Source organism: Podarcis erhardii, assembly GCF_964252035.2.
Source record: "Podarcis erhardii genome assembly, chromosome: 16".
In the NCBI taxonomy this organism is placed as follows: domain Eukaryota; kingdom Metazoa; phylum Chordata; class Lepidosauria; order Squamata; family Lacertidae; genus Podarcis; species Podarcis erhardii.
Window position 1 is genome coordinate 36,757,886 of NC_138514.1, and position 549,031 is coordinate 37,306,916.

General features: G+C 48.9%; 10 protein-coding genes across 45 annotated transcripts; 5 read left to right on the forward strand and 5 right to left on the reverse strand.

Moving 5' to 3' along the window:
* The first annotated feature begins 1,221 nt into the window (after window positions 1–1,221).
* On the forward strand, window positions 1,222–29,770 carry CORO6 (coronin 6). 5 transcript variants are annotated; one of them, XM_081844225.1, is made up of 13 exons: window positions 1,222–1,546; window positions 1,853–2,096; window positions 9,482–9,697; window positions 16,259–16,381; window positions 17,472–17,601; window positions 18,097–18,278; window positions 19,719–19,838; window positions 21,548–21,667; window positions 24,799–24,903; window positions 26,698–26,843; window positions 27,713–27,770; window positions 28,633–28,863; window positions 29,287–29,770. In XM_081844225.1, the coding sequence occupies exons 3-13, from the start codon at window positions 9,500–9,502 to the stop codon at window positions 29,407–29,409; spliced, it is 1,536 nt and encodes a 511-aa protein (XP_081700351.1). In that variant the 5' UTR covers window positions 1,222–1,546; window positions 1,853–2,096; window positions 9,482–9,499; the 3' UTR covers window positions 29,410–29,770. The 5 variants fall into 5 exon arrangements, with proteins under 5 accessions (XP_081700351.1, XP_081700349.1, XP_081700350.1 ...); XM_081844223.1 differs by lacking the exon at window positions 21,548–21,667 and having other exon boundaries at window positions 1,224–1,546; XM_081844221.1 differs by lacking the exon at window positions 19,719–19,838 and having other exon boundaries at window positions 1,230–1,546.
* Window positions 29,771–35,058: 5,288 nt separating this feature from the next.
* Window positions 35,059–66,954, reverse strand: ANKRD13B (ankyrin repeat domain 13B). Of its 2 annotated transcripts, none has more exons than XM_081844148.1 (15): window positions 66,553–66,954; window positions 56,157–56,292; window positions 51,317–51,441; window positions 49,713–49,758; window positions 49,041–49,184; window positions 48,063–48,252; window positions 46,525–46,591; window positions 46,225–46,306; window positions 45,727–45,791; window positions 42,239–42,369; window positions 41,945–42,102; window positions 40,781–40,939; window positions 39,419–39,582; window positions 37,713–37,789; window positions 35,059–35,413 (listed from the first exon to the last, which is right to left on the reverse strand). In XM_081844148.1, exons 1-15 carry the CDS (start codon window positions 66,709–66,711, stop codon window positions 35,191–35,193), a joined length of 1,926 nt encoding a protein of 641 aa, XP_081700274.1. In that variant the 5' UTR covers window positions 66,712–66,954; the 3' UTR covers window positions 35,059–35,190. The 2 variants fall into 2 exon arrangements, with proteins under 2 accessions (XP_081700274.1, XP_081700273.1); XM_081844147.1 differs by having other exon boundaries at window positions 56,157–56,295; window positions 66,553–66,953.
* Window positions 66,955–74,856: 7,902 nt separating this feature from the next.
* Window positions 74,857–128,526, forward strand: GIT1 (GIT ArfGAP 1). 4 transcript variants are annotated; one of them, XM_081844117.1, is made up of 22 exons: window positions 74,857–75,001; window positions 95,163–95,296; window positions 98,988–99,100; window positions 101,908–102,013; window positions 102,655–102,741; window positions 102,922–103,052; window positions 104,013–104,107; window positions 105,834–105,876; window positions 106,924–106,950; window positions 108,207–108,255; window positions 110,013–110,085; window positions 118,418–118,515; window positions 118,998–119,109; window positions 119,203–119,336; window positions 119,982–120,134; window positions 122,004–122,249; window positions 122,507–122,560; window positions 123,902–123,988; window positions 124,416–124,492; window positions 125,118–125,300; window positions 125,830–125,896; window positions 126,976–128,526. In XM_081844117.1, the coding sequence occupies exons 1-22, from the start codon at window positions 74,950–74,952 to the stop codon at window positions 127,186–127,188; spliced, it is 2,334 nt and encodes a 777-aa protein (XP_081700243.1). In that variant the 5' UTR covers window positions 74,857–74,949; the 3' UTR covers window positions 127,189–128,526. The 4 variants fall into 4 exon arrangements, with proteins under 4 accessions (XP_081700243.1, XP_081700244.1, XP_081700245.1 ...); XM_081844118.1 differs by having other exon boundaries at window positions 125,833–125,896; XM_081844119.1 differs by lacking the exon at window positions 106,924–106,950.
* Window positions 128,527–129,412: 886 nt separating this feature from the next.
* On the reverse strand, window positions 129,413–137,415 carry TP53I13 (tumor protein p53 inducible protein 13). Its single transcript, XM_081844239.1, has 6 exons — window positions 137,266–137,415; window positions 135,717–135,791; window positions 132,499–132,627; window positions 132,141–132,305; window positions 131,434–132,055; window positions 129,413–129,743 (listed from the first exon to the last, which is right to left on the reverse strand). Exons 1-6 carry the CDS (start codon window positions 137,353–137,355, stop codon window positions 129,628–129,630), a joined length of 1,197 nt encoding a protein of 398 aa, XP_081700365.1. The 5' UTR covers window positions 137,356–137,415; the 3' UTR covers window positions 129,413–129,627.
* A 2,371-nt stretch (window positions 137,416–139,786) lies between these two features.
* On the forward strand, window positions 139,787–144,810 carry ABHD15 (abhydrolase domain containing 15). Its single transcript, XM_081844227.1, has 2 exons — window positions 139,787–141,893; window positions 143,843–144,810. Exons 1-2 carry the CDS (start codon window positions 141,046–141,048, stop codon window positions 144,366–144,368), a joined length of 1,374 nt encoding a protein of 457 aa, XP_081700353.1. The 5' UTR covers window positions 139,787–141,045; the 3' UTR covers window positions 144,369–144,810.
* Window positions 144,811–153,313: 8,503 nt separating this feature from the next.
* On the reverse strand, window positions 153,314–213,403 carry TAOK1 (TAO kinase 1). Its single transcript, XM_081844088.1, has 20 exons — window positions 213,161–213,403; window positions 186,319–186,545; window positions 184,143–184,214; window positions 180,214–180,315; window positions 177,181–177,226; window positions 176,394–176,490; window positions 174,556–174,669; window positions 173,487–173,578; window positions 172,163–172,256; window positions 171,700–171,781; window positions 170,396–170,563; window positions 169,145–169,348; window positions 168,865–169,002; window positions 167,645–167,881; window positions 166,784–166,912; window positions 165,330–165,533; window positions 163,741–163,980; window positions 161,848–162,060; window positions 160,702–160,884; window positions 153,314–156,809 (listed from the first exon to the last, which is right to left on the reverse strand). The coding sequence occupies exons 2-20, from the start codon at window positions 186,448–186,450 to the stop codon at window positions 156,348–156,350; spliced, it is 3,009 nt and encodes a 1,002-aa protein (XP_081700214.1). The 5' UTR covers window positions 186,451–186,545; window positions 213,161–213,403; the 3' UTR covers window positions 153,314–156,347.
* Window positions 213,404–231,155: 17,752 nt separating this feature from the next.
* Window positions 231,156–256,200, forward strand: NUFIP2 (nuclear FMR1 interacting protein 2). 2 transcript variants are annotated; one of them, XM_081844156.1, is made up of 4 exons: window positions 231,156–232,120; window positions 243,037–244,743; window positions 249,774–249,806; window positions 251,241–256,200. In XM_081844156.1, exons 1-4 carry the CDS (start codon window positions 231,853–231,855, stop codon window positions 251,291–251,293), a joined length of 2,061 nt encoding a protein of 686 aa, XP_081700282.1. In that variant the 5' UTR covers window positions 231,156–231,852; the 3' UTR covers window positions 251,294–256,200. The 2 variants fall into 2 exon arrangements, with proteins under 2 accessions (XP_081700282.1, XP_081700281.1); XM_081844155.1 differs by lacking the exon at window positions 231,156–232,120 and adding an exon at window positions 232,330–232,429.
* A 5,025-nt stretch (window positions 256,201–261,225) lies between these two features.
* Window positions 261,226–276,428, reverse strand: CRYBA1 (crystallin beta A1). Of its 10 annotated transcripts, XM_081844303.1 has the most exons (9): window positions 271,984–273,789; window positions 270,960–271,120; window positions 269,166–269,361; window positions 268,812–269,084; window positions 267,630–267,694; window positions 266,885–267,003; window positions 263,856–263,997; window positions 262,841–262,983; window positions 261,226–261,757 (listed from the first exon to the last, which is right to left on the reverse strand). In XM_081844303.1, the coding sequence occupies exons 4-9, from the start codon at window positions 268,840–268,842 to the stop codon at window positions 261,610–261,612; spliced, it is 648 nt and encodes a 215-aa protein (XP_081700429.1). In that variant the 5' UTR covers window positions 268,843–269,084; window positions 269,166–269,361; window positions 270,960–271,120; window positions 271,984–273,789; the 3' UTR covers window positions 261,226–261,609. The 10 variants fall into 10 exon arrangements, with proteins under 10 accessions (XP_081700429.1, XP_081700431.1, XP_081700428.1 ...); XM_081844305.1 differs by lacking the exons at window positions 269,166–269,361; window positions 270,960–271,120 and adding an exon at window positions 269,822–269,859 and having other exon boundaries at window positions 272,053–273,789; XM_081844302.1 differs by lacking the exon at window positions 269,166–269,361.
* MYO18A (myosin XVIIIA) lies at window positions 274,732–423,070 on the forward strand. 18 transcript variants are annotated; one of them, XM_081844023.1, is made up of 48 exons: window positions 310,701–310,958; window positions 315,018–315,085; window positions 317,230–317,288; window positions 322,523–322,651; window positions 322,706–323,308; window positions 324,374–324,460; window positions 326,396–326,518; window positions 329,395–329,482; window positions 330,877–330,986; window positions 331,090–331,266; window positions 333,555–333,765; window positions 335,835–335,977; window positions 336,903–337,003; window positions 338,023–338,086; window positions 339,197–339,341; window positions 342,206–342,217; window positions 344,030–344,203; window positions 346,527–346,617; window positions 348,714–348,906; window positions 350,397–350,483; window positions 356,338–356,479; window positions 358,150–358,309; window positions 359,565–359,751; window positions 360,676–360,913; window positions 366,510–366,619; window positions 367,373–367,438; window positions 369,656–369,784; window positions 371,525–371,668; window positions 374,006–374,095; window positions 374,634–374,753; window positions 376,189–376,300; window positions 377,161–377,288; window positions 379,126–379,280; window positions 384,316–384,439; window positions 385,217–385,417; window positions 388,371–388,481; window positions 396,646–396,750; window positions 396,865–397,011; window positions 397,981–398,094; window positions 398,675–398,791; window positions 399,350–399,433; window positions 399,566–399,703; window positions 402,918–403,103; window positions 404,878–405,017; window positions 406,359–406,403; window positions 411,214–411,336; window positions 413,612–414,960; window positions 421,503–421,643. In XM_081844023.1, exons 2-47 carry the CDS (start codon window positions 315,049–315,051, stop codon window positions 414,957–414,959), a joined length of 7,398 nt encoding a protein of 2,465 aa, XP_081700149.1. In that variant the 5' UTR covers window positions 310,701–310,958; window positions 315,018–315,048; the 3' UTR covers window position 414,960; window positions 421,503–421,643. The 18 variants fall into 18 exon arrangements, with proteins under 18 accessions (XP_081700153.1, XP_081700138.1, XP_081700154.1 ...); XM_081844011.1 differs by having other exon boundaries at window positions 322,523–323,308; XM_081844025.1 differs by having other exon boundaries at window positions 322,523–323,308; window positions 326,396–326,431.
* A 12,805-nt stretch (window positions 423,071–435,875) lies between these two features.
* PIPOX (pipecolic acid and sarcosine oxidase) lies at window positions 435,876–447,729 on the reverse strand. Its single transcript, XM_081844242.1, has 8 exons — window positions 447,551–447,729; window positions 445,997–446,145; window positions 442,736–442,949; window positions 441,579–441,761; window positions 441,315–441,467; window positions 439,976–440,128; window positions 437,557–437,632; window positions 435,876–436,356 (listed from the first exon to the last, which is right to left on the reverse strand). The coding sequence occupies exons 1-8, from the start codon at window positions 447,677–447,679 to the stop codon at window positions 436,226–436,228; spliced, it is 1,188 nt and encodes a 395-aa protein (XP_081700368.1). The 5' UTR covers window positions 447,680–447,729; the 3' UTR covers window positions 435,876–436,225.
* Between the last annotated feature and the right edge of the window lie 101,302 nt (window positions 447,730–549,031).

The window sequence follows — 549,031 nt, forward strand, 5'->3', positions numbered from 1 at the left end:
GGTTCTTGTGAGGGCAAAATGGGCTGGAGATCACCTTGAGCTCTTTTGAGGAAGGTGGGGTATAAATATGATAAACAAATAAGGTACAGGGTAAAGGGACCCCTGACCATTAGGTCTAGTCGTGGCCGACTCTGGGGTTGTGGCACTCATCTCGCTCTATAGGCCGAGGGAGCCGGCGTACAGCTTCCGGGTCATGTGGCCAGCATGACTAAGCCGCTCCTGGCGAACCAGAGCAGTGCATGGAAACGCCATTTACCTTCCCGCCGGAGCGGTACCTACTTAACTACTTGCACTTTGACGTGCTTTCGAACTGGTAGGTGGGCAGGAGCAGGGACTGAGCAACGGGAGCTCACCCCGTCGCGGGGATTCGAACCGCCGACCTTCTGATTGGCAAGTCCTAGGCTCTGGTTTAACCCACAGCGCCACCCACGTCCCTGATAAATAAATAAGCAGCTTTAAATGTGTCCTCTGGGTTCACACGGGGGCAACACCAACTAATGGTTACAGTGAGGCTGAAGGTGAGTACATCAAGCATTTAAAATGTTTCCAGCCCATCTCTGTACAGAGTGCTTACCCACCACCTGCCCCTCCTTTCTCTCCCAATAAATTAAACCTCAGCGCTACCAGAAGGGACCTATTTGACATGCACATACATTTAAAACGTTTTTTAAAAAAATGCATTATATATCTTCATGGATGTACCGAACCCTGGAGTGTCTGGAGGACAGGCTAAAAAAGAGAAATAAACAAAAAACAGATGAAGCTGAAGAATTAAAAAAGAAAAATTCACAACACAAGGGGAAAGCAACAGGGTGGGAAGAGGAAAAACCCAAACTCTGGTGTCAATTCTGAAACAGTTACAGTATTAGAATATCTAGTCGGCACAATTCCATTATGTCTGTGAGGTTTAGTCCGAGTGATCCTGCTTGCTCACGGCGCTTGTGCCTACAAATCCTTAGTGAGCGCCCAGTGGAACCTCCCTATCCAGTCGCAGTCTATCGCAGGGGAGAGAGAGAGCGCGCTCTGCCTTCATGCCCTTTTGCAAACGGGGGGGGGGGGGCTGCGATATAGAGGGGGCCTTCTGCTTGCTCGCCCAACGGGGCTTGCTTTTAAAGAGAGAAATTATCACACACACACACACCCGGGAGCCGTATTAAAAGGGGGAGGGGGGTCTCTCCTCTCCCTTGCCAGATGCCCTTTCCAGGGCTTGGCTGGGCCTCTGGAGGCGGCCGCCCATTCCCCAAGGAGGGGGGCTCGCAGCTGTCGCCCCCTCCCTCGCTGGGGGGGGGGGGGGAGAAACGAGCGCTGGAGACCTGAGATGGTGGCGGCAGCGGCGGCGGCCGCAGCAGCAGCAGCAGCTGCTCTTCCCTCCAACCGCATTGAGGCCCCTGCGCCAGGCGCTGCGTGCCAGCCCGCCCGCCCCGGAGGACGCCACCCAGCTTGGCAGCGCCCGGACGGAGCGAGCAGAGAGTCCCCAGGCCCCGGGACGGCGCCCCGCTTCCTCCTCCTCCTCCTCCTCCCGCGCCCCCGATCCCTGGAAATCTAGGTAAGGCGCAGGACGCCCCCCTCCCAACCTCCCCAAACGCCGTGCGCCCTTGGAGAGACCTGGGCGCAGGTGCGTAAAATGGAGAGGGAAGGGGGGCCCTTTCTTTCCTTCCGCCCCCCCCCCCAAAAACTGCAGGCTGCTCAGCAGACGGACGATCCGTGCACACGGGAAAGAAGCTCTTCTTGCTTGCTCGCCCCCCCTCCAGCCTGCCCCCCCCAATATCCCCTCCCCCCTCCGCTCCAAACCCAGAGCCGCTGCAGAAGCCAGGCTATATTAGGAAAGTGACCTCTGGGGTTTGCCTTGCAGAGCGCCTCGCCTTCTATAGCCGCCGCAGCGCCGGGGAGGAGTTCCGGCTTCGACCCTTTTTGCCGCCTTCTCCGAGGGCCCATTGAAAAAAAAAAACCGGTGGCTTCCCTGGAAAGGAACGCTTCCTCTTCGCCCCCACCCTCCCGGAGCCCCGGAGCGGGTTTCGTCTTTGCGCAAAGAGGTCCTTGGGGGGCTTTCTTCTTCCACCTTTCTGCCTGCACCTCCTGCGCGTTCACACGATCAGGTGAATGCGTGTACGCGTTTCCCGTGCATGATGCCAGGACTGTCAAGTTCGATACCCGTGCCTGTGCTTTGCATGACCCACCGCGTGTGTGTGAGTTAATAACTACTTAGGCCTGTACCCAACTAAATGAACCCATTGAAGTTGGTGGGTTTGTCTCTGTGTGTATTCCACCCCCATTCGCCCCATTGATTTTATTCACTGTCTGTCTCTCCGCCTGCCTTGTAATCTTTTTTCTATGCCACGTTTAAACTTTAGAGATTTCATGGTATGTAAATAGCCAAAGGAAACAAATAAAAGAAATTAAGTTAGGTACTCATGTTTGCTTTTTGTGGGTCTTAGTGTGGCTTAATGTGCCCTAATTTAGGGCTGGAGATCATCTGCAGATGTTGTTGGGCTCCTAAACCCCCAGCAGGCAGCATGTTCGGTGTTAAGAATTGATAGCATTACGGATGCTGGTGATCTGACATTAACTAAAAGTGAAACAAAAGAAGTGCCATGGTCAGATCACTTCCTGGTGCAACTGGACTTCTCCGCAACCCTTCCCCTCCGCAGGGAGGTGGGACCGATTCGGATGGTCCGCCCCTGCCACTTAATGGATCCAATTGGCTTCCAGAGAGTGGTAGGGGATGCTCTATCCCAAGTTGATGGCCTTTCAGCTGATTCCCTGGTGGCCCGCTGGAATGCGGAGTTAACCAGGGCTATTGACTGTCTGGCTCCGAAGCGCCCTCTCCGATTGCATGGAGCCCGGACAGCCCCGTGGTTTTCCCCGGAGCTGAGGGTGATGAAACAATCGTTGAGACGGCTAGAGCGCCGGTGGCGGAAAACTCATTCTGAATCAGACCGGACACGGGTTAGAGCTCAACGTCGAGCCTACCAAGTGGCAATGGCGACGGCGAAGAGGGCCTTCTTCACCGCCTCCATTGCATCTGCAGAAAACAGCAGCAGGAGACTTTTTCAGGTGGTTCGCAATCTATCAGAACCACCTGTACCAACGGGGCCTGGTAGGGACCCCAAGATCTCCTGCAATGCTTTTGCAAAGTTTTTTGCAGATAAAATCGCTCAGATTCAGAAGGAGGTAGACTCCACCGTGGGAGCAGGGCCAGGGCGGGAGAGTGCTAGAGTTCTGTCTGGTCCTGTTACATGGGATCAATTCCAATCTGTTACCTCCGAGGATGTGGACAGGCTGCTTGGACGAGTGAAACCGACCACCTGTCTCCTTGATCCTTGCCCATCCTGGCTGATAAAAGCGAGCCGGGAAGGGCTGGGCGATGGGCTTTGCGGGGTGGTGAACGCTTCCCTCCATGAGGGAGCCTTCCCAGACCCGCTGAAAGAGGCGGTCATTAAACCGCTTCTTAAAAAAACATCTTTAGACCCGGCCAATTTGGCCAACTATCGCCCAGTCTCAAATCTGCCATTCTTGGGCAAGGTGATTGAGCGGGTGGTTGCTGAACAACTCCAAGCACGCCTGGAGGAAACGGACCATTTGGATCCCTTCCAATCGGGATTCAGGCCTCACCATGGGACTGAAACTGCCTTGGTCGCGCTGGTTGATGATCTCCGGCGGGCTAGGGACAAAGGTGAGAGCTGTTTCCTAGTTCTGCTGGATCTCTCAGCGGCCTTTGACACCATCGACCATAACATCCTTCTGGACCGTCTAGAGGGGCTGGGAGCTGGGGGCACTGTTATACAGTGGTTCCGCTCCTTCCTCCTGGGCCGTGTCCAGAAGGTGGTGGTGGGGGATGAATGTTCAGACCCCTGGGCTCTCACTTGTGGGGTGCCTCAGGGTTCTGTCCTCTCCCCCATGCTTTTTAATATCTATATGAAGCCGCTGGGAGAGATCATCAGGGGGTTTGGACTGGGTGTTCATCAGTATGCAGATGACACCCAGCTCTACCTCTCCTTTAAATCAGAACCAGTGAAGGCGGTGAAGGTCCTGTGTGAGTGCCTGGAGGCGGTTGGAGGTTGGATGGCGGCTAACAGATTGAGGTTGAATCCTGACAAGACAGAAGTACTGTTTTTGGGGGACAGGAGGCGGGCAGGTGTGGAGGATTCCCTGGTCCTGAATGGGGTAACTGTGCCCCTGAAGGACCAGGTGCGCAGCCTGGGAGTCATTTTGGACTCACAGCTGTCCATGGAGGCGCAGATTAACTCTGTGTCCAGGGCAGCTGTCTACCAGCTCCACCTGGTACGCAGGCTAAGACCCTACCTCCCCGCGGACTGTCTCGCCAGAGTGGTGCATGCTCTAGTTATCTCACGCTTGGACTACTGCAATGCGCTCTACGTGGGGCTACCTTTGAAGGTGACCCGGAAACTGCAATTAATCCAGAATGCGGCAGCTAGACTGGTGACTGGGAGTGGCCGCCGGGACCACATAACACCGGTTCTGAGAGATCTGCATTGGCTCCCAGCACGTTTCCGAGCACAATTCAAAGTGTTGGTGCTGACCTTTAAAGCCCTAAACGGCCTCGGTCCTGTTTACCTGAAGGAGCGTCTCCACCCCCATCGTTCAGCCCGGACACTGAGATCCAGCGCCGAGGGCCTTCTGGCGGTTCCCTCATTGCGAGAAGTGAGGTTACAGGGAACCAGACAGAGGGCCTTCTCGGTAGTGGCGCCCGCCCTGTGGAACGCCCTCCCATCAGATGTCAAAGAGATAAAGAATTATCTGACGTTCAGAAGACATCTTAAGGCAGCCCTGTTCAGGGATGTTTTTAATATGTAATGCTGTATTGTTTTTAATACTGATTGGGAGCCGCCCAGAGTGGCTGGGGAAACTCAGCCAGATGGGCGGGGTATAAATAATAAATTATTATTATTATTATTATTATGGGCGCTTGCCACAACGGGGGACACAGGCATTCCCCAGCCCTGCCCCATTGAGACTTACAATGTTTTAACACACCCCACTGCTCCCCTTTTCTCCTCCAGTTCTCTCCCTCCTTGCAATGTTCAGTTTCAGATTGTAACACCCATCAGGGACAGGACCCCTGTCCTCTTGTAGCCTTTAAGCTAAGCATCATGCATGCTGATGGTGCTGCCTAAGAAATTGTGTGTGTGTGTGTGTGTGTGTGTGTGTGTAAACATAGGAACAGCAAGTGGATATCTAGGAACTGACATAGAATCATAGAATTGTAGAGTCGGAAGGGGTCGTGGGAGTCATCTAGTCCACCCCCTGCAATGCAGGAATCTCTGCTAAAGCATCCATGATACAGAGCCATCCAACTTCTGCTTAAATAAGTTTTTAATATGGTTTTATATACACAGGAAGCCGCCCAGAGTGGCTGGGGAAAGCCAGCCAGATGGGCAGGGCATTAACAACAACAACAACAACAACAACAACAACAACAGTAACAATAACCTTAATAATAATAATAATAATAATAACCTCCAAGAAAGGAGAGTCCACCACCTTCCAAGGGAGTCTGTTCCACAGTCAAACAGCTCTTACCCCCAGAAAGTTCTTCCTAATGTTTAGTCGGAATCTCCTTCCTTGCAACTTGAATCCACTGGCGAGATTGGTGTCTATCTTTGCAACCAGGACTTGGGGTTGTGTGTACGTCTGAGTGTGCATGCTTCAGGGAGCCGACTTGAGGGGGGCTCTTTCGTGGGGGGCTTTTTGGGTCGGCAAAAATGACCTCAAGACCCATTAGAGTGAGATCTTTCTCCCTCTTTTCCCCATGCTGGTGGAACGTGGGGGTCGTGCAGTGAAACCTGGCCGGAGACTCAGAACAGAGGGAAGAGAGCTCCTTTGCACGATCAACAAATGAGAGAGACAGTGTGGTATAGTGGTTGGGACCTGGGAGATCAGGGTTTAATCCTCGCTCAGCTGTGAAAGCTCATGGGATGTAACCTTGGGCCAGTCACTGTTTCTCTCAGCCTAGCCTAGTTCACAGGGTTGTTGCAAGGATATGATGGGGAGGACCGGACCATGTGCACCCCCCTCATGAGCTCCTTGAAGGAAAGGTGGGATATGACTGGTGGATTTGTAACTGGCTGACTGACCGAACCCAAAGGGTGCTCATCAATGGTTCCTCTTCATCCTGGAGAAGAGTGACTAGTGGGGTGCCACAGGGTTCTGTCTTGGGCCCGGTCTTATTCAACATCTTTATCAACGACATGGATGATGGACTCAAGGGCATCCTGATCAAATTTGCAGATGACACCAAACTGGGAGGGGTGGCTAACACCCCAGAGGACAGGATCACACTTCAAAACGACCTTGACAGATTAGAGAACTGGACCAAAACAAACAAGATGAATTTTAACAGGGAGAAATGTAAAGTATTGCACTTGGGCAAAAAAAATGAGAGGCACAAATACAAGATGGGTGACACCTGGCTTGAGAGCAGTACATGTGAAAAGGATCTAGGAGTCTTGGTTGACCACAAACTTGACATGAGCCAACAGTGTGATGTGGCAGCTAAAAAAGCCAATGCAATTCTGGGCTGCATCAATAGGAGTATAGCATCTAGATCAAGGGAAGTAATAGTGCCACTGTATTCTGCTCTGGTCAGACCTCACCTGGAGTACTGTGTCCAGTTCTGGGCACCACAGTTCAAGAAAGACACTGACAAACTGGAACGTGTCCAGAGGAGGGCAACCAAAATGGTCAAAGGCCTGGAAACGATGCCTTATGAGGAACGGCTAAGGGAGCTGGGCATGTTTAGCCTGGAGAAGAGGAGGTTAAGGGGTGATATGATAGCCATGTTCAAATATATAAAAGGATGTCACATAGAGGAGGGAGAAAGGTTGTTTTCTGCTGCTCCAGAGAAGCGGACACGGAGCAATGGATCCAAACTACAAGAAAGAAGATTCCACCTAAACATTAGGAAGAACTTCCTGACAGTAAGAGCTGTTCGACAGTGGAATTTGCTGCCAAGGAGTGTGGTGGAGTCTCCTTCTTTGGAGGTCTTTAAGCAGAGGCTTGACAACCATATGTCAGGAGTGCTCTGATGGTGTTTCCTGCTTGGCAGGGGGTTGGACTCCATAGCCCTTGTGGTCTCTTCCAACTCTATGATTCTATGATTCTATGATTCTATGACTATAACAATAATAACTGCATTGATAAAAATTAATTACTATTTACTACGAGTTACAGCTAGAAGGCCATGTGGGTGGCGCTGTGGGTTAAATCACAGAGCCTAGGACTTGCCAATCAGAAGGTCGGCGGTTCGAATCCCCGCGACAGGGTGAGCTCCCGTTGCTCGGTCCCTGCTCCTACCAACCTACCAGTTCGAAAGCACGTCAAAGTGCAAGTAGATCAATAGGTAGCGCTCTGGCGGGAAGGTAAACGGCATTTCCGTGTGCTGCTCTGGTTCACCGGAAGCGGCTTAGTCATGCTGGCCACATGACCCGGAAGCTGCACGCCGGCTCCCTCGGCCAGTAAAGCGAGATGAGCGCTGCAACCCCAGAGTCGGCCACGACTGGACCTAATGGTCAGGGGTCCCTTTACCTTTACCTTTACCTTTTCACAGCTAGAAGATATGGCCCCTAGCACTAGATGGCTTTTTTCAGAAGAGCTGGACAAAGGAGGAGGAGGAGGGTTACTGTTAGCAATGCCAACTTCACAAAACCTTCATGTGCAGGTGTGGCCTACCTGTGAATACCAGGCGTTGAGGATATAAAGAGGGGCCAGCCAATCCCCTTAGTGCCTTGCACATCAGCTTCCATGATGCATCTGACCAACTGCTGCAGACACACAGTGCTGACCTAGATGGGGCTTTGCTCTGGCCCAGCAAAGCAATGTTCTTCTGGAATCAGTGGAACTCCAGCTGCAGGATGAAATGTGCATGCCAGGGCACAGTTTTAGGCATTGAAAGCTCAGTGTTCTGGGGTGAGAAGTCTCAACTAGCTGTAGGCTTTACTAGGTCGATGCTGGAAAACCGCAGCATTTCTCTTGCTCTCGGCCTCATTCCTCCCATCTGCAGTATTGGTCTAATAAGTCTGGTCTACCTTCTAGTGCTGTGACAGAGAGGAGGTCCATGAACTGCCTTCAAACACCCCAGAGGCACATCTGTCCATGCTGAGGACAGCTGTGATTTAAGGAGGGAGCTAGTGGCCATCTGATCTGATGGAATGAAAAATTGAAAAGCTAGTTCCTTGCCCCAAGGCACTTACATAGCCTGAGGTTTGACAGTGGGCAAATAATGGAATAACTTTACTACTTCTTTATGTATAACTGACAAAAACAAAAATATGCAGGTTCTATTCAACCGAGTTCTACTCAGAGTAGGCCTGTTGAAATGAACATGCCTAAGTTAGCCATGCCCATTACTTTAAATGGGTCTACTCTGAGCCAGACTAGTATTGGACGCAAACAATATTGATATCTCTCTGTGTGTATATATATGTTGCGTGATATAGACAAACACACACACACACACACATATATTTTCTTGATTTGCATAACTAGTTCATGGCACCAGTTTTGAATTTTATCAATGCTGTGATTGAATTAGCAGTGCAAAAGCAATACAGGGTTCTTGTTGTTTTTTTATTAAAAAAAAAAACTAACTCCCTGATGGGATTGGAGTGAAAATGGAATTGCTATTGCGGGTGGGGGGGAAAGTGTGAGAAGATGCTGGAGTTTACAGAAGCAGAAAAAATATTGAGGGGAAATTCCTAAGCTTTCTCCTCCACTCTCTCTGTCCCCCCCCCCCAAAAAAAATTAAAAATAGCCAAGGAGAGGAAAAGGAGAGGGAATGAAAAATTAAAATGGGATGTATGGGATAGAGTATCCTGGAAAAAATAATAGGTGGCTGGATCCCTGAACAGGGGCACTCTTGTGGAGAAAGGAAGATGCACTGCAACACTTTGTTGCAGCTCCCCCTTATTTAGAATAAAAAATTGAGGGGATTTTAATATAAAAAAGTGGGGTATATCATGTGGGCTACATTTTCAGGTCTTTTGGAAGGGTTTATTTGTTTCCTAAAATATTTGTGTACTGCTTGATTGTAAAAAAAATGGCAACACGAAACAAACTCAGAGTAGTATACAGAAAAGATCAAACCATAAAAACATCGCTGAGGAAAGCTGATGACAGTAATATAAGACTAAATAACAGTAGACTAAAAACAGGTGAAAACTCACACCGGCTTTCTAAACGTCTGGGTAGGCTTATCTAAACAGGAATGTTTACGAAGGAGCTGGAAAGAGTACAGGGAAGGCAGCTGCCGGCCATCAAGAGGCAGGGAGTTCCAGAGGTGCAGGCACAGCCACACTACAGAGCGGTTGTGCCAGTTCCTCAGATCAGAGCACTCTATGGGGCAAGGCGATCTCGTAGGTCAACGGGCTTGGCTTGGGGTTGGGTGTGCTTCTTCTGTTTGTCCCCTGCTGACCCCCTCTTTCTCCTTCTGTGTCCACCCTTCCCTTCTGCCCCCCCCCCAAAGAAGCAGGATCCCTCCGCCATGAGTCGCCGGGTGGTGCGCCAGAGCAAGTTCCGGCATGTCTTTGGTCAGCCGGTCAAGGCGGACCAGATGTACGAGGACATCCGGGTCTCCAAGGTTACATGGGACAGCTCCTTCTGCGCCGTCAACCCCAAATTCGTGGCCATCATTGTGGAGTCTGGCGGTGGGGGGGCCTTCATGGTTTTACCCCTGGCCAAGGTACGTTCCCCTCTCTCCGCTGGCGGGAGGGAGCATGTTTGAAGGAGGAGGAGGCTGATGATTGCGAATGGTTGTTCGGCTAATAATGACTTGCATAGCATTCAATATTTATATAGTCAAAGCACTTTGCATTCATTATCTCTTTGCAACAATCCTGCAAGGTGCTGTTGTTGTTGTTGTTTAGTTGTTTAGTCGTGTCCGACTCTTTGTGACCCCCTGGACCAGAGCACGCCAGGCACTCCTGTCTTCCACTGCCTCCCGCAGTTTGGTCAACCTCATGCTGGTAGCTTCGAGAACACTGTCCAACCATCTCGTCCTCTGTCGTCCCCTTCTCCTTGTGCCCTCCATCTTTCCCAACATCAGGGTCTTTTCCAGGGAGTCTTCTCTTCTCATGAGGTGGCCAAAGTCTTGGAGCCTCAGCTTCAGGATCTGTCCTTCCAGTGAGCACTCAGGGCTGATTTCCTTCAGAATGGAGAGGTTTGATCTTCTTGCAGTCCATGGGACTCTCCAGAGTCTCCTCCAGCACCAGAATTCAAAAGCATCCATTCTTTTCCTGCAAGGTGGGATCTATATATTCAGAGCACTTTCCATTCATTATCTCTTTGCAACAATCCGGTGAAGTGGGCCAGTTGACTTCTGCCCCGGAGTGTGGAGGGAGTTTTTTGGCTTGTCTCAGCGGGAGGAGGGTACCTAGCAGACCCCTCTTCATTGCTGGGCTCCAACTCCCATCATCCCCAGCCACACTTGGGCTACTGGGAGTTGTAGGCCAGAGGTGGTTGACTACAACTCCCAGCAGAACATTAGACGATTCGGGACAGGGATAAGAAAATCCGTATTCACTTAGGGTATAGTTAATCCATGGAACTCACTGCAGCAGGAGGTAATGATGGCTGCCGACTTGGATGGCTTTAGAAGAGGACACATTTCAGCAGCACCCTGTGTGATGTTAAAATTGCCCCGTGACTCTTGCCCTCAGTTCTACGCCGCTGGCACCCAATGCAGCCAAACTGGTCATGCTATCCTAAAATCGCTTCTGCTAGATGGGCACTGGCCTGATCCACTAAGCTCTCTTTATGTTCTTATGGAGGGCAGCCCCCTCATCCCTGCTGGACAAGGTAATATTTTTGCTGAGGGTTGAAGAGCTTCACGTTGGTAGCCACTTCAGCCGAGGTGGGAAGTCTGATGCCCTTCAGACTATTCACAGAGTCACAGAATTGCAGAGTTGGAAGAGACCCCCAAAGGTCATCCATTCCAACCCCCTGCAAGGCAGGAATCTCAGGGAATACCCTCCGTGATAGATGGCCGTCCAACCTCTTCTTCTAAAACCTCCATTGAAGGTTCTGTTGTCAAACAGCTCTTACCCTCAGAAAGTTCTTGCTGATATTGAGTTGGGTGCCCTTCCTTGTGTCTTGAAGCCATGGGTAGGCAAACTAAGGCCCGGGGGCCGGATCTGGCCTAATCGCCTTCTAAATCTGGCCCACAAACGGTCCGGGAATCAGGGTGTTTTTACATGAGTAGATGTGTCCTTTTATTTAAAATGCATCTCTGGGTTTTTTGTGGGGCATCGGAATCCCTTAAAAAAAAAAAAATTCAAAATATAGTCCGGCCCCCCACAAGGTCTGAGGGACAGTGGACCGCCCCCCTGCTGAAAAAGTTTGCTGACCCCAGCTTGAAGCCATTGGTTCGGGTCCTCCCCTAGGAGAAAACAAGATTGCTCCGTCTTCTGTGGGACAGCCCTGGAAGGGGTACAGCCCTGACTCACCTTTGCTGCGTCTGTGTATCACCTGTACTTTGGTCCAGCATCACCTTGAAATCTGGGCACCCTTGCTTCTCACCTCCTGGTGTTTGGGAGAAGCAGAATTGATCAAAATTCTCCCTTTTGGCATGACCATGAAAAGCTGCCGGAGGTCTCTGTGCATTTGCTCAATCCTAGCCTTTTTTAGGGGGGAGAAGTTGCCTGAACACCCCCCCTTCTGTTCCTGCATCCATTCTTGGGAAGAATTATTACCTCTTATTGTTATGCAACCTTGCGTTTGAATTCTCAAGAGCTGTTTTTTTTATCTCTCCACCACACATGCCCCAATATCCTGGGTATGGCCTCAGGCACAGCAGGGTTTCGGGGGGGGGGGGTCCCAGCTGCCTCAGCAGGGGGCATGTGTGTGGTTGTAGGAGAAAGGAGACCACCTGCCATTCTCCTTTCTGAGGGGGCCATTTTTGTGTTACCATAAGAATGGAAAGGCCCCTTGCCCAGGCTGGGGCTGCTGCTTAGAAGGAGGTCCAAGGAAGCATTTTACTTTGTGGGGATCTGAATATATCACCCCCTTAGCATCCCCATAAAGTTGCAGGAGTGGTGGGTGGGGAGAAATGAGTTGTGGAAGGTCCCCTTCCTCAATAAATTAGGTCTCTGTATTAAACCAGCAACATAATTTCCTGGTCTTCTAAAATCTGGAGGCTGTCACCCAATTTAAATGGATTTGCCAGCTGATTAATTGATGTAACCGCAGCTGATTAATCCATTCACCAATGAACTGATTGAAGATCATTGAGTCCTCCCTTAACAGGGGCCACCTTCTTTTTTGGAGATTTATGTCTCTGTGATAGGGTTTTGATTTTTCAATGAATATTTACTGTTAAAAAGAACCGCTAATTGTTGTTAGTATCTCCCTCTCGTACATTTCCTAATTATAGTAACACACCAGAATGAAAGTAGGTTTTTATTTTGTTTTATAGAAGATAGCAAACATGGCCCTAGCTGTTACTAATAGCTTGATCCTTTTAAGTGAATCAAATGATGCTTCCATTCATAAACCTACGGCTTAGACGTTTTTGCAACCTCACAGAGTTCTTTCGCATAACTCCAGCAGACCCATTGACACAAATGCATAGAGGCATCTAAGCATAATAAGCATTTTTGACAACTTGAACTGCACAATTGTGGGCCATTGTGATGTCGTGGTTGGACTAGGACTCTGGGCGCAAGACCAGAGTTCAAATACCTGCTCTGCCACGGAGCTCATTAGATGACCTCAAGCCAGCCACTCACTCTCAGACTGACCTACCTCACAGGGTTGTTCTGAGGATATGGGGGGGGGGGGGCGGGAGGAAGAGAGCCATGTACGTCACCCTGAAGTCCTTGGAGTCAAGGTGGGGTATGCATAAAGAAACCGCTTGTGTTTCTCCAGTGATGGTGCCGGTTATTGCTAGGTTGTGTTCCAACTTATGTTTCACGCAGAGTAGACCTATTGAAATTAATGGACCTAATTTAGTTTGCAATCCTGTACAGTTCTACTCAGAGGTCAGCCCCATAGATCTCAGTGGGTACATGAGTATAGGATTGCAGGCTGAGTCACACTTGTTAATTTCAGTAGGTCTAACTCTGATTAAAACAACAACAATGGCAACAATAATTTATTTATACCCCGCCCATCTGGCTGGGTTTCCCCAGCCACTCTGGGTGGCTCCCAACCAAATATTAAAAACAATACAGCATCAGACATTAAAAACTTACCAATACAGGGCTGCCTTCAGATGTCATCTAAAAGTCAGGTGGTTGTTTATCTCCTTGACATCTAATGGGAGGACATTCCACAGGGCAGGCGCCACCACCGAGAAGGCTCTCTGCCTGGTTCCCTGTAACCTCACTTCTAACAGGGAGGGAACTGCCAGAAGGCCCTCAGTGCTGGACCTCTTGGTTGAATACCGCTGATCATTATTGATTAAATGTCTATTCTGTCCTTATGTCCAAAGGAGCCCAGGGTGGCAAACTCACCATGTGTGTTAAAACAGTGCAATTAAAAATAAAATTTTAATTTTATTTTAAAACTTTTAAAATATTGAAAAAACTTTTTTAAAAAGTAAATGTTGTAAAACTTAAAGGGAAAAAGTGTCTCCCCAGTGGTTTGATGGAAACATTACAATATGGAGAGGAGTAAGATGGAAACCTGTGTTGATGCCACATAAGTCAATGGCCGAGATGCGGAAGGGGCACCCCCAAACCTTTCCTTCCCTGGTCTTTCAGGACTGAAGCCTTTAATAAAATGGTGTCCCCCCTCTCCTGGTTTTTCATTCTGGACAGGGAATCTGGAAGGCTGGAACAGTTGATGGTCTTGTGGTAGTTGTTATAAGGATTTACTTACAGAATCAACCTTGCTGGCATTTTGCAACAGGACAGGTCTCTTCCCCTGAGGAGGCTAGTGATGGTCTCTGTTAGGCCACTGAACAGGAGGCTGGACTTGATGGGCCACTGGCCTGATCCAGCAGCCAGGCTCTTCTGATATTCTTACATGAGCACAGGGGACTCTTGCATCTTTAATTGTGCAGGAAAATCCTTCTGCACATGTATCTTAAAGATGCAGTAGCCCCAATCTGCTTTGCACCCAGCCATCCTACATAACTGAGGGGAGAGAGATTTGACACCCTGATTCAGAATCCTGTCAATAATAATAATAATAATAATAATAATAATAATAATAATAAATAATAATTTATCCTCTATGAACCAGATATCTTTTATTGCCACGGCTCTCTGGCTAAGGCAAAGCTCCTTTTCAGTTTTTTGACTTTGTCCTCCAATGTGTCTGCAGTTCCTCCTGCTTTTGTGTCACTTGCAGGCAGGGCTCCTTTTGTACGTGAAGGTAATTCGCCGTTTTATGTCTTGCGCTGCTGTGTCCAATTAAAAGGACGTCATAAAACCCCCAAGGAGTTGTACAAAACGCTCATTCTACCCTGAGCAGATCCGTTGAAAACAAAGGGAGTGACTCATCTTGGGTCCGTGAATTTCGGCCGATCAGCTCTGAGTAAGACATGGTTGAAATGTGGACTGAAACCCCTCTGATGTGTCCATTTTCCAGCTTTGTCTTTGCAGGACCTCTGCCCCCCACCCTCCATCCCTTGCTTTCCTTTCTCCCTGTCTTTTCCTTCCTGATGCCCGCTGGTGCCCTCCCAGCCTCTGAAGGGCCTCGCCAAGGTCCAAAACTTTCCCTCCCCTCCCAGGCGGCGGTTGAGAGACGGACGAGAGCAGTTGGCCTTTCTGGGGACAGCGCTGTGCTCACAATAATGAATGACTCACTTCGGGAACAATTGAAATGATGGCAGGAAGTTGGGTGGGGGGATCACTTTTTCCACGGGTCAAGTTTCCAGCTGGGCTGTTTACTGCGTGACGCAGGGGGATCGGCCCGCCTGACAAGGCCGGCTCTCTCAAGGTCGTGCGGCTAAGGCAGAGGGTGGGATATCTCGGCTGGTAGAGCAGGAGACTCTTCATCTCAGAGTCGTGGGTTCGAGACTCCTGCACTGCAGAGGTTGGACTGGGTGACCCTCGTGGTCCCTTCCAACTTTACGATTCTCTGGTAAGAACGGTTCAGTGATGGAACCATTTGCCTAGACCAGTGTTTCCCAAGCTTGGGTCTCCAGCTGTTTTTGGACTACAGTTCCCATCATCTCTGACCATTGGTCCTGCCAGCTAGGGATGATGGGAGTTGTAGTTCAAAAACAGCTGGAGACCCAAGCTTGGGAAACACTGGGCCCTGGAGCATTCCCTCAAGCAGAGGTTGGACAGACATCTCCTGGAGATGCTCTCGCTCTAGATTCTTCTAGCTCTGGGCTGGACTAGATGACCCATGAGTCCCCCTGACGACTCTTAGTATTCTATGAATTGATAATACAGTGGTACCTCAGGTTAAGAACTTAATTCGTTCTGGAGGTCTGTTCTTAACCTGAAGCTGTTCTTAACCTGAAGCACCACTTTAGCTAATGGGGCCTCCTGCTGCTGCTGCAGCGCTGGAGCACGATTTCTGTTCTCATCCTGAAGCAAAGTTCTTAACCCGAGGTACTATTTCTGGGTTAGCGGAGTCTGTAACCTGAAGCGTATGTCACCTGAGGTACCACTGTATACTTCACTGTTGGCTGAAAAAAGTTTTGTGACCTGTTGTTGTTTAGTTGTTTAGTCGTGTCCGACTCTTCATGACCCCTGGACCAGAGCACGCCAGGCACTCCTGTCTTCCACTGCCTCCCGCAGTTTTCGTCAGGCTCATGTTCGTAGCTTCGAGAACACTGTCCAACCATCTCGTCCTCTGTCGTCCCCTTCTCCTTGTGCCCTCCATCTTTCCCAACACCAGGGTCTTTTCCAGGGAGTCTTCTCTTCTCATGAGGTGGCCAAAGTCTTGGAGCCTCAGCTTCAGGATCTGTCCTTCCAGTGAGCACTCAGGGCTGATTTCCTTCAGAATGGAGAGGTTTGATCTTCTTGCAGTCCATGGGACTCTCCAGAGTCTCCTCCAGCACCAGAATTCAAAAGCATCCATTCTTCGGCGATCAGCCTTCTTTATGGTCCAGCTCTCACTTCCATACATCACTAGTGGGAAAACCATAGCTTTAACTAAACGGACCTTTGTTGGCAAGGTGATGTCTCTGCTTTTTAAGATGCTGTCTAGGTTTGTCATCGCCTTTCTCCCAAGGAGTAGGCGTCAGGAAACCTTTAGTAGGTTGGCCATCTTTTTGTGGGTCAATTGTGTGGGGAGAGGAGGGCTGCCTTTCCCAGAAATTCCCAAGATCTCTGTGTGTTTACAGACTGGCCGTGTGGACAAGAACATCCCCTTGGTGACAGGGCATACGGCCCCCGTGCTGGACATTGACTGGTGTCCCCACAATGACAACGTCATTGCCAGTGCCTCCGAGGACACAACAGTCATGGTAAGCGAGGGCACCTTTGGAGCAAAAGCGTGGAGAGTCCTGGGAAATTTCCTGAGTTTTGGCAATTTCCTCGTATTTTTAGAGGGAAGGGTGTTTCTGATCAGCAAAGGGGGCATGTACTGGACGTGGTTGGGTACCTGTAGACACCTCATCAATTTGGGAGCCTGGGTGTAGTACAACAGCATTTTATGGAGGTGGCACGGGGGGAGACGATTCAAAAGCATCAGGTCGGGGTTTTTAAGGTCCCTCTTCACGTGACTTGAAGCACACAGAACCAGCCTCCTTTTCCAAACCAAAAAGTATGGCCGTTCGCCTTTAAATCACTGGAAAAGGTGTCGGGGCTGTTTATAGATGGCCGGCCGGTTGCTCAGCCTGGCGTCTGACTTGCTAGGTATGATGCAGCATTTTGGGCTAAGAATAGCTCGGCGCACGACAACTCAGCAACTAAGAATAGTTGGCTCTGTGGCCTTGGCCGGGGGGTGGGAATGAAGAAGGCAGCAGCTTCCTCTGATCCCCCCCCCTCAAAAAAATTCTCTTCCTCCCCTTTTTCTTCTCCTTTCGCAAAGGACACCAAAGTGCCCTCCATGGATAACTTTTTTTTAAAAATGTATGTGTTTATCTTTATTTATGAGCTCAGGGAATGTAGGCAGCTGCCTTATCCGGAGTAAGGTCCATTGAGTTCACAATTGCCTACACTGACTGGCAGCTGCTCTCCAAGGTTTGAATCGGGGGGTGACCCCGTCCCTACCTGAAGGTGCCAGGGATTGACCTTGGGACCTTCTGCATGCAAAGCAGGTGACCTGTCACAGAGCTGCAGTGCCCTCTCCCGTAAAATTGGAACAAGTTCCTAGTCCTCATGGTTCTTAATGAAAGGGCTGGTTTAAATAGGAGCAAACCATTGGCCCATTTAGCTCAGTTTGGTCTGCACTGGCCGGCAGCATTTCCCTGGGGTTCCAGGCAGGGAGAGCCTTATCCCAACCCCAACTGGAGATGCTATTGGGGCTAGAACCTGGGACCTTCTGCACGCAGAGCGGGTGCTGAATGCCTCTGAGCTGCCGCCGTCTCCATCGCCGCCTCTTTGTCCCACCAGGTCTGGCAGATCCCTGACTACATCCCTATGCGCAACCTGACGGAGCCAGTCGTCACCCTCGAAGGGCATTCCAAGCGTGTGGGGATCCTGACCTGGCACCCCACAGCACGCAACATCCTACTGAGCGCAGGTAAGACCCTCTCCCCAGATTCAGGCCCCTCGCTGTGCCTGGTACGGTTATTTCAAGCCTCCAGCTCCCAGCATCCCAAGCCATTGGCTGTGCTGGCTAGGACTGATGGGAATTGTGGCCCGAAATGTTTGGAGGACACCGGGTTGGCAGAGACTGCTGTTTTGAGCTCCTTGGAAGAAAGGTAGGATTCAAATACAACATCAAGTGCCTTCCTGGCCCATCGTCTGCTAAAACAGCTCACCTGGACCTCCTGCCACCCTTTTGTCCTGCTGGAGTAGGCATGGCCACCTACTGGCAGCCACAAGAACTGCAGCGTGACGACAGCCTTACATGTATATGTATATAGTAAGATATTTGTCTAGATCAGCCTTCCTGCAATGTGATGCCCTCCAAATGTTTCAGGATTGCAGCTCTCACTGCAGCTGACTGTTCTGTCACGCCAGGCTGACTGATGCCTCATTTTGGCCCTTTTCCAACTCCCCTTCCTTCCTGCAGGGGGCGACAACGTCATCATCCTCTGGAACGTGGGCACTGGGGAGGCGCTCCTGACCCTCGATGACCTGCACACCGACCTCATCTACAATGTCTGCTGGAACCACAACGGGAGCCTCTTTGTCACCACCTGCAAGGACAAGCACCTGCGGATCATTGACCCCCGGCAACACCTGGTTGTGGCAGTGAGTAGCCGCTGCTGGCCCCAGCCTGCCACTGAGCATGTGTGGACAGCCTCTCCTGCTCCCTGGCTTGTCTCCCCTTCCCTCTCTCCACTCCCTGCCCTGGGACAGACATCTAAGGGTAAGCGTCGTGGCTCAGATTCCCTTGGACCTGGGACAGGGGACCTGTGGGCCTGCAGGTCTGTTGCTAGACTCCAGCTTCGATCAGCCAGCATGCTCAATGGTTGGGGACAATAGGAGCTGGAGCTCCTGAGATGCTTGACCGCTCGTAGCGGAAGTGGTGGGCGGACTTTGCACATGCTCAGAGACCCACTCTTCAGGCACACTCAGGGGTACTTTTCTCCCCACACTGTCCACAAGCTTAGCAGTGGGGCGTTGCCTAGCCAATGCTTTTAAATATATGTATTTATTTATTTCATAAAAGTTATACACTGCTTGATTGTAGAAAACCGCAAAGCAGTTTACAAAAAGGGATAGAACATGAAAGTTATCGCTCAGAAAAAAATTGCAGAAATCATTTAAAGCTTTCAAAATGTTAAAATAACAATAAATTAAAAACAGATTAAAACTCTTGCCACTTGTTTAGGCTTGTCTAAACAAAAATGGGTTTAGCAGGTGCCCCAAAAAGGGACAGGGAAGGCAGATGTCTGATATCAATAGGCAGGAAGTTCCAAGGTATTTTATTTTATTTTGCTTTTTTCATGGATGAGCCTCTTTGACATCCCAAATGAGCCCGCGGCGCGGAGCGCTCCTGCTCACATCGTGATGAAGAGTGGCAGGAGAAGTAAGATTGTAGTCCTCATGGTTCAAAAGAAATATCTGGTCTGGAGAGGAAGCTGCCTTAGGCTGAGTTAGACTCTTGGTCCATCTGGCCCAGTATTGTCTGCACTGACTGGCAGCAGCAAAGCAGGGTTCTAGGTGGGAGCATTTCCCAGCCCTGCCTGGAGATACCATTAAGATCCTGGTACGTTCTGCATTCAAGGCAGATGCTCTCCCAGTGAGCTCTGACTCTTTCCATCTGGGAAGGGGCAAAACAGCACCGATCTGTCTGTTTATGGCAGTTAACTGGGCTTTTTTTGCGATCTGTTAACTGGGACGCAGCTTACAAAACCAGATCTGCTTCTGTCTCAGACCCAAAGCATCCTCCTTTAGGATTCGTCCCCCATTATGCCCTCGCACAAACGTAAAAGTGAGCCTCTATGTTAAAGGGATGTGAGTGCTCCGTGTCAGCCTCAGTGGCCAACCAAGTGCCTGGGCCAAGCCCTCGAGCAGGATTCGAACGCAGGAGCAGCTCTCCCTTCCTGCGATTGTCCCGGCAAAGAGCTGTGTTCCTTCTTCCTCCTCTCTCCGGAGTGTGCTCTTACTTGGACCTGTACTAACCTTGTGTGTGTGTGTGTCTATCTCTCTGTTTGGTCCTAACCTGCTTAACCCTGCGGCCGCCAGGAGAAATTCAAGCCCCACGAAGGCGCCCGTCCCGTCCGAGCCATCTTCATGGCCGATGGCAAAGTCTTCACCACCGGGTTTAGCAAGATGAGCGAGCGGCAGCTAGCGCTTTGGGACTTGGTATGGCTTGGGGAGGGGTTTGCATGGCGGATGGTGGGGAGGGGTGTGTGTGTGTGTGTTTCTCTTGGGGTGGGGGGGTCTATCCTGGCCTTTCTATCAGCAGGAGGAGAGGAGAGGGAAGGAGAGCATATTGGAACCCAGATCCCAGTACTGAATGAAGAGTACCAACCAGGGAATCACCGCTGGTATTTTTGGAGGAAACAGTATGATACGATAATCTTTATTGCCATTGTCCCATACAGAACAACGAAATTGAAAAAAAACTACATCAGGCATTCAAAAACCAACAAGCCTGCTATCCCAGCCTGGTTAGCCCCCTAAAAACTCTGATACCCCATAATTGAATACAATATACTCCCATAGAGACTACCTTAAAAAGGTAAAGGGACCCCTGACCATTAGGTCCAGTCGTGGCTGACTCTGGGGTTGCGGCACTCATCTCGCTTTATTGGCCGAGGGAGCCGGCGTACAGCTTCCAGGTCATGTGGCCAGCAGGACTAAGCCACTTCTGGCGAACCAGAGCAGCACAGGGAAACGCTGTTTACCTTCCCGCCGGAGCGGTAACTATTTATCTACTTGCACTTTGACGTGCTTTCGAACTGCTAGGTGGGCAGGAGCAGGGACTGAGCAACGGGAGCTCACCCTGTCGCGGGGATTCGAATCACCGACCTTCTGATCGGCAAGTCCTAGGCTCTGTGGTTTAACCCACAGCGCCACCCACATCCCGAAAGACTACCTTACACTGCATTTAAAACCAAAATCACATTTGGATAGAAGCTGTCTAAACGACAACAAAGGCCTACCAAAAATGTGTACTGACCACAGTTTCCCCTTTCATTATCAATGGGGGGCAGGTGGGGAAACAAGGCAGCTCACTGTCTCTCCCCCCCCCCATCATTTAGAAAACTTTTTGAACTGGTTGCCTGGAGCCAGTTTCAACTCGCCCCAGGCGACCAGGCACATCTGGTAGGGCTACCCTTGCTCTCTGTTCCATGATCTGCAAGCTGCAAGATGTGAACGGAGATAAGAGGGAAAGGTTGAGACAGATTTATTTAAATTTTTAAAAATTCTGATTTTGCTGGTGGTTCTGGGTTCTAGCCCTTAGCCTCAGTTCACAACATGGTCTTGTTCAGAGAAGCATATTTCCTCTGTGACTTCTTGGTCATGTTGGGAAACACTGACTCTGGACACACCCTTCATTTTAAAGCCCATTCACTTTCCTCCGAAGAATCTTGGGAAGTGTAGTTTGTTAAGGGCGCTGGGAATTGTAGCATTTTGTGGGGGTTAAATTACAGTTCCCAGGATTCTTGGGGGAAATAATGTACTCTAAATGTAGTATTATTATTATTATATCCCACCTTTCGTTTAAAGAGCACAAGGTGGTATACATAATTCTTCCCCTCTATTTTATCCTCACAACAACCCCATGACGTAGATTAATCTGATGCTGCCCTCTGTGGCTTTTTCTCAGTTTTGCCGCTTGGGGTGCGCACCTCTAGAGTAAAAAAACCACCTGAGAATTAACAGGGCTCTCCCACCACACAGCGAGTTTTATTAAAAATTAAAATTTAAAAATTCCTTGAGAAATCTCCAGGGGCAGCAGCAGCAGCTCCCAGCCAGCAACCTCTCCATCCTTTTCACCTCCTCCGGCTCCTCCCTTTTCCTTTCGACACACCCTTTTAACCCTTTCTCTCCCCTGCTCGCCCCAGGAAAGGTTTGCCCCCCACGAAGGGATGCGGCCGATGAGGGCCGTCTTCACCCGCGACGGACTCGTCTTCACCACAGGGTTCACTCGCATGAGCCAGCGAGAGCTGGGACTCTGGGATCCGGTAGCTGGGCCACGCATGGTGTGGAGTGTTTTCCCACCCCCCCCCCCGGGAACCTGGGCGCTTTCTGCGACATTGCCACCTCTCCCGGCACGCCGAGTGTTTAGAGACAGGCCAGGCCAGGGCAGCTGCAAAGTTCAGGCGAGGAGACATGTGCTCAAAGGCATTAATGCGCAGAGGAACATCAGAGGGACACCATAATTTCCAGCAGGGCAGCTTTAAAAAACATCAGATGCCCCTGGATCCAAAGGTCCAGCATCCTGTATCCTCTAATTCAATGTTTCCCAAACTTGGGTCTCCAAATGTTTTGGACTACAATTCCCATTATCTCCCAACATCTACATGCAGCTGCTGGGAGAGATCATCAGGTGGTTTGGGCCGGGTGTTCATCAGTCTGCGGATGACACCCAGCTCTACCTCTCTTTCAAATCAGAACCAGTGAAGGCGGTGAAGGTCCTGTGTGAGTGTCTGGAGGCAGTTGGAGGATGGATGGATGGCAACTAACAGATTGAATCCTGACAAGACAGAAGTACTGTTTTTGGGGGACAGGGGGCGGGCGGGTGTGGGGTGTGGGATTCCCTGGTCCTGAATGGGGTAACTGTGCCCCTGAAGGACCAGGTTCTCAGCCTGGGAGTCATTCTGGACTCACAGCTGTCCATGGAGGCGCAGGTTAATTCTGTGTCCAGGGCGGCTGTTTACCAGCTCCATCTGGTACACAGGATGAGACCCTCCCTGCCCGCAGACTGTCTCGCCAGAGTGGTGTATGCTCTGGTTATCTCCCGCTTGGACTACTGCAATGCACTCTACATGGGGCTACCTTTGAAGGTGACCCAGAAACTACAATTAATCCAGAATGCGGCAGCTAGACTGGTGACTGGGAGTGGCCGCCAAGACCACATAACACTGGTATTGAAAGACCTACACTGGCTCCCAGTACGTTTCCGAGCACAATTCAAAGTGTTGGTGCTGACCTTGAAAGCCCTAAATGGCCTCGGTCCAGCTGCGAGAAGCCAGGTTACAGGGAACCAGGCAGAGGGCCTTCTCGGTAGTGGCGCCCACCCTGGGAATGCCCTCCCATCAGATGTCAAAGAGTAAAATAACTACCAAACTTTTAGAAGACATCTAAAGGCAGCCCTGTTTAGGGAAGCTTTTAATGTTTAATAGGTTCTTGTATTTTAGTGTTTTGTTGGAAGCGGCCCAGAGTGGCTGGGGGGACCCAGCCAGATGGGCAGGGTATAAATAATAAATTTATTATTTATTATTTATAGCAAGACCAGTAGCCAGGGATGATGGGAATTGTAGTCTGAAAAAACAGCCGGAGACCCAACTTTGGGAAACGCGGCTCTAATTCACACGCATACAAAGAATCAGGCGTTATAGCTGCTTCTTGCTCACTGACAAGGCAAGTGGGCAATTGAACTAATTTGCATTTCTCAGTCGGTAGAGCATCTCAGGGTTGTGGGTTTGAGTCCCATGTTGGGCAAAATATTTCTGCATTACAGGGGTTTAGATTAGATGACCCTCGTGGTCCCTTCCAACTCTCCAGTTCTAAGATTCTAAGACAGGTGTGGGCTATAGCTAACATTAGTCCTACTCAGAGTAGACCCACTGAAATTAATAGAGGTGACTATCTGAGGTTCATCCCTTCACCTGTCGTCGTTTCCCTGTTTGGCCACTGAAGGGCGCATCTCTAAGTTGCTTCCTGGGAGATGTAGTCTTTCAGTGCCTTGTCAGTGTTGGACTAGGTGGCATTGAGGACTTCATCCCCCATCATGCATTGTGCAGGAGGCCAACTTTACCACATTCCCCTGAGTATAAGGATAGTTGGATTCTAATTCAGCCACCATTAGAGGCAAATTCCATGTTCCTGGAACCTTGCAGTGGTGTGGATTTGCAGAAGTATGTGTGCTTGTGGGGAGTGGGGGGGGGCATGAAAATCGCAGTGCATGCTGGGAATGCTGTGTTCTTAAGTGTGCAAAACATAGGAACTGGGACTTCTGAAAGAAGAGATAGGGTTTCTAGTTGGGAGGACCCACCCCTACCTGGGGGCAGGGGAAAGGCAAAGAGAAATGTTAATCCCAGAGCTGCTACAGGGTGGCCTTTAAAGGTAAAGGGACCCCTGACCATTAGGTCCAGTCGCGGACGACTCTGTGGTTGCGGCGCTCATCTCGCTTTATTGGCCGAGGGAGCCGGCGTACAGCTTCCAGGTCATGTGGCCAGCAGGACTAAGCTGCTTCTGGCAAACCAGAGCAGCGCACGGAAACACCGTTTACCTTCCCGCCGGAGCGGTACCTACTTATCTACTTGCACTTTGATGTGCTTTCCAGCTGCTAGGTGGGCAGGAGCAGGGACCGAACAACAGGAGCTCACCCCATTGTGTGGATTTGAACCCCCAACCTTCTGATCGGCAAGTCCTAGGCTCTGTGGTTTCACCCACAGCGCCACCTGCGTCCCTATAGGGTGGCCTTTACACAGCTGGCATTTGGCATAGCCAGACTTCCCGCTCCAAGCTGTGCTTGAAGAATGACCTGGCCCACAGCACATGTTCAGAGGCACACGGTCTCCTTGTTTTGCTCCTCCTGGTTCTGAGCCTTGGGCTCCCTCCCAGCATGGGAACCCAAAAATCAAGATGTTGAAAGGAAGGTGATTCAAATGCCTGACAAAGGGAAGTGGGGTGTGTCCCTAGCTTAATGGGCTTTGTTGTGGGGCGGGTCAGACTAGATGTCCTTTGAGATGCCTTTCAATGGAGCTCAGTGGCAGAGCCCAACGAAACATTGCATGCCGCCTTTGTATACCATGCCAGGCTCTTTCTCCGCATTGCCCAGTGTTGTCTGCGCTGACTGGCAGCGCCTTTGGCAGAGGAAGCTCTCTTCCCATCACACGCTACCAGTTTCTGGAGATGCCAGATTTCGAACCGGGGACCGCCTGCGTGTAAAGTGGGGGCTCTGCTACTGAGCTCCAGACTCCCTCTCCACTTGGGTTGTGGGGCTGAGGAGGGAGATGGGGTAGTGCTGGGCTTCTGGCTGAGAGAAGCCGTCCCCATTTTGTGTGTGTGTGTGTGTGTGATTGCTGTGCCCAGATTGTGTCTGGTCTGGTTTTGCCCCCCGTGCCCTGACAGCCCCTTCTTCCTGCAGAAGAACTTCGAGGAGCCCATAGCCCTCCAGGAGATGGACACAAGCAACGGAGTTCTCCTTCCCTTCTATGACCCTGATTCCAGCATAGTCTACCTGTGTGGCAAGGTAAAAAGTGAGAGAAGTGTTCCCTGATACCAAGATGAGGGATTCTTTGGAATGCAGATAGAGAGAATTGATAAGAATAATGATCTGTTATGACCTTGACGGAAGCGTACAATAGATGAGCCTTCTTGTGTTTTGGCTTATCTTCCTTCTTTTTTCTTTCTTTTTTTTCCCTTTCCTTTTCCTTTTTTTCTTTTTCTCCCCCCCCCCCCTTCTCATCCTCCTTCTTCTTTCCTTTTTCTTTTTTCTTTCCCATAATGGCTTATGTTTTATACCATGTACTTTGATATTTTTTGTAGATTTTTAGCTTTTTTACATTATTATTGTTATTAAGGAATTTTCTTTTGTAATTTTGGTTGTCTATATTTATATGTATTTGTTTAAAGCGAAATAAAAGTGGTTGGTTTTTTTTTTTTAAAGTGGGAGGCTGTAGCATTCCTGTCTGGCTGCAGAAGAGATGGGGGCACTAGAGCCCTTGAGAGCAACTGCCCCCATTTCTCCCACTGTTTCCATTTTGGGCATTCTTAAAACTGGTACCTGAGCTCGCTTGCTTTCCTCTCCCCTCCTCCTCCCTTTTCCTTTTGCGGTTTTTTTTAAAATAACTTTTTTATTATATTTTTCATAAAATCTCCAATCATACAAATTTTCACATCACATATTTTAGCTTATTGGACCTCCCTCAACTTCTCTGACAATCATCCGTAAATTATCTTCACATTCCTTAATATTAGTATTGCCTTTAAGTACATTCTTTCTATCATCATTTACATTCTTGCAATATTCCTTATTTTTTTCACAAAGCTTCTTTAAAACACACTAGCGTTGTGTCTTCCTCACATACCGTTTTCAAATATTCTCTAAATTTTCCCCAGTCCTCTAAAAACTTATGATCTCTTTGGAATCTAATTTTTCCAGTTAATTTGTCCAGTTCTGCATAATCTGTTAGTTTTGTTCTCCATTCTTCCAAAGTCGGTACTTCTTCTTGTTTCCATTTTTGAGCCATCAATATCCTCGCTGCTGTTATTGCATACTGAAAAAGTTTACAGTCCCTCTTATTTATTTCATTTCTAGTTATTCCCAGTAGGAAGGTTTCTGGTTTCTTTACAAAGCTATATTTCAGCATTTTCTTTAACTCATTATATATCATTTCCCAGAACCCCTTCACTTTCTTACATTCCCACCTCCCTTTTCCTTTTGCAACAACACTTCTGCGGCATAGCGGCCTGTAAGAGTCTCTTGGCTCCTGGGTGACCTCACACACTGGCCACACTCTCTCTCAGCTTGTCTACCTTGCAGGGTTGTGAGGATGAAACAAGGAAGTGGGGGAAGAGTGGACCGAGTACATTGAGGGAAGATCTTCCAGGACTGATATCCAACGAAACAGTTTGCCTTTCAGGAAAGTGGAAAGATGCTCAAAGATAGGGATTTAGCATTTTGGATTTAGATTTTGATGGTTTGGGGTTGTCTTTTTGTTTAAGATATTTTTATGTTTTGAGATATTTTGGATTTTTAGATTTTAGATTTTTTAAAAAAAGTTTTGATTTGTAGAAAGAGAGTTCTCCCATAAGGCATGCCCTACCCTGCTTTTCAAATGTATGCGCATTTTCCTCCTATTTATATTAATTTCTGCGCTCAGGGCATCCCCCTATCCCTGTTTATCAGCAAACTTCCATGCCGATAAAAACGCAGCGAACTTTTCCTTGCACTCTGAAATGTGTGAGATTCACGCTAACTAATTAAAAAAACGAAACCAAAGGCCGAGTTACTTCCCAGCCTAAATCTCCTGCTTCCGTGCAGGGGGACAGCAGTATCCGGTACTTTGAGATTACGGACGAAGCCCCCTACGTCCATTACCTGAGCACCTACAGCAGCAAAGAACCCCAGCGAGGGATGGGCTTCATGCCCAAGAGAGGCCTGGATGTCAGCAAATGCGAGATTGCCAGGTATGGCTCAAGGCCCAAGAGGTGGAGGGTGGCTGGAGAGGTGTGGGGGAACATTCCTAAGGCAGGTTTGTGGCTTCGGAAAGGAGCAAATCTCGATTATTGCCCTCTCCATTGGCAAGCTCAGCTGGTGCGTGCCAATCTGACACAAATTGAATTTGATGTAAATTGCACCACAGAATTGTAGAGTTGGAAGGGACCCCCAAAGGTCATCTGGCCTGACCCCCCGCCATGCAGGAATCACAGCTAATGAGTCCCTGATGGATGGCCGTCCAACCTCTGCTACTAAAGGAAAGAAGGGAGTCCCCTCTGCTGTTAAACAGCTCATAACCAGTGAATCACCCAGTGGGCCTCCCTGGAGAGCGTGTTTCACTGATGGAGGGGCCACCACCAAGAAGGCCATTTCCCCAATAGCTGCTAGCTCCATCTAGGTCAGTGGGATCTGAATAAAAGCCCCAAATAACCACGACCTCAGTGGATGGGGCAGCCTAGTGTCTGGGGATCTGATGCTTAAGGTGTTGGTGGCGCAATAATCTAGCCCAGGTGATAGGGTTGTGCCTGCCCCATAACCCACAGAGGGGGAGAGCCAAGCCTCTCTTCCTGGCCCTCAAAACTTTCCCCTGATGGGTTTTTGCCCCACACCTGGTGGGTTTTTGCCTGGCTGGGAAATTCCCTCCCAAAACTCTGACTCTTCGCTTGGCGTGATGGAGGCTGCAGAGGGGTGTGTGTGGGTCTGTGTGCAAAATTTGTTGCTCCACACACTTTTCCCTCCGGCCTCACCCCAGCCCCGGCATGCAGCCCCCAGACTGAAAAACGGGTTCCCTGCCCTCACCTGACCTCGTGTCCCCCTTTGCCTCTCCCCCATGAAACAGGTTTTTCAAGCTGCACGAGCGCAAATGCGAGCCCATTGTTATGACCGTTCCACGAAAGGTGAGCAAATCGGAAGATTCGGGGACCGTGGGCATGTCAATTTGAACTGAGGGGGGGGGAGCGGGGGAGGAAGAACCATTATTGCACGCGCACACACACACACACACGCGCACACACACACACACAGGCTGCATCAATTTCCCAATATACCTGAGCTACAAGTCCCATCAGACCCAGAAACCAGGCTTGATGAGAGTTGTAGTTTAGCAGCACCTGGGAGGGGGGGGCTAGAGGGTCTTGCGCCATGCCTGCTCTAGAACCAGGGTTCCCAAATGGGCAATAGTGCCCCCTGGGGGCAGCGGGGTGTGTGTGCTGGAGGGGTAAATGACTATCAGACTTTGAAAAGCTGGGAAAAGTTCACTAATTCTATTTAGTGAATTTTAGCCCCCTTTTTCTTTTTCCTTTCTCCTCCTGTGAAGAAGCTGCATCCTAATGTTTTAATGTTGTATTTTAATCTTGTTTTTTTTTAATTGTATTTTAATCAGCTTATTTTTATTATTGGTTGTTAGCTACCCTGAGCCCGGTCTTGGCTGGGGAGGGCAGGGTATAAATACAAACTATTATTATTATTATTATTATTATTATTATTATTATTATTATTAAATGTTGTTTTGAACAAATGTGCAATTAATAGTTGCTGCCTTGAATGTTACTGTGTTATTGTCTTCCTTAGTGGCTATTCTAAATAATGCTGTTTGTAGGGTAGGGGACACGGGGGTGAATTTATGGAACCGGGGGTGGGGGTGGTGGCCCCCAAAACCATTGTTCTAGATGGACCAGATCTTAGTCCAGAGGGCATTATGGATAGCAAGAACAAAGCAGTCTGGAATCTCTCCTGTTCCCTTCTCTCTGTCCTGGACAGTCCGACCTCTTCCAAGACGATTTATATCCTGACACGCCGGGGCCTGAACCTGCACTCGAGGCAGACGAGTGGCTGTCGGGAAAGGACGCGGAGCCCATCCTGGTTTCGTTGCGGGACGGCTATGTCCCCGTCAAGAACCGGGAGCTCAAGGTCACCAAAAAGAACATCCTGGACAGCAGGCCCCCCACGGGGCCACGGCGAAGCCAGTCCACTTGCGACACAAATTTTTCGGTGAGTTTTTCTCTTCCGCTCAGGGGCGGGAGAGGGGGTAAACTTGACGGCTATGAAAGGTGAAGCGCCTGGAACGTTCTCTGCAGCAAGGGTTAAATCAAGTTGTGGCGCCACCTGGTGGCGATTGGAGGAAAAAAACCACAAAATGCCCTTCAAGGCACTTTGACGCTGTTCAGTTTCCTCCAAAGCATTTCAGTGGGAGTTTCAAGGGGGCTGCGGAATGGACCCGAATGGCTTCAATATTTGGTGGAGGCTCACAAATGCTGTGGACAAGAAGATTGATTTTCCGCATCTGGAGGAATGAAGGGCTGAGACCTTTTCCAGGGAGTGTGGTGGGGTCCCCTAGGTCCTTCCACTCCTCTAACTCTTGCTTTCCTCTCTCTTTCTTTCTCCATCCCTTCTCCCCGCTTGCCCCCCCCAAAGCGTTCTGCCTTGGAGGAGCTTCTGGAAGAGATCCGGTCCTTGCGGCAAACTGTCCAAGCTCACGAGAAGCGCATCTCTGACCTGGAAAACAAACTCTGCCAGTTCACCAACGGGACGGACTAGCAACTCCCCACCCCACCCCACCCCAAAAAACCACACCCACCCACCAGCCTTGGCCATGCCTGGGGACACCCTCCGCCGGAGACCCGGATTCTGCATCTTTCCCCTTTCCCGGAGACTCCGCTGCTTATTCTCCCATGGCTCAGCAGACGTTTGCAGTGGGGATCAGGGACATTCTCCCCCCACCTACTGGAAATGGCCCACCACCCTGACCTCCCCCCCTAGCTTGGACTTTGATCTCAGCTGCTTTGGAACGACAGGCAAGACCTTTTCGGGGAGGGGGCAGAGAGCGTGAAGGAGAGAGGGATCCGAGTTCATATCTTGGCCCCCCACCCTGTCCCAAAACTGGGCCTGATACCCGCCCTCTACCTCATCCTGCCTTCTCCTTGCCACGGAACGGGACAACTGTGTTATTTTTATTGGGGGGGGCCTGTTCCATGTGTGTTTTGGGATGCAGTGACCGGGGTGGGGCAGGGGGTCGAGATTTGAGGTTGAATGGAGACTGGGGGGCGATGGGAAGTGGGGGGCAGGCATTGCTTGCTTTTTTTGGGGGGGGAGAGACAGACCCTGCAGGCGGGGGCAGATGTTGGCCAGAGGAGAGCGGATCGGGTGGCCTCTGTGCTGAGCGAACGGGTGGGGTATTATGGGATGGCTTGGAACAATTATCCAGGGCCCTGATGAGTTGCCTCATGTCTTTGGTTTGGGGGGGGGGCAGGTTGTTCTCTGCAATATGTAATTGGGTGGAGTGCCGGCTGCTTGAAAAGGGGGGAAAGAGATGTGTAGGCCATTCCTGAATTGTGAGGATGTGCCAATTAATTTTGGGGATCCCTGGAATGGAGCGGGAGGGGGGGCTGCCCCTCCCCCCATGCTTGTATTGCAAAGCTGCAACCTCTTGGGGGGGGGCTGGGGGGTGGGACAAGGCAGGAGGGCCATTGCTCATGCGCAAACGCTGATTAAAATATACGTGCAGTTAAAAGGTACTCATCAGACGCAGCCTCTCTTTTTTTCTGTCTGTAAAAGGACAAATCTGTGTCTATCAATCCCGCTGGTTCCCTTCCAGCTCTTGTGATTCTATAGCCTTCAGGGCTGTGTCGTCATTGAACAGGGTCGGACCCAGGAGGGACTGGGTTCGAATCCATGCTCGGCCACAAAGCTCAGCCTTAGATGGCTTGCTCTCTGCCTAACCTACCTCGCAGATAAAATGGGGGAACAAACCATGAGGGACAGGATTCACAACAAGGTAATAAATAAAACGAAGGAGCTTCTTCTTAAACCATAGCTCCATGGTAGATCCCAGATTCAGTCGCAGAACCTCTCTCAACCGTACCTAGAGAAGTTTAGCCTGCAAGCCGGTCGCTCTGCCACTGAACTACGGCCCTCTCCCAACAGACGCCAAAAGGACGGAGTCAGGAGACAGCGAAGGTTCACGAGGTTTTATTTTGTGTCTCTGTGTAGGTAACACACCTGAGCAGGCTGGTTGTTGTGGTCCCTCCCCTCAGAGAGTGGCTTCCCCCTGGCACGTGGGGGTTAAGGACCCACATCCTTTACGAAGAGCCACACACACCCCACCCCCTGTCCACCCCTAAACTGTGCACGACACATTTGTCTTGTCTCGGTGGGGTGTTGAGGTGGGGGCACGTCTGAGAAGTAGTCCTAGAGGTGTATCTCTGGCCCCCGCCATTGCCTGGCAAAGGTTTTGGACAAGGAAGAGGCATGTGTGTGTGTATTTGTGTGTAGGTTAGCACCATTGAACAACGGGGTTTGTCGTGACCTCAAGAGAGCTCCAGATGCTCTAGGAGGGCTACACCAGGGGAGGTGTGTTTTTCAGGGAGAAGAGGGGAGGAATAAGAACTGGAGAAAACCCTTAGCTGCAGGATAGAGACCCCGTAAAGCCAGTGGTCATGGCTGAAACCTTCTACTTCAGACCCACTGTCCTAATTCAGCAAACCATGGTTTACTGTGACATCTGCCAACTTCCGAGCTCTGTCTCAAAGAGGAAAAGAAGCGAAGAGTTTGGGGCAGGGATCTGTGGGAGAGCAGAGTAAAGCAAGGCGGGTTCAGGGCCGTCACATGGAGGGTGGAGCAAGCTTGTTTTCTGCCGCTCCGGAAGGGAGGACCTGAACCCATGGCTTCAAGTTACGAGATGGGAGATTCCGACTCAACATCAGGAAGAACTTTCTGTCGGCGAGAGCTGCTTGGCGGTAGAACAGGCTCCCGGCGGGTTTGTAAGCGGAGCCTGGATGGCCACCTGGTTTGTATGATCACATTGAGATTCCTGCATCGTAGGGGGTTGGGCTAGATGACCCTCGGGGTCCCTTTCGACTCTACAGTTCTTCGCTGCTAGGGGGCACCAAGCTGCACACGTCTCTGCCTTCAAAATCAACCTGCCCATTTACACTGACTCGGGTGTAGGCAGCAACAGGAGCCCTGGAGATGTCAAGGAAAGCTTGCCCCACTTCCCGGGCTTGGGGGGCGCTGCTTCCTCCCCCCATGCCTGGCACTTAGGGTTCCCCTTGCCCTCCCTTTGGAGTTTGGAAGCCATGTTTAGGCAAAAACAGCATTGCAGCGTTGATACCAAACAGGGAGGGTCGGGAATCTGGCAGGAGAGACCTGGGTTTTTGAAAAGCGGGGTTCATAAGTGCACTTGGTGCTGGGCAGCAGGGGAGCGCAGAGGCTACTGGCTGAATTGCAATCTCCAAATTAAAATAATCTAGAATTTATCTCCCTGATCCACCTCCAGGTTAAATTATCCCAGTGCTGTGGACTTTCAAAATGCAGGGCTCAGTGGCGTAGCGTGGGGGTGCAGGGGGGGGCCGGCCGCACCGGGCGCAACATCTGGGGGGGGGCGCTCGCCACCTCCGGAGTCGCCGAAGAGCCTTGGGCGCAGGCTGTAGCAGAGCCCCATGTCTCACGGAACCGACGAGCTGTGCGCGCGTCCGGGCTGAAGGCGTCCGGCAGGCAGCGGCTCTCAGCGCTCGCCGCGGTCCCCACGCATCAGGGCCGTGGAGGGCACGCCAGGCAGCCCCTCCTCACAGCCCCGCTGCTTCTGCAGCTGCTGGGCCATGTTGCATTTTCTTCGCCTCTCTGCCCTCCTCCTCCTCCGGGCAAGCGGCGTCGTTTGGGCGGCAGCGCCAGCGGCAACTCGCCTCAGATCACCTGACACGGACCCGCCGCCGCCGCCGTGGCTATCTTACCGTAAATACCCCAGCCCAGGCAGCAGCAAGAAGAAGCTGGCAGCAGTGGCAGGTTAGGGGTTAGGGGGCGCAAATTACTTGCCTTGCCCCGGGTTAGGGGGCACAAATTACTTGCCTTGCCCCGGGTGCTGACAACCCACGTTATGCCACTGGCAGGGCTGAAATGCCGTCCCAGTCACCCTGCCTCTCTACTGGGCCCTTGGAATCCCCAGGCCCCACCTCCTCCTTAGCCCCACCCCTGCCTAGAGGCCCCACCTCCTCCCTGGCCCCACCCTCTCCCTACAGGCCACACCCCTCACTGCCCCTGCTTTTTACTCTGCTGGAAGATTTCTGCCTGGAAATGCATCCTGGAGCTCTGATCCTGCCTCTCCCATGGAGGATAGAGCAGAGTGAACACAGGTAAAATTTGCATCCTTTGCTCTGCCTACTTTCCCCTAGCCCCGCCCACCACCGTCCTTCCTTGCCAATCATCTCCTGCTTCTGTCCACAAATGTGCACTGATTTTCCTGCTCTGATTCAAGCGCAAGTTTTAAAAAAGGCTTGTGACGGGAAAGACCCGCTGCAGGGAGGGGGGAGGCTGTGTGCTATCAAGGTGTGCAACGTTTTCAACTTAAACCAACACCTTGCTGCAATTCCGGCATTGCAAGAGGTTGGAGTAGATGATCCACGGATCCCTTCCAACTATGCAACGCTAAAGTCCCTTTACAATATCTATCCATTCTGCCCTTTTATTCTGCCCCCCCCCACTTGTGACATTGATGGTTTCTCCCAGGCAAGGGGAATAAATCAATACATTTTGGATTTAGCTGGAACCATGGAGTTGTGCTCAAAGCTGCTCCTCCTCAGAGTAGACCCATTGGAGCAAATAGATATGACTGACTTGGGTCCATTAATTTCAAGGGTCTACTCTGTGAGCAGCCCCACGACTCCACCTTGTCACTCTGCTTTCCTGCCCATCAGCCACATGTATTTCTGGTGCCAATGAGGGCTAGAAACTTGCTGCTTTTAAATGAAAGCTGTTAGCTAAATATGACATTAAATTCTCTCCTGGTTAGTTAGTTAGTTTGTAAATAATGAGCAGCCCACAGACTGCTTTGAAGACTGGGGCTGGAGAGATTAAGCAGCACTTGAGGAGAAGGTGTTTAAACCTGTCTAACGCTAATTTCCCATAATCTGGATTCTTAAACTGTGACTCCTGCAACACCGGGGGGGGGGGGGGTTGGACTAAATGATCCTTTGGGATCCCTTCCAAATCTACAATTCTATGGCTCCAATTAATTTTAATTTTCTATTTTTAAATTTCCCCCTCCAGAGCTAATAACTTCTGTCTTTCTCCCTCCCAGATCTAATAGCAGTTGGCGAGGGGTTTTTTTGGAGGGGGGGTATTATTGTTATTGCTTTCTATCAATTTATTGGTTTATTTATAGTCTGTATAAGATACTCTGTTTTTTAATGTTTGATGTTTTGTTGTGTTTTTCTATATGTTGTAAGCTGCTCAGAGTGGCTGGGGAAATTGGAAAAAAAAAAATTCAAATTATTATTACAGTCGTACCTTGGTTTTCAAACAGCTTAGTTCTCGAACGTTTTGGCCCCCAAATGCCGCAAACCCGGAAGTGAGTGTTCTGGTTTGCAAACTATTTTTGGAACCCGAACGTCTGACATGGCTTCTCCGACTTCCGATAGGCAGGAACCACATCCTGGTTTTCGAACGTTTTTGGAAGTTGAACGCACTCCTAGAACGGACGCCATTTGAGAACAGAGGTACGACTGTATTAAGAATGTGAGAAGAGCCTGTTCCACTAATTTGTCCAGTTCTCTTTCAAAGCCATCTAGGCTGGTAAGTTAAGTAAGATCACAGAACGTAGGACATTAAACAGCTCCTATTTCCACCCATGAATGTCCCCAACTTCTAAAGCCAGTGGCTGCTGCATAGCAAACCCCCCACCCCACCCCCAAAATATCCACTCTGTTCCGACATTGATTCCCGCTCTCTTTCCTATATTCTGCTGGTGCCCAGAATTGCAGAAACACACACAGCCGCCCCCTTGCCCCTGGGATGCTTTTCATGGGCAATGCATAACCATGAGGACGGATCCTGCCCACCGCAGGATGGGAGAAGACACCCAGCTAAGTCTGGCAGGCTGTACAGAGACAGGGATGAAGTGTTTGGAGTGTGTGTTTTTTGGGGTGCGGGGAGCATGCATTTCTGCTTCTCTTCTCCCCCCTCCCACTTTGCTCCCCTAAGTGCCTCCGCCGTGCAAAAACCTCCAGTTCGCTGAGACTTACCTGCCCAGCCCCCCCCAATAGAAAAGTGGGGAGGGCTGTTAAATGGCTCAGTGTTGGGGAGGTGGGGTGCATTTGGCGCCTCCCCAGTCGGGTCAGTATTTCTACGCCCCTCCCCCCCACCCCAAATCCTTGCTGATAAGTCACTTGGCATGGCTGAGAATAGAAAGGGGGGGGGTCCTCAGAGTCTGCGGAGCTCTGGCGCCACCTGGAGGCAGGCCAGGGGATTGTGCATGGGTGCTGCTGGCTCCCCACCATCGCGCAGCGCCCCCCCTCCCCGGATCATTGGGTGTGGGGGGGTGTTCTGCTACTGTTCGGTGAGTGAGAGGCGCAGGATCCGCTCGAACTCCTCCTCTTCCTGCCGCGAGCGTCGCTCGGCCTCCTCTTGCTCCTTTGCAGACAGCTCCATGGCCAGGCGGAGTTGTTCTGCGTAACTGGGCAGCGGGCGGCTGGGCCCCCTGCCCGCCGTGGGCGCCGCGGGGGGCTGCTGTGGGGTTGCAGGGCGGGGCGGGGGCGTGTGCTGGGGTGTCCTGGAGGAGCAAAGGAAAGAGAGGCTGCTTAAGTCGGCAATTCAGTTAAATTATATCGGTCAAAGGGAGACTTAATTCAGTTAAATGATATCGGTCAAGGGGAGACTTAATTCTGCTGCCGGAATGGAATTACAGTGGTACCTTGGCTCCCGAACTCCATCCATTCTGGAAATCCGTTTGACTTCCAAAACGTTCACAAACCAAGGCGTGGCTTCTGATTGGCCCCGAAAACATTGCTGACAGCCAAAACAGACGTTCAGCTTCCAAAAAACGTCCACAAACCAGAACACTTACCGTATTTTTTGCTGTATAAGACTCACTTTTTCCCTTCTAAAAAGTAAGGGGAAATATGTGTGTGTGTTATGGAGCAAATGCAGACATCACAGAAGCCAGAACAGCAAGAGGGATTGCTGCTTTCACTGCGCAGCGATCCCTCTTGCTGTTCTGGCTTCTGAGATTCAGAATATTTTTTTTTCTTGTTTTCCTCCTCCAAAAACTAGGTGCATCTTGTGGTCTGGTGCATCTTATAGAGTGAAAAATACGGTGCTTGCAGGTTTGTGATGTTTGGGAGCCGATTTGTTCAGGAGCCAAGCCGTTCGGGAACCAAGGTACCACTGTATAACATACACAGATTTTGATTTATTTCACTTTGTGAGGATGCGGGAAGAGTCCTGTTGGAACAGGCCAAAGAGGGCCCCTCGAGTCCAGCATCCTGTTCTCACAGAATCATGAGGGCTAGGAACTTGTCTCTTACAAACAAAAACGAGTTTCTCCCAAAGCTGAATTTCATAGCTAGCGTTAAAGAGCAGAGCCTGCTGGATCAGGCCAAGCCAAAATATTCCCGCATTGCAAAGACTAGATGACCCTCGTGGTCCCTTCCGATTCTACAAATTCTATGATTCTGTGGTTCTGAAAAGGCCCCTCCCATCCTGTTCTCACAGTGGCCCACCAGATGTTCCAACGGGCTCTGCTTCTGATGCGAGAATGGACAGTTTTACTGTGTTTACTACACTGAATGCTGGATCCCACCATCTACCGTCAAGACAATGTTGAAAAATACAACCCTTCACCTTGTTCCCTCTTTCAACATATTACAATACAAAACCAGTAACCACTTAAAAAGGTTAACTCTTCTCTGCCTCTATACAATTTTGCCAGTTCCATCTTCTGGTGTTCTTAATGCTTATACCATAATAAAAGATATTCTTCTTTTACGAATGAAGTGGGCTCTGGTCCACAAAAGCTTGGGGCTGTAAGAAAATGTGTCAAGCCTTCAAAGTAAAACAAGGCTCTTTGTGGATGTTGACAAACAACTGGGAGTCAACAACTGGGAGACAAACGACAGTGGGAATGCCTCATGGTCCAATTAGGTCTCCGAATCAAAAACAAATCTTTTGCTAACTAGGAATGGGCTTTTGCATCAGTTCAGTGTTGAAAACAAATCCCTGAGCTCAGAGGCACTCTGTTCTTAAAAGTTTCCCCCCAATGTATCTTTTGCAATTGGTTCTGGCTGGAGGGTTTGGTGGTTCTGTTAAAGAAACCCAAAGCAGATCTGACCATAGAATCATAGAATCATAGAGTTGGAAGAGACCACAAGGGCCATCGAGTCCAACCCCCTGCCAAGCAGGAAACACCATCAGAGCACTCCTGACATATGGTTGTCAAGCCTCTGCTTAAAGACCTCCAAAGAAGGAGACTCCACCACACTCCTGGGCAGCAAATTCCACTGTCGAACAGCTCTTACTGTCAGGAAGTTCTTCCTAATGTTTGGTGGAATCTTCTTTCTTGTAGTTTGGATCCATTGCTCCGTGTCTGCTTCTCTGGAGCAGCAGAAAACAACCTTTCTCCCTCCTCTATGTGACATCCTTTTATATATTTGAACATGGCTATCATATCACCCCTTAACCTCCTCTTCTCCAGGCTAAACATGCCCAGCTCCCTTAGCCGTTCCTCATAAGGCATCGTTTCCAGGCCTTTGACCATTTTGGTTGCCCTCCTCTGGACACGTTCCAGTTTGTCAGTGTCCTTCTTGAACTGTGGTGCCCAGAACTGGACACAGTACTCCAGGTGAGGTCTGACCAGAGCAGAATACAGTGGCACTATTACTTCCCTTGATCTAGATGCTATACTCCTATTGATGCAGCCCAGAATTGCATTGGCTTTTTTAGCTGCCGCGTCACACTGTTGACTCATGTCAAGTTTGTGGTCAACCAAGACTCCAGCGTGAAGTTTGCCCGCCCCCTGGTGTGGAGACCCCAGAAATGGAGAAGGGATGTTGTCAGAAGCATCCTGTGCTCACCTGTCGACTTTGCGCCCGTCTTGGGACATGGGGTGGGTGCCTGGCTTGCTGTTCGTCAGGGCCTCCCAAATGGTAACCTGCAGGGGACGAGAGGGGAGGAGGTGGGAGGAGGCAGAAGACATTTGCTCCTTGATGCACCTGAGAGCTCGGACCCTCACTTTTCTGCCCGCTTTAGTACTGTAGTTTAGCGTTCTGCATACAAGTGGAAGAAACAGGAAGGTTCTCCTTCCATTTTCAGCTGACCACAGTTTAGTGTTACGTCCCAGTCGGAACAAACCATGGTTAGTTGTGGTGGTCATGTGGGATTGCTATGAGGAATTATGAAAAATGAAGCAAGCCATTGTGTTAGCGGTGAAAGCATCGCTTTGGCTGAGTTTGAGTCATTGACATGATTTCTGCTCCAATCCCACAAGCCTCTGCATCTCTGCCCCATTTTCTCTATGCATGAAAGTCACGTATAAAGCATTCTACACAGACCAGTTGCTTCACCAGGCATCCTGGGTACAGTGGTACCTCGGGTTAAGTACTTAATTCGTTCTGGAGGTCCGTACTTAACCTGAAACTGTTCTTAACCTGAAGCACCACTTTAGCTAATGGGGCCTCCTGCTGTCGCTGGAGCACGATTTCTGTTCTCATCCTGAAGCAAAGTTCTTAACCTGAAGCACTATTTCTGGGTTAGGGGAGTCTGTAACCTGAAGCGTATGTAACCCGAGGTACCACTGTACATGATAAAGAGGTAGCTTTGATGTAGCTTTTGTTAATCTTTAGGTAGATCTTAGGGCCAGGAACAGAGTTCACATGGAGGTGGTAAAATGCCTGTCTGTCCTTTTATGACCTCCGGGGTTTGCTAAATGCAGTCCTCCTTGGCTCCTCTTTATTTAGCCGCAACATGTATGCATGCTCAAATAGGAAATAGTTCTTTGTAGTTAAGAGGCTTCCTCTGATCTGACTTTGTCCCCACGTGGGGATTTCTTGAAATGCTCAGAGGAAATCTTACTGGTTCTTACAAACGCTGTGTTAAAGTTCTTTTGTGAATAAAAACGGCCTGGGCCAGGGAGTGGCAAGCACACTTTCTCCCAGGGTCTTGCTGGTCAAGCCTCGTGTCTTTTGTACTAATCAGGGTCCAGTCCTTCCTTTGCCTTCAGAACGCAACAGCTAGTCTTAAGCATACTTTGTTCAACTGTGGTTTGCCGAAACCACAGTTTCTGAAGCTGGCTCATTCCTTTTAAACTGTAAGATCAACCACAGTTTAGGGTGCAGGCATGAAGGGACAGTGCAGACAGAAACAGAAGCACCGGAAGAAAAGAGGGAGGAGAGTGAGAGCCCAGAACCACTGCATGTCACAGCAAACCACAGTTGATTGTTGCAACCAAACCAGCCCTTGGGACTGTCTGGCCTGTGTAATGATGTCTCTTGCTTGCCTGGAAGGAGCCATGCACATACGGATGGTAGCCATGTCTGGTGTGCAGCCACTGACAGGTTCTCACTAGGTTCCCCAGCCTTGATTTAGCAGATTACTCTCGCTCTCCCCTGAATGGCAACACCTCCCCTACACAAAGCTCTCCCCACCAGCCAGGCTCCTGGAGGTCCTTTGAGACACCAGAAGCGGGGGGGTCTCCCAGTGACTCTTCTGCATGCAGAATAACAGATCCCCCAAGCCCTACAGCTCCGGTCTCGGGGAACAGGGGAGGGATGGAGAGGCCCACCTGGTCATACTCGCTCCCAGCTTCTAGCAAACTCTGCTGGATGGCGAATTGGAGGAGGTCGTCGTCGTCTTCTCCTCGCAGGGGCTCCGGATGGGTCCCAATGACGCTGTAGCCTCGCGGGGCCTCGAACAGAGACGGGTCCATCTCATAGCACCGGCAAGAGCCTGGGGGGTGTGGAGAGGATCAAAGCCACAGCACATCTCCCCTGTCAAAGAGGTCTCGCTTCATCACGCCTTGCTCCTCTTCCTCCCTACCCCTGGAAAATATACCTGCACCCTCTCCCTTGCCCTGCTGAATGGGGCCTTGGATTTCTGCCCTGAGTTTCCTCTGGTTTCCTCCGCTATGGATCTGCTCTGTATTTTGGAAGGTGGTTTTTCTGTTTTGCAGGAGAACTTCCTAGACCAAGGAGCAGATTCCTGCCTGTATGTGGAGAGACGGTCAGACGCCATCTTGAATCAAGGTGGAGGGCTGCATCTTTTGAGACTGCAGTGGAGAACAGCCTTTACTGGGTGTCATGGGCTTTGAAGACACTCAAACTCAGGACGCAAGGGAGAAACGTGCTAGGAGGAAAGCACGCTTGGCAAATCCACACCGTGATCAACTCCCGCCTGGGAACCAATGTCCCCACTGCGGAAGGATGTGTGGGCCCAGAAATGGCCCCCACAGTCACATACAGACTCATTGTTAAAACTGTGTTTATGGAAGACAATCTTACTCGGCTACAAGTGATTGCTGCTGAAGGCTGAAGTAGAAGTAGAAGGAGAAGGAGAAGGTGGTTTTAACCACTTGTTTCCAAACTTCACTGATTATTATAATTTTGTTTCTGAAACATCTGAAGCAATTTTGGGCACATGGCCCCTATGTGGTGTTATGATTCCTTCTGGGTGCATTGAGGATTTTCTATCTTGCTTCATACCCCCTCCATTCCCTTTAACCCCCCCCCCATTTACATCCATTTTCCTCGTGCCTCATACAGCTGAGGGGACCCCCCCCTCCAAAGGCTCCCAGCTGTTTCTTCAAACAGCACATAGCTCATCTATGGAACTCACTGCCACAGGAGGCAGTGACAATCAACAACCAAAATGGGTTTATAAGAGGACTGGAGAAATTTGTGGAGTAAGGAAGGGCTATCGATGGCCGCCAGCCACAATGGCTCTGCTCTGCCTACACAGACAGAAGCAGTGAAGTTTCTAAATCCCAGTTGCTGGAAACCGCAGGAGGGGTCTTGTGTTCAAGTCCTCCTTGTGGGTTTCACTTTGGGACATCTGGTTGGCGACTGCGAGAAGAGGAGGCTGAAGCAGATGGGACATGGGCCTGATCCAGCAGGTTCCCCTTATGTTCCTCCTCTGCCCCCCAACGTACCAAGAGAGCTGGAGCTGCTTATGCTGGAGCGGTCACTGCCTGGCGACGGGGCGTCACTGCCAGGGCTGCTGGCCCCTCGGATTGAGACCACAGCTTCATCGCAGCCGTTGAGGTTTCCAAAGGTGATGCGGGCATTGAGGATGTGGAAAATGGGGATTTCTAGCCGGGTGGGGAGAGAACGAGAGAGATTAGGGGTTTTATGGAATGTTAGTCCTACTCAGAGTAGAGCCACCGATTTGTATAGGCATGATGATGATGATAATAATAATAATACATTTTATTTATACCCCGCCCTCCCTGGGCTCAGGGCGGCTAACACCAACAAAATCACAGTAAAAACATAATAGGAGAAAAAGAGAGGGGAGGAGAAAAATTTTTTAAAACCCAATTTAAAATACAGGTTAAATTGCAATTTAAAATTTAGCCTCATTTTAAAGTAGCTGATAAATCAAGACCATAAGGGTTGGGAAACATAAGGGTCAGTCCGAGTCCAAACCAAAGGCCAGGTGGAACAGCTCTATCTTGCAGGCCCTGCGGAAAGATGTCAAGTCCCGCAGGGCCCTAGTCTCTTGGGACAGAGCGTTCCACCATGTCAGGGCCAGTGCTGAAAAGGCCCTGGCCCTAGTTGAGACCAATCTAACCTCCTTGAGGCTTGGGACCTCCAAAGTGTTGTTATTTGTGGACCTTAAGGTCCTATCTGGGTTGGCATCCATCTGTCTCTGAAGACAGAGGGCAGATGACAGGTTTGTGAATAGGAATTGGGGGGGGGGTGTTACAGGGGGGAAAGAATAAGAAAAGCCCTGCATGTTGGGTGTGACATCTCCAGTCCCTATATTGATGAGAAAACCTCAGCGTAAATGCAGTTCAAAATCCAGCCGAGGACAGAGGGGATGACCTCTCTGCATTTCAGGCCACGAATGTGAACACACCCAATGTTGTATACGGCCCTGCCTGCCCAGAATTAGCCGTGATTCCTGCACTGAAGGGGGGTTAGACTAGATGACCCATGGGGTCTCTTGCCCGGAGTGAAAGGAACATTTCGTAAAGTTGTGGAGCTGCAAGGGACCTCGAGGGTCACGTAGACCAACCCGCTGCAATGCCCAAGCGTGAAGGACAAGGTCCAACCAGCCTAGCTCTGCCCGGGGGGGGGGGTCCTCTCCTCACCGATTTTCACAGGGAAGCCCGGGGGCAGGCGCAGAGTGATGAAGTCCCGCAGCTTGGCAAAGAGGGCGTTGCTGACGGCCATCAGGTCAATGATGGGGGCCACCTGCTCAGCCAGCGATAGAGGGTGGTCTTCGCAGAGCCACAACTTCGCCTTGAACCTGACCGAGGGAGACAGAGAAGCCCGGGGGGGGGGAGAGACTGTGAACCCTGGGCTGTCCTTCAACCCAGCCCACTCAAAGGAGGATCTCTATCCCTCCCTCCCTCCCTCCCAGCCAGCCAGCCAGCCTGCCTCACTTCTGCGTCTTGGTGGTGAGTTCAATGGGGCGCCCCATATCTCGGCTGCCCAGCTCGAAAGTGGGGTTGAAGTATTCCTCTGGCGTGATGGCTGTGGGGTTGGCATGGCTCGAAGTTTGCGTGATGAGAGCCTGTGGGGAGAGAGAATGGAATTGGAATTGAAATACTTTATTGTCACTTGTATACAGTGAGATTACACAAGCACCCCACACTCACATCTCTTAGTCTTTCTTTTTTAAAATGCTTTTTATTAAGTTTTCTTTAACACAAACAAAACAAAATGAATACACTAATGTTCTACAGTCTTATGTACACTTATTTTCTCAACGCTCTATCGAGCACGGACTTCCCTCCCATCCCACCCTTCAGAGGTTTTCATATTAATATTTCCTTTTTTTCACGTATTCTTAACATCATCCTATTCATGTCATAAGATTTATATTAATCCTACTACAGTCTTTAAACTTCTACAATTATTACGTATATACTCCACAAATTTACTCCATTCACTTCTAAACTTTGTTTCCTCTTGGTTACGGATTCTGTGGGTCAGTTTTGCTAATTCCACATATTCAACCCTTTCTGTCAGCTCTCTTAGTCTTAATTCCCCTTGTTTACTGATGCACACCCACCAAACCCGAAAGTCAGTTGCCCTGTTGTTGTCTTTTCATTCAGCAGCCTAACAGCCCACGGACAGAAGCTGTTCGTTACCCTGTTGGTGCAACTAATCAGGCTTCTATATCTTCTGCCCGAGGGCAGGAGGTCAAGAAAGTGCCGGCCAGGGTGTGAATAATCATCCCTGAGAATTTTCCTCACTCTCCTGGGGCAAAGTTCTTCCTCTATTTCATCTAGCAGATTCACGGGACAGCCCATAATATATTGTGCTGCATTCTCCACCCTCTGTAAAGGTAAAGGGACCCCTGACCATTAGGTCCAGTCGTGGCCGACTCTGGGGTTGCGGCGCTGATCTCGCTTTACTGGCCGAGGGAGCCGGCGTACAGCTTCCGGGTCATGTGACCAGCATGACTGAGCCGCTTCTGGCAAACCAGAGCAGCACACGGAAACGCTGTTTACCTTCCTGCCGGAGCGGTACCTATTGATCTACTTGCACTTTGACGTGCTTTTGAACTGCTAGGTTGACAGGAGCAGGGACCGAGCAACGGGAGCTCACCCCATCGCGGGGATTCGAACCGCCGACCTTCTGATTGGCAAGCCCTAGGCTCTGTGGTTTAACCCACAGCGCCACCCGCGTCCCTACCACCCTCCGTAGGCACTTCCTATCAGTTGATGTCAAACCAGCGTACCACACCATGATGCAGTATGAAAGGACACTTTCTATTGTGGACTGGTAGGAGATCATCAAATGTTGATTGACATCATTCTTCAGCAATACTCTGAGAATACACAGAATCAGAGAGTTGGAAAGGGACCCTGGGGTCATCGAGTCCAAGCCCCTCCAATTCAGGAAGCACGGCTAAACAATCCCAGGTGGATGGACAGCCAAGCTCTGCTTAAAACCCCTGATGGAGGAGAGTCCGTTCTGCTGCTGAACGGCTTCTACCATCAGAAAGTTTCCCCTGACGTCAGAATCTTCTTTCTTGTAACTGGAATCCATTGGTTTGGATCCTATCCTCCAGAGCAGGAGAAAACAAGCTTGCTCCATCTTCCAAGTGACAACCTTTTAGATATTGGAAGATGGTTCTCCTATCTCCTCTCAGGCTCCTTCTCCAGGCTAAACACACCCAGCTCCTTCAACTGTTCCTCATCAGGCCTGGTTTCCAGACCCTTCATCATTTAGGTCGCCCTCCTCTGCGCATGTTTTAGGTCTCCTTAAACTCCAGTGGAGGACTTTGGGTGGATGTCGGCACTCCAGGCACTTTTTTGGGGGGAATAGATTTTTTTTATTAAGATTTTAAAGGTTACAGAAAAAATAAATAAAAAGAAAACAATCGAAGAAGAAAAAGAAAAAACAGTACATATAAAAAAAATCAAAACACAGAAAAAAGAAATAAAAAGAAGTAAAAAAAAACAAGTCAAACCTTTAAATCACTTACTTACATTCACTTATTTCCTTGACTTCCTCACGCCTCCCATTTTTGTATTCTAATTCAATTAGATATTCCAGCAAATCCTTCCAACTTTGTTTTTATCCTAATAATTATCTTAACATACTATAATTCCCCTCTTTATATTCTAATTCATATATATATTTCAACAAATCCTTCATCTTATTTTTATCCTTATATCTTATCTTAATATACTGTAATTTTCCATTCTTTCTTTCACCAAATAACCATCCACTTTTACTTTATTTAATCTTATTTCTCATTAAAACTTATATATCTGTACTTATTCTTGAGACGTTTCCCCTAGGGTCAAAAAAAGATTCCATTCCACTCCAGACACTTTAGGGGGTGGGGGGACGGTGTTTGGGAAACCAAGGCAAGGTTGGAGGGGAGTATCCTAAGAAGTGGGTCTTTGTTGCTTCGCCAAGCCTTGGTTTCTGTTTGAGATCCTTTCTATCCCAGCTTACGAGGGGCACAGCGAGTCAGTGAAGGCATTGTGGTTAGAGTGTTGGACTGGGACCCCGGGGAGACATGGGTTCGAATCTTCCCACTTGGCCATGAAGCTCTCACTGGGTGACTTCAGGCCAGTCAATCCTTCTCAGCCTAAACTACCTCGCAGGGCTGTTCTGGGGATTAAATGAGGAGGTGTGGAGAATGAATGAATGAATGGAACCATCATCAGGAATAAAACCTGAAAAAAACAGACAGGGGCCTTTTTCAGCCTTAGGGCCACACCGCCTTTCAGACAAGCTTCTAGGGGCCACATGCCAGAGGTTGGTGGAGCTGGAGGCAAAAGAGGGTGGGACGAGAAATGCAAATTTTACCTTCATGCACTAGGCTGGTTTCTACACAAACACACACCCTCTCTGCCCTCTATCCAGGAGTTGTTAGCAGAGCTCAAGGACCCCTTTCCAGGATGGGGCAAAGCAAGGGGCAGTGAGGGGTGTGGCCTGGGCAGGGGGCGTGGCTGAGAAGGGGGCGTGGCTCGGGGGGGCGTGACCTGGGGAGAGTCCCATGGGCCAAGCAAAGAAGCCTGGAGATCCACATCTGGCCCTTGGTCTGAAGATCTCCAGCTGTGCTGCAAAACATTATGACGGTGGTACCTTGCTTTACGAACTTAATCCGTTCCAGAAGTCCATTCTTAAACCAAAGTGTTCTTAAACCAAGGCGTGCTTTCCCATAGCAGCGGGGGACTCAATTTACAAATGGAACACACTCAACAGGAAGCGGAACATTTTCTGCTTCCAAGGCAAAGTTCACAAACCAAAAACACCTGCTTCCGGGTTTGCAGCGTTCGTAATCCAAGTTGTTCATAAACTAAGCTGTTCTTAAACCAAGGCACCACTGCACAAAAAAAGGAGCCTTCAAATGGCCCCTGGGATGCAGTGTTCCCCATATCTATGGCCCCCACTTATTACTCACCCCATTGTTGGGGCCCACGTGTTGTTCGGCAATGCCCAGGAAGGACTGGAGAGGGGTTTTCCCACCTGTATAAGACAAACACACCAGTAGAGCATTTTCCCAGGCTGGGAAATGCTCTCAGTCGTCAGCCCTCATCCCAGCTCTGAGACTTTGGGAACGGGTCGCAGCTCAGCAGTAGAGCATCTACACATAGGAAGCTGCCTTGGGATGAGTTGGTCTCATCAAGCCCAGTGTTGCCTGCACTGACTGGAAGCAGCAGCGGCTTGCCAGGTTTCCCAGCGAGGGGTTTTGTCCCACCTGAAGATGCCCTTGGAGACTCAACCTGGGACTTGCCACTGAGCTATGGCCCTTGACTTTTAACTGGACTGCCAATCGGTTAAAACGTGGGTGGTTCGTCCCCCACAAATCCACTGGATCACTCTCAGAGGCAGTGTGGCTCTTTGGTATCAGTATTGGACACCCTGGAAGACCCCCGCAAGGAGAGGTCAAAAGGCTTACCTTTGGTTTTTCCTTTGTGCTGCTCCGAGAGATGCTCAGTCCGCGTCCGAGTGATAAGCTCGACATTGGAAGCCCCGTAAACCTGAAGAAGGAGGCAGGGAAATGCCAAAGATTGCTGCCGGTGTCTATGGGAAAGAACAACTTCCCTTGGCTCCCGACATTCCCTGCAGCAGCTTCAAGCTCCTCGCCTTCAGCGATAAAGCTCTCTGCTTCCATCGCCCCGACTGTACGGTCCTTTGCTTACTCTCTCTACCCAAAGACCCTTCTCCTGCGAAGATACTTGCCCGGACCGGTCCTCACCTTGGCCTCGTACCCGTTCACCACCTCCGTCTTCTCGCTTCTCCAGCCCAAAATACCCGTCTTGTTCCTGGAAGGGAGAGGTGAAACAACAGCAGAGGTGGAGCTTAGCTCTCTCTCCCGGCCACAGAATAAATCACCACTCAACTTCATGGTTCGAAGAGGAAGATGGGGAGAGGACAGGGGAAGCCCAGTTTTGGGTGCGATTTGGATGCCAAGGGCAGCCGCTCCTCTTCCAGGAGAAAAAAGTCACGGAACCAAGAAATTGCACAAAACAAATGAAATACCATGAAAATCCCTGAAACGAGAAGTTTCAAAAAGTTTAATTTAGAAAAACCTAGAATTGTACAAAATGAGGTTTGTAGCCGGGATCCTGTTAAGGCTTTGTACAATTCTAGGTTTTTCTAAATTTTCCCTTAAACTTTTTGATTTTTATTATTTAGCTTATTTCTATGAGATATTTCTAGTCGATTACTTCTCGTTTCAGGGATTTCCGCGGTATTTCATTTGTTTCCAGGCGCAGAAGAACAGGCATCCACCATGGAAGCAATCAGCTGGAGGAGACGCTGGTTGGAGATGCCTACAAGGGGAGCTCTCACAACTCAACCCAACCCAGGATTTTCAAAACGAGGGCCGCATGTTCTCCTGGGCAGCCTCTCAGGGGCCAGATCCCAGAGGCAAAAGAGGCGAAGCAATGCTTGAAAGTTCTCTCTTTGTCTAGTAGGAGAGCTTCTACTCTCTCTGTCATGGACTGGCTGGAAGCAGAGGAGTGGGAGGAGGCAGCTGTTGGGCAACCCCCAAGGGGAGAAGGCTCAGGGCCAGGGGAGTGGTGGTGGGACAAGGATGAGGGGTCAGAGGGAGAAGAGGGACCGGACTGGGAAGAGGAGGTGTTGGAAGGTGAAGAGGCAACAGGGTTTGGTGAGCAAGAAGAGGCTGGGGCAGAGAGCAGTGCAGAATCAGAGGCAGAAGCAGAGGCTGGAGAGGAGGGGGGGCCAAGAGGAAGAGATGAGGCAGGCTGCTGAAAAGGCCAGGGACCAGCTCGTCTCCCCCTGACCGCCCAGAACCAGTAGAGGTATGAAGAGGCCATAGCAAAGACAGGCAAGATGAAGGAGCCTCAGACTGCTTGGAAAAGACCCGGGGGAAGAGGAGATTTAGGGAGCTGTGGGAAGGTGGGGCCTCGCAACTGCCTCCTTGGGGCAAGTGCTGCTAGGAAGAGTTGCTGTGACCACTAGGACTGCGCTGTTTTGTTTCTTTGACTAAAGAGTCAACTTCTCCAACACCTTGTGAGCTGTGGCTGAGATGCTCCCGGCACCCACCTTGACACTGACACACGCCCCTCTTCTCCTTCCAGCCCAGCAAAGAGGAACGATCAGGTGAAAATACTCGAGGAGAGGGTGAAGGAGGGGTGACGAGGGGCCAGGAAAGGGGTGTGGCTCAGGAAAGGGCATGGCCTGGGGAAGAGGGCATGGTTTGGGCTACATTTGGCCCGCAGGGCAGAGGTTTCCCTCCCCGCTGCTCCAGAGGATGCAATCCTGGCTCACCTCTCAAAGGCAATGTTGCGCGTGTCCAACTGTGTGGCGACCACGGGGGCCAGGAGGCGGCCCATCACCTGCTCTTCCGTGGGCTGCACCATGGCCAGCAGTCCCTCCCGGTCGTGGGCGGCCAGCGCCAGCGTTTCGGTGTAGACCACTTGCCGGTCATGGTCAATCTCCATCACGACGGCGCTGCTGTCTGCGGGGCAGAGGAAGAGAGAGAAATGACCAGTGCCCTCCTGAGAGGGATGTATCCTGACAATCTGGCTTGGCCAAGGGGAAACCAGTGGAGTGTGCGGTCCCTTAGGGAAAATACGGCACTGCCCCACCATCCTCAGTCTGATCTCAGCCACCCCACAACCAGCTGCCTTCTTGCTGCCTGCCGGTCTCTGGGGCTGCCAGCTTCCTTTGGTCCCAGTGAGAACTCAGCAGGGAAGAGGAAGACAAGGACAAAACAGGAGTAAGTTGGCTCTGGCGCCACCTGCTGTCAGGCTCCCTGCCTTCTGCCCCATCCGCACCCAGAGGGCAGCAGCTACCATGGGGCGCAACCCAACCCCCAAATTATTTATTTTTTTGATAATGTGTATACCCCTCAGTATCAAACAACAAAACACCCCACACAAATTGTAGCAATTGCAGCAGCAAAGCTGCCAGATGCACCAATACAACTTCAGGAACAAGCTTTTCTTCACCCTTCAGCCTAGCCTACCTCACAGGGTTGTTGTGGAGGCGACAGGCAGGTGTCTGCTGCCTCAAGGCCCTTAGAGCAGGTTAGGAATACAGAACAGCTATACAGTCAAGACATCCTTTATATAACTCATCACGATATAAGTGTGCCCCGTTTCACAACCATGAATTCCCGTGGTCCCCCCAAAGCACTGACTTTCCGCAATGGGAAAGTGTGGCCCCTGAATCTCCCTCCTTCCTCAAGTTCCCTTCCCTACGGGGCCCCGGGATACAAAGTGGCTCAGCTGAGCTCCCAACAACCTTGTCCTCGGAAGATGAAACTGCGGCTGCCGCGCTGCCACGTCATGTGGTCGAAGCCCAGGAGCGTCGTGTCCACCCGGAGGTTCTGTCCACACTTCCAGACCTTGTAGGTGTCGCTGGGGCAGATTTTGGAGACCAGGGGGACTGCCGAGGGAAAGGGAAGAGAGGCAGCATTAGGAGTCAGTGCTTCTGCGTCGTCCCCTAATTTACCCTGCCTGGTTTTAACTTTTCTGTTTGGTTTTGGCTGCATGGCTTTATGTATTTTTGCTGATTTTTAATGGAACAGTGGTCTATATAAATAAAGATCTCGCCCGCTAAGGCAAAGCGGGTCCCCATCCATGGCTCAGAGCTCCCCCTAAAAGCCCGGCTTGGAAACCCCAAAGTGGGGGGAAAGGACTCTGTGCATGTTCAGAGGTGCTCTTGAATTATCCCAAGGACGCACAGAAGGCGCTGAGGGTGGAAGATAAACCCCGGCTTATGTTGAAGTCTTGATATCACTTTTAATGGGGAAAAAGGCAGGATGGGGGTGGGGGCATGTTGCTTTCAATGATGGGAGGGGGAGCCCACAACCTCATACCCAAATGAACCCAAAGTAGTTATTATTAATGTTGTTATATTTATTATTATTAATCCTACGGTTACTTATTATTATTACTCTGCATGCAAACATACCCCAGCTTGTGAATTCCCATTTCATCTCCACGTAGAAATCTTGAGCCTAGTGCAAGAAGAGAAGAGGTCAAAGGTCAAGGGCTACGGAGGTTAAAGGGACGCCGGATGCCTGGGTTCACTCCTAGCCCAGCCCTAGCCCAATCTTCTAGGTATGAGGCTTGAAAAATTGGTCTCTAGTCCAACCATAGCTGTCAACCGTCCCTTATTTGGTGGGAAACTCCCTTATCCCAGCGCCGGTTCCAGCTGCTGTCCCTTATTGATGATGTCCCTTAATTTCCCGGGTTTCATGCTCGCCCGGCTCGGGAGGGAAGGAGCGGCTCGGGGTCCTCCACCTCAAGAGAGAGAGAGAGAGAGAGAGCGCGTGCGCACACGAGCTGCCGCGTCTCCGTCTCTCCCTTTCCCCCCTCTGGGGCTCGTTGTGAAGAGAAGGGTGGCGGTGGGCAGGCAGGCAGCCCCTCTCTTGCGAGACTTCCGCAGCGCTGCCAGGGGAAGCCAGAGGCAGCAGTGGCAGCTGAGGAGGCGACCTGAGGGAGGAGTAAAAGGAGGGGATGGGGAGGGGCACAGAAGGGTGGCACTTTAGCAGCCGCGGCGGCGCCGCAACTGCCTCATGCTGGGCTCACGGGCAGCGTGGGCGAGAGTCTCTCTCCCTCCCCCCCCTCGGGTGGGGAAGGGCCGATGGAACTCCTCGCGCCAGGACAATGGCAGCCTCGACGTGCTGCTTAGCATCCCCTCCAACCAGTGCAGCATCTTAATGTAGTGATTTCCCCCTCTGCATCCCTTTCAGAACTCTATTTTTATAAATCATCTGCCCATCCATAGTTCAAATTTTTACTACAGGTTTTCTGTCAATCCTACCAATGTATGTAACTCTTTACAATAGCTTTTCAACTAAATTATAAACTTTCTCCATTCTTTATTAAAGTGGTCCTCTTCCTGGTTTCTAATTCTGCCTGTAGGCTTTGCCATCTCGACATCATTCATCAGTTTTGCCTGCCACTCTTCTTTGGTGGGAGTTGTAGACCCTAAGGATCATCTAGTCCAACCCCCTGCAAAACACAGTCAGTGGCAGCAAAAGCAGAATGGCTCCATCAGTGCCATCAGATTTATGTATAAGCTAAGCAAAATCCCTTATTTTGGCTGCTGATCCCTTGTTTTCAAGGCTGCTGGTCCCTTATTTTCAAATCTGTAAGTTGACAGCTATGAGCCCAACTCTCTCTCTCTCTCTGTGATTCATTCATTTAAATGTACAACTAGAGTTGCCAACATTTTTACCACCCCTGACTCCTCTGCCTTTAACAACAGCTCAAACCCCCAGGAATTAACAGACAGGAACACTTACACCTGTGCTGGACTCCAGCTCCCATCACAACCCTGTTTTGGACCACTCTGGCTGGCACTGATGGGAGTTGTAGTCCAATAGAGGAAGAGAGGAGAAACAGAGGCAGTGGAGGGGATGCATTTATTTCCAACAAAAGGCTATAGGTCCCTGCCCTGAGGGGGTTACAATCTAGAAAACCACCGGCAGCAGAGACAACCAGGAGAGTATTTTTCTTCTCCCTTAGGGATGACGATGGCAACGAGTTCAAGCAAGCCCCCCTGCCTACCTTGCGCAGCCTCTCAAGCAGGAGGGGGATGCCGGCCAGGCGCTTGATGGCCCGCTGGTAGTCGCGGTAACGCAGCACCAGCTGAACGAGCTCCAGATCCCGGGTGCTCACCGCCTCCTGCAAGACTGTGGAGGGGAGAGCAAAGGAGAGTCAGGGGCTGGGGGGGCATTGGCATAAAGTTCTTCCCATGGTTTAGTTGGAATCTCATTTCTTGAGACTTGAAACCATGGGTTCAAGTCCTCCCCTCCAGAGCAGGAGAAAACAAGCTTTCCCCCTCTTCTATTTGAAGATGGCCATCCTATCTCCTTTCAGTTTCTTCTTTTCCAGGCTAAATAGACCCAGCTCCAGCAACCGTTCTTCAGAACCAACCATTCTTCTGCGAGTCATTCTGGACTCACAGCTGTCCATGGAGGCGAAGGTTAATTCTGTGTCCAGGGCAGCTGTTTACCAGCTCCATCTGGTACGCAGGATGAGACCCTCCCTGCCTGCGGACTGTCTCGCCAGAGTGGTGCATGCTCTAGTTATCTCTCGCTTGGACTACTGCAATGCGCTCTACGTGGGGCTACCTTTGAATGTGACCCAAAAACTGCAATTAATCCAGAATGCGCCAGCTAGACTGGTGACTGGGAGTGGCCGCTGGGACCACATAACACCGGTCCTGAGAGATCTGCACTGGCTCCCATTACATTTCCGAGCACAATTCAAAGTGTTGGTGCTGACCTTGAAAGCCCTAAACGGCCTCGGTCCAGTATACCTGAAGGAGCGTCTCCACCCCCATCGTTCAGCCCGGACACTGAGGTCCAGCGTCGAGGGCCTTCTGGTGGTTCCCTCCCTGCAAGAAGTGAGGTTACAGGGAACCAAACAGAGGGCCTTCTAGGTAGTGGCGTCCGCCCTGTGGAACGCCCTCCTTTCAGATGTGAAAGAAATAAGCAGCTATCTTCTGAAGACATCTGAAGGCAGCCCTCTTTAGGGAAGTTTTTAATATTTAATGCTGTATTGTTTTTAACACTTTATTGGAAGCTGCCCAGAGTGGCTGGGGAAACTCAGCCAGATGGGCGGGGGTATAAATAATAAACTATTATTATAAATTATTATTATAAGGCTTCCTTTCCAGACCCTTGATCACCTGGTTTGCCCTCCTCTGCCCACCTTCCACCTTGTCGATATCCTTCTTAAACTGAGGTGCCCATAACTGGACACAGATGGGGTCTGACCAATATATATATGAAGCAGTGGCGTAGCGTGGGTTGTCAGCACCCGGGGCAAGGCAAGTAATTTGCATTCCCTAACCCGTGGATTTGCGCCCCCTAACCCGTGGATTTGCGCCCCCTAACCCCCAGATGTTGCACCCGGTGCAGCCGGCCCCCCTGCACCCCCCACGCTATGCCACTGATATGACGAATTTATCCCTGCAAATGGAATATGACACTTCACACATCTGACAAGGCGCCTGACAGCTGACATCATAATAAATCCATTTGCCTTTGCAGGGGGGGCTGAGGTCCGGGATCCAATGTGGCCCTCCACCTGTGTCTGGATCATTCCTCCATTCCCTTCCCGGATGAAGAGGTGAGGGCGGGTCTATGCAGAAAACTCCAACTTTCCCTGTACAGTAAAGGTAGCATTTACCTTTGTTGCCTCGCCCACTTTTGTCCCAGGCCCCGCCCACTGATGTGAGAATTCCTAATGAAAGGAATTTCCTTGCTGTCCTTAAATTTATTCACCTCCCCACCCCCGGGCAGGAAAAGAGCCACCCTGGAATCAGAGTGTCAGACTCGGATTCAAATCCCCCCACTCAGCCATGAAACTCACTGCCTGTGACCTTAGGGGCTCTTCATTGCCTCTCAGCCTGGCCTACCTCACAAGGTTGTTGTGAGGATTAAATGAGGAGGGGGAGACTAGTGTGCGTCACCTTGAAATCCCTGGAGGCTACTGTGATGATTATGATATTAAAAAGAGTTAAGATAAGGTGCAGCAAAGGAGAGATAAGTAAAACACCATGGAAAATGGGCTGGGAAATTTAAAAAAGAAAGAAAAGAAATATCTTTTTTAAATGCATTGTAATTTTATGTGTCTTTTTTGAAATTTAATAAAAATATTATTATTATTTTTAAAAAGAATTCCTTCAATGACAAACCTAGACAGCATCTTAAAAAGCAGAGACATCACCTTGCCAACAAAGGTCTGTATAGTTCAAGCTCTGGTTTTCCCAGCAGTGATGTATGGAAGTGAGAGCTGGACCATAAAGAAGGCTGATCGCCGAAGAATGGATGCTTTTGAATTCTGGTGCTGGAGGAGACTCTTGAGAGTCCCATGGACTGCAAGAAGATCAAACCTCTCCATTCTGAAGGAAATCAGCCCTGAGTGCTCACTGGAAGGACAGATCCTGAAGCTGAGGCTCCAAGACTTTGGCCACCTCATGAGAAAAGAAGACTCCCTGGAAAAGACCCTGATGTTGGGAAAGATGGAGGGCACAAGGAGAAGGGGACGACAGAGGACAAGATGGTGGGACAGTGTTCTCAAAGCTACCAGCACGAGTTTGACCAAACTGCGGGAGGCAGTGGAAGACAGGAGTGCCTGGCGTGCTCTGGTCCAGGGGGTCACGAAGAGGCGGACACGACTGAACGACTAAACAACAACAAAAAAATTCCTTGAAGGAAACAGTAAATAAATAAAGTAGACCACAAACCAAAAAATTGAAAAGTGAAACTGGTCAGAAGTGAAACCAACAAACCAATTGTTTAAAACTGAGAAACTGAGAATTAAAAACAGGTCGCACGTCAGCTGTGGTTGAACTGGGCCATCCAACAAGAGCAAAAGATGGTTTGAAGAAATCTGGCTCGGCCTGCTTGTTTCAAGGCTTGTCGTTTTGCAGAGAAGCCCAACTCCATCCAAGTGTGTTAATTTCATAATTGGCTCAGCATCCTGGAAGCCGAGCTGGAAGTGATTATAGGAGGCAAAATCTCTGGAAGGACATGCACCATTTACACCTCGGACACCTCGGCGGTTTCGATGTTTCATATGGCAAATTCCCTAAATAATTTTTCAAAGCCGTTAAGGAACACTCCCACCCACATCAAGAAAACCACAGAATCGCGAGAGGTTGAAAGAAAACAAAGCCATGTAATAAATTTGTAAAAGCGACAAATCAAATATTTATTGCCGTAGGGCGGTAAAGAGATCAAAGCTTTCACCCGTCTAAAAGGCAAAGGCATTTTAATTAGGGCAGTAACTGGGCGCCGGTAGAGGAAGGCAGTGGCGCTGTCCCAAGCAAATTTACTCGGAAGTAAGCCCTGCTGCGTTCTCATAGAATCATAGAGTTGGAAGAGACCACAAGGGCCATCGAGTCCAACCCCCTGCCAAGCAGGAAACACTTACTCCCAGCTAACTGCGTACGTCGAGGGGTGGGGAACTATTTTCTGCTCAAGGGCCTCATTCGCTTCTGGGCAGCTTTTGGGGGGCCACACGACCACAGTGGGCAGGGCCAGAGGATCCAAGAATGGGTGGGGCAACACATGCAAATTTTACCTTTATATAGGAGCCTGGCTTCTACACCTGCACACTCCTCTCTGGCCTCCATCCAGGCAAGGCAAGAGGCATGGACAGAGTTCAGGGAGCCATTTTCAGGTGGGCAAAAGCGCTCACGGAAGGTGTAAAGTAGAGCCAGTGAGAGGCGTAGTCTGGGGAGAGTCCCAAGGGCCAGACAGAGAGTCTGTGAGGGCCACGTTTATACACACACACACACACTCCAAGCCCTCTGGTGTGTGGGATTTCAATCTAAGTCTCTATTCTCTAGTCCAAAGCACACTTACCATGGCCTAGTGGTTAGAATGTCAGACTAGGACCTGGGAGAGACCAGAGTTCAAATCCCACACTCAGCCACGAAGCTCGCTGCCTCTCATCCTCTAACCTACCTCACAGGGATGTTGTGGGGGAAGAACCACGAAAACCACCTTGCGTTTCTTAAGAGAAGGTGGGAAACTTCAGCCGGTACAAAATTCAAAGGCCAGATTGCTCATGAAAACAAGATGGTTTGAGCACATAAGGCCAATCCTGGACCGACCGCACTGGCTGCTGATTAGTTTCCAGGCCTAGTTCAAAGTGCTGGTGCTGACCTATAAAGCCTTACTTGGCTCAGGACCTCAACATGTCCAGGACCCCCTCTCCCCTTACAAACCGACTGGACGCTTGGCATCCTAGGCCCGGAGAAGCTCAAAGGGTGGGAACATGAGACCTGGCCTTTTCTGTGGTGGCTCCCCAATTGTGGGAGTCTCTTCCCAGAGAGGCTCGCCTGGCGTCATCATTACATATTTCTTGACCCAGGCCTATGGCCATTAAATAATCTTATGGCCTGTCAAATGTAGGAAGGACTGCTATTGTGATTATTTTATTATTATGCTCTGTGTTATGTATTTATTATTGTGCTGCGTAAATTATGTTCTTAATATTGTACATCGCCTTGGGATAATTGGATAAAGGATGATATATTGAAATGATAATAAAGATGATGAGGTAATAAATAGATAAATAGCAAGATATCAAAGAGGCTCCTTCGGACAATGTGGGGCCTACTTCTGAGTAAGCATATGCACAACTGTGGTTTGTGCCGTGACCCAGCCAAACCAGAGCACTATATCAATGGGAAAGACTGAAGAACGAGCATTGGAATCAAGGGGGTGGTACTTCATTCTGGCCGGATCAGGCCCACCCCTTTCCTGGCTCCTCCCCTGGCCTGCTGCTGCCAGCCAGTGCAGATTAGGCTAGCCCAAACAAACTGGCAGCCTGCCCCTGCCCCCCACAACGCTGATTTCCACTCCCAGGTGGAAGAGGTGAGACTCACCTGTCCAGCCACTGCGGTTCTCCTTGCCCACGTCCGCCCCATGGCGCAGGAGGACTCGGGCGCACTCTAAGTGCCCCAGGGTGGTAGCTAGGTGCAAGGGAGTGCGCCCTCGGGGGTCCAGCTGTTCGATATCCACCTGCTGGGAGAAAGGAAGGATGAGGTCAGCATCCTTGGGGCAGAGAGGGCCCTTTGCTTTTCCTCGGTTTGTCTCTGCCTCGGTGCCCCATGGAATCGACAGCTTGCAAAAAATAACAGATGATATTCTTTCTGGACAGACACACTGAATATTACACAAGTATGTTGACCGCTACTCCCGCACAATTTAGAGGAACTAGGCAAGAATGTGCACTTTCACGCTTGCTTTTCAATATTTGAATAGGAACCTTGGTTTGCGCTATGAGACAACAGAGGGAGATCAACAGAGCAGTGCATAATTCAGTTGGATATAAACTGTTTTTATTTACAGATGATATTCTTCTGTTTATTCCTCATATTACTATTCCCACGTTGATGCAAATGACAGATGCCTTTACTAAAATATCAGGATATTCTATTACGTAACTGGTCCAGGGTGGAAGGAGAGCTAATGGATGCCAATCTGGTGAAAATTTGTTCACCCATCCATTTAAGGAGTAGCAGTTTTGCATTTTTTCTGAATCCATTTAGGTATGACCTTGCCAACAAAGGTCCGTATAGTTAAAGCTATGGTTTTCCCAATACTGATGTATGGAAGTGAGAGCTGGACCATAAAGAAGGCTGATTGCCGAAGAATTGATGCTTTTGAATTCTGGTGCTGGAGGAGACTCTTGAGAGTCCCATGGACTGCAAGAAGATCAAACCTCTCCATTCTGAAGGAAATCAGCCCTGAGTGCTCACTGGAAGGACAGATCCTGAAGTTGAGGCTCCAAGACTTTGGCCACCTCATGAGAAGAGAAGACTCCCTGGAAAAGACCCTGATTTCGGAAAAATGGAGGGCACAAGGAGAAGGGGACGACAGAGGACGAGAGGGTGGGACAGTGTTCTCGAAGCTACCAGCATGAGTTTGACCAAACTGCGGGAGGCAGTGGAAGACAGGAGTGCCTGGCGTGCTCTGGTCCAGGGGGTCACGAAGAGATGAACATGACTAATCGACTAAACAACAACAATACCAAAAGATAGAATTCTGTCGGTATAGCTCTGCAATATAAATAAAATATATAGAGAGGTTTCTTCCGATAGTGATAGATGAGAGTCATTAAACCATACCCTTTGGCAATTTTATTTGTTTCGAAAATGTCTATGGGGTTCCTCAACTCGGATAATATATTTACAGAAAATGCAATTACAACTTAATTAAGGAGGGTTTGGCATTCCAAATATAGAGCTATATATATCATCATGCTTACTTATTGCCAAGTATTAAATACTGGAAGCCTACAACTGGCATCAATTTTCTGATCTGGGCAACTTTGGAATGCACATATATAATAACACCTTTAGTTTGATGGACAGTATTAGGATCAAAATACTTTAGAACGCATGAATCTCTGGAAACAATTATGCCAGTTGGAAACTTGTGGAATGCAATGTCTAGTAAAAATAGATTGGACACCTTTTCCCATGCTAAAATTGACTTTGTGGGGAAACCCAGCTTTAAAAATTGGGGGAAAGATGGTGATATGGAAACATCGGATGGAAGGCATATTGACTTTGGACCAACTGATAGATGATGAAATTTTAACATACATTGTCTTAAGAGATAAATCATCTATTGGATGTAACCCAACAGCTTATTTACATTTGCTAATAACCTTATTTGGACCAGCAGAACTTACAACGTCTGAGACACTTGAGATAACGGAAATATGTCTTCTTAAATGCCTGCATAAGCCTAGTGAAATACAAGCTTTCAGAATCTCTAGTGGTAGAGGGTTCCACAGGACTAGGCCAATGGCAGTAAAGGCTCAGTTTCGTGATGCTGTCAAAAGAACTTGCCAACTTGGGGAATGACTTACAATGTTCCTGCACGTGATCTCAGGGATATCGCTGAGGTTCACAAGGTACCTTGAACCTAAGTTGCTCAGGGATTTGTAAATTAATACAAAGACCTTGAGTCTGGCTTGGTAGTAGATGGACAACAGCCAATGGTGCGAAGCCCCGGAGAGCCAAGCTGCCTCTCTCAGGGTTTGAATCCTGCCAGGGCAGGTGTCGGATATGGTTCCCTCGAGGGGGGATCTGCAAAGAGGCGGCGACAATCTCTCCTTCGGGGCTTTTGTGTGTTAATTGCAAATAATGGAAGCTTGCTAGCATTCCATGCTGCAGTGTAAAGGAAAACAATTTGCCAAGTTTCGGGGGCGGGCTTTCCAAGAGACAGTTGCCAAGGGCCAGACCCCTGCCATCCATCCCAGCCTGTTTGTTCTGTGTCGTGACACAGTTTTGACGGCTGCCTTCTCGCCTGCATCGGATCTGCGCTCTTTTGAGAGCTGCCCCCGGGAAGGATGCTGGGTGATGCAATTTTGCAGAAAACAAATGATTCGTTTCTCCACCTCCCCACCCCCTACCGTGCCACAGAGGGGGGCCGGAAGAGCTGTGCTTTATTTGCATTTTTCCAGGTACCAGGAGGCAACTATACAAATCTGTGGACTGAGGATTGTGTGATGTTTGCATCAGCTGAGTCACTTGGCCACCGTGTACCTGTTTACTCAGAAGTCAGCCTCACTCTGCTCAAAGGGGCCGACTCCCCAACAATGTTGTTGTTGTTGTTGTTGTTGTTGTTGTTGTTTAGTCATTTAGTTGTGTCCTCCGGAACGAATTAAGTTCTTAACCCGAAGTACCACTGTATATAGGACGTGGGCGGTGCTGTGGTCTAAGCCACAGAGCCTAGGGCTTGCCAATCAGAAGGTCAGCAGTTTGAATTCCCACGACAGGGTGAGCTCCCATTGCTCGGTCCCTGCTCCTGCCCACCTAGCAGTTCAAAAGCACATCAAAGTGCAAGTAGATAAATAGGTACTGCTCCAGCAGGAAGGTAAACGGCGTTTCCATGCGCTGCTCTGGTTCGCCAGAAGTGGCTTAGTCATGCTGGCCACATGACCAGGAAGCTGTACGCCGGCTCCCTCGGCCAGTAAGGTGAGATGAGCGCCGCAACCCCAGAGTCGTCCGCGACTGGACCTAATGGTCAGGGGTCCCTTTACCTTTACAGTATCTTTTGGGAGACAAGGCGACCAGAATATGTACACTAGGGTTGTCATATTTCAAACAGTGAAAATCTGGGCAGAAAAGTTCTGGAGCTATTTATTTATTTATTTATTTATTTATTTTGCAAACACACACAAAAAATCTGCTTTGGAGCTATTTTTTAGGGGGACATGGCAAAAAAGAGGCACCGCTGACACGGGCTGCCATACGTCCAGATTTTCCTGGAGGTTTTCCCGATTTTCGCCCGGACACTGCTGCAGTATTCTGAAAATGTCCAGGAACATCTGGATGTATGGCAGCCCTACTTGTACACAATAGCCCGATACAGCGGGGGGGCGTGTCTTTCCTGGCTTGAAAGCAGAGCTCAGCCCTGACTCCCAGTGGCGTAGCGTGGGTTGTCAGCACCCGGGGCAAGGCAAGTAATTTGCGCCCCCTAACCCATGAATTTAAGCCCCCTAACCCGTGGATTTGCGCCCCCTAACCCTAAACCCCAGATGTTGCGCCCGGTGCGGCCGGCCCCCCCTGCACCCCCCACGCTACGCCACTGCTGACTCCCACCCCCCAATATCCACTCCCCAGGCTGTGACTTCACAAGTCCTTGCCTTCCTTTGCCTCACCTGCAACACACCTCTTCCCTCCCTTCTGTCCCAGCAGCTGAAATAATCCCTGGTGCCGCCTTCCACTCCCCCCAGCCACCACCGGAAGAACTGTTGTTTCCCTTTAATTACAAACCTTTTTCATTAAAGTAATTAAAAGAGGGTGGCACTGAGAGAGAGAATCTCCCTCTCGAGTTTCAATTAACTCTCCTCGCTCCTTAGACAAAATGAAATTGTGCGCCTTGATTGATTTGTCCTCGCGGAAAGAGTGTAGCGAGGGGTGGGCACTTTGTACATGCTCAGAAGCTTTTGCTTTTGGGCAGGGTTGCTTCCCAAAGTCCAGCGTTGGGTCCCACCAATGGGAAGAGCCATCCTTCCTAGACCCTGAACATCGCTTGGTCTCAAGTCTTAGGAGCAAGTCAAACCAGAACTCCCAAATATTCCTCCCAAGTTACTAGCCCCTTTGATCTGGAAAAGACTTTTCCCCTCCCACGCTAAGATATGTGGGATCTTAGATGGCTAACTTTAATGGGGGACATCACAGGGTGGGGTCAGTTTGTTTGGCATAACACAATTCTGGTGCCCCCAGGCGGCTCTTTGGTGAATCCATTTCTAAGATAAGGAAATTAATCAACCTGATCTCAGCTCTATTTGCATTTATGCAAATTTGGAATCATCCGCTACAGATAACAGACAGTGGCCTTAAAATAACGAACAGCAAAAAGGGGAGGGAGGGGGCAGCATGAATCAATAAGTGTTCTGAGAAGTTCTGCTTTTATAAACCAGGAAAGTGAACCTGGGGCTTAGGAACCATTTGCCAGGCAAATCAGAAATAATCCTGGTGTGAAAAGTAATTAGGAAAAAGAGGAAGAGGAGGAAGAAGAAGAAGAAGTTCAGCAAACAGAGCATATTTTCCACTAAGTCTCTGAGTCTGTGCAGAGTGCATTCCTCACCCAAGGCATTAACTCATGTCAGTCCACTTCCATGTATCTCACAATACAAGAGCATCGGACAGGGGACCCAGTAAAATTGGCAGTTAGTCAACAGAATAATTTTTGGGGGTGTAATTTATTCAGGAAAGAACGCTTAAAAAGACTTCACAAGAAGTTGTGTCAACTGCTAGATTAAATGGGGGGGGGGGAAGGGTGACATAAATTTATGGAGGAGCAGATCTCTATCCTTGGCTACAACGGCTAAGTAGAGCCCCCATACCCAGAGCAAGTCTACCTGAGTACCAGACACAGAAGAACAAACAACAGGGGAATGCTTCTGTTTCTCCTGGGCACACTAGTGAGTTTTCCAGAAGGTCCCCAGCTGGTATCTGATGGAAGGAGACTGAATGAATGAACCACACTTACAGAAAGGGTGAAACACAACTATTGTAAATAGCAGCCTCAAGGTGCATTTCAGATTCTTGCTGGCCAGCATTGAATATTCAGATGCCCATCCTGGCCACCAAAGGGACAGCTTTCTTAGCAACTTGCGCCAACCCAAACTACAACTCCCACCAGCCTCAGTGTGCCCTGTGTTACTTTGAAATTTGGAGGGTAAGGCACAATGGGTGAGGGGGAGAGAAGCCAAATTAAGACCATTGACTGCCCCCCCCCCCCAGGCACAGACAAGACACCTGACGCCTCTCGGAAGACAAACAGGAACCTGAATGCCCCTGTACGGCTCCACCCATCGCTCCTGCCCTAGATCTACCTCTGAGAGTCAATATCATAAACCCCAAAGCTCAGAGCGTGATCTTGTTTGTTTGCCGGCAGATCCCCAGCCACACCTCACCGCTGTTCATTGTTAGGAAAAGGGGGAAATCCGGGTGTGGCAAAGACATCTCACCCGGAATTGAGGAGGTCTGGCAAACAACTCCTGAGCTGTGCCCTTAGGTGTCTGAGATTCATGCACCAGGCCCTGGATTTCAGCAGTGATGGCTCATCCATCTGTCACAAATGGGGCAGTGCCCCCACCAGACCATAGCAGGGTGATCAAGTCAGGAGTATCCTGGACCCTGAGATTTTGGGGCCCTCACCTAAAACCTAGGGACTGCCCCAGGTTACTGTAACTTCCATCACAGAGTACGCTGATGACCTCCAAACCATCCTAAATATCTTCACAGCGTACAGAATGCTTGCCCTACTGCTCAACAGCCAAAAAACCAAAGTGCTGCACCAACAAGTACGAAATAACCCCTCTGCAGCACCACAAATCCAACTCAATAGTGTAACCTTGGAAAGTGCTGATCACTTCTCCTACCTGGGCAGTTATCTTTCCACAAGGGCCGACATTGATGCTGAAATCCAGCATCGCCTGAGCTCTGCAGCTTTCTCCCAACTGAAGCACACTGGGACATTCGCAGGGAAACCAAAATGCATTGTTTACAAAGCTATTTTACTATCAGCCTTACTGTATTCTTGTGAAACATGGACCACTTATAAACGCCATCTTCAACTCCTCAAAAGATTCCATCAATGGTGTCTCTGAAAATTTTTACACATCACTTGGGAAGACAGGTGAACAAATGTCAGTGTACTAGAAGAAGCAAAGATCACCAGTGTTGAAGCAATGATTCTTCAACATCAGCTTCATTGGACTGGTCATGTTGTGTGGATGCCTGATGATCGTCTTCCAAACTTAAAAATGGTAAGCATAATGCTGGTGGTCAACAAAAGAGGTTTAAAGACTCTCTCAAGGCAAATTTTTAAAAAATGTAGTATAAACACCGACAGCTGGGAAACACTGGCCTGAGAGCACTCCAATTGGAGAACAGCCTTTACCAAAGGTGTCATGGGCTTTGAAGACACTCGAATTCAGGACAAAAGGGAGAAACGTACTAAGCGAAAGGCAAGCTTGGCAAATCCACACTGTGATCAACTCCCGCCTGGAAACCTATGTCCCCACTGCGGAAGGACGTGTGGATTCAGAATTGGCCTCCACAGTCACCTACGGACTCATTGTTAAAACCGTGTTTATGGAAGACAATCTTACCCGGCTACGAGTGATTGCCAAATAAGGCGGCCCTGGAAATGGAGGTTAAGTGGGAGAGGGGTTGGGCAGACCTCACAAAATGTCTATTCTAGAATTTGCAGGCTGCCACGCTGAAGCTGGCAAGATGCATGCACAGTCTTCTTAATAAGTTGTTGTTGTTATCATATGCATTCTTGTCCACTTGGAGATTCAAGCCCACCAGGAGAGGGGATGAAGCAAACCTGGCACAGCCCTCCCAATCTCACTCCTCCCTCAGCCAGCCCACACCTAACTGCATTCTTGCTGCCTGCCGGTCTCTGGGGCTGCCAGCTTCCTCCTCAATCTCAGTTGTAGAACTTAGCTGGGATGAAGAAGATGGGGTCAAAACTAGAATGTTTTGCCTCCGCCTATCGTTAACTCCGCCTCCACCTACTGTTCAGATTGCCTGTCTTCTGCCCTACCAGTCCCAATGGGTGCCAGCCCCTTCTGGATGGGACCTGTTCCTTTAAGGAGCGAGCAACACCCCCGGAAGAAGAGTCAAATGCCCCTTTCAATTCCATTCCTCTTCTTCCACGCTTTTCCACTTGGCCAGAGTTGCTAGATCCAGGAAAAACAATGTGAAACTTCCAGAATTATAGTTGTAAGGGACACCCAAGAGTCATCTAGTCCACCCCCAGCAATGCTGAAGAAGTTGGCCATCCAATTTCCTGGACCCCATCCTACAACATTCCATAAGACTGCAATCCTATATAAGTTAATGGGGGAAGGAATTCCCATTATTTACAGGTAATTTTCTCCCGCAGCACTTGGATGTATCATTGATATTATCTGGTTAACTGGAGATAAACGCAGCACACACATCCCTTAATGTCTCTCGGCTGTGCTGGCTGGGGCTGATGGCAGCTGTAGTATGAAACACCTTGCGAGCACCAGGCTGGGAAAAGCTGAGCTGTTTTCTGTTGCCAGCTAAGCAGATGCCTTTGCTGCCCTTCATTGTGGGCTTCCGGAAGCCCAGAGCTCTTCCCCAGTCCACTGCTTCCAAGCTTTTCTGCAGCAGAGTATGTTTGCAGGAGGGAGGAGGGGGACCACGACAGGGGCCTTCAAAGGCCTGGAGGACTGTCAGACACAAGATGGAACAGAACACCTCTGGAGGCAGAGGTCTCTTCCCTTCCCCTTGAAGCTGAGACCACCCATCTGTTATGCTCTCCTTCCACCCTGGGTCTCAGACCCTGCACTGAGCAAAGCATTGGACCTCCAGGAAGCCTTGTCTCCGGTTCTCACAGGTATACTTCCTCTGATCGTGGAGGTTCCACCTTTGGATATTACAGGTACCAGCAGATGGAAAGTTTCCTTTGCTTGGAACTTGATTGCTCTCTAATGGATAGTTCCGGAAGTCCGTTCAACTTTCAAAAATGTTCATCAACCAAGGCATGGCTTCCAATTGGCTGCAGGAGGTTCCTGCATGCAATTGGAAGCTGCAGAAGACATTCGGCTTCCAAAGAACGTTCGCAAACCGGAACACTCACTTCCGGGTTTGTGACTTTTGGGAGCCAAAACATTCGACTCCCAAGGCGTTCGGGATCCAAGTTACGACTGTACTTACTGATCACCAAAACGAGCACTCTGCCTCCCTACCAAAAGCTTGAAGCAGGATAAATTTTATAAAATATTGTTCAGCATCTTGTTTTCGGCATCTTTTGGAAGCCAAGAGAGTCTTGTAAGCCTGTTGTTCTGCAGCACTGTGAGGACACAGCCTTAAACACAGCTGTTCAGTTTGGAGCCAAGAGGTGCTGCTAGCCTTACCCATCGCAAACTAGGATCCCTGTTTGGCTAACCCAGCAGAGCTGCTCATCTTCAGAGCACACGGGAAGCAAAGCCGGTGTGGATCTGGTCTGTACCTGGGCTGGCAGGTGTCTTGCAAGAAAGGTGAGGGGTAGCGATAAGAAAATGGAAAATTTTGTGAGTTTCAACATCATCCTGGACCACTGGCCAGACTCGCTGGGGCTGGTGAGAGTGACAGTCCCAGAAGCTGCCTTCTCATGACTCAGACCAACAGTCCATCTAGTTTGGTATCACCTACACTGACCGGCAGCAGCTCTCCAGGGTTTCAGGTGGTCTCTCCCAGCCCCACCTGGAGATGCTGTCCAGGGCATCTCTGCATGTCAGGCAGGTGCTGTACAGCTTTTGCCTTTTGGAGGGCACTAGGCTGGGGAACAGTGTCCTAAAGAAGGAGTGGCTAACCTGTTAAGACTCTGGCTCCCATCAGCCCCATCCAGAACAACCAACGGTCAGGGATGATGGGAGTTGTAGTCCAAGACACACCTGGAGGGCCACAGGTTAGCCTAGGATGGAGGTGTTTGTGACGACCTCCGTGACAGCAAATCAGAGGCAACCCCAGCAGAATTGGGGCTCATCAGGACATGATTAATTTCTGAAGTGGGACCCCAGTAATGTAGAGCAAAATAATAAATTGGGTAGTGCATAAAGTAACTATATGAACCCCAAACAAGTGTGGCTGGGGAAACCCAGCCGGATGGGAGAGGTATAAATAGCAAAATTATCATCATCATCATCGAATAAACATCATAAGCGGGAATGTTGTTTCTTCCACCCTCCAGCTTTTGCTGTGCTAGAGGAAGGAGCGAGTAGCAGGTGTGGTGGAAATGGGCATGGGATTCAGCTAAGCCCCAGCATGGTGCTAGATCTCATGTCAGGGCTCTCCACTCCTTTGGCCACCTTGAGGCCCCATAGCCTCCAAAGAGGTGGGTCCTATTATGCTTCTGCAGCATCAAAACGAAGGCTTCTCTGCACGTGCTCAGGTGCCCTCTTTTACTGTGCGTCATGCCCACGTCTCTCTCTCTCTCTCTCTCTTTTTAGGCATGCTTTCAAAGACAGCCCCATGGCTTTCCTCACCTTAGGGAGGATCCTGAAGGCTGCTTGCTGCCAGAGGGTTTCAGGGTGGCGGATGGATCTGCTTGTGCCAAGCCACAGTCGCCAGTGCCAAACCCTGGAAAGAGAGCTCCTGATGCCAAGATTGGGGGGGAAGGCGGCGGGAGGAGGGTCCATTCGGTAGAAACCCCACAACACTCAAGTCCCTCTATCCCCTTGCCTTTTGATGCCCAAACCCCTAATATCCCAACAGTGCTGCAGGAACCGCAATATTTGTGTGTTTGTAGGAGGGGGGGCTACATCAAGAGCACCCAAACATGGGTGGCACCAGAGGGTGGGCAAGGAACCCTCCCCCGTAAGACAATGAACTTGTCCCCAACTCACCCCCAATTAAAATACACTGTTATTTTTCTTTTGGGGATCTTAAAACTCCCCCACCTACTTTGCCCATTCTGTGCCCAACAGAATTCCCCCCCTGGGGCTACCACAGCTCCCCAATCCTCCCCGCACCCTCTCCTCCCTCCCACCCCCCAAATCATGGCTCCTTCTCCTCCCTGCCCCTCATCCATCCCCCCCTCTCTCTCTTGCAGAAACCGGGGGAAGCCCCTTTCCGGCGAAGGATGGCGAGCGCGCTTCCTCGGAGCCGCGCCGGGCGCCTCCTATTGCATCAGCCCCTCTCTCCATTGTTAGGGTGGGACCCCAGGCAGCCTGCCCTCCCCTCGCCCGTCCGCCCCCCACCAAGCCCAGCCCCGTCAGCTCCCAGGGACACCCACCTGCTCGGAGCTGAGCTCGGCCTCCAGCTCGCGGGGCTGGTTGTGCCACACCAGGGAGTGGAGCGGGTACCCGGCCTCGGCGCCCTTCCTGGCACCGGGGGAGGCGGCCAGCATCCTTTTGGCACCGGGGCGAGGCCGTCGGGGGGGCTGCAGCCGCATGTGCGCCGCCGGGCCGGGCAGGAAGGAGGGAGGGAGGGAGCGGGCGAGGGCGGGGGAATCGACGCTGCGGGCCGAGCCGCGGCAGCAGCAGCAGCAGCAGCAGAGGGGAGGGCGAGGGGGAGGGAGGAGGAAACGCAGGAGGAGGCGCGAGGGTGGCGCGCGGCGGGATGGAGAGGATGGGGATACCGCCCCCCCCCGCAAACCACCGCTGCCCCCGCAGCTGCAAAGGAGAGGGGAAGCTCCTGCCTCGCCCCAGTTGGGGGGGGGGTGGGAGGCAGACGCGGCAGCAGGGCACCATGGGACTTGTAGTCTTCCGAGGGGGCTGGCAGCGTGGGCGATGGAGGGGGGCGCATGAGTAGCGGAACATCTGCTTTGCGCGCAGAAGGTCAGGCTGCTAGCCCAACCCTAGAGAGCCGTTGCTGCTGGTCAGTGTAGACAGCACTGAAGAAGGTGGGCCATTGATATGACCCAATATAAGGCAGCTTCCCTCCAGGGGTGCCAACGTGAATAAAATATTGGGGAGCGCAGGTAAGCCCCACCCTGAATAATCAATCACAAGATCTGGTGCACACACACCATTTGAATGCCAATGGCCATCCACTTCTTTTGGGGGGTGGCCCCTCAAATATTTTATTGGGGTCTCTGTGAAGACCCCTTGGTTCCTAGAAGTTGGCTCCTGTGCTTTGAATGATGCCATTTCAAACCTTGTTCAGAAGCTTGAGTGGGATCTTGGTTTATTTGTAAAGGAAGGGCCGTGGCTCAGGGGCAGAAGACCGGACCTTGTCCCAGGTTCTGTCCCCCAAACCCTGTCTGTGTAGACAGTACTGAGCCAGGTAGACCAATGACCTGCTCTGATGCAGGCCAGCTTCCTTAGCACCACATAGCTTCCTTCGTGTGGCTCTAGAGCAGGGGTCAGCAGACTTTTTCAGCAGGGGGCCTGTCCACTGTCCCTCAGACCTTGTGGGGGGCTGGACTATATTTGGGGGGGGGATGAACGAATTCCTATGCCCCACAAATAGCCCAGAGATGCATTTTAAATAAAAGGACACATTCTACTATTGTAAAAACACACTGATTCCCGGACCGTCCGAGGGCTGGATTTAGAAGGCGATTGGGCCGGATCCGGCCCCTGGGACTTAGTTTGCCTACCCATGCTTTAGGTCTAGGGTGATGGCTGCACCCTGGCTCAGACCAGGCAATGTTGCCTCCATTTCCCCCAGCATTGACCATTTTCACCTGCAACGGCTTCTGGGGATCTCTAGGGCAGAGAGGGGGTCCATCCCTCTGAAAATAAGCAGAACCCTGTAGCTGGATCAAACCCTAAAGTCCTTTCTGTGTTGGTCATTCTTGGCTTCAACTGAGGTGAGGCATCTGTGGCCCTCCAGAGGTTGCTGACCACTGACCATGCAGTCTGAGGCTGGTGGTAGCTTTGGAGCCCAACATCTGGCAGGCTGCAGGTTCTCCACCCTGATACAAATCCATAGCTTCTCTGCATGCAACCCCCAGCATTTGATTTCCAGACAGACATTACAGAGGAGACCATCTTATATCACATGGGACCTGTGGACTCCTTTTCCTAAAAATAAAGCAAGGGTCTAGTCCTCTTGGATCTGAATAAAGGACCAAATTAACTGAGAAATATCCTTTCCCGGTGTTGTCAGCCACACTGACTGGCAGCAGCAGCAGCTTTTCGGGATTTCGGGTAGGGTTCTCTCCCAGCCCTACCTGGTGATGCCCCTGGGGGATTGAATCTGGAGCCCCCTGCATGCAGCACAGATGCTGTCTATACCACAGAGCTATGACCCTTCCGCTGAAAAATGAATCAAGATGCTAGTCCTCATGGTTCTGAATTAAAGGCTGGTTTAAACAGGAACACTGTAAGCTGCCTTGTACAGAGTTCGGTCATTGGCCCATCTAGCTCTAAGACAGCACAAGACCAACATGAGCACAGGGAAAAGAGATCTTGAATATTTCCCCACCCTCAGTCCCAGAATTGTTGGGGGCTGCTTTAAGACCAGGGACACGAGATGCCCTGTGCCAGAGCTTTAGAGGTTGCTGGTGGAGCGGCCAGGATCAAGGGGTGGTCGGGGGAGAGATGGGGCAGCGCTGGCTGGGAGGGCGGGTGTCATCATCTGCCATTTAGACCAGCTGCCCAGTCTGCTGCGGCGTAGCGTGGGTTGTCAGCACCCGGGGCAAGGCAAGTAATTTGCGCCCCTAACCCCTAACCTGCCAGCTTCTTCTTGCTGCTGCCTGGGCTGCTGCCATGGGGCTCTGCTACAGCCTGCGCCCGAGGCTCTTCAGCGACTCCGGAGGCGGCGAGCGCGCCCCCCCAGATGTTGCGCCCGGCCCCCCCTGCACCCCCCACGCTACGCCACTGTGCTGTGCTCTCTACATGGTCAGCAGAGAGAGAGAGAGAAAATAACCAGCTGCCGAGAGCTTGATTAGTCATGCAGGTGGGTAATCTCTGCAAGGAGTGTGGAATCTTCCAGGATTGGACCACACCTGGAATCCCAGGTGCAGGACGGCTGCAATTCCAGAGTGAGAATGACAAAGGAGGTTGAAAGAGAATATAATGAAAATGATCTATAGGTGGTACATGACCCCAGTCAAGCTTGCAAAGATATATCACTTGCCCAATAATTGTTGGAAGTGTAATGAATGCGAAGGAACTTTTTATCATCTTTGGTGGACCTGCCCGAAGATTAAGGCCTACTGGGAAATGATCTATAATGAAATTAAGAAAATCCTTAAGTGGACATTTATAAAGAAACCAGAGGCTTTTCTCTTGGGCATGGTGGGCCAAACGGTTCCAAAGAAAGATAGAACATTCTTTATGTACGCAACAACAGCAGCAAGAATTCTTTTGGCGAAGTATTGGAAGACTAAAGAAGTACCTACTCTGGAAGAATGGCAGACCAAGGTGACTGAACTTATGGGACTGGCAGAGATGACCGGCAGAATCCGTGACCAGAAGAGAGAGACAGTGGAAGAAGACTGGAAAAAATTCAAAATCTATCTTAAAAATTGTTGTAAAATTTCGGAATGTTAAAGATGTCAAGGGATTAGATATAAAGAGTTACAGCTGTAAAAATTGAAATTTAGAAAAAAGCTCTAAAGAGAATTAAATATAAACAGGGATGAAGGATTGCTTAAAAAATTTTAAAATAAGGATGCAGTGAAGGGGAGGTTTGGGGAAGTCGCGTTATGTTTGTTTGTTTTTTGTTTATGTTGTAAAATTAATAAAAATTATTAAAAAAAAAAAAAAGAGAATGACAAAGGAGGAACTTTCTAGACAAAACCTCAAGGGGGAGCCCTTGTGGGATAGTGGCTACAGTCTCGGGCTAAGGTTAGGAAGGTAAAGGTAAAGGTACCCCTGACCATTAGGTCCAGTCGTGACTGACTCTGGGGTTGCGATGCTCATCTCGCTTTACTGGCCGAGGGAGCCGGTGTACAGCTTCCGGGTCATGTGGCCAGCAGGACTAAGCCGCTTCTGGCAAACCAGAGCAGCGCATGGAAACATCATTTACCTTCCCGCTGGAGCGGTACCTATTTATCTACTTGCACTTGGACGTGCTTTCAAACTGCTAGGTTGGCAGGAGCAGGGACCGAACAATGGGAGCTCACCCCATCACGGGGATTCGAACCGCCACCTTTTGATCAGCAAGTCCTAGGCTCTGTGGTTTAACCCACAGCGAAGACCTGGGTTCAAATCCCCACTCGGCCCTGACTCTACACCTGTTCTGCAAGGTCGGAGGCAATGAATGCTTCTGAATACCAGTCTCTGGAAACCACTGGAGGGAGGAGGGCTGTTGTGCTAGGCTGCTTCTCGTGGGTGGATCTCATTGGGGGATCTGGTTGCTCACCGTGAGAATAGGATGCTGGATCAAATGGGCTCCCTTTTGGCCTGATACAGCTCTTCTTACGTTTTTAAGCTCACTGTGGTGAAAGCATTTGCCGGGCACTCCCTACCTCTCCAACCAGCCTGCCTTGCAGGGTCGTTGTGAATATTACATTGTAGGGGACTGACCTACGTATGCTCCTTGGGAAAGTAGAATACAAATGTAAAAAATGAATAAACGAGAAGGCAAACATAATATACGGGAAAGTTTTTACATTATTTCATTTAATGTATAGCCTGTCCATCCTCCAAAAGGAACTCTGTATTAGTGCTGGGGGAGGCTGTCCCTGGAAGTCAGGGTTAGAAAATTCCCAGCTCCAGCCTGGGGTTGGAGACCTCTGATGAGAGACGGAGCATCAACTCTCCAGGCCAGTGGTCCCCAACATGGTGCTCATGGCCTCAATGGTACCTGTGAGGTCCCCTTCTCCCTGGCACCCACAAATCCTCTGAGCCCCCATCTAGCCTGCTGCCCCCTTGTTCATAACTCTTTTTCCTCCCGTGGGAGGTATGAGGAGCTGAAAGAGGAAGTCGAAAGAAGGGAGCTCTTTCCCACTTAAGAAGGTTGAATCTCTTTAGACCACTTGGGAGATTATCTTTTTTATATATATATAATAATTTTTATTTAATTTACATTTTATCATAATCACCTTCCATTACATAATTCGATAACCAAAAGCATTGCTCACACTGAGCATCAACCTCCCCCCCCCCCATCCCGCTTTCTGGCTTTCGTAAATAATCACTTACATCTTAGCATTACTATATCCACTTATTTACCTTCTTAATAAACTTCAACTCATTAAATGTAAATCAGTTCCCTATGTTTGCATTACAAATTATTTGAACTCAAACCTACAAATGTTTTCAAATGTTTACAATGTTCTTTTATATATAATATAAATTTGCTCCAGTCCTTTTGAAACAGCTCATCGCCTTGATTTCGGATCTTTCCTGTCAACTTTGCTAATTCTACGTATTCTGTCATCTTGGTCTACCATTCTTCCAATGTTGGAAGTTCCTGCTGCTTCCATTTCTGGGCCAAAAGTATCCTTGCTGCCATTGTGGCATACATAAACAAGTTTACATCTTGGGAGATTATCAAGAAACTCTCCTTGAATGTGCTCTGCAGGTTTTTTTCCTTTTCCTTTCCCATTCAGAAAAAAAATCCCCCCTATATATATATATATATATATATATATGTGTGTGTGTGTGTGATACGATATCTTTATTGTCATTGTCCCTTGCGGAACAATGAAATTGAAAAACTACATAAAAACTACATAAAACTACATAAAACATTCAAAAACCCCTAAAAAACTCCAAAACCCCATTTTAAAATACACTATACTACACTATACACTATACACTAAAGTAACTATACTACAGTGTACAATACGCGGGAAAGCTTAATATAACATGGTATAAAATCATTAATTACATCATGATAACATGAATAATCAAATACAACAGGAGTGCTAATGGTAAAAAATAAAAATAAAAATCAGGCTTTAGGGGCCAACAAAATGTCTGCGCATAGAGAGATGTTTCCAGGAGATCAGAGTGAAAAAGGCGCCACCATGGTTTTCAAGAAGCTCTGTGAAAAATATTGATAGAAATATTGCTTTAAAAATACGATATGATTAAGATTGGTAGAGTGCAATATAAAATTGAGAAATGTGAGATGAAGAGATAACACGGAGAATTGTCAGACATGCTGATGGAAGTCTAAAAGAATGATTAAGTGAGAACTGGATGCTTAATTTGGTATAAATTTATGTTGGAAAATTAATAATTTTTTTTTTTTTTAAAGGCGCCACCAACTCCACAAGGATGCCAGCATGGTTAATGAGCAGCGTCAAGAAAACTGTCTAAGAAGCAAGAAGGTGCCCTTTAGAAAACTTTCCTGAGCAAGGAGAAGAAAAAGGAAAGCAAAATTAAGGAAAAATGATCATGTAAGTTACTGAGAAAGCAAATGAAATATTTTTTGAAAAATGAGAGGCTATTGTTTTAAAATGCCAGGCCCGATAATATATATTTAAATAGAGGCAGGAAAATGGAATGGGAAGTAGTTGGACAACTGTTGAAGGAAGATTACAGGCAGAATGAATGAATACTTTGTGGCTGTCTTCACCGCAAAAGATGTAGGGCAGATATTTGTGGCTGAGCTGGCAAAGGAGTCTGAAGAAGTGACCCGGGCAGTGGTGACAAGAGAGGGAATTCTAGGCCTTTCTTTTGTTAAAAACATAATAACAAAAAAATAATTGGGTCCAGGCAGCATCTGTAGAGCTGGAGAACTGCAGGTTCTACACTTCTGGTTTATTGGCAGCTGATCCAGAGAGAACAGGCTTCTTGATGACATCTAAAATGGAGCCTCCATGTCTAAGAGCAGTGTGCCTCTGACTACGCAAGGGACAAAGGAGACAGCGGTGGCCTCTGTGCCCTGCTGGTTGGAAGCAGGGTGCTCTAAACGGTGGAACTCCCTCCCACAAGAAGGAGCGATGGCCCCCTACTTGGATGGATTTAAGAGAGATTTAGACAAATTCATGGAGGAGGAGAAGGGATTCTGTCCTCCCTCCTCTGTCGGAGACAGTAAATGCATCTGGATACCAGTTGTGGAGAGAGTGGCTGTTGTGCTCAGGTCTTGCTGTCCGCATTTGACTTTGCTTGCTGCCAGCGATAGTGGCATTCAGTCCAATCTGCCACCAGGCTGGCCAGTGACAAAGGGATACTGGGCTAGATCAGGACCCTTGGGCCTGATCCAGCAGCCCGGCTGCTCTTATATCCATTTCTATCACAGCATCTTCACTCTCCATTCGCAGGTGGCCCAATCTTGCATCTACAGTAAGAGAGGATGCGAGGCTAGATGGGCCTGATCCTTGGGCCTGATCCAACAGCCAGGCTGCCTCCTGATGTTCTTCTGGTCAAATCCACAAGACTTTGGCTGCTGTTCAAAGCACACTTCCTTACTGGGACTTCGGGTGGTTAGGTTTCTGAGATCATGCAAATGGTACTGAGATGAATATTTAGAAGGCAACGAAAAAATCAGTGTTGATAACGATAATAATTATGATGAAAATAACAGAATCATAGAGTTGGAAGGAAACCAAAAGAACACCTTTTGGTTTCCAATGCAGGAATCATAGCTAATACTGCAGTCTTAGCCTCTATTGTGGGCCTTATCCTTACCACGGGGTGTGGCAAGAACAGTGCTTTCAACTCCATTGTTGGATGAATGCTTTTAGGAAATGTTTTGTGGGCTTTCTTTTTAATCTCCCATTCAAGTTACAGATAGGTAGCCGTGTTGGTCTGCCATAGTATCTGAAGAAGTGTGCATGCACACGAAAGCTCATACCTAGAACTAACTTAGTTGGTCTTTAAGGTGCTACTGGAAGGAATTTTTTTTATTTTTTTTTTATTTTATTTTTTTGTTTCTCCCATTCAAGTTCACCTGTTTAGTATTTCATCTTCTTGTTCACATTTGGGTGTGCCCAATGTCATCCCTACTCGGAGCAGACCCATTAAAGGGACTAGGCACAACTCAGATCAGTTTGGTTGCTTTCCATGGGTCTGCGGAGAGCATAACTTACCGTAATTTGATACAAACCCCCCCGTTTTCTTTGTAGAAAGAGACAAATATTGTTGACGTTGTTATCCCCCATTTTCCCCAGCCCGGGACTGGAGGCAGCTTACACAAACCCAAACAGCTAAAACGGAAGAGAATTGTTAGAAAGCCAATAAACTCGAGCAGAATTGAAACAGTGCACAATAATGATACATTTATTTAGATAATAATAATAATAATAAAGGAATGAAATACACTCCGACGAAAATGGAACCCTCCTCTCAGAGCGCTCCTGAGCATGTGCAGAGAGGCTCGTGCCCTGCAAAGTCAAGGCGTTTCTGCTGCCCGCATCCACTCTCCCCGAGGAGGAAAGAACCCAGGTGTCCCGAGCTCCAGAAGCCAGGATCCCTCTCCTGGTGGCGCCCCTCGCTTCCTCCCGCTTTCCGCGGGTCTGGAAAAGGGAGCCAGCCGCGTCCCGGCGCGGCTGCTCCCGGGGACCCAGGCGTCCTGCTTCCTCCTCCTCCTCCTCCTCGTTCCCGGCGAGGGCGCGCCTGGCTGCGCCCTCCCGCCGCGCGCCTCGCTCCGCCTCCGGAGGGCCGGCCTTGCGCGCTCGCCCGCCTGGCTTCTTCCTGCAGGAGGACGAGGAGGAGGCGGCGCAGAAGGCGGCTGCTGGCGCTGCTGCTGCTGCTGCCCCCGCCGCCGCGCTGAGCCCCGGAGCCCGGCGGCCGAGGGAGCCCGGCGCCGGCGGGGTGGTCGCGGCGCGCGGCGCCCGCTCAGGATGTCGCGCAAGGTGCCCCGCGCGGAGGTGTGCGCCGACTGCAGCGCCCCAGGTGAGCCCGGCGGCGCCGGGAAGGCGGGCGGGCGGGGAAGGAAGGCGGGGCCGGGCCTGCAGCACCAGCTCCGGCGCCCGATCCGACGCCCCCGGCCGCCAGGTAGGGCGAGCACCGCGGCCGGGCCTGCTGCTCCCGCGGCGGCGGCGGCGGCGGCGGGGAGACCAGCGCGGAGCCTCGCCGGGGAGAGAAAGGCGAGCCCTCGGGCTGCCTGCCTGGCGTCGCCCCCACCGCGGGGACCCAGGCGCCCCCATCGGCCCCCGGGAAGAGGACCCAGGCGTCCTGGCGCACCCCACCCCACCCCTACAAACGCCAGGGATAGGACCCAGGCGTCCTGGCGCACCCCACCCCAGTGGAGACACCTGGAGCCAGGTGTCCTGGTGAACCCCCCCCCAAACACTAGGAAGAGGACCCAGGCGTCCTAGTGCCCCCACCCCAACTGAGGCACTGGGAATATGAGCCGGCCATTCTCTTCCCCATGGAAATATCAGGAATAGGACCCACCTCCCCATCATAGGGAGACTAGGAATACAGGGCCCTGGAGCACACCTTCCTTCCCATAGAGGCACCAGGAATAGGACCCAGGCGTCCTGGTCCTCCCCCTCCCCCCTTATCATTCACAGACAGGGATATTTGCATTCTGATTCTGCTCGTGCTGCTTCTCTGAGCGATTTCTATAGCCATGGCTGGGGGGCGGGGGCAGGAAGGACACCTGCTCCACATGCAGAAGGCACCAAGTTCACTTCCTGGTGGCATCTCTACCCCGCCTCTCGGGTGCCCTGCAGAACTGCTGCCAGTCCATGTGGACAGTACATGGATCGATGAGCCAATGGTCTGACTGCCTAGGAGCCTCCTGCCCCACCCACCCAGCCCCTCTTTCTTTCCCCTCCTCTCCCAGGCATCATTTAGGGCCCCTCCCAACCAGCGCTGAGAAGGCAGCCTCCCCAAAATGCCTAGGCCTTCGCACACCCCTTACTTATCACACTTCTAGTGACCTGGAACAGAGCCCAGCAGGGCTCCCATCCTGCAAGCAGAACCCAGGTGTCCGGGTGTTCCCTCCCTCCGGCTGACACCTCCCCTTACCCTAGGAGAGACATGTGTACACATGTGACCCCCCCCCTTTCAGCTGCCCAACCAAGGTCTTCCTAAAGCAGCCCGGCATTCCTTGGGGTCAGTGTGTGTGTGTGTGTGTGTGTAGGAGATTGTAAGATCATTGGGGCAGAGTTCTCCCTCTTCCCACCCATTCCAAAAATAAACACCACTTCCCTGTGGATCTGAAATGGGGCGTTTGCTCGTTATATAAAATCCGGAGGCCTGAATTGCAGAACCTTCTTCTCCAGCAGGAAATCTCAGCTCTTTATCTCCTGCCCCGCTTTGGCTAATTAATAGGAGATCCAGGCCAATTGGTTGCTATTTGTAGTTTCTCAGGAGTTAAAAGTTTCATGCAGGGGTGGAGGAGAGATCCCTTGCCAGGTGTGTGTCTGCGTGTGTTGAGATGCATCTTCACCTGGGCACAGGTGCAAGCTTCTCTTACTTGTGGTTGGGGGTTCCAGGGTTGGCCGGTTGCTTTACGGAGCAAAACTAGGCCCCTGTAATTTAGGAACAGAGGCACTTATATTGGGTCAGAATGTGACTCCGTGTAGCTCCATTGTGTCTGCACTGGTTAGCAGCAGCTCTCCAGGGTTTCAGGCAAGGTTCTCTCCCAGCCCCACCTGAAGATGCTGCTGAGCGGTGGTACGGCTAATATTTAGATTTGATAACACAACTTTTCTGTATAAGTCTACTGAAAGCTTCAGCTTGCCACAGAAGGAAAATAAATGCAGATCATTGCATCATTACGGCGACAATCAAATGTGGCTAAATTGTTTCAGAATGTAACAATCCGCCAAATAACATTGTTTGATTATGTGCTTGAACCAGGGACACCCTCTCCCACTAGGCTACTTCCCCCTAGATTGCAAGCTGAATCAAGCCATTGGGCCACCTAATGCATTACTGACTGGCAGCAGCAGGGGGAGGGTCTTTGCTGGGGCTACCTGGGAAATGAACTCGGGACCTTCTGGATGCAAGGCAGGTGCTGTACCAGGAAGCTACAGCTCTTCCTTTAAAACTGAAACCAAGATTCCGGTCCTCATGGTTCTGAATTAAAGGCTGCTTTAAACTAGAATCCATCTGCAGAGTCAGTCTGTTGGCCACCTGGCTCAGGACTGTTTACTCTGACTGGCAGCTGCTCTCCCGAGTTTGAGGTGGAAGATATTCCCAGCCATACCTGGAAAAGGGGAAGATGAAACCTGGGGTGTTCTGTATTCAGGACAGATGCTCTACCATGGAGCTATAGCTTTTGGCCCCAGCTGGTTAATGACTCTGATCTACTGATCCACTGGGAGATCGGGATATACTGGGAGACCTCTGGGTGGTTTGCAACAGATCTGCAAGGATTTCTTGCTCCCGCTACGTTAAATGACTTTTCTTCCCATCCCCCCCATTAGGCTTCTGAAATGAAGAAAGCTTGATGTAACTAGGAACAGATTTTTGGGGAGATATGGAAGGGCCCTCGGCTCAGTCCTAGTACAGTTGTACCTTGGAAGTCGAATGGAATCTGTTCCGGAAGTCCGTCCGACTTCCAAAAAGTTCAGAAACCAAAGCACAGATTCTGATTGGCTGCAGGAAGCTCATGCAGCCAATCGGAAGCCCCATTGGACGTTCAGCTTCCAAAAATCGTTCGAAAACTGGAACACTCACTTCCGGGTTTGCGGCGTTCAGGAGCCAAAACATTCGAGAACTAAGCTGTTCGAAAACCAAGGTACTACTGTACTCGAAAAAAATCTCTGTGCCCCATCGTGCCCCTTCATTCTAACTTGGCTCACTCTCTTGAGCTGTCCATGGACTATAGCCCAGGGGTAGAGCATCTGAAGTTCTCGAGTTCAACCCCTGGCGTCTCCAGGTAAGGTTGGGGAGGGGGTGTCCCTTGCCTAATATCCTGGAATATCTGCTGCCGGTCAGTGTGGACAATACTGAGCTAGATACACCACTGATCTAACTCTGTAGGGGATTAGAATGAGGAAGGGAAGAACTGTCACCTTGAGCCGCTTGGAGGGAAATGTGGGATAAAAGAGAGATAAATAAACATTTAAGCCAGCCCTTTATTCAAGATCATGAGGACTGGTGTGTTAGGGGTTGTTTTAAAGCGAAGAATCAGAGCTAGAGCACCTGCTTGGCATGCAGAATGTCACAGGTTCAATGCCTGGCATCGCCTGGTAGGGCCTGAAACCCTGGGAAGCTGCTGTTGCCAGCCAGTGTAGGCAGTACTGAGTTAGATACTCCAATAGTTTGCCTCTGTCTGTATAAGGCTGCCTCCTGGGATTACCGACAGTTGAATGCGAGAGCTCACATCCTTCTTTCCTTTTTTTAACAACCCCATTGCACTTGCAATGTGATAGGAAATGTTCTGTATTTACAGCATTTCGGCGCAAATACTGATTCTGGGTCAGGGGATGACTGTGTGAATCGTTCCTTAAAATGGGAAGGAGGAAGAAGGTCCTCAGCTGCTTACAAGTCCTTCGGTTGTGGGATCTATCCTGACTCAGGGAAGAAAGGGCTAGATTTGGCAGGAGCCAAATCTGAGCCTCCCTATACAGGGGCAGTCTACCTTGGAATACCCTGCTTGTGATCTTCCTCCCACTTGCTTTGTGGGGAAAAGACTGTGGCTCCAGTCCTTTGTGGCACCTACCAGATTGGACTGGGTATGTCCGTCCATTCCCCCGCCTGAAAACCCTGGAGAGGGCTACTGCTGCCAGTCAGTGCAAGCGATACTAAGCTATGCAGGGCAACGATGCTAGTGCAGGGAGGTTTCTGTGTCGGCCTGGAGGATTCCCTGGCTTGGGTCAGAAGTCCTTATCTTGCAGAATGGCCTGTTGAGGAAGTGAACAATAGAGAAAAACATTAGAGGGGGGTCTGTTTCCTGCAGAGGGTAAAAGCAGGATTTTGCTCCTTGCTCCCTGCCTGCTATCATCCTTATGTGTGGGCAAGACACACCCTCCATCCACATCTACCCACCCTGCAAACAATCTAAATAAGTTGCTTTTAATATTGCATTTTATTTTATTTATTCCGTATAATATATGCACTGTTTGATTTTAAAAACAACAACCCTCAAAGCAGTTCATAATTAAGATAACACAGTAAAACGATCAAGGGAGTGAATTAACCACAATCATTTTAGACTTTGGAAAAGTTAAAAGAATGACGGATCAAAACTCACACCAGCTTTCTAAGCTTCTGGCTAGGCTTGCCAAACAAAAATGTTTTTAGCAGGAGCTGAAAAGGGTTTATCGCTACGGAAGTAGTCAATGGGCAGGGAGTTCCGAAGTACAGATGCTGCCACCTAAAATACTGAGCTCTTGCAAACGTTGCAGCATGCCATGGGACTTTACATACATGCCTAATTTTATTCGTATCACACCTTTCCACATTTCAAGCCCTGCTCAAGACAGCTTGCAACATGAAAAATATGCATAACTATAACATAGCAAACGTAGTCATAAACAATAAACAAAACATCGAAAAATACTCTACCAAACGGAACGGTTTCCACATAAATCACAAGATCTGAAATATAGATACACAAAAGCCAACAGCAAAAACACCCCACCCATTACAACCCTCCCCCAAACAACCCCCCAGCCTAAAAGTCTGTTCAGCAGCCTCCGCTTTTGTAGCTGGAGTCAGTCCAAGCTCCGCCTTCCCAGGCCAGGTGGGGAAAGGTGTGCGAGGCAGGGAGCAGGTCTCCCAGGACCCACAGCCAAGATGGTCCTTAGGGTGGAGGGTGGGCCGTGAATAAACAAAGAATGAAGTATCAGCTTCTATGGGGGGGGGGAGGAAATAAGAAATTAAACCAGAGGTCAGCAAACTTTTTCAGCAAGGGGCCAGTCCACTGTCCCTCAGACCTTGTGTGGGGCCAGACTATATTTTGGAAAAACAATAATGAACGAATTCCAATGTCCCACAAATAACCCAGAGATGCATTTTAAATAAGAGGACACATTCTGCTCATGTAAAAACACGCTGATTCCCGGACCATCCGCAGGCCAGATTGAGAAGGTGATTGGGCCAGATCCGGCCCTTGGGCCATAGTTTGCCTACCCATGAATTAAACTTAAGGTTGCAAAGGCTGGGATGGCCCTAGTGTCCAGAAAGCTTCAAATTTATTTATTATTTCTCAAAATCTATGTACCACTTGGGTGTTAAAAAAACCCAAAACCTCAATGTGGTCTATGAAAAGTATAAAGCAAAAGATAATTATGAATAAGAACCATTAAAAAATAAATAAACTAGCAATGAACAAAAACCCATACCAGTATTTGAGATATCTGGACTGGACAAACAAAAATGTCTTTAGCAGGCACCGAAAAAAGTGCAGTGAAGTAGCCCATCTGATATCAAGAGGCAAGGAGTTCCAAAGGGCAGGTGCGGCCTCTTGCTGGGCGTGATTCTGCTAGAGATTCCTGACACAGATGGGCTAGACCTGAGCCTGGGCCTTCCGCTGTTCTTTCCTTCCTATTTCTCCCATTTGTCCTTTCCTTTTGCTTAGAACGATCGCAAACTCTTTGGGAACGCTTTGAAAATATATTCTTCCATGGTTTTGCAAAGGCCTATCCCAAGGGTGGGTAAAACCTGAGACCCTCCCGGTATGGTGGGACTCCAAATCCCATCTGCCCTAGTAGCCGGCAGTCAGGGATGATGGGAGTTGTATTCCACCAATATCCAGAGAGCCTCATCTTCCCTGCCCTGGCTTATGGGGTGTTTTCTCCCTTTTGTTCCCGTGTGGCTGAGAGTCAGCGATTCCTACTGGTCACTGGAGAACCCCAGTTTCTTGTATTGGATTTTGTGGGGCGATATCTCTCTGAACCCGGGGGGGGGGCCTCCTTTCTGATCCACCCAGGAGTGGAGATCTAGCACCCCCTCCCACCCCCAGCCTCTGTTTCCTTGGCGGCAGGCGGAAGAGGGATGCCGCTGGCAGAGAAGTCTCTCCTGACGCATGACAAGCCGTTCCTCAGTGCCAGAGGCTCCCGGGGGCACAGAATGCGGACATCTGCCAAGTCAACTCTCTCTTCACTGCCATCTGTGCAGGATGAGCCCACGCACATCCTTTAAGTCTTGCGAATGGGAGGCTGGGAGGAATGGCTGGAGAGGTCCTTGCCGGTGCTGCCGGTTGGTGCTGTGGACCCCGAATTGAGAAGGAAGGGCATGGAAATCCTGGCTGAAACCCAGAGAGCTGCTGCCAGTCAGTGTAAGCAGTACCGACCTAGAAGTACAACCATTGGTCGAAAACGTACTGAAGCAGTGTGTGATAAAATAAGAATCAAGTGCAAATGATTACAATCTTGGGTCAACAGAAAGTGATAAAGCAATTTTTGTGCAGTTGAATAAAAGGATCCCAGTGTGTTGGCGGTGGATATCATGGAGCAGTGAGTTTGCCTATGGAACTCGCTGCTACAAGGTAGATGGTGAGGAGTCCCTGGGTTAGTCGTCTTTGAAGAAGATTGGACCCATTACCTATTGAGGCCTGTTAGTCTCTATGGCCGTATAGCGTCTATTTCCTGATACACTTGGTCATCTGATTTAGCATGGCATTTTTCGGTATCCTATGCGGCTGGCTGGCAGACAGCAAAGTTGATAGGTGAACTGGATGCTGCCCTGGGCTCCTTTGGAAGGAAGGGGTGTAAATTAAATTCATAAATAATAATAATAATTATTAAGAATGATGCTTCTCCTTACACAGGAACTCACCCATGCCCTATAGGAGCTGCAGACTCCAGATTCCCAGGGGGGATGGTGCCACTATTTGGGGGGCAATGGGATTCCCTAGGGGGGTGCTGAGAGGCAGGAGGGCACTGATGCCAAGGCCAACCAGACTTTCAAAGTTGGTTTCCCTGCCTCAAGCTCACCAGTTTTGTTGAATTAATCAACCACAGAGTTTTAACTTTGAACAAACGTGCGATTAATTGTTTCATTGTGTTACGATCTTCCTTCGTGGGCCATGCGAACCGCTGTTCTGAATAATGCTTTTTTGTGTGGTGGTGGGGGGCACTGTGGATGTGTTTATGGAACCGGGGGGGATGACAGTCCCCTCAAATAAATTGGGAACCCCTGAAGCAGAGCCTGCCTTGTTTTGTTAGCCTGGGCTGGAGATTGCTGGCCGTTCTTTCCATTCTCCGCAATCCAAACTTTGCAGGTCAGCCATAAACTTCCCCCCAGGACAGGATAGGAAGGAAATGCCGGGAGGGGCTCTCCATCTGCAAGCCCTCGCCATATCCTGCCTTTAGTAGGGCTGTGGTGTCAGGCTTGTTTTCAAGTTAGGGGCTGGGACTGCCTCCCCCCAAGTCTGTTGACACCTATCTTGCCTTCTCTTCTACACAACCCCTCCCCATGAAATCACGGTTTGGTGGTGGGGAAAGGGACCCAGGAGTCCTGCAGCTCACCCCCCTTCCCCAGGCCTCATTTCCTAGCTGGCTTTGGTGGTGGGTGGGGGTTGGCTCTGTTTTAAGTTCCTCCCATTTGTGGGTCTTAGGAGCTCCTTAGCACTTGCCCATCTGTGTACCTCAGTATTGTCCGCACAGACTGGCAGCATTACAGGCAGCCCTGTCTGGGGATGGCAGGGGTTGAAGTCCAGAACTTCTACTTGCCATGCAGGAGATCTTGGGCTGAGCTACAGCTTATCCTCTAAAAATAAAACCAGGTTCTAGTCTTCATGGTTCTGACTGAAGGGTTGGTATAAATAGGGACTTGTGCAGACCATTGGGCTATCTTGCTGGCTGCTGGCTGCACTGACTGGCAGCAGTGGCTTCCGGGTTTGAGACAAAGGGTCTTTCCCGGTGTTGGGAAAGGGCATTGCAGAGTTGGAAAAGGTGCAGGAAAGGGCAACCCAAATGAACCAGGGAGTGGAGTGACTCCCTAGGGAGGAGAGTTGGGTCTTTTTCATTTACAGGAAAAAGTGGCAAGTGAGGAGTTAATATAATTATGCAAGGCAAGGAGGGAGGCGGGAGGGAAAAGCTTTTCATTCTCACTCCTAATGCTAGAACTGGTGGACACCCAGGGAAGCTGAAGGCTGGAAGATTCAGGGCAGACCAAAGAAAGAGTTGGACTATGGAACTCCCTGCCACAGGAAGCAATGAGGGTCCCAACCTGGGTGGCTTTAAAAGAGGACTGGGCAAATTCTTGGAGGAAGAGGATGAGGAGGAGAGGGCTATCGATGGTTGCTAGCTAGGAGGGCTGTTGCCCTGCCTCTGTAGTCGAAGGCAGCCCTGCTTCTGAATCCCAGTTTCTGGAAAGCTCAGGAGAGAAGAGTTGTTCTCGTGTTTGAATGCTGGTTTGCCATTGTGGCATCTGGTTGGCCCCAATGAGAACAGGAGGCTGGGTTAGGAGGGCCCTCTTTGGCCTGATCCTGCGGGCTCTTCTTCTAAAGGCAGAGCAGGTGCTCTCCCACTGAACTACAGCCTGCTTGCCCAAGTCATTCATCACCACCACCTGAGAAACAGTTTTTATCCAAATGCGATTTTGGGTTTAAACGCAGTGTAAAGTAGTCTCTGTAGGAGTATATTGTATTTAATTATGGGGTATTTTTAGGGGGCTAACCAGGCTGGGAGGGACGCGGGTGGCACTGTGGGTTAAACCACGGAGCCTAGGACTTGCTGATCAGAAGGTCAGCGGTTTGAATCCCTGCGATGGGGTGAGCTCCCGTTGCTCAGTCCCTGCTCCTGCCAACCTAGCAGTTCGAAAGCACAAAGTGCAAGTAGATAAATAGGTACCGCTCCGGCAGGAAGGTAAACGGCGTTTCCGTGCGCTGCTCTGGTTCGCCATGTGACCCCACATGCTGGCCACGTGACCCGGAAGCTGTACGCCGGCTCCCTCGGCCAATAAAGCGAGATGAGCGCCGCAACCCCAGAGTCGGCCACAACTGGACCTAATGGTCAGGGGCCCCTTTACCTTTAACCAGGCTGGGATAGCAGGCTTGTTGGTTTTTGAATGTCTGATGTAGATTTTTTCAATGTTGTTGTTCTGTATGGAACAAGGACAATAAAGATTATGGTATCGTACCAGCAACTCATCCTAGCAAACGAAACCCCATGCATTTCAGGGGGTTGGGCAAGATGACCGCTTGGGTCCCTCTCAAACTGACAGTTCTTTGGGAGCCGAATCCAGGTGCGGCAGGAACAGACAGCAGGCTGGTTATTGTTGATTCGGGTTTTCTTAGGACGGGCCTCTGGGCTCCCAGCTGTCTCCCACGCCCTGTTTCTGGCGGAGTTTTGCATCCCACAGGCCTCTCCGAGACATGATTGAACAAGGCCAGGCGGAAGCTGCGGCCTGCGAGCGATTTGGGAGCCGCCGCTTGGCTCTGAAGCCACCGTACCCACACGAAACATGCCCCCCTGTTCGCCCAAAGAAGGAACAGTTGCTTCCAGCTGTGGCCGCCCATCCAAGGGAGCTGGGGAGCTCTGAGGCAAAGGCTGGGTGTTTGTTGTGAACAATGGAAGTGACGCATCCCAGAGTTGGGTGAGGAATAGGAGGCGGGCATGGATCCGTGGCAGAGCAGCCGCTTGGCAGGCCGAAGGTCCCTGGGTAGGGCGGGGAAGGGCTCCCTGCCTGAAACTCTGGAGCACTGCTGCCAGTCAGTGTAGACAGTATTGAGCTGGATGGAGCAAGAGTCCAACTTGGTAGAAGGCAGCTTCCTACGTTCCTGTTTCAAAACCTCAAGGCTAGCATCTTAGCGGTCAGGCTTTTGGGAACCGCCTGGTTTTAAAGAAAGGGCTCCTAATAGCTCTGTGCTGTTTTTATTCTCCGGATTTTAATAGGCTTGCTTTTTTATTGTTTTGGTTTTGTTTATTAAATTTGTATACCTCCTTACACCTCCAGGTCTCAGGGGAGATACAGCATAAAATCACAAAATGAAAACAACCCTATAACTCCCCCCACCAACACATTTTAAAAGGGTATTGCAGCCCAAGACCTGCTTGAAGAGGAACATTTTTGCCTAGCGCCTAAAGATATATAAAATGATTTTTATATCGGTTTGATTGTGTCAGAGTTGAATTACCTTCCAACGGTTAGCTTTTTAGCTGTTTTGTTTTTCTCTGAGTTGCTTTGATTGGATGCAAGCCGCCTTGAGTCCTGGTCTGGGAAAAAGGCACGGTATAAATATATTCAATGCTTTTTTTTTTCTTACAAAATGTTTAGGGGTACTCTCATTTTCCTAATATTGAAATTCTGCCCCTCAATGAGGCCAAACTTAGATTCACCAAATGCGTACCCCCCTACCCCCCAGAAAAAAGCACTGAATATATTTATAATGCTAATAATTACAGTTATAATAAAATAAATAAATAAATAAATATAGCAAGTGTAATCCCAGGGCTCGAGGCCCCCCTCCCGCAAAGGGGACTTGGTTGGAACCATTACGGGAGGCTGTGGTTCTTGTAGGGGATTTGGAGCGTGGCCTGTTGGCCACGGCAGGGTCAAAGCTGGGTGAGGGAGCCGGCGGGGTTGTGGGCGGTGGGGCTGTCTCTCCCTGTATGCCTCCTTCCCTCCTTGACCTTTCCATCCTGCTTGCTTCTCTGTTCTGGAAAAGGGAATCGAGAAGAAAAGGCCCTCTTGTCAGGGCGACACAGCTCCCTCCTCCCTTGCAGACCCACAGCGGGGAGGTGGCGGTCGAGGAAAGAATCAATTTTTCAGCTGTGTGAAGTACAGGAGGGCACAGGTTTGATCCTTGGCGGCTGAAAGGGCCTCCGTTCATGGGCTACAAAAGAATCAAGGGTGTTAGAAATTGCAGAAATTCCAACCCCTGCAATGCTGGAATATGCAGCTGTCCCGTATGGGGATCGAACCAGCAAGCGAACTAAGGCCCGGGGGCCGAATCCTGCCCAATCGCCTTCTCAATCCAGCCCGCGGATGGTCCAGGAATCAGGGTGTTTTTACATGAGTAGAATGTGTCCTTTTCTTTAAAATGCACCTCTGAGTTATTTGTGGGGCATAGGAATTCATTCATCCCCCCCCCAATATAGTCTGGCCCCCCACAAGGTCTGAGGGACAGTGGACCGGCCCTCCTGAAAAAGTTTGCTGACCCCTGCTCTAACCAGCTGAGCTATCCAGGGAGTTTATCATAGAATTATAGCATTGGAGGGGACCCTGAGGGTCATCTTGACCAACCCCCTGGTGAATAGGCATTCCTCTGTGGCAACCGTTAACCTAGATTTAAGCTGCCATTTGGTACTTAGCTTATATATCTGAGGTTCTAACACGCTGCTCACTGTCAGAAGTGAGGTTACAGGGAATCAGGCAGAAGGCCTTCTTGGTAGTGGCTCCCGCTCTGTGGAACGCCCTCCCTTCAGATGTTAAAGAGATAAACAGCTATACAGTGGAACCTCGGTTTTCGAGCGTGTCAGAAGCCGAACGTTTCAGAACCCGGACACCAAAAACCTGGAAGTAACTGCTTCCGTTTTCAAACGCACCTCACAGTTTTCACCATTGAAATTGCTGGCAGGCCTTTGTGCCTTGGTTGTCGAATGTTTTGGAAGTCGAACGGTCTTCCGGAACGGAGGTTCGACTGTACGACTTTTAGAAGACATCTGAAGGCAGCTGTGTACAGTGGTACCTCAGGTTAAGAACTTAATTTGTTCTGGAGGTCCATTCTTAACCTGAAACTGTTCTTAACCTGAGACACCACTTTAGCTAATGGGGCCTCCCGCTGTTGCCGTCGCATGATTTCTGTTCTCATCCTGAAGCAAAGTTCTTAACCTGAGGTACTATTTCTGAGTTAGCGGAGTTTGTAAACTGAAGCATCTGTAACCTGAAGCGTCTGTAACCCGAGGTACTACTGTATAGGTAAGCTGCTAATGTTTGATGTTTTATTGCATTTTCATATCTGTTGGAAAGGGATGCAGGTGGCGCTGTGGTCTAAACCACAGAGCCTAGGACTTGCCGTTCAGAAGGTCGGCGGTTCGAATCCCCGCGATGGGGTGAGCTCCCGTTGCTTGGTCCCTGCTCCTGCCAACCTAGCAGTTCGAAAGCACTTCAAAGTGCAAGTAGATAAATAGGTACCGCTCTGGCGGGAAGGTAAACGGCTTTTCCGTGTGCTGCTCTGGTTCGCCAGAAGCGGCTTAGTCCTGCTGGCCACATGACCCGGAAGCTGTACGCTGGCTCCCTCGGCCAGTAAAGCGAGATGAGCGCCGCAACCCCAGAGTCATCCAGGACTGGACCTAACGGTCAGGGGTCCCTTTACCTTTATATCTGTTGGAAGCCGCCCAGAATGGCTGGGGCAACCCACGCAGATGGGCGGGGTACAAATAATAAAATTATTATTATTATTTAGACTCTTGATTTAACGGCCTCCTGCGATGGGGAGGAGAGACCCCTGTATAGATGGAGGCATTTCTTCTGTCATTTGGGAGGGGAGATTTGCTGAGTCTGGGTTGTCCCTCATTCCTCTGAGCTAGGGTGACTGTGGGGGGCATGGACACCTGCCCAACAAGGCCCCTCTGTTCAGGGTGGCTCTTTGTGCCTTCGGTCTCTGGGGCAACGGGGCGCCGCCTCTAGCAGCTGGGTCAGGGTGGCATCTTCTGAAGCAGCCCTGTCTGGCAGCTGGCGTGAGTCTTCGCTGGGTCCAAGGCAGGGTGCCGGCCATCTCTCCGCCCCCACCCAGCAAACGGCCTTCCCTGGTTTCAAACGCCCTTTTGTGCCGGCGGAACAAAAGGTCCCCAGTGATTTGGTGGCGAGGGGGGAGGGGGAGCCAGGGCCTGGGCCTCCCAGCAAGGGGGAGGCAAGTGACGTCTCGGAGCCTCTGGGCAGCACCCAGGGACAGGCGTCCCTCCCAGGGGTGTCACAGTGGCAAAGGCAGCAGAGGCCCCACGTAGAAATCTTAGCAGGGAGGATCCCAGGGTTTAAGCGCTGCCTGTCAGGGGGTCCAATAGTTCTGATACCTGCACTGCAGGGATTAGTCTAGATGACTCTTAGGATCCCTTGCAGCTTGGCAATTCTGTGATTTAGCTGCACCATGTTAATTGTTCATTTGTTTATTTTTCAGACAAAAGTGGTTTTGAAATAATTGTAAAAAGTTGGTTTTTTTAACCAATTAAGTCACAGAATTGTAGACTTGGAAGGGTCTCTGAGGATCATCTTGTCCCGTGATTCCCAATGTGGGGCACACGCCCCACTGGCGGGGGCAATTTGATTTTTAAAGGGGGGGCAATTCGAGAAAGAGTTAGACTACGTTAATAGCCTTTTATGCTTCCTCTATGTGAATAGGAGTTCACTTTCTGAATAATAGCCTGGCTTTGACTGGGGAGGGCGGGATATTAAGGCAGCCCTGTTCAGGGAAGTTTTTAACGTGTGATATTTTACTGTATTTTTGGTTTTTATGGAAGCCGCCCAGAGTGGCTGGGGAGGCCCAGCCAGATGGGCGGGGTATAAATAATAAATAATAAATTATTATTATTATTATTATTATTATTATTATTATTATTATTATTATTATGTGTCAGGGGGGCAGCATCAGGATTTTAGAGATGCTTTGGTGGGGCATTTATCTAGTCCAAACCCCTGCCGGTGTCTTCTTGTTGTTTTTTGTAAACAGCTTTATTATAAATCTTGCAAAATAAATAACCTGAAAACTCGTCTTTCGCTCTCTTGTTTCTCCAATGTACCCCTCAAAAAAACCCCACAACCTGATCAATGATACCCTGGGGGTCACTGAGCGCAAACTCTTCACGTGCTCAGAAGTGCTCTCTCCATTGTCTCTTTGGATTCTTGGTGGTGCAGAATTGGGCCTTGGGTATATGGAGACAGAGGAAGCTGCTTTCTACTGAACCAGGCCATTGGCACACCTGGCCTGATCTTGTTTATGCCATGCTTTTGGATTTTGGGCAGGGGGTACCTCCCCAGTTCTTCCTAGAGACCCGAGGTGTCGAATCAGGGACCTTCTGTGTGCCAGGCAGAGCTGTGGGTGGAGAAGACTCCTGATCAGAGTCTTCTGGGTTCTTCTGAAGGGGATGGCGGGGTTCTTGGGTGTCAGGAGCTGAGGAACATGTCAGCGAATGCTGCAATCCTTCTGAAAGGGGAGTGGAGGGGTGGCGCTGCAAATTTCGGTGCATCCCCAGGGAGTACAGGGTGGGGATGCCAAGCTTGGAATAGCTACTTGCGTGGGAGCCTCTCTTTTGGTTTTTAGTTTTATTTGCACATAGGCAAAGGGAGGTGTGAAGATTGCACAATGTTTTAACCATGAAGTCTGCTAGCTGTGTGGTGCAGAAGGAAGTTGGCGGTGGGGGGGGGCATAGTTAGGAAACAGGGTGAATGTTGCAGCCTTGATTCTTCCTCTCTCCTCACCTGCTCCCTCCAAGATTGTTCCTCTGACGCTTTATTTCGCCAAGACGCCCATTCTGCCCCACTTTTGGGAGTCACATTGGGCGTCTCAGAAAGATGAAGGCGCCATTTGGTAACCTAGTTTATATATCCGTAGTTTCTAAAATTGCTCGCTGCTGGAAGTGAAATTACAGGGACCCAGAGGGCCTTCTTGGTGGTGGCACCCTCCCTGTGGAACGCCCTCCCATCTGATGTCAAACAGATAAAGAACTACAGTGGTACCTCGGGTTATAGACACTTCAGGTTACGTGTTTTTGGGTTACGCACTGCGCCGAACCTGGAAGCACCGGAACGGCTTACTTCCAGGTTTCAGTGCATGTGCAGAAGTGCTAAATTGCGCAGAAGCACTGGGTTGCGATCTGCGTGTGCGCAGATGCGGCGCTGCGGGTTGCAAATGTGCCTCCCGCATGGATCACATTCGCAACCCGGGGTTCCACTGTATTCAACTTTCAGCAGACATCTGAAGGCAGCCCTGTATCGGGAAATTGTTAATGTTTGAGGTTTTATTGTGTTTTTATATCTGTTGGCAACCCGGTCAGGTGGGCGGGCTCCAAATATAATAATAATAATAATAATTTATTATTTATACCCCGCCCATCTGGCTGGGCCTCCCCAGCCACTCTGGGCGGCTTCCATAAAAACCAAAAATACAGTAAAAATACACCTCAGTTGCCGAACAATTCGGAAGTCGAACGGCGACAACCCGGAAATGAATGCTTCCGTTTTCGAATGTGCCTCAGAGGTCAAACGGCTTCCGAAGTGCGTTTCTCCATTTTTTAAAGGAATTTCCAGTCTTCCGGAACAGATTACATTTGACAACCGAGGTTCCACTGTACAGTGGTACCTCGGGTTACATACGCTTCAGGTTACAATACGCTTCAGGTTACAGACTCCGCTAACCTAGAAATATTACCTCAGGTTAAGAACTTTGCTTCAGGGTGAGAACAGAAATCGTGCAGCAGCAGCTGGAGGCCCCATTAGCTAAAGTGGTGCTTCAGGTTAAGAACAGTTTCAGGTTAAGAACGGACCTTCGGAATGAATTAAGTACTTAACCTGAGGTACCACTGTAATGCTAATAATAATAACAACAACAACTATTAAAAAGCCTCCCTAGCTTATATATCTGAGTTTCAACATTGCTCTTACGGTGTCATTATGTCCTTAAATCATGCTGAGGTGAGGTGAGGTGAGTGGAGACAGTGGAAAGAATGAGATTCCCACCTGAGGATGCTTTTAAAGCGGGGGCCGGCAAGGTTTACTCCAGTGGAGATCCCTCTGTGGGCCGGATCGTGTGTGTGCCCATGACTTCTGTGTCTGCGCATGTGCAGGCGCAATTTCCGGTGTCGCGGAAGCAAGTCCCCATGCTGCGCTGCGCTGGTTTAGTGCAGCACATGCGGACTCACCAAGCAGGTGGCTCGGTTCAGGAGTGGCTTGGGGGCCGACTAAACGACCCCTATGAGCCGCTTGTGGCCCATGGGCCTTAGGTGGCCGACCCCTGTTTTAAAGTGTCAAGGCCTAAAACACACTTGATGATTTCTCTCTTTGTCACCCTGCTGGAAGGGGAAGAGTTGCTGATGTTTCTAGGGCGGCCTTTCGGGTTTCCGTAGCAACCAGGCAGGAGAGACAAGGTGTGTCTCTTCTGCATCAATAGATTTTTGATGGGTGCTCTCCCCGCTCCTAGCTTTCCCATGAAAATTCCCCGGAATAAGGTTTACTGCTGAGGGGCAGAATATGCATTTCCAGATCTTTGGGGCCTGGTGGGGAGGAAGGGCCCCCTCTCACAGCCAGTGGCCCAATGGAGGACTGTGGCCTTGAGCCCAGACTTAGCCCCAGAATGTGTGGGATGAGGAGACTGTCCTCTGAGCATGTACAAAGGGGTTTTTTTAGGGGGAGAAGGAGCACGCTGCATGAAAACGGTAATGTTTTGTATGGTAATTGTTCTTCTTCTTTATGGCATGGTGCATATTTTTTGTAAATTTGAAAGTACGACCAACGAAACATCGAGCTAAAATATGCCATAGGAAAGAGGAATAAAAATAAAGGATTTTTTTTTAAATTAAAAAAAGAATGAATAGTGTAAAATATATTCCGTAGTAGGATGCACAGTTCACATTTATACAAAATGTATCAAGGGTTCAAAAACATTGCCAGATAAAATCGTATTTGGTAGTCTGTATGTGTAGTATGTTGTATGTATAGTGTAGGGTAATATATTTATGTTTTCAAATGCAAAAGAAGTTACCTTTTAAGTAACTGACTGCTAATAAGAATTAGAATAATACAGAAAAGCTTCTCTTCTCCCCGCCCCCCAAGCTGAGAATTAGAGACAAGTCAGAAGTCCAGAGCCCCCAAACCTATTTAAAAAAGAAAATTTAAATGTGCTGCCTTTGCATCTGATGCCATCCTGACTTTACTGGGTGATTTAGTTATTTTTAATGATCTGACAATATGACTTTGCTCTGAGGATGCCTTTGTAGGTGTGAAAAGGCAGCTGTGGCTGTTTTTAATTATAAATAATTCCAAAGCGTTGGCTGCGCTGCAGTGATAACTCAGAAGCTTCATCACCCCCATTCCTGCTTACCGATACTGTTCGTGTTATTAATTTACAGCTTGCCTTTTTCAGAAAAGTGCACGAGCCGTCCTCACATGAAATCAGGGTAACACAAAGCACACACATCCCCTCCTCTAGCTCAGGGGTATAGAACACTTGCTAGGCGTGTAGAAGGTCCCTGGTTCAACCCTTGACATTTCCAGGTAGGGCTGGCAGAAACTCCCAGCCAGAAACCCTGGAGAGCTGCTGCTGCTGCTGCCAGTCAGTGTAGACAGTACTAAGCTAGATGAGCTCAGTGGTTTGGCTTAGCATAAGGCAGCTTCCTGTGTCCTTTCTCCAAAAATACATTTCTATTTTCTTTTCGTAAATATACTTTTAAATTTCATTTTGTACTGTATATAAAACAGAGAGAACCAAAGTTAACAGCTGAAAGTTAAAAGATGAAAAACAAAGCTATAAAACAGGCACGGAGACTTGAGTCCGATTGCACGTGGGTTCAAATAACAAAGTCCAAGTAAAGAATATTCATGCCATCTGATTATCTGGTTCCAGACTTGCCAAGCTTGGGACGAGGCTTGTCTTGAAAATGTTGGCTCTGTTGTACATGTAATAAAGGAATACCAAATCATGTTAAAAGGGCCTGGTCCTTGTCAAAATCCCAGATTATGCGTGATTTTCTGCATTCTAGCTCTATTCCAGAGTGATTGGTACCAAGCGTCCAGAGTGAGATTTTGGGCCATTTCCCAATGAGTTGCAAATAACTATGCCAAGATCATATAGGAAACCAATTCTTTTGGCACTATATCTACATTGGCACCATCAGAAACATTAATTTTGGACAACAAACCATGGTTTCTTTAGTAACCTGTCTCGTTTCCGTCAAAATTAAGTTCCAGGAATCTTGTGTCGACTTACCGGTACATTCCCATCCTAAACAGAATAGAACAGAAGAGAATTTATTATTTATACCCCGCCCATCTGGCTGGGTTTCCCCAGCCACTCTGGGTGGCTTCCAACAGAGTATTAAAATACAGTGGTCTGTTAAACATTAAAAGCTTCCCTAAACAGGGCTGCCTTCAGATGTCTTCTAAAAGTTTGGTAGTTGTTGTTCTCTTTGACATCTGATGGGAGGGTGTTCCACAGGGACGGCGCCACCACCAAGAAGGCCCTCTGCCCAGTTCCCTGTAACCTCACTTCTTGCAGTGAGGGAACCGCCAGAAGGCCCTCGGTGCTGGACCTCCGTGTCCGGGCAGAATGATGGGGTGGAGACGCTCCTTCAGGTATACAGGACCGAGGCCGTTTAGGGCTTTAAAGGTCAGCACCAACACTTTGAATTGTGCTCGGAAATGTGCTGGGAGCCAGTGTAGGTCTTTCAATACCAGTGTTATGTGGTCTCGGCGGCCACTCCCAGTCACCAGTCTAGCGGCCGCATTCTGGATTAGTTGTAGTTTCCGGGTCACCTTCAAAGGTAGCCCCACATAGAGCGCATTGCAGTAGTCCAAGCGGGAAATAACTAGAGCATGCACCACTCTGGCGAGACAGTCCGCGGGCAGGAAGGGTCTCAGCCTGTGTCCCAGATGGAGCTGGTAGACAGCCGCCCTGGAACCTGCGTCTCCATGGGCAGCTGTGAGTCCAAAATGACTCCCAGGCTGGTCCTTCAGGGGCACAGTTACCCCATTCGGGACCAGGGAGTCCTCCACAGCAGCACGCCTCTTGTCCCCCAAGAACAGTACTTCTGTCTTGTCAGGATTCAACCTCAATCTGTTATCCGCCACCCATCCTCCAACCGCCTCCAGGCACTCACACAGGACCTTCACCACCTTCACTGGTTCTGATTTGAAAGAGAGGTAGATGTACCAAGTTCATCGCAATCTCCAACCATTAGATGATATGGAAGGAAGCAATTCTGACATTTGCAAAGGAGTGCGATACCATCTGCATAGCAATTTCTTTCTTTTTTTTTAAATAAATATTTATTAAAGTTTTCAAAAAATTATCTGAGATAAAACAAACAAGAAAAAAAGAGAGAAAAGAAAAAAAAAGAATACATACAAAACATACAAACCACATACAATAACAAGTATAATTTCAGTCCCTTATATTCATAAAACTTACTTTCCCGACCTCCTCATACCTCCCCTTCCTGTATTCCAAGCTCTGATTAGTTCAATTCAACAAATCCTTCCCCTAATTTCTGTTTAATTTTTTAACTTTCTTATCTTAATACCTAATCATTACAGCTGAAAACCCCTTAATTTCTAAATCAACATCGTTCTACCATTCAATAATTTTACAATTTTTCTTAAGATAGTCCTTAAATTTCTTCCATTCTTCTTCCGCTGTCTCTTTTCCCTGGTCTCGGATTCTGCCAGTCATTTCTGCCAGTCCCATGTAATCTATAACTTTCATCTGCCATTCTTCGACGGTGGGTAGATCTTCTGTCTTCCAATACTTTGCGATGAGCATTCTTGCTGCTGTTGTAGCGTACATAAAGAATGTTCTATCCTTCTTTGGCACCAATTGGCCAACCATGCCCAGGAGAAAGGCCTCTGGTTTCTTCAAGAAGGTGTTCTTAAACACCTTTTTCATTTCATTATAGATCATTTCCCAAAAAGCCTTAATCCTTGGGCACGTCCACCAAAGGTGAAAGAAAGTACCTTCAGTTTCTTTACATTTCCAACATTTATTATCAGGCAAGTGGTAAATTTTTGCGAGCTTGACTGGGGTCATGTACCACCTATAAATCATTTTCATAATATTCCCTCTTAGGGCATTACATGCCGTAAATTTCATACCGGTGGTCCACAACTGTTCCCAGTCAGTAAACATAATGTTATGACCAATATCTTGAGCCCACTTGATCATAGCTGATTTAACTGTTTCATCCTGGGTATTCCATTTCAACAGCAAGTTATACATTCTTGATAATATTTTAGCATTGGGTTCTAACAGTTCTGTCTCCAGTTTTGATTTTTCCACCTGAAAACCAATTTTCCTGTCTAACTTAAAAACCTCCATTATTTGATAATAATGGAGCCAGTCTCGCACTTTATCTTTCAGTTTCTCATAACTCTGCAATTTCCATTTATCCCCTTCTCATCTGCATAGCAATTTCAAGGTGTTTTCCCTAAGAAAACTGGAAACAGACATGAAGGGTCGCGATTTCCAAACTTTCAAACTTGTGGTTTTCTCTCCCTCCAGACCCTGGCTGGGCGTCAATCAATCGCGGAGTGCTGGTCTGCGACGAATGTTGCAGCGTCCATCGCAGTCTGGGGCGCCATATATCCATCGTTAAGCACCTTCGGCACAGCCCTTGGTCGGCCACCTTGTTGCAGGTGAGTGGGGGCAGCTTTCGGGATGAGGGCGAAGGGACAGTGGCATCCACAGAAGGGTGGCACAAAGCTGATTTTTTAAAAAATATATCTTTATTAATTTAAAATAAATGCATTTATGAAAAACAGACGTACATACAAGTAAACAAACATACAATCAAACAAACAAATAACAGAAAAATCAAACAAACCATCACACTATAAGATATAAGAAGATTAATATAATTATCATCATATATACTCTTTGTATTGAACACAATTATAAAATTTATAGAAAATAAATTTAAAACTGACTTCCAGTTAATCTCGCTGTGCTTTGTCTATCCATTACTTTATACCGCACAGTTACATACTTCTTACACAATTTCTTTTTACCTCCCTACAAACTTATATTTATACAATACAGGGATCAGTCTAATTCTGCCAAGATGTTTCCTTTTATTCCATAGTTTTCTAAATATTCTTCAAAGATTCTCCAATCCTTATAGACTTTTTGTTTTGGTTGGCTGATTTTGAAGCGTGGTCTGCTATTACTGTATTGGCCCAAATATAAGCCGCATAGGAATATAAACCGAACCTTTAAAATTCAGCGGCTTTGGGGAGGTTTGGGAACAGCGGGAGGGCTAGGCACCATTGCCCCGCGATCCCAGGCTGCTTTCTGTTTTTTTTTTTAATATAAATTTTTATTAAGATTTTGAAGGTTACAGAAAAAAAATAGGAAATATATATATATAGACATATACATAACAATCAAAGAAGAAAAAGAAAAAACATACATATAGAAAAATATCATCAAAAAACAGAAAAAGGAAATAAAAAACAAGTCAAACCTTTAAATCACTTACTTACATTCACTTATTTCCTTGACCTCCTCACGCCTCCCATTTTTGTATTCTAATTCAATTAGATATTCCAGCAAATCCTTCCAACTTTGTTTTTATCCTAATAGTTTATCTTAATATACTATAATTTTACATTCTCTCTTTCACCAATTCATTTTTACCTAATCCTTTATATCTTTTCTGCTAAAAACACATAATTTTTTTTCCCAACATCTTTCTAACATTCCTTAATTTTGCAATATTTCTGAAGATAAACTTTAAATTTCTTCCACTCTTCTTCCGCCGACTCTTCTCCTTGGTCTCTGATTCTGCCAGTCATCTCAGCCAATTCCATATAGTCCATCACCTTCATCTGCCATTCTTCCCGAGTGGGTAGACCCACCCACCCAGGCTGCTTTCTGGGGGGGGGGGGGGGAGCTGCGCCACTTTGCCGTAGGCGTAAGGTCATGAATATAAGCCGCACTTTAACTTTTCACGATCAGAATTTGGGAAAAAAGTGCAGCTTATATTTGGGCCAATACAGTATTATTATTATTATTATTATTATTATTATTATTATTAACATTTGTATACCACCGTATGCCTGTAGATCTCAGGGCAATTTACAACCTAAAATTACAATATAAAAAAGACAAAATATTCCATAATCCATATGCAGAAATGGCAAAACTTACCAGAAGAATAAGAAATCAAGATAGCAAACTTTCTATAAAAGAATGGAAGTGGTTTATTGAATATTTACAAATAAATTGTAAACAGATTAAAAACATTGGCAGGATTATTGTAATAACCTGCTGTTTCATAAGGTATATATTTAAAGAAGATGATCGAATGAACAAATTAAGTTAATTTGGATATGCAGAAGATATTAAAAATAAATTTAAGGAACCGCAGACAGTGGGGGAAGGAAGTCAAGTTTTGAAATGTCAAAATGATTGTAAAATCAGTGAAATGTATAAAGGCCTGGTTAAAGAGGAATTGCAATCTCCTTGGGGGCAGGGGCCTGTCTCTTCCATCTCTCTTTCCAGCACACCAAAATGCAATAAAAAAAAATATTAAGAGGATCTCCAGTGAAGGAAGGTTGCAGTGTTCAAATTAGAAAGAAGGCATATCAGAGGCAATGTGAAAGAAGCTTATAAACTTACGGATGGCATAATTGTGTGTCCATGTGCTGGAACTCATAGACATCCAATGCAGCTGTGTGTTGGGTGATTCGGGACAGACCAAAGGCAGGACTTCATTGCACAGTTAAACTGTGGAACTCCCTGCTGCAGGAGGCAGTGACAGCCACCGAGTTGGATGCCTTTAAAAGAGAAATGGACTAATTCATGGAGGAGGAGGTTATCAATGGCATCTAGCCACAATGCCTACTATCTGCCTCCACAGTCAGAAGCAGAAATGCTTCTGAATACCAGTTGGGACACGGGTGGCGCTGTGGGTTAAACCACAGAGCCTAGGACTTGCCGATCAGAAGGTCGGCGGTTCGAATCCCTGCGACGGGGTGAGCTCCCGCTGCTCAGTCCCTGCTCCTGCCAACCTAGCAGTTCGAAAGCACGTCAAAGTGCAAGTAGATAAATAGGTACCACTCCGGCGGGAAGGTAAACAGCGTTTCCAGAAGCGGCTTAGTCATGCTGGCCACATGACCTGGAAGTTGTACGCCGGCTCCCTCGGTCAATAAAGCGAGATGAGCGCCGCAACCCCAGAGTCGGCCACGACTGGACCTAATGGTCAGGGGTCCCTTTACCTTTACCTTTACCAGTTGATGGAAGCCACAGCAGGCGAAAGTGCTCTTGTGTTTGGATTGGATTGATCTTTATTACGGCCATTGGCCCATTACATGACAGTTTCCCATACCAACATAATATACTTAAACCTCCAAATTTAAAATTTAAAATCGCCAAAACTTACAAAAGACAAACAGGAACCAAAGCAAAATAAAAACAAAGACCACCATCATACATTACAATAAATTTGTAACCTATACATCGCCCTCTGCTCATAAATTAATCAATCAGGGATATCAATGGTGATATCACCTAAAACATAAATCATGGTTTAAAACAATGGTGATATCACCTAAAACATAGATCATGGTTTAAAGGGGTTATCTGAGCCACACAGGAGTCCGTTTCTCTTCTTTAGGGATAGGACGCTGATCAAGAATCTGGCAACCATGAGTGATCTTAGGGGGTCATCATCAATTAGTAGATATCTCAGTTTGGCTTCAATCGTATCTTGTGTTTGGGTCCTACTTGAGAGTTTTGTACTGGGCCATCTGGTTGGCCGACGTGAGAACAGGCTGTTGGCATAGGGGGCCCTCTGTGGCCTGATCCATCAGGCTCTCCTTATGTTCCTAAACAAGTTTTGCTCAGCTTTGGGTCTGGGGGGGACCAGGCCACAGTCTGTGCACGAGTTCTGGGGGCACTGGGGAGGCAGACCATGTAATCATTCAGAGAGGACGTTCAAGGCCTGTATTGTTAAAAAGCAATTAATAGCAGGTATTAAAAGCAATCGGAAGCTAATTACAAGCAGCAACATGCCGAAAAGGACACATATTTTGATCTCCACTTTCTACATGCCTGGATGGCCTTGCCTATAGCAGGCGCTGAAAACGAGTACACCGACTTCAATAGGCAGGGAGTTCCACAGAGGTTGGTTTCTTACAAGCATGTTAAAATGAGAATTTATTCTGGCACCTGTAACAAATGCCAGTTCCACAGGCCAAAGCTGTCAGATGAGCATCGATGCAACAAGGTGATGGTGCAGGTAAACTGGCCATTTCCCTGTTGATTTTTCTCTCCTTCTTTTTTTCTCCCCCCCCTCCCAATTCCGCCCCCCTCCCCGGTCCTCAGATGGTGCACACCCTCGCAAGTAACGGTGCCAATTCTATATGGGAACACTCGCTGCTTGATCCGGCGCAGGTCCAGAGTGGGAAGCGTAAGGCGAACCCGCAGGATAAAGTCCAGTGAGTCCCAGTGGATTGGGGGAGGGGGTTGACGGGGAGAGGATTTGGGAGGGTGCCTACCTGGGGAAAGGGGTGGGGCTTGTTCATCCCGCAAGGAGGGATGGCAGTGGGCATAGACCATTCTGAAATTTTTGTGGGGGTTACGGGGTGCGTAGAGAAGGGAGGGGCCACTGGAAGATGCCAGCTGTAATTATGATTTTCTGGTACAACCCTAACAGTAGCACCTTAGAGACAAACTAAGTTTATTATTGGTGTGAGCTTTTGTGTGCATGCACACTTCTTCAGTTACACATTCTTCCACATTCTTCAGATGTGTATCTGAAGACGTGTGCATGCACACGGAAGCTCATACCAGTAACAAACTTAGTTGGTCTCTAAGCTGCTATTGGAAGGAATTTTTTTATTTTGTTTCGACTATGGCAGACCAACACGGCTACCTACCTGTAACTGGTACATCCCTGTCTTACTCAGAATGTCAGTGTTGGACCAGTTAGCCTCCACTGACAACTCATTCTTAACTGGAGCCATTTAAAAAATAATAATTGTTTGACAGTTATTAACAACTCCACTGCCCCAGTTAAGATTTCTGCAAATTGTAACAATCTGCAAAAAAAAATACAACTTAGTGTAAAATTTCAATATTTCTTCTAAAAAACCTCTCAAAATCTACTTGAATTTGCTTTGGTGGGAGGGTATTGTTTTAGTGACAATATTACATAGGGGCAGCCAATTTCCCCAGAATTGTTTTATGTATTCACTTGCAATTCTGGCTCTTGAGGCATCTGTTTTTTTGCCACTGTAGCCAAATACCAAATTTTATTAAGTATTCGTTCCAAGAATGTAACTTTTGAGCCATTAGCAGATCTGATGTAAGTTCCTTAAATGTTCTTTCCATGTGGTAGACAGTGTACAGTTGAGCAGTATCGACACCGGATCTAAGGGAACGTCACATTTCAATATTTTTCTTATCATTTTTATCACCCATCTGGAATTGGAAGGTAGACTGTGCAACCCAAAGGATGAGGGCAGTTTTAAAGCTCTTCCTTTAATTCTGTACAGAGTTAAATCTGCTTTTGCCAACCTGATGGGCTCTCAGAGGTTTTGGACTACAACTCCCATCAGCCCTAGGTATCCTGGCTTTGTCTTGGACTGCACCTGTGCTGATTGGGAATTGTAGTCCAAAACCTCTGAAGAGCGCTAGGTTAGGGACAGCTGTTCTACACACTCTCCCAAAGCCTCTCTGAACATTGAATCATAGACATGTAGAGTTTTAAGGGACCCCGGGCGTCATCCGGTCCAACCCGCTGCAACACAACCTTTTGCTTAACATGGGATTCGAACCCACAACCCTTTAAGAGTCTCATTCTCTACCGACTGAGCTATCCTTTATGCCTCTATTCTTTATCTGTGGCCATATTCCTGGCCTGCTCAGACATCTCAGCTTCCTGCAAGGGCCCTTTTAATAGTTCTGCAAACGAAGCGGGGAACTAATTTTGAACTTGCTGACCGCAGCAGAGAGAGGAGAGACCCAAGAGCTCGTGTCTATTTTGGAGCGGACGTCTGAAAGGGTTGGAAAAGGAGCAGGAGCAGCTCTGGTTGTAGAAGACACCCAACGAAGTCATAACTCCGCCTTTGCCAGATGTTTGGGACTACAACTCCCATCATTCTCAGCAGGCATGGCTATCTGATGCTGGGCGTGATGGGAATTGTAGTGCGAAGCATCCAAAGGGCACCAGATCAGGCAGAAGCGGAGTTAAGATTTCCATGGACACCGTCGGTCATTTCCACACTTCACCCAATAACTTAGAGGGTTCAAAATCTTTCAGAAATGATGTGTGGGTTGTCTGAAGTGGTAAGGGACCCACAGATCATTTCTGACAGCGTTTGAGCTACTGCAAAATCAAAGGGAGTTTATTTTGCCCTTCGCAGAGCTTGCATATCCAAGTTTCATTCTGTTCTTCCTCTGCACATCGCTCTGATGGCTTTAAATTCTGACGCCACCTGTCAGCTAAGCTGGAGTTCCTGCATTGCACGGGGTTGGGCTAAATGACCTTTGGGGTCCCTTCCAACTCTACATTTCTACGAGATGATGATGACGATGATGATGGAAGAAGGCAAAAACAATGAATAGCTGTCAAAGTGTTTTGCAGGTCTCTATGTTCAATTGCATTTCTTGGTGGTGGTATATTATTATTATTATTATTATTATTATTATTATTATTATTAGGGTTTTCTGCCTTGAAGGCAGTCTTCCACTTCCATATTTTGCTGTTTTTAATAAAATGTTCAAACCAAGAATTAGAGGCTTCCCAGGGCAGGGCCCGAAGCTTGTGCTGGAGGAGGTGGAGCAGAGAGAGAAAGAGTGCCTCTGGTCATGTGCAGAGGTGCTCTTAGCCCTCATTATCCAGAAGCTTCCAGGCTACCTGAGTCTTCTCAAGGCCACTGCTATCAATAAATCCCTGTTGGGGAGAAAGGCCTCACCTGTGCAGTTCATTTAAAGCAGCATCGTACAGTTGTAACAGTTCCCCCAGAGAATCCTGGGAACTGTAGTTCGTTGTTAGGCGATCCCTCCCCCTGTGCCCTTCACAGAGCCACAGTTCCCAGAGTTCCCTGAAAAAGAGGAATTGATGGTCACACCACTTTAGGAATTGTACTTCTGTGAGGGGGAGAATGGGGGGTGTCACCTAATAATGCTCAACACTCATGATAAACTACAGATCCCAGTGGTATAATCGTGCTTTAAATCTGTGGTGCGGACGGCGCCTTAGTGTGGTTCCTCACTGATCTGCTCCTGTTCTGTATCGCAGCCCCACCAAGTCTGAATTCATCCGTGCCAAATACCAGATGCTGGCCTTTGTCCACAAGCTCCCGTGCCGAGACGACGACGGCGTCACCGCCAAGGACCTCAGCAAGGTAGACACCTCTGCGTGCGCACCTGAAAGGGGTTTATGAAAAGAACAACTCCAGGAAACCATCAGAGTTAAAAGAAGTGCCTTTTTTCTATAAAAAAATGTTTAGGGGTACTGTTATTTTCCTACTCATATTGAAATACTGCCCCTCAGTGAGGCCATACTTAGATTCACAAAATGTTTAGGGGTATGCATACCCCTGTGTCCCCCCAGCACTGGTTAAAAGCAATGATTTAAAATAATTCAAAAAATAGTAATTGGAATAAGCTAAAAACCAGATGAAAACACACGTCGGGCTTTGCCTAAGCAAAGAAGTTTTTAGCAGCTGCTGAATGGAGTACACAGCGAAGGCGCCCTGTCTGATGTCACTTGGCAGAGAGTTCCACAGGACAGGAGCTGCCAGGCTAAAACATGGATTTCTTACAAATGAAGAATGAGTATTGTGTGGCATCTGTAATCATGCCAGCTTCACAGCCTGCAGTGGCTGAGAGGGATTAATTGGGGTATATGAGCACTTGTTTTCTGGGGTCTTCGTCCCTCGATGTGTGTGGGGCTGGCCTGTTTATGGGTACACATGTTTGTAGATAGCTTTGTGTTTCCTTCCACCTGACCTCTCTCCTCCTCCTCGTCCTCCTTCCTCCGCAGCAACTGCATTCAAGCGTCCGGACGGGGAACCTGGAAACCTGCTTGCGCCTTCTTTCTCTGGGCGCCCAGGCCAACTTCTTCCACCCGGTGAGCCCCCGCCACTGCCCCATCTCCCATTGTCGGGTTTCTTACCCTGCTAGGCCTCGGAATATCTGCCCTTTTCGCTTAATTGGCGGAGCCCGGCTGTAGAACAGCCGGGAGAGAGAAAGAGTGCCTCTGGGCATGCGCTGTGTGCGGTGGTAGAGCAAAATCCTCTGCTTTTTGTAGGAGAAAGGGACGACACCTTTGCACGTCGCTGCCAAGGCGGGCCAGATCCTCCAGGCGGAGCTGCTCGTCGTCTACGGGGCGGACCCTGGGGCGCCTGACGTGAACGGACGCAGCCCCATCGATTATGCCAGGTGAGAGTGTCTATAAGAATGACATGCATAGCCCCGCCCACTTCTGACTCTAGCCTCTCCCACTTCTGGCCCAATATTGCCTATTAACAGGGTAGCACTGTGGTCTAAACCACTGAGCCTCTTGGCCTTGCCAATCAGAAGGTTGGCAGTTCGAATCCCCGCAATGGGTTGAGCTCCCATTGCTCTGTCCCAGCTCCTGCCAACCTAGAAGTTTGAAAGAACACCAGTGCAAGTAGATAAATAGGTACCACTGCAATGGGACGGTAAACGGCATTTCCGTGCACTCTGGTTTCCGTCACCGTTGCGCCAGAAGCAGTTTAGTCCTGCTGGCCACATGGCCCAGAAATCTGTCTGTGGACAAACGCCGGCTCCCTTGGCCTGAAAGCGAGATGAGCGCCACAACCCCATAGTTGCCTTTGATTGGACTTAACCGAGCACAGTTCAAAGTGTTGGTGTTGACCTTTAAAGCCCTTAACGGCCTTGGCCCAGTATACCTGAAGGGAGCGTCTCCACCCCCATCGTTCTGCCCTTACGCTGAGGTCCAGCACTGAGGGCCTTCTGGTAGTTCCCTCATTGCGAGAAGCAAAGCTGCAGGGACCCAGGCAGAGGGCCTTCTCGGTGGTGGTGCCCGCCCTGTGGAACACCCTCCCACCAGATGTCAAAGAGAAAAACAACTACCTAACATTTAGAAGACATCTGAAGGCAGCCCTGTTTAGGGAAGTTTTTAATGTGTGACATTTTAATGTATTTTTCATCTTTGTTGGAAGCCACCCAGAGTGGCTGGGGAAACCCAGGCAGATGGGCGGGGTACAAATAAATAATAATATTAATAATAATAATATTTGTGGTTCCTGATCGCTGCAGATCTGCTCTGTTGTGTTAAGTTTGTAACGAGTCCTGTTTACTGGGGTGGGTCTCTCTCTCTCTCTCTTTTTCCCTGGCCTACCTGGCCTGCCACAGGCAGGCGTCTCAGCACGAACTGGCCGAGCGCCTGGTGGAATGCCAGTACGAGCTGACGGACAGGCTGGCTTTCTACCTCTGCGGGCGAAAGCCAGGTAAGAGAACCATGTTCCAAGCGGGAGGGAGCCAATCTTCTGGGATAACAACCTACTGCAGCAGCTTCCCGCTGAGCGGCCTGTCCAGCCTCCCTTCTGAACACAGATGAGCTGGGGGCTCAGGGAGGGGTCCCTGTTCAAGACAAAAGAGCTGCAGAGTGGAAACAGGGAATCTGCCATGCACTGAGCCAGGCGACTGGCCAGCCTAGTTCAGTGTTGTCTCCCCTGCCTGGCAGGAGCTGTCCAACATTTCAGATAAAGCATCTCTCCCAACCCAATCTGGAGGTGTCCAGGATTCAACCTGAGACCTTCTGCATGCAAAGTTGCAACCCTCTGAGCTAACACACGCCGTTTCCTGTGTTCCTGTTTAAATCGGCTCCTAAATCAGAACCTTGAGGACCAACATCTACCGTATTTTTCGCTCCATAAGACGCGCCTATTTTTTAGAGGGGGAATGCAAGAAAAAAAAAATTCTTTAAAGGGAGCGCTGAGCAGAGCCTGTATGCATTCCAGGCTCTGCTCAGCACTCCCTTCCACGAGCCGCGTGGAGCTGTGTGTGGCTCTTGGGGGCTTTTCCTCCTCAGGGAAAAGCCTGCAAGCACCACACACACGCTCAGTGCGCTCTTTAAAGGGAGGTTTCCCCTTTAAAGCTCTTGAGGGCTTTTCCGTGAAGTGGAAAAGCCCCCAAGAGCCACACACACGCTCCACGCGGCTCATGAAAGGGAGCGCTGAGCAGAGCCTGGAATGCATACAGGCTCTGCTCAGCACTCCCTTTAAAGAGCTGCGTGGAGTGTGTTTGCGGCTCTTGGGGGCTTTTCCCCGAGGAGGAGGAAGGGACTGACAGGCTGCCCTTCTCCCTCCTCGGGGAAAAGCCCCCAAGAGCCGCACACACGCTCCACGCTGCTCTTTAAAGGGAACGCTGACGCACACACATTTCCCCTTACTTTTTAGGAGGGAAAAGTGCGTCTTATGGAGCGAAAAGTACGGTGATTTCTAAGACAAGGGTTGCAGCTTGTTGGGAGAGCATCTGCTTTGCACGCTAGAGGTCCCATATTCAATTCCGGCGTCTCCAGGTAGGGCTGAGAGAGACAGCTCCCCCTCTTAAAAATAACCCTGCAGAGCCACAGCTGCCAGTCAGTGTAGACAACACTGAGCCTGATGAGCCAATGAATCTTACGCAGGATAAGGCATTTTGCTCTGCTCGTGTGATTCGCTCGTCCTTTCCCAAATTCCCCTTTTGTGCAATATTGCTATTTTTCTTGCTTTATTAAAAAATGTAGCGATCAGAATTGTGTTTACCGTTAAGGCAAGAGTGGCGTGACTTGATTCTGTTTAGGAAATTCCTCTCCGTCGCTCTTCTCCCAGGAAACTTCACCACGGGGCCATTGCTCTTTCGCTCACACGTAATGATGGCATGGCTGTTGTTGTTTAAAATCCTTACCTTTCCAGATAATTCCTGGCATCCACTGTTTCTGCTGCAGCAGAGCAAGTGGGAATGTATATTTCGGTGGTGCTGGGGAATGAGCCATCCTGCTAATCTTTGTGGAACCAGGGAGTTGGCCCAGGGACCCCCAGCGGTCATCTAGTCCAACCCCCTCCAATGCAGGGGTCCCAGTGAGCCTGCGAACCTGCCTCTGTGCAAGGGGGGCAGGGCGACTGGATTCAGCAAAGCCGCTCTCAATCTTACTCAATCCATTTCCTTTCTTTATTTTGTCTCTCTACGCAGACCACAAGAATGGGCATTACATCATCCCGCAAATGGCAGACAGGTGGGGAACAGTAACAATTCATGGCATGTTTGTTCAAAATGCAATTGAAACCATTCAACTCAACAGAACTGGCGGACTTGATGCAGGGAGGCCCGCTGTTTCAAAGTCTGATAGTCATTTGCACCCCCTGCTGCCTCCTTGCCTCTTGGCCTCCCACTTTGAGAACGACTGCTCTGGCCTCCTAAACCGCATCCTGGTACAGTTGTACCTCGGAAGCCGAACGGAATCCATTCCAGAAGTCCGTTCGACTTCCAAAATGTTCAGAAATCAAAGCGTGGCTTCTGATTGGCTGCAGGAAGTTCTTGCAGCCAATCGGAAGCCCCGCTGGACGTTCGGGTCCCAAAGAACGTTCACAAACCGCAACACTCACGTCCAGGTTTGCAGCGTTCAGGAGCAAAAACGGTGTTCGGGATCCAAGCTTCGACTGTATTATAGAATTGTTGAGTTGGAAGAGACCACTAGTGTCCTGTAGTCCAACCCCCTGCAGTGCAGGAATCTCACCCAAGGCAGGACCCAAACCCACAGCCCTGCGTTTAAGAGTCTCATGCTTGACCAACTGAGCTGTCTACAGCTGAATCAAGAGCCTTCCCCATCGTTGCTCCTCAGATCTGACCTTTGGGTGCTTCTGCCTCGAGGGCTGAGTGGTGGTGGCCCCTCTGAGGAGGGTTCTTAAGTGGGTCGCTCTCACCCACCCCAAAGGGGGGGTCCTCTGCACCAGATACAGTGGGTCCTGGCTGCTTGTCGAGGCCCCCAGACTGTGGTGTATTTGGGTCTTAGAAGCATAGAATTGTACTGGAAGGGGTCCTGAGGGTCATCTAGTCCGACCCCCTTCACTGCATCCCTCGGCTCAGTTTTGGGCACGGTCTGGGTCAGTGTTAGGCAAGGAGAGACTGGCTTGATATCTTGACCCAGCAAGCACCTGCGAGACCTTCAGGAGGCGAGTGCGAATCCCCACCCTTTGCCTACATAACGCTCTGCTTTTGGTTTTTTTCTTAACATCCTCACTTCTCTTTTTTTCCAACCCCTCGCTGCCTTTTCGGAGTTCAGAGTGCGCCCAAAATGCATGTCTCAAAGGTACCAAGGCTTCAGCTTCCGTCTGCATGACGACACCATCGCCCTGTGTGCCCCACACACCCCCCCCAAATTTCTGTGGGGTCTAGGGAGATATAATGTGGATTATCAGTGTCTGTTTTATGGGGTGGGCTTGGAGGAGTTTGGAGGCAAAGGGGCAGGGAGGGTGGGAATAAATAGAATATTTTTGTGGCTGTGTTCGGCCTGTCAGTCTCTCCCCACACCCCCAGTCTTCTGCAGGGCTGGAAAATCCCCAGGATTATCAATGCTTAGAAGGTTGCCCTTGAGAGAATCTGCCCAAGGGTCTAGGGATCCAAAGAGAGCCTGGCTGCTGGAGACCCCCTAGCCCAGCACCCGGTTCTTGCTGTGGTTTGCCAGATTTGGCTAAATGTTGCCACCACTGGCGGCAAGCAAAGTCGAATGGAAACCGGACAGAAGTGTGATATAAATGGCCATAAGAAGGGCCTATAATCTCCAGCGCTCTCTGACCTGCATCCATCGGTCTGTAGATGAACCTGCCTCCTCCCTCAATTATCATAATAATAAATAATAAATAATAATAATAATAATAAAAAAATTTTATTTATACCCCACCCTTCCTGGTTCAGAAAACCGGGCTCAGGGCGGCTAACAACAAATTTAAAACACTTAATTGTGATACAACAAAAAAACCAGCATAAAATACAGTATAAAAGCGTGAATAACAATAAATTCAAAGTTCTAACATCAATTTAGGGGGAAATCCATCCAATAAACATTAGATGATCACCAGGGCTAGCTGGCTAAATTAGTCCTATTTGGGCCAGCGAGGAGACCAGGGGAGAATTAGCTGTGGGATCCCAGAGCGGGGAATCTTCATAAAAAGGGGAGAGGGAGGGAAGAAAGGGGAATAAAAGATCAGGCTAAGTTCAAGCTGAAAGCCAGGCGGAATAGCTCTGTCTTACAGGCTCTGCGGGATAAAACTGTAGAGTTGGCAGGGTCCTCCAAAGGTCATCTAGCCCAACCCCAGGAATCCCAGCTAAGGAATCCCTGAGCAATGGCCATCCACCCTCAGCTTAAAATCCTCCAGCCCTTACAAATCTGTTAGTCGCAACTTCTTCGTTGGGGGTGTTCTGCAGATGTGAATGGTCTGGCACCAGGCAGTGTTTGGAGGATGTAAGGGGTGGGGGTGTGTTGGTGGGGTGCATGGAAATGGGCATTGATCTCCGATTTCATTTCCGCTGGAAGATTGACGGCTTCTTTGCCCTCCTCCCCAACAGCCTGGACCTCTCTGAGCTCGCCAAGGCAGCCAAGAAGAAACTGCAGGCGGTAAGTCTTCTTCCAGGGATTATTGAGGACGGTTCTGGGTTGTGTTGTTGGTGATGGGGGGGGCGGGTGAGGTTCCTGGGTGGGGTGTCGTAAGCCTGTCCCTGAGAGTCAGGAGGCCCCCGCCCCAGGCTTTCTCCCCCCTTGAAATCGTGCTGTTTTATTGCCCCTGAACTGGAGAGCCAACATGACCCCCTCCAGATGTTTCTTGATGATGGGAGTTGGGAGACACAGACCTCCAACATCTGGAGGTCCTGCAGATCCCCTCCCATCCCTGAAATAAGGGCATTCCCCTGTCTCTGGAGGGAAAACCTCTTTTAAATAGAAGCATTGCTTCTTGGGGGGGGTGTGCCTCTTTTGAATAAAGACGTTCCTTTTCTCTCTTGGGGGGCAGTTTCTTCCAAATAGAGGCATTCTTTCCCTACTTGCTTTTTAAAAGTGACCGTGCTTTTCCGTGTATAAGACTAGGGTGTGTTTTTTTACTCAAAAATAAGATTTAAAAACGGGGTGATTGGTTGCAGCTGCGAGCTGCAGATTGTCATTGGCAATTTGTGGTGTGATTGGCGGCTGAGGCAAGGGCAGCTGAGGACTGGTTGCCGCTGCGGCAATTGTGCTTGCTATTTCCTTCTGCTGTTGGCGATTGGGCAGATGATTATAGCAGACGCGAGTGATTGTTAGCCAGCGCGAGTGATTGCAACCTGGGCCATTTTCTGAAATTGGAGTCCCCAAAATTAGGGGGCGCCTTATACACGGAAAAGTACAGTACTTTAGATTTTCTTTGGAATACAGTGTTAAGTAGTTAATAATAATAATAATAATAATAATAATAATAATAATAATAATAATAATTTATTATTTATACCCCGCCCATCTGGCTGGGTTTCCCCAGCCACTCTGGGCGGCTTCCAACAAAGTATAAAAATACAGTGGTCTGTTAAACATTAAAAGCTTCCATAAACAGGGCTGCCTTCAGTTTATAAAGCAAGTTTCCCTCCTGCATCTTACATCCCCAAGGAACATAACAACGCAATGAAATTCAAAGCCATTGATTGCACAGTTGTTCAGAAATCCAATTAAAACTATGGAGGTTAATTAGTTCGACAAAACTGATGAACTTGATCCAGTGACCTCAGCTTTGGGGAAATCTGAGAGTCGTTTACACCTCTAGCACACGCACACACACCCTGCCCCCTTGCACTCTTGCCCCCCCCCCGGGAATCCCACCCCCACAACCTACTTGGGTAACCTCAGGATCATGGGATTACTTCCTACTCACAAGTCGGGCTCCTGGCTGGCTGTAACCATTAAGCAACGCTTCCCTGTTTGGACCGCCCAGTTGAGACCATTCCCTTCTCTGCTCTGGAGAGCCAGTGTGGTGTAGTGGTTAAGAGCGGTAGTCTCGTAATCTGGTGAACCGGGTTCGCTTCCCTGCTCCTCCACATGCAGCTGCTGGGTGATCTTGGGCCAGTCACGCTTTTTTGAAGTCTCTCAGCCCCACTCACCTCACAGAGTGTTTGTTATGGGGGAGGAAGGGAAAGGAGATTGTTAGCCGCTTTGAGACTCCTCTGGGTAGTGATAAAGCAGGATATCAAATCCAGACTCTTCTTCTTCTTCTTGAGACCATTCCTTTCTCTGCTCTGACACTTTCCTTCCCCAATTACCACCTGGAACCCTGTTAATGAACCGACTTATCTCATTTCTTTCCCCTCCCACCCCAAATATCTATCTATCTATCTATCTATCTATCTATCTATCTATAGCTAAGCAACCGTCTCTTTGAGGAACTCGCCATGGACGTCTACGATGAAGTGGATCGCCGGGAGAATGATGCAGGTGAAGAGTTTTGGGGGTGGGGGTCTTGAAGTTGGGGGGTCATCTAACCCCTTGTTGAGTCAGGGTGGGGCTTTCCCCTTTCTCAGTCATATCCTCCTGGTCTCTTGGGGGGGGGGGGGAAGGAGATTCCAATGCTTATAGGCTTTGCCCAGCTTGAAGACTTATGAATAAGGGGCTGATAAAATCTCTCTCCCCCTTTTTAAAAATCAGTTTGTTCATTGTAGTTCTTCCTCTGGCCTTTAGGTGGCAATATGCACTCAGTTGCTTGTGGTAATATCATTGGAAGAATCTATTATTATTGGGTTTGTATGTGGATGGATTCTGGCTTCATCCAGACTCCCTCCAACACCCTCTAGTTCAGACATAGGCAAACTCCGGCCCTCCAGATGTTTTGAGACTACAATTCCCATCATCCCTGACCACTGGTCCCGTTAGCTAGGGATGATGGGAATTGTAGTCCCAAACATCTAGAGGGCCTGAGTTTGCCTATGCCTGCTCTAGTTCCACTGCCCAAACTTATTTCTCTGTTTCGTCTCGCCTTGTATTTACTCCCCTTAACTGCGATTGCTGGGGTTGGGCTAGAGAATCTTTTCGTTCCCTTCCAACTCTGCAATTCTACAATTAAGCCTCTGCCCCAACATTGATTATGGCAGTTTCTGTTCTGAAATTTGAAAGAACGTGGTTTCTTTCCCACCCCACCCCTTTTATATAAAGTATTTTAGTCGTTTACTCCAAGAAGAGACTAAAGATTATTAGTTTGGGGGGGGGCACGTCAATGCAACTTGGCTCAATTGCGAGAACCGCCTGGAATCATTTTTCTGGTCCAGGGTTCTTGTGTGTTCTGCTCACTGGCGTCCACTGTGGGTGGTGGTGATGGTGGAAAGAGAGCTGTCGTCCCCCCCCACACACACTGACAACCCATAATTCCCTGGGGTGTGAGCAGTGGCGTAGCGGGGGTGCAGGGGGGGCCGGGCGCACCGGGCGCAACATCTGGGGGTTAGGGTTAGGGGGTGCAAATCCACGGGTTAGGGGGCGCAAATCCACGGGTTATGGGGCGCAAATTACTTGCCTTGCCCCGGGTGCTGACAACCCATGCTACGCCACTGGGTGTGAGGTGACTTATGGAGAACCTGAAGGCCAGAAATGTGAGGTTCCTCTGCTCCTTCCTTGAGCTTGCCTGCCACCTTCTTTTGAGACAGAGGACGCTTAAAGGAAGTTTTTCCTACTGGTCTGAATGTCTTTTGTATGTGGGCGCAGAGCTGCCGCCATCTTGTTCTGCGCTGCAGGCTACAAAATGTCTTGTGCCAGCCCTGGGGAAAAGAGGCAGGGGTGTTTGTGGGGCAAAAAGATGCCATTACTTTCCAATGGGGGGGGGGGAGTAGGGTTCATCTGTCCCTTCACTACGCCCCTCACCCTTTGCCTGCTTTTAAAACTAGTTTGGTGTTTTATTCTGGTGGTGTTCGTTGTTGTTTTTTTAAGAAACTATTTTATTTCATTAAAGTTACATAACACTCGATTGCAAAGCAAAGAAGCAAAACTCTAAGCAGTGTTTAAAACCTACAAAAGAAAATTAAGACCAACGATAAGCTTAAAAATCAGATAAAAACAAACGTCAGCATTCTGCATTTGCCCTAACGAAAAATGTTTTTAGCAGGTGCTGGAAAAAGTATAGCGAAAGCACCTTCTTGGTGTCAAGAGGCAGGGAGTTCCAGAGGCTGGGTGCTGCCATACTAAATGATGGGGTTTTTTTTTTTACAAATGCAAAATGAGCATTATGTTGCCAGAGCCTCTAATTATTTAGTTCTGCTGTTGCTGGTCTGTCTCGTTTTGGTGCTGAAGTTCATTTTAATTTGTGGGTTGTTGTAGTAAAGATTGGTGTGAGTTCTTAATGGTTGCAATTTTCAGATTTGGTCTGTGTGTGTAAAATGTCTGGCGTTTGGTTTTCATCTTGAGCGAGTGGGACCCAGGTGTGAGAATAAATACGGGGCAAGCTGGCTCCTTGTCGCAATTCCCGCATGCTCCACACCTACCTTCCCTTTCCTAAGATTCGAATTCGGTACGCACGTTTGCCGTGCATCAGCCTGTGTGTGCACCATACATGCAAGACACATTTAAAGCGCATCCCCCCCCAAAGTGTCCTGGGAACTGCAGTTTACCCCACGCAGGGCTATATTTCCCAGAAAACTACAGTTCCCAGGACTTTTTTAATTGCAATGGGTGGGGAACACATTTTAAATGCATGGTTTGTGCACAGCCCATTGAAACCTCTCCTGTGTTCCTGAATCAGTGCAATGTGTGTGGCTCATTTCCTTTCTCTGCCCCCCCCCCCCGGTTTAGCTTGTGGGAGGAAAATGGTCAGTGGTTTGTTTGCAGATCACTTAGGGCTCTCCAGATGTTTCAGACAACATCAGCCTCAGGCTAGCACAGCCCTTGCATCCTGATTGGGAGCCTGCCTCTTTAAAACCAAAATTCACCTTCTCCGAAAGCTGAATTCTGTCGCTGGCGTCCGAGGTCAGAGCCTAAGAAGATCCTGGCTGCTGGATCAGACCAAAGGCTTTTAAGGTTTTAAAGCAGAGGTTGGATGGATTCTTTAGCTGGGATTCCTGCATTGAAGGGGGGGGGTCTGGTCCAGCATCCCGTCTCCCACAACTGCCACCTGGATTCCCATTGTAGGAAAACCCTCATGCCGGGATTCGAATGCAGGATTTTGACCAGACCTCTCCCTCTCTTCCATGCTGCCCAACCCCGCAAAGTGCTGCTCCTGGCATCTTTGCAAATCCGTTTTCGTCCGCTCCTCCGGCAAGAAAGGAAAAAAAACACCCCGCCAGCGATTCCTTGCCCAGGCGCGGCTCGTTCATCTCCTTGGCCCAAAGCCCGAAATCTTGGCCGTGTGGCTGAGTCATCCCCAAACCCAGCCCCTTGGGAGAGCAGGGAAAGGGGGAGAGTGGCGTGGGAAGGGGGGGTGTTTGGGAAGGGGGGGCAGGCCTGACATCTTCCAGCAGGCTAAGTCCTGCGTTGTAGCGAATCTCCCCCCTCTTTTCCCACCCACCCACCCAAAAGAGCGAGGCGGCAGAACGAAGCGCTTTGGCTGCGGTTCTGTGGGAACGTGGCCACTTTCTCTCTTTCCCGGCCACCCTGGAGCGGGCCTCCCCTCCCCCCCCTTCATTCCTGCCCGGCAGAATCCTTTGCAGAGATAAATCTTCCCTTTTGCTCCCTCTGCAAACTCCAGGCCCCTTTCTAAAAGTTGCCCCAGAGTCCGGACGAAGCTGGTAAGAGGATGTTTGTGTGTGCATTTGGGGGGTGGGCAGCGGTTGGATTGTCCCTGGGCGAGGTGGGTGGGTTTTTCGTGGAGCCTGCTGAGTTTGGGGTGGGGCTTGCAAGCCCTTTTAGGGACCAGAGAACTCCCAGGCTGGATTCCTTTATGGGGGTGGGTGGGTCACCCCCCCCCCACACCAACACCCACCCTGTCTGGGCATCAGCCAAGGCTGCTCCCTTCCCTGCGACTCGGGAGTAGCCGGTTTCCTCCCTTGCAGTTTTAAAAAGATTCTTCTTCTTCCCAGAAGTTACCTGCAGAAAGGGGTGGCTTTCAAAAAGGCCGCAGGGAGGTTGTAATCTGTACAAGCGTTGTTGTCTTTGTAGCTGTGCTCCGAGGGATCTGGGTGGCGCGAGTGGAGCTGGGGACTTGCCTGGTTTTTTTGTGGGGGGGGAGCATGGTTGGGGTGTTTGTATTTCTGGAGAAGCAGGAACATTGAGTGCGTTTTCAGCTTTTGACGCAACTGTTATCGATGATGATGATGATAAAAGGGGAAAGAGGAGCAGCTGGCCTTTCCCAGTTGAAGAGTCCAACGACAGGACATGTTTACGTGGAAGTAATTTGCCTCTGCCACCAGCGCTTGGCGTGAGATTGCCTTCCTGGTGAGCATGCTTGTCTGACTTGCAGTATCATATTTCTGAGGAAAGGCTGTGGTTCGTTTGCTGAGCATCTCTGTTGCATGCAGAAGGTCCTGGGTTCAAAATCCAGCAGAACCATGAGGACTGGAACCTGACTTTAGAAGCAGGACCACAGCTGGGGAGTAAGGCTTTGTATACAGAAGGTGTCAAGTTTAATCCCTGGGCAGCAAAAGAGAGACCCCTTGCCTGAAACCCTGGAGAGCTGCTGCCAGTCAGTGCAGACAGCACTGAGCTAGATGGACCAAATGGCCTGACTCAGAATAAGGTGGTTTCTTATGTTCCAGCTTCAACCAGCCCTTTATTTGGACTCATGAGGACTAGAATCTTGCTCTGTTTTTAGGGGAAGAGCTCAGTGGTAGTGCAGCTGGTTTCCATACAGAAGGTCTTGGGTTCAATCCCCATGGCATTTCTCAGAAGTGCTGGGTTTGAAACTCAGGAGGGCCTCTGCCAGTCAGTGTTGGCAATACTGAGCTAGGTGATACATGTAGCTTCTTGATTATTAGGCAGCTTCTTAGGTTCCTGCATCTTAAGGCTGTAGCTCACTGGTAGAACACCTCTTTTACATGCAGAAGGTTAAATCCCCAATGGCACCTCTAGGCAGGGCCAGGAATGCCCCCTGCCCTGAAACCCCTGGAGGGCTGCTGCCAGCCAGTGTAAGTGAGCTAGATGGACCAATGGCTCCCTGTGTTGTAGTCGTGTGTGTGTGTGTATGCATCCTCCTGCAACAACAGCCCTGTGAGGCAGCTCATAGGACAAGGAACTGCCCTTGAAAGCGTGAGTGAGTCGCTCAAGGGTACTTAAAGATACGACTGGCAGATTAAGATTTGTCATCTGGGTGTCTCCGAGAATTGGTAATAATACACACCCAAAAGGCAGTGATGTTTGCGGAGCAGTGGCTTGGAGATTTCAGCAAGAACTTAGAAGAGAGCCCTGGGTCAGCCCAAAGGGGAACTCACCTCATTCTGCATCCTGTTGTCACAGTGGCCAGGCAGGGACCAGATCTGCCATCACTGATATCACTTCCAGGAAAGGACTGCTGTGTCTCTTTCAGGCCAACTGTCCCTTCCTAAGAAGGAGAGACAACAGTGCAGGAAGTGAGAGGCTGGAATAGGGCATGAAAGTTTCAATCAGTGTAGCCCAACATGTCTTGAATCCTCTTCAAGAGCCAGTGTGGTGTAGTGGTTAAGAGCGGTAGACTCGTAATCTGGTGAACCGGGTTCGCTTCCCCGCTTCTCCACCTGCAGCTGCTGGGTGACCTTGGGCCAGTCACACTTCTCTGAAGTCTCTCAGCCCCACTCACCTCACAGAGTGTTTGTTGTGGGGGAGGAAGGGAAAGGAGAATGTTAGCCGCTTTGAGACTCCTTCGGGTAGTGATAAAGCGGGATATCAAATCCAAACTCTTCTTCTTTTTTGGGGGCATGTAGCCCTTTTCTTTCCAAAATAGGGCAGACAACGGCACAGAAAGTGAGAGCCTGTAAAGGGGTGTGGAAGCATCAATTTAGTGCTGCTTTCAATCCCCCCCCCATTTTTTTATTCATTTTATAACACAAATAAACAACACAAACAGAAAAACAATACAAACAAATTCTTGTCGATCAATATCGATTTATTGCATTAGCCGTGGCCATAGCATAATATACATAGAAATGACAAGATAAAATGGGGGTGGGGAAATAAAAGTGGATGTCGTCCTGGGCGAAATACTTTAAAAGAAAAAAAAAGGGGGGGTAACAAAAGTAACAGGGGATTTAAAACATCGAGTGACAGAGAGTACAAAAACAGGTTCAAGTGTGCGACGAATCAACTACATCTGTGGTATTAAAGAAGAAGTTGGTGCCGCTTTCCTCTTCATCACACTAAGCAGGAAGTTAGCTGTCATCTCGGTAATCCAACAGTCAGAATCCTGCAGAAGAAGGGACACTATCCAAGGCTGGATTGGGAGATGAAGCTTGTTCACGAGAGGAGTTAGAAACCGAGATCTTTCATCTGTCCAGTTGGGACAGAAGAGCATTACATGTTCCATAGTCTCCAGAGCCGTGTCGTTGCAGGTGCATGTTCTATTTGCGATGGGAACTCTGGAGTAACGACCCGACAGAACTGCTGTAGGAAAACAGTTGAGACGGGCACAGGTAAAGGCCCTTCGCTTAGCCTCCGAAGGAATTGTGAAGCAGTATAGAGGAATCCTTTCAGGGGGTGGAATAGCTAGGGCTAAGCCTGAACACGGCCCTCTAGCATGGGAAGCTGTGTTAGAGAAGTCAAGTTGTTGGAGCTTCTTTTTGATTAGAGGTAGGGCCACCGGGCTAATATACTCTAAGTTAAAAACAGTTTTGCAGTTCAAATTGAGAAGAGAGTGGAATTTGAGATTAATTGTAGTTTTCCAAGGAGAATTATGAATGTCTCTTAGGATCAGATTGGAGAAACCACCTCTGATTCGAGCATCCGAGGCTAGTAGGTGGGAGCTATAGGAAATGGCTCGACTCCATGCTCGTTTTACAATTGAGGGCTGGGCAAACTCAAGTCGTAGGGCTGCACCTGAGACACATCTCGGGACGCCAGAAAGAGATCTCAGAAACATGTGAAGTGGGCGATCCAAGTTGCCTGATATTGCTGTAGTCCATACTTCGCAGCCATATAATAATTTAGGGACAACTTTGGCATTAAATATTTGAATTGCTGCTGGAAGGTGTTTGCCGCCCTTCTGGTGATAAAATCGGACAATGGCATTAGAGGTCGTGGTAGCAGCAAGAGAAGCAGATTGTAGATGGGTGGTCCAGGAGAGATTATAAGTAAATATTAAGCCTAGGTATTTAAAGGCTTTTACCTTTTCTAAGTAGCCACCTGTGATCTTAATCGGCTCCAGCTTGAGTTTGCGGGAACGAGTGAAGTGAAGGACTTTCGATTTTTTATAATTAATATTAAGAGCTTCTGCCTTACAATAGGTGATAAATGCATTAACTGCATTTGCTAGGTCCGCAGCTGTTCTGGATAAGATGACGGCATCGTCTGCATAGAAAAGGGAAGCAACGGGGTGGCCTGCTAAGTGGGGAGGATACTTAATTGCTAGCTTCAAAGGGGAAAGAGCATCATGAAGATAAAGATTAAATAGTAAAGGGGCCAGGAGACAACCTTGTCAGACGCCCCTGGCCGTTGGAAATGGAGTGGTAAGGGAGCCGTTGGGACCAATTCGGACGCGAGCTGTGGTGTTTGAATAAAGGGAAATAATACAACACAAATAAACAACACAAACAGAAAAACAATACAAACAAATTCTTGTCTTATCCTTATTTTTTCTAAACATTGTTAGGTGGGCTTCCCCAAGTCCCCCCATCTCATTTTCATTTTACCTCATCTTTAGCAGATTACATATATCATAATTTCTAACCATTTTTTTAAATCATGCTTCCTTTTACCCTAAAAATCTTAACATTTTATCACTTACAAATAATACTATTTTAAAATACCCTATCTTCTACTTCTAACCCTACGGCCTATATCTACTTCCAAAGCGATTCAAAGATTTAAATATTAACATATATTTTTTCAAATATTCCTTAAACTTCTTCCAATCTTCTTCCACCGTCTCTTCTCTCTGGTCTCGGAGTCTCCCAGTCAGTTCATCAAGTTCCATAATTAGTGCTGCTTTCAAACTTCCTCAGGGGCACTGATAAAATAGGTTGGCATCCATCTGTCCCGAGAGACAATGGAGTGTGCCTCTGGGGGTGAAGTCAAACAGCTGTGTTTGCAGTTCCTCCCTGGGGTGCAAGCCTGGGCAGGGTAGAGGGAGCTCCTGGGCTGCCCAGATGACAAGATGTGGTCCAGAGGAAAGCAGAGCAAGACGTTTGGCACCAGCTTGGCTGCAGGAGTTGCCGGAGGGAGGCGTACGAGGCGCCATCCAACCTCCTTAGGGACTCCACTCCGAATTTGTGTAGGGTTTGCTCCTGAGCCGTTTCTTCTCCCAAAGAGATCCCGCAAGGCAGCAGAGTTTTAGGATTAGAGTTTTTCTTCTCCGAGATGGGTTACCTTCGCACGTGGACGAGTCCCTCACTTCCCTCCACAGCACACGCAGAAACTGCCTTCTTGGCCATTGGGTCCACTCCATCAGATGGATAAAATAAAGCATCTTATATTTCCCATTTTGCGTTATTTCCCCAGTGTCCCCGGTGCAGACATTTTGAAACACACTGGACTGAGCATAGGGGATATTGCTGCATCTAGCCTTCCCTTCCAGCAAAAGCATTTGTGGTCTGCCCACCCCTTATCGGGGCAAGTCTTAGGATGATGCCACCTGGCCCCCCAAAACCTTTTTGGATGTGTCTGTGCCGGATGGCTAGAAAGCTGGCTAACAATACCTTTCTGCCTGCCCTCCTTTCTCCCTACAAAGTCTGGCTCACGACGCAGAACCACAGCACCTTGGTGACGGAGCGCAGTGCAGTCCCCTTCCTTCCCGTGAACCCTGAATATTCTGCAACGCGCAATCAGGTAAAGCGGGTGGGACGCTACTTATTTCTGCGCGGCTGAGGCCGGCCCTCTCTGCCTACTGTGGTTAATTCTTGGAGGGCAGGGAAGGAGAGAGCTGGTTGGGGCTTCTATCTGGGCCTTGAATCCAGGGCTAGAATTCCTGGTGCCTCTTCAGATTCCAGAGAGCCAGTGGAGTGGAGTGGTTAGAGTGTTGGAATAGGACCTGCGAGAGACAAGGGTTCGAATCCCTCTCTTGGCCAAGAAGCCCAATGTGTGTGGCCTTGGGCCAGTCACCTCCTGTCAGCCTATCCTACCTTCAAAGGTTGTTGTGAGATAAAACGGAGAGGAGGGGAACTGTCTTGTCTTTTAATGCAGAAAGTCCTAATCCTGACTCTGGGTGTTCATTGCGATTCATGGATCTGGGCTGAGCTCTGCCTCCGTTCTGGGCTGGTACACCTTCCCCCATGTGGATGATTCTCTTTCTCTCTCTCTCTTTCTACCAGGGACGGCAGAAACTTGCCCGCTTCAATGCCCGGGAATTTGCCACCCTCATCATCGATATCTTAAGCGAGGCAAAACGCCGGCAGCAGGGCAAAAGCCTCTCCAGCCCCACAGGTTAGGGGGCAAGAGAAAGATGGGGTGCGGTGGGAACAGGGGGGCTGGAGGTCCACCCTGTCTGTTTACGGGGTTGTCACCTTGTCCCTACAGAGATCCTGGACTCCTCTCTCCACGGGCCCAGCGACCTCGACGACCAACACGACTACGACAGCGTTGCCTCAGACGAGGACACGGACCAGGAGCCCCTCCGCAGTGCCAACGCAGGGCGCAATAACCGCGCTCGGGTAAGCCTCCCCCCTGGGTAAAAGGGGGGGGGGAGGGAACTGTGACGTGTGGCAATCAGCAATGAGGACTAGTTTCCTGAGTCATAGCTTTCATTTCCATCAAAATCAAATTCCAGAAATCTTGCCCCGACTTACGTTCCCACCATAAATGATAACGCGTACCAGGTTTATTGCGACCCTTCCAACGCCGGAGAATGACATTTTTGACATTTGCAAAGGAGCACGATACCATCTGTGTAGTCATTTCGAAGAGTTTTCCCTAAGGAAACAGATTTTTAGGGTCACGATTCTCACGTTTTGTTCCAATCCTTTGGGGGGGGGGAATGTGTTCCAATATCTGGTTCCTATACCTTTGTAAGGGGGGGTTAACAGATCTGTAAATTACATGAAGCAATATAGAGTACAGTTTAGAAACTAATAGGGCAAAAATTCTTCCAGCTTTGTCTGGGGTGTTGGGAGGGGGGAACCCCATTTCCTGGCAAAATCTGCTTGGTTTGTTGCTGTTGGCATTCCGCACTGATTTACAAGCATTCCGCAAAGCATGTTGTTTTATGCCTGGAACATTTTTGTGTCCACCCCAGTAATGACCCCATCTCACTGAGCTCTCTCTCTCTCCCCCCCCCCTCTCTCCTCTTGGAAAAAAAGAGCATGGATTCCTCGGACCTCTCAGATGGTCCCATCACGCTGCAGGAGTACCTGGAGGTCAAGAAGGCGCTGGCCGCCTCCGAAGCAAAAGTGCAGCAGCTGATGAAAGTCAACAACAGCCTGAGCGACGAACTGAGGCGGCTGCAGAGAGAGGCAGGTTGCTGTTGGGGGGGTTGGGAAGGGAGCGTCCTGGAAGTGGTCTGAACAGGAGCAGCGACCGCGCGGTGAAATTTGGCAACTTCGTAAGGCGGAAGAAAGAAAGGGTCTGGGATCGACGGCTGAGGCCAGGGGAATGGAGGGCTCTGCCCTAGGTTACGTCACGACTCTTGGTCCAGATAGTTCTCTGCAGTGCGATGCAGCAGCAAAAAGAACTAGTGCTGCATCAAGAGAAGTCTAGTGTCTAGATCAGTGATGGCCAAACCTGGCCCTCCAGCTGTTTTGGGACTACAACTCCCATCATCCCTAGCTAACAGGACCAGTGGTCAGGGATGATGAGAATTGTAGTCCCCAAACAGCTGGAGGGCCAAGTTTGGCCATCACTGGTCTAGATCATGGGTGTGCAAACTAAGGCCCGGGGGCCGGATCTGGCCCAATCACCTTCTAAATCTGGCCCACGGACAGTCTGGGAATCAGCGTGTTTTTAGATGAGTAGAATGTGTCCTTTTATTTAAAATGCAACTCTGGGTTATTTGTGGGGCATAGGAATTCATTATTTCCCCCAAAAAATATAGTCCGGCCCCCCACAAGGTCTGAGGGACAGTGGACTGGCCCCTTGCTGAAAAAGTTTGCTGACCCCTGGTCTAGATCAAGGGAAGGAATAATCCCACTCTGTTCTGCCTTGGTCAGGCCACACCTGAGGTGCTGTGTCCAGTTCTGGGTGCCACAATTTAAGAAGGATGCTGAGAAGTTGGAAGGTGGGCAGAGGAGGGCAACCAGGATGACCAAGGGTCTGGAAACCCAGCCTGATGAGGAACAGTTGAGGGAGTTGGGGATGTTTAAACTGGGAAAGAGGAGTTATGGGAGCCATCTTCAAATATCTGAAGGGCTGTCACATGGAAGAGGGAGCAAGCCTCTGAAACTCTGGCGCCCAGAACTGAACACAGTTTTCCAGGAGGAATCTGACCAAGGCAGAATAAAGGTAAAGGTAAAGGTACCCCTGCCCGTACGGGCCAGTCTTGACAGACTCTGGGGTTGTGCACCCATCTCACTCAAGAGGCCAGGGGCCAGCGCTGTCCGGATACACTTCCAGGTCATGTGGCCAGCGTGACGAAGCTGCTCTGGCGAGCCAGCGCAGCACACGGAAACGCCGTTTACCTTCCCGCTGGTAAGCGGTCCCTATTTATCTACTTGCACCTGGGGGTGCTTTCGAACTGCTAGGTGGGCAGGAGCTGGGACCGAGCAATGGGAGCGCACCCCGCCGCGGGGATTCGAACCGCCGACCTTTCGATCGGCAAGCCCTAGGCACTGAGGCTTTTACCCACAGCGCCACCCGCATCCCAAGGCAGAATAGAGAGGGATTATTACACCCTTCATCTGGACACTAGACTTCTCTCAATGCAGCCTAGAATAGCATGAGCTTTTTTTGCTGCTGTGTCACACTGTTGACTCATGTGAAACTTGGGATCTACTAAGACTCCTGGATCTTTTTTACATGCACTACTAGTAAGCCAGTGTTCCCCGTTCTATATTTGTGCATCTGGTTCTTCCTGCCTAAGTGCAGAACCTGAGTTTTGTCCCTATTGAAATTCATCCTTTTAAATGGGAGTGGGAGGGTAGAGTTAACTGGTTTTTAAAAAATGTATTTTGTGTTTTTATCTTGCGTGTTTATGCTATGGACTGCCCTGAAATCTGCAGATGATGGGCGGTATACAAATTTGATAAGTGCATAAACTTTGCTAGCTCTGACCCAGTCCTCCAATCCGTTAAAATCCTCTCCAATTGTGATTCCGCCTTCGGAGTTAGGAGCTGCCTTCGGCCGGATCCAGCCCTGACAGTCCTGTGCCCCTTCCTCTCGCATTTCAGATCCACAAGCTGCAGGCGGAGAACATGCAGATTCGCCAGCAGGTGGGGCCCATCCACCCGGCGGCAGCGCCACCTCCCAGCGAGCGCCCCGACCACAGCCACGTGACCTCCACGGCCACGGGAGCCCACCGCCGGGACCGCCACGCCTTCTCCATGTATGAGCCGGGCACTGGAGCCCTCAAGCCCTTTGGCCAGCAGCCGATGGATGACCTGGTCACCCGCCTCTCCACCCCGTTCCACCCCGGGGTGAGTGCCAAGGAGAGGAGGGGGCATTTGTGGGTGGGTGTTAAGTGTTTGGGTGCATTTTCCCACCTGACCTCTTGTTCTGCCCCAACATCCTTTGCTTTCAACGAGAAAAAGTGGTTGGTGGGTTCCTTGCTGTGCAGAGCTGTGAGTCGAGGAGAGTGACGTTCGGAGGGTTGGGATTCTGCAATCCAACAGACACTGCTTCTTTGTTGGGGGTCGCCCCCCTGCTCACCCCCTTTGTTCTTCTGCCATTCCAGGAGGTGGACGAAGAAGCCTTGTATTCCATCCACAACCAGACCAGCATCTACCGGGTGAGTGGTGCTTCCTCCAGGACCATTGCTAGACCCTTCAAAGCTTGGGGTCCAATGTGATGACAACACTCTGCTAGTTTATATGTACAGATAGCTAATTTTCGCTAACCTGCCAAGGCAGGTAGGGAGGCGGTTTCACTAGCTTTGCTGCAGAGCCCTATGAGCAAAGTTTTTATTTATTTACTTTATTTTTAAGTTTTAAAAAGGGGGGAGGCTCAGGGTGAAAGATCTGGGGCTCGGCCGCCTCCCTAATGTGACCCTCCCCCCCCGGTTGCTTTTTACGACAGACTTTGCTGACCTCAGACCCTCAAAAATAGTTTGGACTGTAGCCCTCATCATAAACTCCTCGCTCACCCAGGAGCTGATGGGAGCTCTAGTCCAAAGTAGCAGGAGGGCACCAGGTTGGCGAATGTTGCCATTTTTATTTAATGAAAATTATACACTGCTTCACTACCGGGCGGGGGGTGGGGTGGGGAGGAAAGAAACATTGAAGCGGTTTACAAAAAAAAGATAAAACGAAAAAATTATCGGTAAGAAGAATTAAATTAAAAAATTAAGGCTTTTAAAAAGTTACATTAAAAATAGACTAAAAACAGATTAGAACTCGCACCAGTTTCTAAATGTGTGGGTGGGCTTGTCTAAGTGAAAACGTTTTCATCAGGTGCCCCAAAGAGCATACACCTGCCTGATTATCAATTGGCAGGGAGTTCCAAAGTGTAGGTGCTGCCACACTCAAAAAAGAGTTTCTTACACTTGTGGAAGGAGTGTTATGTGGGTCAAAGTGGGTCACCCAGAAGGCTTGAAAATAAAATCTCCTTGGCAAGAGAAACTGATGAACTATGCCGAGATGGCGAGACTAGCTAGGAAAATTTGGAACCAGCAGGACCAGGCTTTCCTAATGGAAGAGGTTTATGATATATTTGAAAGCAATTGTAATCAATTAACATCCCTTGTCGGGTTAAAAGAAGTTTTGTAAGGAGTATTATATAAATCATTGCGAAGGGAATTCCGAATAGTTGTATTTAAGATATGAATTTGTAGCAATAATTATAGTAACAAGATGCGCACTTAGAAAAGACTTTAGAAAACCATCAGTCGAGGTTGAAGGAAGTCCTAGGCTGTGGTAGCCAACATTTTTGAAAAGGATGATATGCTGGAAAATGTGTGTAAAAACCAATATATCTCGCTCCTTCTGGGCTGCTGCTGGGGGCTGGGGGCCACACCCAGACAGAAGACATGAAAAGAAAATCTCCTGGGCTTCTGCCAAGTGATCCCTCTGCCCATCGGAATCCAGTCTCTCTGCGTTTGGCTAACGGCTGCCTCCTGCCCTCTCCCTTTCAGATGCGGAAAGGCGGCTCCATCTCGTCAATGCCATTCCCTCAGTCGTCTCCCCTCTTGTCCTGCGCCCCAGAGAGCGGACGTCACATGGTGACTTATGACATTTTTGTTTGGGGGGTTGGGAGTGTCTGAAGCTTCCTTTTTATTCCAGATCAGACTCTTTGCCCATCTAGCTCAATGCTGTCTGCTCTGACCGGCAGCAGCTATGCCGGGTCTCAGCAAGGGGTGCTTCCTTTCCTAGCCCTGCCGCCTTTTATGGCAGGGATTCAACGCGGGACCTTCTGCATGCAAAATAGGGGGCTCCACCCACTCCCTGCCTGGCTGGACTCTTTGTCCACCTAGCTCAGTATTACCTGCTCTGACCGGCAGCAGCGCTTGGAGTTCCTTTAAACTAGAGATGCCTGGGAACCCTCTGCATGCAAAGCAAGCCTCTGCTCCGGTTACACAACAGGGGTGCCTGCCACCTCCCCCCCCCTTTTAACACTGCCCAATTTCTCTTTCCCCCCCTCCTTCCTAGACTGGAAAACTGGACCGACACGGCAGTGGCACAGACAGCGATTATGACAACACACAGGGCGGGGATCTGCCACTCAGGTGAGGGCGAGGGCTGTGCAGGGCATCCCTCTCTGGGACTTGCACAGGACTAGCTGCTTGAGAAGACCTCGTGGCTCAAAAGCGACTAAGAATTCCAGGCTGCATCCAGTGTGTTCAGTTATCCTGGGAGCAGAGCCAGTGAAATGAATACAGGCGGTCCATTCTCTGCAGTGGGCCTACTCTGAGTAGAGTTTCATTGGAGACACCCCTCAGCTGCCGGCAAGCCAAATTCTGCATTGAGGGAAGTTCGGTTCTGCAACCTGCTAACATTATGCCATTCTTGTGCAATCCTTGTTTTGACAAACTGGGATGTGAGGGTCATGTAAGCAGCTCAGATATCTCCCCTCTCCTTTACAACGGCTGGAAATCTTGCTCAGCAATTCTCCAAGCTTCTGCGGTTTTCCTCTCGCTCTCCCCTCACCCACCATAAGGACTAGAAACTTATTTCGTTCCTTTAAACAGAAGCAAAGATTCTTCTGGCACTCTCTGTCTTCCCTGCCTAGAAATAGTACCCTCCCTGGCTCTTGATGATGGCAATATCTGAGTTGGCATCAGGGATCTGGAGGGTAGCATCTTTCCCTGCCCCCAAACCCACTCTGCTTCTCTCTCCCCCCCCCCTTCTTAGCATGGACGGGAAGCGCTTGCTGGACCTCAGCAAGGACGATGACTTGCACCCAGAACCTGAACCACTGGAAGGCGACCTGGACCCGGGCCTGCCCAGCACAGAAGACGTCATTCTCAAGACGGAACAGGTCACAAAGAATATCCAGGAGCTCCTCCGAGCTGCCCAGGAGTTCAAGCACGACAGGTCAGGATGAATCCCTCCAGGAATCCTCTGGGGAGGGCAAGATGGGGTAGGAACAGATGGATGACGGGCCGTGAGAAATGAAAATGAGTGTGCCTGCTGCATCTCTGTGCGATTCTCCGTTCTGGTCTTCCGCCTAGCCAGCCTCTGCAAGGTTGTCATTCTGGTATACCTTTTGCTGTTGCTGGCATGCAGTTGTTCACGCTGGGGAGACAGCGGCAGGATTTGGCCCTTTCGGAGGACATCTGCCTGTTGTGTGTCTCTGCACGAGTCCCTGCTCTGAGCTTTCCGCTTCCTTAGCAAGGAGGGGTGCCCAGATCTGGGACTTGGGGAGGCGGCAGATTCCCTCAAATGCTCTTAAGGAATCAGAATTGCTCTGCTGAATAAAGTTTGCTTTCTTCTTGAACCCCTAAAGGGATCTTTGGGTAACGCTGCGACTGGGGTGGGGAACTGGCAAGACCTGTAACGCAGGCATGGGGAAAAGAGTCAGTGCTCTGGGCCTGGGCCTCATTCTGTCCCTTCTTAACCCCAGCAGCTTCGTCCCCTGTTCAGAGAAGATTCACGCTGCCGTCACGGAAATGGCGTCGCTTTTCCCTAAGGTAGGAGAGAGCGGGAGTGCCACTTCTGCCGAGAGAGGGGTCTGGGTGTGGAAATCTCCTTCCCAGCCCAGGAAACGTCCGCTCCCTGGGGCTTTTCCTGGACGTATCACCTCCCAAAGGATGTTGCAGAGCTTGGGAAGTTTCCCCTGTGAGGAAAAGTTGCAGCGCCGTTTGCAGTTTAGAGAAAAGACAAGCAAGAAACGGCGTGGTGGAACTTTATAAAATGACGTCTGGCGTTCAGGCAGTGCAGTTAAACTCTGGAACTCCCTGCCACAGTAGGCAGGCATGGCCACCATCAGTTGCTGGAAAGAGCAGGGAGAGTTTTCTCTCCTGCCCGGATCCTGCTTATAGGTTTTTCACTGGGGCATCTGGTTGGCCGCTGTGAGAACAGGATGCTGGTCTAGGTGGGCCATGGGCCTGATCCAGCAGGCTCTAAGGGGCTTCTTAGAAGCAGGGAGTAGGAAGTGATAGTTTAAAATAGGGCCAGGGGGGCAGGAACATGGGACCCTCTCCCACCCCTCTCCAGCAGCCAAGCTCCAACTTCCACCTCCCTCCAACCCGCCCCGCCCCCCCTATTATTTTGAATTTTTACATACACACAGAGATGAACAAGTCTAACCACTGCGATGTTATTTTCCTATGATTGAGCAGGATATAAATTTAGGAAATACATTTTTAAAAAATTGACTGCCTAATGATGACTAGTTTTGGAAATGTAAAGCAAAACAGGCAACCTTTTGAGGCTCTCTGCACATGTTTTTGGGTTGGTGAAGTGTAGGGTTAATTCAGGCCCTTACTCCAAACTGGCTGGATGTGCAGGGCTAATTCAGGCCCTTACTCCGAACTGGCTGGATGTGCAGGGCTAATTCAGGCCCTTACTCCGAACTGGCTGGATGTGCAGGGCTAATTCAGGCCCTTACTCTGAACTGGCTGCGTAGGCCAGACAGAGCCCCTTTAGTCAGCCATGAGGTTGGGCGGCCGCCTTGCAAGTTCACAGTAAGGAGGTTAGACTTGAACTCTGGACCGCTGGACGTGAGTTGGGAGTCTTATGCCACTCTCCCTTTCCGCTCCTTTCGCAGAAGCCAGCCCTGGAGACGGTGCGCAGCTCCTTGCGCCTGCTGAACGCCAGCGCCTACCGCCTGCAGAGTGAGTGCCGCAAGACGGTCCCCCCGGAGCCGGGGGCCCCTGTGGACTACCAGCTCCTGACCCAACAGGTCATCCAGTGTGCCTACGACATCGCCAAGGCCGCCAAGCAGCTGGTGACCATCACCACCCGCGAGAAGAAGCAGTGAAGGGCGGGCAGGTGGGGGGGGCGTGAGGCTAGCACATCCCCTCTTCCTCCCCGCCCCCCAGCTCCTCTCTTCCCCACTGGAGGACTTTGGGGGGTGCAGCCACTTGGAAGTGTCCTTTCCCCACCGACTCACCTGCCCCCCTCCCTGCCAATCAGCCCACCTGCCCAGGCTGGGTTAGATCAAGGCTCCCCACTGCAGCTTGTGGGGGGCAGGATCGGGGCCCTAGAGGGCACACGCCCCATGGCGCTGGGGTGCCTGTGCAGTGAAGAAATCTCCCGCTGTAAATATTCCCATCTCCCCATCCTTTGGCACTGGGGGGGGGGTGTACATGTGTGGCGTTCAAGATCCGGGAGGAAGCAGGCCAGAGCCCCCGCCTTGCATGCAGACGGTCCCGGGTTCAAGCCCCAACAGCATCTCCAGGCAGGGCTGGGAGAGGCCCCTTGCCTGAGCCCCTGTTGAGCTGCTACCAGTCAGTGCAGACAGTCCTGGGTGGACAAATGGCTTGGACTTGTATTGCGTTCATCATCATCATCACAAGTCTGCTCAGGGCGGTTGAGAGTTCAAGCCTAGAACCCCCAGCTGGAGAGGGGCCACACAGTTCATGTAGCCCAACCCCCTGGAAGGCAGGAATCGCAGCCCACTGACCCGAGTTGGCTCCAGAGGCAGATGGAAGTGACGCATCCAGACAAACCTGAAGGGCCGCAGGTTAGCTTTTCCTGCCCTTTGTAACAGGGCGGGGGTCCTCCTGAAGGGAGTCAAATCTCTCTCTCCCCCCCCCTTGCAAACACTACTCTTCCTCCTCCTCCTCCTCCTCCCCACCTTCCCATATAGTGCGTGGAACTGTATGTGTCCCATTCCTGACCCACCTGACCACGCACCGATATATATATATATGTATAGAGAGATATATAAACACCAAATGTATTTATCTCACCACGTTCCCTCCCCTAATAGTGTTAACACTGGAATTACAACATCTAGGTGCTGTGGGTCGGGGCATCATTCCCCCCCCCCTCCCCGGAAACCTCCGGCTGGATCACTTCTCCCCCCCCCCAATCCCTCCATCATTCCTTTTTTGGGGGGGGGAGTATGGGGGCTGCCTTTGCCTCCGTAGCAAAGAATCAGTTCCCCTCCCCACTTCCCCCTCACTGGCCAGTCGTGTTCCCCCTGCCCCCTTGAAATCTGTGAAGTTTTTCAGGCCATTGAGGGAATGTGGGGTGGGCTACCGGAGTGGGGTGGGGGAGACACATGGCTATTGAGGGCTGCATCTGGGCACTGCGCTGGAAATCTTGTTTGTCCTGTACATTTGTAACAAATAAAAAGATGTGAGCATCTCCCGGGGTTGCCCTGTTGGAATAACTTATTTCCTCCCCTCTAAAAACGGCCACACCATACAGAGGTCATTTGAACCCGTTACCCTACCCCCAGAACCAGCTGAATGTCTCGTCCGTCCTGGAAGATTCCTGTGGTTTGAGTATGCGCATGTTCCTGGGATCTAGGACAGGAATGTTGCCCAGCGGTAGAGAAGGTCCCAGGCTCAATCAGGGCAAGGCAGTGTGGCATAATGGTTAGAGCCTTGGATTAGGACCTGTGAGAAACCAGGGCTCAAATTTATCCCCATGCAGCTCACTGGGTATGACCCTGGCTCAGCCTTGCCTACCTCACAGGGTGGTTGTGGCAATTAAATGAGGAGGGGGAGAACCACCTTGAGTTCCTTGGAAGAAAAGGTGTTGCGTCAATGTAATAAATGAACCCTTCAAAAATACCCCCCGTGAGCGACTGCCAGTCAGTGCCAGGAGGCAGGCCCTTTGTACCTCTCTCTGCAGCCTAATCCCAGGTGGCACACGTTCTCCTTTAGTGTTTTGGCCAGGCTGGATAGTGTCCTTGAACTTTTGATAAAATCAATGAATTGTAGAGCTGCGAGGGACCCCAGGGGGGTCATCCAGCCCAACCCCCTTCTATAAAATTCTACGAAAACAAAATTTTCAAGAGGGGAGGCTCCTTTTCCTACCACTTGCACTTCCCTGGCTGTTGACATGCAGCTCGCAGGACAGTTTGCGCTACCCCAATCGCCTAGTCCTCATGGCTACAGAAGACCATATCTGTGCTGCCCTCAGAAAACTGACCCACGCAGAACAGACTGGGCTCTGTGCCTGCAGCGCAAAGCATGCCTTTCCCCCTGATCTGCAAACCTCCCGTTTGCTTTAGGGATGCCTCATCCTGCTTTCGTAGCAAAAATAAAAGATTTTATTGCGTAAGAAAAACAAACGAAGGCAAGGAGCCAGCTCCTCCGGAGAGTAAACAGACCACGGTCCGGCTGCTGTTTCACCGCAACACCAAAGTTTCGCCTGCAGACGACCTCTTCCTCTTTGCTGCGTTGGCAAAGCCCAGATTTCCGGGAGGCCTTAGGCTGGACATCTCCGCCCAAGAGGGTCGTCCCTAATCTGAGCTGTCGCTGGTGGACGTTGGCAGAAGAGGCGCCTTGGGTGGGAGCTGCTGCCGACTCCGTTTCTTGCGCCTGGTCTGGGCAGAGAGAAGACGCCGCTTGATCACAGCTGCAAAAGGAGAAAGGAGCAGAAAGACTCTGCAAGCCGGCAGGAAGAGGGGGGGCCAGCCCCATTGCTGACCTCCTGGAACCAAGTCTCCTGCCGACTCTGGGTCCGTGGAGAGATATGGAAACGTAATAGGGGACCCTCCACACCTCACCACGGGGTCAAGCAAAGCAGTCATGCCCCCCCCCGTCCCCACTGCAGCCAGCCCCACTGAAATTTTAGGCAGGGGACCACATCGCAACAGGAAGGTCCCAGGTCTAAATCACAGCATCTCAAGGTAGAACTAGAGATACCTCACCAGGTATAAAACCAATCAAACAACTGGGTGGCAAACGCAGAAGACTCTTCCTGAATGAAAATTTGCATCTGGGTCCTCACTAGCTGATGGCCATTTCCAAATTACAGTGGTGCCTCGGGTTAAGAACTTAATTTGTTCTGGAGGTCCGTTCTTAACCTGAAACTGTTCTTAACCTGAAGCACCACTTTGGCTAACGGGGTTGCTGCACCGCTGTCGTGCGATTTATGTTCTCATCCTGAAGCAAAGTTCTTAACCCGAGGTACTATTTCTGGGTTAGCAGAGAGTGTAACCTGAAGCACCTGTAACCTGATGTACCACTGTATTATTATTATTATTATTAGTAGTAGTAGTAGTAGTAATAACAATTTATTATTTATACCCCACCCATCTAGCTGGGTTTCCCCAACCACTTTGGGCAGCTCCCAACAGATTAATAATAACAATAGCAATAAAAGATCAAACATTAAAAACTTCCCTAAACAGGGCTGCCTTCAGATGTCTTCTAAATGCCAGATAGTTGTTTATTTCCTTGACATCTGATGGAAGAGCGTTCCACAAGGCCGGGCGCCACCACCAAGAAGGCCCTCTGCCTGGTTCCCTGTAACCTCATTTCGCGCAGGGAGGGAACCGCCTGAAGGCCCTCAGAGCTGGACCTCAGGGTCCGGGCAGAACGATGGAGATGGAGATGCTCCTTCAGGTATACTGGGCCGAGGCCATTTGGGGCTTTAAAGGTCAGCACCAACACTTTGAATTGTGCTTGGAAACGTCCTGGGAGCCTATGTAGGTCTTTCAAGACCGGTGTTCTATGGTTCCAACCTCTGCCATGAACTTCTCCAGTGAGGGATGGCCCACCACACCTCTAGGTAATTGGGAGGTGGGCTGCCTGAATGCAGAGACCCCCTTCAGCTTTGCTAGAAGGTAACTGTGAATATTCACCCCCAGAATGACTTTGCCTGATCCAGAAGTGCTGCAAAATCTCAGGAAAAGCTGCGGATCTCCTGCCACTGCTAGACTCCCATCATCCCTGACCCACTGGGCATCCCGGCTGGAGTGCTTGCAAGTTGGGAGTCCGGCAACACCCGGAAAGCCAAACTTTCCTCACCCGCACTGCTCTAAGCGTTGTCAAGCACAGAGCAGGGGTAGGCTGCATCTTGTGGCAGAGCGTACCGCAGCCGGCAACCAGCATTTCCCACCCTCCTCGTCAAGCACGGAGTTCGAGTAGGCCACATCTTGTGGCCAGGAGTTCCGCAGATTACCCAATCTTAGGTTCCTATGGTAAACAACCAGCATTTCCCCAGAGGTTAAAATTGGGCACTGAGTTTGCTCTGGATATGTGTATATGATGCACCTGCCCCACTGCATGGGGGGAGGGCTGAGACCCCGCAGGCCACTCACCAGCCACTGTGTCGCTCCCCTCCTCGGTGCTCGTGGTCCAGTAGAGACTTCTCCCGCGGCGGCACTTCCGGTGGAGCCGGGTGTAAAGAATGGCAAGGGTCAGCACCACCAGCAGGAAAGTGAGGGCACTGGCCGCCCAGGCTGCCTCTTCGGTGCGTGGGGTGGGGACACGGACCCCCGCTTGGGACCCTCTGGCTTCCTTCCTGCCTTCGTGGCCTTGCGCTTTGCTGAGTCCTCCATCCGGGCACCGGCATCCCGTGCCGGCAGCAGCTCTCGCCTCAGTGCGCAGGACGGGCAGCGAGGGGCGGATGTCCTGCGTGACGAGGGGCTGCTGCCCCAAAAGGCCATCTGGCAGGGGCGTCACACTTGGCCGGGCCTGTCTGCCGAGGTCTATTGACTCTGAAATGCCCTTTTGCTCAGCCTGCAAGCTCAGGGTAACGGGAGGCGGGCCGCCGTTTGCACCTTCCACGGGGTTGGCGATTGCGGAATGCCTTCCGCCACCCACATCTGCTTGCAGAAGGCCATCTGCCCGGCGACGAAGAGCCCGGCGCTTCCTACCCGGTCTCCGCAGTTTCCGGGGACCTCGAGCGGCTTCCGAGTATTGGAGCAGCTTCTGCAAAGCCTGGGAACAGGAAAGAGGTGCCGGATTTTATCGGCGGTTCCTGCGGCGCTCTTCCCCTTCCGCCACCAACCAACCGTCGCCTCACCTGTGCCAGGTGCGTTGGGCACAAACCTCCGCCCGCCGCAGATGCTCGCTTCAGGAAACGGCAGCATTCCCCACCTGTCGGGGGCTTCTCAGAGGTCTGCTGGGCCATGTGGCTCTCGAGCCAAGCAACGGCCTGGGCCACTTCTGCCTTTGACAGTGGCAGGGGCTGCAGAGCAAAAGAGCTGGTTAGCCAAAGCAAACACAGCCCCTTTAGCCGTGATTTCTGCAGCGGGTCAGACTAGATGACCCTCGGATCCAACTACGGTTCTGTGATTTCCTCCTCCCGCTCCCCAAATCCTGGAGGGCCCATGGCAGGGAATCGTCTCCCTTGCCTGGCAGCCTCTGCCCAGCACACTCACCCAATGTCCTGTGGGGCCATCATGCGGGGCTCGGACCTGGTGGGGCAGGCAGGCTCGGGCCAGGAGGGTCAGCTGTTGGCGGAGGAAGAGGGGAGAGCACTGGTGGTCGAGAAAAACAATGCCCCCATCCTATGGAGAGAAGACTTTTTAAAGAAATGAAGATACTCACATACCATTTACTGATCTTGGGTGATATCTCCTAATGGTCAGTCCCCCAAGCACATCTGTCTAGGGGTTGGCAACGCTTTTGGCCCCAGCAGGCCAGGTCTGGAACTGGCAGATGGTAATAAGAATAAGAATAAGAATAATTTTATTATTTAAACCCCTCCCATCTGGCTGGGTTTCCCCAGCCACTCTGGGCGGCTTCCAACAAAATATTAAAATACCATAATACATTAAAAGCTTCCCTAAACAGGGCTGCCTTCAGATGTCTTCTAAAAGTCTGGTAATTGTTGCTCTCTATGACATCTGGTGGAAGGGGGTTCCACAGGGCGGGTGCCACCACCAAGAAGGCCCTCTGCCTGGTTCCCTGTAACGTGGCTTCTCGCAACGAGGGAACCGCCAGAAGACCCTCGGAGCATCTGGTTGGCCACAGTGATAAGAGGATGCTGGACTCTCTGGGCCCCTCTGGCAGCCAGCCTCTCCCAGGCTCACAGAGTAAGGATATCAGACAGACAGCGTGGTGTAGTGGTTAGCGTATTGGACCAGGGCCTGGGAGACTGGGTTTCAAATCCTCCCACTCAGCCGTGGGTGACTCTGGGCCAGTTGCCGCTTCTCAGTCTAACCCACCTCACAGTGTTGTCGTGGGGTTTAAATGAGGAGTGGGAAAGCATCAAGCAACTTGGAGAAAAGGTGGGATATAAACAAATCTAAGGGGGTTGGACTAGATGACCCTTGGTGTCCCTTCCAACTCTGCTGGGAATTGCAAGTAGGGAGAGTTGCCGCTGTTGTGCTCAGGTCTGCCTTGTGGGCTTCCCCAAAGAGGCATCTGGCAGGAGGCTGGACTAGATCCTTTGGCCTGATCCTGCAGGCTCTCCTTATGTTCTTATGGAACCTCCAGGTTCAGAGGCAGTCTATCTTGGCTGCTGAGTTTTTAAGGGGTGTTTGGCCACTGTGAGGACAGGAGGCTGGACTAGGTGGGTCCCCTTTGGCCTGATCCAGCTTCTTTCTGAAGTTCTGAAGTTCTTACTGGGCCAATTTTACGCAAATCAATGGGGCCTGATCAGCTTGGGAACGATCCCTTTGCCAGCGGAGTTCAAAATGCCTAAAGCGGGCGGATTCTTCCGGGCACAAGGAAGCTTCTCCCCCTTCCCATGCTTCTCTGTGGGGAATGAGGGGGGAGAAGGAGAGGGACTGCCTTCCAAATGCCACCTGGGCAATTTCCCATTGGCCCAGAGGAAGGAGGGAGGAGCCCCTGGCTTTGGGTGGGGACCAATGGGACAGAAGCAGGGGACACCCTTTTCCCGCCTCTGCATGCTTTGGGAATTAAAGGAGAAGGGAAGAAATAGGATCCTCCCGGAACCAGACCCCCATCACGTCTGAAGCCAGATTGGAGGCCCCGATCCCACACTCCAAATGCAAGCCGAATGGGTCAAGATACAGCAAAATTATAGAAAGAAGCCTCTAGGTGCTGTTTCAGTACTTGGAGGCAGGGGAAAACTACTTTGTTCACTTGAGTATTTGCTGATCACTAAAACCAAGCTTTCGCCATTAACCCCTGGACTGATTTGTCCTTTTAATTGTCCCGCTTTTATCAAGAACTTTAACCTAATTGTCATAGCAAATGCAGCTGGAATTTTTTTGGTGAAGGGCAGTTCAGAAGGGTTTAAAAAATAAACAATATGCATTAATAGGCTGAAGAGAACAGGTCAACACATATACGGTCAACACATTGCAAATCTGTGCTGTGGACACAAACTAGGGTGGCCTTAAAAGATGGGGCAAATTCACAGAGAAGAGGGCTCTCAGTGGCTACTGACCACAAGGTAAAGGTAAAGTGGATGACCACATGGGTGGCGCTGTGGTCTAAACCCCTGAGCCTCTTGGGCTTGCCGATCGGAAGGTTTGCGGTTCAAATCCCCGTGATGGGGTGAGCTCCCGTTGCTCTGTCCCAGCTCCTGCCAACCTAGAAGTTTGAAAGCACACCAGTGTGAGTAGATAAATAGGTACCGCTGTGGCAAGAAGGTAAACGGCGTTTCCGTGTACTCTGGTTTCCGTCACAGTGTCCCCTTGCACCAGAAGCGGTTTAGTCATGCTGGCCACATGACTCGGAAATCTGTCTGTGGACCAACGCTGGCTCCCTTGGCCTGAAAGCGAGATGAGCGCCGCACACCAAGGTCGCCTTTGACTGGACTTAACTGTCCAGGGGTCCTTTACCTTTTACCTTTTTTACTATCCAGAATGGTTGCTCAGGTCTTGCTTGTGGATTTGGCTTTGGGGTACCTAGTTGGCCATTGTGAGAAAAAGATGGTGAACTAGAGGGGCCCCCTTTGGCCTGATCCTGCCGGGCTCATTTATCAGGGTCTTAAACTCTGGAATGGGGCACACAATCCAGCTTCCTGCAAAGTTCAGCTTATTTACGTTCCTATTTACCTAAAACAGTTTTACACCATAAAACGCCCAAGGCACTGAGCAACATTTAGAAGCCAATATACGGGTTAGCAACCACGACGCCCGCTAGCAAAATTAGTAGATAAAATAAATTTCTAGAACAAGCACTGGGAATAAAATGAAAGGGAGGAGATGGGAAAATAATACAGAGAGAGAAAGATACCAGAGTCAAAGCATACCAGGCAGAACAACATCAGAATCTCACCCACCAAGTACCAGGTGGGTCAAACAAACATTCCAGGAAAAGTTAAGAACCGTTTCCAACCAAAATGCCTCTCTTTAAATTAAAAGGTGTTTACAAGGCAAAGGAATGGCTATCAGAGTAGGGCCCTTCCAAATATATGCTTTTTAAAAAGCACGTGATTCACACTCAAAGGCCACAGGAGGGTAGTATGAATGAGATTTTGATTCCTTGCCGTGAGTTGCAAAACCAGAATACATTATGCAAAATCATGCAAACTGACTGGAATTTTTGATGGTGTGGGCAGGAGAATTTGGCTTCTTGGGGTATGAGAATTTGGACACCTTGCGTGCAAATGTTTTATTTTGGGGTACCGATGCCCCTGAAAATATTTCGGATGGTTATGGCTTCAGAGCTAGCTTTCTACCTGCTGAGGGATTGGCCAGGATACCACACGACAGCGATACTGCTCTTCGGAGGGGAGATCTTGTTGAAAACTGGGCTGCAAGGAAGAAAACAAACAACAACTTAGAATTTCCCTCCCCCAATAGATCTCTCTCTCGCCACACCAGGCTTTTTCTTCACCAAACCCTCCTTTCCAAGGCAAGCTAAGTTTTGTCCTCACCTCTTCAATCCTGCCCTTAATCCAGAAGCATGAGGACTAGAACCTATGTTTCATTTTTAGGGGAAGAGCCATAGCTCAGTGAACGGACACCTGCTTTGCATGCAGAAGGTCCCAGCTTCTCCCTAACAGCATCTCCAGGTTGGGCTGAGAAAGGGGTCCCTTTCTGAGACCCTGGAAATCGACAGATGGTAATTGTGGTCCAAAACCTTCAGAGGCCCCCGGGGAGGGCAAAAGGCACCCTGGAAAGGCTATCTGCCGCTAATCACACCAAGTGCAGAGTTTTGAAATTTGACTAGGAGAGGGAGCCAGCATGTTTCAACCTCAAAATGTGAAAAATGTGAATGTGTTGCTTTAAAAGCGTGGGGACGGTTCTTTCTTTCTGGTTTATTAGGAGCAGCCAAAAGCCCCAACTGCAGGTCACGGATTGGGCCCAGAGGAGAGCATCCTGACCCCATGGAAGTGGTCCAAAGCAGGCATTATTTGCCCACCCCTGTCTCCTACCATGTCCTGCCAGCAACTTTTAATGGCCAGTCTGTACCTAAACAGGTTTCAGCCAAGCTTTGAATAAGGCTTAAAGCCCGATACTGTGGTCCTATCTGCTCCTCTGGAACCCCAATTAACAGGCAATGCATTTGAAAGGAAGTTTTATTCAGAATAGATCCACTAAACTTAACGCTCTTAGTTTACTCACGTCCATTATTAGTGCCTGTGAGTCTACTCTGAGTATGACTAACGCAGGATCCAACCCAACAGGCCGAGTGGTGACTTGTTTTTTGTTCAAAAGTTTGTTTTGGTACTAGTCTGCTACTTTATAAAATGTGTGCACTTAAACCCCTCCCCCCCTCAAGACAGCGCTTGGCTCACTAACGTACAGACAGGAAAGTTTGGGCGGCGGGAGGCGGGGGGGGGGGGAGAGACGATCGAGGGTTTGCTCAAGAAGATGCGTAGCTGGAATTTAGAAGCAGCCTCTGAGCACGTGCAGAGCGTGCCCCACAGGATTCACGACCACCGCCTTCTGAGACTCGGGACCACCTTCTCTTCGGGGCCAAAACACACAAGCTCCCCTACTCCCACCCCAAGTCCGACTCCGGTTCTGGAACCGCTAGTCTCCACTCTCCTAGTCAAACAAGGGATTGAAAAAAGCAGCAGCCGCCGAGAGCTTTGCAGCCCCTGAAATCAACAGATCACGGCGAGTTACAACTAACTTTTAAGGTCATCTCGGTGCAATGGAGGCTGATTTAGGAGTCCCGCGCCCCAGAGCGCCTCCCTCCTTGGTTGGCTGGGAGGGGGTCGCGAAAGGGCAGAAAGAGAGCGAGAAGAGCGCAAGAAGAGCGCGCCGCCTCTGCCTCACCTTCCCCGCCTCGACGCCGGGCGCCAGGCTGAGCAAAAAGAGCAGGATCGGGGGCCCCGGAGGCGGCAGCAGCAGCAGCGGCTCCCCCATCCGGTCCGGCGGCAGCGGCGGCGGCGGCTGGGCTGGGCTGGGCCGGTCCCTCGGGCGCCGCCTCCTCGCGCTCCTCCCGTGCGCTCTGCGCGTAAAAGCGCACCGCCTGGCGGCCGTCGGAGTTCCGGGCGCGCCGGACCCCAAGCTCGGCGGGAAGGCGGAGCCTGGGAAGGAGCGAGCCGGCTGGCTACGGGCCAGGGAGGGAATGCCGTTTCGCAAGCGCTGATCGCCTAATGAAATCCCTCTTTACCAACTCGAACAGCTGGAAAGGGGAATCGGACAAATGCAGGCTGGAGAAGGGACCGGAGAGATCAGTGGCTGGGGCGAGCAAACATCTCTCCCCGCTGGAGAGGGCGGGTGCCCTCGGGTCTCACTTGCCGGCTTGCAGCGGGTTGACTGGTCGAACAGGAATCCCGGGCTAAACAGGCCTTTGCCCCGATACGCGGCAGCCAGCAAGCTCTTCTGACGTTGCTTTTATTCATTTCATTATGATAATATCCCACCTTTGCCCCAAGGAGCTCCACGTGGTTTACAGAGTCCTCACTCACACTGATTTTATCCTCAAAACAATCCTGGGAGGTTGCCTTCTTTGGGCTCGTCTTATGTAACCTCCAGGTCCAGAGGCACTCTATCTAGATTCTTTAGGGTATTTGGCCACTGTGAGAACAGGATGCTGGACTAGATGGGCCCCCTTTGGCCTGATCCAGCAGGCTCTTCTTACCTTACTTGGAAACAATGGCATGCTCCTCCTTGAACTTCTCTGCATTAAAATTAGATCCAAGCAGTCAGTCGTCTTGATTATTAATTTTCACATCCACTGTTTAAGAAGAGGAAGGCTCCAGAATACCAGATGGATGGAAGTCAGTCTTTGATCAGCCTTGAGTCATAACAGCCAGATGGACGCATCGAGAGGAGCGTGGGGAACGTCAGTCTTCAGCCTCTTGATTTGAAAACAGAATAATTAGCAAGGAAAATTTAAAGGCTAACTAATTCCCCCAGTGATGGCTGGTTGCCATTGGGACCGATAGGGCAGAAGGCAGGGAGTTTAACAGTAGGGGGCGCCAGAGCCAATGACAGGCAGAAACAACAAATTCCAGTTTTGTCCCCAAGCTCCCCACCCCACCCCCACCCCCGCTGAAGTCTACAAGGGACAACACTGAGACTAAAGAGGAGGCTGGGAAGCTGATGGGTAGGGCCACCCTCTGGACTGGATGAGGGCAAGCAGAGGTCGGTGGGGCAGTGCCCCATTTCCCCTCCAGGACTAATCAGCACTGAAAACAACTAAGAGCAATGATCTACTGGAGCAGGGCAGCTCTCACAAGTGGTGGACATTGGCAGACACAGATGAAGAGAGTCTCTGCTTTTAAGTGGCCCAAGATCTTGCTCTCTCTCTCTCTGTGGTTTTTTTGTTTTTGCTGTAAACTTTAAATGACCCTTTGAGGAGGCAGCCTTCAGGTCCCCTGAAGTTTAAGGGACATGCCTCCTCTCCCAAACTTCGGATGGCTTATGTCCACATTTGGGGTGGGGGTGGGGACACACACACTTCTTCTTCTGCTGCTGCTTCTGCTTCTGCTTCTGCTTCTTCTTCCTCTTCTTCTTCTTCTTCTTCTTCTTCTTCTTCTTCTTCTTCTTCTTTTAATCTTTCAATGTATTTTTATAAAAGATTTTCTTGATTTACAAAGGTATGTGCAATGTCTCTCTCTCATATTCCCTCCCCCACGTAACACTTTTTTTAAAAAACAAAAACAAAACAAATTGGTTTCATTTGTTGAGACATTAGGAAGAATGGGGGAAAGAGGTGGAGGGGGGGTCGGGTGGTGATGTTTCTATTTTACTTAATATATGTGGGGTTTTGTGTCAGCGTTGCTTGTGCAGGTTCTGTGCTGTTCACTTGTGTTCCTTTGGTGGTGAGAGAGGTTGGGGTTGGCCGAGGGTGTGGCTGTTTGTTTGTGGTTGGCTGTGGTGGTCTTTGTTTTCGTGTGTGAGTGGGGTGGGTGGGTGTTTTGAATCAGGTTAGCCATATTGATTTGTATGCTGTTGGTGGATTTTTGTCATTGCCTTGTTGGGCTGTGTATGTGATAAAGGGGAGCCATACCAGGGTGAAGGCATCTTCTTCTATTTGGGGGGAACACACTTCTGAAATACAGTGGTACCTTGGGTTAAGAACTTAATTCGTTCCGGAGGTCCATTCTTAAGGCACCACTTTAGCTAATGGGGCCCCTTGCTGCCGCTGTGCCGCCACCACACGATTTCTGTTCTCATCCTGAAGCAAAGTTCTTAACCCGAGGTACTATTTCTGGGTTAGCGGAGTCTGTAACCTGACGTGTCTGTAACCTGAAGCGTCTGTAACCCGAGGTACCACTGTATATTTTGGTACTTTTTTGAGCTGTGAATTGCATGCAAAAATTTTGGATGTATGTGAAATCTGATGAACAATTGTGCCCCAATCGCAATGGCACCAAACAGGAATAAAGCCCAAACCAAGCAAAAGATAAGGCTTGCAATAGCTTTGCCCAGATTTTGTACAAGTTTATCAAAGAAAGGCAGGCAGGCAGGCAGGCAGGCATCTGTAGCCAGGCTATCTCAAGGAGCCACCTGTTCCCTTAAGTCAGGTGTGGAGAACCTTTGGCCCTCCACAGAAGTCTAGTGTCCAGATCAAAGGAAGTGCTAGAGCCACTCTAGTCTGCCTTGACCAGACCGCACTTGGAGTACCTGTGTCCAGTTCTGGGCGCCACAATTTAAGAAGGATGTTGACAAGCTGGAAGGTGGGCAGAGGAGGAGGAGGAGGACCAAGACAATCAAGGGTCTGCAGACGAATCTTGTGAGGAGTGGTTGAGGAAGCTTGGGATACTCAGCCTGGAGGAGAAAAGACTGAGAGGGGATGTGAAAGCAGTCTTCAAATATGAAGGACTGCCACAAGACAGGAAACTCCAAGTCAACATTAGGAAGAACTTCATGAGGGCAAGAGCTGTTTGACAGTGGAACAGACTCCCTCAAAAGTGGGTTGCCTCTCCTTCACTGGAAATTTTTTAACAGATGCCAGAGACTCATCGGTGAGAAGGTTCTTTTGCTCTGATTCCTGCATTGCTAGACTAGATGACTCTTGGAGTTCCTTCCAATCTTACATTTCTCTGATTCTATAAGCACTGATGGACTACAGCTCCCATCATCCCTGGCCATTGGGGCTGATGGGAGTCGTAATTCAGCAGCCTCCAGAGGAGCAAAGGTTAAAGAGGGGGAAGTGCCACCCAGCCCTTGCGGCTGAACGAGGCAGAGTACAAAAACAGGAGACGCTGGGAGAGAGAGGGAATATCTAATATACAGGATAATCAGTGCTTTTCTTCTGGGGGAAAAATGGTGCTGGTACTCACAGTTAGTGCCAGATTTTTAACCAGTACTTTTCTTATAGGAAAAAAGGTGCCTGTGCTACACACCTTTGTATACCCCCAGGGAAAAAAGCACTGAGGATAGTCATCCCCCTTTGGGCCTCTGGAAGCAGAAGGGTTAACCCACTTGCAGGAGCAACACCCATCACCCCTGCTTTCCTGCCCGCCCGCCCCCCCAGCAACCCTCAGACAAATAAATTATTTGCTTAAGTAACCAAGCACCAGTTAGCTCCAGAAAAAGCTGGCCAGACTCTCAGCAAGTTCTAGTGAGGTGTTTGCCTGAGGCCCCAGCAGCCTAGAGGCGATGGTTTTTTGGGCTGTGGGCTGCATCCTTCTGGCCCTCCTCACCTGGTGGTTCTGGCAGCCCCAGGCTCCTCCCGGCAGATCCATCGATGGCAAGAGGCAGCTGCAAAGACGGGGACCCGCAGAGGAGGAGCACAAAGCTGCTGGGGTCCCATTGGGAGAAGAACGGGGGTCTCCTGTAGGGGGCTGCCGCCTCATCTGCAAGCCCTCTGCCCTGGCTCAGGCCTTGGTCAAGAGCTTCTGGCGCTCTGCCCACCTGGAGACCAAGCGGTGGTCCTGGAAGCGGTGGCCAAACCTGCAGACTGCTGTGCAGCTCCTGTGGCCCCCAGATCGCCCACTGGAGTTTTCCAGGGACCACCTCCAACTGGCGGACGAGGGCATCATTGCGTTGGATTGGGTGGCCGGACCCGTGGACGGAGGCAGGAAAGCCCCTGACGCAGCGGTTCTCCTGGTGGTGCCCAACGCCACTGGCGCGATCAGCAGGAACGTCCAGCAGCTGTGCCGACTGGCCCTCCGGCAAGGCTACCATCCGGTCATCTTCAACCGGCGTGGGCACAACGGCTGCCCACTGACCACCCCCAGACTGCAGCCCTTTGGTGACCCAGACGACCTGAAAGAGGCAGTGGCATACATCCGGTTTCGGCACCCCACCAGGACCCTGTTTGCCGCGAGCGAAGGGTCAGGGTCAGGCCTGCTGCTCTCTTACCTGGGCGAATGCGGCTCGTCCAGCTACCTGTGTGGCGCTGCCTGCATATCGCCCATTCTGAAGGCCCAGGACTGGTTTGAGGCTGGCCTCCCTTGGCTGTATGAATGGAGTCTCCTCCTGCCCCAGAAGAGGAACGTCAGCAGGTGGGTATTTCCATAGCTGTCAACATTCAGATTTGAAAATAAGGGATCAGCAGCCTCACCTGTCCCGGGGACAGTCTACGGGATATCTAACAATCCGGGATAGCAGCGGGAAACGGTCTGGAATAAGGGAATTTCTTGCAAAAAAAGGGAAGGTTGACAGCTATGGGTATTCCCAAAGTTTCTGGCACAGCACGCCCTCCCACATTTCTCCGATGAAAATAGGAAAAGTGGGACGTGAAAGGATCAAATCAGAAACTGGGACGGCTTCTGTAAATCTGGAAAATAGGGACACTTGGAGGATTGGGAATAGGGCCTGAACCAGTGGTATGGGGTGAATTTTTTTGTAGGGGAACAGTTAGGACCAGAGGGGCCAGTGAGGGAGATGGGGGGGGGCATGTCACAAGCATGATGCCTTGATGGAGTGGTGTCACTCATGTGAGCATCATGCCTCCCTCCCTAACTTGGGCAGAAGCTTTCCAGGCTTTGGGCACAAGAAGAACATTTTAGAGGACTAGCCTAGTCTCTCTAGTCCACTGACCACATGCCAATAGCCTGAACTGGCAGTGGTGCACATGGGGGCACCCATAAAACTTCTGAAGGCCCCCTAACACACATACTGCCCCACCCCATGGCCATTACGTGGTGAAGGTGGTTGCTACCCCCCTTCAGTTCCTAGAGGGGATGGAGGAAGCAAAAAGACTGGCACTCTTTCCCACTTCCTGCTGTGGTTTTGTGGTCTTCAAAGCCAAGAATTAAATCTACAGGATCTGACTTTTAATCAGATCTCTTTGAAAAAGCGAAGTGTGGGTGCCCCCCCTCTTTCGTGTGGGGGGAAACCGATCCGGGGCAGGAAGTGATGAGAAGCTCAAAAGGAACTCCTCCTTAAGTTCACCTGTGGAACTCCCTGCCACAGGAGGCCGCGATGGGCACCAACTTGGTTGGCTTTAAGAGAGGATTAGACAAATTCATGGAGGAGGAGAGGGCTGCCGATGGCTGCTAGCCAAGCTGGCTCTGCTCTGCCTCCAAAGCGGGAAGTGGCAATGCTTCTTCTGAATGCCGGTTGCTGGAAACCACACGAGACGTTGCTCTTGAGATCGAATCCTGCTTGCAGGTTTCCCATAGGCATCTGGGTGGGGGCTTTGAGCATAGTAAGTTGGACTGGATGGGCCACTGCCCTGATCCAGCAAGCTTGCCTTCTGTGCTTAAAAATCTCAATGATCCCTTATAATAATAATAAATAATAAATAATTTATTATTTATACCCCGCCCATTTGGCTGGGTTTCCCCAACCACTCTGGGCAGCTTTCAACAGAATATTAAAATACTGTAGTACATCAAACATTAAAAGCTTCCCTAAACAGGGCTGCCTTCAGATGTCTTCTAAAAGTCTGGTAGTTGTTGTTCTCTTTGACATCTGGTGGGAGGGGGTTCCACAGGGCGGGTGCCACCACCGAGAAGGCCCTCTGCCTGGTTCCCTGTAACTTGGCTTCTTGTAGCGAGGGAACCGCCAGAAGGCCCTCAGAGCTGGACCTCAGCATCAAGGCTGGACGATGGGGGTGGAGACGCTCCTTCAGGTATACTGGACCGAGGCTGTTTAGGGCTTTCAAGGTTAGCACCAACACTTTGAATTGTGCTCAGAAACATACTGGGAGCCAATGTAGGTCTTTCAAGGCCGGTGTTATTTTGTCTCAGCAGCCGCTCCCAGTCACCAGTCTAGCTGCCGCATTCTGGATTAGTTGTAGTTTCTGGGTGACCTTCAAAGGTAGCCCCACATAGAACTCTGATGGTGCCCTTGGATAGAGAAGCAGGAGGTGTGGAGAAACCAGCCTCTTCTGCAAAGGTACAATTCCCATTCGTTGCCCTGCCTGCTTTCCCCTGGCATGTGGCCCCCTGGAAATTGCGCTCCCCAGCCTGAAAAAAACTTCCCCACCCGCTGCTCTGTGTTCCAGGTACACTGAGGCCCTGGAGAAGGTGGTTGAGATGGACAGGGTCCTTGGGAGCAGCTCCTTGCGAGCTTTTGAAGCTGCCCTCTTCTGCCCACAGCGGAGGCAGAAGATGAGCTGGGAGACCTACTGGGCCAGCAACGATCCCCTGCGGGACGTGGATGAGGTGGCCGTGCCCGTCCTGTGCCTCTGCAGCGCCGATGACCCCGTCCGGGGGGCTCCCGAGGACACAATCCCATGGGAGCTCTTCCAAAGCAACCCTTTCTTCTTCCTGCTGCTGAGTCCGCACGGAGGACACTGCGGATTCCTTGGGAAAGATCCCAAAGGCTCGTGGGGTAATGCAGTAGTGCTGCAGTACCTGCAGACCTTGGCGGAGTTCCTCCGAGGGGAAGAGAGGGTGAAGGACAAGCCCCGCCGAAGGACAGCCACCGCCCAGCACCGCTGCTGCCGGCGGCGCGGCCCTCTGCGGAACAGGGGGGCCGCCCTGCCTGGCCTCGACCTCTTCAGCTGGCAAAGGTCGTACACGCGGTGACAGAGCAACAGGCTGCAAACGACTCCTGGAGCAACCAGGAATCCTCAAGTGCAAATGAGCCAGGTATTTTAAGGGATGTAAGGGTCTCTGTCCTTGCAGAAAGGGAGCGACAGAATATTTGGCCCCCATCGTTCTTGCCTGTAGTGCCCATAAAGGCAGCTGAATTCTGCTGCAATTCTTTCTTTTCTTTTCCAATTTTTTTATTGATTTTCACAGTTATTAACACACTAACAAACTAACAAATAAACAAACATAAATCATAACCTTATTAAAACTAATCTTGTTAACATTGTTAAGTGACTTCCTTGTATCTCCTTAGTTGAATTTCAAATGCTTATCGTTTTAACGGTTTTCCAAATCAAAATTCTTATAAACTTAACTTAAATCACTTAACATCATTTTATCTTCCCAATTCAGCATTAAACGTGACAATTCATCACATTACTTACCGTATTTAAATCCTAAGCCTAACTGGTAATTGCAAGCTTTTTCCAATTACGTAATTTAACTTAACGTATTTAACTAAATAATCATTAAATTTTGTCTGTTCTTCCTTTCGCTGCAATTCTTGCATTGGGTGGGACTAGATGACCCTGACTCCCTTTCCAACGCTACCATTCTTTGAATTAAATGGGCAGCTCCTGTCATCTCAAAACCTCCAGGCTTCTGAACGGGATCCAACCTACCTTGTTGCAGATTTGAACAAATTATGAGCAGCGGCTGTGTTTAGATTTTCCCCTCTGGCTGCTTAACATGGAAGGAAAACTCCCCCCTGGTACAGCTGTCCTGTCCAGCTACGCTTCTTGTACATTAGCTTTTTTTAATCTGGTTCCCGATTTTTAAAACTCTTCACTCCCACGTTTTAAGGTATCCTGCTGTATATCTTAGCTAAGGTATTCCTTGTGCAGCATTTTACATCATTTTTGTCTTACAATCCACTTGCGCGTTATGATACTTGGCTGCCAGTTTTGTTTTGCTCGGGTCCAGGACGGCATCATAATAAAGAATCTGTTATCTGTCGTTGGGAAATCGTGGATTACTCTGACCTGCTCTTGCGATTCTGGAACAGCCTTCCACGGGGCTGCAATGGGCAGATGAGGGTTGCCATTTCAACTTGCCACAATGCCCCCAGCCCAGGACTGCATGAAAACAGTGGTCGTCCTTTATCTTGCCACCTAGTGTTCAAATTCTTATTGATGTTCTTCTTAGCTGCTTTTAATGTAAAGCACCTTGAGTCCCTCTTGTGAAAGTAAGTAAGAGCAGGGGTAGGGAGCCTGTGTCCCAGGGCCAAATTTGGCTTGTGAGCTTATCTGGCCCTTGGGATTCTCCCTAGGTTCTGCAGTGCACCCTTGTTGAGCTTATTGCCCGGCTGGAAATGTTGCCTTCAACTCTTGTTTACCTGGAGGATGAAGAGGGATGTGTAATATAATAATAATAATTTATTATTTATACCCCACCCATCTGGCTGGGTTTCCCCAGCCACTCTGGGCGACTTCCAACACAATATTAAAATACAGTAATGCATCAAACATTAAAAGCTTCCCTAAACAGGGCTGCCTTCAGATGTCGTCTAAAAGTCTGGTATTTGTTCTCTTTGACATCTGGTGGGAGGGCGTTCCACAGGGCGGGTGCCACTACTGAGAAGGCCCTCTGCCTGGTTCCCTGTAACTTGGCTTCTCAGCGAGGGAACCGCCAGAAGACCCTCGGAGCTGGACCTCAGTGTCCGGGTAGAACGATGGGGATGGAGACGCAGAAACACCATGTGCAGAAACACCAACTTACTGTGCAAAGGTAAAAATTTGCATGCATTGCCCCACTCACTTTTGCCTCTGGCTCTGCCCACCACTCTCATGTGACCCCCCCAACAGGAGATTTGGCCTGTATGGGCTTTTAAAAGATTCCCCACCCCCGTTTTAAGAGGGAGGGTAGGCAGAGATGGGCATTGCAACAGCTGACCAGAGGACTGATTCCTGCATTGCATTACTGACCTCTGTTAACAAACGAAGCAGAGACGCCATCTACTAAAATTACTTTATTACAGCTCTTTTTTTTAAACATTTCCTTTGCTATGATACAAAGGATACTTACAAACAAAATATTACATATCACCTCTTTTTGTTCTCTTGATTTCCCTCCCCCTCCCCCAACTGCCCCCGAAACAACTTGGTTGGTAACAGCTGTAAATGCACAATCTATACAATTAATACAGGTTATATGAGCTATCGTGTACGCCTGAACCAGAAGAAAAGACCGGAATACTGACGAGAAGTATTGTACAAGAGAGAGCGAGGAGAAAGGCTCGCTTTGCCCGCTGGCAAAAATGCACACCTCTAGCTGGCCCGGCAAAGCCTCCGCCTTAAGCGGCTGGGGGACAACCTGGTCCTTGTTTAGACTTGCGTGCAACTGGCTTGCTACGGATAAAGCTTTTTAAAAAACAAAATCCCCCAAACCAAAACAATGAAGCTGTGAAGCTTCCAGCCAAATGAACGCACCTCGATCTTTTGTGAAACCACGGCAATATGGAGGAGGTTTGGTGAAAGGATGAGCTCAGGCTGACACTGTTTAAAACCAGTTCCTCTAGATCTTCTCTGCACCCAAAATACATGCTGTTCTGGAGAGGGATTGCCCCAATGTTTTTAAGGAATCTGGGTGGAAGGTGTGGACTCATATGTTAAAAAATAAAAACCTACTGTGGGCCTGGGCGCCATCTTTTGCCAACTGGGTTCTCTTCCAGACTTTTTTTTTGCGCTACAATTCCCATCAGCCCCTGGCAGGTTGATAACCCCCATCAGCCCCACTTCGCATTGCAGGGGGTTAGACTAGATGATTCTTGGGGTTCCTTCCAACTCTGCAATTCTAAGATTGCTTTCAATGCTCAAAACGTCCCCAGAATGTCCCCTGCAGATCTCCGCGCCCCCGATCAGTTCTCTCTCCCAAAACCGATGGATCCTTTTAACGTTTTGCCGCCTAACCCATTCTACCAACCCAAAGTTATCCACAACTACAAGTGGGCATCTTCTTTTCAGTTTGCAAATCCGCTACCCGGGTTTGCTTGGGTCCTTCTTCCTTTCAACTGATGGTCTATTTAGGGGGGTAGGAGAGCCAATGGTCAGAGATAATGACCAGATAGCTTCCAGAGTATGCTTCAAACTTGGAATGATGAAATAAAAACAACACAGGAGGATTGCGTTGAAAAATATTGAAAATGTCGTAATTGTAATGTACAAAATGGGATTTTATTTAAATGGGGAGGGGGTTAGGCAGGGACAGGGAGACCCTAACTTCAGACCCAGACTAAAAAGCCATGAACACAAGAGGAGGAAGGAAGTTAATTATACAAATTAATAAATAGAACACCCCACTGGCAGAGTAAGCCATGCTTACGGCTTATAAGTCAGGAGGAGGAGGAAGATTATACATTCAAGATGCTTTTTTTAAACCCCAAGTGGGATAAAACTTACATCAAAGTTGTGTTAATAGTTCATTAGAAATCAAGTTTCGCTTCTTGTTTTAAAATAATTTCCACGATACAAGCAAGCTTTCAGGTTGGTGTTCTTTTTTCCTTCTAAATGTCAAATGTACACTATTCACAACTCACACTCTCGCCTTGGAGGCCTTAAGATGATAATGGGCAGAGTTGCCCACCTGTCCGATTAATGCAGAGAGGAGCCGGGCGGTTGAAAGAAACCACACTTGACGCAACTGTCATTTCCTCCTTGGCACTAGTCTCCCATCAGAAGTGATGGCTGGTGCCCATTGAGACTGGTAGGGCAGAAGGCAGGGAGCCCAACAGCAGGGGGCGCTAGAGCCAAAGACAGGCAGGGCCAACTAATTCTGTCCCCCTCCTCCCCGCTGCTGAATTTGACAAGGGGGAAACTGAGCCTGAGGAAGAGGAGGAGGAGGAAGCTGATGGACAGGGCCACCCCCGGGCCAGTTTTATGTAAGAAGGCAGGCAGGAGCAATAGATGTGTCCATTATTTTAAGAACAGAAACCTTTTAGTGTTTTTACACCCACTTCAAGCCAACGTAGCTTCTTTGTGTGCGGAAGTATGTACTGGAGGGTTAAAAAATCAACAACAGACCATCTGCATCTAAGCTGGAAAAACGAAGGGGCACACATTTTGGTAGCGATCACATTTGCTAGATACCAAAGTCACTGCTTTCTCAAGGCCTGTGGGTCAGCTCAGCCCCACGCACCAACACAGAGCCAGTTGTATCCAGGGAACAATTCTCTCCCCTGCCCAACACACAGAGCCTACATCCCCCCAAAGAATTCGGGGAACTTTAGTTCACCCTGCCCAGAGCTAGTTCCCAGTACCCTTCCAAAACTACAGTTCCCAAGATTCTTTGGGGGAGCGACGTGCTTTCAATGGACTGTGCGTATGCAGGAACACAGCTTCTGCCATAATACAGTCACATCTTTACAGGTGATATGCACAATTCCCCATCGCTCCTGCAAAAATCACCTCCTGCTAGATCCCATGTTCTCTATCAGAGGGTCCAGCTGGCCACATTCTTTCTCTGAGTCAGTGTCGGACCCCAGGTGCCAAGAGAACTCATGTTTTTACTCTCAAGCAAACCTGACAGGCAGAGGCCAACAGGCCTCAGCACCACATTCATTCACAGGAAAGTTGAGGGTAAGAGCTCCTCGCATCTCCTCACACAAAGAGAAAATGGTTGGAAGGAGGGGAAGGTCAACTTGCAGACAGGTCAAGAGTCTACCTATCGCTGCCTTTTAGCCAGGATTCTCCCCCGTTTTATTTAAAAACCAAAAGCAAAAAAAGCTCCCTTCTGCCACAAATCAGTGTTTGGAAGTTCCAGTTCATTAGCTTTAGTCTTTTCAGCCTTTCTGCTGAGCCAGCAGTTGCCATAGAAATCTGCCATTCTGGGCTTAAACAGCAAGCAAAGGGGCTTCATCCAATCCACTTCTTTCCCTAAAGTGCTGGGTTTTAGGACTTTGTCCTCTCTCAAATCCAAGGGCAAGTGTCTCCCACACCTTGTAAAAAATAAAATAAAAAAAATGGCACAGCTAAGAGGATATTTGTTTAAAAAAGGCAGACAATAAAGAATCCAGCCACCCCAAACTTTGGGAATCAGACACAAAGGGTTGTATCCAATGTTAGCCCTACTCAAGAGTCGCCCCACTGAAATCAATGAACAGGACCAAGTTTGGTCCATTAATTTCAACTGAGTAGTCTTGAGTAAACTCAGCTGGATACAACCCTAAACTTCCTCAAGCCCACATAATGTTAAGTTTGGATCCAGTCGCCTTATGAAATCTATTGAAACCAGTGTTTACCAAATTTGTAGTCTAAAAAACAGCTGGAGACCCAACTCCCACCATCCCTAGCTAGCAGAACCAGTGGTCAGGGATGATGTGAATCGTAGTCCAAAAACAGCTGAAGGTCCAAGTTTGGGAAAAACCAATTTAAACATTTGTACCGAAAAAAAGACGGAAGGAGGGGAGAGGAAAATTTCCAGAATTCAAAGGTAAGCACATACAGTTTATGCTCCCCTCACTCAGGTCAATTCGCTGTGATTGTTCTTTACAGGTAAGCGAACACATTTCCTTTCCCACTGAATGAGTTGCCAGGGATACTAAGCACCAGAGGGCAGGAGGAGGGATGAGGGGCTAGTGGTGAAGAAAAATCCTCTTTTAATGTTTGCATTGCTTCCTGGTGGCAGGAGACCGGTCCTCATTAAGACCAGGCTGCGTTTGGCTGGGGGGGAAAGAGGTCAGCACGGAAGTTTGGGTTAAAAAAGGCTTAAATGTTTAAAAATTGCTTAAAGGAAGTTAAAAATGTGTTAAAACGACTAGGTTTTGGCTACAGAAGGATGGTCCACGTATTCCACACCATCCTCCACTAGGAACCTAGCCTGGAGTGGCAGCGACGGTTAGGGAAGGGACTGCTTGCTAAGAGGCACTCAAGCTTGCAGATCAAACACCTCGCTTGTTCATGCAAGCCTCATTTGCTGACACGGCCCTTTCACCCTCTGGGAACAGGTGTTTACCTAAGATTTTGGGAGAGGGCTCCCAACAATAGCTAGGAGGGTTTTTCCTGAAAGGGGCAGATGTTCCATTTGTTACACAACCGGAATCAGAAACCAGAAAAAGATCCTTGCTTGGCGAGAGTAAGCCAGACTCAAACACCGTGAGGCAGTCAAGCTTAGAAGGAATATTGATTGGGAAGAATCAACAGGAATCCTGGCTCAGAGATTCCTGCCACTGGTTCAGATATGTCCTCCCTGAGCTATGATGAAGTCTCCTCCAAGGACCCGAAGGATGTTTAAAGAAGACCGGGGGCCAGGTCTTTTTGAAAGGAAGCCCTTGGGTTGTGGGGTTTGAAGGGCAGGAGGCCACAGCTCAGCTTCCAACCCAGATCAGGTCACCTTCCAGTTTATCTGCTGCATGACTGCCAGAAAGGTAGAGAACTCAAAACAGCTACCCTTGCTTTGGTATGTGGGACAATCTACCTCCAGGGACTTTTTAACGCAGTGTTTCATTTGTGCCCCATTGCAGGGATGGGAAAGCTGCCCCCCCAATGTCGTTGGGACTCCCATCTTCCTTGCCCACAGACCCTTCTGGCTGTTGGGAGTCCAACACCACCAGAACCACCACTGGTCTCTATCCATGCCCTCTCAATTCAGAAGTTAGCATCATAAACACACACCAACTTTGAACTGGCTGCAGAAGTCTAGAAATCAGACCAATGGTCTCTATCCAAACATGATCTAGACCTCGCACGTTCAACCTTTTCAGACCGAAGACCCACTTTTAACCCAAACATGCATTTGGGGACCCATTTTTCTCTCTTTTTTACCATATCTTTGGATGGCGGTACAGTGGTGCCCCGCAAGTCGAATGCCTCGCAAAACGGAAAACCCGCTAGACGAAAGGGTTTTTCGTTTTGGAGGCGCTTTGCAAAACGAATTTCCCTATGGGCTTGCTTCGCAAGACGAACTGTCTTGCGAGTTCCTGCGGGTTCCCCCCTTTTTTCCCCCTTTTCCTAAGCCGCTAAGCCGCTTCTCAGCTGATCCGCTGATAAGCCGCTTCTCAGCAGATCCGCTAAAAGCCGCTAATAGCGCTAATCCGCTAAGCTGTCAATGGGCTTGCTTCGCAAGACGAAAAAACCACTATACGAAGAGCCTCACGGAACGGATTAATTTCGTCTTGTGAGGCACCACTGTAGTACTGTTGTGACCCACCTTGGATCAGGCCACAACCCAGTAGTGGCTCCTAACCCACCAGGCGGAAGACCAGCGATCTAGACCTCTTCATTCTCTCTTTCAGACACATTGCCTTACAAGATTCCAAACCAGCCGGTTTCCAGAAAAGTTAAGTGGACACTCTCTTGGTGATCTATAAGGTGAGACGGGGGTCTTTCCCCCTCACCCACCAAATCAACCTCATGCAGACTGAAGGATGCCCCTCAAAGACTGGTTCATGACAGCAGGCAGCAGCACCTCGAAAACAATACCTTTTAATGCCTCAGTGCCAAAGAGGAGAGTTCATCGCTCTATACAGAACATGTAACTACAGAACTGAGAACCTGTGTTTATAAAATGGGATGTGCTTGTGAGCATTTTTCTATAAAAATAGATGTCTGTGCATTTTAGAAGGCGAGGGGCTGTGGTCCACGGAGGCGACATTGCCCTTCCTAGCAGAGGATGAAGGCTGTTAGGCTCACAGGGTCTGTGGTTGCGCAGCTAATGTGAAGAGAGGAAAGAAAATAGAAATAAATCAGCCACATGAAACATGCACCTAGAGGTGTCATTCTGAGTCTGCTTTCAACCTCCTGGGAAGGAACCATCTCTTTAAGTCCCTTGACCACAGGAGCCTCCAGTGTGTTAAAAAAGTAATTTACAAGACCTGCAGGTTTTTTTGGGGGGGTGGTGGCTTTTTTAAACAGATCACAAGATGCCAGACTGCTCTGGCTCTACCACCCTCAAAACAGAAAGCTAGGAAGTTGGAGAGGAGCACAGTGGAGGGCTGGACTAGACGGCTTGCTGGCTCCCCTTCCAACTCTGCTATGGATTGGATTTTATTTCCTCAAAAAATGTAGAGAGACCAGGGAGGAGGGAAGCTGCTTCAAAGCCCCGAAGAGAAGGGAGGCTCCCTCCAGAAATTGCTCCTACAGCTCCTGTTGCTCAAGGCAGTTGCAGTTTGGACTTGTTCCCTTACAAGAGTCTTTTTGCCCGCCTGGTGTTCCGAACTACAACTCCCACCAGTCCTGCCCAAAGCTCTTGAAGGGTGCCAGGCGGCCTCAAGGCTGCTTTGCAGATTCCACTGCTGATGTCAGGACATTGTGGTGAAGGCTGAGTAAGGCCACCAGGAAAAAGATGAAGAGACCCCAAGTCAGGGTGGGGAGCCTGTTGTCCCTCTCAGATATTACTCATCAACCAGCAAGGCTAATGGACAGGGACCGTGGCAAGAGCTGTAGTGCATAAAAGTCTAGAGGGCCACAGATTCTTCAGCTAAAAATAAATAAATGGGAGGGAGGGAGGGGAACACCAGAAGGCAGCTTCTAGGGATAAATATAAAATGAACGAACGGACGAACGAACGAACGATGCTAACAAGCTTTTTTGGGAGAGGGGAGGGATGCAAGTAGACCACACAGCACTCTTCAAAGATGGGTCCTCAGAAGTTGTTGGACTACAACTCCCATCATCCCTGATCATCTGGGGACCCAAGGCTGAAAGGTTGAAGGATTCTCAAACATCTATCTGGTTTGCGAATCATTTCAGAGCGCAGGTGCACCTCAGGAAAAAAAGCACAAATAAGAAATCTGGCTTTCTTATTGACTCATCACAGAAAACAGGAAATAGAACCTGCATCCGGATGGAATTAAAAACGCAATTGGCTTCACTCGGTAGGGATTTCCGGCTTGCTCAGGCCCTCTCAGCACACACACACACAAAACATTTAGACCAATGGATCTGATGCAGTTTTTGCAAACTATTTTAATTAAAATATTAATTCCTTGAATAAGTCCAGGGTCTGGCACGTGATGAGATATACACTGGGGGGGGGGGGCAGGAAGAGAAAAACGACCTGGTTACAAGACCACAATTCTCTCTCTCTTTTTTTGTTGTTAAGCGCTAATATTGAAATGGGGCAGTATGGAAGGGGAGGGGGTGAAAGGGGCAGCATGGAAGGGGAGGGGGTGAAAGAGGCAGCAGTCAGGCCTTGTTCTGCATCACACAAACAAGATTATTTTAGGAAAGAACACTCCCACCCCCTCCCAATGTGGAGCCTGCCCAAAAGTTCATCATCAATGCAAGCAAAAAATGCATGAATGAAGCGACAGGGAGGGGTTCTCAAGTACCGCTCATAATTCAGCCCCCACCAAATTGGGGCTCTCCAGCGGCTTCGGACTACAACTCCCATCATTGTGGTCCGAAGCAGGCAGAGGGTCCCAGCTTGGCCAAGGCTGGCTCATATCATTGCTCCTTGGTCTGTGCGTTTGTGGACATGCTTGGGACATGCTCTTTGCCCCCACCCAGAGAAAAACATTCAATATTAGCACCATGTTACTCATGTGGTACTGCCTAGAAACGGAGGCCCATTCCAGGGATCCAGGGTGGAAGGGCCTTTTGGAGTTAAATGACAATGTTCTTCTCTCTCTCCCCCCCCCCTTTAAAAATAAGTTAACTAGTTCAAATTTCATGTCAAATGGAAAGAGAAGAGGCATGAGAGTTCTCCTCTCTGTGAAGTTAGTTTCGCTAGGAAGGATCTGAGCACTACTGAGATCTTTTTCATGTGAAATACACAGAACACATGGGCAAAAAGGGGTTTGCCCACTGCGATCCTTTCAAGAGAGTCACTAATATGCTAGGACAATGGTGCTCAAGTCAAGATTCTCCCCACCCATTTCCACCCCCCCCCCCGGAAGGGGCTGATTTGGCTTAGTGGCCTCCTGCTTGTTCCCAGTGCTATGATCAACCAAAGATCTGGAGGGAGAGGGAGGGGAGAGGGAGGGAGAAAGAGAGAAAGAGAGAAAGAGAGAAAGAGAAAGAGAGAGAGAGAGAGATTAAGGATCTGGAGTGGTTGTTTTTTAATTTAACTAAGATTTTTTTTTTAAAAAAAGAAGTCACACTGATAAAAAAAAGAACTGAGCTGCAGTGTGAAAGACATTAGAGTATTTTTCTATACAAAGATGTCGCGTTGGACACCAAACACATTCGGAAGAAACCTTGCAATTCTGAGCCCTATAAGATGTGTTAAAAGGCAAAATAAAAAATTCTAGAGTTAGTTAGCTAGTGTTTCATTTGCTTAAATGTGTGGGAATTTTTAATTTTTTTTTTACAAAGAACAGCCGAGGGAAGCAGCTCCTGTAGTGAGGAGAATCTCTTTCTTTTCCTTTTCTCGTAACCTTGGGCCAAGCTACTCTCTGCTTAGCCCCTGGGTTGACGCAAGTCACAGTACCTCTTTTGCTGCCTTGGCAACTGAGGTCCCAAAGATCCTGAGCGCAAAAGGAGAGGGGCGTGTCTAGCTCTCCCAAAAACCTTGTTCTCCAGCCGCCAGCCCCAGAAATCTACGTGTGTGTGTGAGAGCATGCACAGTGGCTCTTTGGAAGCAGAGCCTCTGGGCAAAAGGTCACCAAAAGCAGTCGCAAATGGCTTTAAAAACGGTGCGGGGGGGGTGTCCCCCCACCTCTCGAGAACTCATGCGAAGGACGGGTCGCATGTAGCGTAAAACGTCAATGGAGGCAGCTTAACAGGCTGGTCAGCAGCAGGGCAAGAGAGGCAACCCCCCCCCTCCATGGCAACTAAAACACACTCAGAAACACGTTGGCTACAGCTTTACATGTAAACGAGGAAAAAACTGTGGCAAGCCCAAGGTTAGCCCCCCCAAAAAAATTCTGGCAAAATATAAAATAAAATAAAATATGTAGTGTCAGAAAGGAGAGAGATCTCCTTGCCTGCCCTAAATGGCATGTCTGAAACTTATGGCATCGATCACAATACCTCTGGAAATTTGGACTGGCTGGCTGAAAGTCTTTTTTTTAATATATAGAAGTTTCTGAAGAGCAGAGCAGGCAGGCAGGGGAGGAGGGTGTGATCCCGGGCGCCTCGCGAATTGTTCTGATGCTTGACTAACATGAGATGTCACAGTATTAAGCTAGAAAACAGCAGACCCTCCCTGGCCTTGCCTCTTCCCCCTCCAGCAACCACACAACCATACACACGCACACGCGCGCACACACACACACACACACACACACACACACACACCACAGCCTGTTGGGCTGAACTGCAAACAGGTTTCTAGCAGGTGCATTTGACTAGTGCAGTTCTGTCCCAGCGATCAGGTGTGCTCCAAGCGAGCGGCTTCACCTTAGTGCAATGGGGAGACAGCATGCGCCAGCGGGGGGTGGGGTGTCCAGAGCTGTCTGCTTGCCCCCTTTCTCCCCCCCAGCTTCTATCAGCAGGCGCGGTTCCCCTCGCCCTCCTGGACCTCCTCTCTTTAGTGGCACACCTTCCCCCCGAGTCCCTTTGTAGCAAGAGACTGGCCCCCAAAGAAGCAGGGAGAGGGGAGGGGCATTTAAATACAGAGAGAACGAACCAAGAACCCACGGGGTTTGCCCTCCCAATGTGCCTAATTCACCAGGAGCTTGGGCTGGGGGAGACCCTTCCTTCCTTCGCTCCGTTAAGAGAGAATGGCCTCCCCTGACCCCTTGCCACTAAAAAAGCTGTACCTCTCTCCCGGACTCCAAACCGCTTTCTTTAAAATATTCTTTCCTTTTTCTTAAAGAAGCTAAGAGAGACTCTGCAGCCAAATACTATGACATCCCAATTAGTAAACCCAAAACATTAAATGCTGCCCGAAATGAACACGCTCGCCAGTCGGCACCCGGAGTCCGTGCTGCCCGGGTCTGGGCTCCCGGGGAGGGGGGTGGGGTTGCCCCTTGGCAGCTTCTGTTGGCAGACAGCTCCAGTGGACTTGCCACCCTCAGGGACAGACCTCTCGAAGCTATTATGTATAAGACATGTGTGACCCATTGGATATTTGCGACGTGACGCTCGTGCTCCTGCTCATGCCTGGCTCCGTCCGTCCCCCGGAGGACGTCCGCCTCAGAGCCTGGGGGCTGTTGCGGACCCCCAGCGAGCTCCCCCGGGGGACTCCCTGCATGGGCCCAGAGGGGTGACCCCAGGGCTGGGGAACGCCTTGCATTGGGTGGCCCCACGCCTGCGGCGGACCACCCATGGGGTGACCCCAGTGAGGCCCTGCGCCCCCGGAAGGGTTGTGGGACCAGCTGGAAGCTCCCGGGTAGCTGTGGCTGAACGCCTCTGGGGAGAGGTTCGAGAGGACCATGTTGCTGAAGCCCAGCCGCATGCTCTCCGAGTCAAACGCCTCAATCTCCCGGGCCTGGCGCTCCAGCAGGCTTCGGATCCGCTCCGTGCGCTCGTTCTGCAAGGCCAGCATCTCCTCCTCGATCTGGGCAGGACAGAATTGGGTGGGGGTGGGGGAAGATGGGGGGGCGGGGTTAGATCGGAACAGCAAATACTGAGCAGGTGCCCCACAGCGACTTTTAGAAGGCGGTGAAAAAAGCGGTGCTGATGCAACCCTCGTGCTGATGCAAAACAGGTGCTGCCGTTCCCCAGCACCACAAACCGCAATCCTAACAAACACTGCGACCGGTTGGCCTCGGCCTGCGAGAACTGGCACTTCACCTGCCCTCATCAATCATGGCACACGTTAGTTATTAACAGACTCCGGCAATGGATTAGGGTGTGGCTGCTTCCACCCCACAATAGGCAGAGAAGTTGGGCAATCAGAACCTGCCGCCTGGCGAACAGGATTTAGGTGGGGAATTGTCATCGCACCACTCCTTGGTGTGTGGAGTGCCTCAGGGTGCGATACACTCCCCGATGCTTTTTAACATCTTTATGCGCCCCCTCGCCCAGCTTGTCCGGAGTTTTGGGCTGGGTTGCCATCAGTATGCCGATGACACCCAACTCTATCTGTTGATGGATGGCCATCCTGACTCGGCCCCAGACACACTGACCAGATGTCTGGAAGCTGTGGCTGGATGGTTATGTGGGAGCCGGTTGAAGTTAAATCCTTCAAAGACAGAGGTCCTCTGGCTGGGACAGGACGATATGGGATTGAGGGGGCAACTCCCATCTCTTGCGGGGGTGCAATTAGTGCCAGCACCGTCTGTTAAGAGTTTGGGTGTAATCTTCGATACCTCCCTCTCTATGGAGGCGCAAATTACAGCTATAACAAAGGCAGCATTTTTTCATCTCCGCCAAGCTAAGCAGTTGGCTCCTTATCTCTCTCGTCCTGACCTAGCCACTGTGATCCACGCGACGGTCACCTCCAGACTGGATTATTGTAACTCGCTCTACGTGGGGCTACCCTTGAGACTGACCCAAAAACACCAGCGAGTGCAGAATGCCACGGCGAGACTCCTTATGGGGTCTTCGCTGCGAGATCACATTCATCCGGTACTATACTAGCTGCACTGGCTCCTGGTGGAGTACAGGATCAGGTTTAAGGTGCTGGTTTTAACCTTTAAAGCCCTATACGGCCTAGGACCCTCGTACCTACGGGACCGCCTCTCCTGGTATGCCCCACAGAGGAACCTATGGTCTGCAAATAAAAACATCCTGAAGGTCCCAGGCCACAGAGAGGTTAGGCTGGCCTCAACTAGAGCCAGGGCTTTCTCGGCTGCGGCTCCAATCTGGTGGAACACTCTGTCACAAGAGACTAGGGCCCTGTGGGACCTGACATCTTTTCGCAGGGCCTGCAAGACAGAGTTGTTCCACCAGGCCTTTGGTTAGGGCGCAGCCTGACTTCCTCCTCTGGCAAACCTGCACAGAATTTTGCTTAACGGTTGCCATCAATTTGATTGTAATTAATTTTTTATAATTGAAATGTTTTTAGAATGTTGGATTATTTGATTGTTTGATTATTTGATTGTTGTTAGCCGCCCTGAGCCCGGCTTTGGCTGGGGAGGGCAGGATATAAATAAAAGTTGTTGTTGTTGTTGTTGTTGTTGTTGTTGTTGTTGTTGTTGTTGTTGTTGTTGTTGTTATCAAGCCACAAAACAAGCCATGAGGGGAGAGCTCACCAGCTGCCAGCCTAGGTTTTCTGCCCAACATCCACACAATCCAGACAAATTAGGGTGTCTTGCGTGAAGACCCCTGCTCACTCCCTGGGGCTGTCTTGGGGGTGACTCACTGTGGAGGAGCAACTAAGAGCCCTCACATCTCTGAGGGCACAGAGTCTTGTTGGCAGGGGGTGGGGGGCAAGCGGCCTTCCTCGCCATTGCAGTGGGTTGGACTAGATCATCCTTGTGGTCCCTTCCAACTCTTCTATGATTCTTTACAGACGCGACCAAAAGGCCTTGACTGCATCGGAAAATAAAGCACATCTCTGCTCAGTCATTTTGCTCACTAGGTGACCCTGGGCCACTGACTACCTCTTAGCCTAACCTGCCTTGCAGGGTTGTAGTGGGGATTAAAGGAGGAGGAGGAGGAGGAGGAGAATCATGTAGGCCACACCTTGAGCTCCTTAGGGGGAAAGGTGGCACATAAATGAAATAATATAAAATAAAAGGTAAGCACCAGCATGCACCTCAATGAACTAATAAATCACCACTTCACCCTGAAGCCGCTTGAGTTAAAGGGGTCAAAAGTTGTGAAGTCAAGAGTCAAGTCACAGGACAGCCACACTCATATGACTTCTTCCAAAAACTGGAGTTGTCTCTGGACCCTGAGAGGGACAGTTTCTCCAGAGACATGGCCTAATTTCAGGTTTTGTAATGGAAGGGAACCACAGAGCTTCTTTTATATGCAGAAAGGGAGCTGGTTTTCATTGTAATGCATTCTGTCTCTGACTGCATCACGATTTTCAGGAATTTCATTCACACCCACGAGAATTGGACTGAGTTTATGGAGACACACACCTATAGCAGGCGCCCCAAAACTTGGCCCTCCAGCTGTTTTGGGACTACAATTCCCATCATCTCTGACCACTGGTCCTGTTAGCTAGGGATGATGGGAGTTGTAGTTCTAAAACAGCTGGAGGGCCGAGTTTGAGGATGCCTGACCAATAGCTACACTGGAGGGGACCAGCAGGTGGCAGCAGAGGCTGCCTGGTTCCATAAAACAGGGGATGGGGGAACCTCTGGTTCTGCAGATGCTGTTGGACTGCAGCTGCCATCAGTCCTGTCCGGCCCTTGGCAGCACTTCCTGGGGCTGGTGAGAGCTGTGGCTCAACAACAACTGAAGCCAAAAGCTTCCCTGTACTTGCACTAAAAGAAAACAACTTTTGCACAAAAACTGAAGAGAGGTGGAGGGCTGCTTCCAAGAGTGGGCAAGTGGGGTACCCAGAGAGGATCCGTAATCCTTTCTCTCCACCACTTGCCTCCTGCAAGGCAACCACCACCCACTCACAAATGCACAAAACAGGCTAGTAGCTCTGCACAGGGAGAAAGATTGGAACAGCGTAAAACTGAAACCTAACCTCAACTTGCACTGTCACCAAATTCCCTATGCTGACCTTAAACGCCAAGATACAGCAGCAGAGTAAAGTTTGCAGCACCGTAACTTCAGCCACTTTAGCTACAACACCATTGTTAATGACAGGTGGGTGAAGGGAGAAAAGGGGTAGAGATGGAGGCATGGAGGTTAAATCCCACCTCCTGTGCAGCCATTAACCCTCAACACCATGGGGCATGTGTGGGTGTTGTCTGTGACAGCGACTGCCGTGGGGCGACTGGGTCACCAACGACACTGTAGGCATAAGGGACATTGCCATTCCTACAAAGCCTCTTTTTCTAACAATATTATTGTGTCTTTGGTGCGGCAGGTGAAGTGCAGGATGCTGCACAGCAGAGAGACCGTGGTGGAGTAGAGGTGTGAGTCCTGCACTAGGACATGGGAGAGACTAGGGTTCAAATGCGGACAGAGCTTGGGGGCTGGTCACTATCTCTCGGCCTAACCTACCTCAATGGCTGTGAGCTCCTTTGAGAAAAGGTGGCAAATAGATATTATTTTTATTATTATTACCATCACCAACTTAGCTGGGCCACAGGACTGGGGTGCCCATGGCCACTTCCTTGTACCCCACAGATCTGCTGTCTATTGCCTGCTTCAAACACAGCACAAAGCCATGGCCTGCTTAACAAACCATGAGTTAACCACAAGCTGTCCCAGCGTTTAGTGGTACGTGTGAACTAGACCCCAATACCTTGGATGGCTTCTTCCGCATGTCAAGCAAAATGACAGAATTCTGAAGAATTTCGTGTGGGGAAAATACTGTGTGTGTGTGCCCTTGTCCTAATTTAACGTGCCAATGTCCAGGCTGCCTGCCCTCATACCTTCTGCTCAAGGAGGGCCCTGCGCAGGGACACCCGCTGCTCCAGCTCGTGCAGCTCCCGGTCGTGCTGAGCCTCTGCCTGCATCTTGATCTTGCTCTGATAGGCATTGAGCAGCTCCAGTTCCTGCTGCAGCTGCATCTTCAAGACCTGGCACTCTGCTTCCTGCGCCTCGTCCAATCGCAGCTGCATGACAAAAGCAAACAAACTGAGCTGTGGAAGAGGGAGAGGGAAGCTGGTTGTGAGGCTTGCTAAGAAGGGAAGAGGGAGGTGGAAAGGGCTCCTCACTCTGGAGTTCAAAAGCCTGCAATGACTGCCCATATGTTCCCAAGCCACCTTCAAGACTCCTGCATTAATGTACAAGGCTCTGAACAACTTAGGTCCAGGATACATTAGTATAAGGATCCCTGCCTGGTGGTCACAGAGATCTTCAGGGGAGTCTGTTAGCAGTTCTTCATGACTCAGATGCAAGGCTTCTATCCACCAGAAGGCGTGCATTCATTATTATGGGCTGGATTCTATGGAACTCCCTCCCAGCTGAGATTAGACATTCGTCCCCTCCCCTCCCCAGTGAAACTTCAGGTACCTGACAAAGACTTTTCTGTTTCAGCAGATACTGAAAGGAAGTACTCCATATTTAGAATGAATGTTAATTGACCTTGATGACCTTCTGCTTCTTAATTTTTATGCAAACCACTTAAATGAATGAATGCTTCTATTTCATAAAATCTATACACTGCTTCATTGTAAAAAGAAAGAGAAAAAGCCTCAAAATGGCTTACAAAAAAGAGCGGCTTAATTCTGCAATTAAGCGGTCTATAAATAGCTTAAATAAATAAAATATTTCCCAGGGAATCTACAGAGGCAACCCCTGGCTGTGGCCAAGGCTCAGCAATGCTCCACCAACACCATGTCTGGTCAGCCTGGATACCTCAGTTGGATACATGAGGTGCTGATCATACCAAGGTCGCAGGTTCGATCCTTGTAAGGGACAGCTGCATATTCCTGCATTGCAGGGAGTTGGACTAGATGATCCTCAGGGTCCCTTTCTACTCTACTATTTCATGATTCTATGTCAGTTATGGGACTGAACAGCCCCCACCCCCCGCACCGCTGCCAGGAAGGAGAGGGCTCCATGGGGGAACTCACCGCCTGCGTGGAGAGCATCTCGTTGATGCTGTGGTCGTACTGCTCTGCGAGGATGGCCAGCTTTCGGGTCTGCTCCTCCTTGAGCCTCTTCAAGACAGCCTTGTGCTCACTCTTGGGGGTGGTCTCCAGCAGGTGGTTCCGCAGGGCCTTGTACTGCCGGGTCTGGATCTTGCACGTATCCTGGAACTGCTTCTTGATCTGGAGCTCTTTAGACTGGAGGGGAGGAGAACAACGGTTCTGCGTCAACCTTCTTAGAGGACAGGCCTGCCATGTCAAGGGGTTTCTAACGGGCTTTGAGCTGCACAGCCATCTCCAGCCTGGAAGCCCCAACAGCACCACCAATGGCACATTCCCCTCCATTAAAGGCCTGCTGGTGGCTTTTCCACACCCTGGGACAAGAACACTGAGCATGCTTTGAGAAGTGCCCCACTTGAAACAGGCTCTGAGGACAAACCCAAACTCAGACACTGCTTTACTGGGAAAGCTATGCCAGACTTCCCTGGAGAAGCAGGGACCTGCTGCCTTATGCACTCACACAGTATATTGAGTCAGTTAAGGGTAGTTTAGACCTTACTGCAGCCTTACCATAGATGAGAGGGGGAGATATGGAATAGAACGTAAAAGTGATGCACACAGAAACATGATGAGCTGTTTAATTCCGAGTCAGACCACTGGGTCCATCTGGCTCAGTACTGTCGACACTGACTGGCAGAAGCCCTCCAGGGTCCCAGGCAGGGGGTGCTTTCTCCCAACCACACCTGCAGACACGGTCAGTGACTGAACCTGGGACCTTCTGCATACAAAGCAGGTGCTCTGCCACTGAGCTATGGCCCACTTAAAACATTCAACCGTGGCCACACAGAACACCATGAAAGTGAGACCCATCCTGCCAGCTGCTCTGCTGCCACACAGTAGTTTCTGCCCTGAAGAGCCCGTCACCTTGTTGGTAGCAGCACATATATTTTTCAGGGCTTGGGGGACAGAGAGGAAGCTGGGTCAGATTTCCAGAGGCCAAAGGGGAAGGCAGGCAACAGAGCCCTGCAGAGAGCTGCCTGCCCTCCTCCCTGCCCAACACCATCTAGATAAGACGGGATTATGTAAATAGGAGGAAATTTGAAATGCGCTCAACTTGCATAATTTATACAGGTCACCAAGCTGGGCTTTCCTTGGCACAGGATCTGGGTCACCAAGGTGCAGAGAGCTGCCTCTGTTCAGTTGCCCAAGCCAGAGGGAGATATGAATGGCCCATGTGCCTCACCCAGTTTCCTGTTCCTGAGAAGCAAGTCAGCAAGAGGGCTGGAGCCTTGGGCCTCCTTTGGGTGGGCAATGCAACTCTTCCTTCCCTTGGCACTCCTGGCTGAACCATCGGCTTGAGGCTTTCTCACTCATCTATCTTCTGGGGTAGGCAAAGCGCCAGGGGCAAGTTTTGGGTTCTGCCTCAGCCGGGAAAGGAGGAGCTGGGGGAAGGGCTGCAGCCCAGTGGTAGAGAATCAGCTTCACTCCTTGACAGCATCTTCAGGCTGGGCTAGAAAATATTCCTTGCCTGAAACCTTGGAAAGCCACTGTACACAATGTACTGAGATAGATGGGCCAATGAGCTGGGCTCGCTGTAAGGCAGCTTGCTGTGCAAAGGAGATGAGCGTCAGAAGGCAGCCTGGGATCACAAAGCCCCAGAGGTTTCTAAACCCAAGAAGCAGGGGGAGATGACACCAGAAGGCAGCAAGTAAGGGGCTGCTGGAACAGCCCTTCAGCCTGCAGACTAAATGCTTGAGGAAACAAACATGTCTTCCCAGGGGCTCAATAGGGGCTGAATGCCACAGGTCCTGGGCAGTGCCTCCCCGCAACACACAATGGGAAGAGGGCTGCCTACCTCCACCCCCTGAACCAGCTCACCTTGAGGCTCTTGGGCTGCTGCCGCACCTCCATGACATGCTTGCGCCGCAGCTCCCTCTCCCGCCGTTTGTTATACTCCAGCTGGTTGGTGAGCTCTGTCTGGTGCTGGAGCCGGATGAGCTCGCAGCGCATCTTCTGGATGGTGTTGAGGTGCCGGAACTCCAGCTCCTGCATGGACTCGTGCTGGCGCAGCAGCATGGCATGCTCCAGGTCCTTCTGCGTCTGGCGCTTGTTCAGCTCCTGAGACGCAAGGAGAAGGGGGGGGGGAGTCATTGGGGGGAAGCGAGGAGAGGGGACATCAGGACCAGGCAAGCATTTTCCTGGCTGGGTCAGAGAGCCCGAGGCAAAGGGTGCTGCTAGGGGAGGGCAGGAAGGGGATAGCTGTCCCCTCGCAGCCAGAGATAGATGGCCTCTGCGCATGGGTATTCCATTATACTACTGCAGCTAAGAGCTGCCAACAGACTCAACTCCCATGAATGCCCCATCACCCTTTTGGGGAAAAGGGTATCTGAGCTACAAACCACCATCCCTATTTATTGTTCTTCATCTTGTTTTTAAAGTACCTTATCCCGTTTTATCTCACTTCACACTGAATCAATGGCTGTTGGCTATGAAGAGCTTTATAAATCTGAACAATTATGACTTGTGATCTGAGAGAGTACTTCTGAAATGTGGCTTGCTTCTGCCCATCCTAAAACGTGGCTATTTTACTCAACCACCAATCTCGCTGCTCAATCTGTAATGGCCATTGCTTGCATTTTTAAGTTTACCTATCCTTTCACAGTTTTCCTCCAACCCTGATCTGCAGTCGGGCTGGTTGTTTTGATTATTGCTGTACAGAGCCCTGAACTCTTTGGACAGAGGTCAAGTCAAACCTTCAGGATCACCTTACCCCATATATGCTCTCTCAACCCCTTCAGCAGATCCAGCACTGTTACAGGTGCAACACCCTATCTGCATATGTAAGAACTTGATATTTTAGTGTGGCAGCACCCACACTTTGGAACTCCCTGACTGTTGTTATCAGGCAGGTGCCTTCATCGTATTTTTGGTGACTTCTAAAAACATTCTTATTTAGACAAGCCTATCCAGATATCTAGAACGCTGTTGCATGGTTTAACCTGTTTTTAATTTAATAACTTTTCAAAAAAATAAATTATTCTTGCTGGTTATGATAATGCTATTAATTTATCTGTTTAGTAAACCACTCTGTTTTGTTTTGTTTTTTTACAATCAAGCAGTGTATAAAGATGGAGGACTCAGGAAATTTAAAGTCCTTCTTCACACAGTGGATAGCTAAACTGCGGAACTCAGTCCTGCAGGAAGCAGTGATGGCCACCAACTTGGGTGGCTTTAAAAGAGGTTTACACAAATTCATGGAGGAGGAGAGGGCTATTGATGGCTACTAGGCAAGGTGGTTACGCAGAGGCAGTAGCAATGCTTCTTTCTGAACACCAGCTGCTTGAAACCACAGGATGGGAGAGCACTCTTGTGCTTGGGTCTTCTTTGCTGGTTTCCCTTTGGGTACCTATTTGGCCACTGTGAGAAAAGGATGCTGGGCTAGATGGGTCATGGGCCCTCCTACGCACCTCCCGGACAAGGTCCTGCTCCAGGTTGTGGCGCCCCAGCAGCATCCGCCGTTTGAAGCGGCGGCACTCCAGCTCCAAGTACTGCCGCTGCCGCCGGAGCAGGTTGGCCTCCTCCTCCGCCTGGAAGTGCTGGATGTTCTCCTTCTGCTTGGACAGCCACTCCTGCTTCTCCTTCTTGGGAGTGCTCTGGTTCTCATTCAGCTCCTGGAAGAAAGAAGAGCAGGTGGTCTCCCGTCACAGGTGGCAGGGCTCAATGCAACGACATGGGAGGGGAGCTGCGTGCTGCCCCACCTGCTGCCCTTGGAAGCCCTAGAAGAATAATCTGCTGCAGGAGGACTGTGAGCAGCGCAATGGGAGGGGCTGTTTCTAGGACCAAGGTGGAACTGTAAAGCTCCCTTGTTTTTGCTATTGGTTGGTGGATGTTGCTTAAGGAATCTTGTTATATTTGTAGTACTGAAGGTTTTTTTTTGGGGGGGGGGTATCATATTTGCTATAACCAAACTGTGGGAGGCAGTAGAAGACAGGAGTGCCTGGTGTGCTCTGGTCCATGGGGTCACGAAGAGTCGGACACGACTAAACGACTAAACAACAACATATTTGCTATTGTGCTGCTTTGCTATATTATTATGACATTGTTTTTGTTTTGAAATGCATTCCTGTTTTGTCATAAACTGCTCTGTGGAAAAGCGGCATACAAATGAAATGAATAAATAAAATGAGTTAGCTTGGCTTGTAGGAAGATGGGAGGAGAGGAGAAGGAGAGAGAAGGCTCCTCTCTATCTGCATCCTTTGGTATTGCAAGGAGTGCAGAGATAAGGGCACACACGGTTCAACGGAACAGAGCAGCAGCAAGAAGGGGACATTCTGCCAACGGAGGGTTCCCTGCCATCGTGGACACTCAGGATAAAAACATTCATGGGAACAGAGGAATCATTGCTGGAGGACAGGCCTTCCATTCCACAGGCACAGCCTGTAATAGGAAAATTTCTGCATGAGTGGCTGAGCTAGACCAGGTACAATCTTATAGGAATGCCAGCAGTGACATTGTCCCAGAAAAGAAAAGGGTTTTTAAAAAATGGGTTTTAGGACAATGCAAGAGTCAAACCTCTATAAAACAGGACAAGCACCCTTTTCCATCCTGGCTTTTGACAGTTGAGGTGCATGTTTTTTTATTTTTAAGGTTGCAAGTTGTTTTTAATGTTGTTTTTAATGCTGTAACCTGCCCTGGGACCTTAAGGTGAAGGGCAGGTAATAAATAAATCAACAGCTGCCACCACTATTTCAAAAGGCCCTGCTAAGCAAAAGTGCTAGTGATCACAAGTGTCTTGAATAATTGTCTTAATTGTACAAAAAGGCAAACTTTTTCTAACTGCCAATCAGACCAGTGACTAGATGAATGCTCTTTTGCTGCCATCAGCCCCCCCCCCAACCGCCTTCTAAGAGATGAGCTTTACCTCTTTGAGCTGCTCCTTGCGCAGTTTATACTCTCTTTTCTGGGATTCCAGGAAGCTGTTCAGCTCTTTCTTCTGCTGGGCTTGAATGTGCTGCTGAAACTTCTTCTCTTCGTTGGCCATGATTTTCGCCTACCCAGGAGAAAAGGCCCAGGAGAGAGTGGTAAGTGGCTCAGGGGGCAGCCAAGGGCAACAGTGTCTGCATTGTCAGATATGCTTGAAATGCAGAAACGGTAACACAGGTCTGCCTACTCACACACAGACACTCTGGACACGAGCAGAGAATGCATTAAGCCAACCTCTGCCCTCCAGCTATTTTGGAAAACTCCCACCAGCCCTTTGGCTCCTGGGCCAAGTTCAAGGTGCTGCTATTAGTATAGAAAGCCCTTAACAACTTGGGACCAGCTCACCTATGAGATTGCCTTACCCCATATAATGGTAAAGGTGGCACATAATACCCGTTCTGCATTTGTAAGAACTCGAATCTTTTAGTGTGTCCTCACCCACACTTTAGAACTCCTTGCCTATTGATATCACTGTCCTCTTTTCAGCACCTACAAGAAACATTCCTACCCAGATGTTTAGAGAGTTGATGTAAGTTTTAATCTGCTTTTAGTCTACTGTCTTTTTAACTTTTTGAAAGTCTTAAAGCAGTAAAATGATCAACAATATATATTTTTGGGGTAAACCTCCTTGCAGGTTTTTCATTTAACAATCAAGAGGTGTATAAACTTTATGGCATAAAACAAAGAAAGGAAAACATTTGGAGGGCACCAGGACGAGCAGAGGCCGCATTAGGCTTTATCTTTATCTGTGTTGCCCAACCCTTACCGGAGAAGCTGTGCGGAAGCAGCTGCCCCCTACCTCCTTCTCCATTGTCGCCTGGTGCTTCTTGATGAGCTTCTCCATCTCGGCCGCAAAGTTGTTGCGCTGGGTCTCCAGGTCCTTGTCCAGCCGCAGGCGGTGCTCATCCATCTCGGCCTTCAGCTTGTTCTCCAGAGCCATCAGCTGCTTCTGGTGCTGCCGCCGCATCCGCTTGTAGCCGGACATCTGCTCCCGGAGCTCTGAGTCTTGCTCGTGCTCCTGCATCTGCCTCGTCACCTGCAGGGAGGGCGGGGAAACAGACCACAGCGACTCTGAGGAGGAGGAGATGTTCCCCAAGGCACGTGAGCGCAGGCCTATGGGCTGCACAGCTCAGTATCTAAACACATCCTTGGCATGCAAAGAAGTCTCAGGTTTGATGCCTGGCTGCATCTCCCAGGTATGAAATCCTGGAGAGATGTTGCCACTCTGTGTAGATGGTACTGAGATGCGAGACCAATGAGACCAACAGTCTGATTCAGTATTAGGCATATTCCTAGGTTCCTATTAAATCAGCCCTTAACTCATAACTATGAGGACTAGAATCTTCTTGTATTTTTAGGGGAAGATACATAGCTCAGCAGTGGAGCCCCTATTTAGTCTGCAGAAGGCACCAAGCTCCATCCCTGGCATCTCCAGGTAGGGCTGGGAAATACCTTTTATTTGAAACCCTGGAGAGCTGCTGCCAGTCAGTGTGAACAGTACTGAGCTAGGTGGACCAATGGTTTGACTCTGTATAAGGCAGCTTTCTACTTCCCTCTTTCCTTCCTATGTCAGCTGAAGGAATTGTTATGGGGAATATTAGGGGGACCCCTCAGCTAGCAAGCATCTAGAAAAGCAACGTGTTAGAGAACCAGATCTCCTCTTCTTGCAACCCCCCCCCCAAAGAAAACATTTTATATTAAAAAACCAAGCAAAACAGCATTTTATCAAGTTTAAAAATTATCATTGTGTTCATGTTACAGGACTTTCTTGCAGGATAAGGAGTCTGATACAGCTGCCCATTAAACGTAATGGAAAGGTTTCTACTAAAAAACCCCCACAGAAATTGGCTTTGCCCCTTGTTTTTGCTAAGCTGGCCACTGAACTATGGCTGTTATGAGTTGAATCTAATGTTACTCAGAGCAGGCATTACAAATAATAATAATAAAAAACCTGAAAAGCCACAAGATGACACTTAGCCAAGAGCCTAACCCGCTCCACAAAGAGAGAGTTGAACCTACCAGCGACGCTGTGCGTATAGTAGCAAAGTGCTCCCGGTTGCGGTAGTGGGATCTGTGGCGAGACACTTGGGGTGGAGACACTTGGGGTTCCGACGCTCTCGATCGGGGGTCCGGATCCTCCCTGTAGTTTTCTTCCTCCTTGGGAGGAGGAGGAGGAGCAGAAGAAGAAACATCAGTGGGGCTGACTGATTTAAAAAGAAACCTCTTGACCCTTTTGGCTCCAGGTGGGCCATGGGAAGAGACACAGATCATGCCCTCTCCGGGCTGCCGTAAGAATTACCGGCTTCAAGTGGATGACGGAGCTGTTGGACATCACCGTGTGGTCACCCTCCATCATGTCCAGCTCGCTCCTGTCGTCCGAGGCATCTGGAAGACTATTAACACTACTGCTTTGGCTACTGGCACTAATGGACATGCTGGGGATGGACTGGTTGCTCCCGACACTGTTCACTGTTCCCGTCCGGCCCATGCCGTGGTCTTGCTCCTGAAGGGAAGAGGGGAGAACATCACAGAGGGTTGTTAGCAGGGCAACCCACTGCAGCTCTAACATGAGAATCGTTGCCAGCGAGGCGGCAGCACTTAGATCTCTTCCCTGATGAATGTTCAGCTTTACAGGTAGCCAAGGAAAGACCCTGAGTCTTTTGGGGAAAGAAAATGTCACATGGGTCTGCCGGGCATTAGCCAGTTTCACAAACTAGGCAGGTGTTTGTGGACGAGAGCATCAGGGTTAAGACATGGGTTCAAATTTCCTTGCTTGGCTAGCCTCATACAGAATGCTCAGTTCTTGATCTCGATCTTACAGGGAAAGAAATCTAAAGGATAATTCAGACCTCATTAAATACCCAAGAAAGAAATCATGTGGATAAGTTGTACAATACTGAGAATTGTATCAAGAGCAGCACTTACAGTTGCAAACACACACACACACACACACACACACACACACACACACTGCTTTTTGCCACAGATGAGAATCCAACAGGCTTGGATTCAGCAATGCTCTCTTTCCAAACGTTACCAGAAAGGAATGTTCTGCTACAATTTTAAAACACGACTCTTGCAAACGAGCAGCATCTAATTGCGGCCATTTCAGGCAATCTTCACCCAACCTGGTGCCCTCCAAGTGTCTGGGATTACAAGTTCCTTGGGCTCCAGCACTGTGCTGCCTGGGGCTGATGGAAGCTGTAGTTGAAAACACCCGGAGAGCTCCAGGCTGGGTGAAGGCCGTGCTAGCCAAACTGCAGGAGGAGGAAAGCCTTGTTGCATAATGGAGGAGAAGGTCGTGGCTTGTCAGCAGTTGAAATTCACAACCCTGTTTTCAGGGGGGCAGGGCAAGCCACTTGCCGATACTGCAGAGGGCAGTTTATGGTGGACATATCCCAAGATGCAGGTTAAGCTCAGATGGAGATATGAATGGGCTGCTGGGAAAGAGGACCGTGGCGGCGATGCCAGAAGCAAGCACCACGCAGTGATGAGTAAAAGGCTGGTGAAGAATTCCTCCCAACCCCCCATGCCCAGCCTCTGCTTCTACCTCCTCTTCCTCCTGGGTTTCCACCGCGGGACCGTTGTGCGCCTCCTGGAAGAGGAGTTTCTTCATCTTGCGATACTGAAGATTGTCCAGTTCTCTGACTGCATCCTTTGTTCTCTGGATCAGGTCTATTAACACTGTCTCAGGGCGCTCCCGGAGGACAAACACGTGCTGCAGCAGAAGACACAAGCGGGCAGTGGAGTGTCAGTGCCCTGTGACCCCAGGCTCTGCCCACAAACCACAGCATGCCATGGCTACAGGCAAAGCGTTCTCCTGGACTGGGAAAAGATGTAGGTGCCGACTGCAGAGATGGTCTGGGAAGGTTTCCGTCAGTCTGAAGCCCAGGGAATCCCTTGGCTTGGCAAAGGCCTTTGGGAAGCTGCATGCAGATCTGCTCAACTGGAGGGTCCCAGGCAGAGAGACCTAACACTTGAGCTCCAGTATGTTTACTCCCTGTTTAGATAAAAGCTCACCACCATCAGAAACTCTAGCCATGATTCTATGACTTAGGATGTCTGGAAGCGCAATATTGCACTGGGTCAGTCCATAAAGAAAAAAGAACCTCAGGGAGCAGCTGATGGCAGAGACCACAATCCAGGTAAGCCACTGCCAGTTGGAGCAGCTTCAGGATAAGGCAGCTCCATGGGCTTTGCTTCAAAATAAATGTAAATAGGGAAAGCATCTTTGCAGTGAAGAAGAACTTCCATCAATAGTGAACAACACCACCCCCCGCCCCGGTTTACTGGTACTTGCTGCTGTTTGTCAGCAGAGCAAATGAAATTAGATCTAAAGGGAAGATGGGAAGGAGAAACAGGATGGCCTTTTCAAAGCAGCAGGCGACTTGTACACAATCTGTGTCATGGGAGCAGTAAGATGGGAAGCCTGCTTGCACGCATGTGTGGTGGTGGGAGGACTATATATAAAAGAAACACACACGTGATGTAAATAGATGGAAGAGGGAAAAGGTAGATCGTTTGTTAACTAAAACGGAATAGGTTTTCACGCAACTCAAAGGTGTAAGGAGGCCGCGTACTGGTATCAACATATGAAGATGGGAAGCCCCAAGAATGAGAGGCCTGACAAGTTTGCTAAGAGGAGGGATGGAGGAATGTTGAAAGGTTAACTTACAAGGCTCAGAGTGCTGACCATCAGGTCACAAAATAGCCAGGTTCTGCTAGGCTTTGGGAGAAAATGGTACGTGAAAAACATGGAAAGACAAGACTGAAAGGGTAACCGACATGTGCGATTCTAATATTGGGTGGAAGGGGGGTTGCTGACAGATGAAGAATAAAGGAAGTCAAGCTAACCTTCAGGAGCTCCTCCGATGTAGGCCTGTCTTGGGGGATTTTCTGGAGGCAAGAATCTACAAAGTTTCGAAAATAATCAGACCTATAAAGGGTAAGGGAAAACAGAAGTTTAAAGCTATTGTTTAGTCAAGGGCGCAAGCACAGCCTTTTTCGCCCATGTCAACACATCACTTGCGCAGGATCATCAGAGGAAACACAGCAGCCAGAACCGAGGGACCAGAAGCCACTGCGGAAATTGGACACAAAGGAGAGGCAACCGCCCACCATTACAATTTGACATGCCAAATGCTGCTCTCATGCAAGCATTGCTGTGATGGATCTAACAAATTCCATTTTTGCTCAGATAAATAAATAAATCACCAAAGTGCTCACTTATAAACCCATTTAGGTACGTTGATCCCGAAACCCAGACAACTGACCCCAAAACGTGTTGCAACCTCTCCTCCTTCGGCCATTCACTCACCATTCATTGGACTGGAGTGTAGGGGATTCATTCTGCGCTATGTGATATAAGGCACTCATTGCATTCATATTAAACAAGGGAGGCTTCCTCTCCGCTGCACAGAAAGAAAAAAGTGTTTGCTTAATGGAGGGGGAAGCAACTGTTGGCGCCCCAGCCGGCCTGTGCCTGATCCTTGTCAGAACCAGATTGAACGAGGTCACTGGCACCTGCCAAACCCTCCCGCCCCTCACTGCAGCAGAGGGGGAAATACCATGACTGTTGCACTTTCAATGGCCAAATGAGCCACCCAAATGCCAAAGGGGTGGGGTGGGGGTGGGGCCTTCTCCAAACTGATGAATGTTTTGCACAGCCCTACCACTGACATATCTGCTTTCTACCAAACCTTTTTTTTAAATCCACCTAAGAAATCGCTGTCTCTTATGTCAGAAAGTTCCACAGTTTAACTAGAAGCTGTGTGGAACTCTAACCCCAAATTCAAATACAGTGGACCCTCTAGTTACGCACCACTCTGGATACGTAACTTTCGGGTTATGAATGCGACAAACCTGGAAGTGTATACTTCCGGCTTTTGCCGCGCACGAGCAGAAGCACTCAAATCGTGCTGCACACATGCGCAGAAGCAGTGCCCCTGCCTCTGGACTTTTCGAGTTGCAGACAGACCCCCGGAACGAATTTAATTCGTATCCGAAGGGTCCACTGTAATATGAATGAGGAAAGTCTCTTTCTGTTCTACACCACAATTCATGAACCTCTCCCCTGGATCCAAATTATCTTTTCTTTTTAAAAGACCCAAGTGCTCTATTATTTTTCTCCCAAGGGGGAAAATGCTCCGGCCCTTGATCAACTTTGGTTGCTTCTTTTTCTATCTTTCTCAGTTCCAAAATAATCTTTTTAGATGGGGCAACACATAATTAAGGACCAGTGTTGCTGAAATACAAGAGGCCTCATCACTACTGGCATTCTGCCGGCTCTTGAAGACCTACCTGTTTTGACTGCAATCCTCTTGATTTCCTGACCTGAAACTCCTCATCTAATAATTTTAACTGCTGTTTTAAACTGCTTTAATTATTATGCTGCTTTAGTGGGTTTGTTTTATTGGACAGTTTAATTATGGGTGCTTTTTAATGTTTTGATGAAATTGTTTTGTTGTGTATTTTAGTTCTGTGGGGATATATTTTTATAAACGGTTTTACACTTGTAAAACCACTTAGAAGCCATTTTGGCAGGCAAGCAGTATATTATTATTAGTAGCAGTAGTAGTAGTAAGAAATGTACAACTTGTGACTGGGAGAAGTCAGAGCTCGAACAGGCGGGCATGGCCTACCTAATTCAATACACGTTATCCCAAGTGACCACACGTCGACTTTACCATCATATTGCCCTTCATCCATGGCTAAAATCACTTCCGGGGCCATCCTGAAGAGAGAAAAATTAAGGTGCTTAGCAGATCCACTCACCAAAATCCTTGACCATTTCTGTCTTGCCCTTTAGGATGAAGACTAACACTGACTACTAACCAACACTAACCAGCCTGAGGTGTAGAGAAAACAATATGGGATATGAGTATATTTGAAGGCCTGGGGTCCCAAGGATGCTACGTAGTTGCTTGAGGAAACACCAGCAGGGCTGAGGGCTCCTGAAATGGCAGAGCAGGGAGAGAGAGAATATATGCCTTGCATGTTGACGTTCTCTTATTGTCCTCTCCCTCCACATCATTTTCTTGAGTCACTTAATCTTCACCAGAAGAAGGGAAAGGAGAAATCAGGAGGGGCCAGAGAAAGATGCAATGGCAACTGGGTGTCCCTTGGGACTGGTAGGGTGGAAGGCAGGATGACTGACAGCAGGTGGAACCAGAGCCAGAGCCAATGGCAGGTGGAGCGGACTGGCTGTAAGAAGGCAGGCAGGTGGGGCAGAGGCCCTTTTCCCAGGTGCTCACGCCTACCTCTACCTTAAGGGAAAGGGCTGTGGCTCAGTGGAAGAGCATCTGCTCTGCATGCAGAAAGTCCCAAGTTCAATTCCCAGCATCTCCAGGTAAGAAAGAGACCCCCTGCCTGAAACTCTGGAGAGCTGCTGCCAATCAGTGGGGGACAATGCTGAGTTAGGTCTCACTAAGTATATATTAGGTCTTAGTATAAGGCTACTTCCTATGTTCCTATCCAGTCTTCATAAGCTATTTCAGGAAGTACTAAAGGGGGACGATGTGCTGGCAAGTGGGAAACGACTCATTGCCAGACCCCAATATTTACACCCTGGAATGATAGACCTGGCACCGAAGTGATCTCCTTTCCAGCCCACTTTAAGGGCTATCCAGAAACCTGCCTGCCGTGCATGTAAGACCATTAACTGCAAAATGTTAACTCCCACAGCAATACCAATGCTGAAGCCTTCCTTACCAATATGGTGTCCCCACAAACGAGTTGGCAGGAGATGCTATGGAAGCAGATCCGAAGTCAGCGAGTTTCACCTGGCCTGGTTCCGTCAGTAGGATGTTTCCTGCCTTGATATCTCTGGGGAACAAATAGAAGTCAATATGGCACACTTGTTTACTGGCCCCAACACACGAACAGCCAAGCTGCAGCCCCGCCACCCTTCATGGATCTTGTAGGACTACAACGCCCAACATCTCACACCTGCTGGGACTCGTGAGTTATAGTGCAAAGCATTTGGAGGGCACCATGTTGGCCACCCCTGCCATGAAGAGATTACACAGCTGTAGCAAAGGAAGGAAGGAAGGAAGCACTAGCATCACCCCTAAACATCTAGGGAAGATGAACCAACACAGTGGCAAGGGGGTGTGAGCGCCTTAACTGCAATCCTGCCCCCAATAACAGGACCAATAAATCCATCCTGTGTCCACCCTGCTGTGGAGCCTCAAAGAAAACCATGGGGTGGCAGGCTTCCTGTTGGAGCATCTGGTTGGCCACTGTGAGGGTGTTGAACTAGACAGGTTGCCAATCACCTGGCCCAGGACATGGGCTCTTCTCATGTCCTTCAAAGTCACTGCAAGTTCAGGCTGCCAGTAAAGCTTAGAGGGTCATACCTAAGTAAATTATACTCAAGCAGACCAACCTGAAATTACAAGCCCTGGGCGAGTCACACCTATTCATTTCAATGGTCTATTCTAATGAGTACGACTAACACTGGATACAACTTAGTGTGTGTTGTGTTTATTTTCTGATAAATCAACCCCTTGTTTACATTGATCAGCCCAGACACAGATCCAGCTCCAAGAGCCTTCTGGCAGTTCCCACACTGCAAGAAGTGAAGCTACAGGGAACCAGGCAGAGGGCCTTCTTGGTAGTGGCACTCACCCTGTGGAATGCCCTCTCATCAGGTGTCAAGGAGATGAGTAATGATATAACATTTAGGAAACATCTGAAGGCAGCCCTGAATAGGGAAGCTTTTAAAGGTTTAAGGTTTTACTATGTTTTTATATATGCTGGAAGCCACACTGGGGCTGGGGTAACCCAGTCAGATGGGTGGGGTGCAAATACAGTGGTGCCCCGCAAGACGAACGCCTCGCAAGACGGAAAAACCGCTAGACGAAAGGGTTTTCCGTTTTGGAGGTGCTTCGCAAAACGAATTTCCTATGGGCTTGCTTCGCAAGACGAAAATGTCTTGCAAGTTCCTGATGGTTTTTTTCCCTCCCCCCCCCCCTTTTCTAAGCCGCTAAGCCGCTAATAGCGCTAATCCGTCAATGGACTTGCTTCGCAAGACGAAAAAACCGCTAGACGAAGAGGCTTGCGGAACGGATTCTTTTCGTCTTGCGAGGCACCACTGTAAATAAAGAAATTATTATTATTATTATTATTATTATTATTATTATTATTAATAGCAGCAGCAGCAGCAGCAGCAGCAGCAGCAGCAGCAGCAAAACTGCAGTTCCTCATATTTGCCTGATGTACTGAAGAAAGTTGAGTTGGGTTTTTATCACCTTATTTGCTTAATTGTTTGACAAAGGCAGCGGTAGTTGGGGTCTCTAAAGACTCTAGATCTGCACTGGGGAATTTTAACGCATAACACACAGTGACCTGTACACAAACGCACCCCTATCCCATGTATGTGTCTGCCCTATTAAGTCAAGTTATCACTGCAGGTTCTCTGTACACTTGAGGAAAAAAGAGGGAAAGCCACCCCATTTAGAAAACCACAAGCTTTTTGCCCAGAGAAACCATAAACGCAGGTTAAATTCAAGCGGACACCACTGGCGATGTCATGAGGAAGGACTTACCTATGGATCATGTTGTGAGAATGCAAGTATGCTAAACCTTGGAGAGCACCGTGGGTAATTGCAGCAATTTCCAGCTCTTGCAATGGCTTTTTATGGACTTGAGGAAAGAGAAACTCAGTTAGCAAAACAGGAAGGGACAGGCTGAATATGCATGCTGTTGACTTGACCAGGCCCGTAAGGTAGGCGACAACACAGAGAGGGCCAGGTGGATTTGGGAACCAGACAGTCTGCAGTGTGCCCTGAGATGAACTCAAGAGCCGACACAAGTTACTTTACTGCCTGCGTTTCCCCAAATATCAGTTTGACAATCAGCATCCAATCTGTCAAACACATCACAAGCCTCCACAAACGAACAAATGAGCAAAAAGGTTGTAAAAGGTTAACCTCTCCCCAGCCACTATCAGGGGTTCTCACATAGCAGCACAATGAAAGCTCACCTTGCTTCATCAGGCTACTACAAGGAAGCATCCAGCATTTTAAGAAGGTAGACAATTAGGTTAGTGTGGTGGGCCTTGCCCCCTTACAAAATTGTTTTGTGGGTTTACATCCCTTTGCTGAGCAGCACCAGGCAGGGGGCACCCAATCAGGGCCAAAGACTCTACATAATCAAATAGGGGGAAGTTGCCTGATTGGGGAAGGGACTGGTGAAAGGGAAACAGCAGAAAAAGACCATCAAGTTTTGAAAAATTGGCTCCACAAAATATACCTATGGGGCATTTCCTCCCTTTTCCTCCCTTTCATACAGCATGGGATCACTTGGCAATCAAAGGGACTGAGAGGAACATACCTTCTAATAAATCTGATGCTGATCCTAAACAGTATTCCATAACAAGCTGTATAGGGCAGAAGGGGAGGAAAGTGTTAGCAAGCGCTTCAGATGGCAAGGGTGGCACCCCCAACACCCTAAAACAGGGTCTCATGACAACCTGCTCCTCAGACAGAACTCCACCACCCCCACATTCCTCAGCAGGCAGTCCATAAGCTTTATTTGGACCAACCCTCTCCAGTCTTTCCCCATGGCTTCTGTACTGGGTAGCCATACAGAGGTAGCCTGTCTCTGCCAGCAAGTTTCCCTCAAGGTGTCCCAAAGAAATGTGTCAGCAGGGCCCCGACTGTCGACCTCCAAAGACTGGGAGGAGCTCTTGCCCACCTGTCCATTTGACTGAGGAACAACATTGCCAAAGTTTTAAAGTATCTCACAAAAGGCATGTTTATCCTGATCTTCAGGAACATGACCCCTCTCTCTCCCCTCATGTTGATTGCTATTTATTTCATTTGTGCTTCACAAGTGCCTCCTATGAGGCATCCTGAACTCATTTCCAGGATTTATATGGACAGTTACATGCATAGAAAACCAACTGCATATATGAATTTTTTTTAAAAAAACATCCAGATTTAAACATATGAACAGTTTAAAAGAACAACAGCACATAGATAATATCCACTCCATCCCCAAGACAGACACCAATGGGATAAATATTTCAGAAGCTTGTCAAAAGGGGAGGTGTCCTTTGCAGAGAAGGTGCCTGTGGGATCCGCATCAGAAGAGCGTTCAAAAGGGCAGGTGCCACCACAATGAAGGCCCAGTTTCAAGACTGTGCAGAATGGAGCTCCTGATAGGATGAGACCTGCGGGATGCCCACTCCTGCCGGGTGCACTGAACTGTTGGGTGTGTAAGGGAGGTATCCTGGCCCCAAGCTGATTATTTTTATTTATTAAATTCATATCTCACTCACAGGAGGAAACTACAGGAGGAGGATAGGGCTCTTATGCTTGGGGTCCTGCTTGCATTTGGTTGCCCTTGTGAGAAGGATGCTGGATCTGATGGGCCATTGGCCTGCTCCAGCCAGGCTCTTCTTCGGGTCTTACCCTTTTGTGCCAAAGGAGCCCAGGGCTCCACTAACCCTAGGAAGCAGGCTTATGCCACACCAAAGGTCCTTCCCAGCCTTCTGCACAGCGCCTTTGTCCAGTGGAGATTCTGGGGACTGAAACTGGGGTTTTCAACATGCAAAGCTTCTGCTCTGCTGTCTGAGCTGTGCCTACCCTCCCTAATCCAAGTGTTCTATAGTGGGACTTCCTCTCCTAGGGACATTGCAGACACAGGGATGCCAGCAACTGACTTTTGTTCTCAAAAAAAGAGGCTTATAATTTAGGTTTTGCACAAGTTGCCCCCTTTCCGTTGAAGCTGAGAGAACACATTTTTGTATTTCTTTAGGATTTAAAATTCCAGAGGAATCAATAAATCTCCTATCACGCAGGCAGGGCATTATAACTAGAAATTCAGGCCAAATGGGAGAGAGAAAACTTCAAAGGCTTTTGGCTTAAGAGGGCAAGAAACCAGCTGAAAGTTTGGTCTCTTACTTGTGTCACGTGGGATTTAGCCAATCATCCAGAAGGCTCACTCACCGGCAGCCAGCTCCAGCAGATGTTTATGTAGAATCAAGACCCACTGATTTTTTTTTTTGGGGGGGGGGGGTTACTTCCAAACAAGTAAGCAACTGGACTGCAACTTTGTGAGAGCCTTGTTGGAGGAAGACTGAAAAGCTGCTTCCACATTTGCTTAAATTTGAACAAGGGCTAAAGGGGCACTTTGGACTGGAGGTTTCTAGGCACACCCACCCTGGTATGTTAGGACCCCAGAGCCTTAAAGTGAAGCTAGATGATGGTTTTATGGGGCATTGTGTAGAGCACGGGTGGGGAAATATATACAGCCTCCCAGAGACTGCTGGAATCCCATCAGCCCTGACCACTGTCCATTCTGCCTTCTGGGAGTTGGGAGTCCCGAGACATCTGAAGGGCCACAAGCTTTGGGAAGCCGATAAAAAGACCACAAAGGCCTTCCATATTTCAATTCTCAATAAAGAGTGGCCAAGAACTGGCTGAAAGCTAACGAAATATTTCATGAGCGATCTATACAATAGAGCAAATGTCTTATGCCGCTTCAGTTAGAGCAAACTCTTCTCATGAATACCATAAATCTCATCAAAGCTTTGATGCTGCGTTTTGTTTTCAAGAGAGATGCCTGGTATGATAGGAATCTTGCTGGAGCTTTGAGTCTCAAGCAAGAGTAGAAGCAGGGAATGAGTCTGATGATAAAACCATGCAAGGGGGTAAAATAAAAGGTAAATAGCTATCTCTAACATACAGGGTCAAAATTTTCACAAGCCAAGGGCACTGGATGACAAGAGTATTGCCTCAATAATCCAGTCAATGCCTGCTGGACAAAAAAGTTTACAGAAGCTCAAAAGATCATATATATATGGCCTTAATGCCATATATACCCAGCAGGTCACTTCGTTCTGCAGGAGAATTCCACCTTAACTCCCCAAAATATCAGAAGTTGGCTCTACAGTAACTCAGAGAAGGGCTTTTAGTGCGGCAGCCCCAAGTTCTGTAGAATGGCATGCCTGTAGAGAAATGACTAGCATCCACTATCTGAACAATTGAAGACGTTTTTGTTTAAACAAGCTGTCCCAGCTGAATAAGTCAGTCCCTTTCTTGGATGCTCATTTTGTATTGTTTTTAAAATGTACCTGTGGTTGTCTTTTTGTACTGTTTTTAAGACTCACAGCTGTTTTTATGGTGTGTCTGTAAATCACCTTCAGATAAATGTAAATGGCAATTCATACACTCATTCAATAGAATTGTAAAAAACTTTCAGGAGGTAACAACTGGGAAAAGGCAAGTGCTGGCGAAGTGTGTTGATTCAATACCTTCAGCCAGCAGACACACATTTCCTTTTTACACTGCTCAACACACACACACACACACACACACACACACACACAGCTCCACAAAGGGAAAGGAAAGATGCGCTTACCCATGCTGTATGCTCCCGCAAATAGCAGCCTTTGTATTCTATACTGTTTGGATGTTTAATTCTTTGTAGGAACTTGACTTCTTTAATGATATCCTGCCATTTCTACAAAAGGGAGAAAAGAAGGAGAAGGTCAAGCTTTACAGATGAGAGAAAATGTTTTTTGGGAATCAGAGACAGAGGGCAGGTATGATCTGACCAGGACAAATACATAAGCAGAGGACTAAGAAGATCAGAAGCAACAAGGCAGAGGAACGGCCACATTCCTCTTCAGCCACCAGCTGCCCTTCTCCATTCAAGAACAAGATTCACTTAAGGCTTTATGTTCCCCCTTTCAGCTGACCTTTATAAACTTAAGTTAAAACTTATTTATCCATATTTCAACCCATATTTCAACCTGCCTTTCCTACTGACCCCCACTACTGAACCACAGGGTAGGAACTTCTTTTTTTTAGCCCAAGGGCTGCATTCTCTTATGGGTAACTTTATTGGGGGGGGTACCGTTTGCCAGTGGTGGGCAGGGCCAGAGGCAAACCAGGACGGAGCAACGGATGCAACCCTTTCCTTTGTAGAGCAGCCCACAATTCAGTCGGGCAAATGGCAGAGGTCGCTTCGCCCACACGTCTTTCTATCCTCCATCCAGGCATGCAAGAGGCATCAGCACAATTCAAAGACTCACCCCAGCCGGGCGAACGCCGCTGAGGGCACAGAGCAATGCCAGTGAGGGGTGTATCCTAGGGAGACTCCCAATAGAGAGGCCTGGCATTTGCCACCCACCCCACCTCCATCTTTCTTTGCACAAGCAGCCCCTAATGCAGCTGCTGACGGAGGACAGAAACAATGATTTGCCATAAGCGTTACTCTGCTGCACCAAGAGCTCTTGCCTAAGCAGGAGTGTTGTGCCACAGATGGAATTCGGAGGAATTCAGTCCTCTGATCAGCCATGTTGGCCCATGGGGAAAAATTGACACAGAGGGAGCTACTAAACCAAGTGCATCAATTTTGTTGAATTAATTAAACTAAATTGTTTTAAGTCGATTTTGACTAAATGTGCAATCAATTGCTTCTCTTTTGAATTTTACAGTGTTATTATCTTCCTTAAAGGGTTGTGCAACCTGCTATTCTGAATAATTCCTTTTACAGGGTAGGGGGCACTGGGGATGAGTTTATGGAGCCAAGGGGGTGGTGGCCCCCAAAAAAGTTTAGGAACCACTGCTTTAGCTGATCCTGAACTGAGCTGGTGTGTGTGTGTGTGTGTGTGTGTGTGTGTGTGTAATAGATGACCTCCAACTCTTATGACTGCAAGAACGGAGCAGAAGGTAGCTGCATTTCACCCTTCAGTGTTGCTGGCATGATGATTAAATGTAACTGCAACTTAAGCTGCCTTCTCTTTCAGCAAGAGAAGAGCAATCTAGAAAGAGTTTTTAAACTGTGTTTTTCAAAACAGACACACACACCCGCCCACTGGAGACAATCCAGCCTTATTTCTGAAGCAGGCGCCATGTGCTTCATTCATGTGAACAGAGTATTTATAGCCCAATAGTAATTAAATCAGCAGGATGAGAAACAGGTATAAATTAGACTTTCACCATTGCATGGTTAAACAAGATGCACAAGGCTTCGGGAACAGAATAAAAATGGAATGCGGGAGGCTGGTGTGGGGAAAACAGAGAAAGGACTCCTAGTTCTGCGGTACCTCAAGACACAGGTAGGAGAAGGGCCACTAAAAGGCATTTTTACATGGCAGGCAGGCATCCCTGAAGCGTTCAGCACCAGGGCAAGTTCAGAGCAGGATGTGGTTGTTTTGTTTTGGTTTTTGTGTAAAAAATATAAGTCCTCACAGCCCAGATAGAGTGCTGTTGTGTGAATCCCCTGCTGGTAGCTGACACTCCATGTCACACACCTCTGCTTTTCTCCTTTCCCCTCTTGCAGTGATCACTAAGCCTCAGAAGCTGTACTTAACAGCCGAATGGGCTTTTAATGTGCCAGGCTTCAGGCACAAGGCCAGCAAGAAGCAGCAACTAGGCTGTTCTGCCCTGGCCTTCTGCCTTCACCAAGCCTCAGAGCCTGCTGGCACCTGGGCTCTTCACCTGCCGTTCTGAAAACATGTTCAGTTATGCCATAGTGAAAATAAAATGTTTTAACAATAACTGATCTTTGGTGCACAGAATGCGCCCCCATTCTACTGACAGTCCTGAATAAATAGCTCTGTTCTGTTAAGGCAGAAGTAGCAAACCTCAGGCCCTGCACCTCACCAGCCCTGTTTTGCACTCTCCTTGAGTGTTGTTGTCAGGGTGGACTGTGTCCTTAAACACTGATAATGCATCTTGCTTGTCTGGACAGAGGACGGAGGGTGTGTATGTGTAGAAAGCAGCCTACGGTTCAAAAGTAGAAGTTTAGATTTGCAGCTCCACCCACCACCACCATGTGCCCCCCCCCCACGAAGATTTCCATAAAGGGAATGCAGCCCTTAGGCTGAAAAGCAGGCAAGGGAAGCTTCAGTTCATACAAAATCCAGACAGGGCTGCAGTTCTTGAAACACAGTATAACATTAAAATCTCCACACGTCCTTTCAAACATGAAACTAAAGGGTCTTCAGCCAAGGATCTAGAACTCAAGCGGATCAAGGGTTGCCAGGAGAGTGGGTGACATTCCTAACCTCCAAGGCTTGCTCTTGCTGGTAGCGCTCAAAGCCGACCTTAATCTGCCTGGCCTGCAATTTTCCCACGCTCACACCGTTTCCCCGCTGCATCTTTCTGAAGTTCCTTGGGATGGATTTGTTCAAAGCAAAGAGCCAGGAAGGGAGAGAGGAGCTTCTGCTTGATCTGCCTTTGATTAAATTCTGCAGGCAAGCAAGCTCTGCTGTCTGAGCTGGTGCCTCTGCTGCATTCATGTCTACCATTCCTAGCAAGTTTTCTTTAGTTAGCTAGCCAGGCGATGGGGCTTTGGGTGTTTTGTTTTGTTTTGAAGCAGAATTTTAGAATGGAATGTCGAAGGCCAAAGAGGAAAGCCAACGTGCGCTTAAGTCAGAATACCACAGCACTAGGTTCATTTTAGCTTTTGCTATTGATGTTATAACAACATGCATTTTGCACAAAGAGGGCCTTTTTAGGTTGTAGGACAGCTGATCGTTCCCCGGCTAATTCAACACGGAGAAGCAACAAGACTCAAGAAATCCCAGGAGCATCTCTTGTGGCACTTCTTTCCAACTTCATTGCTAAGGGTGCAATCTGGAAGGATGTGGTCCTGCCTACAAATAAAGCTTCCCTGAATGGCATTCAACTGATCCCCAAGAATCCCAGCTCCTGCCTGGGTTTTTGAAAGCACACTTCTACTCTTCATGATTGCAGATATAAAGTTTAAAGACAGGGGGAAATGACCTCTTAAAGGCTCAGGGAGGAGGGTAGGAAAATGTTTCCTGTGTTCAGGGAAAGAACAATCTTTTCCACACTTCATCTCTCTGGCTCCCTCCTCAAAATTCCAAACACCGCAGGTCCCTCACCTGCTGCCTACCTGGATCCCTGAAGCCCTATTCCCCTCCTCTTCTAGCACAGACTGAAATTTCCCATTATGACAGAGTCCCTAGAGACACTGAATACTCAAGGATACTGGTTACTACAGCTCTTTGTATTTGTTTTGTATATTCATTCTGCATGCAGTTCAACTAGTGAAGTGTTGAAGGGAACATTCTGGAGAAAGAACCCTGAGGAGTTCCTGTAGCCCCAATGGTTGCAGAGCTTAAATCAGCCTCCCCTCCCACAAAATATTGGTGCTGGACTACAACTCCCCTCACCCCTGACGATTAGCCATGTTACTGTTGCTAATGGGAGTTGTAGTCCAAAACCTGTGAAGGGCACCAGGTTGGCAGAGACTGGCTTGAATGAACTCACGTCAGCAGATGAAGCACAACCATTCACAAACACTTCACGTACCTCGTTGGATTGCTTCCCACTGTAAGACATTTTCTTGATGGCCACCACTTCATTGGTGCGCACATCATGTGCCTGCAATGTACAAAACAAACAAACCAATAACCACAATGCTGTCACAGCGTTTATTCTGCTAGCAGAAGATCCCACCAAATTGAAATCCAACATATCAGGACTCAAACCCACAGTAGGTCTTGAAGCTGGAACATGGGGATGTTGGGGAATAGACTGCAGTCAGCACCCAGCACTGGTCAGAGGAAGGGAGCTTCCCAGTGAAAAAAGTCTCTGAGCTGTGCACTAGAGCAAGCAAGACCTCTTGAATCCTGCAGAGTCTGCTGGGTCAGACTCACTTCCCAGCCTAAGCAGCAAGCTCTTTGCTGTTGCTGCTGCCAGTGCTGGGGATAGACTCCCTTTGCCTCTGCGAGGTTCCAGTTCTGACAGCCAGCCATTTGGGAACCCCCTCTTGACCACAGGTGCCAATCAAGCAGCCCCAGCATGGCTCTGGACCTCTGCAGATGTGTCACACAATTAAAGCCTCCATAGGCAAAGCACACAACTACCGTCTCTGGCAATGACACCCCCTGAACAAAGTGAGGAAGTGGGCTTGGCCTGGCAAGTAACCAGAAAGGACCAAAATGCAAAATGTCATTTACTGCAGGGTAGACACAAGAATCTGCATTACTGGCAGACTCCACGCAGTCTGAGTACTAACATGACGTAATGGCTGGGCAATACCCTGTTTATGAGCCGGGGTGGGGAACCACTTTTGATTTGGTGGGAGAACAGGGCTCAGTTAGAAGGAGCCAGGGAAGGTGCTGGAAAAGACTGTTCAACATTTTTGTCTAATTTGCTTATTCAAAATAAATATGATTAACAGAAGCCACAAAAAGAGAAGAAAGCTTGAGGGTGTCCGAGGCCAGAATGGATCCTGTATCCCTAACATTTTATGCCTGTATCCCTAATTTTATTAGGGATTTAATCCTTCTTGGGAGGAAACTGACCATTCTGAGGCTTCTCTCAAATTCCAAAAGCTGGGTGACAAAAGGGACAAGGGGCTAAGAATTGAGGAGAAGGACTCAGAAGTCCATCCTTTTGTGTGTGCATGTTTGCATTCTCAACCTGCAAGGCCTCAAGAACAGCCAGAGTTAAAATTCCAGGTCGCTTGGTCCAGAGCGTGCCCGGCCTCCCTCAGGACCACACACTGCAGTGCTCTAGCAAGTACAAGGAGCTTGCAGGGGGGGGGGGTGACAATTCCCAGCTGTGTTCCACAATGCCACACTGACAATAGATGCCAGTACGCAGCCTTGCAAAGCATCTCCACTTCCACACAACACACTTTTGTTAGGTCTGCTATTGTTCCAGGGAGGCCCTCCTCGTCCCCGACAAGGACACTGGAGTTGAGTACTAATAGCCTCAATGACAAACCTCTAATTCAAGACGAACCGGAAACAAAGCAAAGCCCTCACTATCCCTGCTCCTGTGACATGGGTCACAAGGAAGACACACACACCTCCCGATTGCACTTGTCAAGGCCTCCATGGCTTGAGCCAGCTGTGTGCGTGCACCCACTCTTTTGGACAGGCAAAGCTATAGTGCCCCCACCCTCAGAGCACCTTAGTAAACATGGGATCAGTCTACATGGCCTTTTTTTTCCTATTCCAGCCCTTAAATAAAATGCAGACCCTCTGAGGGGAGATCTACTCAACAACTAAAGTGGGAGAGAAAAAGAGGGGGGCAAATGAATCAAGAGCTGTGCAAAAGAAGCAGGCGCAGGAGCAGAATAACTCAGCATCTGAATAACTCAGCATTAATGAAGATACAGCCAATGGCAGAGTAAGAAGTCAATGGGCCCTTAGTGTGCATAAAAACTTAATGAGAGCCCTGCTGGATCAGGCCAGTGGCCCATCTAGTCCAGCATCCTGTTCTCATACTGGCCAATCAAATGCCTGTGGGACCTGAGCACACAAGAGAGAGTGCTCTCCGCTCCTGCAGTTTCCAGCAACAGGCATTCAGAAGGATTATTGCTTCTGACTGTAGAGGCAAAGCACAACCATCATTAATGTTCATTAGGGGTGCCATGTGAGGCAAGTGACACCTTGCGATTGCCAATAGCTAGCTGTGAGTTTATTCTTTTCCATGTGCCCCACAGCACCTCCATGCCCAACCCCAGCCCTCTTACAAAATAAACAGCTCCAAAGCTTCCATGGCCGATCTCTCGGAGATCCGTGAAGAGCTTCTCTGGATCTTCTTTGAAGAAGAGCTCTGCAATCTCGGGGTCCTTCAGGCTGCCCGCTCGGCTGGTGGATGGCATTCTGCTGGGCAGTTAGCCAACTGACTATCTGGGTTTAAAGTGCCACCTCGACCCTGGGCTCATCTGTATGAATGGAGCCTTTTCAGCATGGATCACTGCAAGGATACAGGGGAGAGAAAAGGCAGCATGTTACAGGAAGGGAAATCAAAATACAGGTAACACCAAATCCTCGGCCAACCGCTGCAGCATTGCAAAGGTTCTCTTTGCACAAGGCGTCCACTACAGTCCACGTTGCAAGGTGCTTTCAGGGGAAGGAGATCCTGAATGCCACCAGATTGTGTCTATGCAGGAATCCAAAGCAGGCACTCCTATTCATTTACTAAATTTATATCCCACCCTGCCTCCAGGCAGCAACACTGCATCATTGTCCTGTAGGCTACTCAGAGACTGGGCTCAGAGCTCCCACAATGCACAGCAAACAAACTGGGGTCTTCCTCTTTAAGGGTCACACACGGAAGTCCAAGGTGCATTTGCTAGCATCTCTATGAAGGATCTGCAGTAGCAGGGCTGGAAAGCCGGAGGGAGAATTGGTGAGTTGTTGTCAGTCAAAGCAGACAATCCTGGGCTAGGGATCAATGGTCTGACTCTGCCCAAGTGGTGCGCATCCACTTTTCAATGCATGCTGCTTCTCCCAAATTAGAACAGCACTTGCATAAATCAGGCATGCCTAGATCTACCTAGATGGATTACACAATTAAAACTCATACGCAACCAGATCTTCAACACTGTAACTGTATTCCCAGTACCACATCAGATCAGCAAACCCTGTTTCTATAGCAATGGAGACAGAAATGTAGAAACTGTGCAGTCAAATCTGACAGATCTTTAAGACCTTCGTCTCTACCCACCCCTTCATATGCATATTCACATTCTTGCTAGCCAAACATAAAAAAAGATAATGTCAGAACCCATTTCAAGAGGAATTAACCCCATGATTTCATATAAAATTTGGGAGGGGAGATTCCAAACAGAAAACAACTGCTAATTCTCCAAGGGCAGCAACCGAACTGACTTTACAGCAATTTCCAAACCCAGCCAATATTGTAAGTGTCTAGAAACCACCACACCACACTTTTAGTCTACCCCAACCTAAAGCCTTCTCCCTGGCTTTTTAAGTTATTGGGCCGGGGTGGAGAAATTCAGGTCCCTGAGGGCCAAATCCAGCCCTCCATACCTCTTTCCCCCCACCCTCAGGTCTCTCCCCAGGCCCTGATTCACACCCTACTTGAGTGTTTCTTGCTGGAGAAGTGTTACTGAACTTTGATAGCACCCTCTTGCTTGCCTGGATGTAGGATAGAGATGGACATGCAATTTGTTTGTGTGTGTAGAAACTAGCCTGCTGTTCAAGGCTGAAAATTTATACCTGTTGCTCCACCCACTCTTGCCTTTGGCCCAGCCCACCACTGGCATGCAGTCCTGGGAAGGCTCCCCAGGAGGGACTGCGGCCCTCAGACTGAAAAGGGGCCCCACCTCTGAACAGGGCCTTTAAGGGAAGGTAGTGACTGATTGAGCTGGGTACAAGCTCCCCTCTGGTGTTCCCCTTTCAAGCTCAGTTTTGCACACGATCCGGATCAGGTCCCCAGAGCAGGTGGGGTGAGGGCTACTGGAACTGTGCCTCCTCTTCCACCCGTGGCCAAATAACAAGGCTGATTGTGGAAAGGAACGCACTGCACACAGCCAAAAGAATTAGGTGCAAGCTAGCCAGGCCCCATGGAAAGCATGCTATCTGCCGCATTCCTCACATAGGAGGGAAAAGTCCAACAATGCTACAACTTAATCCTCACTCTGAAGAAGGAATTTAAGATTATAGAACACTTTTTTGCATTTACAGTCCATTTCTAAAACAAACAATAAACAGAAGCACCAAGCAGAAGAAAGGGTGGGGTGAGGCGCTGATAAGTGACAGCACACTCCGTATTACTGGGAGAAATTCTTCCTGGCTCAAAAAGTAATGAGGTCATATTCCATCTTTAAGCAGCACTGGGTCCTTACAAAAAAGACATTGTTCAGGATGCAAATGCTGCAATCCCACAAATGCCCTTCTGCTGCCCCCCACCCTGCTCGTATCTGTTTGTGTTAACCAGAGAGAAGAGGGCTTCACACACCTGCCTCTGGGCAAGGCTATGTACTCCCTGGGTAAACAGATCTACGTTCAAGAGGTAGCATCCATGGCCTGCTCCCATCCACAACCACCACCGCGATGTGGATGAGCTCTGAGTCACCAAGAGACAGGGCAGCAACAAGCTTCCAATGCTAGCCAACCCTGTTCAAGCAGAGTCCTCCCAAGACACAGCCCATTCACTTACGGAGGAAACAAGCACTTTGTGGCCTTACAAAATGTCCCCAAAAATGGATGCACGTTTGACTCAGCTGCAGGAGGGTAACCTAAGGTTATCAGACGTCTCCGTTTCCCGGGGACAGTACCCGGATTTACAAATCAGTCCCCATACGATTGACGATTGACAATCGTTTTCCGTTGTCATTTAATGTCTGTTTTTTGGTTGGTGTAGGTGTATTGCTTTGGGTGAGGTTTGTCTTTTTTTATGGTATGTGTGGGTTATCTTTTATGTTTATTTTTCTTTTTTGTTGTTGTTTGATTATAGAAAATGAATAAAAATTAATTGGAAAAGACAAATCAGTCCCCATACAAAATCTGATGAAGTTGAAAAGTGTCCCCGGATTCATTAAAAAAAAATCTGGTAAACTTAGGGTAACCTACTATTCTGGTCACTCAGTTTATGACTGATCCAATGCCTTTGTGTAAAGCTTAAAAGCAGATCCACCAACTGCTCTCATTTGAAATTCCCAGTTCCAAAGGGAAATTTTCCAGGCAGCTGACATCACCAAAGCCAATTTCACAATAAAAACAGGGGGGAATGTTCAGAAAGGAAACAACAAAACAATGGAAGCAAACACGCAGCAAATTAAACTGACAAATACAACAAAAAGTATTTGCTAAGTAGCAGGTAAAAAGTTGTTGTTGTTTTTTTTAAAAAAAGGTCCTGGAACTGAATGGAGCTCAATAAATTTTCCAGCAAAAGGAATTCAAGATCCTGAGTAACATCAGCCACACCCTTAAAGGCAGTGGAGGCTGGTCCATTAGGATGACAAAGACCCCCCCCACCTGCCCTCTTTCTCAGAGGGTCCAGAGGGTCCCCACCAGCTGCCTCCTCAGCCTCAATGTTGCCCTTATGCATCTCAGTGGGGGGGGGGGAGAGAGAAAGCTGGAGGGGGGGAAGAGGACTCTGCTCATCATTGGCTTTGGCAACATCTCCTATTGGTCTCCCTGCCCAACCATACCAGCCACTGCGGCCCATTGGTGCCTCAGCAGTTGGCAGAATGTGCAAAAGGGCCTCAACGGGTTATCAAAATTGACAGGTAGTTTCAAATAGAAGTCATGGTCCTTGACATATCATGTCCCTAGCAGGGGCAGAGAAGTCAGTTTCCTTTGTTGCCATGGCTGCCTAATGTGAGTTTTAGCCAGGGGTCAGCAAACTTTTTCAGCAGGGGGCTGGTCCACTGTCCCTCAGACCTTGTGGGGGACCGGACTATTGGGGGGGGGGGGTTGAACGAATTCTGATATCCCACAAATAACCCAGAGATGCATTTTAAACAAAAGGACACATTCTACTCATGTAAAAAGACGCTGACTCCCGGACCGTCCGCAGGCCGGATTTAGAAGGTGACTGGGCCAGATCCAGCCCCCAAGCCTTAGTTTGCCTACCCATGTTTTAGCTCATCTTGGGTCAAGGTCACCACAAGGTTTTCTTCTGTGATTCCAGACACCTTCGTCTGAATCTCTGCCATCGGCTGCCCAGAAACCAGGTGGAAGCAGATCTGACTTTAACCAGGGGCGTCAAGGATCATATCCCCAATCCCAACCCACTAAAAACCCTGTACTTAATGCTTTGTAATTTAATTATTACCTTTCACTCCATTTACCATGAAACAGCAAGCACCTGTTTCATATTAGACCAAGAAATATTTTTGAGGGCAGGTGAGTGGGTGGGTTCACAGAATAAAGCCATATTAAACTTTGAATGATAAAGAAAGAGGGAGTACCGTATTTTTCGCCCCATAGGACGCACCGGCCCATAGGACGCACCTAGTTTTTTGGGGGGGGGGAAATAAAGGGGAAAAAATTATTTCCCCCCCCAGATGCTCTGCGCTAATCCCGAAGCTTGGGGCGTGCGGAGCTCAGCGTGCCCCAAGCTTCTGGGTGCCGACAAGGTCTCCGCTAACCTTGGGATAGCCGCGTGGCTCTCCCAAGGCTAGCAGAGCACTGCGCTAATCCCGAAGCTTGGGGCGTGTGGAGCTCAGCGCACCCCAAGCTTCTGACTGCCGGCAAGCTCTCCGCCAGCCCTGGGAGAGCTGGGTCTCCCACGGCTAGCGGATAGCTTCCTGAAGCCTGGAGAGCGAGAGGGGTCGGTGCGCACCGACCCCCTCGCTCTCCAGGCTTCAGCGAAAGCCTGCATTCGCCCCATAGGACGCACACACATTTCCCCTTCATTTTTGGAGGGGGAAAAGTGCGTCCTATATGGCGAAAAATACAGTAGCTGTTATGAGTCTGTGGCTTTAGCCATTATGTTATTTTATGACCAATGGTTTTTTTTAATTAATGTGCAAGCTCTTTTTCTAGCTGCTGTTAGAAATATCCCTGCCCACTCCTGAAGGGTTGCTTAAGAGTTTGGCCTAGCAAAGCCATTACCTTTCTTGTCCTCCCCATGGCACCACTGCCTTTAATAGGGTGTACCAGGAGAATGCTAAACAATGAAGCTTTTGCAGTAAATTGCAGGAGAATTCAGGGATCCCATGAAAAACGACTTGAATGAACTGGATCCCCTTGTGCACAGCAAGAAAAAAATATTTCCTTTGGGTTGGGGAGGGTGTCATGTTGCGGATCCCCAAACATTAAATTGATATTCTGCACAAACATTTTAAGACTGGTTGTCATTTTGAGTACCACATGTTTTCACAGTTGGTTCTGTTGTACGCTAGTTTCATTTCTTTGACAGTTAAATCTAATAACTCCAAAATCTCCTGGCCTCTTTGAGGCATCAGTGCAGCTTACCAGTTTTGATTTTTATTTAACTTATTAAGAAAGCTCTTGCTGTCTGGTCTACTTTCTGCTAAAGGAAGCTGGTATAAATCATAAAATTACATTATTAAAAAGTAATATACAGCTTGGATAATATAACTGACTATGGTCATTGAATTCTTTTCAAAATGGGACACTTTTAGTCCACATGCTCTGGAGCTACTCTAAGATGTCAATGCCCTTACTACATCTCCCACACTTATTATGAGGATGAAGCCCCAGTTTAAGATGCTTGGAGACCAGTGGGTCCTGAGCATCATTTTCTGTTGAATTAGCCTACCTGCCCTCCCTCCCTTTGATAAAAAGGGAAAGATTGGAGGGATGAGGGCTTGGGGGGGGGCCTTTCGGGGGGGGCAGATGGAGGGGAGAAGATTTAGCTGGCTACCTTATGCTAAAATGGAAGGTTGGATACTGTGTGAGAATGGTGCAAAGGATGTTTGTCAGTAAGCAGTGCAAGCAAATGCATGTCTACTCACAAGCAAGCCCTACTGAATTTAATGGGGCTTGCTCCCAGGAAAGTAGAAGTTTAGTTGAACTTAGTAGGGCTTATGCACACACAGATTCCACTTAGACCTCCGAGTGGGGAAGCAGATGCAACCTGACTAGTAAATCACTTAAACTACTCTTAAATTAGTTGAAAATATATTAAATAAATTATATGGAAGTTTATTTAATATTTTTAATAAATCTACTACTTATTTACATTTTAAAGTCCTCAACCGCCATGGGAAGGCCCGGCCCGGCCCTCCACCACCGCAGGAAGCTCTCCACTGCCCCAGGGAAGGGAAGTGCAGCCTCAGCCCAACAGAAAGGTGCGATGGGGATGCCCTCTGTGGGGATGCCCAGGGAGGCCCTCTACAGCTGCAGGAAGGCCCATCAAGGCCCTCTGCTGCTGTGGGGATGCCCACAAAGCCCTCCACTCCCATGGGGAAGCGCAGCAGGGCCCTCCACCACTCTGGATTGGCCCAGAAAGGCCCTCCATCAACATGGATAGGCGTGGTAAGGCTCTCCGCTGCTGTGGATAGGTGCAGTTATCTAAAAGTTCTGGAGGGTCACAGCTTGGGAAAGGCTGTACTATATGCTCACTATCAAATCCAGAAACGGTTGTAATAATCAGCATAGCAATATTTCAGGTTTGTCCTAAAGCAGGGATGGGGGACCTGTGGCCCTCCAGATGGTGCTAGAATGCAGCTCCCATCATCCCTCTCCAATGGTCATGCAGGCTGCTGGGAGATGGAGGCCAACAACCTCTGGGAAATGCCAGGTTAGCCACCTCGGTCTGAAGTCTAACCCTAACCCAATTGGGCACCTCAGGTGACGCTGCACCAGTTGGTATTGTTTGCTTATTTATCAGATGCCCATAATCTCTCAGTGCTGCACAATAACACAATTTAAAAACACAAATCCCACACAATGTAATCAGACACAATGCAGCACTTAAATCCAATCAAAAACGGCAGCCGGACTCAAAATGGAGAGTAAGCATAATGCTGGCTCCGTCATTTAACCTAATCCCACAGAAAGCTCAAACAGACTACTCTCAGGATTTGGCAAAACACACACACACACACACAGAGAACACACACCCTAATTGGAGAGATTGCATCAAGGAATCCTATGTGCCCTTCCTGTAGCTTCTCAGAGAAGTTATTCCAAAGTAAAATAAATATTCTGAAGGAGAAAACCAAAGCTATTGTAAAGAGAGTCTGACGTCTCTCAATGGACTCCCTTGCCTGCTTTGCCTAGACTTAAACCAAGGGTGAGGAGCCTTTTTCTGCTGAGGGCCACCTTCTCTTCAAAGGATCACATGCCTACACACTCTCAAACACCCCAATAACCATTATCAGAGTTCAAGGACACATTCCAGAAACACTCAAGGAGGGTAAGGGTCCGGCTGTTGAAGGGTGTGGCCTGAGGAGTTCCAAAGAACCACACAGAGAGCCCCAGAGGGCCACATTCAGCCCCTGGGCTAGAGGTTTCCCACCCCTTAACAGACCCAGAGCAGGGAAGAAATCAGGAAAAAATCTTTCAAATTCAGGAGAGACAATATGTTCTGTTTTTCCATGAGTTCAAGGCGAAAATTATTTACCAATCTCACTTGCCACTGTTACAGAGGAGTGGGCTTGGACTGACACCTGAAAGAATCTGGAGACTGGGAAAAAGAACTGAGGATCAGAGAAAAGAACTGAATAGATTGAGGTTTGCACAATGGACTCCTAAATGAAGCTGTCATCTTTTAATGTCTCAAAGTGCTCTGCCCAGGAAGCTGGCCCTTACAGAAGGGACTGCGGCCTGTGCTAGGAGAGGAGAAGCCTTGGGGGCCTTATAGGCTTGCATAACACAAACTTTTACCCACCTTGATAAAGATGCTGTCTCAACCTTTTTGCCTGCGTTTATTGTGTTCTGACAGGTTACAAATAATGACACATCTGTCCTAAAAGAACCCAGCCTGGAGCTGAAAGTCCCAACTGTCCAAACATCTCATCTGCTCTCCCTTCTTCAGAATGAGGAGAGTGACCATGAAACATGGAAATCCAGGTTTGGCCAATGGATAATCTTAAAGCCCCCACCCCTCCCCAAATTCCAATACTCTACCTGTTACAGTGAAAGTGAAAAAGGCAAGAGAGAATTGACTAAGCAAATTGGCTCAAAAGCTGGATTAGTTACAGTGTGAAGGGCCACATTTAAATACCAGAAGGAAATACGTGGCCTGGGGTGGGGAGGAGCATCACATCTCTCCTAAGCACAACGCACATGGATGCATGCATGAGTGTAGTCACCCTGGTGCAGCAGAGTATTGGGTTTAAAACAACTCAGGCTATCTCACCGAAGAACAAACCAATCCAGATTGTGCCACTGGGAGGACAAGCTGGATCTGCAACAAAACACTGCAGTGTGTCAAGAGCAGCAAGGACAGTACCTGCCCCCCTCAACCCCCGCCTCTCCTCCAGGGTACTTCTCTTAAGCTGTCAGGGACTTGAGCAGGCTAATTCCCTTAACTTCCCTGCCCCCATCTCTAACCTCCCGCAAGTTGCCACCTCACCATCCAGAGAAGCCTATTTCATATTTTGAGGTTTGGGGGAAGCACAGAAAGAGAGGCCTGCTGAACAATTTCTTGATATGTCTGCTGTGTCTGAAGACAAAGAGCCCATTATTAGAGTGCCAAAGTAACAGACCAAAGGTCAAAGATGTGCTTGTTGAGTGCCTTGTTATTTCCTGGCTTCATGGAGGAGCCTCAGATTGGCATCCATAATCAATATATCCTGCTGCTCTGTCACTGAGGTCCCCCACTTTTGGCTAAAGATTTGCCCACCCACTAGGTCAAGGAAGCAGCAAGATGAGACAAATATTGCAGGAAACCTTTGGCTCTGCAGGTGTTACTGAATTACAACTCCCATCATCCCTGCCCACTGTTTTCTGCTATCAAACAACAGAAGGAAGGAAGCCCATGGCAGGGCCCTGATATTTGAAACAATGGATCCCTAAAGGAGGGTGACTATTTTGATCTTGATTGACCTCTTGTGTTGAATTCTGTTGATCAAGGTCATCAGTCTAAATTCCCTGTTTGGAGGCAGAATTATCTGGTGCACCATTGAGTACAGAATCACCCCCAAGTGTTGTATTAATTGGAATGGTTGGGAAAGAGGGGAGGGGGAGTGTTCCATTTGACCAGGAAGACAGCTTCTAGTGCTGGACTTGAAGCTGGGAGACTGGCGTTCAATTTCCCACTGAGCTATGAAACTCATTGGGTCACCTTCAGCCAGTCACCATCTCTCAGCCTAACCTACCTCACAGGGTTGTTTTTAACATAAAATGGGAAGAGGAAGAATCTTGTATGCCACCTTGAGCTCCTTGGAGGAAAGAAGGGATACAGATGATGATGATGATGATGATGATAATGATAATAATAATAATAATAATAATAATAATAATAATAATAATAATAATAATAGTGAGGCAATTTACTTATGGACATGCTAGGTATGGCAATCTCAATTGCCAAGCAATCTCAAGTGGCAGGTGGTAAAGACAGGAAGCAAAGATCATCTGTAGGGCACTTGATCTGCATGCAGATTGTGCCATGTTCCATCTCTAGGTAGGGTTCGGGAAGAGCCCTGTCTGATTTTCTCCATCAGTCAACATTTGTAAGTCACCATGGGTGAAGTGGAGAGCTCTACAAGGTAAAAACCTGATAGCGAGAATGCACTGAGACAAAGAAACCTCTGATGCAATATTCTCATGGGCACAGGGAAATAAGCATCTCTTCATGCAATGAAAACCACCCAATGGTACCATTGTGGAGGAGAGCAGACCTCTATGTCACAGGAAGATTCCTGCACATTCTCCTTGAGGACTAATGCTGTACACCACAACTCTCTCATCTAGTGGGACTGTCTATACAATGCACGCCTAGGATAATCCTAAAATGTTCCGGAAGGGTAAGAAAGTTGATTTTCCTATGCGATTTTTATTATTATATGGCAATCTGTTAATAACGAATTGTATCCAGCTAAATTCTACTTAGAGAAAATCCCATGAAATTAAGGGGGCTATGGTTGAAATTACTCTACATGACTTGCACAGGCCTACTAATTTCAACAGGTCTACTCTGAATATGAGTATTGATAAAATCCAGTATGTTTAGGGTTATGACTATACAATTCTATGTCAAGATTCCTGCATTGTAGGGTGTTGTAGTAGATGACCCTCTGGGTTCCTTCCAGTTGGATTCTACCTCAATAAATCTGTGGACTCCTTAAATGCAATTCAAATTGTGCATTATTGTCTTTAGAGTCAATCCACTTATAAAAATCAGAAAGACATCCTACCTCCAGAGTAGAAACACGCCTATATAATTGTTGTCACCATGTAACAATATTGCCAAGAATTAGTGTGTCAAATGAATAAATCTTCTCTTCAAATTCACTCATACATAAAAATAAGCCACTTCCAGGCCCATGAAAGATCCCCACTGCAACACACTTAATTTACCGATATAACTTCCCCTTAAATGAGACCTAATTGCTGTTAGGAGAAGAATACATGTTGGGGGGGTGTCTAATTTGCATTACATTTGTTGAAAGCCTACATTGGTGGGACACTGGTGTGTAAGAAGGAAAAGCCAATGTACATGGTGACTAAACATTCTGCATCTGAAGGGGGTACAAGGAAGACCCCAAGCTATTGCATACAAACTTTTCTTTCGCGATGCACAGTTGTCTGCTTTCTTATTTCTTCTCTTCCAATATTACAAAACAAAAGTCCTCACCACAATGGCCATGTCTGGAGACAGAACTCCACTACGTGTTTTATTAGGAGATGCAGTTTCTCACCAGCCAACTGCTGTGTTCTTTTACTTTGAAGGTAAGCTACTTGTGTGTCCCTTAGGGATGTTTAAGGTTTATTTCATGGTTTGTAGTACACGAGGGTTTCCTTAAGGATCTGGTGAAGATGAGCATACGTTCTGAGGTCTTTTGATAAAGGGCAGTATATAAATTGAATAAATAATAATAATATTCACTGAGAAGAAACGCTGGAACTTATCAGGAATTACACATATATAACATTGGCACCTTATAGTCTCTAGAATAATTCTTGCAGGGGAAGATACCACACACTTCCTGCTGAGACATTTGACAGACGCAGACAGGATCAAGTGTGATGTTCCTAGCAGCTAATTCCAGGCCCTGTATGTTAACAGGCTGCCTTCTATAAGCCTGAGAGGCATATAATCCACCACTGGAATGGCACCTGAGGCAATCTGGAGAAAATACAACTAAAAGTTTAGCACATGTGTCAATGCTATCACAATAAAGGGAGTGTTTGCACATAACTGCAATCTCCTCTTGTATGCATGGACTCCTATCACATGACTAGTTTACTTTTACACCTAGCTTCTGGATGGCAGGAGCAAGAACTTCTGAAAATAAAATATACAGTAAGCCTTAAAGAGATAAAAGAGAAAACATATTACAACATTAAAATCTCATGTGAAGTTGCTGAATAATAGAGCATAAATTATTTGAAGATTTTCGTACTGGTGAAGTTTCTAACTTTGTTTAAACCTTCTTTGGGGTTATTGGAGGGTCATTCGGACCCTCACATTTCCCTTCTCACAACTTTCTAGTCAGAAGCACTGCTAGCTGGGTTTTTGAAACAATTTCACATGGGACAAAACTGAGGACATCATGTTAAATGAAACTTCAGTGCTTCTTTTTTAAAAATGCTTGTCCAAAGTTGAGGACAGGATTTTGCAGCATCAAAGCCAGATGCAGAGCAACCACTGTTCCAGTTGTCAAATTATTTTCCTTCTGCAGTATCTAATGTAGAAGCGGAAATGAATTTCCTCCTCTAATAATTCCGCCACGAACACACACCTACCCCCTCATCCCCGCAATCGCTCAAAAGGGCCTGGGAGGAAAGGGATTTTCTGTTATGTTGCATGAGGTTACTTACAATTCCAGAGAGTGCATGAGACAGAGATTAAAATATCCTCTAAACACACCATTAAATTCTTCCTGAATGGCTTTCAGCTGACAGTGAGAATTATTATCTCTTTTATGAATAGGGAGGCAAACTGAGAGTTTCACCAAGTTTTTTCCTTTCACTGTTACCTATTAATGATGCCTGAAAGCAGAATTAAATTGAAAATATGCTTGAAATATAGAACTGGCACGCCATAGCCTCTATCCATGTCAAATGACGAAGTGAGGCTATGAATCAGCAAATTAAGGTTTGAGTGTAAAAGCCACAATGAACTTTGCTGGCTCCTGCTCATTTCAGTGGGGCTCAGGGAGGACTTCCCTGTGTGAATTTGCACTGCAACAAACAACAACCTCTTCAGTTCGTTGACTCTGAAGACAGTCCACATTGAGGGTGCAAATCAAGGGCATTTGGAAGAGAGAAATCCATCTACAAGGTGCAGAATTAAAAGTTGTCCCTATTACTCAGTCACAAAGCAGTGAGCATTTCACACCTCTCTGAAGACATTTATGTATCCTCCATTTTATTTCATGGGCCAACAGTCACCTCATAGCACCGTCCTGCAATACTGTGTTTTCTTGGAAGCTAGTTCCTCTGCATTCAAAAAGCACTTACTACCTATGAAGTTCACTGACAACTGCAAGCGCAGTATTGTTAAGTGTTGCAATTTGTGCCAAAAAGGTCTACGCAGCTTTTCACCTCTATTAGACTTCTGCTATTCCACACTCATGGAATTCAGTATCACAGGTGGTGTTTGGATTTCAGGGAAAGAAGAAAAATACAATCCATCCTCACAGCAATGCCCATGCAAAACTCGCATGTTTTTCAACAGAGCTGGACTGGATCCCCCAGGTTTCTCTCTCACAGATACACAGACACATGACTGAAGTGTTTAGGAAGTGTCTGTAAAAGGCAGCAGTGTTCAGAAGGTAGAAGCTTTGTGACTTGTAAGCTTGACTGGCAAATAGCCCCTCCCTTGAGCTTACCTCACACTAACACAACACTGCACATTAGTCTTCGAAAGCTACTGGCCTACAAAAAAAAGTTATTAGCCATGCTGGGGGCTGGCAGAAAAGGGACAGGGAATTTTACTGCATTTCTATGCTGAGTGTCTAGGAAGGGGCTCATCTCTTCTGGCAGGAGGGGGAGGACACTTTCTTCCACCACATCTTTCAGCAGCTAAAAAGGAGCAAATCTATGGAAGGCGTCCTGTGAGCAGCTGTATGAGACAGAGTCGTCAGCTACCTCCCCCCGAGGTCATGCCACTTAAACTTGAGAACTTTAAAGGGCAGTAAATGTGAACTTCACTGGAGCAATTGGTGAAGCATTAGAAGTGGTGTCATCTTAAACCTGAGGCACCGAAATAGCAATGAACAAGTAAGGGCTCTTTGCAGGGCCTCTAATGCTAAGGATGGCCATTCATCGTGCCTGTCTCATTCAGGATGACACACAAGAGATGCTGGTTCCTCTGGGTATCCAGGGCCTGTTCAGCAGAGCAACAGAGGCAGCTCCTGTGGAAAAGGCTGCAGAGCACACGGAAAAGATTTCTGCATCCACACAAACATCTACTAAACCTATCAGAAGAAAATAACTGATGTGTCAGGCAGCTAGCTCTGTTTAACAAACATCTTTGCCAAGTCTCCTCTAGAAACCCTCTTTTTAAAAACCTCTTCAAGGAGGTTATTGTAATTTATTAAATTTATATACCGCCCTATAACTGCAGGTCTCAGAGCGATTGACTGGATAAAGATATAAAACCACAAAATACATAATCAAAAATAAAAACAAAACAACCCAATAACCCCCCCAACACATTTTGAAAGGGCATACGATGTCAATCAACCAAAGGCCTGGTTAAAGAGGAACACTGGCGCCTAAAGGTGTATAATGAAGGTGCCAGGCGAAGCTCCCTGGAAGAGCATCCCACAGTCAGGGAGCCACTACAGAGAAGACCTGTTCTCATGTTGCCCCCCTCCGGACCTCTTGAGGAGGAGGCGGCACATGAAGGAGGGCCTCAGAAGATGCTATCAGGGTCCGAGTGGGTTCATATCAAAAGAGGTGTCCTTGAGGTATTGTGGTCCTGAGCACTTTGAATTAGTCCTGGAAACTACCGGTAATTGGTAGTCAGTAAAGTCAGATGAGGATCGGTGTAATATACTCAAACCGTCTTGTTCCGGTGAGCAACCTAGCCGCTGAATTCTGCTCCAGCTGAAGTTTCCAAACCATCTTCAGAGGCAGCCCTACATATAATGCACTGCAGTAATCTAACCTTGAGGTTACCAGTGCATGGTTTCCTTGTGGATCATAATGATCAAATGTGAGAGGAGACAAGGGGCAACGATGGATTTGCACTTTTAACTTTGAGGGGTGGGGGGAGATGGGAGACCCAATCCAAGCAACAACCACCATACACTGAGGAGTCAGGATGCAGAGACAAATGTATCTGAAGTGCAGCCTGTTTTTGGCATATCAGCTTCAAGTCACTTGAGTGGCAGAGCACAATTGCAGTCATATTTACTCAAAAGTAAACGCTATTGATTCTCCTCCTTTGCTGCCTGTTTGTTCCTGACCTGCTCTCTTGGGCTGACTCCCCTGGTTCTTGATGCTGACTTGCTGCTCCAGTCCTTTCTGTCAGCCCTGAATATCCTGCTTGCATCTGACCATGCTTCAGTACCTATCCTGCTGGATGGGCTCCAACTAAGGCTTCCTAGTGCAAATCTAACCATGGCAGGCCTGCCTACCCCTTGGTATCTGGAAGTTGAAATCTATGGAATGCTGTCAGGGTATGGCACTGAACAAGACGGCCCAGTTCACACAGCCCTCAAAGGCTGGGGTGACCAGAGAGCAGCCAATCTAATAAAACACCTACAACATCTATCACCTACAACATGTGAATGACACACACAAGAGATTTAGCGGGGGGGGGGGGACAGCTTCATGTGCAAGCACCTCTCAGAACAGCTAAAACTAAAGTGTACCAGAAAACAAGCTATTATCGATTTGGAACAAAGTGGAACACTGCTTGAGCACCAAAGTAATGGGATAATTAAAACGAACAACCTTGGGAAGGTAACACCAAAAGCTGCTTGAATTCTGACATCTCAGAGTTAGCAGAAATCAAGGGTGAGGAAATTCATTCTGCACCTCAAATCTTTCATAGTAGCATAGTCTTAAACTGAGTCAGACCACCGCTCCATCTAGCTCAGCATTGTCCACACTGACTGGCAGTGCGTCTCCAGGGTAACTAGCAAGAGCCTCTCCCAACCCTACCTACAGATACCAGGAATTGAACCTGGGGGCTTTTGCATGCAAAGCAAATATCCCAAAGCCTATTTGATTTGCCACGCTAAGTCACATACAAGATATAAATCCCTCAAACAGGAGAGAAAAGATGAACTAATGAGATTTTCATTCATGGCAGTGTTCAAAAGGTAATTCATGGCGAATTCCCTTGAGAAAACAGATCAAGCCAGTCAAAAGAAGCAGAAAGGAAAAACAACTAGAACTTGAAGATCAAGCACATTTAAAAATCAAGTGAGATGGTAAAATCAGTATTTTTGACAACTGGTGGTGGGGAAGCTCAAGAAAGAAAAGTTATAAACATGTCCATGTTTTGTTTTAGCATCTAGGATGTGGAAAGATGTTTAGAAACTGGCTGGTTTACACAAAAAAACCGAATTTTTAAAAAGCAGAATTGTGTGACCAGAAATGCTAAATTCTGCCAAACATACTTAGCAAACCAAGGAAATCATGCTGTTACTTTTCATAATTCTGGATGCGGAGTTTGCCTTACGTTGCCATGGCATTTTCTTTGCTTCCTAATCCCAGATTCTAAGCCTCTGTGGACTGAATGAGCCAAACTACTACAGTTTTACGTTTCTGAAATGTACCACTCTATTCAGACTACGACTCCCACAAGAGAGAAAAAGCAACTGGTCCTGCTTCACCAGGCCAGTATGACTCCAACATTTATCCCTCCAACCCTCACATGATTGAATAGAACAACTTGTTAACCAACATGTGGGGAGAAGATGAGTAAAAACAAATACACACAGCCATTGTTCTTCCAGCCTAGTGGAAGGCATGCATCCCTAGCAAGGTCCAGGAGTCAACTTCCTCCTCTCTCCCTGCATTTCAATAAATTTCAAGAGGCCAAAAACACCATCTATCAGACAGATATTTCAACTAATGCTATTTGGCTAAATTTCAAAGAAACAGATTTTTCTTATAGACAATGTATCAGCTGCAGGTTCACACAAAACTACTTTTGTGCACTCCAATAGAGGCTTTGGGCTTATTTTTCTTGAACGCTCACACAGCAAGTTCTTTGTGACCTAATGTTAAATTGGAGCTGAGGGTTAACACCTCAGTCCAAACTAACTGGGAAGGATCACAAAGGAAGGAGGTTTTAAGGTACAGTGGTACCTTGGGTAAAGTACTTAATTCGTTCCGTAGGTCTGTTCTTAACCTGAAACTGTTCTTAACCTAAAGCACCACTTTAGCTAATGGGGCCTCCTGCTGCTGCCGCGCCGCCGGAGCACAATTTCTGTTCTCATCCTGAAGCAAAGTTCTTAACCCGAGGTACTATCTCTGGGTTAGTGGAGTCTGTAACCTGAAGGTATGTAACCCGAGGTACCACTGTACTTCTCACTTCCAAACACTCCAATCCCTGTTTTGCAAATACAGTGGTACCTTGGTTTTCAAACGTCTTCATTGACAAACATTTCAGTTTCTGAACGCCGTAAACCCGGAAGTAAATGCTTCAGTTTTCGAACACACCTTGGAAGTTGAACATGCTATGCAGCTTCTGTATTGAGTTTTCCGTATTGAGTTTTCGGTTTTCAGATGTTTTGGAACTCAAACAGTCTTCCAGAATGGATTACGTTTAAAAACCAAGGTACCACTGTATGCTTCTCTTCTCAGTCAAGAGGCACAAACTGAAAAAATGGGTGGAGTCAACTGCAAGTATAGGGAATGTTTTTACTCCCTACCCATCTCCACATTCACCTTCACCCAAGATCCCTTTACAATGGATCATGGGGGCAGACAAAAGTGGTTTGCCCTACTTATTTCCAAGAGTCAGTAGAACATAGGAAGAAAACAAAAATGTTTTATTGGGTGTAAAGATTAAAAATTAGCCACCTTCAAAGTGTTTTGTTAAACCAAGACTTCAGTATTTATCTGTGCTCATTAGAACTAAACAACTATTATGCAAGTTGATTACTCAGCACCACAAGCAGCTTAGCATCTCATCTGAGCTCAACAGAGTAAGGCAAGTGAGAAGTGGATGGAGAACAGTTCTGACTACAGAAATGCTACCATTTCTCTGCAAAAGTACCTAAATTTGCTTTTTCAACTAAGTTTAACTGAGTGGTAGCTTGTGCTTATTGGGACTGATAAGACAATGACAGGCAGAGTCAACTAATTCTAACTTTCTCTCCACCCTCCTCCCTGCTGAATTCTAAGAGGATGACAAAGTGGAGGAAGCTCACAGCCGATGCCATCAGTAAGAAGGGAAGCAGGTGAGGGCAGGCTGGGTGAAGTTGGTGGATCAGAGCCCAATTTGCCCTGATAGACCAGCCTCTACTGGCCTTACTTTCCCAAGGAAATTGCCAAGGGCTTCATTTTCCTCTAGTACATCTTTTCAGTGCTTCTCATAGATTCTGAATCAGAACTGGAGAATTCCAGACCCAAAAAGTCATGATAGCAGCAGTGACCTTGGAACACAGCCCTCTCTCTGCAATTTTACACTCACTCTTAGAAGCGTCTTTCCTTGTATCTGGCCCCCTCAAACTTGCACACAATGACTCACACATTTTGTTTATTTGCAATGATACACGCATGCAAAAGAAAAAAGTCTCTCAGTAAAATTTCAGTTAAATCATTTGCCTCCATCTAGAATGTAGCCTCCATCTAGAATGTAGCAGGCTTATAAGCAGCCACTTACATCATCAAGAGACCAAACAAGAAGGATTTTAGAAATCTGAACAGTTTCTTATCCTCCTTTCAAGCAGATGATGTGATTAGCAGAGATGTAGGTGGGCAAGTAAAAAGATGGTTAACTACCAGCTTTTATGCATTTGTTTGCAAGGGCAACATGTGCATGTATGCAAAGAAATAATGCAACAACCACAAACGCCAGAGTCATGGCAGGCCCCACAGAGAAAACGGATCTCCACAACATCAAGCCACTGGCAAATCTTTCCTAGACTCAGCCTGCGTTAACAACAGCAAATATATCCAAGTCATCTGGCCTATGAACATAGGACGCAGCCTAATGCCAAGTCAGACCAACAGTCCATCCAATGCAGTATTGCCCACACTAACTGGCAGCAATGGCTCTCCAGAGTCTCAGATGGGTGTCTCTTTCCCAGCCCTACCTGGAGATGCTATTTGGGGACTGAACCTAAGCCTTCTGCATGAAAAGCTGCTGCTGTACCACTGTGTTATGGCCCTTCCCAAAGGTCTAACCCTCAATCATGCCTGGAACTTGATCCAGTTAAAAATCCTCTACTCCAGGTGTATTTTCTGCTCGGTTTAACATTTACAAGTTTTATTTGACTTTGTTTGCTATGAAATTGTTTGACAGACAATTGTTCACTGAAAGAGCAGGAATGAAATATAAATCAATAAAACTGCTATCTAATTCTCAGACAAAAATAATCACCAATTATTTATCCATACAGAAAATAACTGAGGACTGTTGTTGTCAGCTTGGGCATCAAAGTTTGTAGCAATCTTTGCATATTTGTTTTCCATTCCTCTAATAAATTCATTATGTTAGTTTTGTGTTTTTCACGACTACAACACTGAAGTGATGCTTTTAAGTACATTCTCTATCCTCACTTCACATTGTTGAGTAGTTATAGCCAAGTTAGACCCCCAGCCTAAATATATGTGAAGCATGACTCAAGAAGATTATCTTCTAACAGCCACACGGATTTTTTTTAATTAAAAAAAAGCATGTCCCAGTGAAGGTTCTCAAGCTTTCTTTTTTTTATATAAGATATTTATTAAAGTTTTCAAAAATAATACATTGTAAAACAAAAAGAAAGAAAAAACAAAAATACAAAAGTACAAAAATACAAAAATAAAAGCAATTTTAAAACACATAGAGTTTCCATTTACTTATTTTCTTTTGACTTATTTTCCAGACCTCCTCATACCTCCGTTTCTTATATTCCAATTCAAATTGTTTGTTCAGCAAATCCTCACCACTAATTCTTTTAATTATTTCAGAACCTTATTTTCCATATCTCTTAAACATTACAGCTGAAAACCACTTAATTTCTATCCAACATCATTCTAACATTCGTTAATTTTACAATATTTCTGCAAATAGTCTTTAAACTTCTTCCAGTCTTCTTCCGCCGCCTCTTTTCCCTGGTCTCGGATTCTGCCGGTCATTTCTGCCAGTCCCATATAGTCGATCATCTTCATCTGCCATTCTTCCAGAGTGGGTAGATCTTGTGTCTTCCAATATTTTGTGATGAGTATTCTTGCTGCTGCTGTCGCATACATAAAAAAAGTTCTGTCCTTCTTTGGCACCAATTGGCTGACCATGCCCAGAAGGCCTCTGGTTTCTAAAGGAAGGTATATTTAAATACCTTTTTCAGTTCATTATAAATCATTTCCCAGAAAGCCTTAATCCTTGGGCACGTCCACCAAAGGTGAAAGAATGTACCTTCAGTCTCTTTACATTTCCAACATTTATTATCGGGCAAATGATAAATTTTTGCAAGCTTGACTGGGGTCATGTACCACCTGTAAATCATTTTCATAATATTCTCTCGGTTCTCAAGCTTTCTACCTTCAGAGACACCTATGTACTGTACGTGTGTCTGGTCTGCCATGACACTCTTGCACACTGCAGTTGATTCTGGAAGAGCAATCAGTTTCCACAGGTCCACCAGCCAGTTTTGTTGCGCCTCATCATTACGCTGAACCAACTTGAGCACGCATACCCAATACAATGTGCCCTGGAGCTAAAACGCTGGAGGAGAATATAAGCAGGGCTGGAGAAGCCATCTTGATAACAGTGGACTGCCTTCTCACAGTTCTGTGAAACAGTTTGGCTGCCACTGCACTAACGTATTATCCAAAGCAATCAGGCAACACCTTATACATCCAGCAGTATAATGCATCTTGAAGCGAAACAGGTGTGGCCCCTAGGCGATCTAGTCCTACAACAAAAAACCACAAATATGTATGAAATGATCAGATGCTTCTCTGCCTAATATCAGGAAATAGCTGACCTGAAAACCAAATGCCAAGTCAACACATACCTTCTTATCAATTAAACACAGTAAGTAAATAGGCAGGCCAGGTGTACAGTCTAGCACCTCTAACAAGGAAACAGTCTGCAAACCCAGAGCTCCCTAGCATGGTATAGAAAGAGGTTCTTAAGGCAATGTACCCCATGCCAGACAATAAATTGGATATCATCATCTAAACAATCAGGGTGGGACCACCAGTTCAGAAGTCTTCAAGCCCCAGCCAGCGGATACAATCATCTGACTGCAGCCCAATGCTACATCAGGAATGGAAGCAGTGGCTCAAGTGTGGGGAGACTGGCCCGATTATTATCTCCCCCACCCTTTGTGGGCAAAGTTCCAAAGAAGGGTGGAACTGCCCACCTGTCAATCACAATGTCACAATCATGATAAGATGGCGTCATTTGCCCACAAGGGTCTTCAGCTGCCCTTCTTAGAGTGCTATCTTGCCCTGCACTTTGAAAGGGGCTTTGCAGGCACTGCTGATGACTGGTGCCTGCAAACTCCCTTTCAACCAAGCCCTGCCTTTACCTGCCCCATACCTGATATCAGAAAGTAATCCAGAATGAAGCAGGCCACTAGAAGGGGAGGCAAAGGCCAGCAGTAGCAGACAGATGAAGCAGAGAAGTCATGACACATGAGAGAGGCACTCTGATAGAGACAACTTATTGTCCATGGTGGGGAGGGTAACCTTTTTGGGCCTGAGGGCCATATTCACATGGGAACTGAATGCTACTGGTACACTCTTGCATGCAAGCACACACACAAGCAGGCAGCCACGCTGCATCCAGATCATCTGAGAAAAGAGGGTTATTGCCTCTTGCCGCTCATAAAATGATCCCTTTGCTAATGGGGAAGGGGCAATTTGCTTCCCTGTTGGGGTGCTAAGCTACACCCACCCAAGCACTATGTCTTCTTTTTTCATTTTGCCACTGTTGCTAAAATTGGTTGGGTCTTGAAGGAGGGAGCACTAGATTATAGACGCAGGTAGCTTTTTTCCAAGTTGTCACGTGTATGCCTTTGTATATATACTCATATGGGTTCAGAGAATTCTTTTTGTAAACCATAGAACTAAAAGGCCACAAAATAAAAGGTGTGCCATACACCTGGCTAGACAAACTGGTAGAGCAGCAGGATGGCAGCAAATGTCTGCCCACTTTGAAGGGTCCAAAACAAAGAGGCAGACTGAGGCTTTGATGGAACAAGATTCATTAAGTTCAACGAAGGTAAGACAGAAGTTGTAGGCTACACCAAGACATACACAATCCTGAGGCTGAAGGTTCCGGCCTAATTAACACACAAAATCCACATGAGCAGTTTAAATATTAGAGGAAATTTGAACATTTAAAATGTGCTGAACCAGCAAACAGCCAAGTTCAAAGACATTCAGCCAGAATACTAGCCTTGCAAGATCTTCAGGTAATACGCTCTCACAGCATCGTAAGGAAACAAGACTACTGCATTCTGCACATCACGCGCTACTGTAACAAATATATCTCTGAGAGTTACAAAAGCAGGGTCAGTTGAAAAACCACAAGACAGAAAAAAATAGCAAATCCCAAAAATTCAGAACTTAATGGGTTTTCCCATTTGACTCTAAGCATTTTTTAAAAGGGAGACTATTTCCTGCACTTTCAACAACGTTTAACTCTTCACACAAGATTCTACAAGGTATGTTTCTTGAGAATGGCTGCCATGTGATTGAGGTAAACTGCCTTGTAATATTTACATACACCATGTATACAGGTATGCAATGAGTACAGTGATCTGTAAAAAGAGTAACGTCTACTGTGTTGTCTTACACACCCTCATCTGTTATCTTTGTAATTTTTCCCTCACGTACCTGTATCACAGGAAGAAATATGTGAGGAGATATGGGAGTGGCTTGGTATTATGTAAATGAGCCTGGATGGATTCTCTCCTCACTGTTTTCCTGGCAGACCATAGCTTGCAACTTCACCCAAACTGGCAAGCTATGGTTTGGAAGAAGGAGAGAATTGCTATGAAAGGTGAAGACGGAGAGCTTAAGTCCAAGGATTAGGCACAGTGCTCCAACTCCTATGCATTTAACGTTATATTTTGGTTTAAAAGTAACAGCTTCTAAAATGCCAACACCGAAAATGTCTGGATCATTTTTTAAAGGGGAAGGGGATGATTATGATGTTTCGTAAGAAAGAAAATACATAAATGTTCCCATTTTATTTTTTTAAGTCTACCTTAGATGTTACAAAGTTCAGAAAACACCTGTTTGCTACATGCAAAAAATTAATTTTGATGGTCCACGTTTTTTAAAAAAGAACCCACTAACCTCTGCGCTTAGACCCGTTTATTGTTTCTAAAGAAACAGTGCCCTTAAACCCATGATTGAGAATGAATATTTCTTCGACCTGATGTCTCAGTATGACACAATAAATCTAAGGTGGTGATGATAATGATTAAAAAGAATAAAAGTCTCCAAAGCGTAGAACAGAAAAATATACAACAGAGTACAATAAAACCAATATAAATCACAACACAAGAGGCCTAGAAAAATACCTTCACAAGCTGGAGGATTAAGAAGTGCTCTCAGCAATCCCACATACTACAAACCTAAACACAGAATGAGAAATACTAAAAATAAAAAAGCTTATTTCACCGCCACCCCATTCAATCTATTCAGGGGTTCAGAAGCAAACAAATAATCCATGTAAACTATCAAAATTGTCTCTAAACCAAGAAAGATAGAAGTAGGAATACTTGTAATCCCCATTCCTTCCACAAAGAGTCCAGCACTGCACCCCATGCTTTCTAGGCAGGTGGCAATCCATCAAAAGCTTGGCATAAAAAGGAAGTGGCCCCCGGCATACCAACAACATATGAACGCATTTTGAGAAAATATATGGATGTAACACAGAGGCACATCAGCTTGAGTTAGTACTGTACAAATGTTGCAAAGAATTTGACCTGGAAGGTCAAACCCATTGTCAGCCATGCTTGTCCTTGGGCACAAGCAGCTGGCAAATAGTAAAAAGATATATTGTATTTAAAAGGGGTGAGGTCTGAAGTTATAAGCATCCATTTCTTTTGTGAAAAAACAAGCGTATAGCAGCCTACAGTACTGTAGAAATATAAATGGTAAGAAATCTACATCTCTATGAATTACATCCTAGTTTCCTACTGCGTGGATTCAAGTTCCATATGCAATGATGAGCTACATTCTAGAGCAGTCTTGTTGACACGTTACTACATTAATGGCTTAAACAAAACACCTATTCACCTTGAGACAATTCTTACTAGCCACAAATGGCCAGCCAGGCAAGTTGCCACTGGCAAGTCTGAATTGCAGAACAGCAACAAGACTGAAAATATTTTACCCACTTTTAACCCAAATAAGCACCTGAGGACCCATTTCTTAATCTTTTGCCATATATTTGCATGGTGGTAATGCTGCTATTCTGACTCACCTTGGATCAGACTGTGACCCGCTAGTGGGTCCCAACCCACCAGCTGAAAACCAATGTTTTAAAGTATTGCATCTAGTAAGAAGAAAGGAATCATACATAATATAGACAGAATTAATGCCAGAAAGTATGTGGCACATTTGCAGGTAACATTCAGAGTTTAGCCAAGAATGAAAGGAACAGTTTTGCTTAATTTTCTCAATTGAAACTTCAGCCACTGACCCCCAAATAAACCACATATAAAATACGCTCTGAATGATAAGCAGAAAATACCTTCCTCTTGGCTATAGAAATAACCTCATGAAGACCCAAGGCTTCAAAAATGACCTCATGAAGATCTAAGGCTTAAGTTATGGTATTTATCAACATACTGAAGTAATGAATATATTACTCACATGACAAAACAATTTTAATTTCACTCAGTTCCTTGTACCACACCCCTCACTAAGATGCCAGAGTACTTATATGTATTGGTATCCACCAAAGAATATTTTCAACCATCTTGCCAAACAGCAATGAGTAAGATAGTCAAACAAGGTATCATAAAGGAACGAAAACTCTTAAGTCCTGACACTTAGATCCCAAAAGGTAACTGGATGCACTGAAATGATTGTTTTGCTGCTGGGCACAGCAATTACTAAAGAGAATCAACACAAGGCCTTTTTAATATAGGTCACAGCCATCAATTAGCAGCCTGGGCAGCATGGGGAAAAAAAGCATTTTCCACACTACACACCCCTTTCTCTTGTCACTCTGAAAGAAGCATGTTTCCAGCAAAACTGAGCAGGCCAATTAAAAGGAAGACATGAAATAAATGATGCATTCATTTCCACATTTTTTTAAAGCTTTCATCCAGGGTCTTCACTAGGATGTGATCAGGCCAAATCAATGACAAGTGGCCCCACTGACTGCCATCCCCACCACAAGTCACTGGGGGAAAGTGTGTCAGGCTGGTCCTGTTACTGGTTAAGAAAAGAGGAAGCAACCCTTCCAAAGGAGGTGCCATTATGCCTCCTGATGCTCCACCTCTAAGGGTACAACAGCTTCCAAGGCTGTGTATGTGGAAAGAGAAAGACGTCTGCAGCACCACAGGCATCCAAAAAGGGGAGGGTATTTCTGGCTACCCCAGAAGGGTACTGGAACAGGCCTCCAATGGTATACGGACACAACTGGCAAACGCAGGCTACAAGCTGCTTCTCTTTTGTGGGGTGGGCACAGCTTTCCACTCCCCTATCCTGTCCAGGCCATCATCTCAACCAGGAAATGCTGGTGTACTTGTGCACCAAGTCTTGGGACAAAAAAAAGTGGGCTGAGGGAAGACGGTCACATAGACAGTCACAGAAGAACATAGCTAAAAATAGGCAGGTAGTCCTGCTGCCTTCTGCTTGGCTCCCAGGGCACAAAGAAAGGCCCCTGAGCCGTAACTGAAGGGGCAACACTTTGCAAATCCTGGCACAGCCTTCCAGGAGCTAAGAATCTCTCCCCCTCGCCCAGCAGACCCATTCTATGAGTTACACTACAGAAGGAGACATGTCACTCTTAAACCCCCTCTGGGCCAGGCCTGTGATATGTCTTCTACACTCACAGAGCTGGGAAGGGGTCCCAAACTTGGAAAGGTCACAAAACTGATTAACTATCCACTACATATCAAACGCTGGAAAAAAACAAACCCTGCAATAACAAATCTCACTTTTAATCACAAGCACAAAAAATGAAACATTACATTCCTGGAGAAAGAATATCACAATTTATCCACTAGCAGCCCTTCCTCTTCACCCCCACTCCTTGAAGCACAAGCAATTCCATTCTGCCTTCCTGTCACCTGTTCCAACCATGAAGAGAATACATCTCTAAGCAATCAACCCACAATATTGTTCCTTTGACCTCTAAGGAATACAGCAATCTGGGGTGCTGCCCTCCCCTCTTGCAGCACTGCATCCCACCCCCCAGGAACAGCAATCAACCATGGTGGACTTCCTGTGATATCTCCCCCTGCTATTCAACCCTATTGTTTTTGTAACATTTTCTCTAATAGGAAGATGGGATATCGTTGTTTTATTGGCCTTTATTGGCATAAGTGGAAGACCAGATATCATATTTAAAATAAATAACAAAGGAAACCTTGATGTGCAGCCCCAATACATCACTGCCCACACCCACCCATACCCCAAAAAGTATAATGTGAATGGCTAAATGATGTCCTAATCACCTCCTGTTCCCCAATAAAGATGCCCTCCTCTTCCGCCCCATATCACATTCAGATCCTTTTCCTTAGTAGGCACAACACTTTCCAAAGCCCTGACTGCCCACCCGCAATAAAAAGACACCACAACCCTGTGTTATATTGTGGGGGTGGGAGAGAATTCCTCTCCATAGAAAACTATCCCTTCACATTATATTCGGATTTTCCCCATTGGGAAAAGGCAACTCCTCATCCCCCATTAACACTCCCCACCACCACCAAAAACCGAAAACAAAAGAAAGATACACCCTATGTTAGTTATGAAGTTATAGAGAAAGAGAGAGGTCCAACCCCCAACAGAGGTATTACACCTGTCCTGATCCCCTCCCCCCTCTTGAGGACAGTTATCTCTTATTCCTGACTCTCTCCCATTTAAAAGCATCCACGCCTCCTTGTTATTCTATAAGGGAGATGACAAACCCCTTCCCCCTTGTATATATCCTGATTCCTCCCCAGTAGAGAAAGACACCTAAGCCACTAGTGCCCCCCCCTGTGCCATCGAGATGTATCTATATATTTATATCAATTTCTACAGAAACACACGGGATTCAATATTACACATTTCATGTCTCTATATATTTGCCTATTATATGTAATATATATACACACACACACACATGCAATATCCATACATAAACATATTGTCTCCAGTGCCCCCCAAAATGTATCTCTAAAAAAAACTATGTTTGTATGAAAAGAAAGGGAACGTTACACTATATGCTACAGTATACATTATACATACACATTTGCATACATACACATATAAACATATACATATAAATATATATACACACACACACACACACACACACACACACAGTATACACATATACACTACACAAACACACAGGCTTGCATAGAGATACAAACCTATACACAGACACACATTAGGAAGCCATACTCCCATGTAAATTTGAAAGGGGGAAGGGAAGAAGATCGCCCCCCCCCGGGAGACGTCGACCCCTCCCCCCAGGTGTGTGTCCCCTCCCCCCCCCAAAACGCCACTGCTTTTTGGGAGGAGGGGAGAGTTGTCTTCTTTTAACCCTTCCCACACCCTTCCCACCCCCCCCCCACGACCCAAGGAGGCCCCGCCCCAAGCAGGATTCTGATTCTGCCGCCGCCGCCGCCGCCGCCCTCGTCCTCCGGCCCTCCTCCGCGGAGCGCAGCCGCTCACCCTTCAGGTCCTCCTCGTCCTCCGTGGCCGATGTAGCTGCTGCCGCCGCCGCCGCCGCCAAGGCCCCTCGCCCGGCCTGCGCCCGCCCAGTCCGCTCCGGGCCGAAGGGAGGCGGGGAGGGCGGGCCGGGCCGGAGGCCGCCGGCGCCTCCCTCACGGGCGACGGGGAGGAGGAGGAGGAGGATGGTGACGACGAAGGCGACACCCCTGGCACCCCCCCACCCCCGAGGGCAACCGCCACCAGCACCGGCTTCCCCCCTTCGGACTCCCCAGTCTCAGTCGCCTCAGCCGCCGCCGCCTCTTTCTCCGCCGCCGCCGCCGCCCGCCCTCACTCGTCCGCCTCAGCCACTGCCTCAGCAGCCCACCGGGCTCCCTCTCGCGAGACTTGGGCCCGGGCTCGAGCTCGGCGGCGAGAACCAGAACGGGACCATTCTCGTCATCGGCGCTCGCGGACTGACTGGGAGGCGCGGTGATTGGCAGGAGGGAAGGAGGGAGGAGCCAGAGGCGGAGGCGGAGACGGCGAATGGGCGGGCCGGGGAGAGATGGAATGCGCGTGCGCACATGGGAAAAAAGCGAGAGGGTGGGACTAGTAAAAAGCGAGAGGGTGGGACTAATAGAAAAAAGACGTCAACTGCTTTTTATCTTCCTCTCACGGCTTGGTAAAGGAGGGTGGGAGGGGAAGTGAAGGGTGCAAGCGCGCATGCGCACAAGGGGACAATAAAGAGAAGGCGTACCAGAGGGGGAATCGCATTAGAAGGAGAGGGGGAAAGGAGCGTACCAAACTGTGGGAAACGGGGGGGGGGAGGAAAAAGAGAAAAGGAAAGTGGACCGTACCAAGGGGAATGGAGGAAAGGAAAGGGAGGGTTTCAATAGCAAAATAAAGAGAGTGTCAAAAGTGCGTTCTTGGAGGGGGGAAGTGGAACATACTATGTCGAGCAGGACAATTAGAAGAAGGGGTCATATGGGGGGAGGTTGGAAAGGGAACGTGGGGTGTACCAAGGAGACCGAATCATGGGGGGTTAGTTGGGTGTGTACCAAAGGGGAATAATAATAATAATAATAATAATAATAATAATAATAATAATAATAAAATGTTATTTATACCCCACACTCACCAGCCAACACGGGGCTCAGGGTGGCTAACAACCAATAATAAAAACAAGGGTGATTAAAATACAATTTAATAAAGATTAAAATACAACATTAAAACATTAGGACGTAGCCTCTTCACAGGAGGAGAAAGGAAAAAGAAAGAGGGAGAGGGAATCAAACTGATTATAAACCAAAGGCCAGGCGGAACAACTCTGTCTTACAGGCCCTGCGGAAAGAAATCAGATCCCACAGGGCCCTGGTCTCATGAGACAGAGCGTTCCACCAAGTTGGGGCCAGTACTGAAAAGGCCCTGGTTCTGGTTGAAGCTAATCTAACTTCCTTAGGGTCTGGGACCTCTTTGATTTGTTGTTTAGTCGTTTAGTTGTGTCCGACTCTTCGTGACCCCCTGGACCAGAGCACGCCAGGCACTCCTGTCTTCCACTGCCTCCCGCAGTTTGGTCAGACTGGGACCTCTAGGGTGTTGCTATTTATGGACCTTAAGGTCCTCTGAAATAGAAGAAAGTGTCCCAAATAGGGGGAGGGAGTATACCATGGGGGGAATCGCGGAGGAAGATAACCACTGAGCAGAGACCCACCCTATCCCCTTTCCCTTCTCTGTCCTGTCTGTGAGATTGTGCGCCTTCAGGTAGGTCTTATATTTCAAGCATTTCAGAAAACGTAGTGCTTTATAAACATTGCATTATATTACCAGTTGTTGCTAATGTTATTATTCATAACAATACGTTGATTTAGCAATATTTTTTTTTGAAAATCCAGGGCGACAAGAGCTTTACCTCAAATGGCATAAAATATTCATTTGAAATGGCAGTAATATAGGAAGCTGCCTTATACATAGTGTTGCCAACAGTGACTGGCAAGAATGCTCCTGCGTTTCAGGGAAGGAGTCTCTCCCAGGTCTTCCTGTCGGGAAGATGAACCTGGGACCTCCTGCTCTGCCATTGAGCTACGGCCCCTTCCCAAATAGAAGCTGGAAGCAGAAGTTGTTTCTGTTATACTGTAATGCATCTCTCTGCCAACTTCCTCATAGTGGCTAAAAACCAAGAAGCTCTTCCACAGGATCAGCTCTGCGTAGGCACCAGGCGCTTGGAGTAGGCAGTTCTGCAATCTGCAAACGACCAGTGAATGCACCAGAGGCTGGCTGGCTGGCTGGCTGGCTCCCCAGGCTGTGTTGATGGGACTCGGTGGCTTATCAGGGAAGGCGCACGTGTTCACATCAAGCCAAGTTGCCGGGTGTTTTGTGGAGACAAGCACACACAGGGCCCTCCTTGGGGCTCTAGTGGAGACTTGGGCCTCGCTCTAAAAATGCACAGATGCATGGCGGACGTCAGAGGGAGGCTTGTGCACCCAGAGATTTCCTTGCAAATCAGGCAGAGTTTGGTTGTCTCCAAAAGGTTCAGCTAGGGCATGGTAAAAAATAGCCCCGTGAGCTTAACCGTGATTATTGGCTAGTAAATCCCATTTATTTCTGAGAGATTGACTTTCAGGTAACGGGTGATCAAATATGTCAGTTTCAGCTTTTCTCGTTATTCCACGCGTAAGCTCAGTTATTCGCATTTCCACATCCGTTGGGAAATTTAAGAAAACATGAAAATGTGGCCCTCCAGACCTCTCTGTATGGCCCTCGGGACTCTCCTTAGGTCACTCCCTTTTCTGAGCCACCCCCTTCCCCGGCCTAGCTTCATACCCCTCCCATGAGTGTTGGAAATAGGTCTGATTCTGCCTCTTTTCCTGTCCGGATAGAGGAGAGGGAAGGAGAGCCAGGTTAGAATGTGCAGCTAGGACCTGGAAGTGACCAGAGTTCAAATCCTTCCACCCAGCCATGAAACTCAATGGGTGCGACCGTGGGGACCAGTTACTGCCTCTCTGCCTAGCCTACCTCACAGGGTTGTTGTGAGGATTAAATGGGGGTGGGAGGAGCAGAACCAGGGATGATGATGATTATAATAATTTATTATTTGTACCCCGCATATCTGGCTGGGTTTCCCCAGCCACTCTGGGCGGCTTCCAACAAAGATTAAAAATACATTAAAATGTCACACATTAAAAACTTCCCTGAACAGGGCTGCCTTCAGAAGGGACACCACCTTGAGCTCCTTGGAAAAAATGGTGGGTTACAAAATTATATGTATGTGTGTGTGTGCGCACGCGCACGCACGTGTATAAGGTAAAGGGACCCCTGACCATTAGGTCCAGTCGCGGATGACTCTGGGGTTGCGGCACTCATCTCGTTTACTGGCCGAGGGAGCCGGCGTACAGCTTCCGGGTCATGTGGCCAGCAGGACTAAGCTGCTTCTGGTGAACCAGAGCAGCGCATGGAAAGGCAGTTTACCTTCCTGCCAGAGTGGTACCTATTTATCTACTTGCACTTTGACGTGCTTTCGAACTGCTAGGTTGGCAGGAGCAGGGACCGAGCAATGGGAGCTCACCCTGTCGTGGGGATTCGAACCGCCGACCTTCTGATCGGCAAGCCCTAGGCTCTGTGGTTTAACCCACAGTGCCACCCGTGTGTGTGTGTGTGTGTGTGTGTGTGTGTATGGGTGTGGCAGAGTGTGCAGAAACTAGTCTGCTGTACAAAGTCAACATTTGCATTTCTCCGCCCACTTTGCCTCTAGCCCCTCCCACTGGATGCTGCCAGTAAGTGCAGACGCTGATGAGCCAGCTGAACCCACTGGTCTGGCTCATGAGGCAGCACCCCAAGATCTTGGCAGAGCCCAGACTCCATTCCCCCTTTTCTGTCTGACTCAGATTGCGCGCTCTCTCTCTCTCTCCTTCATTTGCCTCCTAGCAAGCTACCTGGGTGACGTCATCCCCATCCTGGCGTGGTGGGAGGGAAGGAGGAGAAAGAAAAAGGCAGGCTCTCTTGCAAAAAAGCAGCTATCGCATTTCCAGACAAAGGTCTGGCCATTTACCTGTGATTTCTGCAACAAAGGATGCACTCTCCAACCCGGCCAACGGCATTACATCAGCTCAAAGAGAAGGGGAGACATGGAGCTGCAGGGCTGGGCTGAAAAACCAGCAACTTTTGGCTCCTCTTCCCCTTTGAAATCTTTTCCATTCCAACTTTGGAACAGAGAAGAAATGCCCGAGCTTGCTTTTTTCCTCTTCCCTCCCAATCCCTTTTTCCTTTTGTGTTGTGTCTTTTATATCATGGGGGAGGAATACTTGTCCTTCTGGCCTGGAATACTTGTCCAACGGGAGATGTGTCTCTTTCCCTTAAATGTAAATTTATGGATTAAAGAGAAACATAGGAAGTAGCTTTATAACCAGAGGCGGAACATTGGATCTATCCAGCCCCCACCTTGACCCCAAGTAGCCTTTAAACCTGTCCTGCCCACTGCTGCTTCCCTTGCTTAGAATGGAAGCATTTTACAACAGATTAGAAACACGCACAGGAATAGATAAACAGACATACACACATTTCTGCTGTTGGATGATTTAGGCAAATTGAAACATGGATTCTTTATCCTTTCAATAGAATATGGTATGCTTCACAGAAATGAAACCTGAATCCTGAAATATTGCTCAAGGGGGGAAGTTAATGTACAGTGGTACCTCGGGTTACATACGCTTCAGGTTACAGACTCCGCTAGCCCAGAAATAGTGCTTCAGGTTAAGAACTTTGCTTCAGGATGAGAACAGAAATCGTGCTCCGGCAGCGGCGTGGCAGCAGGAGGCCCCATTAGCTAAAGTGGTGCTTCAGGTTAAGAACAGTTTCAGGTTAAGAACGGACCTCTGGAATGAATTAAGTACTTAACCCGAGGTACCACTGTATATTGGTTGGACAGTGTTCTCAAAGCTACCAGCATGAGTCTGACCAAACTGCGGGAGGCAGCGGAAGACAGGAGTGCCTGGCGTGCTCTGGTCCAGGGGGTCACGAAGAGTCGGACATGACTACACGACACAACAACAACCACAACCACTGTATATATGAATGTATGTTTGCAATTAATAAAAACACGCATGTACACTGAGAGCCAGTGTGGTGTAGAGTGAAGAGTTTCAGACTTTGGGAGAGAACAGGGTTCGAATTCGTGCCCGCCCCCCCCCTTCTCTCTGCCATGAAGCTCTCCCTGGATGTGACCTTGGGCCAGTCACTGCCTCTCGGCTTAACCTACCCTGCAGGGTTGTGGTGGGGATTAAGTGAGGAGCAGGCGGGGCAAGGAGAAAACCATGGATGCTACCTTGAGTTCCTTGGAATAAAAGGTGGGATGCGAGCCACTTCAAAGCTCAGATTTCAGCAGGGAAGAAAGTCCTTAAGCAGGGCAGGGAACCTGTTGCCCCTGCCCCCGTTTTATTGTAATATTTATTTATTTAGTAGTTAATTAAATTGTGGCAGCCGTGCCCAGGCCGGCCGTCAGTCTTACAATGTGGGGAAAGATTCCAACCCAGAAAAGGGCAGCTGAAACCCTGCTGTGTCTCCGAGTCTCTGTTGCTAGATGGTTTTTTCCCCTTTCCACTGATACTGCAGGAAAATGAGTCACCGGTTCTCGATGCCTGAGCTGTTCTGATTTTAGGTAGCTGCAGGGAGCAAAGCCTTGAGGGCTGTGGGGCCGACTGCCACAGTGCCCAGAGCAGAGGACCCCTTCATGTGCCTCTGATCCTGCCCATCCATGACACATTGAGAAATCACCCCTGCCTTCCTCCTTTATAACCTCTTTTTAGAAACCTGGGCCCTGGAGTCCAGGCAGCTCAATATTGCCTACACTGACTGGCAGCTGCTCTCCCAAGTTTCAGACAGGGGATTCTCCTCACCCTACCTGTGGACTCAGCCTGGCAACTTCCGCAGATAATACGGGGGCTCTGTTGCCAAGCTCTAGCCCTTCTTCCCCCAAAATATGGCAAGGTTCTAGTCCTCATGCTGATGAGTAAAGGGTTGCTTTAAACAGGAAAATAGGACACTGCTTCATGTTGACTCAGATGATTGGGCCATCTAGCTCAGTTCACCAACTGGCAGCTGTGGCTCTCCAGGGTCTCAGGCAGGGTTCTCTCCTAGACCTCATCTGGAAATGAAAGAGATGGAACCTGGGACCTTCTGCATGCAGGACACATGCTCTGCCCGCTTCCCTGAAAAGCAAATAAGACTCTAGTCCTCATTACTCCCATATTCCTCTTGCAGAACTACCATTCCTTTTTTTCCCCAAAATTAATTTTTATTGGTTTATCATTATATATACATATAAACAAATACAAAATATAATACATAAATTACATGTGTCATATCCAGTCCATGAATCATACATATATTACATAGAGGTAATACCTACTATAAGCGACTGGCAAGTCAAGATGATAAACTATACTGAGCTAGCTAAAATAACAGGAAGATTAAGGGATCAGGACGAACAGAAATTTCATGACAACTGGAATAAATATTTGACGTATATAAGAACTAATTGTAGAACTTTGACAACACTGGCGGAACTGGAATAACTCTAACAGCGAATGGCTAATAAGTAAAGGAGATAAAATATGTGATTCCAGAATTTATTTGATACTTACCAAAGGAGTGGAGGGAAGTCTAAGGCTCGGTGGAGCTTAAAACAACTATGCAGAACTACCATTCCTAGAGTGGCTTAGCTATCAGTCCCCCTTCCCAGCGACTCTGGGAACTGTAGCTCTGCGAAGAGCAGCTTTCAGCACCCTGGATAAACTACACTTTCCAAGATTCTCTGGGGCAGCCTTTCTCAACCTTGGGTCCCCAGATGTTGTTGAACTACAACTCCCATCATCCCTAGGCCAGAGCTCAGGGATGATGGGAGTTGTAGTCCAACAACACCTGGGGACCTACAGGTTGAGAAATGCTGCTCTGGGGGAAGGAGCCACGGCTGCTTAAAGCAGAATGATGCTCCTTTAAATGCACAGTGCAGATGGGTCTTTAGATTCCCTTTCTCTGTGGTCTCCTCCTTGTCCTGCTTCCCCAGTCTCTCTCTGTCTCCTCCTCCTCCTCCAGAGAGACACACATTTTTCCTGCTGGCACTCAGCCTGATGCAGCACCAACGAAGAGCCTGTTTCCAAGAGAACAAGGAATCTCATCGGAAGGGACCTGAGGGGGATTGGCAGGCAGAAGAGGGAGCAGCCAATCCTCTTGAGGGGTTCTAGCAACACCAGCATGCAACCTCAGCTTCCGAGGATCTTGCGGGGCTGGAGCATCCTTCTCAAAAGGCTGGCAAAATCTGGTTTGTGAGAGGCTTCCTTCCCTGGGTGTAGCTCCCATTCAACCTGTACACCTGTGCAAATGTGAAACAGCAGGGACAGTCTCCATTGCCAGCTGTTGATTTGATTGAGTGTTTTATTTCCTCCAGGTTGATGGTTTCAGACTGGGTCATCCAGAAATCCCCACACCCTTCTTCCAATGAACGAATTGTCTTTTCATATCACAGATATAAATGACTCTCCAAAACTTTGATTCTACCTCTTGACAACATGCTGCACTCTCTTGACCTGACACTGGATTAGATTTAATATATATTTGTATGTATCTCATCACATCTGGTGTTTATTTTTGGTTATTTGCTCTGGTTTTATGTGGTTTTGCTTGCATTCCTTTTAGTGAGGCAACTATCTTACACTTTGGAATTCACTGGCTATTGACTTCAGGCGAACGCCTACACTGGACTCATTTCAGTGCTTGCTATAAACACTATGGTTTAGGCAAGCCTGCCCAGATATTTAGAAAGTTGATGCAAGTTTCAATCTGTTTTTAAACCCATTGTTGTTTTTTAATTTTTTGAAAGTCTTAAATTATAATTATTAATTCTTCTTATTGATAATTTTGCTGTTTAGATTCAAAAGCAGCTTAAATTGAGAAAACAAAAACCCATCCAATTCATAATGTATTGGCAATGCACCTAACAGGCTGAGCCGCCTGTGGCTTCCTGAACATCACAACCCGGTCTCTGAAACTACCAAAATTTTGTTGTGTGGTTGTGCCCTCTGGAGGTGACAAGCAGAACTGCTGAATATGAGAACTGAACACTAATAATTCTCCCAAAACGAACCCAAGTGAAGTGAGAGAAGGTGGGGAGGGGAGATGTCACTGCGAGCCATGTTCCTTCACATAAAAAAATGGTTTTTTCAAAAGGAACATGACAACCTGACTCCCCCTTAACATACATTTCCCTTCCCCAGATCGCAGAATCCCATGGGAAAAGGTTATTCCAAAGTTTCAAATAGGAGTCCTGCATTTGATGTTCTGTTGTGCATGTGATGAAAAGAGATGGTGCCTCTCTAAAACTGTCCTGGTCCCTCCAGCTAAAGCTGTACAAGAACCACAACTCTGGTAGCCTCACATTTAAGCTAGTGGAGGCAGAGCAAAGCAATCGTGGCTTGCCGCTGTTGATAGGCTTAAAGGTAAAGGTAAAGGGACCCCTGACCATTAGGTCCAGTCGTGGTCAACTCTGGGGTTGCGGCACTCATCTCGCTTTATTGGCCGAGGCAGCTGGCGTACAGCTTCCAGGTCATGTGGCCAGCATGACTAAGCCGCTTCTGGCGAACCAGAATAGTGCACGGAAACGCCATTTACCTTCCCGCCGGAGCAGTACCTATTTATCTACTTGCACTTTAATGTGCTTTCGAACTGCTAGGTTGGCAGGAGCAGGGACTGAGCAACAGGAGCTCACCCTGTCGCGGGGATTCGAACCACCAACCTTCTGATCAGCAAGTCCTAGGCTCTGTGGTTTGATAGGCTTACCGTCCATCAATTTTCCCAGTCCTCTTTGAAAGCCAGCATTGCCCCTTGTTACAGTAAAATCTGGGTGCGAGGCTGCTCTGCCACCCAGCTCGTCGGACTAAGTCCGCGGGTCCCTGCGGAGGAAAATGAGCTCAGCGGGAGACAGGAGCAAGCTGCAGAAGATCCAAGTTTATTGCGCAACAGGTTCAAGGCGAGATTGAACAGCGAGAAAGGGGTGACATGAACTTTTGAAACTTCCCTCCATGTCCCAGAATACAGTGCAAAATACATCCCAGTTACATCATGAATACATTAAGAAGAGGTTGGGTTACACAGATTACATCATGAATACATTAAGAAGAGGTTGGGTTACACAGGATTAACATGGAGGAGGGAGGGGGGAATATGCAGAGCTGGAGATATGCGCAGATAAGCACATCCTGATTACCCGTGATGAGAAGACAATGGTCCATGTACTGGCATTGCCCGGAGGAAAGGCTTGGCAGAGTGATTTGACAGGATTAGGGTCTTGACACCTTGCTTGAGGGATTATGGAGGACAGGGGAGGTGTCATGGAGTCTTAGAGAAATTGAGCAAATTGGCACGTTGATTTTCTATGAATTTTATAGATTTTATATTTTTTTTTAATGAATTTTTATTAAGATTTTAAAGGTTACAGAAAAAAATAAAAAGAAAACAATCGAAAAAAGAAAGAAAAAACAGTACATATAAAAAGAAAAAAAGAAAAAACATCATCAAAAACAGAAAAGAGAAGTAAAAAACAAGTCAAACCTTTAAATCACTTACTTACAATCACTTATTTCCTTGACTTCCTCACACCTCCCATTTTTGTATTCTAATTCAATTAGATATTCCAGCAAATCCTTCCAGCTTTGTTTTTATCCTAATAATTTAACTTAGCATACCATAATTCCCCTCTTTGTATTCTAATTCATATAAATATTTCAGCAAATCCTTCATCTTATTTTTATCCTTATATCTTATCTTAATATACTATAATTTTCCATTCTTTCTTTCACCAAATAACCATCCACTTTTACTTTATTTAATCTTATTTCTCATTAAAACTTATATATCTGTACTTATTCTTAAGACGTTTCCCCTAGGGTCAAAAAAGATTCCATTCCACGATTTTCCCATCTCTCATTAAAATAAAAGAAAAAACAAATTATATTATATACACTTTAAATTCCCAATTTATATTATATACACTTATATTATATACATTATATTATATACACTTTAAATTCCCAATCCAAGAGTTCTAGAATTATAAGGAAGGAAGAAAAGGTCTCTCTGCCTGCTTTCTCATGTCATGCATTCTTTTCTACATTTGTCATCTCTTACTCACATTTCCTCTAAACTCAAGATCTGCAGACATATGGACAGTGGCCTAATGCTCTGGATCCTCAGCTCCTAAGGTGTGCAAACCCTCTGCAGGAGCGCTCCATACAGCAATAGTTTGGAGAGCACAGCCTCATTGAGAGGGGAAAAACAAAAGGCAAGGCCTGTCTTGCTTGCAACAAGGAAGAAGCCTCTTTTTGAACATCACGCACACATACACTGTTATAAACAAAAATTGCCCTTTTCCCTTATGGGGTATCCAAGAGCCCATATAGAGTCCTTACATAGGTTCCCCTATTGGTAGGAGAGAATAACAGAGGCCAACCAGAGAATATTGAGAAGCAAAGCAGCTAGGAAGCTTGATCTTTATTGATCTGTTGCAACAAGGTGCTCCCCTCACCCGCAGGAAAGGAGGAGGAACCCAGAACAATGGCGCACAAGGCCTTATAAAGACTTTTGAAATTGCCACCCTGTAGATCAAGACCACCCCCAGAAACATCATACATACATCACTGAAGGGGTGTAACCTAAGACCACCCCTCAGATACATCACACCTACATCACAGAAATTTTAATATTGTCTTTCTCCTGTTGTTGTTTATCTCCTGTCTGGCAGGATACTTGATTGGATTTCCTGGGTAGCCTGGCCAGTCTTTTGTAATGATAAATACTTCGTTCCTGGGCCAGGTCACAGGCTCACACCCTATTCAAACAGACATATCCTTAAGACAGGATTTGTGAAGGAAAAGACAATGGGGAGGCTTTTCCATTTTGACCTTGCAGAGAAAAGATTTGGTCAGTTTAGGACTCAAAATGGTTCCAGGTTGGCCTTCCTGTGCTGATCTATGTATGTGCTTGGTTGGTACACTTATGAACATTACCATATATCTAAGACCATAAAATTCCTATCACAATACGAACCTAGATCATCTCATGCCTTCTCTGGTTCCTATCTTCTATGGGAATGTTCCTCAGCAAGAAAGAGGGTGGACCTGAGCTGCCGTACCAGTCGCCTGCCTTAACAGGGTTTAGTGGCTTCCAGAGAGATCGCTCGTGATGCTGGAGGAATGCAGTTGACTCAGCTGGCGTTCCTGCCTGGCCAGGCTCCGGTGAACATGACCCACCCCAACTCTGCCCTGCCCACCAACACACACACACACACACACACACACACACACACACATTTATTATTTTACTAAAGAATCTCAGAATCCCGACGGCCATCTGTTTGTGGACTTTCCTTCCTTGAAGGTTTTTAAGCAGAGGTTGGTTGGCCATGGAAGCCCCTCTGTGAGAAGAAACTGATATTCAGTAAACATTTACAGTGGTACCTCAGGTTACATACTGTCAGGGATGCAGCGAGAGCGCAGGGAGGGGAGGAGATGGAGAGCGAGGGGGAGCAATCCGAGGGCAGCGTAGGAGAAGATGACAGTAGCCCGAGAGATTCCATGAGCCTCTCCAGCGAATCGGAAGATTCACAGAAGGGGGCGCCGATGGCCAGGGCAAGGGGGGCCCCAAGGGAGACACCCCAGAAGCAAGGGGCCAGCGGGGACTCCCAGAGCAGCAGTTGGAAATCAGGACCAGCTTCCCCACCAGAGCGTAGTGGGGGGGAGGAGTCCCAGGTATCAGGGCCAGTGTATTCACCACCAGCGAGAGAAGATGAGTCAGGGTTGGCCACGCCTCCATCGGAGAGCGAGGGAACGGTCAAGAGGAAGGTTGCCGGCTGGGCGCGCGCGCCAAGTTCAAATGTACAGGCGAGCGGCACAGCAGGTAGCCCGGATAGGGAACCAGGTCCTAAAGCCCGCCGGAAGGAGGGGCAAGAATCAGGGGGGTCAGCGTCAGAAGAGTCCAGAAAGGATGAAACCCCAGCGGGCAGGAGGGCCCAGAGGAGGAAGGAGCTAAGGAAGAGGTGGAGCAAGGCTAGAGTCTTAAACTGGTGTGGAAGGGGAGGAGAGTCAGATGGAACTTCGCCAGTCTAGGCTTTAAGACGTAGAGTTGCACGCTGCGGCTTTGAAATGGAAACTGAACTTCAATAAAGACTTTTGTACATAACGACAGCCGGGCGTTGGTCCTTTGTGAGCTGGGACCTAGGGGCGGCTCTGACACATACGCTTCCTGTTACAGACGCTTCAGGTTACAGACTCCGCTAACCCAGAAATAGTACCTCGGGTTAAGAATTTTGCTTCAGGATGAGAACAGAAATTGTGCGGCAGCGGTGTGGCAGCAGCAGGAGGCCCCATTAGCTAAAGTGGTGCTTCAGGTTAAGAACAGTTTCAGGTTAAGAATGGACCTCCAATGAATCAAGTTCTTAACCTAAGGTACCACTATATATATATATACCATACTTTTCCGTGTATAAGACTAGGTTTTTTCTTTTAAAAATATGCTAAAAAGTGGGGATCATTGTCTTATACATGGATAATGCATAGGGCAGATGTTGATTGGTTGCTGCTGCGGCTGCCATCGGCTATTGGGCGTGTCATTGGACGGTGCGTCAAGGGCTGGTGTTGATAGGCTGATGCTGCGGCAATTGGGCGGGCAATTGGCAGTTTCTGCCGGTGAGGGGACAGATGACAGGTGGATTTTCCACTGCGTGTGGGTGAGCAATTTTTGGCAATCCCCCCTAAGAAAAGCTCAACAATTTTGAGCCATCTCTCCCCCCACCATTTTCTTAAATTTGAGTCCCCATAAATAGGGGGCGTCTTATACATGGGGGAGTCTTATGCATGGGAAAATACAGTATATTTTCTGTGGTTTCCAGCAACTGGTATTCAGAAGCATTGCTGCCATCAATAGCCTATCCCGCCTCCATTAATTTGTGAAGAAGCATTTTCTTTGTCTGTGCTGATAAGATGATGAAAAGGAGCCCCTTTTACTGCAGCACATTGGTTGTATTAAGAACAGAGATAGCAGAGATATTTTCGCTTTTGTATGCGAATTAACACGTACAGTGATTTTAAACAAATCGTTTTAACCCGCAAGTTGATGACACCGAACTTCTTTGGTCCGGATTGCAACTCCATTGACTCATCTCGTATTTACAAAGTGAGCCCAAAAAGTCAAGCACTCCAAGAGATAAAAGGATACTGTACAGCATCTATGACTCTGCAGACTGTGAAGGGATAAAGAATCCAGTCCAATGATTCAGCAAGGGGGAGGACAGCCTTAAAGTGTTTTTTTTTTTAAAGTTTGAAATATCTGCCTCAATAAAATACAAGAGATGACAAAGATAAATATAATGTTATGTACTTCTTGGTTAAAAAAAAAGTTTGTGAAGAGAAAACTAACAAATAATGGGAATAATGGAAAATATTCAGTGCAGACAGAAGGAAGCACTTCACCCAGTTCAAAGGAGAAAAATGAAAAGGGACAGATGAATGGTAATGAGATGCAAAAAGTACAATCAGCAATCAATCCCTTTAAATGTTTGTGAAATAGGCCCAATAAGCCTTCAAAGCAGAAGATGGGTGAGAAACAGGCCAGCGTTGCTGAAAGTGATTTCTTCAAAACACTTTTAGTGGGACAGCAGTAAGCTGGTGGTGCTGTGGGTTAAACCACAGAGCCCAGGACTTGACGATCAGAAGGTCGGCGGTTTGAATCCCCGCAACGAGGTGAGCTCCCATTGTTCAGTCCCAGCTCCTGCCAACCTAGCAGTTTGAAAGCACGTCAAAGTGCAAGTAGATAAATAGGTACCACTCCGGCGGGAAGGTAAACGGCATTTCCGTGCGCTGCTCTGGTTCGCCAGAAGCGGCTTAGTTATGCTGGCCACATGACCTGGAAGCTGGACACCGGCTCCCTTGGCCAATAAAGTGAGATGAGCGTCGCAACCCCAGAGTCGTTCGCGACTGGATCTAAGGTTAGGGGTCCCTTTACTTTAGTAAGCCATCGTATCTATTCAGACCCAACAAGTAATGTCAAATACCTCAACTTCTACATGCACTATTTAATAGGAGTTTGTGTTCCTTAAATAATGCTATTTTGCTGATCTGCAAAGATATGCAAGTTTAATTGGTTAAATACAGTGGTACCTTGGGTTACATACGCTTCAGGTTACATACGCTTCAGGTTACAGACTCCGCTAACCCAGAAATAGTGCTTCAGGTTAAGAACTTTGCTTCAGGATGAGAAGAGAAATCTTGCTCTGTTGGCGCAGCGGCAGCAGGAGGCCCCATTAGCTAAAGTGGCGCTTCAGGTTAAGAACAGTTTCAGGTTAAGAATGGACCTCTGAAACGAATTAAGTACTTAACCCGAAGTACCACTGTAACTGATGGAAACTCACAAACTGGCAAGGCAATTGTGTACATGTCGGCTCAGGGGTAAGAATAGGACTTATTTCTTGGTATGTCTTCTTCGTCTTTGGCGACCACTTGTAGCTGAGTAAGATTGTCTTCCATAAACACAATTATGTATATGATTGTAGCCTTAAATGAATAACAATTGCTGTCCTAAGTGTAGATCATTGTAGTCCTAAATAGGTTTGGAAGAAATTAAATAACTCCTTCAAGAGCAGAATGTCTTCTAGAAATTTTGGACTTGTTAACAACTCCCATCAGCCCCAGTCAATACAGCCATGTTTAATTTTGTTTCATGATGTGTTTAATTTTGTCTTAATAGCATAATTCCACATTTTACTTATCCAATACTCAGTGGAGGGTATTGTGCAAAATACATGTTTTACTAGAACAGAAGACCTCGAAGCTATTTAAAAGACAGTGTTGAATAGGCATTTAAAATACCAATAAGAAGATTAGAAAAGTAAAATATAAATCCAGCAATTGTGTTGAACTAAACAAGAAAAAAAGAATGTAATCAAAGGTCCAAAACAGAGGTTATATTTTCCAAATGAATAGAGTGCATATTTTGAAGAAAAATGAAAGCAGCAAAACACAAAGTGAACCGCCAAATTATGCAATTCTGTGGTGGAAGAGAGTTTTGTATATTTGAATCTGACACATAAGGAATGAAATCCTACCCAATGATGTAAGCATGTTCTGGATCTTAGGCTTACTGAAATCACATGCCTTGGCAGGCTTGCTGGGAAAAAATGTTTATAGCAGGTGCTGCAAAGAATTCATTGAAGGTGCCTTCCGAATATCAATGGGCAGGGAGTTCCAAAGGTGAGGTTTGGTTCTCCCCCGCCTGCAAAAGAGCATTTTGTGTTATTACATGTTGTGTTCTTATATATTTATTATTGCTTGCCACCTCATGTGAAATGTTTCACAAGGCTGGATAGAAACTGATGAAATAAACATGAAAACAAATGGATAAATTGCATATTTCCCCTATCCATTGAGGTTAACATGTTTTATATTCCCTCTTGTTTTATATGTTTGCCAAAGTTTATCAGGCTTGCCACACTTCAGGAAAATTCCTGACATGTCCTGGTTTTCGGGTGTAAAAATGGCATCAGGGTCAGGGGGAATTTTGCCGAATCGGAAACAGCTCCAAAAGTTTAAAATCACTATTTTGGGAGGAGGGGTGTCCCCCCCCAAAAAAGCTTAACAATTTTGGGATCTTCCTAAAAAAAAAGGCAAACAACTTTGCAGGAAATTTTGAAATATGGCAACCTTAACTTTATATTACTGGTCAAAAAAAAACAACAACATAGCTCAGTTGGTTACAGCATGGTGCTGATAACACCAAGGTTTCAGGTTTGAAACCTGGGGAAACTCAGCCAGATGGGCGGGGTATACATAATAAATTATTATTATTGTTATTATTATCTGTGTATTCCTGCATTGCAGAGGGTTGGACTAGATGATTCTCGGGCCCCTTCCAAATCTACAATTCTATTTTTCTATGATCAATGCTAAGTTTGCCTTGGTGACCATTCCTTCTACATATCCATTCCTGGCTTTACTTGTAGCTGGTATTAAGTAGTTGGAAAACTACCCCGTCTTACGTCAAAGGGCATAAGCTGTTTGTAATATAATGTTGCAACTCGCCCTGGGACATTAAGATGGAGGGCGGGCAATTAATCAATTAATTAATAATTCGCAGCTCCCTTTATTGTTTCCTGGGGGTCCTCGTGCGCCTCCCCTCCTGCTTTCCCCAAAGCAGCATCTCTTGTGTGGTTAAGCGTGCCTGCGCGCGCGTGCGCGTGTGGATCTATAAAGATCGCGTGGGGGGGGGGGAGCGGCTGCTTGGATGATCCACGTGTCTTTCCGGGAAGTGTCGCTCCTTCCTGATCCCAGCTCCGGTAGTGAGGTCATCGCCCGGATTTAGGGCATGAGACCATCCATTGCCAAGACTGGCAAAAGGTTGGTGGCTGGGGGGTGGAGAGGGGGGGCTCAGAACAAGTCACTCCTAGGATGGCAAGAGGGAGGGAAGCGCCCCCTGCCGCCCAAATCTGCGCCTGCAAAGTTTGGCGCGTCCGTGTTGGAAACGTGCAAATACTGAACGTCTGCATATATTGCCGCTTTTCCTCGCGCGTAAATGACGCGCGTTTTAAGCCCGCCTGCGCCTCTTTGCGCAAGAAAATAAAGTAGAGAGGGACTAAAATATGAAAGCAAGGGCTGTGCCCAACTGAGTAGACCCATGGAAATCAATGGCGCCTGGAACGTGCATTCATTCCGATGAGTCTACTCTGAGCAGAGCTCGCATTGGCTCCAACTCCAAGCGCAAGGAAGGCGCTTTCTAAGTTCACCCTGGCAACAAAAAAGGAAAGAGAGTTTCCAGCTGATTTTTTTTCTTGGAGAGGAGGAGGGATCAAAACAAGTTCAGTAAACCTGGGCCCTCGTGTTCATGGTGCAACGATCCTTTAACCAAGCTTCCCTGGGATTAAAGCCCCCCGGAACTCAGTAGGGGCTGACTTCGAAGTCGCCTCACCTCAACTTTGGGCTCTTAGGGCTGCCTACCCCGAGATCAGTGGGGTTTACTCCCGGGTAAGGAGACACACAATGCACACGTGACGGAGCAGGATGCGTGCTGAATTCTGCCTAGTCTGCAGGCATATACACAGTCGAAGAGCCAGCGGTCAGTGTCGGATTCAAATCCCTCTCTCAGCCACGAAGCTCCCAGGATGACCTTGGGGGTCAGTCCCCGCCCGCACAGGGTGGTTGTGGGGAGGAATTGAGGGGGAAGAATCAAGTATGCACCACCCTGTCCTCCTTGGAGGGAAAAAAAGGGATAGAAGTGCAATAGATAAATACAAATAATTAAATTATATATCACGTACACATATACATACATGTTTGTGTAAGTTATTTAAACTGTTTAATTACTGTACTGTATTTGTGTTTTACTTGTAACCCGCCCTGGACCTTAGGGGTGTAGGGTGGGTAATTAATAATGATGATAATAACAATAATAAATGTAAGTCTATTGGAGACGTTATTAGATAACAAGTGACCGATAAAGACCAAGTAATAATAAAATAATAATAATAACAGCATACACACGTGTACACACATCCACATCAGGATAATGTCCCATTCCCATTCTGGAATAAATATATGTGGTTGTGTGGATATATATAGAGAGAGAGAGGAAGGAAATTGACAAAACCCTGATCATTCCGGAAAAGGGAAATGGACAAAACCCTGATCGTGACCACAGAGGATTGCAAAACAGACCCGGATCCCTTTTCCTCTCAGGATCGCCCTGGGTTTCCTTGTTTTTGTCAACTTTCTATTCTTTCCTGCTCCTCCTTGCAGACCCAAGCGGCGCTGCGTCCATCCCGGCAGCCAGCAAAGCCCCGAAAGCTCCAGAAAGGGGCGGCGGGGCGGGCGAGGCGGGCGGCGCCCCGTCCGCTCCCAGCTTTCCACGTCTCCCTTCCTGGGGCCGGGAGGGGGCGGGCGGAGGGGGGTGGGGAAGCCGAAGGGGGCGGGGAGAACCCAGGCCGGGCTCGGGAGCGCGCGCAGCGGCGGCGGGGCTGCGGGCGAAAGCGCCTTTAGCGAAGCCAGAGCCGGATCGAGGGGAGCCGCCGCCGCCGCCGCCGCCACCAACGCCGCCGCCTCGCCAACGCCGGCTTGCCGGGGAAGAAAGAGGCGAGACTCCGAAGTGCTGACGTTGGATTTGGCCGGAGAAAGCAGCCCGGGAAGCCCAGGGGGAGAAAAAAACCTCGGGAAGGAGGACCCCCCCCCAGCCCGTGCCAAGAATGATGGTGCTGGAAGGAGGAGGGAGTTTGGCACTTGGGAAGTAATACCGGAGGAGAAGAAGGGGGCGCAAAAAACCAAAGGGGGGGGGTCTGGCTAGGGCGGGGCCAGCGAGGCCCGGAAGCTTCTTGATTGCTGGAGATCGGTTGTCAGTCTGCTTGGATTCCCCCCCTCCACCCCCCCCAGCTCTCTTTCCAGGCCGGGAGCGGAGCGGCAGGCGGGCTGGGTGGCTGGCTGTTGCGCGCCGCGCTCCCCCCGGCGGGCTGTGGGCAGGGGCGTCCGGGAAGCGAGCGCGCGAGCCGAGAGAGACTCCCCTTTTCCCGGACGGTGCAGCCAACCAAGGGAGGATCCGGAGAGAGGGGGGCGCCAGAAGGATCGGGGGTGGGGGGAGAGCCAGCCGCCGCCGCCGCCGCCGCCGCCATCATCATCCGGAGGCCCCGTGGCTTTTCAATGGAGGAGCAGCCCGGCCATCAGCCAGCACAGCAGCAACAGCAGCAGCAGGCGCCTCACCACCAGCCCCACCACCACCATTACTACTACTACAACCACAACCACAACCACCACCAGCACCACCTGGCCGAGGGCAGCGCGCCCGCCAAGGCCCCGCCGAAGGCGCCTTGGCAAGCCCTCAAGCATGAGCCCAAGCACGGCGCCGGAGGAGGAGGAGGAGGAGGAGGAGCAGGCCAGCAGCCCGACGCGCCCAGGAAGAAAGCAGCAGGTCGGCGGCCCAGGGCGCGCGCAAAAAGCCGGCGAGGGTGGAGAGGGCGGCGCCGCCGGTCGGGGGCGCACATATCGGGGCTGGGGGGGGGGAAAGCAAGGCATGCGGGCGGTTGAGAGGGGGGCCAAGCGGCTTGACCTCCGAGTTCTTTTTTTGGGGGGGGGGTGGGAGATCCCGGCTGGAGGTCTCCGGGCGTGTTGCGCGCTTTGGAGAGGCCGAGGGGGACCCTCTTGCCAGGAGGGAGGAAAAGGCTTTCTGGATATCGGATGGGAGCTGGCTGGTTTTTTTCGGGGGCAGAAGTAGATGGGGGTATGGATCTGGGCCTTTTTGGGGGGCGGGGGGAGAAAGCCAGACCCCGGGGTTTCCATGCTGCCTCGCCACCCCAGACCTTGAGCGGCGTCGGTCTCCCCACGGCTTGCCTCGGATGGGGCCGGAGAGGAGGGAAGGCAGCTCGTTCTTTGGGGACAAGAAGAATAAAAATCGGCTACCAGGAAGGTTTGGGAGGGGGAGATTCCCACTGGATCCCGGCCAGAACCAGGATGGTGGTGGGATTCGTGGTTTCTCATTTTTGGGGAGGAAAAATCAGATCCCGGATCAGAATCGGGAAGGCAGTAGAGAGGGTCTTTATTTGCTTTCACTTTTTAACAGGGTACACTCGGACCTTCACAACCTGAAACGTGGGAGCTGTTTTGGGGATGCAGAGAGAGAAATCCGATTATTTCTGGTGGCGGGCGCATTTCGTACCGCAGACACAACATTACACCTTTTGGGGGGAGATGAGGGAAATACCTGGGACCCCCAGTCCGAGCCAGGAGCGACCCTTAGTTAATGTATGGGAGGGGGTTTAGGGCGACCAAGAAGGGCTGGGGTCCCTCTGCCAGTTCCCAAATATCTCTTATTTTGCCGGGGGGTCGGGAGAGAGAGACTCTCAAGCCAGGACGGGGTTGGAGGTGGGGGGGGGGGCGAGTCGTGGGCAGGTGAGTGGGGGGCTGGGGATATGTGAACCATGGGTTGGGGGGCTGGGAATGATGGCGTGTGTATTGGGGGGGGGTTAAATGTGTACTTTTTTGGGGGGGGAGGCCGAGGCTGGCCTGGCTTAGGCCCGAGCGCGGTGCTTCTCCTCTCCTGGGGGAGAAGAGGGGGCTCTCTTTGGGGCGGGGGTCTTGGGCCTGGCTGGGCCCGGGAAGAGGCGGCGGCGGCGGCGGCGGAGCGCAGAGACCCGGGTCTGCCGCCCAGGCCTCCTCCTTTCGCGGGGCCGGGAGGGACCCCCTGCTCTCGAGGCCTGGCAGCCGGCGAGGCCGCCTCCTTCCCGGGCCTTCTCCTCCTCCTCCTCCGCCGGGGCCTTCGCCGCCATGTTGGGCGGGAGGCGAGCCGCCGAGACCGCCACCGCCCTGGCCTGGCTCGGGCCTAGATGGGCCCCGGCCGGCGCCGCGCCATTGTCCGCCAGGGTCGGGGGCTTGGGGGCTTGGGGGGGGCGGCGGCGGGAGGATGTCTGGAAGCAACAAGGGGTTTTGGGGGTGGGGGCGCGGGATGGAGGAAGGGGGCTCCCTTTGGGGGAGACGGGGTTGGGTGGGTTTTTAGGGGCGCAAGGCAGACCGGAAAGCCTGCGAAGGACAGGCAGGGGTTTTTTGGGGGGGGGGGCTTTATTAAGATGATGGTTGAAAGTCTTGCCTCCCCCTCCCCTGCAAGGGATTTGGGGTCGTGTGTTATGTTCACCCGGTTTTGCCCTCCTAACAACCCTGCCAGGTAGGCTAGCTTGGAAGAAGAGGTGATTGCTCCCAAGGTCACCTGGTTAGCGGGGGGGGGGTGATTTTTGAACCCCGTGCTTTTAACCTGCAGCAGCTTGTTTTCTTCTAATTATCAAAAACTTCTCCCTAATAATAATCTCTGTCGTGCAAGCGGAAGGGAGCTCCAAAGGTCATCTGGTTCAGCCTTGGCTAACGTGGTTGGGGCTGATGGGAGTTGTAGTCCAAAACATCTGGGGGGGGCACCAGGGTGGCCAAGCCTAAGCAAAGGGGAGCCCACCACCTCCCAAGATGGATTTGTTCCATTGTTGTTACTACCCCACTCATAGGACCTTAGGGGTTCTTACTTGCTGTATTTTATCCTTGCAAAAGCTTTGCAAGGATGCTGGGTATGTGTGTGTGTGTGTGTGTGTGAGAGAGAGAGAGAGAGAGAGAGAGAGAAAGATTTGCTTCTTGGCTGATTCGAACCCAAGTCTCCTAGACCTAGTGTGCCACTTGAGCCACAGTGCCACAAGGGCTTCTGTTGTGGAAGTGTCTGGGAAGATTTGTGTGGGTTCCAGAGCCCCCAAATGCATAGCAAGGACTTGAGCTGTGGGTACCATGGGGAGAGAGGCAGATGTTGGACAGAGAGTGTTTAAAGCCCCTTTACACCAGTCGAACATCTCACCCATCTTAACCTCCCCATCTCCCCCACCTCCCAAAATGCTGGGAGCTGTGCTCTGATAAGGATGTTGGGGGTTGTAATTCTGGGAAGGATCTCCAGTGGTCCTCAGCACCCTTAACAAACTACAGTTCCCAGGATGGATGTGACCCTTAAGCAGGGCCAAGGGATGCCTCTTCCTGAAATGTTTTGAGCACTAACTGCCTGGAAGAGTGGACAGTTCTGGGCCAGATCAGAGGAGTTTATGGCCCCCTGGAAGTTGCTGGGCTTCCTATAGCCAGTGTGCAAATGGTTCGGGGATGGTGGAGCCGTGGTCTAGCAACATCTGGAGGTCTCCACGTTCCCCTTAGATCAGGCATATCCAACAGGTAGACCGCGATCCACTGGTAGATTATGGGGGTGTCGTAGGTAGATCGCCACCTCCCAGGTCTATTCCCGCTCCCCCTAGAATAGCTCAAGAACTTTGATTTCCCAAAGAAAGCTCAATAACTCTGGTCCATCCTCCAATGACAATGGCCAGATCATTGCTAGTTTTTTTTAGCACTGTGAGTAGATCGCAGTCTCTTGGAAGTTGGACATCCCTGCCCTAGATGAAATTCCTTTGTAGGGCACCTGCTTTCTTCAGCTGAGGCAACCACTTCCCATAGTATTTTTGTATGAAAACATGAATGCTTAAGAAACAAACCCAACCCTCAGTTATGTCCCTCAAGCCAATACAGTATGGGGCATTTCCTATTAAAATCATTTTGGGGAGGATGTTGGCCAGATTTTGCGTGGTCCAGATCTTTACCCTGCAGCTGGCAAAAAACTTGAATGAAACCTCCCTGCGTTCTCTTCATGGGCGTTATAAGTGACCAAATCTGAAATAATGAGCCCCCAGACATGAAGTGTGCATGGTGGTCCAGGAGCCGTAAACTCCCCTCTCCCTTTTAGTGATCCATTAAAACCTTCCTTTCATGGATTGGAAGGTGTGAGGATACTGATGTCCCTGTTCTGTAGAAAACTCTCCCCATCCTGTCTCTCCAAATAAATCTTCAGTAAGTGGACAGAAGAGGACTTGTGGGGAAAATCTTTGATTTGGTTCCTCTCTTTCAGGTTGTTTTAGTCAGGAACCAGTGTGCATGCGAACACACAGATGGGTATTTGTATGAAATAGTAATAATACAAATAGCAACAGAAATTTATATATTGTTTATAGGTCAGTAACTCTTCACATGGTTCACGGTAACAATATTTAAAGGCGGCAGGTCAGGCAGAAGCAAAATTTGGTACCCCAAAATTTTGCAGCAGTGAATCTAATTTAACCTGAAGGTTTGCTTACAAAGCCAGGCTTGCAAGCCTCTTTTCCACAGCAAAATGTTAACAGCAGGACGACGCTCCAAAGACTTGGTGCTGCCGTTGAAAAGGCCCCGTCTCATCACCTTAGTACAGGTGTGGGGAACCTTTGGCCCTCCTGATGTTTCTGGGCCATGGCTCCCCTTATCCCTGACCGTTGGGTCTGCTCGCTGTGGGGGATGATGGGAGTTGTAGTCCAACATCGTGTGGAAGGCCGCAGGTTTGTCATCCCAAGGCCTTCACAGGTCGAAGACAGTGTAGGTTAAACAGATGCAATAACATTTTGCATCCTTGAAAGTTCTGGGAAGCTCAAAAGCTTGCACATCCCAACAGAGGGTCCACCAGAGATCATAGCTCTTATTCACGACATTCGTAACATTAATATTTATTGACTGTGCACAGTTCTGGTCGCCTCAACTCAAAAAGGATATTGTAGAGCTGAAAGCGGTTCAGAAAAGGGCAGCCAAAGTGATCCAGAGATAGAGCGAGACTCTTAGGAGGAAATGTTGCAGCATTTGGGGCTTTTCAGCTTAAGGGTGACATGATAGAAGTTTATGTGTTTATGCCCAGCATGGAGAAAGTGGATAGGGAAAAGTCCGTCTCCGTCCCTCATAACACTGAAATTCGTGGACACCCAGTGAAGCTGATTTAGATTTAGGACATGTAAAATAAAGTTCTTCTTCACGCAGCGCAGCGTCAAAGCTATGGAACAGGAGGCAGGGATGGCCACCGACCGAGGTGACTTTAAAAGACTAAGTGGTACCTCAGGTTAAGTACTTAATTCGTTCCGGAGGTCCGTTCTTAACCTGAAACTGTTCTTAACCTGAAGCACCACTTTAGCTAATGGGGCTTCCTGTTGCTGCCTCGTGATTTCTGTTCTCATCCTGAAGCAAAGTTCTTAACCTGAAGCACTATTTCTGGGTTAGCGGAGTCTGTAACCTGAAGCATATGTCAGTGTTTCCCAACCTGAAACGTATGTAACCCGAGGTACCACTGTATTAGACAAATTCATGGAGGAAGAGAGGGCTTTCGAAGGCGGCCAGCCCTGGTGGCTGTGCCGTGTCTCCATAGTTAGAGGCAGCAATGCCCTTGTTCTCAGGCCCTGCTTGTGGTTTTCCCACAATGGGCATCTGGTCGGCCCCAGTGAGAGCAGGATGCTGGTTGAGATGGGCCATGGGCCTGATCCAGCAGGCTCTTTCTTCTTGGGTTCTTACTCAGTTTATATCACACCATTCCTCCCAAAGGAGTCCAAGGTGGCTGGCTATTATTATTATTATTATTATTATTATTATTATATTTTCCCTTTGAGAATAGCTTCCTGTGAGGCACCTCTAAGCGATTTACAGTACTTTCATCTTTCCCAAATGCAAAAGACACCCTTCCCAGGCCTCTTGACCTTTGTAATGTTGCATCAAAGTTGGAGGAGATCCTCTCCAGAACAAACATCTGCCATTTTCCCTGCACACATCACAGATTTCCCCCCATTGATCTCCCACACTGCCACTGGACCGTTGTGGCCACATAACTGCTGCATTTGGGGCTTGAAGTCTCTTCTCTCTCTCCCCCCCCCCCCGGACTCTCAACATCCGTGAATTCATAGTCAACCCTGGCACCCTTCGTTTTGCATGAAAGGAGAGGGTGCTGCCATGCCTGCAAGTCATGGGTGCACCCCTGGCTTTCAAACTGGGTTCTGGGGCTCATCAGAGGTGGCAGCCCTGAAAGCCAGTGTTTGTCCTCTCCGGACAGCTGGCTCTCTGCGCTGAGATGCGGTTCGGATGTGTTCTGGGCCGCACCCTCGGTTTAGTGGGGAAACCCCACACTGTTTGGATTGCACCCCACAGAATGCGTCCTAGAATCATTTGCAGCGCGCTGAGGTTTGTAGCAGGTCTTTGGTTTCCTAAATAATATTATAATAATTATTTATTATTTATATCTCGCACATCTGACTGGGTCTCCCCAGCCACTCTGGGCGGCTTCCAACCAAATATCAAAAACAATACAGCGCCAGACATTAAGAACTTCCCTAAAGAGGGCCACTTTCAGGTGTCTTTTAAAAGTAAAATAGTTGTTTATTGCCTTGACATCTGGTAGGAGGGCGTTCCACAGGGCGGGCGCCACCACCGAGAAGGCCCTCTGCCTGGTTCCCTGTAATCTCACTTCTCGCAGCGAGGGAACCGCCAGAAGGCCCTTGGTGCTGGATCTCAGTGTCCAGGCTGGATGATGGATAAATGCAGAAGTGGTTCCAGTTCTCTGAAGTTTGAAAACCAGTGGAGAAAAGATTGGCGTCTTTTCCCTGTGAGATCCTTGGAATGTTTTCGGGCTCCCAGCAGCCAGCACGGCCAGTGGTCATGGATGGAGGTAGTTGGAGTCCAGTGGCATTTGGAAAAAGGCCACAGCTCAGGGCTGGAGTATTTGTTTTGCATGTAGAAGGTCCCAGATGCAGTCCTTGGTATCTTCAGGTCAGACTGGGAATGAATCCTTTCTGAAGCTGGAGAGCTGCTGCCAGCCAGTGCAGACAGTACCAAGCTAGATAGACTCTTCATAAGGCAGTTTCCTATTTCAATCCTTGATTCAGAGCCATCAGGTCTGGAAACCTGCTGCATTTTGAGGGGAAAGGGCTGTAGCTCGGGGATGGGGGAGGGACACAACCTGTGTGGCCTTCCAGATGCTGTTGGACTCAAAACTTCCAGCAGCCAGAATGGCCGGGGATGATGGGAGTTGTAGTAACATCGCAACTTGGAGGGTCACTCCCGCCCTGCACAGGCCTCCAGGCAGTTTTAGAAACTATAGAGTGGAAAATCTAGGAGTCAAATTTCTCCTGGGACCTGAGTGGGCACCAAACAGAACGTCTAGTCGCCATTTTGGTGGGGAGTCAGCAACTCTTTATTTATTATTTTGATAAGCAGGTATTAATTTGCAATTGATGTAAGCGACACATTGTTAGTATCACATTTTTAGCAGAAACGGTTAACGCATGTTTAATTTGGTGTTGACAATAAAAACACTGGTACCGTACTTCAGTTTTCAAAACACTCTACTCTTTATTGTTAAACTCTTCGACATATTGTCTATGCTTAACACTTCGAGGCTTCAAAGGGCCTACATTTCCGTAATCCTGGAGTGTCAGCCAGGCGCAAAAAATGGCGCCCAGTCTTTTTGAGGTGCTTGCAAATGGAGAATTTTTAGGCGCCAAATGCGCCTGGCACCCTGCTAATTTCGAACCCTGCCTCAAGGGCGTCTTCTGTTTGTGTACTTGGAAAATCTGGACCAGAATGTAAAATAATAATGGGCGGGGTTTTGGTGCTCCTGGTTCCCAAGCCCTGCATTTCTGAATTGTGGTGTCTGTTTGGTGACTTTCGAACTCGCTGCCACAGGAGGTGGTGACAGCCCGGGCATGGAGGGCTTTAAAATAGGATTGGACAAATCAGTTGAGGGGAGGGGTATTCATGGCTTAGCCATGATGGCTACTCTGCCTGCTTCTAAATCTCAGTTATGGGAAACTGCAGGAGAGGCAAGGGCTCTTGTGCTTGCATCCTGCATGCAGGTTCCCCACAGGAATCTGGCCGGTCACTGTGAGAACAGGACGTTGGACTAGATGGGCCTGATCCTGGTAGTTTTCTCTCCATAGGTTCTTAAGTTTCTTATCGGTTCATCACCTTCCCCCAGTGCAACACTGCTGTGCCCGTGTGCCTTTTCTTTCTCTCTAAACATTTCTAAAGAACAGCAGTGGCAGAATAAATATTAACAGGAAGAAAAGATCCTTCGCCAGTGAGTCTCTGTGCGCTTAGCAGTTTCCAGGCTGTGGAAATGGCAGGTGCCCTGGCCTAATCCACTTAAAGTTGGAGCTGGGAGCAGCCTCTGCTGCTTGAAGGTGTTTTGTCCCCTCTCTTAGTCCGTAGTTCTTGGGATGGACCACTTGGGACGGTGGTGAACGGGGGGCAGCTTGTATCATCAACTCATAGCTTTCTCTTGTATTATAAGGCTATAGTTACATGCAGAAAATTAAGTGTTAGCTGCTTGACGGTGGAACAGACTCCCTTGGAAGGGAGAGGTTAGGACTAGATGGACCTTGCGATCCTTTCAAACTCTACAATTGCCACAGAGATCATGGAATCGTCGAGTTGGAAGAGACCCCAAGGGTCATCTAGTCCAACCCCCTGCAATGCAGGAATCTTGTGCTCAACATGGGGCTCAAACCCACTGCCCTGAGATTAAGAGTCTCCTACTCTTACCAGCTGAACTAAAATAAGGGCTCGTCTTGCAGTTCCAGTTTCCCTTGTGCCTTCGCATGGTATTTTTATGTGGGAAGGAACTGGAAAGCATAGGGCATGGGTGCTTTCGAACTGCTGGTTGGCAGGAGCAGGGACCAAGCAACGGGAGCTCACCCCGTCATGGGGATTCAAACCGCCGACCTTCTGATCGGCAAGTCTTCTGTGGTTTAACCCAAAGCGCCACCCGCGTCCCTGCTCCTGCCAACCTAGCAGTTTGAAAGCATAGGTACCGCTCCAGAGCGAAGGTAAACAGCATTTCTGTGCGCTGCTCTGGTTCGGAAGCTGTATGCCGGTATACCCGGAAGCTGTATGCCGGTTCCCTCGGCCAATAAAGCGAGATGAGCACCGCAACCCCGGAGTCGTCCGCAACTGGATGTAATGGTCAGGGGTCCCTTTACCTTTACCTTTAGGGCATGGGTAGGCAAACTAAGGCCCAGGGGCCAGATCCGGCCCAATCGCCTTCTAAATCTGGCCTGCGGATGGTCCGGGAATCAGTGTGTTTTTACATGAGTAGAATGTGCCCTTTTATTCAAAGTGCATCTCTGGGTTATTTGTGGGGCATAGGAATTCCTTCATTCCCCCCCCCCAAAAAAAATATAGTCCGGCCCCCAGAAGGTCTGAGGGGCAGTGGCCCCCTCCTGAAAAAGTTTGCTGACCCCTGGCATAGGGGCATATCTCAGGGGTAGAGACCATCCGCCTGGCAACCAGAAGGCTCTTGGTTCCATCCCTGATGGCATCTCCAGTAAACACAGTGCCCATGGATTTACTCTGCGCAGGAAAGCTCCCCGCATAAGCCTGAGGTCTCCTGGGCATGGGCTGTGGCTCAGCTGTGGAGCATCTGTTTTGAATTCACGAGGTCCTAGGTGCATCCAGGAACGCAGGAAGCTGCCTTGATCAGAGCACACAGAGAGTTGGTCTGCCTAGCTCAGTGCAGTGGGTTTCAGGCAGAGTCTTCCTACCTGGAATGGATATTTTTTTTTTTTTTTTTGTTTGGGAACAGCAGGGCCACGTCTCAGCACCAAAAGTTCCCCGTTTCCATCAGTTGGGAGGTTTTTGGCATTGTGCTTGGCTCAGCAGAGTTGTGCTCCCACCTTGTTAGGGGAAAAATAAGTGGGGGGAATCTCTTGAGTCATGTTGAATTTTGGAGCAGGCAGACGTTTCCACCCACTCCGGAACTCAGCATAAGACAAAAGTTCTGCCCCCAAGTTCTCTGCAGTCTGCGGGGAATCTGTGAGCCCCATTGCTAGAGGGCTGGAGATGCAACTCCCCCAAAAAAACCCCCAGTTAAAAACAAGCATTTAAAAACATTAATCAAGTAAAAATAGTGATAAGCTAAAATACACATGAAGGCGTTCTGCGTTTCTGGATAGGCATGCCTAAATGAGCATGTTTTGAGCAGTTGCTGAAAAGTGCAGCAAAGGCGCCTGCCTGGTGTCAAGTGGCAGGGAGTTCCAAAGTGTAGGGGCTGCCACACTAATCCTTACAAATGTGGAACGGGGATTGTGTGGCACCCGTAAGAGGGCAGCTTCTGCAGAGCGAAGCTGTCAAGTGGGCTTATATGGGGCAAGGAGATCTCTGGTCCCAAGCTGGCAAGGATGTTGTCTGCTAATATTAATGCCTTGAACTTGGCCTGGCTGCAAGTGGGCACGCAGCGCAGATCTCTGAGCACATGTGTCGTGGGTCTCACTTCGGTCAGCAACCGTGCTGCAGCATTTTGCATTGACCACAGCTTCCAGATCAGGTGCAAGGGAAGCCCTACGTAGAGTGCCTTGCGGTAGTCCAGGCTTGAAGTCCCCAGTGCCTTTACTACTGTGAATCTGTTTGGTTTGGCACATCCACATTGTGTGGTCCATTGAGGTCCATGCCCCTATCATACGCCTCCCCACTGTGCAAATGAATAAATAACAGACTTACATGGGTACTGAGCACATAGATTGGAGTGTTTGGTATTCTAACAGGAGGAAAAGCAACTTTTAGCTCCTTCATGTGTAAGAGTTTGGGGTTCTTTATACCCTGTTGTGTGGTGTAGCAGTTATTGTCTGACTAGGATCTCGGGGAGCCCAGGAATCTCAGTGGGTGACCTTGGGCTACAGCCGCTGCCTCTCAGCCTAGCCTGCTTTGCAGGGTTGTTGTGGAGATTAAAGGAGGAGAGAGATAACCACATATGCTACCATGCCGCAAAGAAAAAGGTGAAATAATCGATCGATTATTTTTTGTGGTAACCCACCCTGGCACCTTAGGGTGGAGGGCAGGCACTGTATCATTCTGCACCCAGGTATTCTTGAATACACACAGACAAATAATAACAATAATATTTGATGGGCTGAGTTTATTTAATATGCTGCCTTTCCCCTGTGAGTCTGACCCAACCAGCTTACAGCCAGTGTTAAAACTCGGATATATAATCTGATCACCAAATAGCACCTTAAACCTAGGTTATGGTTGCCATAAATGTAATGTCTAGATGCCAGGTTTTTTCACATTGGAAGTATTAATAATAATTCCATTTCTATACCACTTTATATTTTAAAGTACAAATCTCAGTGTGGTTGACAACACACTAGAACATCAAATGAAACAATACAGAATAAAACAAATTCAGGCTTCCAGGGCAGTATTTCAGATCCATTTTGTTTTACCCGTCTGCCAACCTGACATCCAGGGATCTTCAAATGGTTGCAGTTGGACCCACGCCAGTCGCAAAACGCACCTGGTGCCTGGCTAATTTCTAACCCTGCTTCCAGCAAGTGTCCCCTTGCGGGCGATGACCGCGGTGAGCCTCCAGGCGCAGAGGCAGTCTACCCCCAAAGTCCCAGTTGCTAGCGGGCAAGAGGGCGGTCTAGGTGGGACATGAACGCAGCGCAGCTTCTGACCTTAACGCTTCTGCCTCTCTTTTCCTCCTAGGCTACGGCGAGCTCAATGGCAGCGTCGGAGAGCGGGAGTCCCCCCCAAAGAGCTTGAACGGGGGCGATGCTGCGGCCAGCCCCATTTCCCGGGTCCCCAACGGCAGCCAGACCCCCGGGGACCCCGCCCTGGCGCTCAAGCAGACTGTGAAGGGGAGCGGTGCCTTCGGGAAACTGGGGCTCAAGCCCAAAGGCTTTGTCCCCAAAGGGGCCACAGACAAGAAGCCGGAGAAAGGCTTTGAGGGCCGGTCCCCCGATAAGCCTGAAGCCCTCTGTATCCCCAACGGCATGGTCTCCACGGGGTACATCGCCAACGGCTACGTCGCCAGGGGGGCTGACAACGACGGCAGCGGCTCGGAGAGCAGCTACACCACCCCCAAGAAGCGGAAGGGGCGCCGCAACAGCGCCAAGGGCTGCGAGGCGCTCAGTCTGGCGCAGGCCTCGCCGCACGAACCCTCGGCCAGCACGGCGGCCTCGAAGCAGGAGTCCGAGGGCGGGGAGGTGAAGGCGGGGGGCCGGGTGGACGCCCCCAAGCCGGCTTGGAAGTGCGAGGCCGGGGGCTTAGGGGCCGGGCGCGGGAAGCCGGGCGACGTGCCACCGCGGAAGAACTCGGACGGGAAGGCTGGCGCCGCTGCGGGCAAGAAGTTCGAGGAGCGGCCGAAGGGCAAGCACGTGCCGGCAGCCTCCTCCAAGGAGGACTCCTGGACGCTCTTCAAGCCTCCTCCCGTCTTCCCGGTGGACAACAGCAGCGCCAAGATCGTCCCCAAGATCAGCTACGCGAGCAAAGTCAAGGAGAACCTCAACAAGGCCGCCGTGCAGAGCGCCTCCTCCCCGACCCTCTCCTCATCCTCGTCTTCGTCTTCGTCCTCCTCCCTGTGTTCGTCGTCCGCCGCCGAAGCCCAGGCGCAGCCCCCCGGCCGCCTCTCGCAGGTCCCCATGTCCGCCATGAAATCCGTCACCTCGGCTGGCTTCTCCAACGGGCCGGTGTTGGCGGGGGCCGACCGGGGACCCCAGCCCCTCCTCGTGCCCGGCGGGGTCCTCTCGGCCTCGGAGGCGGGGCCCCTGGACGTGGTGGGCCTGGGGGGCGCCCCGGCGGAGCCTCCACCGCCCAAATCCAGCCTGTTCATCTACCCGTCAAATATGCAAGCCGTTCTGCTCAGCGCCACCGCGCAGGCCGAGCCGCCACCGCCGCCTCAGGCCAGCCAGAAGAGCCTGGGCGACATTTTCCAGAACCAGTGGGGGTTGTCGTTCATCAACGAGCCCAGCGCTGGCCCGGAGGCGGGGGCCAGGAAGTCGGCAGGCCCCCAGGCCGTGGAAGTGACATTTCAGGGGGAGGGCCCGGCCGCCCTGGCATCCCCGGGGGCCGAGGCGGGGCCCGAACCGCCCGCCTTCCCCAAGGCCTACGAGCTGGACAAGCGGACTAGCCTGCAGCTGCCTGGCAGGATCCTGAAGCTGGCGGCTGCAGGCGAGGCAGTCGGCGGCAGCGGCTTCCTCTCGGAGCCCCTTCGGCTCGGCGGGCAGTGCCAGGCCGAAGCGGGCGGCACCTTTGTTTTCCTGTCCAAGGACTGCCACGTAGAGAGGCGCCTGGCCTCGCCCACGAACCATTTGTTAGTTTCCGCCAAAGAACTGAGGTGCCAGGGTGGCCTAGGAAGGAAAGAGAGTTGGGGTGATTTTGACCTGAGGGCGGCCGTTCTATATCACACTCAAGGTAAATCTATATCCTCGTTGGCATCCTGCTTCAGCCTCCGGTTCTGTCTGGATTTAGTGCGGGATTGGGGAACTGTTTTTTATTAACGGGGGGGAAAGTAAAGTAAAAAAAGGCCTTTTACAATCTCAAAGGACGCAGCACGAAAGGAAAGTGGGCTGGGAGGGAGGAGGAAAGAAACCTCACTTGATTTTGGGGCGCTTTTTGTCAGGGGGAAATATTGAAGTGGGCGGGTGTTGCAGTGAAAAACAGCCGTGCGGATGTCAGAAGATAAATGGTTTTATAGATCATGTGTCTGGTTGGAGTGTTGGTCTGAGAAAATGGACGGTTGTGGCATCTCGCTTCCTATTTGAGGCTGCTATAGCATTGTTAACATGCCTATTTATTCATTTTTTATTTTCTCCCCTGCCCCTTTGTATTTGTGTGTGTGTGAGAGAGATCCAACACTGTCCGTCCCTCGATTCTCCTGCCCCATGCCATTCCAACACCTGCAGCCTAAGGATGAGGGGAAAACACCTGTTCCTTTCCTATCCAGGGGTTGCGTTGCGCTGTTAGTTCTTTATAGGCTGCCTTGCAGACCCCCCAAGACGGCCCACCATGCAGTGGAAATTGTACTGTAGCTTGCAGCATCTCACAACAATGTGTTCGTTGTCCCATCCCAGTGAAAACGTTAAGAGAGGAAGAGTAGAAGTACGTAAGACAGCAGGGGCTCCTCTTTTTCTGCGTCCTCTTTCTTTGCAAAGAAAAAAGATGTGAAAATAGGGGTTGCTGTGTTTTGTGGCACCCCCCAGGTCTCACAGGAGCGACAGTGATTTCCAGGGGGCAGAGCTCACCAATGGTGGGAGCTGCTTAGGTGCCCAAGTGCTGGTGTGGGGAAAATCTGGTTCTAAAGTTGTCATTTTAAGGGGGTCCAGGACAAGCCTCAGTAGTGTAAGGGGGGGGGGAGTGGCAGTTTGCTAAGGGCCCCCCCCCCCAGCTGTGGAGGTGGCCTCGCTGCTCTCTTATGGTGGCCTCTGCCAACCTGACAACATTCTGGGTGTTTTCGACTACAACTCCCATCAGCCCCACCTGGAAGGAGGTTTTTTTGGGGGGGGGTGTGGAATGGCGGGGGAGAGCCTCGCTTTCTCTTGACGCCCCCTTGGGCACCTTCGGCTGTCCTCTTCCTTTGAGATTAGGGAGGGGGAGCCTCGGGCAGCCCCTCCAGGCGCCGCCAGACTACAACTCCCATTTTTCCCAAATGTGATTTGGAGTCCCAGCACCTGGGGGGGGCATGCAGGTTCCCCACCCCTGATGTCATCCAGTGCCAGATAGGGGCAGAGGGGTGCTTCTGGGAAGCTCGTTAGCGGGGCAAAGGTGTCAATCGTCTTTTTGAACCGCAGCAGCTGGTCCCATAAGGTAGACTGCGTCCAGACGTGGAGGTTCTCTTCTCTGGCAGCAGAAACGGGCAAGGCTTAGAATTGTAGCCTTGTAGAATTGGGAGGGACTGTGAGGGGCATCTAGCGCATTGCAGGAATCTCAGCTCCAGGTCCCCCATCCAATTTTTGAAAACCAGACCCTTCTTGGCTTTGCAAAAGTGCTAGCCGGTTTATGGCTCCACCACGAACAATTTTTGCAGATTGGGGGCTGTAGGCAGGGGTGCCAGATGTTTCTGGTCTCCTGGCTCCTTATTATCACTGTCCCTGGCTTTTCTGGCCACTAGAAGTTGGAGTCCTGTCAACATCTGGCATAATGGAAGCTGTTAGGGAACAAAAAGAGAGTTTGGGAAGAGCTGTGACTCTTGCATTGCCTCCTTCCGACTCTGCCATTCTGTGAATGGATCTAAGCTCGCCACATCCGCTCTTTTTCTGAACTGCGTAGTGATACGTTTTTAATGAATATCTGACACACGCAAAAAAGGAGGTGGGTATTTATAGCAACACTTGAGGTGGTTCAGAGTCACGGGGAGAGGTTTCCATGTGGAGCAGGCCTTGACATTAAGAGAAGGGCCTCCGCCCGACGTCAGAGCACCCGCTTTGAAGGTTCCGGGTTCAATTCCCGACGTCGTCTCTTGAAACCCGGGCAGTGTCAACAATGCTGAGCTAGGCTCTGTTTAAGGCAGCTCCCTTTGTTCCTCTGAGACGCCACCTTGGCACCTGGGTCCTTCCCAAAGCGATGCTTTTCGAGGGCATCCGCCAGGCCGAGCCCTTGGCTGAAGTGCCTTGTGTCTCGACCGTCCCATTGGGCAGAAGAAGCTGCTGCCTGATAGCTGAGCAGGCTCTTTATGAGTAAAGCTGCCCAAGGCAGGACCCTGTAGAGGAGGAGGAAGAGGAGAAGGCTTCCTCTCCAAATCTCGGGACAACGCAGGCTGCTCCCCTTTTAACAGGCTGGTCAGAAATAAAATCAGAGCACTCCGCTTTTGCTGAGTGGTGTTTTGATGCCTCCAAGAGGCGTGATCACTCTTTTAAAAATATATATAAATTTTTATTAGTTTTTTAACATACCATTTTCAACAATAATTCAACAGACTTTTGCATCTTATTCAATTTGTTGACTTCCATCAGTCCTGTCTGAAAATTCTCCAATCTAATCTCTTAGGATGCATTTCTTACTTTCCCTATTATATTTAAAACTCACGACCAATATCTATCTTTTTCTACTTTGTAACACTTCGTATATTTCTCCTTACAAAACTTCTTGTAGTACTACCAGTGTAATTTGTTGGTTACAATTGCTCTTCAAATAGTTCGTATACTTCTTCCAGTCTTCTGTAAATCTTTGGTCCTGCACGTTTCGAATCCTTCCTGTCGTTTTGTCCAATTCTGCTTAGTCCATTAATTTCGTCTGCCATTCTTTTTTCATCGGAATTACTTCTGGCTTCCACTTCTGGGCTAACAAGATTCTTGCCGCTGTTGTTGCATATAAAAACAGTTTAACATCTTGCCTCCAAGAAGCGTGATCACTCTTTTGCCCATCTACCCCAAGCTTCTTGACTCTGACCAGCAGCAGCTTTCCAATCTTTCTGGGCTGGATAGATTGGTCTCAACTAGGGCCAGGGCCATTTCAGTACAGGTACCTCGGGTTAAGTACCGTATTTTTTGCCCAAAAGGCTCACTTTTTCCCTCCTAAAAAGTAAGGGGAAATTTGTGTGTGTCTAATGGAGCGAATGCAGGCTGCGCAGCTATCCCAGAAGCCAGAACAGCAAGAGGGATTGCTGCTTTCACTGCGCAGCGATCCCTCTCGTTGTTCTGGCTTCTGAGATTCAGAATATTTTTTTCTTGTTTTCCTCCTCCAAAAACTAGGTGCTTCTTATAGAGCGGAAAATACAGTACTTAATTCGTTCTGGAGGTCCGTACTTAACCTGAAACTGTTCTTAACCTGAAGCACCTCTTTAGCTAATAGGGCCTCCCGCTGCCGCTGTGCCACCAGAGCATTATTTCTGTTCTCATCCTGAAGCAAAGTTCTTAACCTGAAGCACTATTTCTGGGTTAGCGGAGTCTGTAACCTGAAGCGTATGTAACCCGTGCTACCACTGTACTGGCCCTGACTTGGTGGAACGCTCTGTCACAAGAGACTAGGGCCCAGTGGGACTTGACATCTTTCCGCAGGGCCTACAAGACAAGACAGAGCTGTTCTGCCTGGCCTTTGGTTTGGACTCAGTCTGACCCTTATGTTTCCCTCCCCTTATGGTTTTGATCTATGGGCTATTATTAAAATGAGGCTGCAGTTTAAATTGTGTTTTTAACCCTTATTTTATATTGGTCCCCCCCCCCCATTATGTTTTTATTGTTATTTTACTGGTGTTAGCCACCCTGAGCCCGGCTCTGGCTGGGGAGGGTGGGGTATAAGTTAAGAAGAAGAAGAAGAAGAAGAAGAAGAAGAAGAAGAAGAAGAAGAACAAGAACGCTCTGGCCTGATTCAGCAGCCAGGCCCTCTTCCCAAGTTCTCTCTTTCTAATCTGCAGGAGATAGAAAGTGTGGGATAGAGAGGGAAAAACCAGCCAAGGTGGAGAGCTTTCGGCTCTCCTGACATCCTTCCAGGGGCCAGCTTTGGTCGCAGTCGGGGATGTGGCGGCAGCTGCAGTCCAGAGGCTGCTGAGGTTCCCCCTCTGCCACTCACAGGTTGTGGCACAAATGGAGCAGCTGCTCAGAGATGCTCCCCAGAAGGGCGGGAGGTGCCACACGGTTTCTTCCCACCTAGTCCTGTGGCCTGATCCAGCGCCAACACCCCCCCCCCCCGTTTCTTAGACCCGGGCCAGGAAGTTAGTAGGTGTGGGTGGTTCAGCCTGCAGAACGCCATTTATTCAACGCCTCTTCCTTTCTCGAAGCGCCTAGTCCTCAAGGTTCCAGAAAGACTTGGGGAAAGGGCGTTTGTGTGTCTTTTTCTCGCCATGCCTACATTTCCCTGCATGGCAGGGGGTGGCACTAGGTGATCCACAGGGTCCCCTTGGACTCTGATGATTCTGTGGGGCATATGGGCCAAGGCAGCCTTCTGCAAACTGATGCTCCCTGGCTCCGGCTGGACTCCCAGCACCCATAATCTCTGGCCACTGACCATGCCAGCTAGCAGGAGCTGGGAGCACCAGGATGGGCTGGAAAAGAGGGGTGCCAGTTTTGCAGACTGCAGAATTGGGGTCCTCTCCCTTTTCCCCACCCCAAATAATAATAATAATAATAATAATAATAATAATAATTTATTATTTATACCCCTCCCATCTGTCTGGGTTTTCCCATCCACTCTGGGCGGCTTCCAACAAAATATTAAAATGCAATAGTCAGTTAAACATTAAAAGCTTCTCTAAACAGGGCTGCCTTCTTTATCAATCTTGTGTGTTTTTAACTTTTTAGATTGCTTTCCTCTGGGCAGGTGACCCTTTTCTTCAAGACAAACCAGAGAGCCTTTAAGTGTAGCTAAATAAAAGTGGGTGCTTGGTGTCTCAGGAATCCTGTTGAAATTCGGGGGGGGGGGTATTGCTTGAAGAAACATCTTTTTGTCGAATGCTCCACAAAGATCTGAATCTGAAATACTTAACTTTCCCTTCTTCTCTCTCTCCACAGAAATGGAAACAATTTGTAATTTGAAAAAGCAAGGTAAGAATCTCTTGAGGGCCACGACATCTGCTTTGCATCTGCCCCGCTGCGAAGGAAGGGCCGGTTAATTTTTTTTGTGTAGGGGGAGTTGTGTGGAAATTCGGCTGCTTATGGTGGGGGACTGTGGCCTTCCAGCATGACCAGTGGGCAGGGATGCTGGGAATTCCAATTCAGCAACATCGGGAGGGCCACTCCATTAAACCCCCCCCCCAATAATTTAACCTCAAAAACAGCCCTGTGGTGTAGATCAGGCTGAGACCATTGGGACGCTCAGAGGGCTTCCTTTGCTTGTATAAATTTGAACCCAGGGATGATGGGATTTTTTCCAAGAGGGAGAGAGACTCCGTCACAAACCAATGTTTGGGAATTCTCCTGGGGGAGGTTCCATTGTTTAGCTGGTTTTAAAAAGCAGAAGAGGTTTGCAAGAATAATGATTTATCAAAATGATCAATCCAAACCATTAAATGAAATCATTTGAAACACAGAAAATGATTAAAATCAGGACTCTGCTGTACAGCTGCAAATAAAACGTTTTAGGTGTGTTGTAGAAAAAAAAGTAGCAAAAGTGCCATTATACAAATGTGACAATAGATGGCGATGGTGAGCTATGCCAAATTCAATGTATTTTTCAAAACGTTTTTTAAAAAAGCATTTTCGCAGGGTTTTTTATACCGTATTGGCCCGAATGTAAGCTGCACTCCCCCCCCCCCAATTCCAATAGTGAAAAGTTAAAAGTGCGGCCTATATTTGCGACCTTACGGTTTCGCTGCTATAGCAGCTGCCCACGAGGGCTGTTGGGGGTGCAGGACGACAACACCCATCCCGGCTGCAGCTCCCAAGCCTCCCCTGAGTAAGGAAGGGGGGGAAGGAGACCGCCAGCAAAGCGGAAAAATAATAATAAAAAATTAAACTGCAAAAAAAGAAAATGGAACACATGTCAACACGTCTGGACAGGCTTGCCTACAGAAAAATGCTTTCAGCAGGCGTCAGAAAGAGCATGTGGGGATATCAATTGGCAGGGAGTTCCAAAGATCGTTTTCCTACAAATGCAGAATGGGCCACCCATGTTTGTGCCGGTTCCACAGATCTGAGTGGGCATAGGCGGGGAAGGGGACCATGCGGGTAGCTTGTGCGCTTGAAGACCTGACTTGACGCTCGCTGTGTTGGGAGACATTTTGCACAGAAACATGTTTGTACCTTTAAGAACAGTTTTTGTAAGCTCTGGGCTAATTGGTTGCAGCTGGCCATGGCTACAAAAGGAGAAAAGCTGCAGTTTGAACTCTGCCTGCAGGAAAAACACCCACAAGCTTTGTTGTTTGTTTTGAAATAATTTGGTTTGGTTTTACACCAGTCTCATGGTGTCACAGTCTCTGTCATCTGCCACCAGTGAAAAACCCCCCTCTAACACGCTGTGTTTCTCTCCCCTTTCTCCAGACCCCAAAAGGATAATCACTTACGACGAAGCCATGGATTACCCCGACCAATGATAGGAGCCGCAAAGGGCCGCTGACTCTCTCGTCGCCGCCGCCACTGTTGCCTCTCTGCCGTGAGCCTCGCAGTTCCCCACACATCCAGGACAGCGGGTGGCTGTGGCGGCAGTTCTGGGGCGGCGAAAAAGGAACTAGAATCGCAGGATAATATATACAAATCTATATATATATATATATATAAATCTATATATATATATATAAATCTATATAAATCTATATATATTAGTTATTTTAAAACAAATTGAAAACAGGGGCCTGCGGGCACGGCGAGACTTTTCACGTGGAATTGGCAGAGACTCGCGTTACGGGATTATTTAAAACTTCGGTTCTGAGTCCTCTCCACTGCCCTCTCCCCTTACAAAAAAAGACTCCTTCTTTCTCTCGCCACCGCCCTGTTCGAAACCGGACAAGAATTCTTAACGGGTAGAGACACTGCCCCCCTCCTCACGGTTCTGGACATCTGCAGGAGAAAGGGGGGGGCCTCCAGCTGTTTTCCCGCCGGGAGTCTGCAATCGCCGACGACACACTAAGTCTCCGGGAAGACCCTCTGTTTTCCTCCCCTTGCGCCCTGATGTTTCCCTCTGTTGCTTTTGGTTTTATGGAATCCGAAAACTGCAGGGTCACTTGGGGGAGGGGGCTCAGGGGTTCTCTTTCCCCCCACCCCACCCCTTGTCGAAGTGAAGGTGTGATATGGAGAGGAAATCAGTCTTAAAAATCTCTGCGCCTTCCCCTCCACTCTCTTTTCAGGGGAAACCAAAAAGATGCTATCACTACAGTCGTGTCATCTGCACACACCTGCCGTTTTGGTTATGATGGGTTTTTTTTGGGGGGGGGGAGCGTGTCATCTTTGACGGCCACCGTCCAAAACTTTACAGATCGCCAGGAGAGTTTTTAATTTTATTTTAAAGAAGCGGTTCAGGAGTTTGGGGTTTTTTTGGGGGGGAGAGGGAACGATGGCAAAGGCGGGGGTGTTTAAAATTGCCGTTCCTGCCACTTGGCACTGTATCCCCAGGAAGAAGCCAGCGAAGCAGTTTGTTCAGCCTATAGGTACTCTCTTGAGTTTTTCTCCCCCGGATGATCCTTTCATTTTTCCCGTTCTCTGTCAGTCCTCTGTTGCAAAGCTGGAAACGTAAGGAAAATGTGATTTCTTCCCTCCGCCCTTTGCTAACTTTTCCAAATAACGCCGGGGTGTGTGTGTATGTGTTTACACACATTACAACTCCTATCTGGGAATTTGTTTTTCTAAAAGGAAAAAAAAAACCCCACCAGGCCTTATCTTTTACTATTTCTCTCCCCCCCCAGCTCATTTCCCTCAGGCAATTAATGTTTTTTTTATGGTCTGACATCAAGAGGCCTGTTCTAATGGATTTCCGCTGTCTGTATTTTTATTTTCATTTTGATCTGGGCTTTGCTTCTGCTTCCCCCCTCACCCCGAGCTTTTCACAGCAAGAGCAGAAACGGAAAGAGGTTGCAAGTGTGGCGTCAAAAGCTCTAATAAAGTCATTATTTTTTTTTTGCCTTTTGCAGAAATCCAAATTTGGGGGGTGGGGCTGGCAAGGGGGCAAGCTGTGGAGTTTGGCAAGGCGGTCGTGCTGTGATTTTTTGGGGGGAGGCACCAATAGGCAGGGGCCCCTCTTTATGTGAAAGGGTTGGCCCAAAAACAAATCAATTCCCGGGTGCCCCATGGAAGGGGGTCTGCTCTTCTGAGAATTCCCCAGAGTGGACTCAACAAAGATCTGGTGGTGGGGGGGGATACATGTTGCTTTAGTGTGGCCCATTTTTTTGGGGGGGAGAATAGGTGTTGAGGAGGGGGGCACGCCCCAGTTCAGTCCCCAGCCCTGCTCAGACCTCCACTGCCTATCCTTAAAACTACTGGTGTGTCCTTTTAAAATGCCTTTTAAGAAAGAGAGGGAAAAGCCCAACTTGGATCCTTCTGTTTCAAGTTGCTCTTGGCCAAAAAAGTAAAATAAATCTTAAAGTGAAGCCCCCCCCCTTTTTTAAAGCAATCACGTGAATTTAATAAAATTTCATAGTTGGAGTGTTAAACAACTGGTATAAAAATACATCTGTGAGTTTTATACAAATTTAGTTAGTAGAAGTGAAAAGGTTCATTCAGCAGCCAGAACCTTATTCCTATCTTCACACCAGGAAAGTAAAAGTCCTTTTCAGGGTACCGTTAGACATAAATTTCATTTCAGCCATAGATAGAAGTGTTAACTTCAAAGTCTTGGCTTGTTTTCTATAGATACTGGCTGTCTGAGAAAGGTGTAGAACGAAGGGAGATACAATGACAGCTGTACAGGGAGAGAAAGTCGACCCTCGCCTTGACAATGAACAAAGCAAATTCAAGTTTCCAAATTCATTACCAGTGCCGTAAGAGTTTCAATCAGCTTGGCAAGTGAAGCCCTTTTTTAAAGAAGGCTAGCTTTTTCTCCCTCCCCCCCCAAAAAAACACATTTTCCTAGATGTGTTCTTCCCTCCTTTTTTTTTTAACAGCTGCCTTCTCCATTCTGTTACTAAATTTCCACCCTTAAAATTAAAATAAGGCCCCCCTCAAATCCCAATGGGGGTTTGACCAGTTTCCAGCCCAGGCTGGTGTGTTGCTGCCTAGTGCTTTTCCTCTGATGCTCTGATTGGCCTCGTAAGATGTCGGGGGGGGGCAGTCCTCTTATTTGTGGGTGCCATGTTCCTGCCTCCTCCCCAAACTCCCCCTCAGCCTCCTTAAACCTTCCCATTTTTTGAGGGGGTTTTCTCTTCACAAGGTTCTCGACATTCTTTAATAATTAGAATTTAGTCTCTTCCTCCTCGGTTTTATATGTGTGTAAAGACGTGGGGGGGGGGAGCCCAGCGTGGGGAGCCTTCAGTCCTCCAGGTGTTGCTGAACTCCCATCAGCTCCAGACAGCGTGGCCAGGGATGTTGGGAGTCGTAGTTCGGCAGCGCTCAGAGGGCCCATTGCTCCTGATGGCAGCACATGGAAGGGATGTTTTTAATACACGGACCGGTCTTCTGCCGACCGGGCGCCTTCCAGATGTGCTGCGCTACGGCTCCTGTGCTAAACTGATGGGAGAAGTAGTCTGGAACATCTGGGGAAACTGGTGTGGCTTAACAAGAGCATTGTTGGCCCACCAACTCCCATCCTCCCGGTCCATCAGCTGTGCTTTCTGGGGGCTGATGGGAGTTGTAGTCCAGCAGATCCAAAGGTTCTCCGCAGCAGCCGTGCCGTAATCCAAATAACAGGCAAAATGTGTGCAAGTGTGACTCGCCGGTTCTTCCTCCGAATACAGCCCACCATCTTTAATAGGGGGCACGAGAGTCAAGGTTTTAGTGTCTTTTTCAACGCATGTGGCCCCCAAGGTGGAACTGCAACCCTATTCTTAGCTGCAGAGGAGAGAATTCATGTGCTATCTCCCTGCTTACAAGATGGCTTTGTGTGATGTGCCTGGAGGGGGGAGAAGGTGTTCACCCCCCCCCATTTTCTCTAAATCCCCTTCTCTCTGGTTGTCAGAATTTGGGGGAAAGGGGTGGGAATAGGACAGGATGTGGCCTTGCTGGAAGAGAGTGGATTTATCTATTGGACATTACCCTGGAAATATTTTGATCGGGGCAAGCAAATTCCTCGACGCCGTGGGGCACAGGTGTTGTGTTTGCATCGCAGCCGGATGCTCCTACGGAGATGATAAAAATGTACAAAGGAAGCTGTCGAGATGCTATTCCCTTGGCTAACCTGTAGAATCTTTTTAAAAAATAAACAAGTTGAGACTACTTGCACTGACAAGTTTCTAGCTTCCAGCCGGAGTTCTCCAGCTCTCATTTATGGCTCCGTTGATCTGCTTTGCCTACCGCCAGCTCTCCATCCCCCAATATGTGCAAGTCTATGGGAGACGACAAGATGTTGGTGGGGGGAACCCCAGACCTCTCTGTGCTGCATTGCTTGAACCTAGGAATTTGGTCGTTCAGAGACGGTTGGGTCAGGAAATTGCAAGGGCGGAAGGCTGGGCGCTTCACAGATGCTGGTGGGTGCATGGCAGCTGAGCAGCAACCAGGATGCAGCTGATTGGGCCACTTTCTAAACCAGAGTTGGCATTCCCATAAAGTCAGGCCCTTCTGTCCTGCTTGGTCCCCGAAGTTGCCCCACTAGCTCCTGTCTATCAGGCTTATTGTGTATTGCTAAGCCAGGTGTGTTTGTGTGTGTACTCTGTATCTGCCACCTGTGTGGCCAGGGAAGACGGGAACTGGTCCATCAGCATCTAGGAACGGACCACAGGCTCATCACCTCTGCAGCAGGGAATTTGCTTCTAGAGGAGAGAGGGGCAGTGGCGGGAGTCCCAGAAAGAGAGTTTGTGTGCTTACTACAAAACCGAGCCATCCCTGGTCTCTTGCGACACTGCAGACCTCTCATTTCCGAAGAGCAAAGGTCTTGGTGGCTTTTTCAGGCAGTGGCAAATATATCGATTCCTGTTGAGCGCCATACTTTGTACCTGGCTAGATTGTTCTCTTAACTCCGCTTCTCTTATCGGCCTTGATGGGTTTTTGACATCCACATCATTTTTTGGGGGGGGACGGGACGGGACGGGTCTCCACATTACATATAAGCTTTTGCAGATTTCCTGCCCTTCCCAGCACTGGCTGCCCTTTCCCGTTCAAGTGCTGGGAAGATAGTCCAGCCTGCTTAACACTCTTTTAAAATTACAAAATAGTTATCATAAAAACAAACTTTGTAGGTGTTGCGAATACCAAGGATGGGGGTGGGTGGGGTTTTTTTTGGGGGGGGGAAAGCTGCTGGAATAATTCCCCAGCCTGGTACCCTTTAGATATTTTGGACTACAACTCCCATCAGCTGCCAGGGCTGATGGGAGTTGTAGTCCAAAATGTCAGGAAGGCACAAGGCTCATTAAAAGCTTTTTATTTTTTATTTGCTAAGGGGTTCTCTTTTTGGCATATGAAGACGTTTCTCATCAGGCTGTGAGGTGCTGAACCTGCGAATCCAAATCTCTGCCAAAAATACAATAAGAGGGGTGTCTGTTAAGGCTTGCTTAAATTTGAAGGCTTCCTGGCCCTCAGAACACTGCTTTTGCACCAAGGGCTACCAAAGATGCCGAACTTTAAAAACAAAACAAAATGGCTCTCAAAATGCATTTAATGGCCACCACCGCTTTTGCCTGGGACCCTTGGAAACGGCTTGCTTATTGCAAGAGTATCAAAGGAACTTGGAAGTTCCCTAGCTCCTATTGACAAGGCTGCATTTCCCAGGGTTCCCATGGAGCTGTCAGTTTAACACAGTTTTTGAGCCTCCTGTGTCCTTAAGCAGTGCCACCTTTGCAACCCTGGGCGCCCCCACATTTATGACGACTGCTCTGGTGTGTGAAGCCCTCTTTGGAAAGTGTAGAATATTTCCAGTTTTCAGTGGGGGGGGGGAGTGGTGATGGGAGGAAGCCCCATAGCCAAATGCAATGAACCAGTCTAGCCTTGAATGGAGATGCAAACACATCCTATTGTTGTCATTCTTGGTTTCTTTCCTGTTGCCAAGCCACATTCTAAAAGTATTATTGGGGGGGGGGCAGAGGAGTAGCACTGAAAATACTTTTTGCAATTCATTCACCAGTATTGCTTCAGATCACCTTCCCATGCATGGTCGCTTGGATTAAGATAATTTGTTATTTTTCTTGCATCGTGACAAGTAATGTGTAGTTACTCTGCTCTCTTCTAGCAGAGCTCCAGATCTGGCTGGGGGTTGTTTCTGGGGCATCAATCTTGTCACTGATACGGGGATTTTTTTTGTCAATCCAGGATGCTGGTGGGACTTCCGTCCTCCCTGACCGTGGCCATGCTGGCTTCTGAGGCTGGTAGGACATACTGCTGACCACGAACATGCTAGGTGGAGATTGGTTGGTTGGTTGGTTGGTTGGTTGGTTGATTGATTGAACCAACTGCATTTTAGTTCCAGAGCCTCTGGACTCCCCCAAATTCCTGATGCTTCTGGGCTGGCTTCAGAGTCCAGGCTGGTAGAGCCCAAACCTTTTCCAGAGCTGGCAAGGCGCTGGGGAAGATTTCCACAGCCTCTTCATGGTCAAAGTCTTTTTAAAAAAAGAATAATGGGGAGGAATGTTGGATGTGATCTCCGCACCCTCCAGGTTTCTGACCCTCACCCTTCAATACACAAATTGGGTTTGTGTGTGTGGCACTCCACTGATCTGTTTGTTCTTTGCCTGCCTGCTCATTCTTTTTAGTTCTTTAGTTCTGCCGTACTTTTTAGTTCTTTCTGTTGGCTATTTGGGGTTTAGTAGCGCTGCAGAGAGCTTGCTGGGGAGATCATGCATAACAAGGAACTCAAAGATAACTTTAACAAGGTTTTAATAACAAAACAAAAACTCCTTTTACACTAAAGATAACAACAACAAACATGACCCAACCACCACCCAGGGTGAAGGGAGAGTTAGGTGCTGCTCCTTATATACTATGCCCAAATGCTGACACAGCTTAATTAACACAACCTAGCAGCACCTGCTATGTTTCACGGCTGCAAGACTGGGTCTCGTTATTAGCCCTGGCCCTTAAAGACATGCACAACTTGTGAAACAATAATGAACCTTCACATTTTACCATTCAACACTTTCATTGGCACCCCCACTTCATGCCAGTAGTCCTCAAGCTTTGTAGGGGCATCTGATGCCCCTTTGCAGTCTCCAGAGTATTTTTCTTTGCCACTGGGATTTGTTTGCCCACAGATTTACATCCAAGAAGGTGTCTTTCTTAACCGAAGTGAGTTACCTCCCTCCCTCTTGTGTTTTGGGGCAAGAAACATGGCATCCTGTATAATGAGAAAACATGTTTTGGAATCCAGGAGGTATAGGTTTACATCTCTCTTTGCTTGCTGCAGAGTGGTGTGAATCTAAACATCTAATACAGTTTCCGAGCCCAGCTTTCCATGCAGGCTCTTAATTCAGTTGCTCAGGTGGCTGCTTTTCAGGGTGGGAACTAGAGAAAAGGAGGAAAATGCACTTTGCATTTGAAATGAAACCTGGAGAGACGCTAATTGCATCCTTGACATCATGATCTGTGGAATTAAACACCAACCCCTCCACGGCATAATTTTGGTTTTTTCTTTCCTGCCTCCCCCACCCTGTATATGGATTCCCAGGTGCATGGCGGGTGGGGAATGCTTTTTGCTTGGGTCCTCCTTGCAGGCTTCCCACAGGCATCTAGTTGGCCACTGTGAGAACAGGTTGCTGGACCAGCAGGCACTTCCTAATGGATGCATGCAGAGTGGAACACCTTTGCATGCATTGATGATTATTATTCCAATGGCTTTTGCACATTTGGTTGTCGCCAAAGCTCCGTTTAGTTAGTGCCGGAGAGGTTGCACTCTTAAAAGCGGGCAAAATAAAATGGCACAATTTCTGGGAAATTTCCTTCCCCACCAGCTGATCTGCTGCACATCTCTGCTAGTTCCACGGGACTCTCTAGTGAAGCATGTCTTAAGGATTGCAAGTTCAGGGTGCCTCTGGGAAGCAGGTGTTTCTGTGTTGTGTGTTGAAGTGCTAAAGGGGGTGTTTTCTTGTATTCTGAGGAATCAATTCCTGGTGGCCTCTCTCCCTGCTCCCCAGTTCTGTGTGATTTCTAAATCCTGATGTTGGGGTAGCTCCCCAACTTAAGTCACAGCTACTGTGTTCTGCCTCTTGTCTGCTGAGGTGCCTGCCCCCCCAAACTTCCTTCCTGTCTTTCAAGGTCCATTTAAATGTACAGCTCCAAATCTTATCTTTTAAGTTTTGTCCTTGACTCCTGTTGGTGAGCTGCCTTAAGTCCCTCTGCCCTTCCTGGAGTGGGAGGGGAAATGCAAACCGTTTTGGAATCTGCAAACGCTCATAGTTCAGTGTCTTAATCTTTTATATAAAAAAAAATTCCTTCCAGTAGCACCTTAGAGACCAACTAAGTTTGTTATTGGTATGAGCTTTCGGGTGCACGGATCTGTAGAAGTGTGCATGCACACGAAAGCTCATACCAATAACAAACTTAGTTGGTCTCTAAGGTGCTACTGGAAGGGGAAAAAATTATTTTGTTTCGACTACGGCAGACCAACACGGCTACCTACCTACCTGTAACTTAATCTTTTACGTATGTGATGGGGGGGAGGGTGTTTGAATTTTGGGAAGCCTGACACCACCTTGGCCCTCAATATTTTGCACGGATCTCTTGCCCTTTTGACCGCAACCTATTCTGCAAAGTGCCGAGTGGTAGTGTTGGGGACTGCCTTTCTGAAGAGTCTGTTTGTATCTTCTGCAGTGACCCTCTCAGTCTTCTTCCCGTTTCATCTTCCCCACCCCACCCCACCCCAGAAACAGGGTCTTTGAAAACTTGGTTCCAACACTTGCCTGGTTCGCTTCAGACTCGGGGGGGGGGGGGAGCTGACTTGCCGCTTCATTTCTTTCCCATTGAACCACAAACCTTATTAATATAAATCTTGAGATGTCACAGCACTGGCACGCAATGACTGCACTCTCACCTTTCCTGCTTGGCCATTTTGCAGTAGAGCAAGACCTTGTGGGGGTGGGGGGGCTTTATTTTTGCTTCTGCCCCAGAACATGAGACCACTTGACCTGAAAAATACCACCGAGTCCTTTGCAAAGAACTGGGTCAAAAAGCGAGGCAGACTGGCCTAGATTGTATGTGTGAGATACTCCCTGTTCTTCAAGAGAAAAAAATCCACCTGCTTAGAGCTCTCTTATCCCATAACACCAAGACTGGAGAGACATTTCTGGCCAAAAGGCCAGAGCATTTTGCCGTTTCCCCTCCCCTTCTCTCCAAATGTTTCACGGTGGATAGGAATGGGCTGTGCGCCCAGCTGTAAAAAGGGCACTACTTCTCAGACTGGAGGAACTGGTGGGTTTTGTTGAGGGGGTTTGCAGTGGGGGTGACAGACCCAGAACCAGCCAAATTTCACCAGTCCATCAATCTGCCTCCATGCTGTTGCTCAGGCTAGGTCAGTTTTGTCACTTAACGGAAGCAAAATCTCAGCTTCTCCCTCCCTCCCTTTTAAAAAAAATGCTATTCCACAACAGTTCTTAAAACTTCCCCTCCCACTAAAAAGAATCTATTTTATATTTTAATGAAGAAAACTAAAAATGGAGAGAGATGGTTGTAGAACAAAATAAATTAAGAGATGCTACATGATGTAAAATGTTCAATAAAAAAAAATAAAAATCAAGTTTCCATGTGTCTGTTGTTTTTCAGTTATGATTTTCCAACCAGTCCTGTTCTTGGTGATAATTTCACTAGAGGTAATTATCACTATTTGAGTGATGATGTTGGAGGTAATAAGGTTGAATTTCTGTTTTCAGGAGAATGGCTGGCTGATGATGCTGTGGTGAACTTTGCAAACAAAGCAGTATCTCATTGCGGGTGGGGGAAAACATTTTGCCTCCTAGCTCTGCTCTAGAGCTGCTTCCTGCCTCCTCCCTTCCACCCCATAGTCAGTCTCCAGATGTTGCTGGACTCCCTCCCACCTTCCCATATAGCCATGGCAGTCCCAACATCTGGAGCTGTGTAGGTTCTTCACACCTGGCTTAAGCAGCTCCTACTAGTGTCTGAGCCCCACCTAAAGGTGACTTTGTGTAGCCCCCCCTGCAGTTGGCAAAATCTATGCTCAAGAGACCCTTGGGTGTATTGTCTGAAATAAGCTGCACATCTGAATAGAAGGCCAGAGTGGATGCCGGATTCAGTTTCACAAGACTCCCGCCTTTTGTGTGTGTTTTTAAATTGCAGAAGTTTCTAGCCCTCAATACTGTAATTGAGAATATGCGCCGGTGGGTGGGTGGAGCCTACTGCTGTCCCAAGCCAGAGAGGGAGGTGCTTCTATTTTAAGGTTTCCAAAACATGATTTGACCTCACCTTTCGATCACGTAAAATGTAAATCATACAAAATCACTCCTGCTTTGAGCACAAGCCTGGCTTTATTTTTAAGCATGCAGGAAACACTAGGCTGCTGTCTTTCTGCCTGCCTACAGCGCCCTGTGCATCTTGCGCAAACACGTTGACACCAGAGCATGTACAAAGTGCTTCCTGCTTCACACACACACATTTCCTTTCCAGGTGTTTCCTTCCTCTTTGTGGCAGCAAGGAAGATGCTGGAGAGAAGGATTCCCCCAGCCCAAGAGGACCAAGAGCAAAAGAGAGAGAGAGAGAGGTTTAAGCACCTGTGTGGGGAACTGGGGGGAGGTGGGGTGAAAAACGGAGTCCTCCCTTCTGCGCTGGCAACTTGCAGCCCTGATGCTCTGCTCCAGGGTGTGTGTGTGCGCACGCGCACTTGCCTTCAGGCCTACTGCTGGATGCGCCGGACTGACTGGATCTGGAAGGTCTGGGCGTGAGAGCCCCACTCCCGCCAGTGCTTGTAGTCTCCGCCGTGGTGGTCGGACTCGAGGATGTACTGGTAGCCGCGGTAGCCGGGGTACTGGTAGCAAACCCACCTGCAGAGGAGGAGTTGCAGAGATATACAAGAGCTGAGTTGCCCAGTTGGGGCCATGAAGAGCTGTCCAGGGAGCACAGCTAACCCTCCACATCCTTCGACTGTAGAGTTGGAAGGGATTCCACCCCCCCCCCAGGTCATCCTAAATGGCCTTGGTCCAGTATACCTGAAGGAGCGTCTCCACCTCCATCGTTCTGCCCAGACACTGAGGTCCAGATCCAAGGGCCTTCTGGAGGTTCCCTTCCTGCGAGAAGCCAAGTTACAGGGAACCAGGCAGAGGGCCTTCTCGGTAGTGGCACCTGCCCTGTGGAACACCCTCCCATCAGATGTCAAGGAGATAAACAACTACCAGACTTTTAGAAGACATCTGAAGGCAGCCTTTAATGTTTGATGCATTACTGTATTTTAATATTGTGTTGGAAGCTGCCCAGAGTGGCTGGGGAAACCCAGCCAGATGGGCGGGGTATAAATAATAAATTATTATTATTCAGTCTAACACCTTGAAATGCAGGAATCAGCAACCAGGTGTGTGTGTGAGACCCAGTTGCAAATCCCTGGTAGGTGCAGAACGTGCTGTTTGCCTGCTTGTTTCTAGGGCGGTTTGGTTAGGCCAGGGGTTGTCAACCTGATCCCTACCGCCCACTAGTGGGGGTTTCAGGATTCTCAGTGGGCGGTAGGGGGTTCTACAGCACAAGCAGAACCCTCCTTCCATTGGGCACTGGTGGGCGGTAAGGAAATTTTACCCTCAAGAAAGATGCATTAGTGGGTGGTAGGTATAAAAAGGCTGAGTACCCCGGGTCAGGCCATCTTGGCACATCTGGGGCAGAGGTGCCCGCTCTCCCCAAGATTAAGGGGGTCACGTTGCACGCGCATGACGTCACACTCGTCTCCTGGCAGTGTGCAGAACCGTGCTGCCTTCCGCGATGCTGCGTCCTCAACATTGAGGGGGCCAAGACCCCTTCAAACAAATATGGAGGGGGCCAAAAACACCTTGGCCCCCTGGAGTTGGCATGCCCGCACGGCACCCTTCCCTGGCCTCACATCTTGGCTCAGAAGCTGTCTCCTGCCATCGCCCCCCACTTACGCTCCACAGTGGATCTTCATGGAGCCCACTTCGCTGTTGCTCCAGCCCATGGCCTGCAGGGAAGGGTAGTCATCATGGACCTCCCACGGCTGCCCCATGAAGTTCTCCTTTTCGTAAAGGGTGATCTTGGACTCCTTGTGGCTCTGGGGGGGGGGGTGGAGGAAAGAGCAAAGCAGCCCTCTTTTCAGTGAACACACCTGTCCAAGATTCAGGATGCCAACTTCGCGCTGCCACCATAAAGGTAGGGATGTTCCCGTGACTTCACAGCCCCTCCAGCACACAGGGCTCAAGGGGCCTGAGATGCGGGACAATAATATTGGGGTAAGATGCCATCTGTGCATGACACTATCTGTGCCCGTGGCTTCAGCTGCCCAGGCCCTCTATTGTTCTCTCCCAGTTTTGGATCCATTGGGACTGAACCCTCTTAGCCTGTCTGCCTAAAAGCCGTTGATACGCTTCTTCTGCAGCAGTTTTAATTTAACTTGAAAAGCCATGATGTTGTAATTCCTAACCATGGGGGGGGGGGGGGTCTAAAGAGGGCTGGTCTTAAGCCTTTTCACCCCTACAGCAAGAAGTAAAAACAACTCCAGTTTTACCCTTTTGAAGAATTTCAGCAGCTTGCATATTGCTTAAGTATTTTTTTACAATATTCAGCAGTTTATAAATGATCATGATGATGATGAATCTTATTTGTACGCTGCCCATCTAAACTAAATTAACAAACTTAACTCACACCTCCCCACACACCCAATCTCTGGACTGGAGATGGTATTATTATTATTAGGCAATTTCATTTTTAAAAAACCTCCCAAGCATCTTATTTATTTATTTATGCTAAAGAAGAACTCTGTGAAGCTTGAAAGTTTGCATGCAGCTCAAAAAGGAGTTCTGTGAAATCCGAACGCTTGCCTCCTGAACCGGGAAAGCTGGTTCGTTCTCCAGAGAGGTCTCGTTTTAACAGGCCTGCGATTGTGGTCATTGCATAATGCCACGCGGCAAAGGCAATGGGACTCACTGCGGAGGAGATGGGGCGGAAGGACATCAGCCGCTCCACGTGGTAGGCATTGCTGCCACTCCAGGCCTCCCAGCGGGGATACTCTCCACGCTCCAGGACAAACTGCTGCCCACAGAAGTTGGTGTGCTCATAGCCAAACCAGCTGCGGATAGGAAGGAGGAGACGCTCAGCAAGGAACCACATCACCACACCTTCCCTGGATGAAAAGAGGGGCATTTCTCACTCCCCACCCTCCTCGACCCACCAAATTTTGTTTTCCCCCCCGAGCGAGTGTCACCCCCATGACACCAATGGGGCACAGCGCACAGGCCCTCCACCGTCCTGAGCAAACCCCTTAGTCCTGATGTTATTTTATTCTTTGGTAGATTCGCAAGAAGAAAAACACACAGCCATAAATACATTTTAGAAAGGGGCAATATTCAATGTGGACACACAAAGCATTTTTTAAATTAACAAAACCAAGGCTCCTTGCGCTGCACCCTTTTTCCTGCCCAGGGCGGTCCTGCCCTCTGCTGACCCCTGAGAGCCGGCATGTTGCACAGGGCTGGGCCTCGTTGGTGGTAGCCTCTTCTCCTCCTTGCCTGCTCTCCAGCAGCTGCTACGAGCTGCACAAGGGAGATGGCAGCTATGGAGAGGCCCTGAAGAGGCAACAAGATGCTTCCTCACAGCCACCACTCGGGACAAGCGTCGGCACATCGTACTCCCCGAGCTCAGCACTGGCAGTGCTGGAGGGGAAAAGGAGACATTCTGGGGTCAAATCAGAAGCTGGGATGGCTTTGTATTTCCGGGACTGTCCCTGGAAAATCAGGACACTCAGAGGGTATGCATCACATGCCCTCGTTTTATCCCACTTGTGGAGAGGACGGTCTGCCCCACAGCAGGACGGCTGAGTGACGGGCCCTTGAAGAAGTGATAATCCGGTTCTCGTTATTCAGCCTAAATATAGCCTTGTGGGTAGCCCCGGACTGGTCTGATTCTGGGGCTGGGTTCTTGACCTGCCCCAGTCAGCTATGCATGAGCCTCTTGTGTAAAGGGAGGTTTCTCAACTTTCCTTTGGCCTGGGAATCCCCAACTTGGTCACCTCAGGGGACCTCCCTGGCAACAGCTGGGATATTTTAACTGTCCGTTTTAAGACGGCAGTTTTTCACTGCTTTGTGTGTGTGTGTGTGTTTCTGTCATAGGATCCCCTTTAGATGCCGTTTTTAATTTCATGCCCTTCCTGACAACCTGTTTATTAAGCATCCACCCTGCAGGTTCATTATTTTCATTATATTTTTAATTGAAATTGCAATCAGCAGCAGCACACAAGAGGATGGCAGGGAAGACAAGAGCAAAAGGGAGGTGCATTTGGAGTTTTCTTTGAGAACGCTGATTCGTTAAGAGTGCACAAAGCATGGACCCTGTGGGCTGGAGAAAAGGGCAACCCCATGTTTTCAGAAGGACTTTAGACAGCCTATATTGCAGCAGTACGGACAAGGTGACTTGTGATGGAACAACAGTCCAACAGCCTATCTTTTATTAGCCTCAATACGGCCCAAGGGATGTGCTTTCAGGAGCTGCTTGTGCCAGGGCCAGCCCAAGACATCTGGTCACTTGAGGCAAACCAGAAAATGGTGCCTCCCCCCCTCCAGGGAAGAAGCAATGGGTGAAAATCTACATTGGGAACAAGGTAGGGAATCACATCAACCATAGCTGATGGCAGCTGTGGGAATCAAAGGCCCTGAGGGCAGCCCCCACCATTCTCTCCCCATGGGTGGGGGGAGACAAGCAGCACCTCCTATTTCCCCAGAGGCCACTGCAGAGGTAGCATTTGAGGAGGGGGCTGCCAAGGAGGCGGTTGATCCAGATTCCAAGGAGCGTGCAGCAGCCATTGCTGTCACTACAGCAGCAGCAGCAGCAGTAGTGGGCAATGCATTCCTTGGAGGCTGGATCTGCTCCTCTATGAACCCCGCTGCCTTAGGCAGTCGCTTCCCCTTGCCTCATGGGTGGGCTGGCCCTGGCTTACATCGTTTCAAGCAAGTTATGCATTCTTGGACTCCTTCAAGCAAGTTATGCATTCTGGCATAATATCACATATTATTTTTTTTTTTTAAATTATAAAATGTATAATGAGATTAACAAAACATTCTAACACCAGAAAGAGAGAGAGAGAGAGAGAGAGAGAAAGAAAGAAAGAAAGAAAGAAAGGAAGGAAGGAAGGAAGGAAGGAAGAAAGAAAGAAAGAAAGAAAGAAAGAAAGAAAGAAAGAAGGGTCAGGTAAGGAGATGAAAGATATAAATAAACACATAAAGGAAACTTGCACAAAAGAGGCAACACTACAGTGCTCCAGGAAATTCCAGGGAAATCAGATGCTATGTTGGCTATTTAATAGACATTTATTCTGATTTGTTTGCAGGGAAGCCAAAGCAAGCGTCTGTCCCACGCTTTCCAGTGCATTTCCTCATCACTTTCTTTATTTCAAAAAAGAGAAGGGGGGGAATCCATTTTTATAGGGGGGCGAGCCAGTTTCCTGCACAGGGCCTCATAATCAGCTCTAATTACATGACCCCCAATTTGCCAGCAGGTGGCTGGATCCACAACAGCCTGGAAGCACCCTTTTGTGTTTGTTTAAGATGCCTTGGAAGCTTAAATCAAAAGGTGGCATATAAGTGGGACGAGGATAGGGATGTCCAATGAACTTCACCCTTGCTGTACGTGGCTCAGGGAACCACCTTTGTCAAATCAAACCAAGGCTATGTTTCCTGCAGGCTGCGGGCTCTGGAGGAGGGCCTTTGTGGGTTCAGGTGGGCTGGGCGGTTTTGGAACATGTGACTGAGAACAGGAGGACACTTTCTATGGGGGCCCGTGTGACCGCAGGAGGGCAGAGGGCTCTGCTTGAAGGCTTCCCAGTTGGACCTCTGGCTGGCCCCTGTGAGAACAGGATGCTGGACTCAGATGAGCCATTGGCCTGATCCGGCAGACTCTATCTTCTCATCTTCTTCTTAACCTGACTTCTTGCTTTCGGAAGCCCCGCTACCCCCTGTACTCACGCGCCACTTTCCACCTTGAGCGAGCGCACGTTGTCGAAGCTGCACTCCACAATGTTGGGGCAGGAGGTGGCGAACTCCATCTGTTTGCCCTGGAAGTTCTCCTGATCGTAGGCAGTGATCTGCAAGAGAGCGACAGCGTCAGGCGGGGCAGGGCGAGGGCTCCCGCTTTCCAAAGAGGGAAATTTTAAGGACCTGCTTTTGCTGCCCTTGAAAGACACCCCGTTCCAGCATCTCTCTGCCTCATAGGAGGGCCAGCTTAAATATCTCTCTTCCACACTCTCTCTTTGCTCTGGTTGAAAATGACCCCTAGGCCAGGAATGGGGAGTCTCAGGCCTGGGGATCAAATGTGGTCCTCCAGGCCTTTCTGGATGGCCCTCAGAACTTTTCCCAGGCCACGCCTCTTCCCTCGCCACACCCCTTCCTCCAGGCCACGCCCCTCCCTGCCCCTCCTTCAGTGTTTTTGCCTGGCTAGAAATCACTCTTGCTTGATGGGATTGCTGCCTGTTGCTGGAACCCATTTGGACCAGATATGCCCACAAGGAGCAGGAGGCCAGGAGGGAACCAGGCTGCCCCTTTGCCAAGGCCCCTTCAAACTTAAAGCCAATCCTGGGCATGAAAGCATAATCCACAGAATTGTAGAGCTGGAAGGGTCACCTATTCCAACACCCTGCAATAAATCTGCTAGTCTGCATTGCCACAGGAGTCTTTGTGGCTCTCCGCCCGCGTTTTAACCACCGGGACGTACCTTCCACGTGCCCACCTGGGCCGGTTGGGGGTTTATCTGTGCCATCTTGGCTGCGTGGCTGAGTTCTAAGGGAAAGAAAAAACAGGGGGAAGCATCAAATTTGTCTCAAAATCTGCATAGGTGCCCATTTTGACAGCAAGGTCCTTTCAGGTTCGTCCTTGCTGCAGACACAAGTGCTTCCAGGAGAGGGCAGTGTCTGGCAGATGCGGGGCCCCAAACCCACAACATAGATTTCTAAACCCCAAAAGCAAATTTAGGAGGCTCCCACCTCACCTGCAAGTTTGTCCGGTTTGTGACTGGATGACTTTTCCTGCCTCTCCCCTCAGTTTGTGTTCCAAAATGGGACAGTGGTGCAAATAGGCATGGACTCATCTGTTAGTTTCGGATTCTAATTTCTGCATCAGCATTTATTTATTTTTAAGTTCTTGTGAAATCCATCAGAGTTTTAGTGCCAATTTCCCCAAATATATGCATTCTTGCATGCAGTTTTGCCCGACAGGTACTTTTTTTTTTTGCAAGTGATTTCCCCTATCATTTTAATACGTTGATTTCATTAACATATTCATTTTTAAATGCACATTTTCCCCATAGGCATTATTCAGTTGGAGAACAGCATCACAAAATTCAGAGATGTGCAAATCTCAAAGAATGGCTGCGTTTCGATTTGCGTATTTTTTCCACAAAGTTAAGAAGTGGGTCAGTTCACCCACAAAAATGCACAAAATAGGGCAGTGGAGGTGCAAATTATTATTATTAGCTACCTCTGTCCTCAGTTGAGAGCCAGCATGGTGTAGTGATTAGAGTGTCAGACTCGGAGCTCGGGGAACAGGATTCAAATCCCCACTCAGCCACAAAGCTCCGTGGGTGGAACTTTGGGCCAGTCCACCGCCTCTCAACCTAACCTACCTGACAGGGTTGTTGTGAGGATAAAATGGGGTGGGGGAGAACCACATACACCACCTTGAGCTCTGAGGAGGAGAGGTGAGATAGCAATGCAATGCAAGTAGGTTGTCCAAGACCTGCCATTTTCCTCCAGGTTGGTTTTTTTTTTTGGGGGGGGGGGTTCAATTTAAGAGACAGCCTGTTGGATTTCTTTCTGGACAGGAGTCTCGGTCTTGATGAATAAAGTCCAGACGGGGGAGAGAATTTGGAGGAGGGGGGGGGTTCTCTGGAGTGACTCACCTCGCTCGCTGAATGGTGACAGTTCCTCCATGGGCCGCCCTGCTGCCTGGACCGTCCCTGTTTGTTTATATAGGGCCAGCGTCCCGATAGGCACCGGGCAAGCTTTGAGCTGCAGTCAGCACGATGCATTCTCTGCCACTGAGCCTCCCTTGATCCCCAGAGATTTCAACGGCTCGCTTCCACCGTCCAAGTTGCATTCTTGGCTGAGGGTGCATCCAATCGCCCGTCACCCACCCAGGGCGGGGGCCGCCTGCAGGAATGCCTGGCTAGGGTCTGGGGGAAATGAGAAAGGGGAACTTTTAGCACAGCACCCATCTATGGAACTCCCTCCCACAGGAAGGAGTGATGGCCAACCTAGATGGCTTTAGAAGAAGATTGGACAAAGTCATAGAGCAGACGGGTGGCTGCTAGCCATGAAAGCTATGCTCTGACTCCATGGCTGGAGGCAGTGATACTTCTGAATACCAGCTGCTGGAAACCCCAGGAAGGGAGAGGGCTCTTGTGCTCGGATCCTGCTTCCAGGCCTCCCATTAGAGCACCTGGTTGGCCCCTGTGAGAAAAGGATACCGGACTAGATGGGCAGTTGTTCTGCTCCAGAAGGTTCATAGAATAGGAATCTCAGGGAGCGGGATTGTGTACCTAATACCACATTCTGTGTTTTCTGAATTATGCCAGTTGTACCCAGACCTCTCTAGGCTGTTCTGCTCTCTCATGTCCCCCTTTAGCTTCAACGCAACTTGGCCACTAACAAGGGGCACTAGCTAAAGGAGACAGCTAGGGATCTTATACAGCAAGCCCACAAATTACATGGGGGTTACGTTTTGGGGGTCATGTCTAAAGTCAAAATCACTTATAGTCAAAACCCATTGGCTTCAATGGCGGGTGGGACTGCCAAAGTCATTTTTCCTGGAACCCCACCCTGTTTTAAAAACTTTAATTTTTTTTGCCATACACGTAAAGCATGAATGCACACAAGTTAAATGCACATAAGTTGAGTATATAATAACTACACCCCAGGGCGAGAGCTGCAATAGCATTGGGCTAGGATCTGAAAACGGAGCAAATAGTTTTGAGTTTTGGAGCTTGTTGGCATGAAGCAAGATATGCTGTTGCTTTTGAGCAGAAACAGGGAACCTGCAGATCAGGAGAGAAATGTGGCCCTGCAGGCCTTTCTGTCTGGCCCTTGAGACTCTTCCCAGGCCACACCTGCTCTCTCCAGGCCACACCCTTCATCAGTCCTCATTCGCCCCCTCCTTGAGTGCATCAATGAGTCACTGAGCTCTGGTAATGCCTCCTGCTTGTCTGGATAGAGGGCAGAGAGGGTGCTTGAGTGCAGGTGCAGAAACTAGCCTACTGTATAAAGGTAAAATTTGCATTCATTGCTCTGGCCCTGCCCACCAATGGTATGTGGCCCCTTGGAAGGAAATTGGGCTGAAAAAGTTCCTCCACCCCTGCTGCTTTTGAGGGAGTAATGGTTCTTTAGGACAACCATGGCTTATCACTTTTCTGTCATCCCCCCAGATATTGTGAAAGACGCACAAGATTCTGTGTTTCTCTCTCCCAGGCTAGGGCTGTGGAACTCCCTTCTGCCCAGGAACCTTGAAACAGTTAAGTCTGGCCAATCTCCCAAGATGCCGGGGAGAGGGGTCACTTATTTTCTAGGGGCTTCTCTCTGCCCCTCTGGGAAGCAGGCAGGTGGGCCTAGCGCCCGGCCCATGGCTTCCGCTCAGAGGGATTGCCAGTGGCGGCCCACAAGCTGCCACCTCAGCACTCTGCCTGGCGTCTGAGCGAGCGCTTTTGTTTTTTGGCAAATGAGCAATAGAGAATTGAACAAAAGGTGCCCTGCCTCTCCCCACCTCCTTGGCCTGGACCCAGCGGCAGGCTTAATGGAGGGACTCCGGAGCTGCAGTTTGAGATGAGCCTGTCTAAGGGAGGGTGAAGGGGATGAAGCATCGTAGACAGTGTTGGCAGCCATTGTGGAAGCATTGGGTGCTCCTCCTGATAACCAACTCTGAATTTCATTGCCAATCCTCCACGCAAAATGGTTTACAAAAGAAAGAGCAAAATAAAATTTTCACTTGAGAAAAAGAGCAATAATTCAATACACACAGTTAAAATAACAACAGGCTAAAAACCAAATTAACTCACATCAATGGTCACCTGCTAAAACCACCACATCCCAGGGTTTGATTCCTCCCATGATGCCCACTGCTGATTACTTGTGGCCCCTGACAGATTGCTTGCTGTCAAGGGAATGTGGCCTTGGCAGAAGAAAAAGGGTTGTCTACTCCTGCACTAGACTACAGTACCTAAGAGACAATATACTATGAACACCCTCAGACACCTGCTCAGAGCAGTGAAATAAAGGAACACCCCAAAGAGCAAAACCAGCCAAGAGTCTTGTGGTACCCGAAAGACTAACAGTTTTACTGCTCATGGGCTAGTGTCCACATCGTCAGATCAACCAACAGGAATCTGAAAGACTCTTTAAGGCAGCCCTGTTTAGGAAAGCTTTTAATGTTTGATGTTTTAGAGTATTTTAATATTTTTTGGGAAGCCGCCCAGAGTGGCTGGGGAAGCCCAGCCAGATGGGCGGGGTATAAATAATAATAAATAATAATAATAAATAATATATTATTTAATATATAAATTAAATATATAAATAGTTAAGGGTTATAAATAATAATAATAAATTATTATTATTATTATTATTATTATTATTATTATTATTATTATTTAAAAGAAGCATCGATTTTGGTGGAGAAAGTTGAACTTTGGAAAAGAGAACCTAAATGTTCGGGCCACTGGATGTTCAAAGGAATAGCAGCCCAGTCCTAACCACGTTTACTGAGAGGTAACTCTACTGAATAAACGCAGCAGGTGAGCAGGGTTAGACTTGCAGCCTTATGTAAGCATGAGACTTATCTAAGCATGAGACTCAGCAGAATGTGAGCACACTTCATTCATCCCATCCTGGTGTTCCAAAACAAAGGTGGATGTGCCTTTTGAAGCAGAGTCCACTAGAGGGCAGAAAAGTTGTTCAAATAATCATTTTTAAAAGGAGAAAAGAAATCTACCTATTATTTTAATTGAACTTGGCATCCAATAAAGAAAACAGGTCAATACGCTTTGCTATGTAGAGCAAACGTCGAAAAGTGCTCTGTGTACTTACAATTGTTTTCTGTTTGCGTGGAAAGAGAGGAGTCTATTTATTGCATTATCTGTCATGAAAATGTGTTACCTGTTAACCAAAAGAAAGGAGTGTGTCAGGAAAGCATAAGTGGTCCAGCATGCAGAAGTCAAAGTTTTGCTTTTCAGACAGAGCCCCCTATTGAAGTGAGTGCCTTGTCAGGAGTCTGGGCATGCCACCCTCAATGCCGGCCCTGATCCAAATCCCTGCATGGGGAACAGTCAGAAAGCCTTATCAAATGAAGTGCAGATGGGGTCTCCCTTAACAAAATGACTAGATGAGGAACGTCTGCTAGAGATTAAAAGGTTTTGTTCCTAACTAATACAGAATACTCTGCTATCAAGTCCCTATCACAATATATATTTCTTTTTAAAATGGCCTCAAATACAACAGAACCCTTGTAAACAGTAGGACGCATAATGGTTGGCAGCTGTTTCATCAATACAGACAGTCTGCAAAAACAACAACAACGTCCTGATAACTGAGATTGAAACACCAGTTCATAACTTCTCTCTCAAAATAAATGTATACCTGGCCAGTTATTGTTTTGTACATTGATAGACCTGTTATAGCAACTCAGTCTAAAGCCGGCAGTAGAGCAGGGTGCAAGAGGGGGGCTGCAACAAAACGTTGCAGCGCATCATCTTTTAGTGGGAGGACTGCTTCTGGCCAGGGTCACAGCCAGCTGTTTTCCCCAAGCTGGGCATCCTACCCTCTCTCCCCACTCCCCATTTCTGTTTTCTCCCCTGAAATGATACTCAAAGTTTGTTAAGGGAGCTGGGAACTATAGTTCCCATGATTCTTTGTGGGAAGGTGTGTGCTTCAAATGCTTGGAACATACCTGTTGCAGCCTCATTCCTGTGAGCACAGAAGCACCGAGTTCACCCAAAACTCCCCCAAATAAAACAGCTGCTAGAAATACGATGCAAAATGAATTGGGGGACTAGAATGGGGGAAAAAGAGGCAGGGCTGTCCCTTTGACCGAAGAAACACATGTGGATTGTTTGAATAGCTTAATCTGTGCAAGTGTTCGTGGGGATATAATTTGTGTGTGCCCAATGAAGTGTGCCTAGGATTGCAGTTTTAGTTGATTAAAGAGATGCCCCTAATGAATTGAGCAACAGGCTTCACAAAATGTTGATTAGTTTTTAATTATAGTGCTGAGAAATCCATGGGTGGCAGGCACCCTGTATGGAAAAAGCATTCCTCCTCCACCCTCGCCCAGGAGGGAATATTTCTTCTGAGATGGCGCCTGCTGTTAACATTCATTCTTATTGTGCCATCCACGTCGCTGGCACTTTACAAAGACAGGGCAAGTCTCTGCCTCAAGGAACTTACAATCTAGGGACGGGGATAAATACTCCCTCTGGACCTTATGTAAACGCATGCAGATATAACCGATGCATGAAACCTTGTATATGGATGGATTAATATCACTTTAAACACTTGTCGTCTCTAGATGTGTTTGGGTGTGTGTGAGAGAGAGAGCAGCCATTTTGTGGTGGCGCCCACAACATTTATTATATAAAGATAAAAGAACTGGCACCTCTTTGTTTTTTTTAATCAAGAGGGGTATTGATTACCAACAATTGAGAGTCATGCTTACTGGGAAGTAAGCCTCATTCGGTGTCCTCACTGCCTGCCTTTTCCTCTCAGGGAAGCTAATAATAATAATAATAATAATAATAACAACAACAACAACAGATAACAAAAATGTTGCCTGAGGGAAAAGTCCTTCAGGGTGCCAAATGGAGCTTGCTTTTGCAAGGGTAATAATAACAATGTAATTAATAATGCTAATCTCAGAAGTAAGTCCCATCTTTGAAAGTCATCTAATCTTCCTTGCTGTATTATATTGTATTGTTTTAATTAGTGTTTTTATAGTTGTTCTGATTTTGTGTGGAGTGCCCTACCTGGGTGGATGGAGCAGCCAAGTGAATTTCGTTGTCCCTGAGAGGGGTCAATGACAATAAAGATATTATTATTATTATTATTATTATTATTATTATTATTATTATTATTATTATTATTATTTAATAATAACTCAAAAGTTAGGTCCCAGCCCTCCTTGACCCTGACTAGCTTTCCCCTCAGAGCAGCTCAGTGCCAGTCTGGGCGCCCAAAGGGGACGGACTCCTGAGCATGCGGTCCCACTTGCTTGCGAGTAAGCCCCATTAGAAGCCCTGACTTCTCCCTCAAGAGAACATTTTGTCGATCATGGCCACCATGAAGAGCTTTTCTGAGGGGAAAGTCAGTCAGACGCAAAAGGGGCTTCCTAATAGGCGTCGGACACGACTCAACGACAATAGGAATAATCCCGACTGACTGACGCGGCCTACTCGGAAGGAAGCCCCTTGAGAGAGACCGCCTGCCTTCCCCCTCCGAAAAAGAGCATTTCCTTTACTGTTTCCCCCCGAGGTTGTGCCGCCTTCTCACCATTACCGCCCTCAGCGCTTGCATGAAAGCGAAGGGACCCCTTCATTTCAGTGGGGAGGGAGGTCTACTCTGAGTAGGACTTGGCGGGCCAGCAGCACCCATTATTCCCCTCTGGATCTGGGTGGGAGGGGAAGGGAGCGGCCCTGCTCTGAGTTCGCCACGAAGCCGCTGAGAGAGACCCCGCGGCGGAGGCCCGTGCCTTTCAAGGCGGGCGGTCTACTCTGAGTAGGGCCTCCCCCGCCTCGCCCCTCCGAGCTGGAGGGAGAAGGCCGGCCTCTTCCCGCTCCTCCTCCTCCTCCGCCGCCCTCCTGCTCCTCCTGCTGGCGGGCTGGGCTCGCTCGATGCCGGCCCGGGAGCGGCCGCAGGAGGCGGAGGCAGCGAGCAGCCGGGGCCGAAGGAGAGGCCGGGCCGGGCCTCGCCATCCAGCCGCGCTGCCCGGTGAGCGAGGGAGGCGAGGGGCCGAGCGGGGGGCCCGGAGGATGGAGGCGGAGGGGGACGCCGCCATCGCTGTGGGAGAGGGGCGGACGGCGGCGAGGAGGAGGAGGAGAAGAAGCGCCGCCGCCGCCGCCGCCGCCGCCTCCTCGGTGTGGATGTTTTGGGTTGGGGTTGGGAGAAGGCGTGTGGCACCGTGCAAGCGCCGCTCGTGTGAAGGGAGCGACGCGTGCAGCAGCGGGATAACGCGTGCTCCCTTCCGGGTTGCATCGGGCTGACTTTCCCTCAGGGGAGGCTTTCCCTCTTGGGATGGGATGAATGGGCCTGTGTCAGTCGAGGCGCCCCTTGACTCCCACGGGTCGCCATCCCAGAGGAGACCCATTGAGATCCATGGGCCTGCGCTTCGTCAGGGGGCTCCCTCAACGGGGTTCTCCTCCGAGGAGATCCACCGGGATTAATGGGCCCCGGGTTGGTCGTGGTGCCCGTAGTAACTTCAGTCGGCTCAGAGGCACTCAATGGGCCTAAGTTGGTCCAACTGTGCCATCATTTCAGCAAGGAATAAGGTTGGGTGCAGCCCATACACACGAGTTTGTGTGTGTCCTTTCATACCCATAAACAGGCACGCAAATGTAGGTCTCCTTGAATTTTGGAATTCCTGAGTTTAGAAGAGGAGCGTGTCCAGGGTTTAAAGATGCTTGGGAATGTGCTAGGGGTGGGGGTTGTTGCTGTTTTTGCAGGGGTGTTTGTGTCAATCTGCCTACAGGTGTGCTTGCATGTCCACACAGGTGGGAGGAGGCAGGTCGTGGGTTTAAAGGTGCTTTTGTGCAAAGGGTGTGCGTGTTCACACACAGCACATACTGATGCCACCTGTGGCAAAAGATGTGCCTCTCTAATAGCTTCCTCCCGAGTTCAGCCCCCCCCCCCATAAAGTAGCCTAGGTGTGTTGTGTGCATGGTCCTCTCTGCCTGTGAGAAGCAGGTCTTGGGGAATGTGTGCATGAATGGTATAACACAGGTAGCAGAAGTCACTGCCCTTGTGTTTCTTTCCCTCATTTGCATGTGTGCACATGTTCTTTATATGCACATTTATCTGGGCGTGAGCAGGAGGCAGGTCCTAGGTGTGTTTGTGCGAAAGGATGCATGGAGGGTATATGTGTGTATGAGAGTGAGGTTTGTTTATGGTTTAGTCTCTCTCAAATCTGCATTCTCTGTGTACCTGTCAAAATATGTACCTTTCTTGTATGCGCACGCACATGTGATTCCTCCCTCCAGCTTTGAACTAACCTAGCTGAGTTGCAATGTGCAGTTCTTTGTGGGAAAAGCACCTCCTGGGTTTAAATGTGGTGTGTGTGTGTGTGTGATGATCTTGGGGTGACCAAACCTTGTGCTCTTCGAATAGCCAGATCCTCCAGTGTTGTGTTAAAGTGATAGTCTTTGTCTCTCTCACACAGCAAGGAGGTGTCAAAAATCTCTCTTGCCTCCATCCTTCGGCTTTGTCCCTATTTCCAGGCTTTTGAATTGGCCTAGGTTGCGTTGTGAGCATGTCCTGAGAAGGTAGGTGTGTGTGCATGAGAATGTTATATGGGGAGGGAATATCTAATGCTTTTTCTGTCCACGGTAAACCTCCATTTGGGTGTGATTTGGAAGGCAAGCCATGGGTTTTAAAGTGTATTGATGTGTGAGATACAGACAGGGAAGGGCTTGGCTGTCTTGCTCGCGTGCACAGAATTGTAGATTGTGCGTGTTAAATGTGTCAGCTTGGACATTTAATACACACCTCTTTACCCTGGCTTTTGACACCTAGGATATATATATTTTAGGGCCCACTTTTTTCTTTTGATTCTAATCTGTTTTAATACTGTATTTTTAAATTGCTGTAACCTGTCCTAGGACCGCATAGTGAAGGGTGGGGAAGAAATCTAATTAATAATAAAAAAACCTGATATGAGGAGGGAACAGTGTTTGTGCATGGGCACCATACCTTGAGAGTTCAGGGTGTGTGCATGTCGGTCACACCCACCAGGTTTTGGTGGTGCTTTTGTGTGTGTCCACAGTGTACCACTTCTCCCCAATCTGATGTGTGACACATTCCAGGTTTGCAGAGGTTGGATATCTGTGGTTGGGTGTGCATAGCTGTTTTTTAGGTAGTGGGTATAGTGGTGGCTGGAGAATTATTGTGTGCACATGTATGTAAAGAATGAGGGTTGTTTCCTCCACCCCCCACCCCGTATCCAGGGTGGGCTGCCATTAACTCTTTGCTAGGATTGCAGTTTTTGTTTCTTAAAACAGCTGTATGCCAAGCAGCCATTCAGCAAGTGAATATTTTCTGGCTAAGCAGCAGCTGTAAATTGGGTGCAGCTTTGCTTTGATGTATGCACAATCTGTGGTTGCCTGGCTTTCTGGGGGATCTGTGCATCTGTCCAGGTATTTGAGGAGGGGCTGTAGTTCCACGGTGGATCATATTCATTAGGTCTCAGGTTCAATACCTGGTGGCATCTCCAGTAGGGCTGGGAGCAACCCCTTTCTAAAACCCCAGAGAGCTGCTGTCAGTCAGTGTCAACAATACTGAGTTAAATGGATTAATGTTCTGGTTTGGCATAAGACTGTTTCCTAAGTTCCTGTGGTCCTGTTCTGTCCCGTCCAGCATCCCTGCAGTGTCTCAGCCCTGCAGCTTGAAGACTTCCTTACAGACCCCTTGGCTGTTAAGATTGGCAGGGGGGGGGCCTTCTTGCTCTTTCCTCTGCTCTCAGAGGTTCAGGGGGGCAGCTGGGAGAGAGCACTCTCTCTGGCAGCCCACAAGCTGTGGAATTCCCTCCCCACAGAGTTGTCACTGACACCTTCATTGTACAACTTCCATCAGTTGTCTTATATGAGTTTTAATCTTGTGTTTCTGTTGTTGTAACCCACCTTTGGACCTTATGATGAAGACTGAGTAAGAAATGAAGTAAATAATAATGATGGTAATAAATTGTAATAATAATTCTTGGTGCTTCCTTTAAAGAGCAGCAGCTGCTTGGCACGTCTGTGGGAGAAACAGTTGGGGAAGCATCAGAGTCTTAAGGTTTGCTGTGAGGCATTTAGCCCAAACCTGGACAGGGTTTTTGAGGTGCAATTAGGATAGTTTCCAGGGGAATTGCAGATGTCAGCTTCCCTCGGTGTACCTGCGCTTGGTCCTTTGACTGTGGCTTGCCTTGCTCTGTCCAAGACAGGAGGCAGTAAAAGGCCTTGCTTTGTCTTGTATTAGCATTAACAACACTCTTGCAAGGACTAGGCTGTGTCACCTGTCACTCCAGAAGAAGACACCCCAAGCATCTTACCAACTGCTTCGCATGGGAAGAATGTGGGGGCATATGAAGAGCCCTGCCAGCTGAGACTGGTGGCCCATCTGGCCCAGCATCCTCTTCTCTTAGTGGCCAGCCAGGTGCCCACATGGGAAGCCCATAAACAGGACCTGAGCACCACAGCAGTGCTCTCTCCCAATTGTGATTCCCAGCAACTGGTCTGGGAAGCATTACTGCCCCTCTTTCAGAATGGAGCTGCCTTATACCAAGGCAGACTATTGGTCCATCTCGCTCAGTACAGTCTCTCACACACTGTCTGACAGCAGCTCTCCTGGGTTTCAGGCAGCGGTTTCAGGAGCCTTCTGCATGCAGAGCAGTTGATCTGCCACTGAACTATGGCCATAATATCCTCTCAGAGTGTAAATTCTAAAATCTGAGCTTTTCAGGGGAGACAAAGGTGACATTTGGAAGAGTATATGCAGCATGGATATGGGGCCGGGGTTCCCTGCTGCAGGAATTAATATTGTTATTAATAGTCTTATTACTATTGTTTTATTTATTTATATCTCACCTTTTCCCCGGACTGGGAATCAAAGTGGCTTACACAAATTAAAATTACAGATAGGTAGCCGTGTTGGTCTGCCATGGTCAAAACAAAATAAAAAAATTCCTTCCAGTAGCACCTTAAAGACCAACTGAGTTAGTTCTAGGTATGAGCTTTTGATCTGAAGAAGTGTGCATGCACACGAAAGCTCATACCTAGAACTAACTCAGTTGGTCTTTAAGGTGCTACTGGAAGGAATTTTTTTATTTTGTTTTGACAAATTAAAATGACACCTCTTTCCTGTGATGTATTAAGGAGCTCTTTTGCTGATAATAATAATGTTTTATACATTTTGCAAGGCAAAACCTGGTGAGTGTACCTGCAAGGTGCGTGTGTTTGCAGGAGTGAATGTGTGGCCTTCACTTCCTTGCAGTTTTTCCATGCATGCCTAAAATATTTAAGGTCTGTAGCAACAAGGAAGGCGGTAAAAGGCCCATGTCTGCCTCCCTTTATGGAGGAGTTACACTGATAACATTCATGTGCACAAAGCACAATGGGCCTCTGGACGGTGAAATTCTGGAAGGTGTTTTTTTACTTCCTCTACTGTGCTGTTTGCGTTTTATAAACAGGACTGCATAAAATAATGCAAGAGGGTTACATTCAGCAAATATACATGAGGTTATTGTAATTCATCTTTATTTATCTTAGGAGGGGCTGTGGGAGAGAATGCCTGTTTTGTATGCACCAGGTTCTAGGTTCAGTCCGTGGCACCTCTGATTTAAAAAATAACAATCCAGTAACAACTGATGGAAAAGACCCTGTCTCTCTGCCTGACATCCCAGAGAGCTGCTGCCAGTCAGAGCACATAGCTCTTTATACAGTCTCACCTGGTATAAGGTACCTTCCGTGTTATGTTTGATTTATATCCTACCCTTCTGTTTTAAGGCAGATTAGCAACTGAGGCTATTTTAGAGTTGCTTAGTTCTGGCTTCTGAAAGTGCAAAGAACGATGCTTTCTGGGGTGGGCGGAGAAAACATATGGAGAAAATTGAGTCCTGCTTCTGTAATGTTCACACAGACAGTTTAGAGAGGAGTACATAACACTTTTTCTTCCTTCCTCTGTCAGACTCCTTTCTGTATGAATGCAATGGGAGCTGGAGAGCATTACACCAGTCAGTGGTGTAGTGGTTAGAGTGCTGGACGAGGACCTGGGAGGCCAAAGTTCAAATCACCCTATTCAGCCCTGAAGCCCACTGGGTGTGATCCTGGGCCAGTTGCTGTCTCCCTCAGCCTGGCCTATCTCACAAGGTTGTGAGGGTTAAATGAGCAGGGGGAGAGCCATGTACACCACCTTGAGCTCCTTTCCAATAAATAAATAAATAGAAAGACTTTTCAAGCAGGCCAGTTAAACAGAAGCAGCTGCTCACGTGAGTGAGGCCCCACTTGGGCTGCAACATTGAGCCGTCTTACAGAACACCCTGTGCCCATCTATACAACAAAATCCATCAGTTGTTAGAAATGTAACTTAATGGGCTTAACCGATGCCTGGTAAAGAAAACCAAGTTGGGTTCTCCTTTTATAAAAGCCTGATCATGACAAGTGAGCAGCAGAGTCAAGAGGCTGACCAAACCACTTCTTCCCTCCCCTGTCGCAAGACATGCAGGCGATTCTTTGGTGGGACAGGTTCTGGGCATCATCTGACGTGATACGTTGGTATACTGCCTGAGCGTTAACCTTTATACAGCTGTGGTTTTAGGAGTTTTCTTTGTGTTCCGTCGAGCTGACTTAACCTCTTCTGCTCCTGCTGCGTCATAACATACCTTGCATGCTTGTTCACCAAGTGGGTGTGACCTGGACTCCCGAATCAGGGAAAGCGAGTTTTAGCCGTGGGGCGTGTGGAATGTGGGTTTATCCTGCTCTTCCTGGCAGAGCTTGTCTCAGCCATTTATTTTCTCCTGTGCAGCCTCAGCCAGGCATAGCATTTTCTCAAGGAGCTTCCCTGGCTTTGCCAGAGCAGGTATTGCTCCTCAGGCCTGGGCATATAACAGCAAGTTAAGGAATGTGCACAGACCATGAATTTAAAGCACATTTAATGCACATCCCAAAGAATCTTGGGAACTCTAGATTTTAAGGGTGTTGGGAACTGTAGCTCTGTGAAGAGTGAAACTACAGTTCCCAGGATTCTTTGAGGGGCACAGTAATCTGCTTTAAAGCTACTAGTGTGTACAGTCAAGGTACGCAGACCTTGAACTGGCCTTGCTGGAGAGGGTGGAGTCCTCCTGGTGTGTAAATACTAGTAAATCCTCCAGCTTTTCTCACCTGCTTGGAGGGCTGGCACCCTTCACTTTGTGAAGGTGGCCTCTCAGTGGGTTAGCTTTGCTTTTTTTGACTTCCTTTGCCAAGGGTGTCAAACCCAGGTGGGGGCCTGCTCCAGGGACGATTTTGGCTTTTGCTGATGAGCCAGAACCAAACTAGATGGCTTTTTGAAGGCACTGCAGGCTTCTATTTAGCCCTGTTTGTGAGGTGCTGCCTTATCTCTCGAGCTGGTCACACTGTGTGCACGTGCCAAGCTATGTGCGGGCTGGTTGCTCTGCCTGCTCTTAGGAGGTTCCAGTGTCCAGGAAGGAGGCCTTGGAACTGTTATGTTGCCGTTTTGGGGTGGGGGAGAGGAGGAATGTGCAAGTAAACTTGCAATAAGCTGGGCTAGATCAAAGGTCTGCTGGCCCAGCCTTGTGCTTGTTGATGGTGGCCTTACACAGGGCCGGCCCTACCATTAGGAGCAGATCCTGGGGCAGGATGGATCACCATCATCACCATCAACCCCCCCTTGATCAGACTCCTCTGTTGGAGGTTGTGTGCTAAAATACACTCAAGAGGGTGGAGGATGCTGTTGCATTTCTGGTGTTGAAATATGATTCAGCTGCTTCTGCCAATGGAATGGGGTGGAGGTGGTGCCATCTTAACCTTCCCTCAGGCAACATGCCTTATAGCCAAGTCAGACCAGTGGACCACCTAGTTCAGTCTTGTCTACCCTGACTGGCAGTGGCTCTCCATGGTTTCAGGCAAGCGGTCTCTCCCAGCCCTACCCAACCTGTGACCTTCTACACTCAAAGCAGATATTCCACCATGAGCTGCAGCTCTTCCCATAAAAATACAGTTCCCAGTCTTCATGGTTCTGAATAAAGGGCTGATTTAAATAAAAACACAGGAAGCTGCCGTATACTGTACTGAGTCAGACCATTTAGTCCATCTAGTTATGTTTATTTTCACTGATTGGCAACAGTTCTCCAGGGTCTCACATGAGGGATCTATCTCTCCCAGCCCTACTTGGAGATGTTACCAAGGTCTGGACCTGGGACCTCCTGTACTCTGCTACTGAGCTACAAAGCTTTTCAGTGGGTTTACTCTGAGTGAAACAGCACTGGGCTCCTCTTTCCCTGTAACAATTGTGCCCTAGTTTTAATGGCTACAGTGAGGAACTTGGCTGTACTGTATTTTCTGTGATCTTAGGGTTGGAGCCTTAACCATTGAAATCGAAACATAATTTATCCAAGTTCCTCAAGTCTGCGACTCCTTATCTGTATGCTGGTTTGGAAGCAATTTATACTTGTTGTGTGGATGTAGCTTTAGGGGTGCCCATGGGCATAGCCAGGGGGAGCAGGGGGACAGTTGCCCCCCTGGATCAAGTAAAACAATAAAAATATTTAACTGACCAATCACGTCGGTTCTGCCCCCCCATGTCCTAACCCCCACTAAAATCCTGGCTACACCCATGGAGGTGCAGCTCTGAGATGGAAATGCTCATGTGTGGCATCTCTTGAACGATCTGGGGTTTTAAGTCAATTGAATGGTTATAGATGAGATTCACAGGAGACTTTCAATCCTGCCTTAAATGCTTCTTCTTAAGGGTCTCTGGTCCCGAATAGAGATGTGAAGGCCTGGAAAAAACCCATGGATAACCCTCAATTTTTTCTTCCGGTCCCCCCTCCCCAGAATCTTTACATCTGTACAATCAAGCCTGCCTGGGAGGGAGAGAATACCAGCGGGGTGGGGGGGGGTGGGATGTTAGTTCTGTCTCCTCTTCCTAGCAGGAGGTTGCATAGCTGCAAAAATGCTGCTGCAACAGATGTGACCATTCTCTTCCTTGTGGGAATATGGTCATTTGTCCATAAGAGCATGGAAGTTCATATTCCCACACTTCCTCCCACTCCACCCCGACTAAAAGGTTCATGTGCTGTAGAGCTAGAGTGGTCTCTTGCTGGCATGGCCCCCAGGGAGCGTCTTCATAGCCCTGACCACTTCGGCTCAGGGTGCATTTGGGCAAAAGAGCGCCCAAGCTCTGCCGGAGAAATGCAGAGGCGTCTGACCCCTAGAAAACCCCACGCTGGCAGGGTTTTCCCTTGGCCTCAGAAGGGCCTCTTTTTCCTCAAAAAGGGCCCATTTGTGAGCATGCGGTATAACTCCTGACAATGGCCTGCTTTGAACAGAGCCCCAAACCCACTAAACACTCTTGGATTTTCAGAGGTACCGTATTTTTCGCTCTATAAGACGCACCAGACCACAAGACGCACCTAGTTTTTGAAGGAGGAAAACAAGGAAAAAAATATTCTGAATCTCAGAAGCCAGAACAACAAGAGGGATCGCTGTGCAGTGAAAGCAGCAATCCCTCGCTGTTCTGGCTTCTGGGATAGCTGTGCAGCCTGGATTCGCTCCATAAGACGCACACACATTTCCCCTTACTTTTTAGGAGGGAAAAAGTGAGTCTTATAGAGCAAAAAATATGGTATTTCATAAGGGCAGAATGACCCTTGACAATTGGGAAAAGCCTCTTTTTTAAAAAAGCCAGGAATGGTGTTCTGCTGAAATATCTTATAAACCATGTCCCTAAACTATGTAGGTTCTCTTGAGTATTACACACCTACCCACACCCACCAGTGTGTGTGGCATCATCCAGTGTGGTAGGATGGCTGGACTGTTCATGCTGGACGGGTTAGGGAAATTGACTCTTCGCTAGCTGTAAAGCCCTCTGGGCAGCCTTCAGCAAGTTTCCTCTCGGCCAACCCCACAGGGTGGTTCTGAGCACAAAGCACCACTCTTTTCAGAGGAAGGGAGGGGTGACGGCATCAACTCAGAGGTTTGAGGGGTGTTAGTGACCCAGGAGAAGACTTTCTCTGGCAGCTCCTAAATTGTGGGATTCCCCCTTCACAGAGGTCTGTCTGGCTTCTTCACAATGTTCAGCAAATGCTGACACCTCTTTACCCTGATCTTTGAACACCTGAGATGTGTGTTTTCAGGGCCTGCTCTGTTCCTGTGTCTGTGATCTGAATTACAGATTACATAATTAATTCTGAATTTTAAATTGTTGTAACCCACCCTGGGATGTGCTGCTGAGCAGTGCCTAATAAATTTAGTAGCAATAATAATAACAGTAACAATTGATGATATACCAAAGCTGAATCAACAGCTTTGCCTAGCTGCCAAAATTGTATCTCATGTTCCATGTGTGTTTCATCCATGTAATTAGAACATTGTGCACTTTAATATTCTCCTAAAAAGATCTATGTTAATAGCACAAAAATATCTTTTAACATAGTTTTTAACACACATTTTTGTGTTTTTTCACAGGGACACTGGCAGGACCAAGAATTTGGAGCCGTGGGCTGTCAGATCCTGTCTGTTGTTGAACCTGGGGCACCTCCCAGGGTTAATCTCCCATCATGTTTCACCTGATGAAAAAGGACAGAGATGGGTCCCGAAGGGAGAAGAAAGAGAAGAAGGAGAAGAAGGAGCGGATGTCGGCTGCCGAGCTGAAGAGCCTGGAGGAGATGAGTATGCGCCGGGGCTTTTTCAACCTCAACCGCTCCTCCAAGAGGGATGCAAAGAACCGGCTGGAGATCTCCAACCCCATCCCTATCAAGGTGGCCAGTGGCTCTGACCTTCACCTGACTGACATCGACTCCGACAGCAACCGGGGGAGCGTGATCCTTGATTCCGGTCATCTCAGCACAGCCAGCTCCAGCGACGACCTCAAGGTGGATGACGGCAACTTCAAGGGGTCCGTGCTGCAGCGGGCAGCCAAGTTCGGCTCTCTGGCCAAGCAGAACTCGCAGATGATCGTCAAGAGGTTCTCCTTCTCGCAGAAAAGCCGCGATGAAAGCACCTCGGAGACATCCACCCCTTCCGAGCACTCGGCTGCCCCTTCCCCGCAGGTGGAGATGCGGACCCTGGAGATGCAGCTGGCCAAGCAAGCTGCACCACCTGGGCCCCCACGCCTCCCTTCTGCCTCACGGACCAGGCTGCCCGAGGTGGTCAGCAAGCGGTTCCCCGCTGAGCTGAAGCTCCCCGTGGTGGTTCCCCCTCAGCCCCCCGTGCCCAGGCAACTGGAGCTGCAGCGGCGCAACACCGGCGACTTTGGCTTCTCACTGCGCCGCACCACCATGCTGGACAGGGCTGCTGACGGGCAGGTGTACAGGCGGGTAGTGCACTTCGCCGAACCGGGTGCCGGGACCAAAGACCTGGCCCTTGGCTTGGTGCCAGGTGACCGGCTGGTGGAGATCAATGGGCGCAACGTGGAAAACAAGTCCCGGGATGAGATTGTGGAGATGATCCGGCAGTCGGGGGAGACAGTACGCCTGAAAGTGCAGCCCATCCTAGAGCTGAGTGAGCTGAGCCACTGCTGGCTGAGGAGCGGGGAGGGCCTTCACCAAGCAGCCTTTGATGTAAGTAGCTGCTCCACTTTGGGGCACAAGTAGGGTGTGCGCGCTCACACTGGTGGTACACAAGGGCATTCTTGGCAGCATCCCGTGTCTTGTCTATCCGACGCAGGTACCTGTGTAAGGACACACTTCACACTGTGCATAGTTATGGAATTTACTGCTGCAATATGTGCTGATGGCCACCAACTTGGATGGCTTTAAAAAGGAAATAGGATAAATTCATGAAGGATATGCCTGTCAGTGGCTACTAGCCAGGATGGGTTTGCTCCGCCCCCGGTGTTGGAAGCACTGTGCCTCTGAAAGCATAAGTGGGGAGAGTTGCTCTTGTGCTCAGGTTCTGTTTTTGGGCTTGCTGTAACGGGCATCTAGTTGGCCACTGTGAGAACAGGATGCTGGACTAGAGGGGGCCCCTTTGGCCTGATCCAGCAGCCAGGGTCTCTTCTGATGTTCTTACGTTAATGGGATTTGTTCTGCCATTGGTGTCTGGAGCAGGATGATTATGATCATAGACTCAAGCCGCAGATTGGCTGTTGTGGTTGTGACCCCGTTGCTTATTTTGTGTGGAAGAGGAAGGGGCATGTGGTGCTTATATTAGTGCTATAGGGCCTGCAGAGAAGCAAAATTTCCCTTCTGGGTGGTTAGAGGAATGTGGGATAGGTTAGGAGAGAAATGTATCTTTCTTCAAGTATCACAAAGGATGGTGATGGTGGTTGGGAGGAAACAATAATTTATCATTTAATAATACACATTTTCACAGTACTTTTCAAGTGTTCAGTTCATAATCCTGTGACCCATATCTTCTGTAGGGAATATTTGGCTGTGGCTTAAATTGGGATCTTCCCAGCTTCTAATCTTGACCGTGTGTGTGTGTGTGTGCGCGCACACACACTTTGTGGATCTTCTGAAATATTTAAAGGCTGAGGATGCTTCAGGAAAGTTTTCGTAGGCAAAAGTGGAAATGGCCCTGGAACATTAGTTCTATCTGAAACAGTTACTGTGCAGATGAAATTATCGGTGTTTTAAGAACACTTGTGGCAGAAGATGAGGGCTAAGCCCAGATTGTTGTGTGACTTTCCTAACCAGACGGTGTGTGCCTATCCTTCTGCTTATAGTTTTGATTTTGCGCCTAGGGTGGTGGTGGCAGTGGAGAACATAACATTAATTTTGTGTGTTTGTTTGGACTTTCTGTTCTACACATCAGCTACAGTTTGCGCAATTTGGGGACATCACTTGTTCATTCAGACATTACTATTTATTTTTCTCTTTGTGGCAAATGACCTTCAAGGTACATCTTTTTCTGCTTGAGCTAATCTACCTTTTAAGGCATTAAGTTTAACTTACTGGTACAGGTTTTGTTTTGTTATTGCTGCTTTACAAAATGGGGGTGGTGACTGTGGTCCTGCTGTTGCTGTGTTGATCCTTCCTGTGAACTCAGTTGCCCCGTGTGAGCATTGCCCCACTGAGGGATTATTGGTGTATGTGTATGTGTATAAGAGAGAGAGAGAGAGAGAGAGAAGTTGTGGGGCAAGGATCTTTTATAACTAGCAATAAAGACTTTAAGAGTACCTGTGAAGAGGGATTAGGAAAAGCATAATGGGCAGGTGACCCATATTCTCTTGGCTGCTTGCAGAAACCTCTGTTAGTGACTTTGAGCTGGCTTGAGTGGGGTGTGTGTGTGTTTGCGTTTGTACCAATGGGGTCATTTTAAATCTCATCAAAACCCCTGAAGGCCCCTGCGAGAGTTAAGTCTGCCGCATGCCACAGAGAAGCTCATTGCATTCCCTCGGCTTGTCTCCAAACGGAAGGGAAACACATGGTGTTTACAGCTCTCAAGTCAAGCGTGCAGTTGGGGCTGCTAAAAATTGGATGCCCGGTAAGCTGCCAATCGAGCTGATGGCCCAGGTGGTGGCAGGAAGTGTTATGAATATGAGGCATAAGTGGAAACTGGCAGGGCCTCTGAAGTCTCCTTAAGAGGGGAGGAAGTCTTCCCTGAGATCAGTCAGAGTGGAGGACGCCAGATGTGTCTGGGGCACAGCTGCATGTGCTGGGCAAGCAGCCTGGGTCATCATGGTAGCCATATGTGCCCTCCACTCTCCCCCTGGGTGCAGTTCTGGGTGCTTATGTTGGAAGATTCAGGACAGATAAAAGAAAATACTTCTTCCCGCAGCACATAGTTAAATTTGGAACTCACTCCAAATGGTGGTGATGTCCACCAACCTAGATGGCTTTTAAGGCTGGGCGATATCTGATTTTCAACATCACGATATATCACCATCTAAATATCACAGTATATATCTATGGTGGTGGAGGGCCTTGCTGGGCCTCCCTGCGGTGGCAGAGGGTCCTGCTGTACCTCCTCCCCACAGTGGTGGAGGGTGCGCCGCTCTTCCCCGCAGCAGCAGAGGGTCTTGAAGAGGCTCCCTGTTAAGGGCCTTAAAATGTAAAGTAGTAGTAGATTTAATAAAAATATTAAATAAACTTCCATATAATATATTTTCAACTAGATGGGTGGGGTATAAATAATAAATTATTATTATTATTATTATTTAAGTTATTTACTAGTTAATTTGCATCTGCTTCCTCACTCAGAGGTCTAAGTGCAATATATGCATGCATAAGCCCCCTTGAGTTCAACTAAACTTACTTCTAATTTCCTGGGAGTAAGCCCCCCTCAGTAGGGCTTGCTTGTGAATAGACACACATTTGTTTGCGCTGCTTACCAAAAAACACCCTCTCCATAATTCTCACGTAGTACCCAACCTGCCTTTTCAGCATAAAGTAGCCAGCTAAGTCTTCTCCCCTCCATCTCCCCCCACAAAGCCTACTAATCTTTCCCTTTTTATCAAAGGGAGGGAGGGCAAGCAAACAAAAAGATAGTCTCCTTTAAATAAAGAAATAAAACTCTTCCTTTTTGATATGGAGGAAAGCTATTCAGGGTGAACCAGCAACATAAAACACCACCAGAAAATAAAAATAAAAACTCTCCCCCCCTCTTTTTTTCTAAAGGAAAGAAGAAAGAAGTGCTTTCTAGTTCTTTGCTTGCGTGTCTGCTGGATCCTTGATTGTCGTTCAACAGTGTATTGTCTTGTTGAAACACTTATCACGATGTTATTTCAATTTTCAACAGTATGAAAATTTATTGCACAGTCCTAATGGCTTTGAAAGAGGATTGGACAAATTCATGGAGGAGATGGCTGTCAATGGCTGCTATCCACAATGGCTATGCTCTTCCTGCATGGCTGGAGGCAGCCATGCTTCTGAATACCAGTTGCTAGAAACGGCAGGAGGGGAGAGGGCTCTGTTGCTCAAATCCTGCTTGTGGGTTTCCCATGGAGGCATCTGGGTGGCCACTGTGACAACAGGATGCTGGACTAGATGAACCAATGGCCTCATCCAGCAGACACTTCTGATCTTCATATGTTATATTTTTATTCTGGAACTGTGTGTATGTCCACATGCAGATGTGGAATGCAGTATCTCACAGGAAAATTGGTATCCTGCGAATGTGTTGTCTGTTAATGAAATAACAATAATTACTAGCCACTGATGAGGCTTCTTTAGGTGCCACTTCAGCTTGTTCAATAGGAGGAGAGCATCAAGCTGTCTGGCTGCTGCTGGGAGTTCTTTCGGAAGAGGGTGCCTGCCTGAGAATGTTTTCCAACAGATCTGGATATACAAGCTGCTCGCCTCCTTGTTATTACATGCCAACCTCTATGCAGCTGCTATGTTTCTTCATTTTCCTTGTAGAAGTTGGGAGCTAATAGGGATAAATAGATAGATAAAGAGAGAGAAGAGAACATGCAGCTCAACTTTCTTGGGGCATTAGGCCTGGATTCCTGCTTCCTCCCCTTCATGAAGCAGAAATGCAAACCAGGATGGCGAATAACAGCAGAGCTCTGAGGCTGCCCTGGATCAACCAGGGAAGACCTTGAAAGCAAATCCCGGAAGTGTGAATGCAAAGTTCAGAATGCAGCAGCAAGCATTTCAGTAGGGTGGTTAGGCTTACGTGAGAATTTTTGTTGGCTGTTCCCCACAAGGCTCCAGTTAACTGCATCCCCCCCCCCCCCGCTACAGAATGTTGTGAAGGGATCTTTTAGCTTAAAGTTGTAGACAGGTACTTTCCTGCTTGCCTATGGTGGGTAGGAATGGCTTCCAAGAGGAATGCTAGATAGTAACTAAGTGGTTTTCAGCTGTAATGCTTAAGAGATAGAAAATAAAGATTTGAAATAAGCAAAAGATTTAATGGTAAGGACTTGCTGAACAAATAATTTTGAACTGGAATATAAGAAAGGTTGGTATGAGGAGGTCTGGAAAGTAAGGTAAAAGAAAGTATGTAAATGGAATTTATACATGTTCTTTTTGTTTTTAAATTGTTTTTAATTTTTTGTATTTTTGTATTTCTGTTTTTTCTTCTTTTTTCTGTTATTATGTATTAACCCTGAAAACTTTAATAAATATTTAAAAAAAAAGGAATGGCTTCCAAGCAACTTGAAAAAGTTGATTTTTCTTCTCAAACATGGTCGACGTAAACAGCTTTGGAAAGGTAGGCAGGCTAGTAAAAAAATAAACAAGTAGTGGGCTAGTGTCTTTTGCAGACCTATTTTCATTATAAGTCCTCTTACACCTCTGTAGCAGTCATGGCTTCCTCCAAAGAATCCTGGGAGCAGTATGCTAAGAGTGCTGTGGACTGTCACTCTGTGAGGGTCTCCTGACACCTCTCAGCATCCTTAACAAACTACAGTTCCCAGCATTCTCTGAGGGATGCCATGACCATCAGTGGTATAAAAGTGCTTTAAATGTATGTTTTGGGGGGTGACCTGCATCTCCCTTAATAGGTAGGTTACAGTCTGCATCAGGCCTGCCTCTTCCTTCCAAGCCCTTTTCGCCTTTCCTGCCAGTCAGTCAAACCCCCATCAGCTTTCTCTTGGCTTTGTTGTGGCTGTGGGAGCCCCAGTTACCCCTGCTAAGATTTCCCATACCTCAGGTAAGCTCATGTAAGGAGTAGCATAAGGAGCATTGTAAAGGAACCAGTCAGTCATGTTAAGATCATTATGGAGCCAGATTGTTTGTATGAACATGCCCTTGTTGTCTGGAAACAAATTGAGTGTTGACTTTAGCTCCCAAAGGGCTCCTTGGCTTTCTCCTGTCTCAAGGGAGAAAAAGCTGTGAAGCCCAAGCCTCTTTCTTTTTAGACTGTGCTCTTCCTCTCCTTCCTTCTCCCTAGACCCTTTCCCTACAAGCTGTTCACCGATTCTGTGTTTCAGGGATCCCAGCACGGGAAAAGTACATTTGGAAGGAGCCGGCAGTTCCTTGCTGGGCTTGTCTTGCTAATGCTTGAGCTTGTTTCTCTGCACAGGGCTCTGGGGAACCAAATTAATTTGGAGTTGGGTGAACACGTTAGGTGCCTGCAGAGCATTTTCAAAAGGCTTATGGAGACGTTTTAAGAAAAGGATATAATTGCTCCTCCCTCGCCTCCCCTTTCCTTGGTGCTTTTATGGGTTATTGTTGTTTAATTTCTTATTTTATCTCTTATGTTTGTTTAATAGTGGAGCAAGACTTTATTTTGATGTATTTATTACTGGAGTTGTTAATTTTGATTTAGTTCAGTACTGGTTATGTGTTAAGCCTATATTATTTGTAAGATTGAATTTATGCAATGTTTGTTGATTTTTTTTCTCGATTTATATTTTTTGTAACCCCCCTCCTTCCTTGTGTATTTTAATAAGTTAGTGTTTTCTGTGAGTTGCCTTGCACACTGTTTATTGTGGAAAAGGTGACATTTTCTTTACCTGCACTTTTTATAAAACACTATATAAATGGAAGAAAGGCAGCGTGTGAATTGAATAGAATAGTGAACGAACACCAGGCTTTAGGATTCTGTTTTCCCTAATGCTTCTCCTTGCCTCAGCAGTTGTAAGCAAGCATAATAACTCTTGTTAGGGGGTGGCTGCTGTTGTGGGCAGCAGATGTGTATGTACATATTGGGGGGGGGGAAGGGCCAATAGCTCAGTCAAAGAGCACCTGCTTTGCTTGCAGAAGGTACCAGGTTCAATCCCTGGCCTCTCCAGGGAGGGATGGGAGAGATTCCCACCTAAAACCCTGGAGAGCTGCTGCCAGCCAGTGTCGGCAACACTGAGCTAGATGGGCCAATGAGCCAATAAAGCATAAGGCAGCTTCCTGTGTATATTTGTGTGTTTGTGTATTTAGAGTGTGTGTATGAGAAAGAGATAGAAAATTGATTCCTGCTTGGTGTCATGTGAGTGGCACCTGAGCTTCTTGTGGTCAGTGATGCTTAATCCATTTGGGAGTCTTGAGTCTCAAAGGGCCCAGGAAAAGCCAGAGAGAAAGAGAGAGAGTTGAAATGTGAATTTCCTTCCTCCTGTGTCCAGAAGGGCAGCATTCACAAGGAGGTGATTTAATTATTGTTTGATTTTATACCAATGTTATATATTTGATGTTAGCCGCCCTGAGCCCGGCTTCGGCTGGGGAGAGCAGGATATAAATAAAAGTTTATTATTATTATTATACCTTCCATGCAGAACGTGTGCTTTGCAAATTGGGGGTGCTGGGCAGTTCTGCTGTCTCTCCTCCCAACTCTTGCTGCTTTTTTCTGGAACATGGTAGGCTGATGATGAACAGCACCTGCCTTTATTGAGATGATGAGGTCAGCCACTGTGAAACAATGTCCAGCACTCGTGAGCATGACAGCCGCCTACCCCATCCTCCACTAACAAAGCAGTTCTGCAGAGGACACAGGCACTTGTTGTGTGGAGGGATGGAGGAGGAGGAGCAGGAATACTCTGCACAAGAGGGCAATGCAGCCTCCCAAGGTTTGGCATGCCTGCCCCCCCTCTCTTTCTCCCCCCTCTCACCCCCTCTTCCCACCCCACTCCATTACCTTCCAGCTCACTGAAGCACTGCTGCATAACTGCAGGCAACAGGCGTCCCTTTGTCCTGGCCATAGGCAGCCACCCTGAAAGAGGGCTCTTTGTCATTTTTCCATCTCATCATCATATTGACCCCATTGACAGAATGGTTGGGATCCTCCAGTAAGTGGACAGCTCTGTAGTGAACCGTCATGGACTATGCCACTTCAGAGTACAGGTGGAGGTGTCACTCCCACCTCCCCCCGTTTTATAAAAATCTCTGCAGGCAACAAACTTGTTAGGATCAGGCCCAACTCACTCTTCCACCCATACATTGCAAGCACGGGGCTTCCCTCAAAGAGTCCTGGGAAGTATAGTTGGTCAAGCATGCTGGGAATTGTAGTTCTGAGGGGTAAATTACAGTTCCCGTAATTATTTTGGGGGCAGGGCGGAAATCCATGTGCTTTCAATATATGGTGTGGATAAGAAAAAAGTTGTTGGAAGGGAGTGGACTGTCCTTCATTGGAAGTTTCTAAACAAAAGTTGAATGGCCATGTGGCAGGGATTCTTTAGCTGTGATTCCTGCATTGCAAGGGGTGAGACTAGATGGCTGCTGAGATCCCTTCCAACTCTACAATTCTGTGATTCTAATTACTTTTTTTAAACCATTGGAAGATTTGGAAATGCCTTACCTCCTATAGGCATCTGTTTGGGAATTACCGTATACCAGTATTTGGGAATTATGCACTGCTCTCTCTGTTCATTTATCTAACTTTATGGGTGCTTGGGATCTGATCAGCCGTGAGAATAATGCTGTGTATGTGTGTGTGTGTGTGTGTGTGTGTGTGTGTGTGTGTGTGTTTTCATATCCTGATTGGAACTATCCTTCTGGGCCCATGGAGTGTGTGGAAGAGGCCTCACCATTGCCTCTTGTTGGGTGTAGTTCTTCAGGAGATTTTGCTTCCCCTCTTGGCAAACGAATTGTGCCCTCTAATGTGGCAAGGAGCAGTGAGCCGGAAGCATTGCCAGTGCTTGGGTGGCTTACTCACAGTCTGGATGGCTGGTTTGTCAAGGGTGAGTTGGAGCTGAGCAATGACTTCCTGGCCCTAGTCCAGCTGTCTTTCCCCTCCATGAATTAGCAATTAGCTGCCCTGCCTAATGATGTGAAAGGAGCCTCCTGCCCTGGGGGGCAGATTAGGAAGCTTCCTCCAGCCAGTGTTAAAGGAGTGAAGGTGCTCCAGTGACTCTGCTGGAGTCTGTTCTTAATCAAAAGCACTGAAATATTTTAAATGGGTTATTTAAAAATAGGGATGTAAGAAGGCAGCGATTTCCATTCATCCTAATCAGCACTGCTTCCATTATGCTGCAGTTTGGTTTCCACCGAATGCAGCATCATTCGTCTCACTGTCCACTGTTTAAAGCAAGTTACACCAGCCTGATCCAACAGCCAGGCTTTTCTGATGCTCTTACAACTTTCTGCCAGCTGTTGTCCTAGTGATATGTCGTGGTAAAACCTGAGTTTGCCTCCTTTTCTCTTCTCTCATCCTCTGTACTCACTCTGTTACTGGCTTCCAGTTTTCTTGATAGGCCTCTGTCTTCTCTCTCTGCCAGTATCTTCTCCCTGACTGCTTTGAGTAGTGGAGCAGTACACAAATACATATATTTTTAGTTATAGCGCTCCCCTCCTTCTTTTGCATAGCTGGCTCTTTGCTTATTTATATTGATTTGGAGGGTGTATTTTTAAAATGTTGTGGGCAGTCTTGTCAGCATTCACTCTGTGGTATGTTTCCAGCCCCCACCTTCGTTTTCTGTTATTTTATCCTGTGCAGGGCATAGATTTCTCAGTTTTTGTAATATGATGAAGAGGTATTTCTGGTCAATGCTATTTTAGCATTGTGTGTATTCTCACCCTTCATACCAATCTGCTTATTTGGGGGGAAGTTTAGGTTATTTGGGTTAAGTTATAGGTTATTTGGGTCAATGGTAGAGCCCCTGCTTTACATGCAGAATGCTCCAGGTTCAATCCTAGCTCTTGCAGGCAGGACAGGGAAAGACCACTTGCTGAAACCCTGGAGGTGTACATGTTGGGGTTCCAACCATAGTGCCTTCAGACCCCTCCCTCTGCTGAGGCCCTCTGTCCTCCCAATTTTTATCTTTTTAAAAACTGAGGATTTTTGATGGGCATGGAGTATTTTGGTGGGGGTGTTTGCGCCCCATGCTTTATTTTCCTGTGTCTTAATTGTTTTGGGATGCGCACAGGTGTTTTGCCTCTTCGAAGGAGTAGGGTCTCAAGCATCACACAATTTCCTTCTGCAAAATGGGTATTTTTTGCAGTGCCTGTGACAAATTCTTAAATTTTCAGATCAAGATCTTTAAGCATAGACAGTACTGATTTTGATGGACCAGCTTTTTGACTTGGTAGCTAGCTCCTTTGCCCCTTATTCTGCTCTAACTTGACTGTGCCAGCTGTGACTCCGCAGGCTCTTGTCTTCAGCCTGATATCCAATAAAGAGATCAAGTAATTGCAATGGCTGAGGTCAATCAAAGTGGTTGCCCTGGTTCCCTCCCTCCCCTGTAAGCATCCACCTGCCAGCAGGTAGCCACCACCTGTCTTCTGCTTTGCCTAATGGGCTCTGACTACTTATACTTCCATCCTGCTCCTCCCTGCCTTTTGGACCCTGTTTTCAAATCTTGTTCAGAAAGGATTTTGAATATAAAGAGCTTTGAGGCAGCAGGTTTCTTATTTGTCCTTCGCTTCATTGAGGGCCCTTGTTGGCTTCCTCCTCCCTCTTTCTCCTTCTGTTGCTCTTACCCCACAATAATTATGGCCGCTTAGGTTGGAAGCTTTTAATTTTTCCTTCAACTTGGGAACCTTGCATGTAAAACTAGGGGAATCATAGCTGGAATATGGCTGAGCTGCTGCAGGCTTGCCCCTAAGTACATTTGACTCTGTTCTGTCGTCCTGCTTGCATTCTGGAGATCAAAGAAGCAATGGTAGACTCTCTGGACAAACCGCTTGCTGCTTTTGCTGCTGGAGAAGTTGAGCTTGTGCTTGGGACTCCTCCTGGTCGTGGAAGCACTTTCTGTTACAGTGGCAGGTGTGTGGCAGCGGTATGCTTGGATGCCCGGCTGCACCGCCTTGCCACAAATGTGGAACGGCTTGCCAAAGAGTTTGAGGTACAGGGGACACGCCTTTCAGCCCTCGAGGGGCAGATGGCTGCCCTGGAAGATACATCGGAGAGGCTTTCGTGTACCGAGAGGGAGAGCCGTCGCCAAATTGGTGACCTCGAGACTTAACAGCAATGGAAAGGTATGGACGCCTTGCAACCAAGAGATGGCCAAGCGCAAGCAAGGTCCTTCCTGGGGTGAGGATTTCTCCTTTTCCCGTCACTGAAGAATTGTGATAAAATCTCCTAGGCTCAGTTATGGCTGCTCTAGTGTGAGAGTCTGGAGAATCCATCTTTTCTACACTGAGAGACTTGCTTGTATCCAATGCCCCCCCCATTGCAGACCACCAAGGAATGGATCTTACTTTTAGTGATTGCCGTATTCCATCGTCAGCGGTGCAATATCTGGACTATACAATGCGGAGGGTTTTGTTTATGAAGGGATGCCCTCATTCCAGTTCACTGAGCTAGACTGCCTCCCCAAGAAGATGAAGAAAGTCCTTTGCTCTCTGTTTATTTTTGGAGCAACGCTCCTTGGCTTCTGTCCCTACACATTTGAAAGTTCAGGTCTTGGAAGCAGAATAAATTATGCAGATGTTCACACGAACAAATGTACTTGATGGCATAATTCATTCTGGGAGTATAATTTGGGTGATGTCTTCTCCCCTTCCTTCTTTAATGCACAGCCTTTGCCTAGATGGAGGAGGAAGAGGGAGTTTCCTCCAAGGAAAAAAGAAGCCTACTGGAATGTCTGCACAAGAGCAGTCTGTGCCCCTGGTTTGATTTTTAAGTCTGGAACCGGAACAGCCAGGAGGCAGTGACTGTAGAGGAAGGTGGTGTGTCAGCCAGGTGTGGGAATGTGGGTCAAGGAAGTAGTCAAGTTGACAACCCCGGGCGGGGGGCAGTCTTTAGAAACACAGGAACTGGGAAAAGAAAAACCATAGCCAGGGTAAAGGAAAGCAAGTCGTTAGGCTGGGAATAGAATAGTCCGCAGAATTGTCTGGAGCATTGCCTGACCTGACCTGAGACAGGCTGTATAATATCTTGACTTATTATTTTGTTTATTGTATTTCTATCACACTTTTTTCTCCAAGGAGCTCAGGGTGGTTCTCCCCCTCTTCATTTAAACCCTACAACCAGCCTGCGAGGTAGGTTAGGCTGAAAGTGAGGGACTGGCTCCCAGTGTCACACCCACTGAGCTTAATGACTGAGTGTGTGTCCCATGTTCCAGTTTTAGGAAGTGCCCTGTGTCGTTCTGCACTGATGAAGACTCATCAAATGAAGGTACTGCCTGCAAGCAAACCAGCCACTTTCCCCCTTCCTTGTGGTTGTGCGATAAACTCATCCTCTATGGAAGAGGCTTCCCTTGCCTGTGGGTGGGGGTGGGGGGCCCAGGGAGTGAGCATAGATCTGTGTCTTGGGAAATGAGGACAGAGTTGAAGGTGCATGGTTTTGACAGGTAATAAATTGGTCTGACTTAAGAGCTCCTCTGTCAGCCTGGATTCTCTGGGGGTGGGGTTGAAGGGAGGGAGCAGGTGCTGTCGTAATGCTTTCTGAGGGGTCTTGAAGGACCACATGCTCTTCACCTTTGAGGTGCAGAGGTGGTGTTGGGGTGTGTGTGTGTGTGTGTGTGTGTGTGTGTGTGTGTGTTTCTCCCCCAGGTCCAGCTCAGCAGCTTGGAATGTTTCTGGTCCTGATTTAAATAAAAAAAAAATTATGCTCTCTCTGCTTTCTAAAACAGGAAATGATATACATATTTTGGGCCATTTCTTTGGAACCAATTCCCCCTCTGTTTTTTCCTTCTTGCAGTAAGGAAATTACCCCCCCCCCGGTGTGTGTGGAGATGAATAGTTCAGGTTTTCTGGCCTCCTGGATTTAAAACTCTGGTGAGAGGAGAGGCTACTGTGGAATGAAGGCATTGGCTCTCTGCCTTAGTCTGTCATTCTGGGGTGGGAGGGGGTGTGTGTGTGCCATTTGTAAGGGGGAAAGGTAAATCCATTTGTAGGGGGGAAAGGTAAAAATGCTACTGGATCATCATTATCGCCTGTGATTCTATGAAGACTAGAAACATTTACCCATAAATTAAATGCAGGAACAAAAGGGAAAGGCAAAGCAACTGCTGTAATTGCCCAGTAGGGAAAGTGCAGAGATGCCTCCTCCTGGCTTTTCAGATTTGCAGGAAAGCAAAGCAGGGCATTAGGACTTCCATCGTTTTTTCAGTCATAGGCGCTGTGTCTTGGCAGCCACGCAGGGCCCTGAAAGGCATGTCTTCACTGAGCAGACTTTTTTTTACATTTTCCTGTCCTTAGGAATGCTACCCCTACTGATTTGTCTAGCAAAAGGAGGGAGAATCATAGCTCAGTTGTAGAAAGCACATGTGTTGCATACAGATAGTTCAGCCACCAGGTAGCAGGTGATGGGGAAGACCGCTGCCTGCCTGAGGGCATGGTAGGAAATATTGAGCTGGATAGATAAATTGGGTGACCTGGTGAATATAGGCCACCCCCTATATACCTATGCCAACAAGCCCTTGTGGGTCTCTTGAGAATCCCTGGACACCGCAGAAGACGGTTGGACACGGTGCATGGTCAATGGTCAATTCATATGGGACTATAGGCTTGGGGTGTCAAGAATTCTGATGGAAACAGGAACAAAAAATGTGCATGTTCACTTATTCGTCCCATTGGCAGAATGGAAACCAGTCTGCTGAATGTGATTGATATTCACTGTTCAATGATTACCCCCCCCCCCCAATTTGCATTGCATTTCCTTTGCTTTGAAATGAATGGCACGGAATACTGTGAAAAGAATAACGTAGTTTTTTGGCAGAGGATGAACTGTGGTGGAATGGAAGCAGTGCTATGTGCGTCAAGTACAGGAACAGAAAGCGGTTCCTTCTCACATCCCTGCTTTAGGCCGCTTTCTTGTTCTGCTTGGACTTACATCACATCACATATCACACCCAACTATTATTTTGCAGGCTGTTTTTCAGGGACGTTTGCCTGCCGTTACTGATCTTCTCATTGATAAACTTCTGAGAAATCCTATGGTTCCCCAGAATACAGCTAGAACACCGCTGTGTTCTGCTTCGGTGTTTTCCCTTATCTCTCTGTAAGCTTAAGTTCTAGCTATTCCCTCTTCCCCACCCAAAAAGAAGGTGGTGGGTCCTCAAGAGCTATGGACCGAGGAGAAGGAAAGAAGGATTCCGGCTCACCTCTTGGGCTTTTGTTTGTAGCAAATGCTTTCTATGCATTTGGAATTGGAGCTGATGAATTTCAGCAGATGGGGAATTTGTATCAGTTGTAATTGCAGTGGATTTGTTTACTCTTGCAGCACACATTGGCTGCTTAACCTTTGTACCTCAGAGATGACTGTGGTCTGCTGGTTTTGGGTGAAACACAGTTCATGCAAGATAAGACAGTGGCTGCGTGGCTCTGCTATGCAAGGGGGAGGGAGCAGAATTGTCTTATTTTTTTCATCTCCTCGAAGGCTGAGGGTGGGTGTCAGTTTAAAAGGGATCAGAAGAACAAAGGAAACTGCTTTATACCAATTCGGTATAAGGCCATCTATTGGTATTGGTCCACTATCATTGTGTACTCTGACTGGCAGTGTCTCTTCATAGGTTCTTCCCATCACCTGGCAAAGGTTGTAGCCCAGTGGTATGCAGCATGTGCTTTTTATGCAAGAGGTCCAGGTTCAATCCCCAGTGGCATCTCCAAATAGGACTGGGAAAGATTCCCAGCCTGAAAACCTGGAGAACCATTGCTGCTAGTCAGCGTCGACAGTACTGAGCTAAATGGACCGATGACCTGACAGCTTCATATGTTTGCATGCTGCCTGATTGTTCCCAAGATTGAAATTGGGACCTTCTGCATACAAAGCAAGTGGCTTGTCACTGAGATATGTATCCGGTTTTGTAGACTGAATTCTACAAAGCATAGCAATGGCTAAATATTTGTCAGCCAAAATGTACAGTACAACCAATTCTGCCTCCTGTACCTTAACAACAACAACAACAACAACATTTTTTTATTTGTACCCTGCCCATCTGACTGGGTTGCCCCAGCCACTCTGAGAGACTTCCAACATATACCAAAACATAATAAAACATTAAACATTAAAAACTTCCCTGAACAGGGCTGCCTTCAGATGTCTTCTAAAGGTTGTATAGTTACTTATCTCCTTGACATCTGATGGGAGGGCGTTCCACAGGGTGGGTGCCACCGCCGAGAAGGTCCTCTGCCTGGTTCCTTGTAACTTCACTTCTCGCTCTCGGTGTCTGGGCTGAATGATGCGGGTGGAGATGCTCCTTCAGGTATACAGGGCCTGGGTCATTTAGGGGTTTAAAGGTCAGCACCAACACTTAGAATTGTGCTTGGAAATGTACTGGGAGCCATTGTAGGTCTTTCAGGACTGGTGTTATATGGTCTTGGCAGCTGCTCCCATAACCACTTTCTACATCTAGTCTCTGCAGTGCATGAATAGGAGCAGTTAACTGATCAGTCTTTTTATTGCATAGCCAGTGGCTGTTGGAAACACCAAACAGTGTTTCAAAATGTGATAAAACATGACAATAAAGGGAGAAAGAAGGCTGTTGTGGATTATTTTTACATAAAAACATAGAAATAAAATACACAGAAAAATATAAGCTTAACCATTGCCACCACCTTGGTGGACATAAAAATATTTTCAAAGAGTCTACAAAAATCATACCTGCAGACTCTGCACACGGAGAGCAGCATTTGAAATAATTGCTGTTATCAGGGGTTACATAACGTAGATTTCAGTTTAAACCTGTGAAAGCCATTTGCTTGCTCAGAGATAGATTTTATGTGGGTGATTTTAGAGTGGGTAACAAACAAATAACGGGGAAGGTTATCCACCACTTTCAGACCACATACAAAGTCTGTCTTGGGGAAGTTAAAAATAATGATAGTTTGCTACACTGTTCTTTGGATTCCTTCAGATTGAGCTTCTGGATCAATCTTTGAGGCAACCCAATTTCTACACAGCGCTGGGGCAAACCTGGACTAATATGACTCATTGATTTCACTAGGAATAGTCCACCAAACCAAATATGTATTTGCACCATATGGTCTAGAAACTTGCTTTGAAAATAAAAGAAAACTAAATTCTGTGCCCAGTATTTCATGCTGTGGGTTTTCTGTGTTCCTGTGGAACTTCAGTATACACTGTCTCTGAGTACAGTACAAGTAGGCTGCTACTAGGCTAGGGGTGAGCAAAATAGTCCACTGGCTGAGGGCCACCTTGTGGCTGTTTGTGTGGCTTCCCAGATCCACCCAGCTGGCTGCTGTGGCAGACTAGAACACTGGATTAAATGGACTTTAGTCTGATCCAGCAAATAGTTTGAGCAAGAATGCACCCAGGTTAGTTGGTTGCTGTTGTGCTATCAGTGTGTCTGTCCCTTAATACAAGAGGAGAGGTCCCTGCCCCGAGGAGCTTGCAATCCATCATTCAACGTAGGGATACAGCAGAGGTAAACAAGGCAAGGATATGTGTTTTGCCAGTCATATGTACTTGGTAACTGGCTTAAATGTCAAGGGGTTCTTAGTTTGTACATTTGAGAGGTGTTGGTGGACAACGGGGCCCAAGTAACACTCCACTGCTGACACACACAGAGCACCGCAAGTCTTTCAGGCAGCCTGCCTCAGTTCTAGGGTGCTGGACCTGTCCTAGACTGTGGAAGTTTGTGCTTGGGGATGAGTTTTGTTGCAAGGGATTTGCAAAGCAGGAAACTGCCTCTGGGCTCAGACTGAAATCTCTCTCTGCAGACTCTCAAGAGGAGGAATGAGTGGAATCTGCTGGCAGAGTGCAAAACCCTCCAGCTGCCAGCAAGCCAGATGTTTGCAGGGGGGCTGTGTGGAAGGAACCAAATTCCTGAGGCTCAGCATGGCAGCTAAGGGGGCTGCGATTGCTCTCCAGACGCCGCTTTCTCCAACCTCCCTTCGGCAATCAGTCCAGTCCACCCCCTTGTAGGCATGCTTTTGCTGTGAATCTTTCCTTAAGCAAAACATGAAATCTTCGGGGCTTGCAGGAGGCAGATGTGTGGGTCAGAGCCAGGATGCCCCTGGGGTTTAGGGGCAAGTCTGTAGGGATCTGGCCAGAGCCTAGGAGCAGCAAAGAGTTCTCTGGCTGTGCTGTCCTGGCTGTGCTGCTGTTATCTACTGGCCCTCTTTGATACTGGAATCCCGTAGCTCAATGATAGAGCATGTACTTTTGCACCCCAGGAGATCTTGGGTTGGCACAGAGCCCCTTCTCTGCCTGAAAGCTTGGAGGGTCACTGCTAGCCAGCAGGCTAAGCACAGCGGTTGGCTGGCTCACTGGCAGAAAGCTTATGTTCACGGGCTCCCCTAAAGGCTGGCCCTGTTATTTCCATGCCTCTCTGCTTCCTGGCCGATGCCTTGTCTGCTTCTTGACATCATTAGCTGTGTTTTGTGCCCACAATGTACATTTAAATCACATAACTTTCCCCCAAAGAATCCTGGGAAACTTCCGCTTAGCTGGACATAAGTGCTACAATTCCCAGCACCTTTAACAAACTATAGTTCCCGGGCTTATTTGGGTGGTGCAATGTGCTTTAAATGTTTGGTATGTAGGTAGCCTTAACCCCTTACTGCCCCCACCCCTGCCTGCTGGTAGGATGCAAGAAGGGAGGGACATGATGATTGTGAATGAGTGTGTTTATGGGTGTTGCTGTTGTGTGCTTCCTACTGGAACATACTGCTTCTCACTTGACCAGAAGTCGCTCTGTGAGGGATAAGCTACAGACCACAAGGTTACTTTGAGGGAAGCCATGTGCTTTCATTGCGGACATGCCCCAGTAATGTGGTAACACTGGGGAAATGTTGCAGAAGAACTAAGAAAGCAAAATGGCTTGAGGTTGATCCAGTATAAATCCACCACTAACGTGCTATTATTGTGTCAATGACACCTTGTAGAAAACAGCTGTAAAAAACCACCGATCTGGAGGGTCCTCCTGTCTGTCTCTGCTGCAATGGGAAATTAGGCCAAGCCCCCCTCATCCCGCATTGAAGGATAGGAAGGCTCTTTTGCCCATGGCTTTGTTCCTAGTGGATAAGGTAGTTTCTCATACACACAACTTCATGTTGATATATAGTAGTAAAATTAAGAGAATTAAGAAATAAAAACAAGGAATAGAAGAGTAATATTAGGGGGGGAAAGAGCAGAAATTTGACAGAAATTTAAATTAATGTGAATAAATTACAAGAAAATATATTGTCCACTACTCTTATTGTTCCAGAATTGTATAGACATGCACCACCTTTCTAAAAAAATATTTTGGGGGTCTTCTATTGAATGTTTGCTTTCTGTGATTCAGTTTCAAAACCTGTTTTGGCCAGACTTTGCAGCGAGAAGTGGAACCTTTTTTGGGCTGCTTTCGATGATCTTGAAAATGGCTATTCCCAATAGTTTAAAGCTTTTACATGTACTGTATATGGTGTGGATGTGACCTTGGGCAGAGTGCTCTTTTTCTCAGAAGCAGCTCCTGGCAGGGAATATGGTGTATTTACTGTTTTTCCTTGTCTTGGAGAGGGTGGGTGGGCGAGTGGTGCAGAAGGAGAGGAACAATAGCAATTTGACCTCCACCTCAGTGGCCATATGTGTACAGTAGCACAGAAGCAAACGTGTTCCTCTGATGAATTTGAGGGGAGGGCGGGCTGCTTTGGCTGCATGGAGGGGCGAGTGGTGTGCCACTTCTGGCATTGGAAAGGGGCTTTCATCCCATTTCCCTGGCAGATGCTGTCCTTACAAATCACCTTCTGGGGAATTAGATTGTCTGGGCTGTTTTTTCTTTCAGTAGCAAGTACATGGCAGGCAAGTGCCATCTGCCTGATGTGCTCCCTGATGCGAGAACTGTCTAAATTTTCCATTATGTGTGGTTGTTGTGACTGTGTGCGAGTGGGGGTTGGGAGATTGATCCTGCCTCAACTGACCTTGCCTCTTTCTCTCTCTCAAAAATCAACTGAGCTGTTTTTCTATTGAGCTCTTGGTCCCCCGCGGCTCTCTAAACAGTCACAGGAAAGTGGCTGCAGTTGTAAGAACTGCAGTTCAGAGCGGCAGATCTGAGCATGCTGTGCAGTCTGGGAGGCTCGGGGCATGCTGGGAAATGTAGTGTGCCCTCATCTCCACCTTCTGTTTTATAGCCACACCTGCTCCTCTTGAAGCAAGCAGGTAAGACAAGGAAAGAGTGGCTGCCAGGTGACAACATCGTTGCTTGTGGTAATTGACCACGTAATGAGCTCTCCCTAAGGTCCTTGCATCTGTTTCCACACACAGCTAATTATTATTGTCTGCATGTTCTGGAGGCGCTTTGAGCATGGGATCTTTGCACTCCTGTTACCTAGGAGGAGGATGAAGCTACCTGAAGGTGGTGATGAATGTTGAAAAGTTCTCAAAAAGGGGATCGTTTCTGTGACTGTTTCCACCGTGCAAGATCAAGAAGGTCACATCTTTATGGGCGGGCTGGAATAGTGCTCTTTCTCACTGACCTGGCAGCCTGCTCATTTGAGCTTCTTTGCTGGACAGATGGTTCTTTGCAGGCAGCGCCTGGTGCTGTTTCAAGGCTGCCTCCAGGTCTCCTTTCTTGGCTGGTGATAGAAGCTTCTCCTCCTTCGCAAAGGCAGATTACTCCTCTCCTTCGCAGGATACGAGGAGGGTTTTTTGGCAGAAAAATTGCTAATGTATCCAGCACAGTAGCTGCTGTGGCCTGCAGTCCAAGGAGCTTGTACTGGTTCTGCCAGAAACCTTTCAGGCTTGGGGGGGGGGGGACACACCAAGCAACCTCACTCCCGCCCCCAAACTTTTGATTTGGGCATCTCCTGGTCACATCAACTTCTGGTTGCTTGAGTGAAGTTATTCAATTTTCAAACATTTCTTTCTTGGATATTTCTACTCTTGGTGGCTGTGGGCTGGGATTTTTTTTAGCTGCCTATTCCCAGTCAGAGGGGCCCACTGAAGAGGGGGAGAGATCAGGAGGCCAACAGGTCTCCACTGGGAGGGTGTTCCATAATTTTGGAGCCACTACCAAGAAGGCTTTGTCCCTCATGTCGTCCTGCCTGATCCCACGTAGGTTTGGGAAAGAAAGGCCAAAGGAGACTGATCTTACACCAGCCTGCCAGGCTTTTGAGATTCCTGTTCTTATTGTTGCTGCTACCTCTGTCTGTGGTTACCCATAATTTACCCCTTGGGTTCCCTGGCGTGGAGAGAAAGTTCATTTGTGCCAGGGCTGGAGCCTGCTGGCCATCTTTTGAGTGCTGGGAATTGTAGCTCCACAAGGGGTAAACCACAGTTCCCAGGATTATGTGTGTTTGTGTGTGTTCTTCAAATGTGCTTTAAATGTATTTGAATGTATGACGCCTAAGATTGCCTTTCCCGAATATCTTTCTCCCTGTGGTGTCAGCCCTTGGCATTTGGCCTGGGTGGAGCAGAGCGCATCTGTCTCCTCTTCTCTGACTCCAGTCCACTCCCCAGAGGCTCCTCAAAGAGCCTGTGTTTGTGGAGTGAATCCGCAGCAGGAGAGCAGGAAGCAGGGGGCTGTCCTCTTCTTGGATCTTGCTGTGTACCATTTCCTCTATAGATCAACAATTTTAGGCTGGAATGTGAGACAAACAGGAAAGTTTGATTATGATGATGAGTCCCTGGGCTGCTGGCTTTGGGGAGACACTCTGGAGCCAGACATGTTCTTAGTATCTGATGATTAGTTCTCCCCTGCCCCCGCAACCCCCCTTCTCCTTTCCAGGGAACAGGGCTTGGGAAGTGCTTGTGCTCAGGATGACAATGTCAAGATGTGTTTCAACTGGAAGGAGTGGAGGGTCACAGGAAGCCAAGAAAAGGGCAATGTCAGAAATAGGTTACGTCAGAGCTGGATTCCTTGGGGGCAATGAAAACTTGGAGTGGCCAGCTTTCAGTGGAGCTGAGCTCCCCTGCAGTTCAGCATCACAACTTAAGTACCCCCACCTCTTTTCCCCTCTTCATTCTCCCCCTGGCATCCCCTTGTGGCCTATTTGTGGTGCTTGGAGGGGATTTAAAAGGAGGCTTTCTTTAACCATACTTGTAACTTGCCCTTCCTCCCAGTAGCAGAGGTTGGTACATCCAGGCCACCCTGTTCCGTCCCCATCACAACTCTTTGGAAGTTGTCTTATGCTGTCAGGCCATTGGTCAACCTAGCTCAGTATTGTCTACACTGACTGGCAGTGGCTCTCCAGGTTTTCAGAAGAGTCATCTCTCCCAGCCCTGCCTGAAGACGCCGCTGGGGTTGGAGCCTGGGACCTTCTGCATGCAGAGCAGATACCACTGAGCTATGATAGTTTCTCCCATTGTTTTTGAGTGAGAAGCTTGTTCAAGTCTACCAAGTAAACTTCATGGCTAAGCAGGGATTTGAATCCTGAGCTCCTCCTCTGCATGCAACACACTTGCGTGCTACATCGCACTGGGTTAATGAAGTCGTCTGGATTCATGACCAAAACCTGTTTCTCCACTTCTAGGAGCCAACCTGCAAAAGCAGGCTCACTGACTGTGTTTGGACAATCGTATCTCCATGGATTTGCATCTTGCCTTGTTCCCAAACTGTTAACCATCATTTCCTGGTTTGGACAAAACAGGCAACTGTAGTTAACAAAAGGATTTCTGGAGCAAATAGGCTATGTGCACAGCCAAAAGGCTTGTTCTTGTTTGAGCTTATTAATGTCGCCTGTGATTGGATTGAATAGGCAGGTCCTTTTGGTTGTACAGGAAGAATGGGCACACACGTGGCTCCTCAGATGTCTTTAAGAGAAGCTTAGACAATTTCATTGAGAGTGAGGCTTCAGCGGCTACTAGCCAAGGTAGCTATGCTCTGGCTCCATGATTCTGAATGTATGCTTTTGAACACCAGTTTCTGGAAACATCAGGACGGGAGAGTTGTTGTTGCACTTGGACCCTGCTTGCAGACTTCCCATTGGGCTTCTGGTTGGCCATTTTGAAAATGGGACGAAATGGGCCACTGGCCTGATCCAGCAGGGCTCTTCTTATGTTCCTAGAGGTTGCTGGACTATGACTCTCATCATCCCAGACAACTGGCCATACTGACTGCTGAAGCTGATGGGAGTTGGATTCCAGCAACTCCTGGGGTGTGATGCACCCGCTATCCCTGTTGTACAGTGAGGAACGGATGACTCTTTGCTCTTGCTACTTCCTGTGATTCCCCAGAAAGCTGCATTTATGGCTTCTACACTGTTTTTTTGAACCATTAACCCACAAGATGTACCAGACTCCTTTTGCCTGTTCAAATGTTTCTGTTTAAGATTCCTCTTCTCTTTCTGTCTCCACAAGGTGGCAGCAGCATATAGCAAGTTTTTTCCTGGTCTCATGTAAGTGAGAGATGAATTTGTTAAGCCACTTCTCCACATTCCGTGGGTGTGGTTGTGATGGTAATCGGTTTGCTTTTATTATGTATTTTGTGTTCTCGTTTTTGTATTTTTGTGTTGTGAACTGCACTGTGATCTTCAGATGAAGGGCAGTATACATATTTAATAAATAAAAACAAGCAGGAATCGTAGACTTTGAAGGGATCCATCTAGTCCAACCCCCTAAATGCATGAATTACAGCTAAGAGGAGGGTTCCTAAAGCAGTGTTTGAAAGGGGGGGTGCAAGGACCTTGGTGGTACTTCAGCAGCCTGATTTGCCATCAGTTAGCCAGCCGCCTTCCCCTTAATGTAGGGCTTCCCTCAGGCAGTGAAGCAATGCTTCTGTATGCCCCTTTGCTTTCTAGCAGCTTTCCTAGCCTGCTGTTATGCACTTAAGGGTGGCCGTATCTCCCAGGCACTTTGTTTCTGCAGGTTCACAGAGCAGCACATCCTCTCTGGATGTGGAAGTGAAACTGGAGCAGGGGTGTGGGGAGGAAGGTGCTTTAGCTTGACTTCGAGAAGACATGAGAGCAGCAAGCTGAACTGCTGAATGACTCTTTCTTCTCTCTTTCCCTCCTGCCCCCCTCAGCCCCTCTGCCCTGGCATCCTTCCTCGATTTCTGAGGGCCTATTTATAGCACGTTCTGTCAGCAGTTAGCACGCGCAGAGCTCTTGGAGTGGAGGGGTTCTCCCTGCCAAGAGTAATGTGACTTTATGCAGGCCTCTTGTAGAGACGCGTGGGTGGGGGGCAGGCAGTGGCCACAATATGGGGAAGCCTGTCTAGTTATTGTCTGAAAGAAGAGAGGGAGAGGGAGTGCTAGCAAATGAAGTGAAAATTTCAGAATGTTAAAAGATACACCTTCCTGATCTACCCAAAAGTCCCTCTGGTTCAGCAGTTGACCAGGTGCCCCACATGGGAAGCTCAGAAACAAGCTGTGAAGGCAAAAGAGCCCCCCTTGGTTGCCTGTACTCAAAGGTGTACTGCCCCTGAAAGTGGAGGTTCCATTTAACTAGCCTGGTTAATATCCCCAGGAGAATTTGTTTTGTCTTTTTTTTAAACAACAACAACAACAACAACAACAGTTCATATAAGAAAGGCTTTAAGAACATATAGCAGATCCTCCCCCCATTCATTTATAAGAACATCAGAAGAGCCTGGCTGCTGGATCAGACCATGTCTTCCAACATCCTTTTCTCCCAGTGGCCAGCCAGATGCCCCAATGGCAAGCAGGAAATGAGTGCAGCAGGAACTCTTCTCTCTTGGGATTCCCAGCAGCTGATATTAAGAGGCATTTACTGCCTCCTACACTGGAGGCAGAACATAGACTTTGTGGCTAGTAGCCATTGATAGCCTTATCCTCCAGTGTTGCTGCCTTCTACAAATCCTCACTCGCCAAGTCAGGTTCATGGAGGACAAAACTTACCTGTGGCTACTAGCCATAATGCTTGGCTTCTATGTTCAGGATCAGGGGCTGCATTCCTCTGAATATCATCCCCTGGGGATCACCCTTCTGGCCCTCATGTCCTGCTTGTGGCCACCATGGGAAGCAAGATGGTGGAGTAGCTGGACCCCTGGTCTGATCTGGCAGGACTTTTCTTAACGTTCTTGAATCCCACCAAAGGAAATTCTTTTCGGCACCAATCTAAGCCTAATCACAGAATTGTACAGCTGGAAGGGACCCTTAGGGTATTCTAGACCTACCTCCTGCAATGCAGGAATCTCTGCTAAAGCATCCATGACAGGATGGTGCTGTTGAGCTTGGCTCGTATGTCTGCTCAACAGAACCTGCTTTGAGTGGGAAGTAGGAGCTCACAAGGCTCTCCCCCTCTGTTTCCCCCTGCCATATCCAGGCTATGAGACTTATGCATCAACATTGCCTTTTGATGCTCCCAGGGAGTGCCATAGGGAAGACCATTGTGAGTCCACCTTTTTGGCGTGTGCCATATCTTTCAAAACACGCCCCCCCCTTCCCTCCTCCCCAGTCAAGTGGGAGGAATCCCTTGATTTTGTTCCTATTTCTGGCTCTGCTGTGTTGGTTGCCATGGAAATGGCCGTGCGTAGCTTTGTAGCAGCACCTACTGTTCTATAAAAGTTTCAGCCAGCATGTCACCTAGTCTAACCCCTTGCTTCAAGGCTGAATGTTGTGTGATTAAAACATCTTTGGCAGTCTCTTCCGTGGCTCTTTTTTCCTTCCCTCCTTGATGCATTGACGGTTCAAGCAGGGCTTGGAAATTGCTGTCTGGAGGCAAGTGGTGTGATTGTTGCCTCTCTGAATATTATGGTCTTCTTCAACCCACAGGGTGCAAACGAAAGGCTGTCTTTTCCCAACAACTACGTAGAATGTAAAGAAATGCTCATGATCAAGAGCCCCCACATGGTGGAAGGAAACATAACCACATGCATATGAAATATTAAGAATACAACTATTTTGGGGTTGCTGAATGGAAGAGTACTCCTAATTATTGCCCAGAGGCAAGTGGCATGGTAGTTCCCTCTCTGAATTTATTGGGTTCTCCTTCAATCTGCAGGGTGCAAACCAAGGGCTATTTCCCCCCCCCCTTTGCTATGTGTGGCTCTGTTTGCATCCCACTGAAAGGAAGCTTAACCCCATGCACATAAAGTTTAGGGAATACTATAATATTGGGGTAGCTAAGCAGTGCAGGAGGAGGGATTTCATTCCTAAACATTTAATTCAGAAATAAACTCTGAAAAGTATGGATATGTGAATAACGTGTGTGTGTGCGCGCGCGCGTGCGTGCTATGAACTGAATGTACCAATCAAAACTTGACTATCATTCAGATTTCTCAATTTTCTGAATTTTGTGATGGAGTTTTCAGCTATGATATAATGGTGTAGAGAAAGTGGATAGAGAAAATATTTTCTGCTGCTTTCGTAACACTATGCTTTGTGAACATCCAATGAAGCTGGATGTTGGAAGATTCAAGACAGTTAAAATAAAGTACTTCTTCATGCAACACATAAAGTTTGGAACTAGCTCTGTCAGGAGGCAGTGGTGGCCACCAACCTAGATAGCTTTAAAAGAGGGTTAGACAAATAGTAGCAGAGGATGATGCTATCAGTGCCTACGGACCATGATGGCTGTGGTCTCCCTCCACTGTCAGAGGCAGTATGCCCCACAAATACCAGAATACATGTGGCGATGGGGCTGTTGAGCTTGGGTCCTGTTTGTGGACTTCCCATTGTGGCATATGGTTGACCACTGTGAGAACAGCATGCTAAACTTCTTGATAGCCCACTGGCCTCATCCAGGAGAGCTGTGCTTATGTTCTTACTTTGAAAGAAAGTAGGTTTTGAAGCTTGGGTTTTGTGAGAAAACGTGAATTTCCATGTGGATTTTTCTTTGTTATGCTAAGATTATTGTGAAAATACCATAGAACAGGCTTGCAAAATGAACACTTTTGAAACTGACAGAGTACGGGAACAGACCGACACGCCCTCTCCTAGTGGCAAGCACAGTGCAAGTAATGTACCTACGGTGGCTGTCTCTGGTTATTAACCAACTCTCCTTTTGTCTTTCTGGTGGAGGTTGCTTGGCTAGTTGTGGTTCTTCTCCACCTGAAGTTTGTGCAGTTCTCTTTGGCCTCGCACACAGCACCCCCACCAGATGAGGAGGAGACCTTCTGAGCGCTGGTTTCCTGCTGTGCAGGAGCACTAACGGTTCATGTGCCAGACACCCACATCACTTCCTCTCCCCGGTAGAGGATGAGGCTGCTTCTCCTCTCTCCTTCCTCCCCCCCTCCCTTGCCAAATGTGGCTTCGCCCATGAGAGACTGTAAAAGCCCTGCTTGTTCAAGGCAGAGAGACCAGGGGGCAGCTGGACACCAGCAAGCCAGCTTCTACCACCACCACCACTGCCCCCCTTTCTCCCAGGCCTGCCTCGCATTCTTGGCTATTTTTAGGCAGACAGTATCAGCTCAGCTGTCCCTCTGCCTCTGGCCGTTGCGCTTGGGAAGTGACACTTGGCTTACCTATCGCGTTTCGCTCAGTCTTTTCCAACGGAAGCCCTGCCAGGGCGCCCGCACTGCTGCTGCCTCTCTCGCTGGGCCTCCAGCCTCCCCCAATTTTCGGTAAGGTGGCAACCCTCCTCTTCCTCATTATGTGCCTTGCTTTATGGTGATGGAAATTTGGAAGAGAGGGGGCTGGTGTTTTTAAGGGAGGGGTTGGGTGGGCTTTACTTTGGCTCTTCCAAATCTACAAAGCAGGCCTCCATTGTTACCCTATTTATAGTTGTTTCTGAGCAGGGGCCTGGAGACCTGCTCTGCTGAGGTTTCCCAGTCATTGATACTGTACTGGAGAGTGACTTGGTTTCTGCCACTCTCTCACTTTGTCCCTCTAAAAAAATCCCTAGCAAGTATTCAGTGTGGCAAGTCTGGAGGTGTGAGGCCCCCCCCCCAGGTTTCCCTTATGGCCAGTTCCATTGCTCTATATGGTGTGTGGGGAGTGTGATTTACCGGTAGTGGTGGGAAAGCTAACCAGCCTGGGAGAGTCTAACCTCAACTCGCTTATAACTTTTGGTAAAGCCTCTAAACTGATTTCGTTTCTCGTTCCCATCCCTCCCCGCCCCGGTGGGACTCGACTCTTGCAAAGGCCTGGAGTGACCGTTTGGGTACTTCCCTAGCGGGTCTGTTGTGCTTATTAGGGCTCAGCCTCTGGCTCCTCTTGAGTGGAAGATGAGACTGAGTGTAGACTGGATGAGGCAGTTACGTCTCAATGTGAGTGTTGTGGTGCCTTTCCTGGAGAGTGATTAGTGTTCCTTGAGCTGCTGTTCGTAGTGATAGACAGAGCTGTGCGCATGCTGCCCTTCCACAGTCATGCCCTATGATCCCTCAGTGTGGAGTTCTGTAGCCTTGAGAATTGCAGCTTCCTTTTTAATTGTTTTTTTTTAGGTAGGTTTCTTGCCCTTATGAGTTACTGAGAAAAAGTTGAAAATGGCTGGGCAGAGAGTCTGATGAAGTCAGAATGTGGGAGATTCAGTGCTTTACCTTATTTGAGGGCTTATGGAAAGCTTTGCTCCCATCTTTCCATTAACCCCTTGGATAGGTTGTGTTCAATGCCAAATGTTAGGGGCGAGGTAAGCCAGTGCCTGACTTGTCATCGAGGCCATTTAAGCAAAGGCTGGGTTATTCAGCCAACCAGCCAGCCAGCTGCAGGCACCTGACACAGAGTCAGCATCTCAGAATAACTGCTGAGCAAAGGGCTCTCTCTGTCTGGAAGTGAGGTGCAAATGACAGCATGCAGTAGGTGAGAAAAAGCAAATAAGAGGCAACTTGATCAAAGTGTATGAAATTATGCACGGTATGGAGAATGTGGATAGGGAACATTTTCTCTCTCTCTCTCATAACAGTAGAACCTGGGGACATCCAAGGAAACTGAATGTTGGAGGACTCAGGATAGACAAAAGAAAGGGCTTCCTCACCCTGTGCTTAGTTAAACTATGGAATTCTCTCCCGCAAGATACAGTGATGGCCGCCAACTTGGATGGTTTTAAAAGACACGTTAGTGGAGGATAAGACTATCATGGGGTCCCAACCCTGATGGCTGTGTTTTCTCTCCACTGTCAGAGGCAGCTGACCTTTGAATGCCACTTGCTGGAAACCACAGGAAGGGAGAGTTGCTGTTGTGCTCAGGTCCTCCTTGCAGGCTTCCCTTTGGGGCACCTGACTGGCCACTTTGAGAGCAGGATGCTCCAGTACATGGGCCACTAAGCTGATCCAGCAGGTTTTTAGAATCTGGAAGGGACCTTGAGGATCATCTAGTCCTGCAATGCAGGAATCTCAACTAAAGCATCCATGACAGATGCCCATCTAAACTCCACTGAAAAACCTCCAAGGAAGGAGAATCAGTCCCCTTCTGAGGAGGTCCGTAGAACAGCTCTTACCGCTTTTTAACCCTGGTCTGAGACCGTAATAAAGTTCATTCAGCTCTTACCGTCAGAAAGTTATTCCTAACTTGAATCCATTGGTTCGTGTCCTACGAACCAATGGATTCAAGTTTCCTCCTGGAGCAGGAGGAAACAAGCTTTCTTCATCGTCCATGTGACAGCCCTTTTGATATTTGAAGGAGCAGGAGGAAACAAGCTTTCTTCATCGTCCATGTGACAGCCTTTTTTGATATTTGAAGATGGCTATCCTATCTGCTCTCACTCTCCTCTTTTCCAGGCCAAACATCCCCAGCTCCCTTAAACTCTTCTTATATTATATGTCAAAGTAAGCACTCCCCCTCCCTGTCCCTGGGCTTCAGGAGCTGGGGGTGATATGCCAGGAGCTGGTTTCCTTGTTGCTTTTCTGTAGTTCTCACTCTCCTGTGGAGAGGGAATGGCTTCTTTACTTGCAGTGTGATCTGAGCCTTTGTACATGCTAAGTTGGTGGCGGTGGCCTTTGTTCCTGGGGGCCTTGTCCTGCTCACTGTGCCAAAATCCATTAGTTCGAGTCAGGCCGCCCAGTACGTTTGCAAGGTAGTGGAGAGAGAAGTCCATAAAATGAGCTTTGGCACAGGGATTCCTCCATAGCCCAAGCTGCCCCACTGATGGATGGAGAAGCCAAGCCATGCATCCTCCCAATGAAATAGAGGAGAGGCTGTTCCAGCAATTCTCATCTAATAACTTGACTTGGGAACAGACTGGCTTGTTTGACTGATATCCAGCTCAGTGCTTGGTCTGCCCAGGGTTAGTTATTTAATTGCATTTGATTGTGAACAATAAAAGTGACTAGTCTGAATATCATCATTTTTTACTAGATTGCAAGCCCCACCCACCATAGTAGCCTCTGTCTCCACACTGGCCTCAGAGGAGGGGATGTGTGCCCTACCCATGTTGATAATTCCATTTATAAAATTATATTATCCCTTGGTGACTGTCCTGGCCTTCTGTGGCAATGAGTCCATCAGGTATGTGCTATTGTGAGAGCAGGTTTCCTTTCGTGTCTGTCAAAAGCCTTGCCTGCTGTCAGTTTCAATGGGCGCCAGTGATGCTCTATAACCAGAGAGTGAGTGAGTGTGCCCCATTTGTATCCATCCGTTACACAAATGTCTTAGGAGCCTTGGTACCTGTCTACTAAGCCTTTGGGGCAACTGCAGTGAGAAGATCTCACTCTTGGCTCCCCTAAGACAGCTTTAGATCTGTAGCAAATCCCTTCTCCCTTCAGTGGAAAAGGAGGTTCAAGGCTGCTGGAGTTGTAGCCTTGGTGGTTTCTGAGACATGGCAGCTTGTGTGAAGGCTGAGGTTGCCTCTTCCTTACATTTACAAGTTTGTGCTTCCCTGTCTGTAATAAAGGAACCCAGGTCACATTGTGTGGGCTCAGCCAGTTGTTTCCATTTTGATCCTGGACTTCCAGCTCATGAAACAGTTACAGGATCCGCAAAGGTCACCTGTTAACAGAGGCTGATATGCTCTCCCTTCTACCACTGTGCCCCCTTGCAAAGGCTGCAACACCTGCATGGAGGATTCTGGTTGCGCCAGTTGCTCTTAGAGGCACCTGCCTGTGAATCTCAAGCTGCTGTCAAACCTTTTGCAAATGTGATTGGGTTAGCCAAAGAAGGCTGCCTCTCCTTTAATCAAAAAGGAGAATTAAGACAAGCAGAAAGGAATAACCCACACAGCCTGTACCTTGATGCATTTCAAGTGCTGTTCAGTTAACTCAGAAGTCCCTAAGAAGTGACATCTAAAATTATAGCTGGGGACAATGCTGGTGATGGGTTAATAATGACAGGTGAAGGGTGTGTGTGTGTGTGGGAGCCTTAATTAAAGGCTGGTTCAGAAGGGAAGGCACAAGGAGCTAAGGCAATGTTGTCAGATCAAGTTTTTCTACACTGGAAGAAGGTAGGAGGTCACTGCATTTAAAAGGGCCTGCGGAAGTCACTATCCCAAGGCTGCAGCCTTGCACTGCTTGTAAAGCAAATGCTTATTTTGGGTGGGGTGGAATTACCTGAAAAATTATTGAGGGTGAGTAGCATTTCATTTTCCACACCCGAGGTTAAGAGAATGGGAATTTGGAGGCATGATTACTTAGGAATCCTTTGCCCCAGGTTTCCCCTTGTTGTGGTTCCTCGGTCCGTCTTGCCTGGGACCCAGAGGGCTCCCCCCCCCCATTCTTCAGACTCTTAACCTCTACCACCTTTTTCTCTCCCAGTCAGGGGTTTAGGTTCTCCAGCGTGGCAGCCATGGCCTTTTCATCACGATTTGCATTCTGGGAGCAGAAGGGAAGTCTCTTTGCTATTGTGGATCTTGGCCTTCCCTGCCTCCTCTCTCTCCCTCCCCACCCCCTTGCTCTCCTAAAACTGGGCACTTTGCACATGAGTCGCGGCAGCACATTGAAAAGGGGACCAGGTTGTGCTTGTTCCTGGCATAGGAGGGAGTTGGCTTTGGAGCAGTAGAGGTCATGTTAGAAATGTGGCAGGAATGCCAGTGGTCAGTCCTAGGCCCCCTCTTGGCTTGTGTGAAGAGCAGACGTCCCTGGGGAGAATCTGTTCTCCTCCTTGCCATTTCTCAGAGACTCCAAATGGACTGAACAAACTGGCAGCCACTCCCTCCAAGCCCTTTGCATAGCAACTGTGTGGAATAATCTGCCTGTGAAATAACTTGTGTGCTACTAACTCTACTGTATATTGGATCCTTTGCCAACCCGGTGCCCTTGAGATGTTTTGGACTACATTGTGCTGGCTGGGGCTGATGGGAGTTGCAGTCCAAAACATCTGGAGGGTACCAGTTGGTAGAGGCTGATATATTGAAAGTACTGTGTGATCATGAGTTCTGTTACTGTAAACATGGGTTTGACCTCAGTGTGGAGCTCTTAATATAATAGTTCCTGCCATCTGTTGACTCATATCTCCACACCTAATTTATAGCTCTATTTCTGAGCATTTTAAGCTTTCAAGTGCTTGAGTCCCACAAGGAATGAGGAGCCCCCAAGAAGCCCAGGTTTGCAGTAACAATGTGTGTCCCCCCTTCTTCCTTCCCGCCCCATCCTCCCCTTGCACCAATGCATGGCTTGTGTGGTTTGAGAGCCAATGGAACCAGCACCTCCCTGCACACAGTGGTGTTAAAATGCACTTTTGACTGACAGGTTACTGTGATGTCTTCACAATCCAGGTTTGGAGTAATACGTCATTGTGTCGTTGTGTTACCAACCTATCTACCTGTTTGGTGGGAGTGTATCACATTGCAGCCTTGCTGCCAGAGTTTCTGTTCCAAGTTTGCTGTTCTGTGTTCGCTGGGCTTCAAGGTTGCTAGATTGGGGAGTAAGGGTGTGGGTGATGAGAAAATAGCAAAAGTGTGTAATTGTTGTGGTGCCAGGTTTCTCTTGATCCTGGTGGTTCTCAGTTGCTGTTGCCTCCTCACTCTTGGGGCACCCTACACACCATTGCTCCTGCTTTGATCCTAATGGAAGATGTCTTGTCATCTTCTACGTCCTGCGGAGATGGACTTTTTACCAACTTGGGCTGAGTGTACACATTCCTGGCTTAGAACACAGCAAGGCTGCTCTTTTTCTCAATTCAGATAAAAGTTGGGTGTTGTTTATTTTTGAGGGGGCGGAATTTATTTATTGAAATACTTATATACCACTCTTTCATAAGATATATCGAGGCAGTATGCAACCTGCAGACCACAATAAAACTAGTAAAAGTCTCCATTAAAATGTAATTGAAAATATTAGTAGATATTTCCTGGTGCAAAAGAGAAAAAGACCCCTGCATCAAAATGTCATACAGTGGTGCCTCGCAAGACGAAATTAATCCGTTCCGCGAGTCTCTTCGTCTAGCGGTTTTTTCGTCTTGCGAAGCAAGCCCATTGACAGCTTAGCGGATTAGCGCTATTAGCGGTTTAGCGGCTTTTAGCGGATCAGCTGATAAGCGGCTTAGCGGCTTAGGAAAAGGGGGGGGGAAAGGGGAAAAAACCCGCAGGAACTCGCAAGCCCATAGGGAAATTCGTTTTGCGAAGCGCCTCCAAAACGGAAAACCCTTTCGTCTAGCGGGTTTTCCGTCTTGCGAGGCGTTCGTCTTGCGGGGCACCACTGTATTCATAAGAAACCACAGAAGAGATATGAATTGTGGGTAAGGTGGTGGGTGTCTGCTGCTTCCCAACCCAGTGGTGGGAGTCTACTGGATACAGAGTTGATGGGAATCTGTACACAGCCTTTCTCCAGCATGGGCTTTCTGCCCAGTAGCAGCTTAACACAAGGTCCGTTGGGAGCATCCTGACCACGTCTGTGCTTGTGAAAAGCTACCATCATACTTGTGATGAGGACTGCCCGGAATGTGCTAGTGGAAAAGTGTGTGTGCACACGTTTCAACTGTTTGTCCTGGCGTGAATGAAATATTTCCTTATCTGTATTTGACTTCCTCAGGTGAAGGATGAAGACAAACCTTTAGCGGCGAAAAAAAACGAGAGAGAGGATGGGGCTGTAAGTCCGTCTGGGTTTGAGCACTGGAGGGGGGGGTATTTGCTTGGGCTAACTTCTAGGCCAGGACAAGTTTGTGTGTGCCGTGGGTCTTGCCCCTCCTCCTTTCTCTTGTGTGCAGGCTCCATGGTGTGTTGTAGGGCCCACCGTGTTTTTGTGTGGGATCCTAGAGCTGTAAGTGCGAGAGGGGGCTGGCAGATTATCTTCACGTTTTTTGTTGGGACTAGGGATGGGGAGGAAGGAATTCAATTCAGTTCTCATTTAAAGGTGAACTTAACTAAATTTGCCTCATCTGAAACATTACCACGAGTGGAAATGCAGCAATCCTTTGAAATTTGCATGTCTCTGAATTTTGCAATGAAATTCTCCAGCCAAGGCATGTGTATAGAAATGCTTATGAGAGAGCACAGATTACATACAGAAGGACATCATTTTATTTGTATGCTGCCTTTCAAACCAGGCTGAAGGCAGCTTACAACATGAAAAAATATATAATTACAACATTACCAAAGTAGTCACCAACAATAAATAGAACATCAAAAATACACAATTGAACTGAACAATTTCCATATAATCAAAACACAGATACAAAAATTAATATAGCAGCAACAGCCCCCCCCAAAAATATTAACAACAACAACAACAACAACAACAACAACAACAACAAAAAACAAACACCACTTACCAAATGCATTTTGTTAGGGGCCTTTGCAAAAATGTTTGTATTAGGCAAAATTAAATATAAACATGTGTATATTGAGAGATGTTTACACTGAAACGCTAATGAATTTTCACGAAGACCTTTAAAAATAAAAAAGCACCTTGCAAACTGTTACGGAAAAGTGGTGAATTGAATTTAAGATTGCGAGAAAGAGAAACCAAAGCTGACAGATTCTTCCATTCTTAGTTGGGAAGCAAAGCGGGTTGCGCCAACACTGTTGCCATTAGTTTCTTCTATTTTCTCCTGTGGGCACAGGGATTTTTTGGGTGGGGTGGTGGGGTAGGAGAGAGTTGCAGAGAAAGAGAAACATGCACATGCATGGTGAAAAACCGTGCCCATGTGGCATGTGGAGGGTAAAAGGTGAGTCCTGGGTCTGATGAGCACTATGAAGATCAGCAGAATTTCAGTCTTATTTATTTTTATTTCATAAAACTTGTATACTGCTCGATGGCAGGAAAAACCTCAAAGCCGTAGTGCTAGCCATGGGGCAGAACGACACTTCCTCTGAGCCCACAGGATGTAGAAAGCAAGTGACTCCTCCAGGTTCCTGCCTGGCCTTGTTGTTGATGCTGACGAGAGACCCCTAATGGAGCCCATTTCCAAAGCCACCATCCCTACCTCTCTCTGCCTCCCCTGTGCCCAGTCATATACACTTCGGGTGGTGGGACCTGCCAGTTCCCAGAGAACCACTCCCCTGTGTTTTAAGCTGGGTCTTTGTTAGGCTGATCACTTGGTGCGGCTTGAAAGCTATCGCTGTGGGAAGGTGCCCCCTGCACAACTGGCCTAGTTCTAGGATAATGGATGGTGGCAGGGACAAAGAAGGAGCCATCAGGGCTGGAAACCTACCCCTCTGGGACAGGCTTGTAGATGGTCTCAGGCCCTTTAGGCTTCTCTCCCACCTCTAGCTTTTTCCAGTCTTTTTATTCCTTGAGCTGCCCCCCCCCCCCGCAATCACCGCAGCTCTTCTTTTAGTGGTGGCTGGGTTTCTCCTGATTTGTGTTATTAATTTAACAGCTCCCTCAATGCTCATTTTGGTTGGGCCTCAGTTTTACACAACTGTGATTATTTGGTGCCCAGAGCATCTCTGCTATTCTGTTTGTGGCTGAGTACGGTACCTCTGCCGAGAGAAACCCCTGTTTAAACACTCTGCTACTGGTGAAGTTCATTAGTTTGTGTTTCATTTGCATCCTGCTTTTCCTAACAAGGAAGCCAGGGTAGTATATGGCTCTCCCCCATTCACACATTTTGTGCTCGCAACAACCACCCTGTGAGCTTTGTGGCTGAATTAGAGATTTGAACTTAATTTTTCCTGGCCCTAGGATGAACCTTTTGGTTGCTTTTCAGCCTGCTCGTATCTTAGCAGGTATGTCTCAGCCCAGGATAACTGGTAGGGAGGAACAGAATAACAGAGTCATAGAATTGTAGAACTGGAAGGGATCCCAAGGGTCATCTAGTCCAACCCCCTGCAATGTAGGAATCACAGCTAAAGAATCCCTGACATATGTGCCATCCACATTTGGCCTTGAATAGCTAGGAGAAATGTGAGTGGGTGGGCAGAAGTATCTCAGACCCTCTCTCGTCTAGACCTCTAAAATTTTTGTGAGCCCCCCAGTTCAAACCATTGGAAATGGTTTCAGGAGCTTATCTGTTTTGATCTATATTCAGGGCTCTGAATATATGAAGAGCCACAGAAATGTCACAGCTCAGTGGTAGAGCAACTGCCTTGCACACGGAAGGTCCCAAGTTCAATCCCTGGCACCTTCAGGTAGGAGCGTCGGCTGCCTGAAAATTCTAAATAATAATAATAATAATAATAATAATAATAATAATAATAATAAATGTTGTTTATACCCGCCCACCCCAGCCAAGACCGGACTCAGGGCAGCTAACACCAAGTATAAAAACAATTGATTAAAATACAACTTAAAAACAAGATTAAAATACAACATTAAAATGCAGCCTCATTTCAGTAAAAACTCAAATCAAATCAAAGAGATCTGCTGCCAGTCAGTGTATGCGATACTGAGCTAGATGGAGCAATGATTTGACATGGCAGCTTCATACATTCCTAATATGCTCCTGTTCTGCTTGTTAAGAACATTGGCATTGTTGTTTTTTGTTTTAATATATTCAAGGTACAGAACTTAAATTACAGAGTGTTTGGTGTGGGGGAGAGAGCAAACCCTTTTGTGATGGCCCCCTTAGCTGCCATCTATAAAAGGCTAACAGGAAGGAACAGTTTGCCTAAAATTAAGGGAGTGAGGATGGGACTTGTGAACTCAATTAAGTGTCCAATTCCTACCCCCCCCCCCCGTTGATGCTCCAATTTAAGGACGTGGAGCAGAAGCAGAACTAATTACTCAGAACAGCAAAAATGCAGAATTAAATTGCGCATAAATAAAGCAAACCATGCACATTTGCTTAACTTGCATGTTTTACACAGGTCGTGGCACTTAGCTTTGCAGAATTTGGGTTACCATTGGTGTAGAATTTTGCGGAGTCCTGCTCATAGCCTCCTTACCCTGGTCAATAACCTCTTCTCATTTCAGTGTTCAAAAGTGGCACCTTTCTTGCCGAGCCATGGCTCAGAAGGCGAGCTGGAACTTTTTAATGATGGCAGCACCCCTGCTTCCACTCTCCCCAGCAAGCCTTTTGCCGTAGCGGTTGAAGCTTCTCCTGGCCTTGGGCCATCCATCCTAGGTCTGGTGCCCAGCAGCCATTAGCTATGCTGCTTGCTGCCTCCTCTTCCTTTAGCTGCTCCTGAAGACAGACCCAGAAGCTTCCCCTTGCTCAGCTGCCCTGCTTTCCTCCTTTGTTCTAAAGCAAGGAGCCAGCTGCTCGGCTTTCCCTACTGGTGTCTTCCCTCTCCCTCTTTCTCTTCATCCTGTACCCTGGCAGCCTTCCCCTTCTGCTGCTGCAGCTCTCCTTTCTCATCTTGGGGCTGCTGAGTGTTGCCTTCGCCCCCTTGGCAGAGGCCAGAAGCTCGTCCAAGAACGACAAGACCTGCACTGTTCAGGAGAGTACAGAATTGATGCAGTGGCTGCTTTTTGGCTTGAAAGAAATCTCTTTAAGGAAGGGCATCCGGAGGGGAATAGCCTTGACTGGCGTCTTCCCCGCTGCTTTTTTTTAAAAAATGCCACCCTTTTCCTGATCCACTTCTCTTTTTAGGCTGGGGCCTGAAGGGTAGGGTTTCCCCTCCCCCCCAACCCCCAAGGTGAGTTTATCCTGGGAAGCTGATTCCTTGTATTTTTGTTTCCATCCAGTCTCACTGCAGAGCTTTGGTCTGTGCTGCCGCTACACTGTGGGTTGAGATGAGTCTGCAAAGTCTTAGCTGCATGGATGGATGCTTTACGAAAAGGACTTGTGGGCAGAGGGCTCTGCAGGGATGTGGGAGGGGGGAATCAGTTATTTTCTCATTCCTGGGAATGCCCTTTGGAAGTAACCTTTCCTCTAGAACAGGGTTTCCCAAACTTGGGTTGCCAGCTGTTTTTGGACCACAACTCCCATCATCCTTAGCTAGCAACGGCAGTGGTCAGGGATGATGGGGATTGTAGTCCAAAACCAACTGGAGACCAAAGTTTGGGAAACCTTGCTCTAGAACATAGGAAGCTAGTCCAGCAACAACCTCGGTGACCCAAGGTAGAAGAAGGTTGGTCTATGCTGACTGACCGCAGTTCTCCAGGGTTTCAGGCAGAGAACTCTTCTAGATGCCTAGAGATGCCACTGGGGATTGAACCTGGGACCTTCTGCATGCAAAGCAGATGCTCCACCACTGAGCTACAGAAGCTCAAGCTTTTATCCTTGGTGGGCCTAACCCTGCTGCCTTCCCCCAAACCTCTGAGGTTGGAGCAAAAAGACTTGGAGAGCTAGCATAGAAAGGGGCTTGACTCTTCCATAAGTACTGTCCATCCATTTTTTCCCATATAATTTTGTGTATAATTAGTCAGGGTTTTTCTTAATGCCCGTGTGGCTTGGACATAAGTGGGCCCTCTGTATACCGGAGGCGATGCTAACACAAGCAAAGAGGATGAGTTGGGTTGCAGCCACTATGCTGTGTATAAATCCGTTTGCAGTAGACTCCTCTTCCGTTCCTTTTGGCGGCATGTTCGTTTCGCTTCCAGAACCCCACCTGTGCCCTCTTCCTCCAGCTCAGCCAGTTGCTCATTTGCAGCTGTTCGTTGTGATTAGCACTCTCTTCTGCCCACTCCACTCCCCAGTCACACAAACTTTTCCTGGCCTTTTTGCATGTCAGAAGCCAAACTAACCCTCTGGATGGGCAGGGCTGTCCCTGCTGTTGGGAAGGAACCAGGGATCCCATTGGATTCTCTGCTTGGGAAATCTGGGGAAGGCAGCTTCTTCCTTGTTGTGTGAATGCAAACCCTTGAGTGGGGAGGAGGAGTGGAAGGGCTGAACTTGGTCCCTCCAGCACAGCGCCTGGCTGGTCGCTGCTGCCTTACCTTGGCATTGTTTGGGGGCCTGCTCTCCTCACAACATCTTAATGTATCTGCAACTATAGTTGGATGTCCAGAGTGCAGGAAAGGAGGACCCCCGGAACCCACGCAGCCCAGAGCCCCCAGAACGCCCTGGGAGGGTGAAGAGCCCAGAGCCCCCTGGGAAGGTGAAGAGCCCAGAGCCCCCTGGGAGGGTGAAGAGCCCAGAGCCCCCTGGGAAGGTGAAGAGCCCGGAGCCCCCTGGGAAGGTGAAGAGCCCAGAGCCGCTGCTCAACGGGGACACCCAGCATTCCTGCCCTCCCGACCAAGCCATGAATGGCCTGGAGGGCTCCCAAGGCGCTGGCTCATCGACTCAGCCTGAGCCACCTGCTGACGATGCCCAGGGCCTCTCCCGCAAGAGAGTGGTGAGGGTGGTGCGGAAGGTGGTGCGGAAAGTGCTTCCAGGGGAGGATTCTGGGGGCTCCAAGGAGCCGGGACGAGATGTCAAGTCCACGGAGCCAAGCAAGAAGGAGGAGAAGCCTCCTGCAAAGGTCCAGCCCCCACCTGCAAGGGTGCTCTCTCCATCCCCTCGACCCCCCTCTTCCTTGAAGTCTGAGCCCAAGGAGGCAGCCCCCAAGGATGACCTCTCGGTGGGGCTCAAGAGCCTGATGTCGAGAGGCAGGACCAGAGAGCATCGGCCCCGTGCCAAGCTGCCAGAGAAGAAAGAAGAGGAGAAGAAGCCCCCAGAGAAGACAAAGACCCCGCCTCTTGCGGAAGGGAAGGCCACGGACACAAAGGGGAGTCAGGCGCCAAAGGGGCCTCCTGCGGCTCCAGCGAAGCTGGCAGTACAGAAAGCCACCACTGTGAATAAGGTACTAGTGCATGAGCACCGCAGCTTGGCGGGTGCACGAGGCCAGCATCTGAGCATGTGCAGAGTGCCTTTGTGTTCCTCACCTGGGCAGGGCAGGCAGTGAACTTCGGCTCCCAGAGTCTGGAGGGGGTCCTCAATGCATGGAGTGTGCTGCTAGTCCTGCCACAGCGAGGCTCTTCTTTCTCTCGGGGAGAGTGTTGAGCTCTCTCTTTACCCCACCCTGTGTCACCCCCACCAGGCAGCTGTTTTGGTGCTTAGGGCAGCTTCTGATTGGTGTGCTTAACAGCCCATGTGCCACTTTGACCATGCCATGAGGCTCCTCACCTTCATTTCAAGCACACATGAAACCCATTTCTGTCTCTTAGAGTTGCAAAGATGAGCTTGAACATGAGCAGGTGATTCTGGGTGGAAGTTCAAAAACTGGAGGACAGCTGAGCAGGGTTTGTAAGCTGTCTGTGGAGGGTCTTTAATAGTTTCTTCCCCTCAGGGGAAATCTAAGCAGATTATATCAGAGTGTATAAATATCAGTATTCAGGTTGCAAAATTTGGGTTGAAAAGTGGAGCTTTCCAGCATTTTAAAGCTGGAGTGCTTTTTAGATTCATTGAGGAGACAGGAGTGGAAAAGCCATAGCATGGCTGTGTTCTGCATCCACAGTTGAAGGCATTAATATCAATTGCTGGAAACCACAAGAGGCGAGAGCGCTTGAAACCTGGAATGCCCGTTTCCCACTGTGAGAACAGGATGCTGGACTAGATGGGCCACCAGCCTCATCCACCATCAACACCCCCTGCTAAATCTAACCCTAGAATAAACATTGGAATTAAATGTGTTCAGTGAAGATGGGCCCAGAGTGACCCCACTCCGTTATTTTTTTTGTTTGTTTAACAAAATTTATATACCGCCTGTTTGTAAATAGAACCTCTAAGCAATTTACAAAAATCCCACTTGTTATGCCTGTCTTCAATCTAGCCTGAGCTTCATTGCATCCACGTGACTCATAAGGGGTGTGTGTGTGTGTGTGCATCACTGGGTTCCTTAAATACAGTTATGACCTCTGTCATCTAGACTCCTTCCAAGGAGAAGCCCCAAACAGCAAAGCCAGCAGAGAAGTCTCCGCCTTCCCTGAGTCCTGGAGAGGAAACCATCCAGCAGGTGTGTCTTGAGCTGGAGGTGCATGTAGGGCCCCCTTTGCCTGTGTGCATTGCTGTTGCTGTTGTGCCTTTGCTGAGGGCCTGTGTTCTGGGGCAGGGAGAAACCTGGGGGGTTGGTGGTGGTGGTTGTGCAGTGAATATGTGTGTTTATTTATGCAAAGTCTCTGGCGACCAAAGAGGCTCACCACACAGGTGTCTGTTCCCACATGGGGTAGGGGTGCGCAGAATTCAGGCTTGCGGGATCCACTTCCTTCTTTTACTAGGACTCTGTGATCCACCAACTGGAGCCAGGTGCAAAAGAGCTCCTAGCCTAGCAATTTGTTTTTGAGTACCACCACAACTCAGCTCAGCTCAACTCACAGCGCTTCTGAACAAAAATCATTTCCAGGCTACCCTGATATTATTTTCAGCCCTATCATTTTGGGTGGCATTGGGAAAGCGGGGTGGGAATTATTTCGTTGCTTCTATTGCTAAACCTTTGGGAGTCAGAAATCTTTGCTGAATTACCACAGATCCTTCTGAGATCTTCCCACCTCTGGGTGCACAGATCTGTAGGCACCTCCCAGATTTCTCTCTGGGGAAAAGTTTTTTCCTGTTCTGTCTGAAGTGTCCTCCTTAACTTATGTTGGGACACACCTACCTTGACTGACGTAGATTTGTATGAAAATGTAGGCCACTGTGTTACTAACATAACAGAGCACATGATTTTGGCATTCAAAGGCTTTCATGTTTGTGTTCAGAGGGTTTTTGTGATCAGAGTGTTGTACCTTTGCCCCATGCAGCATGAACCTCACCTGGGTAAACGGTGCCTGATTCTCAGCACTCTAAAGTCTGGCCTCTGGGCTGACAGGAGGAGGTTTGAAGTACAGGGCCAGAACTGGGTGTATATTCTCCTAAGCCAGACCCTGGCTTGGTCAGGTGGCTTACAGAAGCTCCAATGAGCAGCTAAGGTAGCAGGGTCCATCTCTGCTTGTACTCTTGCAGTCTTGGCCCACCTGGGGGAAGCCATCTCCTGGCGGCAGCTGCCTCTTAGGGCTGCCAGCTTTTGATTTCAAAAACTCCACTCCCTGGAGAATGAGGGGCAGAACCTGGCTGGCTTTGGGATTGTGGCCACTAGCCCCCAAACCCTAAACTGAACAACTAACTGCCTTCCTTGCACATTTTTGGGTGCTAGACAAAAGCATCCGTCTTTTCCCAGGCCTTTGGCTAATTAAACAATCTATGGTCTTTTAAAAAGTTTATGTGGTGGGGGGAATATTGTTTTGGTTTTTACTACAGGATATGTATTCTGTGTTTTTATATGGTAAACCACCCTGTGATCCTCGAATGAAGGGTGGTATAGAAATGTAAAAAATATTTGTAATAACTTTGCCTGCTTGGCTTTAAATGTTGCATTGGCATTACAGACACCAGCATTGGCCATCTAGCCATTGGTCGAGATTCCCCCCCCCCAGTCCAGACCAATATTTATTGATTTGCATTTATATCTCACCTTTTTATCCAAGGAGTTCAAGGTGTCATATGACATTCTTCCTCTCCTTCTTCAATCCCCACAACAACCCTATGAGGTAGGTTAGGCTGAGAGGCGGTGACCGACCCCCAAGGTCATCGAGTGGGGGATTTGAACTCTGTTCTCTACCAGGTCCTGGTCCAACACAGCTCCACCTAGAGTGTCATGATGCTCAGGTTTCAGTGGTCCTGCCTTGCTGATCTCCAAGACTGTTGGGTGGGTCTTGGGCAAAGTGAGCTTGGCTGGTCCCTGCCACTGCTGGAGGCCACAGAAGACTTGCTGAGGGTTCTGCTGCCTCTGTCTTTCCTTGTTGCTTCTTGTAGGTGAAATACCCTTCTCCTCTCCGCTGCTGGTCCCTTGACTTTACAGCTTACCTCTCTCTCCCTGTCTCTCTTTTTCTCTCCTCTCTCTCCTTTGCTGGGTTAGCCGGAGCCTGCGACCACCACGGCTGCACTCCCCCAGGTACTGTACCCCAGCGCACCGGAGGACCCCCTTCTATCTCCCGTCTGCCTCTGGGTTGATGTGTGTGCTCGCGCCACGTGCTGGAGTGTAAGGCTTTATTCACCTCTTGGCATCTGGCCTGGGCCTCCCCTTTCCATCATGCTGGCACAAGAGAGAGATGACTTGTTTGCACACGGCTGTGCGGGCGTTGGGGAGGGAGGGAGGGGGCAGCGGGTGGGGCAGGGGTGGGAGCCTCCATGTCACGTGCCAAAGCTATTGCTGGCATCATGGGAAGTGGGGCCGCTTCTCTTGGAAGGGGCAAAAGGCCGCCTACTTTCAGCATCCAAAAGCGACACTGTCCGGATCTTTCCCCTTCCCCTGACGGATCAATCCGGGTCCCAGCTGAGAGCCCTGGTGAGTTGCTTTACCGTGGAAATGGGACGGAGAGCTCTGGGTGCCACAAGTGAGGGCTGGGGAAATGGTGGTAGTGGTGGGGAGGCCAGCTGTTATTCTTCAGGGTAAGGAGGAAAAACCCCCAGGGATCAGTAATCGGTCTGGCCTGGCCTGAAAGTCAGTAAGTGGATGGGTGGGGAAGACTCATCCTCAATTTGATTATCATTTCTTAGCCCCCAAAAGTCATTAGCAACAACCTTTCTCTACTTTCATGCTGCCTGCTGTTCGTGTTACCCTGCCAGCAGCACATGTAGGCAGCGCTTCTGCAGAGTAGCCTTTGGGTCCCTGCCCCAAGGAGCTTACCAAACTACCTTTCAATGGAAAGGGAGACAAACAAAAGTAGAAAAGGCCAGCAGGGAGGAAAATTGCATACAGGTGGACTATTTGGGGGCGCGGGGTGAGGACCAAAGGGGAAGAGCAGAGACCAGGACCATGCAGGTGAGCTGGAAGGCTCAGCGTTCTGTTTTCCAGGTGCCTCTGGGCACTCACAAGCAGAATACGAAGGCAAGGGACACCCTGTGTTGTTTCTTTTCAGGATCTGGCACTGAAGGGTGGGTGGCAGCAGCGTCCAGTAGATTCAAACATGGGGCTTCCGTTTTAACCATAGTGACTAACAAAAGTTGGGGGAAGGCTTGTAGCTCTGTGGTGCAGAGCGCCCACTTTTTTATGCAGAAGCCAGCATCTCCAGGTAGGGCTGAGAGACGCCCTACCTGAAGTCCTGGTGAGAGGCTGCCAGGTAATACTGAGCTAGATAGGCCAGTGGGTTGGACTCAGTATAAGGCAGCTTTCCGTGAATGGCCTGTGTCTTGGAACCCACCCTCGGTCTCCCACCTGACTATTATGATGTTACAAAGGTGCACACATTTGGTCCATTGGGGGTGGCACCTTTGCACTTGGGGGCAGCTATCTCTGAGGGTTTGGAAGGTTGGCTCAGGACGGAGCAAGCTGCGACCTTCATTGCTGCAAGGAACCTTCTCTCTTTATATGCTGCCAAGTAGACTTTTCCTTTCTCCACACCTTAGTTTCCCTTTTCTCATGGTAGGACTAATAGCATGGCAGACAGGGAGACTACAGAGTCAGGTGTTCTCTTTTTGTGGGGGGTGGAGGTAGTATGGTTCTGCTGGTTCCCCCACCCACCCTGATCTCGCCTGGAGGCGGGCATCCAGAGAGAGATTAACCTGGCCCACATTGCTTCCCTTCCTGTCAGCTCCCACAGGCTCAGGCGGACGATGCCCCAGCAGCTGCTTTTGGGCTGGCCTCTGCAGTCTCTCGGCCGCAGGTTTGGCTGCTCCATTCACAACTTTTGTTGCTTGTGGGCGTCTGTGGCTTGAAGCTTGCGGGAGGGGAAGGGTTGTGCTTGGTGTGGGTGACGAAAAGCTGCCTTGGATTTGTGTGTGGTTCCATGAAGGGGATTTCTTTTTCTGAGTCTGTCCTCCATAGATGGTCTCTGGATCAAGGGAAGCCATTATAGATATAATGATGGACCTTTCCAGGGATTGTGGGTCAGACACATGTTGTCATCCTCATCCTTCTCATCCTCATCCCTATCCCCATTCTTCCAGTAGCCCCATAAAGCAGGTTGAAAGAGCCCACCCAGTAGGATTTGAACAGGTGACCCTATTCTGCTTTAGTACCCCAACAGAATTCATTCTTGGATGGTTTCTCCTACCCAACTCCACGCTTCGAGATGGCCTTCCAGTTGTTGCTTCCCCAACTCTCCTAGCTGCAAGGGCCTGTGACCATAGGCCAGCCTTTCCCCAACCTGGTTCCCTCCTATTGTTGCTGAAGTACAACTCTCTACATCCCTGGCCTTTGGCCAAGCTTGCTGGGGCTGATGGGAGTTGTGCTTCTGCAGCGTCTGGAAAGCCAAAAGTTCCCCATGTAAAGGGCCCCTGGTTTACTTCGTCCATTTCAAGATGGGGTTTTTTGCATGCTCCATTCACCCTTCTCCTCACCTTGTTCTGTCTGTACCTCTGGAGTTTTGATTGTGTGTGTGTCAGTTTGGGGAGGGGGGGGCAGTGCTGCATGCTGCATGCTCTTTGCTATTTTCAAGGAGCTGCCTTGCTCGCTTTGGGGAGGGGGGGGCTGCACATTTAACCCCTCTGGAGGTTGAACCCAGCCAGCCTGATCAGAGTTGAGCTTTGGTAGTGGTGATGGTGACGGATCTTGTTGTGACACGTCTGAGGGAGGGGGAGTCTTGTGGGTTCTGTGCATCAGGCAGGAGAGCAGGTGGGCCTGTGCAGAGTGCAAGATATGAGCAGGGAAGTTCTGTGAGGAAGGCTGTGCACACACCATGCATTTAAAGCACACAGCTTCCCTAAAGGATCCTGGGAGCTGTAGTCTGTGACAGGTAAACTTCATTTCCCAGGATTCGCTGGGGGAAGCTGTGTGCTTTAAATGTACAGTATGTATGCAGTCTAAATGGAGCTGGGCTGAAGTGGGCAGAAGCCCATCCCCCCCCCCCGCTCTCTCTGAGGGGCTGTGTAGTGACTCCAGTTGTTTCTTGTCCGCCCACCTCCCCATCCCCACAGGCCAAGACGGAGGAACAAATTGCAGCCGAGGAGGCCTGGTATGAGACGGATAAAGTGTGGCTGGTCCACAAGGATGGCTTCTCCTTAGGTAAGTGGGGGTCAGTGGTGCAGGCGGTGGGGTTCCTTTTCATGACTTGGGCTCAACCTTCCAGAGAGGCTTCCTGTCCCCAGCTACCCCCAGTTCCCACCAGCAACGTGGGGCTGGGATGAGGTGTTCGTTGAAGGGGCCGTGTGCTGGAGGATAATATAAATAGCACAGAGAGGAACGAAGGGAAATTCTATTTCAAAATAGTAGAACTGTGGGTTGCTGCTCGATGAAAGCAGCAGGTAACTGAAGGGTTACAAAACCCCAGTACAAATGGCCCTTCTAAGTTAATTGCCTCTGAATATTTTGATGGCTACTAGCTTGGGAAATTGAGTGGGCTGGGGGGAAGTGGGTTGCAAAGTGGAAGAAAAATTTTCATCCCCTTCTCAAAATACTCATGGACATCCAGTGAAGCTAAATGTTGGAAGATTCAGGACAGATTTTTTGAAATTTCATTCTTCACACTGCTCCTGTTGACATACGTCTGTTTTGGGAGACAGTGGAGCAGTTCTCCTTTGGGGGTGAAGTCAAACTCTTGGAATGTTACAGCGCCTACTGTGGCTGTAGAGACCGGTATGGGAGAGGCATGTTTTGTTGCAGCTGGGGCAGATGAAGGTGTCCGGTGCTGTTGCTGCAGATGCACCAGGGTGTTTCTTCTCTCTGTGCTCCTCCCAGGGGTCACTCCTCCCCTGGTCACTGCTATGGATGCAGGAGCTGACTGTCTCCGGGCGCTGTGACTGTCTGAAAGGGATCCCCAAACAGTGTTGCTGGCCTTCATGTCATGTTTGCCTTCATGCCAGTGCACAGTTAAACTATAGAACTTGCTGCCACAGAGGCATTGATGGCCACCAACCTGGATGGCTTCAAACGAGGATAGACAAATTCATGGAGGCTCTAGAGTAGCGGTTCTCCACCTGGGGGGTCCCCAGATGTTGTTGGACTACAACCCCCATCATCCCTGAGCTCTGGCCTTGCTAGCTAGGGGTGATGGGAGTTGTAGTTCAACAACATCAGGGGACCCACAGGTTGAGAATGGCTGATCTAGAGGGTTATCAATGGTTACTAGCCACAAGGGCTGTGCTCTGCTTCTAGGGTCGGAGGCAGCAATGCTTCTGAATGCCAGTTTTTGGAGAATGCAGGAAATGAGAGTGCTCTTGTGCTCGGATCCTGCCTGCAGGTTTCCCACAGGCACCTGGTCTGCCACTGTGAGAACAGGATGCTGGACTAGATGGGCCGTTAGCCTGATCCAGCAGGGCACATCTTACGTCCTGGAAAGCATTTTGTGTTTGGTTGGGCCACTAGGTGGCAGCATCACCTTACCTCTGAGGTTTCCCTCCATGTCCGTTGTGTCTCTTTCCTACAACTGACCCTTGTGTCCTGCTTCCCTGCCCACACAGCAAGCCAGTTGAAGACTGATGCTGCCGGCCTTCTGCCCGAGGGGAAAGTCAAGGTGAAACTGGACTATGATGGAGCTCAGCTCGAGGTGGATGAAGACGACGTGGAAAAGGTAGGCGTGGAGGCTGGGCTAGCTGCCTCTCACCTGCAGCCAAAGCTGGATTGACTCCTTGTCCTGCCCAGCTTAACCACGTTCCCCCTCTCCCTCTGCCCAGGCCAACCCACCGTCATGCGACCGCGTGGAGGACCTGGCCAGCCTTGTGTATCTCAATGAGTCTAGCGCCCTGCACACGCTCCGCCAGCGCTATGGCGGGAACCTCATTCACACCTACGCCGGGCCCAACATGGTGGTCATCAACCCTCTCAGCTCTCCATCCATGTACTCTGAGAAGGTGAGTGTTGCGGCCGGGTGGGATGGAGCGGGTTGGCAGAGCGGGCGCTCATTCATTTGTTTGCTTCTTCCTCACTTCGTTTGTATGCTGCTTTCCCGAGAGGAAAGAGTCCTGCTCAGAGCCGTGTACAACAAAGAAAAGAGGAATGTATCCCAGAATCGACCATTGCAAGAACAATTTAGTAATAAATAAAATAATGAAACAGCAGCGTGATAGCAAATATAACAACATACTGGGGGGAAACACATTTCTGGACTGTAAATATAACAAGATTGCATTAACCACACAATACTTCTTGGCTGTAGCAGAAATAACAAGGGAGCTTGACAGTTTCACCTTGGTTCTAGAAACACCCTCCCCCTTGGTGGGTTTCTCACAGTCCCTCTCCTGCTGCAACTTGCAAGGCTTCCAGAAGTAAGGGGTAGGGTAAATGCTCCCTCCCATGCTGTTCCTCATTGTTGGGGCTGGCCATGACTTTGGATATTCCCTTTGGGAGAGGAGAGGGGGCAAAGGTCATTGATATCCCCCCAGTGGAGACGATTGAAGGCTCAAAGTGCCCCTGTTAAAGCCACTCCATGCTCCCCAGGTGGGACTGCAGAGTTCTGTTATTTACCGTATTTTTCGCTCTACAAGACGCACCAGACCATAAGATGCACCTAGTTTTTGGAGGAGGAAAACAAGAAAAAAATATTCTGAATCTCAGAAGCCAGAACAGCAAGAGGGATCGCTGCGCAGTGAAAGCAGCAATCCCTCTTGCTGTTCTGGCTTCTGGGATAGCTGCGCAGCCTGCATTTGCTCCATAAGACGCACACACATTTCCCCTTTTTAGGTGGGAAAAAGTGAGTCTTATAGAGCAAAATATACGGTACTTTGAAAATGCGTAAACTGCTTAGGAACGTAGGAAGCTTCCTTATACTGAGTCAGACCATTGGTCCACCTAGCTAATTATTGTCTATACAGTCATACCTCGGGTTACAGACGCTTCAGGTTGTGCGTTTTCGGGTTACGGACGCGCCAAAACCCGGAAGTACTGGAACGGGTTACTTCCGGGTTTCGGCACTCGCGCATGCGTAGAAGTACTAAATTGCGCTTTGCACATGTACAGAAGCGCTGAATCGCGACCCATGCGTGCGCAGACACGGCGCTGTGGGTTGCGAACACTGCGGGTTGTGAACATGCCTCCTGCACAGATCACGTTTGCAACCCGAGCGTCCACTGTACTGACTGGCAGGGGCTTTCCAGGGAGGGCATCTTTCCCAGCCCATACTTGAATGTGGGACCTTCTGCATGCAAAGCAGCTTCTCTTCCACTGAGCTACAGCCCTTCGCTTGATTAAAAACTTTGTATAAATAAAAAGTTATCCAAGTGGTGTACGAATAAGATAGCAGAACACAGCTGAAACCTCAAGTGAATTAAAAACATGTAAAATAGTTACCATTGAAACAAATATTCATAGAACCATCAACAAAGGCAAAACCAATAGAATCTTTAAAACAGATGTGGGTAACTTAATGGCTTTCCGAAGCAAAAGTGTGTTCATTAGGCACCTAAAACACTATAATGAGAGTGCCTGTCTGATGTCAATAGGCAAGGAGTTCCAAAGTGCAGGGGCTGCCCCACAAAATGATTGACTCCTCACAGATGTAGTGAGGAGAATTTTCCCTGCAATGTGTCACTCATGCTGTTTGTTTGTCTGTGTGTACTGAAATTTATAGACCACATTTTTATTGGTAGCTCAAAGAATAGAGATTTAAAAATCGACATCTGGTTAGTGTTGATCAATAGACCAGATTGATAACATGGCGTTGTAGCAGCACAGCTGGGTAGCAGGCCTAAATCCATCATTAATTTCTTATTTAGATTTACACCCCCCACTCTTGAAATACATTATCGGGGGGGGGGGGTGACAACGGCAGCTTACAATAAAGCTTTAAAACCACAATTGACATATGTAGCGAAAATCAGACATTTTAGGATGTATATCCTTGTTTCATAATCATTTTTGTAAGCAGCTTTGAGTTTATTTTTTGTTGTTAAAGTGACTAATAAGAACAGAAGACCCCCCCTTTTTTAACTGGACATGCTGTTGGGGGCTGAACCTGGGACCGTCTGTTTCCAAATAGATGCTCTATCACTGAGCTACAGCCTCTCTCTCTCCCCCTTCTCTCTGGGGCTCCTGTTTCCCAGTTCCAGAAGCCATGTCTGCTTTAATCCTCCCAGCATCTCCTCTACCGCTTGCCCTTTTGCTGCCTCTCCGATGCCACACTTAATGCTGCCGCTTCCTCCAGGTGATGCACATGTTCAAGGGCTGCCGCAAGGAGGACACCTCCCCCCACATCTACGCCGTGGCCCAGGCCGCCTACCGGAACATGCTCATGAGCCGCCAGGACCAGTCCATCGTTCTGCTGGGGAGCAGCAGCAGCGGAAAGACCACCAATTGCCAGCACCTGGTCCAGTACTTGGCCACAGTTGCTGGCAGCTCCGGGAAGGTCTTCTCAGGTAGGTGTGTGGCCAGCAGTGGCCTCGGCTCCTTCTAGAGGCCCTTGGGGGTGGGGGCAGCCCTTGGGAAAGCAGGTGAAAATGAGGACATTTCTACTGAAATGATGTTCAAGGGAAGCCATGCCACCAAACAGCAAGGAGCACACCAAGCTCTCGTCCTGTTTCTTTAACAAAATAAATGTCTTTGTTGGAATTTAACAATTATTTTTATTGGCAAAGAAAAGAAAAGAAACCAAGAGTAAACAAATGCAATTTTACAGCAGGTTGAAAGCAGCATATCATGAAGCTTACTGTTCCAAAACATTATGAAAGATGCCAATTTTTCCATAAATCTGTTAGGCTGGTTCCTATGTATTCTTTTGTGGTGTTAACTTAATCATAGATCAAATTTCCTCAGTCCTTTTGGATATAGAAGGAGACGTGGTCCCCTCCCTCCATTTAGCTATGACAGGTTTAGCAGCAGTTCTAAGGTTAACAGTATTTTCCAAAGTAACGTATTTTAGATAACCAAGTAGAAATGACTAGGATGTACAATGTCCTAACATAATGGAGATACTGGCCTGAACAGATTTCCAGACTTTATATTTGAGGCCAATTGATTTTTCTTTGTGTGTGTGTGTGTGTGTGTGTGTGTGTGTAAAGCAAACAAGTGAACAATATACAAAACAAACAGGATGTGGTACACTAACCAAAGGAAAACATAGCTCCAGCATTCCAACGAAAACGCAAGAGAGTTGGAAGTCATTTTACAGGCTCACAATAAATAGCACATTACAAGCCCCCTGTGCTGTTTTTGTTTTCTGTTTTTTTCCAACATTTGTTTCAAGTCAGTGATGCTTGGGAATTGTATACAGCTACGTAGATTTTTGAGAGGCGAGTGGAAGAATATTGACTCCATTGTTGGGTCACGTACATTATGAGAGGGTACCACATCCCATCAAATCCCCCCCTTCCTGTTTTTAAGGGGAGGCCCTTCAGGGACGCTGAACTCATTATCCGACCATTGGTCCATCTGACTCAGTATTTTCTGTGCTGACTTACAATAGCTCTTTAGGAATTCAGGCAAAATCCTTCCCTGCCCTACCTGGCGATGCCATTGTTTTATTTTTAGACCGATTTGAGCAATACTGAAGACTACAGCTCCCATCATCCCTAACTACAACTAGAGACCCAAGTTCGAGAAACACTGGACAGGCTTCCCGCTGGGTCAACTGGTTGGCCACTGTGAGAAGAGGGTGCTGGGCTAGATACAGCAGCCAAGCTCTTCTTATGTTCTTCTTAAGAGGCAAGATGTTGCAGATGGAGGAAGAAGGAGGTGGACTTTGCAGATCTCGCAGAGAACCTCAGAAGAGCCTTGCAGCTGGATCAGGCCTAGTGGCCCATCTAGTTGACCATCTTCTTTTCACAGTGGCCTGTATGGGAATCTTTTGCAAAGCTGAGCTGAGCTGGTATAATGGAAGAGGCAAGCGGATCATGAACTGACATGCCTTGGGCTACCTAAGTCTCTCTTTCCTATCCCTGTCCCTCCACTCTCAAAACGCACCTTTGAATCCTGCTGCAACTGCCATCAGCTTACTCTTTGTTGGAGAAGTGCTGACCCCTGTTGTTGTTCTCTGGTTTACTGGTTGCTGTGTGCTGCTGTAGTGCCCTTTTTAGCCTGTCTCTTCAACCTCCAGCAGCCAGGATCCTGTCTTTTCTCTCTGACTTGACAGCTCCTCTGAAATCTGACTGTATTCCTTTCTGGATGGGTGGTGCCTGATTGACACTGTCAGCACTGCGTTTCACAGGGATGCTAACCATTTGACACTCAAAATGTCCCTTGCTTTGAGTTGAGTAACTTGCATGGCACAGTGCCACACAGTCGGGGTGTGTGTGTGGCAAATCTGCTAAGGGGTGATGCAGTCGGATAAGGGGTCCCTCTCGGCCCCTTGAGATGATGACCGGTCTATTGGGGTTGTGGGGGTGGGGTGCACACACATGCTTGCCAGTTCATCTACATGTATGTGAGCGTGCCCCCACGCACAACAATGGTCTGCCCCTGCATGCTTTTCCTTGCTTTGCCTTGGCAGCGGAGAAGTGGCAAGCACTGTACACCATCCTGGAGGCCTTTGGCAACAGCGGCACGAGCCTGAACGCCAACGCCACCCGCTTCTCACAGATAATCTCGCTGGACTTTGACCAGGCTGGGCAGGTGGCCTCTGCCTCTGTGCAGGTGAGAGGGTGTGTCTGTGTGTGCTGCATACACTTCCAGCAGGTTCTTACTATGTTCTTGCATTCTTGTATCCCTGCAGCAGGGAGCACTGGTAGTTGTCTTATCCTGAGCCAGACTTTTGGTCCATCTAGCTCAGACTTGTCTACTCACAGCCTTTCTCCAGGGTTTTAGACAGGGGTCCTTCCCAGCCCTCCCTGGACTGAACTTTCTGGGACTTCCTGCATGCAGAACAAATGCTCTACCATTGAGCTATCATCCTTCCCTCAAAAATAAAGTGAAATTCCAGGCTGGTTTATTAAAGGCTGGTTTAAATAGGAATGTAGAAAACTTCCTTCTCTGGAGGCAGACCATTGGCACATATAGCTCATTATTGTCTGCACTGACAGGCAGCTATGATCTAGGGTTTCATGTGTTTTTTGGGGGGGTATTTCTCAGCCCTATCTGGAGATGCTATTGGGGATTGAACCTGGACCCTTCTGCATGCAAAAGAGGTGCTCTGTCACTGAGTTCAGTGGCGTAGCGTGGGGGGTGCAGGGGGGGCCGGCCGCACCGGGCGCAACATCTGGGGTTAGGGCAAATCCACGGGTTAGGGGGCGCAAATCCACGGGTTAGGGGGCGCAAATCCACGGGTTAGGGGGCGCAAATTACTTGCCTTGCCCCGGGTGCTGACAACCCACGCTACGCCACTGACTGAGTTACAGCCCTTTTTGTGTTTGCAAGTATTAGGGGGCTTGTAGGCCATGCTGTCATGGCTGTGATGGTCCTGAGCCTCACAAAATTAGCCAGAAGTGAGAGTATGACAGAAGGTGGGGTGGGGTGGGGTGGGGTAGGAGCTGGGGTTCTGCAGGAAGTTCTTGGGGCCAAAGTGGGAACCCTCTGGCCTTGTACCATGCAGACCTTTTCTCTCTCTGATTGCATCCCTCAGACAATGCTGCTGGAGAAACTCAGGGTTGCCAAGCGCCCCGCGAATGAGGCCACCTTCAACGTGTTCTACTACTTGCTGGCCTGTTCGGACAATGCCCTCCGGTAAGGAGGCTGCTGTAGCCCCCAACCCAAGGGACCAGCGCCTGCCTGGTTGCATGTGTTGCAGTGTCCTCCTGGCTTGGGGTTCTCAAAATGGGTTGGAAGGAAGGAAGCAAGCTAGCTTTTTCAAAGGTGGCTTTGAAGACTACTTGAAACCTTCAACTGGTCTGAAATGCAGGGCCCAGATTACTGGCTGGGGTTGCCTTGGGAACTGGAGGCCAGCAATGCTTCTGAATACCAGTTGCTGGATGCCACTGGAGGGGAGAGGGCTCTTGTACTCGAGTCTTGCTTGCAGATTTCCCACAGGTATCTGGTTGTTCACTGTAAGAAGAAGATGCTGGACTAGGTGGGTCATTGACTTGATCCAGTAGGCTCTTCTTATGTGTGTCTGGCCTCCTCCTATGTTGCTTTCCCACTGTCCAAAATTGTCATGAAAATGTCCTTTGTGGTGAGACAAGTCTCACAGCTCTGCCTTGGGAAGGTTTGTCAGCCTCTTCAGATCTGTTTTGGATATATTCAAATGCCTCTGTGCATATAAGGAAGGGAGGTCTCTCCCCACTGATTAACCGTAGCCCAGCCAGCCCTGAAGTGAGGGGGCAGGACAGTGCAGACCATGGGCCTTGATGTCCTGAGTGGTTTTAGGAACTCTGTCTGCTTTTGGCAAGCGTAGCCTTTGTTTTTGCTTTAAAAAGATTTTTATTTATGTGCAAAAACTACAACATCACATAAGAAAAACGAGGGTAATTCAAACCCTTTAGGTCTTGGATGTTTTGTGATAAAACATGGGCCTGATAATCTTGTAGTTATTGGCTGGGGTAATAATGTGCAAATCATTTCAATTTCTAAGCATCCTGTGGAGGCAGCTGAACATAAATAAAAATCCACAGGGTTCCTGCAAACCAAGGCAACCCCTGTTTTAGTGCAGGGGGTGGGCTGGGGGGAGGGCAAAGTGGGCCTTTCTGAATTGGGGTGCTGCCTGCAGCACTCTCTCCTGACTCTCTCCTCTTCCCCTCCACCCCCAGGACGGAGCTTCATTTCAACCACTTGGCCGAAAACAACGTCTTTGGGATTGTACCCCTGTCAAAGGTAAAGTGGCTCAGTCGTAGAAGGGGTGGAGCTAGAGTCAGACCACCTGGCTCAATATTGTCTACATTGACTGGCAGCAACGACTCTCCGGGATTTCAGGCAGGAGTCTCTCGCAGCCCTACCGGGAGGCCATTGGGAACTGAGCTTGGGACCTTCTTGCAAGACAGATGCTTTACCACTGAGCTATGTCTCCTCTCCTCTTTCTTGATGGATGGTTGGGCAGCTGAGGGGATCAGAGGTCTGCATGGGTTGCTGGCTAGTGACTGGGAGAGGCTCACAGTATTGCTGTTAGTATGCAAAGCCCTCAGCGCTTCGTGACCACTTTGCGACCACTTTGCTTGAAAGATCACCTCCTCCCATATGTGCCCTCTTTTGACTGCTTTGATCTGTGGGGCTGACATTGCTCTGAGTGCCACATAATGTTCATTCTGCCCTTGCAAGAAATCAGTCTTTTAGCATGGCGGCCCCAACACTTTGGATCTCTGCACTGTACTGTTTTCAGTGCCTGCTAAAAGCTTCATTGTTCCCAGCAAGCCTGCTGAGGCCTTTAATTTTAGCATGTAATCTCGATGATGTGATTTTAGCAAGTATAAGTGTTTTATAATGACTGGTTTTCTTTTATCTTTATGTGAATTGCCTTTCATTGGTATCTTCAGCCACTGTTCATTGTAAGCTGCTTGGAGGTATTTCCTTCCAGTAAGCGGTACATAAATGTTGTTAAATAAAAACAATCCTGCTGTGTGAAAGCTCTGGTTGACTAGCTTTGCGGGACAAAGCGGAAAAGTCACCTACCACCAAGAGCTTTTACCCTTGTTCCTGAGGACTTGCATGCAGATTTTTAATTAAAAGCTGTGCGGGGTCCCTGTTCTTGCTTCCCTGCTCACTCTCTCACCATAAGAGGCAGGAGCATGTGTGTACTAGTGCCCTGAGCAGGCCACCCATGGGCCTGTGGATCTTGGCCGTTGTGCCACCTAAGCCAGCAGAGGAAATGACCCCACGTGGCCCTACTGCAGATGCCATTTACTGAGCAATTATAAACAGGTTCCCCATTTTTTTTTAGTGCAGGCCAATTGACTGTGTATTTTGTTTTATTTGTTTTATTGGCTGCAGCCGGAGGAGAAGCAGAAGGCCGCCCAGCAGTTCAGCAAGCTCCAGGCAGCCATGAAAGTGATGGGCATCTCCAGCGATGAGCAGAAAGCCTTCTGGCTTGTCCTGGGGGCTGTTTATCACTTGGGGGCTGCAGGAGCCACCAAAGGTAATGGGCCAAGCTCGTCGAGAGCTGCCTTGCTTGGATGCTGGGAGTGGCTTCGTTGCTGCTGAATTGGGCTTGGGGTTCCCTTTAGGACACAGGGATGGGAAACCTTCACCCCCTCTCGGCCAGACATGAGCCTCCTTGGACCCCATGAGGTTGTTTCTTACCAAATCAACATTTATTTGATTATCAATACCGCATTTATATCCCACCTTTTTATATCCCACCTCCAAGGAGCTCAAGGTTGTCCCCACTCTTCTCCACCTCTCCATTTTATCCTCACGACAGCCCTGTTAGGCTGATGGCCTTCATGCCTTCATGGCTGAACAATATGTGATCTCAGACGTGGAGTGGGTAGAGACACAGCTGCAGAAAGGATTGAACTCTCCCTGCACATCATTGAAGCAATCCTGCTTTCTGCAGTCTCTCCCCTCACCCCATTGACAAGTGGGCAGGATGACCCACTTGTCAATCACCTGACGTCAAAATGAAGAACAGGCAGGATGAAGTTTGAATGGAAGAGCTTCAGACAGAGGAGGAGGAGCAGGAGGAGCCAAGTGAAGCCAGGCTGTCGCCAGAGTTGCTGGACCGGACCTTGCTCCTTCTCTGACCCTCTGACCTCCATTGCAGGAATTGCTGCTTGACAGCTAATAGTTGAGGGAGCAGAGCAACCAGACAGAGCTGGTCTGTCTTCAAGTTGATAACTGCTCTGAAAGTGGGTGGCTGGGAAATTCCTTTGCGACATCACAAGCGCTGGCCTGCACCATCTGTAAAAGTGCAGAACTGCATGGATTATCCCCCTCCCTACCACACATCAACCCCAAAGAAGAGAGGGTTCATTTGGATTCTGTGCCTCCCAAGTCTGCCCCGCTGCTCTGGAAACAGAAATTGGTACCTCATGTTTTCTGCAGTCACACTCAGACATAACCAGGAGAGGGCAGTCCGTCACAGGGCTCAGCGCTACAGCTACTGCCTTGTGCACTTTGGGCAGTGTGTGTGTGTGTGTGTGTGTGTGTCTAGTGTTTTGCAGCGGCTGGCTTGCTGCTAACACCTGTGCTTTGGGTGTGTGTTTGTGATTTAATCTATTCCCTGAGCGATGAGTGAGTGGACTCAAGGGCATCCTGATCAAATTTGCAGATGACACCAAACTGGGAGGGGTGGCTAACACCCCAGAGGACAGGATCACACTTCAAAACGACCTTGACAGATTAGAGAACTGGGCCAAAACAAACAAGATGAATTTTAACAGGGAGAAATGTAAAGTATTGCACTTGGGCAAAAAAAATGAGAGGCACAAATACAAGATGGGTGACACCTGGCTTGAGAGCAGTACATGTGAAAAGGATCTAGGAGTCTTGGTTGACCACAAACTTGACATGAGCCAACAGTGTGACGCGGCAGCTAAAAAAGCCAATGCAATTCTGGGCCGCATCAATAGGAGTATAGCATCTAGATCAAGGGAAGTAATAGTGCCACTGTATTCTGCTCTGGTCAGACCTCACCTGGAGTACTGTGTCCAGTTCTGGGCACCACGGTTCAAGAAGGACACTGACAAACTGGAACGTGTCCAGAGGAGGGCAACCAAAATGGTCAAAGGCCTGGAAACGATGCCTTATGAGGAACGGCTAAGGGAGCTGGGCATGTTTAGCCTGGAGAAGAGGAGGTTAAGGGGTGATATGATAGCCATGTTCAAATATATAAAAGGATGTCACATAGAGGAGGGAGAAAGGTTGTTTTCTGCTGCTCCAGAGAAGCGGACACGGAGCAATGGATCCAAACTACAAGAAAGAAGATTCCACCTAAACATTAGGAAGAACTTCCTGACAGTAAGAGCTGTTTGACAGTGGAATTTGCTGCCAAGGAGTGTGGTGGAGTCTCCTTCTTTGGAGGTCTTTAAGCAGAGGCTTGACAACCATATGTCAGGAGTGCTCTGATGGTGTTTCCTGCTTGGCAGGGGGTTGGACTCAATGGCCCTTGTGGTCTCTTCCAACTCTATGATTCTGTTCTCTTCTATTCGGTTGCTTGGAGCTGTCAGCATCTCTGCTTTAGATGTAGCCCCATCTTTCAGGCAGGGTTGCCATGGCGGTGGCGGGCAGCCCACATCTCATCCCTGAGTTTTAGATCACCTGTGATTATCTCTCAGCGGCAGCGAGATCCTCTGCTTGTCACATGGCATTAGGAAGGAACCGTGGCCAATTTTTCTTTTTCAACCTTTCCTTGCTATATTAAAATCCTGAGCAGGTCTTAGGCCCTTGCTCTGGAACATAGGAAGCTGTCCTGTGCTCCATCTACCAAAATGTTTGACTGACAGCAGCTCTCCAGCTTTTCAGGCAGGGAGTGTCTCCCACCCTACCTGGAGATGTTGTTGGGGATTGAACCCTCAACCTTCTGCATGCCAAGCAGATACTGTATCCATGAGAGAAGTTTGCTCCCTTAGGAACATAGCAAGCTGCCTTCTACTGAGCCAGGCTGGCTGAGTATTGTCTGCACTGTCTGGCAGCAGTGGCTCCCCAGGGTTTCAGGGAGATGCCATTGCTTTATACCCCTGAGCTATGTCCCTTCCCCAGTCCTGCCTCCACTCCACTGACACCTGGAGCTGTGCTCCTTCCCATCTAGCTGGTGGGGACAAACTGTGATATGCAACCCAGAAATCTTGGACCCCTTCTGCAATTATCTTTAACTTCACAACTTTGGGATGGTTTTTTTGTCTCATGAAAGTGTGTGTGTGTGTGTGTGTGTGTGTGTGTGTGTGCCTCACCTGCCTTTGTTGCACCTGAGTCTCTGCAGGAACCTTTTTATGTCAAAGCTGTGTTCTAACTCCCCTCTCTTTGTGTTTGCATGGTGCATGCTGCTCCTTTGCAATGCAGACGGCGACGAAGGTAAAGCCCCCTTTCCTTGCGCCCCCCCCCCAATGAAATCCACCTCTCCTCTGCCCTTTCTCTTCCTCATCCCCCTCCACCCACATTCCTCCATACCCATGTTTGGTCATGGGGGCAGGGGGTGGGTGGGCTGTCTGTACATAGGAATACAGAGACTAATTGCATTAGTCCATGCAGTTCAGTGCTCTCTACACTGACTGGCAGGGGGTCTTTTCCAGTCCTACCATTGGGGAATGAAACAGGTGCTCTGCCACTGAGCTATGGCACGTTCCCTAAAAAACATAAGAACCCAAGAAGCTGCCCCATACCAAATCAGGTCGCTAGGTGTCTCACCTAGCTTGATATTGCCTGCACTGACTGGCAGCAGCGCTCCAGGCTTTCAGGCAGGCAGCCTTCCCCAGACCTGCCTGCAGATGCCCTAGGGGCTGCATGCATCATGGAGCTAGTGGTCAGTCCTTTCCATCTTCACCTCAAACCAGCTGCAGTGCCCCTCCCTCCCTTCCCCACGTCACGTGTGAAGCAGTTTTGCACGGGAGGGTCTAGAAACGTGAATGCTTGGCATAATTTACTGTGGACCTCTGCTATCATTGACCCCCCCCCCCCGAAAAAAACTTGTATTGTCTTCTGTCCCTTCTGCTTTGCATCGAAATGTGCTGGACCAGGCCTGTCCTGCACAGCCTCACCTTCTAACTTCTGAGCAGCACCTGATCCTTCATGACTCCCTGTGCAAAGGAGAAATAATTCATTTCCCCCTGGATATCTATGGGTGGGCATCCCCCACCCCAACTGAAACCTTTGAAGATGTGCCCCTTCCTCTGTGGCCCCAGGAAGGCCCACTGTTAAGAGTGGGATGGCTCCACTAACTGTTAGGAATACAGGAAGCTGCCTTACACTGAGTCCATCTAGCTCAGTATCATCTGCACTGACTGGCAGCAATGGCTCTCCAGGGTTTCAGGCAGAGTGTCCCCTCCAGGATATGCCACTGAGGGTTGAACAGGAAGCTTCTGCTGGCAAGGCAGATCCTCTACCACCCTCTGCCACAGCTATGTTTCTTGATGGGCAGGTGGACAGCTGGGTGGCTGTCACCAGCAGGTGATGTTTCTGGTTGTTCCCCCACCTCCCACCCCCCAGTTCTGGCAAGGCGGAGAGAGGGCTGCCTTTCTGCTATTCTCTCCACAGCCCCTTCTTCCCTGGCTGCCTACAGCCTGTCCTGCAATGGCTCATTGCCATGCTTAGCCTGGCAAGAAGCATTAAGCTGTTGACCTCCAATCTCCCCTCATCAGGCTCCTAAATACATTTTCATTATGTCTCTCTCTCTTTGCCCCCTCACATTTCTCTCGCCCCCTCCCTTCCCCAGCAACGTCTTGCTTTTTAATTCTGTACAATGTGAACGATGACAAGGCCAAGCAGTGGGTCATGCCATGCCGAACCCTGATAAAGCGTGATCCCTCACCTAATGAATTTTATTCCTTTTCCACTGTTCATGTGTGGAGAATCAGATGCTTGTGTTGCCCCTGGCAGGCCCCTCCTCTCCCCTCCACTCCTGGGCTCCTCCTTCCACATTGCGAGTGGGGCCTGGAGCTCTCTGTTGACAAGGGGAAGGATGAGTGCTGACTTGCGTATGGTGCTGAGCCCTTGGGTCCTTTCCAGAAATGTCTCCTCTTCCCCACCCCCACCGGGCCAGCACAAGGGAGCTTCTTCGCTTCTCTTGACTCAGACCTGATGCGCTCTCTCTCTCTCTCTCTCTCTCTCTCTCTCTCCCTCTCTCCCTCCCTCCCTCCCTCCCTCCCTCCCTCCCTCCTCTCTTTTCAGCTGGGAGGAAGCAGTTTGCTCGCCACGAGTGGGCCCAGAAAGCAGCCTACCTGCTGGGCTGCACACTGGAAGAGCTGTCCTCATCCATCTTCAAGCATCAGCCCAAAGGGACCCTGCAAAGATCCACCTCCTTCCGCCAGGGGCCAGAGGAAGCTGCCTTGGCAGATGGCTCAGGTAAGTTGAACCTGCAAGGGTCAGAAGCCTCAGAAGTAGAGCGAGGCGGGGCCATCGGTCCTTCCTGTCCCTTATATATGTGCACACGCACACACAAATGTTAGTCACATCCATTAATTTCAATGGGTCTGTTGCTCTTGGCATCCATCTGTCTTGGTAGACAATGGAAGTGTGTGCCTTCAGGGGTGAAATCAAACCGCTGGAGAATCACAGCACCTGCTGTGGCTGCAGAGGCCGGGGACTTGTAACTGTGGCCTCTTGCATTGTTTGCAGCCCCCAAGTGACCTCCCCAGGGCTGTATGGAGGTTCTGGGCTGCCCAGACAACAAGACCCCTCCTCAGTGTCACTGGTGTGGTCCAAAGGAAAGCAGAGCAAGACATTTCCATCAACTCCAGGAGTTGCTGGAAGGAGGCGTACAAGTCGCCACCCAACTGTATTAGGGACTTCACTCTGGATCTGTGCAGGGTTTACTCCTTAGCCTTTTCTTCTCTCAAGGATATCCTGCAAGGCAGCGGAGGTTTAGGATCAGAGTTTTCCTTCTCCTAGATGGGCTACCTTTCCCGGTGGATGAGCCCCATCTGCCTCCCCTCCCCCATTTTCAATTATAGCATGTGCAGAAATCACCTGCTTGACGGTTGGACCCACTGTTGGTCTTACCCACTCATTCCACTGGATTCAATGGGTCTGCTCTAATCAACATTGGATACAACACACACTCTCTTGTTTTAATAAATTTTCATCTATGCAACCCACATTTCCTTCTTTTAATAAATTTCCTTCTATGTAACAGTGGCACAGAAAAGTACAACATCCCAAAAATGATTAAAGAGAGGCATTTTAAAAGGGTTTTTGTTGATTGGGGTAGGCACACATCAAAGGATTTTTAAATGTGCTTTTAATAAACAGAGGTCAGGTCCAAATGACAATCATAATTAGAATCTATCCATTATTATGTCACAATGGTAGCAGAGGATTGAGGAATAAATTTCTGGATATATTGCTTTTAAACTCCAAAAATCACTTTCTCCAAATGTCACTACATTTAGGATTGGATAGCATGTTTAAATGAATAGATACTTAAAAAATAAAAATAGAAAATCCCAACCCACATCTAATTGCATGGAATCAACTCTGTGTCTAGAAATCCCAACAAAAAGTATTCTGGGCTTTTTAAAAAAATGCATGTACCCCCATTTTCACTCATCACACAAGGTATTGTTTTTTGGGGGGGATGAATTAAAAACAAAAGAACATGAGCAGAGCCTGGCTGCTGGATGAGGCCAGTGGCCCCTCTAGTCCAGCCTCCTGTTCTCAGAGTGGTTGGCCAGGGGCCCCAGTGGGAAATCTGTAAAAGCAGGGCTGGAGCGCAAGAGCCACACTCTCCCCTCCTGCAACTGGCATTCAGAGGCGTATTGCTGCACAGAGTGGAGAGAGAACATAGCCGTCAGGGCTAGCTTTATTGGCAGCCTTATTCTCCTCCATGAATTTGTCTCATCCTCTTTTAAAGCCATTTTAATAATAATAATAATAATAATAATAATAATAATAATAATAATAATTTTTTATTTATACCCCGTCCCCCCCCAGCCAAGGCTGGGCTCAGAGCGGCTTACAAGCAATAATAAAAACAAGATGAATGATTACAACTTAAAAACAAAAATAAAATACAACATTAAAATAATGGAACATTAAAATATTAAAATGTAGCCTCATCGCAGGAGGAGAAGGAAAAGAAAAAAGAAAGAGAGGGACGGAGGGAATCAAATTGGCTCCAAGCAAAAGGCCAGGCGGAACAACTCTGTCTTACAGGCCCTGCGGAAAGAAGTCAGATCCTGCAGGGCCCTGGTCTCATGAGGCAGAGCGTTCCACCAGGCCGGAGCCAGAGTTGAAAAGGCCCTGGCTCTGGTCAAAGCCAATCTAACTTCCTTAGGGCCTGGGACCTCTAGGGTGTTGTTATTTATGGACCTTGAGGCTCTCCGTGGGGCATACCACATTTATCATGTGGGCCATTGCTGTCTCATTTGGCAAGGAGTTCCGTAGTTCAAAAGAAGGCCTTTCTTTTAGCTGCCCTGAATCTTCCAGCATTCAGCTTCATTGAACGAGTTCTGTATTTTTAAAAAAATTAATAAACAATTATTCAAAAGTTACAATAACAGCTTTGTCCACTGCTATAATATCATAAAATGATCTCTCCCTGAGTGCTAGTGTTATGGGAGAGAAAAAGAAAGAAAGAAAAGCTTTTTTCTATCCACTTTCTCTGTATCATGCATCATTTTATCCTTTCCTCCTCACTGGTGGTCTCTCTTGTCTCTCGCTCCCCCAGGCCCAAAGACAACTGCTCTGGAGTGCTTGGAGGCCCTCGCCTCAGGCCTGTACTCTGAACTCTTCACGCTGCTCATCTCACTCCTCAACAGGTATGGAAGTGCCAGCGGTGGGTCTTTCTAGAGTTGGGGGAGGCAGAGGATTCAGCTTGCTTTCAGAGGCGGACCCAGCAAACCTGCACTTTCCAAATCTATGTGTGGATCAGAATGCAGCCATATTTTGAAACATAGCCATTCTCCAGGCTTTGCAGTGCAAATTCTGGCTCCGTGGGAGGCCACCTACCTGCCTTGCATGCAGAAAGTCCCAGGCTCTGTCCCTAGTAACATCTCCAGATGGAGCTGGGAAAGATCCTTGCCTAAAACCTTGGAGAGCTGCTGCCAGTCAGTGTAGACAATACTGAGTTAGATGGACTCATGGTCTGACTCGGTTTCAGGCAGCTTCCTGCAGAGAAACCAGAGGATACAGTGGAAAGCAGCTTCCTGTGTTCCTTTGTGTACAAAAATGCACATGCTAGCTTGGGGCCAGTTGTCAGGGCTTGAGCCAGGCATAGGTCAGCAATAAAAGCAATAAATCACTCGAGGCCAGAGCAGTTAAATGTTTATTCAAGAAAAGAAGCCACACCTCAGGCCTAGTGGTCTTTCTAGGAGGTCTTGTCCTGATGAAACAGTTGCAAGGACTGAAGGCCTTCCCAATGCCCACTAGTACCTGCTTTAAACATTTTCGTTTTCACAATGCCTGTCCAGACTATGTTGTCATGTCATCTGGTTTTTAGCTTATAGTTGGTTTATTTATTTTTTAACAGTTTTAAATAGTTGTTTTAAACTATTTTTAACAGACAGTATTATTGTTTTTGTAAATGGTTTTGAGATACTTTTTTTCCTTTACCGTCAAGCGGCATATAAATGTTGTGAAATAAAAAAAGTAAAAAATGCATATGTAAGTGAAAAGACCATGCAAAAACACATTACATGAGGGGACATGGCTTTGCAAAAGCGTGAACGTTAAGGGAAGCTGCATACAGAAATGTGTGTGTTAGGAGAAACCCGCACTAAAATGCTTGATGACTTTTCATGGGGTCCTTAAATAAATTGCAAACCAATGTGGAGAACAGAACATTAGGCTGTAAAAAAAAGGATAAACCAAAATGGCCAGATTCACCCATCCCTGGCTTCACCCAAGTTAAAAAGTCCCCTTCCTCCTCCTCTTTCTTTCCCCCTCCTGTTGGCTAATCCTTAGCAAGCTCCATCAATGCGCCCGACCTTTTCAGACCTCAAGTGCATTAGCTGAGCTAACGAGGAGAGGAAAAGCTTTCCCCCCATCTAACAGAACTTCTCCATCCCTGCTTTGCAAGGCTGCTTCTGCAGAGCCGAGGGCAGCAGGGCTCCCTGTTCCTTGGGCTGGCCCAGGTAGCCAGCATTACGTGGCCACCAAGTTGAATCCTGGAATTGTAGAGTTGGAAGAGACTCAAAGGGTCATCCATCCATCCCTTTCATAAACGATAGTTGGAAGGCATACAGAAAGTTAAAATACTAAAACAGGTTAAAATGCACATTACCTTTCTGAGCACCTGGACAGGCTTGGCAAAACAGGAATGTTCTTAGCAGGCACTGCAAAGAGCACAGCAAAGGCACTTACTTGATATCGATAGGCAGGGAATTGCAAAGTGTAGGTGCTGCAATTGGGTTCTTAAAAATGCAGAACAGGTATTGTCTGGCACCTGTAGCAGTGATAGTTTTGCTGATCAAAGCAGTTGAGTGGGCACATGCAGGGTAAACTGGTCCCCAGTTATGGGTTTTATATACTAATAGCAGCACTTTGAACTTTTGGCACGGTAGCAGATCAGCAACCAGGGCAGATCTCTAAGCAACCCCAGAAATCACGGAATTGGGGTGGCTTCCTTTTTTCGCCAAGGCAGCAGAGGTCACAGCTGCATATGGAGAAGCAAAGACTGAATTAGGGGTCTCTGGAAAGGAGCACTTCTTTCTCTGGGGCTAATCTGTTAAGAGCCCTTCTGGATCAGGCCAGTGCTTTAAATGTATGGCACATTTACAGCCATACTGCTGGCCAGTCCAGGGCTGTGGAGACCAGTGCTAACCCCTGCATTTTTAATACTTGGGGGCTTAAAGCCCTCTCCACCCTGCAGGAAAAAGAATCCTCTAACCCCACTTTTCCTCCTTTATCTGTTGAGGGCCCTCAAGTCCAGCCAGCGGTCCTTGTGTTCCATGATGATTGTGGACACCCCCGGCTTCCAGAACCCCGAGATGGCTGGCCAGAGCCGCGGGGCCACGTTCGAAGAGCTGTGCCACAACTATGCCCAGGAGCGGCTGCAGACCCTCTTCCACGAGCGCACTTTCGTGCAGGAGCTGGAGAGATACAAGGAGGTATCGTCTGGTTTGGGGGAAAGGGGCTCGTAGCTCCCACCCCAGTCCCTAACGCTCAAGCAGCAGGCAGTGCCTGAGTCATTTCCCAGGTGAAAAGGGTGGGGTGCCCAGGTCCTGTGCCAAGATACCCCCCGTCTATCATCTGCCTTAATCCCTTTTCTGCACCACTTTCTAATTGAGACGCTAATTCAGCTGCTGATTGAAACCAACGAGGGAGGAGGCTCATTTTAGATCCCCCTCTTATTAACCCTAATCAGTAGCATCTGATCTGCCACCTCCTAGGAGCAGGGGTTTTCATGAGTTGCCTCCCTCTCTCCCTCTTGGCCCCTTGAGGTCGGATGGCCATCTGTCAGAAATTCTTTAGCTGTGACTGCTGCATTGCAGGGGGTTGGGAGTTCCCACCCAACTCTAGAATTTTATGATACTGGGACTCCTCTCCCGTCCCCTCAACCAGGTGTGGGAAGCCTGTGGCACTCCAGGTGGAGCTGAACTACAACTCCCATCAGCTCCAGCAAGGGATGACGGGAGCTGTGGTTCAGCAGCCTCTGGAGGGCCAAAGTTTCCCCACACGTGTCCTTAAACCTTTGGCCTGCATTAACGCAGTAGAATGCTTTCTGCATCTGGCTGCAAAACCTCAACCCTTCACCCTTCTCTTCTGTGGTGACGTTGCCACTATCATGCCTGGGGTGCAATACGCAGCCGTTCTCCCAAATTTGTGTACTGCAAGAGAACAGCTAGCGCAGCACAAGGAGTGGCCAAAATCAGAAATGCCACCCTGCAGGGGAGACTAGCCAGTTGCATTTCTGAGACCCAGGAATCCAGGAAATATTGCAGTCTGAACATGACCTTTTTTTTTTACAGAGGTAAAACCAAATTGTTTTGGGGTTTGTTTGTTTTTGTTATTCTGAGCCCCTAAGCTGTCCTTTCAGACACCTGGATTAATTCCGGAGTTTGTTTGAGTGGGATGGCTTGGGGTTGGTGATGGTGGTGAGATCAGGGTTGATGTCTCTCAAAGTTTCTCTTGGCTGTCCTTCAGAACCAGGAACTTCCTTTTAATTTAATTGTTTAAAAACATTAATGCAGGATTTCCAGGTGCTGTTGCTGCTGGTCAAGCCCTGCATTGTGCACAGGGTGGGTGGCAGGGGGGCAGTGGCGATATTGACAACCCCTCCTCCAACACACAAGGAGATTTCTTCTCCCTTGCAGTGCATGGATTGCCAGTCTGGCACAAGCTCTTTAGGCAACAGGATTTGGTGGAGGTGGGAGAAGGGGTGGTGTTCACACACCACAGGGCTAGCCAGGGAACCCCCTGCTGTGTGTGTGACTTTGCCCCCATAGATTCTGTTCCAACTAATGCACTGACCACTTCTCTCCATATCAACAAACCCGTCCCCTCCTCTCTTTCTTTCTCTGTCTCTGATTGCCTTTTTAACTGTAATCTGTAGCCCCACGGGCCACTAATCACGCCTCCTCTGTCCGTCCTTCTCTAGGAAAACATAGACCTTTCCTTAGATGCCTTAGAGCCTAATACATCTGGGTCTATAGCCACAGTAGACCAAGCGTCCCACCAGGCACTGGTAAGCTGCATGTGAGGGCTCTTCACGGGGGATGGCTGCCACCCCTGCTGCTGCTGCCGCCGCTGCCCGTTCCTGCTCCATCCCTCCTCCTGCCCCCTCTCCCTGCATCTGGTCCTCTGCCTGCCCTCAAACAGGGCAGCTGCTTGGCTGCAGGTGGGTCTTTTTTGTGATGCTGCTGGGCGGGGCGGATGCATGCAGGTGGTGGGGTTCAAGACAACTTCCTGCCTGCAGTCTGAGCCACAGAGGCTTTCTCTCTCTCATAACACAGCCAGCCAGGGAGTGTGTGCGCGCGCGCGCGAGAGAGAGAGGGCTCTCTCTTTTTTTGCTCAATTTTGGACTGGGATATGTCCCCTGCAAGCATGCCTCTCAGACCTGGGGTGTGTAAAAGGCAAGGCTTGGGCAGTCTGGGCACAGCTTCAGGGAAACCCGGGGCAGAAACAAATGGAAGCATGTGAGTGTGCGGACGAGAGGATTTAGATCAGTTCCACACTGTTTTAAAGCACCCTGTCGCAAGAATCCTGGAAACTGTAGTTTGCAAAGGATGCTAGGAATTGTTTCTCTGCGAGGACTAAACTACTTGGAGGCAAACGCTTCTGAACGCCGCAGGGGCTTGGGTCTCGCTTGCAGGTTTCCTTCAGGCACCTGTTTGGCCAGTGTGAGAGCAGGACACTGGACTTGATGGGGCATGAGCCTGATCCACCAGGCTGCACTTACATTCTTACTACAGTTCCCAGAATTCCATGTATTTCCAATGTGTGGTGTGAACGTGGCCTTATCCTCAAGGCCGGAAGGAACTCATGCCAGTCTGACTGGCTTGACAGTGGGATGCAGGTGGTTTCTGCTGCTTGGTTTGGAGGCTTCCAATGGGTTCCCTTGCAGCCTGTGGCTAAAGAAACCAAGCCTTGCCTTGCTGGGTCAGACCAAAGCCCTGTCTAGTCCTGGGCACGAAAGCAGCCAGGGCGTCCAGGAGCTGGGCATGGTGGCAACAACCCTCCGGCTTTCCTTTCACCCTGCATATTTCCTGCATGGGGACACTGCGTAGCTTTCTTGAGACCTTGACCCGTTATCTTGGCTCCCCTAACTTAAGCCTTCTGGAGCCATTGTTCTGCTATAACACCCTTCCCTGCAGCTTCTCAGCTTGCAGCATACACACATTCTCTGGGTTTCAACCACGAGTGGTGGTTGAGGGGGCTGGTGCTGCTTCTGGAGTCGGACTAGGTGGGTTTTGGTCTCCTTCTGGGGTGCTTCACTCCTGGTGACCCCAGAGGTCTGCTTGCAAGGCTTTGCCCAGTGGGGACAACCGGGTCATTCCTTGGACCCCTTCAGTGCCTTCCCCAGCATGGATCCAAGCCCTCGTTTTTCCCTGCTGTTAGCCAAGGGGTTCTGTGCCCAGAGCATGTTGGGGAGGGGAGGACGGCGAGAAAGGGGGTGGGGGGCATTTCATACCTCCTAGCCTGACAGCTGCCACTGAGGGAACCGGCTTCCTGACTGGGAGCTACAACCTTGGCAGAGCATTTATCCTTCCAATTAGCCAACGCTAACGAGGAGAAAGCGCTGGCTCCAGGTAGGGAGACGGCTGTCAGGGTTAGTTAGGGCTTTGCTCTGATCTAGGCAGATCTGACTGGATGAAGGGGGCTATGAACTCGCTGTGTGTGTTTGTGTGAGAGAGAGGGGGGCTGGGGAGTTGCAGCGCAGGCGTCACGCATGGGGGGATGGATTTCACAGTGGAATGGGTGTGAGAGGTGCAGAACCTACCCCATTGCTCCCCCTTCTCCACTTACCCTCTGCAGTTTCTCTCTCCAAGCGCATTTCTCAGCAGCCAAGCTCCTGTGACTGAAAGCAACTTTGGTGTGGGGCAAAAACATTTAAGGAGAATGGCTGTGTGTGTGTAGCAAGTGGTACATGAGGGGAGGGCCTCCCTGCTTTCACTGAGAGGGTGTGGGGAAGCATCCCCCTTATGTGATCAGAACTGTTCCAGCGTTAAGCACACCTGCCGCTGAGGCATCTGATTTGAGGTCATGGACAGCTGCCTTATGCAAGGTCAGGCTGTCAGTCTAGCCCAGCATTGTCCGCTTTGATTGGCAGCAGCTCCCCAATGCCTTCTACTTGGATCCTTTCAATGCGACGTCTCAGGGTTTGAACCTGGTGACTTTTGCAGCTGCTCTCCTGTGGAGCTTTGGAAGCCCCCTCTCCTGGCGTCAGGGTGTCACTGGTCTCTTTTGCCCCACACTGGCCTTTAGGATGGAAGAGAGATTTTATGGGGTTTGGGGGCTCGATGGGCCCCCTTTGGCCCAGCAGGCTCCTCATGGGCTCTTGTAAATGTTGCTTTGGTGTTATTTGAAATTGGTACCCAGCTTTTCACCATGTAGATGGCAAAGCAGCTTACAACAATAAAACATAGACAATGCAATGGGACTTGCAGCTCTGCAGGGTCTCCCTCCCTCTCCAGCGACCTGAGGAGGGAGCTTTGTTAGGCGGGGAGCAGCGGAAGCGAAGGAAGCCGCTGTTGCTCTCCCGCTTGTCCCGTGTGCCCATAATTTTCCTTTTCCGTTTGCATCTGAGCCAATAAAGGAGTGGGGAGGCGGCGAGGCTTGAAAGTCCCTGCTGCTGCTTATCATCCTAATGGAGGGGCCTGTTAGCACACAGCAGTGCGGCTGATGAATTTCGTCAGTTTGTGCCGCATTAGGAGGCCGGGAGGGATGTGTCCCCCCACTTCACTTATCCTCTTGCCCGTGAGTTACTTGCAAACAAAGGAGCTTTCCACGCACGCTTGCAAAAGGTGGGGCTGCTTTTGAAACCACTCCACCATGACTCTCCCAGGAGGGCTGGGGTCACGGACCCGCCTTCCTTCTCCCACTGCTCAGATCCTTATTATTATTATTTCCAAATTGATTTCCTACCATTCTTGGTCCCTAAGCACTCCTGGCAAGCTCGAGAGATAAATTTTTTTTTAAAAAAACAAATCGTTTTTGAAAACACACAAACCCTGCTACTTGCAAATCACTGAACACTAAAATTATTGAAAACGGCAACAGTGATATTGGCAATTGAAATAGATCAGCATGAGGAGGTCTGGAAGAGGGGCGGCCTCTCCTTGCTGTGGACGGGGATGAAAGAGCCCAACATGCAGCAATAAAACTCAACAGTGGAGCTGCACACAGTCCCTGGTCAAAGGCACCCGGGTCCAGTCCAATCCCCAGTGGCATCTCCTGGTAGGGCTGAGGTGCTGCCAGTCATTGTAGACAAAGCCAAGCAAGGTGGCTCCATGGCGTGGCTCAGTAGGAGGCAGCTTCCTCTGCTCCTACTTCAGTCAGCCCTTAATCTTACTTCATTTTAGAGGAGGGACGCCAGCGTGTCTGGCAAGGCTCCTGCTTTGCATGCAGCAGATCCCAGGTTTAATCCTTGTTATCTCTAGCTGGGTCTGGGAATGTCCCCTTTCTGAAACCCTTGGAGAGCCACCATCGTTCTGCCCGGACACTGAGGTCCAGCGCCGAGGGCCTTCTGGCGGTTCCCCTGCTGTGAGAAGCCAAGTTACAGGGAACCAGGCAGAGGGCCTTCTCGGTAGTGGCGCCCGCCCTGTGGAACGCCCTTCCAGCAGATGTCAAAGAAAAAAACGACTACTGAACTTTTAGAAGACATCTGAAGGCAGCCCTGTTTAGGGAAGCTTTTAATGTTTAATAGGTTATTGCCAGATGTTATTATTATTGTAGACAGTAGTGAGCTGGATGGACCAATGGACTCAGTATACATCAGCTTCCTCTGTTCCTAAGGGATTCATGAGCCTGGCTCAGGAACAGTATCCTGTTTTATAGGCCAGGAGCCGGCAAGGGAGAGAGAGCTACTGCAGATTGCCCAGAGACAAACCAGTAGGTCCTGATCTCTCCTCTGCCCACTCCTGCTTTAAGGCACTCTCTCCCGCTCTCTCCCTCCCTCTCTTTGGGGTGGAATATAAGCAGTGCAGAGCATGACAACTCTATGACTCTTCAAACCAAAAGTTCTGCTGGTTTCTCTGCCAGCACCTGGGATTTCACTAAGAACTGCCTATGCTCTCCCTCCCTCCCTCCCTCCCTCCCTCCCTCCCTCCCTCCCTCCCCCTGCCAGTCTTAACTCATCAGCCACGGAGGCGAGAGATCTCTCCGCCTCTCCCCTTTCAATTAAAAACCAAAGCATCTTGGGATGCCGAGGTCCATGCCTGGCTCAGAAATTTCCACGCTTGTGCCTTGCAATTCCCAGGAGGGCCGTCCTGAATTGCCACTGCCAGCTCCTGTTCGAAGATTCTCCCCACCCACCCCTTCTTAAAAACAAAATCAGAATGCATGGATTTTCTTAATTTGGATGCGATGCTTTGCCATCTAGATTCTGCTTTAGGAACTGAAATAGACAGATAAGAGAAAGTCCTTCGTGCAGCATGTAGTCAGGCTATGCAGCTTGCTGCTACGGGGGCAGTGATGGCCACCGACTTGGATGGCTTTGAAAGAGGACTCCACAAATTCTTGGAGGGGAAAGGTATCAATGGCTACTAGCCATGGTGGCTATGCTCTGCCTCCATGAATGGAGACAGCAATACTTCTGAATACCAATTGTTGGAAACTACAGGAGCGAAGAGTGCTCTTGCACCCGGGTCCTGCTCTCAGGCTTCCCTTTGAGGCTTGTGAGAACAAGGTGCTGGACCAGGTGGTCTCCGTTTGGCCTGATCCAGCAGGCTCTTCTTATGAACATAGGAAGTAAAGGGACCCCTGACCATTAGGTCCAGTCGTGGCCGACTATGGGGTTGCGGTGCTCATCTCACTTTATTGGCCGAGGGAGCCGGTGTACAACTTCTGGGTCATGTGGCCAGCATGACTAAGCTGCTTCTGGCGAACCGGAAACGCCGTTTACCTTCCCGCCGGAGCGGTACCTATTTATCTACTTGCACTTTGATGTGCTTTTGAACTGCTAGGTGGGCAGGAGCAGGGACCGAGCAACGGGAGCTCACCCTGTCACGGGGATTTGAACTGCCGACCTTCTGATCGGCAAGCCCTAGGCTCTGTGGTTTGACCCACAGCGCCACCCGCGTCCTGAACATAGGATGTTACCTTATGCTCAATCAGACCACCAGTCCTTCTAGCTCAGTAGCATCTGCTATGTCTCTCCAGCGTTTCAGGCAGGGGGACATTTCCACCCATCACGGGTCGAACCTGGGATCCTGCATGCCAAGCAGGATCCCCCTCTCACTAAGCGATGGTCCTTCCCCTTTTCTCCTGAGTTTGGCAACTTCAGGTACCAAGGGTGGCAGCTGCTGCAGCACTGACGCCTCTGTGTGTGTGTGTGTGTGTGTGTGTGTGTGTGTGTGTGTGTGTTGAGAGCAGCTGCTCCTCCAATTGCTCCCTGCTGAGTTGCGGGGAGTAATTTTGCTGCTTAAGCCTCCAGATTGAATTTCTACCGAGTAAATGTCTTGTGCGGGAACATTTTACTAGACAATGTGTGTTTCTCCTGTCTCTGGTATTAAGTATTGATTCTTCCTGGGCAAAGTATTTGTTTTTAAAGCTGGAGCCGAGCACAAGGCTGCCCCCGCCTGCCCCCGGCTTTCACCACTTCATTGCTCCTAGGGGTGGGCTTTCCCAGGCAGGCTTGTGGCAATGTGTGCAGCTTACGCAAGGGGAGGAGGATACCCAGGGTGTGTGTGTGTGTGTGTGTGCGCACGCATGGCTAGCAGTACACAGTGCTGCCCCCAGGAACGGGGCAGCCCCTCTCAGGCAAGATGCTCCCCCCCGCCCCCTTGCCTCCCTCCCTGTCCTACCACACCCAGCTTTCTTGGTGGAGGTTACAGACCCTAATAACACAGCGGGGGGTCTTGGGCGGCTCCTACCTGCAGGTCCGCTCCCTGGCCCGGACCGACGAGGCCCGCGGCCTGCTGTGGTTGCTGGAGGAGGAGTCGCTGCAGCCCGGAGGCAACGAGGACACTTTGCTGGAGCGGCTGTTCACCTACTACGGCCCACAGGACGGAGACAAGAAAGGTAAGGCGCAAGGAGGGCTGGCCTTAGCTGCGATTCCTGCATCACTGGGGATTGGATTAGATGACCCCTGAAGTCCCTTCCAATTCTACAGTGTTATGATTCTATGAAAAATAATTTAAAACAAGGGCTGTAAAGGGGTGAAATTCTGCCGACTGTCTCAGGAAATGCCTTCTTCCATATGAGCACCACCTGCCCCCTTCAAAAGTAGGAAGATTCAGGACAGGTAAAACAAAGTCCTTCTTCTTCATGCATTGCCTAGCTGAACTATGGAACGTGCTCCTAGGCATCGGTGGCCACCAACCTAGACGGCTTTAGAAGAGGATGGGACAAGTTCAGTGGCTGCTAGCCAGGATAGCTCTGCTCTGCCTCCACAGTTAGAGGCAGGGATGCTTCTGAATCCCAGTTGCTGGAAACCACAGGAGGGGAGAGGGCTCTTGTGTTCAGGTCCTGCTTGTGGGTTTCTCATTGTGACAACTGATTGGCCCCTGCAAGAAGAGGGGGCTGGACTAGATGGGCCCTTGGCCTGACCCAGCAGGCTCTTCTTAGGTACTTAAAGTGCTTCTCATGGCCATTTGCCTGTTTTATTTTGGAGCCCCTCCAGATGCCCCTTTTATCATGCATTCATGGTTATTTGTGCTCCTGGTGGCATCAAAGCAGTACTATGCCATCCCGTTTATAATTCTCTTTGCTGTTGTGAATCATAGAATTGTAGAGTTGGAAAGCTTTGGGATGGACATAATGCTTTGTTTCAGCCCTGTAACTTCCTGCTGAAATACTGCAACTTTTAATTCACAAATGTGCTGGTTTATTTTTCATTGTCAGCTTTTGATGCTCCGTAGTTGTGCAAATGCCTCTCTAGGCAGCAATTACGCCGTCACATTGGGGAAGCATCACACAACAACTAACAAAAGAGGAATGATGTGCAGACAGCTCAGTATAAATCCACCACCACTGCCCTGTTGTTGCAACATTGCCATGCAGCTTGTTTCAAAACTGGTTTTCATGCCATGTTGTAAATTGTTGTCACTGTTGGGATACTGCCAGGGAGACAGAGTCCATCATGGTTCCACGTCGCCTCCGGGCGATCCATTGATCTCCCGTAGATACAGTATCAGTCAATTAGCGACACGAAGCCTCAGAAATAGCTTGCCACATTCCAGAGCTCGTGCACGTTCTATCAGCAGAGTTCGCACAACGAAAGATGCACTCAGGACAGCATATTTACAAGTTTATTCAGCGTTGGTCAGAACAAAGAAAAAACATGACTGCCTGCTTCGATGTCTCAGGCACAGAGAGAGAAACGAAAGCAATAGACAAACAGAAACTTCCTGTGAGCAGGAAATACGTAGGCTGTGACTCACAACAGCCTGTCCCCTTTTTAAGGTGGAACGGAAATATCCTAACAGTCACCCCACCCTGGGACCTTAGGGTGAAGGGTGGGTAATAAATCAAATTAATAATAATGCAGAGGGCACCCACAAAAAAACAACCACCACCACCTAGTCTGAAGCAAGCGCCCTTAAGCCTACATTTAGTGCGGGGCATTGGGTAGAGCCCTCTCTGAGTCCTGGACCTACAGCAGTGTCTGATTTTGGGCATACCCAAGCAGGCCAGATGTGAGTGAGGAGCAGTCTGCTTGACAGTTTGTGCCTTGCCTTCTCTCTTTGCAGGGCACAACCCGCTGCTCCGAAGCAGTAGGCCACGGCACTTCTTCCTGGGGCACAGCTATGGCACCAACTGGGTGGAATATGACACCACGGGCTGGCTGAACTATGTCAGGCAGAATCCTGCATCCCAGAACACTTTGACTCTCCTGCAGGAGTCTCAGAAGTAAGTTGCAAGCACATTATCCTCTCTCTCTCTCTCTCCCTGCTTTGCTCTCTCTGTGTCACCCCTCCTCTCCCTTCCTCCTTCCCTCCTCTCACCCTTAAAAATATATATAATAGTTTTTATTAAAGATTTTCTTGGTTTACAAAAATATGTGCATTGTCCCATTTTTCAGCTTGTAAAGTCTTTTGTACAGATCAGTTACATTTGTTATGAGACAGTAGTGCTTTCTCTCCTCCCCAAATCAGGTATGAAAGGGTTGCAGTTATGGCAAAGCCAAACCCCTGTTTTATTTAACACACCTGTCCACTGGGGAAGCAGGATGCTTTATGCCTGTGCCTCTTAGGAACATAGGAAAGTGCACTTGATCCATCTAGTTCAGTATTGTCCTGACCGGTTAGAGTTGGGGTTAGGGGTTAGGTTTAGGCAGCAGCTCTCCTGAATTTCAGGTAGGGCTCTCTGCCAGCTCTACCTGGAGATGCCTTGGATTGAACCTGGGACCTTATGCTTACAGTGCAGGGGCTCTGCCGCTGAGCTCTGGCCTTATCATAAAAATAAAGCAAGGTGTTGTCATGCTGATGAATACAGTGGTATCTCTGGTTGTGGACGGGATCCGTTCCAGAGATCCTGATGTTTCCGCAAACGGAGGGACCACTTCTGTGCATGCGCGCATGGCGGTAGACCGCTTCTGTACATGCGTGTGAGGTGAAACTCAGAAAAATACTTTACCACATTCACATCCTGAAGGAATTGTAACCGGAGGTGTGCGTATCCAGAGGTACCACTGTATAGGAAGCTGCCCTTTGCAGAATCATTTACTTTGGTCTGTTTGGCTCAGTATTGTCCACACTGACTGGCAGCGACTGGGTTTCAGGTAGGGAGTCTGTCCCAGTCTAAGAAGAAGTGCTTGTTTCATTCATCACCGCGTGTCTGTGTATGTGTTTAGCCCCATGCTGGTATCTTCATGAAGACGCTGGCCCCAAGCTACTCTTGCCCCTCTCTTTCCCCAGAGCAGGTTTTATTTCCCTTTCCTTTCCTCGCCTAACCCGAAGTGGGGTGTGTGTGTGTGTGTGTCCCTGATTATCTAGTGCTCCCTCTGCTGGTTGGAAGGACAATCGGTGCAGCCTGGAGTCCCCTTCCCCAAAGCAGCTTCATCCCAATGGCCTTGAAGAGAGTTGGGCTGCTAGCTGCTCCCGCTGTTGCGTCCACTCCTCCATCTGGCCGTGGTGCTGATTCCCTCTTCTTCCCACTTCCTCAGGAAAATAATCAGCAGCCTCTTCGCAGGCCGAGCTGGAACAGGAATGGTGCTGTCTGGGTCCATCGCTGGCCTGGAAGGAGGCTCTCAGCTGGCTTTGCGCAGGGCCACAAGCATGCGGAAGACCTTCACCACGGGCATGGCAGCCGTGAAGAAGAAGTCAGTCTGCATCCAGATCAAGCTGCAAGTGGTAAGTCCCCGTAGCTGGCCCTGTGGCTGACCAGAAGGAAGCACGGCGTGGTTTTTAGTGTGGCCCAGTACTGGGCTGGCCTTGAAAACGCTGAGAGAATGAAGACGAGCCTTTTGGGGAGAGGTTGGCGGGGATCACTTCTTCCCTGCAGGGCCTGCTTGCCTCAGTATCTGACCGCCTGTTTGTTTTGAGGCAGCTCAGTCCCATGGAAGCATCTGTTCCTAGGAGGGGGCTCAGCATCTGCATTGGCAGAGGAGATGTCCCTTTCCTAGCGCAGGATCAAAAGGGCCTTTCCTCTGCCTTTGCAAGCACTTGTGCTTGTCATTTATTTACTTACTTAGAGCATTGGTATCCTGCTACTCAGCCAAAATGGCTCCCAGAGCAGCTTACATGCAGCCAGGTAAAACAAGACGGCCCCTGCCCCTGCAGGCTTACAGTCTAAAAAGCATGATATGCAAGGGGAAAGAGGGAGGGATGAGGGAAATGAAAATGAAAACTCAAGCATCAATTTCTAACCTATAGTTCCTAGAATGACCAACAGGCACAGTGCAGGGGCCAGAGGCGCCTGATGGAGCTGGGCTTTTGGCAAGAGCTGATAGAAGGAACCTTCTGCTTCCTATCCCTCCCACTGAGGAAGTTTGCTTGAATGGGTGCTTCTGGGCGACAGTAGAGGGAGAGGAGGACTGATGGAGCTGGCCTGTCACAGCAGAGCTGATACAGTTGCCCCCTTACTGGTTGGCTGAGTTTGGCATGATTGCCACCTGACCTGCCACAGCAGATCAGGCTACACAGAGCACACACAAGCACACTCACGGCCCTCTGCAGATCCCTTTAGCTGGATCCTGGGGTCTGCAGAGAGGGCTGATCCATCCCATCCCAGACGCCCTCAACTAATTCTCCCTCCCTTTCCCCTCTTCCCTTCAGGACGCGCTGATCGACACCCTCAAGAAGTCCAAGCTCCACTTTGTGCACTGCTTCCTGCCCAAGGCGGACAGCTGGAGCGGGGACTCCAGAGGGCTGTGCACGCGGAGAGTGAGCACCAGCGAGCTGGACCTGCACGGGGAGCACTGCGAGGCCGGCCTCATGCAGCTGGACATACCCCTCCTGAGGGCCCAGATCCGGGGCTCCCGGCTCCTCGATGCCCTTCGGATGTACCGCCAAGGTTGGTACCCTGCCCCCCGAAGCAGGTGTGTTGTGATCACCTGCAGGCATGTGCTGTGGAAGCAGGAGGCGTCGCTCTGCCCCTGCCTGTAATGAAGTCCCTGCGTTGTATCCAATGGAGTGCTAAGTGAACATGGCATCAGGGCAAGGAAGAGCAGGGCATGAAGAGCTCCTGGCCAGGATGGCTATGCACTGCCTCCCTAGTCAGAGGCAGCGATGCTTCTGAACACCAGTCCCTGGAAACAGCCAACAGGGAGAGGGCTCTTGTGCTCGAATCCTGCTTGAGGGTTTCTGATTGGGGCATCTGGCTGGCCACTGTGAGAACAGGATGCTGGGCTAGGTGGGGCAGTCGCCTGATCCAGTAGGCTCGGATTATGTTCTACTTGTGCCACAGGATTTCCCCCTTTCTCCTCTCTGCCATGTCCCCACTCCCCAGTCTCTTCTAGAGGTTTTCCCTACTCTCTGGAGCTGTTAGGGAAGGGTACAGGGCACACAGGGGAGAAGGGGAGTCCCTTTGCACAAGTGGAAATTCTTGTGAGTTCCACCCCCTGGATTCCCTGAAGTCACATCCTGTTGGGGCTGCAGGGCAGTTCATTCATCTGTGCCTTGCACTGGGGGAAATTCGAAGACACAGTAGGCCACATGCTCATGTGTTTGAATTAGAAAGGCAGAAGGAGAATACCTGGGGCTCACCTGAAACTTCTCCACTTCCCGCATTCAGTTGGAGTTGTCCCCTGAGAAGCACTTGGAAATCTGTGGGTAGTCTCCTTTCCCCATCTGATTCAACCCCCGCTGCTGCAGTTTCTTCCTCTTATTAGTCAGGGACCATGTAGTAAACTGGATGATGCACCATAGCCAATCAGGTTTGACTGCGTGAGGGCACAGGTGAGGGCAATGCAAATAAATGTATGATTTGCAAGGAGTACAGGGAAACAGAACTGTTCTTTGGCACCTGGAAAAGAAATGCTTTTTCAAACCTGTAGCCCTGACAAACACGCCTTCCTTTGCCTCTAAACTGTCGCTAGTAGTCTATTCCTCCTGCCTTCCTGCTCCTCACACCACTAGTGGCAGCTTCCGTCCATATCCCCCTCCGCCCCTGCTCCTTGGGAAGACCCCAGAATAAGCGCCGTCCTGCACTCAGCCTTCCGAAAGATGTGTGGGGGAATTGGTGTTTATTATTTCAAAACCAGGTTGTTAGTGCTCTGAAGCAAGATCAATGTTTGTGTGCAGCGCCCAAGATCAATGGCCTGGTGGGGGAGGGGAGGGGGCTCTGCTGCTCTGGTCGATGATGCTGATGATTAATTAAGACCTGAAGAATCAACATCGCTATCTCTGCCCATAAATTTAATTGCAATCCGTACACAGTCAATAAGCTGAATCCATTCTAGTTCCCGCTGCCTGCGGGTGGGGTGGGAAGGGGGTGCAGGTGGGCACGTGCCGCGTCCCAAGCCGGGAGGAGGGGGGAAGCAGTGTGGTTGGACCCCTTTTCAACAAGGAGGGACTCGCTGTGCAGAGGAGGAGGGATGGGGAGCTATGGGGCAGCCCTCCGCTTTCATTGCAGGCTTTCCTCAGAGGGCTTGGTGCAAACGGAATGGGTCTGTTGGGCTTAACCATCATTCTTCCAGCCCTACAGACCCTCTTGGGTGCTGAGATCTGTGGAAGGGTATTTCCTTCATGCTCCGAGGCTTGGAGGGGGGTGGCCCAGGGGGAAAGGGCCTTTTCTGTGGTGGCTCCTCAGCTGTGGGGCTTCCTCCCCACAGAAGTGCCCTGACACCATTGCGCAGCTTCTGGAAATTGCTGAAGAGACACTTCTTTACCCTGACTTTTGGCACTTGAGGTGTATGCTTTTAGGACCCATCTTATCTTTATAATTGTAAATTGTTTGTAATTGGTTTTTAATACTGTGTTTTAATGCTGTATCTTGCCATGGGGCCTTACAGCGAAGGACAGGTCATTAACATGATAATCATCATCATCATAGCAATAACAGCAGCAACCCTGGGCCCTTCCTGGTGTCTTTCAGAATGGTGCATTCAGGTTGATGTATGTTCATGATGGTATCGGGGCAATTATCCACTATCCCGCTTTCAGTAGTGTTTGTGCCTGCAGGCTTTTGGGGGCATCCATACTGCTTCATTGCCAATCCACACTCACCCTGAACCTTCCTGCTGGAATCCTGTGACATTTAATGCCCAAAGTGCACCGGCTTATTTTCTGTTGCACAATAGTTGTGTGAGCGTCCCTCCAGATGCCAATAGCACTGGAGAAACGTTGCAGAGCTACTAATAAAGCAGAATGTGGAATGCACACCTACCACTATTGACACTTTCGTTGTGTCAGTGACGCGTTGCAGAATCTCCCTGCAGAGCCTCTACCAGTCTGGAATGCAGCTCCTGTCTGTTGCGAGATGAGGCCATGACTCATCCCCCACTCATTGAGTTGAAGGGAGATTTTTTGGGGGGGTGGGTGGGTGGGAAGGAATCTTTGCACATAGCTTTGACTTTAGTAAACAATATACAGTTCGTTCTTAAACCGAAACTGTTCTTAAACCAAGGCGTGCGTTCCCTAATGAGGCCTCCTGCCGCCCGTGCCCTTCCACCATTTGGCTTCCATTCTTAGACTGAGGTAAAGTTCGCAAACCGGGACACTACTTCTGGTTTTGCGGAGTTCATAAATCCAATACAGTGGTACCTCGGGTTACATACGCTTCAGGTTACAGACGCTTCAGGTTACAGACTCTGCTAATCCAGAAATATTACCTTGTGATAAGAACTTTGCTTCAGGATGAGAACAGAAATCACCCAGCAGCATTAGATAAAGTGGTGCTTCAGGTTAAGAACAGTTTCAGGTTTAGAATGGACCTCTGGAACAAATTAAGTTCTTAACCCGAGGTACCACTGTAGTTTGTAAACAGGGCTGTTCTTAAACCGAGGTACCACTGTAGTTTTAAAACTTAGTGCATCTGCAGCAGCACGGCCGGCACCTTCCTCTGCCCCAGCTGCAACAGAACATGTCCTCTCTCTCTGCCTGAGCTCCCCCGGAGAGTCACTGCAGGTCAGAGTAGGCAAAACAGGGCTTAGATGAACACATCTGGCCTAGTGTAAGGCATCTTCCCATTGCTCTTTCCTCCCCGCTTCTGGGGAACCATTTGTTTTTCTTGCGCACTCAAGCTTTTATCTCCCCTGGAGATCCGAGCCCTAATCCAGTGTTTAGACTCATAACTGCGAGATGAGAAGTTTGCTGAGGTGCCGCTTGCGAATGTCCTTCTGTTTCTAAACAAGCTCTGCACCCCTGGACGGTTGCCTCCTGCAAGGCTCAGTTCTGGGGGTGTTGCGTGTCATCAAACGCCGCCGCACCTTGCGGGCTACAGCTTCTCCCCCCATCCCAGAGAGCTGCTGCACAACCAAAGATGGCAATTGACACGCTGAGCGCCGCCTTATAGCGAGGCCTTTGGGGAGGGGTGGTTCATTCTCCTGCTCTGTGTCTCAAATGACTCCCTGGCTGATCTCAGCATGCCAGCCAAGTTTTTCCATGCCAGGGGGAGCCTCCTCTCCCTCCTCATGGCCATATTTGGAATTTGAGCGTGGGGCGGACCAATCCTCTGTCAGTCTACTGGTTTTGGGTTGAATGGGAGCTGCAGGGAAGATAGCAAGCAAAGGCCTGGCCACCTAGCTCCTTCCTTCATGTCGGTGTGTGTTTGTGTTTTACCCTCAGCATTTGGTGCTGTCAGAGGCATGTACGTTCCTTTTTAAATGTGGAGATGTGCATTCTGGTTTGTACTGTAGGCTGCCGTGCGTTTACTAAAGCCACAGAATCATGGAATTGTAGAGATGTGAGGGGAACTCCAAGGGTCATCTACTCCAACCCCCTGCAATGCAGGAGAGTTTGGGTGATGCCTGTTTTCTCCTCTGTGCATCTCTCTCTCTCTGTGTATACTAGAATAATAGAAGTGTCGAGTTGGAAGGGGCCTCACCTAGTATAACCTTCCTGCAATGCAGAAATCGCAACGTGAAAATCCCGGACAGGTGGCCATCTGACCTCTCTTCAAAAATCTCCAATGAATCATAGAAATGTAGAGCTGGGAGGGGGAAACTCCAGGGGTCATCTAGTCCAACCCCATGCAGTGCAGGAGGAATAGTTTAAAATTCCTGAACAGATGACCACCTCCAGTGAAGGAGAGTCCACCGCTTTCCAAGGGAGCCCGTTTCGTTGTAGGGCGGCTCTTGCCATTGGGAAATTCCTCCTACATTTCAGTTGGAATCTCCTTTAAGAATGTAAGAATCTTCTGGATCAGGCCCACCTAGTGGAGCCTCCTCCTCCTCCTCTCACAGCGGCCAGCCAGAGGCCTGTGGTCAACCCTCACACGAGCCCTCTGCCCTCCTGCAATCTCCAGCGACTGGCACTTGGAAGCATCATTGACTCTAGCTGTGGAGGCAGCGCATCGTCATCATGGCTAGAAGCCATTGATAATTTGACTCCCGTCGGTTTGGGTCGTACCCTCTGGAGCAGCAGAAAACAAGCTTGCTGCATCTTCCATGTGACAGCCCTTCAGATATTTGAAAAAGCCTTTTTTCAAAAAGCCGCAGGAGAATGTTTTCGGCAGAAAATCCCTGTGGCTTTGTTTTCTTGCATTGTGCTGAAGTTGTAGTTCCTTTTGTGCATCTTCATGAAAGATGGGGAAGCTTCTTGTTTCCCGTTGATATGGTTATTAGCAGGGCGACAACATTTAACCATTTTTTAAAAAGTGTTGGCTTTTCTGTATTTCTAATTTTGTGATGTTTTAACACATTTTTTAAAAGAAGAAGCTGGTGGTATGTATCAAAGTCTTTGAAGAAGCCACAAGAGAATCTTTTGGCAGAGAATTCCTGTTGCTTCTTTTCATGTTTGTGCTTGAAAAACAAAACTTATAATTGGGCAGTAGATGGCATGCAAATATCTCCAAAGGGAGCCCAGAGAGAAAATTGAAAACAAAATAGTAAGATAATACAGACAGCAGTTAAAACCAGCAGAATAAAAACTTCATAAAACAATTGGCCATAAAACCTGGATAAATAAAGATGTATTGATGTGTTCTAAGACGATGCCGGCTGTGACATACAAACACATCACAAACAGAATATTATTCTGTGCTTCAGAGAAATTGCTGTTTTTGAAACCTGTATGTACTTTAAAAACTTGTATGATTAACCTACAGCTGACAGCCATGAATTCGTATAGTGGGGCCTCTATGTACAGAAGCAGTTTACCTTAGTCTACTAGCTATTAGATGCAAACAGCATGCTGTCATCTTCACCCTCTGTTTGTGAGCATCTGTCTTCTTCCTACTGCTAGAAGCCACTAATAGCCATCTCCTCTGTGAATTTCTCTAATCTTCTCATCCAAGTTGGTTGCCGTCACTGCCTCCTGTGGGAGGGAGTTCCATAGGTTAACAATGCACCATGGGGAGACGTTTATTTTGTATCGTCCCGGATCTTCATACATTCCTCTCCACTGGAGGACCCTGAGTTCTAGTATCATTTCCTCCACCCCGTGCTCTTCTCCCCATTCCAGCCATGCTCCATTAATGCCCCTCTCTGCTTCTGTGCCGCTCCCCACAGGCTACCCCGACCACATGGTCTTTGCGGAGTTCCGGCGGCGCTTTGACGTCCTGGCCCCTCACCTGACCAAGAAGCACGGGCGCAATTACATCGTCACAGATGAGAGGCGGGTATGTAGGCTATTGAAGCTGAGAAGAGGGGGCGGCTGCATGTGCAATGGACAGTCAGGAAACGGGCCCAGAACTCTTTGGGCACTAACAGGGTCCTGTGCGGCCTGTCTAGGGGTGGGGAGCAGCGCAGCTACATCGGAAGCTGCCTTCCAGCAAACACTTGAAACACCAATATACAATCTAAATAGATTCCCAGGAGTACATCATTTTATGAAGTTCCCTTTAAGATCATAACCCAATGTAAATTTAAACCTCTTAGTCCACATATGTTCCCACTGCTCTGTCCGTATATCACAACCAAAAAAATTTGCCCGTTTAATCAGTTGTTGTTTTTTAACAAAAGCAACATACAGTTTTTACGAAATTATTATTTTTAATGAAATTTGTATACCGCCCTTCATCTGTAGATCTCAGGGCAGTTCACAAAATAAAAATAGAATATAAAAACACAAAATACATAATGGAAACAAGAACCAAACCAAAACAGAAAACTGTCTTCCATAAAACCAGACTGTTAGGCTATCCAGACCAGTGTTGTCTACACTGACTGGCAGAGGGCTCCACTGGGTTTCGGTTAGCAGCCTCTGCCAGCCACACCTGGAGCTGCCCTTGAGCTGCATGGAAAGCTGGCACTCTGCAGCTGGTCTCCAGTTATTGGCTGCACTTCCCAGCATGCCCTCTGCTAATGTGGTTGCTGGTGCTTGATGCGCCTTTCTCTCTCTCTCTCTCTCTCTCTCCCCCCCCCCTTCCTAGGCTGTGGAGGAGCTCCTGGAGTCGCTGGAACTGGAGAAGAGCAGCTTCCACATGGGCCTGAGCCGGGTAAGACCAACCTGTGTGCCTTCAGGGAGGGGCCTGTCTCCTCACTCGGGGAGGGGGGGTTGGAGAAAGGTCTGTGGCCAGGCTGTGAACGGTGGACTGTGCCCCCTCCAGGTGGGAGGGTTGGGGGAAGGCGTGTCTGGAGAAATCCGATTGTGTGGGCAAAGGCACACTTCTTTGCAAGGCCCTAGAATCAGTTGATGCTCAGAGCCTGCAGAAAAGTGTAGGGCAGGTGAACTTGGCTTGTCTGGAACAAGCCTTAAAGGCTGAGTCAAAAGGACTGGGGGGGGGGCTCATCAGGCCCCTCGGTGTGCTGGAGCATGACTTTGTCAGCCTACCTGGTAACTTCCAGGCTAGACTACTGCAACATACTCTATGTGGGGCTGCCCTTGAAGATGACTCGTAAGCTTCAGCTTGTCCAAACTGCAGCAAGCATTTGGCAGTGCCTTCGCCCTCAGAAGCTTGGGTGGTGGTGGCCCAGACAGAGAGGGCCTTCTCTGTGGCAGCCCCTAAGCTGTGGAGCGCCCTCCTCACAGAGTTGCATCTGGCACCTTCCTTATACAGCTTTTGGCAAATCCTGAATACGCCCCTCTTTCCCCTGGCATTTGACACATGAGGTGTATGTTTTTAGGACTCACCTTATTTGTATGGTTGCAAGTTGCTGTAAATTGTTTTCAATGTTGTTTTTCATGCTGCAAAAAAACCCCAGGACCTTACAGTGAAGGGCGGGTAATAAATAAATAAATGACTGGGCCTAGAAACGTTTATCTTTTTTGCAAACAGAAATGCAGATGGTTGGGAGCTTCATTCTCTGACTTCCCCCCTTCTAGAATATGCACAGACTGGCATGACTTGCCCTTAGGACTGAGCTGTGTGTGTGTGTGTGTGTGTGTGTGTGTGTGTGTGTGGCTGGGTACCTCACTGGACAGGAGCCACCAGTGTCACAGGGCAGAGGACACAGCTGCTGCAGCGCCAGTTTCTGGCCTGCTTTTGGTTCATCGGAGAGGGGCCTCTCTTCCTCCTGTAACTCGGTCAGAGCCGTGCCACTGCTGGCTGCCTCACCGCTGGCTAATGCGAGGGGACAGACTTGCCCGGCGTGGGAGGGGAGGAGGAAGCGAAGGTTTGTCACAACAATTCAGCACGCTCCGGGAGCCTGTGGATTCAAAGTGAGCGGAGGGCAGGCTTGGCTGAGCTGGGCACGTACTTCCCTGCCTTCCTTCCCCACCCCCTTTTGAAAGCGCCAAAGTGAAACTAGCCTCTGGTGCTGCTCAGAGCAGAAGCTGGGCAGCAGCTCACTGGGCAGTTAGCTCCCAGATCCCCCTCAACAGAAGCAAGGCGGGCTGCAGAACTTGCAGGGTCCGTGGCCACACTCTGCCTCCATGGTCAGAGGCAGTGATGCCTCTGAATACTCAATACTGGTCACTGGGAGCCACAGGAGGGGAGAAGTGTTCTCCTCTGCCCTCCTGTTGTTGTTTTTTTAAATTATTTGTTGAATTCTTTCAATATAGAGTCATACCTCATGCTACGTCCGCTTCATGTTACGTTCTTTCAGGTTATGTCCTGCGGCGACCCGGAAGTACCGGAAAGGGTTACTTCCGGGTTTCGCCACTGCGCATGCGCAGACGCGCAAAATGACGTCGCAGCATGCGCAGAAGTCTGCTTGTGCAGACGCACCACTGCGGGTTGCGCTCTTTTCATGTTGCGAACAGGCCTCCAGAACGGATCCCGTTCACAACCAGAGGTACCCCTGTATAACAACAACATAGCTCTAAATACCCTACCCTAACCCAGAGCATGGTGTTTAGGCAATGCATACACAATAGCAACCCAATAATGTAAGTTCTTCGCCCATGGAGAGTGCTGTTGTGCTTAGATCCTGCTTGTGAGTTTCTCATTAAGGGTGTCTGGTTGGCCACTGTGAGAACAGGATCATGGACCAGATGGGCCCATTGGCCAACAGCCCACCTAGCTCAGCATTGTCTGCCCAGACAGGCAGCAGTGGCTTTCTGGCATTCCAGGCAGTGATCTCTTGCAGCCCAACCTGGAGATGCCACTGGGACTTGAACCTGGGACCTTTTGCGGGCCAAGCAGGTAGCTCTACTACTGCTGCAGCTCTTCCCCTAAAAATAAAGATTCTAGGCCTCATGGTTTTGAATAGAGTGCTTTGAATTAACCTTCCCCCTTTCTCCCTTCATCTTCTCCCCCACCTCCCTCAAAAAGGTGTTTTTCCGGGCAGGGACACTGCCCAAGCTGGAGGAGCAGCGGGATAAGCAGATGAGCAGAAACATCACGCTTTTCCAGGCGGCCTGTCGGGGCTTCCTTGCACGCCAGCACTTCAAGAAGAGAAAGGTATTCTGGGGGTGGGGGCAGGGGGAGCCCTTAGAAGTCCAGGAGGGGGGGTGGAGGAAGGGGAATTAATGTCAGCCTGCCTCCATGTCTCTGTCTGTCTCTCTCTCTTACACACACACACACACACACACACACACACACACACTCCCCCCATCCTGCTCTTGCCACCCCTCTTGCGTTTACGTCTCCTGCTGGCGGCCTCCTTGCTTGGCCTAAAATGGGCAGCTGTGCCTCCCACAGGCACTGGGCAGAGGCCCAGGATTGCAAGCTCTGCACAGAGCACAGCTGGGAACTCCCCAAGTTTAGGGAAGAGGGATCTTTAATCCTCTAGCAGGTATGGAGTCTCTCTCTCTCTCTCTTTTTCTTTCCCTCTCTCTGTATGGGTGCACACGTGCCTTTTTATATCTGTGTGTGTATGTTTGTGGGGGGAGATGTCTCTCATGACATTAGGGGGCGGCTGTGAGGGTCCCCTCCATCCTTAGGAGAAGAATAGGAGGGCAAGTTCACCTTCTTCCAGGCATGGGAAGGGAGTCCTGGGCGTGGGGAAGGAATCCTGCAGGGGCTCTAGAACAGAGGGGCACGTTTGTCTCTCTCCGTTGGGCTGGGATGGCGTGGAGCCTAGGAACATCAGAAACTTCCTTATGCTGAATCACACGCATGTGTTCATCCAGTTCAGGATTGCCTCCACTGACTGGCAGCAGTGGCTGTCTGGACCTTTATGCAGGAAGGAGGTTCCTAGCCTCGCCCCCCTCCCAGAATATGCTGCCAGGAATTGCACCCGGGGCCTTCTGCATGCAGAGCAGATAGCTCTACCACTTGGCTGCAGCCCTTCCCCTTAAAAAGAAAGAAAGATTCCAGTCCTCATGGTTCCAAGAGCTGATTTAAATGCGAAGTTGCCATAATCTTGCAGCCAGCTTCATCTAGCTCAGTGTTGCCTACACTGACTGGCAGCAGCTCGCCAGAGTTTCAGGCAGGGAGTCTTTCCCCCCAGGGTTGAACCAGGGTCCTTCTGCATGCAAAGCAAGCAGCTCCACGACCGAGCTTTCCTGTTTTGCTTGGGGGTGGGCGGCGGAGCTCTTTGCAGCGGCAGGGCGGGCAGAGGCCGTTAGCGTGCAGATTAAAGAGCTGTGTCAGCTCCTCCGCTTATTACCGAGTGCATAAACGAGACGGCCAAGCAGGCCCAATGTTTTCGGCAAGATTAGGCTTTATGGCCGGGGTTGGGGGGGTGGCTGCTTTGCCAGCGGGAAACAGTAATAAAGGAGACGGAATGATGACTAATTTTAAGATGGGAAAGCGTAACTCCCTTTCTTGCCTGCAGATTCTCCTCTCGTCTCGCAGAAGAGTTCAGGAACACCCCCACATGCACCCTCGCCTTAGGCTTTCAATTTGTGTTGTAGTTTATTGCATTTTGTATCCCACCTCTTTCTCCAAGGAGCTCCAGGTGGCATATGCAGTTCTCCCTACTCCTCCTTTAAACCCCACAACAACCCTGCGAGGTAGGCGAGGTTGAGAGAGGCAGGAAGTGGCCCAAGGTCACACCCAGTGGCCAAGTGGGGATTTGAACTCTGGTCTCCCAGGTCCTAGTCTGATGCTCTAACCATTGCACCACACTGACCCACAGGCCAAGGCCTCCCATTGGGGAAGTGTGTGTGTGTGTGTGGGGGGTTCGCTGCTGTTTCCAGGAGGGTTTTCTTGACCCGGTGTCCTCCTCTTTCCCCCCCCCCACCCCAAATGATGCAGATCCAAGACCTGGCCATCCGCTGTGTGCAGAAGAACATCAAGAAGAACAAAGGAGTGAAGAACTGGCCCTGGTGGAAACTCTTCACCACCGTCAGGCCTCTCATCGAAGTTCAGCTCACGGAGGACCAGATCAGGGGCAAAGATGTGCGTACGGTCTCTGGGCTGGATGGGGAAAGCTGTGATGGGGGCAGCCTTATGCTGAGTCAGGTGATTGGTCCACCTGGCTTAGTGTTGCCTACACTGACTGGCAGAAGCTCTCCAAGCTTTCAGGGAGGGCTGTTACTGTTATTACATTTATTTCCCCCCTTGCCTCCAAGGGGTTTATCGTCTGGCATTGTGTCTACATGCAGGACTTGGATTTTGCCAACATCAGGGGTGGACAAGCGTTTTTATTCCACCCTCTGTACCCAGAAGCGGGCCATTTTTTAGCAGGTGGGCGAGGCCACCCGCTTGTTGCACTTGGCATCGCATGATGCCCGCTGATTCAAATTTCAAGCCTGGGAGCGAGCCCAGGCTTATCTCTCATCTTGGCGCTGTCCAGCACTGAGATCACTGATAAGCTTCTCCTGCTGCCGCTGCCTTTTACCATCAAAGGAAACAGAGGTTAATCTCCAATCTTAGCCCTGTGTTGTTTAGCTCCAAGTGTTGTGTCTAATGCTAGTCCTGCTCGGAGTAGACCTGAAGGTAATAGACACAGCTAAAGCTCATTATTTTCAGTGGGTCTACTCTGAGTAGAGCTCAGTTGGCGACAACACCGAGATTGGAGAGAAGAAACCCCCTTACCTCTAATCTTGGCACATAGCACTACGGTCAGGGAGAATGGTTCTCTGCACCTGACATCCTGTGACGTCAAGTGACTGACAGGTGGGTGTGCCCGGAATGACCTCTTGGGCCAAATTCAGAGGCTTGGAGGTTCCCCAACCCTGACCTGTTTAGTAGCAATTATCTTACCTGCCAAAAGTGGGCAGAACACCAGAGGTGTCTGAGGTCTTCCCTACTTGCCAGGTATTTAACTGGAGGATCATTGCAGCAGAGACTTCTTTTTTCAACTCCACATTAGAGCAGCTAAAACAGGGGTCAGCAAACTTTTTCAGCAGGGGGCTGGTCCACTGTCCCTCAGACTTTGTGGGGGGCAAGACTAGATTTTTTTGAGGGAAATGAATGAATTCCTATGCCCCACAAATAACCCAGAGATGGATTTTAAATAAAAGCACACATTCTACTCATGTAAAACATGCTGATTCCCGGACCATCCACGGGCCGGATTTAAAAGGCGATTGGGCCGGATCCGGCCCCTAGGCCTTAGTGTGCCTCCCCGTGAGCTAAAACATCACCAAATAGTGTGCAAGCTTCTGACTTCTCCTCCAGAACTCTTAATCCCAGGCTAGTTAGTAAACAATTCAAAGGAGCCGGGTGAGGAAGGAAGTTGTCTGGTGGTGAAGCCATCATCTTGCGTCTTGTAAGAGCCTTGAGGGAGGAGGCAGCAGACACTCCGATGAGGCTTAGATGATGCAGGGCAGGTTTCAGGTTGCCCCGAGGCCTTTTGGGAGGGAGAAACGCACAGCGGCTCATTTCCCTGTCTGCAGATGAAAAAAACAAGCGGCCTGTTGCTCAGGTCTGTCTCTATCCTTGGATGAAACACACAGGCTTCCCAGGGTCTCAGGGAAGGGTCTTTCCCTCACCTGCTCCCTGATCCTTTTTAATTGAGGTCCTTCTTCTGCATGCCGTTCTGTGTCTGAATCGGAAGCATTTTAAATAATAATAATAATAATAATTTTATTTTATTTTATTTTATTTTATTTTATTTTATTTTATTTTATTTTATTTTATTTTATTTTATTTTATTTTATTTTATTTTATTTTATTTTATTTTATTTGTTTGTTTGTTTGTTTGTTTGTTTGTTTGTACCCCACCCATCTGGCTGGGTTTCCCCAGCCACTCTGGGCGGCTTCCAACAAAGATTAAAAATACATTAAAATGTCACACATTAAAAACTTCCCTGAACAGGGCTGCCTTCAGATGTCTTCTAAATGTCAGGTAGTTGTTTTTCTCTCTGACATCTGGTGGGAGGGCGTTCCACAGGGCGGGTGCCACCACCAAGAAGGCCCTCCGCCTGGTTCCCTGTAGCTTTGCTTCTCGCAATGAGGGAACTGCCAGAAGGCCCTCTGCGCTGGACCTCAGTGTCTGGGCAGAACGATGGGGGTGGAGATGCTCCTTCAGGTATACTGGGCCGAGGGATCCTTTAATCATTCCGTCACTTGTGTGTTTGCCTCCCTGGACTTAGTTGGGAGGGCAGGTGGGATATAAATTCAAACAATACTTCTGAAGATGGTCATAATAACAATCATGGATCCAAGCAGGTCTTTCTCTCTTGACTAATGCTGCGGCTCCAAATCCCAAGGCAGGGACTCTTGGGACTTGGTTGCTGCTGCCGCTGCTTGACAGCCTTTGGCCTGACTTTGCCTTTGCCTTCTGACCAGGAGGAAATCCAGCAGCTGAAGAGCCGGCTGGAGAAGGTGGAGAAGGAGAGGAACGAACTGCGACTCAGCAGCGACCGCCTGGAGAGCAAGGTGAGGTGGTTCCCGGGACGCCCCAGCTCTCGCCTCTTAAATGTGCCTTCAGTTCCAGCCCCAGAAGCGTGTGCTAGGAGCTGCATGGAAGCAGGGTGCAGGGCAGGAAGATCCAGGATCCTTAGAGCCAAGTCAGGAGCTGCACACAGCAACCCAGGACTTAGTGCAGCAGGATCCAGCCTTTGCAGACACACCTTTAACCCAGACAGGCAGCCGGAGAGCCATTTCTTTGTTGGTTTGTTTTTACCATGTATTGTAGGGTGGTGGTGATGGGGGTACTGCTACTGCTGCTGTCATGACCTACTTTAGATCAGGTCACGCCCCAGTAGGAATGGTGGGGGGGAGAGGGGAAGAAATTCAAATAATTTTGCATTTCAGAGTGAGCCTACCCTAATCCAAATTTTCCAGTGTTGGCCTCCAGCCAAGGAATGTGCACTAGAAAGGCATAAACTAGTGTAAAGTGTCCATAAAAGGGGCACATATTAGTGAAAGTAGTGTGCAAAATCCCATCCCTGCCACTTACTTCCCCCATCTCTAGATCTCGGAGCTGAGCTCAGAACTGACCGACGAGAGGAACACGGGAGAATCTGCTTCCCAGCTCCTGGACGCTGAGACAGCAGAGCGGCTGCGAGCAGAGAAGGACATGAAGGATCTGCAGGTCAGCCCAGAGGGGCAGAATCCCCGCTTTGTGGGGGGTGGGGCAGGGTTAAGCAAGTGTCCTTCAGTCCCGTCCCAGCCTAGCCACCCCAAAGAAAGACTCCGTGGTTGTCATTCAGCTTCCTGTGCTTCCTGTGCCAGATCAATTGGGTTCCTGCGTGGCACTAAAGCCGCATCCACACCATACATCTAAGTCAATATCATGCTACTTTAAACAGTCTTGGCTTCCTCCCAAAGAATTTGGGGAAGTGTAGTTTGTTAAGGGTGCTGAGAGTTGTTAGGAGACCCCCTGTTCCCTTTCCCAGAACTACATTTCCCAGAGTTCCCTGTGAAGAAGGATTGGTTGTTAAGCCATCCTGGGAATTGTAGCTCTGAGAAGGGAGTGGAGGGTGTTCTAATAACTCTCAGACTCTCAATAAACTAAAGCTCCCAGAATTCTTTGGGTGAAGCCATGACCGTTTAAAGTGGTATGATAGGGCTTTAAATGTATATTGGGTGGGTGAGGCCTAATTCTATGAGCACATGTCTCCCTGCCCTTTGACAGAAGTTTCCAAAGATTGTTTCCGGAGATGATGATAATGTACTTTCCCAAAGGGATAATTTAATAATCAAAGGGCCATCCTAAGCAGCATAGAAATGGCTTTACAAACCTGACAGAATAAACAAAATAAAACACAGAGGACTTTGCTTAGCCCCCCCCCCCCCGTCGAAGAGATCAGGTCAGCCTTCTTCTGAATGCTGCTTCTAGGTTTGGTTCTGCTTGACGTTTCTCCTACCTCTGGAAAGCGGTGGTGCTCCTGAGCGCACAGGAGATTTGAGCATTTGACCCCTGCACAGAGGAGGTCCCTGAGGTTGCATTGGGTGAACGCAGACATAGCAATAATAAATAGGAAACAATTCCCCACAAGAAAGCAGCCTTGGGCTTCTGCCTGCTTGCTGAAGCTGCCAGGCTCCAGCTGCTGCAAACTCCCACCGTGTCCCCACAAAGTATCTGAAGCCCACTTTGCAGTAACGCAGAGCAGGGCTGTCAGTGCAGCTGCCTCCCTCCTGGGGAACAGGATCCATGTCGAGACACGACAGGCGCCCACAATCTGAACTCTCCAGAAACCATTGCAGGCATTTTTGCTCCGACAAGCTTTCTCAGCTGGATGTCTCTCTGCCTAAAGGTGGTCACTTTGTTCCCCTTTAAAAACTATTTTAAGCTATTTTTTATTATAAACATTTGTGAATTGCCTTAGCGTGGATGTAAAAGGCAGCTGAATAATGCAATAATAATGTTTGGGGTCCGTCTGATCTCAGCCCTGCCTTTGGCCACCTGTCCTCCTCCTGCACAGTAGCATCTCAGCAGGATCTGCCCCGCTGGTGAAGTGGGGTCAGGGGAGCGTCCTTGCCGCCTCTTGTGTGTTCTGAAGTGGCTTGCCTCTTCCGCCTTCCAGGCCAAGTACGATGCTCTTAAGAAGCAGATGGACTCCATGGAGATGGAGGTGATGGAGGCCCGTCTCATCCGTGCTGCTGAGCTCAACGGCGAGATGGACGACGACGACTCAGGTGGGCCCACCCTAAAAAACATTCACATTCCCTGCTCCTTGTCTTGGCTGTGTCCAGCTCCCCCATTCTCTGTCCATTCTCCAGTCCGTCCGTCCGTCCTTCCTTCCTTCCTTCCTTCCTTCCTTCCTTCCTTCCTTCCTTTTGAATTTATATACCGCCCTATACCTGCAGGTCTCAGGGCGGTTCACAGAATAAAATCAGAATATAAAACCACAGAATATATAATCCTATTTGGCAGTAGACTGAATTATGCAAAGCAGACGGATTTCAGATAGCTGAACCTTTGGTCTCTTACATTTAAAGTTAAGTTACTAAGTCCTCATGGTTTGGAGAGGCTGGTCTGGAAACGTAAGTGTTTAAATTCGACAGATTAATAGAGGACAGTGCTGTCAGAGGTGACTTGCCATGATGGCTCTGTTCTGTCACCTCCATCAGAGGCATTATGCCTCTGAATGCCAGTTGCAGGGGGACAGAGTGATTTTGCGCTCGGGTCATGCTCATAGCTGTCAACTTTTCTCTTTTCTTCCAAGGAATCCTATTCTGAACAAGGGAATTTCCCTTAAAAAAAGGGAAACGTTGACAGCTATGGTCCTGCTGGTGAGCTTCCCCTTAGGGCATCTGGTTGGCCACTGTGAGAACTAGACTAGAGGATCCATTGGCCTGATCCAGCCAGACTCATCTTATGCCCGTACGTTTTCATTTCTGAACCCAACCCATCTACCACCAAGTTCTTGCTCCACAAAGGGAAACCTGTGGTCGCCTGTGTCTGCGGCCTCAGCGATAAGGACGAGTTTTTTTTTCTCCCAGCTCATCCTTGGCCGCCTAACCTCTGTTCCATTTCTGCCTCCTTCTCCTTGCAGGTGGCGAGTGGCGCCTGAAGTACGAGCGCGCCGTCCGCGAGATCGATTTCACCAAGAAGCGTCTGCAGCAGGAGTTTGAGGACAAGCTGGAGGTGGAGCAGCAGGGCAAGAGGCAGCTGGAGCGACGGGTCAGTTTTCTCTCTCTTTCACAGTCACCTGGCCTCTCCTTCTCCTCCATCTCCCTTCAGCGCACCTTGATGCGCTGGGCACTGGGCAGCCTTTTCCTCTGTGCTGCCAAAGCACACCCCCTCTCTCAATTTCCCAGGATGCCTTCCTCTTCCCACCCTTTTCTGCCACAACTCATGACTGATTGGCTGGAGTTGCATGCTCTTGCAAGGTGCTTTGTCCAGTTGTCTGTTTCATTTAAGTTTTTAAAAGCACCGTCTACTGTTTTGCTTTGCCACCTCTGCTTTTATGGGCATGGTGTGTTGGCTGCTGGCACAGTGTAGCAACTTAGCTGCCGTTGCATAACAAGTCCCACAACCTTCCCTTCTTTCCTCCTAAAATGGGGGGGGGGGTGATTTCTGGCCAAACTTGGGCACCACGTAGGGAGGAAGGAAACAGCCTGACCATTGCATTGCTATCTTAATTCTCCTGGGAACAGTTTGCTCTGTAAGCACACTGGGAGATCCACTTGCTGTCTGGTAGTGGCACATATTAAATCTTTTGTGAGAGAGAAAGTGAGAGGGAGAGAGAGAGAGAAATTGGAATGGAGAGGGTTGGGGGATTGTGTGGGGAGGGGCAGAAATTTGGACTAGGCCAATCGTCCAGTACCCTCCAAGCGCACAAATGGCTATGCCCTGCCTCTATGGCTGGATTTATTTATTTATTTGTTTATTTGTTTATTTATTTATTTTGAATGCATATAGTGCCCTGTACCCGCAGGTCTTGAGGCGGTTCACAGAATAAAATCAGAATATAAAACCACAAAATACATAATCAAAATAAAAACAACAACCTAATAACACCCCCCCCCAAATAAAACCTCACACATTTTAAAAGTGCATAGGAGGCAGCAATGCTCCTGGATACCCCTTGATGGAAGCTGCAGGAGTGGGAGAGAGCTCTTGTTCCTGGGTCCTGCTTGCTGGCGTCCCATAAAGGGCACCTGATCAGCCCATCTGATCAGCCAGTGTGAAAACAGGATACTGGACGAGATGGGTCTTCTTTGGCTTGGCTCAGCAGCCAGTCTCTTCTTAAGGAGATCTGTTGTGATAGCAGAGCCTCCATGCCCAGGCACAGTCTACCTCTGAATACCAGCTGATGGGGAACAGCAACTGGAGAGGGGCTGTTGCGCTCAGGCCCTGCTTGTGGACTTCCTTTTGGGGCATCTGGTTGGCCATTGTGAGAAAGGGGCTGATGGACTACACGGAACTGGCGGAAATGACTGGCAGAATCGGAGACCAGGGAGAAGAGTCGGTGGAAGAAGACTGGAAAAAGTTTAAAGATTATTTACGGAAATGTTGTAAAATTAATGAATGCTAGGAAAATGTTGGAATGAAGTTATATGGCTTTAGTAGAAATGTTATAAGGAATTAAGAATAAATAGATTAATAGAGTATCAAAGGAAAAAATAAGGTTAGAATGTGTTAAGATAATTATAGGATAGAAAACAGAGAAAGATGGAAAGGAATTGCTGAAACAGTTAACAGAAGTGGAATACAAAAAGGGAGGTGTGAGGAGGTTGCGGAAATAAGTGAATGAAAGATAAGATACTGAAATTATTTGATGTGTTTTAAATTATTCTTTTTTTGTTTTGCTTTGTTAGTTTAAATGTGTTGGTGTTGTGTAGTGTTTTTGTGTTGTATTGTATTGTCTTTCTTTTTTATAGTGTTTAAATTGTTAATAAATATTATTTTTAAAAAAAAAGAGAGAGAAAGGGGCACTGGACTAGATGGGCCATTGGCCTGACTCAGCAGCCAGGCTTTTCTCCCAGGTCCTCTGACGGCCCTCTTCCCTTCACAGCTGACCGACTTGCAAGCGGACAGCGAGGAGAGCCAGCGTGCCCTGCAGACGCTGAAGAAGAAGTGCCAGCGGCTGACGGCCGAGCTGCAGGACACCAAGCTGCACTTGGAAGGCCAGCAAGGCCGCAATCACGAGCTGGAGAAGAAACAGCGCAGGTGAGAGAGGCTGGTGGCGGCGAGGGCCTTGAGCCAGTCGCCGGGTAGGAGTAGGAAGAGCTCTGCCTTGTGCGGGAGGCTTACCAGATCCCCAAGGCCTGCCGACTGCAGCTGGGTGCGAAAGAGCAGCCCACTGGTGCTGGTGGCCGTTGCAGAACGGTGCCAATTCCCTGTTGCACCTTCCCAGCTGCAGACTGTGGAAACCTCCATGTGCAAAGTACAGATCTATTCTTAGCACAAATCAGGAATTCCAACAGGTGCTTTTTAGGGAAGGGGCTTTGGGTGTGGGAGGCCTCTTTCTGCTGTGGCATTGGAATGCTTCTCACATCCGTCACAGTGACACTCAAAACAGCATGCAGTGCAGGGGAGGAGAGTCCCAAGGTGGTCTCCCCGCTCCAGGCACTGACTGGGCCCAGACCTTCAGCAAGATGGCGTCATCATCTGACCTGAGAACGTGTCCAGGGACCTATTGTGAAACAATCTGGGAGTCAGAAACCCATGTTTCATCTACTTCAGATCATTTTGTTTGTTCTCCAAGGAGCTCAGGGTGGTGTACACACTTCTCCCCCTCCCCATTTTAGTCTCACAACAACCTTGTGAAGTAGGCTAGGCTGAGAGATAGTGACTGGCCCAAAGTCAACCAGTGGGGTTTACGCCCAAGTGAAGATTTGAACCCTGGTCCCCCAGGTCCTTGTTCAGGATTCTAACCATTGCACCACATTGCCTCTTCCACCCAGCTAATCTGCCGATAGAACCCAGTCGACTTTCTGTTCAATCTGGTTCTGTAGGAATAAATTTCTGACATCCCCTTGTAGCATAGCTGTCAACTTTCCCCTTTTTTTAAAGGGAAATTCCCTTATTCCGAATAGGATTCCTCTCAAGGAAGGGGAAAAGTTGACAGCTGTGCCTTGTAGCACCTGCCTCAGGGTGTGTTGGTGGGAGCACAGCTCAACAATGCAGCCTGTGAAGTCCAGTCCTAGGTCCATTCACCCCCGCCCAGTGCTGTGTAATTTTAATTATTGGGTGGAATTCAGCATTGTACTGATTTGACCGTCAAGAACAGAAGAAGAACCTGCTGGATCAGGCCAGTGGCCCACCTACTCCCGTATCCTGTCCTCCAGTGGCCGACCAGATGCCTGTGGGAAACCTTCAAACAGGAGCTGAGCATCAGAGCGATCTCCCTGTGGTTTCTGGCAACTGGTGGTCAGAAGCATTGCTGCCCACTCAGCCATGGAGGCAGAGCCGAGCCATATCCTGGCTAGTAACCTTCGATGGCCCTCTCCTCCGCCACGAAATGGTCTAATCCGCTTTTAAAGCTGTCCTCTAAGTTGGTGACCATTGCTGCCTCCTTTGCAAGTGAGTTCCACAGTTAAACTACATGCAGGTTTCTCTGCTCCTTCCCCAGGAGAACCCCCCCACCCCCAGTTTGGCTTGCCACCCCCAGGAGTCCCATCGCAGAGTTTCCCTTCCTGTGTGGAAGATGCCAGCTGTGTCTCTGTGGGTGCTGCTGCCTTGCCCCTGTGTGTTGCAGAGGTTCACCTAACTTTCCTCACCCCACCAATCTGCATCTCATTTCACCGCTCAACTTTGTAGGGGCAGGATGGCCAGAGAAGGCGGCCTGTGTGTGTCCCTCCCCCAACCCCCCGCCGCTGCTGTTTGCTGCAAATCCAGGTAGTGCCATCTAATGATGAGCAATTAAGGAACTGAGAAGTTGTCTGGAGAGCCGTTAGCATCAGAGCCTGGACTGTGCCCTCCATCCTTCTCCCCCCCCCCCGCCCTCTCCTTTCCTCACCATCTCCTCTCCCATTACGAGACCTGCTCACTTTTTTTTCCTCCTAAGGAAAAAAATGTTATTAAGCAGTGGAGACGCTTTCATCTCATTATGGTAATGATCACACGGCAGAAAGAGAGAGGAAGAAAAGAGAGAGACCCAGCGAGTGAGAGAATCAACCTAATTAATTTCAATTTCCGAAGAGCAGAGCCCGCGTTAATGCCGCTATTTATTACTCGGCGCGGAGAAGAATGGGGATTAGTTGACTGGACGTTTAACATGGGTCACTAAATAAATGGGCGGGCGACACTGATGTTTCACCACGGAGCCAAGGATGGAAATTGGAGAGGAGTTTGCGCCGGCTCCGCTGCGGCTTTCTCCCGCCCTCAAGAGAGGGTCCTTGAGGCCTCCGGTGATGTAGGGCAGGACCCCTGGGTGGCTCTAGTCAGTGGGGTTCACACACCCCATGGGGTTCATCTTGAGCCCCAGATACCAGTCATTTGAGTTTGGCTAGCTCTGTTGCACAGCTGACAGAAGGAATAAAAAGAGTTCTGCTGCCTCAGGCCAAGGCTCCATGTCACCCAGCATTCTGGGTTCCAGCTGTGGCTAGCCCTGGGAAGCCCACAAGTGGGGCAGAAGAGGCAACAGGCCCTCTCTTGGTCTTTGCCTCCAGCATCTATGGTGATGCTGGTTTTTGTTTGAAGGCCACTTTCTAGCCCAGCTTACCCTGTGTTATCCTCACAACAACCCTACAAGGTTGTTGGCTGGGGACAGTCTCTCTCCCTCTCCCTCTCCCTCTCTGGCCAGGCAGGGATTTGAACTCAGGACTTCCCCGATTTGATCTGTAACTCTGCTGTGCCACCCATAAACATCGGAAGAGTCCTGCTGGATGAGGCCAAAGGGGGCCCCATCTAGCCCGGCATCCTGTGGTCTGCTAGATTTCCCAGGGGGAAGCAGGAAAGCAGGACCTGAGCACAACAGCGCCTTCCCCTCTTGAGATTCCCAGCAGAAATATTGCTTCCAAGAGCATAGCCATTGTGACTAGTATCCATTCATATCCTTAGCCTCCTCCATGAGGCTGGGGTCCTGCTTTGGGACTTTGCCTTTGGGGCACCTGGCTGGCCACTGTGAGAACAAGATGCTGGGCTAGCTGGGCCCCAGACCCAGCAGGAACTCTGAACGCAGTGTGTGCATGTACTTGCTTGGTAGTCCTCCTTTCCCGTGCAGGCTTTCATCTTCATTGACTTTTCTGCTCGCTGTCTCTCTGCCAGCAAGCCCTCAACCCCACCTTCCCACACACCTTGCATCCTCCACACCTCTCTTAATTCCCCCCCCCCAGCTCCCCGACAATAACAGGCAGGATCTTTCGATTAGCAATTCAGGGAAGGCACCGGGGAGGATTCTCTGCAATTTGCTCCCTGCTTTGCGGCTCTTCTGGTGGAAATTAAAGGCTTGTAAACAGAGGAGTTGAGAGGCCCCCAGCTGAGAACAGGTTTAAAGTAGAGGGGTGGGGGGGGCAAGGCTCTTGGCAGGGGACCCAGCCAGCGGGTGGCAGGCGGGTGGCAGGCAGGCGGAAGCTTCAAGAGGGAGGGAGGGGGGCGGGAAGGATGCGAAATGAGCTCCCCATGGCTGTGCCAGGGCTCTGTGTGCGCAGCTATCGAGGCTGCAGGTTGATTTCAAAACAGCGAGGTGGGAGCAGGCTTGCCTCCAGAACCACCCGTCGGTCAGGTCTTCCGCCGTGCACTCAATTCAATAGCAAGTGCAGAATTCAGCTTTTGTGAGGAAACCCTTTAATTTCCCCCTGTTTTCTTTTCATTGAGCTAACATCATTAGCTACACGCACACATACCAGGCTGGTACAATAAAAGTAAAAGTTTGAGTATGCTTTTAAACATGGGATAAAATAAAACCCATTAGTGTTACTGGTGGGATGAATCTTAGAGAGCAATAATATCATATATTATGGAATCAACCAAATCCATTGATAAGCAGAGGGAGGTGATGGACCGTGTTCTTCCTTATTGACATATGTAATAAAAAGAAAGCAAACCTCTGCAATTTTTATTTTTTTTTAACATTTTCCCCTGGAAGTGCATAGCTTGTGGGTTGAGCTTTTTCTCATAAAGCAAGTTCCCACACTTCGGGATACCAGAAATAAATACTGGCCTTGTTCAGATCTCTCCAGAAACAAGCCATTGTGGTTCTAGCACCCATCAAAAATGGAAGTATTAGCAGTTCATTAAAAACAACTTTTTAAAAAGCAAAATTCTTGCTTTTCTGGCTGCTGGGATAAGGTCAGATGCATGTGAGCAGCTCTCAAACCGACGTTCTCAGTTTATGGATTGGGCCTGAACAAGCTTCTTTCGGCAGGGGCCCTGATTCCAGGACAGACGCCACCATGCTACCCATTTAAGAACATAAGAAGGGCCTGCTGGATCAGGCCAGTGGCCCATCTAGTCCAGCACCATCCTGTTCTCACCAGATGCCCCACAGGGAAACCTGCAGGCAGGACCTGAACATCACAGCAGTCTCCATTCTTTGCGGTTTCCAGCAGCTGGTATTCAGACGCAGTGCTGCCTCCAGCTGTGGTGGCAGATAGCCCCTCTTCTCCATGAATTTGTCTAATCCTCTTTTAAAGCCACCCAAGTTATTGGCCCTCACTGCCTCCTGTGGAGGGGAGTCCCATAGTTAATAGTTGTGATGTTCTTGGGAGCAGGGTGGAGCCCAGGGGCCTCCCAGCCTCTTACCTAGTGGTGATGTTTCCCAGCTGGACCTCAGTATGGAGTCCTGGGACTCTTCCATGTCCTGCCACCATCTGAGCCACAGTTTGTGGGAATGGGGAGCAAGACCTTCATTGGCGCACAGGCCCTGGAAGTCTTGCTTAAACTCTGCCCTCCCGTCCTTCAGAAAACACCACCACAATGGTTCTGTTAAATTAGACATGCTCTTGTTTTTGCCTTGTCCCCGGAGTTTTCTTAACAGTGCTGCTGCGTTGCTTTTAGTGAAGTTGTTGTTGGTTCATAATTTCAGCTTATTGTTTGTGTTTTTTAAATTACGTTTGAGAGCTGCTTCGGCGGACACCCCCCCCCTCCACAGCAACGTATACATATTTATATTAAATTAAACATGCAGCAGATGGAGCTGCACTAAGGAATGGAGGAAGGCAGCTGTTGCTGCAGCCCAGGTGGCAGAGGGAGCAGGCTAGGTATCCTCAGCCAGCAGAGCGCAGACTCTGAGTTGCGCATGTGTCTCTCTCACCCACAGGTTTGACAGCGAGCTCTCACAGGCCCACGAAGAGGCCCATCGCGAGAAGCTGGGCCGGGAGAAGCTGGGGCGTGAGAAGGACATGCTCATCGCCGAAGTGTTCAGCCTCAAGCAGCAGCTTGAGGTGGGTGCTCTGTCCTGCAGCGTTGAAAACTGAACCCCCCCCCCCCAAAAAAAGGGAAATGAGGACCTAGCTTTGCATGCATAAGGTCCCAGATTGAGTCACAGAATCATAGACTTGGGTTGTCTAGTCCAACCCCCAGCAATTCAGGAATCTCACCTAAGGCATCCTGGACAGGAGAGTCCACCACCTGCAGGGGAAATCCATTCCAGTGTCGGAAAGTTCTTCCTAATGTTTAGCTAGAATCTCCTTTCTTGTCCCATGAGTCCCCAGCAGTGTCTCTGATCAGGGCTGGAAGAGCCACTGAGGCCCAGAGAGCCAACTGCTGGTCAGTGTCATCAGTCCTTAGTATGATGGAAGAATGGTCTGGTTTGGGGAATATGGCTGCACTTCAGCAGCGCAACACCTTCCTTGCATGCAGGAAGCCCAAGGTCCCATTCTCGACGTCTCTGGGAATGACAAGAAGCCAGTCTCCAGAAGATACCAAGCTAGAAGGACCAGTGGTCCAACTCTGTATGAGGCAACTTCCTGTGTTCCCAGGGAAGGCTGGGAAAGGGCCTTGCTGGAGCTCTCCCTCAGCTGTGTGGCTTCGGGTGCCTTCAGCCCAGCAAGGGTCCTTCCCTAAGCTGTCTGCTCTGAAGGAAAACTCTCCCTCCACTTTCACCCGACGGCCTTTTCTTGGGATCAAGAGCAGCAGCACCTGTCTCATGAGGGGCTGCTTGGGGCTTTTGAGCTTCCCTGCCGCACACTTAAACATTCCCCGCGTCCCTCCCTTCCCAGGAGAAGGAGTCCAGCATCACCAGCGTCACCCAGAAGGTGGAGTCCCTGGAGGCCGAGCTTCAGGACCTCTCCTCCCAGGAGTCCAAGGATGAGGCGTCTCTGGCCAAGGTGCGGAAGCAGCTCCGGGACCTGGAGGCCAAGGCCAAAGACCAGGAGGAGGAGCTGGACGAGCAGGCAGGCACCATCCAGATGCTGGAGCAGGTAAGGCCTGGTCCGGGCGGGGCCTCCTCCTCCTCCTCCTCCTCTCTCTCTGCCGGCTCTGGCTCTGCCGGTTTTCTGGGTGTGCCGGTTTCACAGGGGCGTGTGGGCCGTCCCGTCCTCTTCCCTCCACACACCTGAGCTGCTGCTGCCGCCGCCACCGTGATTCTTCTCCTGCTGCGGCTCCAGTTCGGCTGGTTGGAGAGGGAGAGGTGTCTGCCTTTGCGACTCCGGAAGGTGCCGACAGGCAGGCAGACGCAGCCATGCAGGCTGCGGAGGCAGCGGCGGCAAGGCGAGTAAGTAATTGCCTTTCAGAGCCATTGATCCGGAGGGGCTGCTGTGCTCCACAAACGCTGGAGCTTTGTGTGCCATCCTGGCTCGCAGCTCAATGCCCAGCTGCTCCCAGTGTGCCCTTGCCCCAGCATGAGCCGAGCAGAGGGAGGAAGATGGCAGCGGCTGGCAAAACAAGCCAGATCAATGCGAGAGCCCACAGCGGCCTTTCTGCCTCTTGGTTGGTGGCGGCGGCTGGTGGGCCTTTCATTCCCACCAGCTAAACGAAAGAGATTTTTAAGTGTGATAGAGTACAGGTGGTGCTGATGGGACTGGCGAGGTTGTGCTGAGCTACTTGAGATAACTCTCTCTCTCTAGAAAGAGTGTACAGTGGTACCTCGGGTTACAGACACTTCAGATTTCGTACGCTTCAGGTTACAGACTCCACTAACCCAGAAATAGTACCTTGGGTTAAGAACTTTGCGTCAGGATGAGAACAGAAATCGTGCGGCGGCAGTGTGGCGGCAGCACCCCATTAGCTAAAGTGGTGCTTCAGGTTAAGAACAGTTTCAGGTTAAGAACGGACCTCCGGAATGAATTAAGTACTTAACCCGAGGTACCACTGTATATATCATGTGGAGGGGATGACAAGGGGACTGGTGAGCAGGACAAGCACATAGAATCATAGGATTGTCGAGTTTGAAAAGGGTCCTGAGGGTCATCTAGTCTGACCCCCCTGCGATGCAGGAACCGCAGCTCAAGAATCCCTGGCAGGTGGCCATCCAGCCTGTTTAAAAGCCTCTGTGCACCACCTTCTGAGGGAGTCCATTCTACTGTTGACCAGCTCTTACCTTTGGATAGTTTTCCCTCCTTGCTTGTAATTTGAATCCTTTGCTTGAGGTCCTCGCCTCTAGAGCAGCAGAAAAGGAGCTTGCTCTGCTTTCCCTGTGACAGCGTTTTACTAGGGGCTGGGCCCCTGCTCACTCCCTTCGTCAACTACCCTTCCATTCACAGCTGCATTAACATCCTAGAGCAGGATTTTCCAAATTTGGGTCTTCAGCTGCTACAATTCCCATCGTCCCTGACCACTGGTCCTGCTAGCTAGGGATGATGGGAGTTGTAGCCCAGTAGCAGCTGGAGACCCAAGTTTGGGAAACCCTGCCCTAAAGCTTCCTCTTTTCTTTACGCAAATCCAGGATCGCCATGGGGCAAATCTCCTAATCAGGGTGCATGATGACAGCCTTGCATTTTTATGTATATAGGAAAATAATACATATTGATGACTGAAAATGACAAAGACAAAGGCCGGCAATTAGCTTTCCAGCTGGGCCAAGTTGAGATGCCTCCCCTGCTTACTTCATGGGCAGTGGGCTTGGGTCGTGTCCCCCCAAACTGAAGCATAGAATTGTAGTGTTGGAAGGGAGGGATCACAAGGGTCATCTAGTCCACCCCCTGTAATGCAGGAATTTTGGGGCTAACATGGGGCTTGAACCCCTGACCCTGAGATTAAGAGTCTCATGCTCTACTGGCTGAGTTTTCCCAGCAGTCCTGTATTCACTATTATTTCTATTTATTATACTTCTATATCACCCTTTCCTCCAAATACTTCAGCTTCTAACAGCAGAAGACTTAAGACTGAATTTGGAAATCTATTTGAGATCTGGCAGGGAGCCCACAAAAGGTTTGCAAGTTCTTGAGCCTTTGCTGCTGAGCCGGCCGTGTGGCTCTGCCTTTGACCTCTGGACCCAAAGGACTTGGCTCCTGGTCTGTTCAGGGTGCTAGTCCCTGATGTGTGCTGGGCTGTGTGTGAAGCGGCATGGCTCAGTGACCAGGGAGATAATGGATGCTGTGCTCCAGCCGCAGGTTAGCAATCCTTGCTTTAAGAGAAACCTGGGGTTCCTCTCTGAACACCAGTTGCTGGGAATCACAGTTTGGGAGATTTTCTGTTGTGCTCATGTCCCACTTGTGGGGTTCCCACTGGGGCAGCTGGCTGGTCCCTGTGAGAACAAGAGGCTGGATGAGGTGGGCCATGAGCTTCATCCAGCAGGCTGTTCTTATGGTTGTAGCCCACCTTAGAGTAAATCCATTGAAATTAATAGACATGACTAACTTAGGGTATTAGTTTCAATGGGCCTGCTCCGAGATAAAAAGTACCGGTAGTTAGATGCAGCCCTTATGAGGTCCATTATTTAAAATCCGATTTATATTTCTTACGAACCTCAAAATGAGCACTGTTGCATCAATCCAGCTAGGACCTGAGCACAACAGCATTCTGCCCTCCTGCGGTTCCCTGCACAGAGATGGACAGAGTTGAGTTTCCCTGCAAATACTGGTAGGTTGTGGTCCTGGTGGAGTAGGGAAGAGAAGTCCTCTTGTGTAGGTCAGTGCAGGGAAGGAGGGAAAGAAGAAGGGAAGGGGAACATCTCTTGGGCCAGCCGGGCCTGCTGTGCTCTGTGCCCTCCAGTAGCAAAACTGATCTCGTTTGGGTGGGGAGACCATTTTTTGCTGCTGTGGGTGGGTGGGGAATGTGAGCAGGTTAGGCAGTGCAATGTCCCTTTCCCCTTCGGTCCCTTTGCTCTGCCTGCTTTGCCATGGACCCCCTTCCTGGCCTGTGCAGAGAGAGAGGCGAAGTCCGAGCCTTCCTCCTTTGGGCGTCTCATCAGTTCCTTCTCCCCCTACCCTTCAGGCCAAACTCCGGTTGGAGATGGAGATGGAGAGGCTGCGGCAGACGCACTCCAAGGAAGTGGAGAGCCGTGATGAGGAGGTGGAGGAGATCAGGCAGTCCTGCCAGAAGAAGGTGAGAAAGGCTGTGGGTGGTTTCACAGGACCTTTAGGAGCCAGAGAACCCTGGCTTGTATCCCAATACAGTTCTCTCATTGTATGTATATGTATATGTATATGTATATGTGTATGTGTATGTGTATGTGTATGTGTATGTATATGTATATGTATACGTATACATATACATATATACATATACATATACATATACATATACATATACATATACATATACATATACATACACACACACAGAGAGAGAGATACACAGAGTAAAATCATACTGTATTCAGAACTCAAAAACATCAGTTCCCACTCCCCACCAGTGGCAGCCACCCCTTCCCCAGAGAGTTTAATGTCATCCACACATCAAAAGCATATTCATAGCACTTGGTTACAGTAGGAACAGTCAGATTAAAGTAAAGGAGAAAGGATTTTGGGCTTGTCAGCAATGAATTAGGATGCGTACAAGGTGGTAGAAGTTGAAATAGGGCACTCTAAAGCACTTCTTGATGACTTGGTGATCTAGGCATAAAAAATTTCTGCAGACAAGTGTCTGCTAAAAGCAAAAGATAAAAGAGATTCAAGACATACACTGGCCAAATGTCAGACTTGTATTGGGTTGGAATTCGGTTATTACCACCTTGTCTGTTCACACATTCAGTAAAGGAGTTACCAACTTAGTTTTAATCTGACAGGGCCCATCAAAATCAATGGACCTAAATTAGCCATTGACCATGTGGGTTTTCAGTGGGTAGGAGTAGCACTTGATAGAAAGAAGCCCCTGGGTTGCTGAGGCATTTCCATGAGACTTACCTTACACACCCCTATAAGTAACGGGGCACTTGCTGCCATGTGAAGCCTCTTCTGGGTGTCCTCTGGGCCCTGCTTCTTCCGCATCACAGCAAGGCCTTGAAATGAAATATGCTGCTTCCTGGGAGCTGCAGGGGATCAGCCTCTGTTCCCAGTTAGCAGGGCAGGAGCCCAAGCTCCAGGGTGGCTGTCAGCAGGAAGTGACTGTGGCGCAAGGCAAGTTCCCCTCCCGTTTCCTGGTTCTGAATTCCTGCTACATACCAGGCAGCTGTTTAACATCCCCACCCTCCTTCGCCTTAGAACAAGGCACACACAGATGAAAAACATTAGAACATAAATGCAGCACTTTGCATGTATATAGCCCTGCATTTTGCACATACATAAACCATCTCAGCGATCCTTAAGAACAATCTGGTCAGTGTAATTATCCTTGGCTGCAGAGAAGGGCGAAGGGAGGCAGAGGTTGGGAGCATGCTTTGGCTTGGAGGAAGCATTTCAGTTGGGCACTTCCTGGCTGAGAGTCAAGGTGCATCTCTCTTTCTCTCTGAAAATTAATAAATCATGAAATTTCACACTTGGAGGACAAGTCAATACCGGGAAGCATTCATCTCCTGAGGGAGGCAGAAAACGAGGATGTTTGCAGAATTATTCCATTTAAGTGTGTTATGGCTGTTTTCCTGAAGCCAGGGGGGGCGTTAAGGTCTTTTGGGGGAAGGCCCTCGTTCAAAAGGTCCCTTATCACCACCACCACCAGCTCTGATTCTACCCTTTTCAAGAAGCTAAGTATGGATTTTGCCTTCAGGTCATCAGCAAGGCTGAGTTTTCATTTCATTTAGCAAAGCCTTTCTGCCTGACTCTGGAGTTGAGAGAGACAGAGACAGAGACCTCGGTTTGGAAAACCAAGCTGTGAGCCAGGGAGCCCCTCAACTGAAACCCTTTCCTCCTGAAATTCCGGAGAGCCGCTGTCAGTCATTTTATTGATTGATTGATTGATTTTAAACACAAGCACACACACGGCAACTTAGCAGCAGACACTGTTTTGGTGCCAGGTAAAGATTTAACCTCTTTCCCCTGGTCTTTGGTGGTCTGAGATGATTCTAGTCTTCTCAGATTCAAATCTTCAAGGATATTCCTAAATATTTTTTGGAGGTCAGATCTCAATTTAAAGAACTAGTTGATCTACTTAAGAAGAATAATATCCCATTCAGGTGGGAATTTCCACAAGGGCTGTCCTTTAGCTTCAAAGGGAAGAAAATTAAAATAAAAACAAACCAGGATAAAGAGTTCTTTTTGGAAAGAAATCAAGAGGATCTTCAGAAAGGAACTGTCAGTGAGGAGGAAGTACCGGACATCTCAAATCTATCTTTTGGACTGAACCGAGCACCGACCGAGGAGGAACAACAACTTGGTGCAGTCGGTGGAAGATCTACCCAGTAACCAAAATGTCTCTGCAACTCTTCAGTTGGAACTGCAATGGTTTGAACCACCCTCGAAAAAGGGGCCAAGTATTTCATTTATTAAAGAAGGAACATCTAGATGTAATCTGTTTACAAGAAACCCACATTGCCAGGATACATAGAAAACTTTTAACAAACAAGAGATTAGGACAAGAATTTATATCATCAGATAGAGTCAAGAAAAGAGGAGTTGTGATTTATGTCAAGGAAAAATTTGAACCAAAATTGATCTTTAAGGATGACCAAGGAAGATACCTGGCAGTGGAAATCCAAATTCATGGAGAAAAAATATTGATTGTTGGAGTTTATGCACCAAATGAGGGGAAGGCTGAATTCTTCAAGAAGTTGCATGAGACTTTAATGGACTTTTTGGACTTTAAAATTATAATGATGGGTGACATGAATGGAGTCGTCTCTACAAATATGGATAAGGCCCAAAGACAAACAATATCGAACGATGGAAGACTACCAAAGACTTTTTTTGACCTGACTGACACTATGGATCTGATTGATATTTGGAGAACTAGGAACCCTCTGGAAAGGGAGGGGACCTTCTTCTCTGAAGCAAAAATGACATGGACTAGAATTGATCAAATATGGATTTCTAGTAATCTGGCATCAAAGGTTAAAAAAACAGAAATCTGCCCAAAGACCTGCTCTGACCACAACGCTGTCAAGATGGAAATGAAACTGACAACAGCTGGAACCTTTAGATGGAGAATGAATGACACCCTCTTTGGAGATGAGGAAATTTGCAAAAAGGCCCAAAAAACACTTAAAGACTACTTCGAGATCAATTTGAGATCAGATACAGAAAAAAGAATCATTTGGGACGCAAGTAAAGCCGTGATGCGTGGCTTCCTAATACAACAGAATTCAATAAAGAGGAAAAAACAGAATGAGAAGAAAGAGAAAATTTGGAATCTAATAAAAGAAGGGGAGAAGAAACTGAGATCTAAGCCTAAATCCCAGGAGATATTAAGAGAAATAAAATTCTATCAAACACAATATATGGAATTGATGAACCAGGAAATAGAATGGAAAATTAAACAAATGAGACAAAAGACTTTTGAGTCTGCAGATAAATGTGGGAAGCTACTGTCTTGGCAACTGAAAAAGAGACAAAAACTGAATACAGTGACATCACTCGAAGTAGACGGGAAGTCTATTAATAAACCAAATGAGATAAGTAATTGTTTTCAAAGTTTCTTTAAGAAATTATACAAACAAGGGCCAAAAAATGAACAGGAGATAGAAGAATTTATTGGAAAATACGGACTATCAAAAATTTCTGAAAACAACAGAAGGAGTTTAAATGAGAAAATTACAGATCAAGAAATAGAGAGTGCCATCCAGGATATCAAGCTGGGAAAATCACCAGGACCAGATGGACTAACTGCGAGATATTATAAAGTATTGAAGGACTGGTTAATACAACCACTGAAAGAAGTCTGCAATCAAATTTTGGAGGGGAAAAAGGCTCCCGAATCGTGGAAGGAAGCATTCATCTCACTTATACCAAAGACAGAAACTGAGAAACATCAAGTTAAGAATTACCGCCCTATATCACTTTTGAATGTGGATTATAAAATTTTTGCAGACATTCTAGCAAAAAGATTCAAAAAAGTTTTGTTAGAGGAGATTCACAGGGACCAAACAGGCTTTCTACCAGGCAGGCAATTGTCAGACAATGTGAGGAATATTATAGATATTCTAGAACTTTTGGAAACTGATATAAATAGAAAAGCTGTTTTGATTTTTGTGGACGCAGAGAAAGCCTTTGACAATATTTGTTGGAGCTTTATGAAGAGGAATCTCCAAGGAATGGGGGTAGGCAAGAACTTTGAAAATGGTATAAGTGCAATTTATTCCGAGCAAAAGGCCAAACTTATTGTAAATGGTATGGTTATGGATGAAATTCCAATAGAGAAAGGGACACGACAGGGATGCCCAATTTCCTCTCTATTGTTTATATCGGTACTGGAGGTTTTCCTTAATATGATTAGAAGAGACCAGCTGGTTAAAGGTATACAGGTCGGAACTAAACATTATAAGCTAAGAGCATTTGCAGATGACTTAGTTTTGACATTACAACAGCCAGAAACTAGTACAAAAAGAGTTCTGGAACTTATTGAAATATTTGGTCAGGTAGCAGGTTTTAAATTGAATAAACACAAGACAAAGGTGTTGGAAAAAAATCTTACGGTGGGGGAAAAAGATAGTTTTCAAAGAGAAACTGGTTTGGAAATTACTAAAAAGGTAAAATATCTGGGGGTGAATTTAACATCTAAGAATGTGAACTTATTTAAAGATAACTATGAGAAATGCTGGGCTGAAGTGAAGAAAGATTTCGATATATGGTCAAGATTGAGACTTTCCTTGTTAGGCCGAATTGCTGTAATTAAGATGAATGTATTGCCGAGATTGTTGTTTTTGTTCCAGACATTGCAAATTTTAGATAAGATGGACTGTTTCAAGAAGTGGCAGAAAGATATATCTAAATTTGTCTGGCAGGGCAAAAAACCCAGAATTAAATTCAAGATTTTGACTGATGCAAAGGATAGAGGGGGCTTTGCCCTGCCGGACTTAAAACTTTATTATGAAGCAGCAGCTTTTTGCTGGCTGAAACCATGGCTACTTCTTGAGAATACAGACATTCTGGACTTGGAAGGTTATGATAATAGTTTTGGTTGGCATGCATATTTATGGTATGACAAGGTAAAGGTACACAGAAATTTTAAAAATCATATTATTAGGAAAGCATTGTATAATGTATGGAATCGATATAAAGATTTGTTTGAAAGTAAAACCCCCAGGTGGCTGTCACCAATGGAAGCTAAGGCGGTAAAAAGATTGAACATGGATACAGACTGGCCAAAATATTGTGAAATTATAGAATATGATGGTGAAAAGTTGAAACTACAGAGTTTTGAGAAATTGAAACCTAAAGTCCGAGATTGGTTACATTACTACCAGATTAATGAAACTTTTAAGCAGGATAGAAAACTAGGATTTCAGAAGGAGAGGTCAAAGTTAGAAACAGAATTGCTAGAACCCAATACTAAGAATTTGTCTAGAATGTATAATCTGCTGCTAAAATGGAATACACAAGATGAAACGGTTAAATCAGCCATGATTAAGTGGGCACAAGATATTGGTCATGATATTATGTTTGCTGACTGGGAGCAGTTATGGACCACAGGTATTAAATTTACGGCATGTAGTGCCCTGAAAGAGAACATAATGAAAATGATCTATAGGTGGTACATGACCCCAGTCAAGCTTGCAAAGATATATCATTTGCCCAATAACAATTGCTGGAAGTGTAATGAATGTGAAGGAACCTTTTATCACCTTTGGTGGACCTGCCCAAAGATTAAGGCCTACTGGGAAATGATCTATAATGAAATTAAGAAAATCCTTAAGTGGACATTTGTAAAGAAACCGGAGGCTTTTCTCCTGGGCATGGTCGGCCAATTGGTACCAAAGAAAGATAGGACCTTTTTTATGTACGCAACAACCGCAGCAAGAATCCTTTTGGCGAAGTATTGGAAGACTAAAGAATTACCTACTCTGGAAGAATGGCAGACCAAGGTGACTGAATTTATGGGACTGGCAGAGATGACCGGCAGAATCCGTGACCAGAGGAAAGAGACAGTGGAGGAGGACTGGAAAAAATTTAAAATCTATCTTAAAAATTGTTGTAAAATTTCGGAATGTTAAGATGTCAGGGGATTGGACACAAAGAATTACAGCTATAAATCGAAATTTATAAAGTAGAAACTCTTTTTAAAGAGAATTAAATATAAAAATGGGATGAAGAATTGCTAAAAATTTTGAAATTTGGATGCAGTGAAGGGGAGGTTTGGGGAAGTCGCATTATGTTTGTTTGTTTTTTGTTTATGTTGTAAAATCAATAAAAATTATTATAAAAAAAAAAAAAAAGAGATGATTCTAGTCTTAGTGGTTGTTGTGGGGGTGTTGTGGGGGTAACAAGGTCTTATTGTCTATGTCACACCCACCTGTCAGTCACTTGTCAGATCAGCTCTGATGTGAGCACTTGCTGCTGTGATTGGAGATAAAGTCTCTTCTTTCCAATTGTAGGGTTGTAACCAGCTAAGTTTTACTCAGAGTAGATACTTGGAAATGAATGAACCTAATTAACCTAATGGCCATTAACTTCAAGAGGCCTGCTGTTGCATACCACCCTCAGTGGTTTTATATGATCCATTTCTTTCTTTTTCACTATGGTATAATATGTTTATGCTTCTAAATGTCAGTGGCTCAGAGAGTAACAAGCGACTAATAAACATAATAAATAATAATAAAAGTACTAGGAGGCTGCTGAATAAGCTGAAGCAAAATTTGAATCTGGGCCAGGCTGTGGAGCTGGTTTTCCGTGCCATGGTTCTGTCCTGGAACACGCAAAGTATGAATAGTTTGCAGAGAGTGCCTTCGACCACATGCAGAGTGCATTTATTTCACCCCTGAGACATCTGGGAGGAGAGGTCCATGCTTTTGAGAAATTGCAACCCAAGCAGGCTGGGGTCTCCTACTTCCTTCCCTCTCCCCCTCCCCCTACTTTTTAGATATAAAGTGCTAATGATGGCCAAGAAGGGCTCAGGCCTCTGTGCTGCTTTGATGGATAGTTTTGTGCCCTTCCAGTCCTCCTGCCTTTGGTCTCTCTGTCCAGCCAAACCCTTCCTGGCCCTGACCAGTGTGATCAGTCACTCTTCCCCCACAGCGTGATTTCCTCTCTGCCTACGCTGATCCCATTAGCCGAGTGACACAGCCCTGGCCAGCACGAACCTGCAATTATCTAAATGAACATTTTCCTGAGCTCGCTCCTCTTGAGAGACTGCTGCAGGCAAGCAGCTCTTAGTCATGGCCCTGTGTGCAGGGGATGCAGCTGGGGGAATCGTTTGGCCTCCTCTCCAGGGGGTGGTCTGCTTCCCACATGGCTGGGACCTAGGGTCACTAAAGGGCCCTCCCCCTTGGCTGTGAGGAGGTCTCCCCTCTTAATGCTGCCCACGGTTTTTCCATCCATCCATCCATTCATTTGTTGTTGCTGTTTAGTCGTTTAGTCATGTCCGACTCTTCATGACCCCCTGGACCAGAGCACGCCAGACACTTCTGTCTTCCACTGCCTCCCGCAGTTTGGTCAAACTCCTGTTCATAGCTTCGAGAACACTGCCCAACCATCTTGTCCTTCGTCGTCCCCTTCTCCTTGTGCCCTCCATCTTTCCCAACATCAGGGTCTTTTCCAAGGAGTCTTCTCTTCTCATGAGGTGGCCAAAGTCTTGGAGCCTCAGCTTCAGGATCTGTCCTTCCAGTGAGCACTCAGGGCTGATTTCCTTAAGAATGGAGAGGTTTGATCATCTTGCAGTCCATGGGACTCTCAAGAGTCTCCTCCTGCACCATAATTCAAAAGCATCCATTCTTCGGCGATCAGCCTTCTTTATGGTCCAGCTCTCACTTCCATACATCACTACTAGGAAAATGCATTCATGCACCAAGGTATTACAAATTCTGAAATGTTTTGAACTTTTGTGTTCATGTGACATTCTGTTCCCTGTTTGGAGGCCGTATGTATACCTCTGAAAACCAGGTGCTGAGGACATGGAAGCAGGACTTGCTTCCACCTTGCTGTGCTTTTTTAAGCTTCCAAGAGGAATACACCTGTGCTATAAAGTGCCATGATACCACTTTAAACCATCATGGCTTCCCCCAAAGAATTCTGGGAGCTGTAGTTTGTTAAGGAAGACTGGAAGTCATTAGGAAGGCCCCCTATTCCTCCCTTGGAGAGCTACATAGAACTGGAAATGACCCCCAGGCTGCCAGCAGCAGCCTCCCCAGGTCCACCAAGGAAGACCCCCTCAGGACCCCTCTCCTTGCTTTGTGTACCCACAGCTGAAGCAGATGGAGATGCAGCTGGAGGAGGAGTACGAGGAGAAGCAGAAGGTGCTGCGGGAGAAGAGGGACCTGGAAGGGAAACTGTCGGCCGTCAGCGACCAGGTACGGACGATGGCGGGAGCAGGGGAAGAGAGGGTGGGCGAGGGCTGCTGTAGCAGAACCACCTCTCGCCCTTTCCTCTTCACACCTCTCCTATTCCTCCCTGCAACCCTCCAGGTCAGCCAGCGGGACTTTGAGACGGAGAAGCGTCTGCGCAAGGATCTGAAGCGTACCAAGGCTCTCCTCTCTGACGCTCAGGTCATGCTTGACCATCTGAAGAACAACGCCCCCAGCAAGCGGGAGATTGCGCAGCTGAAGAACCAGGTGCTGGGAGAGGGGGCTGGGAATGGGGGTGGCGTGGGGGGAGCAGGTAGAGAAATGAATGGAACTCTATCAGAAGGGTAGACAATAGACAGTAGACTCAGGAGACAATACTGAGCTGGATGGACCCAACAGTCCTGTGCAGCTGTTGGCCCTGCAAAGGTTTTCATCATTCTCCACTCAGACCGGCTCTTATTTATTATTTTGTTCAAAAAATTCATACACTGCTTTAGGAAAAAACTAGATGCGGTTCACAAAAACAGATAAAATAATTATCACACACACAAAAATCGGCTATAATTTAAAACATACGGAAAGTTGAAGCCACAGTATAATTGACTAAAACGAAATAAAACTCCTACAAGTTTACTGAACATCTGGCCAAAGGCCACGCTTGGTTTTTGCAGGGTCCCTGCGAGAAAGGCTTTTGGTTTTAGTGCCTGGGAAGACCTCAAAATACCACCAGCTCAAGAGGCAGAACCAGGCCTGGACACCCAAGGGGAATAATATCACTGTTTTATTATTAAGTGCATTGATATCCTTTTCTCCTAAAAACAATAATTAGGATACATCAGGAAATGCTTAGGGCCAGCAGTCAAAATACACTTTGCCCTTACGGGAGCCCAGTGACCAGCCTCATCTGCTCCTTAGTTTTCAAAGGCCTGCCTAAAAAGGCCTGCCAGCAGAAGGTTAGCAAGGAGGGAGCCAGTCTGAACTCTCTTGGGAGGGAACTCCACAGTAGGGGAGCAAGCCACAGGAAAGGCTCCTTGTCTCTTGTGTCACCAACAGCCATGTCTCTCTTGTTCGTGGGACCGAGAGAAGGTTCTTCCCTGAGGATCTTAGCACCCAGGCAGGCTCCTAGGGGTGTCAATGAGGGGGCTTTGCTGGAAGGCTGACAGGCAAGGTTTGGGAGTGAGTGGCTGTTGTCCTAATTGTCGCTACCCCCTTGGGACATGGGGGCTCTTGCTGCAGTTGGAGGAGTCAGAGTTCACGTGCGCGGCTGCTGTCAAGGCTCGCAAGTCCATGGAGGTGGAGATTGAGGACCTGCACCTGCAGATAGATGACCTATCCAAGGCCAAGGGAGCGGTAAGCACCCCCAACCATCATCTCCTCCCACTGATTTAAGTAATCCTTCGTGCTATGAGGTCTGGCACATCAGTGGTCTCTGATCATTGACGCCTTTATTTCTTCATATAATGTTCCCTATTCTACCTCTCCCCCCCCCCCAAACTAGAATGCTCAGAAGTACAAAAACTGCCTGGAAGTTTGTGTGTGGTTTCTTGGAGATGGCATGGGCACTAGCCAACCGATGCCAAGCACAGCTAGGTTCCCCATCCACCTTGCAGACCCAGTTTTCAGAGCTTGGCCCCTGGGGAGGCGAAGCTGCCTTTTAGATTGAACTGAGTAAGGGCACTTCCAACCCGACTTCATTGCTCTCAGGATGTTACCATCTGCCTTCAGTGTCATCTCCTCCAAAGCTGGTCTGCAAGAGACCATGCTCCCCAGCAAATGAGGGCAGAGAGAGGTTCACCTGCCATCACTTGCCAGCCTTTGAGTTAAGAGAGTTCCCAGCTCTGGTTTGCTGGATCCTTCTGGCAGGGTATGAAACCTTAGGAGTCCTTAGACACCAGCTCACCCTTCACTCCTGAACTTCTCCTCTCCCCAGCTGGAAGAGCAGCTGAGCCGTTTGCAGCGGGAGAAGAACGAGGTGCAGAGCCGCCTGGAAGAGGATCAGGAGGACATGAACGAGCTCATGAAGAAGCACAAGGCAGCTGTCGCTCAGGTGAGCCCCTCCCCCTCCCCCTCCCCCCTCCCCCACCACTACCACTGCCCCAGTTTTGCAGATGCTTTCACTGCATCCTCTCTGCCCACCCCACCCTGAAACCCCCTCCCCTAACCGTCACCTCAGAGAGATTCATGAGAGTTTGCTTGTAACTCCTGCAGACAGCAGTTGTGGTTGCTAAACATTACAGGTGGTCAGTATAGGAACAACTCTTTAGAAATTGGCAACTGAGTTTTGATTTCCCTCTTCCCTCCCTGTCCCTTTTACCTTGCATATTGTGGTTTTTTTGTTTTTGTTTTAATATTGTAAGCCTGAGGGTAGGGACTGTCCTGTTTCAATTGTATAGTTTGCTTGTTTTGTCTAGCCAAAGGCATTGCAAAATGCACAAAACGGAATAAAATATATTATTGCACAGCTAAAATAATTATTAGCTAGAGATGATAAGTTACATTCTTTAGGGGATTTGGCAGGAGACTCTTAACAGGGAGGTGTTGGTGGTGGAAATCTCTGGGACTCAGCTTTGCCAGTGCTGGCTTCTAAATCCTCTGTTCTCTCCAGGCCTCCCGGGACCTGGCCCAGATCAATGACCTTCAGTCACAGCTGGAGGAAGCCCACAAAGAGAAGCAAGAGCTCCAGGAGAAGGTAGGCACTGGGGGGGGGGGTGTTGGGGGGGGGAGTCAGCTGCCCCTCTCCCTCTTAACCCCTCGCAGGGCTGTGCTTCCCTTTTCACCATCCACCACCATGAGTGACAGCCCCTTCCTTCTTCATTTCCAGCTACAAGGCCTCCAGAGCCAGCTGGAGTTTGTCGAGCAGTCCATGGTAGACAAGTCCCTGGTCAGCAGGCAGGAGGCCAAGATCCGCGAGCTGGAGACGCGGCTGGAGTTCGAGAGGACGCAAGTGAAGCGCCTTGAGGTGAGGAATCTGGAGCTGGGGAAAGGGTTTTCTGGAGCCGGCAGAGCATCCTTAGCAGCAGGGTTTGCTTAGTGCGGTGGAGTTCGTCGTAGGCAAGCGGGTCCTGGGCTAGCAGACCCTAGGAAGCGAAATATCTCCCCAGGGCAGCTCAGACCCGTCTCCAAAAGGTTTGCTTCTTGCTGTGCTCTCATTCCCTCAGATGGCGCTGGGGCAAAGCTGCGTGGGCTGCGCTCTCTCTTGGAGTCAGATTATCTGGAACAGAGTCTTGTGTTCTGAGCTGCCCCTGAAAGTGGGAAGAAGCGCTTAAAAGTCCATGCAGAACTTTAAAATCACATCAGATAGATTCCAAGGGAGTCTTTAGAGAGTCTCCAGTCACTAAGTCCTTTCTGGGTGCCTTGCTCAATTCCCCTTCCTTCCGTCTCTCCCCCCACCTCCAATCCGGAGCTGTGCTCATTCCTCAGGATAGGATGTGGTGCCTTGCGCTACGTGGTTTGGGCCAAAATGCAAAACCACCAAGAACAAGACATACATCTCCTGCAACTACTTGTGAAGGGGGGAATGCACCCAGCGTGCAAATTGCCACGTCTCCCCTTTTTGAAATGCAAGAAAGCAGAGCCCTGCTCTTTCCCCAGCCGAGTATTTTAAAAGGAAAGCATTGATTTCTACAGGCACAGAACTCTCCACAGCTGCTGTGGTGTGTACATGTGTGTACCTCCTTCTGGTTCCCGTGTGAGGAATGCCTGCCCCCTAACTCACGCCTCTTCCTCCTCGGTCTTTGATGAGTGAAAAACTTGCCCCCCCTCCCCCTATTGGCTCAGTTGCTGTGATGTCACAGCATGTGCGCAAGCATTCTAATGCCTTGAGGTGGGAGGGAGCTGTTTTCAGGGAAGCAGATTGGCTGGGGTGGGTGGGAGCCTGCGCGAGACAAAAGGGCAGCAGAGAGAAAGGTGGGAGGTGCAAAATTCAAAGCATCTGTGGGCTGCAAGAGTCAGGGAGAGCAGAGAGCAAAAGAGAGAGGTGTGTTTGGTCTGTGAATTACAAATAATCAGTCTCCTGCTGTCCTCTTCCCCCATAGCCCTGGCCTCAGCTGGCAAGTAAATCTCCTGCTCCTGCCCCCCACGTCCTTGGCCCTACAAATGCCACCTTGGGGAGGCTGGTCTCTGTCTCTCTGCTTCTGCTTGCACCTGTTAAGTGCCCTGCTTGATATTCTACCGTCGCAGCTCCTTTTCCCGCCGAGGGAGCTGAGAAGCTTTAGAGTTCCCTCTTAATATTTCTGTACCATTATTCGCTTCCCCCTTCTCTTCCTCCCCTCTCTACACCCCCTCCCCCCCCAGCCCCATAAATATGCAGGGGACGGCACTCGGCTGCCTTGAAAGGATGGAATCTATTTTTCTCCCTACATTACATGCTGTAATTACTTCACACAAAGTTAAATCTATTTTTCCAATTCACCAAAGCCCCCCTGATTATTCTACCCACGCCTGGGGAAAAAAGTTTCTCTCTCCTCTCTCTCTCTCTCTCTCTCTCTCTCTCTCTGGCGCAACTCCTCAGCCGCCCCCTTGCTCTTTCCTCCGCTCTCTCCCTCCCCCTCGAGCCAGTTCTCCCTCCCGCCCCCCCTCATGTAAATTCATAGTGCCGGGTTCGTTTGTTCCATTAGTGCTCGGCGGGGAGCGATTGGGCAACGCTTATTCCTGAGCTCCGGCCCCGGTAATTGCCGCTGTCTGCTGCCATTATGTGCAGCAGATGAATATTGATGCACCAGCCCTTGCACGTTGCGGCTGTCTCATCTTCACCTGCCATGGAGCGGGGAGACGGTGGGGGTACCTTCACCCCTTCTCAAGGGTGGAGAGGTCAGGGAGGTGCCTCGTTTCAACTTGTTTTTGTGCTATCCTGATACCAGCCTACAGTGAACCATAAGAACATAAGGAGAATCAGGCCAAAGGGGTCCCATCTAGTCCAGCTTTCTCTTCTCCTCTCAGTGGCAGCACAGGCGTCTGTTGTGGGAAACCTGCAAGCAGAGCGTAAGCACAAGAGCTTTCTTCCCTCCAGTGGCTTCCAGCCACTGGTATTCAAGACCAAAGCTAGTATTGATGGCTAGTAGCCATCAATAGCCCTCTCCTCCGTGAATCTGTCCATTTCCCAGGCCATCCAAGCTGGTGGCCATCACTACCTTCTGTGGGAGCAGGTTCCATAGTTCAACCATGCGCTGTGTGAAGGACTATATCCTACCTCCACTGCCTCTGAATACCTGTGAATCACAGGTAGAGTGCTCTTGTGCTTGGGTCTTGCTTGTGGGCTCCTCCCTGGAGCATCTGGTTGGCCAAGAGGCTGGAGTAGATTGGCCTGATCCAGCAGGACTCTTGTAAAGGGAGTAGTCTTATCTCTCTCTATGAATGGGCCTAAAATTGGTTACTGGTCACGATGGTTATTTGCTTCCTCCACTGTTGGGGGCATTAATGCCTCTGAATACAGTCATACCTCAGGTTGAAGTTGCTTCAGGTTGAGCGTTTTCGGGTTGCGCTCTGCGGCGACCTGGAAGTAACGGAACACATTACTTCCGGGTTTCGCCACTCACGCATGCGCAGATGCTCAAAATGACATCATGCGCGGAAGCGGCGAATCGCGACCTCTGGAATGGATTCTGTTCGCATCCAGAGGTACCACTGTACCAGTTTCTGGGAGTCACAGGTCGAGTGCTCTTGTGCTCAGGTCTTGCTCGTGGGCTTCCCACTGGGTCATCTGGCTGGCCACTGTGAGAAGAGAGTTCTGGACTATGTGGACCCCCCATTGGCCTGATGCAACAGGTTTGTTCTGATGTTCTTATAAAGGATTAGACAAATCCACAGAGGGGAATAAGGTTATCACTGGCTGCTGGCCAGCAGGGCTGTGTTCTGCCTCCACTGTCCATCATCAGGTGGCATTAATGCCTCTGAATACCAGTTTCTGGGGAGAACGCTGCTGCTGTGCTCAGGTCTGCCTTGTGGGCTTCCCATTGCGAGCATCTGGTTGGCCACTGGGATAACAGGATGCTGGACTAGATGTTTCCTCTTTGGCCTGATCCAGCTGCAGCCAGGCTCCTCTTCTTCACCTGGGACCCCAAAGAGCTGCTGTCAGTCAGTGTAGACAACACTGGACTAAATGTCCCCAGTAGCCTAACCTGGTATAAAAGACTGCTTTCTAAACCCCTCTGTCTCCCCTTGCCCGCTCTGCCCAGAGCTTGGCCACCCGCCTGAAGGAGAACATGGAGAAGCTGACGGAGGAGCGCGACCAGCGCACGGCGGCTGAGAACCGAGAGAAGGAGCAGAACAAGCGGTTGCAGCGCCAGCTGCGGGACACCAAGGAGGAGATGGCTGAGCTGGCAAAGAAGGAGGCAGAGGCCAGTCGCAAGAAGCACGAACTGGTATGGAGGGGGAAGCGTGTGTGTGGCTTTTGGGGGGACGTCCGCCTTGCCCATTGCATTGCTGGAACAGAGTTATGGAGTAGTAGGGGTGGAAGGTACCCTAAGGGGACAGCTAATCCAACCCTCTGCAATGCAGGAATCACAGCAAAAGGATCCCTGGCAGGTGACCACCTGACTTCTCCTTAAAACCATCCCATGAAGGAGAGTCTGCTACCTTCCAAGGGAGTTTGTTGCACTAGGGAATGGTTCTCACCATCAGAAAGTCCTTCCTAATGTTAAGTCAGACTCTCCTTTCTCGTCATTTGAATCCGTTGGTTTGGATCCTTCTCTCTGGAGCAGCAGAAAACAAGCTTGCTCCATCTTCCATGTGACAGAACTTTAGATATTGGAAGATGGCTATCCCATCACCTCTCAGTCTTCTTAAGGCTAAACAGACCCACCTCCCTCAACCGTTCCCCATAAGGCTTGCTTTCCAGACGCTTCATCATCCTGATCACCCTCCTCTGCACACCTTCCAGCTTGTCAATGTCCTCCTTAAACAGAAGTGGACCCTCGGCTGCTCTACACCTGCTGCAGCCCCCTCCATTCATTAGACCACTCCTGGCTTCTCATGGCTCACCATGAATCCTCTTCCTGTTCCACCCAGTCTCTCAAAGGCAGGTTTTCCACCACCCTCCCTCCCTTTCCCTCCCTCTCCTTCCCTCCCTGCTCTGTGTATTTTTATTCTAGCTAGCACCCCCAGCGAAGCCCACCAATCAGAGCCAAATGCAAAGTAGTTGTGGGGGAGGTGGGGCCGAGCCAGGTGCAAACTGGAGGGTCTGGGATGGAGCTGAGCCCTTCCACTGTCCCCCCAACTGGGCTAAGCTGTCTACGCAAGTGCAAATTTATGTCCAAGGTAATTGCAGGGTTAAGAATTTCCAGCAGTGTTTTGAGAACCAGAAATGAACTCGCAGGCGTTCCATCTAAAAGAGAAGCCTCTCCTGGTTCCTCCACCTCCTTCCAGCCTTTCCTAGCTTTCTTCATTTTGGCAGGCTAATTTAGGAGTGGGAAGGAAAAACACACCATTGTTGTTAAATGGTTGGGAGTCAGAAATCCTTGATATAAAAAGGACCTCCTTCACTCAGCGCATAGTTAAACTGTGGAACTCCCTCCCTCAGGAGGCAGTGATGGCCACCAACTTGATGAATGGCTTCAAGAGGGGATTGGACACCTTCATGGAGGGGGAGAGGGCTATCGATGGCTCCTAGCCATGATGACTCTGCCTGCCTCCACAGTTGGAGGCAGCAGTGCTTCTGAATACCAGTTGCTGGAAACAGCAGGAGGGGAGAGTTGCCCTTGCCTTTGATTCTGCTTGCAGGGTTCCCATGGGCATCTGGCTGGCCACTGTGAGAACAGGAGGCTGGACTAGATGGGCCATGGGCTTGAGCCAACAGGCTGGTCTTGCAGAACTATTGCAGAGATCTAACAGTTTCTTCCTCCACCCCCTGTTCTTGGGTGCACACTTGGTTAGGGCAAGACCCTTGGCTTCACCATTGCTCCATGCAAACTGATGGAGCCCCACCCTGCTGGGACACCCCTGCAGGAACACTTGCTAGTGATGGGCAAGAGGTTTGCCTCCCTCCACTACTACTTGTACAGACTAGAGAGCTGGGTTGCCAGCAGCAGCAGCAGCAGCATGGGCCACTTGCATGTGTGGGGGAGAACGGCACAGCGGCATCTGCAAGGTCCCTGTTAGCCTCCCAGAGTCATTCTCTCTTCTCTCCTCCTTTTCCAGGAGATGGATCTGGAGAGCTTAGAAGCTGCGAACCAGAGCTTGCAGTCAGACCTGAAGCTGGCCTTCAAGCGGATCGGTGACCTGCAGGCTGCCATTGAGGACGAGATGGAGAGTGATGACAACGAGGAACTCATCAACAGGTAGGCGATGGGTGGGGACCGGGAGCAACCAAATGAGCTGTCCTTCTAGGCATCACTGCGTAGCCCTTGGCTCACATAAGAGCATTAAGCAAAATCCTCTTGTCGGGGTGGGGAACCTGCAGGCGTCATGCAGCTCCTGCCATTCCAGGCCATTGGCTGTGCTGGCTGCTGGCAGCTGAAGTCCAGCCCCAGTTGGGGGGCACCATGTTCTCCACCATGGGCCCGAGGCAAGAGGTGGCTAAGCAGTTACCTCTGGGAAGCTCCCAAGCGGGGCGTGATGGCTGTGGACAGCCAGAGGTAGACTGCCCTTGGACACAGAGGCTCCGTGGAGCTATTATCACCAATGGTTGTGGAATAAGCTCATCTTCCGAACACCTTTTAAGCCACCTGGGCTTAGCAAGTCACTTTGGCTTGTAAGTCACTTTGGGTTGCCCTGGGCAAGGTAAAGTGAGTAACAAAATCAGATGATGATGATTAAATCCTCAACAGATTTTGATACTTATTGTAATTACACGCTAAAAAAAAATAGTTGTTGTTGGGAAACATAAAATACAGTAGTGGGTAATTATTATAACCTGGGTATCCTTTTTTTAAGGAAAAAAGAAAAGAAGCATAGGGTTGTATCCCACTAAGCTGTACTCAGAGTAGACCCCTTGAAATTAATGGGCCCAGTTAGCCTTGCCCATTAATTTCACTGGGTCTACACTGAGTTGGATGCAACCCGTATAATTTTATTGAGCCAATATAAATTGTTTTCCGTGGGCCCGCTCTTCAGGAGGGCTGGCATTGGCTACATCCGGGTATTTTCAGTGCCATTGTAGTTCCCATCAAAAACTATTGCGGAGAGCAGTTGAAAGAGATGGGCATGTTTAGCTTGGAGAAGAGGGGAGTGAGAGGAGGTGTCATGGCCATCTTCAATTATCTAAGGTCAAGATTGTTTTCTGCTGCTCCCGAGGGGAGGACCCATACCAATGGGTTCAAATGACAAGAAATGAGATTCCGACTAAACATCAGGAAGAACTTTTTGATGGTAAGAGCTGTTTTACAGTGGAATGGTCTACCTCAAAAGGGGATGGACTCTCCTTTCAAACAGAGGTTGCATGTCAGGAAGTCTTTAGCTTCCTGCTTTGCAGGAGGTTGGCCTGGACGTCCCTCGGGTCCCTTCCAGCTCTACGATTCTATGAGCGAATCCCCCTGTTACGCTCTTCTCTCCCCAGCTATGCTTCTCGTTTCTGGTTGCCCATCTTCCCTTCTCCCTCGTCCCTGTCCCGCCTTCCTGTGGTGTTTATTTTGCCTGTTTTCTCCCCCTCCCATTCCCCCCTCCCTCCCCCCGTTCTCCAGTTTGCAGGATATGGTGACAAAGTTCCAGAAGCGCAGGAATAAGCTGTGAGGATGAGTTTCTCTCCCTTGGTTTCTAGTAACCCCTTTGTTACTTCTAACCTCAAGCATGCCACGGAGGGGAGGTGGGGGGCCAAAGGGCCTCCCCCACCCCCCACAATGTAGTTGCATGCCCCCCCTTCCTTGCGTGCGCATTGGCCTGGTATGCTCTAACTCTGTGTTTGCTGTGTCCCAAATGGGAAACTAATCGTAGGATGGGAGGGGAGGAATTTGTGTGTGAAGAAGGGGTTGCTGGGTCGAGCCTTGCTTGGTTTCTGATCCTGGAGGGGGAGAGTATTGTCTCCATATATGTCCCCCCCCCCCCCGAGATAAAGTAAGATTCTAGTCCTCAGGGCCGATCCAGCGAATAGGCACTGCCTCAGGCTGCAGAAGCTCCCGAGTTGATCACCCAGAGAAGCAGTGCTCTCGTCAGTGCTGATTTGGAGTGAGATCGTGGCCATTTGGGGCAAGATCTTGCCTGAAATCCCTCGAGTGCTTGTGGAACACGCAAGGCGGCGGAACAGGACGCACTGCTTCTGACAGCCCTCGTTCTGAAAAAAAGGGTTGATTTAAACAGGAGCAAAGGAAGCTGTCATAATTTTGTATAGTCAGATCCATCTAGCTCAGTATTGTCTACACTGACTGGCAGCAGCCCTTTCACGCAGTGAGTCTTTCTCCCAGGCCTACGTGGAGATTGCACGAGGGACCTTCACCACGCAAAGCAGATGCTCTGTACCGCAGAGGCACAGTCCTCCTCCAATTCTTTCCTTCAGTTCTCCCCCCCCCCCAGTTCTTTTGTTGGATCACCTGTCGTTATGGTGAATTCTGGTGATTCTCCCAGTGGGCACACCTGTCCAAGTGCCCCCCCCCCCCCGTGGGCAGTGGATGCATTGAGGATCCAGCCCACCAGGTCTCCTGGCATTACACACACAACATTTTTGAGCAAACGCTTCAAAATTGTTCTGTGTGGCCACTGCAGAATCTTTGCAGGCAGACCGATTGCATAGAAGGGCATTGGCTGTGACCCCCACGTTGGGTGGTTCCACCGGGTGTGAGGCTACCTAGTGGGTGAGATAGTCCTGAGAGAACCTCAAAAGAGCTTGCTGGTCTAACATCCTGTTCTCACAGTGGCCATCCAGGGGCCCCCATGGCAAACAGGATCTGAGCACAAGAGCCCTCTCCCCTCCTGGGCTTTCCAGCAGCTGGTATTCAGAAGCTGGCTGCCTCCAACTGTGGAGGTATGAGATTGTTGCTGGCACTGTAGGGAGGTGCAGCCTTGTGGAGAATCGTGTGCTAAATGGGTGGGTGGGCTTCTTCAGCCTTCTTTTTGATTGCTTTACTGCCTCGCTTTAGGAGCTTGGAAAGGGGGGAGGGGGGCAGAGACTTCCACCGGGAAGATGCTTTTGAGCATCAGGAGTTTTTGATACCTGGAATAACTCTGCTCATCATAGGATAGAGAGCAGCCAAAAATTCCAACAACCCGGACAAAATTCTGCGTGCCGCCCCGTGACTTCTCTCTGAGCCCAGGATCCTGGCTCTCCTGCTGCGATGGCTGTGATGGCAGAGCCTCTTTTCTCCCCGAGCCGAAGATGGGCTTGGCTGTGGCTGTGGCAGGATCTATACGGGCTAATGATAAATGTAATCTTGTGTAGCAGTGATAGAGGGCCGCTAGAGCCTTGTTGTCACACACAATTAATGTCCCCCACAGTTCAGTCTGCGTTTGTTCGTTCCCCGGTGATTTGGATCCCAGTTAACTAATGGAACGCCAGCCTGGACATAAATTGCCTTTGACAGGAGGTTTAATTCCAACAATTTAAAATCTCAGCTGCCCCCCTGAGTTTGTTTACGGGGCTCCTTAGATTTCTTTGCGGTTTGTTTCTTTCTCCCGAGCAAACAAAACAAACCCAAAAACACCCTGTCTCCTGGCATTTATTCCCAGAGAGGGAGATGTTGGGTTAATCAAGGGGACTTCGTTGCTTTGAATTTAACAAGGGAGATTCGGATTCAGGAGAGATGCTTGCCCGTTGCCATGCTCTTCCCTCGATGGAGGAAATGAAGAATAGCGTTCATTTTTAAGTTCACATTAGATATCCATTAAGAGGGGGAGATGTAGAGGCTGTTCCTGCAAAGTTTCCTGGGGGGGGGGGTTTAGTGGGAGGGGCGGGGGTGTTCCCCCACGGTCGTTCCACTTAGCTCCCTGAAAAACCAGGCAAAGAGTTATTGAGCCCAGCGAGGTGGGAATGAGAAATAACACCCCGATCTGCTCGTAAACGCACTTGTTATTGCCGTAATCCTAATGAAAGCGGTAAACAGCCCCTGTATTAGAGGAGAGATTTATACGGGGATGGCTCTAAATGTGTAGGAATAGTTCCTGTGTCCCCCCCCCCTTAAAACCCACGCACAACTGTGCTTTTCCGTGCTCTAGGCAATCAATACACTTATGGACGCTGCCTATAAATTTAGAGACTTTAAGCAGGATGGGGGCTGCGTTTACGTGCCCATATAAATCAGGCCTCGCTACCCTGTGGCGGGGGGGGGGGGTGTTTCGGCTCGCTTGCGGCCATAAATCTTTGCCCAGCCGAGTAGCTGCTGTTTGGGGCCCGCTAAACTCCCAGTTTACCAGGGGACAGCGGAGTGTAGCTCTTCCCCGCCATTGCCTTAATCTGATGCTCTGGCAGAGGAGGAGGTGGAGGGCTGCAAGAAAGGAAGCTTTGCTCCCCTTTCCTGTCCCCAGCAGCTCTGCAATATCCCCCTTTCCTCCCTCTCCTTAACATCTGCCTGCTGTCTCTACCATTTATTATCTTTTCAGGCCCGTAATTCAACTGGCAATGGGCTGCTGGGGTGGGGGGAGGAGATGGATGCCAGGAGTCTGGGCTGGGGTGGATGGAGAGGAAAGGTGTTATGAGGTTTCCCCTCCCCCTTTCTTTTAATGAGCTGAACTCATCGTATTGGCAGAGGAACGAGCCTTTGACTCTTTTCGTTAGCCAGCTCTTGGGGGATTTGAAGGTTTAATGGGCCTGCCCTCTCGGATGTACCTTGCCTTGAGGGGTCTCTCTCTTTCTCACCGTTTTGTAGATTCTTCCCTTTCGTCCCCTCTACAACATCCTCAATTTTCCCTGCACAGTCCTGTTCTGAGCCTCCCCTGTGGGAAATATCTCTATGATATGAACGAGCAAGGGGTGGGGGTTGGAGGTGGCTTATTTATACCGGCTTATCTGATACGGCTCCTTTTCCTCCAAAGACATGGGAGTTTGGTGCAAACATGGCTAATTTTTCTGCTGGGAATCTCTGGCCCTGTAGGGATCCTACGGGATGTGTGTGTGTGTACGTATGCTCCTTGTGAATGCAAACAGAAATTTCTTAGCCTCCTCAACAAACTACAGCCTCCAGGAATGGAGAAGGGAGAAGCCAAATAGAAATACACCCTTTTAACTTCATTGTGGTTGGAGGCTGCAGTGGGGTGAGAGAGGCCTTTTGGAATAAGTGGGTTTTGTGGGGGGTGGATTTGACTGCGGTGGGGGGGGGGGGAGAAAGGGGTGCCACTGTCAGGTAGCCTGAGGTCATCCAGGGTTGGCTGGTTGGTTTATTTTACTGCATTTATATCCCATGTTTTCTTCCAAAGAGCTTGTGATGGTGTACGTAGTTCTCTCCCCACTCTAATAAGCCCCACAACAACCCTGTGAGGTAGCTTAGGCTGAGAGAGGCAGTGACTGGCCCAAGGTCACACCAGTGAGCTTCAGATCCTAAGCACTAAGCCAGTTGGTAAGAAGAACTGTGCTTGCTGCCTGCCTGAGCACCATCGTAGGTCTCCTAGGCGCACTGCTCTAAGCAGATCCTCAAAGGCAGGAGCATATTGTGAGAATCGGGAATGACATCGTGGCGTAGAAAAATAACTTGAAGCTGACGGTTGGAGACCCTTGAAGGCAGCTCGGCAGTTACCCACAGAGAGGCTCAAGAGGCTGTCGGCTGTCTCCTTCTCCGCAGGGTAGGGTGATGGATCTCAGCATAGCACAGACGTCTCCGTCTCTGTCTCTCTCCAGCTCTCCAGGCCAGTGGGCATGCGACGTTCTTCTTTAAAACACATTTCAGGGATGGAGAATGGCGCAGGCGCACAAACCTCACCAGCCCTCTCTCCCATGCCCCTGACATTTGACCAGGTTGGGCCCTTTCCAGGTGCAGCTTTGTTTAAGCTGCCAGAGACGCCAGTTTTTCCTCCCCCAGAGAGTCAAAGGTGCATCAGGAGGAGGTTTTGAAACATCTGGAGGGGTGCCAGGGTGGGAAAGACTATCCTGCACCCTCCTCCTGCCTTCACCTCTGGCAAAGAAGGCCCCGTAGGCTTTTGAGCTGTTTTGAAAACCTTCTTGACCCGAGGGCTGAAAGTTGTGTGTGTGCAGACTACAGGAGGTGAAGCCTGCATCCAGCATAAGAGAGCCTGGCTGCTGGATCAGGCCAAAGGGGGCCTCTCTAGTCCAGCATCTGGTTCTCACAGAGGCCTACCAGGTGCCTCTTTACAGCAATTCTCCCCACTTACGATTTCCAGCACTTACCCTTTCAGCAGTGGAGTTAACCTTTCTCTCTGGCCTTGGCCAAGGTCAGGAGGGTGTTCCAAAGGACTTTTAAACCCCAGTCCCCTTCATCAGCATGTGGCACCCTGTTCTAGTCCAGGTGAGGTTTGGGGGCGGGTCCCTCCTCCTCGACTGCCGATTAACTCTTTCTTGGCTGGCCCTCCTAAGTCCCTTTGTTGTGCATGTCGAATGCGATCCTGGCACCTGCCCTGGGAAGGACAGTTCTGATGCCGCCCTTTTCCCTCCTGTTCCAGCGAGGGCGACTCGGACGTCGATTCTGAGCTCGAGGACCGTGTGGATGGTGTCAAGTCATGGCTGTCCAAGAACAAGGGGTCTTCCAAGACGGTCTCCGAGGACGGCAGCCTGAAGAGCAGCAGGTTAGCATTATGAGGCCTGGGAGGACTTCCCTCCCCTTCCCAGCCTCCATTCCTCCTCCTCCTGCTGCTTTTACCCACCTCCTCACCACTGGAATTGAGTTGGTGCAATGCATCCTGTTCCCAGCATCCACTTTCTGTCTGCATATGGGGCCTTCTTCTGGGAAAGGATTCTTGCAGGTGGGTTCCCAGGAAGAGAATTTCTCTCTCTGTCCAGAGACTCCAGGCAGTGAGTGAGGAGATGGGATCCCAAACTGCAGTTAGCTGTGGCTGATGGAATGGATCCCTTTCGTCTTCCCCTGGGCCACTTCTGGGGCCCCTGGAGCTTGGCCAGACATCTCCTGAAACTTCACACACACACACATTTTCCTTGCAGGCATTCTCAAACCCCACTTTACTTGGGAGTGGGTGAGCGTCATCCCAAGGGTTCCAGTGCCTTCCTTCCTCTGCACCCACCTCTCTTGGGGAGAATGTCAAGTAGGCCAGGAAGGGGCGCCTGGGGGGCGTAAGAACATAGGAAGAGCCCTGCTGGTTCAGGCCACCCAGTCCAGCCTTCTGTTCCCACAGGGACCCACCAGATGCCCCAGTGGGAAATCCACAAGCAAGATTTGAGCATACATGCATGCATAACTTTATTTGTAAGCCACCTTTCCACAGTTCAAACCATGCTTACGGCAGCTTACAACACGGGGGAAAACACATGACTGCAACATACCAAAAGTAATGAAAACAAAATGAAACATTAAAAAATACATAACCATATGGAACAGTTTCTGTATAAATCACAAGGAGATCTAAAGCAACCCAGGATTCCATTCAGCAGCCTCAGCTTTTGTAGCTGGAGTCAGTCGGGGGCCTCCCAAACCAGATGGGAAAAAGCCTTCAGGAAAGAAGGGTCATCCAGGACTCTCAGCACAAGAGCACTCTCCCCTCCTGTGGTGTTCAGAAGTCGTGCTGCCTCTGGCTGCCGAGGGCAGAGCGCAGCTGTAGTGACTAAGGCCGGGGCAGAGGGGTCTCTGCAGCCTTGGCCACGAGCCCGTCCCCCTTTCCCCTTCCCTCTGCAAGTTCCTGAACCCTCAAGAGCACAAACTGAAGGCAATCCTCTCTCCACCACCCTGTCCTCCTTATTCCACCTCCATTCCACACGCTCAGGCCACTGGAAGGGGGTCAGTGGCTATCTGTCTGTTGGCTACTGAAGAGGGTGCCTTGCTGGAGCGGCCCAGCCAGCCAGTCGCCAGCCCTCTCCCTCCCCTTCCTCTCCCCTCACTCAGAGTCTTTGGAAGTGACCAGGAACCAGACGGGCTATTTATAGGACACCTGTTGCCATGGCAACCAGCCGCACTGAGCCGCGGCAGCCTGATGCTGATGGCGCGGGCTGAGCCGAGGGTGCCTGCCTGCCTGCCTGCCTGCCTGCCTGCCTGCGGGTGTTACAAGGGCCTTTTGTGTTCCTCCGAAGTGGCAGGGGAGACGATGATCCCTCCCTGGGGTGGGGTGGGGGTTGAGAAGCCCCTCCCTGACCCCCTCCCCATGCCTGCAGCTGAGCGGGTGCAGAAAGGGTGGCAGGAGCGGCGCTAGTGGACCTTGCCCACCCCAATCCCAGCGCACTCCTTAAGCAAGCACCTGCTAGCGGGGATCAGATTGGGCGTTTGCGTCAGAGCCATTTCCCACTTTGGGGATTCAGCCCCCCTGCTACCCCCCCAAACACACTCCTCCCCTCCCCCTTCCTTCCTTCCCCCAAAGCCACCCACACGTGCCATGTGCCAAGCAGAGGAAGATCTGAGGCACACTCTTAATTGGTTTAATTTATTCTTCGGCATGGATGTAAAACATTTTGTTATGGAAGATAATGCCCCCTTTTTGCCAATGCTGGGAATCAATTGTTACGTGCCGCCAGCGTTTTTCAGGTAGTTGACAACAAAATTAATTGAAATCAATAGCGGCTTTTTTTCCGGGGGGGGGGGAAGGGGGGAAGCAATGGTGTAGAACAATGCCTTCATTTGCATGATGCTTCCTGTGAAGTTAATTCTTTCGCAGACACAGTGTTGGGCTGTTTTCTTTCTGGATCTTCTTTCTCTCCCTTTCCCCCTCCCACATGCTCAGTCAACCTCTCCCACTCTTCTTCTTCCTTCCCTCTCTCTCTCTCTCTCTCTCTCTCTCTCTCTCTCTCTCCCCCACACCCACACACTCACGCTTATTCTCCTATCCGTACCCCAACCCTTGAACTTACTGTCTCTCTCTTTCTGTGCTCTCCCTTGCTCCCTTCCACCTGCCCCGTCAGAACCGCCCTGAACTCACTTGCTAAAGAGGGCAAGGAGGCTGACGAGAGGCCCGCCTCCGTCATGAGCTCCCTAAGCTACAGGAAGCGGGGCAACCTCAAGGACTCCATCGGGGGCAAAGGGGACGAGGAAACCCTCTTCTCCACCCTGAGCGAGCGCCCGGCCTCCCCCACCCGCTCCTTCCGCAAGGCCAAGCGCAACTCGGGGGCCAGCGGCCTGGACGACAGCAGCTCTGTCGCCTCGTGGAAGAAGCCCACCAGAGTGGTGGACGACCTGGACGAAAGGGGCTCGGTCCTCTCCCAGCCCTTCTCTGAAGCCAGCGGCCAGCTCTGCCACAAGGGCTTGGAGAAACGCTGGTCCATCTCGGCTGCGGAGTTTGACAAGACCTCAGTTCTGTCCGCTCCCATGAGTCACGGCGGGGCCTCCTGGAGCGGCCTGGATTCCCGGGAGCAGGACGCCAGGTCATCCCTCAGCTTTGCTCTCTCCAGCCCAGGCAGCTTGCGGCGGAGCACCTCCCGCCTGGACGACCTCAGCCCTTCCTACAGCCGCCCGGGCTCCCGCCTCTCCATGGGCCACTCCCAGCTGGACGACGCAGCCAGCATTGCCCCCAGCGACTCCTTCTCCCTCTACAGCCAGCACTCCCTTTCCCGCAGCCTCTCAGTGCCCCCGCGGCCCCGCAGCTCCGCCGCGGATGAGCTTCAGGCAGAGGATCCCGACATCCGGCCCGTCAGCCACCGCAGCTACCTGGACCCGGACCTGGAGGCGGCCATCAACGAAGTGCTGAGCTACAAGCCCGTCAAGTTCAAGCGTTCCAGCCTGGATCCTGACTCGGATGGCGACGACGACAGGAAGAGCGTGCGGAGCACCAAGAGTGCCGTCCTGGCGGAGCACTCGGCCGAGCACCCGGCCAGCAGCCTGCGCAGGTCAGCCTCGGCCTTGGATTTCTCCAGGCCTCACGGCACAAAGGGCAAGAGCCGGAGGAGGAGCTCCAGCGAGTCCTCTTCCTCCTCCTCTTCGTCCTCTTCCCCGGAGCGGCAGCGGAAGAGCTCCAAGAAGCGCTCCAAGAAGTCCAAAAAGAAGTCCAAGAAGAAGAAGAAGCAGCGCTCGCGCTCGGGGTCCTCGGAATCCTCTTCCAGCGGCTCGTCGGGCTCCACCGTCTCTTATCGCAGCAACTCCAGTGTCAAGAAGGGCCCCAAGCGTGCAGGCCCGGGCTCTGAAGGGGAGGACGTTTCCAGGGAGGGCCCCGAGGCCGGGAAGTCCAACAAGCAGCTCAAGAAGGAGGAGAAGCAGCGCAGGAAGGAAGTGGACAGCCTGATGATGAAGTACCTGTATCGCCCGGAGAGCGACTAAGGCAGGTGGCATGGAGGCAGTTGTGTGCCAGGTGTGAGCACGGCGTTCCTGACTAACCTCTAACAAGGGGGAGGGGTGGGAGGCCCTCCAGACTGGATTTGTGCCTTATCCTGGATCAACGACAGCTCAGCTTACCCAACCGGAAGGATGTCCAGGTTCTTCTTCCCTGCATGCTGGCAGCGGATGGACGGCATGGGTCGCCTTAGCCTCGGAGTGTGCATGTGTTTGGTGTGTCTCCCACTAACCTCGTCCTCCAGGACTTGCCTTCCTTTTCAGGCTGGATCCTGACTCCTGTGCACTGGGTTTCTGGGTCCTCCCTGCTCAGTCAAGGGGGCGGCCCCTAACCTACGTGACACAGGGTAGTAGTGGGGCATTCGTTGATTTCATTTCATGTTTTGCATCGATTCCTATAAAACATCTCCAGGAATTCAACAATAACAGCACCAGAAATTATATATATATATATAATCTATTTAATCAGCTGGGTTTTATCCAGTACGGTGCTAAGCACCTCATCCTGTCTGCGCAAGGATTCATAGGGTCGTCTAGTTGAAACCCCTACAAAGAAGGAATCCATGCTTGTGCAGCAGAACTCACCACTACCTCTCTTCTTCCTGAGCATGCTCTAAATTTCTTCTAGGTTTCTCCTCAACCCTCTGGAGCAGATTTGGAAAGGGGTGAGAGGAAGAGAGTGGGATAGTTTCCATTGCACCAGCCGAAATCCTTAAAGCTAACATAGCGAGCTCATTTGGATGCAGCCCAACGAAAACAATTTCACAAATTTTATTTAAGACATTTGTATACCGCTTAATCGCTTGTGTTTCTCAGCGGCATACGTAAAAAAAAGCCAAACTGGATAAATTGAAACTGTGAAATAGAAATCTATGATAAAATCTAGTGTTATCTTGAAAAGCTTGCCAGAACGAGGAAGCCTCAGCCGTGCGCCTGAAGTTCTGCAGGGAGGGTTGCCTGTCTAATCTGACTGAGTTGAGAGAGGGCTTCCACAGGCTTGAACGCACTGATGGTAAAAGCGATTACAACAATTTCATATATAAAAACAATTTCAAGTCCAATACAGATAACGGGCTGGGATAAAGAAGAAGAAGAAGAAGAAGTATATCTCCATTTATTGGGAAAGGGAGGTCTTTGGATGACGTGGCCTGCCTGATGTTGAAGCCGAGCTCCTCTCTTTGTGGTTGGAGCAGGGCTTTTTGCTGTCAGTGGTGGCCTGGCTGGCTGTTCCTGCCATGCAGAGGTTCTTGGCATCATTGGTTGGCATTATTATTATTATTATTATTATTATTCCCCGCCTTTTTCCTTGACAGGTCTCAAGGCGGCTTACAGATAAAAACAAGAATTACTAAAAACATGGGAAAATCTATCATTAAAAAACAATTAAACGTTGATAGAATTAAAACTATGCAGGTTTTGGTGTCCTCGGGTGTCTTCCCGTGTAAAAGTTGGGGTGTCTAGGCGACGTTTCGACGAGGTCTCACTCGTCATCTTCAGGCTGGTGCTTTCGGCTTCTTGTTACTGGAACAGAGCAGGATCTCAGTGTTTGAGTTCCTATAAATACTGTAGAGGGGGTGTGGTGTATAGCCTCCAATGTTCTGGGCAGAGAGGAAGTTCCCAGGTTAGTGTGCCTTTTCTTCTTTTGTTCCTTAATTACTTGAGAGATATCTTGAGTGATTTCTTGAGTGATATCTTTTACTTTTACACTTTTACACGGGAAGACACCCGAGGACACCAAAACCTGCATTCCTGTACCCGTGAAAATCTACGAAAGCAATTAAAACTATATACATACAGATGCACCTCTGCGGGGAGGCAGTTCCACAGCTTTGGGGCTGCCACAGAGAAGGCCCTCTCCCCCTGGGCCACCACACCCCCGAGCCGCTGAGGGTGGAGGAACTACCAATCTCAGCACCTGAGAAAGTTTGTAGGGAAGGAGGCGATCTTTCAGCTATTTGGATGTGTTGTTGTTGTTGTTGTTGTTGTTGTTGTTGTTGTTGTTGTTGTTTAGTCGTGTCTGACTCTTCGTGACCCCATGGACCAGACAGGCACTCCTGTCTTCCACTGCCTCCCGCAGTTTGGTCAAACTCATGCTGGTGTATTTGGGTGTATGTATATCTAAATCAGAATCCCACTTGGCCTGGTCAAAAATCAAGCCTCCGTCCAATAAATGCATCCCTTTTCTGGGCAGACCCAATTCCAGGTTGAAATCCAACCTGAGTTTTGGGTGTGTATGTTTCTCCTGTCTGAATGGACTATTCAGGGTCAAGTGAGCAAGCCCTCCTGATTGCCACCAGGGCAGATCTGCGGAGCCAACCAAAACCCTGCCAGCCCTAGGCCACCGCTTGCCCCAGCACTTTCCCCACCCACCAAAACCCAAGGTGCCCTTCACGCCTGCAGTGTGTGCCACCATGTAAAGGTGCCAGGCTCTGTCCAGCTCTAGAAGGCCATCATTGTGCAGGCCTGACCTGGAGGATTGTGCCCCCCACTGCCTCCAACCTCACAACCAAACTTCTCATCTTCTCCTAGTTCACTCCCGTCCTCCTGGCCACTGCTGGCTTGGTTTCATTCTGGCGGGTGGCACAAGAGCGGCCAGGGTGCATCCACCTTGGCCAGAGAGAAGAGAGTTCCCAGAGGGGGGCGGGGTGGAGAGCCATAAGAAAGCCGTGTCTCTCTCGGAGTGTCACTGCTGCTCTGAAGGCTTGAACATCTCCTGATGAGGCTGCGTTGCGCTTGGCAGCTGCGCACGCCCAGGTTGGGAGCCTTTGTTTGCCCACTTCGAAGATGTGACAAGGGAGAGGCGGCTGTGTGTGTGTGTGTGTGTGTGTGTGTGCTTGCCTGCCTCTGCAGCAAGCATTTCGAAGAGAAGCAATGGCAGCGAAGGCAAGATTGTGTGCGCGTCCCTCTCCCCCCTCCCTGCCAATCCCTAACAAAAATTTATTTGTGTATTAAATGGTTTCCGACAGCTCTGAATGGGAGAATTATCTAGAAAAGAGAGACTGCATTTTCTCTCTTTTTATTTCCTTCTCCCTGCCCCCACCCCCTGCACTTTTCTTTCTTTTTTTCTTTTTTTTTTAAAAAAAGACATTTTCTCTTTTAAATGTTCAATTACTATTGCAGCCTCTCGCAGCTGGGGGAATGTTGTGCTTTAGATTTCTTAATGCACTTAACGCTCCAGCTGCCATAACAAGAAATGGAGCTGGGAGGGGCAGGATTGGGTTCGGGTGCGCGAGTAAGAGAGGGGGCGGGGGGGGGGAGAAGAGAAGAGAAGAGAAGGAAGAAAATGTGTCTCTTTTTTCCCCTCTAAGCAACTGTGCAACAGGGTGTGGAATTGCTGAGAGCTGGAAGGAGGGACAAGGGAGGTCATTTAGTGAGTCTGTAATGCAGAGCCGCCTTTTCTCTCCCGCCCCCAAACCCATCTTACACTCCCTGTTTTCTGTGATCACTCCTGCAAGTTTCACACAATTTGGCCATGTGTGTGTTTGCGAGAACAGCAAAAGATTCGGTGAATGTGCCCAACACTGTGTGCATTGTGGGAGAAACCTGTGTTGTTGTTTTTTTAAAAAATCAATCCAGGTTTTTGTCCTGAGAAAGAAGGGTATCAAAAGTCTGCAAAGCACATCCCCCCTCCCTCCTCCATGGCATTCTGGAGTGTCAAATAGTTTTATGGGTTTTATGGATTCCTTTTACGGCCTGGCCTGTTGCTCTTTTGCCACCCTGAGCTCAGGGCGATGCTTCCTTGTCTCTAGCATGGTGGAGTGGGGCTTGATTCATTTCACAGCTGAATTGCTCCGATTTGCACTCCACAAAACACAAACCGAAACGGCAACCGTCCTTTGAAATTCGCCTGAATTTTCCTAACGATCTGAATTTTTCCATGTGCAAAAAAAAAATGCATGTGCTGGGGTTAAAGTGTGCATAGAAATGCATAAGTTAGTGAAAAGAACATACCAAAAAATGCATTACGGTCATGAATGTTTCTTGCAAAAATGTATTAGGCAGGATTACTACTTATTTTATTTATTTGTAACATATGCTGCTTGATTGTAAACAAAAACAACAACAGAACAGCCACCTCAAAGCTGTTTGCAATTAGGATTGCATACAAATATGTCTGCGTTAGGAGAAATTTGAAGTAAAAGGCTGCTGAATTTTCACACACGCACACGAAAAGTGCTCTGATGGTGTTTCCTGCTTGGCAAGGGGTTGGACTCGATGGCCCTTGTGGTCTCTTCCAACTCTATGATTCTATGATTCTATGATTTATATATGGGCAGTGACCATTTTGCAGTGACCTGGAACACAACCGCTGCGTTTGCAAACTGACATAGCAATGTGGAGAACTGAAGTTAAAGATTGGGAAAGATGGGGAACTTGAAAGGGAGGGAAATGGGCAGCTTCCACCCGTCCTTCGTCTCCAGGCCATTTGGGCTTATTTAATTTATTAATTTATTGCATTTCTATCCCCCCACCCCACCCCCTGGGAATTCCAGGTAGTGTGTGCATGGTTCTCCCTTCCTCCTCATTTAATCCCCACAGCATCCCTGTGAGGTAGGAGGCAGGTCACACCCAGCGAGGGCTCCATGGCTGAGTGGGGAATTCAAACCCTGGTCTCTCCCAGATCCTAGTCCAGTTCTCTAACTGCTGCACTGGCACTGCCTCTCCCTTGCACTGTGCAGGCTTCTGTTTGGTCTCCTCCTGGTTTGGAGAGGCGTCGCAGCTGGTTCCCCCTCCCTCCAGTCTGGATGAGCCTGAAACCTAATGAGGATGAAGAGATCTGAATCAGGATTCCCAGAGCTGTAGAGGAAACAGCTGGATCCGCTCGGATCCTGAATTGATTTCAGCTGCCCGACTTCCAACAAATCCTCGCAAGGCTCAAGTGCTGCATTTCCCATTCGCGTGTCTGGATTTTACATTTGTGCCATGCCTACAGCGGCGTTCTCCTAACAGAAGACAGAAATGCTGTTTCAGACGCAACTTAACTAATTTGTGGGGGGGGGGGGTGGCAAGCAAGGCTCAATTGCCAGGCTCCCATTGCAGAGCTCCCCTCCAGCAAATCCTTCGTGCCGGGAGGGAATTTCCAAATGGCTCCGCGTAATGAGCGAGTTTGCGAGGTTATTTCTTCTCTCTCTCCTCCCCCCCCCCTTTTCCCCGAGCGTGGCTTGCAACAGATAGGGGTGAAATTTCCAACAAATGCCTGATTTGCTACAGATTATTTGCTTAGCTCTGCTAACTACGGGGGAGAGTAAATCACTGCGGAATGCCCTGGAAGTGTCTGGGAGAGGAGAGGAAAAAATATAAAATAAAAATGAATAATGAGCTCTCGTGAAAGTGAGCTGCTGGCTTAACAGTTTGCCGAGGCAAGCAGAGACCCAGAGGAGATGGGGGGCCCCATCTATGAGCTGGGAAGAGAACCCCTGAACGTCCCACCTTGAGGAAAAAAGCTCTATTTTAAATCAAGCTCTGCTTTTTGCAAATCACCTGTTCCTGAGAGAGAAGTCTTCTCCAGCCAGCTCTGGCAGAGGGCACATAAGCCTACTCACGCCCCATAACCGCACCATCCAAGCCCCCAATTTCGTAATGAGCACAGGATTCAGTCTTCTGAATATTAACACCCTTTCCCCTTCTTTTTAAAAGAAGCCTCATCTTTCTAGTCCCTAATACAGTGTGAGATCCTTGATGAGATTTCAAGCCAAGTGGAGGCAGAGGTTGGGAGGCACTGTGCTGGAATGCCAGTAGTAAATTGCAGGCACTTCATGTCTTGCCCCTTTAGCTTGCAGCGGCAGAATAAATTGTGTACAGCAAGCAAAAGTGCATTGGCGAACCCACAATTTATGTGCATTGCAGGAATCTGCTTTTCTGGGCACAGGATATGGGTTCTGAGCTGCTGTCCTCTCCTCGCCCTGGTTAGGCCAGAGCACTCAGAGCTGGCTTTGAAAGCAGAACTTGGACCAGGGCTTGGGGATGTTGGAGGCTTCTGGTGGAAATCACTTCTTCCTTCCATGCCTGGAACAGAAATCAATCCAGCAAATGCGATTGGGATTCACTGCTATTGTCACTTTTAGTCTGCAAACGATATGTAATAGATCACACTCCTCCTCTCAATTTACATTGTATTTCTTTGCATTGAAAGGGGAGCAATGCAACAACAAAAATTGGCGTAATTTCATCACAGCGAGATGGATCATGTGGCAAAAACTGAGTTGCTCCGGCCTGGTTTTGTAGGATGCGGCTGATGTGTGTGTGTGTCGGCCAGCATTACAGGGCACAGCAGTGACCTTCCGGGGGGGGGGGCGGGTAGCAGGGTGGAGAACAAAGGGCGTTTTTACAACTGATACTAATCATTAGGCCTTCTTCTGCACGTGTGTGAATAGATGGGATTAGAAGCTGAAAAAAGGCAGCTTTTAGGGTGTCAGTCTGACACGGGCAGGTGACCAGCTTGGAAAACGCAAGCCGCTGAGCCTCCACTTCACTCAGAACAGGCCTCTGCCTCGGTTTTTGACCTTGTCCTCTTGTTTCCCCCTCCCACAGCCCCCCCGGCTATCGGAAATCATTTACCTACGACAAGTCAGACGAGGAGCGAGACACTTTTGACGGCGCCCACAGGTCCAAGCACTCCTCCCGGAGCTACCTGAGCGACAGCGACTCGGACAGCAAGCCAGCAGAGACCACAGCGTAGCCCCAGGCAGGAGCAAGGCTGGCGGGCCGTTCGCCTCCCGACCCTCTCGCTCTGTGGTTGGGCATGCCGGGCGCAAACGGAGGCACCCCTCTGCAGCACCAGCTTCCGGCCAGCGCGCTTCCAGGTAGTCTCTCTCTCACCCCTGCCGCCAGCTTGGGGGCACCGCACGACCACCGTCCTCTTGCATTGGAGAGAAAGGCAAGGACTCTGCGAGGCCACTTGTTCCTTGCGGCAAAGAGGTGGGCTGGGGGTGGGCGGCCTGGCCACCCTGCTCAGCTGCAGGGAGCCCCACCCCCCACCCCGCCACTGCAGCCAGGCTGACCTGTGTGTGTGCCAGAGGGATTTTGCGTTCCTGCCAAGCTTGCCTCCGGTGGCCCCGTTTGTGGCTGCAGGACTGTTCCGTGGACAGCAGAGGATGCCAGTCGCCTCCTCGCTTCCTCTGTGTGTGTGCGTCAAGGTGTTGGCGGGGGAGCCCTTCTCAACGCAGTGCCTGCCCCTCTTACATTATAATTTAAATCCGTTCTGACCTTTGTGTGATGTCCAAAGAAACGAGAAACAACCCCCCTTTTACTCGAAACATTTTTTAGAAAAATAGCTGAGCCGAAAAACACAGTCACACTCTCTGTCTTCTGCCTCCCAACCATGGGAGAAAAACCCACCTGCCCCTCTAGCTCAAGTCTTTTGAGCACACACAGCTCATGCCTTGCACGCTGGCACACTAAGCCACATCATTTCCATGCCCGCATTTTCTTGCACTTGGATTTGGGGGGTGGGCACAGGGTGGTGGTGGTTCTGCCACACCTTCTGAGCACCCCTGAGAGGCTCCCTACCTCCAGGAATGCTTTTGTTTTTAAAAGAAAGAGCGGAATGTATCGTCTCTGCCTTCTGCCGTCTCCACACACACACAACCACCAACCACACGCGCTGTCTTTGCGCAGGGGGTCCCAGGTCCCACCCCTTCCGGTAACCAAAATGGCTCAGTCGTCTCCCCCCCCCCCCCCGGCTTGATCCATATTTTATCGCTCATTTTTCTCTGCTGCTGCTCCTCCAGCAGACTTCCAAAGGAGCCGCTTTGCATTTTAGCTTCCCAAAACACCCTTTGCTTCCCTGGCCAGGAGCCCCCCACCTCCCCCCCCCAGCCCCAACGCTCACCTATAACCCTCACTAAGTTATACACAAGACTGGACTCTTTGTGGGGGTGGAGAGCTTGGAGGGGGGAGTGCTGGGGGCGCCCCGCACTGCCAAGCTCCTCTCTCTCTCTCTCTCTCTCTCTCTCGTCTGGGTTTGGTTTCTATTATTACTATTTTTTGCACTACTTCAGTTGTGCGTTGGATTTTTTTCTAATTTTATTTTTGGTTCCCTTCCCTTCCCTTGTCTGTCGACTTTAAATAAAATAAATGTCATTTATGGGTAGTGTAAACCCCTCTGGCCATTGGTGTCTTCTCTGAGAGTGTCAGTGGTGGACTCCCCACCTGAGGATTTTAAACAGAGGTTGGATGGCCCTCTGTCGGGGATTCTTCATCTGAAATTCCTGCATGGTGGGGGTTTGGACAAGATCACCCTCGGAGATCCCTTCCACCTTTATAATTGTGTGATTCTATGGTCCTGGCCAAGGGAAGGGGTGGAGGAGATACGTTTCCCCATATAATGGGGCCATAATTCTGCAAAAGACCCACAAACCTCTACAGCTGGAAGCACACTTTGTTCTTATGCTGCACAAAAGAGTGTGGAAACATAAAGATCATCTGCATTGACAGGAGCCCACCTCTCTGTGTGAGTCCCTGACCTGGGCATTCCTCTAGTCCACGAAGAGGCAGGTCCAGCACACTTCCCTCCTGTAGAGATGCAGCAGGCAGCTTCCTTTCGTCTGCAGGTAATTCTTCCCTCTGTGTCCACTTTAGAAGTGACACAACAATTCAGAGGTGAGATGGAATTGGGGGGGAGGGGACGGGAGTTCACTCTTGTTTGCTTTTGGATGAGAAACTGCCTCATTCGCACTTTCTGAAAAAAACGATCCAAGCACTGGAATGCAGACCTTGATTGAAATTTGCTCTTCTCTGAATTTTGCAATGCAGTTTTCCAGCCAGCTAACGTTTGCAGAAATCATTAGGGGAGAAAGTGTGTCTCACAGTGCACCTTCTGTGATAATAACATGAACAAATGCATTATATCAGAGAAAAGTGCACACAAAAATGTGTTTATTTCATGGGTAGGCAAACTAAGGCCCAGGGGCCGGATCCGGCCCAATCACCTTCTGAATCCGGCCAGTGGACGGTCCAGGAATCAGTGTGTTTTTACATGAGTAGAGTGTGTCCTTTTATTTAAAATGCATCTCTGGGTTATTTGTGGGGCATAGGAATTCCTTCATCCTCCCCAACAAAAAATATAGTCTGCCCCCCCCCAAGGTCTGAGGGACAGTGACCGGCCCCCTGCTGAAAAAGTTTGCTGACCCCTGGTTTATTTGAAGAAAATGCAGACTAATTTTCATGCAGATGTTTAAATCCACAGAAGCTGTGGAAATGTGCAGAACAGAATTTCGGATCAGAAAAAAATTAAGAAACAGAGATCCATACCCAGTAATTGCCTGTCCTTGGCAGCAACTGACTTAGAAGAAAATGTTGTAAATCTGTTGTGTATTAAATCTGGCATATTAACTTTTTTAAAAAAAATAGACACACACCGGGCAACCTGTAGATGGTGTAGTGCTGGTTCAAAACACGCCCACCCCATTTCACAGCACCAAGTGCAGAAGCATTGCCCCTTCCCCCATGCTGCTGTAAATTAACAACCGTTGTGGTGCAGGAGTTAAGAGTGTTGGAGAGATCAGTGTTCAAATCCCCACTGGGCCATGATGCTCGCTGGGCAACCTTGGGCCAGTCACTGCCTTGAAGGCTGACCTACCTTACAGGGTGGTTGTGAGAATACAATGGGGAATGGAACTGTGCACGCCACCTTGAGCTCCTTGGAAGAAAGGTGTGGTATGAATGCAATAAATAAATCAGCCTCCGCCAGCATGGCAAGTGCTCAGGGGGTCATGGGAGGTGCACCCCAACAACATCTGGAGGGCTGCTGGGTCCTCAGCCTTTCATTACTAGAACCTGCAAGGCAGAGGTGGTGACAACTCTGGGGGCAACACTGTCACACTGTTGGGCGAAGACTTCTGTCTTCCATGGCAGGAATAGTAGTAGTAGTAATAATGAGAGCCAGCGTGGTGTAGTGGTTAAGAGCGGTAGTCTCGTAATCTGGGGAACCGGGTTCTTGTCTCCGCTTGTCCACATGCAGCTGCTGGGTGACCTTGGGCCAGTCCCACTTCTCTGAAGTCTCTCAGCCCCACTCACCTCTCTGGGCAGCTTCCAGCAAAATATTAAAATACAATAAGCAAACTTTAAGAACATAAAACAAGGAGCAAACTTTAAGAACATAAGCAGAGCCTGCTGGATCAAGCCCGCCCAGTTCATAATCCTACTCTCCCAGTAGCCAACCAGATGCCCCAGTGCAAAACCCCTTGTGGTTTCCAGCACCTGGCATTCAGAAGCATCGCTGCCCCCAGTTTTGGAGGCAGAGCCCAGCCCAGCCCAGCCACCCGGTCGGGTAGCCATCAATAACCCTCTCCTTCTAAAGGCATTTGTCTTTTAAAGCCATCACTGCTTCCTGTTTTAGAGAGTTCATAGACTTTTTCATTCTGTTTTTTTAAAATAATATTTATTAAAGTTTTGAAAGTTACAGAGAGAAAAAAGAAAAAGAATTAAACATAACAAAACCATACAATACAATACAAAGACAAAAATATTACATATACGTAACAAAAGTAAAACAAAAACAATTTTAAAAAAGAGAAAAAAGAAACACAACCAATACTTTCAATGTTATTAACTTTCTTTTACTTGTTTTAGCGACCTCCTCACACCTCCCTTTTTTTGTATTCCACTTCGATTAATTGTTTCAGCAAATCCTTTCCATCTTCCTCAACTTTCTGTCCTATCATTTAACTTAACAAATTCTAACATTATTTTTTCCCTTTAATCCAATTACAATCTATTATACTTAAATCTTTATAACATTTCTGCTAAAGCCATGTAACCATAGACTTTTTCATTCTGATGGTGCTGCATGCTGTGTTCCAAAGGTTGCAGTCAGGAGTCAGTGTTGGCACAAATCCTGTCTTGTCTTTGGGACCGGAACTTGAGTGTACAGAGAGGAGTTCAGCTTTGGGGGCCGAGGCTGCATTGGGCATGCACCCTCAACATGGTGAGCAAATCACACTAACCCTGTGTGGCAGATTCCTGCCTTCAGCGGCCTCCCTTTCGTTTTCGGATCATGGGCAATTTTTGACTCGAGCAACCTGGAATGTGTCCTAGCTTTTTCTCTCAGGCCTCTCAGATGCTGTCGGCACCAGCTGCTGCCCACGTTTGTGACCTCCAGTGACTGCTGGGTTCCTTTCACCAGAAGCGTGACCGCCTGTTTAGGGAATGAACAGAACCCCTCATAAGAGCATGGCAACGATCTTTGCAGACAACGAAGCCAAACGCTGGAAGATGAAAGACTGAGAAAAAGAAAGGACTTCTTTAAACCGTGGAACTCCCTCCCACTAATTGCAGCAATGGCCACCAACTGAGATGGCTTTGAAAGACGACTAGACAAATTGATGGAGGAGCGTCAGGCTACTGCTGGCTACTAGCCAGGAGGGCTCTACTCTGTCTCTGTGGTTGGAGGGAGCAATGCTTCTGGATCCCAGTTGCTCTTGTGGTCCTGATCCCTGGTTTCCCATAGGTGTTTGGTCAGCCACTGTGAGAACTGGGCTGGATGAGGCCCTCTTTGGCCTCATGAAAGCATCTAGAGCAGCGGTTCTCAACCTGTGGTTCCCCAGGTGTTGTTGGACTACAACTCCCATCATCCCTGAGCTCTGGCCTTGCTAGCTAGGGGTGATGGGAGTTGTAGTTCAACAACATCTGGGGACCCACAGGTTGAGAAAGGCTGATCTAGAGATTATGGGGCCTCCGAGCCTATTGCTTACAACAGAGAAAGTCAAGGGTATTGGGTGAGGAAGGGGCCGCTTCACCTCCAGCTGACTGGCTGGTTCTGCCCACAATATTCTAAGCCATTAAACGGACCGGTACCCTATGGATGCAGTCCAAAAATGCTAATCAATTTTATTTTCCATTTTTTAAAGAAGTGTGGTTGTTCTATGGCGATAACGTTAACTATATTTATCGGCCCCCGTCCAGCACAGCTATTGTCTGAAGACTCTGGAGGACATGCCATGAAGCTGGAAATGGGAAGAATCAGGACAGATAGAAGAAAGGACTTATCGCAGTGCAGAGTGAAGCTGGTCTAGATGGGCCATGGACCTGATCCAGTAGGCTCTTCTTTTGTCCTTATGCCCAGTGGCTCCCCAGCTGTTGTTGGACTACAACTCCCATCATCCCTGGCCATTGGCTGCACCAGCTGTTGGGAGTTGCAGTCCAGCATCTGGAGGACCTAATCAGTGTGAATTTTGCCGCTCCTTCCCTTTTCTCCTGCTCTGGCAGGTAGGACTCGAGCCAATGGATTCAAGTTACAAGAAAATCCAGCTGAAAATCAGGAAGAACTTTCTGACAGTGGAACAGACTCCCTCGGGAGGTGGTGGACTCTCCTTCCTTGGAGGATTCCAAGCAGAGTTTGGATGGCCCTCTGTCAGGGATGCTTTAGTTGAGATTCCTGCGTGGCAGCAGGGGGTTGGTCTGGATGACCCTCAGGGTCCCTTCCAACTGCAAGGCTATGATTCCAGCTAATTTGCAACCTGCATTGTGGAGCCAGTTCCTCCTTAAGTGGCCCCACAGCCTTCTTCCTTTCATGGGGTTGGGGGCCATGATTTTAGAAAGGGCCTGCAAGAGCTGGGGAGGGGGAGTGCGAGAGCGAGGAGCCGATCTAGGCCACAAATCCTGGCTTGTTTGGAACAGATGGTGCGGGCCGAGTGCGCTGGCACCGTGGGCTTTCCCCACCTGCCTTTGCTATGCAGTCTAATCCTCTCCAGAGCGGCACAGAGGCACAGATAACATGTTTGCGACTGAGATGCCTCCTCCTCAAAGCCCCGTCCTGGCAAGGGCCTCCCAGGGAAGGCGTTTCAAGGTGCCAGGATGACGTTTGCCGAGTGAGGAGGAGACTCCTGGGTGCATGTGAAGCGGCTGGTGGAGGGGAAGAGAACCTGTGGCCCTTCCCATCGAGTTGGGACTCCCAGCTCCCAGAAGCCAGCATGTTCAGGGATGTTGGGAGTTGTAGTTTGACAGTAGCTGGTGGGCTGTAGCTTCTGCACACCTGATACAGAGCAACTGTGGCCCACGCTGCCTCTGAGCATGTGTTCCCGTTTGTACAGAGCACCCCCTGTTTCATCTGTCTCTGGATAGGTCAGGCGGGGGGGGGGACCTCAGGCCCAGGGGCCAAATCCGGCCCTCCAGACCTCGCCATCCGGCCCTCACGTCTCTTCCCCTTGCTGACCCACCTCTGTGCCTCTCCTTGAGTGTTTGTGCCTCTGTGGAACGTGTCCTTGTAAACTCTGATGGCGCTTCATCCTTGCTTCGATGGAGAGCAGTGTGTGTGTATGTTGAAATCTCTGGCTTCCGGGTGGTTGGGAAAGAGCCCACGGAGCCCACGGAGGCTCAGAATCACATCTGTCGCTCTGCCCACTGCTGGGATGTGGCCCCTGGAAGCTGCTCTTCAGTAAATGCGGCCCTCAGGCTGGAAAATGTTCCCTACCCCTGGGGCTGTGCAGGAGGAGGGAGCTGGTGGCTGCAAACCGCCGCAGGACTTGATTTGCAAGCCCAGCCCGTTTTGCCCACTCGGGACGCCACTTCAGGCCAGGAGCACTGATTTCCAAGTGGAGGCCTTTTCACCTTCCGATTCAAAGCTTCTCTCGGAGCTGGAATTCATCAGCCTTTTATTCGCATGTTTTAATGGAGGCTGGAGAAGTTTCACCCTCTCTGTCGGAGGGAAGAGGCACCGCTTGCCTGCCTGCTGGACTGCAAGGCCTCCCTGACCACTAGGCATGCTGGCTACCAGGTCTGTTGAGAGTCCAGGCAGCAGCTGAAGGGCCACACAGGGCAGGCTCCCTCAACCCTGCTCCGCAGCAAATACACAAAAGCCAGTTTTTCGCATTGGCCCAGCCCCAACAGGCGAGTTTTTGCCACAGAGCCTATAACCAGCAGGGGGCGCCGTGGCCCAGCCCATTGCTTGGTGGGTGTTTACCTGCCGGATATACCTGTTTCTTTGTGAAACACCTGCTTGCTGCCTTCACTTTCTAAGTGGCCCACCTCACTTGGGTCCTTTTGAAAGCAGACATCAAGGCCCAAAGTTACCTCGATGATTCAGAAAAAATCATCGCTTAAACATAAATAAATCCACAAATACTGTTTGGTTGAAAGAAAATCACATTTCAAAGACCTGTCTAAATGGCACAGTTTTTAAAAGGGGATGTCTAAAAGGAGGCTGCTATGATTTCTGCCAAACTTCCAGTGGCAGGGAGTTCCACAGGGCAGGGCCTGCCACACTGAAGGCTTGCGGGGCTGTGAGGAATCTCCAGAAGTGCCCCATCAGAGGATCTTAGCGATCAAGGTGGAGAATAAGGGATCAGGAGGTCCTGTGGGTACTTTGGGCCCAGGTTAGAATAATAGAACTGTAGAGTTGGAAGGGACCCTGAGGGTCATCCAGTCCAGCCCCCAGCAATGCAGGAATCACAGCTGAATAATCCCTGGCAGGTGGCCACCCAACCTCTGCTTAAAAACCTCCAGCGAAGGAGAGTTGTTTAGGGCTTTGGGAAAGAACACCAGGATTTCGAACCTGGCCTGGTGGCAACCTGGATGCAGCTCTTGTGTTTTTAAGGTAGTGTGCTCTTTTAAAAAAGAAATCCGATGCCATTTGCGCTTTAAAAAAAGAAAAAATCATAATGTTTTGAGAAGGAGGGGGGGGGACTGTTAGACTGGCTTTGGGAGGGAGGGAGCCGTTTTCTCCTCACGTTTGTGGCATCTCCCCAAATTACTCCCGGCTGCTGGCAGAAATGGCGGTTGCTCCGGAGACCTTGGCACAGCGATTTTCTAATTGAAAAAATCCAATGTTTTGAGATCAGGATTTTTTTTTAAAAAAACCCCAAACCATAAAAAGCCCCTTTCCTCCAGGCTGATTGCTCCTCAGCCAACCAATGAGCTCTTTAAAAATGTTCAGTCCCCAGCTCCCAAGAAAAAGCCTAGAAGAGGATTTCTTTTCTTTTTTTAAAAAAAGGCAAGCGCACAAATGCAGCCTGGTTGAAGCATCGGGAACAGCTCTGCCATGAAGCTATGTGAATCGTCTGCCCCAGGCAGCATATTCAGGGTTCCTGTTAGGGTGTTATGGGCCCTTACACCACAATCTATGTCTCTCTCTTCTGCAAAAGGGTGAAATTGGGATCTGCTGTGTTGGGGGTGGGAATGGCTTGAGGGACCCTCTCCCCAAATGGTCAAAGGTGGGCGTAATAATAATAATAATTTATTATTTATACCCTGCCCATCTGGCTGAGTTTCCCCAGCCACTCTGGGCGGCTTCCAATCGAGTGTTAAAAACAATACAGCATTGAATATTAAAAACTTCCCCTAAACAGGGCTGCCTTTAGATGTCTTTTAAAGAGAAGATAGCTGCTTATTTCCTTCAAATCTGAAGGGAGGGCGTTCCACAGGGCGGGCGCCACTACTGAGAAGGCCCTCTGTCTGGTTCCTGTAACCTCACTTCTCGCAGTGAGGGATCCGCCAGAAGGCCCTCGGCACTGGACCTCCGTGTCCAGGCTGAACGATGGGGGTGGAGATGCTCCTTCAGGTATACTGGACCTTTGAGGCCATTTAGGGCTTTAAAGGTCAGCACCAACACTTTGAATTGTGCTCGGAAACGTACTGGGAGCCAATGTAGGTCTTTCAAGACCGGTGTTATGTGGCCTTGGCAGCCGCTCCCGGTCACCAGTCTAGCTGCCGCATTCTGGATTAATTGCAGTTTCCGGGTCACCTTCAAAGGTAGCCCCACGTAGAGCGCATTGCAGTAGTCCAAGCGGGAGATATCTAGAGAACTCTGGTGGCTCTCACAACAGGACTGGGGGGCATTTTTGGCCTGAGGGGTGCGTTCCTTGCTGGGCGAACTCCTGAGGGGGCAGGATACCAGGTGCAGCTGGAGTCAAAAGTGGGAGGAGCAGGGGGTTGGGCTAAATGACCCCTAGGTACCCCCTCCAGCTGTACAATTCCAGCTGCACACTGCTCTGGCCTCCGTTCAGGCAAGCAGGAGGCATTATCAGAGCTCACGGGTGCATTTCCAGCCAGGGGAGGGTCTGAAACAGGGCCAGGGAGGGGCGTGGCTCGGGGAGAGATCCGGGGGCCACATGGAGAAGCCTCGAGGGCCGCATTTGGCCTGAGGACCTAAGGAGAACCCTTTGCTCTGCTCTCTCCCTGCTAACAGCTCTGCCCCATCGAGTGTTCCATTTCGCCTTGGAAGAGGGCAAAGGTTTTCTGGTGAGCGGGGGCAGAGAGGGACTCTCTCCTCGCTTCGCTCAGCGCTGCCGCGATGCAGGGTACAATTTTATGCAAATGAGCGGGCTCCTTTGCATTACCATAACTTTCAATAATTAATGAGAACAGCTCGAGGGCTCAGATTCTCTTCTCCTCATCTGCATATTTATTAAGGTCTATAAATGATTCAAGTTCACCCCCAGCCCCCCCCCCAAGCCCTCGGACACAGATCACTCTCCCTCCTACCTCCGGAAAAAAACCTCCTGGAGATATTTGTGTGTGTGACTGAACTATTCATTTTGCTTTGAGGGTGGGACTGAAGAACAGAAACAGACTTTGTGGCCATCAATTTGGTCCTGTGTGCTAGGGAAAAGGTACACCCGCCCCCCCGAAATCCTGCAAGCTTTCTTTCTTTCTTTCTTTCTTTCTTTCTTTCTTTCTTTCTTTCTTTCTTTCTTTCTTTCTTTCTCTCTCTCTCTCTCTCTCTCTCTTTCTCTTTCTCTCTCTCTCTTTCTCTCTCTCTCTCTTTCTCTCTTTCTCTCTTTCTCCCCCCCCTCCTCTCTCTCATATTGGAGTCCCTTTAGCCGAGCACCACCTGCCCCATTTGCCCCTAATTGTTGCTACACATGAAAATTTGGCAGCCTGCAAAATTCTTTCCTTTTCCCACCTCTGTGAGAAATCACACTAGGCTCCTCTAATGGTTTGGGGACTCTTTTATTTTTTTATTTTTTTAAATCTTTGGGACTGGACAGGAATCACTGCTTTTGCTGCAAAATGTTACTTTTGAGAACATTGGGGGTGGGGGGATGAGGTGCTAACGTCACCCATCAAAACATTTGGGGTTTTTTGGAGGGTGATTCTCCCCTGTCAACTGTCCCCCCAACCAACTCAAATAGCAACTTCCAGATTCCCCATTAAATTTGGCTTTAGGTGGAATCCAGGGATCTTGTATCTCCTTGGATCCTTTAACTCCTTGAGGTGGCCCAGTGGACTCTCTTCTGGGGTTCATCTGCACTGGCTGTCCCAAAATAAAGTGTATTGCACCCCACTCCAGTCTCTGAGTGGTGGGAGACCAGGGGGTTCCAGGCACGTAGCCAGGGTTTGCTTTCCTTAGAAGGAAGGTCAGCTCAGTCTGCAGAGAATGGCATTCTTAATCTCAGGGCCATGAGTCGAGCTCCACATTGGGCGAAAGATTCCTGCATTGCAGGGGGTTGGACTAGATGACCCTCGGGGTCCCTTCCAATTCTACAGTAATATGATTCTCTGACTGTAGTGCCTTTAGGATATATGGTTTCATTTATGCACATATACAACCTGAGCAGATGATAGATAGATAGATAGATAGATAGATAGATAGATAGATAGATAGATAGATAGAATTTATTACGGAGCCCAGCTTATAAAACACACTTGGGGGTACAATCCCAGAAGGAAAACAAACAATTAAAACAATGTACAACAATAAATTTAAAATTTATAAATGCAATAAGCGTATAGGCACTTAAAACTTTAAGATAAACTACCGCAGGGAGCTGACCCAGAGTCACCCATGGAACCGAGTTTGGGGATTTTCTTAACAAACTAATTTGAGTCGGGAGATGGTCTGTGCCTACAGATCTGTGCACAGAATCTGGCAACTATCTGGGTCGTCTTCTGATCTTTGCCTAACAGGAAAAGGTCAAATTTTTGCTTTTCCGGGAGGTCAGCGAACCTCACCAGTAGGGGATCAATGGTCTTACTACGTGCCTCTTCATAAAAGGGACATCTAAAGAACAAGTGCTCTGGGCTTCCTATCTCCCCCAATGAACAGGCGCAAATTCTTTGAGCATATGGGACTTTTTAAAAGTCTGAGCATAAAATGGAGGGGCTCAGCATTCGCACGCCCAAAGATCTTGCTTCTCCATGATTCACAGTTTTTGGATCCAGAACGGAGCAAGCAGGTCTCTGTGTCTCCAGTTTCCAGCTTGCTTGCAGCTCATCTCACACACAACTTCCTGGCTACTCTCCTACCTAGAAGCTAGGCCAGCGCTCATTCTTTTGGGATGTTGATGAAGGCACTTAACTACTGGTCAAAGCTATTACCTTAAGAAAGGAACTGGTTTGGAGGGTTTCTGTAGCCTCTTCTGCTAGACAGCTAGAGTCTAACCCAGGGGTCAGCAACCTTTTCCAGCCGTGGGCCAGTCCACCATCCCTCAGACCTTGTGGGGGGCCGGACTATATTTTTTTTTGGGGGGGGGGGAATGAACGAATTCCTATGCCCCACAAATAACCCAGAGATGCATTTTAACTAAAAAGACACATTCTACTCATGTAAAAACACGCTGATTCCCAGACCGTCTGCGGGCTGGATTTAGAAGGCGATTGGGCCACATCTGGCCCCCGGGCCTTAGTTTGCCTACCCCTGGTCTAACCTATGGGTAGGCAAACTAAGGCCTGGAGGCCAGATCCGGCCCAATCGCCTTCTAAATCAGGAGTGTGTGTGTGTGTGTGTGTAAGAGAGACAGAGAGTACATGTGAGGGTACACACAGTCATCCTTAGACATTGCACAAACCTGTTTACCTGCCACTGCAGTATACACCGGATTGCGCAGCGAGTGTGCAAGGATGCGCAGCAATTGTGCGGTTTTCCTAAGACTTCTCAGCTCCCCCCTGCCCCAGCCGAGTAAATTTTGCCAAGGCACTTGAGAGGGGAGAAGCTTCCCCCTCTCTGGCCCGGGGCCATAATGTCTGCGTGCTGGTAATGTGCCTCTATTAAGCTAAGCTATCTGATGATAATAAAATGGCACATTTAACTTTAAAACATTTCACTTGACTCTGCGAAGTGTGTGTGTGGAGGGGGTGGGGGGTGGAGAGCGGCTTCTTAGCCCACGAGGCTTCATCTCTTTCCATCTTCTTTCTTTTCTTTTAAATGAATCAGAATGTGAAATGACTTCTCTTTTAAGAGTTTATTGTTCGGCTGTGAGTGGCACTAATGTGGCAGGGACTTTGGGGCTGAGGGATAATCCCTATTCTCAGTCCATCTGTTATAAGGAGAGTTTGGCTGAACATCTGAAGCGCCTGCAGGATCAGGCCAAAGTGTGTGGGGGGGGGCTCATCTGGTCCAGCATCCCATATTCACAGTGGCCAACCAGATATCCCCCAAAAGGAAGCCCCCAAATGGGACCTGGGCTTCTTCGTGAGGAATTGGGTAGAATCCCGTCTGCATCTTTGACTTGACATCACCGTCCAATCAATGTCCAATTTTCCTCTTTTAAAAACCAGGGACTAGTGACTTGGCTGGTTTTTAAAAGATGAAAATTGGACATTCATGCAAAGCTGTCAATGTTTTCCTTTTTTTAAGGGAAATTCCCTTATTCCGAATAGGATTCCTTGCAAGAAAAGGGAAAAGTTGACAGCTATGCAAGACATCACCTTGCCAACAAAGGTCCGTATAGTTAAAGCCATGGTTTTCCCAGTAGTGATGTATGGAAGTGAGAGCTGGACCATAAAGAAGGCTGATTGCCGAAGAATTGATGCTTTTGAATTCTGGTGCTGGAGGAGACTCTTGAGAGTCCCATGGACTGCAAGAAGATCAAACCTCTCCATTCTGAAGGAAATCAGCCCTGAGTGCTCACTGGAAGGACAGATCCTGAAGCTGAGGCTCCAAGACTTTGGCCACCTCATGAGAAGAGAAGACTCCCTGGAAAAGACCCTGATGCTGGGAAAGATGGAGGGCACAAGGAGAAGGGGACGACAGAGGACGAGATGGTTGGATAGTGTTCTCGAAGCTACCAGCACGAGTTTGACCAAACTGTGGGAGGCAGTGGAAGACAGGAGTGCCTGGCGTGCTCTGGTCCAGGGGTCACGAAGAGGCAGACACGACTAAACAACTAAACAACAACAAATGACTTGGCTGGTTTTTAAAAGATGAAAATTGGACTTTCGTGCATAGCTGTCAACGTTTCCCTTTTTTAAAAGGGAAATTCCCTTATTCCGAATAGGATTCCTCGCAAGAAAAGGGAAAAGTTGACAGCTATGCATTCATGGAGTTAGACTAACGTAAGACAAAGTCCGAGGCCAACATCCCAAGGAATAGTACCATGAGAGAGAACCTCCAGGGTTCTTTGTGGTCCTTGTTCTTTGCAGATTGACAGCTGGTGTCAAACATGCACATCAGTGTTTATGATGCCACAACACAAAGAGGAGAGATTTGCTCATGTACAAAATCCCAGACCCTGCCCATTTGGGACAGCCTTGTTGGGATGTGGGTCTTGGTGACCACCCCAGATCCCTTTCCATTTTGTGATACTTCTGCTGCTGTTCCTTTCCATCAACCCGTTGGTTGAGTATTCATTCTGACTCGTTTGTGGGGAAGTTAAGAGGATGCACCCTGCATTCAAAGCACATTACTTCCCCCCGGGAATCCCGGGAACTGTAGCTTGCCCCTTGCGGAGCTGGAGTTCCTGGCACCGTTGCAAAGCCCAGTTCCCACGACCCCAGCTTTTGCTGCGCTACCTGGAATTGCAGCTCCGTGATTGAATCCCACCTAAAAATAGTGTTAGTCTTGAAGTGCCCATATCCATCAACCCCACAGTTATCTTTCTTCCCTAAAGACCGTAGCTGGAGAATAAAATGAGGAGTTGAAAATTGCTCCTCCAATGCTGTCTAAGCACATGTATCTTCGTGAGGGATTCCCCCCCCCCCATCTGAGGAGTAGGTGAAAAAAGGAAAGTCAAAAATAGAAACCACAAATTTTGTTTTCAACAGAAAGCAAGCATGTTATTTGGACAGAAACTGTCTCGTACAGTTAAAAGCTTCAGTACTTTCCATATATCTGGCCAATGAGTTAAACTTTATTACACTGAAAATACTGAACTCTTCCCATCAGCCTTGTTATTATTTGCTAATGCTTTGGATTTTCTCTTGCGTTAAAGAAAAAAGGGGGAAATAGCGGCAAGCTTTCACTCATTCAAAAAGAAATTATTTCTTAGGAGTTGTTCACATACACACAGCTGGCCAGGGTTTCCTGAGATTTCTAATTTCTCAGTTGGAAGATGAGGAAGGGGCATCCATTTCTTCCCACCTCCTGTCAATTTGGGGGTTTACAAGGGGGCCTTAAGCTGGGGTGAGAAGCGGCTGATCTGAAATGGGACCAGGTCGTAAGAGGGCTCCTCGCCCAAGCTCAGCTGGCAAAGGATCTTCCCAACGACAGGGGCAAACTTGAACCCGTGACCTGTGGAAGAGAGACGAAGTGAGAACAGATGCGGACAGCCAGCTGCTGCTGTCGGCGTAGACAACGCCAAGCAAGATAGACCAACCGTCGATCCCCCTTTGCCAGCTTCTTGCGGATGGGGGCTCCACATCTGCCTTGCATGCAGAACGTGCCGGGTTCAACCCTGCATGAAACCCTGGAAAGCCATTGCTGCCAGCCAGTGTAGGGATGATAACTGAGTTAGGCAGGCTGAAGCTCTGGCTCAGTAGAGAGCAGACTGCTATGTTCCTTCCCCGTTTGGATTTTTGTTCTAAGAACGTAAGAACTGCCCCGTGGTCTTCGGAGGAAGGGCAGTATGCAAATTTGATAAATAAATAAATGAAATAAATGCAAAGGGGCCACTGGATCAGGCCCATGGCCCTGTCTAGCCCAGCATCCTGTTCTCACAGTGACTGACCAAGGGCCTTTAATTGGAAATTGCTGCTTCCAACTCTGGAGGCAGAGAGGCAGATAGTAATAGTAGTAGTAATAATAATAATAATAATAATTTATTTATACCCCCCCCCATCTGGCTGGGTTTCCCCAGCCACTCTGGGCGGCTTCCAACAAAACACTAAAATACAATAACATATTAAGCATTAAAAGCTTCCCTAAACAGGGCTGCCTTCAGATGTCTTCTAAAAGTTTGGTAGTTATTTTTCTCTTTGACATCTGGTGGGAGGGTGTTCCACAGGGCGGGCACCACCACTGAAAAGGCCCTCTGCCTGGTTCCATGTAACTTGGCTTCTTGCAGTGAGGGAACAGCCAGAAGGCCCTCGGCCCTGGACCTCAGTGTCCATTCCTCTTTTAAAGCCATTCAGGTTGGTGGTTATTGCTGCCTCCTGTGGCAGGGAGTTCCATAGTTTAAAAGAAGTCCTTTCCTTTCTTCTGTCCTGAATCTTCCAGCATTCAGCATCATCAGATGTCCCTGAGTTCTTGTGTTACAAGAGAAAGAGAGCAGCTTTTCTCGGTCCACTTTCTTCAGGCCCTGCATAGTTCTAAACTCTTCTATCCTGTCGCATCTTACTTGCTTTTTCTCCAAGTTAAAATGTCCCAAATTAGAAAGCTATCTTACACTGAATCAAACCGTTGGTCCATTTAGCTCAGTATTGTCTACACTGACTGGCAGCAGCTCCCCAGAGTTTCAGGAAGAGCACCTTCTTGCTGTTCTCCGTTCCTTACCTGAAAATCCTGCCCCGATGACAATATTTCTAAAACGTGGATGGCGATCTAACACAAAGTCCTCATCTGGGGTGTTCTGAGGAGGCGTTGGTGATGAGAAAGAAAAGAAAAATCAATCTATGTTAAGACATACATACATACAATACATATGGTAAAGGGACCCCTGACCATTAGGTCCAGTCGTGACCGACTCTGGGGTTGCGACGCTCATCTCACTTTACTGGTCGAGGGAGCCGGTGTACAGCTTCCGGATCATGTGGCCAGCATGACTAAGCCGCTTCTGGCGAACCAGAGCAGCGCACGGAAACGCCGTTTACCTTCCCACCGGAGCGGTACCTATTTATCTACTTGCACTTTGACGTGCTTTCGAACTGCTAGGTGGGCAGGAGCAGGGACCGAGCAACGGGAGCTCACCCCGTCGCGGGGATTCGAACTGCCGACCTTCTGATTGGCAGGTCCTAGGCTCTGTGGTTTAACCCACTGCACCACCCATACATACATAAACCTTCCATTGCTGGGAGCTCTCAATTCTCTTTGATTTGATGAATTAGCTGGTGGAAAGTGCAGCCATCAGTCCCAGACATGGTGACCATGTGCGCAGTGCACAAGATTTTGGCAGGGGTACTTTTTTTTGGGGGGGGTCTCAAAGGCATAGGGGAACCTCATTGCCAAAATATGCTGCCTCTCCAACCTTCTCCATCTGCTCTTTCCAGCCCCGGGTCCTTCTCCCCATCTGCCTCTACTCCAGATCAGGTTGCCAACTTTTTAGGAGCGGAAAAGTGGCTCTGCTCCTCCGCCTTTAACTGCAGAAATGGGAGAGGGAAGCTTTGCTCATCACATCTTTCTGGGCCAGAAAAAAGCTCCCATCTGTTTGAATTTCCTCTGTGTCGGGCTGCTGCTTACTACATGCTTTGGAGTAGAGCCAGAGGGGAAAGTTGGCAACCCTGCTTCTCGTGCCTCCCCCATCCCAGCCTGCTTTGTCTAGTCTAGCTGGAGTTTTAGACTGGATCCTCAGCTTCTCACTGCAGTCTCTCCCTCCCTGGTCTCCCAGCTTCTGTGAATAATGACCCCCTACCAAACTTAATTGGATTGCCCCCATTTCTGTTCCTGGCAAAACTCCAGCCAACCTAAGGATTGCTCTGCGGCTGGTATCATCTAATCCAGATCCCTCCGGGACACTTAATGGTCCAGGCATGATGGATTGCTTTGTCCCCAGCGCCCGCCACTCCAAGGTAGACTGCCCCTTGACTATGGAGGCTCCATCTCTCAAGGGGGGATAATAGCTCCTGATAGCCCTCGCTTTTGTGGGGGGTTTTTGTCTGTTTCCATTTTGAAAAGCTCTCTGGGCCTCTGGCAATCACTCTGAAGTGAGGACCGTGAGTTTAATTATACATCATTTGAAGAAGTGCTTCCATCATCGGTCCTGAATGAGCCTCCTGCCAATCAATTTTCATACAGCGATCCGAGAATGATGGGAGAGAGAGAGAGAGAGAGAGAGAGATGTCTGCTTATCTTGATTGTTTTTAACAGTGGCACCATGGGCAGAAATCCAACAGGCGAAGCCTCCCTCCATTGCAACACCTCTCCTTTTTTTAACACACCAGTGTGAGAAGCGTCTCTCTAGAAACGTCTACAGTTTCCTCCACCGTGTTCAGGAAATACCACTCAAAGATGCTTGAGGAGGGAGGGGAATTGATAGAAGGAGGACATGTGGACCCTTGCTAAAGCAGCGGCACTGGCTGCCCATCTACTACCAATCAGGTTTTGGGGTTATTGCATTAATTTATAAAACCCTGATCAATTTAGGTCCAAGACAACTCAGGGACCTCCTGAACCCTTTTATCCCAATTTGATCCCTGCAGGAACGTCGTTGGTCATCCATGGAGTTGGTGAGGCTTGGTTGACCACAATGAGAAACCAAGCCTTTATTGGCATCAGTACAGTCCTGTGGAACTTTCTGCCACTGGAAATTCAGCAGGCATCTCCCTTGCCAACTTTTAAATGCCTGCTGCAAACCACCAGGCCTATGCAGACAATTAATAGCATATCCTTTCACAGTGGTTAATTGAGGTCTGCTTTTAACGCCTGATCTTGTATGGTTTTATGTTTTCATTTCTGCAAACTGCTTTGTTTTGCTTTTTAATCACGCAGGGAATAGACATTTTTTTTTTTAAATAAATAAATGAATAAACTCCTTGGTCGTTGAATCGGCTGTTGCTGGGTTGTGGAGCTTCTGATGATCATAGAATCATAGAATCACAGAGTTGGAAGAGACCACAAGGGCCATCGAGTCCAACCCCCTGCCAAGCAGGAAACAAACCAATTGCTGTTTCTGCCCGGTTTTGAACCGGGGACCTTTCGCGTGTGAGGCGAACGTGATAACCACTACACTACAGAAACCAGCTGAAATGATGCTTACCGTATACATGCAACGCTCCTGAACGGCTGGCTTGGGTTCAAGCCCCGGCAGATACTTGCTCACAAAATCCTGTAGGATGCGGAGGTCAGGAGCAGAAGAGCCTGGCTGGTCGGGATGGTCTGGGTCCACGGGGGCACCATAATGGTAGCAGACCTGTGGGAGGCAGGGGGAGAGCGAGGCTGCAGATCCACAGGGCAGCAGTCAGGAGGTGACAGGTTGAATTCCAGGCATCTCCAGTTAGGGCCAAAGAAGACCCTGCCTAGAGTCCTGGAGAGCTGCTGCCAGTCAGTGTGAGCAGCCCTTAGCTAGATGGCGAGTCAGCCCATGGTCTGTCTCATTTTAAGGTAGCTACAGAGGTAAGGCTGAGCTGGGGCAGAAATCCAATCCAGATTGCATTGAAAGGAGAACTTTCCTAATTCACACTTCACAGACCTTCCTCTCTGCTGCTCCAGAACCCAAACCAATGAATTCATATTGCAGGAAACGAGTTTCCGGCATTGATTTAACTTATTTCATACAATTTATATACTGCTTGATTGTAGAAAAAATACCTTAGAGCCATTAAACATTAGGAAGAACTTTCTGGTGGCAAGAGCTGTTTGACAGTGGAACGGACTAGCTGGGATAAGGGCGGGCTCTCCTTCCTTGAAAGGTTTTAAACGGAGGCCAGATCACCATCTGTCAGGCCTTGTTTAGCTGAGATTCCTGGGGTTGGACTTGATGGCTGTGGGGGTCCCTTCAAACTCTACAGCTCTTGGATTCTATGGAAACAGCAGCCATCCCTCGAAATCCACACTTGAGTTTTGCAGTGCAGTTTTCCCAGGGGTCAGCAAACATTTTCAGCAGGGGGCCGGTCCACTGTCCCTCAGACCTTGTGGGGGGCCGGACTATATTTGGGGGGGGGAATGAATGAATTCCTACACCCCACAAATAACCCAGAGATGCATTTTAAATAAAATGACACATTCTACTCATGTAAAAACACACTGATTTCCAGACCATCTGTGGGCCGGATTGAGAAGGCGATTGGGCCGGATCCAGCCCCTGGGCTCTAGTTTGCCCACTCATGAGTTTTCCAGTCAAGGAGCATCTACTGAGGGACGCATGGTATTTTGTGAACTGCTCGGATATCTTCGGATGGTATATAAATTTAATAATTAATAAGACAATAATCTGCTAGAGTGTGCATGAGAGAAATCTGCACGCAAACGCCAAAATTTAGAAGCAAATACACGGCATACTGATGCGGAAATGTGGAGAATTGGGAAGTCTCTTCCGACTGCCTTTGTGTCCCTGATCTCGCCTCCTTCCCCACTGCCACCCGGCCCCTTCCTCTCACCTTGACAAGACCCGGGTACTCGCCAGCCGGCAGCCCATAGAGATCTCGCTTCTCCCCGTTCAGGTTGATCCCGAGGAAGCAAGGCAGCTTCTCCAGGACGCTTGGGGGGCTCCCAGCTTTTGCCCTCCAGTAGCAGACAGCGATACGCAGAGGCTGGAGGGAGGAGAGAACCACAACATAAAAATGGGGCTTCTTCTGTGCCATCTGCCTTCCTTCTGGCTGGCTTTGGGGGGGACGACGACATGTCAAGGGTCTGCCGCTTACCTGGAGAGGCAGTTTCAGCCCTAACGGGGCCAGGAGGCGGTTGGCCCAGGCTCCTGCGGTCACTACGAGGTGTTTGGCACGATACTCCCCTTGGCTGGTGGTCACGGTGATCACGGCCCCAGGAAGGATCCCGTGGACCTTCTCTCCATCACGGATGGTCCCTCCATAGCGTTGGAACTGGTCCTAGAGGGGAAAGTGGGGAGAGTGGTCATTTGGGGGGGGAGATATTTGGGTCAGGCTCTGCCCCCTCCCGTCATTAGCTAAGAGTGTGTGACTGTGTCTCTGACCCTGCCCAATGAGGTTGCATGGCCTTTGCCCCCCGCCACCCAAAAGAATGCGGATTGCTAGGTGGCGCTGTGGGTTAAACCACAGAGCCTAGGACTTGCTGATTAGAAGGTCGGTGGTTCGAATCCCCATGACGGGGTGAGCTCCCATTGTTCGGTCCCAGCTCCTGCCCACCTAGCAGTTCAAAAGCACCTCAAAGTGCAAGTACATAAATGGGTACCGCTCTGGCGGGAAGGTAAACGGCGTTTCCGTGTGCTGCTCTGCCACGCCAGAAGAGGCTTAGTCCTGCTGGCCACATGACCTGGAAGCTGTACGCCAGCTCCCACAGCCAGTAAAGCGAGATGAGACCACAACCCCAGAGTCGGCCACGACTGGACCTAATGGTCAGGGGTCCCTTTACCTTTACCTTTTTTACCCCAAAGAAAAGGTTTTCCACCTTGCAAGAAGTTTTGTAAGGTGTATTATTTGAAATATTGCAAAAAAGATAATGAGGAGAATTATAAGTTAAGGATAATTAAAGGTCATAGGAAATTTAAAAATGCATAATAAGTGAGAAAGAACGGAAAATCATCAGAGGTGTTGACGGAAGTCCTAAAATATTGTATAAGATGAGAAGTTGTGTTGTATGAATGTCGGAATTAATATGTTAAAAAACCAATAAAAATGTATAAAAGAAAAGAAAGAAAAGAAAAGGTTTTCCACCTCTGGCTTTGGTGTAAGTAAAGAAGACAGGCCGCTGCCTGCAAGGAGCTTACAGTCAAGAGTTCTGGAGCAAAGGGAGAATGCGAGAGGCAAGAGTGAAAAGAAAAAGAATTGGGATGAAATCTCTCTCTCTCTCTCTCTCTCTCTCTCTCTCTCCACACCCTTGTTACCTGGCCAGCTTTTACCGCCTTGTCAGCAAACAAGATCCCGGCGGTGTGATCACACACAGCCACCTCTCCGCCACACAGGTGGATTCCTGGGAATCTTTGGGCCAAGCTCTCTGCTGTTAGTGCTTCGCTGGGGACATGGTTGCGCTGCATGGCATCCCAGAACCTTTGAAACGCAGGGTTGTCCTTGCGCCCCAGAACCAACATTGGTGTCTGCCTGTAAGGAGAGAGGATGGGTTTGCAGTTGAGGCTGCTGGAGTGACCTTGGAGAAGCCCGGCTTTCGGCGGGTGGGGGGAAGAAGCTTATGGGGTTAGGATCATATAATTGGGGAGTTCAAAAGGGCCATCTAGACCAACCCCCAGCAATGCAGGAATCCCTGGCAGGTGGCCATCCAGGGTGGCCAAACACCTCTTACCGTCAGAAAGGTCTTTCTAATGTTTAGTTGGGATGTTGACATTGGAGTCCATTAGTTTGGGTCTTACCCTCTGGAGCAGTAGAAACTTGCTCCATCTCCCATGGAACAGCCCTTCAGATATTTGAAGATAGCTCTCACATTCCTTCTCAGTCTCCTCTTTTCCAGGCTACACATACCCAGTTCCTTCAACTGTTCCTCATCAGGCTTGGGTTCCAGACCCTTGATCATCTTGGTCACCCTCCTCCTGCTTGTCGACATCCTTCTTAAATTGTGGTGCCCAGAACTGGACACAGGACTCCAGGTGTGGCCTGACCAAGGCAGAATAGAGCGACACTCTGCCTTCCTTCAATCTGGACACTAGACTTCTCTTGATTCATCAAGAGCTGAAGATCATCTGAGGTCACCCACCAAGGCTGGTGAGGAGCAATGCGACCTGGAGAGTGGCCTGAGGTCAGGATACAGAGGTCTGGGGGGTGCATTCCCCCCCCCCGGGCCCAGAGGTTCCCTGCTCCTGCATCAAAACACAATGGGAAAGGTTCTGTCCCTGCAGTTGCTGCCGGTCAGAACAGGCAACACTGGCCAAGGTGAACCAACGCCCTGAAACCGCTCATGGAGGCAGCTTCCTAGAGAGGTGTTGCCAGCCGGTCCTCATGAACAGAGCTGGCGTCAGGGAGACGGTGCCAGCCCTTCCCTGGGCTTGTCGCTAACAAGATGGATGGGTCTATTACGTCTGACCCTGACGAAATGAAAAATCATTTAGACGTGCATTTCCTTAATGGCGCTTCCTTTATAGAGTCACATAAATTACAGGGGGAATCTGTCTTGGCTCTCAGTGGGGCAGGGAGCGTGTCGGGGGGCAGGAGGAGGGGAAAAGAGGGATCTAGAGTCAGGTCTGGGTGGGTGGGAGAGAAAATATGCTACTTTTGGAGAGAGGGAATGTAGAATGCAGTGGCAGAACATCTGTTTTGCATGCAGAAGTCCCTGCTTCAATCCCCCATGGCGTCTCCAGGTAGATCTAGGGAAGACCCCCTGCCCGAATTCCTGGAGAGCTGCTGCCAGTCAGTGCTGACAATACTGAACTAGAAGGACCAATGTGCTGTCTCAGTATAAGGCAGCTCATGACTCTCTGTGACTTGAACCTTGCATTGTTTTAAGGTGAAAGGCAGTGGTACTTCTGGACTTGGGCTTGGGGAGAGACCCCCTGCAAGAAACCCCCTTCCAGTCAGTGTAGTTAGTAGCCTGTCCTGAGTGAGATGGACCCGGGGTCTGACTCGCTAGGAAACAGATTCCTAGGTTCCCATTTTGACCATTTATCATGAGGACTTAAGAGCAAGGCAGAGTCCTCTGTTCCAACCTATTTTGCTGATGAATCACTTCCAACAAGGACCTTTGACAGTGCAATTTAAAAAAAGCGTACCAAGCAATTGCATATTTGGAATCAACAAGGAAAATGCCATATGTGTAGAGAGTTGAAACAGTTCCAAATAAAAAATAATGTATACTATTGCACGCCATCCAATCTCTGAGCGGTGTGAGATTTCAGGGGTTCCAGGGTTTGTGATTCCTTTTGGGAATGCGGCACAGCGGAGCCTGTGGTGTCTTTAGGATATATGGTTCATTGGCACAACCTGAGCCTGCGATGGAGGGGTTCACAGCATGAACACCCCCAAAGGGTCTTGCTTCTCCCACAGCCACAGCTGTCAGGAGTGCGTGCAGGAGCCAGGCCCTGTGACCAGTAGGACTTTGCAGGACTGGGGCCTTCCTAAGTTTGTTCTGAAGAGGCAAGGTGCGGCCACACAGGTGAGGCCGATTGGTAACTCTTAGCACCTGGTGGCAAGAGCGGGGAAGGGATATAAGGTCAGCATTTCCCTTCGGCTCTTTGCCACAGCAACATGCTTCCTGCCTTGCTGCCTTTGGCTTCTTGTGTCCTGATCCTTGAATCTCGGCTTCTTGACTCCTTGCTTCTTGATCCTCAGACCCCTGACTTTGTGACTCCTTGCTTCCTGACCCTCAGACCCTTGGCTTCTTGACTCCCGGCTCTCTGACCCTCAGACTCTTGGCTTCCTGACTCCTGGCTTCTGGACCCCTGTTCCTGCTTCCCACCCTGCCATCTTGCCCCCGGTCCTGACATTCCCCTGCTGGGACTTTGCTCGCCTGTGAACCAGACCGTGGATTCAAATCAAACCTCATGCTCTGTCTCTCCAGTTTTTCCAGCTCACTTCTTTTACTGCCAACTCAACTCTCTGGTTTTTGTCCTTCTAACTAACTGCAGACTGGGAGACACCCCCCCCCCAATTTGTCGACTGGCACAGAGCCCCCTCTCCTTTGCTCTCTTAATGTCCCCTCCCCCAGGTGATCACCTGAACACAGAGAGCTGGCCTGGCTTGATTAGCTGTTAACACTCGCTGGATCCAGGAATTTAGCTACACCCAGGAATACCTGCATGCACAGTTAAAAGGCCCTGCCTGCTCCTTCAACGATGCTTGTGAGGAACCAGCTCAGGCATAGGCAAACTCGGCCCTCCAGATGTTTTGGGACTACAACTCCTATCATCCATAGCCAACAGGGCCAGTGGTCAGGGATGATGGGAGTTGTAGTCCCAAAATATCTGGAGGGCCAAGTTTGCCTATGGCTGAACCAGTTTATCACTCTGCTGTGATTCCTGCATTGCAGGGGGTTGGAATGGATGACCCCTGGAGGTCCCACAATTCTATGAATACACAAACAAAGACATATGTGCATATACATTATATACCATTTCAAATACGCTTGAAGCACAACCACAGAGGGACCCCGCTTCCCCTCCTCACAAGAGCGCTCCCCCCATTTCTTCCCGGAGGCTCCTCACCTGTGGAGTTTGGTGCCTGCCTCTTCCTCCAGCTCTGCCCAGAGGCGATAGGCCTCTCCCAACATGGCCGTGTAATAGTCCTGGGGGTAGGCGCTGCGGATGATTCGGCTCTGTCCATGGGAGCTTCCTCGGGTGTGGGGCAGGGGGAACTTGTAGGGCAAGAGAAAGAGAAGGAGGCAGCCTGAGACCCCAAACGTCTGACTCAGTAGATGGCCGCTTCCGGCTTTCCAGCAGAAGGGGGTCTGTTTTATTCCATTACAGCTGAGGTACTCTCGGTTTAATAGGTAAGCTGGCCTGAAGGACTTTTTATTTACAAAAGTGGGATGTAAAAGTTATAAAATATACATATATCGGTGTGGGGATGCATTGAAGCAGCAAGTTAGCAAGTGAGAGGACTCTCTACTCCCAGTGGAGGACAGGATCAGGTTTAAGGTGCTGGTTTTGACCTTTAAAGCCCTATACGGCCTAGGACCCTCGTACCTACGGGACCGCCTCTCCTGGTATGTCCCACGGAGGACCTTACGGTCTTCAAACAAAAACATCTTGGAGGTCCCAGGCCACAGAGAGGTTAGGCTGGCCTCAACTAGAGCCAGGGCTTTTTCGGCCGTGGCCCCGATCTGGTGGAACGCTCTGTCACAAGAGACTAGGGCCCTGCGGGACTTGACATCTTTCCGCAGGGCCTGCAAGACAGAGCTGTTCCACCAGGCCTTTGGCCAAGGCACAGCCTGACTCCCTCCATTGGCAATCTTTGCAGAGCTGTGGCCCAATGGTTGCCATTGGTTTGATTTGAACTGATTTTATAATGAATTGATTTTAGAATGCTGTATTATTTTATTGTTGTTAGCCACTCTGAGCCCGGCTGGGGAAGGCAGGATATAAATATTTTTTAAAAAATTATTATTATTTAAAAAATCTTCTCTCCCCCCCCCCCCCACTTTTTGAAACCACCAGCATTGAGGAGGAGGACTGATGGGAGCCATGGGAGCCAGACGCAGCATGAGTTTCCCTGGCACCCAGGGGGCCATGGGAGCTGAACATCCCTTGGTGGCAGAGGAACTCAGACAGGTGGCACCTGGTGTCCCAGAGACAGATTGCTTTCAAGTGGGACAGGGAACCTAGAATTCTCAGACATTGAAAGACCACAGCCCTCTTCATCCCTGACCATTGGTCATGCTGGCTGGGAGCGGGTGATGACGGGAGCCAGAATCCAACCCCATCTGGAGCGTGACACGGTCTCCAGTCCCAGCCTTAATGATGCCGCTTGATTCTCCCTTCCCCTGGGAAACATACACAAGGACCAAATAAATTAGACATAAATCAGAGAAAGTTTCCATTGAGAAGAGAGTCGCTGCTGCCGGCCAGTGTGAACAATACTGAGCCAAATGGACTGGTGGTTTGAACTGGCTTAGGGCAGCTTCCTGAGTGCCTGGTATTGTGCAATGGGGGGTGGGCTGCCCATGTGGGATCAAATGCCTCCACCCCACCCCCCGGCCTTTGGGACGGTAGCAGCATTTTCGGAGGGGTTTGTGGGTGGGTGTTTGCAAAGGGGCATACCTGCTCCAGCAAGAGGGTCTTCTGCCCCCTCTTCGCCAAGTGGTAGGCAGCAAACGTGCCCTGGATCCCGGCTCCCACCACAATGGCATCGTAGAAGCGGCTGGGCCCAGCTGTCTCTGTGGTAGCCATGGCAGATCTTTCTCCCCGACTGGGCTTTGCTCCTCGCTGTGGGGAGCTGAGCCAAGGGGCAGGGCCAAAGTCCAGAGTCCCAACTTGGACGCCACTCAGTAACAAGAAAGGAAGCTGTTTACACGGAGTTGGGCCGTGGGCCCAGCTGGCACAGTACTTTGTACACGGACAGGCAGAAGTTCTCTGGGGTTTCAGGCCCCTCCTGGGGGTCTGGACCTGGAAGATTCTGCATGCAAAGCTCTATACCACTGAGCTGTAGTGCTGCCCCTGAAAATAATAATAATAATAATAATAAATTTTTATTTATATCCCGCCCTCCCCAGCCGAAGCTGGGCTCAGGGCGGCTAACAACAATCAAAATAATCCAACGATTCTAAAAACATTTCATAATAAAAATTAATTAAAATCAAATTGATGGCAACCATTAAGCAAAATTCTGTGCAGATTGCCAGAGGAGGGGGGTCAGGCTGCGCCCTGACCAAAGGCCTGGTGGAACAGCTCTGTCTTGCAGGCCCTGCGGAAAGATGTCAAGTCCCGCAGGGCCCTAGTCTCTTGTGACAGAGCCTTCCACCAGATCGGGGCCACAGCCAAAAAAGCCCTGGCTCTGGTTGAGGCCAGCCTAACCTCTCTGTGGCCTGGGACCTCCAAGATGTTTTTGTTTGAAGACCGTAAGTTCCTCTGTGGGGCATACCAGGAGAGGCGGTCCCTTAGGTATGAGGGTCCTAGGCCGTATAGGGCTTTAAAGGTTAAAACCAGCACCTTAAACCTGATCCTGTACTCCACCGGGAGCCATTGCAGCTGGTATAGTACTGGATGAATGTGATCTCGCAGCGAAGACCCCATAAGGAGTCTCGCCACGGCATTCTGCACCCGCTGGAGTTTCTGGGTCAGTCTCAAGGGTAGCCCCACGTAGAGCGAGTTACAATAATCCAGTCTGGAGGTGACCGTCGCGTGGATCACAGTGGCTAGGTCAGGACGAGAGAGATAAGGAGCCAACTGCTTAGCTTGGCGGAGATGAAAAAATGCCGCCTTTGTTGTAGCTGTAATTTGTGCCTCCATAGAGAGGGAGGTATCGAAGATTACACCCAAACTCTTAACAGACGGTGCTGGCACTAATTGCACCCCCGCAAGAGATGGGAGTTGCCCCCTCAATCCCATATCGTCCTGTCCCAGCCAGAGGACCTCTGTCTTCGAAGGATTTAACTTCAACCGGCTCCCACGTAACCACCCAGCCACAGCTTCCAGACATCTGGTCAGTGTGTCTGGGGCCGAGTCAGGATGTGGATTTGAGCCTAAAGGATTCCTCCATTGCAGGGGGTTGGACTAGATGACCCTCGTGGTCCCTTCCAACTCTATAATTCTGTGGTTCTATGACTTAAGCCAGGGGTCAGCAACCTTTTTCAGCTGTGGGCTGGTCCACCGTCCCTCAGACCATGTGGGGGGCCGGACTATATTTTGGGGGTGGGAATGAAGGAATTCCTATGCCCCACAGATAACCCAGAGGTGCATTTTAAATAAAAGGACACATTCTACTCATGTAAAAACACGCTGAGCTGGATTAAGAAGGCAATTGGGCCGGATCCGGGCCCCAGGCCTTAGTTTGCCTACCTCTGACTTAAGGGCTGGTTTAAACAGGGACACAGGAAGCTGCTTTTTACTGAGTCAGACTTTTGGGCTATCTAGTTCAGTAATGTCGACACTGACTGGCAGCTTAGACGGCTTTAAAAGGAGCATGAGGCAAATTCTTGGGAGGGCAAAATCTATCAGTGGCCAACTGGTCATGACAGCTAGACCGAACCTCCAAGAGTGCAGGCAGTGAGTATAAATTGCTGGGGAACCAAAGGAGGTCAGGGCTGGTGGCTTTGTGCCTTACTTGTGGGGCAGACAAATCTGTCAGGTTTGTTTGTTTCTCTTGAGTTTGTTATTTTCCCAGTCTTGCGTTTGGTCTGTGCATTGTCACATGCACGCGCACACACACACACACACACACACACACACTCCTAATACAGAATTATAGAATTGTACTGTTGGAAGGGCCCCCCAGTGGTCATCTATCCCAACCCCCTCTCAATGCAGAAATCACAGCAAAAAGAATCCCTGACAGGTGGCCATCCAACCTCTGTTTAAAAACCTCCAGTTTATATTCATTTCACTATGCATTTTTTTGATTGACGAGCTGAATTGCAAAGTTCAGAGTGCGAATTCTGAAAGGATTGCCGCGTTCCATTAAGATGCACTCCAAACTGAATTTCTCCCCGCCACATCCCTACCCAGTGGGCTTCCCATCGGGCATTGGGTTGGCTGCTTTGGCAAAGTAGGCTTGCTGGGTCAGACCAGCCTTTGGCTTGATCCTGCGCAAGGCTCTTCAGATGTTCCCTGGACCAGACAGAAGCAAACAGCCCCAGAGCTGTGGATCCAAGACTTGCTGGTGCAGCAAAAGCATCACCAAGTCTCAGAGGCAGGCAGGTGGGCGATACCCCAAGGAACTGCCTGGATGAGATGATGGATTAGGGCCCTCCTCTCTCTCCACCTGCGACTTTTGGCCTGTCAACTCTCCTCCCCGTGGTCCAGCGGCTCCATCTGTTAACACCTCCACTCCTGCTCTGAGGACTGGGTTATTATTTTTTCCTCCTGCGTTTGTACCAACCAGGCCTGCCAAGCAGAGCACACCGGGCACTGAGTGACCGCCTTGGCAGCCGGTCTGTTGCAGCAAACTAGGCCAAGCGAGACGCAGTCCCCCGCCCCCCTCCTTGGTCCGAGTTAAGTTGCAGCAAAAATCCTGGAGTCCAGGAGGGAGGTTTAACTTGTATTGATTTATTTGTTTCCTATAACTTAGACATCGCTTGATTGCTTTTTTAAAAAATTAAAAAAAGACTCAAGAGCAGTTTACGAAAGAGAGAAAAACTAGAAAGTTACCGGCAAGGAGAATTAATGGCAATTTAAGACTTGCAAAGAGTTAAAATAACAAGAAATAAACTCTCACCAGCTTTTTAAACATCTGGGTGGGCTTGACTAAATGAAAACATTTTCAGCAGGTGCTGAAAAGAGGGCAGAGAAAGTGTTTCCCTGGCGCCCATAGGCAGGGAGTTCCAAAGTGTAGTGCCTGGAGACAGATTCAGGCTTGGCCAATAGTGAAATCACCCTTCCCAAAAGACGGCTGGTGGCTGCAACTGAGGCTTCCTTGGAGCACAGGAATGTAAGAAGGTGCCTGGTTCATCTGGTTCAGTATTGCCTGCACGGACTGGCAGGGCCTCTGGGGTTTTGGCGTTTCCCAGGCCTGCCTGGAGATGCTTCAGAGGATTGAACAGACCTTCTGCATCGAAAGCTGGCATTCTGCCACTGAGCTATGAACCTTTCCGTGAACATAATGTAAGATTCTAGTCCTCGTGATTTTGAAAAAAGGGCTGAATGGAATAGAAACACAGGAAGCTCTGCCTTATATGGAGACAGGCCACTGGTCCATCTAGCCCAGAACTGGCCGCACTGACTGGCAGCAACAGCTCTCCAAGGTTTCAGGTGGGATACCCCCCCCCCCAGCCCTACTGGTGATGCCATTGGGGTTTGAACCTTGGACCTGCTGCATGCCAAGCAGATTCTCTGCCAGAGTGACAGCCCAGTACAAGGTCTCTTGCCCACCCTGGCATCTGGAGCGCTGAAACAGCAGCCTGCCAAGTGCTGGGGACTCTGGGAAATGTAGTTTTAGTCAAATTAGCCTCCACCAGAGCCAGGGCCTTTTCAACTGTGGCTCCGGCCTGGTGGAACGCTCTGTCTCATGAGACCAGGGCCCTGCGGGATCTGATTTCTTTCTGCAGGGCCGGTAAGACAGAGTTGTTCCACCTGGCCTTTGCTTGGAATCAACTTGATCCCCTTCCCCTCTTTCCTTTTTTCTTTCTCCTTCTGTGGTGGAACTCCTATTTGGGGACTTCCCTGGCTTTTTTTCTGGCCCACGTAGGACCAGTCTGGATAGTTAGCCTTGGTGAAGACTTGACGTTTTCATCCCCCCAAAAGTTTTTGATTTGAGTTTCCATTGAAATGAGGCTGTATTATAATGTATTTTAATCTTGTTTTTGGGGATGCGGGTGGCGCTGTGGGTTAAACCACAGAGCCTAGGACTTGCCGATCAGAAGGCTGGCGGTTCAAATCCCCACGACGGGGTGAGCTCCCGTTGCTCAGTCCCTGCTCCTGACAACCTAGCAGTTTGAAAGCACGTCAAAGTGCAAGTAGATAAATAGGTACGGCTCTGGCGGAAAGGTAAACGGCATTTCCGTGTGCTGCTCTGCTTCGCCAGAAGCGGCTTAGTCCTGCTGGCCACATGACCCGGAAGCTGTACGCCGGCTCCCTCGGCCAGTAAAGCAAGATAAATGCCGCAACCCCAGAGTCGTCCGCAACTGGACCTAATGGTCAGGGGTCCCTTTACCTTTACCTAATCTTGTTTTTAAGTTGTATTTCAATCAGTTTGTTTTTATATCGGGTGTTAGCCACCCTGAGCCCGGACTTGGCTGGGGAGGGTGGGGTATAAATAAATTTTTTATTATTATTGTTATTGTTATTGTTATTGTTATTGTTATTGTTATTGTTATTTTCAGGGCACTTTATTGATGCCCCACGCACCAAGAAATCTGATACCTGTACTAAGCATTCAAGAATTCCAGTTCACAAAATTGAGCCAGGCTGTAGGAGGAGGAATTGTATTGGTGCAGGATTTGCCCTGCTTGGGTGCTGGATGTCATTGGCTAAATGATGACACAGAATCATAGAGCTGTAGAGCTGGAAGGGGCCCCCAAAGGTCATCCAGTCCAACCCCCTGCCATGCAGGAATCACAGCTAAAGAATCCCTGGCAGGTGGCCTTCCGATCTCTACTTAAAAGGCTCCAGCGAAGGAAATGTGTTTCTGTGGGTACCACTTTTCAGCCAACATGGTTCGTAGGAGTAAAATGATATTTGCAGGTGGACCGCAGCACTGTCTCCTTCCCTCAGGGGTTGGACCTCTTGAAGCATGCCAAATATTAGAAGCCCCTTTCTAAGTGCCGTTCTGCTGGGGTTTTTTCTTTGGGGGGGGAACCCTTTTCTCCTTTGGAAAGCGCTAACTTTATTAGTACAATAAAAACAATCAATTTAATCCTCGATGGATTTGATGCTTATGTTAATTACACACCAAAAAAAATTAGCTAACTGATATTACGAAACATAAAAATGCTAGAGGGTAATTATTGTAGCTTTTAATTATAGCAGGTAAGCTTTCTTTCTTCCTTTTTAATGAAAAATTAGGGTTGTATCAAATCTACTCAGAGTAGACCCTCTGCAACGAATGGCGCTAAGTTACTCAGGCCCATTAATTTCCCTTGGACTCCTCGGATCAGGGCTAACGTCAGTTGCAACCCATATAATTTTATTTAATCAGTATTAAACATACAATTCAGCAATATAAAACAGACATGCAGAATCTCCCTACCTCCCTAAAATAAAATAGAGATAATCTTCTATTGTACTTTCCCTCACACTCTAACCACTAAATTCCACCGGCTTTAAATCCACATAAGCGCTATTATCAATTATACCAGCAAATCGTTTCCAGGTATTCCTGATTCTCTCCCGACATACATGGCTCCTAAGCTCCGTTTATTTAGCACTTCTAAATACCTTTTCTGATTCCTCAACATAGTTGTCAATTTAATCGGATTTAGCTGCTCCCAGCTTTCTCTGATTTATGTCTAATTTATTTGGTCCTTGTGTACGTTTCCCAGGGGAAGGGAGAATCAAGCGGCTTCATTAAGGCTGGGACTGGAGACCGGGTCACGCTCCAGATGGGGTTGGATTCTGGCTCCCGTCAGCACTCGCTCCAAGCCAGAATGACCAATGGTCAGGGATGGTGAGGGCTGTGGTCTTTCAATGTCTGAGGATTCTAGGTTCCCTGTCCCACTTGAAAGCAATCTGTCTCTGGGACACCAGGTGCCACCTGTGTGAGTTCCTCTGCCACCAAGGGATGTTCAGCTCCCATGGCCCCCAGGTGCCAAGGGAACTCATGCTGCGTCCGGCTCCCATGGCCCCCAGGTGCCAAGGGAACTCATGCTGCGTCCGGCTCCCATGGCCCCCAGGTGCCAAGGGAGCTCATGCTGCGTCCGGCTCCCATGGCCTCCGGGTGCCAGGGAAATTCATGCTGCGTCTGGCTCCCATGGCCCCCGGGTGCCCGGGGAACTCATGCTGTGTCCAGCTTCCCGTGGCTCCCATCATTCCCCCTCTTCAATGGTGGTGGTGTCAAATAAAGCTTACATCTTAAAATTAGAACACATCCCCTGTAACAGAATAAAACAGACCTCCTTCTGGATGTGAAGCAGGAGCTCTACAACTGGGCTACAGTTGGAAAAGGGTTTAGAAATTAACCAGAAGGATTCGAAACCCGCGGGATCAGAGATTCTTAGAAGACTGGAGTAAATATACGAACTATTTGAAAAGTAATTGTAATGAACAGATTACACTAGTAGGACTGCAAGAAGTTTTGTAGGGAGGATTATTCGCAACATTACAAGAAAGACTATGAGTAGAATTATTATGGCGGTTAAGGACAATTAAGAGTAATGGTGAAATTAAGAAAAGCGGAATAAGTGATAAAGAACGAAAAATCATCAGAGGTGTTGATGGAAATCTAAAACATTGTATAAGATGAAAGGTCATGTTATATGACTGTTGGAAATGCTATGTTAAAAAAATAAATAAAAATGTATATATGAAAAAGGGAAAGCGTTTAGAAAAGGGCACCCAAAATTATCCAGGGATGGCACGAGTCCCCTATGAAGAACAGTTGCAGCATTTGGGAAATTTTTAGTTTGGAGTAAAGGAGAGTAAGAGGCAACATGGCAGAAGTTTATAAAAGTATGCCAGGTGTGAGGAAAGTTGATAGAGAAAAGTTATTCTCCCTGTCTCCTGACACTGGAACTCAGGGACATGCATTGGAGCTGAACACTGGAAGATTTCAGATAGATAAAAGAAAGTCCTTCACGCAGCGCAAACTGTGAAACTCATTGCCACAGGAGGCGGGGATGGCCACCCACTTGGATGGCTTTAGAAGAGGAGCGATTGAAGAAATTCATGAAGGAAAAGGCTGTGAATGGCTACCGGCCCTGATGGCTCTGCCTCCGCAGTCGGAGGCAGCAAAGCTGGACACTACAGGAGGGGGTAGCTGTTCTTGTGCTGAGGTCCTGCTCAGGGCCAGATTTACGTACAGTTGTGTGTTTTCAGGTTGCGTCCTGCGGCGACCCAGAAGTACCGGAAAGGGTTACTTCTGGGTTTTGCCGCTTACGCATGCGCAGACACGCAAAATGACGTCACACGCATGTGCAGAAGCAGCAAATCGTGACCTGCGCACATGCAGACACGCAGGCGCGGGTTGCATTCTGCTCATGTTGTGAATGGGCCTCCAGAACAGATCCTGTTCGCAACCAGAGTGTGATGGCCTGGGAATCTGATTCAGAAACTGAACCTGAGGAGTCCCAGCCTGCACAGGAGTCCCCGCCTCCAGGGACGGCTGAGCTGGGGCAGGGGCTTGAATCTGAAGGGCCTGCACCTGTGCTGGGTCCTCAGGAGCAGACACCAGATGTATCCACTCTGGCTCCGGAGGTGATGGAGGACCCATTGCCTGCAGGTGTGCCTCTCCCAGCCCTGTCAGGGGAAGGTGAGTCTCCCCCTGGGTGCAGTAACCCTCCAGCCTCTCCTGAGCTGCAGAGGCTCAGGGCAGAGAGGCGGAGGGAACTAAGTGCTCTCAGGAGGAGTGCTCACCTTAAGGCCAGGAGAGGCGGGTCACCTGTGGGCCGGGACTGCCCCTGGCATCAGAGGAGATAAAGGCCAGTCAGCCTAGTCCCAGGTTGCGGGAGCAACAACCGCCAGCACCCAGACCTGTTTTTCCGGAGTTCCCGACCATGCCCGGCTTCTTGCTTTGGACCCCGCTTCCCCCTTGGTGGACAGTCTCCAGACCCTCGGCCCAGGACCGGACTTTGACCACGCCTCACGATAACCCCCCCCCCGGGACCAGTACACAGAGGTACCGCTGTATAAGCTAAACAAGCTATAGCTTAGGGTCCCACTCTCTTGGCCCCACCCCAAAAAAATTCACTATTAATATATTTCTTCTTCATTGTATTTCAATTCAGCAATTACTTTGATAAGATACCTCTTTTGTTATGTGCAAATGGCTTTAGATACCTATTAGGTCCATCAATTACCATATAGCATTTATTCAACACATTTATTATTGTTGTTGACAAAGGACAGCTGGACATATAAAGGGCCCCATTCCCTTCAGTAGCTTCGGGCCTCATCAAACCTAAATCCAGCCCTGGTCCTGCTTGTAGGTTTCCTGTAGGGGCACCCGGTTGGCCACTGTGAGAAGAAGGATGCTGGTCTAGATGGGCTGTGGGCTTGATCCAGTTCTTCTGCTCTGCAGCCATTCCCTTATCCAAATCCACAGCAACCTGCTCTCACCGATTTGTGAGAAGTGCAAAAATGGCCGCCCTCCAGTCTGGCTGTTGACCTCCTTCCCTCCCACAGGACCGGCTCTGTCCCTTTCACCCTGACCCTTCTCCAAGATGAACTTGTCAGGCCAAAATCGGAGAACCAACTTTGAGGGCCTGACAGCTGTAAGCCTCTGGCGCTGTGTCCTTGCATTAACTTTGATGCTCTACCCTACGCTGGGAACAAGATGCTTCTCATCTCATTCTTTTTTTAAAAATGGAAATATAAATGATGCTCAGAGGAAATAGACCAGCAGACCTTTCCTTCTGCAAAGGGAAATGATCCACATTCCCCCCCCCAGCCCCCTCCGATTTAACTCCTGTCAGGATGACTCAACGCCTCTCTCTAATTCCCTTTAAAAAAAAAAAAAAAAAAAAACTTCCAGACCTGGTTCTTGATATGAATAACGATGCTGATGCAAAAGTCAGAGGGGTGTGTGTCGTGTGGGGGGGGGGAGCCAGCAGACGGTTGTGCTTATGTAGTCAGCAATTTGCTGTCTGTGGCCAGAGGCATTTGAGAAGCGGGAGAATGAGAGCATGTATTGGGGTAATATTGTGCTTTCTGACTGACGGATCACAGAGAGAGAGAGAGAGAGAGAGAGAGAGAGAGAGAGAGAGAGAGGAGGGAAAATGGAAAAGAGATTGAATCTACCTGGACCCAGGGAGCTAATAAATAAATCAGGGTAATTCCCCAAGGTCCACACGGGGGGGGGGGAGACCCTCTGGAGGCGTTGTTTGGAGAATGTGGGTGGAAACTACTACCCTGGATAAGAGGAGGCCTGAACAGACTCACCTCTTCCAGGTAGGAGGCGGGCAGACAGCTGTTGACTTGCAAGCAGCTGTGCAAGCAAAACTCTCCCCTGGAGAGAAGAGGGGGTTGAATTGCTGTTTCTTAATATTGCAACCTTGAGAGTTACCTTCAAATGTTTCCTCAGAGGGAAGGGGTGGTGGTGGCGGAAGCAAAAAAAAAGCCAGCTTCTCTCAGGAAAGGCTCAGAGAGTTGTGGGCATCGCCACCATCGCTTTTGGAGTTTGAAGTTCCTAGTCCTTGCTGTGCAAAGATGGGGGCTGGAAGGGCATGTGAGCGTTGGGGCGTGTGGAAACATAAGAACATCAGAAGCGCTTGCTGGATCAGGCCCAAAAGGCCCAGTCTAGGCCAGCATCCTGTCCTCAAAGGGAACAATCGGAAGCTGCCAGGGGAAGCAGGACTTGAGTCCATCAGCATCTCTCCCTTCTTGTGCCTTCCAGCAACTGGTATTCAGAAGCATCGCTGCTTCTGACTGTGGAGCTGGTACCCTCCGAAGCCAGCGGGGAGGTGATTTCCTAATGCTCAGTGACAGAACTTCATTGTCCTGCTTGCTGTTTGCTGCTCTCCCTCAGCAGTGCAAAAAAAGGAGAGGGAACCTTGCACACTTGCTAAATTTGCATTCAGTGTAGAGGTTGTGGAATTCCTCTATTTCTGTTGCAGAATCTGGGTGGCTTTTGTGCAAGATAGGCTTTTGGGTTCTCATAATGCGGGTGGTGCTGTGGGTTAAACCACACAGCCTAGGACTTGCTGATCAGAAGGTTGGCGGTTCGAATCCCCACGATGTTGCTTGGTCCCTGCTCCTGCCCACCTAGCAGTTCAAAAGCACGTCAAAGTAGATCAATAGGTACCGCTCCGGCGGGAAGGTAAACGGCGTTTCCGTGCGCTGCTCTGGTTCGCCAGAAGCGGCTTAGTCCTGCTGGCCACATGACCCGGAAGCTGTGCGCTGGCTCCCTTGGCCAATAAAGCGAGATGAGCGCCGCAACCCCAGAGTTGGCCACGACTGGACCTAATGGTCAGGGGTCCCTTTACCTTTAACACCCCCTTGCTTTCTCAGATGGAGGATAGAGAGGCCTCTGTGAGGCTGGGGGTGTAGAAACTGGCCCACTTTGCAAAGCTTAGTCTCTGGCTTCACCCGCCTCTAGCATGTGGCCCTCGGATGATTGCCCAGAAGGGAAACGTGGCCCTCAGATGGAAAAAGATTCTCATAGAATCATAGAATCATAGGTTGGAAGAGACCACAAGGGCCATCGAGTCCAACCCCCTGCCAAGCAGGAAACACCATCAGAGCACTCCTGACATATGGTTGTCAAGCCTCTGCTTAAAGACCTCCAAAGAAGGAGACTCCACCACACTCCTTGGCAGCAAATTCCACTGTCGAACAGCTCTTACTGTCAGGAAGTTCTTCCTAATGTTTAGGTGGAATCTTATTTCTTGTAGTTTGGAACCATTGCTCCGTGTCCGCTTCTCTGGAGCAGCAGAAAACAACCTTTCTCCCTCCTCTATGTGACATCCTTTTATATATTCCAGGCCTTTGACCATTTTGGTTGCCCTCCTCTGGACACGTTCCAGTTTGTCAGTGTCCTTCTTGAACTGTGGTGCCCAGAACTGGACACAGTACTCCAGGTGAAGTCTGACCAGAGCAGAATACAGTGGCACTATTACTTCCCTTGATCTAGATGCAATACTCCTATTGATGCAGCCCAGAATTGCATTGGCTTTTTTAGCTGCCGCGTCACACTGTTGACTCATGTCAAGTTTGCGGTCAACCAAGACTCCTAGATCCTTTTCACATGTACTGCTCTCAAGCCAGGTGTCACCCATCTTGTATTTGTGCCTCTCATTTTTTTTGCCCAAGCTCCCTTGACCAACTGGGCATCCCTGTGAGGCTCAGGAGCCCAGTTGGGTCCCCCCTTGCCTGCAGACCTGGCAGCCCCTCACCCTTTTTCAAACACCCTCCCTTATGGAGTGTTGCCTGCTGCAACAAACAGCCCCCCAAGCTTTTGGGTGGTGGATATGTGGATATGTGAGATGGCATCAGAGGAAGCAGCACCCCTGACCATCATTCACGGCACACTGGTTGAAAACCAGTGGCTTACAGTATCTCCCAGAGAAGGGCCTGTTTGCCTGGATGAAACCCTGCACAAAACAACAACAAACCTCTGGTTACGTGAAACATATTCAATAAACACACAAGACGTGACTGGCTGTACGTTTGAAAAAATAATATATACTATTCATTGTATTGCATTGTAGATTTCAGCAGAAGTAGCTCATCAAGTTCAACGAAAAAAGTAGAAGACTCAGTGGATCTTTTCATTCTCTAATCAGTTTATGCATAAGGTCCATATATGTGAAAGTGTCTATTCCATCTGTCCAACAATCCACACGAAAGGTTGTTGCAGTTCCACAGAATCCTTCTTTGTTGAACTTGATGAGCTTCTTCTGTTGAAATCTACAATTCAATACAATGAATAGTATATATATTTTTTTTTCAAACATACAGCCGGTGATGTCTTGTGTGTTTATTGGATGAAACCCTGAGCAGGATAACTCTGGTTAGAGGGTGAAGCGGCAACTAACATTTGCAGCTCGCCCTTGCCATTGCTGTGAAACGATGCCATCACTGGCATGCAAAGGTGCTTTGAGCAGGAATGGGAAGCACAAAAAGCCACATTCCGTGGGGAGGGAAATCTCCCAGGGCCTTCATGGGCGGAGCCTTAGACAAAGGTGGGCGGGGCTTCTCTGTTCCTCCACCTCTCCCCTCACCCGTCCCCCCTCCTTGGCACCTAAGTGACGAAAGGGCCAGGTTTGGGCCCTGAGGGAACAGGATACTGAGCCTTGCTTTAGGATTTCACCAGCGAAAGAAGAGGAAAACGTGTCTCTGCTCAAAAGGAACATTAAACCTGGCTTTTGGAAGGGGGAGGAGGTCAGGAGCGAAGAGGGTGACTGTGATCAGGTAGGCAGGAGGGAGGATTAAGGGGTGAAGCCAAAAGGCCTCACTGTAGAAATGGCTTTTTTGAGCAGGGATTTGAAGGGGGGGGGAGTGGCAGGAAAGCTATCCTGGACTTGAAGGGATGCCTGAAGGTGAAACGGGGGGGGGGGGACTGCAGCTTGTGTGTTTGTTTGTTTGTTTGCTTGTGTGTGTGTGATTTTTAAACATGTGCATGCCGCTTAATTAGGGACGCAGGTGGCGCTGTGGGTTAAACCACAGAGCCTAGAATTTGCTGATCAGAAGGTTGGCGGTTCAAATCCCCATTGTTCGGTCCCTGCTCCTGCCAACCTAGCAGTTCGAAAGCACGTCAAAGTGCAAGTAGATAAATAGGTACTGCTCTGGCGGTAAGGTAAACGGTGTTTCCGTGCACTGCTCTGGTTCACCAGAAGCGGCTTAGTCATGCAAGCCACATGACCCGGAAGCTGTACGCCGGCTCCCTCGGCCAGTAAAGTGAGATGAGCACTGCAACCCCAGAGTCGGCCACGACTGGACCTAATGGTCAGGGTCCCTTTACCTTTATACCGCTTAATTGTCGAAAACTCTAAGCAGTTTGCACAGAACGTAAAACACGCATGAACAGTGCTCAGCCCCTAAGCTGCAGGCTGAGCTTCAGGTGCTAAAGAGCCCACAAGAAGGACACAAACACAACAGCCACTCTCCCCAGCAAATGATATTCAGAAGCACTTCCTGCCTCTGACTGTGGAGAGACAACAAAGTCATCGATGGCCTCCTCCTCGAATGCCTCTAATCCTCTTTGGAGTTGGTGGTCCTTACTGCCTCTTGCAGAAGTGACCTCCAGAGGATGTGCTGAGGCAAGGGAAGACTGTTCCTCTTGCCTGGTTCCCAATTCTTCGACCTAGAAGCCCTGAGGATTGAATCCGGGGCCAGCACCTGTCGCTGAGCTGTTAACCCCAAGCCACACACTCCTCTCTTGATCCCTTCCTCCTCTGCCTTGATGCTGAGTTCTTCATGAAGCAGAGTTAAACTACGGAACTCCCTCCCACAAGAGGGAGTGGTGGCCACCAACCTGGATGTCTTTAAAAGAGGATTAGACAAGTCCATGGAGGAGGAGAGGGCTTGCGATGGCTACTCGCCAGGATGGCTCTGTTCTGCATCCAGGGTCAGCGACAACAATGCTTCTGAACACCAGTTCCTGGAAACCACAGGAGAGGATGTGCCCGGATCCTGCTTGCCGGATCCGATCTTGTGCCCGGATCCTGCTTGCCGTTTTCCCATTGGGGCATCTGGTTGGCTGCTGTGAGAGCAGGACGCTGGACTAGATGGGCCATGGGCCTGATCCAGCACAGGGTCTCCTTGTCTTCTTATATCGCCTCCAGTCCTGTGCCTTCATGCTTCCCGGATCAGTTCACACACACACACACACACACACACACACACACACACAAACACACACACACACCCCAAGTCTGTGCCAAGATTTGATCTCTCTCCCCTTTCCAGTTTTCAAAAGAGACAGAGTCCATTACATGTCTCGTCCCCTCCAGCGATTAAAAAAGAGAAGAGGCCTTTGGTGAAGGCAGAAAGCAGAGAATTGGCTGTCTGCTCAGCACCATGGACAGAGCCCCAATTAGTCTTGTGGACAGATGTCACCACACTGCAGGGGAGGATGATTCTCACCCCCCCCCTCACCCTTAAACTAATATGCTCAGCAATTTTCTCCCCCTCTTCTTATCGTTAAGGAACAAACTAGGCCATGTCAGCAGAAAATAAAATAAAATAAAAATGTCCTCGTTGCGCCGGGCTCCAATAGTGTGTGCTTGGGGGGCTCCAGTTTCCCAGTCCGTTTGTGTTCTTAACCAGGTCCTTTGCTCTCCCCAGCTGGGATGCGGGGGGGAAGTCCTCTCTCTCTGCCGTGGCCCCCCCTTGTCCCAAAATGGGAAGCGGAAGCCTGAAAACAAGAGTTTTGTCCTCTTTGGTGCTTCCCGTGACTTTTTAAAAAATTCATCAAAGGGAGCTGAGCGAGCGAAGAGGACGTGATCAAAGCCAGGCGGGGGGCCAGATGAAAAGGCTTCGCTTCAGCTCTCGATGGGCTTCTGGGGCTCATCTGATGTGCTGCGCATGGCTTGGTGGGGTTCGGGTTCTGCTCTTTCACTCCTGCATCTTAGAAAGGGCTGGGAGGGGGGCGCATTGGAGGAGTTTGGGTTCAACATCCCAAGATGCAATCCTCTAAAGGGTGTACAGAGCATTCTGTGGCTTGCCGTGGGGTGGGGTGGGGTGGAATGGCTGTAGCATAGTGGTAGAGCTACAACGATATGCGTTTATTCAAATCATGCACGGCGTAGAGAAAGCAGGTTAAGTTTTCCTCCCTCTCTCACAACCCTACAACTCATGGACATCCATCAAAGCTGCACGCTGGAAGATTCGGGGCAGGTAAATGAAATGACTTGTTCACCTATTGACTGTGGAACTCACGGCCACAAGATGGCCACCAACTTGGGTGGCTTTAAAAGAGGATCGGGCAAATTCATGGAGAAGGAGAGGGTTGTGGATGGCTCCTAGCCACAGTGGCTAGGCTTTGCCACCACAGTTGGAGGTAGCAGTGCTTCTGAATCCCAGAGGCTGGAAACCACAGGAGGGGAAAGCTGCTCTTGTGCTTGAACCCTGCTTGCAGGATTGAGGCATCTGATTGGCCACTGTGAGAAGAGGAGTAGCTGGGCCATGGGCCTGATCCAGCAGGTTCTAAGGGCACCTGCTATGCGGACTGGAAGGGCCAGGTTTAGTCTCTGACAACATCTCCAGGTCGGTCTGGGAACATCCCTTGCCAGAACCATTGGCAAGTCACTGCTGCCAGTCCGTGTGGGCAGAACTGAGCTGGATGAAGCAGTGTTTTGATTCGGTATGAGGGTGCTTTCTAGGTTGCTGTTTAAATCAGTAGTTGAGCCTTCACCCCGGTATGGCTCCCCTTTATCACATACACAGCCCAACAAGACAATGACAAGAATCCACCAACAGCATACAAATCAATATGGCTAACCTGATCCAAAACACCCACCCACCCCACTCACACACGGAAACAAAGACCACCACAGAAACAGCCACACCCTCGGCCAACCCCAACCTCTCTCACCACCAAAGGAACACAAGTGAACAGCACAGAACCTGCACAAGCGATGCTGACACAAAACCCCACATATATTAAGTAAAATAGAAACATCGCTATCCGACCCCACCCCCACCCATCTTCCCCACCCTTTCCCCCTTCTTCCTAATGTCTTAACAAATGAAACTGATCTGTAAAAAATGTTACTTGGAGGAGAGAGAGAGAGATTGCACATGCTTTTGTAAACAAACAAACAAACAAACAAACAAACAAATAGTTGATTCAGAACCACGAGGACTGGAAGCTTGCTTTATTTTTGGTGGAAGGGTGGTAGCTCAGTGGCGAATTTTTGACATGTGCTTCACTTCCAAGAGAGGCCAGATATGGTAAGTCCGCCTTTAAAATGCAAACAGGACTGAATGCATCCCCAGTGATCCACCCTAAATCAGAGGCGGATATAGGGGAACGCGACCGGTTCAGTCGCACTGCGAGCAGAGCCTCGTGGGCACTGCAGGGGGCACCACAACTGTGTTGTAGCATGGAGGGTGGGAGGGCACTGAATTTGGGTGTTGCCGAAATTTGGGATCCCAAGGTCTACCACTGCCTAAATCCAGCAGGTGGAATATTCAGGGCGGGTGAGGAGCTGTGAGCTTCAGGTGGTCCAGATCTGTGACGTTACAATGAGGATAATAAGGTGTTTGTGTGTGTGTTGTGTTTGAGAGAATTGTGTTGGAGCACGTCCCTCCTGCAAGAGAGCCATTCCTAATCTTCTATGTGTGTGCTTGTGCGTGTAGCTTTTGAGAATTGCAAGGAGCTGTGCAGAACGGCTGGGCTGGCCTCTCCGAAATAATTTGATTTATTTAGATCCCCCGATACTCTTTGCTACATTTATAAAAGTCAAGCCAGAAAATTAAACAGCCAGGCTACCCACTCCTGGCCATGGTGATACCTCAGCCCGGGAGAGCAGATAAAAGTTTCTCTCCCTCTCCCTCCCTCCCTCCCCCTCTCTCTCTCTCTCACACACACACTTGATTTATAAAGGGCTGATAAGATCAAGCGTTAAGAGGGGGGAAATATATCTATAGGAAGGAAGAAAAGAAGGAGAGGAGGAATTAAAGCCCATCCCTTACAGGCCCCACTTCAGGGCTGCTGAGCGGAAGGAAGGAAGGAAGGGAAGGGGTGGGGGGGGGTGATTTATGAAAAAGATGTGACTTCTGTAATAATATGCCGGCTGAGGCTGCAGGGCAGGTGGCAAGGTCAGCAGCTAGCGGAGAGTGTAAATCAGGAACAGGGGAATATCTGTGGTCTTCCAGATGTCAATGGACTACAACTCTCATCCATCACTGGTTGCTGGGAGCTGGAGTCCAGTAGCATCTGGAAGGCTGCAGGTTCCCCATCCCAAATGCAACACACACACCCAGCTCTCTGGGGTTGGGAATTCAGTGGCTGAGCTTTGCTTGCAGAAGGTCTCAGCTTCATTCCATGATAGTATCTCTCCAGATAGGGGTGGAGGTGTCTCCATGTGCAGCCCCAGAGAGCTGCTGCCTGTCAGTGCAGGCAATACTGAGCTAGGTGTACTGAGCTAGGCCTCACTCATTTTAAAGCAGCTTTCTCTGTTCCTCTCATTGCAGCGGGTTGGAGAATCCCTGTTCTTAACACAGGAGCTGACCAGCGTGGAGAATTGCTGATGCGTCAAGGATCAAGGTATAGAGCCTGGGATTTGAGATTCAATCTGGGCGGCCAGTCTGTGTGTGCTTTGTGCTTAGGCGCGCGCGCGCGCGCGCGCACACACACACACACACACACACACACACACACGTGCCAGGCTTAGTACCACGGCAGACTTGGATTCCGCAACCTCCGTAGCTGATGCAAATCGAGAATCATTTCTCTTCATTTGCACAACTGATCTTGCCATTTTGCAGACTCTCCTGGTTTGCTAGCCTTGTGGTATGGAGCAAAGCATAGGGAATGAGTTGTGGCTCAGTCGTAGAGCATCTTCTTCTTTGGAGATCCCTCGTAGCCGAGTAAGATTGTCTTCCATAAGCATGGTTTTAACAATGAGTCCATAAGTGACTGTGGAGGCCAATTCTGAATCTCCACGTCCTTGCACAGTGGGGACATTAGTTCCCAGGCGGGAGTTGATCACGGTGTGGATTTGCCAAGCGTGTCTTCCTCTTAGCGCATTTCTCCCTTGCGTCCTGAGTTCGAGTGTCTTCAAAGCCCATGACACCTTTGGTAAAGGCTGTTCTCCAACTGGAGCACTCGCAGGCCAGTGTTTCCCAGTTGTCAGTGTTTAGACTACCTTTTTTTAGATTTGCCTTGAGACAGTCTTTAAACTTCTTTTGTTGACCACCAGCATTACGCTTTCCATTTTTAAGTTCTGAATAGAGTAGTTGCTTTGGAAGACAATAATCAGGCATCCACACAACATGACCGGTCCAACGAAGCTGATGTTGAAGAATCATTGCTTCAACACTGGTGATCGTTGCTTCATCCAGTACACTGATATTAGTTTGCCTGTCTTCCCAAGTGATGTGTAAGATTTTTCGGAGACACCATTGATGGAATCTTTCGAGAAGCTGGACATGGCGTTTGTAAGTGGTCCATGTTTCACAAGCATACAGTAAGGTTGGTAGTACAATAGCTTTGTAAACAAGCATTTTGGTTTTCCTGTGAATGTCCCAGTCCTCAAACACTCTGCACTTCAATTGGGAGAAAGCTGCACTCGCAGAGCTCAGGTGATGCTGGATTTCGGCATCAACGTTGACCCTCGTGGAAAGATAACTGCCTAGGTAGGAGAAGTGATTGACATTTTCCAACGTTACGTCATTGAGTTGGATTTGTGGCGCTGCAGAGGGGCTATTTTGTACTTGTTGGTGCAGCACTTTGGTTTTTTGGATGTTGAGTGACAGGCCAAGCTTTCCGTAAGCTTCTGCGAAGATATTTAGGATGGTTTGGAGGTCATCCTCTGAGCATGCACACACTACGTTGTCATCAGCATACTGAAGCTCTATGCCAGAAGTTACGGTAACCTTACTCTTTGCTTTCCGCCTGCTCAGATTGAAGAGCTTTCCATCTGTTCAATATATGATTTCTACTCAGGTGGGGAGTTTCCCTTTGACAAAGTGTAGGATCATGTCCATGAAAATAATGAATAGAGTTGGGGCAATAACACAACCCTGTTTAACACCTGATCCAGGCACCCCTCGGCTAGCTGCCTGCTCCTGGCCTCAACTTTCCTCCTCCCATATCTGCAGTATGGGCATAATAATAAGTTGGAGCCACCTTGCATTGCTCAATGAATCGGGAGCCAGATTGGTGTAATGGTTAGAGTATATTACCTGGGAGGGGCCCGGGTTCAAATTACACCACTCAGCCATGAAGCTCACAGGGTGCGACCCTGAATCAGTCACTCTCCCTCTAAGCCTAACCTACTTCGCATGGCTGTTGTGAGAACGAAATGGCAAGGAAGAATCATGTGCACCAGCTTGAGCTCCTTGGAGGAAAAAGTGGGGTATACATGTGATAAATAAGTAAACAAATGAGCTGGAGCCATTTAGAAAGTGTTTGCTGAGTTTGCTGGGGAATTCTCCTGCAGGAATTCTCCTTGAAATGCACACTGGGGACTGAGGATCGTGCTGTGTCTCTCTCTCTCTTTCTGTGCTCAGAACTGCCTCCTCCTACTCTGGGGCCCTGAGCTCCTAATCGAGTTGCAGGAATGGAGCTCTTGCGATTTAATACCTGGGTCGAGATGGAGGAAGATCTGCCTTCCTTGGCCTCCCCCCTCCTGGAGGGCACCAGAACAACTAAGCCAGTGTCACACGGAGGGGTGTTGAAATTGCAATGAGTCGGATTTGCCTTTCAAGAGGATTTCGAAATGCAGCTGCCTGGAACTGAAAGCAGCAGGGGCCTCGCACACGCAAAACCTGCAGAGGAGGCAGCCCCCCTCCACCGGCTTCTGCCAGCTTCCGCTGCAGTCTGGAGGGCTTCCTCCTCTTCCTCCTCCTCCCTGTCTCATGCTGAGCCCCCCCCTCCTCTTGGCTCGCCAATCCCACTTCCAGGGAGCTGAATGCAGCCTGGGCAGAGACTGGCAGTGGTGGTGGTTTTGCCTCTGCAGGGGCACCCTGGGCAGGGGGCACGGCTGAATGCTTAAAAGGCTCTGGAAGGAGGACACAAACTGGCAGAAGATTTGCACGTGCTGGTATAATAATAATAATAATATTTTTTTATTTATACCTTGCCCTTCCTGGTTCAAAAACCGGGCTCAGGGTGGCTAACAACAAAAAAGCAGCATAAAATTATAAAAGCAGCATAAAATACAGTATAAAAACATGAATAACAATAAAATTCAAAAATCAATTTAGGAGAAATAAGCATTAGATAATCCCCAGGGCTAGCTGGCTGAATTGGTCCTACTTGGGCCAGCAAGGAGGCCAGGGGAGAATTAGCTGTGGGGTCTCAGAGCGGGTGATCTTCATAAAAGGGGAGGGGGAATTCAAATTAAAGGCCAGGCGGAATAGCTCTGTCTTACAGGCCTAGCGGAAGGAGGTTAAATCCTGAAGGGCCCTGGTCTCATGGGACAGAGCATTCCACTAGGCCGGAGCCATCACTGAGAAGGCCCTGGCCCTGGTGGAGGGTAGTCTGACTTCCTTAGGGCCCGGGACCTCTAAACTATGGTTGTTCATGGACCTTAAGGTCCTCTGCAGGGCAGACCAGGAGAGGCAGTCCCGTAGATACAAAGGCCCTAAGCCACAAAGGGCTTTAAATGTCAAGACCAGCACATTGAGCCTGACCCTATACTCCACCGGGAGCCAGTGCAATGCTGCAAATTATGGCGGCATCTGTTACTGAGTGTGTGCTCAGTAACCTAGTTAGCAAAGCTGGCACACAGCAGCAGGTGGAGCAGCAGGGGTGCTGGCTCGGCACCCACGGGAGAAATTTTGTGGGTGCCTGGGCCCCCTGGAGCTGGCACCTATGCCACTGTGGGAAGCTGGGCGATGGACCAAATGAGCTTTGTGTTTCATACAGCAGGTCTTTTCTTGAGTTCTTTATTCCCGCCCAGAACAGTGTGGAATGGAACCTCCAGGTGCAGAGGCAGTCTACCTCTGAAACAGCAATGGCTGGGTAGCGCCAGCAGAGGAGGATGGTTGCCTCCATGCCAGAGGCCTGTCCCTGACTCCTTTAGATACCCAGCAGGCCCCTTTGCCCCTCCCCAGACCCTGAGAGACAACCCACGGTCAGACTCAGAGGATGTGGGCAACAGCATCACATTTTGAAGCCATCCTGCATGAGGACAGGCAGAACCGTCTCGCATGGAGATCTCTCATTTATTTGATTATCTGCTTTCCTGGTAATGCACTTTCCGCTCTCATTTCTTGCCTCCAAGACTTTGTGCAAAATCTTATTAGTTGTCTTTCCAGTTACACCAGAGAGAGAAAGAGAGTCTGAAAGGCTTCTGTATCCTCTCTCTCTCTGTCTCTCGGATTTTCATTAAGTTTTCTAATAAAGGCAATCACCATTATTAGGCAGGCAGCGACGCTCAGGCAGCCGACTTGCGGCACGACTGAGCTGGCCCCTAACAGCCGAAGCAGAGCCCAGACAAGCCTGGTGGCCTATGCCTTTCTCAAGCCAAACATGTTCCAAATAATTTCCATCGGATGCAAAGGTTGCACAGGAGAGCATAAGAACATCACGAGAGTCTGGCTACTGGATCAGGCCAAAGGGGGACCATCTAGCCCAGCCCCCTGCTCTCAGAATGACCAGCCAGATACCCCCATGCAAAACCATACAAGCAGGCCATGAGTGCAACAGCACCCCCTGTAGGTTCCAGAAGCTAGTGTTCAGAAGCATGCTGCCTCCAACAGTGGATCCTAGAACTGTAGAGCTGGAAGGGACCCCAAGGGTCATCTAGTCCAACCCCCAGCAATGCAGGAATCTTTTGCCCAACATGGGGCTCACACCCATGACTCTGAGATTCAGAGTCCCGTGCTGTACTGACTGAGCTATCCCTGGGAATCTCAGCTTTCATTTGTTCAAAATAAACCCAAGTTCCTAGTGCTCATGGATGAAATGACATAGGCTGTGATAGCCAGCAACTTGGATGGCTTTAAAAAAAGACGAGCTCCTAGAGAAGAGGGCTATCAATGGCTACTAGCCATACACAGCTACTGGCCATGATGGAGCCAGTTTGAGGCAGCAGTGCTTCTGAACAGCATTTGCTGAAGACGACAGGAGGGGAAATTGCTTCGTTTGCTGGTTTCCCAGAAGAGAATTATCGTTGGCCACTGTGAGAACAGGATGGTAGACTTAGATGGGCCATGGGCCTGATCCAGCAGGGCTCGTCTTTGTAGGTGTGTTGTGGTAGCAGAACCTCCAGGCCCGGGGCCAGTCTACCTCTGAAGACCAGACAATGTGGAACAACTGGAGAGTGCAGCTGGGCTCAGATGCTGCTTGTGGGTTTCCCAATGGGGCATCTGGACTAGATGAGCCCCTGCCCTGATCTGGCAGGTTGTTATTAAATTCATAACAATGCAACTCACTCCTGCCCACTCCTTCCATCCTGGCCAGACTGGCGTTGCCAGCAGGCCTCCTCTTGATGTTCCGGCCTTGCAGCTTTTGCCAACCCATTCAGAAATGCCCCTTGAAGCGCTTCTCTCTTGCATGGTTCTGAGCCAACGCAGCAGGAATCCATGCTCCCAGATCCAAGTGAGAGGTAGATAGTAAATTGTGCAGCTTGGGTTTTAATTGTTCACACTCCCCCTGTATCTCTCGCCTCCTCTCTCTCCTTTAATGCTTCTGTTTAATTGTTGGGATGTGGGCGTTGTCGAGAACAATGGACTCTGTGTTTACACATCAAGGTCTTAATAGCTCCCAAATGCAAAGGAAATTGCCTCCGAAGCCTAATTGAACAGTGAAGGAGGACTGCTTTCTCTCTGTGTGTGAGTCTCTGTGTGTGTCTCTCTCTCTGTGTGTGTGCATGCACAAGGGCGCAGAATGGAGCTGGAAGTTTCTCCTTTTCTCTGCTCAAAAAAGAGCGATGACTTTCATACTTCTCAAATACCAAGGTGCGTGGAGAAAGAGATTCATCTCTGAGCAAGATTCCGATTCGCCTTGCTCAGCACGTAGAGTTTTTAAATGCCAGCGGGGGAGGAAAGGAACGTGGGGGGAGAAGAGAAAGATGCCACAATGACAGAACAGCCGAGACCTGTGCGGAATTCTTGATGGGGGAGATGGCTTCCCTTTCTTCGGGGTTGATACCGGCTCTGCCATTAGGCAGAAGGAGGCAATGGCTTCGGGCGGCAGAGGGTAGGGGCCACCAGCAACAGCAGACCCAAAGATACCCCTTCCCTAGATGTAGTTAGACTCCAACTCCCTTCAGGCAGCAAAGCCCAGTGGTCATAAGAAGAGCCTGCTGGATGAGGCCCATGGCCTGTCCAGTTCAGAAACCTGTTCTCGCTGTGGTCAACCAGCTGCCCCCAAAGGGATGCCCACAAGCAAGATTTGAGCACAAGAGACCTCTCCTGTCCTGCGGTTTCCAGCAACTGGTGTTCAGAAGCATGCCTGCTTCTGATTGTTTAATCCTCTTCGAAAGCCATACAGGTTTGTGGCAATCACTGCCCCCTGTGGCAGGGAGTTCCGTAGTTTAACTCTGTGCTGGGTGAAGAAGGACTTCGTTCAGCTTTGTTGATGTCCACACATTCCAGTGTTATTATTAACCTGTATTTTAAATTGGTTTTTTCCCCTATTATGTTTTTACTGTAATTTTACTGGTGTTAGCTGCCCTGAGCCTGGCTCTGGCCGGGGAGGGCGGGATATAAATAAAAATTATTATTATTATTATTATTATTATTATTATTATTATTATTATTATTAGAGAGGAAGAAAAACTCTTCTCTACATACTTTCTCCATGCCATTTTTTTTATATATAAACTTCCATCATGTCACCTCTTACCATTTCTCGAAACTAAAATGTCCCAAATGCTCATTGTGGAGCCAGCCCATTCCCTCTGTTGCCACGTGGTCCCCCCAGAGCCCCCTAAACCACTCTACCACCTCAAGGGCACTGGGGGAAGTTATCTGTTTATGGAACAGGGAGGCAGGGCATTGCCATTCATCTCAGGAAGCCAAACATCTCACGCTAGCCCTGTGGGTTTGCATCAGGAGCCTGGGGTGGGGTGGAATTAGGCAGAGGGTGGGATGTGAATATGTCATGGGTGAGGGAGAAATCGGTTCACGCAAACCTGCCAGCATGGTGTGGTGGTTAAGAGCGGTGGGCTCGTAATCTGGTGAACCGGGTTCGCGTCTCTGCTCCTCCACATGCAGCTGCTGGGTGACCTTGGACTAGTCACACTTCTCTGAAGTCTCTCAGCCCCACTCACCTCACAGAGTGTTTGTTGTGGGGAAGGAAGGGAAAGGAGATTGTTAGCCTCTTTGAGACTCCTTAAAGCTGTGTTTCTCAACCTGTGAGTCCCCAGATGTTGTTGGACTACAACTCCCATCATTCTTAGCCAGCATGACCAGTGGTCAGGGATGATGGGAGTTGTAGTCCAACAACATCCGGGGAGCAGAACTGAGCCATGGGCATCACATTTTGCACGTTTCCAAATCTCCAACTACAGTTCTCCAACCCAAACATCAGTGTATACAAGAAGGCATACGTATCAGTGAAAATAACAAACACGGGGGCATTGTGTTGGGGAAGACTGAAAGCTAGGTGAGAGATGGACAGAGAGGACTCCTGAGAGAACTTAGCAGCAGCCACAGAGAAGACTATGTCTATCTCTCCCATGTCCAAGTGAGTTGTGCCTCCCTCACTGTTGGTGCCCAATTCTGCGGGCACCCCGGCATGCTTCTCAATCTATCCAGGAGCATTCATAACCTTGGAGAGCTCCCAGGAGCCATTGCTAAAGCAGCTGGCATAGATGTCTTAGCAGAGAGCAGGCCGGAGTCACAATTCTTCATCAAGCAGAGCTGTCCAATGTGCTGAAACAAGCAGAGGGGCTCTAGCCCCATGGGGTCTTCCAGTTGAGACGTTGTCTCAACAGGGAACTAGAGCCAAGGGAAGCCTTATATAGCCTGATCAGATTTGGGCCGGCCGAGCTAGTTAAAGGGGCCTTTCTTTATTTTGTGGCCTTTGGCTCCTGTGATTTGGAGGATGGTAATAGGGCTGGGTCCTTTGAATAATCTGCATTCATTCATTTATTTAGCAAGGTTTATATTTCTGCTTAGTAAACAAATAAATCCCTTAGCAGTTTACATAAGACAGTAAAAAATAATCATTCCAAAACAGTAATAAAAATGGATCTTTAAAAAATTGACATATTAAAATGATCAAAATAAACCAACAGTTTTTCTTGAAATTTTGTTTGTTTGTTTAGACAAGCCTACTTAGTTATGTAGAATGTTGACATGTTCTAATCTGTTTCTTTAAAGCTTGCTGCCAATTTTGATTATTTTTTTAAAAAAATGTTTTCGATATCTGCTTTTGCTGATCATTCTATTCTTTTTGTCAACTGCTTTGAGGTTGGTTTGAGTACATAGTTCTTCCACCAACTCTCCATGCTGTCCTCACAACAGCCCTGTGAGGTAGGTCAGGATGAGATATAGTGACTGGCCCAAGGTCACCTGATGGGCTTTGTGGATTTGAAACCTGCTCTCCTCCAGGTTTGAGCCTGACACTCCAGCCACTACACCAGGTTGGTGAAGCCGCCTCCCCAATTTCAAGAGGCAGGGAGTTCCAGAGTTCAGGTGCTGCCTTTTAGGCCTGATTCCCCACAAGCATGGAAGAAACATTACGTATAAATGGAGCAGTTCTGCAGTGCTTGGAACAGACGGTTTTCTCCACCAACACCTTTTTAAAGAGGTCCTTGTTGGGACATGAGGGGGTGGGGAAATCAGCTGACACAGATCTTGACTTGAAGGTGGTGTGTGTGTGTGTGTGTGTGTGTGTAGTTCAGACTGATTCAGGATCCACCCCTCCCTCCTTCCCTCCTGAGCATTTTATATCTTCCTTCTGGAGCTGGAGACAGGTAATCGCTTTTAAGAGGGTCAAAGGTGCCTTGAGAGACGCCTCCTTTTCCTCTGATGGGCGAACTCATTCCTTTTATCCTGCTCCCATTAAATGCACACAAATGTGTGTGTGTGTGTGTGTGTGTGTGTGTGTGTGTGTGTTGAGGCGCTGGAAGGCGGGGACAACCAACCCACCTCTATACAACTGTGTCATACCTGTTTCCCGGAGACAAATGCAAAGGAAAATTTGTGCAGAGATGGCAAGAAATCCACCTCTCACTCACATATCCAACCATGATGTTGCCTGATGAAAGCCACTGGCAGAGAAAGAGAGGAAATTTTTTAAACACCCCATGCAATGAACCAGTGGAACTCATCGGCTGGGTGAGGACTGCAGGGCCTGCTCCCTCCCAGGGCCTTTTCCAACTGGCCCAGGGGGCGTGGCCCAGGCCCTCTCTCCTGGCTATAAAGGGACTCCTGCTGCAGTGAGGCCTCGGACCATCGGCTGGGTGAGAACTGCAGGGCCTGCTCCCTTCCAGGGCCTTTTCCAACTGGCCCAGGGGGCGTGGCCCAGGAACAAACTTTTGGAACAAACTCTTGGGAAGGGTGGGAAGTGTTCTGCCATTGCTTCCCTGTTCCAGGGGGTTAATGTGCTTTAAAATGTCCTCAAGCAGTCGGTGGCAATTTAAATTTTTATTTCTTTTTTTCTATTGCTGGGGGTGGGTGGGATGGATATTTGGTTGGGGATTAATTTTATTATAATTGTTCTGTTCCTTTTTGTTGTTGTTGTTGTTTTATTGGTTCTGTATAGTTTATGTTTTGTTTTGAAGGGGCTAGATCAGGGCTGCCTGGGAGTGGGGCCCCAGTCATCACGATGGCTTGGACAAGTTCCACAGGGGGGGAAGCACTGGGACATCCGATCTCGGTGATCATGGGCAGGAGGCGGAGTTACGCTAAGACCAGACCATGTCATTACCGAGGAGGCAGGTTTAGTCGTTGTTTGAAGACTATCCCTGCCTCCGGGTCTGGCCTTGACCGGATGGATACTGGAATCAACAGGGGAAACCTACATGACCTGAAGGTGTTGCTCCGAAGCGCCCTCTCCGATTGCATGGAGCCCGGACAGCTCCGTGGTTTTCTTCGGAGCTGAGGGCGATGAAACAATCGCTGAGACGGCTAGAGCGTCGGTGGCAAAAAACTCACTCCGAATCTGACCGGACACAGGTTAGAGCTCAACGTCGAGCCTACCAAGTGGCGATAGCGACGGCGAAGAAGACTTTCTTCACCGCCTCTATTGCATCTGCAGAAAATAGTAGCAGGAGACTTTTTCAGGTGGTTTGTAATTTAACGGAACCACCTTTACCACCGGGGCTTTGTAAAGACCCCAAGATCTCCTGCAACGATTTTGCAAAGTTTTTTGCAGATAAAATCACTCATATTCGGAAGGAGCTAGACACCACCGTGGGAGCAGGGCTGGGGCGGGAGAGTGCTAGAGCTCTGTCTGGTCAAGTTGCATGGAATCGATTTCAATCCATTACCCCCGAGGATGTGGACAGGCTGCTTGGACGCGTGAAACCAACCACCTGTCTCCTGGATCCTTGCCCATCCTGGCTAATAAAAGCAAGCCGGGAAGGGCTGGGCGATGGGCTCTGCGGAGTGGTGAATGCTTCCCTCTGTGAGGGAGCATTCCCAGATCCGCTGAAAGAGGCGGTCATCAAACCGCTTCTTAAAAAACCATCTTTAGACCCGGCCAGTATGGCCAACTATCGCCCAGTCTCAAATCTTCCATTCTTGGGCAAGGTGATTGAGCGCGTGGTTGCTGAACAACTCCAGGCACGCCTGGAGGATGCGGACCATTTGGATCCCTTCCAATCGGGATTCAGGCCTCATCATGGGACTGAAACTGCCTTGGTCGCGCTGGTTGATGATCTCCGGCGAGCTAGGGACAAAGGTGAGAGCTGTTTCCTAGTTCTGCTGGATCTCTCAGCGGCCTTTGATACAATCGACCATAACATCCTTCTGGACCGTCTAGAGGGGCTGGGAGCTGGGGGCACTGTTATACAGTGGTTTCGCTCCTTCCTCCTGGGCCGTGTTCAGAAAGTGGTGGTGGGGGATGAGTGTTCAGACCCCTGGGCCCTCACTTGTGGGGTGCCTCAGGGTTCCGTCCTCTCCCCCATGCTTTTTAACATCTATATGAAGCCGCTGGGAGAGATCATCAGGGGGTTTGGACTGGGTGTCCATCAATATGCAGATGATACCCAGCTCTACCTCTCTTTCAAATCAGAACCAGTGAAGGCGGTGAAGGTCCTGTGTGAGTGCCTGGAGGCGGTTGGAGGATGGATGGCGGCTAATGGATTGAGGTTGAATCCTGACAAGACAGAAGTACTGTTTTTGGGGGACAGGGGGCGGGCTGGTGTGGAGGACTCCCTGGTCCTGAATGGGGTAATTGTGCCCCTGAAGGACCAGGTGCGCAGCCTGGGAGTCATTTTGGACTCACAGCTGTCCATGGAGGCGCAGGTCAATTCTGTATCCAGGGCAGCTGTCTACCAACTCCACCTGGTACGCAGGCTGAGACCCTACCTGCCCGCGGACTGTCTCACCAGAGTGGTGCATGCTCTAGTTATCTCCCGCTTGGACTACTGCAATGCGCTCTACGTGGGGCTACCTTTGAAGGTGACTCGGAAACTACAACTAATCCAGAATGCGGCAGCTAGACTGGTGACTGGGGGCAGCCGCCGAGACCACATAACACCGGTCTTGAAAGACCTACATTGGCTCCCAGTACATTTCCGAGCACAATTCAAAGTGCTGGTGTTGACCTTTAAAGCCCTAAACGGCCTCGGCCCAGTATACCTGAAGGAGCGTCTCCACCCCCATCGTTCTGCCCGGACGCTGAGGTCCAGCGCCGAGGGCCTTCTGGCGGTTCCCTCATTACGAGAAGCAAAGCTACAGGGAACCAGGCAGAGGGCCTTCTCGGTAGTGGCACCCGCCTTGTGGAACGCCCTCCCATCAGATGTCAAAGCGATAAATAACTACCTGACATTCAGAAGACATCTTAAGGCAGCCCTGTTCAGGGAAGTTTTTAATCTGTGATATTTTAGTGTATTTCTGGTTTTTATGGAAGCCGCCCAGAGTGGCTGGGGAAACCCAGCCAGATGGGCGGGGTACAAATAATAAATTATTATTATTATTATTATTATCGCTTCAACGTGGTGGTGACAGCCCTTGGCTTAGATGGTTGTTTCTTTTAAAATTGCATTTTAAAAGCTTCTCAAAGGAGCTCAAGGTGGCACATGTGGTTCTCACTTTATCCCCACAACAATCCTGTGAGGTAGGTTAGACTGAAATGCAGTGGCTATGGCCCAAGGTCATCCAGTGAGCTTCATGGCTGAGTGGGGATTTGAACCCTGGTTTCCTGGGTCCTAAAGTGTAACAAAGGGATGCGGGTGGCACTGTGGGTTAAACCACAGAGCCTAGGACTTGCCAATCAGAAGGTCAGTGGTTCAAATCCCCACGACAGGGTGAGCTCCCATTGCTCGGTCCCTGCTCCTGCCAACCTAGCAGTTTGAAAGCATGTCAAAGTGCAAGTAGATAAATAGGTACCACTCCGGCGGGAAGGTAAACAGCGTTTCTGTGTGCTGCTCTCGTTCGCCAGAAGCGGCGTAGTCATGCTGGCCATGTGACCTGGAAGCTGTATGCCAGCTCCCTCAGCCAGTAAAGCGAGATGAGCGCTGCAACCCCAGAGTTGGCCACGACTGGACCTAATGGTCAGGGGTCCCTTTACCTGTAACTTTCTCAGGTCCTAGTCCGACACTCTACCCACTGAAACACCGCTGGCTTTTTAAATGCATTAGACACAATCATGGTTGGCAGATATACTGAGACGATGATACCGAAATGGAGCCGCCATGCACAAAGAAAGTGGAGCTTCGAGGATTAGATGCTAAGGTCAACCAACAGACCTCACCACACTTCACATTCGAGTTGGCGTGGTGTAGTGGTTAGAGCGTCAGCCTAGGACTTGGGAGGGACCAGGGTTCAAATGCCCACCCGGCCTTTATGAAAGTCGCTGGGTGAACTGGGGCTGGTTGCTGCCTCTCTCAGCCTGACCTACCTCACAGGGTGGTTGTGGAGGTGGGGGAGAACCAAGTACACGCCACCTTGAGCTCAGTGGAGAAAACAGTAGGGTATAAAGACAATTGAACAAATATCTAAAATAATCTCAGAGCCCTGCTGCTGGATCAGGCCAAAGGGAGGATGATGATGATAATTTATTGAATTTATGTACCGCCCTCACAGAATAATCTCACAGAATAATCAGGGCGGTTCACAGAACACCCGTATATCTTTGGTTATACAAATTTAATAAACAATATAATCATCATCATCCAGCCTCCTGTTCTCACAGGGGTTGCCCAGATGCCAGACTGGGCTGCCTTTTTGCCATGCTTGTCAGCAAAGGGTGTCGAAGGAAGAGCAAAGGCAGAAAGACATGTGAGGAGCCTTCTGGATCAGGCCCAAGGGGGCCCATCCAGTTCAGCCTCACAGTGGCCAACCAGGTGCCCCCAGGGAGAACCCCCCAGTCAGGATTTGAAGAGAACAGCAGCCCCTATGGGTCTTCCAGCCGTATGTCTCTTCCTCTGAGCCGCAGGAGCAACTGGAGGCGTTTTCTCTCCCGTCCTCATTAGTTGTGTTTTCAATATTTCATGAGCAGCCCCTCCCTTTCTCCTTTTGACACAAACACCAAGCTGAAGGGGGGGGGGGAGAGAGAGGTTTTTTGTTTTTGTTTTAAGAACATCCATCCTCCAGGGTTGATTTAGTTGCTCGTTTTGTGCTTCTTTAAACCCATCACCTCACCTCCCTCTGCTTTCGTTGACATCGGAGCCTGAGGATGTGTCACTCTCTTGCGGTTTTAAGGCTGCTTCCCCACTGATCCGAACTGAAGCCGCACCCCCAGCCCCCCAGCCTGCAATGCTCTGCTTTTGTTCTCCATCCATTCCCCCTCTCTCTGACCCTCTTCATCACTCTTAAATCAAGCTTGGCGCTGCTAGAAGGGTCCTCTTGAAGGAAAACCGCGGCTTCCCGGTTCGATCCTGGCCACACTGGCAAGCACTGCTCTCCTCTGGGCAGCTCTCGGGCTCCCCCCAAAAACCTTTCGATTTCAATTTATTAGATTTCATAGAATCATAGAATCCTAGAGTTGGAAGAGACCACAAGGGCCATCGAGTCCAACCCCCTGACAAGCAGGAAACACCATCAGAGCACTCCTGACATATGGTTGTCAAGCCTCTGCTTAAAGACCTCCAAAGAAGGAGACTCCACCACACTCCTTGGCAGCAAATTCCACTGTCAAACAGCTCTTACTGTCAGGAAGTTCTTCCTAATGTTTAGGTGGAATCTTCTTTCTTGTAGTTTGGAACCATTGCTCCGTGTCCGCTTCTCTGGAGCAGCAGAAAACAAGCTTTCTCCCTCCTCTATGTGACATCCTTTTATATACCTTTTATATACCATTTATATGCTGTCTTCATTACAAGACCTCATGGCGGATCACAAGATAAAAATGCAAGCCAAACGCACAAATAGTTAAAGCAGAAACAACCAAATCATAAGCTCTCCTTCCCAGAAACACATTTAAAAGGCTGGAGAATGTGAACAGGCCTTCCCCTCACCTGGCTGCTGGATCAGGCCAAAGGATCACCGTTTTCACAGTGGCCAAATACCCCAAAGAACCTAGGAATCCAGATAGACTATGTGTGGACCTGGAGGTTTGAATCCTATAATTAAGCCATCCAGTCTGGCTGAATGGTTCCCGGTAAGTTTCCCCTTTACAGTGGTACCTCGGGTTAAGAACTTACCTTCCGGATGTCCGTTCTTAACCTGAAACTATTCTTAACCTGAAGCACCACTTTAGCTAATGGGGCCTCCTGCTGCTGCCGTGCGATTTCTGTTCTCATCCTGAAGCAAAGTTCTTAACCTGAGGTACTATTTCTGGGTTAGTGGAGTCTGTAACATGAAGCGTAGGTAACCAGAAGTGTCTGCAACCCGAGGTACCACTGTATTTCCCTCTTAAAATAATAACAACACAACACAGTCTTCTTTAAAAGCTTTACTCACATTCGGTTCACAGCAGTAATTCTGAAGGCAGGCTTTATCTTGCTGTTACCATGAAAAGAAGTCTGAGCTACATCTCAGACTTTCTGCTTGCGGGCTCCATCCTATGTGAAGGCTGAGCCATGCGCTGACTAAGAGCCAGGAGACCAAGAGTCCAAGAGAGAAATGGTTGCATCATCATCATCATCATCATCATCATCATCATCATCATCATCTTTTATATAATCGCTTCTCAAACTTTTGGCTAAGATCAAGTGTAGTATCTGTTCTTATCAGTTTAATATCTGAAATGTCCTCTATTTGAGGACTGTATATTAAATGGATTTTTGGAGCTGGGAGCTGGAATAGGGGTTTGCTCCATCCACTCCATGCATCGACCTGGCATTGCAGTACCTCCAGGAATGGTTCAGCCCAAAAATAATAATAAAATAAGAATAATAATTTATTTATACCCCGCCCATCTGGCTGGGTTTTCCCAGCCACTCTGGGTGGCTCCCTACAGAATATTAAAACCACGATAAAACATCGGACATTAAAAACTTCCCTAAAGAGGGTTGCCTTCCGATGCATGGCCAGCCCTTTTATCTGGTCAGCTAGGGTCATGCGTACCCATCTACCTGGTCACACAAAGGGGAGGAAGCCCTGGAGCAGGTATGACAGGAAGTCCTCCCTGTCTGGAGCCACATTCCCCAGTGTGTGTGGGATGTGAAACACAAGAGCAGTCAAGTACAACATTCCTAGAGTGAACATGTTTTCACATGGGGATGAATGTTTGTCCAGCCAGCAGGTAAACTTCCTGTTTCCTTCTGGGCTGGGACAGACTTCCTCTGCATGTGACTAGAGGTGGGCGTGGCCTCACCTGTGCAGGTAACAACAAAAGCACAGGGCAGGGCAGCCATCTCTCCCCCTTTTGACTACATGCACCGAAAAAGCAACATCTGCTTAGCCAAAGATGGCTTCCAGCCAAGAGAGGACAGAGGGACTGTCTCCTTATGAGATAGTTTCCAGGTGTATGTTACTTTTCTAAGCTAAGTCTGCCTTCTGGGATCCGATTGTGAACAGAATGTGAGTGAGTAAGCTCTTTTTATACTTTTATAGAAGACTGTGTCGTGTCTTATCTTTTATGAGGGAATAAGGGGAAGAGGCTTTAGCGAGCCTGAGCAAACACATCCGCTGAGTTTAAAAAGGGGAATGTTACTCTGCTAAATTGTGAACTTGTTTACACAAGTTGGAAAGGCTATAACCAAACAATATATCCTCTCCTGCATCCCTGAACATTCCCACAGTGTGTTCCACTCTAGGCAACAGGAATATGTGGTACTTGACTGCTCTAGTAATAATACATTCCACGCTCCCCTCCTGCAATTGCCAGCAACTGGCGTCCAGAGGTCTTTCTGTCTCCAACAGAGGAGGTGGAGCAATCACCATCCTGTTTAGCAGCCACTGATAGCTTTCTCCTCCACGAATTTGTCTAATGCTCTTTTTAAACATGAGAGGCCTTGATGGCTACCCATTTGGATGGCTTTCGAAGAGGAGGAGACACATTCCTGGGGGAGGAGAGGGCTATGTCTCCATAGTTGGAGGCAGCGATCTGAACGCCAGTTGCTGGAAACAGCAGGACGGGAGAGTTGCTCTTGTGATCGCATCCTGCTTGCGGACTTGCCATTGGGGTTGGCCAATGGACTAGGTGGGCCTTTCTGACCCCGCAGGGCTCATCCTGCTGTTCCGAAAGCCGTCCAAGCTGGCAGCCATCGCTAGACCTTGTGGGCAAATCATGTCCTGCTTTCCAATCTGGCTTTCCCCCTCTTTCCCCTCCCTTCTCTGCTCCCCTCCTGCCAGCAATGGGGGCCATTACAATTGCAAATCCAGAGTCCGAGGATCTGCCTGAAGCCTCTTCTCTCAGCTCCACTTTGCTCTTTCTCCATCTGTCTCCCGTCACACCAATGTTTTCCTTCCAGATTTCTGGGTATTTTTAGCACCGCTGCAGGACCCCTGTGGGACTCCGCTGCAGCAGCAGCCGCCCCACAGGTGTGGGGCAGTGGCAGAAGGGGGAGGCTGGAGCAGCATCAAGGATGCATCTCTGGCTGGAAAACCAGACCTTGGGGGGACAAATGGTTGTGTCCCCTTTAGAACGGTGATGGGGAATTTCCCTTCCGAGTGACTTCCTGGGGGCCGTGTGCCAGGGGTGGGCAGGGCAGAGGCAAAAGTTGGCTGAGCAGCAAATGCATATTTTACCTCGGAATGGTGTGCTAGTCTTTACACTCACATTCCTCTCTCTAGCTCTCATCCAGGCAAGGCAAGAGGCATTGTCAGAGTTCAAGGCCAGCGAGGGCTGCAGCCTGGAAAAAGTAAGATATCTTGGGAGCCTAGAGAAAGAGGGTGTGGCCAGGGAGGAGGTGTGGCCTAGAGGGAGAGGGTGTGGCCTGGGGGAGATGATGTGGCCTGGAGGGAGAGGGTGTGGCCTGAGGAGAGGGTGTGGCCTGGAGGAAGAGGACTGGGGAGAGTTCCAAGGGCCAGATAGAATTGTCTAGAGGGCCACCATGGCTTGAGATTGACAATGACCTCATCCAAAAACCAGCTTTCCCCAACTCAGTGCCCTCCAGCTCTTGTCAGGTTCCAGCTCCCACCATCCTTGACCACGGCACGTTGCCTAAGACTGTTCCCCCAGTTGAGGAAACCTGCCCCCCCCCCCGACATAATAGCAGTTGCCTTAGACTAAAATCGGACTAGAGAGCCACCCAGCACAGGCTGGCAGCCACCAGTCTCAGATTCCAGCTTTCCACAGCTGTGCTGCTTCACCCTCCTCGTAAACCTGAGGTTGGATTGGGGGGGTTTCTGTATGCTGAGTGTGTCCTCGGCGCCTGAGAGCCCCATTCAGCCGCCTTCCTGGCTCTGAGAATGCCTCCGCCTGTCTTCCTTTCTCAAAAGAGGCCACTTCTTCTTCTCTGGACCTCCTCTGCGCCTTCGCTGGATCTTTTCATTTCAGAGGACGCAACGGGACCTGTGTGAAATATTAATGGATTGGTGCGCTGCCATTATAAATTCATGTATCCCCTCACTTCCCCTAGAGGGATAGTATCCTAGCAATTATATATATATATCCCTCATCATTGCAGGTATGGGATTGGGCAAACAGGTTTTTTCTCACCAGCTTGGCAAAGCCTCTTGGCATCTTTGCCAGCTTTTGAGAATCTGTGCTTAAAAGGGGAGGGAGGGTGAACTCTCTCTCTCTCTCTCTCTCTCTCTCTCTCTCTCTCTCTCTCACACACACACACACACACACACACACACACACGAACAAGCGTGAATCCTTTCCATCGCCTGAAAGGGTGCCAGGCTCCACTGCTTTAGAAAATAAGAAGGGAAGAGCAGAGAATCAGGAATGTAGGAAGCTGCCTTGTACCAAACCAGGTCATTGCTCCATCTAGCCCAGCGCTGTCTACACTGACTGGCAGCTGCTCACCTGGGTTTCAGAGACGGGGGGGGGGGGTCTCTCCTGGCAACACCTGGAGATGCCTTCAGGAATTAACCCAGGCCCTTCCACTTGCCTAGTGGGCGCTGTGCCACAGAGCTGGGGCCCTGAACCCTGAACACACTAAGATTCTAGTCCTCATGATTCTGAAGACACTGTTGAAACAGAAGCTCAGGAACCTGCTTTATACAGAGTCAGTCTGTTGGTCCCTCTAGCTTAGTGTTGTCTACACTGACTGGCAGCAGTGGCTCTCCAGGATTTCAAACTGGGGTTTCTCCCAGTCCCACCTGGAGTTGCCACTGGGGATTGGACCAGAGACCTTCTGCATGCCAAGCAGGTGCTCTGTACTGCTTTGCCCAAGGCCCAGCATCCAAAGAAAGGATCACAGGCGACGTGAGGAAGTCGGTGTGGCTGGATGGGGGAAATTGCTTCCAATATATTTGCCTTTCCTCCCTGGCGCTTTGTCTTGTCTGCGCTCGTTACAGGCCTTATGAGGGGTCGTTTGTAACCCTCACATTTTTATCTCCAGAAGCACATTTGTCTGTAGATTGGAAAAGCCAGCCGTTTGTTTCAAGGGAAGCATTTCTCTCCCCCCCCCGCCCCCCCCTTTGACGGCAATTTATTATGTCCATAAAGCATTTTCCTGTCGTTTCCGATCTCCCCCTCCGCCCAACGTCAGACGGGAGTGATGATTTGAAGCCTCCAAGATCTGAAACTCGCGCGACGTGTTTATCTACAGCCCCCTCCACCCATGCAAAAAAAGGGAGAAGACGGCGGCGGCGGCACACGGTTTAATTTTATAGACACACCGCTAATCCCCTGGAAATGCAGCATGCTTTTGTGGCAGCGAGATCTGTGCCTGTGTGTTTGTCCTCTTTTTGATTTCTTAAAATTTAAAAAGGAAAAGAAAGGGGGGGAGGAAGAGGAGAAGCTCCATAGATTGCATCTCATTGGCGGGATGAATAATACATTTAAAACATTTCGCAAACTGTGTTTGATCCCCAGCATGCCTCTATCGGTGGCGCAAGGCCTCTCGCTCTCCTCTGCTGCACGGAGCTGTCAGACGGTTCCCTTGGAAAAGGCTCTGATTGATTAGCCGCCTCTCCTTTTCATATGCAGCTCGGAAATTTCACCAAGGGAGCCGTTCACAAATGAGAACATAAGAAGAGCTTGCTGGATCAGACCTATGGCCCTTCTAGTCCAGCATCCTGTTCTCACAGGTGCCAACCAGACCTGAGAGCAACAGTGGCTCTCCTCTCCTGTGGCTTCCAGTGACTGGTGTTCAGAAGCATCGCTGCCTCTGACCGGGGAGGCAGAACACAAACCATTGCATCTAGTAGCCAATAAGAAAAGCTTGCTGGGTCAGGCCTATGGCCCTTCAAGTCCAGCACTATGTTCTCACAGGGCTGGCCAGATGTCCGTGGTAGACCAGGAAGCAGGATGTGAGCTCATGATCGCTCTCCCCTCCTGTCATTTCCAGCAATTTTTACTCAGGAGCCTAACTGCCTCCAGTGTGGCAAAAGAGCACAGCCACCAGCTCCATCTGGGACACAGGCTGAGACCCTACCTGCCTGCGGACTGTCTCGCCAGAGTGGTGCATGCATTGGTTATCTCCCACTTGGACTACTGCAATCCACTCTACGTGGGGCTACTTTTGAAGGTGACTCGGAAACTGCAACTAATCCAGAATGCGGCAGCTAGACTGGTGACTGGGAGCGGCCGCCGAGACCACATAACACCAGTCTTGAAAGACCTACATTGGCTCCCAGTATGTTTCCAAGCACAATTCAAAGTGTTGGTACTTTAAAGCCCTAAACGGCCTCGGTCCTGTATACCTGAAGGAGCATCTCCACCTCCATCGTTCAGCCCGGACACTGAGGTCCAGCACCGAGGGCCTTCTGGAGGTTCCCTCACTGCGAGAAGCCAAGTTACAGGGAACCAGGCAGAGGGCCTTCTCAGTGGTGGCACCCGCCCTGTGTAACACCCTCCCACCATATGTCAAGGAAATAAACAACTACCTGACATTTAGAAGACATCTGAAGGCAGCCCTGTTCAGGGAAGTTTTTAATATGTGACATTTTAATGTATTTTTAATCTTCGTTGGAAGCCCCCCAAAGTGACTGGGGAAACCCAGCCAGATGGGCGGGGTACTACTACTACTAATAATAATAATATTGCTAGCCCCCTCCTCCATGAATTTGTCCAAGCCATCCATAGCTCAGCTGCTTAGAGTGTGGTGCTGATCACGCCTTGGTTGCAAGTTCAATCCCTGGAGAGGACGGCTGCATATTCCAGCATTGCAGGGTGTTGGATCAGATGATCCTCAGGGTCCTTTCCAACTCTACAAGGCAAGAAGAAGAAGAAGAAGAAGAAGAAGAAGAAGAAGAAGAAGAAGAAGAAGAAGAAGAAGTTTATTTATACCCCGCCCATCTGGCTGGGCTTCCCCAGCCACCCTGAGCGGCTTCCAACAAAGTATTAAAATACAGTGGTCTGTTAAACATTAAAAGCTTCCCTACACAGGGCTGCCTTCAGATGTCTTCTAAAAGTCTGGTAGTTATTTTTCTCTTTGACATCTGGTGGGAGGGGGTTCCACAGGGTGGGCGCCACCACCGAGAAGGCCCTCTGCCTGGTTCCCTGTAACCTCACTTCTCGCAGTGAGAGAACCGCCAGAAGGCCCTTGGAGCTGGATCTCAGTGTCCGGGCTGAACGATGGGGGTGGAGACGCTCCTACAATATGAAGTCAGTGGTCATCATTGCCTCCTGTGGGAGTGAGTTCCACAGGTTAACTGTGCGCAGTATCCAATGAATTTGAATGTTGATGGCATCAATCTGCTATTGATGGCTGCTAGCCCAGGGAACTCTGCCCTGCCTTCCATTTCCATCATGGGCAACTGGTTGGCTGCTGCCGGACTAGATGGGACATTGGCCTGATCAAGGAGGCTCTTTTAATCTCCTTACGGTGGACTAAATCTGACCCCTTTGTCGTCTTACGTTCTCACGGTTTGTCTGAAGTTGGGTCCTTTGCTGCAGCCGCCGCCGCTTTGCCCCGAAGCGTCTTCCAAGTGCCAGTCCCTCGCCTCTGCGCACGTCCTCCCTGCCCCCCGGCTCATTTCATTACGGCTCGGCATCTGTGAACATCACGCTCCGTGTCACCAGCATTAAACATAATGAGCCCTCTTGAAGGCTGCTCGGATTTTCTTCCATCTCTCCAGAAAGGCCACCCATGTCAAATGGGATGATGGGCCCACTTGTCAGACGCGAGACCTCCGGCCTTGATTAAAGTCCCCGAGAGCCACAAATGCGTCTCCCGCACCTTTTGCAGACCCTTCTCGTTCCGCCGAGAATGATATCTCCATTCGGAATAAGATCTTCATTTCGCCACCTGATTCCACATCTCTCTCTGTGCCCTCTCTAATCTTGCTTTTTTTATTCAAATCCAGAGCTCTTGATCTGAGGGTGACCCCTGTGGGCTTTGCCAATTCCTCAATAAGCCTGGGTCCATTAAAAAAATAAAATAATTTGATCTCAAAAAGGGACACTGAACCCTAAATTCATGGCCTCTCAGTCAAAATATAGGGCGTCTTTCTCCCCCAGATACGATAAAATTGGACAATTCTTCCCTGCCTTCAGGTGGGGTTCAGGTGGGGACCTACAATAGAGGCCTACCTGCTTACTCAGGTGAGCACTTGTTTTGCTCCAGTTACCTACTCAGGACAACCAAGTTTGGAAGTGCACCGGCGTCATCAAACACCTTCCTCAGGATGGACAAACCCTGTCCATTCCAGGTTTTTAAAAATTCATTCCCCAGCCTTAAGAACATAAGGACAGTATAAGAGCTTGCTCGATCAGGCCACAGGGGGCCCATCTAGACCAGACTCCTGTTCTCGCAGTGGCCAACCAGATTCCCCAAAGGGAAACCTACAAGCAGGATTCGAATACAAGACCCCTCTCCCCTCCTGTGGTTTCCAGCAACTGGTGTTCAGAAGCATTGCTGTCTCTGACTGTGGATGCAGAGCACAGGCAGCATGGCTAGTAGCCATGGGTAGGCAAACTAAGTCCCGGGGGCCAGATCCAGCCCTATCGCCTTCTAAATCCGGCCCGCGGATGGTCCGGGAATCAGCGTGTTTTTACATGAGTAGAATGTGCCCTTTCATTTAAAATGCATTTCTGGGTTATTTGTGGGGCATAGGAATTCGTTCTTTTTCTCTCTCTTCAAAATATAGTCTGCCCCCCCCCCAAGGTCTGAGGGACAGTGGACCAGCCCCCTTCTGAAAAAGTTTGCTGACCCCTGCTAGTACCCATCGACAGTCCTCTCCTTCTTAGAGTTGTGCAGTCCTCTTTTAAAGCCATCCCAGTTGGTGGCCATCACTATGTGCTTCATGAAACATGGTCACCATGTTCTTCATCAGTTTGTGAATTACTGTTTTCTAAATCCCATGGGAGGGGGGGGACTGTCAACAATTTAGGGAAGATTTCCCCTAATAGCTTTTGTATGCAATTTTGCATGAAATATGTGCATATATTAGGCAAGTGAGTTCCCCTAATCAGTGGCGTAGCGTGGGTTGTCAGCACCTGTGGCAAGGCAAGTAATTTGCGCCCCCTAACCCGTGGATTTGCGCCCCCTAACCCTAACCCCCAGATGTTGCTCCCGGTACGGCCGCCCCCCCTGCACCCCCCACGCTATGCCACTGCCCCTAATGCATTTCTGTATGTTACTTTCACCCATATATGCATTTTAATGCATACCTACTTTCCCCTGACGCAGGCATTGTGGGATAAATCAGCCCCATATAATGAAAATGCTTAAATTCTAATTAATGCATGAAGGGGTTAAGACCATAGAGTAAACTGTCCTGCCAGGCTTAGCTAGGTCACACCCCTTCACCTTGAGAGGAAGGACTACCAAACTCTTCGTTCTCCTATTTCCTACCTTCATTCCACCATGTGAATGTAAGGATGTCTTAGCTAGAGGCTCCAAGCTTACACTGTATGACTTTAGCAAGCCATCTTTATGTTTCTATACAAATAGTTTTAGAAACTTTTCTGTTTTCGAAACTAAGCTATACTGCCTGTGATTTTTTGCTGCTGTATGGAAAAGCATATGAATATGACCTTTGAAGAGTTCGTAAGTAAAGCATTGTTAACAAAAGTGTAGTCTCTATGTTAAAAGGGAGTGGGAAACTTTGGAAGCAACTTAGAATTGGAAATTGTAAAGCTCTAACTGCTTACATTTCTATGGCTTACTTTGCTGCATGTTTTTGTGATTTTAAATCTCTGCTTTGGGCTCTCTCACCAAAGAGTACTTCCCTCAAACTTGGATCTAGGAATTCAGGGAGTTCTCTTTTTATTCTTCACTTGGGAGCTGTAAGGAACAGAAGAATAATATTGGCAGATATAAAACCAGTTTTAGACTGGGAGAGCTGGGCTGTAGTCAACCTTCCTTGCAAGATTAAATAGCGTGCTGGGGGGGGGGGAGACAAATGAAGAGAGGGAGAGAGGTGCTGTTTTTGTTTGTTGCTATGGTATGTCTTCTGCATATTTATATGCCTTGTGATCCTTGGGTGAAAGGCAGTATAGAAATGTAATTAACAACAACAACAACAATTGACAAAAACCAACAGGCTGCAGGTGCAAATTCCGGGGGCAGGCATGAGAAAGTCAACTCAGAGTCTTGCTAGGCTCTCTCGCCCTTTAACTGTGTGTTTTATTTCCCCGCTATTATGCTTTTAAACCTTCATTTCCCCACTATTCCCAGATTCCTCAGGCAACCCAAAGCAGCTTGCAGGCGTGACGGGAAGCGGAACGGTCATTGCAGAAAAGCGACGCTGCCGCTCAAGCCGTGATCTTAACGGAAGGTTGTGCTTGTGTCCCTGGCTTTTTCCCAGAGCTTGTGGGACTCTTTCTGCCTTTGCTGGATGCGCCGCTGGCGTCGTGCCATAACTCTTTGGTGTCTTAAACGGCTGCTGGATTTAAGGCCTTTCATTACTCACCGGGGATAAGCCCCATCTGAGCTCGCCTGTGGATGCGGGATATTTATGCCTCTCTCCTGACTCGCTCCCATAAAAAAGCAAGCGGTACTCTGTAGCAAATAAAGCAGCCATTTCTCTCTTCTCTCCACCGCCCCCCCAAACGCACATCACCCAGCTCTCGCCTTGAGGTTCCTGCGCCAACTTCAGGAGGTCAAGGAGGGCGCCATTACGCACTTAAAGGGTCCCCAGAGCGTGCTCTGGCCGACGATCAAGGCTGCTGGGCGGGCAAGCTTCGACGCCAACCCTGCGGGCGAGTGGACTGGGGTGGGCTTGCCTCACCGGGGGTAGGGGGGCTTTGCGGTGTTGAAGCTAAGTGGAGCACTGGCACACCGCCACCCCGGTGTGGCACAATAGCCCCTGAGGCCCACCAATGTTATTCACGTCAACTGAGGGGCTATCCCATGCCCAGGTGCAGAACAGCTTGCATCCTGACACAGGAAATAATTTATTTATTTACTGCATTTATATCCCATCTTTTCCTCCAAGGAGCTCAAGTTGGCATGCTTGGCTCTCGCGTTCCTTGTTTAATCATTGGCTCCCAGTACGTTTCCGGGCACAATTCAAAGTGTCGGTGCTGACCTTTCAAGCCCTAAACGGCCTCAGCCCAGTATACCTGAAGGAGTGTCTCCACCCCCATCATTCAGCCCGGACACTGAGGTCCAACTCCAAGGGCCTTCTGGCGGTTCCCTCGCTGCGAGAAGTGAGATTACAGGGAACCAGGCAGAGGGCCTTCTTGGTGGTGGCGCCCACCTTGTGGATCACCCTCCCATCAGATGTCAAGGAAATAAACAACTATCTGACTTTTAGAAGACACCTGAAGGCAGCCCTGTTTAGGGAAGCTTTTAATGTGTGATGTTTTATTGTGTTTTTAATATTCTGTTGGCAGCCACCCAGAGTGGCTAGGGAAACCCAGCCAGATGGGCGGGGTATAAATAATAAATTGTTGTTGTTGTTGTTGTTGTTAATCCCACACAACAACCCTGCAAAGTAGGTTGAGCTGAGAGGTCACACACAGTGAGTTTCATAGTTGAGTTGGGGGGTTCGAACCCTGGTCTCCTGGGTCCTAGTCTTCATTTAATCCTCACAACGATCTTGCAAGGTAGGCTGAGCTGAGAGAGGCAGTGACTGTGGCCCAAGGTCACACCCAGTGAGCTTCGCGGCTGCTTTGGGGGATTCAAACCTTGGTCTTGGTGCTTTATCTGCTACATCCTGGTCCTGCTCACTCACAGGGGCAGAAGATCCCAATGCCTATCTTTCTTTCCTCTCTTGTTCCCGATGTAGTTCTTCCCTGGTGGAGAGGAGGGTGCCATCTTGGGGTCCTCCTCAGGTGCCCAAATGTCTGGGACCAGCCCCGGCCACAACCGCAGCACCACAGCTAGAGCCCCTATGTCACTGCTATTCCAAAGCCTGCCCCCCACTTCAGCAGCTTATATAGAATACATTAAAAAGAGACAGGCTTACAATCCAAAAGACGCAGCATGTGAGGAAAGAGGAACAGGGAGGGAAGAGGAAAAAAGCAAACCCAGACACCAGTTCTTAAATAGCAATTCTTATACCAACCAGCGGGATACGACATAAGCCCTTCCTTGTGTCACAATGCTCTCACCAAGTAAATAAATGCAGCAACTTTGCTTTTAGTCCTCCCTTTCTGTATCTGTGCCAGAGACAACATTTTACTTATGTTATTGCAAACCACCCCGGACTATTTTGGGGGGAGTTGCAGGGCAGTGCAGAATTGCTTTAAACCGAATAAATCTGCTCTGTCCTGAATCTCCCCTCAGCTGACTTCACCAGTCTGACCCCGAGAGAACTTAGGAGTTACGAGACTCAGCCGTCTCCTGGCCTCCAGGCTCCCCCTCCAATGCCAGGCCTGCGCGAAAATGCCCCCTGCAAGATCCCACGCTTGCCTTGATCTCGGCCAACGCAGCCTCAAGACGCTACTGAAAATGCAGCCCACACACATCTGCACACACACACCCCGCCAACGCCGTCAGGTGATGGAGCGTTTATGAGAGCGGTGCTTGTCGGGGAGACCTCTAAAAGCTGGATTTATTGAGAAGTGCTTTTTTTCCCCTTCCAAAGGAGGGGAAAAAAACCAACCCCAAAGCATCAAACCTTGAAGCTCTTGGAGCTGTAATTAAAAGTGTTAGAGGGAAGGTAAGGAGCAATGTCTCTGGCCTGCCAACTGGTTAATTTATGTACTTAAACCTGTGCTTGGCTTGTGCCAAAATGTGCTCTTTCTGGCTGCTGGGTCTATATATTTCCTGAAACGCTGTAGCACAGCAGCTCCCACCTCTCTCCCTCTCTCTGAGAAGGTGCGTGCGCATGATTCTCCACCACTGAGATCTTCCAATGGGGTCCTTTTTTAGTGCCCACCCCCCTGAGGTCCGGACTGCCATTGCTAGGGACCAAGGATGTTGAAGACTTTCAACGAAAACAGGAGCAGAAATCGCTGGTGTGCGCTTATTCGTATCGTCTCCAGAAAAGAAAGCAGTCCACCAAAATGCTGTTCTTTGGAGGTTTCTCAACAGAGGTTGGGTGGCCATCTGTCAAGAGATCCTTGGGCTGTGATTCCTGCATTTCAGAAGGCAGGACTAGATAACCGTTGGAGTCCCTTCCAAATTGAGAATCCTATGATTCTGTCGTTGCATATGGTGGGAATGTTCAGGGATGCAGGAGAGGATATATTGTCTGATAAAAACCCTTTCCAACTTGTGTTAACAAGTTCACAATTTAGCAGAGTAACATTCCCCTTTTTAAACTCACAGCGGATGCGTTTGCGCAGGCTCGCTAAAGCCTCTATAATAACTGTTCTGGTATTTTCCCCTAATTCCTTCATAAAAGATAAGACACGACACAGTCTTCTATAAAAGTATAAAAAAGGTTTACTCACACATCATTCTGTTCACAATAGGATCCCAGAAGGCAGACTTAGCTTAGAAAAGTAACATATACCTGGAAACTATCTCATAAGGAGACAGTCCCTTTGTCCTCTCTTGGCTGGAGTCAAGAGAGCATCTTTGGCTAAGCAGATGTTGCTTCTTCAATGCATGTAGTCAAAGAGGGAGAGATGGCTGCCCTGCCCTGTGCTTTTGTCATTACCTGCACAGGTGAGGCCACGCCCACCTGTAGTCACATGCAGAGGAAGTCTGTCCCAGCCCAAAAGGAAACAGGAAGTTTACCTGCTGGCTGGACAAACATTCCTCCCCATGTGAAAACATGTTCACTCTGGGAATGCTGTACTTGACTGCTCTTGTGTTTCACATCCCACATATACGACAGATTGTTTGATTGTTTATGTGTGCAATGACAGCAGCAAGGATGCTTCTTGCCTGGAGATGGAAAGAAGAAGAAGAAGTACCGATCAGAGAAGAGTGGAAGACCAAGCTGGTGGAATATGCAGAAGTGGCAAGACTGATGGGAAAGGTCAGAAACCAGGAAGACCAAGTATTCTTAAAAGACTGGAATAACTTTCTAACATATTTGAGAGACCACTGTAAGCAGTTGAAATCAATGGCAGGAATACAGTGACACTTGTAATGTAACATGGGTTTTGGATACTATGATTATATAACAGATTTTAGGAAAAGATGCAGGAATAAAATTTAGAATTGGAACCCATAGAGGGATGGAAGGAGGTCTCAAGGTTCAAAAGAACCCTTTCCCTACTTTAATGTGTGAAAATGTTATGTTTATGGTGTATAACCTTAATGTAAAACTAATTAAAAAATTATATATATATGAGAATCCTATGATTTTGTGAAATAGGATTGGTTTTCCCATTGTGTTTGCATTCGAACACACAAGGTGGGTTGTTGTAATGGGTAAGGCAACATACGCAATTTAGGTAATTAACTACATGATTCACATGTTTTGCCACAGGGGATGGTGAAATGTATGACGTAGTTTCTGGCAGAAAATGAACTGGGGCTGTTGGAGTATTTGGAAATGGCATAATTATTATTATTATTATTATTATTATTATTATTATTATTATTTATTTGTACCCTCCCCAGCCACTCTGGGTGGCTTCCAACAAAGATTTAAAATACATTAAAATGCCACACATTAAAAACTTCCCTGAACAGGGCCTGGAAGAGTAAGAAATCAAGAAGGGAGACTGGGAAAGATTTAAGTACTGTTTGAATAGCTATTGTAAACAGCTTAAAACACTAGCAGGATTGAATTAGAAATGAGCAGGAAAATTTTTAAAATTGCGTATAACGGATTTAAATCAGATATTCAGTGATAAAAGGTATGACATAAGCAACCACAGAAAGTGGAGGAGGGGAGTCGATATTAATAGTTGGTATCTTAAATGGGATGTGTAAATTTGTATTGTTACAAGTTTGTAACATGAGAAAATGAAAAATATTTTTAAAAGAAAATGAATTGCAGTGAAATGGAATGGAAACAGGACAGAACGGAAAGTCCCGTCCCCCTGTTTCTCATAGAACCAGAACTCATGGTCTTCCAAAGAAGATTTGGGGAGGACGCGAGTGGCACTGTGGTCTAAACCACAGAGCCTAGGACTTGCCGATCAGAAGGTTGGCGGTTTGAATCCCCACAACGGGGTGAGCTCCCGTTCCTCGGTCCCTGCTCCTGCCAACCTAGCAGTTCAAAAGCATGTCAAAGTGCAAGTAGATAAATAGGTACCGCTCTGGCGGGAAGGTAAATGGTGTTTGCGTGTGCTGCTCTGGTTCACCAGAAGCGGCTTAGTCCTGCTGGTCACATGACCCGGAAGCTGTACGCCGGCTCCCTCGGCCAATAAAGTGAGATGAGCGCCGCAACCCCAGAGTCATCCGCGACTGGACTTAACTGTCAGGGGTCCTTTACCTTTACCCTTTTTAGCTTGTTAAGAGTGCGGACTTCATAAAAAGCATAAGAATCTGGATCAGGTCAGCGGACCGTCCTAGTCCAACCTCTTTTGGGAAGCCAGCAAGCAGGATTTGAGCCCTAGAGTCCTCTCCCCTCCTTTGGATTCCAGAATCTGGGACCCGGGACAGGGCTGGCCCAAGACATTTTGTTTTGGTTTTTTTTTTAATAATATTTTTATTGATTTTCCAACACATATTAAACACAATACAATACATTATACAAAGACAAACAAACACATAAACACACACACATATAGTTTCAAAACCTTCTTTTCATAAACATTACTTCTCCGACTTCCCCATACCTCTCCTTTCTGCATCCCTATTTCCAGATTTCTTTCAGCAAATCCTCACTTAATTTAACTAATTACTCTTTTTCCCCCCTTCTCTCTTACCTAATCATTTACAGCTGTAATCCTCTTTTTTCTCTAACCTCGACATTTTAGCACTCATTAATTTTATAATCATTCTTAAGATAAACTTTAAATTTCTTCCAATCGTCCTCCACCGTCTCTTTTCCTTGGTCACGGATTCTGCCAGTCATCTCGGCCAGTCCCATGTAGTCGATCACCTTCGTCTGCCATTCTTCCAAAGTGAGTAGTTCTTGTGTCTTCCAATACTTTGCTATAAGTACCCTTGCTGCTGTAGTAGCGTACATAAAAAAAGTCCTGTCTCTCTTTGACACCAATTGGCCGACCATGCCCAGGAGAAAAGCCTCTGGTTTCTTATGAAAGGTACATTTAAGTACCTTCTTCATTTCATTATAGATCATTTCCCAGAAGGCCTTAATCCTCGGGCATGTCCACCAAAGGTGATAGAAAGTACCTTCAGTTACATTACATTTCCAGCATTTGTTATTGGGCAAATGATAAATTTTAGCAAGCTTGACTGGGGTCATGTACCACCTGTAGATCATTTTCATAATATTCTCTCTTAAGGCATTACATGCCGTAAACTTTATACCGGTGGTCCATAACTGATTTAACCGTTTCATCCTGCGTATTCCATTTCAACAGCAAGTTATACATCTTTGACAAATTCTTAGTATTGGAATCTAACAATTCTGTTTCTAGTTTTGATCTCTCCACCTGAAAGACAATTTTCCTGTCTTTGGCCCAAGACATTTTGACACCTGGAGCGACAATGGTGCTCTCTCCCCACCAAAGAAGAACGGTCTACATCGGGATGAAGAGTGGGAGGAGATCAGCAGCACAGAGAGGCCGCTGCAGAGGTGTTGTGATGGGGAGGGCAGATCTGGTTTCCAAGGAGCACAATGTGGCTGTAGCTGCTACCGCATATACCTACATCGGCAGCCACCACAAGCCCTCCCTGGGGGAGCTGGATTCCAGGCACCGGTGAAGAAAGCGCCCAATATCCGAGAAAGTGTGCCCTCGGAAACAGGCTGGCATTGCAGCTGCGTCCAGGGCCGGACAGGAGAGAAGCTTTGCTTTTGATGCCTCCATCAGTTGCTTCTGACCTTATTCTTTTTTGAGGAGGCATAAAAACTTGCTGGGGGGTCAGACCAGGCCCATGGGCTAGCAGTTCACCCCTCTTGCTGTCCAGAATGGACTGGCAACGTCTCAACAGGACAGCAGACCCCTTACCCTCCAGTCTGGCTTTTGGCTTCATCTACTCTTTTGCCGAAGAATTGATGCTTTTGAATTCTGGTGCTGGAGGAGACTCTTGAGAGTCCCATGGACTGCAAGAAGATCAAACGTATCCATTCTTAAGGAAATCAGCCCTGAGTGCTCCCTGGAAGGACAGATCCTGAAGTGGAGGCTCCAATACTTTGGCCACCTCATGAGAAGAGAAGACTCCCTGGAAAAGACCCCAATGTTGGGGGAAATGGAGGGCACAAGGAGAAGGGGACGACAGAGGACGAGATGGCGGGACAGTGTTCTTGAAGCTACCAGCCTGAGTTTGACCAAACTGCGGGAGGCAGTGGAAGACAGGAGTGCCTGGCGTGCTCTGGTCTAGGGGATCACGAAGAGTCGGACACGACTAAACGACTAAACAACAACAACTCTTTTGCTCATGTGAATTTGAAACTGCCCTATGCGTGGATATGGACATGTGGGCTTGAGGTGCGCTGTGGAGGGGCTTTGTGGTGGCAATTATTTCCCCTATCCTCTCTCCAGACCACCCCATTTCTCACGATTAACCCGCCAAATCCCGTCTATAACAGAAGCAGCAAGGTGCTTTTGCAGAGCAGATTGGTTAAGCAAGCAGGACAAACACAGCAGGCTGCTATAGCTCATGGGGGTGAGTTGAGGCATCTTGAATAGATTCCCTTCTGTTTTTCTCCAGCTATGTGGTGTTGAGAAAGGGAAGACCTGTGCCAAATGTCTGGAGGCTTAGAGCACTGGATTGGGGTTAGGAACCCACCACCCGCGACAGAGGAAGGGATCCGATTGTCCCCATGTCCCCTGGGTGACCATAGAGCCACTGGGCCAAGCACTAGGGTCGGTTGCAAGAACTGTGATGCTCACTGAGCAGCCTGGAGCAAGTTAACTACCCCTCAGATTAACCTCCTTTGCAGGATTGCCATGGGGCTACAGTGAGATAAGGCTTTTGTGGGATGTGACCCATGAGAGGCAGTCAAGTACAACATTCCTTGTTTTCCTAGAGAAGACATGTGAGGGAATGCTTGGTCCAGCCAGTCGAAACTTCCTGTTCCTCCTGGCTGGAGCATCCTTCCTTTTGCATGGGATAGAAAGTGGGTGTGACCTTACCTGTCCAGGTAACAAAAGGATGAGTCACGCAGCACCTTTCCTCCTTTTTGACTTCCTTCTTCGTTTGACCAGCTTTTAGGGCTGCTCTGCTAGCTCTCAGCTAGCAGAAGCACTGGGATTATTCCCCCATATGGGGTAGATCCACATGTTCATATTTGTAACTAGGTCTGCCTTCAGGAATCCAGCTGTGAACTGATGTGAGTAAACTTCTTTTATTGACTGAATACGATTGTGGCGTATTTATTCTTTTAAGAGGGATTCATTTTTTTTAATAAATATTTATTAAGGTTTTATACAACAAAACAAACCTCACAATCAGGAAAAACAAAAAGGAAAAACAGTCAAAAACAGCACAGTTTAAAAATAATATAAAGTCAAAAAGGAGAGATAATAAAAAAAGAAAAGACAAAAAAAAACAAAGAAAAAATTATTTCTTACTTACTATCTTTATAACCCTCTTTCCTGACTTCCTCACATCTCCCTTTTCTGTGTTCCCCTTTACACAATCAAATTCAGCAATTCCCTACCCTCTTTCCAATCTTATTCAATATTATACATTTCAACCTATTATGTCTTTGGTTTCCTTTCCTTTTAAAACCGTTTATCACATGTTCTTTGTAACTTAATCCTTTATATCATTTGTTTAGTCTCGACATAATAATACTCTGGTCTTACCCCTTTTTTCTTCAAAACATTTTTACATATTTCTTTTTACCATGTCACTTATGCCATATTATCTTTATATCCAACATCATTTTAACATTCAAACATTTTACAATGTTTTTGGAGATATTCTTTGAACTTCTTCCAGTCCTCTTCCACCGACTCTTCTCCCAGGTCTCAGATTCTGCCAGTCATTTCTGCCAATTCCATATAGTCAATCACTTGCATCTGCCATTCTTCCAGAGTGGGCAAATCTTGTGTTTTCCAAAACTTTGCGATGAGTATTCTTGCTGCAGTTGTTGCATACATAAAGAATGTTCTGTCTTTCTTTGGCACCAATTGGCCGACAATGCCAATTCTTTTAAGAGGGATTCAAGGGACTTTACCAGGAACGTACAATTCAATCTGAGACTGACTGAATTGTATAATAGTGAGAGGCTCACACGAGCCTGCAACCAGCTATCTGCTATGCATGTAAGAAAGGGGAATGCAAACTCTGCTAAGTAAAGAAACTTGTTAGTGCAAGTTTGGAAGGATATTAACAAACAATATATCCTCTCCTGCCACCCTGAACATTCCCACAGCTTTAACAATAATAATGCCTGGAGCCTGGAGCAACAGGGGAGGGTCTCGGGAGATTAATTTATTTTAATTGCAGGTGTAGAATCAGGGGCAGCAGGGTCCACATTCTAGATTAGCTCAACTCCCATGCTGCAAAGAAATGTCTCAGAATGGGCAGGTGAACTGGGCTGCTTTGCAAAATTCAACAAAGTCTGGTGAGGGAGAAAGGAGGAAGGCCCTTGACAGTGAGCAGTTGTCTGTTTTACTTTGAACATCAGCACTGATTTCGCAACTAGCCAGATTCTAGCTAATGGGGCAGACATGCCGAGCACTGTAGATGTTAGTTTGAGCCAAAGGCAGACCTCGTAAGATCTCTGGTAGGAATGAGAGGGAAATCCCCTGCCTTCTGTTCCCTCGTCGTGTTGTTTGGGTATGCGTTTTCTTCCACCACTACCCAGCGCCGAAAGTTTGTCATCTTTGACTGAGAGTCGGAGTGCCCCTCTGCTGCGATAGTATCTCATACACTCTGGGCCTCGCTAATCGTTGGGTGTGGCTGGAAGACTGGCACGTATTCACGTTAAGCTTCAGGGCGCAAGGGCAATGGAGCAGTTGTTTGGAACAAGCGGTGCCCAAGTTAAAAGTTAAAGGACCCCTGGACGGTTAAGTCCAGTCAAAGGTGACTCTGGGGTTGTGGCGCTCATCTCACTTTCAGGCCGAGGGAGCCGGCGTTTGTCCACAGACAGCTTTCTGGGTCATATGGCCAGCATGACTAAGCTGCTTCTGGCACAACAGGACATGATGATGGAAACCAGAGTGCACAGAAATGCCGTTTACCTTCCCCCCACAGTGGTACCTATTTATCTACTTGTGCTGGTGTGCTTTTGAACTGCTAGGTTGGCAGGAGCTGGGACAGAGCAACAGGAGCTCACCCCGTCACAGGGATTCAAACCGCCGACCTTCTGATCAGCAAGCCCAAGAGACTCAGTTGTTTAGACCACAGCGCCACCCGTGCCCAAGTTAACCCGTGCATCGTCCTCCCATCTTGAGGAGGCCTGGCACAGTCATCTACAATGAAGAAACCCCACAGAGGAAGCTTGTCTCCCTCTTGCATCCGGTTGGCATCGGGCCTTTGAAATAATTACTCAGGAGTCCTGCAGGACAGGAGCAGAGAAGGCAGCTCAGATCTGAGGACGGCTGTTAAGAGTGCAAAATTGGAGATGGAACGCAAAGCTGATGGTTGTGAAAATTTGGGCTGTTGTTCTGGTTGTGAAATGATGAATAATTTTGTTTTTTAATAATAATAATGAGTTGAGAATGGAAAAAAATATTACTGCCACATTTCCTGATCATGCTTCCTTTTTAAATTTTATCCAATCTTCCATCTCATGTTCACCTCCTGAAGCATTGCCACAAATGACTATATTGTGCCCTCCCTCCGCAAGCTCCCTTCCGTCATTCCCCACCCCTTTTGTGCCATTCCGCTCTACCAAGCGGCCTTTAAAAATTAAATCGCTGCCAATTCCCCCTTCATGCTGCTTGGCTTTTCCATATTATTATTTTTTTAAGGGGTGGGGGTGGGGAAGAAAGATGTGATTAAGGTGCTGCTCGCTACTTAATAAATTACTGGGAGATTCGCCGTTCAGGGGAAGGGAAATAAATTATGATATTTAACATTTTGTAATAACAACAATTAGTTGCTAAATAATGCCGTCTTCTTCCCTTTTTTTTGTAAAGGAAAAGGCAAAAGTAAATTAATTCTCCTAATTAGCTGTCAAGCATCAACGGGAGCAAATGAGCACAGATAGGCGCATAGGCAGAAGTTTTCTGTCAAATTGGATGCGCATGTGCAAATTGTACGCTCATGAAGGTGAGGATGCCACGGGTGCTGGATCTGGACCCGGAGGCTCCATGAGAATCTAAGAAGAGCACACTGGATCAGGCCAAGGGGGGCCCATCTAGGCTGGCCTCTCCTTTCCACGGTGGCCAAATACCTCTAGAATCAAGATAGACTGCCCCTGGTGCTGGAGGCTCCATAAGGGCATAAGAAGAGCCTGCTGGATCAGGCCAATCTTGTCCAGCATCCTCTTCTCACATTGTCCAACCAGATGAGCCACCGGGAAGTCTGCAAACCTTTGCCCTGATCCAGCAGGTGCTCTCTTGCGTCCTCCTTTATGGAAGCTGTACCTGGGAAGGGTCCTCATCTCTCTCGATATCCATCTGAGCAGGAACCGAAGGCGTTAATTCTTCTTGCGGGGCTGAGAAGTGATTCAATTTCCTCTGTGACAACGAGCCCCCTGGGCTGATGGCCGCCTCCAGCAGTTTTAATTAAGTTGCCACTTAAGGAGACAATGGATTCTTTCTTCCTTTGCTGCCGGTATATGCTGGAGTATTTGTGCCCTGGGAGGCGGTGGTGGAGAGAGTGTCATAAGAACTGCCTTGGTGACTCAGGCTTGAGGGTTGTTATGGTTTAGAACAGACTCTTCTTTCGGCAAGCAGCTAGTCTGAAGAGCCTTGCAAACTTTGGACACAGCGGCCCTCCCTTCTCTCTTTGTTCCCAGTGCGCGGCGGTAGACTGCCACTGAGTGTGGAGGCTCCACTTGCACGGACTGCCTTCCCTGGTGGAGACCAAGCCAGACTTTTAAGATCTCCTGAAGAGACCTTGCTGGCCACAGAAGAACCAGTATACTTAGCTCAGTATTGTCTGCACTGACTGGCAGCAGTGGTTCTCCAGGGTTTCAGGGAGGAAACACCCGTAGCCTTATCTGAGACGCCATTTGAACCCGGGACCTTCTGCTTACAGAGCAGGTGCTCTAACCCCTGGGCTGTAGCCCTCCACTTGGTGCCAGTGCAGAAGCAACCATTCTTGAGGGCACCTCACCCTAGCCCTGGGAATACCCACCCTTGTGAGGCAGAGAAACTAGCAACATTTAACCTTAAATCCTTATGGCAAAAGGAATGGATTATTCACATTGAGTGTGCATAACAACCTAGGAAGAGTCTGCTGGATCAGACCATGGCCCACATAGTCCAGCATCCTGTTCCCACAGAATCATGAGGACTAGGAACTTAGGATCAAAGAAGTGTATGTTTGGAATGCAACTCTAAAAATGTGATAGCCTGGGACTTGGGCTCGGACTTGGAACTGGAGGAGTCTCAGTCCGCACCGGATCCTCTGCCTCAGGGGGCATCTGAACTGAGTCTGGGGCCTGATTCTGAAGAGCCCCAGTCTGCACAGGTTCCCCTGCAACAAGCACCAGCTGGGCCAAGTCAGGGGCCTGAGCCTGCCCTGGCTCCAGATGCGGGGATTACCTTGTTGCCTTCAGCTGGGCCATCACTTACAGCTGCTCCATGACCAGTTGGGTCAGGAGAGGCTGAGGCAGCCTCTGGGTCTAGTAACCCACCGACATTTCCCGAGCTGCAAAGACTAAGGTCTGAGAGAAGGAGAGACCTGAGTACTTGCAGGAGGAGTGCGCGAATTTGGGCGAGAAAGGGAGGTGAGTCACCGGGGGATCAGGACCGGCCTAGCCCGACAAAGATAAAAGGCTGTCGGACCCCGCCCCAGGTTGCAGAAGCAACATTGCTGCTACCTGCCTGAGACCTTATGCCTGACCTTGCCTGGTTTCCTGCCTTGTCCCTGTTGGACTGACTCCTCACGGTATCCTTGAATTTGGGACCGGACCTGGACCGCGTTGCTCGGTTTAACCCCCAGGCCCAGCACAATAAAAAAGAATGTTATTCTAGGCTGCGTCATCAGAAGTCTAGTGTCCAGATCAGGGGAAGTCATAGTCCCACTCTATTCTGCCTTGGTCAGACTCAGATCACACCTGGAATGCTGTGTCCAGTTCTGGTTGTGACAATTTAAGAAGGATGTTGACAAGCTGGAAGGTGGGCAGAGGAGGGAGACGAGGACGATGAAGGGCCTGGAAACCAAGCCTTATGAGGAATGGTCGAAGGAGCTGGGTATGTTGAGCCTGGAAAAGAGGAGTCTGAGAGGAGATAGAGGAGCCACCTTCAAATATCTCAAGGACTGTCCCTTGGGTGATGGAGAAAACTCTGGAAGGTAGGGCATTAGCGCTTACCTCTCGCAACCTTTTGAATTATCCAAGTGCCAACACCCTCTGTCCCCACAAAAAAACCAGGAGCCTCCTGAGAATGCAATCTCTACTGGAAATAAACTCAGGGTGTTGGGGGGGGGGCGGAGAGAGCTTCCAATTACCAGAGGCTGCAGTTCCTTTTGCACCATCTCACTATGTCATTTGCAGCTCCTTCGCCTCCAGGCTGAGCCAGTTCTTTTCTCATTCCCTTTTGTGAGAGAGAGAGGACAGGAGAGGGGGAGCGGGGGGGGGGCGGGCGACGACTTCCGAGGGTGCTCTTGGAGGTGGCAGAGGATCTGCTTTGCATGCAGGAGGTTGTGGGGTTCAATCCCCACCGGCAGCGTCTCCTGGGAGGGCTGGGGGCATCCCTTGCCTGAGACCCTGGAGAACAGTTGCTGCCAGTCAGTGTAGACAGTACTGAGGTTGTTGTTTAGTCATTTAGTCGTGTCCGACTCTTCATGACCCCCTGGACCAGAGCACGCCAGGCACTCCTGTCTTCCACTGCCTCCCACAGTTTGGTCAAACTCATGTTGGTAGCTTCAAGAACACTGTCCCACCATCTCGTCCTCTGTCATCCCCTTCTCCTTGTGCCCTCCATCTTTCCAGTGAGCACTCAGGGCTGGACCATAAAGAAGGCTGATCGCCAAAGAATCGATGCTTTTGAATTATGGTGCTGGAGGAGACTCTGGAGAGTCCCATGGACTGCAAGAAGATCAAACCTCTCCATTCTGACGGAAATCAGCCCTGAGGGCTCACTGGAAGGACAGATCCTGAAGCTGAGGATCCAAGACTTTGGCCACCTCATGAGAAGAGAAGACTCCCTGGAAAAGACCCTGATGCTGGGAAAGATGGAGGGCACAAGGAGAAGGGGACGACAGAGGACGAGAAGGTTGGACAGTGTTCTCGAAGGAGGCAGTGGAAGACAGGAGTGCCTGGCGTGCTCTGGTCCAGGGGTCACGAAGAGGCGGACACGACTAAACAACAAATCACACTCTATTGGGAGTTGGACGTCCCTGCTGTACACCATTTCATCATTTTGTAAACTTCTGTCACGTTTAGTAGAGCCAGGTCGGGGGGGGGGCTCATTGGTCTGCGGCTCCACCAGCAAGGAAGGGGATTTGTCCTTCTCCCTCACACAACCCTCTGCCCCGGGGATCGGGGATTGTCGTAAACCTCCACTAGATTAACTTTGCATTTCGCTATTTGATTCCCACCAATTGGCCATTATGTAGAGCGGGATAATGCCTCCCCAGAGTCCTCTTTAATTTGCTTGTAGCATCTAACTAGTGTAATGTATCTTTGCGTGTTGCGCCTGCCCGGTCCTTTCATTTTTAATTTCCTCACAGCGTGAGGACGGGGGACACCCGCTGGGCCTCTGGGCTCTGACAGATCTCTGAGAGGGAGAGAGAGAGCGAGTGGTCGGGGGCTCTGAATTGGGTCTCCCCCACCCTGACCCAGAGGTTCCCCCTCCAAACCCCAGACCTGCAATTTCTCGAGGGCTATTGAAGGCGAGGCTGTTGCCTGCAGCAGCCATGCATCTCTCGACCCAGGCGGAGGGGGCCTGGTGCCCTTCAGATCACAGAATCACAGGACAGTAGAGTTGGCAGGGCACCCAAGCGCCTAGTCCAATCCCTGCAATGCTTCTGAAACCCAGTTTCTAGAAGAAGCCACAGGCAGGGAGCGCGATCTTGGGCTTACGTCCTGCTTGTGGGCTCCCCAGAAAAGGCATCTAGCTGGCCGCTATGAGAACAGGAATCTGGACTAGGTTGGCCATGGGCTTGACCCAGCAATTCAGGAGCGGGAGTCCAGCAAAGGTGATGGACTCTCTTTCACTTGAAGTTTTCAAAGAAGATACTGAATGGCCACCTGTCAGGGTTTATTTAGCTGTGATTCCTGTGTTGCCAGAGGAATTGAACTAGACTACTCTTCCCACTCTATGGCGCTGTTGTCTAATCCACTGAGCCTCTTGAGCTTGCCGATCAGAAGGTCGGCGGTTCGAATCCCCACGACGGAGTGAGCTCCTGTTGCTCGGTCCCAGCTCCTGCCAACCTAGCAGTTCGAAAGCACGCAGTGCAAGTAGATAAATAGGTACCACTGTGGCAGGAAGGTAAATAGCATTTCTGTGTGCTATGGTTTCCATCATCATGTCCCGTTGCACCAGAAGTGGTTTAGTCCTGCTGGCCACATGACCTGGAAAGCTGTCTGTGGACAAACGCCGGCTCCCTCGGCCTGAAAGCAAGAAGAGCGCCGCAATCCCATAGTCGCCTTTGACTGGACTCAACCATCCAGGGGTCCTTTACCTTTTTTTAACCTATGATTCTCCAGTTCTATGAAGCTTGTAAAATGATGTCTTTGATGTTGATTTGCCAATGATGCAATTGCTCTGAATTTTTTTAAAGATTTATTTATGATATTTTTATTAAACAATTTCAGCATAACAAATTACAGTATCAAACCATATAATCACATACGTTATTCCCCCCCCCCTTCCATCCCTCCCTCTCCCCCCCCCCCAGCACCAAGGACTTCCCTCAGCTCCTTGCTCTGATTTCTTTGCACATATTATTCTCTGCATGTTATAAAATTATACATATCCTTGCCTTATCTATCATGTAATAAACCAACGAATTTGTGTATGTTTATTCAAAACCTGCCAAGGAGTCCAATTCATTTTGTTGTCTTTTTAGATAATTTGTAAAAAAAAGCTCCCATTCTTCCTTAAAGTCACAGTTGTCCTTGTCCCTCAGTTTGTATGTCAGTTTAGCCAACTCTGCGTAGCCCATCAATTTTTCTTGTCGCTGTTCTTTCGTTGGGATTTCCTCATTCTTCCATCCTTGTGCTATCAAGACTCTTGCTGCTGTTGTTGCATACATGAATAATTTTTTTTCTTGGCAGGTCTTGTCCTGAATTTTCATTTATTTATTTATTGCATTTATATTTCACCTTTCCTCTGAGGAACTCAAGGTGACACACACACACACACACACACACACACACACACACACACACATATATATATATATATACACACACACCGTATTTTTTGCTCTATATGATTCACTTTTTCCCTCCTAAAAAGCAAAGGGAAATGTGTGTGCGTCTTATGGAGCGAATGCAGGCTGCGCAGCTATCCCAGAAGCCAGAACAGCAAGAGGGATTGCTGCTTTCACTGCGCAGTGATCCCTCTTGCTGTTCTGGCTTCTGAGATTCAGAATATTTTTTTCCTTGTTTTCCTCTTCCAAAAACTAGGTGTGTCTTATGGTCTGGTGCATCTTATAGAGCGAAAAATATGGGTATATATACCTCACAACAGCTGTGTGAGCGGTCGGTCAGGCTGAGGGACTGTGACCAAGGTCGCCCTGGGAGTGGGAGATTAGAACCCAGAATTCACAGATCTTAGTCTGACACTCTAGTCGTGCTGAATTTCTCCCTAATCCCCATTTCTCCCCCCCCCCCCGCCCCCACCAGAAAAATAATCACCAGAAAGGAAGAGATGGTGTTCTTTCCAAGGTTGCCCGAGATAGCCTGCTGCCTCCATTAAGGCAGGGAGCAAATTTCCTGCCACTTTCCGCCTGGTGAATATTCCACCTGCCTCTGCCGTGTTTTTCTCCTCGCGCTGCTCGCGGGTGCTTTTGAAGCGCTGCTACCTGCCTCTGCTTTTAACTCCAAGCTGCGGAGAGAATTATTAATTATCCATGAAACATTAAATGGCCAAATGAACTTAGCTGCCACTCAGCGTGCATAATGGATGGGGCCAGGGAAAAAGCTCAGGCCGGAGAGAGGGGAATCGTTCGCGGGGGGTGGGGTGGGCGATGCTCGGAGTTCACGGGGAAAGCGACGCAGGGCTCACCTCGAAGGGCTTTTCCCTGGTACGTTTCTGCCTCCTGGGTCAAGCCAGGCTGCCCCTTTGCTGCTGTGGCATAGCAGTTAGAGTGCTGGACTGGGAGCTGGGAGAGATCAGTGTTCGAATCCTCCCTCGGCCATGAAGTTTGTCGGGTGAGCTTGGGGGGGCTGTCTTTCAGTCTAACCTACCTCGCTGGGGTATTGTAGGAATTAAATGAGGAGAGGGGAGAACCATGTACGTCACCTCGAGCTCCTCAAAGTAAAAAGTGGGATAGAAATGCAACCAAAAAATATTTATTATTTATTATTCCGTCATTAAGCCCATCCAGTCCAGCATTCTGTTCTCACTAAATGATACTCAGGGCCCCTTCCAACAGTACAATTCTTTGATTTGAGTGCAACAGCGGCTCTCCCCTCCTGTGGTTTCCAGAAACTGGCATTCATAATAATAATTTATTATTTATTTCCCGCCACTCTGGGCAGCTTCCAACAAAATATTAAAATACCGTAATGCATCAAACATTAAAAGCTTCCCTAAACACAATTCAGAAGCAAATTCAGAAGCATTATTGCCCCCAACTGTGGAGGCCCCTGTGACTAGTAGCCACCGATAGCCCTTTCCTCCGCGATTTTGTTGAAACCTCTTTTCAAGCCATCCAATTTGGTGGCCATGACTGCCTCCTGTGAGTTCCAGAGTTTAACTATGCATTGCACAAAAAAGGCCTTCCTTTTTCCTGTCCCGAATCTTCCAACATCCAGCTTCATGTCCCTTTCTCATGGGGATCCTAGAGCTATTGGGCTGCTGTCCCCTGTCGGAGACAGGAGACTGGGCAGGGACAACCCTCTGCTCCCTCCTTTGCTTCCCGATCTGGCGTCGTCGATGGTGCTTTCTGGGTTCCCTACCAATCCTCTGCAGTCCAACGCTTTTTAGGATCACGCATGGGAGCAGAGGCCTCATATCCCCCCCCCTTTATTCCTCGTCTGGAGCCTCCAGGAGTAACTAAAGCAGGAGCAGATGGGAAGCAGCTGCTCCTGTGAGCGCAGCTCATTTGTTAGTGTCGGCCTCCGGCAGCGAGGAGCTGCTTTGAAGGCACAGTTTCCTTCGGAGGAGCGTGGCGGGCGTGAGGACTCCAGGCGCCTGCTGGCAGCTCCTCCCTGGCCCCCTTCCTTGGCTGCCCACGGTGCCCTCAGGACCCGGCTGATGCGGGAGGCTGGGTGATCCACACTCACTGTGCCCTGCCCTCCACAATCACCACGGTCCAGTTTGTGATGAAAGGGTTCGGGGGGATAGACAAGCAGTGGCGTAGCGTGGGGGGTGCAGGGGGGGCCGGCCGCACCGGGCGCAACATCTGGGGTTAGGGCAAATCCACGGGTTAGGGGGCGCAAATCCACGGGTTAGGGGGCGCAAATTACTTGCCTTGCCCCGGGTGCTGACAACCCACGCTACGCCACTGTAGACAAGGGCTCTCCATCTTAGGGTCCTCTATACTTGTCGAACTCCCATTGCTTTTAATTTGATATTAGAGGCAGAAAAATGCTAAAGGGAAAGGGAGGAGAGATATTTGGTGGGGGGGGAGGGCTGTGGAAAGGGTTGAAATTGGTCCCTTTCCTCCCTCCTCTTTCTTTTCCTCCTCCTATCTTCTTCTTCCTCCTTCTCCCTCTTCCATCTTCCTCTTCCTCCTTTTTCTCCATCTTCCACCCTCCCTCCTCCCTCCTTGCTTTATAAAAAAAAACCTCAAAGCTACTTAATAGCACAATAAGATGCAAACAAGTCAAATGAACGAAAAGCCAAAATATCGCCAGAATCCCTACATTTTAAATAAGTTTATAAACGGCCAAAGTTTTGTTATTTGCAGGAATAAAAGCGTTTCAAGCTTTGCACCCACGTAATTTACGAGCAAAACTGCACCCCTCTCTCTTCATTTTTTTTTTTTTTTTTTTTTTTGGTTTTGATTCTCTTTATTAAGTTTCGTTCTTCACATACTCACAAAAAAGTAAAACACAAAACATTAAATAAAAAATAAAAAAAAAAAAAATGTAAGGGCACCATCACAAAAAGAAAAAAAGGGGACAGGTCAAAAAGGAGAAAAAATAAAAAAGATAGAAATAAAAAATAAACATTAGACCAATACAGATCACACACTATCTGACTTCCTTCCCTATTGATTTCGGATTTCTAATTTTTTTTTTAAAAATATCATTTTTACCGCTGATACTGATTGTTAGTTTACACATCGGAAGTTTTATATTAGACCTGCTATAGTTGGTAGGTTTTTAAAGTTAATTTCTATGTATGCCATGAATTTAGACCAATCATTATTCAACTTTGTATTCTTTTGGTCTCTGATTCTCTGCGTCATTCTTGCCAATTCAACAAAATCGTATAGTTTTGTTTGCCACTCCCTTACGGTTGGTATATGGGTACTTTTCCAGTTTTGAGCGATTAACATTCTGGCCGCTGCTGTTGAATATTGGAATAAAATTTTATCTTCTTTCCTAATTTCCTCCCCAATCATACCTAATAAAAAGGCCTCTGGTTTTTTAGGGAACGTGTATCTAAATATTTTTTTTAACTCATTATATATCATGTTCCAAAATTTTTTAATTTCCTCACATGTCCACCACATGTGTATAAAATTACCTTCTTTTATTTTGCATTTCCAGCAGGCCTTATTACCAGTCTTGTACATCCTATTTAGTTTCTCTGGTGTTATGTACCATCTATATATCATCTTCTCTAAATTTTCTCTAATTGCAACACTCGCCGTAAATTTTATTCCCTCATTCCACAGCTTTGACCATTTTTCCAATTCTATGTTATGCCCCAGATCTATCGCCCACTTCACCATAACTTCTTTAATTTCTTCGTCTTTTGTATCCCAATCTAGTAATATATTGTACATTTTGGATAGTAACTTAGATTTACTTTCTATTATTTCTGTCTGAAATTTCGATTTCTTGTCATTCATTCCAATTTTTTTGTCTTCTGTCCATATTGCGTTGATTTGATGATATTGTAGCCAGCTTGTCAACTTCCCCTTCAGCTCCTCATATGGTCTTAGTTTCCAACTGTCTTCTGATCTTACCAGTAAATCTTCATATGTTAATTTTGGCTCTTCCATGTTAATTTTTTTAATTATTAGGATGTTTGTTGGGGACAACCACCAAGGTGTTCTCCATTCCAACAACTTTTTGTTTTTTTCCCAGGCTTCATATAGTGGGCCCCTGATAATATGATTTGAGAACCCCTTGTGGGCTTTTTCCTTGTTTGACCATAGGTAGGCATGCCAGCCAAACCTATTGTCTGCCCCTTCCAAGTCCAATAGGTCAGAATCTTCCAATGTTATCCAGTCCCTAACCCAACATAGGCAGGCGGCTTCATAATACAATTTTAGGTTAGGGACTGCGAGTCCTCCTCTCTCCTTTCGGTCCGTAAGTAATTTAAATCTGATCCTTGGCCTCCTTCCCTGCCATATGAATCTTGAAAGGGTTTTCTGCCAGTCTTTGAATAATTTAGACCCTCTAATTACAGGAATGTTTTGGAATAAAAACAGCATTTTTGGAAGGACATTCATCTTTATTGCCTCCATCCTACCCATCCATGAGAGATTGACTCTATTCCAGACATCCATATCTTTTTTGATTTCTTTCCATGTTGTCGAATAATTGTCTTCAATTAAATTTATATTTTTTGATGTAAGCCATATTCCTAAATATTTTATTTTTTTTGCTACCAATATGCCATATTTTCTCTCTAATTTTTCTTTTTCCACCTTTCCTAAATTCTTTATTAGCATCTTTGTCTTTATTTTATTCAATATAAAGCCTGATGATTTGCCGTAATCTTCTAAAACCTCCAGCGCTTTACCAATACTTCTTTGCGGCTCTTCCAGAGATAACATCAGATCGTCCGCATAGGCTTTTAGCTTGTATTCCTTCAGCCCTATTTTAATTCCTTGTATTTCTGGTATCGATCTTAATTTGTTCGCCAGGACTTCAAGCACCATGATGAATAAGAGCGGGGAGAGAGGGCACCCCTGCCTTGTTCCCTTCTCTATTTTAAATGTATTTGTAAGATTATTATTTATTACCAATTTTGCCAATTGTGTTGAATATATTGCCTGTATTCCTTTTAGGAATTCTCCCTCTATCCCAGCCTTTTCCATAGATTTTATTAAAAACGCCCAAGAGACATTATCAAACGCCTTTTCGGCGTCTATGAAAATCAGTGCCGCCGGTATCTCGTTGTTAATCTCCAAATATTCAATTATGTTTATAACGTGTCTTACATTGTCTTTCAAAAACCTGTTCGGGAGGAAACCCGCCTGGTCTTTATGGATTAAATTTGCTAGGCACTTTTTTAGTCTGCTTGCCATGATGTCTGCATATATTTTATAGTCGTTATTTAATAGAGATATTGGCCTGTAATTTTTAATGTTCAATTTGTCTGTGTCCGGTTTTGGAATTAGCGTTATAAATGCCTCCCTCCAAGACTCAGGTATTTTACCTCCTTTCAGGATATTATTCAATGTCTTGCAAAGCGCTGGTGTCAATTGACTTTCCAAAACTTTATAGTATTTTGCCGATAAACCATCCGGTCCCGGAGCTTTCCCTAACTTCATTTTTTTAATCGCCACCTGAATTTCTTCTATTCTTATGGGTCTGTTTAGTTGAGATCTCTCTTCTTCTGTTACAGTCTTTCCTTCACAGTTTTTGAGATAGTCCTCTATCTGAATTAAATCTTCTTCTCCTTTTTTATATAACTTCTCATAAAATTTAAGAAAATTTTCCTGTATCTTCTTTGGGTCCTCTATCAATTCTTCCCCTACTTTTATTTTGTTTATCACATTCTGTTTTTGTCTTTTCCTCAGTTGCCAGGCTAGTAGTTTCCCAGTTTTGTTTGCCGATTCAAAATATCTCTGCCTCATTAACTTAACTTTCCATTCAATTTCTTGGTTCATTAGCATCGAATATTGTGTTTGTAATATTTTTATTGTTTGTATGCTTTGTTCGTCTTTCGGGTTGTCTGTTAGTTTTTTCTCTGATTCTCTAAGCTGTTTGAGAATTTCTTCCTTCTTTTGCTGTCTTATTTTCTTCTTGTAACTGTTTTGTTGGATGAAGAAACCTCTTAGGACCGCCTTACTGGCATCCCATACTACTTCTGAGTTTATTCCTACATTAAGATTCAAATCAAAATATTCTTTTAGGGTGGCTTTGGCTTTTTCAATAACTTCATCATTGTCTAATAAATATTCATTTAACCTCCACCTGAAACCTCCTTGTGTTGGACCTTTTATTTCCAGTGTTATTGGATTGTGATCGGAGAGGGTTCTCGGTTGAATTTCACATTTAGTAGCTCTTAATGTGAGTTCCCTCGAGGACCATATTTGGTCTATTCTACCCCAACTTTTATGTACCTCTGAAAAAAAAGTGAACTGCTTTTCTGTTGGGTGCTTATGTCTCCAAATGTCTATAAGATCCATATTCTCTTCCAAATCTTGGAATGATTTTGGAAGTTTTCCTTGGTTTCGTTTTTTCTTTTCTGTTTGTCTATCCATCTCTGGTGTAGATACAGCATTAAAGTCACCCAATAACAACAACCTATTATTTTCTAATTTTATTAGGACTTGTTCCAGTTTCTTGAAAAATTCTAATCTATTTGAATTTGGGGCATATATATTTACAATATTGATTTTTTCCCCCTGGAAGTTAATTTGTACTCCCAAAATCCTTCCTTCTTCATCTTTATAGATCAGTTTAGGTTCCCATCTTTCATCAACATATGTTACTACTCCTTTTTTTTTCTCTGACGAAGAGCTTATAAATTCTGTTCCTAGGTTCTTGTTTGACAAGACATGTTTGTGCTTTTTGGCTACATGAGTCTCTTGCATACAGATTACATCCAATCTTTTCTTTTTCATAGCATTTGCAATTTTATTCCTTTTAGTTTTGTCATTCAAACCGTTTACATTCCATATTAGAATTTTAAGATTCATTATTACTCTTGTCTAGTACTAAAATCAGTGATTTTCCTATTTGAGTTTTACCAAATTAAATTCGGGTGGTTTCGCTTTCTGTTTCTTCCTCTTCTTCACCACCTTCTTCCTCCCCTGTCTCACTCCCCTCCCCCTCCTCTTCATCCTCTCCTTCCAAGCCCCTCCCAGCCTCCCCTCCTCCCGATCCTGCGACACCTGTCTCCTCCCTCCCTCCACCCCTCCCCCCGCCTCTGTCCTCCATCTTCCCAAGGTCTTTCTCATATCTACGTAGAAATTTACTGACTTCCTGACTTTCTGCGATCTTAAATCTTTTTTCTTTATAAAAAAAGGAAATCCCTTCTGGGAATTCCCATCTGTAATATATTCCATTTTTCCTTAGAATGTTAACTAATTGTTTATAGCCTTCTCTCTTACGCAGAAGCCTAATCGGTATTTCCTTGAAGATGATAATTGGTCTTCCATCGATTACTAATTTTTTCTTGTAGCTCTCTCTCAAAATTCTGTTTCTCATCTCTATTGATTTAAAAATCACCAAGCAGTCTCCTGGGACCTTTTTCAGTTTATTTTGTTTGGGTCTTATCTTTATTCTAAAGGCATTTTCTATTGCTTGAGCTACTTCTTCTTCTTTCAAGGTTAGCCACTTCGCCAGTTCTTTGATTATTTTTCCTTTGATATCCTCTCTCTTCAAATAACGTTTTCAGCTGCCTTTTCTTCCATTAAACAAAGCCAGCAAACTTTATACATTTCTGCCAATTCCAGGGCCTTGCATGCAGAGGGTTTGATCCCTAATGGCTTCTCCAGGTAATGTTGGGAGACGCTTCAGTCTGACTACCTGGGGAACCCTTGCTTCCAGTCAGTGTAAACGATACAGAGCAACGTGGACTCAGTGACAGATAGGTAGCCGTGTTGGTCTGCCATGGTCAAAACAAAATAAAAAAATTCCTTCCAGTAGCACCTTAAAGACTCAGTTGGTCTTTAAGGTGCTACTGGAAGGAATTTTTTTATTTTGTTGTGGACTCAGTGGTTTGACTCAGTATGAATTGACTTCTACCTTCAATTCTGAGGGTCCCCTGAAAATCAGAGCTGGACCCATTTGGTGGGTCCCAAATGCAGACCTCTTGATCTACATCTCCAGCCCCAGGGATCTTGCGTTGGGGCTGCTCCCACGGGGGCCTCGCCTTCACCTGTTCTTTGCCAAACTCATTCTGAATTCCGCAGAGAAGCCTGGTTAGAGCAATGAGGCTGCATTATGCAAACGAAGTCAAATGTATGCAAACGAGGATAAATTGCTCTCCGCACAGAATTGGGAGCTGATGGACGGGGATCCTGAGGAATGTTTTTCTTCTGTTAATTGCGGAGTGAGGCATCATAGTATTGTTGCGTGGGAAGGGGGAGGCCCAAAGGCCATCTAGCCCAACCCCCGACAATGCAAGAATCTTAACTAAAGAATCTCTGACAGATGGCCAGCCAACCTCAAAAACTTCCAGTGAAGGAGAATCTGCCACCTTCTGAGGTTGCCCGTTCCATAGTCAGACAGCTCTTATTATAGAATCATAGAATCATAGAGTTGGAAGAGACCACAAGGGCCATCGAGTCCAACCCCCTGCCAAGCAGGAAACACCATCAGAGCACTCCTGACATATGGTTGTCAAGCCTCTGCTTAAAGACCTCCAAAGAAGGAGACTCCACCACACTCCTTGGCAGCAAATTCCACTGTCGAACAGCTCTTACTGTCAGGAAGTTCTTCCTAATATTTAGGTGGAATCTTCTTTCTTGTAGTTTGGATCCATTGCTCCGTGTCCGCTTCTCTGGAGCAGCAGAAAACAACCTTTCTCCCTCCTCTATGTGACATCCTTTTATATATTTGAACATGGCTATCATATCACCCCTTAACCTCCTCTTCTCCAGGCTAAACATGCCCAGCTCCCTTAACCATTCCTCATAAGGCATCGTTTCCAGGCCTTTGACCATTTTGGTTGCCCTCCTCTGGACACGTTCCAGTTTGTCAGTGTCCTTCTTGAACTGTGGTGCCCAGAACTGGACACAGTACTCCAGGTGAGGTCTGACCAGAGCAGAATACAGTGGCACTATTACTTTCCTTATACAGTGGCACTATTACTTCCCTTGGCAGAAAGTACGTGGAATCTTCTTAAATCCATCAGTTCAGGTCCTACCCCAGGCATGGCCAAACTTAGCCCTCCAGATGTTTTGGGACTACAACTCCCGCCATCCCTAGCTAACAGGACCCAGTGGTCAGACATGATGGGAACTGTAGTCCCAAAACAGCTAGAGGGCCAGGTTTGGCCATGCCTGTCCTACCCTCTAGAGCAAACTGAAACAAGCTGCTTACATCATCCACACAACAGCCCTTCAGATATTTGAAGATGGCTATCATGCCACCTCTGTATCCTCTTTTCCAGGCTAATAATAATAATAATAATAATAATAATAATAATAATAATTTATTACGTATACCCCACCCATCTGGCTGGGCCTCCCCAGCCACTCTGGGCGGTTCCCAACAGAATATTAAAAACACGATAAAACATCAAACATTAAAAACCTCCCAATACAGGGCTGCCTTCAGATGTCTTCTAAAAGTCAGATAGTTGTTTATTTCCTTGACATCTGACAGGAGGACGTTCCACAGGGAGGGCACCACCACCGAGAAGGCCCTCTGCCTGGTTCCCTGTAACCTCACTTCTCACAGCAAGGAAACCGCCAGAAGGAGCTGGCTCTCAATTCAAAGAAATTCACTTTGTTAGTTTTGTTAACTCTGAGGGTTGCAAGCCGAGACCTTCTGAAGTTCTTCTGCCCTCCTCCTCTCCTCGCTCTCCCCTCGCTCAGTGACTGGTCCCCTCCCACCTGCCACATTTTATTTATTTATTTTTTTGACAATGGACTCTCGGGTGTCAAGAGTGATGGAATTTGCTGGACTCTCAGGTGTCAAAAGTGACGGAATTCGCGGCCGACAGATGAGGCCTGTTCCAGCATGCTGCCTATCGATCCGTCCCCCCGCAGAAAGGGAGAAAATGTCAGGCTAGTGTGCTGTCATAATTGGATAGCTGCTGGGGAGCCAGCAGAGAGACTGTGGGCAATTAATCTCCCTGTTCGATGCCCACCCAGCGACCCACATGGGCAGAGGACTAGGGAGTGACGCCATCAACCCCTGACAGCCTCCGTCTCTCTGCCTGCCTGCCTCCCCCTCCACGGGCCCCACTTGCCCCATCTCAAAGCCTCTCCGAGAAATTAGTGGAGATTTGTTATCTAGGGCTGCCTTCAACCATGGAGCTGAGCAAATTGTTCTATCAAGATTTCTCCTTGTGTGATGGAACAGTTTCCCTGCAGGTCCTGTTCCGAGGATTCCCCAACCTTCCGGAGCAGATCTGGGGATGGTGTGGGGCCACATGATCCTTATGCCAGCTCATCTATTTCGTAGAATTAGACCTGGAGGGTTGGAAGGGATGCCAGGCTTCTGTTTAACCTGGAAAAGAGGAGACTGAGAGGAGAGAGGAGAACCATCTTCAGATATCTCAAGGGCTGTCACATGGAAGATGGAGCAAGCTTGTTTTCTCCTGCTCTGGAGGGGAGGACTCGAACCCATGACTTCAAGTTACAAGAAAGGAGATTCCAATTCACCATTAGGAAGAGTTTTCTGACAGTGTGAGCTGTTTGACAGTGGAATGGGCTCCCTCGGGAGTTGGTGATCTCTCTTTCCTTGGAGTTTTTTAAGCAGAGATTGGATGGTCATCTGTCAAGTGTGCTTTAGTTGCGATTTCTGCATTGCAGGGGGTTGAATTAATTGACCCTTGGGGACCCTTCTGACTTTGTGATTCTGTGATCTAGTGCAATCCTCTGCAATGCAGGAATCGTGGCTCAAGCATCCCTGACATGGCCATCCAGCCTCCGCTTAAAAATTTCCAATGAATCATATATTCCTAGAACTGTAGAGTTGGACTGGCCAACTAGTCCAACCCTCTGCAATATTTAGTTGAATACTAATATTTACACTGGGACACGTGTAAACCACAGAGCCTAGGGCTTGCCGATCAGAAGGTCGGCGGTTCGAATCCCTGCAACGGGGTGAGCTCCCATTGCTCGGTCCCTGCTCCTGCCAACTTAGTAGTTCAAAAGCATGTCAAAGTGCAAGTAGATAAATAGGTACCGCTCTGGCGGGAAGGTAAACGGTGTTTCCGTGCACTGGTCTGGTTCGCCAGAAGCGGCTTAGTCATGCTGGCCACATGACCCAGAAGCTGTACGCCGGCTCCCTCGGCCAATAAAGCGAGATGAGCGGCGCAACCCCAGAGTCGGCCGCGACCGGACCTAATGGTCAGGGGTCCCTTTAGCTTTAATATTACACTAATACTTAGTTGAATACTAATATTACACCAGTGTGTAATAATGGGGCTCTGCTCGCTCAGCTATCTTGCAAGGCACTAGGGTCTCACAAGTAAGTGTGACTAGACCAGCCCTCGAAAGCTTGGTGGGTGGGTGTGCCCACTTATTGGGAAAATTCTGTGAAAACCATTGCCTGATCTTGGACTCCTTCAATGCAGCCTACTCATGCTTTAGGATCATCAGAACATGCTGTCAATAGGCAGGGAGTTCCAAAGATTTCTTACTAAAGATTTCTTACAGGGATCATATTACATCCAGGACAGGGTCAGTTCTGGAGATTGGAGCAGTTGAGCAGGTATGTGTGGGGTAAAGGTAAAGGTACCCCTGACTGTTAGGTCCAGTCGCGGACGACTCTGGGGTTGCGGTGCTCATTTGGCTCTATAGGCCGAGGGAGCCGGCGTTTGTCCGCAGACAGCTTCCGGGTCATGTGGCCAGCATTACTAAGTCGCTTCTGGCGAACCAGAGCAGCACATGGAAACGCCGTTTACCTTCCTGCTGGAGTGGTACCTATTTATCTACTTGCACTTTGATGCACTTTCGAACTGCTAGATGGGCAGGAACAGGGACCGAGCAACGGGGGCTCACCCCGGCGTGGGGATTCGAACCACCGACCTTCTGATCGGCAAGCCCTAGGCTCTGTGGTTTAACCCACAGCGCCACCCACGTCCCTCATGTGTGGGGTAACATGCTTTAAAAAGATGGTGCATTGAGAGCCACAAATTCACAGAGAAGGGTTGCTGCAAAGAAGCATCTATTGTCCTGGAGAGCTGGTGGCTGTCATGGATGTTGCCGCCTTTGTTGCCGCTTTCTTAGAGGGGGCGTGATTGCAGGGACTCAGGCAAATATCCTGGGCCCTGGGCAGATTCCCAACGCCGTCTCCACTGACACCCTTGTGCTGAGGTTAGAAGCCATCTATATTCGACAGCCCCGCTGCAGCCGAGACATCTGACTGCGGAGGCCGCTTTCATCGCCATCTCCCTCTTTTCTCCCAGACAGAAAAAGAGCCCCCACCCCCAGTGCCCGACTCTCCTGCCGCTTGAAGATCAAGGGCGCCTGCAAAGCAGACATCCCTTGAAGAAGGAACTGGGGAAAATAAACAAACTCTGGGGCTGTCTGAGTCCCTGTTCAGAGAGAAGGGAAGAAGGCAAGTCGAGAAACCCACAAGCCGTTTGTTGGTTTTAGAGGAGCCGAGACGCCTTGCTTGCTTTTCCAGTTTTTTTTTAAAGACGTCTTTGAGTTTATATGTCGCACCATCACCAGCCTTTATCAGTGCCCAAGCAGACAAGCAAAAAAACAATGGTTCCATCTCCCCCGCTTCTGATATTCCAAGGTAGACTGCCTCTGCCCAGGGAGGTTCCATTTAGGTAATAGCCATAGATCGACCTGCTGATCAGAGGGCCTGACCTAGCTGCTGGATCACGTTTTGGGCCCAAACTGATTCACCATGCTTGACCTCGGTTTCATTTTGACTGTGTTTGAACCTGCAACCCCAACCTTGCTGGTGAGTATTTTGGGAAGAGGCTCGCACCTCCTGGGATTGGGACCCCAGCCCTTTAGATACCAAGTGAAGCTGTTCAGCTCTGGCTCCCAGCCCCCAGCCTAGCCCAATCCTCGGGTATAATGAGAGCTGGAATCTGACAACATGGAGAGTCGGCATGGTGTAGTGGTTAGTGTCAGACTAGGACCTGGGAGACCAGGGTTCGAATCCCCACTCGGCCATGAAACTCACTGGGTGACCTTGGGTGACCTTGAGCCTACCTCACAGGGTTGTTGTGAGGATTAGATGAGGAGGAGAGAGCCACGTACACACTGCCCTGTGCTAGTTGGAGGAAAAGGTGGGATATAAAAGCAATAAGGAAATAAATAGCTGTGATTGTTGCCTTGTAGGGGGTTGGACTAGAATTCAGTGGTGTCCATACTTTTTTCAAAGAGGGCCAGATTTGATGAAGTGAAGGGTCATGGGGGCCGTCCAAAGGGCCAACCAAAGTTGGTGACTCTTTTTAGGATTGAAGTTTTTGAGCTTTTTAAGGGTTGGAGTTATTGAGCTTTTTTTCTTTACTCCAGGAAATAAACTGCCACAGGAGCCGGATTAAACCAACCGGCAGGCTGGATTAGGCCCCCGAAACGGACTTTGGACATGCCTGGACTAGATGACTATTTGGATCCTTTCCAACCTTAAAATTCTATGTTTCTTTGAAATAAATAAATAAATATAAATGAACACCGGGATGGCCCTATTATTATTATTTAATAAATCTGTTAGATGTCTTATCTTACCCAAGGCAACCCAAAGCGATGTACTACCAACCAACCAACCAACCAACCAACCAAAAAATGTTTCTGGCAGAAGGTGAGCTGCAGCCATCAAATCCTGGGTGGAAAGGAAAATGATGCCTTCTTACATCCCTACTCAAGAGGAGGGGAAATTATGTATAAACCAGGGCCGGATTTAGGTTTGATGAGGCCCTAAGCTACTGAAGGTAAAAGGGCCCTTTATATGCCCAGCTGTCCTTTTTCAACAACAAACTGTCACTGTTTTTTGTGTTGAATAGATGCTATATGGTAATTTATGGACCTAATAGGTATCTAAAGCCATTTGTACATAACAAAATATGTACCGTATTTTTTGCTCTATAAGACGCACTTTTTCCCTCCTAAAAAAGTAAGTGTGTCTTATGGAGCGAATGCAGGCTGCACAGCTATCCCAGAAGCCAGAACAGCAAGAGGGATTGCTGCTTTCACTGCACAGCGATCCCTCTTGCTGTTCTGGCTTCTGGGATTCAAAATTATTTTTTTTCCTTGTTTTCCTCCTCCAAAAACTAGGTGCATCTTATGGTCTGGTGCATCTTATAGAGTGAAAAATATGGTATTTTATCAAAGTAATTGTTGAACTTATCTTATATTTTGGAAATGTACATCCAGGGGTTTTTTCCTTTAATTTTTTGGCGGGGCCCAAAGAAAGTGGGGCACTAAGCTATAGCTTATTTAACTTATACGTAAATCCGGCACTGATATAAACCCAGAACAGGACCTGGTGGAGATCCAGAAAGGAGTGTGGAGTCTCTCGTTCCTGCGTAAGCTTTTGGGCTGCTCCAGTGATGAAGCAACAGCATCCCCGTAGCTCTGGTGCAAAGCCTTTCCTGAACTGGTGAAAATGGGTGCTTTTCCCCAAAGCCTCCTCGCCACTCTCCTCCTCTTCTGCTTCCAACCAGCCGCCCATAAATCCCGAGCGAGCGAGATCCAGACTCGGGAGATGGCAGACAAATTTCCTGGCCTGCCTCACCCCTGCCATGTTACCACCGACCCAGGTTTAAATTAACGCCCGGCGGCTCTGTGGCAGTGAGAAATCAGTTTCCTAAGGAAGCCTGCGAGGGTCAGGAGTCCTGCCACGGTGCCCCGGTAAAAATGAAATACAGCCACACTCGGTGTCGGCAAGATTGATGAGGCTGCAGCTGGCTGAGCAAGGCAGAGGTATGTGTGCTAAGCTTAGGAGTCCGTGGCGGGTTCTGCGAGAGGGACGGTACAGAGCGGGGGGGGGGGGTTTGCAAGGGTGGTGGGTGAGGTTCATCTGCTAAGGCTTCAGCCGGCTGATCAGGGGTGCAAATGCTAAGAAGAGACCATATAATACCGGATCTGAAAGACCAACATTGGCTGCCAGTATGTTTCCGAGCCCTGAGTGCTCACCAGAAGGACAGATCGTGAAGCTGAGTCTCCAATAGTTTGGCCACTTCATGAGATGAGAAGACTCCCTGGAAAAGACCCTGATGTTGGGAAAGATGGAGGGCACAAGGAGAAGGGGATGACAGAGGACAAGATGGTTGGATAGTGTTCTCGAAGCTACCAGCATGAGTTTGACCAAACTGCGGGAGGCAGTGGAAGACAGGAGTGCCTGGCGTGCTCTGGTCCAGGGGGTCACGAAGAGTCGGACACGACTTAATGACTAAACAACAAACAACAATGTTTCCAAGCACAATTCAAAGTGTTGGAGCTGACCTTGAAAGCCCTAAACAGCCTCAAAGGCCCAGTATACCTGAAGGAGCGTTTCCACCCCCATCGTTCAGCCCGGACACTGAGATCCAGCTCCAAGGGCCTTCTGGCGGTTCCCTCACTGTGAGAAGTGAGGTTACAGGGAACCGGGCAGAGGGCCTTCTCGGTGGTGGCGCCTGCCCTCCCAGCAGATGTCAATGCAATAAACAACTATCTGACTTTTAGAAGACAGCTGAAGGCAGCCCTGTTTAGGGAAGTTTTTAATGTTTGACGTTTTATTGTGTCTTTAATATACTGTTGGGAACAGCCCAGAGCGGCTGAGGAAACCCAGCCAGATGGGTGGGGTATAAAAAATAAATTTTTATTATTACTGGGGACCTTTGGATGAAGAGAGCGATGACAGTGATGAATAGCCCTCATGATGGAGACCCATTGATAACCCACCACAAATTTGTGAAACCCCCTTTTCCAGCTGCACAACACTCTCTTCCGAGTCATTATCTTTTTTCCTTAATGTGGGCAGCTTTGCAAACGATAAAACACACATGTATTCACGTGGATCTGAGACGAAGTCTTGTAATGCAAACAGAGGGAGATGGGTCTTTCTTCTTCTCTCCTCCTGCCAAGGATTTAAAGAAGCCGGAAAGAACGTTTGAGAGATGAAACTGTGTACTACACAGACTAGAGAACACGCAGGCAGGCAGACGGAGGCACAGCACAGATTCTCTGTAAATTGAGGCAGGAAGATATTTGCCCCTAGACAGGCGGTCTTGATTTCGAGTGATGGAGAGAATCCCTCCCTGGGGGGCCCAGGCCGGTGGGCAATTATACTCACTGTCAAAGATCAGCATTCTTTCTTTCTGCTTTAAAATTCTTCTAGAGTGGAGAAAAGCGTTAGTTTGCTGATAGACACTCTCTGCAAAAAATATGCAGGGTTTGCTCCCTGGATGGCAGGTGAGCAAAGGTTTAAATGGGTCAGACTCTCTCCCAGTCCCTGTGCAAATAAGCGCTGGTTTCAGGCAGAGATCGGGGCCCACTTGATGGTGACTTGTAGGGGGGACAACCCTACCCTTGGGGGGCACAAATTCATGGCTGGCTCAGCATGTAGCTTGACGCTAAGCGTGTGGTGGAAAGGCTGCAATGGAGAAATACTCTGCACATGCTCAGATGCTCTGTATTGTTGCATCAGGCTGCCGCAGAGGGAGAGGCGGGAAGCAGGGCTACTCCACTCAGCACTGCTGGAAGACCAGCCCCGCCCGGGGGCCCCCACAACAATAATGCTGTTCCAAGAGACTTCAATCGAGGGAAAGTTGAGAGAGAGGGTCCATTCGGCTCCTCATCTCCCAGGACAGCTTCCATTCCAACTGGACGCTATGAGAACAGCCACGTAACTTGAAGAACTGGTCCCAAACCTGGTTTTTTTCCTCCTCCCTCCTCCTCCTCTTTCCCTTTGATGCTATTTGATTGATTTCGCCTTTGAGATTGTAAGCCTGCAGTCATGTTTTCTCTTTCTCGACACACATGCACACATCCCTGTACATCCAGACAGGGAAGCAGCATTATCACAGCTCAAGGACACCTAAATTCCAGTTACTGGAAACCCACGAGAGTTGCTCATGGGGTCAAATCCTGCTTGTGGGTTTCCCACAATGGGCACCTGGTCAGCCACTGAGAGCACCGGGTGCTGGAATAGAGGGACCCCCCTTTGGCCAAATTCAGCTGTCCCTTCTTAGATTCTTATGTTCTCATCAGAAAAAAATGCTCACTAAAGGCTGGCTACAATCTGCGCTCCATGCAAGCTTTCTGCAAGCAAGATCAGGATGAATGCTTAATAAATAGTTATTATTATTTATTAAATTTATATACCACCCTAAACTTGCAGGTCTCAGGGTGGTCCACAAGATAAAACTGCAATATTAAAAACACAAAATACATAATGGAAATAAACAGAAGCAACAAACAAATAACCCCCAGAACACATAAAACAGCTACAAACAATTTTATTTTTTTAAAAAATAAAAAACCGACAATTAAAAAGCAGTTTAAAAGAATGTAAATAGGCTGTCTGGAGGTGTTCTTTATCAGGTGAGATGTTACACAAAGCAGGGTGTGTGAGAGAGGGAAATAAGTCTGTCTGCTGTAGCAGAGAGGTCAGCCTGTAGATTTTGTTGCAAGTTATCAGGTTGGGTGCCAAGGACTCTGGGAGGAAGAAGCAATGGCTGCCCCCCTTCAAAGAACATAGGATGCCATGTGCTGCTGAACTCTTTAAAAAGAAGATGATTCTAGTCCTCATGGAACATACGGTAGACAGCTCATGCTGTGTCAGTCCGTTGCCCCACCTAGACCAGTATTGTCTGCGCTGACTGGCAGCAATCGTTCTCCAGGGTTTCAGGCAGGAAGCCGCTCTCAACCTTACCTGGAGATGCTGTCAGAATTTGAACCCGAGACCTTCTGCATGCAAAGCAGACACTCTACCACTAAGATATGACCCTTTCCTGTCAGTTGTTTTGTTTTCTGCCCCTTCTCTAATTTCAGAGGAATTAATGCCTGGTTTATGACCCAAGTCTGTCTCACATCTCAAACTAAATGCACAGCTGCCCAGGGAGGCAGAGAGCAGAACTGAAGAGCAACAGGGAAGTCTTTAATTTTGCAAAGCCGGGGATTGATTTGGGGTGGTGTGTACCAAGTGCTTCCAAAAAAAAAAATTCAGTTGAAGCGATGTTGTGTAATATTGCCTAGTGGTTGGAGGGGGATGTGTCCCTTGGAATGCAAAATCCATCTTCAGGTGGTGGAAAATAATAGTCTTCTGGGTGTAAACTCTGCCCATGCCAGCTAGGAAGCTACCTTATGCTGAGCCAGACCCTTGCTCCATCTAGCTCACTATTGCCTACACGGACTGGCAGCAGCTCTCCAGCGTTTCAGGCAGGGATCTCTCTCAGCCCTGGAGAGGCCAGAAATTGAACCTGGGACTTTCTGCATGCAGAGCTGAGCTGAGCTACGGCCCTTCCTATGGCTGTAGGTTGTGTATTCTTCAAGGCCCATATAACCCAAAAGTTCCTTTGCCTTCCTTAGGAAAATGCAAATCTAGTTCAATGGCAGCTTAAGGAACCAAGAGGCGAACGGAGGAAGACTTTGCTGACATGTAAGTAGGTCACGCGTTTTAATTGCTGGGTTGTTCTTAATTAGATTGTTTTAATTGCACATTTTAATTAAGGATGTTTATGTTTGGATGGGATTGTTTTAATTCTTGGGGTTTTTAATTACGGATGTTTACAGCTTAATGTTTGTGCCCCTGGTTTTTATACTTTGCAAATCCTGTTTCAGCACAGATCAAACACGTAGGTAAACCATGGAACCGATTTCCACAGGAAGAATTGATGGCCATCAACTTGGAATGGCTTTAAAAGGTTAGACAAATTCAAGGGGGAGAGGGCAGCAATGCTGCTGAAAACCCGAGCAAGGGGAGAGATGCTCTTGGGTTTGGATCCTGCCTGCAGGTTTCCTATTGGAGGCATCCGGTCAGCCACTGTGAGGACAGGATGCTGCACTAGATGGGCCATTGGCCTGATCCAGCACACTCAGTTTTTGAGACCAGCAATTGTCAAGGCCTGGCTGGAAGCAGAGGAATGGTTGGAGGTATCAGCCGGGGAACCCCCCAAGGGGAGAAGGCTCCGGGCCAGGGGAGTGGTGGTGGGACAAGGATGAGTGATCAGAGGGAGAAGAGGGAGCGGACTGGGAAGAGGAGGTGTCAGAAGCTGAAGAGGCAACAGGGTTTGGTGAGCAGGAAGAACCGGGGCAGAGAGCAGTGCAGAATCAGAGGCAGAAGCAGAGGCTGGAGGGGAGGGAAGCCAAGAGGCAGAGAGGAGGCTGGATGCTGGAGAAACTAGGGGGTCTCCCCTGTGGGGTGTGAAACACAGAGCAGTCAAATACAGCATTCCTAGAGTGGACATGTTTAGACATGAAGAGGGATGTTTGTCCAGCCAGTAGATAAATTTCCTGTTTCCTCCTGTGCTGGGACACACTTCCTCTACATGTGACCAGAGGTGGGCGTGACTTTACCTGTGCAGGTAACAAAAGCACAGGACTGGCCACCACATCTCTCTCTTCTCCATTTTGCTTTCGTCAAAGAAGCATTAGCCAAGAGAGGACAAAGGAACTATCTCCTTATGGGATAGATTCCAGGTGTATATATTAAGTCTGCCTTCAGGGATCCGTCTGTGAACTGAATGAGCCTGTGAGTAAACTATTTTATACTTTTTAAACTAGACTGTGTTGTGTCTATCCTTTTTAAGAGGGAATAAAGGGGATTTACCAGGAAATTTATTTTAGAGGCTTAAGCAAGCCTGGCAAAACGTTATCTGCTGTGTAAGTTTAGAAGGGGAATGTTACTCTGCTAAACTGTAGAACTTGTTAACACAAGTTGGGAAGGATATACAGTGGTACCTCTGGATGCGAACGGGATCCGTTCCGGAGCCCCGTTCTCATCCTGAGCAGAACGCAACCCGTGTCTGCGCATGCACAGGTTATGATTTGCCGCTTCTGCGCATGCACGTGACGTCATTTTTAGTGTCTGCACATGTGCGAGCGGCGAAACCCAGAAGTAACCCGTTCCGTTACTTCCAGATCGCCGCGGAACGCAACCTGAAAACGCTTAACCTGAAGCTACTTTAACCCGCGGTATGACTGTAATTAAACAATATATCCTCTCCTGCCTCCCTGAACGTTCCCACATCCCCCTCCTGCTGTGACAAGCTCCCCTCTTCGCTGGTCTCCCAGTGAAGAGGACAGAGCAGAGACAGGCAAGACGAAGGAGCCTCAGATTGCTTGGGAAAGAACCGGGGGAGACTTGGAGAGGGAAGCAAGTCCTCTCAGTTGCCTCCTGGGGCAAGATCTGCTGGGAGCAGTGCTCACTTGGCCTGCGCTGTTTTCTTTCTTTGACTAAAGAGCTAATGTCACCGACACCTTGTGAGTTATTGCTGAGCTGCTCCCGGCACCTGCCCCACAAGTGCAGGTAGATCTGGACGGTTGGCATCCTTGCCCTGGTGGCCTCTTGGTTACCCCATCACCAGTCCTGTTGTTGGGACTTCTGCAGCACTCAGCACTTGGTCTTGGAGTTAGTTCAGCTGCTGTTGCTGACTCTTGATTTCTTTGCTCCCTCCTCCTGCCACTCACTGGGGATCTGGCCCCGTTAATTTCCAAACGGCTCAGTGTTTGTTTATGCCAGCCTGGGCAATTTTAACTCTTGTTTTTTCCTGAGCTGTTTACCAATGTGGCATACGTTAAGCCCAGGTTAATCACGCTCCTTCCTCCACCTTTCTCTTCTCCTCTCCACCCCCCCCCCTTCCCCTCGCAATCAAAGCAAACTCGTCTGCTCATTTCCGAAATTAAAAGCAGATTGTTGCCCTCTGTGCTGGGGTGTCACTCTAAACAAGATTGATTTCACTCTGCCGTCAGTAGATTTAAACGGATTGGTCTGGATTGCCGGCAGCGGGGTAGGGCCTGTCTGTCTGGGGTCCAAGTTGATCTCTCTCTGTCTCTGCTTATTGATCCCTGCATGAGACCTTTAATTCACCAAAGGCCCATTGACTTTCTCAGGTCATCAGGCTCAATATTAATTCTAATAATGAACCGGGGTAAACAAAGGAGCTTGGCTCCTGCGCCGGTGTGCTGCTTCGAGAATGGAGATGGCTGCATCTGCGATGGAAGGGAAGCGTGAATGGAAGCACTGTTCCACCAACCGCAGTCCGCCCTTAGCTGGCTCCCACCTAACAGCCTTCTTGCTGCCTGCCGGTCTGTGCGGCTGTCAGCTTCCTATAAACCCTTATAGATCTCAGCAGGGAAGAGGAGAATGGGGACTAAAGAGGAATGAGGTGGCTCCACCTCTCATTGCCTCTGGCGCCATCTAGTGCTGGGCTCCCTGCCACCTGCCCCATCAGTCCCAATGGGCTCCTGTCATCACTGGATTTGTCCCAATACCAGGTTCACCCGCCTTGCAAGTGACATGAGCTTTGTTGCTTACATTGCAAAGAGCCAGTGCGGTGTGGTGGTTAGAGTGTCAAATTAGAAATTGGGAGAGACCAGGGTTCAAATCTTCACCCGGCCATAGAATCATAGAATCATAGAATCATAGAATCAGAGTTGGAAGAGACCACAAGGGCCATCAAGTCCAACCCCCTGCCAAGCAGGAAACGCCATCAGAGTACTCCTGACATATGGTTGTCAAGCCTCTGCTTAAAGACCTCCAAAGAAGGAGACTTCACCACACTCCTTGGCAGCAAATTCCACTGTCGAACAGCTCTCACTGTCAGGAAGCTCACTGGGTGATCTTGGGCCTCTTTTTGCCTAACCTACCTCGCAGGGTTATTCCTTCTGTTCCATCAGGCCCAATGGCTCCCAGCCACCACTGGGGTAGCTGAAGTCAACAGTTTCCCTGCCGTTAAGTTTCAATGCAGAGTTGACGGTCTGTTTCCTCTTTTTTCCAGTCTTCAATCCAGTTCTTGCCACATTTCCACGGCAGCCCTCATGAAAATTCATCCTCCTTTTAGTACAAATTTCTCCAGATTATTCACATATTTTTGCAAAGCAGTTTTACCCAATAGAATGCATTCTTGCATGCTATTTTCTCAAATACAGGCATTCCCACACATAGTTTGCCCCCCCGTACAGTATATGCATTTTTGTACACATGAATTGAGCAGAGAGCTGCATTGCAAAATTCAGAGACATGCAAATTTTGAATCATAGATTCATTGAAGTGTGGAGTTCGAAGGGGCCCAGGGGTCATCTATTTCATCCCCCTGCAATGAAGGAGGGCTGTGTTTGAGATCATGTATTTTTCCAGAAACTGTGACTTTGTTCGGTTCGCCTTTCAATGTGAACTGGGTAGAATTTCTTTTCCAGACTGAAACTCAGCCGCCGTGTTTTGATGCTTCTCACACATATTGTGAACTGGGGAATCATGCTTTACACCAAGTTGGATCGCTGGGCTTGGTATTGTCTGCACAGGCTGGCAGCTACTCTGTTGTTTCAACAAGGGATCTTTCCCCAGCTGTGTCTGGAGAGGCCAGGGATTTCAACTGGGAATTTCTGCAAGGAGAGCAGATCCTTTGCCACTGAGCAGGCAGACATCCAACAGGTGCCACCTTCCCCATTCCCATGGTGAATTTCTGCCTGCTCCACTGCTCATTTAAAAGAGGGCAGGGTGTGGGGCAACTCCCCCCATGCAGCATTTGGGACTTTTTAATTTAGAGAAAATGTGAGTTAAGAGGCAACATGATAGATATTTATAAAATCATACCTGGCTCAGAGAAAGTGGCTTGAGGAAAGGTTTTCTTCCTCTCTCATAAAACTGGAACTCACGTTCAATGAAGCTGAATATTGGAGGTATCAAGATAGATAAAAGAAGAGACTTCACTACACACTGCATAGTGAAACTATGGAACTCCCGTAAAAAGGTAAAAGCCTACTGGGAAATGATATACAATGAATTGAAGAAAATGTTGAAAAAAACTTTTGTTAAAAAAAAAACCAGAAGCCTTTTTGCTAGGTATTTTAGGCCAAGACATACCAAAAGAAATGAGGACTTTATTTATGTATGCCGCCACAGCAGCAAGAATGTTGATTCCACAAAATTGGAAGACTGGAGAAATACCAACTAAAGAGCAATGGCAAGAGAAGTTGATGAACTAAGCAGAGCTGGCAAAAATGACAGAAAGACTAAGAGAAAAAGACAACAGTGACTTTGAAAAAAGAATGGGAACCATTTATATTATATTTGCAGAAACAAAGAAAGTCAATAGACTCGATGGCGGGATTTAAATAAACATTCACATCATTAGTATTAGAAAATGTTTAGAAGATAGTGAAATATTATGGTGTATTTAGAGGTAAAGTTAAAGGGACCCCTGACCATTAGGTCCAGTCGTGACCGACTCTGGGGTTGCAGCGCTCATCTCGCTTTACTGGCCGAGGGAGCCGGCGTACAGCTTCCGGGTCATGTGGCCACGGAAACGCCGTTTACCTTCCCGCCGGAGTGGTACCTATTTATCTACTTGCACTTTGTGCTTTCGAACTGCTAGGTTGGCAGGAGCAGGGACCGAGCAACGGGAGCTCACCCTGTTGCGGGGATTCGAACCGCCAACCTTCTGTCCTAGGCTCTGTGGTTTAACCCACAGCGCCACCTGCATCCCTTTATGGTGTATTTACTTTTATCCTTTTAGGCTTTATGTTATGTTATTAATAACTTTTTCTGTTAGGAGATAGCAAAGTGGGTGAAAAGAGAAACAAACCAGAAGTGGAAGTTGGTGGAAGTCCTGGAGGGGAGGGAGGGAGGAATATATAGCAAACGTTAAGAATTTGAGATGTATGTGATGAATGAAAAAGAAAAATGAATAAAAAAAAAATGTTAAAGAAAGAAACTATGGAACTCCCTGCTGCAGGAGGCAGTGATGACTACCATCCTTAAAAGAGGATCGGACAAATGCTTGAAGGGCTATTGATGGCTCGTAGCCACAATAACTCTGCCTCCATGGCTGGAGAGGGCAGTACTTCTGAATACCAGTTGTTGGAAGTCACCAAAGGGGACAAACGCTCTTGCGCCCAAATCCTGCTTATGGCTTTCCCATAGGCATATGCCCTGCCACTGTGGGAACAGGATTCTGGACAAGATGGGTCACTGGCCTGATCCAGCAGGCTCATCTTAAGCTGTTAAACTGAAAGCTGAGTTCCACCCACAGCCCTGAACCAGCCCCAGGCAGCGTGTCTGAATGCAATAAAGCTGTAGCCTTAAAAAGAATTTGCTTAGTTGTAGGCACTACAGCAGCAGCGGTGAAACCTTCAAGGTCTGGCGGTAGCAGACGAATCAATTAGGGCCTTGTTTTTTTGGTGCTGGGTCTGGTTGTTGTTGTTGATGATGTTTTTCCGTCTAATAAGTTTCTTTGGAAGTTCATCCTTCTGGTGGATGGGAGAGTTGATTGGAGATGACACGAGGTCTTGCTCTGAGATGGCCAAGGCCGGGTTGCCAGAATAGAGACGTATTTGGGAACTGGCTGCGCAATGAAGAGCGAGCGAGAGAGCCCCAAAATTGGCAGGTACGGCTAACGTGGATCTCAATTATCCTGCCCACCAGATCGGAAGGGAAGAGTCTTGCTGGCAGGGCCCTGGTCTCCCCCTGTTAACCCCTCAAAAGCTTCCCAGGAGGCTGTCTTGGCTGTGGGCAAAAGCCTCTGGCTGGGAGGTGAAACATCGGTGCACCAGGAACCCCGGGAACCCTAGCCCTGGTGGGGCTGGAAATTCCCACGGGGGGGGTGAGGAGGATTGAAGGGGTGAACCAACACAGGTTGTGACAGCAGGGGGAAAGGGGTGGGGGTTTTCTGGGGTGGGGGAGCACACCAATAATTAGGCACCCAGATAGAAACCCCAATTAAAATCACACACATACACACACAGGAGACCTAGGGATGGCAGTAAGTTCAGAAGGATGGCTGAATTCCTAAAACGTTTTCAATAGCAGAAGGAACTTTCTCGGCCTGGGAGACTCTGGAGAGCTGCTGCCAACCAGTGTTGCTAATACTGGGATAATACAGCTTCCTTTTTATCCATCCCTTCATGTGTAACCATGAGGACCACAATCTTACTCTTTTTAAAAAGAAAGAAAGCACCACAGCAGAGTTATAGATTCACTGCTTTGCACACAGAAGGTTCAGTTCCAGTCAGCACTGAAAACCTGGTGAGCTGCTGCCAGTCAGTGTAGACAACACTGGTTCTGCATAATGCAGCTTCCTATGTTCCTATTTAAAACATCTCCTTTTTTTATTCTCATGAGGACTAGAATCTTCCTTTGGTTTGGTAGCAGATGACGAGGAAATACCTTTCTCAGCCTGGGAGTCTGCGGAGAGCTGCTGCCGGCTAGAGTCGCCAATACTGGGCTGGATGCCCAAAGCACCTGAGCTGGGATAAGGCGGCTTCTTAGGCTCATTTATCTGAGGAGAAAAGCGTCAGGCTGCCGGGGGAGAGGCGAGGAGCTGTTGGGATGAGCCATGACGACGTCGTTGGCAGGGGAGGCAGTTTTGCAAAGTACACGGTCTGCGACTCCATCTTATAATTACCTAGGAGGGGGGCGAGCGTCTAAAAAGGCCTGTCAGGGAGTCTTTTGGGCAGGCGCTTATTATCGCCACGAGAGACAACACCGCCATCCTCTTTTGTGTGGGGCTATTTTTCTCTTTTGCATCAGCCGCTGGACCGGCAAGGCAGACGGGTCCTCAACGCTGCTTCGGTGCTCTGCCAGAGGCAGGGAGGCAATTCTTCCCCATCCCCAAACTCCCAGGCATCAGACACTCTCTCTCTCTCTCTCTCTCTCTCTCTCTCTCTCTCTCTCTCTCTCCCTTTTAAATCTCTCTCTCCCCCCCCCCCTTCCAGGCCTGTTATTTCTTTCTCCTCCTGAGCAAAGGACAGGAAGGAGACTTTCCACTGGGGATTTACTTCGATCTGAGACGGAGGGGGAGAAGCAAACCCCTCTAAAAGGCCCCTGACGCAGCAAGGTGGCAATTTTGCCAAATAGCTGCTGGTGCCAGCAGGGCCCCAAGGCCTGAGGGCCATTATCCGGCAAAAGTGGGGGCTGCCACTTCGGGAGGACAATGGTCTGTTGCCTGGCAAGTGTGCCTCTTTCCAGAGGAAAGCGCGTCGCTAGAAGCACACAGCAAGCACAAAAGTTGGAGGCAGATTTCTCCAGGCTCCCGGGGCGAGCGGAAGTGGTGCATCCATTAGGCTGGGCCAACAACACGCACTTTCAACTTGGGGTGGGGAGGCTCCCTGGCCTCGAATGAGGCAAGAACTAGTTGATTCTGGTGGCGTTGCTAAAAGGACATGGCATTTGGGGGAGGTGGTCCCATAGGCTTGGCACTGTGACAGACCCTCCAAATGTCCCTATTTCCCAGGGACAGCCCCAGATTTACAGAAGCCACCCCGGTTTCTGATTTGATCCCAGAATGCCCCACTTTCCCTTAAGGTAAAGGTCAAGGGACCCCTGACCATGAGGTCCAGTTGCGGATGACTCTGGAGTTGCGGCGCTCATCTCGCTTTACTGGCCGAGGGAGCCGGCGTACAGCTTCCGGGTCATGTGGCCAGCATGACTAAGCCGCTTCTGGTGAACCAGAGCAGCGCACGGAAACGCCGTTTACCTTCCCGCCAGAGCGGTACCTATTTATCTACTTGCACTTTGATATGCTTTCGAACTGCTAGGTTGGCAGGAGCAGGGACCGAGCAAAGGGAGCTCACCGCGTCGCAGGGATTCAAACCACCAACCTTCTGATCGGCAAGTCCTAGGCTCTGTGGTTTAACCCACAGTGCCACCTGCATCCCCATCCTTTATCCCCCCCCCCCATTATGGTCCCCCCACCTGCAGACCATTTCCTATCAGAAGAGCGAGTGCCGCCACCACGACAGCAATGGGGCACAGTACACAGGTAGATTTACGAAAAGAAAGACATAAACCAATAAATACATTTTAGGAAGGGGTGTGATTAGGCACAGACGCACAAGGCATTAAAAGAAAAGAGAGAGGCTATTTGCATTCTGCTCCATTTCCTCTTTCTTCCTGCCCAGGGTGGTCTTGCCCTCTGCCGGCCCCTCAGAGCCAGGCAGTGGCAGCCTCTCCTGCTCCCCAGCAGCTGCTATGAGCTGCCCAAGGCAGGAGGCCGGCAGCAGTGGCCAGGGAGAGGCAACAGAAGCTCCCTTGCTGCCACTGCTACTGCTTGGGGCAAGCGCTGGCGGAGGAAATAGGGGCATTCTGGGATCAAATCACAAGCTGGGATGGCTTTGTAAATTCCAGGACTGTCCCTGGAAAATTGGGACACTAATACTACTACTACTACTAATAACAACAACAACAACAATAACAATATTTATACCCCACCCATCTGGCTGGGTTTCCCCAGCCACTCTGGGCAGCTTTCAACAGAATATTAAAATACAATAGTCTATTAAACATTAAAAGCTTCCCTAAAGAGGGCTGCCTTCAGATGTCTTCTAAAAGTCTGGTAGTTGTTTTTCTCTTTGACATCTGGTGGGAGGGCGTTCCACAGGGCGGGCGCCACCACCGAGAAGGCCCTCTGCCTGGCTCCCTGGAACTTGGCTTTTCGCAGTGAGGGAACCACCAAAAGGCCCTCGGCACTGGACCTCAGTGTCCGGGCAGAACGATGGGGGTGGAGACACTCTTTCAGGTATACTGGGCCGAGGCCGTTTGAAGGGTATGATAGAGCAAGCACAGGAGAAGTCTTCCCATCCTCCTCCTCAGCTTCACAAAGGTGGCAGCTGTCCTTTGACTGCAAATGAGCAGGGGAAGTTGCCTTGACCGGATCATTCGTCCATCTTCCTCAGCACTGTCCACACTTGGCTGGCAGCAGTGGCTCTCCAGGGTCTCAGACAGGGGTCTTTTCCACCCTGCCTGGAGATGCCAACAGGTATCGAACCCAGGACCTTCTGCATGCCAATTAGCTGCTCTGCCACTGAGCTCTGGCCCACTGACAACGGGGTTGGGCTGGATGACCTCAAAGATCCCTTTCTGCAGCCCCACGAGCTGAGCTTTTGTCCTGATCCACCTGGCATCCTCAGGCAGAGGACTGCGGCAGGTCACTCAGGAATGAATGGTGGCAGGTGGGTGACTTGGGCTGGGTTTGTAGCACCGTGTTGCGTTTTGTTTACCTGTGTCCTGATTTGCTTTGCTCTTGACGTGGAGCGGAGCCCCTGCTGGGACTCATTAACTCAACTCCCCGAGCAGCCGGAAGGGACAGGGTGAGAGTGCAGCTGCGGCCCGGCGCCTCCAGCAAATCCCGACGTCATTCCCCCTCTTCTCGCCGCCTGTCGAACATGGAATCCTGATGCTTGAGCGCAAGTGAGCATGACTCCGCTGCCAGCTCTCTCGACGCCCATCCCAGTCTTATCTTTGCACCAGACACAGCCTGGGACAAGAGGCACAGCTGGTTCTGCAGGGTGGCGGTGATGCCTCGAAAACACCAGGTTCTTCCACGGGCTAGAGGAGAAGCAGCTGTGGGCCTCAGCATCTGGGAGAGGAGGCAGGATGGATGCGTGCTCAGGGGTCAAAGCAGACAAAGCCAAGAGCGGCTGGGGGACGGGGGTCAGATTCATACTGGGCCACCCACTTTTTTAAAAAACACACCCTATAAAAGAGGTGAATATCCCTCTGCCAACGTCCTGAAGCCATTAACAGAGGGATCAATAAAGCAATGAGGAAGGTGAAGGAGGACATTGGAAGAGTCCGGCTGATGGATGAAGCCAACAGCCCACCTGGTCCCGCATCCTGTTCTCACCATGGTCAGGTGGATGCCCCAATAGGAAGTCCGAAAGCACAGCCTGAGCGCTACAGCATCGCTGTCCCTGCCAGGTGGGCGTGATATGGGAAGAAAGCACGTCGCAAGTAGCAGTCTGCCAAGGCAAAGAGTGTGGGAATGTTCAGGGATGCAGGAGAGGATATATTGTCTGATAAAAGCCTTTCCAACTTGTGTTAAGAAGTTCACAATTTTAGCAGAGTAACATCCCCCTTTTTAAACTCACAGCAGATGCGTTTGCTCTGGCTCGCTAAAGCCTCTATAATAACTGTTCTGCTATTTTCCCCTTATTCCCTCATAAAAGATAAGACACGACACAGTCTTCTATAAAAGTATAAAAAGAGTTTACTCACACATCATTCTGTTCACAATTGGATCCCAGAAGGCAGACTTAGCTTAGAAAAGTGACATATACCTGGAAACTATCTCATAAGGAGACAGTCCCTTTGTCCTCTCTTGGCTGGAGCCAAGAGAGCATCTTTGGCCAAGCAGATGTTGCTTCTTCGATGCATGTAGTCAAAGAGGGAGAGATGGCTACCCTGCCCTGTGCTTTTGTTGTTACCTGCACAGGTGAGGCCACGCCCACCTCTAGTCACATGCAGAGGACGTCTGTCCCAGCCCAGAAGGAAACAGGAAGTTTACCTGCTGGCTGGACAAACATTCCTCCCCATGTGTAAACATGTTCACTCTGGGAATGTTGTACTTGACTGCTCTTGTGTTTCACATCCCACAAAGAGCAGGGGTGGGGAATCTCAACCCAGCTGGCAAATATGGCCCTCAAGACCAGTCTGTGTGGCCCTCAAAACTCTCCATGGGCCACAGCCCTCACAGACCCCTGCTTTGCACCCTCCTTGAGTAGTTTTGCCTGGCTAGAGATATGTCTTTGGTCTCCAGCTGCAGAGCACAGCCCCTGTGGCCATCAATAGCCCTTTGTTCCTCCATGGAATTGTCCCATCCTCTTTTAAAGCCATCCAAGTTGGTGGTTTTCATTGCCTCTTGTGGCAGGGAGTTCCGCAGTTTAACTCTGCATGGAGACGTGCTTTCATTTCTCTGCCCTGAATCTTCCAACATTCAGTTTCATTCGATGTCCACTAGTTCTAGTGTTAAACGCTATTGTTGTTTCATCCGGGGGCGGCGAGAGAAAGCGACGCCAAATTCCACCCCGCAACAAAACGCCAAGTCTTCAATTTTTCCGGTAATCCCATTTCCACGCCTTAGTTTCCTCCCACAGTTTGAGGCAAGGGAGCTGACTTTCAGGATATTATTTTTAAGGGCTTGGATGAGAGGTCGAGACAGGGGTAGGAGTGAATTAAACCCACAGGGTCTCTAGTCTGGTCTTGAAAAGGCTGGGGGGGGGGAGGGTGTCAGTTGGGGTCCTTTTTCCTTTTTTTGGTGAGGTCGCGATTTCTCCGCCGTCTCTGCGCCGGCCCGGTAATGAGAATTACGGCAGATAGCTTTTGCGGATGAGGCTGGGATTGAGGTCAGCACGCGGAGACTCTCTGACAATATCCTTCTCATCTGAGCCAGAGAAAATGGTCTGTGTAGAAAGCGGGTGGGGGGAAGAGAAGGCGACGGCGGAAGACGGGGGGGGGGGGGTGGAAGGATAACAGAAGCCGCGCTGACAATCTCAAAGCAAATGTCTGGGGAAAGGGCAGGCGCCGCAACAGGCCTCCTCTCATCCAATTGAGCATCGGTGCCAAATCGGGCGCCTTTGAGGCTCCGGGGACGGCTCTGATGATCAGAGGCAAGGCGCTTTGCTGGAGAAGTTCTTCATCTGGGTGCACGGGGGGGGGGGGCTGCATTTCACAGCCTCTTCCCCCACCCCCCACTCAAGAACTGGGTGCTCTTGACAACTTGATGGCTGCTTCTTTCCAGAACCTTCTCAACTGCCTTTCCAGAATGGTAGCAGAGAGATGATGTTGCACAGATGTTGAGGCACAGGCGTGGCGGGGGACACGCTCCACAGAATCGTGGAATCAAGGGTCCCCAAGGGTCATCCAGTCGAACCCCAGGCAATGCAGGAATCTCAAGTAAAGCATTCATGGCAGGTGGCCATCCAAGCTCTCCCCAACCTCCCGAGGGAGTCCGTTCCATGTCAGAAAGTTCTTCCTTCACCCTTCAAAAATTGGGAAATATTCCCTGAAAAAATAGAGACTTTGAGTTCACAGACCAACTTGACTCTCTTAAGGACCCCAAATATTTTCTCTGTGGTAGAAGGAAGTATCTTGGAAAAACCTTTCCCAGTAGTTCTTTTCACTTGCAAAATCCTTCAAACTCTGTAAAGAGATGAAATTCTCACATGAATTGAGGAGGTCTGGGACAATGGATTCAAGAACTTAGGTGTTTACCATTTCAAAAGACTAGCCAGGAAAAGGCAATCAGCAAGGATTGTCAGGTATCTTCGCAGGCAGGGGAGGAGTCAGAATTCTTCTGCAGACCACCTCTTTCTGTGATGCTTGTATGATGCTTTTGGGTGGTCTCTGGCTAAGGGGTTGGGCAATTTCTTTAAAAGTTGTTGCACACTTTTGTGCTGGGTCCTCACCTCCTTGCAGGGTGGGGGGAATCTCTGTTAAGACAGAAAAGAAATCTCTTCCTTGCATTCTCCTATGGATTCCTGCCTCCACCCGTTCTTCTCTGACTGATAATGGACTTGGGATTCCCTTGGAGCTGGGCTGCAAGAACCAACCCCAACTCTTCATACAGCAATGGTGCAGTGAAGGCTTGGTGCCACTAGCACTATCCAAGGCTGCAAGCCAGGCCTCTCTTTAAGGAGTTAAACTATGGAACTCCCTCCCACAGGCTTTAAAAGAGGATTGGGCAAATCCTTGGGGCAGGAGCAAACTATCAATGGCCCCTAGCCAAGATGTCTCTGCTCTACCTCCACAGTTAGAAGCATCCCAGTTGCTGTAAACCGAAGGAGGGGAAAGTTGCTCTTGTGTGCGAATCCCGCTTGCAGGTTTCCCATTGGAGCATCTGGTTGGCCACTGTGAGAACAGGAAGCTGGACTAGATGGGTCTCCTTTGGCCTGATCCAGCAGGTTCTTCATATGTCCTTACCCAAGCCCTGACGTTTTCTTCCAACCCAACACCTGCAAATGTATCATTCCCCGCTGGGCCTTGCCAGCCAAGGAGCCCTGGTGGCTGAATGCTAAACCACAGGTAAGCAACATGGTGCCCTCTGGAAGTTTCTGAGCTCCCACCATTCCTGTTCATTGGCTATGCTGGTTGAGGAGTCCCACAGCATCCGTGAGCCCTGGTGATATGGGATCTGGTTCACCAAGCCGCCTAGCCGCAGCATTTTACCCCAGACCAGGCCCCAAGAGGATAGCACCGCACAGAGCGCATTACAATGATTGAGTCTTGAGGTTCTCCTCCACCGTCCTCCGTGGCTCCCAAAACAAAGAGGGAGGTCATCGCTTTCTTCCGTGGCTCCTTCCACCACCTGCCTCTTGTTATGCCCAGGAAATGCATCCTGACACTTAAATCTATATCCTCCTGCTTTCAGCTTCATCCCCCTCTCCGTTCCTCTGCAGGCTGACAGCGAGGCATTGATTAGGATCCCGGTTTATCACTCAGTTTGCATATTTGGATGTGTTAACCACTTTCCATCCCCACAATATCTCCTGACAGCCTTTAATGCAAAAATCTTTATCACCTAAGAACATTAGAAGAGCTGGGTGGACCAGGCCAATGGCCAGTCTAGTCCAGCCTCCTGCGCTCTCAGTGGCCGACGAGTGAAACCCACAAGCAGGATCCCTTTTCCTTCCTGAGGTTTCCAGCAACTGGGATTCAGAAGTGTTGCTGTGCAGGCAGAGCAGAGCCATCATATCTAGCAGCCATTGCCAGCCCTATCTTCCTCCACAAATTTGTCTAATCTTCTTTTGAAGTGATCCAAATGGATGGGGGTCTCCTTTAACTACTGTTCCCATCACCCTTAAACTACAGGTCCTGGGAATCCCCAGAGAAAGCCATTACTGTGATTTAAATGAGGGGTGCAGATCTGACCCTCGTCTTTGAAACCTCCATATACCGAGGCTGCTCCTGCCTCTGCTTGGCTCCCTTTTAACCCTAAAGGTAAAGGGACCCCTGACCATTAGGTCCAGGCGTGGCCGAATCTGGGGTTGCAGCGCTCATCTCGCTTTACTGGCCGAGGGAGCCGGCGTACAGCTTCCGCGTCATGTGGCCAGCATGACTAAGCCGCTTCTGGCAAACCAGAGCAGCACACGGAAACGCCGTTTACCTTCCCGCCGGAGTGGTACCTATTTATCTACTTGCACATGACGTGCTTTTGATCTGCTAGGTGGGCAGGAGCAGGGACTGAGCAACGGGAGGTCACCCCGTCGTGGGGATTCGAACCGCCGACCTTCTGATTGGCAAGTCCTAGGCTCTGTGGTTTAACCCACAGCGTTACCTGCGTCCCCTTTCAACTCTGCGAATCTTATCTCTGCTCTTATCCCCCCCCTTTCCTCCATTGCAGTCCTTTTTTAGCTCATTGCCACCCATGCATGGATTATCATTCCACACCCTTCCTCTCTGCTAGATGCATTTTCACTCCCCACCCTCCTCACTCCTTACAACACCCCCACACCCACCTCTCTCTCCCCCACTGCCAAATCTGTTTGGCTGGTTCTTCAGCCTTGCTGGACACACACAAGCCCTGTTTCCTTCAGTGGGGAAGCAGAACCTCCCTGACCAGCTTAGAGTCCTCCTCCTTTCCCTCCATCTCCATTTGGCACTTGGGGGTGTGTGCTTCGCCCCCCCCCCCACCAGCATCACCATCAGGAGAAGTTCCTTGCCAAGCTCTGCTTTCGCTGTCTCTGCCTCCTCCCATATTTACCAGGGTGACTGATGTGTTGATATTGACATGAATGTTCAAGGGCAGGTTGCCTAGCGATAAGCAGGAGAACCCTCCCACTTGCCAGCTGGGCATTTTGAACAGCGACACATTTAGGGTTGGCTCGGGAGGTTTTGCTCGCACAAGCACACACAGACACAGACACACACCAGCGAGGTTCCCGAAGGGGTGGTGTGGGCCACCTGATCCACATCCAAAATCGAAGGTTTGGGGTGTGAATTTTTGTGAAACCTCCTAAACTGTTAGCTGAGTGGGTGGGACTGAAGGATTTTGGAGAGGCTTTTATTTGTTTTGCAAAAATTTATACCCCACAGTCTTCAGCTGACAGCAAAATAAACATGGTGCGATGAATCCAGGAGAGCGATTAACTAATGAGAAAATGGCAGAGATAACTGAGAGAGGACAACAGGCCTTCTAGGTCAGTGTTGCTTACACTGGCTGGCAGCAGCTCCTCCAGATTTTCAGATAGGAAGCATTCACAGTGCTGCCTGCTGTGGATTGAACCTAGGACCTTCTGCGGGCAAAGCGGGGGCTCTACCCTGAGCTACAGTCCTTGCACTGAAAATAAAACTAGAATCCAGTCCTCCTGGTTCTGAATAAAGGGCTGGTTGCAATAGGAACAGAAGAAGCTGCGTCAGAACACTGGTCCATCTAGCTCAGTATTGTCTCCACTGAATGGCAGCAGCCCTCCAGGATTTCAGACAAGGATTCATGACAAACCCCCCAGTGCATCACTTCACCCTTAAGACTTTGTTTTGTTACATTAAATCAGAGTAATTATTTCAAAAAGCAAGGAGATGCATTTGACAGGGGCAAAACCTGAGGGTTTTATTTTTTTACTCCAGTATCTAAGAGCTGAAGAAGAGCCTGGCTGCTGAGCCATGCCAAAGAGGGCCCATCAAATCCAGCTCTCACTGCAGCCAGCCAGGAGTCCCCAGGTGCAGCCCTCAAACAGGACCTGCCAGCCAGCAACTCCCCCCAGCCAGCAACTCCCCCTGCCTGGGATTCCTAGCAGCTTGTATTGAGAGGCACGCCAACCTTCTGCAATGGAGGCAGACCACAGCCATCGGGGTAACAACAACAACAACAACAACAACAATTATTTATTATTCAAACCCCGCCCATCTGGCTGGGTTTCCCCAGCCACTCTGGGCTGCTTCCAACAAAACACTAAAATACAATAACCTATTAAACATTAAAAGCTTCCCTAAACAGGGCTGCCTTCAGATGTCTCCTAAAAGTTTGGTAGTTATTTTTCTCTTTGACATCTTCCTGGTTCCCTGTAACTTGGCTTCTCGCAGTGAGGGAACCGCCAGAAGGCCCTGGGAGCTGGACCTCAGTGTCCGGGCAGAACGATGGGGGTGGAGACGCTCCTTCAGGTCTACTGGGCCAAGGCCGTTTAGGGCTTTAAAGGTTAGCACCAACACTTTGAATTGTGCTCAGAAACGTACTGGGAGCCAATGAAGATCTTTCAGGACCGGTGTTATGTGGTCTCGGCGGCTGCTCCCAGTCACCAGTCTAGCTGCCGCATTCTGGATTAGTTGTAGTTTCAGGGGTCACCTTCAAAGGTAGCCCCACATAGAGCGCATTGCAGTAGTCCAAGCGAGAGATAACTAGTCCAATTCCTCTCTTAAAATCTTCCAAGTTGGTGACCATTGTTGTAAACAAAAATCTGCCCATTTTCCCTTATGGGGTATCCAAGAGCCCATATAGAGTCCTTACGTAGGTTCCCTATCGGTAGGAGAAAACAGAGGCCAACCAGAGAATACAGTGGTACCTCGGGTTACATATGCTTCAGGTTAAAGACGCTTCAGGTTACAGACTCCGCTAACCCAGAAATATTGCCTCGGGTTAAGAACTTTGCTTCAGGATGAGAACAGAAATCGCGAGGCGGCAGCGGGAGGCCCCATTAGCTAAAGTGGTGCTTCAGGTTAAGAACAGTTTCAGGTTAAGAGCAGACATCCGGAGCGAATTAAGTACATAACCAGAGGTACCATTGTATTGAGAAGCAAAGCAGCTAGTAAGCCTGAACTTTATTGATCTGTTGCAACAGGATGCTCCCCTCACACGCAGGAAAGGAGGAGGAACCCAAAACAGCATATCTAAGACTTTAAAATTCTTGTCACACCATCCCTGCCTCCTGTGGGAGGGAGTTCCACAGGTTAACTGCGCTGCGTGAAGAAGGGCTTTCTTTCATCTGTCAGGAATCTTCCAGCAGTCCACTTCGTAACCAGGTGCAAGAGAGAGACAATGTGCATGGCTTGTCCCCCCTCCATCATGTCTTCCCCCCACCCCATTCTTCTAAACCCAAATATCTCAAACCCTGTTCATTCTGGCTGCCATTTCCCTGCATCTCCCCAGTTCCACGACATGCTTCCTAATGCTTGCGACGGATTAAAAGTATCTGTGTGGTGTACGTGTGTGAGAGCAGGAGAGGGGCAGCGGGCGGGGGGTGGGGGGTGGGGGTGGGAACGAGGATCTAGAGACTCTGGGGAAAGCTGTACCGGCCTGGATTTAAGCAGCTGTTAGCAATGCACCCTGGGAGAAGCGATGAGCTTTCCAATTAAATCCTCTTGTCAGCCTGTCATCCACTTCAGATGCTCGCACCGATGCACGACAGCATGCCACAGTGCAAAGCACACACTTGTGTGTGCACCAGAGATGATGCAAGCCTGCTAATTTCTGCCTGGGCTTGGATGCAACTTTGCTTTTGTTCTGGGGTCTTTTGTGTTCCATGCAGGCGCGCGCGTGTGTGTATATATATATATATATATATATATATATATATATATTCTCTTTTCCTCTTCCGCTCCCCTTGGATCACTCTTGGTTTTCCTTTGGTTTTCATGTAGGGAGTTGTCAGCCTGATTTTGCCAATGCATTGTTTATTTTTTAAAAAGATCCAAAATCTGTTTGCAGAGAGGCTCTCTCTATCACATCCCCCTCTCTCTTCCCTGGTTCTTTTCTTCCCCTTCTGGGCTTTCCCTTTGTCTCCCTCGCCTGTTCATTAGGAGTCTGAGTACAGGCTTCTGAAGCAGCCGATGCGATTAAAGCCCATTTGAATATCATGATATTAGAAGGTTCCATTTTGCCTACAAAACGGCTCCGTTTCTCTCTCCTTGCAGCTCCCCCCACCTCACCCCACCCCGACCACCCCCGCCACCTCTCCAACTTTACGTTGCTTTATTGCATTAAACATTTATGGAACAGCCGAGGATTAAAGGCGCCAAATTTAGCAGCAGAAGGAGACTTGCCATTGTGCGAGTGTTCGAGGGAGTCTTGCTTGGAACAAGGTTTGCAGCTTTGCCTGCTGTAGAAAGTGGCAGCCCCTGGCTCTCCACACCTATTGTTTATTTGTTCATTTGTTTGTTTACTTATTTGTATCCCACCTTCTTTGCAGACCGGGACATAAGGTGACTTGCACAAATTAAAACAGGGCGCATAAATTGCGAAAAGCTAAAAACACATAAAAGATTATCGTTTTAAAAACAATTAAACTGCAGCAGAATTAAAACAACATAAAAACAAATCTAGTAGAATACAGATAATAAAAACAGCACTATTACAAGCCCTTTTCTTAAAGAAAAGCCAAAGGCCTGTCAGATCAAACAGCCTTCACTTGCTGGTGGAAGGACAGGAAGGAGGAAGCCAGTCTAACTTCTTTGGGGAGAGAGTTTCAAAATTTGGGAGCAGTCACCGAGAAGGCCCTACGAAGAAGCACAAGGTTGCAGGTGTGGTTCTTCCGCTTCCCCATTTTATCCTCCCAACAGCCCTGCAAGGTAGGCTGGGCTTGGGCTGAGAGAGCATGACTGACCCAAGGCTGAACTGCCCATAGGCTGAGTGTCAAGGTAGGGAACATCAGCAGAAGTGGGCTATTTCTTGCAGGCTTCCTGGAGGTATATGTCTGGCCACAGTTGGCTGGACCAGATGGGCTTTGGGCCTGATCCAGCAGGGCTGCTCCGATGTTCTGAACATCCCCTCTATGAGGGCAGAGGGGCATCTTCCCTCTTGCAGATAAAGAAGCAGTTTGGGACATATTATGATTCTTTTAAAGTCGGAAGAGCAGTTGTTAAGCATCGTCCTGCTAATATACACTTACACTGCTCAGATAAAGACTCTCTGTAGCTTCAGATTTCTCAACCAGCTTGGCCCTAGGTGTGGCCCTATCCTGCTGCAGTGAATGGGTGCTCAGTGCCCAGAGTCCCCTTTGGCAATGAAGGAAAATAAGCCTGTGTGTATCGTTAAGTTGCCTATTGCAGCAGAGCAACAACTGCTGAAATAACAACAAAGGAATGTTGGCTGTGGTCCCTATGAAATCAGCGAACTCAGCAGGGCTTACTTCTGAGTAGACTGTGCATAGGGTTGTACCAAGAACTGGCACAGACCTGAGAAGAGCTTGCTGGGTGAGGCCAGTGGCCCAAATAGTCCAGCGCCCTGGACTCCCAGTGGCAAACCAGATGTCCTTGATGAGAAACCTGCAAGCAGGATTTGAGCATGAGCAAACTCCCCTCCCACTGTATTTTGTGGGGGATCTGTGGCCCTCCAGACATTGCTGGTCTCTGACACCCCTGTAATCCCTAACCACTAGTCCTGCTGGCTGCTGGGGTTCACAGGAAGTTGGAGCCCAGCTGTATGCAGAGGGCTGCCGTTGCTGCCGCCACCACCGGTTCCCCAGCACTGAGCTGGAGCCCAACTGATCCATCAAGCCCAAAGTTCCCCAATCGATCTTGTCGATTTTGGTGCGTCCAGCAATCGTTACTGCTCTCCAGTGGCTCTTTCATTGTAAAGTGATTGACACCAGCCAGCGCTGAGCGCCCTAGCAGAAGGCCATGTGTCACAATCATCTGCAAGAGCCTGGTTCCCTTTTAATTGACTTTTTCATTTTAAAAAAGTGATCGGGTCTGTTATGTTTTGGTTGTTTGGCATTTGCACGAGCTTATATTTGGGCCTGTATGCTCTGGCATTGTGAGAGAATAATATTAATAATAGAAATGGTTCATGTCATGTGAGTGAGAAATGTAGATAGATAGATAGATGGTAGATAGATAGATGAGAGAGAGCCCTGCTGGATCAGGCCACAGGGGGGCCCATTTAGTCCAGCCTCCTGCTCACAAGCAGGGCGTGAATGCAGCAGCCATTCCTGATTGAGTATGCCTGCCATTTGTTGCCCAAAGGTATCCTGCTTTTCAGCATGGGAGCTCCATCTTAGTCCTAGTAGGAGCTTTGCCTCTCTCTTCTATCATCTATCTATCTATCTATCTACCTATCTACCTATCTATCTATCTATCTATCTATCTATCTATCTATCTATCTATATCTATCATCTATCTATCTATCTATCATCTATCAATCATCTATCTATATCTATCTATTTATCATCTATCTATATCTATCTATCTATCATCTATCTATCTATCATCATCTAACTATCTATCTATCAAACATGTTTTTAACTTAAACTTTTCAACATGCAAAATAATAAACAATCTAATCTAACTAAAAACGGAAGAGCAAAATGAGAGAGAGAGAAAGCAAAGAAAAAGAGAGAGATTTTCTACCCAGCTCTGAGCAAGAGAGGAGAGATGGGCAGCCAAGGTAGGTAATACCTTCACAGTTTTAAAAAAAGAATTAAAAGAGAACAACAGCTGTGTTTTACAGCAAGCCTCTTTGGTTGGAGCATCCTGGCAGCGCTTTGTAGATGAGCGTGAGCTGTGATCCTCCACCACCCTCGTCTGGCTCGGCACCCCCAGTTGGGACCGGATTATCAAAGAGCCCAGTCCCACCTCAGCCTGGAGCTCTTTTGGAGAGGTTGGCCTAATTGTTTCTGCCTCAGGCCAGGCCTGCGAGGGGGCCGTTTCGCTCACAGAAGAGCCCCTCTGAACAATTTAGGATGTTGCTGCTTGGGCTACCTTTGCGGCCAGCAACTGCTGTGACCAGATCGGCTTGGTTTTCAGCCTGGCGGGAGCCTGGACTGCTTTGATAGGGAGAGAGGCAGGGGGGCTTGGCCAAGGAGGGGGGGAGTGATATCCAATACTACCAATACTCAGACTACTGAACACATAGTATTGCTAACAATACTGTGAATTCTAGCACCACTAATACTCTGCTAATACTCATAACACTACTAACAATGCTACTAATACTCCACTAATATTCATAGAGCAACTAACTGCTATTAATACTACTACTACCACTACTATTAGTACCCCTGCTACTAATGCTAAAGGGACGCAGGTGGTGCTGTGGGTTAAACCACAGAGCCTAGGACTTGCTGATCAGAAGGTTGGCGGTTCGATTCCCCATGACGGGGTGAGCTCCCATTGCTCGGTCCCTGCTCCTGCCAACCTAGCAGTTCAAAAGCATGTCAAAGTGCAAGTAGATAAAGAGGTACCACTCTGGCAGGAAGGTAAACGGTGTTTCCGTGTGCTGCTCTGGTTCGCCAGAAGCGGCTTAGTCCTGCTGGCCACATGACACGGAAGCTGTACGCTGGCTCCCTCGGCCAATAAAGCGAGATGAGCGCCGCAACCCCAGAGTCGGCCACGACTGGACCTAATAGTCAGGGGTCCCTTTACCTTTACCTTTACTAATGCTAAAGAATAAGCTTTTACAACACTGCAACTCGTGGACATCCCATGAATCTGAATGTTGGAAGATTCAGGGCAGAGAAAAGACAGTCTTTCATCACAGGGTGAATAGTTTAAAGTGTGCAACTTGCTCCAGTAGGAGACAGTGATGGCAGTGATGGCAACCAACACATGGCTTGAAAAGAGGACTGGAGAGTTTCATGGAGGAGACGACTGTCAGTGGCTGCTACCCACAGTGGCTCTGCTCTGCCTTCATGGTTGGGGGCAGCTATGCTTCTGAATGCCAGTCGCTGGAAACCACAGGAGGGGAGAGGGCTCTGGTGCTCGAATCCTGATTGCGGGTTTCACGGTGGGGCATCTGGTCGGCCACTGTGAGAACAGGGTGCTGGACTGGATGGGCCATGGGCCTGATCCAACAGGCTCTTCTTATTCTCTTAAAAACAAGAATGGCTAGGAAGAGCAGGAGTCTGACTTACTATAAGGCAACTTAACGTGTTCAAAGCTATCCTATGCCCTTTTAAAATGTGGCTCTTTTGGGGGGGTGTTATTGGGTTGTTTTTATTTTGATTATATATATTGTGGTTTTTATGTTGATCTTTTCTGTGAACCGCCCTGAGACCTCCCAGTATAGGGCGGTATATAAATACTACTACTACTACTACTACTACTACTACTACTACTAATAATAATAATAATAATAATAATATCCTGGGCTGTGTGCACTGCAGCCTCAGAGCCCTCAGTTGGCACACAGAAGGAAGTAAGCAATGTGCAACTAACAGACAGCATGAAACCTCGCGTTGGCTCAGCTTCCGACAAATACCAGGAACCAGTGTGAAGGAATGGTGGCTGTGTTCTGGTAGAGCAATCTGCTTTGCACACTGACTGTCCCAGGTTCTGTCCCCAACAGCGTCTCCAGGTGGGGCTGGGACACAGTCCCATCTGGAGAGCCACTGCCAACCAGTGCCCACCACTTTCTGTGGACCAATGAGCCTGACTTGCTTTCAGGCATCTCCCTATGCTCCTATTTAAATCAGATCCTTCCGTTTCAGGGCAAGAGCTCAGGGATAGAGCTCCTGTTTTGTGTGCAGAAGGTCCCCAGACTCAACCCCCAAAGACAACTGCAAGTTGGGCTGGGGCAGAACGCTGCCTGAAATCTTGGACAGCAGCTGCCAGTCAGTGCACTGAACTAGGTGGAGACTGTATCCTGAGCTTCTGATCTCTCTGTGGGTTTTTTTGGCTAGGCATCAGAAGGGGGTCTTCTGCCTGCTTTGTTCTGGATTTCTGCTAAATCCTCCCCAGTAGCCACTGAGTTTAGGGATTTGAGAGCACTCACACACTGTGGGCTTGGCAAGTGATGGACCACTCTAGCTGTCCATGCCCTAGACTGGCTTTGACTTAACACTCTCCAGCCGATTCCGTATTCCTTGCCACCAATCTCCTTCCAGCACTGTGTGTGTGTGTGTGTTTGTCCGTGCGCACGTGTGTCATCGTTGCCAGCTTAAGTCTCTGGTGGTGTCCAGACTAAAATCCCCAACATCAGCAACTATGAATTTGCTGACCGTCCCTCTATCCCTCTGGCTCGGCTGCTTCTGTAAATTCAAACCTCTTTGGGCAGATTTGGACAAGCGGCCCTACTGCATCCATGCAGCCAAAATTAACATTTCAGAGGCAGTAATTCCCCATGTCAATTTCTCTTCCTCGTTCCTAACAACAGCCAAGGGAGGGGGAAAAGGAAGCCCATTTGGATTTTGATTAATGTATATTTTTAAATAAACAGCTAAATTCCACCTCTCCCCACCACCACCTCTCCACACACACACACACACACACACACACACACACACACACACATCCCCAACATCAAAATAAATGTCCAGAAATCAGCTTGCAGCAATTTCTCTGCGAGATCTTTCCAAATGCCATCTGCCTGCTCGGAGAAAAGTCTCCATGCTTACATCAAATCTCTCAGCCTCGGTAGGAGGTTAAAATTCAATTTAAAGCAATTTTTTTTAAAATAAAAAAAGGTTAAAAAAAACCAGTCAGGGCACAGGAGCAGACTTCTGGAAGCTGAGATATGTTGCAATCCATTAAGTGTATTAAATAAAAAGGATCACCGCTTGGATTTAATTGCGCATGATATCTGCCCCAGAAGGATGTCAGGCCAAGAAATACGGCAGGATTCAAGATATAGTCACTAAAGATTCTCTTGCTCTGGAAAGCACCGGGAAAGACGCCTGAGGTTCAGGAAGTGGGGCAAGCAGAATTTTAGGGCAGGAGAATTCTATGGGTCTGGGTTAACCCAGGACATCTTTAGGGAGCAGAGGGCAAATAACATTTTCCCAGCCCAGTGGTCATTGTTCCTAAAGGGCAGCTTTCCAGGGGCCGTGTGCAAAAAAGTGGGCAGAGGCAGGTGCAAAAAGTGGGCAGGGCAGAGGAAAAAGTGGGCGGGGCAAAGGTTGGAACTCCTCACTTTGTGCAATGGAATGGGCCGAATTTCAACTCTGTAAAAGTTAGAGGATTCTATATACACACACAGATGTAAGAATACTTTTTTGTTGTTGCTACATTTAAACCACAGAGCCTAGGACTTGCCGATCAGAAGGTCAGCGGTTTGAATCCCCGTGATGGGGTGAGCTCCCGTTGCTCAGTCCCTGCTCCTGCCAACCTAGCAGTCCGAAAGCAAACCAGTGCAAGTAGATAAATAGGTACTGCTCCGGCTGGAAGGTAAACGGCGTTTCCATGCACTGCTCTAGTTCTCTAGAAGCGCCTTAGTCCTGCTGGCCACATGACCCAGAAGCTGTACGCCTACTCCCTCAGCCAGTAATGCGAGATGAGCACCGCAACCCCAGAGTCGGCCACGACTGGACCTAATGGTCAGGGGTCCCTTTACCTTTGCCTTACATTTATATACCACCTCCTTCTTCAATGAGCTTGAGGGTGGTGTACGTGGTTCTCCTGCCCATTCTATCCTCACAACGACCCTGTGAGGTAGGACAGGCTGAGAGGCAGCGACTGACTTCCAAGGTCACCCAGTGGAGTTTTGTGGCTCAGTGGGAATTCAGACCCTGATTTCTCAGGTCATAGTCCAATACAGGAAGAGCCTGCGGGATCAGGCCAATGACCCATGTAAGTCAGAATCCTGTTCTCATGGGACTCTCATAAGCAGGACCTGAGCACCCTCCCTCCCCTCCTTTCCAGCACCTGTGGGTGCCATAAGCAGATAAAGTACTTAACTACAATTTATAAGCTCGTAAACTAAATTCTTTATGTTCTGAAGCCTTTTCTTTTTTGTAGTTATCCAGGGTAATTTCTCCCTCTCTTCCCTTTTGTTACATCTATGAAAGCCAACACAGAGACAAAGGTTATTTTAGGAATTAGCAAATTTGTGTGAGGCTGAGAGACAATGGGACTTTGAGTATATTTGCATACAAATTCATGTAAAATTAATCACACTTCCTTGTGTGCCTCCTTGGAGAGGCCCAGAGGGTGGCAACATGAGAACAGGGCCTTCTCTGCAGTGGCTCCCCATCTGTGGAATGTTCTCCCTAGGGAAGTTTGCATGGCGCCTTTATTATATATCTTTAGGTGCAAGGTAAAAATGTTCCTTTTTAACCAGGCCTTTAGTTGATTTGATTGACATCCTATGCCCTTTTAAAATGTGGGGTTTGGGGGGGTTATTGGGTTGTTGCTTTTATTTTGATTATGTATTCTGTGGTTTTATATTTTGATTTTATTCTGTGAACTGCCCTGAGACCTCTGAGTAAAGGTAAAGGTAAAGGGACCCCTGACCGTTAGGTCCAGTCGTGGCCGACTCTGGGGTTGCGGCGCTCATCTCACTTTATTGGCCAAGGGAGCCAGCGTACAGCTTCCGGGTCACGTGGCCAGCAGGACTAAGCCGCTTCTAGCAAACCAGAGCAGCGCACGGAAACGCCGTTTACCTTCCCGCCAGAGCGGTACCTATTTATCTACTTGCACTTTGAGGTGCTTTCGAACTGCTAGGTTGGCAGGAGCAGAGACTGAGCAATGGGAGCTCACCCCGTCATGGGGATTCAAACCGCTGACCTTCTGATCGGCAAGTCCTAGGCTCAGTGGTTTAACCCACAGCACCACCTGCGTCCCTTGAGACCTCTGGGTACAGGGCCCTATATAAATTCGATAAATAATAATAATAATAATAATTTAGCCCCACACTTTGCCTGAGGAGCCTTTTAGCCAGAGGAGAAGCATGCTGCCTCCAACCACAGAGGCTGAGCCGGGCCTAATCCTCTTCAAAAGCCATTCAATATATCTGTTCATTCCTCATCTGGGCTAGAGGGCAACGTTATTGCAGTTCAAGGACGCATTCCAGCCAGGCCACAGCACTTGAGGAGTGGGCACAGCAGGTCTGGTGAGGAGTGTGGCCAGAGTGGAAGGTGTGGTCAGAGCGGG

Excerpts from the sequence above, each read along its gene's own strand:
- CORO6 (XM_081844225.1), top strand. The coding sequence starts at position 9,500 with ATGAGTCGCCGGGTGGTGCGCCAGAGCAAGTTCCGGCATGTCTTTGGT. Across the intron at positions 9,698-16,258 it reads TGGTTTTACCCCTGGCCAAG|ACTGGCCGTGTGGACAAGAA; the intron begins GTACGTTCCCCT and ends GTGTGTTTACAG. Across the intron at positions 17,602-18,096 it reads CAACATCCTACTGAGCGCAG|GGGGCGACAACGTCATCATC; the intron begins GTAAGACCCTCT and ends TCCTTCCTGCAG.
- ANKRD13B (XM_081844147.1), bottom strand. The coding sequence starts at position 66,711 with ATGCGGCTGCAGCCCCCCCGACGGCCTCGCCCCGGTGCCAAAAGGATG. Across the intron at positions 49,185-49,712 it reads ATGGGAATTCACAAGCTGGG|TCCCCCTGGTCTCCAAAATC; the intron begins GTATGTTTGCAT and ends TTCCCTCGGCAG. Across the intron at positions 42,370-45,726 it reads ACGTGGGCCCCAACAATGGG|GCTCTCATCACGCAAACTTC; the intron begins GTGAGTAATAAG and ends CTCTCCCCACAG.
- GIT1 (XM_081844117.1), top strand. The coding sequence starts at position 74,950 with ATGTCGCGCAAGGTGCCCCGCGCGGAGGTGTGCGCCGACTGCAGCGCC. Across the intron at positions 102,742-102,921 it reads AGGCCAACTTCTTCCACCCG|GAGAAAGGGACGACACCTTT; the intron begins GTGAGCCCCCGC and ends TGCTTTTTGTAG. Across the intron at positions 123,989-124,415 it reads CAGAGAGCGGACGTCACATG|ACTGGAAAACTGGACCGACA; the intron begins GTGACTTATGAC and ends CCTCCTTCCTAG.
- TP53I13 (XM_081844239.1), bottom strand. The coding sequence starts at position 137,355 with ATGGGGGAGCCGCTGCTGCTGCTGCCGCCTCCGGGGCCCCCGATCCTG. Across the intron at positions 135,792-137,265 it reads CCGGCGTCGAGGCGGGGAAG|CCCAGTTTTCAACAAGATCT; the intron begins GTGAGGCAGAGG and ends TCTTCCTTGCAG. Across the intron at positions 132,306-132,498 it reads ATGGCCCCACAGGACATTGG|CCCCTGCCACTGTCAAAGGC; the intron begins GTGAGTGTGCTG and ends TTTGCTCTGCAG.
- ABHD15 (XM_081844227.1), top strand. The coding sequence starts at position 141,046 with ATGGTTTTTTGGGCTGTGGGCTGCATCCTTCTGGCCCTCCTCACCTGG. Across the intron at positions 141,894-143,842 it reads CAGAAGAGGAACGTCAGCAG|GTACACTGAGGCCCTGGAGA; the intron begins GTGGGTATTTCC and ends TCTGTGTTCCAG.
- TAOK1 (XM_081844088.1), bottom strand. The coding sequence starts at position 186,450 with ATGCCATCCACCAGCCGAGCGGGCAGCCTGAAGGACCCCGAGATTGCA. Across the intron at positions 173,579-174,555 it reads TTTGTGGGGACACCATATTG|GATGGCCCCGGAAGTGATTT; the intron begins GTAAGGAAGGCT and ends TTCTCTCTTCAG. Across the intron at positions 156,810-160,701 it reads GGGCCCTCCTTGAGCAGAAG|ATCGAGGAGGAGATGCTGGC; the intron begins GTATGAGGGCAG and ends TGTCCTGCCCAG.
- NUFIP2 (XM_081844156.1), top strand. The coding sequence starts at position 231,853 with ATGGAGGAGCAGCCCGGCCATCAGCCAGCACAGCAGCAACAGCAGCAG. Across the intron at positions 232,121-243,036 it reads GCCCAGGAAGAAAGCAGCAG|GCTACGGCGAGCTCAATGGC; the intron begins GTCGGCGGCCCA and ends TTTTCCTCCTAG. Across the intron at positions 244,744-249,773 it reads CGTTCTATATCACACTCAAG|AAATGGAAACAATTTGTAAT; the intron begins GTAAATCTATAT and ends CTCTCTCCACAG.
- CRYBA1 (XM_081844306.1), bottom strand. The coding sequence starts at position 268,842 with ATGGAGGAACTGTCACCATTCAGCGAGCGAG. Across the intron at positions 267,695-268,811 it reads GTCACCATTCAGCGAGCGAG|AACTCAGCCACGCAGCCAAG; the intron begins GTGAGTCACTCC and ends TCTTTCCCTTAG. Across the intron at positions 267,004-267,629 it reads CCCAGGTGGGCACGTGGAAG|ATCACTGCCTACGATCAGGA; the intron begins GTACGTCCCGGT and ends GCTCTCTTGCAG.
- MYO18A (XM_081844027.1), top strand. The coding sequence starts at position 284,411 with ATGTTTCACCTGATGAAAAAGGACAGAGATGGGTCCCGAAGGGAGAAG. Across the intron at positions 360,914-366,509 it reads CCTTCGGATGTACCGCCAAG|GCTACCCCGACCACATGGTC; the intron begins GTTGGTACCCTG and ends CGCTCCCCACAG. Across the intron at positions 379,281-384,315 it reads CTGGAGAAGAAACAGCGCAG|GTTTGACAGCGAGCTCTCAC; the intron begins GTGAGAGAGGCT and ends TCTCACCCACAG.
- PIPOX (XM_081844242.1), bottom strand. The coding sequence starts at position 447,679 with ATGGCTACCACAGAGACAGCTGGGCCCAGCCGCTTCTACGATGCCATT. Across the intron at positions 446,146-447,550 it reads AGACCCTCTTGCTGGAGCAG|TTCCCCCTGCCCCACACCCG; the intron begins GTATGCCCCTTT and ends TTGCCCTACAAG. Across the intron at positions 441,762-442,735 it reads AGGCGGTAAAAGCTGGCCAG|GACCAGTTCCAACGCTATGG; the intron begins GTAACAAGGGTG and ends TTTCCCCTCTAG.